Raw genomic sequence first — 495,063 nt, forward strand, 5'->3', positions numbered from 1 at the left:
GCCCAGCTTAGGTGGGCAATTAACAACAACAACAACAACACAGTTCTTCATTCCAAGAAAAACAAAACCTGGATAAGTGCTGGCACTCCTGGAATCTCTTGCCATTCAGAGATTGCAATGCATGCAACAATGTAACCATTCTACCATTATTATTATTATTATTATTATTATTATTATTATTATTATTATTATTATTATTATTACAGGTAGGTAGCCGTGTTGGTCTGCCGTAGTCGAAACAAAACAAAATAAAATAAATAAAATAAAAAATTCCTTCCAGTAGCACCTTAGAGACCAACAAAGTTAGTTATTGGTATGAGCTTTTGTGTGCATGCACACAAAAGCAAATACCAATTATTATTATTATTATTATTATTATTATTATTATTATTATTATTATTATTATTATTGCATTGAAATGGCTGTTGCTATTCACATGGGCGTTATGAAAACTAGTCCTGGAAGAATCTGCCTTCTGACAACTGTTCAGGAAGCAAAAATAGCACCTGGACAGCACTTTCTCTGGTCTGCTGGCAACCTTAGCCCACATGAAAGCCCACTCACCCATGCGCACATACCACATCACTTTCCAAAACTCGCCACATCCTCGAATCGTCACATTCTCGTATCAGCTGATGGAGTCTCAGGAAACCCAGAGATATCCACTTCCCCAGCTCACTAAGAAGAGTGGATTCCCCGCCCCCAATCTGATGATGTAATTTATTTTTCTTATTTCATAAAATTTATAGGTCCCATGAATTGTTTTTACGGAGGATTCAGAGGCAGGTGTCGACAGCTTGATATGCGGAGCACACTGTGCGTTGCACCGCCATCTTTTTTAAAAAAAAACACGGCAAAGTTATTGGGAAATCAATGTGCATCCTAAGCAAACAATTTTTCTTTTCTATCACTGTGCATTTGCAGGACCGAAAGCGATTAATAAATGGCAGTGGCAGGAGCTTGCAGGGTTGGCGTAAGGGCAAGGGGTTATTGCAAGGCTCGCTCCTCGCAGGAGCGTTTCTCAAGATGAAGCCAGAGCTTTTCAGTAGCATTAAGAGCATTTGTGCTGCTGTTCATTGATCATGGAAGAGGGACCAGGAGGGAAATGAGTGCACAATGCTTGCCTATTGACGTCAAACAGACACCTTCGCTGTATTCCTTCTAAAGCCATTTTTGTTTAGGCTAGCGCAACCAGATATATAAAATGTTGCCGTGTGTTTCAATCTGCTCTTTAGCTTATTGTCAATTTTAGCAATTTTTAAATGTTTTAAATAGTTGTTGTTTTTAACTGATAACTTAATCATTTTAATCTTTTTGCCACCACTTGGAGAATCGTTTTGTCACAATCAACCAATATATTGATTTATGAAATCAGTCACTGCATACATAAGAAATCTTAACCTGTTTTAGTATTTGAACTTTTGTGTGTTTTAAAGTAGGGTTGTGATTTTTCTTTTCTTGATTCTATTTACAGTGGTACCTCGGGTTAAGTACTTAATTCGTTCCAGAGGTCTGTACTTAACCAGAAACTGTTTTTAACCTGAAACTGTTTTTAACCTGAAGCACCACTTTAGCTAATGGGGCCCCCTGCTGCTGCCGTGCCGCTGGAGCATGATTTCTGTTCTCATCCTGAAGCAAAGTTCTTAACCTGAAGCACGATTTCTGGGTTAGCGGAGTCTGTAACCTGAAGTGTATGTAACCCGAGGTACCACTGTGTTGTCTTTATCTTTCTGAAAACTGCTTGAGGTTTGTTTATTTGTTTGTTTTACAAGGAGAAGGGGACGACAGAGGATGAGATGAGATGGTTGGATAGTGTTCTCGAAACTACCAGCATGAGTTTGACCAAACTGCGGGAAGCAGTGGAAGACAGGAGTGCCTGGCGTGCTCTGGTCCATGGGGCCATGAAGAGTTGGACACGACTAAAAAACATGTATAAATTTTGTGAAATAAATAAAAATAAATGTGTAACAGGTACAAAAACAGGAGCGCCTTAAAGCTATTCACAAGGATGCAACAAAACATCACCTGCCCACAGATGAAGGTGAAGAAGAGGAAGTACAAGCCAAAAAGATATTTTAATATGGTTTGGGCAGTTTGTTTTAAGTATGGAAAATGAGCTCACCCTAGCCTTATATAACCTGCGTCCCTGCTGTCCCTGGCTTTGCCTGTAACACACACACACACACACACACACACACACACACACGTCTGATTGCCTCCCCCTCCTGTTTCCCAAACTGCACATTAGCACCTTTCCAGCTGTTCTGCATTTTGTGTCCAACAGCACACTAAAATAAAAACCTTGTCGGAGAGAGATGAAGGTGGCAGACTGTGCCATTGATGCTCGCAGCGGGCATGCTTAATTTGTTAATGCTTGCTACCATGCCGAGACAAACAAGCTTTGCAGGCGTATCTGCGATGCCTCAGAACCCTGTTCAATGTTCACGTCTACTCAGAAGAAAGTTCCCTTGAGCTCTTTGGAACTCTGATAATCTCCTTGAACTCGGATAATGCTTCTTGTTCGCCTGGATGGAGAGTATAGAAATATAAACATGGAATGTATGCAGTACAGTGCCATATTTACCTAGTATAAGCTAAACATGCTACAGCTTAGGACCCCACTTTCTTGCCCCCCAATGTAAAGGGGGGGACGACTGGATGTACAATTCCAAAATCTAAGATAAAAAAACAAATAAAATAGAACCTATATACAGTACCAGTGTTTTGTGTTGTGTAGGCTCCTATGGTGTAAGTAATGGGCCCCACCTGCTAGCCTGCTCCCTAAAATATCACTGGTTTGCTCCTTTCTATATATAGGGTGCCTACATTCTGCATGGACTAGTTCCATGGCAACATGGGCAAATGGGACGCGGGTGGCACTGTGGGTTAAACCACAGAGCCTAGGACTTGCCGATCAGAAGGTCAGCAGTTTGAATCCCCAAGACGGGGTGAGCTCCCGTTGCTCGGTCCCTGCTCCTGCCAACCTAGCAGTTCAAAAGCACGTCAAAGTGCAAGTAGATAAATAGGTACCGCTGCGACGGGGAGGTAAACGGCGTTCCATGCGCTGCTCTGGTTTGCCAGAAGCAGCTTAGTCATGCTGGCCACATGACCCAGAAGCTGTAAACCAGCTCACTCGGCCAATAAAGCGAGATGAGCGCCACAACCCCAGAGTTGTCCGCGAATGGACGTAATGGTCAGGGGTCCCTTTACCATTACCTTTACATTCTGCATGGACTGGTTGCATGGCAACATGTGCAAATGGCTTTAGATACCTATTAGGTCCTTAAATTACTATATAGCATCTATTCAACACCAAAAACAGCAACAATTTGTTGTTGACAAAGGGCCCCATTACCTTCAGTAGCTGAGGGCCTCATCAAACCTAAACCCAGCCCTGATGAAGTGCCACGTTTAGGGGAGCATGATAGGTTTGCCTGCCCTGGGTGCTGCGCCAAGAAGGCACTGCAGGGGTCACCGCAACAATGATGTAGTTCAGAAGGTGAGAGGCGGGCGGAGGGGGAGGGTCAATATTGGTACCACACAGGGCACTGCTGAAATTTGAAAGCCCCAATTCCGCCACTGATATATGTGCATTGCTCCACACCTTTGACTTTAGCCTCTGACCCCACCTACCCACAACTAGAAAGGAAGGCAGTAAAAGATTCCCCTCTCCTGCCCCAACACAACAAATCCATTTTTAAAAAAGGAGTGTCACTTTTGCAGTTAGAAAGGAGATGGGGAAACGCGTTGGGAAGTGCAGAATAAGCCAATGATTTGTGGGAAGACCTAAAAACACCCTCTTTTTTTTCATGCATAATTTTTATTAATTTGCGTAGTACAAAATACAAAAAAAAATCAATTCTCATTTTCACAGGCTTTTGGTATGACTTCCTTCAACCTTTCCACAAATCATCCGTTATAATCTTTATGAGGGTTCGCATTTCCTGTTTTATATTGCCATTATTCATCACAGTTCTTCCAATTCTCTTTAGACAATAACCTTTTCTTTTTACAGAGCTCCTTTAAAGCCCACTAGTGTTATCTGTCCGTCACTTAGATTTTCCAGATATTTCGTAAAGCTTTCCCAATCCTTAATGAACCTCTGGTCTTTTAAGTATCTAATTTTCCCTAAAAACACCCTCAAGCAAATCAGGATTTATGCACCCTTGTTGCATAAACACCCCGCAAAGAAATCGGGACAAAGGCCAAGTAGAGACTGGATTTAATCTAACCTCTGCATAAGCAAATCAGGATGAATGATCAACGCAGGACATCTGGAGGAGCTGCGGGATTGCAGTGAGATAATTGAACCCGAAGCACTTGTGCACTTGTGAATATTGAATCTGTGCTGTAAACTATAATGGTTATGCTATGCTGAATAATCAAAATGTAAAGCATGTTTTAAAATGAGTCATATGATCACTCTCACTGGCCAGCTGCAATACTCAGGGGCATGGAATTGTTTCCTCTTGAGTAAAAGCACAACCACTATAACAAGAAAGAGTGTTGGATGTGGCCAAAATATTCAATTTATTATCATTTTTTAAATGAAAAAGCATATATTCTTTCTTTCTTTTTTAATATATATTTATTAACTTTTCAAAAATTATACAAAAAAGACAGAAAACAAAAATACAAAAAATTAACAACACGTATAATTTCATTCACTTATTTCCTTTTAACTTATTTCTCGGACCTCCTCATACCTCCCCTTTTTGTATTCCAATTCAAATTATTCATTCAGCAAATCCTCACCCTTAATTTTCACTTAATTTTACACCTTTCTTTCTCTCCCCCCCCCAATTATCTTAATCATTACAGCTGATAACCACTTAAATTCTATCCAACATCAATTTAACAGTTACAGATAGGTAGCCGTGTTGGTCTGCCATAGTCAAAATAAAAAATTCCTTCCAGTAGCACCTTAAAGACCAACTAAGTTAGTTCTAGGTATGAGCTTTCGTGTGCATGCACACTTCTTCAGATACACTGAAACAGAAGTTGCCAGATCCTTCTATATAGTGAGAAGGTGGGGAAGGGTATTACTCAGAAGGGTGGTGGGAATGGGAGATTGGCAGATAGCTGAGATGAGCCTGTTGACGACTCTTAACGACTGTAATAGGTCTTACAGGAAAAGGCAAGGGGTGAGAAGGTGAGAAATGGCTTAGTCATGTATTTTTATTTATTTATTTATTTATTTACAGCTATTAGCCCATAAACTTAGTCATGTATAATGGGATAAGAATCCAATGTCTTTGTTCAAACCAGGTCTCTCCATGGTTTTAAGTTTGGTAATGAGTTGCAATTCAGCAGCTTCTCTTTCCAGTCTATTTCTGAAATTCCTTTGTAGTAAAACAGCTACTTTGAGATCTTGTATAGAATGTCCTGGGAGATTGAAGTGTTCTCCTACTGGTTTCTCTGTTTTGTGATTCTTGATGTCAGATTTATGTCCGTTTATTCTTTGGCGTAAGGTTTGGCCTGTTTGTCCAATATAGAGAGCTGAAGGACACTGTTGGCATTTGATGGCATACACAATGTTAGACGATGAGCAATTGAATAGTCCCGAGATGGTATGTGTGATGTTGTTGGGGCCCACAAGAATACTACAACCAGACTTAACACGGGCACTGGCACCAGAGCCTGCAATAAACCCAGATGCCAACTTTGCTGCCACATACACCCGGACAACACCATTACTGGCCCCAACAACATCACACATACCATCTCGGGACTATTCAATTGCTCATCGTCTAACATTGTGTATGCCATCAAATGCCAACAGTGTCCTTCAGCTCTCTATATTGGACAAACAGGCCAAACCTTACGCCAAAGAATAAACGGACATAAATCTGACATCAAGAATCACAAAACAGAGAAACCAGTAGGAGAACACTTCAATCTCCCAGGACATTCTATACAAGATCTCAAAGTAGCTGTTTTACTACAAAGGAATTTCAGAAATAGACTGGAAAGAGAAGCTGCTGAATTGCAACTCATTACCAAACGTAAAACCATGGAGAGACCTGGTTTGAACAAAGACATTGGATTCTTATCCCATTATACATGACTAAGCCATTTCTCACCTTCTCACCCCTTGCCTTTTCCTGTAAGACCGATTACAGTCGTTAAGAGTCATCAACAGGCTCATCTCAGCTATCTGCCAATCTCCCATTCCCACCACCCTTCTGAGTAATACCTCTCCCCACCTTCTCACTATATAGAAGGATCTGGCAACTTCTGTTTCAGTGTATCTGAAGAAGTGTGCATGCACACGAAAGCTCATACCTAGAACTAACTTAGTTGGTCTTTAAGGTGCTACTGGAAGGAATTATCAATTTAACATTCACTGATTTTATAATATTTCCCAAGATAGTCCTTAAATTTCTTCCAATCTTCTTCTGCCGTCTCTCTTCCCTGGTTTTGGATTCTGCCGGTCATTTCTGCCAGTCCCATGTAGTCTATCACCTTCATCTGCCATTCTTCCAAGGTGGGTAGATCTTGTGTCTTCCAATACTTTGCAATAAGTATTCTTGCTGCCGTTGTTGCGTACATAAAAAATGTTCTGTCTTTATTTGGCACCAATTGGCCGACCATGCCCAAGAGGAAGGCCTCTGGTTTCTTCGGGAAGGTATATTTAAATACCTTTTTCAGTTCATTATATATCATTTCCCAGAAAGCCTTAATCTTTGGGCACGTCCACCAAAGGTGAAAGAATGTACCTTCAGTTTCTTTACATTTCCAACATTTGTTATCGGGCAAATGATAAATTTTTGCAAGCTTGACTGGGGTCATGTACCACCTATAGATCATTTTCATAATATTCTCCCTTAAGGCATTACATGCCGTAAATTTCAAACCAGTGGTCCACAACTGTTCCCAGTCAGCAAACATAATATTATGTCCAACATCTTGTGCCCATTTCATCATAGCAGATTTTACCGTTTCAACCTGAGTATTCAATTTCAACAGCATGTTATACATTCTTGACAAATTCTTAGTTTTGGGTTCTAACAGTTCTGTTTCTAATTTTGACTTTTCCACCTGGAAGCCAATTTTCTTATCCAAATTGTATGTCTCCATTATCTGATAATAATGAAGCCAATCTCTCACTTGATTTTTTTAGTTTTTCAAAACTCTGCAATTTCAGTCTATCTCCTTCTTGTTCCAAAATTTCCCAATGTTTCGGCCATTTGGCCTCCATATTGAGCCCTTTCAGAGCTTTCGCTTCCATCGGTGACAGCCACCTTGGGATTTTATTTTCCAGTAAATCCTTATATCTTATCCAGGCATTAAACAGTGCTTTCCTAACAATATGATTTTTAAATGCTTTATGTGCTTTGACCTTATCGTACCACAAGTATGCATGCCATCCAAATACATTGTTAAAACCTTCCAAATCCAAAATGTCTATATTTTCAAGAAGTAGCCACTCTTTCAACCAGCAGAAAGCTGCTGATTCATAATAAAGCTTGAAGTATATATTCTTTCTCTCACAAATTATGACGTGTAATTGTATTGTTCTGAGAAGAGTGGAACAAGAAAGGTGCTATTTCAGGGCTGGAAGAGGCAAGAGCTAAGAGAATGGGAGAGCAGCAGAAATTTGCAGGGAAACCTGGTCTTGGGAGATCTTAAACCCATCCCACTTGTAGAAGCAATGGATTTTAAAAACAGTTGTGATAATAGTTCACGAAAACCAGATTTCAGTTTTGTTACCTTACCACTGAGGGACGCGGGAGGTGCTGTGGGTTAAACCACAGAGCCTAGGACTTGCCAATCAGAAGGTCGGCGGTTCGGTCCCTGCTCCTGCCAACCTAGCAGGGGTCCCTTTGCCTTTTTACCTTACCACTAGGAACGAGTGAATCTGTTTGTTTCAGTTTTTCATTTTTCCAATCTTAAGTTCAGGAAGGAAGGGAGATAGACTTGATTTCTGATTGTATTCCTCGTTTTTTTCAAGCTTCTAATCCCTAAGTATGTGGGGATATAGGGTTGGTGAAAGCACTCTTTAACCGATCAGCTTGGGAACACTTTTTTATTGCTCTGCTTGCAGGAGAAGTCAGGTGACAGCTGCCAAGAACCCCAGCTGGCATGGCAATGGAATATCCCTATTTTCAAGTAGAATATTGTCCCCATCCACTGCTGTACCCTGCTCCCTTGCCACCCAGGCCTGTTGTTGTTGTTTAGTCGTTTAGTCGTGTCCGACTCTTCGTGACCCCATGGACCAGAGCACGCCAGGCACTTCTGTCCTCCACTGCCTCCCGCAGTTTGATCAAACTCATGCTGGTAGCTTCAAGAACACCATCCAACCATCTCATTCTCTGTCGTCCCCTTCTCCTTGTGCCCTCCATCTTTCCCAACATCAGGGTCTTTTCCAGGGAGTCTTCTCTTCTCATGAGGTGGCCAAAGTATTGGAGCCTCAGCTTCACGATCTGTCCTTCCAGTGAGCGCTCAGGACTGATTTCCTTCAGAATGGAGAGGTTTGATCTTCTTGCAGTCCATGGGACTCTCAAGAGTCTCCTCCAGCACCATAATTCAAAAGCATCAATTCTTCGGCGATCAACCTTCTTTATGGTCCAGCTCTCACTTCCATACATCACTACTGGGAAAACCATGGCTTTTACTATACGGACCTTTGTTGGCAAGGTGATGTCTCTGCTTTTTAAGATGTTGTCTAGGTTTGCCATCGCCTTTCTCCCAAGGAGCAGGCGTCTTTTAATTTCGTGACTGCTGTCACCATCTGCACTGATCATGGAGCCCAAGAAGGTAAAATCTCTCACTGCCTCCATTTCTTCCCCTTCTATTTGCCAGGAGGTGATGGGCCCAGTGGCCATGATCTTTGTTTTTTTGATGTTGAGCTTCAGACCATATTTTGCGCTCTCCTCTTTCACCCTCATTAAAAGGTTCTTTAATTCCTCTTCACTTTCTGCCATCAAGGTTGTGTCATCTGCATATCTGAGGTTGTTGATATTTCTTCCGGCAATCTTAATTCCGGTTTGGGATTCATCCAGCCCAGCCTTTCACATGATGAATTCTGCATATAAGTTAAATAAGCAGGGAGACAATATACAGCCTTGCCGTACTCCTTTTCCAATTTTGAACCAATCAGTTGTTCCATATCCAGTTCTAACTGTAGCTTCTTGTCCCACATAGAGATTTCTCAGGAGACAGATGAGGTGATCAGGCACTCCCATTTCTTTAAGAACTTGCCATAGTTTGCTGTGGTCAACACAGTCAAAGGCTTTTGCATAGTCAATGAAGCAGAAGTAGATATCTTTCTGGAACTCTCTAGCTTTCTCCATAATCCAGCGCATGTTTGCAATTTGGTCTCTGGTTCCTCTGCCTCTTCTAAATCCAGCTTGCACTTCTGGGAGTTCTCGGTCCACATACTGCTTGAGCCTTCCTTGTAGAATTTTAAGCATAACCTTGCTAGCGTGTGAAATGAGTGCAATTGTGCGGTAGTTGGAACATTCTTTGGCACTGCCTTTCTTTGGGATTGGGATGTAGACTGATCTTCTCCAATCCTCTGGCCACTGCTGAGTTTTCCAAACTTGCTGGCATATTGAGTGTAGCACCTTAACAGCATCATCTTTTAAAATTTTAAACAGTTCAGCTGGAATACCATCACTTCCACTGGCCTTGTTATTTGCAGTGCTTTCTAAGGCCCATTTGACTTCACTCTCCAGGATGTCTGGCTCAAGGTCAGCAACCACACTACCTGGGGTGTACGAGACATCCATATCTTTCTGGTATAATTCCTCTGTGTATTCTTGCCACCTCTTCTTGATGTCTTCTGCTTCAGTTAGGTCTTTACCACTTTTGTCCTTTATTATGGTAATCTTTGTACGAAATGTTCCTTTCATATTTCCGATTTTCTTGAACAGATCTCTGGTTCTTCCCATTCTGTTGCTTTCCTCTATTTCTTTGCATTGCTCGTTTAAGAAGGCCTTCTTGTCTCTCCTTGCTATTCTTTGGAAATCTGCATTCAATTTCTTGTATCTTTCATTATCTCCCTCGCATTTTGCTTGCCTTCTCTCCCCCGCTATTTGTAAGGCCTCGTTGGACAGCCACTTTGCTTTCTTGCATTTCTTTTTCATTGGGATGGTTTTAGTTGCTGCCTCCTGTATAATGTTGCGAGCCTCCACCCATAGTTCTTCAGGCACTCTGTCCAGCAAATCTAAATCCTTAAACCTGTTCCTCACTTCCACTGTGTATTCATAAGGGATTTGGTTTAGATTGTATCTTACCTGTCCAGTGGTTTTTCCTACTTTCTTCAGTTTAAGCTTGAATTTTGCTATAAGAAGCTGATGATCTGAGCCACAGTCAGCCCCAGGTCTTGTTTTTGCTGACTGTATAGAGCTTCTCCATCTTTGGCTGCAGAGAATATAATCAATCTGATTTCGATGTTGCCCATCTGGGGATGTCCATGTGTAGAGTCGTCTCTTGTGTTGTTGGAAAAGCGTGTTTGTGATGACCAGCTTGTTCTCTTGGCAGAACTCTATTAGCCTTTGCCCTGCTTCATTTTGAACTCCAAGGCCAAACTTGCCAGTTGTTCCTTTTATCTCTTGATTCCCTACTTTAGCATTCCAATCCCCTATAATGAGCAGAACATCCTTCTTTGGTGTCACTTCTATAAGGTCTTGTAATTCTTCATAGAATTGGTCAATTTCAGTTTCTTCAGCACCAGTAGTTGGTGCATAAACTTGGATTACTGTGATGTTAAAAGGCCTGCCTTGGATTCGTATCGAGATCATTCTATCATTTTTGAGACTGCATCCCAGTACAGCTTTCGCCACTCTTTCACCCAGGCCTAGGTGCCCTCTTTTGTCACCTTCCTCCAGTCACCCGTCACCATAAAAGGAGAACACAATGTTTCCATCTGTCAGAAACAAAACTGAAAGACGACAGTCCAGCTCACTTCCCCCTTAAATTTAAATCATGCAACACCCAACTCTCTCAAACAAGTTAGAAAGAAAGAGAGCAACTCATACTAGATCAGTAACTGTCTGAAAGCAGAACTAGCTGCACCGGTGCCAAGGAGAACATGAAGATCTAAATCGCTGGCGGAATCAGGTAGGAACTTCCCAAGTCTTGCTTGTGTTGTGTGTATTTATAGGATCCTATAAATATTCCTGGGAATAATTTCCCACCGTGCAATTTAAAAATTGTAGGCAGTATGTAATGGGATTTTTACGTCACATTTTGCTCACTGTGGTTGGAGTGAGAGAAATGAGCCACTGTTGCAATCTAACCCCAGCCAGCATGCGCATATATATATATATATATATATATATATATATATAAACTTTATATACCGGGCCAGATTTAGGTTTGATGAGGCCCTCAGCTACTGAAGGTAATGGGGTCCTTTATATGTCCAGCTGTCCTTTGTCAACAACAGATTGTCGCTGTTTTTCGTGTTGAATATATGTTATATGGTAATTTATGGACCTAATAGGTATCTAAAGTCATTTGCACATAACAAATAAGAGCCTACACAACACAAAACACTGTTGCTGTATGTAGCTTTTATTTTATTTGTTTTTTATCTTATATTTTGGAAATGTACATCCAAGTTTTTTTCCTTTACTTTTTTGGGGGGCCCCCAAGAGAATGGGGCCCTAAGCTATAGCACTGCAATCTAACCCCAGCCAAGATCAACTTTATAGGCTTTCATATAGGAGGGGGCCACGTAGCTCTGGAGTAAGTAGGTCAGGGGAGATAAATTCAATTTGGTTTTCATTTGGAGGGGAAATGAGGTTAGCAACCCTAAGAGCATTGGTCTAATGTGGAAGGAAGATCAAAGGGTCGGCACAAAAAGGACAGTCTAGGAAGACTGGAGGTTCCTCTCTATCTGCCCTTTCCATGCAGGTACTGTGGTAAAGGTAAAGGGACCCCTGACCATTAGGTCCAGTCGTGGCCGACTCTGGGGTTGCGGCTCTCATCTCGCTTTATTGGCCGAGGGAGCCGGCATACATGGCCAGCATGACTTCTGGTGAACCACAGCAGCGCACGGAAACACCATTTACCTTCCCGTCGGAGCGGTACCTATTTATCTACTTGCACTTTGACGTGCTTTTGAACTGCTAGATTGGCAGGAGCAGGGACCGAGCAACGGGAGCTCACCCCGTCACGGGGATTTGAACTGCCAACCTTCTGATCGGCAAGTCCTAGGCTCTGTGGTTTAACCCACAGCGCCGTACCTTGGTACTAAAACAGCTTGGCTCCCTATGCCGCAAACCTGGAAGTGAGTGTTCCGGTTTGCAAACGTTTTTCGGAAGCCGAACATCCGACACGGCTTCTGTGGCTTCTGATTGAGTGCAGGAAGCTCCTGCAGCTAATCGGAAGCTGTGCCTTGGTGGTTTTCAAACTGTTTCGGGAGTTGAAGTGACCCCTGGAATGGATTAAGTTTGAGAACCAAGGTACCACTGTATGTCAATCTGCAGGGGCAGATGAGTTGCATCCCGTTGATTCCAACTCTGTATACTAGGTGTGCATGCAGTCTATTCCCTTTAAAAGGTGGAGGTGACTGCATTGCCACAATTATTTTGAGATACTAAAATGTAACCACAACAAATTGTCTTAAAATAGATGAAAAGGACTACTACTCAAAATGTACACCATGCATTTAAAGCCCAGCAAAGTTAAATGGGACTTACTCCCAGGTAGGGATAGAACAGAAATTCAATTCAGTTTATATTTAAAGGCAAACCTAGCTAATGTGCACTTTCTGGAAAAAAATATGTGAACCAAAGCACAACCGCACTTCTAAATTTGCACTTCTCCGAATTTTGCAATGAAGTTCTCTGTCCAGCTAACATGTATCAAAATGCATACACGAAGGTAAGTTGTGCATTTTAAATGGTGCATTAAAAATTGTGCATATATTAGTGAAACTAACGTCAAAACCCATGATATCAGGGGGAGTCGCTTAGCAAAGAATGTGTATATTAGGCAACATTTCATATAAACATGTGTGCCAGGAGAAATTCGCTGATGAATGTTTGTGAGCACTTAAAAAAAAGGGGGGGAAATGGAGAATTGAAACCGACAGGAACTATAATTGACAGATTTGCCTATCCCTTGTGGTAGGATACAAGATTTGCATGCAGGAGGTCTTCAGAACATTTTTTTAAAACCTCCAAAATCCACAATAAGACAATGCCTTCATTAGGACCAAACCAAAATGCCACAAAATAGTGGCAGGATTTTAGGGCCTTCCCAAAGCTGGCTAAGCGAGTTGCCATGTTTTGGGAAGGAGGCGTGGAAAGGAGGTGGAAAGGTTCTAGAATCCTGTCAGAGGCCTCATAGTAAAGTAAAGGTAAAGGGGCCCCTGACCATTAGGTCCAGTCGTGACCGACTCTGGGGTTGCAGCGCTCATCTCGCTCTATAGGCCAAGGGAGCCAGCGTACAGCTTCCGGGTCATGTGGCCAGCATGACTAAGCCTCTTCTGGCGAACCAGAGCAGCGCACGGAAACGCCGTTTACCTTCCCGCCAGAGCGGTACCTATTTATCTGCTTGGACTTCGTGCTTTCGAACTGCTAGGTGGGCAGGAGCAGGGACCAAGCAATGGGAGCTCACCCCATCGCGGGGATTCGAACCGCCGACCATCTGATCAGCAAGTCCTAGGCTCTGTGGTTTAACCCACAGCGCCACCCGCGTCCCTTTGTCAGAGGCCTCATACCTTCTTTCCAAAGCCTAGTGGCTTGCTTACCCAGCTTTGGGAAGGCAGCATGAGGCCTGCGATAGGTGGGTGGGTGTGTCAAACGTTGCTGAGGGCCGCCGAAAAAGGCCTCAGGGTTGGGTCGCACATTGGACCACCCTGCCATAATAGCTCCCAGCACCCTTACCAAACAACAGCTCCCAGAAAATGTGAGGGGGGGTCATTCGCTGCTCCCCACTGTACAGTTGCTGCTGGTCAGGGTAGATTCCGTGCTAGATGGACCAATAAATAACCTAATTCAGTTTTAAGGCAATTTCATGTACCGTATTTTTCGCCCTATAAGACGCACCGGCCCATAGGACGCACCTAGTTTTCAGGGGGGGAAATCAAGGAAAAAAATATGATTTCCCCCCCCGCAGCTCTGGGAGCAGCGGACAGGCTGCACGCAGCCTGTGCGCTACTCCAAGACCTTCTCCCTGCTTTTGCGGGAGGTGGCGGAATTCCCCCACCTCCCGCAAAAGCCCACAGGAGCCCCACTTGACTCCTGCGGGCTTTTCGACTAGGAGGGAGAAGGGACTGAAAGGGCCAGTCAGTCCCTTCTCCCTCCTTGGGGAAAAGCCCCCAAGAGCCGCTTGCTCTTTAAAGGGTGCACGGCTCCTGCAGGCTTTTCTAGGAGGTTGGGGAATTCCCCCACCTCCTAGAAAAGCCGGGGAGCCCCTTTAAAGAGTGCACGGCTTTTGCCTGCTTTTGCAGGAGGTGGGGGAATTCCCCCATCTCCCGCAAAAGCCCAAAGGAGGGTTGGAGAGCAGCGGCAAGGCGTCGCGCGCCTTCCTGCTGCCCCCCATCCTCTGGGGCTGGCGATGGGGGAAGCGCTGCTTTCCCCACCGCCAGCCTCAAACCCGGGTTGGAGAGTAGCAGCAAGGCGTTGCGCGCCTTCCTGCTGCCCCCCATCCTCTGGGGCTGGCGATGGGGGAAGCGCTGCTTTCCCCACCGCCAGCCTCAAACCCGGGTTGGAGAGTAGCAGCAAGGCGTCGCGCGCCTTCCTGCTTCCCCCCCATCCTCTGGGGCTGGCGATGGGGGAAGCGCTGCTTTCCTCCACCGCCAGCCTCAAACAGCAGACTCTCCTGGCTTCAGCGGAAGCAACGCGAAGCCTCCGGAGCGCAGGCTTCGGAGGCTTCGTGTTGCTATCGCTGAAGCCAAGGAGTCTGCATTCGCCCCATAAGACGCACCCACATTTCCCCTTCATTTTTGGAGGGGAAAAAGTGCGTCTTATAGGGCGAAAAATACGGTAATGGAACTGGGCAGTGCTTTTTTCCTGGGGGGACGCAGGGGTACACATACCCCTAAACATTTTGTGAATTTGGCCTCCTTGAGGGGCAGTATTTCAATATGAGTAGGAAAACCCCCTAAACATATTTTTTTTAGAAAAAAAGCACTGGAACTGGGAGGGATCGAGTCCTAAGCGCAACCCCTTATGGCAGGGGTCAGCAAACTTTTGCAGTGGGGGGCCGGTCCACTGTCCCTCAGACCTTGTGGGGGGGGGCAGACTATATTTTGAAGGAAAAATGAACGAATTCCCATGCCCCACAAATAACGCAGAGATGCATTTTAAATAAAAGGACACATTCTACTCATGTAAAAACACCAGGCAGGCCCCACAAATAACCCAGAGATGCACTTTAAATAAAAGGACACATTCTACTCGTGTAAAAACACGCTGATTCCTGGACCATCTGTGGGCCGGATTTAGAAGGTGATTGGGCCGGATCCGGCCCCTGGGCCTTAGCTTGCCTACCCATGCCTGATGGCATTTGTTTTACGTCACAGAGCAACTTACTTGGTTATGCTAATTGTGGTGCTTAACTTGCCAGACAAATGCACTATCCAGACATATGAGCTGGTTTGGCTAGCTTGCTTTCATACATTCTACATGGTCACCCTGCCCCAGATCACAGGTCTGGAAGGTACATGGGGTTCCGTTCAGACTGACCCTCCCCCAATATAACACATGTTGACTTACCCTATCGTTTTTATAAAGCATTGTTGCAATGCTTGCTTATAAAGTTTTTTTGGGGGGAACTTAATACACAGTTGAAATAAAAGATAAAAATGCATCACCTGTGCTTCCTCCAACTGTATGGTGCTACGTTCCCAACAGAGTAGTGGTGGTGTCTGAAAAGGTGCACAAAGATCAGAGATCTTCTTATTCTAAAATAAAGCTGAGAAGAGAAATATGCAGGGCTTTTTCCCCCAGCCGGAACTCACTGGAACTCAATTCTGACACCTCTCAGGTGGGCGCCATTGCCATTACAAGAGAACAAGGGAGGCATTCATAGTGAGTTCTGGCACCTCTTTTTCATGAAAAACAGCACCACTGTTGTTGCTGCACCAGACCTCGCTGCTTCTCACTTCCTCCTCAGGCAAAAAACACAGTTCTAATAGGTCCGGATGGTGTGGGGGAGAGGAATGGAGGGGCCTCTTTTCACTTAAAAGGTTCTGCTTTTCCCAGCTTAGCAGCTGCAGAGCACCCCAAAGCTCTAATTTTGCACTGGTGACATTCTCCGATCACGCCGCCTCTTCCTTCCTTCTTTCCTTCTTGGGGCTGGAGAATGAGCTGTGGTTGGTGGCAGAAGCAAAAGAATAGAAGTCCATTAAAAAAGTCAGGGGCGAGGAGCACTAACCTGTCGTCCCACCCATGCAAATAAATGCCAATGTATATGGGTTAAACCACAGAGCCTAGGGCTTCCTGTTCAGAAGGTCAGCGGTTCGAATCCCCGTGACGGGGTGAGCTCCCGTTGCTCGGTCCCTGCTCCTGCCAACCTAGCAGTTTGAAAGCACATCAAGGTGCAAGTAGATAAATAGGTACCACTCCGGCGGGAAGGTAAATGGCGTTTCTGTGCGCTACTCTGGTTCGCCAGAAGCAGCTTAGTCATGCTGGCCACATGACCTGGAAGCTGTACATCGGCTCCCTCGGCCAGTAAAGCGAGATGAGCGCCGCAACCCCAGAGTCAGCCATGACTGGACCTAATGGTCAGGGGTCCCTTTACCTTTATATAGCAAAAGTCACCAAAAAATTTTTTGGGGGGGCTGTGTCCCAGTGGCTCCAGGGGTGGTCCGTGCCTTAGGCGAGGCGAAGGCATTTGAATGGAAACTAGAATTAAACACACACAATGTAGAAATTTGGGTTGTTTCATTCTCATTTTCTGGGGAAGCAATGTTGTTGGGTGGGTTAGTAACATTTTAAAATAAAAAATTGTTTTATTTAGATATATCAGGGTACTGTCGTCAAGGTTTTATATCCTCATTCAAAGCTGAAAAGTTAATAAGAATTCCAAATAGTAGCATATTTCACAAGAGGCAATTTAACACAATTGTCATCATTAATATATAAAATCAGGGATTTATTTTATTTTTTTTATTTTGAATATAAAATCAGTGTGTTTGTTGTGGGGGAGGAAGGGAAAGGAGATTGTTAGCTGCTTTGAGACTCCTTAGGGTAGTGATAAAGCGTGATATCAAATCCAAACTCTAAACTCCAAACTCTAAATAAAATTTTGCCACATTGTTGACAATTTTTTGATTGTCGTTTAGTAATACCTTAATTTCTTAGTTACTTTTTCAGCAGTAACTATCTACCAACTTGACTATACCATAAATCTTTCTTTCATTCCTCTAAATATTTTCATTTTCCTGCGATAAGCATCCTGGCACCTAACAGTAAATATAGAATAAATATACCAAATCAATTCTTCATCTAAACCATCTTCATTCAGCCCATCCCATATCCTCAGTAATGCTAGAAACGTAAATTGAATGAAAAAGGACTACAGTATTTGAAATGAGGCATGACATTTTTTCCTTCTCCTCGTCTTAGATAAATCTTGACAGGACACATGCGTACATCATCTAAAAAGAAAGAAAGCATGTCTTGCTTCTGAACCATGGTACTGTTCTTACTCAAATGGAGATTTAATTGATAGATTAAGGAATGAATCAACTACAACTCATACAACGAATTCCAACAATGAATCACCTAAGATTCCTTTAATCAGATGACAGCCCTATGCAGTAAAAGGTGCTGGGGCTTGATTGGTGCATTTTATGCACAGCTCCTGAGATGTCTTTGTCCATTGTCAGGACTTGCTAAAAGCTTCCCTCTTTCAGCAAACATCCTAAATTGAGATGTTTATCCCAGTTGGGACCAGCCTTGTATTTGTATTGGTTTTATGTAGGGGTTGTTCTTCTTTTGAATTGTTTGTGTGTGTGTATAAAATATTGTCATAAACACTTATTCTATTTTTATATATGTCACTGCCTATTAAATTATAATCACCTTAGGATGCCTTGTCAAAAAACATCCATAAATGGAATAAGAATAAGAATAAGAATAAGAATAAAAATAATAAATTTTATTTATACCCCGCCCTCCAGAGCCGGGCTCAGGGCAGCTAACACCAATAAAATCACGGCAAAAACATAATAGGGGAAAAAGAAAAAGACCAATTTAAAATACAGGTTAAAATGCAATTTAAAATTCAGCCTCATTTTAAAAGTAGCCGATGAATCAAGACCAAAAGGGGAGGGAAACATAAGGGTTAGAATGAGTCCAAACCAAAGGCCAGGTGGAACAGCTCTGTCTTGCAGGCCCTGCGAAAAGATGTCAAATACCGTATTTTTTGCTCTATAAGACACACTTCTTCCTTCCTAAAAAGTAAGGGGAAATGTGTGTGCGTCTTATGGAGCGAATGCAGGCTATGCAGCTATTTCAGAAGCCAGAACAGCAAGAGGCATCACTGCTTTCACTGCACAGCAATCCCTCTTGCGGTTCTGGCTTCTGGGATTCAAAATATTTTTTTTCTTGTTTTCCTCCTCCAAAAACCAGGCGCTTCTTATTGTCTGGTGTGTCATGGAGCGAAAAATATGGTAATACTCCTAACTTTCAAACTCTCACATTGTCTTTCACAGAAGTTCAAAGAAGTCTCACAGTTAATGTTCTTTGGTTCCAGGTTTTTCTGGTGACCCAAGGCTGAGCATCCCAAATCAGAGATGGGCCGAATGGGTCTCCTGCTTCCTTTCCTGGCTTTCATTCTACTTCACACCCAATGGGCAGCTGCTTACGGTTTCAGGAACTGCTACCATTCCGAGTGGGATCCAGGTTATTTCAAGTGCATGCAGCGCTTCCTGAAAGATATCTCCAGCGCCGTGAAGGACCTTCCCAACAATGCCACAGTGGTCAATGCATCCCATAATTTCATTCGGTCCTTGCCTTACGGGAGCTTCCAACACCTCCCAAAGCTGAAGGTCCTGCAACTGAGCTTCAACAAAATGGAAGTGATAGAAGGCGGGGCATTCGAGAACCTGACAGACTTGAAGACCCTCAACCTTTCCTGCAACAGCCTTGTGAATCTATCCAAAGATGTCTTCCTGGGTTTGCCAAACCTCACCTCCCTCATCTTGCACCATAACCAATTGAGCAAAATCCAAGAGGATACATTTAGTCCATTTCAGAACCTCCTGGCGCTGCAGCTCCATTTCAACAAGTTGGAGAACTTTGAAGAAGTAGTTCTGAGCTTAGTGAGACTGGCAAGCCTGAAGGTGCTGAATCTGTGTAACAATAACCTGACCTCCCTGGAGTCTGAACCAAGACTGCCCACTTCCTTGTCTACTCTCCTGCTATGTAACAATTCCCTGCATAGGGTGGACGTTAAGGAACCAGAGTTCCTGAGAAATGTAAAAAAACTGGACCTTTCTTACAACAGGATCTCCGATGCATCTTCTTTTGCCACAGTCCACCTCCGAAACCTCAGCAGCCTGGAGCTGATGGGGAATGGCCTAGACATTTTCCGGGTCTTAAAAGTTTCTGACTTGCGGCCTTGGACCCTAAATTACTCTGGGTTGCATTTAAGTCAATCCTATCAGCTGCCCAAGTTGTGTGAGCATCTCAATGCATCCAATCATTCCTTGTCTCTCCATCTTCAGAGCAACAACATAAGGAATGTGAATAGCGGCACCTTTGGGGCATGCCCTCCCATCCTGCTGCTGGACCTTTCAAGGAACCGTCTCAGGTCACTGGGATGTGTAAGGGAGAAGATGGGTTGGGTGGTACAAAACCAGTTGAAGACTTTGATTGTGGAACACAACTTGCTGGACAAATTAAAGTCCTGCTCTAAGACCGCTCCCTTAAATGAGCTGACAACCATCTCTTTCCGCTTCAATCGTATCCTTTCGGTATCTGCTCAGGCATTCTGCTATGCCCCTAATCTGGAGACGCTCCACCTCAATATCAACAGCATTGCCGTCCTGGACAGAAATGCCTTGAAAGGATTGCAACACCTCAGGGAGCTGCGCTTGGATAACAACCTTCTAACAGATCTCTACGTAACTAGTTTTGACGACTTGAAGAGCCTCAAGACCCTCAATCTCCGAAACAACCATGTTTCTGTCCTCTTCCCCGGTGTCTTCAAGAATCTTGGGAGCCTTTATATTTTAGACCTCGGGGGGAACAACATCCGTAGATTGACCAACACATCGTTTGAGGGACTGAGGAATCTCTCTAATCTCTATCTGGACGGCAATCATATTGAATACATTAGTCACTGGTTTTTTAAACCCGTGCAGACCACTCTCCAGGTTCTGGACCTAAAAGCCAACAAGATAAACTACATCAGCATGAAGCAACACAGCCAGCCTCCCTTCTTGAACCTGCACAAACTCTATGACCTCAAGCTCCAAGGCCAGCAACCTTATGGCTTGAAAATCATCCCTGCCAAGTTCTTCCAGGGCCTGAGGTCCTTGCGCTATCTCTACCTGTCAGAAAACAAAATCCTCTCCATTGCCCCTGATGTCTTTGATGACCTAGGGCAGCTGAGGTATCTAAGCCTGGCTGATAGCAGTAACGGCATGGGGAACCTTCCACCTGGCATATTCAAGAACCTTAGAAACTTGACTAGTCTGAACCTGGAGAACGCTGGCCTCCGCACGTTGACCCTGGAGGTCTTCGGCAACCTCAGCAGGCTGCGTGTCCTGCAAATGGGGAAGAACGAGCTTCAGACGATCAATAGCAGCGTGATGGAAAAGCTGACCTCCCTGAGAAACCTGGACCTACGCAAGTGCCCCTTGTCTTGCACCTGCGATAACATTTGGTTCCAGTTGTGGCTGAACAATAGCCAGGTACAGGTGGTTTACCTGTACAACTACTCCTGCAATTCTGGGCAGCCTAATAGCTATGTCTATAGCTTTGATACCCATGTCTGCTTCCAAGATGTGGGCGTGTACTTATTCTTTTTCACCTTCCCGGCTCTCTTGCTGCACATGGCGCTGCCGTTCCTCTACCACCGCACCTACTGGCGCCTGAAATACCACTTCTACGTCCTTCGGGCATGGGTCAGTGATCACTGGAGGCACGGCAAGGACGACCACTACAAATTCGATGCCTTCGTCTCCTACAACTCCACCGACGAGAGGTGGGTGCTGGAGCACTTGGTACCCAGTCTGGAAAAAGGAGGGGGTCCCGTCTTCCGTCTCTGCCTCCACCACCGGGACTTCCAGCCCGGGAAATACATTATAGACAATATAGTCGACAGTATCCACAACAGTCGGCATACCATCTGCGTGATTAGCCGGAGGTACCTGCGAAGCGAGTGGTGCTCCATGGAGATACAGCTGGCCAGCTACCGGCTCTTTGATGAACTCAAGGATGTCCTTATCCCTGTTTTCCTGGAGGACATCCCAGAGCGGGAGCTCTCTGCCTATCACCGCATGCGGAAAGTGATGCTAAAGAAGACCTATATTTCTTGGCCTGCAGAACCCGAGGCTCAGAAGCTGTTCTGGGCTAAAATGCGAGTGGCTTTAAAGGGAGGACACTCAGAGGAAAAGGAGGAAAGCATTTATTGGTTTGATAACGAAGGCAAACCCGTGGTGGAATCAGCCTTCAAGGTGGCGTAGGAAGGTGACTAGTCTGAAACGCTAGTTTACCTGGAACTCTGTTGTTGTTGTTTAGAAAATGTTTTTTGGTTTTCAGATCAAAGTTTTACAATCACATATCCATATACAACATAAAGACAAGATTCCAAAGGATCTCTCGGACTTCCCTCCTCCCCTTTGTGGGTCCTGTTGTTAATCATTTCCTCCTGCACCTTTTACGATAATCCAAATCTTTTACATCTCCATTATATCCCAAATTCACCATTAAACTACAAGTGTTATTCCAGTCCTACTAACTGTTTTAACTGTTTACAATGGTTTTTAAAATAAATTATAAATTTCTCCCATTGCTTATTAAAATTATGGTCTTCCTGATTTCTTCCGGTCATTTTTGCCAATTTGGCATAATCCATCAAGTTAATCTGCTGTTCTTCTCTGGTAGGGACTTTATCTTCTTTCCATCTCTGGGCCAATAACATCCGTGCAGCCTTGGTCACATACATAAATAGTCTTTTCTGCTCCCTTAGGATTTCAGTATCTAGAATTCCTAAAAGAAAAGCTTCAGGTTTTTTAGGGAAAAGGGTTACTTTAAACATTTTTTTCAACTCATTATAAATCATTTCCCAAAATTCTTTTACTACTTTACTTGTCCACAACATATGAAAAATGTGCCTTCGTTTTACCAGGAACTCCTTTGAGGCTTGCTTGAAGGAGAGATAGCATGGTGTGAGACAGCTTCTGTTTTTCATTATCATCACTTCCTCTTTTTCCCTCTTTACTAGCAAAACACCCCATTTGCACTTCTCCAAATTTCACAGTGCAGTTCCCCCGACAAGGAATGGGTACAAAGATGCGCTCACAAGGTACAATAAAGTGTGCATTTAAAAATGCATACATTTGTAAGAAGAAGATACAAAATGGGCAGAGCTTCCAAGTGCCCCTATTTTCCAGGGACAGTCCCGGATTTACAGAAGCTGCCCCGGTTTCTGATTTGATCCCGGAACGTCTTCCTTTTCCCTTAGGACATCCCTATTTGTTTTCATCGGAGAAATTTTGGAGGGTATGGAGTTATACAGACACCCACCCCCCGAGCCAAGGGGTTAGGTCACTATACAACCTTTAGAAGACATCTGAAAGCAGCTCTGTCTAGGGAAGTTTTTTTCATTTTTTAATGTTTTATTATGTTTTTATATGTGGTGGAAGCCTCCCACAATGGCTGCGGCAACCCAGCCAGATGGGTGGGGTATAAATAATAAAATTATTAGTATTAGTATTATATAGGATGTCCCTATTTTCAACCTAGCAGTTCGAAAGCATGTCAAAGTGCCAGTAGATAAATAGGTACCGCGCCGGCGGGAAGGTAAACGGCATTTCCGTGCGCTGCTCTGGTTCGCCAGAAGCGGCTTAGTCATGCTGGCCACATGACGCGGAAGCTGTACGCCTGCTGCCTCAGCCAATAAAGCGAGATGAGTGCCGCAACCCCAGAGTCGGTCACCACAACTGGACCTAATGGTCAGGGGTCCTTTTACCTTTATTTTCATCAGATAAATGTTGGAGGGTGTTATATGTTCAGGGTATGTATGCACCGCACACCAACACCCAGAAAGTTCTCTATCCGTGAAAGCTGGTAGAAGGGACATTTTGCCATCACTGAAATAGCGGCCTTCTCTGCATGTGTGAGAGGTTTGAGCAGTAGAATGTGGTTGTGGCAGAAAGGACTGCACCACTTGAAGTTGTTGCAGGGGGGGGGGTATACACTGGTTCAGAATGCTCCTCCGCATTATTTATTATAATTAATTCATTTATTAATTACTTCCTACAAAATACATTGAAGTGCTTTCACAATGAAAACATCAACACTAAAAACAGCCCCATGTTAAAACAGTTAAAAGCAATCCCATACATAAAACACTTCCCAGCTATACCCTAAAAAAATGGTACAGCTGGCATAGTGAACAGGCGTTCGCAACCTTGCAATATTTTCTTGAAGGCCCCACTTTTACCTCTGGATGGTACCTCTGGATGCGAACGGGATCCGTTCCAGAGCCCCGTTCGCATCCAGAAGCGAACGCAATCCGCGAACGCAACCCGCGTGTGCGTTGGTCGCAATTCGCCGCTTCTGCACATGCGCATGATGTCATTTTGACCGTCTGCGCATGCATGAGCGGCAAAACCCGGATGTAACGCGCTCCATTACTTCCGGGTTGCCGCAGTGTGCAACCCGAAAATACTTATCCCGAAGCTACTTCAACCCAAGGTATTTCTATTGATTTCAAGTCCATGAAAAAAAACCTCAAAGCATAAACACAGCATAATGTGGCCAATGCATGAAATAATTCAAACACTGAAGCTTTTGCTGTGAATATTTTATATTAAAGAATAAATATTTATGAACGGATACATTTATGCATAGCTCACTGAAGCTGCCTAGCAAAGCACACTTCATTTTTTACCGACACTCCTCATTCTGCCAAGCAGAAGGTCATTCTCTGCTCTGAAGGGGAATTCTGGCGTTCTCTGCAAGGCTTTAGAGATGTCATCAGCCACATAGACAATGCTGCTCGGAGGATTTCAGAATGCGAGAGCATGGAACAGAATTCGCCCCGATGAATACTTAACCCTTGCAGGAGTATTAGTTACAGGGTCTGCCGACGGCGGTTGTGAGAATGGCACTCAGGATTTCTAAGAAGGCCCAAAGCCATTAACTAATTAACCTTCAGTGCTCTGTGGGAAAGAGAGGGCAATGATCCTATAAGGATCTTCGCACAAAGTCGCAAGGCCAGTCTCTAGAGGGGCAGAACTCCTGATTGCCTTTTTCTTTTGTTCATCTGCCAACAGGGCTGCCCAAAATACTGATTCCCTGCTCCCTCGAACACCCTACTTTCCAGAACCCTCTCAAATATATTGTTGCACACAACTCTAATCTCCCAGCGGCGAGAAACTCTAGGGGCTCCTGCGCTTACCCAGAGTGTGGTTTTCTTGGAATGAAGGCCAGTGGAGACTGTATAATCTTTATTTAGGGATTGGCCTCTTGTTCTCTATCCTAAGACAATGTGGCATCTAGCCAAGTCAGGTGAGAAAAAGTCAGTCCATTTTTTGCAAAGGCACCAGAGCATTTTATCTGGGCATGTAAATGAGGGTACTTAACTGGCTAGCTAAGGCCATCACCTTCACAAAAGGAACAGCTTGCCCGGTTTCCTTTTAGAGAGTCTAACCTCACAGATACAGGATCACAGGTTTGGAAGGGATCCACAGGTATCATTCAAACTGATCCCCACCCCAAAGAGACCTATAATAATATCCTCATTTGCCCTCCTACTGTCACAAGCACTACATGTCATCATATATGTCTGTCTCTTCCATACAACAGTCACCATAAGGCATGGATTGCCAACATGGTGCCCGTGAGTGCTATGCTACTGGTGAAAGGTCTCTGTAAATATCCCCTCAAAAATCCATACTGCATAAGAGAATGCTTGCTCTTTCTCCTCATTTCCTCTTTAGACAGTGGCTCAGCCCCTCCTGCATTGAATATGGCCTCTCGTTTAATGTCTACATTTAATTGGATACCAGGATTGGACACCCAGCTTTGTTATGAACAAGAGTTACGCAAAGAGCTTCTGTCTGTGACTGAGCATGATGGTGGCTGGTGTAGGTGCCTTTTCCCTCATAGATGGCGGAGCCAGGCACTGTCTATTTTTCTGCTCTTCTGGCTGTGGCAGCCATTTTGTTATGTTACATCCCCAAAGCAGCCATTTTGTATGACTGGTTCCCATGGCACTTTCTTAAAATTCCAAGTGTGCCCACCAGCCCCCAAGACTTGGCAATAATCCCTGATCTAGGGGACATTTGGTGAGCAAACGGGAAAACCGGATGCACGCAGCAATTCTGACTGGAACCCTAAGCTACCTCCTAATCTCTTGTTTAGGGTTGCCAGCTGATCAGGGAGAAATGGGTTGTGTTCTTTGTGCTTTTAACAATAGCTTGATCTGCAGAGATCAGATGAAGCTTTTCACAGGATGGTAACAAAAGAAGTGCTGTGTAGATCAAACCACTGTTAATAGTATTGCCTTTGGGGCCTCTTTAGCAGTAGGCAGCCCTTCTGTCGGCAGATCTCAAGCATGCATGAAGCCATGACCTGAGTTCCAGATGTTTTAAAGCCTTCTGTGTTTATTCAATGGTGTAGGGAAAGAGAGAGGCTGTAGCTTAGCTCTCACATACACCAGACATCTAAAGCACAGCTCTTTTTCCCAACGAATCCTAGTTTACCCCTCATAAAGTTACAAATCTTAGCATCCTTAACAAACTACAATCCTCAGGATTTTTTTTGGGGGGGGTGTTGTTGTTTAGTCATTTTGTCGTGTCCGACTCTTCTTGAACTCATGGACCAGAGCACGCCAGGCATGTCTTCCACTGCCTCCCGCAGTTTGGTCAAACTCATGCTGGTAGCTTCGAGAACACTATCCAACCATCTTGTCCTCTGTCGTCCCCTTCTCCTTGTGCCCTCCATCTTTCCCAGCATGAGGGTCTTTTCCAGGGAGTCTTCTCTTCTCATGAGGTAGCCAAAGTACTGGAGCCTCAGCTTCAGGATCTGTCCTTCCAGTGAGCACTCAGGGCTGATTTCCTTCAGAATGGATAGGTTTGATCTTCTTGCAGTCCATGGGTCTCTCAAGAGTCTCCTCCAGCACCATAATTCAAAAGCATCAATTCTTCGGCGACCAGCCTTCTTTATGTTCCAGCTCTCATTTCCATACATCACTACTGGGAAGACCATAGCTTTAACTATACAGACCTTTGTTGGCAAGGTGATGTCTCTGCTTTTTAAGATACTGTCTAGGTTTGTTGGGGGGGGGGGGTAGACCTGCATTTTAAATGCATGGTGTAGATGTGATCTTATAGTGAAAGAATCAACTCTCATCTGTTGCTCATTGAAGCTGTCTACATGCGATAGCAGCCACACCCTCTGAGTGGCTTTGACTGGCCGGCTAAGCCAGAAGAGAGTAGCTGATGGGTCTCAAACCTTGGTTAGGTACTTCACCTGCATGCAAAGGCAGGCTCTGGTGGATTGAGTGGATGAGACCAATATTGGGTCCAATGGACAGGAAGGCGGTTTCTACACATGCTGTAGAGGGAAGTGAGGGGCCGGTGGGACTCTTCAACCTGGGAAGATAGCCCATCTAAGAAAAGGAAAACTTGTCACTCTAAACCTCCACTGCCTTGCGGAATATCTTCAGAAGAAGAAAAGGTTAAGGAGTAAACCTTACACAAAATTGGAGTGGAGTCCCTAAGATGGTTGGATGCTGCCTTGTGCGCCTCCTTCTGACACCTCCTGCAGCCAAACTGGTGCCAAATGCTCTGCCTTCCTTTGGACCACATCAGTGAGGGCAAGAAGCAGGGTCTTGTCTAGGCAGTCCTGGACCTCAATACACACTGCCCACGTGCACCCTGGGGAGGTCATTTTGGTGCTGCTGTCTCTCTTGAGACGAATGGCAACAACAACAATAGCGAGAGTATCATGGCTTGCATGCAGAAGGTCCCCAGCATCACCTGCGAAAAGGGATCAGGTGGCGAGCAATGCTTGGAGAGACCTTGATGTGCCTGACATCTTGGAAAGTATCTACCAGTTGAGAGTAGAGAAGCTAGTCCAGTAAGGCTAATGGGGTACTGCACTACCGACCTCATTCTGCCTCCAGCTAGCCCTCACCCTTCTTTCTTACAGCCAATCATGGGAATAGAACTGCCTGCCAGCTTCTTCCTCGTCAGTTTGGGGAAGTTTTTAATGTTTGAAGTTTTATTCTGTCTTTAGTCTTCTTTTGGGTTAGGGTTAGGGTTAGGGCTGCCCAGGGTACCTGGGGAAACCCAGCCAGATGGGCAAGGTATTATTATTATTATTAATAATAATAGTCTATGCTGCCCTTGCAGAACTCAACAGGCAGGAGAATGATGAAACTAAAATTGTTTGGCTCTACCTGTTTTTGTCTGTGGCTCTGTCTATTGTTGGGCTTCCTGCCTTCTGCCCCACAAGTACCCTTGAGCACTGACCATCACTGAGTCCAATCTTGACACAAGGCAGCTTTACATATAAATATATTCTTTTTTTATAAAAAGAATAATAATACAGTGGTACCTCGGGTTAAGAACTTAATTCATTCTGGAGGTCCGTTCTTAACCTGAAACTGTTCTTAACCTGAGGTACCACTTTAGCTAATGGGGCCTCCCGTTGTTGCCGCTGTGCGATTTCTGTTCTCATCCTGAAGCAAAGTTCTTAACCCGAGGTACTATTTCTGGGTTAGTGGAGTCTGAAACCCGAGGTACCACTGTATTATGCATTTTTTGGATTATATTTTACGTACATTCATCATTTTGTCATAAGTGAGTCTGACAGCCAAAAGATGAAATATGGGGGCAGGGGGGAGAGGACAAGAAGCGAGTGGATATGCCTTGAAGAATATTAAGAGAGCCAGAGTGGTGTAGTGGTTAAGAGCGGTAGTCTCGTAATCTGGGGAACCGGGTTCGCTTCCCCGCTCCTCCACATGCAGCTGCTGGGTGACCTTGGGCTAGTCACACTTCTTTGAAGTCTCTCAGCCCCACTCACCTCACAGAGTGTTTGTTGTGGGGGAGGAAAGGAAAGGAGAATGTTAGCCGCTTTGAGACTCCTTCGGGTAGTGATATTGCAGGATATCAAATCCAAACTCCTCTTCTTCTTCTTCTTAAAGAAAGATGGCATTAAGGTAAACTGGCAATAGGATGAGCCTATGATCAGCAAAAGACAAGACAAATGATGGGAAAGGAAAGGTAGCAAAACAAAGAATGTGAAATACAATGTTAGGGAAGGGTAGGTTAGGAAGTCCATATATATAAATATATTCTACACATGCTCTGGGACACTCTTATTATTACTGAGCTGCGTGCAATTGTATTGTTCCAAGCTGCTGTAACAGTGAAATGCTGCAATCTGTGACATTGTTGTCTCACTGCTACAGGAAGCCTCACACATGATCAAGCCTAAGGAAACTAGATTATTCTAGCCATGCTAATGCTGGCTATTTCTGGGTTTGGATAGCCTAGCTGGAAATGTAACCTCTGCAGGGAACGGCTGATATTATACAACAAATCTGATCTGGTTTGTTAAAGTGAAATTAGATGGCGGGGCTGGAGAAAGGGTTGAATCGGGATTTTCAAGGAGTGAACTGGGCATTCCCAACTGGATTTTATTCACACATGCCTTTCCAAGCTTATTTCTCCAGAGAGGAAAAGCAGAGTGGTTCTAGCTTACTTACCTCTGTCTGAAATTTCCTGGGCATAGAGAAGGATCAGCAAAACCATGAGGATAAAATGCAGTCACCAGCTCTGGACACTGTATACCCCAGGCATATGATGACTCTTTTGTTCGTTGCTGAGCTCATGCATAAGACTGAGCTAAGACAATTGAGAAATCTATATATGTAACGATAATACAGCAAAATCTAAGTGTCTGAGAAAAGACAAACTAATCCAGACCAATGATCTCTACATTTGTAGGGAAGGCTTCTGTAAAGAAGCATGGACACTCACCAAGCAATGTTTAATTGACTTGAACAAATTAGCATCTCAGCCTTTACTTCAAAGAGCTCAGGGCTACTATAGACATGTATTCCTCCCATTTTAACTTCATAACCTAGCAAAAAGGGATAATACTCTATGAGTGAATACCATACACCATGGTAAATCTGAAACTAACATTTAATTCCCTCCTCTGAGACATCTCTGACAACTTATCCAATCACCGATGATATAATGTTCTGTATCACTCCCCCTTCCAAGCCATCACTGGTGAATGTTTTGGTAATCCTTATGACATCCTGGAAGGAGGGCTATTAAACTTAGATCCATCTTACAGATGGGCATGGGGATGCTGAGAATGAGGTGAACTGTAACTTATGCCAGCTAGTGAATTTGTGACTGAAGTGAGATTTGAACCTGGAACCTAAGAATTGAGTAGCACTAGTTTCACTGGATTAAAGCAGTGGTGTGTGATCTTTTGCAGCTGAAAAGCACGCTGTACTAAAACGACTAACGTTCCAAAAGCAATGAGACTAGGTACTCAATTTTCTTGGCATGGAAATAAGTAAGGACTAACTCCTGCAATTTCCTTTGTTTGGGCTAATATTTTGCATCAATTGTCCTCTTAGCAATTTTTCCTCCCCTCCCAAGTTATTGCTGTGAAGGTCTGTGCTTTCAGCATAATTTAGGAAATAATCTGATCCAAGTTGCATACTGGTGTAGAGGAATGGGGGTGGGGATACCAAAGATGAATTAGAAAATGTTTGCTAACTATGCAAAGAAAGCCAAGCTAAAGGAACAGCAACCACCTACAGGCAGAATCTGCTAATATGATAGCAGAGAGACTCAGAGTGTGCATTTGGAAGAACAACATCCAATCATCCATGAAAGCAAAGCAATCGGGGACAAGAATGTCACATTCCTTTTGCTAATATTGACAGGGGCTTGACAATAATTTCTATTATCTAGGTGTATCTGCACCAATTCATTTCGGCTCATTGGTTTTTGGAAATATTGGGAATTAATAATAATAATAATAATAATAATAATAATAATAATAATAATAATAATAATAATTTATTTGTACCCCACCCATCTGGCTGGGTTTCCCCAGCCACTCTGGGCAGCTTCCACAGAGACCAAAAATACGCTAAAATGTCACACATTAAAAACTTCCCTGAACAGGGCTGCCTTAAGATGTCTTCTGAATCTCAGGTAGTGTATCTCTGTGACATCTGATGGGAGGGCGTTCCACAGGGCGGGCGCCAGTACCGAAAAGGCCCTCTGCCTGGTTCCCTGTAGCTTTGCCTCTCACAATGAGGGAACCGCCAGAAGGCCCTCGGTGCTGGACCTCAGCGTCCGGGCAGAATGATGGGGGTGGAGACGCTCCTTCAGGTATACAGGACCGAGGCTGTTTAGGGCTTTAAAGGTCAAAACCAACACTTTGAATTGTGCTCGGAAACGTATGCTCGGAATATGCACCCTGTATCAGTTAAAACATGAGAAGAGTTCTGCTGGGTCAAACCAAAGGCCCATTTATTCCAGAAACGTGTTCTCACCAGGATCAACCTGATGCACGCAAACAGGACCCAAGTGCAACAATATACTGGTACTTCCCACCTGAGATTTCTAGCAATGGTTATGCAGTGACATTTTGTTTTCAACCATGGAGGCAGAGCATAGGTATATCCACCAACATGAGTGGGACAAATTTCATAGTTTTCACTATGAGCTCTGTGAAGTACTTACTTTCGCCTGTCCCAATTTTTCCAAAATTCAGCTTCACAACATTGGTTTTCAGAACGGTGCTATATTGAGAGTTTTCATTTTGATCCCTTTCCTAGTGATCCCTAACATGGAATTTGCCTTTTCCCCAGCTGCTGCACACTGGGGTTGACATCTTCACTGAGCTATCCACTAAAACCCCAAGGTCTCATTCCTGCACAGTCACTGCCCGTTCAGACCTCATTAGTGTACATATGAAATTAGGATTTTTTGCGCCAATGTGCATCGCTTTACGCTTGCTTGCGCTGAATTTTCATTTACCATTTTACTGCTCGTTCACTCAGTTTGGAGAGATCCATTGGGAGCTCTTCATGGTCTCTTTTTGTTTTAACCACCCTGAACAATTTGGGATCATCAGCAAACTTGTCTATCTCACTGTTGCCCTCTAGCTCTAGACCATTTATGAACAAGTTAAAAAGCGCAGGTTGCAATACCAATCCTTGACGGGGATGGGACTCCACTTTCTACATCCCTCCATTGGAAGAACTGTCCATTCCTACTTTCAGCTTCTTGTTTCTTAACCAGGATCTGTAAGAGACCTCTCCTTTTATCCCATTATTTGATTGCTAAGCTTACTCAGGATGAGTGTTTGGTGAGGTAACTTTGTCAAAAGCCTTTTAGAAGTCTACATACACGGTGTTGACCAGATCACCTCTAACGTTTGCTGGCATTCTCAGAGAACTCTAAAGGGTCAGTAAAATAAGACGGTACTTCACAAATGGCCATTCGCCTCCAGGATTCTTCGTATGGAGGTTAGTAACTAAGCAGGTAACTACTGCAATGTCTTTCATTTCTTTGCAGTATAAACTTTCTGATAGGGCCCTTCTCCCTCCCAATAATGTTTTCAGCAATGTTATCAGTGAAACCAAACAAAAGCAAAACAACGTATGCCAAAGAACAGTTCGCAATCCCAAGAGGATGCAGCCACATAGAGAAGGAACTATGTGAATAGCATCACAGGCATAATCCAAAGCAAAAGTGTAAAGTTAGCACAGAGGGGTAGTAAAGAACTTCACATTCAACTTTTATGATTCAGATTTATTTTAATTCCTACCCTAGCAAAACATTTGAGACCTCAGTTAATTCCCTTCTCTCTCTTAAAAAAATGAAAAAGCAAAGGAACAGTTTTACTCTTGAAATATCGCAATCTAATGGAAACAGGTGACTTTATCCCGCGTGTCTTGTTGGGTACACTGAGACAACAAACCTACGCTTCATGTTTGTAAAGGATGGGCTGTCATACCCGGAAAAGAAAGAGAAAAGTTTTGTGCCTTCTAAGTGGCCCAAAACAAATGTGCTTTAAATAAAAAGAAATCACAGAACTATGCGAGTGCGTGGTTGCACACACACCACACAGAATGCCGAGAACTGTGGCTTGTTAAAAGTGTTGGAAATGGAAGCTCTGTGAGGAGTGAACTACAGTTCTCTGGATTCTTGGGGAGGTGTGTTGTGATTTTAGGTAAGAAGTAGCAAATGGCCCTTCCAAGCGATCACCTTGGCTTTCCTTTTCATACCAATTAAGCATCCACTCATTTTCCAAGCCTCTATCATTCAGAAATTTGGCTCCCCACACCCTTTCAGTACAACTTCATTCGGGGGAAAGCCCAGGGCTCCGGGGTGGACTGTCCCAACAGATGGCCTTGCAAGGCGCAGTCAGGGGAGTTCCTGTTCTCTAGAGCCTCGGAGGGGGGGAAATACGACATAGGCAGCTGCTGGAAAAACTGCAGCTGCTGCTGGGCTTCTTCCATTTGAAGCAGCCGCTTCAGATCACAAGTCTGGCTCCCAGATCTGGAGCACCCTTTGTCTCTGTTTCTTTGCATTCTTTCGGAGGCCTCTGCCAGTCCGCAGAAGTGGTAACTATTTGAGGTTCTCCCTTGCTCTACAGAGACTTTCTGGCAGAAGGCTCTGGGTTTTGCCAGTACAGAGAACAACCCAGTCCCGTGTGGTGGGTGTTTGCTGAGCATATATCGGTCTGGCTGAGGGTTTTGCCTGTAGGAAGAGCAGTGCTGCTGAGGGGCGATGCTGTACAGCTGAAGAAACTCATTTGGCTGCCCTTGTTCCGAGTTCAGCTCTCTGGAAGTGGCTGGCTGGTGAGCCAGACAAGGGTAGCCCAGAGCTTGGGACACGGGGAGTTTGGCTCCCTTACTGGGTGCTTTAGGGCTCCAGATGCTTCTTAAGACATCAAAGGACGTCTGAGACTCAGAGGCAGCTCTCTCCGTGGGCCTGAGCCCCAAATCCACAGGCTGGCAACTGCACGGCTCCTGCGAAGGATGCGGGCTGTGGAATGGAGCGGGCTTCATCTCTAGTAAATTCCATTGATCTGGGCTTAATTCATAGACACAGGAATGTTGCTGGGGATCAGTCAAGAAGTAATGGCTGGAGCCTTTGCCATCCACGCTCAGATTGACTGAACCCAAGGAATCATAGGTAGCAAAAGGTAGGCAATGCCTTTTGGAAGCACTCTTCTTTGTGTGTAGTCTAGTGCCTACTTCAGACCTCTCTTGCCTGCTTCTGGACTCACAGAAGGCTTCCCCTAGTCCTTGCTCCCAACGCCGAGCAGTTCTGAATAAAGCATCATGCAAAAGATGTTGTTCCTCTGCAGCAAAGGAGCTCCTGGCTAAATTCACATGCTGGGAAGGTGCAGATGAAAGATGGGAGTGTGGCTGAACTGCTGTCAAGTGAAAGCTGTGCTGGCTAAATGCCTGTGGCTCAACAAAGGATCTGAAGTCTTCTCTTTGGGTGGTCTTCTCTTCTGCCTGCATAGGGAAACAACAAGAAGTAGGCAAGATAAAGGAAAGAGCATGATTAGATAGGGACAGATTATCTCTGCTTCTCAGTGGAATGTATATACTTCTGACATGCTCTTACAAATGTTCCATTTCAACTTCTAAGGCTAATTTTGATTCATCCCACACTAAGCCAATTCTAAAGCTTCTGGGATAAGTAAAAAAACAACAATAGTTCAAGGCTAGATCAACATCTTCCTGATGGTGGGTTGGAACCCAGTAGAGCTTTGCGGCTCTTGTACTTTGAGGTTGGTAGCTAGCAAGAATATTGCTGCATAAAAGGAGCCAAACAGAGTAGGATCTCTGGATCAGAAGATGAAAATGACCTGCTGTGGGGCCCCCAGATAAAAACTACTGATGCAATGTGACCTTTTGTAAATGCCTGGGAACAACTGGATGAAATCGGCTTAGGTATTTGGCAAGTTTTGAAGTTAATCTCGGTACCATTAACCTCCCATCCTAGAACAAATAGTGCTCATAACAGCCTGGTAGTCTGACATGCAATGTTCTTTGGCAAAGGATTTGGTGAGAGGGCAACTGAGCATCCTCCTTGGGTTTGTCTACTGTCAATGGATTTATTTGTAATCGCACTCCTAGGACAATCAGCCCAAAGTGCTTAAGGGAATGTGATGTTTCCAGCTGACCTCTTGCGGCAACCTGAGGGCTGCTTCACACACTGCATGTTCACATGGGCATAAAAACCAGGATGTGGTCTTGAAGCCATTTTTAAATGGACACTTAAAGCTGGAACTCAGAGTGTGGTCTGAAGGCACAAGAAGCCACCATCCTCCTGGGGACAAGCAGGTTTGAGTGACTTGATATTGATACCAGGAATGGTCCAAGAACAGAAAAATTAAAGTCAGTCTGTGAGCACTTAGAAAAGGATGCTGTGATTACTAAGACCTAGTATGGGTTTCTCAAAAACAAATAATGCCATATGAATTTAATTTCTTTTATTCTGATAGAGTTACAAGCTTTGGGGATCAAGGGAATGGTGTGGACGTAGTGTATCTTGATTTCAGTAAGGCTTTTGACGAAGTCCCCCATGATATTCTTGCAGAGAAGCTGGTAAAATATGGGCTGGATGTGTACAGAGGAGGGTGACCAAGATGATAAAGGGAAACCAAGCCTTATGAGGAACAGTGGAGGGAATTGGGTATGTTTAGCCTGGTAAATAATGAGATATGATAGCTATCCTCAAATATCTAAAGGGCTGTCACATGGAGAATGGAGTGAGCTTGTTCTCTCCCACTCTGGAGGGTAGGATTCAAACCAATGGCCTCAAGTTCCAAGAAAGGAGATTCTGATTAAACATCAGGAAGAACGTTCTGACAGTAAGAGCTGTTTGACAGGTCCACCAAGGGCAGTGGACTCTCCTCTCTTGAAGGTTAGTAAATGGAGGTTGGATGGCCATCTGTCATGAATGATCTACTCTAGATTCCTACATTGCAGGACTAGATGACCCTTGAGGTACCTTCCAACTCTACAATTCTATAATTACTACATGTATACTACCTTTGTTTCCTTCCTTCCACAGAAGGAAGGCAGGATATACAGGGTGAGTCCTTTAAATGAGGTCCTGTGGATACAGAGTACACATGTTCCACGGGGCCTCTTTTAAAAGACTCACCCTGTATATGTAAGAAAATAAACAAAAATATTTTTTTACAGCTCAAATACATCTATAATGTGGGATGTTTTAATGTATTTTCCCCACTTGCTTTCAATGTATTTATGTGGGTTTGGTTTTGTGTCTTTCTGGGAAGTCACCTTGAATTGCCGTGGCAGAGAAAAACTGACAATAAATTTAATAGTAATAATGATGATGATGATAATAATACCTTCCCAGTGTTTAAACACATTCTTTTCAAACCAACCTGACCTTTCAAACTACCCTAACACATTCTGATGCTCACCATTCTTATAACTGTATGTACAGGACAGGGAGAAAAGCTACTGGGGAAGAAATGTGCTTGTCCTCTCCGCTTTTTCAGAGAAATCTCCTGGTCAGAGTTTCTGCTGCCATTGCTAGACATCTGTTCCAATAGCAACTCTTTCTGGTCCCTGTCAGGTGGGCTCTTGAAATCTGAAGGAGGACAGAACAAATGAACACACAAAATCCCATGTGGAATCAAAAGCTTACAAATGTGAGTAAGGGCAAAGTTAATTTGTCCTTCGGGAGGATGACATACAAGTCCATTAAGCTGTGCAAAGCAATGCAGCAGGGTAGGGAGAGGTGGAAAGTAAAACAAGACAAGTCCCTGCAGCAAGAAGCTTACTGTCTATATTTTGACAGTGAGGGAGAAGAGGTAGAAATCCAGGGGACGAATGAACTTTGGAGTGGCTGAGGGTAGTGGTGAATCGATGGTCACAGGCAAGGATATATCAGGAAGTTAAAGCAAAAAGGGATAAAGGATGGAGCAATGCTAGGATTCGCCCCACAGTTTTAAAAATTGATTTCCTGACAAAATACAATGTAGTAAGTAAACCAAGTACGTTCCAAGGATTTTCAGTGACTGTAGCCTAATCCCCCATAAAATACCAGAAATGAGGTTCAAGCGAACCAGCTCCCTCCACAGTGTAACATGGGATGGCATGGCAGGGGGGGGGGCTGACAAGTTGTAAGTTTCTGTTAACATAGCTGAGAAAGGAAAACCTCACTTTCTCAAAATGATCTTTTTTTATTATGCCCCTACTACTCTAGTACGTTGCGTAATACATTTTGATAATGCACAAAGATCCAGTGAACCTTTTCACGTACAGTAGTACCTCTGGTTAAGAACTTAATTCGTTCTGGAGGTCCGTTCTTAACCTGAAACTGTTCTTAACCTGAGGTACCACTTTAGCTAGTGGGGCCTCCTAAGGTGCTACTGGACAGTTATTTAATTTTTTTTCTATATTTAGACTGCGTCAGACCAACACGGTTACCTACCTGAATCTAGAATAATGCTGCAGTTAGCTCCCTGAACAGTAGAGGGTTCAGGTTGCCTTCAGCAGTGAAGATGGTCAGGCCACCATGAAAAGTTTAAAAGCTGGCTGTGGCCTAATTTAGCGCAGCCTTCTGCAACTATCGGTTGAGTCCTCTGTTAGTGTCAGTTCAACCCTGTGCTAATGGAGGTGGAAGGGTGAACAGAAAAAAGCCCAAACAAATGAGAGAGATTGGGCAAAGAGAAGGAAAGTGTGCTATGCAATCCTAAAATGTGCTCAATTTGGGTTCAGATTTCTACCATCATAGGATCTGACTCCACCCACCATCAGTTGTCCCCTCCTTCTAACCTTTTCCATGTGAAATAAGGCCTTAATAGGAAAAAGCTCCCCAGACCAGCCCTGAATATGAAAGACGATGAGAAGCTAGTGAAGGAAAACATTTGAGAAAGTGCAGGATTTTTTTTTAAAGTCCATTCCTCACTTGCTTGTGTGGTCATTAAAGAATGGTGGCCAAAAGCAAATGCAGGACTTCTACACTTCTTGTTTTCACTATTGCAATATTTCACAAAACTGCTTGTTTTCAATATTTATGGCAAATGCTGCATGCCAAACAGCTGCGTAGCTTGAGCCAAGCTGCTTGACACAGTTCATACTTATGCTGTAGCCTCAACAAGCCCCATACCTGCATGGGCCGTGTCAGTGGTACAACCACCTGCAGACTTCTTGAGCAGCGCCAAGGCAGATAAATCTGGGAGTGTTTTCTTCTGTTCCAGCAGGATATTGATAACAGCCTGACGTGTTTCCCTGATTAAGTTACGCCCAGGGAATACTGCCTTGAGGTCCAAGAGTTTTTGCAGGTCCTGGGCTAATTCCCTTACTGGAGATTTGCCGTTGCCTGACTCTGTTTCTGCTGTGGGGACGGGAGGGACGTTTTCCTTTTCGTTCAAGTCCATCAAGGCATTGCCCTGAAAAGGCTCAGTTTCCAAATCCTCTTGATTGAACTCCACAACCGCAGGTGCAGCTAAAGGCTGGGATGCACCTGGAGTGGCCACAGGATGCTGTGTAATCGATGTAGAGTCCTTATTCACTCCACATGGGTCCTTTCCACTGCATCTCAACTGATCGCTGGGAATAGATTTCTGATCAGCGTCACAGGACTGGATCTCTTCTTCCAGCAACATCTCCATGCCACTGTCTCTTTGTATAGGAGTGATCTCCAGGACCTCTTGCTCAGCTCTGGGGCTCAACAATCTCTCTATGTTAAGTGATTTCACCTCCCTGTTAAACATGCCAAAGGGCTGAGAGAGTCTGTTCTGCGTTATAATCAGAGGTTTGGCAACACAGCCGCCTTTGATAGGTCTGATGGGAGTCGACTTAGGACAGGTGTTAAACTGGGAGCTCCAGAAAGGGGGCAGCGTCTTCTGTAGCGTCCTGCGGTTGGGCCTTTGTTCTGGGATCCTACCGGTAACATTTCTGCCAAACTTGACATAGTTGCGCTCTCGTCTTGTTCGGCGGCGTTTGACCCTGGCAGATTTCTCCTCAATGCTATGCTGCTCTGTTGGGGATGCTCTCAGGTGATGGGAAGAACAGGGTAAGCCAGAGCTGGCTGAAGTCTCCTTTCTTTCTTCTCCATTGCCACAAGGATTCATACTGAAAGGAGCTCCTGAGAATAAGCAGATACAATGGAAAACAGCACCCAATATGCTAGGTTCAGCAACAGACATGAAACTGAGGCTAAATCTGCTGTCCCAGCAGTCCTACATCCCTTGTTTTTTGTCTGTGGGCTGGCATGAGTTTGTATGTTATTATACACACATGCACAGGGTAGGGCCATAGTTCAGGGGTAGAGCAACTGCTTTGCATGCAGAAAGTTCCCTACATCTCTAGACAGGGCAGGGAATGTTCTCATCTGAAATACTGGAGAGCCATGGCCAGTCAGTGTTTAGAGAGCTAAGTGGACCAATGGGTCTAACTCAGTACCAGGTAGATTCGTATGTTCCTATATACCCACAGAAGTGATGGTATGCATAAATCACATATTTGATGAAGTAGACTCTAATCAACAAAAACTTAACACAATAAAGCTGCTAGCCTTTAAGATGCTACAAAATCCTTTGCAGTTTTAATCAAACACCACATACTAACCAGCCCTCCCGGTGTCAAAAATAAATTCAGAGTAAGATAATTCCAGGCAGAGTGGACTTCGAGCAAATCATGGTGTGTTGGTCATTCTGCTGTGCCCTTGGGTGGGTGGTGTTTTGTTTTCTTTTTTTTTCTTGGCAAACTATTAATATATTTTTGTCCATCTCAACTTCAGCACCAGGCATATGCAATTTAAAATATGTACACAATTGCAGCAATAGCCAGCAGATTTTTTTTTCTATAAAAAAACCTAACACCTACCAACTGTAGGGTTTCAGAAATGAACATGGGGTCGTTGGAATGCAGCCGTAGAGTATATGCAGGGCTGTGCCCAGTGTTAGACCTACTTCAGAGCAGACCCACTGCAATTAATGGACAAAAGTTGGGGCCGCTCATCTCAATGAACACAATGTTGGGTAGAACTTTGCCGGCTGCAACCACCCAAGGCCCATTCTTTTTTTAAAAAATGAGGAATAACAAGAGTGCCTCTGAGAACGTACAATGCCCTTTTTACTCACCAGTGGGGCTGATCAGGGGCCCTGCTGCATCTCAACAGGGGAAACGGATAATAGCGGAGAGAGACCTCTCTTCTTATGGCATCTCCCCCTCCCCACACTTTAAACCCTGATTTTTCCAACCCTCCATCTTGCCCCCAACAACCTCTTTCCTCCAACCGCCTAACAGCCTCACTCACGCCTCCCTCGCGGGAGCTGGATGGGCGGAGCAAGCACCCTGCCTCCCCTCGTGCAGAGGCGGTTGTCCCGATGCGGCTGCCCGAAGCGCGAGAAGCGCCCAGGCGACTCTCAGCCTCTTTTCCCGCGCTTCCCGAGCTGCTACGGAAGCCCACGTTCCACTCCCGCCCTTGGGTTTAGCCGCGCCCCGCCCCGCTTGGCGTGGATTGGTCGTGACGCGGCACAGTTCTGTGCTGATTGGCTGCAGGAAGCTATCGGTCGCTACGCTACTGTACCACCTGGGTGGGACAGGTGAAGATGCTCTTTTGAGGGGCTGGGAGCGCCTTGGCAAAGCGCTCTTCTGCAATTATTAGGCGCTCATTTTCAGTCACCCAGATGGCTCACCTTGTTGCTACCCACCTCCTCCTCAAAAGCAAATAAATCAAATTATCCAGATACTGTTATGTATTGTAATTATTTGTACGGTATATGTTTAGCTTTACACGTTTATTCTTAACGATGCCCCCCCCCCCCGCCATGCATTTAGCAGTTCTCATTTTTACATCGTTTTCCCCATCAGGGAAAAAGGCAGGATACAAAGAAATAATAATAAAAAATGCAGACTAAAATCACAGCCCCCATGGGCGTAGCCAGGATTTTTGTTAGGAGCGGGAGGACTTTCGTTAGGGGGGCAGAACCGACGGGATTGGTCAGTCAGTTAAATATTTCTATTGTTTTATTTTATCTGGGGGGGAGCAGCTGCCCCCCTTGGCTACGCCTATGAGAGCCCCTTCCCTTATTTATTTTTTTAAGTGCGCTTTTTCTGCCAAGTGACAAAACAAACCATTTATCGAACTTGATTCACAATGCACCAAGCCTCATTATTTATAACTCTGCCTCGTGAATTTAATATTGTCAAGCAAAACAGGACGTGGCCTCTCTGCTCCATAAACAATGGGAATTTCAATACAGTAGGTACATCCCCCCCCCCCAGCTGTGCATCTTCTGACATACTTTGCATTGTAATTATAGCTGGGGGCTTGTAGCAGTCTGCCCCCTTTCCCTAAGCTTTTTTAAAAAAAATAAATAAAAAAGGGTTGGGAGACCCATGCTGAAGCCTTCAACTCATGGTCAGAGATTACATGTGGAGAAAAGTGTGCAGGCAGTAGTCTGCCCAACTGCTCTCTAAGCAGTAAACCTGTTTGCGCCATTTAGTTTTCTTCCCACTGAATGGCAAGGTACTGAATAACTGGCAAGCATTGCAAAACATGAGCATAGCCAGGATTTTGTTGGGGGGGGCAGGATTTTTGTTAGGGGGCAGCACCAATGTGATTCGTCAGTTAGCTATTTCTATTGTTTTACTTGATCGGGGAGGCAGCTCCCCCCACCACCTACACCCATGCTGCAAATATTTTATTAATACAGTTAAATAACAGTTAAATGTACAGTTAAATAACTTTGCATATACTAGACTCTCCTATCTATGCTTACAATCTAGCTCAGGTAGAGAACCTGGGGTAAAATGCAGCCTCTCACTCCCAGGCCTTGCAATATCCTCTCTGCCCAGGTCACAACCCTCACGAGCTCTGCTTTACATCCCTGAGCATTTTTGCCTGGCTAGAATTTGTTTTTGCACTCTGGTGATGCTCCTTGCTTGTCTGGATGGAGGACAGAGAGAGGGGTGTCTGAGTGTAGAAATAAGCTTGCTGTAAAAATGTAAAATTTACATACAGTCATTGCTTTTCCACTTTGGCTTTTGGCTTGACCCACCAGTGGCATGTGGGGACGCGGGTGGTGCTGTGGGTTAAACCACAGAGCCTAGGACTTGCCGATCAGAAGGTCGGCGGTTCGAATCCCCGTGACGGGGTGAGCTCCCGTTGCTCGGTCGCTGCTCCTGCTAACCTAGCAGTTCGAAAGCACGTCAAAAGTGCAAGTAGATAAATAGGTACCGCTCTGGAGGGAAGCTAAACGGCATTTCCATGTGCTGCTCTGGTTCGCCAGAAGCAGCTTTGTCATGCTGGCCACATGACCTGAAAGCTGTCTGCGGACAAACGCCGGCTCCCTCGGCCTATAGAGTGAGATGAGCGCACAACCCCAGAGTCGGTCACGACTGGACCTAATGGTCAGGGATACCTTTACCTTTACCAGTGGCATGTAGCCCTTGGAATTGGCCCCAGAAAGGAAGGTGGCCTTTGGGCTGAAAATGCTTCCCCACTAGGAAAAGACTGGGAATTTGATCTAAGGTGTGGCAAAGGATGAGATTTCTTAAAACACTTTCCCTGTGTCCTGTGAACCATATTTTTTATCCGTGTTCCTTTTTTACTTGCAGTGTGCATTACAATCTTGTACATATGCACATAGATAGCAGGTGAGAGAGGCTAAAAGGTGCTTTTGGAGCAGTTTGTGAAAGCATCCTAATTCAAATGCAATCACCTGGAAAAAGTCATTCCAGAGCACATATTATTCTTGCTCGCAGTGAACTGAAAGAGAGGCAGAGAGGGAAAATTACTTAGGTTATCAGACTGTGAAAATATGGGCTCTTGTGTTGCTGTTACCCTTACTGTTACAGCACAATTATGTTTGGATTGGCAAGATGGAAATATTTAAAATAAACTATTTTGTTTTTTTAAAAAACCTCCTTGGTTTATGATGCATCTCATATTGGAATGCAGGACACTGGAAGCAAGGTTTGAGCCAATCCATTATCTGATTTTGCAACAATCACTGTTTAATTTTTTTTAAAAAAATCTAGTCCAGTGTATATCATAGTATTGAAAAAGTTTTTAGTATTTAGGGTTTTGATAATTCCTCATACCGGATATGTATACTCCTTAATAATTTATTTCCAGAATTATCTGAACTTTAAAAAAAAATGTTTCATGCTTGGCTGTTGCTAAGATGAGTTGTCCAACTATACTAATAAAATTGAACATCGCTGTCTAATGGGTTTAATCTTTAGATATCAATATTTGAACAATGGAAGCCTTGTTTACATATAATGATGAATGTAATTTATTATCACTATAGTAATAAAAACTCAGAGCCTCCATCCAGGGTATTTAATAAATATTTTATTCAAGAGACCACAAAGGGTTATAATGCTGAGATTAATTTTCAGACCCATTAATATTTCAGTGGGCCTGTTTAGCTTCTGTTCTTTCCCTTTTTATGGCCATAGCTCAGTCTTTGCCTGATAATGCTCCAAACCAATTTCTGAAATCACAGTGCCCTCATCAGTCCCTTCTTACAGACGATCATGCAGTATTACATTAGCAATGTCCTTTAAACATTTAATGGCTTATTTCCAAAAGTACTGTGATTATTTCAATGAATTCATTTGGGGTCTAGCCTTAGAAAAAGTTCAGATTTTGCAAAGCTTTGTTGACTGCTAGAAGCAGCTTTGTGGGCCAGATGTAGCTTTCAGCTTTGCTATCCCACCCTTGAGCATACAAAGTCATAAGGAAATCATGTTTTCATGAACACCCCCTTCTTCCTTCTTCCTAGTATCTTCCTTCACCCCAACAGCTGAGGTGTTGAAATCACTCCCCATTATGCTCACTGCACTGAGTGGAATAGTTTATCTGTGATCATTTGCAATTAACCCCCTTCCATAACACTGTCTTTATTGCCCCCTTGCCATGCTCACTGTCACAGTTTCTAAAGGGAGGTTTTAAGATTTTTATTCCTTATGTATAAGGGTGACAGTGACCTTGAAAATTGCACCCTGAAAAACAGGAAATCTTGCGAGGCAGGTGGCTTGGCTTCAGATCACTACTGTTTTTGAGCAATACCGATTTAAAAATGCAACTACCCATAAATATTCCTATTCTTAAAAGGGGGAATCTAGTTATTTTAACCGGAGGTAGTCATGTCACAAATTAAAACTTGTTCTTTGTTGTTAGTAATTGGTAGAGGAGGCAAACCAGTTCCCTTAAGTGGGACGTACTGGTCGTTGCAAATTGCTGGATGAATGCTGTATCAGTGCTGGAATTGAAGACATTAGTTGGTTTTCACTGCAAAGTGTGACTTTAAAAAGCACCTTGGAAGGGGGCTTTTTCCTACCCATCTTTGGATGGGCCACAGATGAACGGAAAACCTTCCTCAACTGTTTCCTCTGTTTGGTCGGTGGAGCTACAATGGCACCCAGTGGCCTTTTGAGATAATGCTAAAGGTTTCCATCTCACGCTTCTGGAAATATGTGCCTTTAAGAGTTGTGTGATGGAGAGGAATTTCAGCTGGTCCAGATGGTCACTTCGTGATGCCGCAGGCTTGAGCAGCCTTGCACCTGCTGAAGCTTTTCCTTCTACCTAACTATTAAAGACAAAAGAGCCATGTGTTTTTATTGGCCTCCTATCGAAGAGTGCTTCAGTCATTACAACTCCTTGCTCCTCTTCTGAAAAAAGGCGGGGAAAGCAAAGCACATGGGTCGTAGCTTCAATCTAGGCTTGTCATACGTCAGGAAAATTCCTGACATGTCCTGGTTTCCAGGTGTAAAAATGGCGTCGAATGTATGGCAACGCAATGGAAAAAGCAGCGCAACCTTTCAAACACTTCCGATTTTGGGAGGAATGAAATGTTTTCAGGAATGGAAAAAGGAGCTAGCTAGATTTGTCTGGATTGGCAATAAGCTGAGAATCAAACACCCGGTATTAATAGATAAAAGAGAAAGAGGTGGATTTGGATTACCGGATTTAGAATTATACCATGCCGCAGCTGGCTAGTTTGGTTAAAGAAATGGATTACACTAAAAGATACAAATGTATTAGATTTTGAGGGGCCTGACAACCGGTTTGGGTGGCATGCCTATCTGATATATGAAAAGGTGAAAGTGCACAAAGGTTTCTTGGGCCATGAAGTAAGAAGATCACTCTATAAAATCTGGAGTAAATACAGAGGAATTTTGGAACCCAATATATCTTTGTGGATGTCACCAGTAGAAGCGATAGCAATCAAAAGTAAAAACATGAAGGGAGACTGGCCCACTTACAGGATGTTATTAGAACCAAACAAAGAAATGCCAATCCTAAAAAAAATATGAGGATATTAAACACCACCTGTCTGGTTGGCTACAGTAATTCCAACTAAACCAAAAACTGAGCACAGATAAAAGAGAAGGTCTTGCCAAAGAAACTTCCGCCTTTGAAAAAGAGTTAATATATAACAAGGGATAATATATATCAAGAATGTATGAACATCTTTTAGAGTGGGAAGTGAAAGAGGAGCAGGTTAAAACATCTGTGATAAAATGGGCGCAGGACTTTGGCTATAATATTAATATGGAACAGTGGGGAATGCTATGGCAGCAAGACATTAAATTTACCTCATGTTATTATTTGAGGGAAAATACCATGAAGATGCTTTATCGATGGCACCACACCCCGGCAAAACTCGCCAAAATGTATAAGGGAAGTTCACCAATATGTTGGCGTTGTAAAAAGGAAATAGGATCGTACTATTATATGTTGTGGACTTGTATGGTTATAAGCGAGTTTTATTAGAAAAGACAGGATGTTATAACCAATATTCATTTCTTATTGTTAACTCTTTTTTGCTTTTTATTTTTATTTCCTTTATCTTCTTTCTATTATATTTTTTGTTTAATTTTGATGTAACTATTTGTAATATATACGTAAGATGATATTTTAAATCAATAAAGACGAATTTAAAAAAAAGAGAGGAAAAAACAGCGGAAACAGCTCCAAAAGCTTAAAATCACATCACTGAAGTCCTTTTTCCTGCCCACTTTCCCTGTTCCCGTCATAGTCAGGGGAATATAGTATTCCTGTGGAACACCTTCCCATGTCAAAGAGATAAACAACCATGGGACTTCCTGCAGACATCTGGAAAAAGAAGCCCTGTATGGGGAAGTTTTTAAATGTCTGATGTTTCTATGTGTTTTTATATTTTGTTGGAAGCTGCCCAAAGGGGCTGGGGCAACCCAGTCCAATGGATGGGTTTCAAGCCATTATTATTATTATTATTATTATTATTATTATTATTATTATTATTATTTTATTATTATTATTCCAGCTTTTCCTCAGTCCCAGATGTGTGGGGCACTGCCTGTGGTGGCTACTTAATGGCAAGGGGGAAAGGTACTTTGCACGTGCTCAGAGGCATGCCATCCTTTGTGACAAGTTCCCTTCAAACTCTGGTTTTCCTCCACCAGCTCTTTCTGAAGACCACCCTCCTCCTCCAGTACTACTGCGACTGGTATTCATTCCCCATGAAATCGTGGATTCCCTTCCTTGCAAGGAAACATTTTCCTCAGGATAGAAGATTCCCCGCTTTTCTACACTTGCCCCTCCCCCCACACCCTCTTGCCTGAGGTAAAACAAAAAACCCACCACCAACGAACGCAGCACCCTGGCGGTGAGACACCTGTAAAAGGAGAGAGAGAAATTTCCCGCGCTGCCCGATGATTGGCTGCAGCTCACCAGCTCTTGTCGCTCATTGGCTCGCGCGATTTTTGGCGCCTTTTCCGTCTCGCTGATGGAAGGAGATGATTCTATGGGGCTGAGCGAAAAGGCTGGGCTGTGGCGGGGAGGATTTCAGAGAGGGGCGAAGTTTAAACAGTTCCCTCGCTGCTTGTAGAGCAGGGAAGCCCAAAGTCTAGGGCTGACCCCCCCCCCCAAGATTAAAGGAGGAAATGCCCAGTTTGGGCTGAGGGAGGAAAGGGGAGAAAGAAAATTGGCTTGGATGGAAGGAGACTGAGGAGGGAGAGATGATTAAACTGGGCTAAAATTTGGGAACTGAGGGAGGGGGAGAGAAATGGCATCTGGAGCTGAGATGCCCACTGGGACAGAAGCCCAGGAAAGAGGGCAGAAAATGCCAGCTGGGGAAGGAGCCCAGGGAATGTGGGAAGAAATACCTCCTGGGGCAGAAGCTCAGGGGTTGGGGCAAGAGATGCTCAGGGATGATGAATGCCAAGGGCTGGAGGGCAGAGGCAGTTCCAGCAGGGGAGAAGTGGGAGGGATGAGGAGAGAGGCATCTGACAAAAACGATACCCCAGGGAAGAGGGCAACTGAGGCTGAATGGCCTGTTCCCAGCGGGGGAGATCTCATGGAGAATGATCCCAGGGATCTGAGAGGAGAGCCCTTGGAGAAAGGAGCCAGTGGGGCACCACCTCCTTCTGATTCTCTTCTTACAAAAAGTGCTGAGGGGGGGAAGACGGGGTCAGGTAGCCCCAAGAATAGTTGCTTAGACAGGGGTTATACACAGAGGGTCAAAAAGCCAAGCCATAAGAAAAGGGGGCAGAAGCCCAAGGTGAGGAATTTGGAGTAAGCAAATATCCCGTAAAGAGACCTTCCATCCTAAAATGTGGCAAGCTTCTGCAAGTGGAGGCTTGCTGCTTTTAGCAATTTTGCAGGCTTGGGGAAGTCACACACAAATGTTTTAATTAAATAAAAATAATGGGGAAATAATATATAATTTAAGAGGTGTAAATAATAAGATTTCACATGTAGCTCAGTTATTGCTGGAGAGGCCCATAAAGATGGGAACCTTGACAATCATGCTACAGTCACATGGCACTTTATCTGTACTGTAGTTGCCAATACCTGATAACATGCAGCAATCATTCAAAGTTGGCAAAGTAGTGTAGAATTTCCATGCAATTTGGAAACTTTGGGTGCAGACTGGAAAGGAAAGCCATAGCTAAATTTTGTTTTAAATAGATCTGGTTCAGGGACATGGTAAAGTATGGCAGCTGCTCAGCTTGTACAACAACTGGACTTTCAAGAGCAGTCCCAGCAACTTAGCTTGTTGTTAGACCCATCAATTAATTGGTGTGCAAATTTAAAAGTGTGTAATTTCACTGATTGATTTCACTTTACTTGTAAAGTGCTTGTTTCTAAGTAAAACACATGATATTATGTGTCTGTACCCACTTTCTTCCTGTGTACTAGGCTGAAGATACTTTTAAAGGGCTGGCAATCTACTTCCCTAAAGAGCAATGGGCTGAAATGGGAGAATGGGAAAAAATTCGTTATAAGAATATGAAAGAGAACTATGAGTTTATGACTCAATTAGGTGAGAGAAATTACTGAAAAGTAAGGAGGGAGTATGGATTATTTAGCTGCAATAAGATCTCTGAGTTGAAGAACAATTGAAGAATTGTTCACTCTTGCACCTTATTTTACCTTTATCAAATAGTAACATTCAAAGGGTTCATCTATGTGACATGTTAAAGTTAGCAAAGCATATATTTTAGTGTGTATTTAAAAGTATAACTGTCAGGCTTCCAAGGGCTCTCAATGATTACAGCCTGAAGCTCAGCTCAATTACACCATATATTAACTATGTTTGTAAAAAGGTTAAAATTTAGAACTCTGTAGGCAGAATTAGGACCAGTAGAGAAGGCAAAGAGAGATTAATGAAAGAAGTATGGAACTAGAAATAATGCTGAAATTGTACCTGGGAGGTCTGGATTCAAATTCTTTTCCAAGCATGACTTCACTTTATATGCTTGGTTAAGTTACCGGGTTGAATCAGTTAAGTTGCACATTGGCTGCAATCTAATCCACTTTCCTGGTTGTAGACCCCAATTGAAAGCAATAGGGCTTACTTTTGAGTTTCTTAGAATTGCTCTGTAAGATACCATTGAAACATTTGTCTCCTTTTCCCACACCTCTCCCATGTTGTGGACTGCAGAGGATAGATTGGTCTTTCACTGATACAGTACTTTTTCTTTTTAACAAAACCTTTTGACTAGGTATACTATGTGGCAAGTGATCTGAAGCCTTTCACATTGGATACAGATTCTGGGGGATGGGAAGGGCCTGGTTTTCCCATAGCACAATACCATAGCATTGATTATTTTGTCTTTTATTGGCATTTGACATCAGTTGAACAGAGACAAATTTCTGGAAGCATTCTTTCAATAAGATGTTTGCAGACAACAACTTTTATAGTATCTTATACCTGATATTTTTTATTAGGTCTTCCTACACCTAAACCAACATTTATGTATCATGCACGGCAACCTCCCAAAACTACAAATGAGTCCTCTGAGTCTGATGAGGAATGGACACCAAAATCTATAGGTAAATGATTACTATAGTCATTCCTGAATACATGCAGCCCTCCAGGCTTCTGTATACGGGCCATAGAACACTTTGCAGGCCATACCCCTCACCAGCAGTAAAGTCTAAGAAAAATTCTGCTGGAACAGACCATCCTGTTTCCCACAGTGCCTAGCCAGATACTTCTGGGAAGCCCATAAGCAGGGCATGAAGGCAATGCTCCCCCTTTCTGTTGTCCCTTCAATCAACTTAGCATATATCTGAACATGGGCATTCCATTTAGCCATCATAGCTAATTGAAAGATAAATGCTCTATGATTGACTGCATTTGTCTCTTTCTGGTGAATGACATATCTATTACTTTAGTTACATTAATTTTGTGAGATGCAGCTGATGAATGTAACAAAATGTAGTTTATGAGATGTGACTCAACTCATCTACATTGGTTCATTTTGCTCGTCACTACTAATAGCCCTTATGTCTCATACTTGATTTTCCTTTGCTTTACCTATATGCATATTCTGTTGCAATGATGGGGAATGAGTGGCCCTCCAGATATGACTCCTGTAATCCTTCACCATTAGCCATGCTGGTTGGGACTAATGGGAGATGGAGTTCAACAACAATTGGAGGGGCACTGGTTCCCCACCTCCGTTCTGTTGCTATACTGTGTATTCTGGTGCATAGATCAGGTTGCAATTTTGCTGTATTCTTTTTATTGAATATTAATCTTTTGCATTAGAATGGTTTTATATTCATTCTAAAGCTGAGCATCTAATAGTGTTTCATTAATTCAATACTGTATCAGCAATGAGGTTATTGTCATATTGTCCCTATATTCCCATTCATTCCATGTATATACAATCATATAAGGAAAGTCTGGAGCTCAGTGGTACAGCATGTGTTTTGCACAGAAAAACTCTCAGGTTTAGTCACTGGCATTTCCAGGTAGAGCTGGGAAAGACTTGTGTCAGGACCCCTGGAGGGCCACTGCTGGACCGTGTCAACAATACTGAGATGGATGGACCAATGGTCTGACTTAGTATATAGCAGTTTCCTATGTTCATTCCTTTTTCTTGGCAACACAATGTGTAATATCATGGTATACATTCCTGTGATGATGCATTCATAGTCATAATAAAAGTGAAAATGCAGATAAAATATTCTAAACATCAATCAATCAAGAGACATTTATTGAGGCATTATTGTTTTTATCATTCCATAAACTGAAGGAGAACCACCTGCCTGTTCAGTTTCTATTTATTTAAATTCATGCTACCAAATGTCTTTCTACTGGTGAAACAGTGGCTGGGGAAACCCAGCCAGACGGGCAGGGTATAAATAATATTTTTTATTATTATAACAACACATTTTTGCAAATATACTCCTGGAAATTACCATGGAGAACTGGCTGGCAGGTACTGGAGAAATTTAGTGGATGGTTTGGAGCTATAGCTTTCTCCAAATGATTGACTGGTATAAATACCAAAGTTTGTGTATATATTGCACAATACACCCTTTATCCCCCCCCCTCTCTCTTGGGTTTATATGTTCAGTGATAATATTTTAATTTCTAAAATATTAGTTTGCTTCTTATTTCCAGTAAAATCTTTTAGGACACCATGTAACCTGAATAGCTGGAAAGAGGAAAAGAAAAAAAAGTACCCTCTTGATCAAGTAAGATAGTTTTGGATATTTCAAGTGATTTGCAATTTCTGTTTTTTTGTTTGTCTGATGATTCTAGCAAACATCGAATCAAAATAGTTTGGAGAAACGTTTCATGTGTTTGCCCTGATATGGAAATAAAGATATTAATAAAAGCAGGGTTTGATGGGGCATACTTTTTATTTGAGTGGAAATTTATTGTTTACAATCATTAGCTTTTAGATAAACAATTTGACTTTTGTAGTCAGTGATCATAACATTACACTTTCAAACAAAGGAAGAACCAAAACAAACAACTGAAACAAAGAAACAAACTCTGAAATCAACACAAACTCTGGAATCAAATGTGTAGGAGACTGAGGGTAAGCTACCCATCTGACAGGGTGACCTGTAGTTCACAAAACCCACACTATTTGCTGACACACTGAAAGACTGTGAAAAATATTTTCTTTCTTTTTTTAAGTATGTGGAAACACTAATTGAGGGAAGGGGAACAGAACACAGCTGGACACTAGCTTGCACATTATCAGTGTATACAGCCAATATAGTTAGTAGCTGCTGCTTTAGATTATGGTATCACATGAAGGTGTGTACTGCTGTACACAAGAAACTGCTATGTACGAAAGCACACTGTGAAATAGTAGCCCATGTGTGTTTCAAAAGCTTCATGTGGACACAGCCTAATAGACCAGCCTTCACCAGTCAGGGGTAGTCAACCGTTTTATACCTACTGCCCACTAATGCATCTTTCTTAATGGGAAAATTTCCTTACCGCCCACCAGCGCTCGATGGAAGGAGGATTCTGCTTGTGCTGTAGCTCCCCCTACCGCCCACGTAGAATCCTGAAACGGCCACTAGTGGGCAGTAGGGACCAGGTTGACAACCCTTCTCCAGGTGTTTTGAATTCTAGTCAGCCCCAGACAACACAACCTTTTCGACATGAGGACACTATGTAGCTATTTCATTGGGTTGAAAGTCAAATATATAATATGTTCATACATTTAAGTCATGATTGCTGCAGCAATTCATTTTCTGTTCATGTTTGAAGGTCTTTCTGGGTGTTAGCATTAATAGTCACATGTTCAAAGTTATTTCCATGTACCATACTTTTGCTAAACATTGTACTCTTTAGCCAAAGGAGAGATTCCTGAGAAAAATAAATAATTAAGTATGGCTTGGGACTGTCTCGTAACTGAATATACTAACTGGTAATTTGTCTAAATGATAACTGCCTTTGTGGAAATATTTAAGAAGATCTAAATTAATATGATCACTTTTAACACCCAGTAAATACACATGATTCACAAGCCCCCTCTTAATTCTTTATGAGTGTTATTTGAGATGATGATGATGATGATAATAATAATAATAATAATAATAATAATAATAATAATAATAATAATAATAATTTATTTGTACCCCTCCCATCTGGCTGGGTTCCCCCAGCCACTCTGGGCAGCTTCCACAAAGACCAAAAGATGTTAAGATTTAATAGAAAACAACTTTTTGTTGCAGAATAAGCAAATAAAAACTATGGGACTTACTTCCAAAGACCAAGAACATATAAAGAAAACTGACAAAAATACATGTGCAGATGTTCATACGACAGACATTGCAGCAGAATCAAAGACTGGTAAGTGCTTGGTAGAGAGCCATTTATTTATTTTCTTAATATTTTAAAATAATAATTACTCTGCCCACTGTGTTCTTTACAGCTTTTTGACATTTAATTGTAAAGGGCACTCTCCAAAACTGGAACTGGAAGTTTTTCTAATGATCTGATCTTATGATCTGTGTAAGACAATTTTTTTTTATGTAATTGTATGTAAGAGCAAAAACAATGTTGCATGTTGTTTTCAAGTCCAGTACAGCAAAATGACAGAGAGCTTACACTGTGCAGCTGCTCAAGCAGTTCAAATCCACCTAGCCAATTACACTGTGAAAGACTTTATATGAGTCAAATATGGAAGGAGATGGGGCATGAAAGGGACAGGGTGTGTTAATAGTGATGTTTAAGTGTGAGCTTATCCATGTTAACAGGACCAGGCATTCCTGCAACCATGAAATATGAAAATTGACTCAGAATTAAATTTCTAACATTGATAAGCTGCACTTAAATGCAGACATGTCCATGTTAAAAGATATTCTTTGTGCTTAATGAAAGTTGGGGATTTTTTAGGTGGTTTTGTCTCATTCTGAAAAGGGCTATGATTTAGTATGGTATTTCTAGGTCGGAGCAAGATTGGTTAATATTTTGCTGCCTGTGAGCCACATTGTCACATATCCAGGCTCTCAGCCAATCTAGGTAATTAAGCATCGCTAGTAAAGAGCATAACTAATTCTGTTTAGATGCCTAGTGAAACGTTTTGGAGCACAGCCAAGCAAAATCTTGAGGAGGAAATAGGGAACATTTTAATTCTCAGCACACTGTATCTGTCACTTCATGTCCAGTGTGGTATGTTCATCCTATGTTCTTTACCATCTGCTATTCTTATGTGACTTGTTAGAAATGCTGAAACTATAGAAGATTTTATTATAAGCAGACAATGCCATTTCAGAGTAGAATATCCCACAGTGTTCTACACACATCTTGCAGAAACAAACGTAGATATATTCAGGCATTCTGCTTATATGTAAATCCTACACATGAGCAAGGCAAGGAGGGACTAATGTGAACACCTAAACATACCTAATGTGATTCAAGTTCTTGTATTCCATGTACTTTTGCTTTCCATGAGTTTATGCGTTACAAAATTAGATTATATACTTCAGATATTGAGAAGAAAGCTTTGTCGGGGAAAGCAAAGAATAAGAAAAGAGATCAGGAGAAAGAAGTTAGTACATACAGTTTGCGGAAGAGGGAGAGAAAAACATATATGGAAATAAATGAGCCAAATGATGATGATTACTTGTGTAAGTTTATAATCAGCATTTTCCATCTTCAATTCTTATGTTGCCTTGGAAAAATATTTATAAAACAGTGCTTTTAGATATTCTATTACATATTTTTCAGGTTCAGGTTTATTCATAATTCTAATGCTAATAATGCTAAGAAACTCTCCCTTTATGCTTATATTTTAAAAAGCGCTTAATCAAAATTATGTTAATTAAAATGCCTGTATCAGGCTTGTAACAATTGTTCAAAATTGGAAAAGGAAGAGCAATTCTATACTGGCACTATTAAACTCTCTTTTTGTGACACTACTCCATTTTGTAAGAAAGTACATCAGACTTTCATATAAAAAGTTCCTGAGCTATAATCAGTATCCCCAATCACATTTTAAAAAGAAAATAAATTTCCTATAAATTTGCCATGGGCCATTTATTCACAATAGACTCACAATTTGATTATATTCACGGATGATGGGTGATGTACAGAAGGTCTGCAGTTACCCTAGCCCTTCTTTAAACAGGAGGTGGTCTTAATGTCAGAATCTGTACAAGTAATCTGAGTCAGTTGAACTGAACTAATGCTGTTATTGATTTGTCAGAAACTGGCAGATTGTGATAAAGGGTTAAAGCCAATGCTAGGCTTACTCAGTTTAGACCCATTGATATTAATTTAATATTTAATATTACTAAATTAGATCATTTGATTTGAAAAGGACTTCTCTGAGTAAGAATTAACTGGACACAACACAGAGGTTTTTGAAAGGACTACGTATGCTATAGAAGTGCCAACAACAAACACATATTTCATACTCATAGAAATGAAAGTATCCAAAGACTATGTAGACCAATCCCATAGAATAAGAATAGACTGTCCATCTACCCATAACCACTCCTAGAGTGCAGCTGTCATCTGTGGACCACAGTGTGCCACACGGAGTTAGCAGATACAGCCAGTAATAGCTTGAGGGAATTTGTGCAATTAAAGTATGGTTACACACTATAAGAAAAGGAAACCCAACCAACCAAATGTTAGCGGCTAAACTAGTTTAGGGGGGAAATCCTTCCTTCTTCAAAGAGATTCCAATGGGAAACACGTCAATACCACTTAATATTCTGATAGGGAATGCCAAGGTTGCATAGCAGGGGAAATAATCCTTCTTAACATTTATGGGCAACGACAAACATAAGAAATAACGAAACATTTCCCTGAATTCATCCAACTGTACCATGAAGCCTTGGAGCACCCTATGGTGCTAGAACTATTGTTAAATGGAACTATCAGGGTTCGTAAAACTATCCCACACACCATCACCCCTCCCCTACTTTCTCCATCTTTTCTTCCCAGTCTGGTGTAGTGGTTAAGAGCGGTAGTCTCGTAATCTGGGGGACCGGCTTCGCGTCTCCGCTCCTCCACATGCAGCTGCTGGGTGACCTTGGGCCAGTCACACTTCTTTGAAGTCTCTCAGCCCCACTCACCTCACAGAGTGTTTGTTGTGGGGGAGGAAGGGAAAGGAGAATGTTAGCCGCTTTGAGACTCCTGAAGGGGAGTGATAAAGCGGGATATCAAATCCAAACTCTTCTTCTTCTTCTTCTTCCCAACCTCATACTGTTTGCAACACTAACGTCTCACAACAAATGAAACTGATCTGTAGAAAACACAACTTGAAAAAAGAGACAATGCACATATTTTTGTATACTGATAAATATTTAATAAATATTATTTTAAAACAACAACTATTAGGCTGACTATGCCTAGAACCAGACAGAATTCTGTCTGCTGCAATTAGATTATCTGCTGATCATATGCTATGTCTAAGGCGGGGCTTAGCAGGCTCATGGAAAAATGTATTCAGTCCTTGGGGAAGTTTCTTGGAACAACTTCCATTAACCAGCTTCTTGGTGCTCTGTGCTGCCTTGCTGAGAACCTGTGTTCTTTTTGTTTGTGACTTTGGCCTGTGACTGGACTTTGCTTCTCTTATTGACCACCCCCTCAATGTGACCTTAGGTTGTGAACCCAACCTTGCTCTCTGGACTGCCCCATAAGTAGACTCCCACCCCTGGCATCCTTATCCTCTGAAGCAGTACAGTAGCCCTGTCCATATCACCATTCCCCAAGACCAGAGCTTCAGTTGGAGAGCCGACCACAAAATTCATTGTAATAATTATTGCACATTGACACAAATCCCCCACGTTTTACAACTTTAAATATTTATATAGATTGCCAATCATAACTGTAGATATTTGAAAAAACTCATTGATGGAAAAAACGTCCTGCAGCATCATGTCTCACTTATCTTTCTTTCCCTTCCTAGTTTGTGAATACTGCCTGCTATTCTTTATTGATGAATGTTCAGTTCATGGTTCTCCAGTTTTCATCAAGGATACAGCAGTAGAAATAGGACTGGAAGAGAGGGCCACCCTCACTTTACCTCCAGGTTTGAGAATTGGCCCATCAGGTATCCCCAAAGCTGGCTTTGGAGTCTGGAATGAAGGAGAAATTCTGCCTCCAGGAATTCATTTTGGGCCCTATGAAGGGAAAATCACAGAGGAAGAAGAAGCAGCCAACAGTGGTTATTCTTGGCTGGTATGATTTACTCACAGCACTTTTATTTTTAAAAAAATCCATGTAGAGTACCACCTTGCTGAATGAACAAACCCCACCCTCCAGGCAGAGTCAAATGACTTTGTTCAGTGCTCCTTCCCTTTACAATGTCAAGCTTGTGAGTACAGGAAGTAGAACCTTCTTCCTGATGGAGCCAAAGTGTTGGAACTCCCTCCTTAGAGAAGTCTTGTTCCTTCATCCTTTTAAGTTTTATGAAAGTGGTCAAGAAAGTTTCTGCCTTTTCTGTTTAATAATCCTCTGTTTTAAAGTATGATTTGATGGAATATCAATTATGAATAAACTTCCTTGAATGTTGTAGAAGTGGGCTAAAAATTGTATGTTAAAATGCATTTAATGAAAGAAAATTTGAAACAATAACTCAGAATGGTGAACTTTTTCATTTTAGTGTATCAGAACTCAAATGTTAATGAATACAAGCAATCCTATTGCTGTCTGTCACCACCCAATGTTGAAACACAATTTGAATTGCAGCAAGATCATAGATGGTTCAATGCAGAATTGTCAGGGCCTTGCAGGACGTAGACAAATGTGCACTGGTGTAGCGGGGCTGGACTGGGGAGAGGGGATCTGTTGTGGCAACCTGTACCAGCCAGGGGGCAAGAGTCAGACAGGGGAAGCTTCAGAGCCGGAGGTTGGAGCACAGGATGTGTTGGAGGCAGAGGGGAAAGAGGCAGGTCAGGCAAGGGAAGAGTTGGGTTCTTCCCCATACTCTCCTGCACCACTGTCTCCTAAAACCAGGAGGGGATTGAAGAAGGAAGAGCAGAGACAGCTTCCATGCAGGTGTAGCCACTGTGAGAGCCAGTGTGGTGTAGTGGTTAAGAGCGGTAGTCTCGTAATCTGGGGAACCGGGTTCGCGTCTCCGCTCCTCCACATGCAGCTGCTGGGTGACCTTGGGCCAGTCACACTTCTCTGAAGTCTCTCAGCTCCACTCACCTCACAGAGTGTTTGTTGTGGGGGAGGAAGGGAAAGGAGAAGGTTAGCCGCTTTGAGACTCCTGAAGGGGAGTGAAAGGCGGGATACGGCCTAGGACCCTCGTACCTGCGGGACCGCCTCTCCTGGTATGCCCCACAGAGAAACCTACGGTCTACAAATAATAACACCCTCAAGGTCCCAGGCCTCAGAGAGGTTAGGCTGGCCTCAACTAGAGCCAGGGCCTTCTCGGCTGCAGCTCCAACCTGGTGGAATGCTCTGTCACAAGAGACTAGGGCCCTGCGGGACCTGACATCTTTCCGCAGGGCCTGCAAGACAGAGTTGTTCCGCCAGGCCTTTGGTCAGGGCGCAGCTTGACTCCCTCCTCTGGCAACCTGCACAGAATTTTGTTTAATCGGTTGCCATCAATTTGATTTTAACTAATTTTTATAATGAAATATTTTTAGAATGCGTTATTATTTGATTGTTTATTTGATTGTTGTTAGCCGCCCTGAGCCCGGCTTAGCTGGGGAGGGCGGGATATAAATAAAATTTATTATTATTTATTATTATTATATCAAATCCAAACTCTTCTTCTTCTTCTTCTTCTTCTGTGGCCCATCAATGAGAGGTACATAAACTAGTGGAGGGGGTGGCTCCCCTTGTTGCTGCAACTGCTCCACAGAGCACACGGCAGAATTAGGCAGTGTGGTTATCTGGAGCTATAGAACTACTTTCTAGATGAAGGCAAGTCCCTTCGACTCTATTCTGCCCCTGCCCTGTTCTGCCCCCTTGCTGCACCAAAAACGGCATGTGTATGCTGCTGCATGCAACTAGAATGTGCACAAGTGGGCAGTTGTTTGTACTGTAAGTGTTTGCTTGAGACAATAATGAATTAACTATCTGCTGTGTGCATCCTGGGGAGTATCTTTAACAAAAATGATTATAACTTTAAAAGCAGAAAGTACCCATCTTGACTATGGAGTCTAGCCAGATAACAGACACGTGCAGATAATATACCTATGCAATGGTGAGACATATACCGTATTTTTCGCTCTATAACACGCACCTGACCATAACACGCACGTAATTTTTAGAGGAGGAAAACAAGAAAAACAATATTCTAAACGAAACAGTGGATGTATGATTTTTGTGGTTCATGCAATGGCCACAGACATGTGATCTGACGGTGAGTTTGGGATAGCCCAATGCAAAAATCCTGAGGATCCATGTGGATCCGTGCTTTGTAACCACGTTTTAAGTGGGGAGGGAAGGAAAAGCACTCAAGGGACAAGGAGCATGCGTGGGGTGGGTGGAGAAGGATGCTGCTAATAATGCAGAAGAGGGGTATAAGGGGAGAAGGCTTCTCTCCTCTCCCGCTTTGCTCCTTTAAAACAAGCAGGCTCTGCTTCTCTCCCTCCTCCCCGGCTTAGAGAGCTGAAAAGTTTTGCTGCTATTTAGCAAGCTGAGTGGGGAGGAGAGAGGGACAGAGAGCACGGTTTAAAGCAGCCAACCAGACAGGAGTCGCTTACACTTGTGTAAGCGGCTCCTCTCCCGCTTTGCTGTTTCAAAGCGAGCCACGGAGGAGGGAAGGAAGGGGAACCATGGATCCTCTGCTCACAACTGCAGCAGACCCCCCCCCCATGCCACCCATAGGCATTCGCTCCATAACACGCACAGACATTTCCCCTTACTTTCTAAGAGGGGAAAAGTGAGTGTTATGGTGCAAAAAATACGGTACCTTAAGCAAAAAAGCCAGGGAAGTTCTTGAAATGTATTTCTCACCCAAACCAATATTTTATTGCTTCTGCTTATTTGTTTATTCAAAGTGAATTGTCTTATTAAAATAAAAAGTACCGTATAGTTCACCACTTAGACTATTCTAAATTATTTAAACACAAAGTTTTAAAACTCCAGGAAAACTCCTTGAAAGAAAATGACGAGAATCCAGAAAACAAGCCTGCCAGGAAACAGAGCTACAGAATAGGTGGGGAGGGTGGCTTCATAATTAGGCAAAAGGTGAAAAGGGTTCTTAGTAGTTGCAATATGTGGGAAGAGGAAGATGCAAGATATTACCATGGGGGTGGTCTTTGTGCCTGTTGGGGTTGCACAAAAGAAGGGGAAGACATGGAGGTGAAGGTGAAAACGGGTGCAAAGCAGGGCTGCAGAAACGAGAGTTGTGCTTTCGAACATAGGTTTGAGAGGGTGAAAAGGGTTCTTAGTAGTTGCATTCAGTGGGAAGGGGAAACTCTAAGGGGGTTAATAGGGGGAAAGGGCTGATGACCAAAGCAAGCAGGGGAGCAGAGCCCCTTAACATCCTACATATTGTTGTAGTGTTACCATATTGATGTGTGTGTTTCGTGTCTATTTTAATTACAGATTACTAGAGGGCAAAACTGCTATGTTTACATTGATGGAAAGGATGAAACTAATTCCAACTGGATGAGGTAAACATCCTTGATCAAACTAAATGAAGAGAGACTTTTAAAACACCTGGAAAGGCCAATAGAACAGAATAACTTAATTGTCATTCTGGGTGCCTACAGGTTACCCATCCGTACTCTTAATACAGTGGTACCTCGGGTTACATACGCTTCAGGTTACAGACTCCGCTAACCCAGAAATAGTGCCTCGGGTTAAGAATTTTGCTTCAGGATGAGAACACAAATTGGGCAGCGGCAGCGCTGCAGGACCCATTAGTTAAAGTGGTGCTTCAGGTTAAGAACAGTTTCAGGTTAAGAACAGACCTCCAGAACGAATTAAGTACGTAACCAGAGGTACCACTGTATCTTTTAACTGTTGGGAGTAAAGCACAACATTTGCAATAACCTGCTTGAACTGTGGTGAGGAATAGACAGAAAGGCAACCTGTTCTTCCTTCTTCACTGATTCCTTCTCTTTTAGTAAATGCTTGTCAGTAAAGTAGATCACTTCCTTTCAGGCCTTAATTCTTTTCTGCTTCTCCAAGTAGTCAGTATGAGTTAGCTTGTGCTAGTGGCTGCATCTTGGCTACATGTAAAATTCCAAGTTCCTCCTCCAAGACTAATAAATGTTAAGTTTTCTTTATCCTTTCAACAGCAGTCTTACCAGGGTATTTTTTCTGCATATTGCTTTGCAAATTGTGCACTATTTACCAAAGTCCAGTAGTGCCAGTACTAGAGAGAGAAGTGGCACCTTTCAAAGGTAAAAAGAATATCTTGGTTTGGAAAGAGAGTGGTGGGCCACTAAACTGCTTAGTAGGATCAGTCAAAGCTATGGGTTCATCATTCCTAGTAGAGCAAATGCCTGGTAGTCTGCATAAGTCTTGCTTCTGAAATGAGTGGGAGGAGCAACCCAGACAAATATATTCTTCTACCACCATAAAAAAAAGAAAGTGAAGTTACCACAGGTAAGAAGACCAAAGTTTATTTTACAAAATTCTGTTGTGTGTTGTAACCTCCAGTGTATAATATGCCCAGTGTTCAACAAATTTAAAATATTTCAGCTGTACATTTCATTACTTGAATAATAGAAGAAAGTAATGCAATTGTTATGCTTCATAGTACTTCTCTAATTTCCAGCTTCCCTGACTGAGTACTTTTAGTTACCCTCTTAACAATGAACTTTCAGATATGTTAACTGTGCCCGGAATGAGGAAGAGCAAAATCTTGTTGCCTTCCAGTATCATGGGAAAATCTACTACAGAGCATGTAAAATAATCCTTATTCATTCTGAGCTTCTGGTTTGGTATGGAGAAGAATATGGAAAGGAGCTTGGCATCAAGTGGGGCTCTAGATGGAAATCAAGAAAAGGTATAATAATCATGCATTGTTTTAAATCTTCCCTAACACTGAAATCTGTTATTGCTTCTTTTGTTTGTCTTAGGCAGCATTCTCCTAGATACATCTAATATATCTTCATATTTCTATGCGTTATATACAGTAAATCTAAAGGACTAGTTCATAGAACCATAGAATTGTAGAGCTAGAAGGGTGGTTGAGGTAAGAGAAATGTAGGACAGCTGGGGGAAAGCTTTCATGTTGCAGAGAAATGCACAAGGATTAGGATCAATTTTGCATGGTGAATATGTGGGCTGAAAAGACTGGTGCTGCGTTTTTGACATAGTGGTAGTGCTTGTATGACTTTTGAACATGACTCCAGTTCTTAAGTCTTCTCATATGTAGAGCATGGGAGTGGTGCCAGCCTTGAGCAGGCTGGCACAAGTCATATTGCTGCCTGCTGCAGGAAAGTGAAGTAACAACACACCTGCCAGTAATATGAGACATAGTCCACCAGGATATTATTCTGTGCCTGTCTCTTTGAAAGGAATGGAGGCGTCATACAAATATTACTATACCTCTCCTATTTATTTCAGTGGGAACTTGTGCAGTACAACATCCCCGTGGATTGTCCCACATTTGTTAAATATGGCTTTCCCCCTCAGTCAAAATCCATCAGCTGGGAGGTTGTCACACCTTGGCTCATGGTAGACCCCCTCACATAGCATGCCAATATATTGTTGAACATCACCCCACTCTCTGAGCGGTGTGAAATTCCAGAGATTCTAGGAATGAGGGACATCAGTGTCTGTGGTGTCTTTAAGATTTATTTATTTTTTTATACAAATATACAACCTGAGCCTGTGATGGAGGGACTGACAGAATCAACACCCCAAAATATATTGCTTCTTCCATAGTCACAGCCTTTGATTCGAATAGAAATCAAGTATGTTTCTCACTTTCTGGCTTCTGCTTTGCTTCTAACCCAGGTGTCACACACAACTGGCTATTGTCCTTCTAACTACCAGTCAGGTGAGAGGGGGCACCCATTTGTCCTCTGGCACAGAACAACTTGCTTTGTTATACTATTGACCATACTTAGGGCCATTAACTCGCCAAGGAATTTGCCTGGCTAGTTAAACAATGGAATTAGAAGAGACTCCAGCATCATACAGGCTGACACACACCCCCCCCCCCGCCAAGGTCACAACAATACTACAGTTGTTGTAATATTAGGAAGAATTTCATCATATACAGTAGTTGTCTCTTGTGCAAATATCTAATTTCCTCTGTATGCAGGTGTTATCTTAAAAAATAAGAAATGCCTTTGGCATAGAAGAAATTCTCTCTCAGAACTATTTTAATATAGTTAAAGCACCAAAATTTAGACTTTATTTGCATTCAATAGTATTGCAGTATTTTAACACACCTCCAGATTTTGGGTCATTCCACGCCAAATTACCTGGTGCCATGTGCTTTCATGACTCAGATTTTCTTCAATTTTTTAAATGTGTAGATACTTATGAGATAACCAAATTAATTTTTAAAGATTTTTTGCTCCAAAATTGGGAGCAGGAGAATTTTTTGAAAATTTCGTTTTTCGCGCAATTTAGGCTTATGCAATTTCTGCGACAGTTTAGAAAAACCCCTCAAATTAATTTTTAAAGATTTTTTTCATCCAAAATTGTGCACAGGAGAATTTTTTGAAAATTTCAATTTCTGCGCGATTTAGGCTAATGCAATTTCTGCATCAGTTTAGAAAAAAACTACTGTTTGTTTTTGTTTTTTCAGCCAGTTGGGCTTATTTTGGTATCAAAATAAAGCTAAATGTGGTCTCTTTCGAAATAAGGTATAAAAATGGTATTAAGAAAAGGGTCACTGACTATTCAAAGTGAATTTTTGTCATTTTATTCCTGGTAGGTTCGATAAGCCATAGCGCGCAAAACACAACTAACACGTGTATCATCCTTTTGTTGTAGAATGGGGTAACTATGTACTTGTTATGTTTTAAAAATAAGGAGGGTGTTTTTTGTGGTTATAAAATAAATTGATTTTTAAGTAATATTTTTACAAAAAAATATTACTTTTTTGGACAGGTTTAAGGTTTCTTTGAGCCTGAAATAACTCACACATTTGTGAGAATAGTTAAAATTAAGTTTAATTTATTATTTAATAAAAACAAAATATATCTTAGAGCCCTTGTTCATTTTATTGTGTAAAACACTTCTGCAATGACATGGTCAAAGCTATTTTGTTTCCCATACATGTAATATAGTCAATGATGCTGTTTTGACCACTGTATGCAATATGACCTTTCCGAATGCTGTGGCCAGCCTTGGTCTTCTTACTGCTGCTTGCTCCTTCAGGACAACCCTCTGTTTTGGCATGTGTCTTTTTCCTTGGCTCTCAGTGAGCTTGTTGGGTCCTGTAGTTTCCTAAATAATGTGGTCCCATATGCCCATTTGTCATGCATGGTTGAAAATAGCTACTAAAACTCAAATCTTGTTTGTTCTCAAATAGTACACAGGCAGAATTCACGTTTGATACAGGAGCGAGGTATCACCTGCCATCAGTGTCCCTGCTGCAAATTGGCTTTCACTTTCAAAGATTACCTTCACAGACATATGAAATGGAGGCATTCAGGATATGGAATACAGCCTGAAGTACCTGAAAATGTCCTAGCAGAGAAATCTCTATTCAAAATCACAAATAGTGCTTCAAACAGAACTATGCTGCAGCACCTAGTGCCAAGTTGTGTTTACAAAGACAAAGATGAGGAGACACTGTTTTTAAAAGATATAAACAAAGAGACGCAGAGTAGAACTCAGGTTTCTAGATGCAATGAAAGTGGGACAACTTTAAAGCAGCTGTCACACCCAGCCCAACAATTATGTATAGGAGAGAGACCATTTAGAAAGTGTGGGAGAAGTTTCAGCTACTCATCAGTGCTAGTCACTCCCATGCAAACACACAGAAGAGAGAAGCCATATTCATGTAGGGAGTGTGGGAAAAGCTTCAGCTGGTCAGGAGACCTGGCCAAGCACAAGCGAATGCACACAGGAGAGAAGCCATATTCATGTGGAGAGTGCGGGAAAAGCTTCAGCCGGTCAGGACACCTGGCCAGACACAAGCGAATGCACACAGGAGAGAAGCCATATTCATGTGGAGAGTGTGGGAAAAGCTTCAGCCAGTCAGGAGACCTGGCCAGTCACAAGCGAACGCACACAGGAGAGAAGCCATATTCATGTGGAGAGTGTGGGAAAAGCTTCAGCCGGTCAGGAAACCTGGCTGTCCACAAGCGAATGCACACAGGAGAGAAGCCATATTCATGTGGAGAGTGTGGGAAAAGCTTCAGCTGGTCAGGACACCTGGCCAGACACAAGCGAATGCACACAGGAGAGAAGCCATATTCATGTGGAGAGTGTGGGAAAAGCTTCAGCTGGTCAGGACACCTGGCCAGACACAAGCGAACGCACACAGGAGAGAAGCCATATTCATGTGGAGAGTGTGGAAAAAGCTTCAGCTGTTCAGGAAACCTGGCTGTCCACAAGCGAATGCACACAGGAGAGAAGCCATATTCATGTAGGGAGTGTGGGAAAAGCTTCAGCCAGTCAGGAGACCTGACCAGGCACATGCGAACGCACACAGGAGAGAAGCCACCTTAGTGTAACATAGTGGATAGAGCTAACAGTTCCAGTACAGAGTGTGGTGCTGTATTTTGAATGTTTTTAGTCATAAAGTAAGCAGCTATGCATTTCTGCTTATCTAGCAATTTTGGTGCATTTCCCCATCTGCTGTAATAAGCAGGGCTCTAATCATTTGCTGTCTACTCTGTAGGAAACTTCATCAAGTGACTTTTTCTAAAGCCAGCACCACTGCTCATACCACCTCATTGTTTTAGAGCTCTAAAGACACAATTTTGGATATATGACCCTAGAAGTGAGTTTTTGTGTGGCAAGCCCTAGAAGTTTATTTGGTGAACATTTTTTCACCCTTATGCTTTTTAATGCTCCACAATCTGATTAAAAATGAAAGAAGTGCCTATGTTTTAAATGTTGAAGTTTTGTAATAAGCATTTCTTCTTGAGGGCCAATATGAAAAAGCATAGGGTGCTATACTACTTGTGGAGTTACCGGATGTAATTTACAAAGCTACATTTACATTATCTCCTTCTAGCATCTTTTTATGTTTTGCTGAAACTGTTTTCTGATGCTATACCTGATGAATCTTCACTAACCTCCTTAAAGATTATTTCCAAAATGAGCAAATGTTACAATGAGGTTCAGGAGCTCTGATTTGAAGAAAAAGATTCAACCCTGACTACTAGACTCTGCCACATTTCCATCTAACAATGAAATCCCAAGATTCCATAATTCAGTTGAACTGTGCTTGCAGCTCTTGGGCTTTATTTCAATGGTCAATCATATTATCTTAATAAATGGCTTCTTCAAAAGTGACTTTTGTTACTGTCATAAATTAAGAAATAGTTTTCAATGTAACTGTCATATACTTTTTACATTAATCTGAAACTCTGGTCCAAATAACATACTGTATGTAAACACATATTATGAAATGTGATGCCTGCTTCTTCTAACCAAAGTAGTTTTGTGAGGGAAACAGTCAGAAATGGAAGCAGGAGGGGAGTAAGATGCTTAATTCTTTATTTAGCTTTTCTTTTCTTCCACAGCTTTCCCTCAAGCCACTCTCCTCCAGGAGTGCCTGTTAAACTTGCAAAATACATTATTTGGAACCTTGCAAGGAGAAAAGTAGCTCCAGGAAGAGTTAGTTGGGAAATGCCATGCACATGTCTGTGTACAAGGATGAAATGCCTTCCTCTCCCCCCTCCCCCATTTCAGATTTCAACCACCAAAGCTTCTTTGCCTAAAACAACCAACCACATGGATTTGTATTACACGCTTTTGCATGCCAAGTATGTTTTAGCCTTGCAACTTCTCAAAACTCTTATATTTGCCAAATAATATAGTTCCATCTGCAGACAAAAGTAGAGCAAAGTATCAGGACTGAATCCTACTTGTCACAGGATAGCTGTGAATAGGATATCCTGTGGTGTTTTTTGTTGTAAGAGTTAGTAATGGTACTAGAAGAGCTAATGTGGCTTGAGACCCCAGTGCTGTGGAAGGGAGCATAGTTAATTGGTTAACCCTTCTCTCCATGCTATTTCCCTCAGAGAACTGCCTGCATCCCTGCTGATGCTATTTATCTTCAAGGCAAACCCATACATATACGGTGGTAATACCCGTTTGTGTTGCTCCACAAGGCAACTAGCTCTAGGGATGCAATTTGGTTTAGGACAAATGACATGGGGGAAGTGTTGAGCCCCCACTCACGGTGCAGTATCACAAACATTTACCCTTCCTGATCCTGAAGACAGCCACTCCATCCTAAACAGCTTTACCTTGGAAGTCTTACTGACTTTATTAGGCTTTCTAAGTAAATGAAATGAGGATCACAGGCTCTTTGTGTATGTTATGTGTAGTAAGGGCTGATTCATATCATTCTTTTAAGGTGACTGAGAGAGATGCAATAGATATTGCATATTGATGTTCCATGCCATAATGATAACACTTACATAGGTCGTTCATGCATAAAATGGACAGAGTGGAAAGCCTTCATGAATCCCCATCCCTTTGCAAGCATATCTTCCACATGGTGACATTATAGTACACCTAGATCAGGGGTCAGCAACCTTTTCCAGCTGTGGGCCGGTCCAACTTCCCTCAAACCATGTGGTGGGCCAGACTATATTTTTTGGGGAGATATGAACAAATTCCTATGCCCCACAAATAACTCAGAGATGCATTTTAAATAAAAGCACACATTCTACTCATGTAAAAACACCAGGCAGGCCCTACAAATAACCCAGAGATGCATTTTAAATAAAAGGACACATTCTATTCATGTAAAAATACGCTGATTCCCGGACCATCCGCGGGCTGGATTAAGAAGGCAATTGGACCTTAGGTTGCCTACCCCTGTGGACCTTAGGTTGCCTACCCCTGTTCTAGATGATGAGTGCTGCTGAAGGGAGCTAACACTGCTTAAGGGTAGAGAGAACTGCTAAAAGGCCCTTACAGCAACTGCAATATAGAGTATTATCTGAACAGTCTGTGCCACCAACTTTGTTGCCTGCTCATGTTTGTGAATTGCTCTGGTTTTGTAAGGATAATACAGACACTTTTTAGAATAATTTAAAAGACATAGGCTGTTTCACCAGAGATGGTACCAGACGAAAAACAAATTATTCCCAGGCACAGATTGTGTATTAAGGTTTAGGCTACAAGGCATATGGGTTGCAGGAAAGAGCACTGGCTGAAGTATATAAAACCATCCATCATGAAGATAGCCAATGCATGTTTCCTTGTGCAAAGGTGGCCAGCTGGCCACTTGTAGTGTGAAAATGTGTATTGTATTGCATCTGATCAGACAAGCATCAAGACAGGCCTGACTTTCCTGTACTGCTCGGTATTACAAAAGCACTGATCCAAACTAACCCTGTTATCATGAGGTTAGGGTTAGAAATAAGTTGTTCTCCTAAGTGAATAATAGAATATATCACTTTGATGTTGTTTTGAATATAAAGCAAGTAGGACATTTTCTAAGTAAATGAAACATGTTGTTTCAAAACAATCTCATTTCATAATAGTGAAACATTTATTTTATTAACATCCCAGATGACAAAACATGAAAAAATAAGGAAATTTAGTCTGTCATTAAATCGAAATAGGATTACAAACCGTCTCCCATGCTAGGGCTTGGATCAAGAGTATTAATGGGGTCAACTACCCATTTCCCTGATCATTGCTTTGACTCACCCACCTTTGGCAATCTTCTGTAATGCACAACCAGAGCTTCGTATGTCATGGTAAGAAGAGAGGGTCAGACGCCTATTTAGGGAAATAACCAAACACTGAAATGTCTGGTTATTTTTTTCATTGTCACCATGAAAACCTAAAACTCATTGGTTCTTCTAAGAGAGAGATACTCAACATAGTGTCCTCCATATGTTTTTGGACTATAACTCCAATCAATCCAGCCAACATAGATAATAGTAGGGGATAATGGGAATCATAGTTCTAAACATCTGGAGAGTATCACATTGGTTAACCCTATTACTTTTAGCCCAAGTCTCATTAGCTCTCTCCAGCTCTCCTTTGGTCTTTGAAGAAAGCAAGGGAGGTTCATAGTGCAATCTATCAAAAAAACCAAAACCCTACAATATTAACAATGTTACAACTTTTTCCTATACAAGAGTGGGAAAGCATACAAGTAGCAGATCAAAGATGAAGACAAATATAATATTGAAACAAAAGTTGCATAGGTTTTTCACCCATGATATGATTTCAGCCTTTTCCTGGCTTCTACCAAAGCAAATATTGGATAAGCTCTCAGTTTTTTCCTCCTATCTTGTGATTGAGGCAGTCTATGTACTATTTCTTTCTTCTTCATGTGTGTCTTGAAGCATTGTCCAATCAGCACCATATACAGCTGGATTTTGCTGCAAACCTATAGCCCAATTTCCTTCAGCATTCAACAATGGGGAAAAAATATACATTTGAACTGAATACAATGAGCATGCTTCCAAATCAGCTGCACTATAAATAGGTCTCTCTTAAACCCCAATTTCAGAAGGGAAAGTAGGAGCAGGCACAAGTTCTAAATGAATTAATCCTATAAGCTTCTCAGTTGTGCAACATTTGGTGAATATCACTGACGTGTTCTTTACATCTTGGAACAAATTTTCCTAGAAAAGGGGAGGGAAGCATCTCTTCCCAACAAGACCAAGAATGGAAAAGTGACTAGGAAGATGTCAAGTGAAAATAAAGTTAGTACTTGTCAGAATAGTTTGTCTGGAAAACGAAAATGCCAGGAAACCTGTGTTGTTTACCCTCCTGCCAAAGCCAGATCTTTCACAAAGCAGAAGCAATAATTTCTTCTCAGCCTTCTTATTGTAAACCTGACATAGTTATACAAGTGTGAGTATCCTGGAGAGAGGAGAATATAGAATCCTTCCACCCCTGCCCTCAATGCTCCTCAGCAGGATGAAGTGAGGGAGAATATTCAGGATTCAAAATGGTCTGTTTATACTATGTGCCTGGAAAGTGAATGCAAAGTGAAGTCCTTTTCTATCACGGTTTCTCTGGCTTCTCCAGCTGCAGATCAATCACTTTCACGTTCCCTATGTCCTGGTAGGTGGCCTGCAGCCCCCATGAAATGTCCTCATACATGGAACAGTCATCCAGATTCAGTCCCTAGGAAGGGAAAACACAAAAAAGGTCAATTTCTGAAAGATAAGTCTATAAGCATAAATATTAATACACTATTATTCTGAAGATGCATTGAGTTTTAGGGAGATAGCCAAGGTTAGTCTTATTCAGAGCAGACCCGTTAAAAACAATGGACATTACAAATTTCGGTGCATTCATTTCAAAGGGCCTGCTCTGTGGGATGTGACATCACTGTAGCAGTCAAATACAACATTTCCAGTTTGCCCAGAGTGGACTCACGGGGATGATGTTCCAGCCAGGAGGACTTCCTGTCACTAGGTATAGCTTGATACAACCCTTTGGCTGCAACCCTAAACAAGTTTATTAGGAAGTAAATCCCACTAAGTAGGATATTGAGATTGAACTGAAGGGGGAGACGGTGCTCTTCTTTTTCCACAGGCCTCACCACAGGAAATGAAGATTGGGTCTGGTTTTTTTAGGATAATGCAAAACACACTTTCACAGTAACGTAATGAACTCATCTTGAGCAACAGGAAAATGTACATAAGCATATAAAATAAAATACATAAAAATAACAAATAGTAAAGCTTTTGACTACTTTCCTTCCTACTGGAATTAAAGTGTTCTCATTTTTTAATTCACCGATCTTTGGTAGGGATCCTCACTCCTAAATCTGTAGGCAGTGCCTATACTTTGGAACTCCCTGCCTATTGAGATCAAGCGCATGACTTCACTGTACTCTTTTCAGCATCTGCTAAAAACATTCCTCTTTAGACAAGTCTGCCCAGAAGCTTAGAACTTTGAGGTGATTTAAATCTGTTTTAGCATTTTAACTTTTGTATGCTTTAAAGCAGGCTTCTGCAAACTCAGCCCTCCAGATGTTTTCAGACTACAGTTCCCATCATCCCTGACCACTGGTCCTGCTAGCTAGGGATCATGGGAGTTGTAGGCCAAAAAACATCTGGAGGGCTGAGTTTGAGGAAGCCTGCTTTAAAGTCAGGTTGTAATTTCTCCCCCTTGATTTCACTGTTTTATCTCTTTGTAAACCGCTTTGAGGTTTTGTTTTGTTTTTACAATCAAGCGGTGTATAAATTTTATGAATATATGTGTGTGTGTGTGTGTGTGTGTGTGTGTGTGTGTGTGTGTATGAAATGCATGAATATGTTTCTTTGTCCCTCCTTCAGCTTTGGAATTTTCCCACATTCTGCTGCACAGAAGCATGGGCGTAGCCAGGATTTTTCTTAACATTTTTATTTAGGGGGGGGCAACTGCCAATCCCTTCCCCATGCCCAGTCTCCTGGAATTACTTCATATATGTTCTCCTCTTCATAAGCCTTCTTCTTGGCTTGTAAAAGGCGCTCGTTTTCCCATCTCTTCTGCAAAAAAAAAACAAAGAGAGAGAGAGAGAGAAGGAAAACACTATGAAAACAAGTGTGGTACATCAGGGTAGGCATCACTGGGCCTGCCAAAGCCCGCAGCCCTGTAGTGAGCCCAATGCCATTCTCTGGAGCTGCTCCTCAGTGAAGCTGTCTGTTCATCTGCCCTCTAAGTGTGCAAGCATAAGAATGAGATAATGGAGACATAGTCTCTATGTGCTTTTCCTCCAAGTGGCTGGGCTTCCTGGGCTCCACCAAATTGGAGATGGATCTTTGCTTAGCTGCATCAGTTTTCGGTGCATTTTACAGGCTTTTAGGCCACAAACTCAGCCCCCCCCCACACATCTAAAGCACTCTTCTGTCACTTTAACAGCCATGGCTTCTCCCAAAGACTCCTGGGAACTGTAGTTAAGGGTGCCAAGAGTTGTTAGGAGACCCCTCACAGAGCTGCAATTCCCAACACTCTTAACAAACTACAGTTCCCAGGATTCTTTGAGGGAAGCCATGACTGTTAAAATGGTACAATAATGGCTCTTTTTTTAAAAAAGTATGTTGTGGATGTAACCTTAAACCAGTTTAACTGTCCTTCGCCCATTCAGAGTTGGGATTCTCTGAGGAAGTGAGAGGTGAGTTATAGCAAATTGTTCACTACCACTTCTTGCTAAATGACAATTACCAGTATTGAGAGGCTCATAATCTTGGTAGCCATTTACTGCTTAGATTTCATAGGTTCTCATTACGTTGGTCACAGTTAATGGTAACTAGCGAGCTGATCACAGAAAAGCATAACAATTAAATCAATTTTAGTTTAAGGGCCATTTCATACAAACAAAAACTGGTCCTCAGCTGATCAGCACGTGATAAAACGGAACACATGTTACAACATTCTGTCTGGCCATATGGAAAAGTAGTTGCATGAGCTCTCTGTTATGCATGATTGGGGTGCATGGGTGAAAACTTACATCCTGGGCAGCTGTGTGTGACAGAGAAATAAACAGGCCACTTCACCAAATGCCCAGTTGTAATTCACACAGCATTTGTAGATGGACAATTCTAGCTTATGTGAACTAGTCTTCAGTTAGCTGTGTAGATAAAACAACAAGTTTCAGATAAGTACCAGGGGCCAGGACATGGTCTAAAGGTGCATGATGTCATGGAAATGACGGAGAACGAAAGGGAAGAGGAGAGACCAGTAGAGGAAGGGGGGCAGGAAGTGGCAATGGAGGAAAGGAGGGAAACTCAGGAAGAGGGAAGGCTCTCTGATGTTGGAGCCGAGCCTCAACACCGCACAGGAAGCTCTGGCACTGACTGCGAGGCAGTGCCGGTTCCATCTGCTCAGGAAAGGAGAGTGTTAAAGAGGAGGGGGCAGAGACATCAAATGAGAATGCCTCGCCTCTTCTGCTGGAAAAGGGGCAGATGTAAGTCACTCCGAGAATCTGACCCAGAGGATTTGGATGCATAATTATGTGTGCTGCTTGTACATATGTAAAATAAAGGATGTATATATGTATCTCTGAGTGAGCAGAGGCATTTCTTGCGGAGAGCATTCATAAGCCATCACACATGACACAGCCATCTTGTTCTTGTCAGTGCTTGGATGGGAACCTACCTGAGACCCCTCTGTGTGCTTCCTTAAGTTCCATGACAGTGGAGAAGTGGGATATTAATGTGATAAACACATCACAAACATCTTTTACTAAAGGAACACAGCAAACATCATTTTGTATTTCAGAGCCATCCAATTATTGTTCTCAGACAATACCCTTGGTCCTTTGCTATAACTGACCCATGTGATTCCAGTGAAGTGCCATTTGGGGGAAAACTCTTGTATTAGGCAATTATCTAGATGTTGTGCCTGTTGCTGGTGTACATGCTGATAAAAGGACAGTTTGCCCCTTTGGGGTAACAATCTACTCTTTAAAAATAGAAAAAAAAGCAGAACAAGATCTGGTGACTGGAAACTGTAGGCTGACAGATTCATTATGCACCATGCTCTCCCTGTCTGTCACCATGCGTACAAAGAATAGTCAGAGGGAAATAACAGCTCACCCTGAAGAGCAAAAAAAGACCAGGACCAATGGCACAGATGAGTAGCAGGAAACCCTCAGCTGTGATGATCTTATTTTTGACGCCTTCTGTCATGTTCAGGAAAGAGGCTGGTCGAGGCCCTAGAAGACAGCAAGCAGGAGAGTGTTTGATCCAGAAACCCCACAGCATCCCTAACTATTTTATCACTCTCTTGCAATCCCAGGTAAAACTACAAGTATGCAAAGAAAAATATGCACCCCAGGTATTATTGCATTAAGTGTCTTTGTTTGTATTGATTTACACTGCCTGCCCTGCCACGGGTGGCTCTGTGGGTTAAACCACAGAGCCTAGGGCTTGCCAATCAGAAGGTCGGTGGTTCGAATCCCCACAACGGGGTGAGTTCCCATTGCTTGGTCCCTGCTCCTGCCAACCTAGCAGTTCGAAAGCACGAAGTGCAAGTAGATAAATAGGTACCATTCCGGTGGGAAGGTAAATGGTGTTTCTGTGCGCTGCTCTGGTTCACCAGTAGTGGCTTCGTCATGCTGGCCACATGACCCAGAAGCTGTATGCCGGCTCCCTTGGCCAATAAAGCAAGATGAGTGCCACAACCCCAGAGTTGTCTGCGACTGGACCTAATGGTCAGGGGTCCCTTACCTTTACCTTACTCTGCCTGCCCTGCCACCTCTGCCACTGGCGCTGATTTTGGGCAACTACTCACTATGAAATTGGCACCGATGCCAGCACTGCTTCTCCACAATGGTTCTGTTTGCACATTGCAGTGCCAAACCTACTCTCTGGATTTCTCCTTAAGATAAATTTTTTGGTGGGGGCTTCTGTGCCCCTTCACACATTCTGCAGAAAACCTTTCCCCATTTTGAAGCTTCAGGTTAAATGTTGTGTTGTGCGGGCTGACAATACGTCATTTCACAGGCCAGTGGTAATTTCAGAAAGGAAATGAAAGTTCTTATTGACAAAACAAGGTTGTGGAGCATATTTACAAAAACTCTGATCAAGATACTGTCTGGCAGAAGTATGAATTCTGCTCTGACTTATAACTCACTGGGTGTTTGGGAGCAACGCTAGTTGTAACACCTAGTTTACTTCTCAGTGAAACCTACCTAACAAAGTTGTTGTAATGATAAAATGTGGTTTAGGCTCCTTGGAAGAAGCCAGGGAGATAAACAATATCAATAGTCTCATAACCCAGAACTCACCTGTATCAGTCCCTATTCCCTCTGAGCTTCTCCCTGGCACTACTCTAGCTACACTCCTATCTCTCTGGAAGAACCATTAACTTTAAGAATTCAATGCAGGAATCCTGTATAGATATTACCAGCCTGGCTCAGGTCCCTAGAAAATTCAAGCTGCTTCACTATAACCCATGAGTACAGCTACTCAGAGCACACCCACTGAAATTAATGGGGATGACTAACTTAGGTCCATTAATTTCGGTGGAGCTACAATGGCACCCAGTGGCCTTTTGAGATAATGCTAAAGGTTTCCATCTCACGCTTCTGGAAATATAAAAAAAATTCCTTCCAGTAGCACCTTAAAGACCAACTAAGTTAGTTCTTGGTATGAGCTTTCGTGTGCATGCACACTTCTTCAGATAGGAGAAGAAGAAGTGTGCATGCACACGAAAGCTCCTACCAAGAACTAACTTAGTTGGTCTTTAAGGTGCTACTGGAAGGAATTTTTTTTATTTTGACTATGGCAGACCAACACGGCTACCTATCTACTTCTGGAAATATGTGCCTTTAAGAGTTGTCTGATGGAGAGGAATTTCAGCTGGTCCAGATGGTCACTTCGTGATGCCGCAGGCTTGAGCAGCCTTGCACCTGCTGAAGCTTTTCCTTCTACCTATCTATTAAAGACAGAAGAGCCATGCCTTTTTATTGGCCTTCTATCGAAGAGTGCTTCAGTCATTACAACTCCTTGCTCCTCTTCTGAAAAAAGGCAGGGAAAGCAAAGCACATGGGTCGTAGCTTCAATCTAGGCTTGTCATACGTCAGGAAAATTCCTGACATGTCCTGGTTTCCAGGTGTAAAAATGGCGTCGGATGTATGGCAACGCAATGGAAAAAGCAGCACAACCTTTTTTTTTTTCAAACACTTCCGATTTTGGGAGGAATGAAATGTTTTAAGGAACGGAAAAAGGAGCTAGCCAGATTTGTCTGGAATGGCAATAAGCTGAGAATCAAACACCCGGTATTAATAGATAAAAGAGAAAGAGGTGGATTTGGATTACCGGATTTAGAATTATACCATGCCGCAGCTGGCTAGTTTAGTTAAAGAAATGGATTACACTAAAAGATACAAATGTATTAGATCTTGAGGGGCACGACAACCGGTTTGGGTGGCATGCCTATCTGATATATGAAAAGGTGAAAGTGTGCAAAGGTTTCTTGGGCCATGAAGTAAGAAGATCACTCTATAAAATCTGGAGTAAATACAGAGGAATTTTGGAACCCAATATACCTTTGTGGACGTCACCAGTAGAAGCGATAGCAATCAAAAGTAAAAACATGAAGGGAGACTGGCCCACTTACAGGATGTTATTAGAACCAAACAAAGAAATGCCAATCCTAAAAAAAATATGAGGATATTAAACACCACCTGTCTGGTTGGCTACAGTAATTCCAACTAAACCAAAAACTGAGCACAGATAAAAGAGAAGGTCTTGCCAAAGAAACTTCCGCCTTTGAAAAAGAGTTAATATATAACAAGGGATAATATATATCAAGAATGTATGAACATCTTTTAGAGTGGGAAGTGAAAGAGGAGCAGGTTAAAACATCTGTGATAAAATGGGCGCAGGACTTTGGCTACAATATTAATATGGAACAGTGGGGAATGCTATGGCAGCAAGACATTAAATTTACCTCATGTTATAATTTGAGGGAAAATACCATGAAGATGCTTTATCGATGGCACCACACCCCGGCAAAACTCCCCAAAATGTATAAGGGAAGTTCACCAATATGTTGACGTTGTAAAAAGGAAATAGGATCGTACTATTATATGTTGTGGACTTGTATGGTTATAAGCGAGTTTTGCAATAAAATATATGATGAATTTAAGAAATTATTTAAACTTATTTTTTTAAAAAAGGCCAGAGATTTTCCTTCTAGGAATACTGCCAATAGAAATAAAGCAAAATACAAGACCACTGCTCATGTATTCAATTACAGCTGCAAGAATACTGATAGCCAGAAGTTGGAAATGTGAAACAACAACTACAATAATAGATTGGCAATCACTGATGCTAGAGTACTTTCAATTAGCAAAGCTGACTGGAAAAGTCAGAGGAGCCCCAAATAAAAAAAAATTCAGAGAATAGAGACTATTCAAAGAATATATAAGATTATATTGTAATAATGATGTTATCCTAGTAGAACTGAATGATACTTGTATATAATAAACAAATGGAATAAATATACTAGATGAATATACATGAAGTTGTAAAACAAACTGTGCGATAAAATTAAGACAATAGAAAAAGTACAACGAGAACGATTGGAAGTTTTTTTCAGAAGACTTTATTAGAAAAGACAGGATGTTATAACCAATATTCATTTCTTATTGTTAACTCTTTTTTGCTTTTTATTTTTATTTCCTTTATCTTCTTTCTATTATATTTTTTGTTTAATTTTGATGTAACTATTTGTAATATATACGTAAGATGATATTTTAAATCAATAAAGACGAATTTTAAAAAAAGAGAGGAAAAAACAGCGGAAACGGCTCCAGAAGCTTAAAATCAATCACATCACTGAAGTCCTTTTTCCTGCCCACTTTCCCTGTTCCCCTCATAGTCAGGGGAATATAGTATTCCTGTGGAACACCTTCCCATTAGATGTCAAAGAGATAAACAACCCTGGGACTTCCTGCAAACATCTGGAAAAAGAAGCCCTGTATGGGGAAGTTTTTAAATGTCTGATGTTTCTATGTGTTTTTATATTTTGTTGGAAGCTGCCCAAAGGGGCTGGGGCAACCCAGTCCGATGGATGGGGTTCAAGCCATTATTATTATTATTATTATTATTATTATTATTATTATTATTATTATTATTATTATTATTATTATTATTTTTTATTATTATTATTATTCCAGCTTTTCCTCAGTCCCAGATGTGTGGGGCGCTGCCTGTGGTGGCTACTTAATGGCAAGGGGGAAAGGTACTTTGCACGTGCTCAGAGGCATGCCATCCTTTGTGACAAGTTCCCTTCAAACTCTGGTTTTCCTCCACCAGCTCTTTCTGAAGACCACCCTCCTCCTCCAGTACTACTGCGACTGGTATTCATTCCCCATGAAATCGTGGATTCCCTTCCTTGCAAGGAAACATTTTCCTCAGGATAGAAGATTCCCCGCTTTTCTACACTTGCCCCTCCCCCCCACCCTCTTGCCTGAGGTAAAACAAAAAACCCACCACCAACGAACGCAGCACCCTGGCGGTGAGACACCTGTAAAAGGAGAGAGAGAATTTTCCCGCGCTGCCCGATGATTGGCTGCAGCTCACCCGCTCTTGTCGCTCATTGGCTCGCGCGATTTTTGGCGCCTTTTCCCTCTCGCTGAGGGAAGGAGATGGCTCTGTGGGGCTGAGCGAAAAGGCTGGGCTGTGGCGGGGAGGATTTCAGAGAGGGGCGAAGTTTAAACAGTTCCCTCGCTGCTTGTAGAGCAGGGAAGCCCAAAGTCTAGGGCTGAACCCCCCCCCCCAAGATTAAAGGAGGAAATGCCCAGTTTGGGCTGAGGGAGGAAAGGGGAGAAAGAAAGTTGACTGGGATGGAAGGAGACTGAGGAGGGAGAGATGATTAAACTGGGCTGAAATTTGGGAACTGAGGGAGGGGGAGAGAAATGGCATCTGGAGCTGAGATGCCCACTGGGACAGAAGCCCAGGAAAGAGGGCAGAAAATGCCAGCTGGGGCAGGAGCCCAGGGAATGTGGGAAGAAATACCTCCCGGGGCAGAAGCTCAGGGGTTGGGGCAAGAGATGCTCAGGGATGATGAATGCCAAGGGCTGGAGGGCAGAGGCAGTTCCAGCAGGGGAGAAGCGGGAGGGATGAGGAGAGAGGCATCTGACAAGAACGAAACCCCAGGGAAGAGGGCAACTGAGGCTGAATTGCCTGTTCCCAGTGGGGGAGATCTCATGGGAAATGATCCCAGAGATCTGAGAGGAGAGCCCTTGGAGAAAGGAGCCACTGGGGCACCGCCTTCTTCTGATTCTCTTCTTACAAAAAGTGTTGAGGCAGGGAGGATGGGGCCAGGTAGCCCCAAAAATAGTTGCTTAGACAGGGGTTCTACAGAGAGGGTCAAAAAGCCAAGCCATAAGAAAAGGGGGCAGAAGCCCAAGGTGAGGAATTTGGAGTAAGCAAATATCCCGTAAAGAGACCTTCCATCCTAAAATGTGGCAAGCTTCTTCAAGTTGAGACTTGCTGCTTTTAGCAATTTTGCAGGCTTGGGGAAGTCACACACAAATGTTTTAATTAAATAAAAATAATGGGGAAATAATATATAATTTAAGAGGTGTAAATAATAAGATTTCACATGTAGCTCAGTTATTGCTGGAGAGTCCCATAAAGATGGGAACCTTGACAATCATGCTACAGTCACATGACACTTTATCTGTAGTTGCCAATGCCTGATAACATGCAGCAATCATTCAAAGTTGGCAAAGTAGTGTAGAATTTCCATGCAATTTGGAAACTTTGGGTGCAGACTGGACAGGAAAGCCATAGCTAAATTTTGTTTTAAATAGATCTGGTTCAGGGACATGGTAAAGTATGGCAGCTGCTCAGCTTGTACAACAGCTGGACTTTCAAGAGCAGTCCCAGCAACTTAGCTTGTTGTTAGACCCATCAATTAATTGGTGTGCAAATTTAAAAGTGTGTAATTTCACTGATTGATTTCACTTTACTTGTAAAGTCTTTGTTTCTAAGTAAAACACATGATATTATGTGTCTGTACCCACTTTCTTCCTGTGTACTAGGCTGAAGATACTTTTAAAGGGCTGGCCATCTACTTCCCTAAAGAGCAATGGGCTGAAATGGGAGAATGGGAAAAAATTCGTTATAAGAATATGAAAGAGAACTATGAGTTTATGACTCAATTAGGTGAGAGAAATTACTGAAAAGTAAGGAAGGAGTATAGATTATTTAGCTGCAATAAGATCTCTGAGTTGAAGAACAATTGAAGAATTGTTCACTCTTGCACCTTATTTTACCTTTATCAAATAGTAACATTCAAAGGGTTCATCTATGTGACATGTTAAAGTTAGCAAAGCATATATTTTAGTGTGTATTTAAAAGTATAACTGTCAGGCTTCCAAGGGCTCTCAATGATTACAGCCTGAAGCTCAGCTCAATTACACCATATATTAACTATGTTTGTAAAAAGGTTAAAATTTAGAACTCTGTAGGCAGAATTAGGACCAGTAGAGAAGGCAAAGAGAGATTAATGAAAGAAGTATGGAACTAGAAATAATGCTGAAATTGTACCTGGGAGGTCTGGATTCAAATTCTTTTCCAAGCATGACTTCACCTTATATGCTTGGTTAAGTTACTGGGTTGAATCAGTTAAGTTGCACATTGGCTGCAATCTAATCCACTTTCCTGGTTGTAGACCCCAATTGAAAGCAATAGGGCTTACTTTTGAGTTTCTTAGAATTGCTCTGTAAGATACCATTGAAACATTTGTCTCCTTTTCCCACACCTCTCCCATGTTGTGGACTGCAGAGGATAGATTGGTCTTTCACTGATACAGTACTTTTTCTTTTTAACAAAACCTTTTGGCTAGGTATACTATGTGGCAAGTGATCTGAAGCCTTTCACATTGGATACAGATTCTGGGGGATGGGAAGGGCCTGGTTTTCCCATACCATAGCAATACCATAGCATTGATTATTTTGTCTTTTATTGGCATTTGACATCAGTTGAACAGAGACAAATTTCTGGAAGCATTCTTTCAATAAGATGTTTGCAGACAACAATTTTTATAGTATCTTATACCTGATATTTTTTATTAGGTCTTCCTACACCTAAACCAACATTTATGTATCATGCACGACAACCTCCCAAAACTACAAATGAGTCCTCTGAGTCTGATGAGGAATGGACACCAAAATCTATAGGTAAATGATTACTATAGTCATTCCTGAATACATGCAGCCCTCCAGGCTTCTGTATACGGGCCATAGAACTCTTTGCAGGCCATACCCCTCACCAGCAGTAAAGTCTAAGAAAAATTCTGCTGGAACAGACCATCCTGTTTCCCACAGTGCCTAGCCAGATACTTCTGGGAAGCCCATAAGCAGGGCATGAAGGCAATGCTCCCCCTTTCTGTTGTCCCTTCAATCAACTTAGCATATATCTGAACATGGGCATTCCATTTAGCCATCATAGCTAATTGAAAGATAAATGCTCTATGATTGACTGCATTTGTCTCTTTCTGGTGAATGACATATCTATTACTTTAGTTACATTAATTTTGTGAGATGCAGCTGATGAATGTAACAAAATGTAGTTTATGTGATGAGACCCAACTCATCTACATTGGTTCATTTTGCTCGTCACTACTAATAGCCCTTATGTCTCATACTTGATTTTCCTTTGCTCTGCCTATATGAATATTCTGTTGCAATGATGGGGAATGAGTGGCCCTCCAGAGATGACTCCTGTAATCCTTCACCATTAGCCATGCTGGCTGGGACTAATGGGAGATGGAGTTCAACAACAATTGGAGGGGCACTGGTTCCCCACCTCTGTTCTGTTGCTATACTGTGTACTCTGGTGCATAGATCAGGTTGCAATTTTGCTGTATTCTTTTTATTGAATATTAATCTTTTGCATTAGAATGGTTTTATATTCATTCTAAAGCTGAGCATCTAATGGTGTTTCATTAATTCAATACTGTATCAGCAATGAGGTTATTGTCATATTGTCCCTATATTCCCATTCATTCCATGTATATACAATCATATAAGGAAAGTCTGGAGCTCAGTGGTACAGCATGTGTTTTGCACAGAAAAACTCTCAGGTTTAGTCACTGGCATTTCCAGGTAGAGCTGGGAAAGACTTGTGTCAGGACCCCTGGAGGGCCACTGCTTTTTTTTTTTTATAAAATTTTTATTGGTTTTACAAAATTTTAGAAAACAAACAAACACTTAAAAGGACAAACATACATGTATAATTTCATATCATATTTTCATAAACCTCTTTTCTGGGACTTCCCCATACCCCCCCTTTCTGCATCCCAATGTCCATAATTTTATAGCAACTCCCAATTGTTACTTTCCAACCTCTGTCATCTTAGTCCTCTCCATATTCTAACCTTGTATCACTGTATCCCTTTGTTTCTGAGAACCACAACACTTTAACATTCATTAAGTTTATAATAGTCCTTAAGATAACTTTTAAATTTTCTCCATTCTTCTTCCACCGTCTCTATTCGTTGGTCATGGATTCTGCCTGTCATCTCGGCCAATGTCATATAGTCCATCACTTTCATCTGCCATTCTTCCAGAGTGGGTAGATCTTGTGTCTTCCAATACTTCGCGATAAGTATTCTTGCTGCTGTTGTAGCATACATAAAAAAAATTCTGTCTTTCTTTGGCACCAATTGGCCGACAATGCCCAGGAGAAAGGCCTCTGGTTTTTTAGGAAAAGTACATTTAAGTACCTTTTTCATTTCATTATAGATCATTTCCCAGAAAGCCTTAATTTTCGGGCATGTCCACCAAAGGTGGTAGAAAGTACCTTCAGTCTCATTACATTTCCAACATTTGTTATCGGGCAAATGATAAATTTTTGCCAGCTTGACTGGGGTCATGTACCACCTGTATACCATTTTCATAATGTTTTCCTTTAAGGCATTACATGCCGTAAATTTGATACCGGTGTTCCATAACCATTCCCAGTCAGCTGACATAATGTTGTGACCAACATCCTGTGCCCACTTAATCATAGCCGATTTGACTGTTTCGTCCTGTGTATTCCATTTCAGCAACAAGTTGTACATTCTAGATAAATTCTTAGTACTGGGTTCTAACAATTCAGTTTCTAGTTTTGATTTTTCCACCTGGAAGCCAATTTTCCTGTCCTGTTTGAAAAATTCCATTATCTGATGATATTGAAACCAATTTTGTACTTTATGTTTCAATTTCTCATGACTTTGTAATTTGAACTTATCTCCATCCTGTTCCAAAATTTCCCAATACTTCGGCCATCCGACCTCCATATTGAGTTTCTTCACTGCCTTGGCCTCCACTGGTGACACCCATCTAGGGGTTTTGTTTTCCAACAGATCTTTATATCTTATCCAAACATTGAACAATGCTTTTCTAACAATGTGGTTTTTAAAGGCACTATTGATTTTGTCATACCATAAATATGCATGCCAACCAAAAGCATTATTGAAACCTTCCAGATCTAAGATGTCTGTGTTCTCGAGGAGCATCCATTCTTTCAGCCAGCAAAATGCTGCTGCCTCATAATACAATTTTAAGTCCGGCAGGGCAAAACCCCCTCTTTCTTTAGCATCTGTCAATATTTTAAATTTGATTCTGGGCTTTTTGCCCTGCCAGACAAATTTCGAGATATCTTTCTGCCACCTCTTGAAACATTCCATCTTATCCAGAATCTGCAAGGTCTGGAACAAAAATAACATTCTAGGCAATACATTCATTTTAATCACTGCAATTCGGCCTAACATTGACAATTTCAAATTTGACCATATTTCTAGATCTTTTTTAATCTCTGACCAACATTTTTCATAATTGTCCTTGTACAAATTCACATTTTTAGATGTCAGATAAACCCCTAGGTATTTAACCTTCTTGACCACCGTCAACCCTGTCTCCTCTTGGAATTCCTCTTTTTCCATCTCTGTTAAGTTTTTTCCTAAAACTTTAGTTTTTTGTTTATTCAACTTAAATCCAGCTACCTGGCCAAACAGTTGGATTATTTCTAAGACCCTTTTCGTACTAGTGTTTGGCTCTTGCAAAGTCAATACTAGGTCATCTGCAAATGCTCTTAACTTATACTGTTTAGCTCCGACCTGCACTCCTTTAACCTGCTGGTCATTCCTAATCATATTCAGCAACACCTCCAGAACTGAAATAAAGAGTAGTGGGGAAATTGGGCACCCCTGTCGTGTTCCTTTTTCTATTTTAAGTTCCTCAGTTATTACATTATTTACAATCAATTTAGCTTTTTGTTCAGAATATATTGCAGCCATACCATTCTCAAAACCTTGGCCTACCCCCATCCCATGAAGATTCTTTATCATAAAGCTCCAAGAAATATTGTCAAAGGCTTTCTCCGCGTCCACGAAAATCAGTACTGCTTTAGTATTTATATTCACCTCTAGCTTTTCCAAAATGTCTATTATATTCCTTACGTTGTCTGCTAGGTGTCTTTTTGGAAGAAAGCCTGCTTGGTCCTTATGAATCTTTTCCATCAACACTTTTTTAAATCTTTTTGCCAAAATGTCTGCAAAAATTTTGTAATCCACATTAAGTAGTGATATTGGGCGGTAGTTCTTCAATTGGGTCTTTTCAGTCTCTGTCTTTGGTATGAGTGAAATATATGCTTCTTTCCACGATTCTGGTGCCTTTTTTCCCTCAAGGATCTCATTACAAACTTCTTTTAGTGGTTGAATCAACCATTCCTTCAGCGATTTGTAGTATCTGGAAGTCAGCCCATCTGGTCCTGGAGATTTGCCCAGTTGCATATTCTGAATGGCAGCCTCAATCTCTTGTTCTGTTATTCTCTGGTTCAGATCCATCTTACTTTGATGAGAGATTTTTTGTAATCCATATTTATCAAGGAATTTATCTATATCTTCTTCGTTTTGCGGGCCTTGAGTATAGAGTTTTTTGAAGTAACTCAAAAAGCAATTTCTAATTTCATTGGGTTTAGATATATTTTTTCCATCCACTTCTAGGCTTGTAACTGTATTTAATTTCTGCCTTTTCTTCAGTTGCCATGCCAGAAGTTTGCCACATTTATTTGCTGATTCGAATGTCTTTTGTTTCATTTGCTTTATCTTCCATTCAATCTCTTGGTTCATCAATTCCATGTATTGTGTTTGATATAACTTAATCTCTCTTAAAATCTCCTGGGACTTTGGTTTTGTTCTTAATTTTTTCTCTCCTTCCTTTATCTTTTCCAAAATCTTTTCTTTTTTCTCATTTTGTTTTTTCCTCTTTATTGAGTTTTGTTGAATCAAGAAACCTCGCATTACCGCTTTACTTGCGTCCCAGATCACTCTTTTCTCCACGTCGGCCCTCAAATTTATTTCAAAATAGTCTTTTAAAGTTTTTCCCTGGAGGGCCACTGCTGGACCGTGTCAACAATACTGAGATGGATGGACTAATGGTTGGGACTAATGGGAGATGGAGTTCAACAACAATTGGAGGGGCACTGGTTCCCCACCTCCGTTCTGTTGCTATACTGTGTATTCTGGTGCATAGATCAGGTTGCAATTTTGCTGTATTCTTTTTATTGAATATTAATCTTCTGCATTAGAATGGTTTTATATTCATTCTAAAGCTGAGCATCTAATAGTGTTTCATTAATTCAATACTGTATCAGCAATGAGGTTATTGTCATATTGTCCCTATATTCCCATTCATTCCATGTATATACAATCATATAAGGAAAGTCTGGAGCTCAGTGGTACAGCATGTGTTTTGCACAGAAAAACTCTCAGGTTTAGTCACTGGCATTTCCAGGTAGAGCTGGGAAAGACTTGTGTCAGGACCCCTGGAGGGCCACTGCTGGACCGTGTCAACAATACTGAGATGGATGGACCAATGGTCTGACTTAGTATATAGCAGTTTCCTATGTTCATTCCTTTTTCTTGGCAACACAATGTGTAATATCATGGGATACATTCCTGTGATGATGCATTCATAATCATAATAAAAGTGAAGATGCAGAGAAAATATTCTAAACATCAATCAATCAAGAGACATTTATTGAGGCATTATTGTTTTTATCATTCCATAAACTGAAGGAGAACCACCTGCCTGTTCAGTTTCTATTTATTTAAATCCATGCTACCAAATGTCTTTCTACTGGTGAAACAGTGGCTGGGGAAACCCAGCCAGATGGGCGGGGTATAAATAATATTTTTTTATTATTATAACAACACATTTTTGCAAATATACTCCTGGAAATTACCATGGAGAACTGGCTGACAGGAACTGGAGAAATTTAGTGGATGGTTTGGAGCTATAGCTTTCTCCAAATGATTGACTGGTATAAATACCAAAGTTTGTGTATATACTGCACAATACACCCTTTATCCCCCCCCCCTTTCGGGTTTATATGTTCAATGATAATATTTTAATTTCTAAAATATTAGTTTGCTTCTTATTTCCAGTAAAATCTTTTAGGACACCATGTAACCTGAATAGCTGGAAAGAGGAAAAGAAAAAAAAGTACCCTCTTGATCAAGTAAGATAGTTTTGGATATTTCAAGTGATTTGCAATTTCTGTTTTTTTGTTTGTCTGATGATTCTAGCAAACATCGAATCAAAATAGTTTGGAGAAACATTTCATGTGTTTGCCCTGATATGGAAATAAAGATATTAATAAAAGCAGGGTTTGATGGGGCATACTTTTTATTTGAGTGGAAATTTATTGTTTACAATCATTAGCTTTTAGAGAAACAATTTGACTTTTGTAGTCAGTGATCATAACATTACACTTTCAAACAAAGGAAGAACCAAAACAAACAACTGAAACAAAGAAACAAACTCTGAAATCAACACAAACTCTGGAATCAAATGTGTAGGAGACTGAGGATAAGCTACCCATCTGACAGGGTGACCTGTAGTTCACAAAACCCACACTATTTGCTGACACACTGAAAGACTGTGAAAAATATTTTCTTTCTTTAAGTATGTGGAAACACTAATTGAGGGAAGGGGAACAGAACACAGCTGGACACTAGCTTGCACATTATCAGTGTATACCGCCAATATAGTTAGTAGCTGCTGCTTTAGATTTATGGTATCACATGAAGGTGTGTACTGCTGTACACAAGAAACTGCTATGTACAAAAGCACACTGTGAAATAGTAGCCCATGTGTGTTTCAAAAGCTTCATGTGGACACAGCCTAATAGACCAGCCTTCACCAGTCAGGGGTAGTCAACCGTTTTATACCTACTGCCCACTAATGCATCTTTCTTAATGGGAAAATTTCCTTACCGCCCACCAGTGTTCGATGGAAGGATGATTCAGCTTGTGCAGTAGAACCCCCAACCACCCACCTAGAATCCTGAAACGCCCACTAGTGGGCAGTAGGGACCAGGTTGACAACCCTTCTCCAGGTGTTTTGAATTCTAGTCAGCCCCAGACAACACAACCTTTTCGACATGAGGACACTATGTAGCTATTTCATTGGGTTGAAAGTCAAATATATAATATGTTCATACATTTAAGTCATGATTGCTGCAGCAATTCATTTTCTGTTCATGTTTGAAGGTCTTTCTGGGTGTTAGCATTAATAGTCACATGTTCAAAGTTATTTCCATGTACCATACTTTTGCTAAACATTGTACTCTTTAGCCAAAGGAGAGATTCCTGAGAAAAATAAATAATTAAGTATGGCTTGGGACTGTCTCGTAACTGAATATACTAACTGGTAATTTGTCTAAATGATAACTGCCTTTGTGGAAATATTTAAGAAGATCTAAATTAATATGATCACTTTTAACACCCAGTAAATACACATGATTCACAAGCCCCCTCTTAATTCTTTATGAGTGTTATTTGAGATGATGATGATGATGATGATAATAATAATAATAATAATAATAATAATAATAATAATAATAATAATAATTTATTTGTACCCCTCCCATCTGGCTGGGTTCCCCCAGCCACTCTGGGCAGCTTCCACAAAGACCAAAAGATGTTAAGATTTAATAGAAAACAACTTTTTGTTGCAGAATAAGCAAATAAAAACTATGGGACTTACTTCCAAAGACCAAGAACATATAAAGAAAACTGACAAAAATACATGTGCAGATGTTCATACGACAGACATTGCAGCAGAATCAAAGACTGGTAAGTGCTTGGTAGAGAGCCATTTATTTATTTTCTTAATATTTTAAAATAATAATTACTCTGCCCACTGTGTTCTTTACAGCTTTTTGACATTTAATTGTAAAGGGCACTCTCCAAAACTGGAACTGGAAGTTTTTCTAATGATCTGATCTTATGATCTGTGTAAGACAATTTTTTTTGATGTAATTGTATGTAAGAGCAAAAACAATGTTGCATGTTGTTTTCAAGTCCAGTACAGCAAAATGACAGAGAGCTTACACTGTGCAGCTGCTCAAGCAGTTCAAATCCACCTAGCCAATTACACTGTGAAAGACTTTACATGAGTCAAATATGGAAGGAGATGGGGCATGAAAGGGACAGGGTGTGTTAATAGTGATGTTTAAGTGTGAGCTTATCCATGTTAACAGGACCAGGCATTCCTGCAACCATGAAATATGAAAATTGACTCAGAATTAAATTTCTAACATTGATAAGCTGCACTTAAATGCAGACATGTCCATGTTAAAAGATATTCTTTGTGCTTAATGAAAGTTGGGGATTTTTTAGGTGGTTTTGTCTCATTCTGAAAAGGGCTATGGTTTAGTATGGTATTTCTAGGTCGGAGCAAGATTGGTTAATATTTTGCTGCCTGTGAGCCACATTGTCACATATCCAGGCTCTCAGCCAATCTAGGTAATTAAGCATCGCTAGTAAAGAGCATAACTAATTCTGTTTAGATGCCTAGTGAAACGTTTTGGAGCACAGCCAAGCAAAATCTTCAGGAGGAAATAGGGAACATTTTAATTCTCAGCACACTGTATCTGTCACTTCATGTCCAGTGTGGTATGTTCATCCTATGTTCTTTACCATCTGCTATTCTTATGTGTCTTGTTAGAAATGCTGAAACTATAGAAGATTTTATTATAAGGAGACAATGCCATTTCAGAGTAGAATATCCCACAGGGTTCTACACACATCTTGCAGAAACAAACGTAGATATATTCAGGCATTCTGCTTATATGTAAATCCTACACATGAGCAAGGCAAGCAGGGACTAATGTGAACACCTAAACATACCTAATGTGATTCAAGTTCTTGTATTCCATGTACTTTTGCTTTCCATGAGTTTATGCGTTACAAAATTAGATTATATACTTCAGATATTGAGAAGAAAGCTTTGTCGGGGAAAGCAAAGAATAAGAAAAGAGATCAGGAGAAAGAAGTTAGTACATACAGTTTGCGGAAGAGGGAGAGAAAAACATATATGGAAATAAATGAGCCAAATGATGATGATTACTTGTGTAAGTTTATAATCAGCATTTTCCATCTTCAATTCTTACGTTGCCTTGGAAAAATATTTATAAAACAGTGCTTTTAGATATTCTATTACATATTTTTCAGGTTCAGGTTTATTCATAATTCTAATGCTAATAATGCTAAGAAACTCTCCCTTTATGCTTATATTTTAAAAAGCGCTTAATCAAAATTATGTTAATTAAAATGCCTGTATCAGGCTTGTAACAATTGTCCAAAATTGGAATAGGAAGAGCAATTCTATACTGGCACTATTAAACTCTCTTTTTGTGACACTACTCCATTTTGTAAGAAAGTACATCAGACTTTCATATAAAAAGTTCCTGAGCTATAATCAGTATCCCCAATCACATTTTAAAAAGAAAATAAATTTCCTATAAATTTGCCATGGGCCATTTATTCACAATAGACTCGCAATTTGATTATATTCACGGATGATGGGTGATGTAGAGAAGGTCTGCAGTTACCCTAGCCCTTCTCTAAACAGGAGGTGGTCTTAATGTCAGAATCTGTACAAGTAATCTGAGGCAGTTGAACTGAACTAATGCTGTTCTTGATTTGTCAGAAACTGGCAGATTGTGATAAAGGGTTAAAGCCAATGCTAGGCTTACTCAGTTTAGACCCATTGTAATTAATTTAATATTTAATATTACTAAATTAGATCATTTGATTTGAAAAGGACTTCTCTGAGTAAGAATTAACTGGACACAACACAGAGGTTTTTGAAAGGACTACGTATGCTATAGAAGTGCCAACAACAAACACATATTTCATACTCATAGAAATGAAAGTATCCAAAGACTATGTAGACCAATCCCATAGAATAAGAATAGACTGTCCATCTACCCATAACCACTCCTAGAGTGCAGCTGTCATCTGTGGACCACAGTGTGCCACACGGAGTTAGCAGATACAGCCAGTAATAGCTTGAGGGAATTTGTGCAATTAAAGTATGGTTACACACTATAAGAAAAGGAAACCCAACCAACCAAATGTTAGCGGCTAAACTAGTTTAGGGGGGAAATCCTTCCTTCTTCAAAGAGATTCCAATGGGAAACACGTCAATACCACTTAATATTCTGATAGGGAATGCCAAGGTTGCATAGCAGGGGAAATAATCCTTCTTAACATTTATGGGCAACGACAAACATAAGAAATAACGAAACATTTCCCTGAATTCATCCAACTGTACCATGAAGCCTTGGAGCACCCTATGGTGCTAGAACTATTGTTAAATGGAACTATCAGGGTTCGTAAAACTATCCCACACACCATCACCCCTCCCCTACTTTCTCCATCTTTTCTTCCCAGTGTGGTGTAGTGGTTAAGAGCGGTAGTCTCGTAATCTGGGGGACCGGGTTCGCGTCTCCGCTCCTCCACATGCAGCTGCTTGGTGACCTTGGGCCAGTCACACTTCTTTGAAGTCTCTCAGCCCCACTCACCTCACAGAGTGTTTGTTGTGGGGGAGGAAGGGAAAGGAGAATGTTAGCCGCTTTGAGACTCCTTCGGGTAGTGATAAAGCGGGATATCAAATCCAAACTCTTCTTCTTCTTCTTCTTCCCAACCTCATACTGTTTGCAACACTAACGTCTCACAACAAATGAAACTGATCTGTAGAAAACACAACTTGAAAAAAGAGACAATGCACATATTTTTGTATACTGATAAATATTTAATAAATATTATTTTAAAACAACAACTATCAGGCTGACTATGCCTAGAACCAGACAGAATTCTATCTGCTGCAATTAGATTATCTGCTGATCATATGCTATGTCTAAGGTGGGGCTTAGCAGGCTCATGGAAAAATGTATTCAGTCCTTGGGGAAGTTTCTTGGAACAACTTCCATTAACCAGCTTCTTGGTGCTCTGTGCTGCCTTGCTGAGAACCTGTGTTCTTTTTGTTTGTGACTTTGGCCTGTGACTGGACTTTGCTTCTCTTATTGACCACCCCCTCAATGTGACCTTAGGTTGTGAACCCAACCTTGCTCTCTGGACTGCCCCATAAGTAGACTCCCACCCCTGGCATCCTTATCCCCTGAAACAGTACAGTAGCCCTGCCCATATCACCATTCCCCAAGACCAGAGCTTCAGTTGGAGAGCCAACCACAAAATTCATTGTAATAATTATTGCACATTGACACAAATCCCCCACGTTTTACAACTTTAAATATTTATATAGATTGCCAATCATAACTGTAGATATTTGAAAAAACTCATTGATGGAAAAAACGTCCTGCAGCATCATGTCTCACTTATCTTTCTTTCCCTTCCTAGTTTGTGAATACTGCCTGCTATTCTTTATTGATGAATGTTCAGTTCATGGTTCTCCAGTTTTCATCAAGGATACAGCAGTAGAAATAGGACTGGAAGAGAGGGCCACCCTCACTTTACCTCCAGGTTTGAGAATTGGCCCATCAGGTATCCCCAAAGCTGGCTTTGGAGTCTGGAATGAAGGAGAAATTCTGCCTCCAGGAATTCATTTTGGGCCCTATGAAGGGAAAATCACAGAGGAAGAAGAAGCAGCCAACAGTGGTTATTCTTGGCTGGTATGATTTACCGTATTTTTTGCTCTATAACACGCACCTGACCATAACACGCACGTAGTTTTTAGAGGAGGAAAACAAGAAAAACAATTATTCTAAACGAAACAGTGGATGTATGATTTTTGTGGTTCATGCTGTGGCCACAGACATGTCATCTGACGGTGGGTTTGGGGTAGCCCAATGCAAAAATCCTGAGGATTCATGTGGATCCATGCTTTGTAACCACATTTTTGCACCATTGCGGCCCCATGAAACAGTGGGTGCGTGTGTTTTTTGGTGCAGGCTGTAGCCATGGACATGCTATGTGATCTGATGGTGAATTTGGGGTGACCCAGTGCAAAAATCCTGAGGATCCATGTGGATCCGTGCTTTGTAACCACGTTTTAAGTGGGGAGGGAAGGAAAAGCACTCAAGGGTCAAGGAGAAGGATGCTGCTAATAATGCAGGAGAGGCTCCTCTCCGGCTTTGCTCCTTTAGAACAAGCAGGCTCTGCGTCTCTCCCTCCTCCCCGGCAAGGAAACCACGATAGTAACCACTCTGAGACAAATCAAGAAAAATTGCGACCAATACTCTCCCCCAACAAGCGCAGTGAGGTCAACACACACACATGCAGAGAGAGAACTGGCCCTAAAGTCGCAGGGCGCTGGAAGTCGCAGGGGCTCTGGGGGAGTGAACGGGAAGCAGAGAAGGAGAACGATCCCTCACACACACAGAGACACACAGAGTGTCAATTCTAAAGTCGCAGGGAGAGTGAACGGGAAGCAAGAGAAGGCGAAGGAGCCCTCACACACACACAGACACACAGAGTGTCGATTCTAAAGTCGCAGGGAGAGTGAACGGGAAGCAAGGGGAGAAGGAGCCCTCACACACAGACACACAGAGTGTCAATCCTAAAGTCACAGGGAGAGTGAACGGGAAGCAAGGGGAGAAGGAGCCCTCACACACACAGAGACACACAGAGTGTCAATCCTAAAGTCGCAGGGAGAGTGAACAGGAAGCAAGGGGAGAAGGAGCCCTCACACACACACAGACACACAGAGTGTCGATTCTAAAGTCGCAGGGGCGCTGGGAGAGTGAAGGGGAAGCAGGAGGAGGAGAACGATAGCTCAAGCACACACACACACACACACACACACACACACACACACACAGCCCCTACAGTGGCTAATCCAAAATCGGACAGCAAAAAACTGCAGGCAGGGACAGAGAGCAGGGGTTGTTTTAAAGCAGCTAACTCCCGCTCTGCTTCTCTCCCTCCTCCCCGGCTCCGCTAGCTGACAGGAGCCGCTTACACCCGCTTTGCTGTTTCAAAGCGAGCCACGGACTGCTCACGACTGCAGCAGATTCCCCCGCCATCTGTACGTATTCGCTCCATAACACGCACAGACATTTCCCCTTACTTTCTAGGAGGAAAAATCTGCGTGTTATGGAGCGAAATTTATGGTACTCACAGCACTTTTATTTTTAAAAAAATTCCATGTAGAGTACCACCTTGCTGAATGAACAAACCCCACCCTCCAGGCAGAGTCAAATGACTTTGTTCAGTGCTCCTTCCCTTTACAATGTCAAGCTTGTGAGTACAGGAAGTAGAACCTTCTTCCTGATGGAACCACAGTGTTGGAACTCCCTCCTTAGAGAAGTCTTGTTCCTTCATCCTTTTAAGTTTTATGAAAGTGGTCAAGAAAGTTTCTGCCTTTTCTGTTTAATAATCCTCTGTTTTAAAGTATGATTTGATGGAATATCAATTATGAATAAACTTCCTTGAATGTTGTAGAAGTGGGCTAAAAATTGTATGTTAAAATGCATTTAATGAAAGAAAATTTGAAACAATAACTCAGAATGGTGAACTTCTTCATTTTAGTGTATCAGAACTCAAATGTTAATGAATACAAGCAATCCTATTGCTGTCTGTCACCACCCAATGTTGAAACACAATTTGAATTGCAGCAAGATCATAGATGGTTCAATGCAGAATTGTCAGGGCCTTGCAGGATGTAGACAAATGTGCACTGGGGTAGCGGGGCTGGACTCGGGAGAGGGGATCTGTTGTGGCAACCTGTACCAGCCAGGGGGCAAGAGTCAGACAGGGGAAGCTTCAGAGCTGGAGGTTGGAGCACAGGATGTGTTGGAGGCAGAGGGGAAAGAGGCAGGTCAGGCAAGGGAAGAGTTGGGTTCTTCCCCATACTCTCCTGCACCACTGTCTCCTAAAACCAGGAGGGGATTGAAGAAGGAAGAGCAGAGACAGCTTCCATGCAGGTGTAGCCACTGTGAGAGCCAGTGTGGTGTAGTGGTTAAGAGCGGTAGTCTCGTAATCTGGGGAACCGGGTTCGCGTCTCCGCTCCTCCACATGCAGCTGCTGGGTGACCTTGGGCCAGTCACACTTCTCTGAAGTCTCTCAGCCCCACTCACCTCACAGAGTGTTTGTTGTGGGGGAGGAAGGGAAAGGAGAATGTTAGCCGCTTTGAGACTCCTGAAGGGGAGTGAAAGGCGGGATATCAAATCCAAACTCTTCTTCTTCTTCTTCTTCTTCTGTGGCCCATCAATGAGAGGTACATAAACTAGTGGAGGGGGGTGGCTCCCCTTGTTGCTGCAACTGCTCCACAGAGCACAGGCCTGGGAATTAGGCAGTGTGGTTATTTGGAGCTATAGAACTACTTTCTAGATGAAGGCAAGTCCCTTCGACTCTATTCTGCCCCTGCCCTGTTCTGCCCCCTTGCTGCACCAAAAACGGTATGTGTATGCTGCTGCATGCAACTAGAATGTGCACAAGTGAAAAGGGTTCTTAGTAGTTGCAATATGTGGGAAGAGGAAGATGCAAGATATTACCATGGGGGTGGTCTTTGTGCCTGTTGGGGTTGCACAAAAGAAGGGGAAGACATGGAGGTGAAGGTGAAAACGGGTGCAAAGCAGGGCTGCAGAAACGAGAGTTGTGCTTTCGAACATAGGTTTGAGAGGGTGAAAAGGGGGCTTAGTAGTTGCATGCAGTGGGAAGGGGAAACTCTAAGGGGGTTAATAGGGGGAAAGGGCTGATGACCAAAGCAAGCAGGGGAGCAGAGCCCCTTAACATCCTACATATTGTTGTAGTGTTACCATATTGATGTGTGTGTTTCGTGTCTATTTTAATTACAGATTACTAGAGGGCAAAACTGCTATGTTTACATTGATGGAAAGGATGAAACTAATTCCAACTGGATGAGGTAAACATCCTTGATCAAACTAAATGAAGAGAGACTTTTAAAACAAGGGTCTTCATACACCTGGAAAGGCCAATAGAACAGAATAACTTAAATGTCATTCTGGGTGCCTACAGGTTACCCATCCGTACTCTTAATACAGTGGTACCTCGGGTTACATACGCTTCAGGTTACAGACTCCGCTAACCCAGAAATAGTGCCTCGGGTTAAGAATTTTGCTTCAGGATGAGAACACACATTGGGCAGCGGCAGCGCTGCAGGACCCATTAGTTAAAGTGGTGCTTCAGGTTAAGAACAGTTTCAGGTTAAGAACAGACCTCCAGAACGAATTAAGTACGTAACCAGAGGTACCACTGTATCTTTTAACTGTTGGGAGTAAAGCACAACATTTGCAATAACCTGCTTGAACTGTGGTGAGGAATAGACAGAAATGCAACCTGTTCTTCCTTCTTCACTGATTCCTTCTCTTTTAGTAAATGCTTGTCAGTAAAGTAGATCACTTCCTTTTAGGCCTTAATTCTTTTCTGCTTCTCCAAGTAGTCAGTATGAGTTAGCTTGTGCTAGTGGCTGCATCTTGGCTACATGTAAAATCTATACATAGAATGGTTCCTCCTCCAAGACTAATAAATGTTAAGTTTTCTTTATCCTTTCAACAGCAGTCTTACCAGGGTATTTTTTCTGCATACTGCTTTGCAAATTGTACACTATTTACCAAAGTTCAGTAGTGCCAGTACTAGAGAGAGAAGTGGCACCTTTCAAAGGTAAAAAGATCTTGGTTTGGAAAGAGAGTGGTGGGCCACTAAACTGCTTAGTGGGATCAGTCAAAGCTATGGGTTCATCATTCCTAGTAGAGCAAATGCCTGGTAGTCTGCATAAGTCTTGCTTCTGAAATGAATGGGAGGAGCAACCCAGACAAATATATTCTTCTACCACCATAAAAAAAGAAAGTGAAGTTACCACATGTAAGAAGACCAAAGTTTATTTTACAAAATTCTTTTGTGTGTTGTAACCTCCAGTGTATAATATGCCCAGTGTTCAACAAATTTAAAATATTTCAGCTGTACATTTCATTACTTGAATAATAGAAGAAAGTAATGCAATTGTTATGCTTCATAGTACTTCTCTATTTTCCAGCTTCCCTGACTGAGTACTTTTAGTTACCCTCTTAACAATGAACTTTCAGATATGTTAACTGTGCCCGGAATGAAGAAGAGCAAAATCTTGTTGCCTTCCAGTATCATGGGAAAATCTACTACAGAGCATGTAAAATGATCCTTATTCATTCTGAGCTTCTGGTTTGGTATGGAGAAGAATATGGAAGGGAGCTTGGCATCAAGTGGGGCTCTAGATGGAAATCAAGAAAAGGTATAAAAATCATGCATTGTTTTAAATCTTCCCTAACACTGAAATCTGTTATTGCTTCTTTTGTTTGTCTTAGGCAGCATTCTCCTAGATACATCTAATATATCTTCATATTTCTATGCGTTATATACAGTAAATCTAAAGGACTAGTTCATAGAACCATAGAATTGTAGAGCTAGAAGGGTGGTTGAGGTAAGAGAAATGGAGGACAGCTGGGGGAAAGCTTTCATGTTGCAGAGAAATGCACAAGGATTAGGATCAATTTTGCATGGTGAATATGTGGGCTGAAAAGACTGGTGCTGCGTTTTTGACATAGTGGTAGTGCTTGTATGACTTTTGAACATGACTCCAGTTCTTAAGTCTTCTCATATGTAGAGCATGGGAGCGGTGCCAGCCTTGAGCAGGCTGGCACAAGTCATATTGCTGCCTGCTGCAGGAAAGTGAAGTAACAACACACCTGCCAGTAATATGAGACATAGTCCACCAGGATATTATTCTGTGCCTGTCTCTTTGAAAGGAATGGAGGCGTCATACAAATATTGCTATGCCTCTCCTATTTATTTCAGTGGGAACTTGTGCAGTACAACATCCCCGTGGATTGTCCCACATTTGTTAAATATGGCTTTCCCCCTCAGTCAAAATCCATCAGCTGGGAGGTTGTCACACCTTGGCTCATGGTATACCCCCTCACATAGCATGCCAATATATTGTTGAACATCACCCCACTCTCTGAGCGGTGTGAAATTCCAGAGATTCTAGGAATGAGGGACATCAGAGTCTGTGGTGTCTTTAAGATTTATTTATTTATTTATTTATTTATACAAATATACAACCTGAGCCTGTGATGGAGGGACTCACAGAATCAACACCCCAAAATATATTGCTTCTTCCATAGTCACAGCCTTTGATTCAAATAGAAATCAAGTATGTTTCTCACTTTCTGGCTTCTGCTTTGCTTCTAACCCAGGTGTCACACACAACTGGCTATTGTCCTTCTAACTACCAGTCAGGTGAGAGGGGGCACCCATTTGTCCTCTGGCACAGAACAACTTGCTTTGTTATACTATTGACCATACTTAGGGCCATTAACTCGCCAAGGAATTTGCCTGGCTAGTTAAACAATGGAATTAGAAGAGACTCCAGCATCATACAGGCTGACACACACACACCCCGCCAAGGTCACAACAATACTACAGTTGTTGTAATATTAGGAAGAATTTCATCATATACAGTAGTTGTCTCTTGTGCAAATATCTAATTTCCTCTGTATGCAGGTGTTATCTTAAAAAATAAGAAATGCATTTGGCATAGAAGAAATTCTCTCTCAGAACTATTTTAATATAGTTAAAGCACCAAAATTTAGACTTTATTTGCATTCAATAGTATTGCAGTATTTTAACACACCTCCAGATTTTGGGTCATTCCACGCCAAATTACCTGGTGCCATGTGCTTTCATGACTCAGATTTTCTTCAGTTTTTTAAATGTGTAGATACTTATGAGATAGCCAAATTAATTTTTAAAGATTTTTTGCTCCAAAATTGGGAGCAGGAGAATTTTTTGAAAATTTCGTTTTTCGCGCAATTTAGGCTTATGCAATTTCTGCGTCAGTTTAGAAAAAACCCTCAAATTAATTTTTAAAGATTTTTTTCATCCAAAATTGTGCACAGGAGAATTTTTTGAAAATTTCAATTTCTGCGCGATTTAGGCTAATGCAATTTCTGCATCAGTTTAGAAAAAAACTACTGTTTGTTTTTGTTTTTTCAACCAGTTGGGCTTATTTTGGTATCAAAATAAAGCTAAATGTGGTCTCTTTCGAAATAAGGTATAAAAATGGTATTAAGAAAAGGGTCACTGACTATTCAAAGTGAATTTTTGTCATTTTATTCCTGGTAGGTTCGATAAGCCATAGCGCGCAAACCACAACTAACACGTGTATCATCCTTTTGTTGTAGAATGGGGTAACTATGTACTTGTTATGTTTTAAAAATAAGGAGGGTATTTTTTGTGGTTATAAAATAAATTGATTTTTAAGTAATATTTTTACAAAAAAATATTACTTTGTTGGACAGGTTTAAGGTCTCTTTGAGCCTGAAATAACTCACACATTTGTGAGAATAGTTAAAATTAAGTTTAATTTATTATTTAATAAAAACAAAATATATCTTAGAGCCCTTGTTCATTTTATTGTGTAAAACACTTCTGCAATGACATGGTCAAAGCTATTTTGTTTCCCATACATGTAATATAGTCAATGATGCTGTTTTGACCACTGTATGCAATATGACCTTTCCAAATGCTGTGGCCAGTCTTGGTCTTCTTACTGCTGCTTGCTCCTTCAGGACAACCCTCTGTTTTGGCATGTGTCTTTTTCCTTGGCTCTCAGTGAGCTTGTTGGGTCCTGTAGTTTCCTAAATAATGTAGTCCCATATGCCCATTTGTCATGCATGGTTGAAAATAGCTACTAAAACTCAAATCTTGTTTGTTCTCAAATAGTACACAGGCAGAATTCACGTTTGATACAGGAGCGAGGTATCACCTGTCATCAGTGTCCCTGCTGCAAATTGGCTTTCACTTTCAAAGATTACCTTCACAGACATATGAAATGGAGGCATTCAGGATATGGAATACAGCCTGAAGTACCTGAAAATGTCCTAGCAGAGAAATCTCTATTCAAAATCACAAATAGTGCTTCAAACAGAACTATGCTGCAGCACCTAGTGCCAAGTTGTGTTTACAAAGACAAAGATGAGGAGACACTGTTTTTAAAAGATATAAACAAAGAGACGCAGAGTAAAACTCAGGTTTCTAGATGCAATGAAAGTGGGACAACTTTAAAGCAGCTGTCACACCCAGCCCAACAATTATGTATAGGAGAGAGACCATGTTTATTTAGAAAGTGTGGGAGAAGTTTCAGCTACTCATCAGTGCTAGTCACTCCCATGCAAACACACACAAGAGAGAAGCCATATTCATGTAGGGAGTGTGGGAAAAGCTTTAGCCAGTCAGGCGTCCTGACCAGGCACAAGCGAATGCACACAGGAGAGAAGCCATATTCATGTGGACAGTGTGGGAAAAGCTTCAGCCAGTCAGGACACCTGGCCAGCCACAAGCGAACGCACACAGGAGAGAAGCCATATTCATGTGGAGAGTGTGGGAAAAGCTTCAGCTGGTCAGGAGACCTGGTCAGACACAAGCGAACGCACACAGGGGAGAAGCCATATTCATGTGGAGAGTGTGGGAAAAGCTTCAGCTGGTCAGGACACCTGGCCATACACAAGCGAACGCACACAGGAGAGAAGCCATATTCATGTGGAGAGTGTGGGAAAAGCTTCAGCCAGTCAGGAGACCTGGCCAGTCACAAGCGAACGCACACAGGAGAGAAGCCATATTCATGTGGAGAGTGTGGGAAAAGCTTCAGCTGGTCAGGACACCTGGCCAAGCACAAGCGAACGCACACAGGAGAGAAGCCATATTCATGTGGAGAGTGTGGGAAAAGCTTCAGCTGGTCAGGACACCTGGCCAAGCACAAGCGAACGCACACAGGAGAGAAGCCATATTCATGTGGAGAGTGTGGGAAAAGCTTCAGCCGGTCAGGAAACCTGGCCAGCCACAAGCGAACGCACACAGGAGAGAAGCCATATTCATGTGGAGAGTGTGGGAAAAGCTTCAGCCGGTCAGGACACCTGGCCATCCACAAGCGAACGCACACAGGAGAGAAGCCATATTCATGTGGAGAGTGTGGGAAAAGCTTCAGCCAGTCAGGACACCTGGCTGTCCACAAGCGAACGCACACAGGAGAGAAGCCACCTTAATGTAACATAGTGGATAGAGCTACCAGTTCCAGTACAGAGTATGGTGCTGTATTTTGAATGTTTTTAGTCATAAAGTAAGCAGCTCTGCATTTCTGCTTATCTAGCAGTTTTGGTGCATTTCCCCATCCGCTGTAATAAGCAGGGCTCTAATCATTTGCTGTCTACTCTGAAGGAAACTTCATCAAGTGACTTTTTCTAGAGCCAGCACCACTGCTCATACCACCTCATTGTTTTAGAGCTCTTAAAGACACAATTTTGGGTATATGACCCTAGAAGTGAGTTTTTGTGTGGCAAGCCCTAGAAGTTTATTTGGTGAACATTTTTTCACCCTTATGCTTTTTAATGCTCCACAATCTGATTAAAAATGAAAGAAGTGCCTATGTTTTAAATGTTGAAGTTTTGTAATAAGCATTTCTTCTTGAGGGCCAATATGAAAAAGCATAGGGTGCTATACTACTTGTGGAGTTACCTGATGTAATTTATAAAGCTACATTTACATTATCTCCTGCTAGCATCTTTTATGTTTTGCTGAAAATGTTTTCTGATGCTATACCTGATGAATCTTCACTAACCTCCTTAAAGATTATTTCCAAAATGAGCAAATGTTACAATGAGGTTCAGGAGCTCTGATTTGAAGAAAAAGATTCAACCCTGACTACTAGACTCTGCCACATTTCCATCTAACAATGAAATCCCAAGATTCCATAATTCAATTGAACAGTGCTTGCACACTGTGCAGCTCTTGGGCTTTATTTCAATGGTCAATCATATTCTGCCCATGTTGTCTTAATAAATGGCTTCTTCAAAAGTGACCGCTGTTACTGTCATAAATTAAGAGATAGTTTTCAATGTAACTGTCATATACTTTTTACATTAATCTGAAACTCTGGTCCAAATAACATACTGTATGTAAACACATATTATGAAATGTGATGCCTGCTTCTTCTAGCCAAAGTAGTTTTGTGAGGGAAACAGTCAGAAATGGAAGCAGGAGGGGAGTAAGATGCTTAATTCTTTATTTAGCTTTTCTTTTCTTCCACAGCTTTCCCTCAAGCCACTCTCCTCCAGGAGTGCCTGTTAAACTTGCAAAATACATTATTTGGAACCTTGCAAGGAGAAAAGTAGCTTCAGGAAGAGTTAGTTGGGAAATGCCATGCACATGTCTGTGTACAAGGATGAAATGCCTTCCTCTCCCCCCTCCCCCATTTCAGATTTCAACCACCAAAGCTTCTTTGCCTAAAACAACCAACCACATGGATTTGTATTACACGCTTTTGCATGCCAAGTATGTGTTAGCCTTGCAACTTCTCAAAACTCTTATATTTGCCAAATAATATAGTTCCATCTGCAGACAAAAGTAGAGCAAAGTATCAGGACTGAATCCTACTTGTCACAGGATAGCTGTGAATAGGATATCCTGTGGTGTTTTTTTGTTGTAAGAGTTAGTAATGGTACTAGAAGAGCTAATGTGGCTTGAGACCCCAGTGCTGTGGAAGGGAGCATAGTTAATTGGTTAACCCTTCTCTCCATGCTATTTCCCTCAGAGAACTGCCTGCATCCCTGCTGATGCTATTTATCTTCAAGGCAAACCCATACATATACGGTGGTAATACCCGTATGTGTTGCTCCACAAGGCAACTAGCTCTAGGGATGCAATTTGGTTTAGGACAAATGACATGGGGGAAGTGTTGAGCCCCCACTCACGGTGCAGTATCAAAAACATTTACCCTTCCTGATCCTGAAGACAGCCACTCCATCCTAAACAGCTTTAACTTGGTAGTCTTACTGACTTTATTAGGCCTTCTAAGTAAATGAAATGAGGATCACAGGCTCTTTGTGTATGTTATGTGTAGTAAGGGCTGATTCATATCATTCTTTTAAGGTGACTGAGAGATATGCAATAGATATTGCATATTGATGTTTCATGCCATAATGATAACACTTACATAGGTCGTTCATGCATAAAATGGACAGGGTGGAAAGCCTTCATGAATCCCCATCCCTTTGCAAGCATATCTTCCACATGGTGACATTATAGTACACCTAGATCAGGGGTCAGCAACCTTTTTCAGCTGTGGGGCGGTCCACCTTCCCTCAAACCATGTGGTGGGCCGGGCTATATTTTTTGGGGAGATATGAACAAATTCCTATGCCCCACAAATAACTCAGAGATGCATTCTAAATAAAAGCACACATTCTACTCATGTAAAAATACGCTGATTCCCGGACCGTCCGCGGGCTGGATTAAGAAGGCAATTGGACCTTAGGTTGCCTACCCCTGCGGACCTTAGGTTGCCAACCCCTGTTCTAGATGGTGAGTGCTGCTGAAGGGAGCTAACACTGCTTAAGGGTAGAGAGAACTGCTAAAAGGCCCTTACAGCAACTGCAATATAGAGTATTATCTGAACTTTGTTGCCTGCTCATGTTTGTGAATTGCTCTGGTTTTGTAAGGATAATACAGACACTTTTTAGAATAATTTAAAAGACATAGGCTGTTTCACCAGAGATGGTACCAGACGAAAAACAAATTGTTCCCAGGCACAGATTGTGTATTAAGGTTTAGGCTACAAGGCATATGGGTTGCAGGAAAGAGCACTGGCTGAAGTATATAAAACCATCCATCATGAAAATAGCCAATGCATGTTTCCTTGTGCAAAGGTGGCCAGCTGGCCACTTGTAGTGTGAAAATGTGTATTGTATTGCATCTGATCAGACAAGCATCAAGACAGGCCTGACTTTCCTGTACTGCTTGGTATTACAAAAGCACTGATCCAAACTAACCCTGTTATCATGAGGTTAGGGTTAGAAATAAGTTGTTCTCCTAAGTGAATAATAGAATATATCACTTTGATGTTGTTTTGAATATAAAGCAAGTAGGACATTTTCTAAATAAATGAAACATGTTGTTTCAAAACAATCTCATTTCATAATAGTGAAACATTTATTTTATTAACATCCCAGATGACAAAACATGAAAAAATAAGGAAATTTAGTCTGTCATTAAATCAAAATAGGATTACAAACCGTCTCCCATGCTAGGGCTTGGATCAAGAGTATTAATGGGGTCAACTACCCATTTCCCTGATCATTGCTTTGACTCACCCACCTTTGGCAATCTTCTGTAATGCACAACCAGAGCTTCGTATGTCATGGTAAGAAGAGAGGGTCAGACGCCTATTTAGGGAAATAACCAAACACTGAAATGTCTGGTTATTTTTTTCATTGTCACCATGAAAACCTAAAACTCATTGGTTCTTCTAAGAGAGAGATACTCAACATAGTGTCCTCCATATGTTTTTGGACTATAACTCCAATCAATCCAGCCAACATAGATAATAGTAGGGGATAATGGGAATCATAGTTCTAAACATCTGGAGAGTATCACATTGGTTAACCCTATTACTTTTAGCCCAAGTCTCATTAGCTCTCTCCAGCTCTCCTTTGGTCTTTGAAGAAAGCAAGGGAGGTTCATAGTGCAATCTATCAAAAAAACCAAAACCCTACAATATTAACAATGTTACAACTTTTTCCTATACAAGAGTGGGAAAGCATACAAGTAGCAGATCAAAGATGAAGACAAATATAATATTGAAACAAAAGTTGCATAGGTTTTTCACCCATGATATGATTTCAGCCTTTTCCTGGCTTCTACCAAAGCAAATATGGGATAAGCTCTCAGTTTTTTTCTCCTATCTTGTGATTGAGGCAGTCTATGTACTATTTCTTTCTTCTTCATGTGTGTCTTGAAGCATTGTCCAATCAGCACCATATACAGCTGGATTTTGCTGCAAACCTATCGCCCAATTTCCTTCAGCATTCAACAATGGGGAAAAAATATACATTTGAACTGAATACAATGAGCACGCTTCCAAATCAGCTGCACTATAAATAGGTCTCTCTTAAACCCCAATTTCAGAAGGGAAAGTAGGAGCAGGCACAAGTTCTAAATGAATTAATCCTATAAGCTTCTCAGTTGTGCACCATTTGGTGAATATCACTGACGTGTTCTTTACATCTTGGAACAAATTTTCCTAGAAAAGGGGAGGGAAGCATCTCTTCCCAACAAGACCAAGAATGGAAAAGTGACTAGGAAGATGTCAAGTGAAAATAAAGTTAGTACTTGTCAGAATAGTTTGTCTGGAAAACGAAAATGCCAGGAAACCTGTGTTGTTTACCCTCCTGCCAAAGCCAGATCTTTCACAAAGCAGAAGCAATAATTTCTTCTCAGCCTTCTTATTGTAAACCTGACATAGTTATACAAGTGTGAGTATCCTGGAGAGAGGAGAATATAGAATCCTTCCACCCCTGCCCTCAATGCTCCTCAGCAGGATGAAGTGAGGGAGAATATTCAGGATTCAAAATGGTCTGTTTATACTATGTGCCTGGAAAGTGAATGCAAAGTGAAGTCCTTTTCTATCACGGTTTCTCTGGCTTCTCCAGCTGCAGATCAATCACTTTCACGTTCCCTATGTCCTGGTAGGTGGCCTGCAGCCCCCATGAAATGTCCTCATACATGGAACAGTCATCCAGATTCAGTCCCTAGGAAGGGAAAACACAAAAAAGGTCAATTTCTGAAAGATAAGTCTATAAGCATAAATATTAATACACTATTATTCTGAAGATGCATTGAGTTTTAGGGAGATAGCCAAGGTTAGTCTTATTCAGAGCAGACCCGTTAAAAACAATGGACATTACAAATTTCGGTGCATTCATTTCAAAGGGCCTGCTCTGTGGGATGTGACATCACTGTAGCAGTCAAATACAACATTTCCAGTTTGCCCAGAGTGGACTCACGGGGATGATGTTCCAGCCAGGAGGACTTCCTGTCACTAGGTATAGCTTGATACAACCCTTTGGCTGCAACCCTAAACAAGTTTATTAGGAAGTAAATCCCACTAAGTAGGATATTGAGATTGAACTGAAGGGGGAGACGGTGCTCTTCTTTTTCCACAGGCCTCACCACAGGAAATGAAGATTGGGTCTGGTTTTTTTAGGATAATGCAAAACATACTTTCACAGTAACGTAATGAACTCATCTTGAGCAACAGGAAAATGTACATAAGCATATAAAATAAAATACATAAAAATAACAAATAGTAAAGCTTTTGACTACTTTCCTTCCTACTGGAATTAAAGTGTTCTCATTTTTTAATTCACCGATCTTTGGCAGGGATCCTCACTCCTAAATCTGTAGGCAGTGCCTATACTTTGGAACTCCCTGCCTATTGAGATCAAGCGCATGACTTCACTGTACTCTTTTCAGCATCTGCTAAAAACATTCCTCTTTAGACAAGTCTGCCCAGAAGCTTAGAACTTTGAGGTGATTTAAATCTGTTTTAGCATTTTAACTTTTGTATGCTTTAAAGCAGGCTTCTGCAAACTCAGCCCTCCAGATGTTTTCAGACTACAGTTCCCATCATCCCTGACCACTGGTCCTGCTAGCTAGGGATCATGGGAGTTGTAGGCCAAAAAACATCTGGAGGGCTGAGTTTGAGGAAGCCTGCTTTAAAGTCAGGTTGTAATTTCTCCCCCTTGATTTCACTGTTTTATCTCTTTGTAAACCGCTTTGAGGTTTTGTTTTGTTTTTACAATCAAGCGGTGTATAAATTTTATGAATATATATGTATGTGTGTGTGTGTGTGTGTGTGTGTGTATGAAATGCATGAATATGTTTCTTTGTCCCTCCTTCAGCTTTGGAATTTTCCCACATTCTGCTGCACAGAAGCATGGGCGTAGCCAGGATTTTTCTTAAGATTTTTATTTATGGGGGGGGGGAACTGCCAATCCCTTCCCCATGCCCAGTCTCCTGGAATTACTTCATATATGTTCTCCTCTTCATAAGCCTTCTTCTTGGCTTGTAAAAGGCGCTCGTTTTCCCATCTCTTCTGCAAAAGAGAGAGAGAGAGAGAGAGAGAGAGAGAGAGAGAGAGAGAGAGAGAATGAGAGAGAGAGAGAGAAGGAAAACACTATGAAAACAAGTGTGGTACATCAGGGTAGGCATCACTGGGCCTGCCAAAGCCCGCAGCCCTGTAGTGAGCCCAATGCCATTCTCTGGAGCTGCTCCTCAGTGAAGCTGTCTGTTCATCTGCCCTCTAAGTGTGCAAACATAAGAATGAGATAATGGAGACATAGTCTCTATGTGCTTTTCCTCCAAGTGGCTGGGCTTCCTGGGCTCCACCAAATTGGAGATGGTTCTTTGCTTAGCTGCATCAGTTTTCGGTGCATTTTACAGGCTTTTAGGCCACAAACTCAGGCCCCCCACCACCACACATCTAAAGCACTCTTCTGTCACTTTAACAGCCATGGCTTCTCCCAAAGACTCCTGGGAACTGTAGTTAAGGGTGCCAAGAGTTGTTAGGAGACCCCTCACAGAGCTGCAATTCCCAACACTCTTAACAAACTACAGTTCCCAGGATTCTTTGAGGGAAGCCATGACTGTTAAAATGGTACAATAATGGCTCTTTTTTAAAAAAAGTATGTTGTGGATGTAACCTTAAACCAGTTTAACTGTCCTTCGCCCATTCAGAGTTGGGATTCTCTGAGGAAGTGAGAGGTGAGTTATAGCAAATTGTTCACTACCACTTCTTGCTAAATGACAATTACCAGTATTGAGAGGCTCATAATCTTGGTAGCCATTTACTGCTTAGATTTCATAGGTTCTCATTACGTTGGTCACAGTTAATGGTAACTAGCGAGCTGATCACAGAAAAGCATAACAATTAAATCAATTTTAGTTTAAGGGCCATTTCATACAAACAAAAACTGGTCCTCAGCTGATCAGCACGTGATAAAACGGAACACATGTTACAACATTCTGTCTGGCCATATGGAAAAGTAGTTGCATGAGCTCTCTGTTATGCATGATTGGGGTGCATGGGTGAAAACTTACATCCTGGGCAGCTGTGTGTGACAGAGAAATAAACAGGCCACTTCACCAAATGCCCAGTTGTAATTCACACAGCATTTGTAGATGGACAATTCTAGCTTATGTGAACTAGTCTTCAGTTAGCTGTGTAGATAAAACAACAAGTTTCAGATAAGTACCAGGGGCCAGGACATGGTCTAAAGGTGCATGATGTCATGGAAAATGACGGAGAACGAAAGGGAAGAGGAGAGACCAGTAGAGGAAGGGGGGCAGGAAGTGGCAATGGAGGAAAGGAGGGAAACTCAGGAAGAGGGAAGGCTCTCTGATGTTGGAGCCGAGCCTCAACACCGCACAGGAAGCTCTGGCACTGACTGCGAGGCAGTGCCGGTTCCATCTGCTCAGGAAAGGAGAGTGTTAAATAGGAGGGGGCAGAGACATCAAATGAGAATGCCTCGCCTCTTCTGCTGGAAAAGGGGCAGATGTAAGTCACTCCGAGAATCTGACCCAGAGGATTTGGATGCATAATTATGTGTGCTGCTTGTACATATGTAAAATAAAGGATGTATATATGTATCTCTGAGTGAGCAGAGGCATTTCTTGCGGAGAGCATTCATAAGCCATCACACATGACACAGCCATCTTGTTCTTGTCAGTGCTTGGATGGGAACCTACCTGAGACCCCTCTGTGTGCTTCCTTAAGTTCCATGACAGTGGAGAAGTGGGATATTAATGTGATAAACACATCACAAACATCTTTTACTAAAGGAACACAGCAAACATCATTTTGTATTTCAGAGCCATCCAATTATTGTTCTCAGACAATACCCTTGGTCCTTTGCTATAACTGACCCATGTGATTCCAGTGAAGTGCCATTTGGGGGAAAACTCTTGTATTAGGCAATTATCTAGATGTTGTGCCTGTTGCTGGTGTACATGCTGATAAAAGGACAGTTTGCCCCTTTGGGGTAACAATCTACTCTTTAAAAATAGAAAAAAAAGCAGAACAAGATCTGGTGACTGGAAACTGTAGGCTGACAGATTCATTATGCACCATGCTCTCCCTGTCTGTCACCATGCGTACAAAGAATAGTCAGAGGGAAATAACAGCTCACCCTGAAGAGCAAAAAAAGACCAGGACCAATGGCACAGATGAGTAGCAGGAAACCCTCAGCTGTGATGATCTTATTTTTGACGCCTTCTGTCATGTTCAGGAAAGAGGCTGGTCGAGGCCCTAGAAGACAGCAAGCAGGAGAGTGTTTGATCCAGAAACCCCACAGCATCCCTAACTATTTTATCACTCTCTTGCAATCCCAGGTAAAACTACAAGTATGCAAAGAAAAATATGCACCCCAGGTATTATTGCATTAAGTGTCTTTGTTTGTATTGATTTACACTGCCTGCCCTGCCACGGGTGGCTCTGTGGGTTAAACCACAGAGCCTAGGGCTTGCCAATCAGAAGGTCGGTGGTTCGAATCCCCACGACGGGGTGAGTTCCCATTGCTGGGTCCCTGCTCCTGCCAACCTAGCAGTTCAAAAGCACGAAGTGCAAGTAGATAAATAGGTACCATTCCGGTGGGAAGGTAAATGGTGTTTCTGTGCGCTGCTCTGGTTCACCAGTAGTGGCTTCGTCATGCTGGCCACATGACCCAGAAGCTGTATGCCGGCTCCCTTGGCCAATAAAGCAAGATGAGTGCCACAACCCCAGAGTTGTCTGCGACTGGACCTAATGGTCAGGGGTCCCTTACCTTTACCTTACTCTGCCTGCCCTGCCACCTCTGCCACTGGCACTGATTTTGGGCAACTACTCACTATGAAATTGGCACCAATGCCAGCACTGCTTCTCCACAATGGTTCTGTTTGTACATTGCAGTGCCAAACCTACTCTCTGGATTTCTCCTTAAGATAAATTTTTTGGTGGGGGCTTCTGTGCCCCTTCACACATTCTGCAGAAAACCTTTCCCCATTTTGAAGCTTCAGGTTAAATGTTGTGTTGTGCAGGCTGACAATACGTCATTTCACAGGCCAGTGGTAATTTCAGAAAGGAAATGAAAGTTCTTATTGAAAAAACAAGGTTGTGGAGCATATTTACAAAAACTCTGATCAAGATACTGTCTGGCAGAAGTATGAATTCTGCTCTGACTTATAACTCACTGGGTGTTTGGGAGCAACGCTAGTTGTAACACCTAGTTTACTTCTCAGTGAAACCTACCTAACAAAGTTGTTGTAATGATAAAATGTGGTTTAGGCTCCGTTGAAGAAGCCAGGGAGATAAACAATATCAATAGTCTCATAACCCAGAACTCACCTGTATCAGTCCCTATTCCCTCTGAGCTTCTCCCTGGCACTACTCTAGCTACACTCCTATCTCTCTGGAAGAACCATTAACTTTAAGAATTCAATGCAGGAATCCTGTATAGATATTACCAGCCTGGCTCAGGTCCCTAGAAAATTCAAGCTGCTTCACTATAACCCATGAGTACAGCTACTCAGAGCACACCCACTGAAATTAATGGGGATGACTAACTTAGGTCCATTAATTTCGGTGGAGCTACAATGGCACCCAGTGGCCTTTTGAGATAATGCTAAAGGTTTCCATCTCACGCTTCTGGAAATATAAAAAAAAATTCCTTCCAGTAGCACCTTAAAGACCAACTAAGTTAGTTCTTGGTATGAGCTTTCGTGTGCATGCACACTTCTTCAGATAGGAGAAGAAGAAGTGTGCATGCACACGAAAGCTCATACCAAGAACTAACTTAGTTGGTCTTTAAGGTGCTACTGGAAGGAATTTTTTTTATTTTGACTATGGCAGACCAACAGGGCTACCTATCTACTTCTGGAAATATGTGCCTTTAAGAGTTGTCTGATGGAGAGGAATTTCAGCTGGTCCAGATGGTCACTTCGTGATGCCGCAGGCTTGAGCAGCCTTGCACCTGCTGAAGCTTTTCCTTCTACCTATCTATTAAAGACAGAAGAGCCATGCCTTTTTATTGGCCTTCTATCGAAGAGTGCTTCAGTCATTACAACTCCTTGCTCCTGTTCTGAAAAAAGGCGGGGAAAGCAAAGCACATGGGTCGTAGCTTCAATCTAGGCTTGTCATACGTCAGGAAAATTCCTGACATGTCCTGGTTTCCAGGTGTAAAAATGGCTTTGGATGTATGGCAACGCAATGGAAAAAGCAGCACAACCTTTTTTTTTTTCCAAACACTTCCGATTTTGGGAGGAATGAAATGTTTTAAGGAATGGAAAAAGGAGCTAGCCAGATTTGTCTGGAATGGCAATAAGCTGAGAATCAAACACCCGGTATTAATAGATAAAAGAGAAAGAGGTGGATTTGGATTACCGGATTTAGAATTATACCATGCCGCAGCTGGCTAGTTTGGTTAAAGAAATGGATTACACTAAAAGATACAAATGTATTAGATCTTGAGGGGCCTGACAACCGGTTTGGGTGGCATGCCTATCTGATATATGAAAAGGTGAAAGTGCACAAAGGTTTCTTGGGCCATGAAGTAAGAAGATCACTCTATAAAATCTGGAGTAAATACAGAGGAATTTTGGAACCCAATATACCTTTGTGGACTTCACCAGTAGAAGCGATAGCAATCAAAAGTAAAAACATGAAGGGAGACTGGCCCACTTACAGGATGTTATTAGAACCAAACAAAGAAATGCCAATCCTAAAAAAAATATGAGGATATTAAACACCACCTGTCTGGTTGGCTACAGTAATTCCAACTAAACCAAAAACTGAGCACAGATAAAAGAGAAGGTCTTGCCAAAGAAACTTCCGCCTTTGAAAAAGAGTTAATATATAACAAGGGATAATATATATCAAGAATGTATGAACATCTTTTAGAGTGGGAAGTGAAAGAGGAGCAGGTTAAAACATCTGTGATAAAATGGGCGCAGGACTTTGGCTATAATATTAATATGGAACAGTGGGGAATGCTATGGCAGCAAGACATTAAATTTACCTCATGTTATTATTTGAGGGAAAATACCATGAAGATGCTTTATCGATGGCACCACACCCCGGCAAAACTCGCCAAAATGTATAAGGGAAGTTCACCAATATGTTGGCGTTGTAAAAAGGAAATAGGATCTTACTATCATATGTTGTGGACTTGTATGGTTATAAGCGAGTTTTGCAAAAAAATATATGATGAATTTAAGAAATTATTTAAACTTACTTTTTAAAAAAAGGCCAGAGATTTTCCTTCTAGGAATACTGCCAATAGAAATAAAGCAAAATACAAGACCACTGCTTATGTATTAAATTACGGCTGCAAGAATACTGATAGCCAGAAGTTGGAAATGTGAAACAACACCTACAATAATAGATTGGCAATCACTCATGCTAGAGTACTTTCAATTAGCAAAGCTGACTGGAAAAGTCAGAGGAGCCCCAAATAAAAAAAAATCAGAGAATAGAGACTATTCAAAGAATATATAAGATTATATTGTAATAATGATGTTATCCTAGCAGAACTGAATGATACTTGTATATAATAAACAAATGGAATAAATATACTAGATGAATATACAGGAAGTTGTAAAACAAACTGTGCGATAAAATTAAGACAATAGAAAAAGTACAACGAGAACGACTGGAAGTTTCTTTCAGAAGACTTTATTAGAAAAGACAGGATGTTATAACCAATATTCATTTATTATTGTTAACTCTTTTTTGCTTTTTATTTTCATTTCCTTTATCTTCTTTCTATTATATTTTTTGTTTAATTTTGATGTAACTATTTGTAATATATATGTAAGATGATATTTTAAATCAATAAAGACGAATTTAAAAAAAGAGGAAAAAACAGCGGAAACAGCTCCAAAAGCTTAAAATCACATCATTGAAGTCCTTTTTCCTGCCCACTTTCCCTGTTCCCCTCATAGTCAGGGGAATATAGTATTCCTGTGGAACACCTTCCCATTAGATGTCAAAGAGATAAACAACCCTGGGACTTCCTGCAAACATCTGGAAAAAGAAGCCCTGTATGGGGAAGTTTTTAAATGTCTGATGTTTCTATGTGTTTTTATATTTTGTTGGAAGCTGCCCAAAGGGGCTGGGGCAACCCAGTCCGATGGATGGGGTTCAAGCCATCATCATCATTATTATTATTATTATTATTATTATTATTATTATTATTATTATTATATTATTATTCCAGCTTTTCCTCAGTCCCAGATGTGTGAGGTGCTGCCTGTGGTGGCTACTTAATGGCAAGGGGGAAAGGTACTTTGCACGTGCTCAGAGGCATGCCATCCTTTGTGACAAGTTCCCTTCAAACTCTGGTTTTCCTCCACCAGCTCTTTCTGAAGACCACCCTCCTCCTCCAGTACTACTGCGACTGGTATTCATTCCCCATGAAATCGTGGATTCCCTTCCTTGCAAGGAAACATTTTCCTCAGGATAGAAGATTCCCCGCTTTTCTACACTTGCCCCTCCCCCCACACCCTCTTGCCTGAGGTAAAACAAAAAACCCACAACCAACGAACGCAGCACCCTGGCGGTGAAACACCTGTAAAAGGAGAGAGAGAATTTTCCCGCGCTGCCCGATGATTGGCTGCAGCTCACCCGCTCTTGTCGCTCATTGGCTCGCGCGATTTTTGGCGCCTTTTCCCTCTCGCTGAGGGAAGGAGATGGCTCTGTGGGGCTGAGCGAAAAGGCTGGGCTGTGGCGGGGAGGATTTCAGAGAGGGGCGAAGTTTAAACAGTTCCCTCGCTGCTTGTAGAGCAGGGAAGCCCAAAGTCTAGGGCTGAACCCCCCCCCCCAAGATTAAAGGAGGAAATGCCCAGTTTGGGCTGAGGGAGGAAAGGGGAGAAAGAAAGTTGACTGGTATGGAAGGAGACTGAGGAGGGAGAGATGATTAAACTGGGCTGAAATTTGGGAACTGAGGGAGGGGGAGAGAAATGGCATCTGGAGGTGAGATGCCCACTGGGACAGAAGCCCAGGAAAGAGGGCAGAAAATGCCAGCTGGGGCAGGAGCCCAGGGAATGTGGGAAGAAATACCTCCTGGGACAGAATCTCAGGGGTTGGGGCAAGAGATGCTCAGGGATGATGAATGCCAAGGGCTGGAGGGCAGAGGCAGTTCCAGCATGGGAGAAGCGGGAGGGATGAGGAGAGAGGCATCTGACAAGAACGAAACCCCAGGGAAGAGGGCAACTGAGGCTGAATGGCCTGTTCCCAGTGGGGGAGATCTCATGGAGAATGATCCCAGGGATCTGAGAGGAGAGCCCTTGGAGAAAGGAGCCAGTGGGACACCACCTCCTTCTGATTCTCTTCTTACAAAAAGTGCTGAGGGTGGGAAGACGGGGTCAGGTAGCCCCAAGAATAGTTGCTTAGACAGGGGTTCTACAGAGAGGGTCAAAAAGCCGAGCCATAAGAAAAGGGGGCAGAAGCCCAAGGTGAGGAATTTGGAGTAAGCAAATATCCCGTAAAGAGACCTTCCATCCTAAAATGTGGCAAGCTTCTGCAAGTGGAGGCTTGCTGCTTTTAGCAATTTTGCAGGCTTGGGGAAGTCACACACAAATGTTTTAATTAAAGAAAAATAATGGGGAAATAATATATAATTTAAGAGGTGTAAATAATAAGATTTCACATGTAGCTCCGTTATTGTTGGAGAGGCCCATAAAGATGGGAACCTTGACAATCATGCTACAGTCACATGGCACTTTATCTGTAGTTGCCAATGCCTGATAACATGCAGCAATCATTCAAAGTTGGCAAAGTAGTGTAGAATTTCCATGCAATTTGGAAACTTTGGGTGCAGACTGGACAGGAAAGCCATAGCTAAATTTTGTTTTAAATAGATCTGGTTCAGGGACATGGTAAAGTATGGCATCTGCTCAGCTTGTACAACAACTGGACTTTCAAGAGCAGTCACAGCAACTTAGCTTGTTGTTAGACCCATCAATTAATTGGTGTGCAAATTTAAACGTGTGATCAAAGTGTGTAATTTCACTGATTGATTTCACTTTACTTGTAAAGTGCTTGTTTCTAAGTAAAACTTTTAAACACATGATATTATGTGTCTGTACCCACTTTCTTCCTGTGTACTAGGCTGAAGATACTTTTAAAGGGCTGGCCATCTACTTCCCTAAAGAGCAATGGGCTGAAATGGGAGAATGGGAAAAAATTCGTTATAAGAATATGAAAGAGAACTATGAGTTTATGACTCAATTAGGTGAGAGAAATTACTCAAAAGTAAGCAAGGAGTATGGATTATTTAGCTGCAATAAGATCTCTGATTTGAAGAACAATTGAAGAATTGTTCACTCTTGCACCTTATTTTACCTTTATCAAATAGTAACATTCAAAGGGTTCATCTATGTGACATGTTAAAGTTAGCAAAGCATATATTTTAGTGTGTGTTTAAAAGTATAACTGTCAGGCTTCCAAGGGCTCTCAATGATTACAGCCTGAAGCTCAGCTCAATTACACCATATATTAACTATGTTTGTAAAAAGGTTAAAATTTAGAACTCTGTAGGCAGAATTAGGACCAGTAGAGAAGGCAAAGAGAGATTAATGAAAGAAGTATGGAACTAGAAATAATGCTGAAATTGTACCTGGGAGGTCTGGATTCAAATTCTTTTCCAAGCATGACTTCACTTTATATGCTTGGTTAAGTTACTGGGTTGAATCAGTTAAGTTGCACATTGGCTGCAATCTAATCCACTTTCCTGGTTGTAGACCCCAATTGAAAGCAATAGGGCTTACTTTTGAGTTTCTTAGAATTGCTCTGTAAGATACCATTGAAACATTTGTCTCCTTTTCCCACACCTCTCCCATGTTGTGGACTGCAGAGGATAGATTGGTCTTTCACTGATACAGTACATTTTCTTTTTAACAAAACCTTTTGGCTAGGTATACTATGTGGCAAGTGATCTGAAGCCTTTCACATTGGATACAGATTCTGGGGGATGGGAAGGGCCTGGTTTTTCCATAGCACAATACCATAGCATTGATTATTTTGTCTTTTATTGGCATTTGACATCAGTTGAACAGAGACAAATTTCTGGAAGCATTCTTTCAATAAGATGTTTGCAGACAACAACTTTTATAGTATCTTATACCTGATATTTTTTTTTAGGTCTTCCTACACCTAAACCAACATTTATGTATCATGCACGGCAACCTCCCAAAACTACAAATGAGTCCTCTGAGTCTGATGAGGAATGGACACCAAAATCTATAGGTAAATGATTACTATAGTCATTCCTGAATACATGCAGCCCTCCAGGCTTCTGTATACGGGCCATAGAACACTTTGCAGGCCATACCCCTCACCAGCAGTAAAGTCTAAGAAAAATTCTGCTGGAACAGACCATCCTGTTTCCCACAGTGCCTAGCCAGATACTTCTGGGAAGCCCATAAGCAGGGCATGAAAGCAATGCTCCTCCTTTCTGTTGTCCCTTCAATCAACTTAGCATATATCTGAACATGGGCATTCCATTTAGCCATCATAGCTAACTGAAAGATAAATGCTCTATGATTGACTGCATTTGTCTCTTTCTGGTGAATGACATATCTATTACTTTAGTTACATTAATTTTGTGAGATGCAGCTGATGAATGTAACAAAATGTAGTTTATGTGATGTGACCCAACTCATCTACATTGGTTCATTTTGCTCGTCACTACTAATAGTCCTTATGTCTCATACTGGATTTTCCTTTGCTTTACCTATATGCATATTCTGTTGCAATGATGGGGAATGAGTGGCCCTCCAGATATGACTCCTGTAATCCTTCACCATTAGCCATGCTGGCTGGGACTAATGGGAGATGGAGTTCAACAACAATTGGAGGGGCACTGGTTCCCCACCTCCTTTCTGTTGCTATACTGTGTACTCTGGTGCATAGATCAGGTTGCAATTTTGCTGTATTCTTTTTATTGAATATTAATCTTTTGCATTAGAATGGTTTTATATTCATTCTAAAGCTGAGCATCTAATGGTGTTTCATTAATTCAATACTGTATCAGCAATGAGGTTATTGTCATATTGTCCCTATATTCCCATTCATTCCATGTATATACAATCATATAAGGAAAGTCTGGAGCTCAGTGGTACAGCATGTGTTTTGCACAGAAAAACTCTCAGGTTTAGTCACTGGCATTTCCAGGTAGAGCTGGGAAAGACTTGTGTCAGGACCCCTGGAGGGCCACTGCTGGACCGTGTCAACAATACTGAGATGGATGGACCAATGGTCTGACTTAGTATATAGCAGTTTCCTATGTTCATTCCTTTTTCTTGGCAACACAATGTGTAATATCATGGTATACATTCCTGTGATGATGCATTCATAGTCATAATAAAAGTGAAAATGCAGATAAAATATTCTAAACATCAATCAATCCAAGAGACATTTATTGAGGCATTATTGTTTTTATCATTCCATAAACTGAAGGAGAACCACCTGCCTGTTCAGTTTCTATTTATTTAAATTCATGCTACCAAATGTCTTTCTATTGGTGAAACAGTGGCTGGGGAAACCCAGCCAGATGGGCAGGGTATAAATATTTTTTATTATTATTATAACAACACATTTTTGCAAATATACTCCTGGAAATTACCATGGAGAACTGGCTGGCAGGAACTGGAGAAATTTAGTGGATGGTTTGGAGCTATAGCTTTCTCCAAATGATTGACTGGTATAAATACCAAAGTTTGTGTATATATTGCACAATACACCCTTTATCCCCCCCCCCTCTCGGGTTTATATGTTCAGTGATAATATTTTAATTTCTAAAATATTAGTTTGCTTCTTATTTCCAGTAAAATCTTTTAGGACACCATGTAACCTGAATAGCTGGAAAGAGGAAAAGAAAAAAAAGTACCCTCTTGATCAAGTAAGATAGTTTTGGATATTTCAAGTGATTTGCAATTTCTGTTTTTTTGTTTGTCTGATGATTCTAGCAAACATCGAATCAAAATAGTTTGGAGAAACATTTCATGCGTTTGCCCTGATATGGAAATAAAGATATTAATAAAAGCAGGGTTTGATGGGGCATACTTTTTATTTGAGTGGAAATTTATTGTTTACAATCATTAGCTTTTAGAGAAACAATTTGACTTTTGTAGTCAGTGATCATAACATTACACTTTCAAACAAAGGAAGAACCAAAACAAACAACTGAAACAAAGAAACAAACTCTGAAATCAACACAAACTCTGGAATCAAATTACAGATAGGTAGCCGTGTTGGTCTGCCATAGTCAAAATAAAAAAATTCCTTCCAGTAGCACCTTAAAGACCAACTAAGTTAGTTCTTGGTATGAGCTTTCGTGTGCATGCACACTTCTTCAGATACCACCAGGTATCTGTGTGCATGGACACGAAAGCTCATACCAAGAACTAACTTAGTTGGTCTTTAAGGTGCTACTGGAAGGAATTTTTTTATCTGGAATCAGATGTGTAGGAGACTGAGGATAAGCTACCCATCTGACAGGGTGACCTGTAGTTCACAAAACCCACACTATTTGCTGACACATTGAAAGACTGTGAAAAATATTTTCTTTCTTTTTTTAAGTATGTGGAAACACTAATTGAGGGAAGGGGAACAGAACACAGCTGGACACTAGCTTGCACATTATCAATGTATACAGCCAATATAGGTAGTAGCTGCTGCTTTAGATTATGGTATCACATGAAGGTGTGTACTGCTGTACACAATAAACTGCTATGTACGAAAGCACACTGTGAAATAGTAGCCCATGTGTGTTTCAAAAGCTTCATGTGGACACAGCCTAATAGACCAGCCTTCACCAGTCAGGGGTAGTCAACCGTTTTATACCTACTGCCCACTAATGCATCTTTCTTAATGGGAAAATTTCCTCACCACCCACCAGTGTTCGATGGAAGGATGATTCAGCTTGTGCAGTAGAACCCCCTACCGCCCACCTAGAATCCTGAAACGCCCACTAGTGGGCAGTAGGGACCAGGTTGACAACCCTTCTCCAGGTGTTTTGAATTCTAGTCAGCCCCAGACAACACAACCTTTTCGACATGAGGACACTACTGTATGTAGCTATTTCATTGGGTTGAAAGTCAAATATATAATATGTTCATACATTTAAGTCATGATTGCTGCAGCAATTCATTTTCTGTTCATGTTTGAAGGTCTTTAATAGTCACATGTTCAAAGTTATTTCCATGTACCATACTTTTGCTAAACATTGTATTCTATATCCAAAGGAGAGATTCCTGAGAAAAATAAATAATTAAGTATGGCTTGGGACTGTCTCGTAACTGAATATACTAACTGGTAATTTGTCTAAATGATAACTGCCATTGTGGAAATATTTAAGAAGATCTAAATTAATATGATCACTTTTAACACCCAGTAAATACACATGATTCACAAGCCCCCTCTTAATTCTTTATGAGTGTTATTTGAGATAATAATAATAATAATAATAATAATAATAATAATAATAATAATAAAAAATTTATTATTTGTACCCCGCCCATCTGGCTGGGTTTCCCCAGCCACTCTGGGCAGCTTCCACAAAGACCAAAAGATGTTAAGATTTAATAGAAAACAACTTTTTGTTGCAGAATAAGCAAATAAACACTATGGGACTTACTTCCAAAGACCAAGAACATATAAAGAAAACTGACAAAAATACATGTGCAGATGTTCATACTACAGACATTGCAGCAGAATCAAAAACTGGTAAGTGCTTGGTAGAGAGCCATTTATTTATTTTCTTAATATTTTAAAATAATAATTACTCTGCCCACTGTGTTCTTTACAGCTTTTTGACATTTAATTGTAAAGGGCACTCTCCAAAACTGGAACTGGAAGTTTTTCTAATGATCTGATCTTATGATCTGTGTAAGACAATTTTTTTTGATGTAATTGTATGTAAGAGCAAAAACAATGTTGCATGTTGTTTTCAAGTCCAGTACAGCAAAATGACAGAGAGCTTACACTGTGCAGCTGCTCAAGCAGTTCAAATCCACCTAGCCAATTACACTGTGAAAGACTTTACATGAGTCAAATATGGAAGGAGATGGGGCATGAAAGGGACGGGGTGTGTTAATAGTGATGTTTAAGTGTGAGCTTATCCATGTTAACAGGACCAGGCATTCCTGCAACCATGAAATATGAAAATTGACTCTAACATTGATAAGCTGCACTTAAATGCAGACATGTCCATGTTAAAAGATATTCTTTGTGCTTAATGAAAGTTGGGGATTTTTTAGGTGGTTTTGTCTCATTCTGAAAAGGGCTATGGTTTAGTATGGTATTTCTAGGGCAGAGCAAGATTGGTTAATATTTTGCTGCCTGTGAGCCACATTGTCACATATCCAGGCTCTCAGCCAATCTAGGTAATTAAGCATCGCTAGTAAAGAGCATAACTAATTCTGTTTAGATGCCTAGTGAAACGTTTTGGAGCACAGCCAAGCAAAATCTTGAGGAGGAAATAGGGAACATTTTAATTCTCAGCACACTGTATCTGTCACTTCATGTCCAGTGTGGTATGTTCATCCTATGTTCTTTACCATCTGCTATTCTTATGTGACTTGTTAGAAATGCTGAAGCTATAGAAGATTTTATTATAAGGAGACAATGCCATTTCAGAGTAGAATATCCCACAGGGTTCTACACACATCTTGCAGAAACAAAAGTAGATATATTCAGGCATTCTGCTTATATGTAAATCCTACACATGAGCAAGGCAAGGAGGGACTAATGTGAACACCTAAACATACCTAGTGTGATTCAAGTTCTTGTATTCCATGTACTTTTGCTTTCCATGAGTTTATGCGTTACAAAATTAGATTATATACTTCAGATATTGAGAAGAAAGCTTTGTCGGGGAAAGCAAAGAATAAGAAAAGAGATCAGGAGAAAGAAGTTAGTACATACAGTTTGCGGAAGAGGGAGAGAAAAACATATATGGAAATAAATGAGCCAAATGATGATGATTACTTGTGTAAGTTTATAATCAGCATTTTCCATCTTCAATTCTTATGTTGCCTTGGAAAAATATTTATAAAACAGTGCTTTTAGATATTCTATTACATATTTTTCAGGTTCAGGTTTATTCATAATTCTAATGCTAATAATGCTAAGAAACTCTCCCTTTATGCTTATATTTTAAAAAGTGCTTAATCAAAATTATGTTAATTAAAATGCCTGTATCAGGCTTGTAACAATTGTCCAAAAGGAAGAGCAATTCTATACTGGCACTATTAAACTCTCTTTTTGTGACACTACTCCATTTTGTAAGAAAGTACATCAGACTTTCATATAAAAAGTTCCTGAGCTATAATCAGTATCCCCAATCACATTTTAAAAAGAAAATAAATTTCCTATAAATTTGCCATGGGCCATTTATTCACAATAGACTCGCAATTTGATTATATTCACGGATGATGGGTGATGTACAGAAAGTCTGCAGTTACCCTAGCCCTTCTCTAAACAGGAGGTGGTCTTAATGTCAGAATCTGTACAAGTAATCTGAGGCAGTTGAACTGAACTAATGCTGTTCTTGATTTGTCAGAAACTGGCAGATTGTGATAAAGGGTTAAAGCCAATGCTAGGCTTACTCAGTTTAGACCCATTGTAACTAATTTAATATTTAATATTACTAAATTAGATCATTTGATTTGAAAAGGACTTCTCTGAGTAAGAATTAACTGGACACAACACAGAGGTTTTTGAAAGGACTACGTATGCTATAGAAGTGCCAACAACAAACACATATTTCATACTCATAGAAATGAAAGTATCCAAAGACTATGTAGACCAATCCCATAGAATAAGAATAGACTGTCCATCTACCCATAACCACTCCTAGAGTGCAGCTGTCATCTGTGGACCACAGTGTGCCACACGGAGTTAGCAGATACAGCCAGTAATAGCTTGAGGGAATTTGTGCAATTAAAGTATGGTTACACACTATAAGAAAAGGAAACCCAACCAACCAAATGTTAGCGGCTAAACTAGTTTAGGGGGGAAATCCTTCCTTCTTCAAAGAGATTCCAATGGGAAACACGTCAATACCACTTAATATTCTGATAGGGAATGCCAAGGTTGCATAGCAGGGGAAATAATCCTTCTTAACATTTATGGGCAACGACAAACATAAGAAATAACGAAACATTTCCCTGAATTCATCCAACTGTACCATGAAGCCTTGGAGCACCCTATGGTGCTAGAACTATTGTTAAATGGAACTATCAGGGTTCGTAAAACTATCCCACACACCATCACCCCTCCCCTACTTTCCCCATCTTTTCTTCCCAACCTCATACTGTTTGCAACACTAACGTCTCACAACAAATGAAACTGATCTGTAGAAAACACAACTTGAAAAAAGAGACAATGCACATATTTTTGTATACTGATAAATATTTAATAAATATTATTTTAAAACAACAACTATCAGGCTGACTATGCCTAGAACCAGACAGAATTCTGTCTGCTGCAATTAGATTATCTGCTGGATATATATGCTATGTCTAAGGTGGGGCTTAGCAGGCTCATGGAAAAATGTATTCAGTCCTTGGGGAAGTTTCTTGGAACAACTTCCATTAACCAGCTTCTTGGTGCTCTGTGCTGCCTTGCTGAGAACCTGTGTTCTTTTTGTTTGTGACTTTGGCCTGTGACTGGACTTTGCTTCTCTTATTGACCACCCCCTCAATGTGACCTTAGGTTGTGAACCCAACCTTGCTCTCTGGACTGCCCTATAAGTAGACTCCCACCCCTGGCATCCTTATCCCCTGAAGCAGTACAATAGCGCTGTCCATATCACCATTCCCCAAGACCAGAGCTTCAGTTGGAGAGCCGACCACAAAATTCATTGTAATAATTATTGCACATTGACACAAATCCCCCACGTTTTACAACTTTAAATATTTATATAGATTGCCAATCATAACTGTAGATATTTGAAAAAACTCATTGATGGAAAAAATGTCCTGCAGCATCGTCTCAATTATCTTTCTTTCCCTTCCTAGTTTGTGAATACTGCCTGCTATTCTTTATTGATGAATGTTCAGTTCATGGTTCTCCAGTTTTCATCAAGGATGCAGCAGTAGAAATAGGACTGGAAGAGAGGGCCACCCTCACTTTACCTCCAGGTTTGAGAATTGGCCCATCAGGTATCCCCAAAGCTGGCTTTGGAGTCTGGAATGAAGGAGAAATTCTGCCTCCAGGAATTCATTTTGGGCCCTATGAAGGGAAAATCACAGAGGAAGAAGAAGCAGCCAACAGTGGTTATTCTTGGCTGGTATGATTTACTCACAGCACTTTTATTTAAAAAAAATTCCATGTAGAGTACCACCTTGCTGAATGAACAAACCCCACCCTCCAGGCAGAGTCAAATGACTTTGTTCAGTGCTCCTTCCCTTTACAATGTCAAGCTTGTGAGTACAGGAAGTAGAACGTTCTTCCTGATGGAGCCACAGTGTTGGAACTCCCTCCTTAGAGAAGTCTTGTTCCTTCATCACTTTTAAGTTTTATGAAAGTGGTCAAGAAAGTTTCTGCCTTTTCTGTTTAATAATCCTCTGTTTTTAAGTATGATTTGATGGAATATCAATTATGAATAAACTTCCTTGAATGTTGTAGAAGTGGGCTAAAAATTGTATGTTAAAATGCATTTAATGAAAGAAAATTTGAAACAATAACTCAGAATGGTGAACTTCTTCATTTTAGTGTATCAGAACTCAAATGTTAATGAATACAAGCAATCCTATTGCTGTCTGTCACCACCCAATGTTGAAACACAATTTGAATTGCAGCAAGATCATAGATGGTTCAATGCAGAATTGTCAGGGCCTTGCAGGATGTAGACAAATGTGCACTGGGGTAGTGGGGCTGGAGTCGGGAGAGGGGATCTGTTGTGGCAACCTGTACCAGCCAGGGGGCAAGAGTCAGACAGGGGAAGCTTCAGAGCTGGAGGTTGGAGCACAGGATGTGTTGGAGGCAGAGGGGAAAGAGGCAGGTCAGGCAAGGGAAGAGTTGGGTTCTTCCCCATACTCTCCTGCACCACTGTCTCCTAAAACCAGGAGGGGATTGAAGAAGGAAGAGCAGAGACAGCTTCCATGCAGGTGTAGCCACTGGCTGTGTTCCTGTGGCCCATCAATGAGAGGTACATAAACTAGTGAAGGGGGGTGGCTCCCCTTGTTGCTGCAACTGCTCCACAGAGCACAGGCCTGGGAATTAGGCAATGTGGTTAATTGGAGCTATAGAACTACTTTCTAGATGAAGGCAAGTCCCTTCGACTCTATTCTGCCCCTGCCCTGTTCTGCCCCCTTGCTGCACCAAAAACGGCATGTGTATGCTGCTGCATGCAACTAGAATGTGCATAAGTGGGCAGTTGTTTGTACTGTAAGTGTTTGCTTGAGACAATAATGAATTAACTATCTGCTGTGTGCATCCTGGGGAGTATCTTTAACAAAAATGATTATAACTTTAAAAGCAGAAAGTACCCATCTTGACTATGGAGTCTAGCCAGATAACAGACACGCACAGATAATATACCTATGCAATGGTGATACCTTAAGCAAAAAAGCCAGGGAAGTTCTTGAAATGTATTTCTCACCCAAACCAATATTTTGTTGCTTCTGCTTATTTGTTTATTCAAAGTGAATTGTCTTATTAAAATAAAAAGTACCGTATAGTTCACCACTTAGACTATTCTAAATTATTTAAAAACAAAGTTTTAAAACTCCAGGAAAACTCCTTGAAAGAAAATGATGAGAATCCAGAAAACAAGCCTGCCAGGAAACAAAGCTACAGAATAGGTGGGGAGGGTGGCTTCATAATTAGGCAAAAGGTGAAAAGGGTTCTTAGTAGTTGCAATATGTGGGAAGAGGAAGATGCAGGATATTACCATGGGGGTGGTCTTTGTGCCTGTTGGGGTTGCACAAAAGAAGGGGAAGACATGGAGGTGAAGGTGAAAACGGGTGCAAAGCAGGGCTGCAGAAACGAGAGTAGTGCTTTCAAACATAGGGTTGAGAGAGTGAAAAGGGGGCTTAGTAGTTGCATGCAGTGGGAAGGGGAAACTCTAAGGGGGTCAATAGGGGCTGATAACCAAAGCAAGCAGGGGAGCAGAGCCCCTTAACATCCTACATATTGTTGTAGAGTTACCATATTGATGTGTGTGTTTCATGTCTATTTTAATTACAGATTACTAGAGGGCAAAACTGCTATGTTTACATTGATGGAAAGGATGAAACTAATTCCAACTGGATGAGGTAAACATCCTTGATCAAACTAAATGAAGAGAGACTTTTAAAACAAGGGTCTTCATACACCTGGAAAGGCCAATAGAACAGAATAATTTGAATGTCATTCTGGGTGCCTACAGGTTACCCGTCCGTACTCTTAATACAGTGGTACCTCGGGTTACATACACTTCAGGTTACAGACTCCGCTAACCCAGAAATAGTGCCTCGGGTTAAGAACTTTGCTTCAGGATGAGAACACAAATTGGGCAGCGCCAGCGCTGCAGGACCCATTAGTTAAAGTGGTGCTTCAGGTTAAGAACAGTTTCAGGTTAAGAACAGACCTCCAGAACGAATTAAGTATGTAACCAGAGGTACCACTGTATCTTTTAACTGTTGGGAGTAAAGCACAACATTTGCAATAACCTGCTTGAACTGTGGTGAGGAATAGACAGAAATGCAACCTGTTCTTCCTTCTTCACTGATTCCTTCTCTTTTAGTAAATGCTTGTTGGTAAAGTAGATCACTTCCTTTCAGGCCTTAATTCTTTTCTGCTTCTCCAAGTAGTCAGTATGAGTTAGCTTTAGCTAGTGGCTGCATCTTGGCCACATGTAAAATCTTTACATAGAATGGTTCCTCCTCCAAGACTAATAGATGTTAAGTTTTCTTTATCCTTTCAACAGCAGTCTTACCAGGGTATTTTTTCTGCATACTGCTTTGCAAATTGCGCACTATTTACCAAAGTTCAGTAGTGCCAGTACTAGAGAGAGAAGTGGCACCTTTCAAAGGTAAAAAGAATATCTTGGTTTGGAAAGAGAGTGGTGGGCCACTAAACTGCTTAGTGGGATCAGTCAAAGCTATGGGTTCATCATTCCTAGTAGAGCAAATGCCTGGTGGTCTGCATAAGTCTTGCTTCTGAAATGAATGGGAGGAGCAACCCAGACAAATATATTCTTCTACCACCATAAAAAAAGAAAGTGAAGTTACCACAGGTAAGAAGATCAAAGTTTAGTTTACAAAATTCTGTTGTGTGTTGTTACCTCCAGTGTATAATATGCCCAGTGTTCAACAAATTTAAAATATTTCAGCTGTACATTTCATTACTTGAATAATAGAAGAAAGTAATGCAATTGTTATGCTTCATAGTACTTCTCTAATTTCCAGCTTCCCTGACTGAGTACTTTTAGTTACCCTCTTAACAATGAACTTTCAGATATGTTAACTGTGCCCGGAATGAGGAAGAGCAAAATCTTGTTGCCTTCCAGTATCATGGGAAAATCTACTACAGAGCATGTAAAATAATCCTTATTCATTCTGAGCTTCTGGTTTGGTACGGAGAAGAATATGGAAAGGAGCTTGGCATCAAGTGGGGCTCTAGATGGAAATCAAGAAAAGGTATAATAATCATGCATTGTTTTAAATCTTCCCTAACATTGAAGTATGTTATTGCTTCTTTTGTTTGTCTTAGACAGCATTCTCCTAGATACATCTAATATATCTTCATATTTCTGTGTGTTATATACGGTAAATCTAAAGGACTAGTTCATAGAACCATAGAATTGTAGAGCTAGAAGGGTGGTTGAGGTAAGAGAAATGTGGGACAGGTGGGGGAAAGCTTTCATGTTGCAGAGAAATGCACAAGGATTAGGATCAATTTCGCATGGTGAATATGTGGGCTGAAAAGACTGGTGCTGCGTTTTTGACATAGTGGTAGTGCTTGTATGACTTTTGAACATGACTCCAGTTCTTAAGTCTTCTCATATGTAGAGCATGGGAGCGGTGCCAGCCTTGAGCAGGCTGGCACAAGTCATATTGCTGCCTGCTGCAGGAAAGTGAAGTAACAACACACCTGCCAGTAATATGAGACATAGTCCACCAGGATATTATTCTGTGCCTGTCTCTTTGAAAGGAATGGAGGCGCCATACAAATATTGTTATGCCTCTCCTTTTTATTTCAGTGGGAACTTGTGCAGTACAACATCCCAGTGGATTGTCCCACATTTGTTAAATCTGGCTTTCCCCCTCAGTCAAAATCCATCAGCTGGGAGGTTGTCACACCTTGGCTCATGGTAGACCCCCTCACATAGCATGCCAATATATTGTTGAACATCACCCCACTCTCTGAGTGGTGTGAAATTCCAGAGATTCTAGGAATGAGGGACATCAGAGTCTGTGGTGTCTTTAAGATTTTTTTATTTTTTTATACAAATATACAACCTGAGCCTGTGATGGAGGGACTTACAGAATCAACACCCCAAAATATATTGCTTCTTCCATAGTCACAGCCTTTGATTCAAATAGAAATCAAGTATGTTTCTCACTTTCTGGCTTCTGCTTGCTTCTAGCCCAGTTGTCACACACAACTGGCTATTGTCATTCTAACTACCAGTCAGGTGAGAGGGGGCACCCATTTGTCCTCTGGCACAGAACAACTTGCTTTGTTATATTATTGACCATACTTAGGGCCATTAACTCACCAAGGAATTTGCCTGGCTAGTTAAACAATGGAATTAGAAGAGACTCCAGCATCATACAGGCTGACACACACACACCCCGCCAAGGTCACAACAATACTACAGTTGTTGTAATATTAGGAAGAATTTCATCATATACAGTAGTTGTCTCTTGTGCAAATATCTAATTTCCCCTGTATGCAGGTGTTATCTTAAAAAATAAGAAATGCATTTGGCATAGTAGAAATTCTCTCTCAGAACTATTTTAATATAGTTAAAGCACCAAAATTTAGACTTTATTTGCATTCAATAGTATTGCAGTATTTTAACACACCTCCAGATTTTGGGTCATTCCACGCCAAATTACCTGGTGCCATGTGCTCTCATGACTCAGATTTTCTTCAATTTTTAAAATGTGTAGATACTTATGAGATAACCAAATTAATTTTTAAAGATTTTTTGCTCCAAAATTGGGAGCAGGAGAATTTTTTGAAAATTTCATTTTTCGCGCAATTTAGGCTTATGCAATTTCTGCGTCAGTTTAGAAAAACCCCTCAAAATAATTTTTAAAGATTTTTTCATCCAAAATTGTGCACAGGAGAATTTTTTGAAAATTTCAATTTCTGCGCGATTTAGGCTAATGCAATTTCTGCGTCAGTTTAGAAAAAACTACTGTTTGTTTTTGTTTTTTCAACTAGTTGGGCTTATTTTGGTATCAAAATAAAGCTAAATGTGGTCTCTTTCAAAATAAGGTATAAAAATGGTATTAAGAAAAGGGTCACTGACTATTCAAAGTGAATTTTTGCCATTTATTCCTGGTAGGTTCGATAAGCCATAGCGCGCAAACCACAACTAACACGTGTATCATCCTTTTGTTGTAGAATGGGGTAACTATGTACTTGTTATGTTTTAAAAATAAGGAGGGTGTTTTTTGTGGTTATAAAATAAATTGATTTTTAAGTAATTTTTTTACAAAAAAAATATTACTTTTTTGGACAGGTTTAAGGTCTCTTTGAGCCTGAAATAACTCACACATTTGTGAGAATAGTTAAAATTAAGTTTAATTTATTATTTAATAAAAACAAAATATATCTTAGAGCCCTTGTTCATTTTATTGTGTAAAACACTTCTGGAATGACATGGTCAAAGCTATTTTGTTTCCCATACATGTAATATAGTCAATGATGCTGTTTTGACCACTGTATGCAATATGACCTTTCTGAATGCTGTGGCCAGCCTTGGTCTTCTTACTGCTGCTTGCTCCTTCAGGACAACCCTCTGTTTTGGCATGTGTCTTTTTCCTTGGCTCTCAGTGAGCTTGTTGGGTCCTGTAGTTTCCTAAATAATGTGGTCCCATATGCCCATTTGTCATGCATGGTTGAAAATAGCTACTAAAACTCAAATCTTGTTTGTTCTCAAATAGTACACAGGCAGAATTCACGTTTGATACAGGAGCGAGGTATCACCTGTCATCAGTGTCCCTGCTGCAAATTGGCTTTCACTTTCAAAGATTACCTTCACAGACATATGAAATGGAGGCATTCAGGATATGGAATACAGCCTGAAGTACCTGAAAATGTCCTAGCAGAGAAATCTCTATTCAAAATCACAAATAGTGCTTCAAACAGAACTATGCTGCAGCACCTAGTGCCAAGTTGTGTTTACAAAGACAAAGATGAGGAGACACTGTTTTTAAAAGATATAAACAAAGAGACACAGAGTAGAACTCAGGTTTCTAGATGCAATGAAAGTGGGACAACTTTAAAGCAGCTGTCACACCCAGCCCAACAATTATGTATAGGAGAGAGACCATGTTCATTTAGAAAGTGTGGGAGAAGTTTCAGCTACTCATCAGTGCTAGTCACTCCCATGCAAACACACACAAGAGAGAAGCCATATTCATGTAGGGAGTGTGGGAAAAGCTTTAGCCAGTCAGGACACCTGGCCAGACACAAGCGAATGCACACAGGAGAGAAGCCATATTCATGTGGACAGTGTGGGAAATGCTTCAGCCGGTCAGGAAACCTGGCTGCCCACAAGCGAATGCACACAGGAGAGAAGCCATATTCATGTGGAGAGTGTGGGAAAAGCTTCAGCCTGTCAGGAAACCTGGCTGTCCACAAGCGAATGCACACAGGAGAGAAGCCATATTCATGTGGAGAGTGTGGGAAAAGCTTCAGCTGGTCAGGACACCTGGCCAGACACAAGCGAATGCACACAGGAGAGAAGCCATATTCATGTGGAGAGTGTGGGAAAAGCTTCAGCTGGTCAGGACACCTGGCCAGACACAAGCGAATGCACACAGGAGAGAAGCCATATTCATGTGGAGAGTGTGGGAAAAGCTTCAGCCAGTCAGGAGACCTGGCCAGTCACAAGCGAACGCACACAGGAGAGAAGCCATATTCATGTGGAGAGTGTGGGGAAAGCTTCAGCCAGTCAGGAAACCTGGCCATCCACAAGCGAACGCACACAGGAGAGAAGCCATATTCATGTGGAGAGTGTGGGAAAAGCTTCAGCTGGTCAGGAAACCTGGCTGTCCACAAGCGAACGCACACAGGAGAGAAGCCATATTCATGTAGGGAGTGTGGGAAAAGCTTCAGCCAGGCAGGCGTCCTGACCAGGCACATGCGAACGCACACAGGAAAGAAGCCACCTTAGTGTAACATAGTGGATAGAGCTAACAGTTCCAGCACAGAGTGTGGTGCTGTATTTTGAATGTTTTTAGTCATAAAGTAAGCAGCTCTGCATTTCTGCTTATCTAGCAGTTTTGGTGCATTTCCCTATCTGCTGTAATAAGCAGGGCTCTAATCATTTGCTGTCTACTCTGAAGGAAACTTCATCAAGTGACTTTTTCTAAAGCCAGCACCACTGCTCATACCACCTCATTGTTTTAGAGCTCTAAAGACACAATTTTGGATATATGACCCTAGAAGTGAGTTTTTGTGTGGCAAGCCCTAGAAGTTTATTTGGTGAACATTTTTTCACCCTTATGCTTTTTAATGCTCCACAATCTGATTAAAAATGAAAGAAGTGCCTATGTTTTAAATGTTGAAGTTTTGTAATAAGCATTTCTTCTTGAGGGCCAATATGAAAAAGCATAGGGTGCTATACTACTTGTGGAGTTACCGGATGTAATTTACAAAGCTACATTTACATTATCTCCTGCTAGCATCTTTTTATGTTTTGCTGAAACTGTTTTCTGATGCTATACCTGATGAATCTTCACTAACCTCCTTAAAGATTATTTCCAAAATGAGCAAATGTTACAATGAGGTTCAGGAGCTCTGATTTGAAGAAAAAGATTCAACCCTGACTACTAGACTCTGCCACATTTCCATCTAACAATGAAATCCCAAGATTCCATAATTCAATTGAACAGTGCTTGCACACTGTGCAGCTCTTGGGCTTTATTTCAATGGTCAATCATATTCTGCCCATGTTATCTTAATAAATGGCTTCTTCAAAAGTGACTGCTGTTACTGTCATAAATTAAGAAATATCTTTCAATGTAAATGTCATATACTTTTTACATTAATCTGAAACTCTGGTCCAAATAACATACTGTATGTAAACACATATTATGAAATGTGATGCCTGCTTCTTCTAGCCAAAGTAGTTTTGTGAGGGAAACAGTCAGAAATGGAAGCAGGAGGGGAGTAAGATGCTTAATTCTTTATTTAGCTTTTCTTTTCTTCCACAGCTTTCCCTCAAGCCACTCTCCTCCAGGAGTGCCTGTTAAACTTGCAAAATACATTATTTGGAACCTTGCAAGGAGAAAAGTAGCTTCAGGAAGAGTTAGTTGGGAAATGCCATGCACATGTCTGTGTACAAGGATGAAATGCCTTCCTCTCCCCCCTCCCCCATTTCAGATTTCAACCACCAAAGCTTCTTTGCCTAAAACAACCAACCACATGGATTTGTATTACACGCTTTTGCATGCCAAGTATGTTTTAGCCTTGCAACTTCTCAAAACTCTTATATTTGCCAAATAATATAGTTCCATCTGCAGACAAAAGTAGAGCAAAGTATCAGGACTGAATCCTACTTGTCACAGGATAGCTGTGAATAGGATATCCTGTGGTGTTTTTTGTTGTAAGAGTTAGTAATGGTACTAGAAGAGCTAATGTGGCTTGAGACCCCAGTGCTGTGGAAGGGAGCATAGTTAATTGGTTAACCCTTCTCTCCATGCTATTTCCCTCAGAGAACTGCCTGCATCCCTGCTGATGCTATTTATCTTCAAGGCAAACCCATACATATACGGTGGTAATACTCGTATGTGTTGCTCCACAAGGCAACTAGCTCTAGGGATGCAATTTGGTTTAGGACAAATGACATGGGGGAAGTGTTGAGCCCCCACTCACGGTGCAGTATCAAAAACATTTACCCTTCCTGATCCTGAAGACAGCCACTCCATCCTAAACAGCTTTAACTTGGTAGTCTTACTGACTTTATTAGGCCTTCTAAGTAAATGAAATGAGGATCACAGGCTCTTTGTGTATGTTATGTGTAGTAAGGGCTGATTCATATCATTCTTTTAAGGTGACTGAGAGATATGCAATAGATATTGCATATTGATGTTTCATGCCATAATGATAACACTTACATAGGTCGTTCATGCATAAAATGGACAGGGTGGAAAGCCTTCATGAATCCCCATCCCTTTACAAGCATATCTTCCACATGGTGACATTATAGTACACCTAGATCAGGGGTCAGCAACCTTTTTCAGCTGTGGGGCGGTCCACCTTCCCTCAAACCATGTGGTGGGCCGGACTATATTTTTTGGGGAGATATGAACAAATTCCTATGCCCCACAAATAACTCAGAGATGCATTTTAAATAAAAGAACACATTCTACTTATGTAAAAACACCAGGCAGGCCCTACAAATAACCCAGAGATGCATTTTAAATAAAAGGACACATTCTATTCATGTAAAAATACGCTGATTCCCGGACCATCCGCGGGCTGGATTAAGAAGGCAATTGGACCTTAGGTTGCCTACCCCTGTGGACCTTAGGTTGCCTACCCCTGTTCTAGATCAGTGTTTCCCAACCGGTGTTCCGCGGCACACTAGTGTGCCGCGAGACGTTGCCTGGTGTGCCGCGGGAAAAATTAAAAAATTCGAAAGATAGCTTCATATCCGGAGAGGCGGCCTTCAGGCGAGTTTTAATTTTAATTTTCCTTCTCCCACTTAATGCCCCACGCTCGCCCGAGCAGCTTGCAGTCCTCGGTAACCACGGCGACCCGAGGGAGGGGAGGGAACAGGGAAGTCGAGGGCGGCGGCGATCCGCAATGACGTCAGTGGGCCGCGCCGCCTCGCCCTGGCACGGTGTGAGAGCCCCGGCTAGTGGCGCGAGCTTCGGAATAAGTGGGATCCGCATGCGCGAGACCGAGATCGCGGGTAAGGAGCTCAGCCCTGGGCAGGAGGAAGCGGGGCCGCGCGTGCGGGCCACATCCCCACAGAGAGCGAGCCTCCCCCGGCCCACCACTCTGGGCAGGTCCACTCGCATGAGGGGGCGGCGATGGCGACGGCCGGCAGCTTGCCTGCAATGCCATCCCTCGAGCAGGCGAGGAGCCCGGAGGCTACCAGATGCGAGTCCTCTTTCCCACCCTGCTCGGGAGTCCAGAGCACTTGGTCGCATTCAGGATCTAGAGTGGGGAAGCGGGGCTTGTGTCTGAGCTGGACACATTGGGCTGCCTGTGCCGCTCGACCTGCGGGGAGAAATCAGGGTGGGAGTCACGACCGTGAGGCAGGGCTGCCAAGTGTGGCAGAAGAGGACACGTTTGTCGCACCTGTCCTTAGGTAGGAGCTTCTTCCATGTCGACCTGCTGCCCTAAAGTCTTGGCTTTTTTCTTGGCTTTTTGGCGGTTGGCACAAAAGGAAGGCAAGGGGGAGGGGGAAAATTGAAACTTACACTTTCGTGTGTCCCTCCCGGCGTGACGCTGTGCGCTGACGTCACGGGGCTGTAATGGTGGTGTGCCTCGAGATTTTTTTCATGAAACAAGTGTGCCTTTGCCCAAAAAAGGTTGGGAAACACTGTTCTAGATGATGAGTGCTGCTGAAGGGAGCTAACACTGCTTAAGGGTAGAGAGAACTGCTAAAAGGCCCTTACAGCAACTGCAATATAGAGTATTATCTGAACAGTCTGTGCCACCAACTTTGTTGCCTGCTCATGTTTGTGAATTGCTCTGGTTTTGTAAGGATAATACAGACACTTTTTAGAATAATTTAAAAGACATAGGCTGTTTCACCAGAGATGGTACCAGACGAAAAACAAATTATTCCCAGGCACAGATTGTGTATTAAGGTTTAGGCTACAAGGCATATGGGTTGCAGGAAAGAGCACTGGCTGAAGTATATAAAACCATCCATCATGAAGATAGCCAATGCATGTTTCCTTGTGCAAAGGTGGCCAGCTGGCCACTTGTAGTGTGAAAATGTGTATTGTATTGCATCTGATCAGACAAGCATCAAGACAGGCCTGACTTTCCTGTACTGCTCGGTATTACAAAAGCACTGATCCAAACTAACCCTGTTATCATGAGGTTAGGGTTAGAAATAAGTTGTTCTCCTAAGTGAATAATAGAATATATCACTTTGATGTTGTTTTGAATATAAAGCAAGTAGGACATTTTCTAAGTAAATGAAACATGTTGTTTCAAAACAATCTCATTTCATAATAGTGAAACATTTATTTTATTAACATCCCAGATGACAAAACATGAAAAAATAAGGAAATTTAGTCTGTCATTAAATCGAAATAGGATTACAAACCGTCTCCCATGCTAGGGCTTGGATCAAGAGTATTAATGGGGTCAACTACCCATTTCCCTGATCATTGCTTTGACTCACCCACCTTTGGCAATCTTCTGTAATGCACAACCAGAGCTTTGTATGTCATGGTAAGAAGAGAGGGTCAGACGCCTATTTAGGGAAATAACCAAACACTGTGAAATGTCTGGTTATTTTTTTCATTGTCACCATGAAAACCTAAAACTCATTGGTTCTTCTAAGAGAGAGATACTCAACATAGTATCCTCCATATGTTTTTGGACTATAACTCCAATCAATCCAGCCAACATAGACAATAGTAGGGGATAATGGGAATCATAGTTCTAAACATCTGGAGAGTATCACATTGGTTAACCCTATTACTTTTAGCCCAAGTCTCATTAGCTCTCTCCAGCTCTCCTTTGGTCTTTGAAGAAAGCAAGGGAGGTTCATAGTGCAATCTATCAAAAAAACCAAAACCCTACAATATTAACAATGTTACAACTTTTTCCTATACAAGAGTGGGAAAGTATACAAGTAGCAGATCAAAGATGAAGACAAATATAATATTGAAACAAAAGTTGCATAGGTTTTTCACCCATGATATGATTTCAGCCTTTTCCTGGCTTCTACCAAAGCAAATATTGGATAAGCTCTCAGTTTTTTCCTCCTATCTTGTGATTGAGGCAGTCTATGTACTATTTCTTTCTTCTTCATGTGTGTCTTGAAGCATTGTCCAATCAGCACCATATACAGCTGGATTTTGCTGCAAACCTATAGCCCAATTTCCTTCAGCATTCAACAATGGGGGAAAAATATACATTTGAACTGAACACAATGAGCACGCTTCCAAATCAGCTGCACTATAAATAGGTCTCTCTTAAACCCCAATTTCAGAAGGGAAAGTAGGAGCAGGCACAAGTTCTAAATGAATTAATCCTATAAGCTTCTCAGTTGTGCACCATTTGGTGAATATCACTGACGTGTTCTTTACATCTTGGAACAAATTTTCCTAGAAAAGGGGAGGGAAGCATCTCTTCCCGACAAGACCAAGAATGGAAAAGTGACTAGGAAGATGTCAAGTGAAAATAAAGTTAGTACTTGTCAGAATATTTTGTCTGGAAAATGAAAATGCCAGGAAACCTGTGTTGTTTACCCTCCTGCCAAAGCCAGATCTTTCACAAAGCAGAATCAATAAGTTCCTCTCAGCCTTCTTATTGTAAACCTGACATAGTTATACAAGTGTGAGTATCCTGGAGAGAGGAGAATATAGAATCCTTCCACCCCTGCCCTCAATTCTCCTCAGCAGGATGAAGTGAGGGAGAATATTCAGGATTCAAAATGGGCTGTTTATACTATGTGCCTGGAAAGCAAATGCAAAGCAAAGTCCTTTTCTATCACGGTTTCTCTGGCTTCTCCAGCTGCAGATCAATCACTTTCACGTTCCCTATGTCCTGGTAGGTGGCCTGCAGCCCCCGTGAAATGTCCTCATACATGGAACAGTCATCCAGATTCAGTCCCTAGAAAGGGAAAACCAAAAAAGGTCAATCTCTGAAAGATAAGTCTATAAGTATAAATACTGATATAAAATGACAAAAAGGGGTTCACTATTATTCTGAACATGCATTGAGTTTTAGGGTGATAGCCAAGGTTAGTCTTATTCAGAGCAGACCCATTAAAAAAAGGCGGCATGACAAACTTAGGTGCATTCATTTCAAAGGGTTTGCTCTAACTTGATGCAACCCTAAACAAGTTTATTAGGAAGTAAATCCCACTAAGTAGGATATTGAGATTGAACTGAAGGGGGAGACAGTGCTCTTCTTTTTCCACAGACCTTACCACAGGAAAGGGCGGAGTGGGTCTGGTTTTTTTAGGATAATGGCAAAACATACTTTCACAGTAACGCAATGAACTCATCTTGAGCAACAGGAAAATGTACATAAGCATATAAAATACATAAAAATAACAAATAGTAAAGCTTTTGACTACTTTCCTTCCTACTGGAATTATAGCATTCTCATTTTTTAATTCACTGGTCTCTGGCAGGGATCCTCACTCCTAAATCTGTAGGCAGTGCCTATACTTTGGAACTCCCTGCCTATTGAGATCAAGCACATGACTTCCCTGTACTCTTTTCAGCATCTGCTAAAAACATTCCTGTTTAGACAAGTCTGCCCAGAAGCTTAGAACTTTGAGGTGATTTAAATCTGTTTTAGCATTTTGGACTTCCGGGTCAGCGCCATTGGTGAATTCTAATGTTGCCTTTTGCATTTTAAAGTAACAAAATATCTGAAAAATATCTGAAATATCTGGAAAATGAAAGTAACTTTCCTTTGTCTTAAAAAAAAAATTGATACAAATAGTTTGTCTCCTCTAGAGGGAGCTTGCTAAATTGTTGCTGTAGGATATTTGAGACCCAACATCTGTGAGATTAAGACTGTGGGAACAGTCTTTTCTGACCTTGAACAAAGATGAGCTGGGAGGGAGACTGGGTGCTTGCTCTATGCAAGACAAATGCTTTGCTGGAACAGATGCATGAGAAGATGGACTTGATGAATGAGAAAATGGATTTGACTGTTGTGGTTGATAACTGTGGACAAACAGGGAACATTGATACAGAAATCAGCCAGGAACCAACTTATGAATTTTTACTGACTGGGCAAGTGCAGATGACAATGGAGGAGGATGTGGCTGCACCTCAAATAGTACAAATGGAGAGACCCGAGGCCCTACAGGAGCATAAGCCGCTATTATTGAAGATTGAAATTGGAGTGGGCCAAGGGAAGTCTGGAGATGAGGAGATTCCTAGCTTTGGAAAGATCTTGAAATTTGATTTTAAATACATCTTGGATTATATAGAGGACTGTGCGGAGTGGGACTGTGGGGAATGGGCGAGCTGGATGAAGGGTGATGGAGACAATTTTGGGTTGGAATTTCCCAGAGAACTACTCCTCAATGAGAAAGGAAAGAAACTGACAGAGACCAACAAAAGACAAGGAAAAGGGCAAGCACCAACAAGATGAAGAAGAATTGCAGAAGGGACATGGAAGAGATTTAAGGCCTCGGACATAAGGCTTCCAGGTTGATGGACTAGATGGAATGGACAGTAAGGACTGACACGACCCGAGACCAGGAAGAAGAGACACTGGATGATGATTGAAAGAGAATTTATAATGGAAATTTTGTATTTTAGAATTAGCTTAATGAATATTAGGGAAAATGTGGGAATGAAACTATACGACTCTAACAGAAATGTTATCAGGAGCTATGTATATTTGAAAATTAAGATTTAAGTTTCAAGGTACATAGGGGTAAGATAAGGCTAAATAAATTAAGATAATTTGAATAACAGAATATGGGGAAAGATGGAAAGGATTTGTTGAGTTAATTATTAGGTCAAATTGTTAAGATAAATTCTCTAACAAAAATTGAGAAAGATGGAAAGAATTTGCTGGAAAAATTATCAAACTAGAATACAAAAAGGGAGGTGTGAGGAGGTCAATGGAACAAGCAAATGGAAATTATCGATATGCAATTCGGGATTTGTGTTTTTTTCCCCTTTTTTCTTTTCTTCTTTTTATTTTCTTTTGCTGTATTGTTGTATTTTTTGTGCTTTTCTCCTTTTTTATTCATTTTTTTCCTTTTTTTGGTATTGTAGTGTTGTTGTTTTTTATTTTTTATTTTTCTTGTAATCTTGAAATTCTCAATAATTATTATTTAAAAAAATAAATAAATCTGTTTTAGCATTTTAACTTTTGTATGCTTTAAAGCAGGCTTCCTCAAACTCAGCCCTCCAGATGTTTTTCAGGCTAAAATTCCCATCATCCCTGACCACTGGCCGTGATAGCTAGGGAGTTGTAGGCCAAAAAACATCTGGAGGGCTGAGTTTGAGGAAGCCTGCTTTAAAGCCAGGTTGTAATTTTTTTCCTTGATTTCACTGTTTTATCTCTTTGTAAACCGCTCTGAGGTTTTGTTTTGTTTTTACAATCAAGCGGTGTATAAATTTTGTGAAATAAAAAAAATATATACAGTGGTACCTCTGGTTGCGAATGGGATCCATTCCAGAGGCCCGTTCACAACATGAGCAGAACGCAACCCGCATCTGCGTGGGTCGCAATTCACGCTTTTGCGCATGCACATGACGTCATTTTGCGCGTCTGTGCATGTGGCGAAACCCGGAAGTAACCCTTTCCGGTACTTCCGGGTCGCTGCGGGACGCAACCTGAAAACGTGCAACCTGAAGCAAATGTAACATCAGGTATGACTGTATTATGCATGAATATGTTTCTTTGCCCGGTGTTAGATTATGTTGCTGCAGAATACCGGCTGGGTTTCCTATTTCCAGTATCATATGAATACACCATGGTGTCCGTCTCCTTCAGCTTTGGAATTTTCACACATTCTGCCGCACAGAAGCATGGACGTAGCCAGGATTTTTCTTAACATTTTTATTTAGGGGGGGGGCAGCTGCCAATCCCTTCCCCATGCCCAGTCTCCTAGAATTACCTCATATATGTTCTCCTCTTCATAAGCCTTCTTCTTGGCTTGTAAAAGGCGCTCATTTTCCCATCTCTTCTGCAAAAAAAGAGAAGCAAAACACTATGGAAACAAGTGTGGTACATCAGGGTAGGCATCACTGGGCCTGCCAAAGCCCGCAGCCCAGTAGTGAGCCCAATGCCATTCTCTGGAGCTGCTCCTCAGTGAAGCTGTCTGTTCATCTGCCCTCTAAGTGTGCAAACATAAGAATGAGATAATGGAGACATAGTCTCTATGTGCTTTTCCTCCAAGTGGCTGGGCTTCCTGGGCTCCACCAAATTGGAGATGGTTCTTTGCTTAGCTGCATCAGTTTTCGGTGCATTTTACAGGCTTTTAGGCCACAAACTCAGGCCCCCCACCACCACACATCTAAAGCACTCTTCTGTCACTTTAACAGCCATGGCGTCTCCCAAAGACTCCTGGGAACTGTAGTTAAGGGTGCCAAGAGTTGTTAGGAGACCCCTCACAGAGCTGCAATTCCCAGCACTCTTAACAAACTACAGTTCCCAGGATTCTTTGAGGGAAGCCATGACTGGTAAAATGGTACAATAATGGCTTTATTTTTTTTAAGTATGTTGTGGATATAACCCTAAACCAGTTTAACTGTCCTTCCCCCATTCACAGTTGGGATTCTCTGAGGAAGTGAGAGGTGAGTTACAGCAAATTGTTGATCACCACTTCTTGCTAAATGACAATTACCAGTATTGAGAGGCTTATAATCTTGGTAGCCATTTACTGCTTAGATTTCACAGGTTCTCAATACGTTGGTCACAGTTAATGGTAACTAAAGAGTTGATCACAGAAGAGCATAACAATTAAATCAATTTTAGTTTAAGGGCCATTTCATACAAACAAAAACTGGTCCTCAGCTGATCAGCAGATGATAAAACTGAACACATGTTACGACATTCTCTTTGGCCATATGGAAAAGTAGTTGCATGAACTTTCTGTCATGCGTGATTGGGGTGCATAGGTGAAACCCTACATTCTGGGTAGCTGTGTGTGACAGAGAAATAAAGAGGCCATTTCACCAAATTCCTAGTTGTAATTCACACAGCATTTGTAGATGGACAATTCTAGCTTATGTGAACTAGTCTTCAGTTAGCTGTGTAGATAAAACAACAAGTTTCAGATAAGTACCAGGGGCCAGGACATGGTCTAAAGGTGCATGATGTCATGGAAATGATGGAGAACGAAGGGGAAGAGGAGAGACCAGTAGAGGAAGGGGGGCAGGAAGTGGCAATGGAGGAAAGGAGGGAAACTCAGGAAGAGGGAAGGCTCTCTGATGTTGGGGCAGAGCCTCAACACCGCACAGGAAGCTCTGGCACGGACGGTGAGGCAGTGCCGGTTCCATCTGCTCAGGAAAGGAGAGTGTTAAAGAGGAGGGGGCAGAGACATCAAATGAGAATGCCTCGCCTCTTCTGCTGGAAAAGGGGCAGATGTAAGTCACTCCGAGAATCTGACCCAGAGGATTCGGATGCATGATTATGTGTGCTGCTTGTACATATGTAAAAGTGAGCAGAGGCATTTCTTGCGGAGAGCATTCATAAGCCATCACACATGACACAGCCATCTTGTTCTTGTCAGTGCTTGGATGGGAACCTACCTGAGACCCCTCTGTGTGCTTCCTTAAGTTTCATGACAGTGGAGAAGTGGGATGTCGATGTGATAAACATGTCACACAAGTCTTTTACTAAACGAACACAGCAAACAGCATTTTGTATTTTAGAGCCATCCACTTATTGTTCTCAGACAATCCCTTGGTACTTTGCTATAACTGACCCATGTGATTCCAGTGAAATGCCATTTGGGGAGAAACTCTTGTATTAGGTGATGATCTAGATGCTGTGCCTGTTGCTGGTGTACATGCTGATAAAAGGACAGTTTGCCTCTTTGGCGTAACAATCTACTCTTTAAAAATAGGAAAAAAAGCAGAACAAGATCTGGTGACTGGAAACTGTAGGCTGACAGATTCATTATGCACCATGCTCTCCCTGTCTGTCACCATGCCTACAAAGAATAGTCAAGGGAAATAACAGCTCACCCTGAAGAGCAAAAAAAGACCAGGACCAATGGCACAGATGAGTAGCAGGAAACCCTCAGCTGTGATGATCTTATTTTTGACGCCTTCTGTCATGTTCAGGAAAGAGGCTGGTCGAGGTCCTAGAAGACAGCAAGCAGGAGAGTGTTTGATCCAGAAACCCCACAGCATCCCTAACTATTTTATCACTCTCTTGCAATCCCAGGTAAAACTACAAGTATGCAAAGAAAAATATGCACCCCAGGTATTATTGCATTAAGTGTCTTTGTTTGTAGTGATTTACTCTGCCTGCCCTGCCACGGGTGGCTCTGTGGGTTAAACCACAGAGCCTAGGGCTTGCCAAGCAGAAGGTCGGCGTTTCGAATCCCCACGACGGGGTGAGTTCCCATTGCTCGGTCCCTGCTCCTGCCAACCTAGCAGTTCAAAAGCACGAAGTGCAAGTAGATAAATAGGTACCACTCCGGCGGGAAGGTAAACGGTGTTTCTGTGTGCTCTGGTTCGCCAGAAGTGGCTTCATCATGCTGGCCACATGACCCAGAAGCTGTATGCTGGCTCCCTTGGCCAATAAAGGGAGATGAGCACCGCAACCCCAGAGTCGTCCGCAACTGGACCTAATGGTCAGGGGTCCCTTAACCTTTACCTTACCTTACTCTGCCTGCTCTGCAACCTCTGCCACTGGCAGAGAAGTGGCACTGGCACTGATTTTGGGCAAGTACTCGCTATGAAATTGGCACTGACGCCAGCACTGCTTCTCCACAATGGTTCTGTTTGTACATTACAGTGCCAAACCTACTCTCCGGATTTCTTCTTAAGATAAAATTTTTGGTGGTGGCTTCTGTGCCCCTGCACACATTCTGCAGAAAACCTTTCCCCATTTTGAAGCTTCAGGTTAAATGTTGTGTTGTGCGGGCTGACAATACGTCATTTCACAGGCCAGTGGCAATTTCAGAAAGGAAATGAAAGTTCTTATTGACAAAACAAGGTTGTGGAGCATATTTACAAAAACCCTGATCAAGATACTGTCTGGCAGAAGTATGAATTCTGCTCTGACTTATAACTCACTGGGTGTTTGGGAGCAACGCTAGTTGTAACACCTTGTTTACTTCTCAATGAAACCTACCTAACAAAGTTGTTGTAATGATAAAATGTGGTTTAGGCTCCTTGGAAGAAGCCAGGGAGATAAACAATATCAATAGTCTCATAACCCAGAACTCACCTGTATCAGTCCCTATTCCCTCTGAGCTTCTCCCTGGCACTACTCTAGCTACACTCCTATCTCTCTGGAAGAACCATTAACTTTAAGAATTCAATGCAGGAATCCTGTATAGATATTACCAGCCTGGCTTAGGTCCCTAGAAAATTCCCAGTCCAAAAATCGAAGCTGCTTCACTATAACCCATGAGTACAGGTACTCAGAGCACACCCACTGAAATTAATGGGGATGACTAACTTAGGTCCATTAATTTCACTGAGACTATTCTGTGTAGAACTTAGTTAAATAGAACCCCACGTTCTTTTCCTTCTACATCTGGCACCAGGTATATATCTATTTAACCAAGTGGTAACTTTGCAAGTGGTTAACTTCTATTCCCCCTGCCAGGTAATGAGGAAAATCCAAACACACCTAAGCAGAAATCTGGGGAAGCAGGGAAATAATCATACTGTATTGTCTTCACCATTTGGCAGGCTACAGCAGAGAGTGGAAGAGAAAAAAATGCACCTCTCTGAATTCTGCAATGTCGTTTTCCAGCCAAGCAATGTTTTAAAAATGCATCTACTAAGATAACGTGCACATAAGAATGCTTGTATAATGACAAAGATGCAGTATACTCTGGAAAATTACTTTGCAAAAATGGGAAAACTGCACATAAAGTGTGTATATTGGAAGAAAATTGCACCAGAACACTGGTGAAATTCATGAGGCCTTTTTCTAAAATGTGGAAATGTAGAGGGCAGGCCTTAAAGACTAGAAAAAAATAAGAAACTGAAACTTATATTGGCACATGCCTAGTGTTGAGAAGCTATCAAGTGTCACCTGGCAGCAGCTGTTTAATCAGAAGGTGGAAGAGAAGAGAGTCACTCCATCAACACAGCTGAGAGACTGGCATTCTTGGTTTCTCCTCTCTCTGAAGTTTTCTACCACAGCAGGAACTAAGAACTCCTGTCTTGAGTGCTAGATTCCTCCTCCTGCCTCATCCATTTGTCATATCATTCTTGGTGCCTCCCTTTCCATGGAGGCGCAGGTTGCAGCAACAGCCAAGGCGACATTTTTCCATCTCCGCCGTGCTAAGCAGTTGGTCCCTTACCTTCCCACCCTGACCTGGCCACAGTGATCCATGCGACGGTCACCTCCGGGCTTGACTACTGTAACTCGCTCTACGCGGGGCTGCCCTTGAAACTGTCCCAGAAACTCCAGTGGGTGCAGAATGCTGCAGCGAGGCTCCTCACGGGGTCTTTGCCATGGGAGCATATTCACCCAGTGCTTTACCAGTTGCACTGGCTCCCAGTGGAGTATCGGGTCAGGTTTAGGGTGCTGGTTTTGATCTTTAAAGCCCTATGTGGCCTAGGACCCTCATACTTACGGGACCGCCTCTCCTGGTATGCCTGGTAAGGTCCATGAATAATAATAGCTTAAAGGTCCCAGGCCCTAAGAAAGCCAGACTATCCTCCACCAAGGTCAGGGCCTTTTCAGTGATGGTTCCGACCTGGTGGAATGCTCTGTCCCATGAGACTAGGGCCCTGCAGGACTTGATCTCCTTCCGCAGGGCCTGTAAGACAGAGCTATTCCACCTGGCCCTCAATCTGAATTAGCCTGATCCTCTATTCTCTTTCCCCTTTTCTCTTCTATGAAGAAACCCTTTCTGGGATCCCACATTTAAATTTTTTACTGGCCTCCTTGCTGGCCCTAGCGGCACCAACTTGGCCAGTTAGCCCTGGTGACCATTTGCTGTCTACTGACAGGGTTTTTTTCCCCCCTTCCCAAAATGACCCCTGAATTTTTGAATTTTATTGATATTGATCCTGCATTTTTATGTTGTATTTTATGCTGTTTTAAAGTCGCATTTTAATCAATGTTTTATATTTGCTGTTCTCCGCCCTGAGCCCGGTTTTTAAACTGGGAAGGGCAGGGTATAAATAAATTATTATTATTATTATTATTATTATTATTATTATTATTATTATTACTACTACTACTACTACTACTACTAAATTATAACCCTGAGGGCAGGAGCTGTCTTGTTCCTATTGCTCTGGAAGCCTTTATCATCTGAATGCATGCACACCCAACATAGAAAATTACCACTTGGTAAAATGATGACCAGCATTTAATCTGCCATCACTTACAGGGGAAAGGAAGATAACTCCCTAACATTGTAATAACCACAACTTTTGCCCCACAGGGTGGTTTTGCTGGCTCTAGACCACTGGTTTTCAACTGGTGGGTTGAGAAAAGATCAGAGATGGACCGTGGCAGCAACACCATACAAATAGATGGTAGAAAAATAAATAAATAAGAAATGGGTCCCCAAATGTCTGTTTGACTTAAAGGTGGGCCCTGAAGTCTGCTGCTCTACCAGGGTTTCCCAAACTTGGGTCTCCAGCTGCTGTTGGGCTACAACTCCCATCATCCCTATCTAGCAGAGCCAGTGGTCAGGGATGATGGGAATTGTAGTCCAAAAACACCTGGAGACCCAAGTTTGGGAAACCCTGCTGTAGACAATGGGGAACAGCTGTAGCTCAGTGTAGAACATCTGCCTCTCTGGCCTTTCCATGTAGGGCTGAGATAGATTCCCTGCCTAATTAAAACCCTGCAGTTGACTCTGCCAGTTTGCCAACACCATTGTCATCCTCCTCTTCCTCTTCAACCTGATTATGTCTTTCTGGACTGTCTGATCTTAAGCTTCTGATATTTTCCAAATGGTGATTTGAAGGAAGGTGGTCTGGAAACGGCCAAAGAGCAATATAATGACTATTAAGGCAAGATCAGAATTGAAACTTCTTTTTTTTTGGGGGGGGGGGGAAGGGATATGCCAAGAAACTTCTCGGATCTGATACATTCTAGCAAACATTTGAATTCATCATCTCCTAACCAGCCCTCTTCCCTCCAACTCTCCCAAACACCTGAAGGTGTTGCTGTGTAATGCCAGGTCAATGATGAATAAAACCACTGCCATCCACGACCTGATTGTGGATGGAGGATTTGACCTGGCTTGCGTGACAGAGACCTGGTTGAATGAGGCAGATGGGCCTGTCCTTGCTGCCGCTTGCCCACCAGGTTTCTCTTACGCACAGCAACCCAGGTCATGTGGGCGGGGAGGGGGGGTTGCAGTGATTTTTAGGAAGTCATTAGTTTGCATCAGGCGTCCTACTGGGAAGACCCAGTTTTCTGAGTGCATGTTATGGAAGTTGGGCAATAGGGGCAGTACAGGATTCCTTTTGGTGTACCGACCTCCCCGCTGCACCAAGGATTCCCTGTCCGAGCTGCTTCAGGTCGTGGCGGATGTTCTCCTGGAGACACCCAGTTTGGTTGTCCTAGGGGATTTTAACATCCATGCCGACACGACCTTACAAGGGGCCGCTCGGGACTTTGTGGAAAGCATGGCCTCCATGGGGCTGTCCCTGAATAAGTTGGGCCCAACTCATAGTCATGGACATGCCTTAGACCTGGTATTCACCTCTAGTGATGTGGGTGATCTGACACTAAGTAAAAGTGAAACCAAAGAAGTGCCATGGTCAGATCACTTCCTGGTGCAACTGGACTTCTCCGCGACCCTTCCCCTCTGCAGGGAGGTGGGACCAATTCGGATGGTCCGCCCCCGCCACTTAATGGATCCAAATGGTTTCCAGAGAGTGGTAGGGGATGCTTTATCCCATGTTGATGACCTTTCAGCTGATTCCCTGGTGGCCCGCTGGAATGCGGAGTTAACCAGGGCTATCGACTGTCTGGCTCCGAAGCGCCCTCTCCGATTGCATGGAGCCCGGACAGCCCCGTGGTTTTCTTCGGAGCTGAGGGCGATGAAACAATAGCTGAGACGGCTAGAGCGTCGGTGGCAGAAAACTCACTCCGAATCTGACCGGACACAGGTTAGAGCTCAACGTCGAGCCTACCAAGTGGCGATAGCGACGGCGAAGAAGACTTTCTTCACCGCCTCTATTGCATCTGCAGAAAATAGTAGCAGGAGACTCTTTCAGGTGGTCCACAATTTAACGGAACCACCTTTACCACCGGGGCCTTGTAAAGACCCCAAGATCTCCTGCAACGATTTTGCAAAGTTTTTTGCAAATAAAATCACTCATATTCGGAAGGAGCTAGACACCACCGTGGGAGCAGGGCTGGGGCGGGAGAGTGCTGGAGCTCTGTCTGGTCAAGTTGCATGGAATCAATTTCAATCCGTTACCCCCGAGGATGTGGACAGGCTGCTTGGACGCGTGAAACCAACCACCTGTCTCCTTGATCCTTGCCCATCCTGGCTAATAAAAGCAAGCCGGGAAGGGCTGGGCGATGGGCTTCGTGGGGTGGTGAATGCTTCCCTCTGTGAGGGAACATTCCCAGATCCGCTGAAAGAGGCGGTCATTAAACCGCTTCTTAAAAAACCATCTTTAGACCCGGCCAGTATGGCCAACTATCGCCCAGTCTCAAATCTTCCATTCTTGGGCAAGGTGATTGAGCGTGTGGTTGCTGAACAACTCCAGGCACGCCTGAAGGATGCGGACCATTTGGATCCCTTCCAATCAGGGTTCAGGCCTCATCATGGGACTGAAACTGCCTTGGTCGCACTGGTTGATGATCTCCGGCGAGCTAGGGACAAAGGTGAGAGTTGTTTCCTAGTTCTGCTGGATCTCTCAGCAGCCTTTGATACAATCGACCATAACATCCTTCTGGACCGTCTAGAGGGGTTGGGAGCTGGGGGCACTGTTATACAGTGGTTTCGCTCTTTCCTCCTGGGCCGTGTTCAGAAAGTGGTGGTGGGGGATGAGTGTTCAGACCCTTGGGCCCTCACTTGTGGGGTGCCTCAGGGTTCCGTCCTCTCCCCCATGCTTTTTAACATCTATATGAAGCTGCTGGGAGAGATCATCAGGGGGTTTGGACTGGGTGTCCATCAATATGCAGATGATACCCAGCTCTACCTCTCTTTCAAATCAGAACCAGTGAAGGCGGTGAAGGTCCTGTGTGAGTGCCTGGAGGCGGTTGGAGGATGGATGGCGGCTAATGGATTGAAGTTGAATCCTGACAAGACAGAAGTACTGTTCTTGGGGGACAGGGGGCGGGCTGGTGTGGAGGACTCCCTGGTCCTGAATGGGGTAACTGTGCCCCTGAAGGACCAGGTGTGCAGCCTGGGAGTCATTTTGGACTCACAGCTGTCCATGGAGGCGCAGGTCAATTCTGTATCCAGGGCAGCTGTCTACCAACTCTACCTGGTACGCAGGCTGAGACCCTACCTGCCCGCGGACTGTCTCGCCAGAGTGGTGCATGCTCTAGTTATCTCCCGCTTGGACTACTGCAATGCGCTCTACGTGGGGCTACCTTTGAAGGTGACTCGGAAACTACAGCTAATCCAGAATGCGGCAGCTAGACTGGTGACTGGGGGCGGCCGCCGAGACCACATAACACCGGTCTTGAAAGACCTACATTGGCTCCCAGTACGTTTCCGAGCACAATTCAAAGTGCTGGTGTTGACCTTTAAAGCCCTAAACGGCCTCGGCCCAGTATACCTGAAGGAGCGTCTCCACCCCCATCGTTCTGCCCGGGCGCTGAGGTCCAGCGCCGAGGGCCTTCTGGCGGTTCCCTCATTGCGAGAAGCAAAGCTACAGGGAACCAGGCAGAGGGCCTTTTCGGTAGTGGCGCCCGTGGAACGCCCTCCCATCAGATGTCAAAACGATAAACAACTACCTGACATTCAGAAGACATCTTAAGGCAGCCCTGTTCAGGGAAGTTTTTAATGTATGATATTTTAGTGTTTTTTTGGTTTTTGTGGAAGCCGCCCAGAGTGGCTGGGGAAGCCCAGCCAGATGGGCGGGGTACAAATAATATATTATTATTATTATTATTATTATTATTATTATTATTATTATTATCTAGGTGCTGAAGGATTTTTGAAGGACAACATTAAGATGTGTAGCTGTTGAACACAGACTTCCTCACCCTATCAGCAAGACTTAATTTTTTCATTTTTAAAAGACCACCCCACTAGTATTAATATTAATACCAATACTAGTAATTTATGTATATCCCACCTTTTTCCCTGATGGGACTCAAGGTGGCTCTCAAAGAAATATCTCTCAACCCAAGACTGCAATCTTACGTAATTCAGAGGAAGCTCATTGAACACAGTGGTCCTTATGCCCAAGTCGCTACTCACAGGTTTCAATAGTAAGATTTGTTTTATTTATCTAGTTTCCATAATCCTATTATTTCACCATGGAGCTCTGAGTTGAGCATGCAGGGACTGTCTCTCATTTTATCCTCACATCTACAAGTTAGATTACGCTGAAAAGACAGAGACTTGCCAAAAGAAGTTATCACTCATCAGGGTTTTGAAAACCCCAGTCCAAGTCTTGCATCGTCAATGGCTTTCCAAGTGTCAGGATTCAGAATCAGATATAAAGCAACATTTCAAGGCCAATGTTGAAAATTAAACATAAAACAACAGTGAATATCTTGAGATATTTCTGATTTTCAGATTGTATTTATTTCAGATCTATAATGAGATAAATTTTATTTTTGCAAAGTAGCTCCTAGAAAAGTTTTAGAGTTTAGAATTTAGTCATCTTATACTCTCTTCTGATATGCATTGGCCAATTACAAATTATTTTTCTTAAGGCATTTTTTTTAAAAAAACACACACAAGCAAACCCCAAACTAACAGGTAAATGTAACTTCTGATATAGCCTATACACCCTTCCTTCAGCTTGCCTGCTGATCCCAACACAGCTTTTGTGTGTCTGTCTGTGTGTGTGTGTGTGTGTGTGTGTGTGTGTGTGTAGAAATCCCATTGGCACCAATGGGCACTTTCCCCCTAAGTCTAATTGTTGCCCATTTTTGGTGGTGGTGGTGGTGGAGCAATTTTAGTTAGGATCACAGAATACAGGGAGTTATCTCTGCTTTCTCCAGCCAAAGTTCCAATGAGAATTGCACCCCCCCCCAGGCATGGCAATAAGCATTGTGTGGGGTGGGGGGTTCTCTCACTAACTACTAAGCCTAATTGCCACACAAGCGGAGGTGTGTGGGTATTTTTGGTCATGATTAAGTGTGCCATTGTTAAGTTGTGGGTGAACATATCAGATGACACAGCGATTCTTCAAACACCTCTTGTTTATTCGCAGGCCAGAACAGAACTGACTGAAGGGTTCAGCCAACCTGCTTATATAGAGCTCCACTACAAAGCAACAGTAACAACATTCTGTAACTATCCAATCACTGAACGTCACTTTCTATTCCTTATTTGCATATGTGGACCTGAGTGAAAACTATCTACAGTATCCCCCTGCTGGCCCAGGGTGAGAACTTCAGTACATAACAGCCATGACTAATAGTAATAACAACAACAACAATAATAATAATATATTATTTATACCCCGCCCATCTGGTTGAGTTTCCCCAGCCACTCTGGGTGGCTCCCAATCGAGTGTTAAAAACAATACAGCATACCCACAGACTTACCCACCCCAGCTTTACAGATACCACCCCAACCCTATGGAGTCAAAAGGTTCATACTCACTCCGGACCCAGAGGTACGTGCCACAAGACTGGCGTTGGCCGGCCGATGGAGCAGACACACAGCAATAGTACATGGCTGTGTCTTCCCTTTGGACTGAATGGAAGCTGAGCGTTGACAACCCTTGAGAAATGTCTTCTGTGATCTTCCGGCTGTCAGTCTCATTGACAGCAAAGCTTTCACTGCAGTTGGAGGAGCAAGTCTTTTTCCAAATGACTTTGGCCCCTTTGGGGGCCTTGAACTTGCACTCTAGAGTGGCAGAAGACCCTTCGGTGGTTATGTAAGAGGGGCGTCCAGGCTCCACCGTCATGGACACATAGCCCACTGGTGTAGGCAGGGGGGCTGTTTTGGGGCGTTTTTTCTCAGTTGTAGGAGGCAGAGTGGCTTCTGTTGTTCCAGAGCTGCTGGCATTTAGTGTGTCTGATGGTGAAATGGACTTGTCAACTGTGGTCTGGTTCCCACAAGCATAACCTGGAGAAGGGAGAACGGAGAAGAAGTTTTGATGTCTACAAGTTGTAGAAAGAGCCATCTTCTTTTCTTTCTTTTTATGTGGAAATCTCCCTTTGTTTTATTTAGGGCAGTGGTTTTCAACCAGTGTGCTATGGTACCCTGGGTCAGGTGTGCCATGGGCAATACTGGCCTCCATCCCCCTTCCTTCCTTCCTTCCCTCCCTCCCTCCCTCCCTCCCATCTCTGAAATATTTCAGAAGTTTTAAAGGCCTGGGATATTTATCTTTTTAGAGTCTTTGCATAGCACCTATAGGATCAACTGGAAAAGGAGTTCCACAAATGGGCTGTCACTATCAAAAATGCTCTCACTCCATTTACTATTATTTTTTATTAAAATTTGTGTACCGGCCTTTCATCCACAGATCTCTGGGATCTTTTCTATGAAGACAGAAGAGCACAGATGAGGATGTAAACAGATGTTGTTAACGTATGGGCAGATACTGAAGTCATAAATCAAAAAGGATTTTATTAGGTGAGTAGCAGTGGCTTGAAAAGAGTTTGCAAACAGAACAAAAGAAAGCTAGTTCCAACATTCCTTAAGCTGTAGGAGTCATATTCTCAGGCCTACTTATTTAAAATACAACAAAATGGTGTATCTGGGAATTCAATCTCTCTTTCCAACATCTTTGAAGACTTAGCTACAAGTGGGGTTGGAAATATGTCAAGAGACCATCGGCTCACCAAACATTTGGGTTACCCTCCTCCTGCCCCAAGACAGAGAGAAAATGAGAATGTGTGCACACACTTTACTTTTCCAAATGGTGTGGGTAAAGGTCTGATCTAGTAGAATTAAATTTGCTAACAACAATAATTTTCCCACTCGTGATGTATGGAAGTGAGAGCTGGACCATAAAGAAGGCTGGTCACCAAAGAATTGATGCTTTTGAATTCTGGTGCTGGAGGAGACTCTTGAGAGTCCCATGGACTGCAAGAAGATCAAACCTCTCCATTCTGAAGGAAATCAGCCCTGAGTGCTCACTGGAAGGACAGATCCTGAAGCTGAGACTCCAGTACTTTGGCCACCTCATGAGAAGAGAAGACTCCCTGGAAAAGACCCTGATGTTGGGAAAGATGGAGGGCACAAGGAAAAGGGGACGACAGAGGACAAGATGGTTGGACAGTGTTCTTGAAGCTACTAACATGAGTTTGACCTAACTGTGGGAGGCAGGGGAAGACAGGAGTGCCTGGTGTGCTCTGGCCCATGGGGTCACGAAGAGTCGGACATGACTAAACAACTAAACAACAACAACAATAATAAAAGTAGTAGTAATAATATATTACTTGTTGCTCCAGCCACATTAGTTGTGGTGCCCCACCTAACACTCCATTAAGTTAAAGCTTACGCTGCACAGTAAAAATCTCAGATCTGCTTGTTGTCACCATGAAAACATTGATCCCGATGAATCCTCTTTATTTTTTCATAGGATGTCAACAAAACCACAAACCAATCATAGAATACATCTGTGGACACAGAGCTGACCTGGAACCAGGAGTGAAAGACCTTTTGGCCCACCAGATGCTTGTTGGACTCCAACTCCCATCAGTCCCTGCTAGCTTGGCCAATGGTCATGGATGATGGGAGTTGTGGTCTAGTGGAAGCAGGGATGGCCAAAGGTTCCCCAGCCCTGACCTAGACAAACCAGTGTTTGGTTTCAAAGTAAGGCAGTTCCTAACTGCTAGCTTCGAACAGTCTTGATTAAATACATGCCACCATAAGTCATGGTTTATTTTTATTGATTGATGGAGATGGATACCTCTCACTACAGAGGGCATTCCATAAATGGGGAACCACCACTGAAAAGATCCTGCCACAAGTTGATTGTGAACTAACAGTGTGTTCAGGTAAATGCAGCCGTAGGACCAGAACTAAGAGGCACACATCTTTCCAGCATATGTGGGGGGGCTTGTAAAAAAGAGTTCCGGTTTTGGACTGTGATCTTTTCAGAAATTACTAAAATGACTGGACAGCAGTCATTAGTCCTGTTAAACATGTTTCAGAACAATGGGGATTGTCACTTAAAACCTCGAATTGGCTATCTTCTTGCAGCTGCCCAGCCAGCTGTTGCTCAATATTGGAAGAACCTCCTAAAGGATGCCATGTTAGCTAACTGGTATAGCTAAGGTAAAGGTAAAGGACCCCATGATGGTTAAGTCCAGTCAAGGGCGAGTATGGGGTTGGGGCGCTCATCTCACTTTCAGGCTGAGGGCGCCTGCTTTTGTCCACAGACAGCTTTCCGAGTCATGTGGCCAACACGACTAAACCACTTCTGGCGCAACGGAACACCTTGATGGAAACCAGAGCGCACGGAAATGCCGTTTACCTTCCCACCGCAGCGGTACCTATTTATATATTTGCACTGGCGTGCTTTTGAACTGCTAAGTTGGCAGGAGCTGGGACAGAGCAACGGGAGCTCACTTCGTCCCGGGGATTCGAACCGCCAACCTTCTGATCAGCAAACCCAAGAGGCTCAGTTATAAGATGGTTTGGCCAGGTGCTTGGGTGGAAAAATTAATTTAAAATCTATGTTTGGCTAAAGGAATGAAATTTAAAGATCCATTTGAGTCAGATTGACAGAGTTTTGTTTCTTATGCAAGCAAAGATGGACTACAAAGACATATCCCAGCAGCATACAAAACTTTACGGTTGCTTTGAACATTGTGGGCTTGAATTTGGGTATGTCTTGATGGGTTGTACTGACCAGTTAATGTTTTTGTTTTGTTGTTTATTTTACTTTAGACTCCCCTTGTCTCCTGTATGAGATGAGGAATGGATTGTTCTGTACAGTACTTTTAAAATAGTGTTAATAAGAAGAAAAAGGAAAAAGAAAAAAGAAAAAAAACTGCTAAGGGCTGGTTTCAGTGTATCTGAAGAAGTGTGCATGCACATGAAAGCTTATACCCAGAACAAACTTAGTTTGTCTCTAAGGTGCTACTGGAGATAGATAGATGATAGATCGATGATAGATAGAAAAATAGAAAGATAGAAAGACAGAAAGACAGAAAGATAGAAAGATAGAAAGACAGAAAGATAGAAAGACAGATAGATGAAAGATAGATATTGTGTCAGATCAACACGGCTACCTACCTGATGCTAAGGGCTGTCATTGAATCATTATGAGTTTGTGCAGAATTTGCTCATTTTTTACTTATTTATATGGGATTGCATTTTTGATTGTAATGTTTGCTAATTTTTAATTATTATTATCATCATCATCATCATCATCATCATCATCATCATCATTATTATGAGCTGATTTGAGCTCAACATTGTTACCAGAAAAGCAGAATACACATATTAATGCAATCCTTAATTTAATGGTGGTTACATGAAGGACACCATGTGAAATCTATTATAATTTTAGCAGATCAGACTTTTGCTCGGACGTCGTGGAAAAGCAGAGAGTGGCCTGTCACTGACAGGAAAATGCTCGCTGTGTTTTTACAGAAGCCTAGATATTTAGCAGGTGAGCATTTTCCTGATGTGCCACCTGCTGAATTTCTGCATGGCATCCAAGCTTACTGGGTTTGTTAAGAACAAAAAGGGGGGGCAGCACTCAACCACCGACCCCCATTTTGAATTGCTGTTCCAGTAACAAGCTGTGTAATTTTCTCTCCCCTGTTCCTTCCCTTTCACTGAACCACATCTCCACTTCACGATGACACCCCCTCCCTGGCCATCTCTCAAGGGTACCATGCTGGTTTTAGTTCCCTTTTCCTGCCCCTGTTGACAGGAAACAGAAGATAAGTTTTTTTAAATTTTATTTTCAAAAAGGGAACTTTGCAGGTAAGTGGGCCTTGTAGGGTGGGGTGGAACCTTACATGACAGGCTCTTCCTCTCCTGGGGACTGTTCTAAAATAGGCTGTGGTTACCTCTGGGTCTAGCAGAGTCTGACAAAAAATGGGCAGGAGGTTTGTAGGACAGGTGAGTATACAAAAAGCTGCTAGCCCACGAAAAGGAGTTAGGAACATACACATATCCTCCAACATTTCCCTGATGAAAATAGGGAAAGCAGAGACATCACCTTGCCAACAAAGGTCCGTATAGTTAAAGCTATGGTTTTCCCAATAGTGATGTATGGAAGTGAAAGCTGGACCATAAAGAAGGCTGATCGCCGAAGAATTGATGCTTTTGAATTCAGGTGCTGGAGGAGACTCTTGAGAGTCCAATGGACTGCAAGAAGATCAAACCTATCCATTCTGAAGGAAATCAGCCCTGAGTGCTCACTGGAAGGACAGATCCTGAAGTTGAGGTTCCAATACTTTTGCCACCTCATGAGAAGAGAAGACTCCCTGGAAAAGACCCTGAAGTTGGGAAAGATTGACGGCACACGGAGAAGAGGACGACAGAGGATGAGATGGCTGGACAGTGTTCTCGAAGCTACCAGCATGAGTTTGACCAAACTGCGGGAGGCAGTGGAAGACAGGAGTGCCAGGCGTGCTCTAGTCCATGGGGTCACGAAGAGTCGGACACGACTAAACAACAACAACAAGGAAAAGCAGGGCATTCCAGGATGAAGTCAGAAAATGGGATTGGCTTCTGTAAATCCAGGACTACCCCCTGGAAAATAGGAACAGTTGGAGGGTCTGTATACACTGAAAGCACTATTGTACCACAGTCATGGCTCCCCACAATGAATTCCAAGAGCTGCAGTCTCTTAAGGGTGCTGAGAGTTCTTAGGAGGCCTCTAGTCCTCTCACGGAGCTACAGTTCTGAGAATTGTAGATCTGGGAGGGGAATGGCACCCTTATCTCATGACAGCTCCCAGAATTCTTTGGGGGGAGCCATGACTGTTTAAAGTGGTATCACAGTGCTTTCAATGTCTAGTGTGAATGGGGGTCAGGTCAGACCATTGGTCTACATAGCTCACACCAGGTGTGGGGAATCTTTGGCTATTGGCTGCGCTGGCTGGGGATGATGGGCATTGAGATTCAGTAACATCTGGAAGACTCCAGACTTCTGGTTTACAATGACAGGCAGTGGCTCTCAAGGATTTGAGACAGGGTCTCTCTCTCTTGGACAGCTTTTAAAAGAGGATTAGACAGGGAGAAGGCTGTCTACAGCTACCAACCTAGACGGCTATGCCTTGCCTCCACTGTTGAACGCAGTATGCTTTGGAAAACCCTTTCTGGAAACTGTAGGAAAGGGAGAGTGTTGTTTGGTTCAGGTCTCGCTTGTAGGCTTCCCATGGGCATCTGGTTGGTGACTGCATAGCTGTCAACATTTCACCTTTTTAAAGGGAAATTCCCTTATTCCGAATAGGATTCCTCACAAGAAAAGGGAAAAGTTGACAGCTATGTGATTGTAAGAACAGGATGCCAGCAGACACACTACTGGCATGACCCAGATAACTCTTCTTACCCACTTACCTAGGAGCAAGCCCCATTGAACTTAATAGGGCTTACCAATGAGTAGGCATGCATAAAATTGGAAGTTATTCATTTCCCCACCCCATCTACTTTAATTTGAGCCTACTTGACCCTGATGGTGGTACAAGACAACGGAACAATGGATCCCTTTATTGATGGAAAATACCACAAGTGACACTGGTGAATATACCAAATGTCAGTTGATTAAAAGTGTTTCAAAACAAAGAACACCATCCTATTCTATGAATAAGGGCCCCTCTATCCTAAGAAAGCATGGTAGGTTATAGTTAAGGTTGTCAGCTGACTAAAACGTATTTTGCTGGTTGCTCATCTTTTAAGGTTTTCTTTAATTAAATTTTTAATTAAAAAATTGTCCAGTAGCACCTTAGAGACCAACTAAGTTTGTTCTGGATATAAGCTTTCATGTGCATGCAGACCCCGAACAACTTAGTTGGTTTCTAAGGTGCTACTGGACATTTTTTTTTTATTTCGACTTCATCAGACCAACATGACTACCTACCTAAATTTTTAATCTTTAAATTTAATTTATTTTTAAATTTACAGCCTCACTACTAAAATTGGCCTCCGATGAAAGTTTGATCTGTAACCTATGGCACCATCAGGTTCAAGGCAGGGCCTTTTCAGTGGTGGTTCCCCATTTGAGGAGTGACCTCTCTGGTGAGGTACATTTCTCTCCCTCGTTATAAACATTTGAGGTGGATCTTAAAACATTCCCCTTTGCCTAGGGTTGCTGTTGTTTTGGCGAAGTATTTTTATTGCTTTTAAACAAAAGCAGTAAATCATTGCAGGCAATGGCAAGCGTAAAAACATGATTGGTTCACCCAGATATTTGATGGCTGAAGGGACTGTTCCCAGCAACCCTGGAGATTATTAGCGGTGATTGTTTTGAAATGTTTTTGGATGTTCTTAAGGTATTTAGGTATAATTAATGTTTATGAGTGCTTTTCTTTATTTTATTTTTAAAAGCCTTATTGTCTTCTACCTTGGACTCCTTTGGAAGGAAGGGCGGGATAGACATTTAAAAAGAAAATGCCTCTTCTAAATTCAGCCACAGAGCTCACATTTTATGCCGCAACTCTATACCCCACAGCTAGCCAATGTGGTTGCCTCCAGGTGAGATGTTGGACATCTAACAGCCAGGGACCCTAAACATCTATATGGCTGCCTATCCCTGCTATACACAGCTAATGAACTCAATGGGGCTTCTGAGTAGGGATGGGGGGGGGATTGAATTCAATTTGCACTTTAAGGCAAACTTACCTAATTCACACTTTCAGAAACAATATGCAAACCGAAACAGCCAGCCTTCAAAATTCACACCTCTCTGAATGTTGCAGTGCAGCTCTGCAGCTAAGCAATGTGTACAGAAATGCATGCAAAGTGTGCATAAAAATGCACACATTACTGAAAATAGCATGTAAAATACATTATCTTTGTGAAAATAGCTTTGCAAAAAATGTGTATACGAGGCAAAATTGCCTACAAAAATACATACGATAGGAGAAATTTGCACTAAAACACTAATTAACTTTCATGAGGTCTGGTGAATTTTCATGTAGAGAACCGAACTGAAGACAGGAAAAATGAGAAACAAAACTGCCCATCTCTGCTTCTGAGTAAAACATGCAGAAGGATGCACTGTCTAATCTTCAGAATTACAGATACCTTTAGTGGCCATGACCTCTGCTTTGAACAGCAGCCTGGCACAAATGAATCAGGTGATTTTCCTGCACTTCTGGAAATGTACACAATTCACCTGTCAAACTGCTGCATATCAGACTGCTACCAAAGCCCTGTGCAATGCTATTGCCCTTCCTATGCCAGCCCAGTTCCAAAGATCTCCAAACCTGTTAAGAACCGCCAGCCCAAAAGGTCTCCAGTTAGTGCTTACCTGTAAAGAGACCCAGTAGAACCAGGAAACACAGCTCTTTTGGACCACCTTTCATCCTGCCACTCGGAGCTACTTGTTCTTAGCCACGGCGGTCCTAGACTTGCCTACAACTTGCGGCTGAGTCTGATGGACTTGGCGTTGTTTTTGCTCGCAGGCTTCTTTTCCCCAACCCTCCTTTCAGCAGACACCAGGAGATGCGGCTGGTTGCTTCGTAGCTCCACCCAACTAAACTTATGAGGGCTTCCCTCCCCCCTCCTTTTATTTTCTGGCTGTGCACTGAAGCTTCAGTTTTCACTAGAAATGTATTTTTAATTCGGAGGGTGTAGCAGAATGTCTTGTGATTCTGAGGAGTGCAGAGGCGATGGTTTATTGGTGCCCCTCCGCTTCTGTAAGGGCATCAGAACACAAGAAGAACAAATCTAACTGGGGTTCGTTACCCTTTGCATTGGAGGGGATGGAACAAAAAAGAAATGTATTGGCACATGTGGTGGTCATGTAAACATGTACAGTCATACCTTGGGTTACAGATGCTTCGGGTTGCGCGATTTCGGGTTGTGCACTGTGCCGAACCCAGAAGTACCAGAACGGGTTACTTCTGGGCTTCGGCACTTGTGCATGTGCAGAAGTGCTAAATCGTGCTTTGTGCATGCACAGAATTGCCATCCTCATGTGCACAGACATGCAGGTCACGAGTTGCGAATGCTGCAGATTGCGAACGTGCCTCCCGTGTACATAAATCTTGGGAAGAGGCGATGAGGGTTATTTCTGAACAATAGGTGTATACCAGTGCCTTTATACCACAGATCGTGCCTTTTATCAATTTTTGATATGTCAAATACAGACTGCTTATAACTTTTCTGTTAGTAGCTGCTCGAAGGAGCCCACAAGTTTTAGTTTAAATATTCTGTTTAATAAAGAAATGTTTATCCTTCTTCCTGAAAAAATTGACTCATAAATGAAGGATATCTTAGCGGCAGCTAAACCTATGGACTTTGCTGCCATTTGTTATTTATATGACAAGTATATCATGACTGGCAAGTCCCAATGAAATATAGCTTTATCTGGTATTCATTTGTTTAATATCAGGACAGTTTTTGTTTTAATATCTAATTTATTGTGTACCCTCTTGGGCATATACTTTATGTGCCAATGGCTGTGAACCCAGGTGTGGTTTTTCTGGTCTTGTATAGTTTTTGTTTTCCCCCTTGCTGTTATTTTGTTGTACTTTCTATCTCTTCCTGGACTGTTATTTTTATTTCATGGTAAAGTTTTGACTTTTTTTAATGACCTCTACATTCTTGTATACTAGAGCAGTGGTACCCAAACTATGGTCCACAGACCGCCAATCCTCCATGAGCTTCAGCCAGATTAGAAACATTGTACTGAATAACTATATTTCTATTGCTGCTTTTGTGCTTTCTGTTGTATTTTGCCACATAACAATATGAATACTATAAAACTCAAATTTTAATACAATAAAAATATATACAGTGGTGCCCCACAAGACGAATGCCTCGCAAGACAAAAAACTTGCTAGACGAAAGGTTTTTCCGTTTTCGATTTGCCTCGCAAGACGAATTTCCCTATGGGTTTGCTTTGCAAGACGAAAACGTCTCGCGACTTTGTTAAACCGTTAAAACCGTGCTTCGCAAGATGAAAAATTCGCTAGACGGCAAAACTTGCGGAACGAATTAATTTCGTCTTGCGAGGCACCACTGTATAAGAAAAAAACAAAGAAATAAGGATATAATTAAAATATATACAGCATCTAGCACAGCACATTATTACAGCTACAGCAGGAAGAAATATCATTAACCCTTAGCAGTTTTTAAGTAGTCCATAGTCCAGGGGAGGGCAGGGGGAAGCTTGGGAACCCCTGGGTTAGAGGCAAGACACAGAGGCTGGACTCTTTTTGAAAGCTGAAATATGAAACACAGCACTTTTGGCAATCTATGCTAGCAACGATTTTAAAGGGCACACCCCAGAGACAAAATAGAAACCCGAATTTACCAGTTTAAAGGGAAACAGCGGAAGCCATATTCATGGCAGCTGCAAAACTAAATAATTAACAGCCTGCCTGTTTTAATTTGTTTCCAATCTCCACCTACTAAAATTCCTAAAAATACATCAGACAAGAGGGCTACATCAGGGTTCCTTCCAACTCTACAATTCTATGATTCTATGACAAAGTTAGCTCCATTAATTTCAATGGGACTATTCTATGTAAAGCTTAGTCTGACACAACCTATAGGGATTATCCCCTCACCGCCACCACAACTACACAAAAGAACTTCCCCTTGTACAACTGCCCATACGGATCGTTCCTTTATATCAGCAGTAGGAAGCCTTGGGCCTATCATGCCAACCTGTCTGGCCCACAAGACCAATTTGGCCAACCACACCCACCTGGTGTCAGGTGTAGGGCAGGGAAGAAGAAGAAGAAGAAGAAGAAGAAGAAGAAGAAGAAGAGGAGGAGGAGGAGGAGTTGTTTGGATTTGATATCCTGCTTTATCACTACCCGAAGGAGTCTCAAAGCGGCTAACATTCTCCTTTCCCTTCCTCCCCCACAACAAACACTCTGTGAGGTGAGTGGGGCTGAGAGACTTCAGAGAAGTGTGACTGGCCCAAGGTCACCCAGCAGCTGCATGTGGAGGAGCAGGGAATCGAACCCGGTTCACCAGATTATGAGTATATCGCTCTTAACCACTACACCACACTGGTAAAAGCAGGGCTCTGCTGAAAAGGAGTTTTCAGACAATGCTGTTCAGCTGAGTTCTGGGAATCAGCCTACTATCAGATCCTGCAAAGTGCCGCGCACAGGGCTTTGTGAACTTTGACAATCATCTGGCTGTTGCGGCTTGCGGGATACAGTGCCCGGGGCTTTGACAGACCCAACGATCAGCTGATGGTTGCCGCTTTCTGAGTTGCGCCTTTGGCCTGCTTGGTTTGATTTCAAGCAGCACAGATAAAAATAGATCATCTGATGTCAGTGTGATGCCAGGCAATTGACAGGTGGGTGGCTCACCGTGTTAACAATTTGGCTGCCAGATGAATCCACTCCCCCCCCCCCCACCTTGCCAACTCTAGTAACACTTGAAAAATTTGCAGGCCTGATAAGTATATTTGAATGTGAAGTTCAAGGTTCCCTTTTTGCCTCCTCCAGCCTTTGCCAAACATTTCCTCTCCTTTTTGTAGATAGGGGTGTGCGTGTGGTAAAATAATGCAAATATCATGCAAACGACTAAGTTGGGTTACTAAATTCATCTTGTCAGAAGAACAAGGGGGAGGGGAGAGTACCTACGACTGCAACATGGCAAGAAGCAACACAGGAGTCCTTGTGTATCGCCATGGAAGGTCAGAGCTAGCAAACAGGCAAGGGACCAAAACCCAGGAATGGCATTTCTGGGTGGAACATCGCTCAGGGCATATGGCATGACCCCTGAGGATGAATCACAAAGCAATAGGTTGCATCCAACTTACAGCAGCCCCACACTAAAATTGAGAGAGCTAACTGGGCCGCGTTCATCAGTTTCAGTGTGTCTACTCTGAATAGTGCCGGCACCAGGTGTCTGAATCTTCTACAAAAATGGAAAGAAAGTACAGTGGTACCTCGGGTTACATACGCTTCAGGTTACAGACTCCGCTAACCCAGAAATAGTACCTCGGGTTAAGAATTTTGCTTCAGGATGAGAACAGAAATCGTGCTCCGGAGGCGCGGCGGAGGCCCCATTAGCTAAAGTGGTGCTTCAGCTTAAGAACAGTTTCAGGTTAAGAACAGACCTCCAGAACGAATTAAGTACTAAACCCGCGGTACCACTGTTTAAGAACAGCTTAGTTTATGAACAACTTGGATTAAGAACGCTGCAAACCTGGAAGTAGGTGTTTTGGTTTGTGAACTTTGCCTTGGAAGCAGAACATGTTCCGTTTGTAAATTGAGTCCCCCGCTGCTATGGGAAAGCACAACTTGGTTTAAGAACGCTTTTGTTTAAGAACGGACTTCCAAAATGGATTTAGTTCGTAAACCGAGGTACCACTGTATTATGAAATAGGTTGTCATGTCCAGGCCAGAGATAAGAATGAAAGAAAAGAGCCCTGATTGATCAAACCGCTGTTCTCACAGCAGCCAACCAGATGCCCATGTAAAACCTGAAAGCAAGAAGTGTTTCCCAGCAACTGGTATTAAGAAGTATACTGCCTCTTGTCTGACAACGGGGATAAAATTTAAGCCATCATGGCTGACGGTTTTAGAAACCCTGCAACCATGACAGTCTGAGCAGTGGCACTTTTTGAAACTTGAAAGATCTTTTCTTCCTACATATCTTATATCCTAGACAGAGTCTCTGGAGCTGGCAACTTTCTGTAAAAGATGCTCTCAGCTTGAAAGGTTACATTGGTGCATGTTGCTGTGATTGCTTCCTTGAGATTTTGTGAAACTACTTGGAAGTTTAAGGTTTAACTGGGCTGCCTGTGCACTTCTGAAGATTTAACTGTAATCTACTATTTAGATTTAGTAATAATAATTGTATCATTTACACCCCACCCATCTGGCTGGGTTTCCCCACCCACTCTGGGCTTTTTACAGTACATACAAAAAATTGTAAAACATCTGACACAAAAATATTCCCAATACAGGGCTGCCTTCAGATGTCTTCTAAAAGTCAGATAGTTGTTTATTTCCTTGACATCTGAAGGGAGGGCAGGTGCCACTACCGCAAAGGCCCTCTGCCTGGTTCCCTGTAACCTCACTTCTCGCAGTGAGGGAACTGCCAGAAGCCCCTTGGCACTGGACCTCAGCGTCCGGGTAGAACGATTGGGGGTGGGGGTGGAGATGCTTCTTCAGGTATACTGGGCCGAGGCCATTTAGGGCCTTAGAGGTCAGTACCAACGCTTTGAATTATTCTCAGAAACATACTGGGAGCCAACGTAGGTCTTTCAGGACCAGTGTTATATGGTCTCAGCAGCCACTCCCTGTAACCAGTCTAGCTGCTTTCTGGATTAGTTGTAGTTTCTGAGTCACCTTCAAAGGTAGCCCCAAGTAGAGTGCATTGCAGTAGTCTAAGCGGGAGATAACCAGAGCATGCACCACTCTGGCAAGACAGTGCGCAAGCAGGTAGGGTCACAGCCTGCATACCAGATGGAGGTGGCAGGTAGACAGTTGCTTTTAATCTGGGGAACTGGACCTGTGATCCTAAACGGATTTCTGTACAAACAAAACTGCAACCAATTTTGCTTTGACTATCCAAGAGGGATATATCTGAAGGGCTGTCACATGGAAGATGGAGCAAACTTGTTTTCTGCTGCTCCAGAGGGAAGGACCCAAACCAGTGGATTCAAATTACAACCGAGGGGATTCAGACTAAACATTAGGAAGAACTTTCTGTTGGTACGAGCTGTTGACAGCGGAAAACTTGGAAGGTGGTGAGCTCTCCTTCCTTGGAGGTTTTTAAACACAGGTTGAACAGCTGTCGTCAGAGATTCTTTAGCTGTGATTCCTGCATTGCAGGGGGTTGGACTAGATTACGCTTGGGATCTCCTTCAATTCTACAAGTATGATTCTAGGGTTTAGGATGAAATTTGATCAGACTGTGTAATGTCCACATTTCACCAGCAGAGGGAACCCACTACTACTAAAACTGTATTCTGCACACTAAGGTTTAATCTCACACTTTATTGCAACAAAAGCATATCATATCAAAATGCTCAGGAAGATGAGTCCTTTCACATAGAAAAAAAGTATTCCACAATCACCTGCCAGGAAAATTGCCTACACCACTATTTATGGCTTTTTAAATATCTTTTCACTCTCTTCCACGTGTGATTCAACATCTCTTGAAATAACAGAGAAAGATAAAGGAATCTAGCACCATCTGAAAAAGATGACCTAAAGTTTCACACTGATACACAACACTTTGAAATTACATTAAATTCATGACACACTATGGCCAAAATAAGTTGATTCTTTATTTTTAAACATGGGAGGTAGGAATCAACATTTGGGCACAAATATATTTCCATAGGGACGCGGGTGGTGCTGTGGGTTAAACCACAGTGCCTAGGACTTGCCGATCAGAAGGTCGGCAGTTCGAATCCCTGGATACTATTTGTGGCTGGTGCATCTGGCTGTTAACCAGAAGGGATAGCTGTGGGAAGGGCTCCTGTGTGGGAATGTTCAGGGTGGCAGGAGAGGATATATTGTTTATTAATATCCTTCCTAAATTGCACTAGCAAGTTTCTTATGTAGCAAGTTACATTCCCCTTCTCACGCACAGCAAAAAGCTGGCTGCAGGCTCGTTAGAACCTCTTACTATTATGCAATTCAATCTGCCTCAGATTGAATTGTATGTTCCTTGTAAGACCCCTTTTAAATCCCTCCTAAAAGAAAAAAGAAAAAAGACACCAACAGTCTTATTCCTGAGTAACAAAAAGTAGTTTTACTTATGATCAGGCAGACCACCGTGTGATCTCTGAAGGCAGGCTTTAGGCTTAAAATTACAAGCACATACAAACAGGTTTACCCCGAATGGGAGATAACCTAGGGAGACTGCTGGCTAGCAGTCTAGATGATGCAGGAAGGTCGAAAGGAGAGTCAAAGAGAGAGAGTGTGGCAGCGTGCCTTGGCCTTTTACCAGGTCTGGAAAAGTCACGCCCACCCACTAGTCACATGCAAGGAAGGATGCTCCAGGCAGGTGTAACAGGAAGTTTGACTGGCTGGACCAACATGCCCTTGCATGTCCACTCTAGGAAAACAAGGAATGTTGTATTTGACTGCTCCCAGTGGATTACATCCCACATCCTGTATTGCAGGGGGTTGGACTGTATGACCCTCGGGGTCCCTTCCAACTCTGTGACTTCTCTGATGATGGCTGCATACTGTCTCTGCTGCCAAAGGCACTACTATGCCTCTGAATACATGTTGCTGCTATTTTGCTCACTTCCTGATTCTGGGCTCCTTGTTGACCACTGTGGAAACAGAATGCTGGGTTTGATAAACTTTTGTCTGATCCAGGATGGCTCCTCTTACATTTTTCAGTAGCCTCTGAATGTGGAGGTTTCATCCAGCTGTTAATGGTGAACAACCGCTAATAAGACTTCTCCAACACCACTGTAGGAAGGAATATGCCAATTTGGACTTCCTGGAAACCGCTGGAGAAAAGTGTTATTATGAAATTCCTTCTCCTCCACCTGCATTTTGTCGAATATCCTTTTAAAACAACCTAAGCCAGTGGACACGGGACGCGGGTGGCGCTGTGGGTTAAACCACAGAGCCTAGGACTTGCTGATCAGAAGGTCGGCGGTTCGAATCCACACGACGGGGTGAGCTCCCGTTGCTCGGCCCCTGCTCCTGCCAACCTAGCAGTTTGAAAACAAGTCAAAGTGCAAGTATATAAATAGGTACCGCTCCGGCAGAAAGGTAAACGACGTTTCCGTGCGCTGCTCTGGTTCGCCAGAAGCGGCTTAGTCATGCTGGCCACATGACCCAGAAGCTGTACGCTGGCTCCCTCGGCCAGTAAAGCGAGATGAGCGCCGCAACCCCAGAGTCGGTCACGACTGGACCTAATGGTCAGGGGTCCCTTTACCTTTGCCTTTAAGCCAGTGGACATAATCACATCTTGTGATATGGAATCCCATAGACCGATTATGAGCTGTGTGAAAAACGACTTCCTATTGCCATCCAGTTTCACTGGATGGTGACAAGTGGGTCACAAGATGGCCAGGGGGGTTGGACTAGATGCCCCCCAGGGTCCCTTCCAATGGTACAATTCCATGATGTTACGATTCCAAGCTTCATTTTGACATCCACTCGTGATGCCCGCAGTCCATGTATGTTCAGCACCCTGCATTTATTTTTGCTGTTGTTTGCAGTCTTGGTTTTTGTTGTTGCAGTTATTTAATATCATTCAAAAGTTTGGCTTGAGGAGCCAACCAGGGTGAAAACTGCTTCCCCTGCAAATATAGGAAGCTTGCCTTGTACAGAGTAAGATCCACCTGGCTCCATATTGTCAACACTGGCTGGCAGCAGCCCTCTGAGGCTGGAACCTGGGACATTCTGTATGCTAGGCCGATGCTATTACCACTGAGCTATGATCCTACCACTGAGCAGGGCAGAAAATAAATAGCACATATTATTTTCACTAATGTATTCATTTTTATGCCCATTTCCCCCTTATATATGTGGTGTTTTATATATATATATATATATATATATATATATATATATATATATATGTGCATAGGTTGCTTTGCAAGCTGCATCGCAAAATTCGGATAACTGCACCGTTCCAAAGGAGGGCTTCCTCCTTTCTTTCATATGAATTTGGAAGATTCAACTTTAAATTCAATCCTAATCTAATAATTTAAGAAAAGGCGGCTGGATCAGGCCAATGGCCCATGTAGTCCAGTATCCTGTTCTCACAGTGGCTACGCAGATTTACTCAGAAGTAACTCCCACAGTGTTCAATAGGCTGCGGTAAGTATACGCAGGATTCCAGCCCTCATTTATAAGCCCTAATAGCAGAGCCCGGGGCCTACATTTTCCTTTACAAGATCTCCAGTTCTGGCATATCACTGCTGAAATCAATGGGTTTTAGGTGTGTTTAGGATTGCAAATCTGCTTCCAAGCAAAGATGGAGACATTTCTGCTGTCAGCACTTCCTGGTGAGCAACGTGGGGAGGATTTCCCCCCCCCCAGCTACTTCGCCTGCCTTTCTTCCAAGGACCTCAAAGTGTCATACGAGGTTTTCCTCCCCCCCCCCATTTTATCCTCAAAATGACCCTTTGAGGTAGGTGAGGCTGAGAAACAATCACTGAATGCAAGGTCCCCCAGCGAGCTTCTTGCCTGAATGAGGTTTTGAACCCTGTTCTCCCATATCCTAGCCCAACACTCTAACCACGGTGCCACACTGCCTTCATACTTAACACTGCTGTTTTATTGGCACTATTATGAAATTGTATGGTCGATTTTTAGAGGTACAGTAGTACCTTGGGTTAAGTACTTAATTCGTTCCGGAGGTCTGTACTTAACCTGAAACTGTTCTTAACCTGAAGCACCACTTTAGCTAATGGGGCCTCCTGCTGCCGCCGCGCCGCTAGAGCACGATTTCTGTTCTCATCCTGAAGCAAAGTTCTTAACCTGAAGCACTATTTCTGGCTTAGTGGAGTGTGTAACCTGAAGCGTATGTAACCTGAAGCGTATGTAACCCGAGGTACCACTGTATTCTTGTTTCCTTTGCTGTCAGCCGCTTTGGGCATTGTTCTTTCCTTGGAAAGGCGGCGTACAAACGATGACGATGCAATCCTACAACGTTTCTACTCAGTGAAACAAATGCCGTCGAGTCCAGGTAAGTGGCTTTAGGATTGCGCAGCCAATGTCCCGCTGAGCTGAACGGAGCTTGCTTTTCGATGCGCGTGCTCAGGATCCCGATTGCGCGATTTCAATGCTCCAGTGTCTAGTCTAATAATAATAATAATAATAGTAATAATAAAAATAATATAAAACTGATTGGGTCTACTTTTGAGTGAACAAGGGGCGGGGCGGCTAGAGGTCTGTTTCGACTTCCTTATACGGCCACCCCAGCCCGAGAAACAGGTGAGAATCGCGTTCGTCCCTCTGCCTTGCAGCCTCCGACCCTTCCCCTAGCGCGTTCACACGTGCATCCCTCCGACCCCCGTCTACCTGCAAGCTGCGCGCGCGGCATTGCAGCACAAAGAGGCCAGCCGGCGTCGGAAGAGGAGGAGGCGCCGCCGAGAAACCCAGAAAGGGGAGGCGCTGCGGGAAGGAGGAGGAGGAGACCGGCGGGGCGGGATCCAGAAAGCTACCAGCGGCTTCCTGCTCCCCCCTCCACACCGCCCCACATCCCCGGCCAGCCCCTCCCCACAAGCCGCCCTCTGCAACAGGAAACCCCGCCGGGGCCTTGCGTCGGGAGGCAGCGGGAGCCCAACTCAAGTTCGATCCAGGTGAGGAGCTCCAAGGTGCTGCGCGCGTGTGCACGGCGTCGATGCGGATCGGGGGCGCGGGGGAGGGGGTCCGTGTGGACAGAAAGGCGGCGTTTCCGGTACGAAGCGTTCTTAGCGCTTTGCTCGTTCCAAACAAACAAAAAAAGAAGATTTTAAGAGCTGGGAGTTTTTGGGGCGTTGCAGCGCAAGCCCCTGTGCGTGCCTGTTTACACTCGGGAGCAGGCGCCCAGTAGGATTCAAACGGGGCTTACTACTCCCCAGTAAGTGGGTTGCAGGCGGAATCGCGTCTCGCGTGGGAGCAGGCTCTGGTGTTCGTGGCCAGCCTCGTGAAAACGCCACCCTCGCGACGTGTTTTTCCAGGGCTGTGCCCCTGGAAAATATGGAGGAGTAGTCAATAAGCGGGCGAAGCGAAGCGGAGTGATCCGAGTTAGGTGCCAAGTATATTTCCCTCCCGTCACTGGGTAACCTTAGAGCCCGTTCCCTTAAATCGGCGCTGGAAGAGACGTGGATTCCTGGACTTTCTTTCTTTTCTTTTGGAGGTAACTGTATTCTGCACATGCTCCGGGTAACTCTTGGCTGTGGTTATTCCAGGATTGAGCCTGGACTTTGACCCCAGGATGTGTGGCAGCCCACAGATTATTCCGTGGCAGAAAGTAGCTGGGGGAGCGAAGGCAAACGCCTGGAACTAGAGCTCAAATTAATTGAATTGAAACTGAAAGTAAAAAGAGGTTAAGAGTGTTGGACCAGGGTTCAAATCCCTGGCTGGGTGACCTTGGGCCTGTCACTGCCCCGCAGCCTAACCTATCTCGAAGGGTTGTTGTGAAGGAAGAGGAAGAGTGGGGAAACCACGTATTTCAGCTCCTTGGATAAGACATGGGGATATAAAAGTAAAAATACGTAGGTTCAAGAGACGAAGGGATAATGCTTAAGTTGGAAGCTGGACGAGGATGCATTGAAAGTTTGTATTATGTTAGCAGGGAGGGAGGGTGGCTGACGCTCAAATGATTTTGTCCCTAAAAAGGAATATCCAAAAGGATGGATTTTAGGTTTAGAGAGATGGAAACTGAGATTGGAGAGCAAGGCCTGTTAGTAGGGTGTGTTTATGGGGTAGCGTGTGGCATTGATATGGCTTTCCGGAATTAGAAACATGGTTTTGTGTTTAAGGCTAAAAGGCCCTCACACAGCCTTCACAAACCTGGCACCCTCCCTCCAGATGTGGGACAGATGTAAGGCTTCCCTGGCACCGTCCTCCCCTCTCTCCTCCCCCTCCTTTTCAGGCTAGTTTTACAGCAGGTGTCTTCTCCCTTCCCAAATCCAGGACCCACCTTTTACCTAAACACACATTTTGGGGCCTATTTATTCATAACATCATAAAGTCGGAAGGGACCGTGAGACTTATCTAGTCCAACCCAATCTGCAGTGACCAAGGCTGATGGGATTTGTAGTCCAACGACTTCTGGAAGACTATAGCTTTCCCATCCTTGCTCTGTGACCCATGGAGGCTGTGTTTAGAATGGGGTGTGTGTGTGTTTGTTTCATAGATGGGATTTTTAAGGCCACCTTTACGTTGTCCTTTGACACCCAAGAGGTGTGTTTTCAGGGCCCAGCCTCTTCCTGTGACTGTTTAAATTGTTTTTTTAATTTTCGGTATCAAATTGTTGTTACCCCACCCTGGCGCCCGCTGGTGAAAGAAGGGCAATGAATTTAATAATAATAGACGAGCTATTAGCGTTTTTGATGTAGGTGTAGAAACTCTTTTTGTGTGGGTGGGTGGGTTGGGGAAGAGCGTTTGTTTGTTTTCTAAAAATAGGGAATGCTTTGTGTAATGGGAGTGTGTGCCGCTTGAGCATTTTGCAGGAAAAGGGCTACGCTGTTTTTTGTGCATTAAAAAACAACAACTGCGTGTTTACAACCACCATTAAAGCGCTTTCCATGCCAGCAGGGACTGGCAGCTGGGACTGATGTGAGTTGTGGTCCAAAATATTTGAAGGGCACCAAGTTGGCTAAGGCTAGTGTGGGCAACGCTGAGTTCAGAACGAAAGCATCGTGGCTTGGCACCTACACACACCCATTCCATCTGTTCATATATGAAACACACATATCTGTGGGCAAGTCTCTTTTTTTATCTATTCCTGATCCAGTCCATTTCCTGTGACCTAGAACTAGAATTAGGGAGGTAAATAAGAATAAAACCAAGACAGCCCCCTCCCTTGAAGCGATAGTGTTTGAAATATGGGAAATATTTCCCTGCAGCTGAATTCCTAAGAAGCCGCATACCCATTCAGGGGCACAACAGCCAGCTTTACCTGGAACTGAACTGGGAACTGGTTGCCTGCCCTCTCTAGAGGAATGTTGATCTGTCCTCCCCTTGCCACCTCTAGCCTCTCATAGCTCCAGCTGCCCTAGGACTGCAGCTTTGCATGCCAGACATTTTTTGCTAGCCAGGGAGGCATCTTGAGCCTGTGAGGTCAGTTGCAGAGCGCATGCCAGGGGCCTGGTGGTTGGGGGGGGGGGAGAGAAGGGGTTAGGCTGCTGCCTTGGTTTCTCAGCAGGCTCCAAAAGCCCCCTCTCTGCCCCATCTTTTTCATCCTCCTCCTCCTCCTCCTCCTCCACCACCACCACCATCACCTTACCAGTTAAAGCAGGGGTCAGCAAACTTTTTCAACAGGGGGCCGGTCAACTGTCCCTCAGACCTTGTGGGGGGCCGGACTATATTTTGAAAAAAAACCACGAATTCCTATGCCCTATAAAGGGATGCATTTTAAATAAAAGCACACATTCTACTCATGTAAAAACACCAGGCAGGCCCCACAAAGAACCCAAAGATGCATTTTAAATAAAAGCACACATTCTACTCGTGTAAAAACACCCTGATTCCCGGACCGTCCGTGGGCCGGTTCTAGAAGGCAGTTGGGCCGGATCCGGCCCCTGGGCCTTAGTTTGCCTACCCACGAGTTAAAGGATCCCTTCATTTTTTTTTCTGCTTCGTAAAGGACCCCTCGGTGTGTTCCGTGCTGTTTGCTTGGCATGGAATGAATATCCCTGCAGCCAATAGTGTGAACCTATTCCCCACTACAGTGTGCAAAGCTGCTGCTCTCCACATATGTTCAAATAGTTCCCCATGGGTCGGTTCATGTGTTGCTGCTGGCAACTGGTCGTGGGGGCAGCAGACTCTGCCTGGCTTGAAAAAGTGGTCCCCAAAATTATTATTGGGACAACTCGGCACTGTTTTACTCCTGAAACGTATCTCAAAAGGATGCTGTTGTGTGTGCGCACCAGGACGAAAGGGTTGCATTTTTGAAAGGCTCCTGTGATTGTGAGTGGAAGGTGGGGATTTAGTGTGTTTTGTGCATTGCACCCCCACTTTCGTCCCCACCCTCCATTTCAGATGTTGAAAGACCACTTTCTTCCCACTCACAGAGCTATAATTCAGACTTCCCTGGGAAGATGGATTGATTGCTAACCTGCTCTGGATATTGTAGCTCTGTGTGAAGGACAAGGTGTTTCTGAGGAGCCCTTCACAAACTGCACTTCCCAGAATACTGCTTTAAATGTGCACTGCGGCGGCACTCCCTGCCCCAAGGAGCTTCCAGTTAAAATTCTGACAGTTGAAGCAGACAACCGAGGGAAATGCGAGAAGGACAAAGGAGCAAGTTCAACTGACGGCTAATGACAAGCCCGTGTGATTGCAGCAGGAAATCGCTTTGCCTGCGTTGGCTTGCGGCCTGCTCTCAACAGAGGCATGCTAGTTCATGTTCAGTCTATGCACAGGATGCCATGCGTGGCACAAACCAGCAACTGTTGTGTGTCTGGGGTTTTTTTTGGAGGGCTTGCTGTAGTGGGCCCCAAAACCAAATCCTCGTGTCTGGCGCTGGGGGCACCCCACAGGCTGAAACAATTGGAAAACAACAGGGGCGGCTTTGCATGTGCCTGCCATGTGCTCAGAGGACCGCAGGAAGTGACCCTAGTGTTGTTACTCTCATTGCTTATTGGACTGTTTTTGTGTGGTTTTCTTTCCCCCTGTCTCGCTCCACTCTTTTTCAGACAGAAATCAGAGTGGCTTAGAACAATAAAGCCATAGCTGTACCAAAGCAGTGTAGAAAATACAAATGGAAAATGGGACTGTATAAGCAGGCCTGATTTTGCCAACCTGGTGCCTTCGAGATGGTCGGGAGTCTCGGTTGGGGAAGGCTGAACTAGACAAAACAACAAAATGGAGGCTCATGTAGGGAAGCAAAGCTGTGACGAAGACCTCTTGGGTGTGTGGGGAAACAGAACTCCTGTTTGAACAGTGTTAGAAACCCAGATATATTAGCTAGGTGCCAAATGGCTCCTTAAACCAGGGTTACAGTCGCCAAAACAGAATGCCTAGTTGCCATTTTGGGGCCAAGCAGCTCAAAAGTTGTATTTTTCAATACAGTCATACCTCGGGCTGAAGTAGCTTCGGGATGAATATTTTTGGGTTGCGCTCCGCGGTGACCTGGAAGTAACGGAGTGCATTACTTCCGGGTTTCGCTGCATATGCTCAAAATGACATCACGGGCATGCGCGGAAGCAGCGACACACGCAGATGCACAGTCGTGTGTTACGTTCGCTTCAGGATGCGAACAGGGCTCTGGAACGGATCCCGTTTGCATCCAGAGGTACCACTGTATGGCTTTTTGGTTCTTGAAATTGTGCTCTGATTGTGCAGATAAAATATAACGGATACAGGATGTGTTGCCAATGTGTGAAAACAGGACAGATCCAAGGATCTCCAGGCAGGCAACTCCAGAGGGTGGAGACGTCAGGTGATCCCTGCCCCGCCCCCGAACTCTTTACTTGGTCGCAAGTGATCGCTAGCCAGGTGCAAAATGTGCTTGGCACCTGACTAATTTCGAATGCTGAGAGGAACATAGGGAGCTGTCTTCTACTGAGTCAGACCATTGGTCCATCTAGATCAAATTTAATAAGTAAATATTGTCAACCCCGGCTGGCTGCGGTTCTTCATCATTACAGGCAGGGAATCTCCCTGCTGGAGATGGTGTGGATCTTCTGTATGCGGTGGGGCATCAGATGTTGTTGAACTACAACTTCCATCACCTCTGACCATTGGCCGTGTCTGCTGGGAATGATGGGAGTTGTAGTTTCAGCAGCATCTGGAGGGCCAGAGACTCTCCATCCCTGCTCTAACCCACCGAACTACCAGCTTCCCTCAACCCATCTAAAAACATTTAGTGTTGGTGCCGAGCAGGCTTTCATAAGGAGTCTGTTTTACGGTGTTAGCTCTGCAACCAAGAAGCCCCCACTTCTCAGAGATGTCCACATCCGGAGCAGAGCTTCAGAAATTACGCAAAGTGCTTGTGGGGTGGTGAGAACTTAGAAAGGAAACCTTAAAACTTAAAAAAATACATACAAATATGTAAGAAGACCCACCTTTCTCCCAAATGCTCCCAAATGTTGCCATAGTCAACCAGGTGCCTTCACACAGTGCATAGTTAAACTTGAAATTCGCTCCCAGAAGATGCAGTGAAGGCCACACACTTATGCCCCCAGCAGATTCCTGTGGTCTGTCGGAGGGTTTCCCTTGATGTGGGTCTTTTAGTGTGCGGCTGACCCTGTTCTGTGTGAAATAACATTTCTGCTGAGAGATAACGGGAACCCACTATCTGCATTTTCAGGGAACAATTGGAGTTATTTTTGTTTTCCGACAGGTTTTCTCAGCTGAATAAATGGGCCTTGATCACAAGTGTCCATTTCTTAGGGTTTTAGTCATCTTCTAAATGTATTTGGTATTTTTTTTAAAAATAAACCTGTTTCTTATATGTAAATCGCCTTGAGACAGTCTTTTAGAAGGCAGTTCATAGATTGATGGTGATGATGGTATGATTAGTAACTTAGATGACTGTAGAAGAGGATATTGTGTGGGATTCTAGAAACAGTACGAAGGCCTGTGCTGATTTGCACATCTTTGAAAAGATCAGAGCAAGATGCATTGTGGGGTTTTTGTGGGGTTTTTGGGTGAGGTGGAGATGACAAGCACAGCACTAATGTTAACATGAAGGCAACATGGATGAAGACATGCTTTGCAGAGCACAAACTTTGTACACAGGAACCCTTTCCGCCCCCCTGTGCAAAAAGATTCCTCACTCTGGTGAGATCTTATGCCTTCTCCTCCTCCTTCCCCTTGCCTCTGCTAAACAGCTGGAAGAGGAATCTCGGGGGGGGGGTGTGCCAAGGGGGCAGGATATCACAGCAGGAGGAGTGACTGTTCCAGCAATTCTCAGAAGACTGAGGGAGCCTGTGAGGAAGGTTGTGTCTTGGGACTGGGGGGACATCAGCGGAGCCTGGAGCTGGGAACCAGATCCATGCTGCAATTGAGAAGGGGTTGAGAGAGAGGCGTGTGGGCTGGTATAACCAGGAGAGTGGAGCTGAGGCTACTAAAACAATTGGGGAATCTTTGCGCAGTGCAAAATTAACGTAGGCAAAGTCATTTAAGCCAGCCTTTCCGTGGACTTCCAGCTGTTTCTGGACTCCGTTTCCCATCAGCTCCAGCTAGCATGGCCAATGAGCAGGGGGTGATGGGAGTGGTAGTCAGATAAGGCCACTGGCACTCCGGTTCTGGCCTGCGGGATTCACCGTAAAAAAGCCAGCGTACGTACATAACTTTGGAAAACACACAAGATACCAACCAAATTCAAGGAGGACAAATCTGCGAAAGGCAATGAGGTAACCTTCATATTCAAAGGCAGCAAAGGGCCACATCTGCGCCATTTGTGTAAAGTTCTTTGACACCACTTCAAACAAACATGGCTTCCTCCCAAAGAATTCTGGGAGATGTTGTTCGTTAAGGGTGCTGAGAGTCATTAGGATGCCCCCATTCCCCTTACAAACCCACAATTCTCAAATTTCCCCATGAAGAGGGATTTATTGTTAAACCATGCGGGAGCCATGGCTATTTAAAGGAGACCCGCTGTTCCATTCACAGAGCTACACTGTTTGCAACGGTTTATAGTCAATACCTCTTTTTTTAATTTTATTAAGAATTTCAACAGAACATTTTGTCATATAGCATATCATCCTTTATCCCCCCCCATTTCCCCCCTCCACATAAAGTAACCCCCCCTCCTCCTCTGACTTCCCTCAGCTCCACTCTCTGGTTTATCTGCAAGTCTTGTTCTCTGCATGTTACAAAATTGTATAGATCCTTAGTTTGTCTAACTGAATTTTGTTTAAAAAGGGTTTGTGAGTGTTTATTCGAAACCTGCCAATGAGTCCAATGCATTTTCTTGTTTATTTAAGTACTTTGTAAAAGGTTCCCATTCATCTTTAAAATCGCAGTTATCCTTGTCCTGTAGTTTATGTGTCAGTTTTGCCAGTTCTGCGTAGTCCATCAGTTTCTCTTGCCATAGTTCTTTAGTCGGGATTTCCTCATTCTTCCATCCTTGAGCTATTAAGACTCTTGCCGCCGTTGTCGCATACATGAAGATAGTTTTCAGTTTCTTTAGCAGTTTCTTTTCCTGCAATCCCTAACAAAAATGCTTCAGGTTTTTTAACAAATGTTAGATGGAACATTTTCTTCAATTCATTGTAAATTGTTTTCCAAATCTTTTTGATTTCGTTACAATCCCACCACATAAGGTAAAATGTCCCCTCCTTTTCTTTACACTTCCAACACATATTTGAACTGGTTTTATACATTTTTACTAACTGCACTGGTGTCATACACCATCTATATATAGTCAATACCTCTTCACAGGGAGCTCTGGGAACTGTAGCTCTGTGCAGGGGATAATGGACCTCCTAACAACTCTCAGCTCCCAGAATTCTTTGCGGGGAAGCCATGATTGTTTAAAGTGGCATTGTCTGATGCTTAAAATACATGATGTGAATTTTGCCTAGCTCTGAATATCGGGCGACGGGGGCAGATGGAGCATGTACATGGCATGTCGAAGGCCACGAGTTCGAAACCTGACATCTCCAGATGGGACTGCCCCTGTGTCTGCAACTTCGTACAGTGTCTGTCGGCGTGGACAGTACTGAAATAGATGGGCCAGTGGTTTCACTTGGGCGCGAGGCGGCTTCCTGTGTTCTTACTTCGACACTTCCTGTTGGAAGCAGAAAGCTGCGCTAGATAACCCAGCGGCTATTTTCGCGTGATTGCATTGCCTCCATAACCCATGAATGATTTTAGAGTGTTGTTTAAGCTGTACTTTTGTACTGTTTTATTGTTGTTAGCCGCCCTGAGCCCGGCTTCAGCTGGGGAGGGCGGGATATAAATAAATAATAATAATAATTATTATTATTATTTGCTCCCCTCCCCGCCTTAAAGGTAACACAGCTGCCTCCCTCCGCCTGCTGAGATAGCGGATCTCTCTCTTTCTCTGCACTTGCAGGAGTGTGAGGTGGCTGTTCTCTTTATTTATTTTTTTATATTAATTTTTTAACATACCATTTTCAGCACACATTTAACACAATTTCATATCTTATACAATTTTTTGACTTCCATCAATCACATCTGAACATTTTCCAATCTTTTTCACTTAATTTACATTTCTTAATTTCACTATAATTATCTTAACTAATAGCTTTCTTCATAATCTTCCTTGCAATATATGATATATTCCTCCTTACAAAACCTCTTGTAATCCTACGAGCGCAATCTGTTGATTACAATTGCTTTTCAAATAGTTTACATATTAATCCAGTCCTCTGAGAATCTCTGGTCCCGCAGGTTTCGAATCCTTCCTGTCATCTTCTCTAATTCTGCATAGTCCATTAATTTCGTCTGCCATTCTTCTTTCGTCGTTAATTCTTCTTGTTTCCATTTCTGGGCCAATAATACTCTTGCTGCTGTTATTGCATATAAAAACATTTTGTTATCCTGTCTATTAATATCCTCTCTTACAATACCAAGTAAAAATGCTTCTGGTTTTTTTAAAAAATGTATATTTCAACATCTTTTTCATCTCATTATATATCATTTCCCAGAAGTTTTTCACTTTCTTGCATTCCCACCACATGTGATAAAAAGTTCCTTCTTTTTCTTTACATTTCCAACATTTATTACTTGTCTTACACATTTTAGCTAATTTCGCTGGTGTGATATACCATCTATACATCATTTTCATCACATTTTCTTTCAAAGCGTTACATGCTATAAATTTTAATCCTTCTTTCCATAATTTTTCCCAATCTTCTAACTGTATATTATACCCGAAATCTTTGGCCCAGTGTATCATAACCGGCTTAACTTCTTCATCTTTCAACTGCCATTCCAACAGTGATTTATATATTTTAGGCAATATTTTACAATCATTTTCTAATACTTCTATTTCAAATTTTGATTTTTTTAATCATCAAATCCATTTTCTTTTAAATCTTGTTTAAACATTTCATTGATTTGGTCATAGTGCAGGCAGCCAATCATTCACATATTCTTTAACTTCTTCATAAGGTTTCGTTTTCCATTTACTTCCTTCTTTTTGTACCAATTTCTCATACATGGCCTAATTTTTACTCATATTTATCTTTTTCACACACATTGCTTCTAATGGAGATGCCCACCATGGTATTTTACGTTCTAATAGGTTTTCATACCTATCCCATATTTCAAATAGAGATCTTCAGATCTCTTCGGAATATATGGTTGCCAAATCCTTTATGGACTTTTGTTTTGCTATACCATAGACATGCATGGCAACCAAATCTATTATCATAACCCTCTAAATCCAACAAATCTGTATTTTCTAACAACATCCATTCCTTTAACCAACAGAGGCAGGCTGCTTCATAGTACAATTTCAAGTCTGGCAAGGCGAAGCCCCCTCTTTCTTTGGCATCTGTTAACAATTTACAGCATATTGAATTCTTGGTTTCTTCCCCTGCCAGATATATCTTGAAATTGTCTTCTGACACTCCTTAAAAATTGCTGCCCCCTTGATTATTGGAACTGATTGAAATAAAAACAACATCTTTGGTAGCACATTCATTTTGATAGCAGAAATCCTTCCCTAAAATGACAATTTCATCCTTCCCCATACTTCCAGATCTCTCTTAATTCCATTCCACACTGGTGTATAATTATTTTGAAACAAATCTATATTCTTTGAGGTCAACCATATTCCTAAATATTTGACTTTTTTACAGCTTCTATACCAATCTGTTGCTGCAACATATCCACCAAATCTTGTTTCAGATTTTTAACTAACATTTTCGTCTTCTTTTTATTTATTTTTAAAACCTGCTACTTGCCCAAATCATTCTATCTCCTCAATAACTTCTTTAGCACTGGTTAATGGTTCTTCAATTGTTAATACCAAGTCATCTGCAAAGGCTTTCACTTTATGCTCTTTCCGGCCGACTGTAATCCCTTTTATTTTTCCATTTTCCCTTATTGTCCTTAGAAAGACCTCCAGTACTGATATGAATAATAATGGTGAAAGCGGACACCCTTGTCTTGTACCTTTTGTAATTTCAATATTTTCCGTTATTATATTATTTGCTATCAACTTTGCTTTTTGATCAGAATATATTGCTTTTATTCCTTTTATGAAGAAAATCAAATTTCTCATTTCTCTATCCTTAAATATAATCAGATAATCTTCTGGGAATTTTTTTGCCTTTGTAGTCTTCATTTTATTCCTAAACACATTTTGTATTGTTTTTGCCTATTCCTCTACCTCCATATTTAACCATTGTGCAATTTCCGTTGTCAATTTTCCCAAAATATTTTCTCCTTGTGATTCTGGAACCGATCTAAACTTCAAATTCATTTCTCTTTGCCTCAATTCATTCATAGCAATCGCGTCCCACAGCTCCTCCTGTGTTTTATTCATTTCTGAGACTTCTTTAACTTTTTCTTTCTCTTTTTTCATATCTCTTACTTTTTGCTTTGTTCGTTTCATCCCTTCTTCCAAGCTTTGTGTTCTTTTGGTTATCTCTTTCATTTGGCCTCTCAGAAACAGTCATATCAATTTTTTTTATCCATCTGCTCCAGCCTTGTCTCCAAATTCTTTTCACTCTGTTTTATGTCCTTTTTTATTTCTGCAAACATTTTTTTAAAACTCTCCTTTATTTTCACTTTCTTGTTTCGATCTCCTCCTCTCCAATGGTGTTCCTCCTTCTCCTGCCTTTTTCTGTGCTGACATTCTTTTTTTAAAAAAAGTTTTTGATTAACAAGTTTGACATATCAAAACATAATAATATTCGTTATTTCCCCCCCTTCCCCCACCTCCCCATCAAACCCTCCCCCCTATACTTCCCTCAGCTCCTCTCTCTGATTTTTCAACACATATTATTCTCTGCATACTGTAAACTTGTATAAATCCTTATATTATCTATCTGCTATGTTAACAATCAATAAATTTGTGTATGTTTATTCAAAACCTGCCAAGGAGTCCAATTCATTTTGTTGTCTTTTTAAGTAATTTGTAAAAAGTTCCCATTTTCTTTGAAGTCACAGTTGTCCTTAACTCGCAGTTTATACGTCAGTTTAGCCAGCTCTCCATAGTTCATCAATTTCTCTTGCCACTGTTCTTCCATTGGGACTTCCTCATTCTTCCATCCTTGGGCTATCAAGACTCTTGCCGCTGTTGTTGCATACAAAAATATATTCTTTATTTTCCTTGGCAGGTCTTGTCCTACAACCCCTAACAGAAATGCTTCTGGTTTTTTTAGCAAATGTTATTTTAAACATTTTCTTCAATTCATTGTATATCATTTCCCAAATTTTTAAAATTTCTCTACATTCCCACCACATGTGATAAAAAGTCCCTTCCTTTTCTTTAAATTTCCGACATATGTTTGACCCGGTTTTATACATTTTTGCTATGTGTACCATCTATACATAGATGTATACCATCTATACATCATTTTCATATAATTTTCTTTCAAAAGAGCACAATCTGTAAATTTTAAATCTGTTTTCCTCAGTTTTTCCCAATCCTCAAATTGTATATAATGTCCTATATCTTACGCCCATTTGATCATGACCGATTTTACCTCCTTATCTTTTGTTTCCCATTTTAACAGGATACTATATGCACCCTTCAGCAACTTCACTTTTCCTTCTATAACTTCCTTTTGAAATCTAGAAGTGGTATAACTAAACCCTTTCTTGTTGTCTTCTTTGTATATCTCATGTAATTGCCTGTAATGTAACCAACTCTGAAAACGATCTTTTATACCCTCATACTCTCTTAATTTCCATTTTCCTTCTTGATCTACAGTGGTACCTTGGGTTAAGTACTTAATTCGTTCCGGAGGTCCGTTCTTAACCTGAAGCACCGCTTTAGCTAATGGGGCCTCCTGCTGCTGCCGCGCCGCCGGAGCACGATTTCTGTTCTTATCCTGAAGCAAAGTTCTTAACCCGAGGTACTGTTTCTGGGTTAGCGGAGTCTGCAACCTGAAGCGTATGTAACCTGAAGCGTATGTAACCTAAGGTACCACTGTATTAGCAAATCACTGTATGTAAGTCATTTCCGGTTTTCCGCAAGTGGCTTGAGCAACAGAGCTTCAGTTGGTGAGAGCCACCAAGGAGTCTTTTGTTCTATTAAGTCTTTATATCTCTCCCAGACCCTCATGACATTGTCCATTTTAAATGTTTTTTCACTCTTTGCCACTAGATGTCACCTTCCAGTGTTAAACAGTCAAAGAGAGAAAGGGACGAAACAAGAAAAATTAATTCAAAATTTTCCACCTCTTGTTTGGCTAATCCACAGTTCCGGAACAGCAAAGTTAAATTCACCCCCCAAAAAAACAAACTCAAATTATTAAAATTAAACTTCTTCTGCCACTTGCTTGGCTAATCCACCACAAAGCCTTCCCAACGTAGTGCACACAAAATCACAAATTCCTTAATGTTGAGGAAGAAAAAAAAATAAAAACCACCACAAGCCTTCAAGTATTCTAATAAAAAACCCCAAATAAAAATCAAACCAATTCTTCAGCCACTTGTTGGCCTAATTCCTTCGAAATCCCACTATCCAAAAAAGAATAATAAGAAGAAGAACAGGTACAAAAATAAGAAGAACAGGTACAGTCCACACCAAAAAAATAAATAAGGGGGAGGGGCGTAGTTCAGCGTATTTTCCCCGCTCTGCTCCTCCTCAAAATAAAAATAAAAATATACAATCTGCAAGTCCAAATCAATTCCTGCTTGGGCTTAGTAGCTTTCTCCCTACACACTGCTGTATAGCATTAGTATAAACTAAAAAGAAGGAAATAAATAGTACGAAGTTTCCTAATTTTGACTAGGCACTTCCGCATAGACGAAGGTAAAAGGAAGTTCTCCTCCTGCTTTCTCAGAAATCCTCAGGCTGACAAAGAATATCCAAAGTTAGAGGTTTTCACTCTTTTTATATACAGTCTGCTTCTATTAAAGTTTATATTTCCGCTGTAGGTAAAATCATAAGTTTACTGTTCCTTATCTGAGTTCAATTCCCAGACGGGGCTGACCTCCTTTTTTCCACCCCGCTGAGAGGTGGCTGTTCTTATATCACTTCCTCTTGCAGGAAATCGGCTCTCTCTGTAAATACGCCGAGCCGCTCCTTTTGTTATCGAGCCCGGCTGCAGCAGATGCGGCTGCTCCTTCAGGCTCAGAGGAAAGGGGGAGTCCCCGAGGGGCACAGGTGTCCTGGGGCGTGCGGGTCTTCACCCCCAACTCTTGTCGTTGCTCAAGAAACAGAGACAAGGGCGATGGTGTGACTCACTTCCTGTCTGGAATCTTTTGCCCGCTTGGCTGCAGGTAGCGACCATTGCAAGGGCAGATGGGGAATGGGTGTATATTAAGGGGCTAGGACTGTTTTGTGCCTATCCCATATCCTTCAAAGCACCTCGCATCCGTGGTCCTCCGTCTGCAGCCTCGGAGTCCATCTTGTTGCAAGCCGTTCCATCTTGTTCAGTGGCCTGCCATTTCTGCCTCGTCCCTCTCTCGTCCGCAGGGGCTGCAGCTGCCCTTAATCCCCGGCGCAGCTGATTCAGCCTTTATTATTGCCTTTTGCAAAATGCCTTTGCAAAGCGTTTCTTTCTCGTTCTCGCAGTGGGTCGGGCGAAGGCCCGGTTTGACACTTCTCTGGGCGCCGTAACAAACTTTGTGGCTAAGCGAAGGAAGTGGGTTTTTCACATCGCACACCCTTGAGTGTGTGAAATACATGTGTTCTCTTGACGGTTCTGTGGTTTCTCTCACATAATTAATTTGTTTAATGGCTTGTTTTATTTAAGGCAGGGCTTTGCTTGCTTGTTTCTTTGCAGTATTTCTGTACCGGTTTTCGGACAGACCTCGCAAAGTGGTTTACATAAGATTATTACGACAATAAACATCAATTGAAAAAAGAAAATATTCAATAGAATATAAAAGGCAACTTGTTTGCTTAAGGGAATAAATGAACCCTGTGGCAGTTTGAGGAGAGGGGACATTATGGGAGTTAGATGGTGACAAATCATCAAGCCTCCTTCTTCTCACCTCTCCTCCGAGCAAGAGGCTGCATTCCCCAAATCGTGGTCCTTGAGGTTTGTTCAGGTGGTCCGTGGTGTGTCCACATTAAATATCCACCTTGATTTTTAATTGTATTTGTATGGCTTCTGTTGTTTCTCATATTATATTCCATTGAATGATGGTTCAAACTCCAAAGAATTGAGCTTGTAATACAATAAAATACAACATAAGAAATGAAAGAAGCAATAAAAAAAATGAAGTCTTAAAATCATACAGCATCTAGCACAGTACGTCTCCACCTGTTTTCAGACTACAACTCCCGTCACCCTGAGCTTGCAAGACCCAGTGTCCAGGGATGATGGGAATTGTAGTCCAAAAACCAAGTTTGGGAAACCCTGATTTAAGGTATTTACTGCACCATGCCACTGAAATAGGCTCTCAGTTTCTATGTTGTGAGGCCACTTCTGCATGAGTCTCTTAAAAGCACGCAGAACATTAAAGAATGTGGCTGAAAGCTGGGTCACAGTCCACTCTGAAAGGTTGGTCACCCTTTTCCAGATAAGCTTCTCTGTCTTTATTAACATACACATCACTGGCAGAACTTCAACAATAGTGCAGCTTGACAGAGAAATGTGGATGTTTGCTTTTAATTTCTGTTTCTTTTGCGGTTGCCAAAAAGCCACAGAGCCATCGGTCAGAGAAAAATGTAGCTATGGCTGGGAATCCTTGCCTGCTAAAGCAGCTTGATGCTTGATGTAATGCATTGCATTGCATATATATATATATCCATAAAAGCTACTAATCCTCAGAAGGTTGTACCGGCTTGCTTCTCCCTATACTTTGTCTGGTTGGCCATTTTGTGGCCTCAAAGGGCGAAAAAAGGGGGCGTTTTTCTGCTAAGCTTCTAGGAGACCACACAAAGAAGCAATTCCTTCTTGACTACAAGAGCGGCCATTTATGAGTCTTCTGTAAACATGTCCTGAAATTGCTTTGCAAGCCGGTTATTTTGTGTGTGTCTGTGTGTGTGTCATTCTGTTAATGGTCCATAGATGGGGGCACAGAACCATAGCATTGCAGATTTTGAAAGGGACCACGAGGCTTCCTCAAACTCGGCCCTCCAGATGTTTTTGGCCTACATCTCCCATGATCCCTAGCTAGCAGGACCAGTGGTCAGGGATGATAGGAACTGTAGCCTCAAACCATCTGAAGGCTGAGTTTGAGGAAGCCTGATCTATCTAGTTCAGGGTTTCCCAAACTTTGGCCACCATCTGTTGTTGGACTACAGCTCCCATGATCCCTAGGTAGCAGGACCAGTGGTCAGGGATGATAGGAGGTATAGTCTAAAAAAAACAGCTGTAGACCCAAGTTTGGGAAACCCTGATCTAGTCCATTTAGGTGCCGAAGTTGACTTCTAAATTGCAAGTTGTACTGTTCCCCATAAGGGATGCAGGTGGCACTGTGGGTTAAACCACGGAGCCTAGGACTTGCCAATCAGAAGGTCGGCGGTTCGAATCCCCACGACGGGGTGAGCTCCTATTGCTCGGTCCCTGCTCCTGCCCACCTAGCAGTTTGAAAGCACGTTAAAGTGGAAGTAGATAAATAGGTACCGCTCCGGCGGGAAGGTAAATGCCGTTTCCGTGCGCTGCTCTGGTTCGCCAGAAGCGGCTTAGGCATGCTAGCCACATGACCCAGAAGCTGTACACCGGCTCCCTCGGCCAGGAAAGCGAGATGAGCGGGGCAACCCCAGAGTCGGCCACAACTGGACCTAATGGTCAGGGGTCCCTTTACCTTTACCTTACTGTTCCCCATTAGGGGAACTACCCAGAGTGCTAACTACCTTGTGGGCAATTATTTTTATCCTTCCTTTGTGCCGCCACTAGGGGACACCAAGGTAGTCATCACTCATTAGGATTTTTTTACCTGTTCTGCAAAAAGAGACAAATAATGTCTGTGGGAAAATAGATAGGCAGTGCTGTAGAGATGGGTATCTGGAGCTAAACCTCAATAATCAGGCTGGGAAACTTCAATAATCAGGTTATTCTGTCCCCCCACCCTGGGACAGTGTGTGTGAAGGCAATCCAATCCCAGCACTCTGAAGAGTTTTGCAATGTGCTGTTTTGATTCTGACCCATATTTTTCCCCAAACCGAGCTCCTCCCTGGCCACTACTGCCAGCCGTTTGGAAAGGTGCCCTTTATGAGTCAGGCTGTCTGTGGGGTGTGGAGTTTTCCTCCTGCTTGTCTCTGAGGCCTCTTTGTAGGTGACAGAGGCGGTATTCATGCAGCATTCACCTCCACCTAGTGCAGGAATTTCTGAGTAATAGGGGGGGGAGAGAAAGAGAGGTGGGGTGGCCTTGGTAGCTTGAATACCTCTCTGTGTATGAAGCCCTCCCCCTGCTCCAACTTGCTTTCCATTCCATCTCTTCTCCCTCTCCCCCCCCCCCCCGCATCTCCCATATTCTTCCTGAGGACGGGTGTGTATTTTTCCTGAAAAACCGAATCCTTGCAAAGTTGGGTTTTATTTAAAGAGAGCAATCATTTAGGGGAAATCCATGCCATGGGTTTTTTAAGCTCATTCAGTGCATGTGAATTCCCCCCAAAGAATCCTTGAAACTGTAGTTTGACACCCCAGAGCTACGATTCCCCAGTGCCCTTAACAAACTACAGTTCCCATGATTGCCGTGCGGTTTGAAAGCCCGTTGGATGTGTGTCTGGCCTTAGAGCAGGGATAGGGAATGTGTTGTAAACCGAACTCCCAAATCTGTGTGCTTCACCACCACTGCCCAGTTTGTTATTTTTTCATTTTTCTGTGCCCCCCCTAAAGGTAGATGCTGACCCTGAAGACTTGGACCCCTTGACGCAGTTGCTGGGGACCTTATCCCCACCCGCCCCACAGGGGCAGAATGGAGTTGGAGGAAGGATACAATGGGGTGAGTGATTGGCATGGGGAGGGGAGGGGAAAGAGATGGGGTTTTGTACAGTGAGGGGTGGTACAGTCAAAGTTCTAACCTGCCCACCCCCCAGAAAAAAGTGTTTCCCAAATTTAGGTCTCCAGTTGTTGGACTACAACTCCCATCATCCCTAGCTAGCAGGACCAGTGGTCAGGGATAATGGGAGTTGTAGTCCAAAAACTGCTGGAAACCCGAGTTTGGGGAACCTACCATAGAGCAAAGATAGGGAGCCTGTGGTGCTCCAGACATTGTTGGACATTGTTGGGACGTGGGTGGCGCTGTGGGTTAAACCACAGAGCCTAGGTCTTGCCGATCAGAAGGTCGGCGGTTTGGATCCCCGCGACAGGGTGAGCTCCCGTTGCTCAGTCCCTGCTCCTGCCAACCTAGCAGTTCAAAAGCACGTCAAAGTGCAAGTAGATAAATAGGTACCACTCCAGCGAGAAGGTAAACGGTATTTCCGTGTGCTGCTCTGGTTCACCAGAAGCGGCTTAGTCATGCTGGCCACATGACCTGGAAGCTGTATACCGGCTCCCTCGGCCAATAAAGCGAGATGAGCACCGCAACCCCAGAGTCGGCCACGACTGGTCCTTTACCTTTACCACAGAGCAAAGATAGGGAGCCTGTGGCGCTCCAGACAGTGTTGGACTCCAACTCCCATCTTCCCCAGCTAGCAGAGCCAATTGCCAGGGCTGATGGGAGTGGGAGTTGGAGACTGGCAACCTCTGGAGGGCTCCCTTCTGTATTTTAGAAAGGACAGTGCTTTTTTATAAATCAGATTCGCTGATTGGCAACTGGCATTGGTAGTTTCTACACCAAATACTCTTGTTATATGAGGGGTTTTGTGGGTGGAGAGAAAGGTCTGTTTTGAGAGTGCGCGGAGTTTCCAGGGTGCTTGGTTGGGACCTCAAGTTATGGGTGATCCAAGCAGGGCAAGGTGGGGCTTCTCGATGCTGCCACTGATATGGTCTCGCGTCTTCCTTACCAGAACCCGGCACTGGGTGCCCGCACTGGGTCGGCCATGGCAATCATCGGAGCAGAAGACGAGGACTTCGAAAACGACATCGAACCAGTAAGTGGGAGGTTCGGGAGAGGCCTGGGTTCTAACAGGAGGAGGAAGGGCACAACAGCACCATAGCTCAGTGGCAGAACACATGCCTGGCATGCAGAAGGTTGAATCATCAGCATCTCGAGGTGGGGCTGGGAGAGCCCCTTCCCTGAGTCCCTGCTGCCGGCCCGTGTTGATCAGACGAACCTTTGGCCTCTAAAAGTTGCTGAACTACCGTTCCCATCCTCCCTGCCGATTGGCCACGCTTGCTGGAGCTGCCGGGAGGTCATAGCTGAGCAAGATCAGGAGGGCCAGAGGTTCTCCACACGTGGGGTAGACAGTGCTGAGCTGGGTGGGCTTGTTAGAAGGAAACTTGTGAACAAACACTGAGAGTGATCTGGAAGGAACTGTGTTGAAAGGAGGCAGTGAGGAGAGGGTGGGGTGGAGAAGGTAAGAGTGGGGGAAATCCTGATTTAACAACTCTCTCTCTCTCTCTCTCTCTCTCTCTCTTGTTCCTCCCCTCAGTTCCAGAACCCAGATGCACAAACCAGCATGTTCCAGAGCCTGGACCTCTTAACACGGCATCCAGCCTACTTGATGGTTTTTCTGCAGCATGTGGTACTGCAGTTTGACTCCAGCCCTGTGGTAAGCCTTGCATTTTTTTTTATGTCATTGTTGATTTATTAACCCCCTTCTAAACCACCTCTCAAGACGATTTAGACCATGGGTAGGCAAACTAAGACCTGGGGGGTTGGATCCGGCCCAATCACCTTCTAAATCCGGCCCACGGATGGTCCGGGAATCAGTGTGTTTTTACATGAGTAGAATGTGTGCTTTTATTTAAAATGCATCTCTGGGTTATTTGTGGGGCAAAGGAATTTGTTCATCCCCCCCCCCAAAAAATATATATATATATATAGTCCGGCCCCCCACAAGGTCTGAGGGACAGTGGACCGGCCCCCTCTGAAAAGGTTTGCCCTGAAAAGACCCCTGATTTAGACATAAGGTGATTTTCGAAAGTTTAAAACAACAGATGCATTTAAAACAAGACTAAAACCCTAACAAGTGGACACTCGTTTAAAGACTCGTTCATTCATGAGGACTAGCTTCCTACCACGCTTGGCTGTGGTGCGATTAGGTGGGTCGGCCCACGCAGGCACTTCTCACTGCTGGTTTCCCGAAGCTCATGCAGGGGACGAGCGTGAGTGTATTTTCTCAGACCAAATAATTTGCACCAATTGTCAGCTTCAATAGTGAACTTCCCACGTAACAAGACTTTTGACATGCTTTAATTCAGGCAACTCTTTGCACTGATCTGTCCAGTTCACGGTCAGCTGGATTGGCAAGATTGACAAACGGAATAAGAGATGAATTATTTTTTTTTTAAAGAAGACTGGAAATGTTTTGTGGATTATTTGGAAAATTATTGTAAGCCTATTATAAAGTTAACAGTAACAGATTAAATTCAGCAGTAACAATTGCTGAGATATAAAAATGAGAAAATGAAAAGAGAGGGATTAATTAGAATATGTAGTAGAAAAGAAAATGATGAAGCGAACAGTGGAAATGGCGGCGGAAAGTCTAAACGAAATGTATTTTTGGTATTTGGATACTTATTTATTGTTTTAATTGTAAAATAAAAATGATAAATATATATATTTTTAATGGAATCGCATTGTGCAGGTTTTTCTGGGCTGCACCAGTTTCGCCGACAGATGATGGAATTGCATGTTAAATGCAGCCTAAAGTAAACATAAACAAAACTAGCCTGCTGGGGAGAAAAGGCTGTAGCCTAGCTTTCAGTGTTGCTAGAACACCCTCCTATCTATGGGCTTGTACCTGTTGTGTGTCATAGTTCTCAGTATCTGAGAGGTTCCTGGCAGAAGCTCAGGACCCTGTAGCTATTCTTGATTTCGTCCTTGTATTGTCAGCTGTTGTTTCCCCCCAGCAAGTTTCTAGTCCCTTTTATTAAGTGAAATATAAGGAAAAACCTGGGGGCAGGTAGGCATTCTTAGCTCATTGCTCAGTAAGAAGCAAATCTTGGCCAGCCACCCAATTCCCCGGGCCCTGCAGGCAAGGGCACTGAGATTATTTACGAAGCACTCAAGAATTTTTTTTTTAAGTGCTGTACAAACAGTAGGATAGACCTGCGCCCAGTGGTTTGCAGTCTTATAGACACAATAGCAAAAGAAGGTGGTGTGGGTAGGGAAGGGAAGGGAAAAGCCCATTCGGATACCAAATGTGTTTTCATTTATCGTTGGGCTGGATAAAGATCAGTAAGCAAGACAGTCAATGCTGCAGGCTTGCAGTCTGATAGACACGACACAAAAGGAAAGTGGAATGAGGAGGGCATGGGAAAGTAAGCAAATTAAGGCTCCGAGTCTTAAAAGTTAATGTAATATATCAACATGGATAAATTCTGACATCAAGACCACAAGGTCAGTGCAGGAAGCAGTTATGGATGGCATAGACTCAATTGTGGTTGGTCCCAGCCAAGCCAATGGAGGGCGTCCCATGGTGTAACCTTGCCCTCTCATACAGGCAGGCAGGATGATTGACAGTTAGTGGAAGCAATGATAACCCGGCTTCATTTCCCTGTTTTACATGCAGAGGGGAGCAGGGAAGGGGCTTTCTGAACTTCACTTCCTTCTCTCATTTAATGTTGCATTGATTAGGCCTGGAGAGCTGTTTTGGTTGTTGATTTTATTTTGCATTTCTGTACCACTTTCCTTCCGAATGAACCCCAAAGTGACTTACAAACCATAAATAGCAATGGCATAATAAGAGCATCACAAGCACAGCGTAAATCATATAATTAACAAATCATCAGCAAAACAATTGCAGTCTCTAAAACCCTGTTAACAAACCAGCAACTAAGAAATAAGCTAACACTCGCAATTACGGCGTAAGTCGTATTATATGATTACCAAATCAATGGGGCATTTATAATCTATAGAACGATATTAAACAAGACAGCAACTAAAAATAAGCTATTAAGTTCTCTCTCACACACACGCACACACCTCTCAATGACTTATAATCTTTCACTCTGTTCAGTTCATTAAAACACACATAACCATCCATCATCTGGGAGTTTTGGGGTGTCGCCATCTTGAATTGGCACAGGAGGGCCAGGTGAGAAGGAATCCGGCCCCGCCTTTCCTCGGCCGGCTGCCAGCTGCTTCTTTCCTAACTGCCTTCCTTCCTTTCAGCTCTGTTACCTTCACGTGGACCTCATACTGAACCGCCTCGGAGCCAAGGAGGCGAAGAAGCAGTTTGTGGAATTCTGTCATACGTTCCTAGACAAAGCCGGGGTAAGCGAACTCTGTGGGAGAGCGCTTCACGGTGACGATGGTGATCTTTATGAATCTATACCCTACGGGTGGTGTTCTGATAATTTTACGCAGAGTAGACCTATGGAAATTACTGGACCTCACTTTGTCCCATTTATTAATTTCAAAGTGTCTCCTCTGAGTAAAACATACAGGCCGCATTCACACCATAGGTTTAAAGAGCTGTGATAAAGATAAAAAAATTGTGACTTGCCTCCCCGCAAAGCATCCTGGGAGTTGTAGTCTGTTATGGGTGCCGAGAGTTGTCAGGAGACACCTCCCCACCTCCTTTATTCCCCTCAACAGAGCTACAGTTCCCAAAGTGGTTTAACAGTCAATTTCCTCTTCAGCAGCTCTGGGAATTGTAGCTCTGTGAGGAGATATGGGGCCTCCTGGCACCTTTTTTAAAAAACTGCAGTTCCCAAGGTCATTTGGGGGAGAAGCCGTGTTTGAAGTGGTGTCATAGCGCTTTAAATGTATGTTAACTTACCACCCTCTCTGTCCACAAAAGTACATGAGGCAGCATACATAAGATGGGCACCATATGGAAGTACATTGCAGAGACAAACAGCAGTTGAAAACAAACTAGCAGCAGTTTTAAAAGCAGAAAATATGATAGAAAGTGGAGAGCCTTGAGACACTCCCTTCCTCTCCTCCAGCACCACTTTATCCAGCTGGCTTTAACCAGCGTTCTCTCATAACCAAGATTCGAAACCCAACTTCTGAAGCTCCCTCAATTATTCCACTCCTTCTACAACTCGAGTGGTTTAGTAGCTGTTGGGCGATTCCCTCACAGGCCCGTTCAAGGGTTTTGGGCATCTCACATGCTGCCTTAATGATGTCGGGGATCCACTTTTACCACAATTCAGCTTCAGCTTGGTCCACAACACGTGGCAGAATAAGGGGGTGCTTGTTCTAATCATTATCCCTTATCTTTTCGGCAGCTGCTGAGGGTCCCTGTTCCATCCTCCGTACAGTTTGAGCTGGGTAAGACCCAAAGCGAATGATGTGCTTTTTGTGCGTGAGTATGCAGTAGGAAAACAGAGCTTTCATCTCTTTTGCACTGAGGAATTTTGCAGAAAGAATGCGTTTTATGCAAAGTCAACCCTCTGGTGGTATTATTATTATTTGCAAATTATTATTTTTTTGCATAATAATTTACATGCCTTCAGAAACGCCACAGGTCCTTTTACAAAAGCCTTGGCAGACTGTGGCGAGAGAAGCAAATACAGTTAATAATAATAATAATAAATTTTATTTATATCCCGCCCTCCCCAGCCGAAGCCGGGCTCAGGGCGGCTAACAACAATAAAACTGTACAAAAGTACAGCACAAACAACACTCTAAAATCATTCATTATAAAATTAATTAATTCAAGCCACTGGCAACCATTGGGCCAGAGCTCCGCAAAGATTGCTGAGGGAGGGAGTCGGGCTGTGCCCTGGCCAAAGGCCTGGTGGAACAGCTCTGTCTTGCAGGCCCTGTGGAAGGATGTCAAGTCCCGCAGGGCCCTGGTCTCTTGTGACAGAGCGTTCCACCAGATTGGAGCCACGGCCGAAAAAGCCCTGGCTCTAGTTGAGGCCAGCCTAACTTCTCTGTGGCCTGGGATCTTCAAGATGTTTTTATTTGAAGAAAGTAAGTTTCTCTGTGGGACATACCAGGAGAGGCGGTCCTGTAGGTACGAGGGTCCTAGGCCGTATAGGGTTTTAAAGGTTAAAACCAACACCTTAAACCTGATCCTGTACTCCACCGGGAGCCAGTGCAGCTGGTATAGCACCGGGTGAATGTGATCTCGCAGCGAAGACCCCGTAAGGAGTCTCGCTGCAGCATTCTGCACCCGCTGGAGTTTCTGGGTCAGTCTCAAGGACAGCCCCACGTAGAGCGAGTTACAATAATCTAGTCTGGAGGTGACCGTCGCGTGGATCACAGTGGCTAGGTCAGGGCGAGAGAGGTAAGGAGCCAACTGCTTAGCTTGGCGGAGATGGGTTATGGGTCTTGTGCAGTTTGACGTAATTGCAGGAGAGCCGTGGAATTTTGCCACTGGTAGCAAAGTCCAGCATCCTGAAAACACTGGCATTTTTTGTTCTGCCGGCTAAAAGTCAAGTTAGTAGTCCTTGTGGATGTGCAAAGTGTGTGGGCATTGCGTGATGGCAACTCTGGAGCAATAGGGGAAGCCAGGTGTGTGGGGGGTGGGGTTTTTTTACCATGACTTACCAGGATTTTCATTGGAAGGCTTACCAGAAGGTGCTCTCAATAGCTGAGGACTCTGCTCCCTGCCTGGCAAGGGCAGGAATAAAATTATGCAAGGTTGCTTCGTTTATGCAGGATTCAGTTTTTGTTTGTATGTGAAGCATTTTCATATTAAGCGCAAAGTATGTGGAATTGCTGCAGGACCAGGTAATTGGAGCCAGAGGGGAAGTTGCACAGAAGGCAGAAAATTTTGCAAGTTGGTTGGAGGCACGGCAAGTGAGTTTCATCAGCTGCCTTGGGCAAGGATTGCCCCTCCCAGTCCAAAACTGAAGAGGCATTTATGGCACAGTAGCTCCTAAAGCCTGTGGGCTGTTCCCCACCCCATCCCACCCTCCGCTCCTTGCAGTTAGTGGTCTAATGGTTAGAGTGTCGAACTGCAAGACCACAGTTCAAATCCCCCTACCCAGCCATGAAGCTCACTAGATGACCTTGGGCCAGTCACTTGCTACTCAGCCTAACCTCCCTTTCAGGGTTGTTGTGAAGATAAAAAGCAAGGCGGGGAGAACCACGCTCCCTGCCTTGAGCTCCTTGGACGGAAAGGCAGTACAGTGGTACCTCTGGATACGAACGGAATCCGTTCCGGAGCCCCGTTCGCATCCAGAAGTGAACGCAACCCGCGTCTGCGTGTCGCAGTTTGCCGCTTCTGCGCATGCGCGTGACGTCATTTTGACCGTCTGCGCATGCGCGAGTGGCAAAACCCGGAAGTAACGCGTTCCATTATTTCCGGGTTGCCGCGGAGCGCAACCCGAAAGCACTCAACCTGAAGCAACTTCAACCCGAGGTATGACTGTACAGTGATACCTCGGGTTAAGTACTTAATTCGTTCCGGAGCTCCGTACTTAACCTGAAACTGTTCTTAACCTAAAGCACCACTTTAGCTAATGGGGCCTCCTGCTGCCGCCACGCCGCCAGAGCCCAATTTCTGTTCTCATCCTGAAGCACTATTTCTGGCTTAGTGGAGTGTGTAACCTGAAGCGTATGTAACCTGAAGCGTATGTAACCTGAAGCGTATGTAACCCGAGGTACCACTGTATATAAACATAACAAATGCAGGAAATACTTAGGGAAAGGAGCTGCAGGGCTGAACTGAAATATCTACCCACTCTGGAGTTGGCGATCCTGGTTGCCACAAAGCAGACGTGTTGCAAAATTACGTTTTAAGCTCACAGCAAAGAGGAGCCGGGAATTGACTTAACACTTGTTGCTGCACTTCACGAAAACTTGTGACATAACGTATAACCGCGTTGGGTCTCCGGTGGAGCAGCAAGACTGCTTGCCTGGTTCCTGGTCCCGTTCTGCTCCATTTCCAGATATTGTCGCCTTCGCCCCTCCCTCCGAGCTGCAGCCCCTAAACTGTTCTCCCTCCTCCCTGCCTCCACCGGCCCCCCCAGCAGTCTCTGCGGCTTGCTCCCCCTCCTGGCTTTCTAGATCGCAGCTGTCGGGGAGCCCCACCCAGCTGGTGAAACTCTGTGAAACTCTGTGAAAGGCAGGAAGTTGGAGGGCTTGGGGGGGGGTGGGGAGTGAGGCAGGGAAGGCTACTGCTCTCCCCCGCTGCCCCGGCCAATTGATGAGCTCATCTGGAGCCACGGACTGGCCCTGCCCTTTTCTTCTGCCACGCTGGGGGTTGGGGGGGTTGGGTTTAGAAATCTGAGTGCAGCCAGGCGACGGGTCCTGCGGCATCGTGGCACCATCTAGTGGGCTTGCCTGCCAATTGCAGCTGACTGCCACACACTCTGGAGAGCGCCCACCCTCAGAAAGGAATTTCTGATATGAAAAATGTGCTGCGGTGCCACACGACTGTGGTGCCACATGGTGGTTAAGCATTTGGGAAGATCTCTGCAGGCAGGGTGGGTGGGTGTGTGAGAGAGAGAGGGGGAGGAGCTTCTAGGAAACAGGACTTTTCCACTGGGGGGGTGTATGCGAGAGAAATGAAGAGATAGGGGGAGAGGCACCATTCACTCACCCCTAGAACACTGAAAGAGGGTCAGGGGAGAGCGCAGGGCCACCCCCTGTCTCTGCTTCCTGTGAATGAGTGAGCAAATGTGTTTTTATATATATTGCAAAGAGAGAAGGCAGGGGTGCAAACGTAGGCGAACCTTTCGATTTGGACCGCATTCACGCCATTCGTTTGAAGCAGATATTTCAAAGCTACCCTTCTCAGAGTTCCTTGTGACAAGGGCTTGGTTGTTAATCCCTTCTGGAAAGTAGCTTTGAGAAGGGGATTGCGGGAGGGTGTTTCCTCTCAGCGCCCTTAACAAACTACAGCTCCCAGGATTCAGGGGGGGGGGGCGGGACGGAGCCATGACTGTTTAAAGCAGGCGTAGGCAAACTCGGCCCTCCAGATGTTTTGGAACTACAACTCCCATCATCCCTAGCCAGCAGGAACAGTGGTCAGGGATGATGGGAATTGTAGTCTCAAAACATTTGGAGGGCCGAGTTTGCGTATGCTTGGTTTAAAAAGGATGTTGTGGCTCTTTAAATGTGCTGTGTGAATGTGGCCTTAGAAATGGCTGGGGTAAAAGGAATCATCATCACCATCACCAGAGATAGTGTCTTTTTATGGACAATATATGAGAATTATTTCTGAACCACCCCCTCATTGAAAGAGTCTAGGCTGGCTTGCAAAAGTGTGAACGAAACCAAGCAACAGTTAAAAAAAAAATACAACTTGAAGCCAGAAAATAAACGTGACAAAATGCAACAAGGCAAGGGGCAATAAAGAGTTTTTTTGTTTTGTTTTCTTTTTTTAAAAAAAGACTGAATAAGATGTCTTTCAAAAAAATATTTTAAATTCGTGGGAGAGATCTCTATACTTTGTTCTTAAAACAGAAGAATACATTATTCCTTGTGTAACCCAGGTTCCAAGATCAGTGGCCCCATTTGCAATGTCTGAGAATCCAATTCAGCCACCCAGTTCCCCCATATTTCTGAGATTTCACCCAACAGTGCTCACAGATATCGATATTTATCTCCACAGTCAAAAGGACTAAAAACCTTTTTTTATATAGTGTATAAAGTAGAGGGAGGGGAAGTGATTGTAATTGTGTGCAATCATAGATGTGCTAGGTACATGAAGCCCTACCGAGACGCGGGTGGCACTGTGGTCTAAACCACTGAGCCTCTTGGGCTTGCCGATCAGAAGGTTGGTGGTTTGAATCCCCGTGACGGGGTGAGCTCCCGTTGTTTGGTCCCAGCTCCTGCCAACCTAGCAATTCGAAAGCACGCCAGTGCAAGTAGATAAATAGGTAACGCTGCAGTGGGAAGGTAAACAGGATTTCCGTGCACTCTAGTTTCCATGCGCTCACGGTGTTCTGTTGCGCCAGAAGTAGTTTAGTCATGCTGGCCACATGACCTGGAAAGCTGTCTGTGGACCAACACCAGCTCCCTCGGCCTGAAAGCGAGATGAGCGCCGCAACCGCATAGTCGCCTTTGAATGGACTTAACCGTCCAGGGGTCCTTTACCTTTACATGAAGCCCACATGCTGCCAGAGGGGCTAGCCCCTTCCATGATCCCCAACTTAATGATTTTTGGGGGATTATGAGTGTTCATGCTGCTGGCAGCCCCATTCCCCCTGCTGCCACTTAATCAGCCTCAAGTTTTTGCAGATGGTTAATTCACCTCTCCTTGTATAAAGGTAAAGGGACCCCTGACCATTAGGTCCAGTCGTGGCCGACTCTGGGGTTGTGGCGCTCATCTCGCTTTATTGGCCGAAGGAGCCGGCGTACAGCTTCCGGGTCATGTGGCCAGCCTGACTAAGCTACTTCTGGTGAACCAGAGCAGCACACGGAAATGCCATTTACCTTCCCGCCAGAGCAGTACCTATTTATCTACTTGCACTTTGACGTGCTTTTGAACTGCTAGGAGGGCAGAAGCAGGGACCGAGCAACGGGAGCTCACCCCGTGGTGGGGATTCGAACCGCCAACCTTCTGATCGTCAAGTCCTAGGCTCTGTGGTTTAACCCACAGCGCCACCCGCGCCTCTTGTATAGACCCCTCCAATTGTCATTGTAGATCTCCAAATCTCAGGCTCTGAATCTTTGTTTCCCCCACACTTTCTAATCCCACAGCATTTTTATTAGATATACCCAGGGACTCCTGAAAGCAAACAGGCCCTTGCGTCATGAGAGCACAGCTGCACAGGAGCAGAGGTGACACTCTTCTCCTCCCCTCATTGAAAGGGGGCCACAAATAAATAAACAGCTGCTCCACCCCAGAGATGGCTGCATTACTGTCCTAGGACAGCTCGCTCTGCTCCAGAGGCAGCTTCCATGTTGGCAGCACGCCAGAGACAGTGGCATCCAAACAGCTGCAAGCGATTTGCCTTGACGATGCTATGTTTGCACAAAATCACAGAGGAGATGCCTCCCCTTTGGAGCGATCTCCGAATCCCAGGGCAGTTCTCCAGTCTGTCCTGCAGGCCGATCGCTTTTTGTTTATTCCGCAGGCCGGCTGCCAGGACAGCTGGGAGAGCTTTGAAGGGCTTATTTTCCGAGTCTCTGCGGTTGTTTCTACTTCGGTTTGAGGATTTGTTTATTTTTTATTTTTTTTAATTGCTCTTGTGCAAATATAGCAGCAAGAATACCCCTCTGGACTTTAAGGATACGGACCGTGAAAGGAAGCGACGTGGACTTGGGAAAGTTTCTAGGACACCCTTGTAGCAGGGACAAATATGGCATTGATGTTGCCAGCAGCGGCCATAGATCTTCGTCATGGTGCTGTCAGGGGAAGTGGGGGGTGGAATGCTTAAAGTTTGCAGAGTTCCAGCCTTGCCGTATGTCGAGGGCTGGAGATCTGAGAGTTGAACCTGCCAGAATTCTCAGGATTCCAGTTCTCATGACCTCTTACAGCAAGCACACTCCTAGGCCATCCATTCGGAGGAGTCCATCCTTCCACCTCTGTCATGTTTCTGAAAAGCAACAAAAACATCCGCATTCTTTTGAGTTCGTACTAATACATGCATTGCGCTCTGAATGTGGCATGAAGATTCAGTCGGCCCGATGAGCTGAAGTCGTGCAATGGCTGTGTGCCGTGAGTCAGGAGGTTCCAGATCTCAATCCTATCTCTGTTGCACACTCATTTAGGCAACATGAAATTGTAGCGCACCCCAGATCTGCAAGCTGGGAGAAGGAATACCGATGTACCTTACGGGATTTTTGCTAGGGTGGCTGAGATAATGTATGTGAATTATTACTGAATGATAACAAAGAGGGCAAACTTCTTCCTCTTCAGATTCTCTTCTTGCCCAGCAGCTTCTTAACATGTTTCCAATTAGTAAAAAAAAAAGCAACCTCCAAATTACTTTTTAAAAACTTTGCACAGAAATATGCAGATTGCAATATGCAAATTCAGTTGTCCATCTTACTGCAGAAGTTCTTCCGTGCAAGGGATCTTTCAGTTCCTGTTTCCCTGTAGGAAGGAAACTTGAATGCTTCTGAGCATTTGCTGGCGAGAAGGTATATTGGGGCGGTACAAAACTGTCTTGAGGTTTTAGGAGAATTCCCTTGCCTTAAAAATGATACCTTGGCAATGGGGCTCCATACTTGTCCTTTGAGCCTCTCAGTACCCCACGCAACCAGTTTTGCAGCATGCCTAAAATTTTGGGGCCCTCCTCTCTCCTTACCGCAGATCGTAACCGACCTGAGCTTCTGCCCGATGACCAGCAGCGAAAACACTTGCAGGACATCCAGGCTTTCCAAGAACAGGAGATTGCTCGGCAGCTGGAGGACTTCAGGTACAGACGCTGCAGCCGTCGGGCACGGAGGTTGTGGCAGAGAGGATCGTGGAGGGCTGGGCATCCTCTGAGGGTGGTGAAACTAACCAGAGTGCCGCCCTCTGGCAATCTAGACCCCTGAGAGGGTCTGTAGGGCCCATTGGCCCACCCAGTATCGCCTACACTGATTGGCAGCAGCAGCAGCAGCAGCAGCTGTGCAAAGTTTCCAACGGGTTTATTCCCAGCCTACCTGAAGATGCAGAGGTTTGATCCAAGGATATTCTGTGTGCAGAACAGATGCCCTTCTGCTCAGCTGCAGCCCTTCCCCAGCACATTGCATTGTGCTGATTCAGACGATTGGTGCATCTAGTTCAGTATTGTCAGCACTGTCTGGCAGCAGCTCTCCAGGGTGTCGGGCAAAGGGCCTTTCCAGTCCTGCTTGGGGGTGCTGGAAATTGAACCTAGAGCCTTCCCCATGCAAGGCACATGCTCTACCGGTGAGCTACAGCTCTTTACCTTCCAATAGAACCATCGGCTTGTAGAGTTGGAAGGGACCACGAGAGTCATCTAATCCAACCCCTTCAGTGCAAGAATCCTTTGCCCCAACATGGGATTCGAACCCACAACCTTGAGATTAAGAGTCTCAAGACCTACTGACTGAGCTATCCTGCTGCACTGGGGTTGGGGAGCAGAGGCACCTTTCTTCCTGAGCTTTTTGGCTCAGGGCATGCATTTGTGGCACGAAAGAGCCCTCACTTCTTTGTTTCCGGCAGGGAAAAGAGGAAGATGGGGATGACCCCGGGGGAGTCTGAGCTCTTTGAGTTGGAAGGCTATCGGACAAAGGACAAAGGCATCCGCGAGGCCAAGGAAAAGCAGCTGGCCGAGCTGCTGATGGTGAAGCTGGAAGAGATGCAGTGAGTGGATGTCTCTCTGTTCACCCAGCGCCTCATCTGTGAGCCTTCCCTGACATAGAATTGCAGGGGAACCCCAAGGGTCATCTAGTCCAACCCCCTGCAATGCAGGGGTCTTTCGCCCAACATGGGGCTCAAACCCACGACCCTGAGATTAAGAGTCTCAAGCTCTACAATCTTTATTTTATTTTATTATTAAATCTTTATTGGTTTGAAATACAAAGATACAAACATACAACGAAGGTAAGTATTTCAGATTTAAATACCCCCCAAAAAAAGAAAGGAAAAAAAGAAAAATTTTAAAACAGAAAAAAATGATAAAAAGAAAAAAACAACATTCACAATCTTTTTTTTTTTTTTAAAGGCCAGGGAATATATTGGTGGGGGGGGGGGAATATATATATATATATATTTCCTTTTTCCATACCAATATCTTCCCTGCCCTTTTTTTTTTTTTTAAATGCCTGGTTAGCAAAACAAAATGGACTCTGCAGCTTCTTAAAACCTCCTACTTCTTATTTAGGCTTAGTGGACCTACTCAGGTTGTTATTAATTTTAAGCAACCCCTCCACCCCAGGCTGTGCTGGTCCCATCCACACTTCCCACTTCTCCCAGGGAAAAAGGATTCACCCAGACTGGCGTCTCAGTCGTGCAGACCTTGCCTCTTTTTCCCAGGAACTGAGCTTCTGGTCCCGTTCGCTCTGGGCGCAGCGCCAGGAACTGGCCTCTGATGTCTCATCCCTGAGGATGTGGCCGAGGCGTGCTGATTACGGCCTCCCTCGGCCGCCACCCCTTCGCTGCCAAGTTCCTTCCAGATAATAGAAACCATCTGTCAAGCAGGAGAAGAAAGAGAGAGGGAGACATCCCCCGCCCAGGCCGGGATATTGCCTCCTGTTGCATCATCCAGGCAGGGTGTATAAACTCCCCTCGCAGCCCCCCTGTCCCCATCTCAGTCCTTGCACCCGACTCAACCCAGCAGCTCCGTTCCAGCTGTGAGCGCCTCTCGAGAGCCTCCCGCATCTCAGAACATGCGTATATGCCTTTCAACTTTTATTCTCTCACCGCGCAAATATGGGGCTGTTGTATGGGTGAGTTTAAACCTGCAAGGAGTCAGGGAGTTTGCTCCTGAGATGCAGCTGCCGCTGGGGTTGGTGCTGTGAGTCTGGGGGTGCAGCCCCTGCTTTAGGGATTTGGCATAGACATAGAATCATAAGAGTTGGAAAGGGACCCTGAGGATCATCTATTCCAATCCTCTGAAATGCAGGAAAATGCAGCTGTCCCGTACGGGGATCGAACCTGCAACCTTGACGTTATCAGCACCACGCTGTAACCAACTGAGCCGTCCAAGCTATCCGTCTGTGCCTGCTTCTTCCCTTCAGTTATTGAGAGTCAAAGCGGCCAGCATGTTGGACCGGGATCAGGGAGACCTGCGTTCAAATCCTTACGAGGCTTGGCCAGACCTTGCTACCATACAGGGTCCCTTGGGGTTGCTTTGGATGTGGGTAAACTGGGAGAGTGCCCACCCTGAGCTGCTTGGCAGAAGCAAAGGGGGCACAGATTGAGTAGGTGAACAAATGTGGATTTCACAAACCAATCTCTGTCATACTTACGATAATATTTTATTTTATTCTCTTGTTAGTTACACTCTTTTAAATGTGCATTTTCTATTTGGCTTCACTTAGCAATGGTTTGTTTGTTTTTTGAAATGTTTAAGGGTGGCTTTTTGTTAACTTTGTGTTAAATATGTATTCTGTAGTTGACCTCCTTTGTAATGTTTTATTTTGAATATTTTATTTTCCTGTTAATTACAGCTTTGGCTGTATACTCTATATTTGATTTCCTTCAGAAATGTTGGGTTCTGGGTTGTTTAATTGATGTTTCAATATGCTGTAAACCGCTTTGAGATGTTTCTTAAAAATATAAAGCAGTATAGAAATGAAGTTAATAATAATTTCTCTTTCTCCTCCTTTTTCATTGTTGATTCCAGCCCCACAATTTCTGTCGACGAGGAGAAAAGGTACATAACAGGCAGGGCTGTGGAGACAATTGTTTTGGCTGTGTGTAGGGGGGGGGGGTTCAATGGTTTTATTTCCACAGTGCAGCCCCTGCAGAGTTCCATGACACACGTACTGCCAGATGCGACCTGCAGCAAACTTAGCTCCGCCGCTGCTCAGGAAGTTGTGTGTGGTTGTGTGTGTGTGTGTGTAGGCGAGGGTGGAAGGTAGGCCGTCCTTTGAACCTTTGAGCTTTTGACAGTGACTAAAGGCAGCAGCCTGCCTGAGAAGCCAGAAGAAGCTGGCTTATCCCAGAGTCAGGCCACTTGCCCACCAAAACCAACCCTGTCTGCAAAAATTGGTAGCCAGTCTCCAAGCTCTGGAGCAAAAGGTCCTTTTCAGCCCTGCTTGCTTGTTACCTGGAAGCGCCAGAGAGCTTTTAACCTGAGGTTTTGTCGCAGGCAAGAGTTTATGCATTTCTATTGGATCTAAGGGCTCCTTGCTGCCCCTTCTGCTCCATGCCTGCATCTTGGACCAGATCCATGCCATACATTTAAATCCCAGGGCTTTCCCCCTAGAATCTTGGGAACAGTCTTTTGCTAAGGGTGCTGGGAATCATTAGCTCTGTGTAAACTACAACTCCCAGGGTTCTTTGCTGGAGGGGCGGGGCAGAGCCATGAGCTGTAAGCATGCTTTAATGTATGGTGTGGGCAAGTGTCTTTTATGAAGGCCCATTGCAGCTGCTTAGTGTCCTCTGCCCCCCCCCCCCGCCCCCACAACAGGCACAGGCAATTTTGGATCTGTACCAATGAATCATACCCTGTGTGCATGTGTGTGTGTGTGTGTAAATAAGCACTTCGTAGAGAATTTGGAATACTGCTTCAGGAGCGTGCATATATGGGAATGTTGCACCAAAATAGGCTTTCCTCCTATATACGCATACCATAACAACACGAGAAGAGCATGGCACAGAAGTGAAGGACAATTCAATTGCTGGTGACCTTGACTTGTGCCATCAGAGGGCATCATATAAATGTTCCGGTTGATGTCGCCAGAGAATTGACTAGATAATACCAAAACTGAAAACAGACCAGTCTGCTCAGTTCTGCCTTCCCCAAGTTGTATGTCTCCCGTTGCTGTCTGCAACCACTCAACAACTTTTCATTTTCCCTTCTCTCTCCTCTGGTCCCTTAGTTCTGCCATTTTTGCTGCCGTTGTGACATATATGAAGTCCCTGGGGGTTAAGACGAAAGCGGCCGATAACAAAAAGTCGAAAGCCAACTTCTTCCGCAAGAAGGTATGGAGAAGCCTGAAACCAGAATGGCACCATTTCCCCCCTGTGTATTTACTTCAGATTGATTACCAAGGTTGTTTTGCATTTTGTGGGTTTGCAAGCGACCTCTTTTCGTGGAAAGCAATGAATAAATGTAATAAAGGTAAAGGTAAAGGTACCCCTGCCCGAACGGGCCAGTCTTGACAGACTCTGGGGTTTGTGCGCCCATCTCACATCTATTGGCCGTGGGCCAGCGCTGTCCGGAGACACTTCCGGGTCACGTGGCCAGCGTGACAAAGCTGCATCTGGCGAGCCAGCGCAGCACACGGAACGCCGTTTACCTTCCCGCTGGTAAGCGGTACCTATTCATCTACTTGCACCCGAAGGTGCTTTCGAACTGCTAGGTTGGCAGGCGCTGGGACCGAGCAGCAGGAGCGCACCCCGCCGCGGGGATTCGAACCGCCGACCTTTCGATCGGCAAGCCCTAGGCGCTGAGGCTTTAGCCCACAGCGCCACCCGCGTCCCCAATAAATGTAATAAAGAATAATAATCTGGGACCTGGGTGCCTGTCCCTTACCCTCCCGCCCCCAAATGATGAGAACTTCAACAAACTGGTTTACTAAAGGCCTAGCTCTTTCCTTTCAACAAAAGAGCTTCACCTTTGTGAGAACTGGATAAATCTAGAACACATCCCAGAGAGTCCATATTTGGGCAGAGGTGGGATTAGGAAGCTACTTCATCCCTACCTTTGAAGGTGACCCGGAAACCACAATTAATCTAGAATGCGGCAGCTAGACTGGTGACTGGGAGCAGCCGCCGAGACCACATAACACTGGTCCTGAAAGACCTACATTGGCTCCCAGTACGTTTCCGAGCACAATTCAAAGTGTTGGTGCTGACCTTTAAAGCCCTAAATGGCCTTGGCCCAGTATACCAGAAGGAGCGTCTCCACCCCCATCGTTCTGCCTGGACACTGAGGTCCAGCTCCGAGGGCCTTCTGGCGGTTCCCTCATTGCGAGAAGTGAGGTTACAGGGAACCAGGCAGAGGGCATTCTTGGTAGTGACACTCCCCCTGTAGAACGCCCTCCCATCAGATGTCAAGAAAATAAACAACTACAGTGGTACCTCGGGTTAAGAACTTAATTTGTTCTGGAGGTCCGTTCTTAACCTGAAACTGTTCTTAACCTGAGGTCCCACTTTAGCTAATGGGGCCTCTCGCTGCTGCAGCACGATTTCTGCTCTCATCCTGAAGCAAAGTTCCTAACCCGAGGTACTATTTCTGGGTTAGCGAAGTCTGTAACCTGAAGCGCCTGTAACCCGAGGTACCACTGTATCTGACTTTTAGAAGACATCTGAAGGCAGCCCTGTTTAGGGAAGTTTTTAATGTTTGATGTTTTATCTTATTTTAATATTTTGTTGGGAGCCACCCAGAGTGGCTTGGGAAATCCAGACAGATCATAGAATCATAGAATCATAGAGTTGGGAGAGACCACAAGGGCCATCGAGTCCAACCCCCTGCCAAGCAGGAAACACCATCAGAGCACTCCTGACATATGGATGTCAAGCCTCTGCTTAAAGACCTCCAAAGAAGGAGACTCCACCACACTCCTTGGCAGCAAATTCCACTGTTGAACAGCTCTTACTGAACAGATGGGTGGGGTATGAATAATAATAATAATAATAATAATAATAATAATAATAAGAAGAAGAAGAAGAAGAAGAAGAAGAAGAAGAAGAAGAAGAAGAAGAAGAAGAAGAAGTGAGACCATTGGGACCATCTAGCTCGAAATTGCTTACACTGACTGGCAGAATTTAAGACATGGGAAGTTCCCAGTCCTACTTGGAGATGCAAAACAGATGATTTTCCATTGAGCCGCAGCTCTTACTCATTCTTCCTCTCTCGTCCTCCTTGTTTCCTGCTCACCCAGATTTCGGGGACCAAGAAGCCCGAGGAAGCTCCCAGATCAAAGAAGACCTTCAGCATTTTGGACCCAGCCCGCTGGAACCGGGGGGACTCCCACTGTAAGTATGCATTTGTGGGCAGGAGCAGAGCCCTGGGTCAGGAGGCTGCTCAGCTCAGTAATCCACAACCTCCCTGGTCATTAAAAAAACAAACCCTTAAGCGAAGGGGGAAGAGCCAAGGGTCTTCTCAGAAGAAATGAAGGCAGGCCCCCCAAGTGGGTGTGTCCACTCTTGCCCCCATCCTAGAAACAATAGGACATCACAGGGGCAAGGGAGGGTTGGGGCTGCATAGAAAAGCTGCCCTCTTCTGAGTTAGGTCAGTATAGCCTGCACCAACTGGCAGGTTTCTTGCACGCAGGGCAGATGGTTTTCCACTGAGCAACATCCCTTCTCTGGAAATGCCTAGGTTTGACCTCTCTGGAGCAGGTTCTCTAGCTAGTACAGTGGTGCCCCGCAAGACGAATGCCTCGCAAGACGGAAAACTCGCTAGACGAAAGAGTTTTCCGTTTTGGAGGTGCTTCGCAAAACGAATTTCCTATGGGCTTGCTTCGCAAGACGACAATGTCTTGCGAGTTCCTGCTGGGTTCCCCCCCCCCTTTTTCTAAGCCGCTAAGCCGCTTATCAGCTGATCCGATCAGCAGATAAGCTGCTAATAGCGCTAATCCGCTTATCAGCTGATCCGATCAGCAGATAAGCCACTAAAAGCCTCTAATAGCGCTAATCTGCTAATTCTTCAATGGGCTTGCTTCGCAAGGCAAAAAAACCCACTAGACGAAGAGAATCACAGAATGGATTCTTTTCATCTTGCGAGGCAACACTGTAATTGTATCTTAGAATCTGAAGATCAGGGGTTGACCCCTCACAGATAAGTTTATAGTGGGGGTTTTCCCTCCTACTGTCCAGTTTGCATGTGCCAGGCCAGCTTGAGTGGTGAGTCTGGCATGCTCTTCGCCCATAAATAATAATAATAATGGAGGATTGTTATTATTATTTAACGCAGGCAGGCGCTGTTGTCCCTGGGTGGGGTTTGGTTTTATACCTCTCTCTTCCCCTGCCCTATTTTGCCTACCCTCCTCCATTTCTCCTCCTCTTCTTTTTTCCCTGCATTTTTTGTAGATTCTGATTACAGACAACCCAAACCAGAGGGTGAAGGTACCAGCGCCCCTCCTCCTCTTCTCCCCCACCCCAATAACGCATGACGCCCCATGTGTCACCTTGTCCCTCTCTTTGCGGAGGGGTCTGCATTAAACTAATGCACTCCCTCGTAACCTCAGGCACTAACTTTTTGTATTCATGGTTTCACATAACGACGTCCCCTTTCACATAACAACGTTCCCCCTCCCCGCTGCCCCACCCTCCTGATCATACTATATTACTAACATATCACACACATTCCTGTACAAGCCCATCATACTCATCAGCGTTATCGGACAACTTCCTTGGCATGCTGTGGCTGCTCGCTATGTTTCCATCCGTGTGTCTGTCTGTGAGAACCGTGTCTGTATTGGCTTAAAATTGGGCAAGTTAAGTGGGAGAGGACTCCTGGGTTCCTCCCTCTTCTCTGGAGGCTTATGCACTTACAAAATACTGCCCTTACACATTTTACATGCACCCCCCCAATAAAAAAATCAATTAGCTTTTCCTAGAGAGCCAGTGTGGTGTAGTGGTTAAGAGTGGTGGACTCGTAATCTGGGGAACCGGGTTCGCTTCCCCGCTCCTTCACATGCAGCTGCTGGGTGACCTTAGGCTAGTCACACTTCTCTGAAGTCTCTCAGCCCCACTCACCTCACAGAGTGTTTGTTGTAGGGGAGGAAGGGAAAGGAGAATGTTAGCCGCTTTGAGACTCCCTAAGGTAGTGATAAAGCGGGATATCAAATCCAAACTCTTCATCTTCCTTGTCATGGACACTTAAATTATTGGGGAAGGAGGAGTGGCTGGATTCCAACCCCCATCAGCCCAAGCCACCGTGGTACAGTGGTACCTCAGGTTACAGACGCTTCAGGTTACAGACTCCGCTAACCCAGAAATACAGTGGTACCTCGGATTAAGTACTTAATGCGTTCCAGAGGTCCGTTCTTAACCTCAAACTGTTCTTAACCTGAAGCACCACTTTAGCTAATGGGGCCTCCCACTGCCACTGCGCTGCCAGAGCACGATTTCTGTTCTCATCCTGAAGCAAAGTTCTTAACCCGAGCACTATTTCTGGATTAGCGGAGTCTGTAACCTGAAGCGTATGTCACCTGAAGTGTATGTAACCTGAGGTACCACTGTAGTACCTCAGGTTAAGAACTTTGCTTCAGGATCAGAACAGAAATTGCGCGGCGGCGGCAGCGGGAGGCCCCATTAGCTAAAGTGGTACCTCAGGTTAAGAACAGTTTCAGGTTAAGAATGGATCTCCGGAACGAATTAAGTTCTTAACCCGAGGTACCACTGTACTAAGTCCACGATACCCTATTCTTTCATTCTGATGACACAGGCTCAATGATGCGCAATCGTCACACTCATGTTTTGTTTGGTAATTACTGTACAGTGGTAGTGCTTTGGTTCTTAAACTTAATCCATTCCGGAAGTCCGTTCCAAAACCAAAGCGTTCCAAAACAAAGGCGCGCTTTCCCATAGAAAGTAATGCAAAACAGATTCATCCATTCCAGACTTTTAAAAAACAACCCCTAAAACAGCAATTTAAGCAATGAATTTTACTATCTAACGAGACCATTAGTCCGTAAAATGGAAGCAATACTATAAAATAAATAAAACAGTATTGCAGATGATAAAAATTAAAATTATTTTTTTCCCTTACCTGCACTTACGATAGTCATTATTTGGATGGGGAGCTTTTATCCATTTCCACAGTCACAAAATCAATCAGTAGCTGAACTGGGTTCCACACAGTCACAAAAACGAAATAATCATAAAAAGCCTCTTAATTTTAGAAGACACCTGAAGGCAGCCCTGTTTAGGGAAGTTTCTGAATGTTTGATGTTTTATCGTGTTTTTAATATTCTGTTGGGAGCTGCCTGGCGTGGCTGGGGAAACCCAGCCAGAAGGGCGGGGTATAAATAATAAAAAACTATTATTATTATTATTATTATTATTATTATTATTATTATTATTATTATTCACTGGGGCAGATCCTCATAACCTCTGCATTCAGTGAAGGGTTAAGATTCGAGCAAACTCATAAATTCATACATTTAGCAAGGGCTGGCAAATAATGCCAGCTATTATTGAGGATTACAGTGGTGCCCCGCAAGACGAATGCCTCGCAAGACGAAAAACCCGCTAGATGAAAGGGTTTTCCGTTTTTCGATGAACTTCGCAAGATGAATTTCCCTATGGGCTTGCTTCGCAAAACAAAAAAGTCTTGCGAGTCTTGCGATTTTTTTCGCTCCCCCCCCTTTTTCTAAGCCGATAATAGCCTTTTAGCCGCTAAGCCTTTAATAGCCGCTAATAGCGCTAAGCCGCTAAGCCGCTAATAGGGTTGCTTCGCAAGACGAAAAAACCGCTAGACGAAGAGACTCGTGGAACGGATTAATTTCGTCTTGCGAGGCACCACTGTATTGAAGAAACAAAAGGCTGGTAATGGCCTGGTCTGCTTGATCATGGCAAGCCACCTGGAAAACATCAGACTCTCTGCCCAGTAACTTTTGTGGTAGGATAGCTCAGTCAGTAGAGCATGAGACTCTTAACCTCAGAGTCATGGGTCCGAGCCCCACACTGGGTGAAAGATTCTTGCATTGCAGGGGGTTGGACTGGATGACACTTGTGGTCCCAACTGTGAGTCAGGCCTCTGACATGGCCAACTCAGTCTCTTCTACACCAGTGTCTCCCAAATTTGGGTCTCCAGCTGTTTTTGGACCACAACTCCCATCATCCCTGGCTAGCAGGACCAGTGGTCAGGGATGATGGGGATTGTAGTCCAAAAAACAGCTGGAGACCCAAGTTTGGGGAAAGCCTGATTTGAGGTATTTACTGCACCGTCCCACTGAAATAGCCTATCACTGGCAGTGGCTCTCCGGGGATTTAGGCAGGGATTGAACCGGGCACTTTCCGCATGCAAGTCAGATGCCCTCCCACTGAGCTATGGCCCTGGTGCCTTATGGGAAACTACCCAGAGCTTAAATGGCACCCTTGCTTCTCCATCCAGCATCTGAAATGGGGAGCGGTTTGGTATGTGCACAAGCCTTCAGAAGCGGGTGAAGTCCAGGGAGGAGAACCGTGCGTTTAAAGCGATTAGGGAGCGCTATATGCAAGGACTCTGTGTCTTCTAAAGCTTACCCCCCCCCCCTGTGTTTTTGTCTCCTTTACAGCAGCTGATAAGGCGCCGGCCTCGGACAGGAAAGGAAAGCAATTGGAGGGAGGCCCAGGGCGGATCAAGGGAAGCTTTTCGGGGCCGGATCCTGCGGGAGTGTCCGTCACTGTTCACCCCCCTCCTGGGGAGGGCAATGACAGAGAGCAGGGTGAGAGATCACCGGGTGAGGCTGAGGGTGGAGGAGCTGGGGGCGAGAACTCTAAAAAGGGGACGGGCGAAGGTGTTTGGGCCATTCCCACCCCCCCCTGATGTCTCCTGCCCTCCCTTTGCCAACTCTAGGTGCCGACAGTCAGGCTTCAACTGACGCCTCAGACTCCCCGGTTACAGAACAGCCCCTGGCTGGGGAGCAGCTCCCAGCTGAAGATGGCACAGAAAACGAAAGGTGAGAGGGGCACCGTTTTGGGAAACTCAAGGGAAGATTTGTGGGAAAGGCGGGGGAGAGATAAGAAATCCCACACCCTCTCCCCTCTTTTGAATGCTTATTTGTGTGTGGTTTGGTGGTGCTCTGCCTGACTACGCAGACAGTTGTTGGGTGTGCTAGTCTAAGGCTGGGGAAAGCTCTGCCCTTCCAGATGACTTGGACTGCAGCAATAATAATAATAATAATAATAATAATAATAATAATAATAATAATAGTAATAAATTTTATTTATACCCCAGTCAGAGCCGTCTTGCTGGCTCAGGCTGATGGGAGTTGGGATCCAGTGACATCTGAGAAGCCATGAATTTCCCAATTCCCTGCTCTAGTCTGTTTAATCTGGAGTAAAGATACGGGGGTCTTGGCTAAGCACAGAGGGGGAAATCTTGTGATATCTCCACAGTCCTGTTGTCACTTGATTCCTTGGCTCTTCCCTTCTCAGAGAACAGTATTCCTTCATTCGCTCTCATCCAGGTTCTCTGGTGTTTGTATGTAAAGATGGGTTTTTTGTTTTTAAAAAGACCCTCTTCTCTCATAGATTCCATTTAAAAAATAAAATAAAATGAGGAGAGCATTCCTTCCCTCTATTTCTCTCTGTCTCTCTCTTTTCTCTCTCTGTCTCTCCTTTCAGTGTTAACCAAATCACCCTTCTATATTCTGTTCTTCCCTTCTAGAAGGCGAAAAAGGTTGGTGGCTTCCTCTCACACACACTCCCTCACCCTTTGCATGAATTCCTTCCTCAGGGAAAGACACGCGAGCCGAGTTAAGTATGACCTTGTTATCCAAAGCTGCCTGGTTAGAACGGTGGCGCCCCTCTCGCCAAGTCCGTTGCTTGCGAAGCGGGGTGCCGTACGATGTTTGTTTAGGGGTGGTTGGGAGGGGGGCTAATTGGCTCAGTGACCCCTCCCTTGTGGGACCCAGCGGTGAACTTGGGGGTTATTGCAGCAGGTTCCGAGCCCTCTTCCCTGGCCCCAGTAACGCTAGCGGTGTGGGGTGTTGGCCCTCACAAGAAACAGGGTTCCTTTTGAAGTTGCACCTTCTTTAGGGACTGCACCTGTTCTCTGAGGCATCACATCAAAACTTTGCATGGCAGCACGGGGAATTCTGCCTGTGCCCGGAGCGTCTCCCCACTCTCCCCTGTTCTGGTGCATGGATCTCTTACTGGTTCTGGGATTCTAACTTTTCCCCCTTTCTCTTCCCTTGTCTTTCCACTGCCGCATGTGCTGGTGTCTGTTTTCCCCTGCTACCCAATTGGGTGCTTTCTTGGCTCGTTCACTTATTGGTTGTGACCCTCCGCCGTCTCCTTTCCCACTGGTGTATGGCGCGCTACGCCCTGCCCCGCCGTCTCTCGTGATTGGTCCGTGGCCCTCCCGTGTCCCGTGGCTCATTCCACCGCCCTCCTTCCTCTCCAAATTTGGCTCGTCCTACCCAACGGCTCTCCCCCCGCCTGCGTCTTTTTTGGTGTGTCTCTGTGGCCCCCATCTGGCTCCGTCTTGCCTGCCTGCCTGCCCACCCCCTCGCCAGGCTGTCAGCAAAGCTGGGCCGCTCCGAGAGCCTGCGGGTATACGAGCGGAAGCGGTCTCTGCGCGGCTCAGCCAAGGGCAAGCAGCCACGATCGCGGAGCGACGTGGACGTCGAGGCCGCTGCCCGTGCCAATGAGATGGAGGAGAAGCAGTCCCTAGAACAGGCTCGGCATAAGCAGGGGAGTCGCAAGTAGGTGAAGAGATTCTCCCCCTCTGGAGATCCCCCCCAGGAGGGGACGGACATGGGGCCCCCACACCAGGAGCCAGGTTTCAAGCCTTTGCAAACCCCATTCCAGCATTGGTCTTGTTTACCGTCTGCACTAAATGCTGGGGTGATGGTAGTTTTCTCCCCCGCTAACCGGTGTTGGAAACTGAGGTAGATCAATTCTACCTGAGTTTCCAACAATGGTTAGCGTGGGAGAAAACTACCATCACCTCCCGCTAACCATTGTTGAAAACTCAGGTAGAATTGGACAAAATGACAGGAAGGATTTGAAACCTGCGGGACCAGAGATTTACAGAAGATTGGGAGAAGCATATGAATTATTTGAAGAGCAACTGTAATCAACAAATTATGCAAGTAGGACTACAATAAGTTTGTAAGGAGAAATATACAAAGTGTTACAAAGTAGAAAAAGATAGAGATATTGGTTATGAGTTTGAAATCTAAAGGGGAAGATATGAAATGCACACTGAGAGATTAGATTGGAAAATTTTCAAACAGGATTGATGGAAGTCAAAAATTTGAAGAAGATGTAAAAGCATGTTTAATTACAGTTGAAAATGATATGTTAAAAAAACTAATAAATAATTATAATAAATAAAATAAAATAAAATAAAAAGGAAGGGAAACTCAGGTAGATCAGCTGAATGGCACCCTAAACCTAATTAACCTTCGCCACAGCAGTATGTGTCTATTCGCCAGAGGGTTGGGCTCTTATGATTCTATTTAATCTCGGTTACGTCGCTTGACTGTAGCTTATTATTACAGCACTTTGTTGGTCCCAATATGCAAGAAAGAGAATTGCACAAAGTGGAAATGGAAATGGTGTTAACTGTGGAGGTTTTTAAACTGTGGTCTGTGAGTTCCGTTTGCGGCAAGGCTGCGGCACATTCAGATATATCTGTACTCAGCCTGGCCCTTACTTTCCTTCATGTGATGATGGAGGACTAAGATGCCCAGCCCATGATTCACGCAGCAGCACAAGACCCGTGTCTTTTGCAGCACACGCGTCAGCTGGCGTGATGGAGGCGTCAGTCGCCAACCTGGTGCCCAGAAATCTCCACGTGGTCGCAATTGGACCCACCCCACTAGCAAAACACGCCTGGCGCCTGGAGAATTTTCAAGCACTGCCGCTAACCGCAGGGTTGAAGTACTCCAGCTCCACACATGGACTGCTTCAGAGAAAAGTAAACTACAGCAGTTTGTTTCTCTCCTTTTGCCACAGTGCCAAGAGGGCAAGAAGTACCTTTATCCTATATCCCCTGCTGTTGAACTAGGGCAGAGGGTCTCAGTTTTTCTTCTTCTTTTTTTACCACTTGAACATTTCTGGGACCACTTAATAAACTTGTTTTTTCGACAAATCCAGGCACACACAGAACTCATATTTTTATAACACTTCTTCATCAATACCAGCTTCACACTTGAAACCAGTTCTTTATTATGGAAATTGTGGTCCCTAGGCTAAGCTGCTAGGAAAGCCCCCTTTAACTGGTGTTTTTTTTAATTAATTAATGGGCTATGCCAGTGCTGTGCCATATTATGAAAATCATTGGCCACTTTGTTGGTCTGTTCAGTAGTCTGATCAAAATGGCCTCTGTTTCCATTGTTGGGGAAAGAATTACTGAAGCACAGAGACAAATGGAGAGATTCTCAACTTTTCCGCAATATTTCTGTGGACCATCTGTGCAGAGCTTGTGGACCACCCGTTGTCCACGGACCACACTTTAAGAACCTCTGAGCGAGGGAGGATGTAGACTTTGAAACTGCCACTCTAGCCAACTATATGTTCTGCCCAGGAGGACCAAAATAGTTCTATTCTCCCGAATAATCCACACTTTCTTTTTCAAGCTTCCCATGGGAAATTGTAAACTATAACTGGTTTTTACAGCTGTAATTTAACCGGAAACTACCGCTTCCCAACTCGTGCTTACGAGAGGTAAATACAGTTCTGTCTGGAGAGATTTGATTTAACCATCATAACTAACAGCCACTGGTGGAGACTACTCCTAGCTTTAAAAAAAGTTGGCAACCCAACAAACAAAACATTTGGTCCTTTCTACATCTTCTGGCAAATTCTCCTGCTAGTTTGCCCAGTGGTAAAATGCCAGTGGAGAAAACACTCAAAAGAATAAAAAAGCATTTGGTGAATTGAAGATGTCTATGGAAAATATTAATAACAATTACTTGGGCGGGTGGTTTGATTTAATATTTGTACAGTGGTGCCTCGCAAGACGAAAAGAATCCATTCTGTGATTCTCTTCGTCTAGCGGTTTTTTTCGTCTTGCGAAGCAAGCCCATTGAAGGATTAACGGATTAGCGCTATTAGCGGCATTTAGAGGCTTATCTGCTGATCGGATCAGCTGATAAGCGGCTTAGCGGCTTAGAAAAAGGGGGGAGGGGAAAAAACCAGCAGGAACTCGCAAGACATTGTCGTCTTGCGAAGCAAGCCCATAGGAAATTCGTTTTGCGAAGCACCTCCAAAACGGAAAACTCTTTTCGTCTAGCGAGTTTTCCGTCTTGCGAGGCATTCGTCTTGCGGGGGCACCACTGTATTCTGCTTTTCCAGCAGCAATGTTGAGCTCAAAGTGGCTCAAAATAAGAACAGTGTTTAAATTTTTTATTATTTTAACATGTACATAAGGAGAAAACAAAACAAATTCAGCAAACAATACAATACAAACTTGTAGTGATTCAAAATATCAAAAGTGGCTGCAGAGCACCATCAGTTGAGATGCTCTCTTTGGGAAAGGGCTGCTTTACTCAGTGCAGCAGAACAACCCTAGACATCAAGATCTTTTAAATCTTTATTTCCTTTCTACCCTCAGAGAAAGAAACTGATCAATTCCATCTTGTTTTTGGAGGGGTTGCAACAACAGGTTCCTTAGCACGATGGGATTTATTCAGTGGGAAGGAAGAGGCTGCGAAGGAGGAGAATTGCGTCAACTCTCCCTCTGATCTTGACAATTTCGTAACTTCTGAAGAGGGATTAAAAATTAAAATAAAAGACTTGGATCTGGTGGGATAAGACATGAAAGGGAGGTGCTTTTTGTGCTCTGTGAATGTGTCCTTACCGATTTCTCTGTCACATAGCTTTTTGGCAGAAGGGAAATCCTCAGCATAGCTGTCAACTTTTCCCTTTTCTTGCGAGGAATCCTATTCGGAATAAGGGAATTTTCCTTTTAAAAAGGGAAACGTTGACAGCTATGATCCTCAGGTGGGAGGAAGTTCTGTACCCGCCATTTTGCGATACAGCTATGCTGGAAATGTAGAAGCAGGTTTAACCATTACGGCTTCGCCCAAGGAACCACGGGAATTGTAGTTTTGTGAGAACTACAAATTGCCGGAGTGCTTTGGGATGGGCCCCTGACAATGCTTAACTCGTTGCTCTGGCCTGCCCTCACTTTCTGTGTCTTCCTCTCTCTCCCCGCAGTCTGGAGCCCGGAGGGGCCGGGGTAGGGGAGCCCCCGCCGTCCTTTCTGCATCCCCAGTCTGAGGAGACTGAGCCGCGTGTTTCGGAACTGGAGCTGGACCCGCCCAACTGGCGGGAGCTCGTCCCCAACGACACCCTCCTCAGGCTGAAGAAAAGCGAAGTGAAGCGGCAAGAGGTCATCAATGGTACGTAGCTCGCTCTTACCCCCGAGTTTCCCACTTCAGAACAGCATCGGTTGGGGCTGGGAAAACAGACAAGTGAAGGGAAGGTGGAACTGAGGGTGGAACTGAGCACAAAGCAAAACATTGGGGGTTGGACTAGATGACCCTTGCGGTGCCTTGTGCCACAATTCTATGATTCTAAGAGTGATATACCGTATTTTTCGCTCTATAAGACACACTTTTTCCCTCCTAAAAAGCAAGGGGAAATGTGTGTGCGTCTTATGGAGCGAATGCAGGCTGCGCAGCTATCCCAGAAGCCAGAACAGCAAGAGGGGTTGCTGCTTTCGCTGCGCAGCGATCCCTCTTGCTGTTCCGGCTTCTGAGATTCAGAATATTTTTTTTCTTGTTTTCCTCCTCCAAAAACTGGGTGCGTCTTGTGGTCTGGTGCGTCTTATAGAGCGAAAAATACGGTACGCTTTTCTTTAGCTGCGATGGGGAATTCTCCCTATGAGGAAAGGTTGCCGCTTAATATGTAATTCCAGTCCAATTTCAGTTATGCCACATAACAGTTGCTTACTCACTCAGTTGTTAGCGTTCAGCCCCAGGGTCTTTATAGACGTTGCTCTGCAGTTTTGTGATGGGTGTTAACTGTAAATTTTATCTGCGCTAGGCTTTGCCTTAACGGATTTCTTGTTTTAAATTAAGCTGTCCCGTTCCTTGTGGGTGGAGGGTGGGATGCAGATATTTTGAATAACTGAATTGTCCCTGTTTCAGCAGGACTAGAAACTTGCTTTATTTCTTTTTAAGAGAAATTATAAGTGTGACACACCCACCCCATCGACACCAGTGCGGTACTTGCAACCCCTGCTTTCTTTTCTTTGACATGCCTCCCGTTTATCTCTCATGCACATTAATATCTAAATTGCAATAATAATAATAATAATAATAATAATAATAATAATAATATATTATTATTATTATTTATACCCTCCCATCTGGCTGGGTTTCCCCAGCCACTCTGGGCGGCTACCAACAAAATATTAAAATACAGTAGTCTGTTAAACATTAAAAGCTTCCCTAAAGAGGGCTGCCTTCAGAAGTCTTCTAAAAGTCTGGTAGTTGTTGTTCTCTTTGACATCTGGTGGGAGGGCGTTCCACAGGGAGGGCGCCACTACCGAAAAGGCCCTGTATCTGGTTCCCTGTAACTTGGCTTCTCGCAGTGAGGGAACCACCAGAAGGCCCTCGGCGCTGGACCTCAGTGTCCAGGCAGAATAGACCTTACAGCATGGGTGGGGAACCTCAGGCCTGGGGGGTCAAATGTGGCCCTCAAGCCATCTCTGTCTGGCCCTTGGGAATCTCCCTAGGCCACGCCCCCTCCTGAGCCACTCGCCCCTCCTCGAGTGCTTTTGCCTTGCTGGAATATGCCCTTGAAGACTGTGATCCTTGGATGAAGGGCGGTGCGTTAATTAAAAGGAAATAAAAAGGCTGGCTTGCTTGGAAAAAAGGCTAGAAAGAGGTTTGTGTGGGAGTGAAAAAACTACTTTATATTCATTATTCCGCCCAAGGTTGGAAAGGGTTCCCCACACACCTGCGCTATGGGCAGAGGACACCTGTCCTGACATTCCCTCTGCCTTTTTCTCCCACAGAGCTGTTCATCACGGAACACGCCCACCTGCGCATGTTACGGGTGCTGCTGGAGGTCTTCTACCAACCTCTGCTGGCTGAGGAGCACTTCATTTACAAGGAACTGGCCAACATCTTCCCCAGCTTGGAGGACTTGATTGATGAACACAGTGAGTGCATGGGAGAGGAAGTGGGGTTCGGAATGAAGAGGCACAGCCGAGGCAATCTACCAGAAACACACACACAGGCCAGGTTTATTTTCCTGAAATAGCTGCAGTTCCTTGGCTATGTGTTTCTTTCTTTTTTTTGTAAATGCTTTTATTAAGTTTTCATTTCAAATACGCAGGTGGCGCTGTGGGTTAAACCACAGAGCCTAGGACTTGCCGATCAGAAGGTTGGCGGTTCGAATCCCCGTGACAGGGTGAGCTCCCGTTCCTCGCTCCCAGCTCCTGCCAACCTAGCAGTTTGAAAGCACGTCAAAGTGCAAGTAGATAAACAGGTACCGGTCTGACGGGAAGGTAAACGGTGTTTCCGTGCTCTGCTCTTGTTTGCCAGAAGCGGCTTAGTCCTGCTGGCCACATGACCCGGAAGCTGTACGCCGGCTCCCTCAGCCAATAAAGCGAGATGAACGCTGCAACCCCAGAGTCGGTCACGACTGGACCTAACAGTCAGGGGTCCCTTTACCTTTACCTTATTTCAAATACACCACCACCAACAAAATACACAAATATTTCAAATCTTTTTACATCTGCCTTACTTTGCGCTCCGTAGAGCAGTTAACTTTCCTCTTCCCTTCCGCAGGTTTTCTTATTCCAATCCCTAATCCACAGTTCCTTAATAATAACTAATCCATGACGTAAGATTTATTTCAGTCCTGCTAACGTCTTCAAATTTCTACAGTTCTCACTTATATAGACCACAAATTTACTCCATTCTTTTGGGAACTTTGTTTCCTCCTGACTACGAATCCCATGGATCAGTTTTGCTAATTCCGCGTACTCCTTCACAGTTGGTATCTCATGTGTTTCCCATTTTTGGGCTATCAAAATTCTGGCAGCTGTCGTAGCGTACATATATAATCTTTTGTCCATCTTCTTAATATCCTCTCCTGTCAAACCTAGCAATAGTCTTCAGGCTTTTTTGGGAATGTATATTTAAGCATCTTTTTTAATTCATTATAGATGGATTCCCCAAACTCTTTCATTTTACCACATGTCCACCACATGTGGTAAAAATCACCATCTTTTTCTTTACATTTCCAACAGATTTTACTACTCGTCCTATACATTTTTGCTAGTTTGACAGGTGTTAGATACCAGCGATAGACCATTTTCATTACATTCTCTTTTAAAGTAGTACATTCAGTCCTTGGCTATGTGCTTCCGTTGTGAGCACCCACATACCGTGGAACAAGGAACAAGGCCTGGGCGAGTGGAGAAGGGTCTTTGAGCCTGTAGGACGTCCCACTTGTGCTGGTTCCTTCAGCGTATGAGCTGGTACACACTCAGTAAATGAGAATTTCCTTGAGGAGAGGAGGTCGTTGTGCTGTTTTTTTTTTTTCATAACCAGTGTCTCTCTCTGTTTCTTTTTCTCTTCTCAGAGGTGTTTCTGGAGAGCTTGAAGAAGCTGAGGGAGGAAAACAATTCCCTTGTTTCTGAAATCGGGAACACTCTGCTGGCTCGGGTAAGGGGGGTGGGGGAGGCCAGCTTGGACCAGTATTTTGCGGGATGGAGGGCAGCGTTGCCAGGGGTGGGGGTCTTCCTGAGAAATTAAAAGGCTTTGGAGCAGGGATCAAAAGCTCAGGCAGGGGCGTGGTCCATGGATGAGGAGTGGAACAGACTGAAGCATGCCGTCTGAGGGAATAACGAAGAGCATGAGGTCAGATCAGGGCTTCGTTTTGATGAAACAGGATGCTTGCTGCCCACAGAGCTGATGTAGCAGATTGGGTATGAGCTGTGCAAGCTCAAAGCTCTCCTCCAGTTCAACGAGACGGTGTGGTAGTCAAGACCAGGGAGATTGGGGTACAAATCCCCAGTCTGTCAGGGAGCTCCCTGCGTGATCTTCGGCCCAATCGGTCACCCTCAGCGTAATCTCCTTCAAAGGGTTGTTGTGAGGATAAAATGGGGGGGGGGGGGAGAGAATTATGTATGGCTCCTTGGGCTTCTTGGAGGAAAGGTGGGAGGCAAAAGCAACCCATCAATCAATCGATCAATCAATCCATGACTGCCCTATTTGACCTTAATCAAGGCATGTGTGGCCAGGCATATATCTTACAATCTTCCATTTCATTTTGATATCATTTTTCTACTGCTTCTATTAATACATCTGTATAATAATAATAATAATAATAATAATAATAATAATAATAATAATAATTTATTATTTATACCCCACCCATCTGGCTGGGTTTTCCCAGCCACTCTGGGCGGCTTCCAGCAGAACACTAAAATACAATAACCTATTAAACATTAAAAGCTTCCCTAAACAGGGCTGCCTTCAGATGTCTTCTAAAAGTTTGGTAGTTATTTTTCTCTTTGACATCTGGTGGGAGGGCGTTCCACAGTGCGGGTGCCACTACCAAGAAGGCCCTCTCCCTGGTTCCCTGTAACTTGGCTTCTTGTAGCGAGGGAACAGCCAGAAGGCCCTCAGCGCTGGACCTCAGTGTCCGGGCAGAACGATGGAGGTGGAGACGCTCCTTCAGGTATACTGGGCCAGGACCGTTTAGGGCTTTAAATGTCAGCATTTAAATGTTTGAATTGTGCTCAGAAACGTACTGGTTGATGGGTTGTTCTTATTGTTAACGTGAGCTCACTCTGTTACTTTTTTAAAAATTTCTGTTAAATTTTCAATAAAAATATGCATTTTGAAAAAAACGAATCAATAGATAAGGCTTGAGTTGTCTCCATCTTACTCTCTGATACAGATATACTCAAAGCATAGCCCGTGAGCTGGCAGGTGGAGCATAAAAATATTGCAAGGGGTGGGGCCGTAAGATCTTAAAAAAAATAAAATTAGAAGTAAAGAACATCTCAAACAGCTCCTAAACGATCCCTGTGGAATCTTTGCCCTCTTGACCATGTGTGAAATATATCATCTTATGTCTCTCTTACTGTACGTATCTCGGTTTCTCTCTTCTGAGGGAAAATACTGGGGGCAGGGAAGGAATGGTTTCAAATAGGTGTGGGGAACCTTTGTCCGCCCAGAGGTTGGGGAACTACAGCTCCAAACACTCCTGGCTATTGGCCATGATTGCTAGGGCTGATGGGAGTTGTAGTTCAGCTCCCCTGGAGGGACAAAGGTTCTCGACTCGTGGTTTAAATTGTACAGTGAAGGCAAAGGCTGGGAATGGGGCCTGTCAGAAAGAGCTTTTCCCTCTGAGATCCCCAGATGTGTTGGGGGGGGGGGCAGGATAGCAACTTTTGTGTGGCTCAGCACTTAGATGATGCCACACAATGAGCCAGTGTGGTGTGGTGGTTAAGAGCAGTGGACTCGTGATCTGGTGAACTGGGTTCGATTCCCCGCTCCTCCACATGCAGCTGCTGGGTGACCTTGGGCTAGTCACACTTCTCTGAAGTCTCTTAGCCTCACTCACCTCACAGAGCGTTTGTTGTGGGGGAGAAAGGGAAAAGGAGATTGTTAGCCGCTTTGAGACTCCTTAGGGTAGTGATAAAGCGGGATATCAAATCCAAACTTAATGGCTGCGCAGGTGAATCAGCCCAGGTACATCACAGTGATTCTTGAGTAGCCAAAAATGGTATGAAGAGGCAAAGGTGGGGGGCAAGGCAGAGGTTATCTTGGCTATCAGAAAGGGACCGAAGGTTTGCAAGATCCCTCTGTGTGATCAACTCGCCAACCTCCTTTCCCGCCCCCCAGTTTGATGGTCCTGAAGGAGCCTGGTTCCAGAAGATCTCGGCCCGTTTCTGCAGCCGCCAGTCGTTTGCTCTGGAACAGCTGAAAGCCAAGCAGAAGAAGGAGCCGCGTTTTAACCAGTTCATCCAGGTAACCGCTGCTGGAGACTGGGGATAGCTCAGTCAGTAGAGCACGAGACTCTTAATGTCAGGGTTGTGGGTTTGAGCTCCACGTGGGGCAAAAGATGCCTCCATTGCAGTGGGTTGGACTAGATGACCCTCATGGTTCCTTCCTACTCTGCAATTCTATGATTCTATAAAATCACCTCTCCTTCTACGGTAGGGCCATGTACCTTTCTGGTGAAAAAAATTGCTATAGGCTGTACAATTCAGCAACCCAAGAAACCTTTTATGTTGTACAAAAATAATGAATTAAGTTTCCAATTCTTAAAGGCTGTGAGGTAATTCTGAGGCAATTCTCTTTTTAGTGTCAATGCGTAGCTCCGTGAGACTTAAGCATACACAGAATAAATTTTCGTAAAGCATGTGCCCAGTTAAAAATTATTTTGGGTAACTTTATTTGGCTTTTTGTGGATGAGGTTTTTTTTTTAATAAAAAAAACCTAGCAGGCCTGGTTAAGGGTGGTATTCAATGCTAGGTCCAGTGGGTCTACTCTAAGTAGGACTTGGTTGAAGACAGCCCTAGGTTCCTACTCCCTTTCTCCCAGTGAAATAGTTCCCTGTTAGGGTCAGGTGATATTATTTCATTAATCAAAAGTATATGCCATTAAGAGGGGGGGGGGAAGTTGTTGGTTTTGCAAACACTGAGCTTGGATACTGATCCCCCCCAAAAAAACTGACCCCGGGGAGGCTTTTCCCACCGTACCTCCTCCATTTACCCAGACTCAGTGAGCAGCCAGGTGTGTTCCTCTCATCCCTGCAGGAAGCAGAAAGTCAGCCTCGCTGCCGGCGGTTGCAACTGAAGGACATCATCCCCATCGAGATGCAGAGGCTTACCAAATATCCGCTGCTGCTTCACAACATTGCCAAATGCACAGGTGAGCAGAGGTGGGGAGGATGGAGGTTGCTGTGACAATCGCACAGGGACAGCTAAGCCTAGGGCGGAACAGACGACATACTGTACATTTAAAGTGCTGAGATAGCCGCTTTAAATATGCACGGCTTCCCCTAAAGAATTCTGGGAGCTGTGGTTTTGTTAGGGGTTGGGGTTCAGAGTTGTTGGTAGGCCCTCTGTCCTCCTCCCAAAGCTACGATTCCCCGAGTTCCCTGTGAAGAGGGATTGGTTGTTAAAGCCGCTCTGGGAGATTGTCTGAGTCTTGATTTTGCTGTGTTCGTGAAGGATTCACAGTATTTTCCTCCCTCCTGGGGGAAAAACCAACCCTGAATCTAGAGCCGAGCTGAATTCTAGATAGGGAAACACTGGGGCTGTATTTAATGGGGTGCCTTTTGAAAATCACGTCCACCTTTTTCGATCTGTGCTGCAGAGGAGGCCGAGGAACGGGAGAAAGTCCAGAAGGCGGCCAACTGCTGTCGGCAGATCCTCAACCACGTCAATCAGGAGGTGCGCGACATGGAGAACTTGCTGGTAAGTGCCCTTCTTCTTCTTCTTCTTGCTGCCTGACAGCATCATGCCTCAAGGGCCGCCTCTCCCCTTACGAACCAATCAGAACCTTGCGATTGTCACCCGAGGTCCTTTTCTGTACGCCAACACTAGAACAGGCCTTTTCAGCGGTGGCCACCCCCTTTTGTGGAGTGTGCTCTCCCCAGGGAAGCTAACCTGGTGCCTTCATTACTAAATTTAGGCACTAATCAGAACGTTTGTTTTCTCCCAGTCCTTCGGCTTTTATTTATCTGTGGGACGTTTTCATCCTGTCTTTAAAAATACTTGAATGAGTTTTAGAGTTCTCTTATGTTTTGCTTTATGCTGGTTTTAAGGCATGTGTTATTATTTATTGATTGTTTATTATAGTAATTTTTTATTGGTATTTACACACATTTTCCAACATATCATTCTGTTAAACATCATTTCAAAATCTTTGGCTATCACAGCCCTTCGACCTCAACTGATGGTTTTCTAAAATCTTTTCTAATTATGCATTTTGCTACTATAGTTATTGCTTTAAACTCAAATCTTAATACCTATTCTTAATTCTTTTCACAATAATTTATATATTACTCCTTACAAAACTTATTTTAACTCTACAAGCGATATCAGTTGGTTCCAGTTGCTTTCCAAATATGTCGAAAACTTCTTCCATTCCTTTAGGAAAACCTGGTGCTGCTTGTTCCAAAATTTCCCTGTTAATCTCACCATCTTAGCATAGTTCAGTGTTTCCCAACCACTGTTCCACGGCACACTAGTGTGCCGCGAGATGTTGCCTGGTGTGCCGCGAGATGTTGCCTGGAGGGAGGCGGGCGAGTCGGGCGGCGAGAGGCGGGGCGGCGGCGGCGAGGAGAGGCCGCCCAGCGCGGGGCTCTCGCCGTCTGCCTGCCTGGCTGCCTGCGAGCTCGGCGGGCAGCGCCTCCGTCCGCAGTGCCCGCCTCGCGGCTCTCATTCCCTGCCCCTGCCAAAGCTCACCCAGCCAAGCCGCGCTCTCCTTCCTGCCTCGCTTTGCTGCCTCCTCCCCCCCCCACCCCCAAAGCTTGGAGGTTCCCCGGCAAGGGGGAGGGGAAAAAATTGAAACTTACACTTTCGTGCGTCCCTCCCGGCGTGACGCTGCGCACTGACGTCACGGGCTGTAATGGTGGTGTGCCTCGAGATTTTTTTCATCAAACAAGTGTGCCTTTGCCCAAAAAAGGTTGGGAAACACTGGCATAGTTCACCAGTTTCCCTTGCCACTCTTCTTTAGTTGTCATTTCTTCTTGCTTCCATCTTTGGGGTAACAATATCCTTGCTGCAGTTATCGCATATAAAAACAATTTTTTATGATTCATATGAATTTCTGTACCCACAATAAATTGGGTATTTATTGTTTGCACGTCACTTTGAGTTAGCTTTTTTTTTTTTAAGTGACTAATAAGTTTGATAAATGAATAAATACCTCTCTGTTGGGCAGCTGCTCTTTCTAATCCTCCCTTGCCACTCTCTCTCTGTATGTGTGTGTCCTCTTCTCTGCGTTTTTCAGAAACTGAAAGATTATCAGCGTCGCCTGGACCTCTCCAACCTGAAGCAAAGTACTGATCCACTGCTTAGTGACTTTAGGGTGAGTTTCCGGCCTAGTATTTCCTCCCTGGTTGCTAGCTGGGGAGTCGGGAACTTGTGAGCACCCAAATATTCTCCATCATCCCTGACTTTGGACCCTGCTGGTTGGGGCTGATGGGAGTCTAGCAACATCTGGAGGGCCACCTTTTCAATGGGGTGGGGAGCAAATTCTCTAACAAAATTTCCACCTGTTTTCCTCGAGGGAGCCTGCCCCCTTTTAAAGAACTTAGCATGTCTCTCCATGCTTAGGCTGTACCTGTTGGGTTTCAGACCGTCACGCGGCTGCTATCAAGGGGGAAGGGGCCTCTCTTTTGAAATGTGGCTTTAAGGCTGCTCTGAGCAACTGGTCTGCTCAGTTTACGTAATGAGGTTTGTAAAATTACAGTGGTGCCTCGCAAGACGAAAAGAATCTGCTCTGTGATTCTCTTTGTCTAGCGGTTTTTTCGTCTTGCGAAGCAAGCCCATTGACGGATTAGCGCTATTAGCGGCTTTTAGCGGCTTATCGGCTTATCGGATCAGCTGATAAGTGGCTTAGCGGCTTAGAAAAAGGGGGGGAGGAAAAAACCCCCGCAGGAACTCGCAAGACATTCTCGTCTTGCGAAGCAAGCCCATAGGAGATTTGTTTTGTGAAGCACCTCCAAAACGGAAAACTCTTTCGTCTAGCGAGTTTTCCGTCTTGCAAGGCATTCGTCTTGCGGGGCACCACTGTATAAGAGAGTTTCTTTGATTTGGAGTGAAAAGTGTGGTCTTCCATGAACTCTGGTTTCCCCAGGGCCTCAGGTTTTATCTCCACGCTCCTGCTTCTTAATGCAACTCTTTGTGCGTGAAATGATAGCGTATGCAAAACCTCGGGCTGTAACCAGCTCTTTCCCACAGAACGACATCACCAAGAAAAACCTCGTCTACGAAGGACCCCTGACTTGGCGTATCACCAAGGATAAATCAGTAGGTAAGTTGAGCTCAGGCTCACTCTTCCTTAGGATCCTTCCTCGGCTTAAACTCCGGGACAGGGCTTTGATTCAAAAACTTCTTCTTGATGCCAGGGGCGGCGTGCTGACGCAATTGAAATAAGATTTGAGTGGATTTATTTATTTAAATCCTTCTCATCCCACTCTTCAGCCCCAAAAATGATTAGAAATGGGACCCCTACAGGTCTTGCAGTCAAAAAGGCATGTCACGAGGGGAAAAGGGATTGGTGGGGAGGAGGAAAAAAGAAAGCTCAGGCACCATTACAGAGTTCTTGCAGTGACCAGCTGGAATGGCATTATTTCCAGGAGAGGAGTGGGTTTCCTTCACTGAATAACAATCCCCACCCAGGGGCTGACCTTGTGGGCAGTTTCCCCATCAGTCTTGCTGAATAATGGGCTTGCTGTCCTCCAAGCAATTCTTTTATTTACGTATTGTTACAATTCTTCACTTGAGTGCTGGGAGACTAGCGGGGAGGTCAGCGCAAGGGAACAGCGCTTGGTAGGCCTTTCAGCCTTGCATGGGCCCTGGGACCCTTATGCAACCTTGTTGACGTTGACTAAGTTTGAGGTTTGTGGGCGTGGCTTCTGAGTCGAAGGGGTGGGGCTTTCAATGGCTCCACCCCCTCAGGGCTCCCCTTTCTATAAGCTCAGCTTTGGTGGGGGCCTGGGCTTCCCAGCAAGGCTCGGAAGCGTACGTCAGACCTCTGACCTTCTCTCTCTTACCCCCCACCCCTCCAAAAAAAGATGTCCACGTTCTCCTGCTGGACGACATCTTGGTGCTTCTGCAGAAGCAGGAGGAGCGCCTGGTCCTCAAGTGCCACAGCCGCACCATCAACCCAACTCCTGACGGGAAGCAGATGTTGAGCCCCATCATCAGGCTCAATTCGGCCATGACACGCGAAGTGGCCACAGGTGGGTGCTGTGGTGGCAGGTGGGTGTGGCCGAGCCCCCGGTCATCTCACGGACTATTGACCCGTACACCACTAATCCGCTGCCACCAACCTGGTCCTCCCCGGTAAATCACTAATAATAATAATAATAATAATAATAATAATAATAATAATAATAAATAATTTTTATTTATACCCCGCCCTCCCCAGCCAAGGCCGGGCTCAGGGCGGCTAACAAGCAATAATAAAAACAAGTTGAATGAATACAACTTAAAAACAAGATTAAAATACAACATTAAAATATTAATATTAAAATGCAGCCTCATCACAGGAGGAGAAAGGGAAAAGAAAGAGGGGAAGGGAATCAAATTGGCTCCAAGCCAAAGGCCAGGCGGAACAACTCTGTCTTGCAGGCCCTGCGGAAAGAAATCAGATCCCGCAGGGCCCTGGTCTCATGAGGCAGAGCGTTCCACCAGGCCGGAGCCAGTGTTGAAAAGGCCCTGGCTCTGGTTGAAGCTAATCTAACTTCCTTAGGGCCCGGGACCACTAGGGTGTTGCTATTTATGGACCTTGAAGCTCTCGGTGGGGCATACCGGGAGAGGCGGTCCCGTAGGTACAAGGGTCCTAGGCCGTGAAGGGCTTTAAAGGTCAAAACCAGCACCTTAAATCTGACCCTGTTGTTACTCTTTACCTTCTTAGTCTTATTTTATCCTGTCTCTAACTCTTCTACCTCCCCTCACACAAGAACCAACTGCACTAACAGTCTCTCTATTTCCAACTGTCTTTCCCAACCAACCAACTAAAAACCAACCAACCCAAATATCGGGCTAAGCCCTTTTATAATCAGGTAGGCTCCGCCTCTGGCTTTTCTATTGGTCTACCTATTATAATAATATAATAATAATAATTTATTATTTGTACCCCGCCCATCTGGCTGGGTTTCCCCAGCCACTCTGGGCGGCTTCCATAGAAACCAAAAAACACTAAAATATCATACATTAAAACTTCCCTGAACAGGGCTGCCTTAAGATGTCTTCTGAATGTCAGGTAGTTGTTTATCGTTTTGACATCTGATGGGAGGGCGTTCCACAGGGCGGGCGCCACTATCGAAAAGGCCTTGAAACGGAACAGGCAGTACAAGCTAAATTAAAAAAAACCAAACCTTGCAGCAGCTATTAATAGTTTTGCGTTCCACTCAAGGCCATTCTTGTCTCCTATGCTGTTTTTAAATAAAAGATTGGGACGGAAGCCACAAACAGCCTAGATCCTGCCTGTTACCTTGAATAATCTAAAATTCTGCTGCAAGCACAGCTCTGACTGCAGTCGGTCTCTGTATTCTTGGCCGTGCATCATCCGCACCCAGGCAGCATGAATTCTGTGGCACAAACTTACATGCAAGATAAATTTGGCATGAATTGACAGCAATCCTCTCTATTCCTGATACACTGGGACTCAATATATGCTGCTGGTGCTGTGGGCAGGGTAGCCCACACAGGCTCAGGCTAAGGGGTTTGGGGGAATCGTTTAACCAGAAGATGCAAAAATGGTATAAAAAACAACAGACAAGCCCCTTGAGTCCTTAGGAAAGTTGCTACATCCCACTGATCAGAGGCCCTCACCCCCCACTGCACTGACTTCCTGCCTGCACATAGAGGCAGCCAATGAACTCATGGCAACAAGAACATGCCCCTGCCACACCCCCTGCTCACACACAAAAGGACGCCACAGAACCTCCAGTCCCAGTGGCAGAGCCAACAAAAACCTTACTGATGCCAGTCCCCAGGGATCTCTCCAGACATGGGTTTGAATCCCCTTAGCTCAGGCACAGAGAATCTCCAGGCCTCTCTGCCTTGCCCTCGGCACGCTCCCTAGACCAGCCTTTCTCAACCTGTGGGTCCCCAGATGTTGTTGAACTACAACTCCCATCTCCCCTAGCTAGCAAGGCCAGAGCTCAGGAATGATGGGAGTTGTAGTCCAACAACATCTGGGGACCCACAGGTTGAGAACCGCTGCCCTAGACCATGGGTAGGCAAACTAAGGCCCGGCGGCCGGATCTGGCACAGTCACCTTCTAAATCCGGCCCGGCGACAGTCTGGGAATCAGCAGGTTTTTACCTGAGTAGAATGTGTGCTTTTATTTAAAATGCATCTCTGGGTTATTTGTGGGGCATAGGAGTTCGTTCATCCCCCCCCCCTCCAAAAAAAAATATGGTCCAGCCCCCACACAAGATCTGAGGAACAGTGGCCCAGCCCCCTGCTGAAGAAGTTTGCTGACCCCTGCCCTAGACCATGCCCATCGCCGACACTGCTTCACCCATAGAAACATATCATTGGAAAGGGACCTCAAGGGTTTTCTAGTCCAACCCCCTGCAATGTAACAGTCTTTTGCCCAACATGGGGCTCGAACCCACAACCCTAAGATTAAGAGTATTATGCTGTACCGACTGAGTGCCTCTGCCTTAAAATGTTACAGGTAGGTAGCCGTGTTGGTCTGCCGTAGTCAAAACAAACTAAAAAAATTCCTTCCAGTATCTGAAGAAGTGTGCATGCACACGAAAGCTCATACCAATAACTAACTTAGTTGGTCTCTAAGAGGCTACTGGAAGGAATTTTTTTATTTTGCCTTAAAATGTTTCTGCCTGGCTGGAATGTGCCCTTGAAACCCTGACGACTCCTCCTTGCCTGGATGGAAGGCAAGAGGGAAAGTGTGTAGCCTACTGTACAAAGGTAGCATTTACACTCGTCCTGTTTCACCTGTGGCCCTGCCCACCCCTGGCATGCGGCCCCCAGAAGGTTGGCTGGAAACGCCCTATCGGGCAAACCTCAACTGGGCACTGGGTGCAAGTTCTGAGATAGGTCCTTCTCCTCTTTTTTGATTCTGAACCTGCCATTTCCTTCTTTCCTCTTAGATATCAAGGCTTTCTACGTGATTTTCAGCTGGGAGGACGGAGCTCAGATCTATGAGCTGGTTGCACAGACAGTGTTGGAAAGGAAGAAGTAAGAAACAGGGGAGGCGAGATTCAGATGCTGCTGGCTGGGGCGGGGGGGGGAGTGGGCATTCACCGCTGGAGTACCAAATGGGTTGATCCAACCACCACCACCCCAGCTGGATGCCCTCCAGGTTTTGGCTCGCTGGCTGATGGGAGTTGTAGCCCAAAGCATCTAGAAGGCACCAGTTTGGGGAAGGCTGGGTTTAGTCTGTGAGCTGGAGTGGGTGGCAGAAACAGAGGGGTGGTAGGTTTGGAGGTGAGGGTGGTTCAATTTTCTCAGCTTCCATCCAGGTTCAGTTTTCAAAATATGACTTTGCCTAGCACCAAGGGACGCGGGTGGCACTGTGGGTTAAACCACAGAGCCTAGGGCTTGCCGATCAGAAGGTCGGCGGTTCAAATCCCCACAACAGGGTGAGCTCCCATTGCTCGTTCCCTGCTCCTGCTAACCTAGCAGTTCGAAAGCACACCAGTGCAAGTAGATAAATAGGTACTGCTCCAGCGGGAAGGTAAACGGCATTTCCGTGCGCTGCATGCTGGAAGCAGCTTAGTCATGCTGGCCACATGACCCAGAAGCTGTACGCCGGCTCCCTCGGCCAGTAAAGCGAGATGAGCGCCACAACCCCAGAGTTGGCCACAACTGGACCTAATGGTCAGGAGTCCCTTTACCTTTACCTAAGGTCTTTAAGCTTATTATTATTATTAATTGAATTTTTATACCACACTATACTCACAGATGCCATTCCTTAATGTGAGCTGAGGCTCCTCCGTGGGCTTATAGTGATGGATGTCTCTGAGCATGTTCTAAGCGCCTCTGCCATAAGCAGTACATTTGGCATTTAAGGGGCCAGGCTTCCAGGTTTGGAGATTCCAGGCCAGCGTGAGCCCCATCACCTCTAACTGTTGTCGAATCAACCAGTCAGTTTTTGTTTTACCCGATTCCCTTCCTTTGTTCTTTTCTAGCTGGTGCAGTATGATCAGCGACACGGCCGGCTCTCTGAAGGTCCCCATTAAACCACGGCTTTCAGTGCCAAACAGTCGGTCTTCGCCACACAGCCCCAGCTTGTAAGCCTGGTGTTCCTGGGGAGGGAAAATGTCTAAACCTTTCTCGTACGAAAGGCCACGTGGGGCATTTTCTGGGGCCTGCATGCCAGAAGCAAGTGGGGCAAAGTCAGAGGCAAAAATGAGGAAGGTAGCGGATGGGACGTTTTCCTTTGTGCGTTCCAGCCATGCAAAAACCAGGAGTTTTTGCAAACATAACCTCCACGCAGCGTCTCTCCATCCAGACCAGTGAGAGGCAATATCACAGTTCAAAGAAAGGTCCCATCCGGGCAGAAGAATTTTAGGGAGGAGGCAGAGGGAGAAGACTGAGAGGAGGAGGTGTCAGAAGCTCAAGAGGTAACAGGGTTTAGTGAGCAGGGAGAGCCTGTGGCAGAGAGAAGTGCAGAATCTGAATTAGAAGCTGAAGCAGAAGCAGAAGAGGAGGCCAAAAGACAGAGATGAGTCCAGCTAGGGAAGAGGCAGAGGTGTCTCCCCCTCCTGCTGCAACTAGCTCCCCTCCCTGCTGGTCTCCCAGGACCAGAAGAGGTATGAAGGGAGAAGAGCAAAGACAGGCGTTCTGGCACAGTCTCAGATTGCTTGGGAAGGACTGCGGAGGCAGAGGAGCTTTAGGCAGTTGCCTCATAGGGGCAGGACCCAGCAAGAAGAGTTGCTGTGCTCATGAGGCCTGGCACCTCTGAGCAGGTTTTGTTTCTTCTAATGAAGAGTTACCTTCCTTACTCAGTGTGATTTATTGCTGGCTGGCTCCCTGGCACTAGAAGGGCTGTCTTGTGGGGTGTGGGGGGGGGGGAGGAAGGACCCAGCCTGCCAGCGCAACCCATTTCCCCACCGCCGGCATAGATCTGCACTCACAACTTCTTCTTTTTCCCGCAGCAGCTACTCAGAGGGGTTGCTGGGCGGGGCGGAGAACGGCAGCTCCCACAAGGAGACCCTGCATTCGGAGGGTGAGTTTGCGGCCAGGAGGTTTGGAAGGCAGTGGGAGGAGCTGGAGGGGGCAAAGCAAGAGTTCTGGGTTCTTACCGAGCTCAGAGCCAGGGGAATCCAGGGGCTCTTTGAGAGCAGGGATCCGACTGGTCTTTTGGTACCCCAAAGCAGAGCGAGAGAAGGACGGGATGCTGGAAGGGGCCGAATTCGAGGGGCGCAGCCCTGTGAGTGGACCGAAGCTGGGCAAGGCAACGGAGGAGATCTTGGACGACATGTTGAACTTGCACAAGCACCGGCCCGTAGGCCAGGGGGCCCTGTCATCCGCCGCACAGGACAGAAGTATGTAACGCTACTCCTTCAGAACTCCCTGCCTGTTGACAGCAGGCAGGCACCTTCAGCTCCGCATTTTCCAGTGTCTGCTTAAGAACGTTTATGGTTAGGCAAGCCTATCTAGGGGGTGCAGGTGGCACTGTGGGTTAAACCACAGAGCCTAGGACTTGCCGATCTGAAGGTTAGCAGTTCGAATCCCTGCGACAGGGTGAGCTCCTGTTGCTCAGTCCCTGCTACTGCCAACCTAGCAGTTCAAAAGCACGTCAAAGTGCAAGTAGATAAATAGGTACCACTCTGGCGGGAAGGTAAACGGCGTTTCCGTGCGCTGCTCTGGTTCGCCAGAAGTGGCTTAGTCATACTGGCCACATGAGCCAGAAGCTGTACGCCGGCTCCCTCGGCCAATAAAGCGAGATGAGCGCCACAACCCCAGAGTCGTCCGTGACTGGACCTAAATGGTCAGGGGTCCCTTTACCTTTACCTTTACCTTTAAGCCTATCTAAACAATGTAGAGAAGCCTCCCCAAAATTGCTGCTCTCCAGAGATTTGGAGCTACAACTCTCACTGGCCTCAGCCAGGGCTGCAGAAGACTGATGTAGAATGCTGACGTGTGTTTTAATCTGGATTTAAACGTATCATTGATTTTGGTTTTTTTAAAAAGCGACTTTGAGGTTTGTTTGTCTTTACAGTAAAGCGGTATGTAAATTGCATGAACAAATGGATAACCTAGAGTTGGCGGGAATCGGCGGCCCTCCAGATATTGTTGGATTTCAGCCTCTATCCAGCACGGCCGGTGGCAAAGGATGATGGGAGTTGTAGTCCAACAGTATCTGGAGCGCCGGAGGATTCCCCCCTTCCCTCCTCCATTCTTTCCCCTCCCCTCTGTGGAGATTCCTTCTGCCCCCACATCCCCAAGCCCCAAGACTCGCGAAGCAGATGAATCTCACCCCAGTCTTGTGTCCTTAACAGTATCAGCCCTGAGGAGGCTACTTCAAGTATCGGAGGAAGGAGAAGTTTCCTTCCCAGCAGCAGAACCTGTGGACCGTCCGCCGGAGAACGGGAACCCCCGCGAGGGAGAAGAGGAAGAGGAGTGGGAGGAGGGTCACGGGACCGAGGCAGATGGCAGCCGACGGCATCCAGGTGGGGGTCTGAGAGCCAGGTGCCTGCTGGGAAAGTCAGCCAGGACTTGGCGAGAGAGGGGCATGCTGGGAGTATTTCATAGAATCATATATTCCCCTCCTTCCCTCTTTGCAGGAGGCCTCCCCAATGGCCCCTTGGAGCCGGAGTGGGGCTCTGAGCACCTGGACAGGGAAGGATCCAGTTCCATAATTCTGACCCACCAACAGTCTGACGGGGTGAAGCATCACCTGCGGCTTCTAGAAGATGCCATCCAGGGTCTGAAGGTGAGAGAGGGTTGCAAAGACACTCACACACACCAATGTGGTATGCACAGAATTTACTGTGCAGTTTTGCACCTGTTTGCAGAGCTAAACCCCAGCCCTGGAATATTAATTTCCAAGATCGTTTGGAAAGCGCAGAAGATGGTGGAGGGAGGGAGGGAGGTGTGGGAGCAAACGCCTGAATGTTTCTTCAAGCAGTGGGTTTGAAAGGGAAGAGGCGCAGAGAGATGGGCCCTCGTGTTGAGAATGAGGGAAGGAGTGTAGGAGGGTGTGAAGACCGCCCTTTGATGGCTGCAGCCCTCATCCATTGGGCTCTTTTTAAATAAAGAAGAAAGACCAGGACTATAGCCACGAGGACTAGAAACTTGATGAATGGGAAGTCACGTTTTTCAAGACTATATGCTGCATGGAGACTTATCTCCTGAGCCCGTTCTCTTCACTAGACAAAGCAAAGAGCCGGGGTGTGTGTGTGTGTCTCTCTTCATGCCTGTACATGATTTGCTTTGTTATATTTCACTGCACTTGGGCCCATCTTTTTCTCCAGGCAGCAAACATGGTTCTCTCCCCCCTTACCTCACCCCCACAACAACCCTGTGAGTTAGGACTGCTCACTGTCCGTCGGCTTAACCTGAGGTCTCCCCATGCCCTGCTCTCCCCGGTCCTCGTCTGCCACCCTCTTAACGGCTTCTTTTTAGAATTTATTCCTTGCAAGCCCCAGCTTATGCACCGGGTCACCTTTAAAAGGGGGCTTGCCACTGAAGTGCTGGTTTTGACCTTTAAAGCCCTTCACTGTATGCCCCGTGGAGGACCTTAAGGTCCATAAATAGCAACACCCTAGAGGTCCCGGGCCCTAAGGAAGTTAGATTAGCTTCAACCAGAGCCAGGGCCTTTTCAACACTGGCTCCGGCCTGGTGGAACGCTCTGCCTCATGAGACCAGGGCCCTGTGGGATCTGATTTCTTTCCGCAGGGCCTGTAAGACAGAGTTGTTCCACCTGGCCTTTGGCTTGGAGCCAATTTGATTCCCTCCCTCCCTCTCTTTCTTTTTTCCTTTCTCTTCCTGTGATGAGGCTACATTTTAATATTTTAGTGTTGTGTTTTGATCTTGTTTTTAAGTTGTAGTTCAATCAACTTGTTTTTATTATTGGTTGTTAGCTGCCCTGAGCCCGGTCTCGGCTGGGGAAGGCAGGGTATAAATAAAATTTATTAATTATTATTATTATTTATTATTATTTTGAAGCAGGACCGGGGACCCCGTGGCCCTGCAGGTGTCCTTCGACTCCAGCTCCCAGCCGTCCAAGCCAGCATGCCCAGTGGTCTGACAGGGGGCTGTTGCCCTGAGGGGGAGGGCTGCAGCTCAGTGGGTTAGAACATCTGCTTTGCATGCAGAAGGTTTCATTACCCAGCAATTCTGGGGAGAGGGGTAGCAAAGTCCCTAATCTGAAACCCTGGAGAGCTGCTGCGAGTCAGTGCAGATAGTACTGAGATAGATGGACCCAGTGGTCTGACTCTGTATAAGACAGCTCTTCCTGTGGCCCTGTGCAGTCCAGCAACACCCAGAGGGCGCCACGTTGGCCGATCTAGAGCGCCTGGGTTGCCAAGGTTGAAGCCTCTCGACCTTGAGAGTTGGGAGTGTCCAGAAGGATGCTTGTCCCCACATCCCTCCTTCGCCCTCTCAGTGAATATTTTCCTCAATCTGTTTGTCTGCCTGTCGTACTAGGAAATTGAAGCGGATTATTGGCACCTGCAGCAGCTGATAGGAAAACTCACGCCATCTCAGCCGCCCAGTTTCACATGAGGCTTGGCCAAGCAGAGAAGGTAATGGAAGAAACAGGCTCCGTCCAGGGTATCCCAAAAACTCGGTGCATGACTGACCGGCTTCCTCTCACCACCCTGTGTCCTTTGGTTAGGCTGATAAGACAGCGATTGGCTCAGAATGAGCCTGGGATCTTAATGGCTGGGCAAGCAAGTTTTTGAAATAAGTGTTTGTACCTCAAAATTTAATTTAAAAGACAAAACAGTGCCTCCGCTGAGGGGAGTTTAGGAATCGCTCAAGCCATGTAAATCCCACCCATTTGGTGTTTTTTGTTTTAAATGGGTGCGTAATTTGCTGTGTTTTTAGCTTGTTGGAAGTCTCACTGCCTATTTATCCAAACATCCTCTGGCCCATTGAGCCAGTTTCGAATCAGCCCACCAGGAGAACTCTCTGCTCTCCAACCCCCGTACCCCGAACCATCCCATCCTTTCTTGCTCAGATGTACCTGGTAGTTGAGGGCCTGTGAGTGGAATGGCAGGAGGGTGGGAAGGCTCTAGTAGGCCCGACATGTATCCATAGCAACCAGGAACCAGTGAAACGTAGTTAGGAATATTGGGGGCCACGGGAACTGTATTTTCCATGGCTCCTAGCAGTCCAGGATGCCTCTAGGGCCTTGGAGGGGGGCCTCTGTGCGATTCCCCCCTGCCACCGCCAGGCAGACTTGGATGGGAAGGGGCAGAGAAGGTGCAGGAGAACAAGTAAGCAGGTGTTTTGCCAAGGATGATGAGCGGGGCCTGAATTTTAGTCTGGGTTTCAGCTCTGGCTCCAAACCAGGCAAGTACATTTCTTAAAACCGTCCCACCCGCTCCGGTTTCAAACTCGGGTTGACACCGCTGCTTTCTGCAGCCCCATTCTCACTGTCGTCTTAATGGCTTTCTGTGTCTTCTCCCCCCTCTCCAGGCCTGTCTTTCACAGGGAGGAAAAAGGGATCTTTTTTGCCAACCGCTCTCTCCAGCCAGATGTTCCTCCTCAAACAACACCAGCAACCAAGTGCGGCCTACACTGCTTTTTGTATAGAGGATTTATAATGCAGGGAAAGATTCCAGGGTTATAAATATATATTTTATATATATTCTACCTAGACCACGCTATAGGGGGCCATATTTAGAGGCTGCGGAACTGCATGTGAGTTAAGGGGTCAAACCCTTCCTGAGGGTGGGGTTAGCTATGTCATCAGGCCATAGAGGTGCTCTTGGGGGGGTCAGCTTTTTCTTTAGCTATGGGAGTAATTTGTGGTGTCTGTCCCAAAGAGAGGCGAATTAAAAAATCGGGTCCCTGTGGCAGCTGTCTAGTGGACCAAAGATGATGGGGTTGGGGTTGGGTGCAAGGCGCTTGTAGGCTTCTGGGCTCCACAGACCTATTCAGAACATAACCGCTGGAGACATCAAACTTGACCTCCTTTCTGCCAAAAGTGACCAGCCAAATAATCTCAGGGAAGGTTTGCAAGGAGGGTATGACGATAGCAATATCGAGCCCCTCCTCAAATTGTCAATCATCCTGGTGGTATAAGCTTGCCTTACAGTATATCCTCACACGTGGACCTAACCCTCCAGATAGGCATCTGATCCTTTTAAAAAGGAAGTGCTTGGCGGCAGCGGCAGCAGCAGCAATCACCGCGGTTTCATGGGGAGGCAAATCTTTAAATCACTTAACTTGGTTTTCCTTGCCTTTACTCATCTCCCTGTCCCCAGAAACGCCCTGCTTTTCTAGAATGCGTTTTTATCCTTTTCCTGCCTCATTTATTCACATCTGCAGTCCTGCCCTAGCTGTCTCCCTCCATCCCTTGGCTCCTTGCTACCTTGCCATTCCACACAGTGCTTTTGTTTTGGCACCAATTCAGCTGAGACACACACACTCACAAGCACACAGCAGAAAAGCCTTGGGCTTGCATGCAAACTGCATCAGCTGCCCTGAAACTTGAGCTGGTTCTCTCCCCGATACAAACCCCCTTCCAGAAGACTGGTCTCTCCTTGCTGGGTGACCCTTCACAGCTGGCTTCACAACCTAACCGAAGGCCAGCTACACCGTCAGTGCCATAACCACCTTCTGAAGAGAGGAGAAAGGCAGGGGAAAATGGGTCTTGTGTTATGAGATGAGCTTGAAGTCTGAAGGTAGCGTTGTTCCAGCGGTGGATCAAGGGAGAGCCCTGGTGTTCCCTGGAAATGCTTCTCAAGAGATTTCCCCCAACGAGATCAGTAGTGCCAGGCAAGCTCCCTGGAAACGCCGCTTGATCTTAACCTAGCCGGGTGCAGTTTCATGTGAGCCTTCTAGCCTGCCCTCGTCCCAACTCAAGGGAGACCTGGAAGACTTGGCCAGCAACCTCCTTCACTTGGTTGTGTGCAGAAACGCCATTGCAGGGGTGGAAAGATTTATTTTATTTTTAAAACGCAAGCTCCTGCTAGCAAAGCAAAACCCCAACCAACCTCCTCCACAAAGCTGCTTTCTCACCACATCCCTGCTTTCTTTAGGAATTCCTGAGAAATCTCGGGGTTCGATACCCAACAATGTATATACCAAGGATCAGCTGAGCAGTTAGATCGCATTTGCCCACACGTTATCTGGAATCGGGGTTGCCTTTCACTCGGTGTTGCCGACCAGGTTATTCCCAGCACCGTGTAGCATTATAAAAGCTGCTTTTAGCCACAGGGTGCTACAGGTGTAGAATATGAAAGTGAAACCACAAGGTCCTGGGTTGGGGGTCTCATCTGCCATAAATGTAATTAATGCACGATCCCTTGGCGGCCCTTCTGTGACACGCTGTTTTGTGGAAGGGACAGCAGGTGGAGCCATATCAGTAAGTCAATGGGGGCCTCTTGGCTCTTCCAAGTGTTGGGGTTATTGGCCTTTTGCAGGAATTGAGTGGGGGCGGGTGTGTGTGCCCGTTCCTCCTCCTACCCCTGATCCCCCTTGGCTGTGTATGGAAGGGACTTGTCCTCAAAGCTGGTCTGTCGCATGGAGCAAGAGCGCTCTGGACCTATAGAGGGCTGCTGAGCACCCAGACCCGGGGTTTGCTGCTGCTTCTGGCAACTCTGCTCGCCCTCCCCAGCCAAGACACCTCCTGTTTGTAGGACCTTTTGCCCAACTGGAGGGTTGCAGTGCGTCCTCCCTAGGCAACCGCGGCGTGTTTCCGACCTCCGCTTGGGAGAATTCCATCTGCCGAAACTAGTCAAGGGGCATAAACACAGGTGGTGCTTTCATCCCAGAGGACAGGTAGCAGACCTTAAGGGTTGAGGTGAGGGGGGAAAGTCAAGTGAAACCTGTCGCGCCCCCCCCTCCCCACTTGATGTCCTCAGAGACGGACCTACACAGATATTGCACACGTTCCAGTTCTTCCAAGTGCCTTTTATACTTTTTGTTCATAATGTGCTTGTATGTTTAAGAAAACTCAATATTTTGCTGGGATATTATATATATATATATATACGAATATAAGGGAGTAGTCTTAACTCCTCCAGCTGGGGCTGAAAGCGAAGAAGAACCCAGAGGTTGTTGTTTTTTTTATATAGAGTGATATTATATATATTTAGCCTTTAGGGGGTTTTGTCTTATTACTGTACAAAGAGCCTAACCCAGTATATTCGGAGAAGAAAGAGTGTGACCTTCTCAGCTTCCCAGTATTATGGAATGTATAATAGCCCCTGCCAAATCTGTTGCAGTCAGATGAGGTGTTTTTTTAAAGTCACACTTAAAAAAAAAAGAGAAAATGAAATAAAAATTCAAAACTGCAAAATGTAAAAGCATCGGCTGGGTGGGGTGGGGGGATAAAATCCCCCGGGATCTGCTTTCACGTCTTTTACCATTGCTGTTTTGTACTTTCGTGAGACATTCTCAAGACAGTGCGCTATGGATTAGTTCACACATGCAAAAGTGCCGCACTTATTTATGGCTTTTCCCTTCTGTGTGGCGCCCTCCATTTTGGACTCCCAGTTCCCATCAGCCCCAGCCAGAGATGATGGGAGCTAGAGTCCAGCAACATCTGAAGCATGCTGTATTGGCCATTGCCCTCCTGTCACAACCCATCCACCCCACCTAGGAAAAATGAGAAATGCAAGTTCTGCACTGTCCTGTCTGGGGCACAACTATTTAAGGAAAATTTAAGGAAGAAGCAAGTTCTGCTTGACTTCCTAAACTTTTTTTTTTTAAAAGCCTGAATCAGGCAGCATAAAATCCCCTCTTCAAAAAACCCCCCAAAACAGCCAATGCTTATAAGTGCAATTCTCACAATCTGTGCCTTTTTAGCATTCTGGATTCTTGACCTGGAGTGCAGCCTCAGTCGCGAACTGGATTTCAAGAGCAGTTTGGGTCTGTAGACTCGCGGTTGACCTGGGGCACAAATTGGAACTTGTGCTGTTGTTGCTTGATCTTCCCCCTCCCCTGAATCATGTGAATTAACCACGGGGTAGCTAATCGGTGGTCAACTGTCTTGAGAATGCTCTCAGCTTGAGCTTGGGGGTTGCTTTCCTAGAGTTCAGTTGAGGATTGAGCTCTGTGTGGTTCCCTCCGCCTGGCAACGTTTTTGTATGAGGTTTGCAGTGAAAATACTAGCCAGAAGAAGGAAGAAGAGGGAAATGTTTCCTCGCCAGAGGGTGGGGAGATCAGGTGAGTTTCCACTCTGTATAAGGATGGGGTAGAAGGGGAAGAGCAGGGATCCGGGATTCCACATCCCTCCTGCTTATCTGAGCACAGGAGTCGTGGGCCCCCTCCTTCCCACACCTTACGTAGAGAGAAATCGGAGGCTTTTTGTATGTTACAGGAGGGTTACAGGTACGTGTAGGAGAGGTGAGGAAGAGACTGAACCAAAGATAACTTTTGTAAAAGATGCCAAATTAAAAGCTATATTAATCGCAGCAGCCTTTGTGGTTGGAATACAGCATGTATTTTGCATTTCGTGTCTCATTTATTGCATTGGGTTGGGCCAATCAAGGGGGCGTCCCTTCTAACTCTGATTTTCCCTGGACGGAACATGCCCTTCATTTATGATGGTGCGTTTTGCTTGCCTGTGTTTTGGGCACACATGGAACTCTTGACTCTTTTGTAACTTGAATATATAGCCTGCTGCGCAGAAGGAAGAGCTTAAATGGTTCCCCTTCCGCTCAGTTGCAGGCAGCCCCTAGACCAGGCATTGGCAAACTCGGCCCTCCAGATGTTTTTGAGACTACGATTCCCATCATCCATGACCATTGGGTCCTGTTAGCTAGGGATGATGGGAGTTGTAGTCCCAAAACATCTGGAGGGCCGAGTTTGCCTGTGCCTGCCCTAGACAGTTTCTCATGAAGAAGTGTAGCCCTCGGGATTGAAAGAGTCACTCATCCCTTCCCACTTACCTGGGAGTAAATGCCACTGAGCTGAGTGGGACGCAAGTGCCTATACTGTTAAAAATCTTCCTTTGCTCCTTTGTTAAGTGATCTACTTGTCAGGCTTCGAACTGCCAACTTGTAGGTTTCTGGCCTCTCACCCATGAGCACCCACTTCATCCATGCCCTTTTGCCTGTGAGCAGAGACTCGAGTGACGAATAGATATTTTATTGCTTTAGAGGCCAGCGATGTGCTGGGGTAAAATTCTTTCCCATCTGTTTTTTTTCTTTTTCTTTACACACTCCATAAATTAATATAGTATTTACAAAAAGGAAAGAGAAAACATAGGGGTCGGGTTAAACAGCGTCTTCATATCAACCACACAAATACAGTTTTGTTTTTTTCTTCTTTTAAAACACGGGGGGGGGGACACGAGCACACAGGTGAGGCGTGGTAGGGGTTATTTTTTTGTTTTTGTTTTTTTTACAGAGGGTCACACCAGAGCATGACAAGACAATATTGCACTTCGAAAGTCAGGGGTGGGTAAAAAAAGGTTAAACTCCCTCTCCCGTCACACAACTCCCTGTATTTTGGAGCGGGCCTGGATTTTCAAGTTCCCACAATTTTGGGAGCTGGGAATCCGGTTGGTAGGTTCTGGAGGACACCGGAAACTTGGAACCATGTTGGCTTGCAGGAGCGCTCTCAACCTAGCTGTGAGGACCCTGTCAATAAACACGTTTTGCTGCATCCCAGTTTGCAACGACCTACGTGTGCACCTTAAAACTATCGGGTGTAGAGCAGCAACACAGGAATGGTGGTATTTGGACTGCTTGGACTTAAAAAGGGATGGTGCACACAACCACTCTTGTGTTCTGGCTGGACCTTTTTGAAGACACCTTCACAGCACACTCGGGGCAGCCCCAGATTGTGACAACCCAAGGTGGCTTTAAAGGCATCAGTAATGATGAGAGGCAGGCAGAAATCTGACCCAAGAAACTTATGTCAGGTGAGAAAAGATCCTGCACTTCATATCAACAAGGCTTGTGCAGGAGAACTTCCCAGGATGGCGGAGGGGCATTTGCTGAAGCACCAAAATAGATTGTGCCAGCCACAGCAGCAAGCTGGTTGTCTCTAGAAGCCTGGCTGTTAAATAGGTCAAAAGAATTTCATGGGGTGGCAGGTGCACTGAAAGGGATTAACGTAGCCTGTGGAAATTTCCAGAGATGGTGTGGAGCTGGCCGGTCCAGGGAGTTTAATGGGACTGGTCTAGGGAGGGAGAGCTGAGGCAGATTGTGATCAAAAGTGCATGGAGGTATCTTCCCGTGGTATTGGAAGAGGTGATGAAGAGGACACTTTCAGCTCTCAAGTCTTAAGTGTTGCTGGACTGCAAATCCCATCATCCCTGACCATCGGTCATATGGGCTGCTGGGAGCTGGGAGTCCGGTAAGATGTGGAGTCTCACAGCAACCCCCCCCCAAATCTCTGCCACACTGCTGCCTGTCCTGAGCCCTCGTCCCTTTCTTCCAGAAAGCCTTTTTGCCCCAATCTGGGCCTCCCCAGGAATGTGAAGACAAGGCCCTCCATTGATGAAGTTGAGAGGGGGAAGAGATGAGTATTCCAGCCCAGGGTGAAGGGAATGGGGAGCAGAAAGTGAGGGTGCTTTGGGGAATTAGACTCAGTATAATCAATGAATAAAATTTTCCTATAAAAATAGAGACATCAAACAAATGGGGCAGGTTTTGTTTTCTTTCCTTTGCTTTAAACTCTCTTTAAGAATCTGGCTACTGATGGAGAGGGACCAGCAGTTGGGGCTGTGAATAATGCTTGTGTTCAGCTGCCTGGCAGACTCTTCGCTTCCTTGGCAGTGCCTAGGCTGGCCTCTGCCACCCCTTCCGGCTTGCTGGCTGTTGCCCCTGCTGTCCGCTCTGTCTGCAGCCGCTTGTAATTCTGCACCTGGCTCTCTATCGCCTCCAAGCTGTCGGGGCTGAAATCGCAGCCTTCGTTCTCCGAGCTGCATTCGCTTAGATCTGTGATCTCCAACTCGGAATCGGAGCCAGGGTCCTCTTTGGCCCCTCGCCCCCCTGAAGGGCTCTGGGCCCTGGGACCCAGCAGCTCCTTCTCACGCTCGCCGGCCGCATTCCCAGCGCCGCGGAGGGGCAGGGTCATGCCATGGGGAGGGAGACAGAGGCGAGGGACGGAGCCGCCCCCCAGAGCTGCAGCCCGCTCTGTGCTATCTCCCGGCAGTAGTGAAATGGGTGCTGGAAGCTGGGCTAATGACCCAGACAGGGGGTTGGGGTAGAAGTGGGGGGAGTACAGGGAGGCGGGCAGTTTGGAGCTGTTCAGGGGGAAAGAGCTGGACAGGTAAGGGTTAAAATTCCAGGGGTAATCTGGGAAGGAAGCGTTCCTGCCATACGGAGTCAGCAAACTGGGGGGCTTTGTATATCCGGCAACACCTGTGGGGGAGAAGGGGGGGGAAGAGGTGTGAGCAACCAGTCCATGCTGGGTTCAGTTCAGAGGCTTTGGGTTTGCTGGAATCCCAATTCATTGTCGTGATATTTTCATATTACCCTTCTGGCGTGAATCATAGCAATATGGAAAGAGAAGTAATCACCTTTATGGGGAGTTCTTTTAAAAAACCCAAAATGAACAAGCAGCAAAAATAATAATTAGGGACCCCTACATTGAAAGCATCTCCTGCCAACCCAGCAGTTCGAAGGCACGTCAAAGTGCAAGTAGATAAATAGGTACCACTCTGGCGGGAAGGTAAACGGCGTTTCTGTGCACTGCTCTGGTTTGCCACAAGTGGCTTAGTCCTGCTGCTGGCCACATGACCCGGAAGCTGTACACTGGCTCCCTCGGCCAATAAAGTGAGATGAGTGCCGCAACCCCAGAGTCGGCCATGACTGAACCTAACGGTCAGGGCTCCCTTTACTTTTACCTTTACCTTGAAAGCATAGCCTTCCTAGATTTTTATTATTATTATTATGGAAAGGTAGAGGATACACAGCTTGCTCTCACCTGACCCCAGAAAAGGGAAGGTTGCATCCAGTCTGAGCTTCTCTGTCTCCGTTTGGCGTTCAAAGAGTGGGGTGCGGGTTGCCGGGTCCCCCAAACGGGGGCTTGAGAAGAGGCTTTGCAGGGTCTAGGGGGAAGAGAAAAGGGAATGAATGAGCTACGCAGATGCATGGGCTCAAATGGTAAGTGGCTGATCTCGCTGCCTCCTGATCTGACCCTCCTGGCCCTGTGGGCTGAAATATTAAAAAAGGAGAAGATGGGGTGGAAATGACCACTCTGCACATGCTCCTTGGCACTATTGCAGTACAACGTTCTGACATCAGAGGCCCAGCTCACGACTTGAGCTGAAACGTGCTCTGAAGGGGAGCAAACGGCATGATACACCCTCAGCACACCCCCTCTTAAAAAACAGACGTGGTTCCCTCTTTCCCACATCATACCTCAGGGGTCAGAGGGGCACAATCTGCCCCATGGTTGCTCCCATTGAAAGGGTTCTGAGCCAGCAGAAACGGGGAGTTGGCAGCCATGTCCAGGAGAGGGTAATTCACCAGGACCACTTTGCTGAAGTTGAACTTGTAGGTGAAGCGTTTGCCCTTGGTCTTGTGTAGGATCCGTTTGTTGTAATAGTACCTGGCAGGGAAAGAAGCAAGGGGCCAGGTGAGCCAATAGTGAGCAGGGTGGCTAAAGTGTCATGGTGGGATGTGCAAAACTGAGGTGGCAGCTGCTGACCAGAACCAGGAGAGTCTACCTTACACAAAGGCCTGCAAATATTCTGCGGTTAAAACAAAGACTAGTCCAGTGAATAGATAGCCAGGCCAAATCAAAAGCCAGTGAAATTTTATGTGGTGGTTTTTCATACAATGGAACCGTTTGTTTCACCAAGACTGGAGAAATCCGGGTTCAAATCCCCACTTAGCCATTATACCCACCGAGGAACAGTTTGCAAACCACCATCTCTCAGTCTAAGGACGTGGGTGGTGCTGTGGGTTAAACCACAGAGCCTAGGGCTTGCCGATCAGAAGGTCGGCGGTTCGAATCCCCGCGATGGGGTGAGCTCCCATTGCTCGGTCCCTGCTCCTGCCAACCTAGCAGTTCGAAAGCACGTCAAAGTGCAAGTAGATAAATAGGTACTGCTCTGGCGGGAAGGTAAACGGCGTTTCCGTGTGCTGCTCTGGTTTGCCAGAAGCGGCTTAGTCATGCTGACCACATGACCCGGAAGCTGTATGCTGGCTCCCTTGGCCAATAAAGTGAGATGAGTGCCACAACCCCAGAGTCGGTCACGACTGGACCTAATGGTCAGGGGTCCCTTTACCTTTACCTATCTCTCAGTCTAACCTATGTCTCAATATTGTTGTAGGGATAAAAGAGGCAAAGAAACAGGTGCACAACCTTGAGCTCCTTGGATGATATTATTATTATTATTAGCAGCAGTAGTATTATAAGTATTAGTTTTCTTATTAGCCGTGGGGCAGGGAGGAGAAGAGGAAGGCAAGAGCTGAGTTTTGCAGAGAGTGAAATCACAAACCCAGTTAACTGAAAGGCCTGCACAGCAACTGCAACCAACAAGAAGAGCTCCTGATATTTTACCGTACATGGCTTCACACACACATGACAAAGTCGATCTCTGCAGCCATGAAGACTGGAAACTTGCAGTTTTAAAAGGAGAAGAATAAATCTTAAGAATTTCAGGAAGCTGGATTCTGCACTACCCGATACCAAATTCCACACTACGTGTTGCAGTCGTGAAGCAATGTATGGCAGCACCCGACATGTGGAACGAAGAGAGAATCAAAGGGAGAAGAGTTCTTTTTGTTCCAATTAGTCAAACATGAGGCAGAGCATGAAAGGATTTGGTGTTCCAACCCTTACGCTCAGTGGGAAACATGGGTCCCAACAACTAAATAGTGGCAACCAGGACTGTGTGCAGTCAATGCAAAAATGAAATAATAATAAAAATAATCCTCTAAGCAATCTGAATTCCGCACCCCAAAACGATGAATTCTGCAACCTGCAGAAATTATGCAAATAGAACACAGGTGCGCTGTTTCTTTCTTCTATGACTTGCAGTGTTTACTTCATTGCTTATTTTTTCTGCTAGTGCTGGTCAAGAGGAGGATGAGGATTAGCACATGAACATTGCTGTGGAGTTGGTGAAAAAACCATTGAAGAACAGCTGAGATGCAGGACCATCTACACAGAGGTTGATTATGCAAAAAAATATTGTTGTCCTTTCAAAAGAAAGGTGCATCACCTTCCAAGATTTCATGTGCCCTCTGCAGAATTCGAGAGAAGTTTTTTTTTTAAAAAAAATGAAAAACTGCACTATATTAAATCACATCACAAATGCTCTTGGCGCCCGCTTGTGACATTGGCGTCTGCCCTGACTTAGGAATCAGCGCCCTCTGCAGGCAACACCAAATTTCATCCCCTTAGTGGCCCATTAGGGGAAATTGGACTCGGCTCCACTTCCAAGCAAAGAGCGCCCCCTGGTGAGTCGTAACATGTCATCTAGCTCTATGCTAGCAATAAATCTCGGAGCGTTCCTTAAACTGGTGCCCTGGGGAGGGAGCGTGGGTTATCAGGGAGTCTTCAGCATTTATTTACTGGGCAGAGCAGAGACGAATTCCCGGGCTCAGTTAATAGGAAGCGTCAATAGCACTTAGCTCCTCATAAATATTAATTAGGGAGGTGGAATCTCAAGTGGCCAGAGAGGTGCAGTTAATTAATAAGCAATAACAAATATCGCTGTCGATCAATTACACAGAGAGGCTACTGGGAGAGGATGATAGCAAAGCTCTTGTGGGTTTTAGCAGTGTTTAGGAGAGGTAGGCGAAGGAACAGGGAATAAAAAGCATCCCTTCTCATCTCAAGAATTTGATAAAGTCCTGGGAATAACATAAGCAACTGGGTATGTTGCATGACTGCATGTGAAACCAGTATTACACATAGCAAAAAATACTTACAAAGTGCAATCCTATACATGTCTACTCAGAAGTAAGTCACGTAGTTTTCAATGGGGTTTACTTCCAGGTAGGTATGTGTTGAAACTGCAGCCTTAGTCCAGTTGTCTATGTTGCAGAAATCTAACTGATGAATCGTATCAGTTTTAACTGATTAATCAGCTGATGGATTAAGTTTGCCAGTGAGCAAACTAATAGTACTGTACTTTCTTTGTTTCTAAATGATATAAATGTGGGTGTCTTTCGTAAGCATCCCTTTCCTGCATGGGGAGAATGCCTCTTTTTATAGATGATAGTTCGCCACCAGCAGTTTATATCAGCTGTTATTTTGAAACTGAAAAATAACTTCCAAACAAATAAAATAAAGATGTTGCCGAATTAATCAGGGCACATTCATTCATTCATTCATGTGTGTGTGTGTTAGAACTTAGCATTAATATAGGGCTTTTCAAGACAACCGCAGCTCTGTTATCTCAGTTCCCCTTACCACAGACCACAGACCTGAAAGGCAGGCCTGTCTTATCCTGTCCACATCACAGATGTGAGGCTGAGTGATGGTGCCATTTTGGTTGGCATCTGTCTGGAGACAACAGAGGAGTGTGCCTTTGGCCACCCAGTGAGATTATGGCTCAGGTGGGATTTGAACAAACGACTCACTCACTCCTCCTTGCCCACTGCCTGACATACCCATCACATTACTGGCAATGCTGAAGGCCACTGCATGCAGAAGGTTGCCTTCTGTACCCTGTGAGCAGGATCACAAGCTCTTCTTCGGTCAGGCGGAGTGTTCAACTTTTTAAAACATCAAATGGAAGGAACACACACACTCCTAAAATCCCTTCAGTGGGCTTGCTATGTGGCACTACTCTCAGTGAAACTTGGTTGAACACAGCCCAATATATTTTATGGATTAGATTCCCTACTTCATGCATAATCATGCGCAGGTAGGGGGCATCGTCTCACCATTCTTTAATTAACCCACTCTGTGAATACGGGAGATTAACTAAAGCATGTTAAGAGGCAACAAATCCACTTTAATTTTGCTCGTGTACATTTTCACAAACCCTTTAATGGGTTATTTTTACACCAGGGCTGTAGGCAGACTGAGAGTAATCAAATAGCTCTGTATTCTTCTTGGTCAACCTGGAGATTTCTGTCACTGAAGATGGAGGAGATATAGAAAGACAATCCCACCAGGCCCTGCATCTCAAGTTATAGCCAGTGACTCCACCTCCTCTAGAGAAATGGGGCATGAATGGTGCAATTGGCCTCCTGGGTCTGTTAAATTCTAAGTTATCATACATTTAATTGAAACTATCTCCTTCCTTCGGAATCTCCAAAGCAGCAAGACTGTGCAACTGTTTCTTTAGGCCATGTATGACTCCTTAAATTTAATCAATAACCAATCAGTTAGTTATAAAATTAATCAGTTTCAAACTTTTTAACCAATAGGTAACTCTAGTGGTGTTTTATTTAAAGGACTCGGGGAAGTTCCCCCACCTGGCCCCCACTCAAATGCCTGCACTGATTGAACATTATCGCACTGTGAGTTTGAAGGAATAAAGAAATATAAAAACATAAATTCACCCTGGAAGCTGTTTTCCAAAGCAGTTGGGAGAACTAGACGGGTTTCAAAAACCCCGTTCGACCAGAATAGGCCGCAATGCTACAGCGCAGGGCTAGAGGGCGCTGTGGTGCTACAGCGCAGAAGCCTGCGGATCCTGCCGCCCAAGAGGCGCTGTCCCGCAGCGAAAGTGCTGAAACTGTCCGGGTCCGACGCTGCAGGGCGTCCCAGTTCCTCCCAGTGCCCACCCATTGCCTCACCTCAAGGCCCTGCTCAGCTTGTCGTAGTTCATATGGGGCTTGCATTTACGGATTCCCCACAGCCTGGCCACCTCGTCCGGGTCCTTGATGACAAACTCGCCGTAGTCCCCTTGCCAGGCGATGACGTTCTGGTATTCTTCTTTTTGCAGAAGCTCCAGGATGAAATGCCACAGCTGGATCTGGCGAGAGCCGGGGCTGGACTCTGGCTTGTAGGCCCAGTCTGGGAAGGCGAACCCTGCCAGGAGAGAGGTGGAAAGAATAAACCGGCTGGGGTCTAGAAGGGAGGGGGAGTTGCTCTAAGACAAGCCAGGAGAATCACTTACGTTTCTAGAGATCATAAGTTTGCTGGATCTTTCTCTCCTGCACCTTTGGAGCAGGTACGCAGGTACTTGCCTGCTGGGGCTCATGAATTCTGGAACCTCGTGAAGCATAGGAGCCAACTCCCAGGAGACAAGGGGTCTTCTGCCCCCTCCCCATAAAATATTTGAGGAGGCAGCCCTGCCCCCAACTTGATGGGCATTGCCATTCAAATGATGTGCGTGCACTGTGTCATGTGATCGATTTTGAGGGCTGGGGCTTACCTGGGCCCCCCAATATTTTATTCAAGTTGGCACCCCTGTTGAGAAAAGCAGCAGGACTCTCTGGCGCAAGCCTATCTGTGTGGATGCAAAAAGAGGCTGCCCGTGTCCCGAAACATGGCAGTTTTCCCTCTCCTGCCCCGCCCCCCGCAGTATGGAAAGGAAAGGGGGTTAAATGTCCAAAATGCAGCGACCTCTCAGGAAACTGATGCATTGCGGCGCTGTCACCTGATTTAAAAGTCAATTGATTAAATGAGCTTTGGTTGATTAATTGATTAGTCACTAGCTAAATCTACACATGCTTGTATACGAGTAAAAAAAAAATCATTCTGAAACCAAATGTGCATTGCCTTTTTTTAGGGGGGGGGTCTGCTCAAATATTTTTATTTATTTCATAAAGCAAATAAAAAGGGGGAAAACCACAAAACAGATTTATAATAAGTGTTGGGGGGGAGGAACGTGAGGATGGCAAAGGGGTGGAATGGGATTGTGAATAACTGATTTAACTTCAGGCTTCCCCCAGTCCTTTCAGAGGCTGCGTTCGCACACATATTTGGAACTAAATCCTGCTGAGACCTGCGGGACTTGCTTCTGACTAATCACGGACAGATTCAGGCTGTCAGTTTCTCAGATTTTAGCACTAATTGTGTGTGTGTGTGTGTGTGTGTGTGTGTGTGTGTGTGTGTGTGTGTGTGTGTTAGAACAAAGAGGTCTAGAAGCTTGTTCTGGTTTGAAATGGAATGTGAAGGTTGTCATGTTTTTACAGAATTGTTGCTTGTTGTGGGGTCAGAGGGCATTCCACTGTTCTAGTGCTATTTATTCATTTGCTCAGCTTCTATCCCTCTCTTCATCAATGTATGATCCCAGGGTGGGTTACGGATGAAATAAAGCTTCAGTGCACTAAAATATAACTAAACAACCATATTAAAACCTCAATTGATATATTAACAGAGCAACAGAATGATTACAAATTTACATCCGGTTGATTCAAATCCCTGTGAAGGTGCCTGCAGAAGTCTGGATAAAGACTTGTGTCTTCAGCTTATGCTGGAAAGTCAACAGTGTCAGTACCAGTGACAACGGAGAGCAGGACATTCCACAATCAGGAGAAGGTGCTGCCACCAAAAAGGCCCTCTCTTGTGCTGACACTACCTGTCTCATTCAGCCAAGGGCCACGAGAATTGCCTCCCTTAAAGCTCTTAAAACACAGCCTGAACGGTTTAGGGTCATATTGTTTTGCTGAGTTAAAGTGCTATAAACACTTACTTGGGACTAAGTCAACTGAACACTGCGGGACTTTTTTTTCATTAAATTGCATGGATCAGGCTGTGATAGCAACTTATGCTTAGAATATAATCGGTTTAAAATGGCCATGGTTACTTAATTAATTAATTGCATTTCACATAGACAGTGCAAAAACAACAACTGAAGACTGGTTTGAAAACAATGCAAAAGGAACACCTTAAGTAAGAAGCAGTCTTGAGAACAGATTTTCCTGAGTGTATGAAAGTCAATTTCAGCTTGGCTGTGAATTTTTTTGCAGTACAGTGGTACCTCGGGTTACATACGCTTCAGGTTACAGACTCCGCTAACCCAGAAATAGTACCTCGGGTTAAGAACTTTGCTTCAGGATGAGAACAGAAATTGTGCTCCGGGGGCGCAGCGGCAGCGGGAGGCCCCATTAGCTAAAGTGGTGCTTCAGGTTAAGAACAGTTTCAGGTTATGAACGGACCTCCGGAACCAATTAAGTACTTAACCCGAGGTACCACTGTACTGTATGCAGATGCAGTGCAGATTAATTCCAGGGGGTTGCTGTGTTTGTCGTGGTAAAAGTATGGCACTGCAAAGATTAACTGGATTCTTGTACCAGTGTTTGTGGGATGCAGCCAGTTTGTCCAGTGTATGAACAGGTATCCTCAGATGGCAGACATAGACAAAGGGCAAAAAATAGTATACAGTGATCCCCCCGCTTTAAAAAAAAGAAAGGCCAGTGATATTTCATTGCCACAGTAAATTTGTTAGTCTTTAAGGTGCCACTGGACCTTGTATTGTTTTCATATGGATTTAAAAAGTTGCTATACCATACAAAGTGGTATTCCTGAATAGGTTTTGGGGTTTTTAAGATATCCTATGATATGGGACATTCCTAAAAATCAAGTGAAATTGGTAGTGAATTTGAAATGGTTCAGTTAAACCTGCTTCCAATGAAAGCTAGGAAATATTTTTGTATGTTATAAGTCAGGGATAATTCTTTGTTACATCATTAATCTTCATGATTAAGATCCCAATCATTGTGTTTATTATTGAATTTGGAATGGTTGGGTCACCTTTTTATACTACCTTTCTGAGGTTGTTTTTTTAAAAAAATTCCCTATTCTGTCAGCAATGAGTATTTTTCATACGGTGTTTCTCCTGCATGAAACTGCTGAAGGTTCATTCACTTAACAAGAGGTTTAGCTCAGTCACTTGTGGCCTGAATCGAGATAACTGTTTTCTATCCCACTGCATGTATTAATTAGCATAGCAGCGCAGGGATGCTTGCTTTAGAATCAACACGGCTTTGTGAACAGCCACTATAATCATTTCACATACATTTAAGCATTAGCACAATTATCACAGTCTGTAGTCATGGATTTCATTTCCCACTGCTTTCATTGCCAACATTTGTTTTCTCCCCACATTTTGGTGAGTATATGTGTGCCATCTTAAGAAATCTCTAGTCCATGAAAGCTTGTGCCAGAATAAATTTTTTTGTGCTTGAGGTGCATAAGACTCCATATTGTTATTTTACTGCATGCAAACGTTGACATTACTTTCCCATAGATGTCAAATATATTTGATCTCTTTTTGTTGGCCTGCCCCTTCACCTCTTCTTTTTTAGTAGCTGTGCCTCTTTACCATATTTTATTTTTAGTGTCTAACTCTACACCACATGAACGTTCATGAAGCAGATCGTTGCATGCAGGCACATGCCAAATAAACCCAAATGTTTGTGCACATGGCAAGACCTTTGCTAGTGAGTTTCCTCTTACACTACTTATAAAATGTTCCCCGAGTCCTCCGAGATCTCTCCCTTGAAGTTGAGATGCTCTCCGCCTTGTAGTTATTTCCACTTTCAGATCTTAATTCCGCAGTGGGCTTGAATAACAACCTGACACTGTGTTTAAAAGCAGGTATCTCCAAGGAGCAGGGATAGCCAGCTCAGTCACCTCCACCCCGACTAATTAATCATGGCTAAAAGCTGAGCTCTCTCTGCAGCTCAGGAGGGAACGGACTTCAAGCAGAAGGTGCTGAGGGACACACTCTGGCCTCTTCTGTGCAGGAGAGGTCAGGCCGGCCTCTTCAGATCTGTGCCTCTATCTATGAATCTATCATTAACAGGCCTAATGAACTGCTGATCAATGCCTTGATTTTCAGTTACACAGAGCACCTTTGGCACCCCTGCAGTAAATTACATTCACTCTCCCGAAGGCCCCTCTCTCAGATGCCAGGGCCCTCGAAGTGTGAGATCAGCCTCTCAACAGAGGCGCAGATACTTTGCTGGGAAGTGCTGGGGACTCTTGATGCCTCTCAAAGTGCAAAGGGGATCCCTGTCGCATTCCTCTCCCCCTTGCATTAATTGAAGGCATGAGGCACCAAGGGCAAAGCACTCTTGGCCAATGGGATCGTAGCAGGACTGTAATGTAATGCCCACAGAGTTTCTACATCAGCTCTAAAATATGTGCAGTTTACCTGAAGGCCCACAGCCTGGAATATTAAGGTGTTGGTGAGCCCTAGGATAAAGCAGGGGTCTGTCTGTGTCCAGTAGCCTTCAAAGATGAACGCTACTTAACTTGCTCAGTGCTTTATTTTGGCGAAGCAAAATTTAATTTATCACAAAGGGAGAATAAGTACCACATGGTTGTCCGTCCATTTTATACTGGGAGACTGGAGCAGGAACATTAGCTCTTCATTCTCCCTACACAGTTTTCCTTTTATTTTTCCATAAGAAAAACAGCTAGCAGCCTAAACACCCAAGGAGATTTGGGGAGGCTTCCCAGTTTCCATTTCCCATCCTGAACATGGGAATGTTTTCCTTGGGGTTTTTGAAATAGCAAGACAGGTATATATATATATATGTATTATTATTACTATTGTTATAGCATGGGAGGCTGAACGAAATTTGCTTTTCAATTGTATAGCCTGCTCTTGGCATTTCCCGCTCTATTTGCAAAGCAGAAAGAGAGGATTCACCATGGTTCTAACTACTTCACAGAGCAGAGAAAATCCTGGACAGAGTCCTTGCTGCCGCTGTCGCTGCTGGGTGATCTGTTTGCTCCCAAAGCACATTTGCAGTTCACATGGAGCAATGGTGCGGAGTAACAAACCACATAGGCTTGGGGTGTGTACCCCAATAATCCTACACAGCGTATGAGAGCTCCTCAGCAGCGGACTGCTTCACACAGAAAAGTTTCCCTGGCGTTCGAAAACCCCTGTTGTAGGTGGAAATTGGCAGGTTCATTCTGCACCAACCACTCCCATTACTTTTTGGAAGGGAAGCGCCAGCTCACAACTCCCCCAGGAACAAGATCTTATCAGCAGGGGGTGGGTTGCTTAGTGGTGAATGAATGACACTTTGTACATGCTCAAAGGCCAATTCTTTACACTTTTTAAGGAGACTTCACCCTATTAATCACCCTGTCCTTTATTTTTAGGACCGCTTTGTAAATTACAGCTTCTGCCAAATTGACATGGAGTGCCTGGATTTAGATTGGCAGGAACAGGAATAAGTTTGCTCAGTCCAGACACCTTGAAAGGGCACATGTGTACCAGCCAGTTAAGTCAAAATGAGCCTTGATTAAAATCTGGGCCTTCTAGTCCTGTTTATCTGGCTCTTTGGTCTCTCCCCAGGCCATGACTCTCACTGGCCTTGCAGCTCACTTCCTGGAGTCCCTTTGACTGGCTAAAATGTGTCCTTGATTATGCCTCTTGCTTGCCTCAGTGGATGGTGGAGAGATGTGGTTATAGCACTGCAGAAACCTCAGGCCTGTGTGTTGCTGAAATGTACCCTACTTTTTAAGAAGTAAGGGTCACATCCCAAGCCCCGCCCACCTTTGCCTCTGGCCCCACCCACCCCTGGCAAGTGGCTCTACCCACTCCTTAGAAAGTTGCCTATGGGGGGGGGGATGTGGGCCCCCAGGCTGAATAAACTTCCATGCCATGGATTTAAACTCTTTCAGGTTGTTCACCCTTGCAAACAAATGAACCAGCAAACTAGGCGTGTGATACACAACCGCAGAGAGGTTAAACAAAACACAGTTTTCCACTGCTGTCGCTAGAGTGCTGGGCCTGGCAATGTGATTGACTGTTAAATTGCCATGCATTGACGCTGCAAAAATAGGTGAAGTTGCTCCCCTTTTTCAAGGGAGAGCCAGGTGGTGTAGTTAATGTGTTGGATTCACAACGGGGGAAACTAGGTTCAAAAGCTGCATAGCCGTGATGCTCACAGGGTCACCACTAGCCTACCTCTCAGGGTTGTTGTGAATCTTAAATAGGGACATGGGAAAACCTGCAAACGTTGCCTTGTGCTTCTTGGAAGAAGGTGAGATGTGGATGCAGAAGAAAATACATACAGTGAGACTTTTCCTCCCCCGCCAACACCAGACTGCTAAGATTCTTCCTTTGACTGCCCTGCCATGGTTTTAGCCTCAGTGTATGGGGAAAAATAGAATCAGCTGGCTAATGAAACATGCAAGGCTTCTGTCCTCAGAGGCCCAGCATGGAAAAGAGTGCCCTGCGGTTAAAACCAGCTCCTTTGATTGTCACTATTGCCCCCCAGCCTTCAGCTTGGAGCTACAAACTCCACAGCAGTCTAGACCCTTGGGGGAGATTTTGCTGTGAGAGAGGGGGAGGGTGCAGTTATTAGCTGTGTGAAATGAGTGGGTATGGTATTGTGTGTGTGTTTGTTTGTTTCTAACTGGGAGAGGGTGAACGTGGAAGCCATGATGGCTGTGTCTCATACACTGCATGTGGCTGGATTTGCATTTATTCATTGGATGGTCTCTAAACTGGATCCATTTGCAGAAAAATCTCCTCTTCAAATTCTAATGTTTTATATTTACCAGATATCCACTGACGATTCAAATATTTGCGAGTGAACCGCTGAATATTTTACATATGATAATGTATCTTCCCTTCCTTTCTTCAGCCCCCTGTTTTCTGGTGGTTGCTTTTTATTATTCACAGCTGCACTCACATTAAAAAAAATAATCTTCATTTTAAATTTATTTTGTTGCTATGAATTCATTGAATAAAAGTTAGGCATACATTTTAAAAACAAATAACTTCATTTTTTTCCATGTTGCATGCAATGGTATGTAGCATTTGATAGTTGACATGCAATAGTATGTAGTGCTTTTTGACATTTGACACCTGTCAGTATCAAAACAATCAAGAGATATCAACAGGTCTAAAGCCCTTGAGATAATGGTTTCACCTACAATGTTGAATTGGAATTCTAAAAATGAAATTTTTGCATGCCGAAAAAGTGAGAGAACAGCAGATTTCAAATATTTGTGAATGTTGATTTCAGCGTTATTGTATATGTCAGCAGCAGTAATGTGTAGCAGTCTTTTGCACAATAGCAGTAGTATGTATGTACATAGGTATCCAATCAGACTAGGTTTGATGTTGGGCATGCGATAAATAATGGTCTGAACACTTCACCTTATCTGTGCAGGAGCTAGTGAAGGAGAGAAGGAAATTCTGCACATGCTCAGAGGTCCCCTATTATTTACATATTGTGTGGCTAGCATTAAAAACCGACCAAATGGCACACCCATTTCTACTAACCGAAAGGAGCAAACTGAGGCAGAACATTTTGTTCAATTTCTTTTGAGCCATTTGTCACCAGGTCCTAGAAATTGTTTTTACCTGAGCTAATCAAACTAATAATACAGAAGAACACTGCGCCTCTCAGGAAGTGCAGAGCTTATTCACCACTGAATGTGGACAGACTGCACTCGTGGTCATTTGGAAGAACAGTGTTTCATAGAATCACAGATTTGTGGAGCTGGAAGGGACCACGAGGGTCATCTAGTCCAACCCCCTTTCACCTAACATGGGGCTCAAACCCACAACCCTGAGCTTAAGAGTCTCATGCTTTACCAACTGAGCTATCCCAGCTCAGGCAATAAGGAATGATTGCTACAGACTTATTTTAATCGCATTGATTTTCATGGGATTGGGGAAGACAATATGTTCATCCAAGCCCCTGCATGGAATCAGGGTACAGGGCAGAAATGAAGGCATTCTTGATGCCCATTCACACATGGTGTGAAATGTGTGTGTATGAATGACTACTTCCCTCTGTTCTGCCTGTGCAGCATGATTTAAAGCATTTTGTCTGGGATGCGGGTTCAAGCCTTCACTCAGCCACAGAGTGACATTCAGCCAGTAGCCTAACCAACCTCACAGGGTTGTTGTTCTAAGTATAAAATGTGGCGGTGGTGGGGATTTGTACGCTGTGTTAAACTCACTGGATGAAAGGTAGGATAACAGTGAAATAATAAATAAATAAAAACATCAAGCTGCCCACTGTTAGAATTCATAGCTAGCTGAGCTCAAACACATGTTTAAAAAGAAACACGTGTTTTAAAAGAAAGAGAGTTTAAGAATTATTAGGATAGGGCCACTGGGCTCCAGAAACCGCAAAACAGAGTCTGGCAATTGGACCTCTCCTTGAAGGCTCAGCTAAAGTGACAATAATAAGGACTTGCGGTTGTTTCCAAAGCTACTCCTACACAGAGTAGACCCAATATACATGACTAACTTAGGGCCATTGATTTCTTTGGTTCTACTCTGAGTTGGATAGAGCCCTTGGGAAGATTTTATATAATATTAATATTTTTGCTAAATCCTTGACTTCCTGATTTGGGAAAGACAACATCTCAGACAGCGCCATCTGTGTGACTTTGTAGGTGGGTATTATGGTGGTGATTAAATTTGCTTTGACTTCTTGAGTACATCCCCAACCTGTTGAAGGTGCATAGCGGTGTGGTGGGCCATCTTAAGCTTCTTGGGGGGGGGGGAATAGATGACGTATAAATGCAATAAATAAATAAATACGGCACAATAAAAAAGCAGGAAGTAAGGCAAAGGAGAAAAATGTTGGTTCTAGTTGTATCTTTTCATTTAAAAATTGAGGTAGCTCAGTTGGTTATATCCCAGTGTTGATAGCCCCAAGGTCATAGAATAATAGAACAGTAGAGCTGGGAGGTACCCCAAGGGTCATCTAGTCCAACCCCGTGCGATGGAGGAATCAAGGCTTGATCCCCGTATGGGACAGCTGCATTTCCCTGCATTGCAGGGGGCTGGACTAGATGATCCTCAGGGTCCCTTCCAACTCTACAAGTCCTTTCCAACTCTGCAGTTCTTTGATTTCCCAGTGGGGGAGGGGGAGCAGCGCTGGCCAAGTGAGATCACCCTGGGTGCTTATAGGAACTGGAAGACTGAGATATAAATCTCTACATAAAGAAACATAAACTTTTAAAAGTGGTGGATGCGCTGGGGTCTCACCTGGAAAAGTGCTAGACCGGTTTAGTCTATGGCCGGATCTACCCTGAAATTAACCCCCGCTGCTGATCTCTCTCTCTCTCTCTCTCTCTCTCTCTCTCTCTCTCTCTGTGTGTGTGTGTGTGTGTGTGTGTGTGTGTTGGTAAAGCGAAGGCAATTTTACCTGGAGTCCAGAGAGCAGGAACCGGCGAGGTGAGCAGCAGGTCCGAGACGCAGTTACAGTCCATGGCGCGAGAAGGTTACACCTGCAGAGGCGGAGAAGGGTCGTGAGATTGGATGGGTGGACTGGGGAGAGGAAGCACTAGCAAAAGCAGGGTTTGCACCGTTTGAGAGACAACTGGATGAATGCATTAGAACAGCGAGGAAACGAGTTCCAAAAAAATGGAGTGGGGTGGGGGAAGCGGTTGTTGTTTTTCAGGGGACAGCGGAGGAGATAAAGTTCTGCCCAGCTTCTCGCGGCGCTCCCAGAGGGCGACGGGCCTCCTGCTGCATCCGAAGGACTACGAGCACTCACGGACTAAGGCCGAAGTCGCCAGCCAGCCCAACCCTCAATGCCGACCCGAGCTCCATTCCCTGCGCCCGCCGTTGCGTAAAAACCTCAGCAGCGCAGCTCTGCGCAAAGAGGGAGAAAGAGCCCCGCGCCTTGGACCCGCTGAACCCGCGAATTATTCGCCTCTCTTTTGGGGTGCCTGCCGCGGTATTCCCCAGAAGTTTGACCCTCTCCCCACAAGCCGTTTTCCAGTTGAAGTACTCGGAATGGGACGATCCGAACTCGGAAGTAAGCCGGACTCACGAGTTATTGTGGGTCTACTCCTCTGGAATGTGGGAACTGTCGAATGGAATTTCCTTCTAATTAAACTTGTTGGCTTCAACCCCGAGGCATCATGGGCTTTGATGCAAGTTGGGCTGCTGGTGTTATGTCGGCCTGGGCAATTGCGTCTGCGTGCATTAAGGAACGCTGTGTGCCCGTAGTTGTGTGAACACGTCCCCAGATCGTGTGCACATTTAAATTAACGGTGCTGCCTTGCACATATACCTCTGCGTGGCCCTGTGTGTGTGTGTACTTGTGTAGATCCATTTGGCCCTTGGGTGTTGGTTTCCATAGAATTATTATTTATTAAATCTGTATACTGTATTACTTATGTAAATACGTCTGAGAGGGAGGCTGGTCGCCGCCGTCAACTGCTTCTTTGGCGCCATCTCGCATGCCGAAAAGCCTCCGCCCAGTTGTATAACGCCCCACAAGTCTACCCCCAAAATATCCGCAGCAGCCCACCCAACAAAGCGAATATTGAGGGAGGGAAGGGTAAAGTTTCTTTTCGTAACCTGCACATTCTCATTTTACCCAACCCCTTTCAACCGAAGAGCCACAGGGAAAGAGAGAGGGCAACAGGTAGCCCTCATTCAATTAGAATGCGCCCATTCAATTAGAACAAAAAACAGACCGCGATCCTAAACACAGCTCCTTGAAAGTTCGTCCCACGCTGCATTTGATGGAACTTTCTTCCTCCAAAGCAGGCATAGGATCGAGGCCTAGCACCAAGCCCCCTCAGTGCCCGAGAAGGGCTCCCCTTTAATTGGAGAGGGGGGCTTCTTCACACACATGAATATTGCACACCTTTGGAGTGCAGCCTTGCACGAGGGCAGAGCAGTTTCCGCGGAATACTCACCTGCTTCCTCCACGCCAGCTAGCAGAATAGGGTTTGTTGGGCCCAGCCGCCCTCTTAGGAATCTGCCTTATCCCTTGGCCCAGTTAGCTCAGCCCTGCCTACACTGACCGGCAAAAGCTCCCCAGGCATTTTTCTATCTGCAGATACCTAGGACCGAACCAGGGGCCTTTCTGCGTGCCGAAGCACGACCTCACGGCACCTCTTTCGCTTGCCTCTCTCCCAAAATCACACTCAGAATGTCCGATTCTCCCCGCCAAAACTTCAGATTCACAACAGCAATAATAAATAACAGCAAATGTATTCATTCCATCAGCGCGCTTCACACCGTAGCAAGCCGGGAAGCGAAAAGAAAGAGGAAATGGAAAAAGACAAGTCTCTGCCCGCAAGGAACTTACAAACTACGAAGGAGGAGGAAAGGCAGCAGAATAACCGAGGAAGGATCTATACTTACGGTTTTCCCGCATGTAGATGCATATTCCTATTAAGTTGCATTAGCTTCCCACCCCGCCGCGCCCTCTCTTGTCCCCTGCTTCCTTCCTCCCCACGGATTCCCCATTTGCGCCCCACAACGGTTTAAAGCCCATCCTTACCTCTTTCCCGAGCCCCGCGTCCATCCGAGGGGTTTTTTTGGGTGCCCAGAGCGGGGGGAGTGTCCTCCCTGGTTCTTCAAGAAGCATCGTCAAGCATTCCGCCAACCCCCCCCCCCCGCGCCCCAGATCAGCCACCCTCCCCCCCCCCAACTCAGCCGGCTTATTTGGCGGCTGAAACGCGCCTTCTCCCCCTCGCTCGCCCCCACCCGCACTCCCCCTCCAGCCACCCCGGGGCCGAGCGCGCGGCTGGCCGGGCTGTCAGATAATTACCGCGGCGGCGGAGGAGCCGGTGCCCTGGGCGACTCCGCTCGGCGCCTGGCGAGTGACACGCGGCCCGGAGAGCCGCATCATTTATGGATTCGCCCCCCGGACACGAAAGAAGGAGAGGAAGAGAAGGAGAGAGAGAGAGAGAGAGAGAGAGAGAGAGAGAGAGAGAGGGAACGCGCACCTGTCTTCCTCGCCTGCCCCTTACACGCTCTTTCCTTCTTCCCTTCTGTCCTTTGCACATTCCCCTTTTCCGCACCGCTCTTTTTCTCTCCCTTCTTCTCCCCGCTCCGTCCCTTCTTCTCTTAACTTCTCTCCCGCTTCCCTCCCCGAGAGCCCTTCATTCTCCTTCCTTACTCCTTTCACACAGACAACCACGCAACCCTTTTCTCTCTCTCTCTCGTCCTATTCACATTCCCTCCTTCCCTCTCGCGCTCTCCTTCCCTCTCCTCCTCAGCTCGCTCCCTTCTTCTTCTTTTTTCACCTCCTTGCACCTCCACACTCTCCCCTTTTAAGGGCCTCTTTCGCATTCCCTCCTTTTCTTCCCCCTTCCACGCCCGCTCCTTATCCCGTGTTGAGATCCTTCTCTTTCTCCTCTTCCCCCGCTTTCGCACTCTACTCTTCCACTATCCTGCCCTCCCTCTCTCCCTTCTGTCTCCCTCCACCCCTCCACCCGAGGAGCGCTAGAAACGAGGAGCGAGGGTGATGGCGATGGGGCGATGAGATGGGGCGGGTGGGGAGAGGGTCCGAGCTCCAGCCGTCTCCTGAGGTGTCCGGGTGCGGCCGCGGCGGGGGCGGCATAAGCCGCTCCAAGGGTGACGGCGCCTGAGCTCAGCGCTCGGCTCCGTTTGTCTTCATTAGGGGCGGGTGTTTGCTTGTAACTACTCCTCACTTCCCCACAACAGCTCCACCGCCGGCATAAGGCGGGCTGGAGTGGCGGGGGTGTGCGTGGGGGAGGCGGAGGGGGGCGGCGATGAAAGAGACTCTCGCTGCGAGAAGCGAAAGTAAATAGAAAAACAGCCGGAAGAGACGAGGAAGGAGCATTTGAGCTCACCGCCACCCCGTCTCCCTGCCACACAACTGTTGTTGTTGTGTTTGTGTGTCAGAGATGGAGAGGAGGAACAGGGAGCAAAAAGTCAACACTCTCCCCCCCTCCCGCAATTGTAAACGCAAACATGTTTGAACGAGAGATCTTTCCCAAGGCAAGAGGGAGTTATTGGCGGCGGAATGGCCCAAAACTTTGATTCAAGAGGTATAGTGTGGACGAGGAGTGGCGTCCGGCTCTCCTCTGACAAGAACCACTTCTGTGTGTGTCTTCTCAAGCGGATGCTACCAGTTTGGGGGTGGGGTGATGTGTTTTCAGACTGGGATGCAGGTGGACAAATAGAAGCCTCCACCTGCCTTCGCCCAGTTGTTCTCCAACCGCGCAGCTGCTTATGCCCATCTTCCCTGTGCAGGTTATGTCCGTCTATCTCTGTATTTACGAAGGCGGGGCTTTAATACTTCCTACATAGGCGCAGGGACATAAGATCAAATTCCAGAGATCTGGTGACCCGGCCTTAGCAGGGTGGGTGTGTGGCTGGGAGACGGCGGAGGAAGAAACATGAATGACCGGAAATTGAGGAGCGAGAGAAGATAGAAAGGCAGGTGGAGTGATGGGGAGACGCTCCACAGAGAGGTGTATTTAGACATCGTATCTGGAACAGAGTCGGTTTAAGACCAGTTTAGCAACTGAAATCGAAGAGATCGGGGTGTTCAAAAACGCCGATTGATAACAGGGACATTGCAGCTGAGTCCCCGCGTTCAGCACCGAGGAGAGCTCCGCCTAATAGCGAAATGGCGCTTTTCTCTTCCAAGCAACCCAACACAGAACGCGATACGGATAGACATAACTTCCACCCTTGCCACCTTATTTCATGTAGTATCCCCTCACCTGCCCCCCCTTCCCGAGCTCCAAAGATGTCACCGAAGCCCCCGTCTTCCTTTCTGCGCGCCCCCCGCCGCCAGCTCCCAGCCTCTTGTCCTTGGTTGCAGTAATTTTCCGTTTGATTTGGGAGGTAATGCATTTTTTACAAATCAAAGAGGAAGCTAGCAGATCCCCCCGCAGGCCCCCAGGAGCCGGGGCCCAGATGAGAGGCGCAGATCATTTCCTTGTTAGTTTTGATTTCGGTTACCGAGGCTTTCAACTTCCCTCCAACCTCCTGGAGAAATGTTATAACAAGTAGCCGAGGGAATTTTCCCTTCTTTGCTTCCCCACTCCTTCCCTCCCTCCCTCCCTCCATTTCTGCCCCCTCCCCTTCGCTTTCTCGCCCAGTCTCATCACTGCATATTTCTAAAGCGAGGAGGGCGTAAAGCAGCCGTCCAAAACCGAAAAGAAGGACGCAGGAGAGACACGAGGCACCCAGGACGCCCCCCACCACCACGCCGCCCCCACCCCTATGAGACCCCCACTTTCTTATTTATATATATATATTTATTCACTCTCTTCCCACAAATTTTCCCCACGCGGTCTTTTCGAGAGATCCAAACATATTTTTTAAAAGTTAGCGTTTTAGGTCAGAGGTATTATAAAATCAAGACACCCAGGTTTTATATTTTTATTTTGGGTGGGGTCTGGTGTTATTTTTGGTTAGGATTAAATGTTTGCTGTAAATGTGCCTCCTCTGCACATCGCTGTGATCATTCAAGGGAGAGGACAGCTAGAGTATTCCGTCCATGTTCGGTTCAGCAGAATTTCCAGCCCTACCCGAAAACTGCTTACTTGGAAGCAAGCCCTGCTGGGTTCAACAGGACTTACTTTTTAGCAAGCCCAGTTGAGTGCGGTGGGATTTAAGCCCAGGGAAGTGTGTGCAGGAATACAGCCTCGGACGAAAACCCGCAAACGCACTGCAGAGTCATTGGTTTCCTCACTTGTAAGACTCACATAAGCGACATACACATATTGAGGCGCGCACACCCGCCTCATGCCTAAAGCTGCCATACCTGTCTGAAAAGCCCACCTATGAGCACACTTCGTGGAGCACACTGGAAGACAGGTGGGCAGGTGAAGAAGCACCCGCGCCTGTTTACCAGGGCTGTGCTTACCTGAGAGAAAGTCCATGGAGCTTACTTATCAGTGCACATGGATAGGATGGCGCTGCATTTTGTGAGTGGGTGTTTTGTCAACCGAGTAAGTAATTTAAGTTAATACCCCTCTGCCTTTTTAAACCGATTCAACTGATGATAAATTCGCGGGTTACCAAAACCTCAGTATGGGTGCCTTGACAGGAAGGGGAAACTGGCACCTTAATAAAGCGAAATCTCCAGTAACCGTGGAAGAAAAAGCCACAATCTAACCTTGATTATTTCAGAACGTGCAGACTCAAAAAAAACAAAACAGGTGTGCTCTAAACTGGCAACCCCGCGGATACAAATTGGTCTTCGCCGATTAATCAACTAAAGCGCCAGTTGATTAATCCACCGATTAAAGGTTGCAGCCTGGATCCATACACGCACGCGCTCCCTATGGGTTGCTACCAGAATAAAGCACAGAAGTGACACTTGTGCACAAGCCGCAACACAAGCCTGTTTCTATCATGTACACACCGCACATATACAAACACAAACAGGAGGGGAGAGGGGCACGTATTCATTCGGGCAAGGTTTGAAATGCTAATAGCATCTAACTTGCCGATGCAAAAATAATAATAATCTGGGGTTTTTTTTCCTCGTTATATGGGGTTTGGGAGGGGGGAATTCGGTGTTTGTACCGCTTCTCTCTTTTTAATCTTAAAGGATATGTTTGCCGACCTGCCCCCTCCTTTCTTTTTTGGGGGAATCGATACTGTAAATTATTCATTGTCATTAATTATCGATTTGGGTATCTAGCGGCGGCGTTTGGAGGATGAAAAGGTTTCTTCCTTCTCCCCTCATTGTTCCATAACCTCCGGCGAAAGAAGCCAGCGCTGGAAGACACCCCCCTCACACCCCCTTCCCCCCAACCCAATCCACCAGGCCTGTTCTAAGCAGCCCCTATACACATGTTAGGGCAAACTCCGCTCGATCAATGGGGGATCAATGCGGAGGCATGAAACTAATAGCCAGCGAAGCCTCTTTGATCTGAAATCTCAGATCAAAACTCGAATACCTGCTTCTAACAAGACAGAGAAGGGAGGCGAGGGGAGGGGGAGGGAGAGGCGAGGCGGGCAGGGGGCCGGGAAAGACGAGGGAGCCGGCGAGCTTTAAATACCCGACAAATATTTAAACATACAGGTTGCAAGTTTAACAACCGAGGATCGCCCGAGTTTCAGGGGGAAGAAAGGGAAATGTCTGACTCCCTAAATGGAGGGATTTTGGAGTGGGTGGGAGGCGCTGGATACACACACAGGAAGCAGAACGGGAAACGGAGAAGGGCGCCCCCTTGAGGTTGGGGCAAAAGCAAGGGCTGGGTCGCGGGTTTTCTGGGAGGGTAGGTAGGAACAAGAAAGAGAAGGGGGTTGTGAGTTGCACGCGAAGAGGGGGAGCGGGGTGGGCAATGACCAACAGAGGAGGACTACACCGCTTATTATACTGCCCACGTCTCTGCGGTCACATCCAGCAGCCCTCCGGGAAAGCGAGCTTGCAATTTATTAAGTAAAGTAATTAATAATTATTTTTTTAACAGTCTAATAGGGCTGCTCCGGTCCCCACGCCTTGTGCTGCCTCGTTTGATTATTTTTAATGTCCTTAGAAGTTCTCAGAACAACACTTTGTTTGTTTGGCGTTCTCCCCACCACCAACACCCCGAATATCAGAGTTTTTGGCGATATTCCTTCGCCCTCCACCACCACCACCACCACCTCAGCTATCCCAGGAGGGAGGCTGGCACTGGCAGTCCGAACACCCCCCCCCCCAAAAAAAAATTATTCCTTAGATCCCTGGTGCGTAAATCTGAATCCAACCTCACTGTTGCGTACATACCCCTTTTGGAAACTCCCACCCACCGACCCCGGAACAAATGCCTCGGGGGAGGAATCACAATTTTGATAATAACTTACTAATGAGAGGAGCAAGAGAAGAGGAGGAACTTCAGCTCCCCAGGTGCGTAAAACTAAAGCCTCGCCCATTGCTTGCGAGTTTGCAAACTTCCCAACATAGATATATTGCAAGTTATCCGGGGCAGAGAGACCCGCCTTCTGCTTGCAAACCGTGAGCTAGAGGGATGGCGCCACATAAATAGTTCATGCTAATAATATAGCAACTTATCATTTCTGTTGCGCGTACAGGTCTGGTTTTTTTTGTTTGTTTTTTTCAGAGGGTAAATAGATGTACTTAATGCTGACCAATGCGCATAACCAGTACATATAATATACTGATAAAATATATTAGTGATACTTTCTGAGACAGATTGCGGTGGGTACCCTCTTATCGCAATGACGTGTCTTTAATGCTCCGTTTTTTCCACGTGAGAGCTCGACACTTGATTATGGCCTCGCCTATAAAAATCAACGAGGTTTTCAACGTGCTTAAATCGGGCTGTATGCTGTTTGATAAAACTGCTCTAATGCTTTGTTTATGCACTATATGGACGAAATGCAACTCTATAGGGAGAATATATAGGGGTGCCAACTTGAATAAAACATTGGGGGAGGGCAGGTAAGCCCCGCTTCACATCATCGATCACAAGACGTGCACGCTCACACCATTTGAATGACAATGCCCATCAACTTTGGTAGAGAGCAGCCCCCTCAAATATTTTGTAGGGGGGTGGCGGCGAAGGGAACCCGGCCCCTAGGAAATGGCAATGTATCTATATTGTGTATATGCACCAGTTATTTCACTCGTTTCGTGATTCGTTTCTACTTATATCCCGCTTCTCTTTCCCAATAGAAACTCAAGGTGACGAACAGTATCAACGCAAGGATAACATTACAGTAAAACATTTAAAAACACATAGACTGGTTGGATCCTGCCGCCTCTGGATTTATTGGTACTGCTTCTGTAACAATTCCTCATACAGCGTGTGTGTGTGTTAGAGGGTGTGTGTGTGTGTGTGTGTGTGTGTGTGTGTGTGTGTGTGTGTGTGTTCGGGTGCGTGTGTCAATTGAAGGAAAAGTTTTCCACCTTGAGGCTCGTTAAGCTCCGCGGACTCTTTACTTGAGCTTAAGGCTCGTTAAGCTCCGCGGACTCTTTTTCTGAGCAAGCGTGAGTACCGGCAGTCATCCAGGGAATAATAATAATAATAATAATAATAATAATAATAATAATAATAATAATAAATGTGTATGAATAGGAGTCGTGGAAAGGATAGAAGCCCTAATGATACCGATGCCAATCATGAGAACCCCGATTATATCTGGTGCAGTAGGGAAAGCTTAAGCCATGATTGTACAGGCTAAAAGTCGTCAAGATGCTTCAAGGCTTTTGTAACTTGTCTATCGCTTTCCCACTAAGCGTTCAAAGCGCTTTACATATATCATACCCATAATGATTGCATTAGGGAGGCTGTAGGAGAGAGGGGGAGGGAGAGGAATTGCAGAGCATTTCCTGAAAGAGAGAAACAGTACAGTCGTAATGGGAAGTGGATGTGCAGACTGAAAGTGGAATCTACTCTAGCCAAGAGTTTGTGGGTTATCAGAAGGCGGGTGCCTAACGAACGACAGGTGCAGAAAGATTTAGACTGCGGTGATATGCACGTTTACCCAGGGGCCTATTGCTCGTGCTTGTTTCTAAGCACGCAAGCACAGGGTGGCTCTGCTGAGACTGGCCGCAAGCCAGTGTGTGATTTGGCTCACTTGCTAGAGCCAGCTGTTTTCATTAGCGTCACCATTTAAGGTACAGGGCGCTCTGCAGAGTCCCATCATCCAGCCCTCGAGGCTCTTACAGCGTAAAGCATTATCAGAGTCAGCCCAAAAGTGAACCACTCTTAATTCTCAGAGAGAGAAGAAATCTGAGCCTCTGGCTAGGCGTGCATACAAAAGCACAGCGTTTGCCAACCCGGTGCCCTCCGGATGTTATTGACAACAACTCCCATCAGCCCCAGCCAGCACTGATGGAAGTTGTAGTCCAGCAACTTCTCGAGGGCGCCCGGTTGGCGAAGCCTCGGTAAGTACAACGGGGCTTATTAGGGCAAGCGTGACTAGGAAGGCAGCCTTCACTCTGCCATTGAAAACAGCGAGATGGGAACGTGGCCTGGAGAATCGCACCCTTAAATATCGACAACGACGGACACAAGAGGAGAAAGATGAGATGGGGATAAAAGCCAAATGTGACAGAGACAGGCGTCTGGCCAGGCAGACGTATTATATGCAACGTATTATATCCAACACTCATTCCAAAAGAAGAGGGGAGGGGAGAGCGACGACCACTGGCCCTGGCAGCGCGATCCCAGGCGTGCTTCGTCGGAATAAAGTCTCATTTTGCTCGGAAGAAGCTCAGGCTCAAGTGTGTCAAAGGCCATTAACGTCTGCAACCTTTAATGCGCGCGAGGTCTTCCAAGAGTAACAGCCCTTCCACTTTAAATAGCTTCCATCTTCCTCTCTGCTCAAACTACAGGGAGGTGTGTGTGTGGGGGGGGAAGCCTCAGCAAAGACATTCCTGCCTTTTATTCTTTTGAGGCGGGGTGGTGAGTTGGACAAAGAGGCTACTTTGCTGAAATGTGTGTTTAAAGACCACAGCGTTCGTCGTCCGACTTGAGATGCTCGTCTTGACAAATTACTGTGTTTCTCTCTTCAACCACCTCCGCCGCCGCCCCCCGCCCGCCCCGCGCGCCGCAAATATCCAAGGATAATGAAGCATATGTTTCAGAAATGGGGGAAAAAAGAGAGAACCCGCTTGGCTTCATGAATTGGCTCGAGAAAGGAAGGATGCGCAGGGAGGCGGGTGTTGCAACTGCTTTTTCTCGAAAGTCAGAACAATGCATAGAAAAGCGTCCAGGCTGAATAGGAGACAGAGAGAGAGAAAGAGAGGGGGGAGAGGGAGACTAAAGTGATACGGACCATCCAAGCTCCCCTGTTAACACAATCTTCTAAACTGAAATTAAAATTGATTTTTCTTTTTTCCCTTTAAAAAGAATTCATATTTTCTCTGATCTTTCTAAAATAAAGAGCAAGGGAGCAAGAGAGGGAGGGGGGGAGAGAGGACAAAAACAATGTCACTCTCTGTCACTTGGGGTGAGAGATAGGTGGGTGTCGTCGTCCCCCCCCCCATCCCTTTTTCTTTTTTCTCCAATGGCTCTGAAAGTTTTCATATCCAGACAGTTATGGCGATCCGGGGATTATTTGTTCACGAGAGTGGAAGACATTGGGCACAAACTGAAAAAGTAAAAAGTAAAAAACACAGACCCCAAAATCGCGTGTCGCCAGTGAAGAGAAACAAATGCATGTTTTTTTTGGGGGGGGGGGGGTCGGTGATGGCCAAACCTGTATGGCTCTATATTACAACATTTTATACTCCCTTCAAGAAGAGATTGCAGTGAAGATTTTATAGAAATGTCCTGACTCCCCCCCCCGTATTCACTCTTCTGAATTCCAAAGGTTTGCATTGCTGTGCTCCCTTAACGTTCCCCATACATTTCCCCCTTTAATTCCTAAAAGGTTAAAAAAAAAGAATTGTAATGTAGTGTATGCTTTTATCGCACGCACGCACACAAATTCTCAGTCAGTCCCATCCAGATATCGCGGCTTATCTCGTCAACCACACTTTGACCAACTTTAAAACAAGTCATTTCCTTCCTATAGATTAAATGGTGAATTATTCTAGAATAATGTGATAGACCACATTTTGGGGGCGGGGGGCGCGAGCGGGATCGTGTATGAACTGGTAATCAGGAGTAAAGGAAAAGGAGCCCCTTCCCTTTCCAAAGATTAGAGGAAGTGGTGAATAGAAAGGAATGGATACGCATTGGGGGAAGAATGCTGATGAAAAGTAATTTCTCATAGGAAAAGAAAGGGAAGTATTAAGGAGAAAGGGAAGAAGGAAAGAGTCAAGTAATGGGGAAAGGAGGTTAAAAATGACTGTGAAAATAAGAGACTGGGGTAAGAAAGAACAGTGTGTGTGTGTGTGTGTGTGTGTGTGAGAGAGAGAGAGAGAGAGAGAGAGAGAGAGAGAGAGAGAGAGAGAGAGAGAGAGAGAGAGAGAGAGAGATAAATAAGAGCAAAAATGAAAGCGCATGAAAGTGGAGAAGACTGAAAATTGTCCCTGAGTGGCTGATTTTTTATTTATTGTTTGTTTGTTTAAGGAAGAAAAAAAAAATAAAGAACCAAGGGGAACCGTCAGAAGTTAAAATGCTGATAAATCCCAACACCCACCTCTTCCACCCACCCGCCCCCTTATCCCCCTCCCCGTCGCTGCTTTGGAGACGCATAACACACCGAGAAACCCCTCCCGGCTGCTTGGTTTCCCTTTGAAATCTCCCCCTTAATGAACATCTCCCGGAGCACTAGAGTATCATAAATAAATATATACACTCTGGATCCGGGGAGATGAAATCAAACTCCCCCGCTCCCCATCACCTCCCGCCATTGCTGTGCCCAAAGCTAAGAAAAGCTCGCTTCCCTCGTCCCTAGCAAAGCTTCGAGAAACTTTGGACCCATTTTGGATTCAGAGGAAAGAGTGACAGAGGTGACAGATGCGGGGGGGGGTGAGGTAGTGGCAGGAAGCGCCCCCCTCCGCCCCCCACGAAGCTCACTCAGCAAACTCCTCCAGAATCTGCGCTTGGTTAGAGCTGCGCGACGCTGAAATGGCCTTCGCCCCTGGAGGGCGCAAGAGAGCAGCGCTGCCACCAAGGAAACAGCCAGGAGACTCCTTGCCGCCGCGCGGGGCTTCCTTGCACCCTTTAAATGCCGTTCTCTGGCCAGCCACCTCTCCGCCGGAACCAACAAACAGGCTCTTCCAGGGGCTTCCGCGGCAGGCAGGCAGACATGAACTCATTGGGCGGCCTTGAGGGGAAGCAGCTATGTCGCAGTCTCTGTCCCATAGAGCCCTTCAAGGCAATGATTGCCTCTCCCCATATGAACCAGCCTGGACCCTGGCCTGAGATCACCATCTGAGGCCCTTCTTCGTGTGCCCACTCCACCAGAGGTGCAGAGGGTGGCAGCACGAGGGTGGGCCTTTTCTGTGGTGGCTCCTCTTTTGTGGAATGCCCTCCTAGGGAGGTTTACCACGTGCCTTCATTACATATCTTTAGGCACCAGGCGAAAACGTTTCTCTATAAGCAGGCCTTTGGCTCATTAAACATTATATGGCCTTTTGAATGTGTTTGTGGGAGGGGGCGGTTATTGGTTTTTGTTTTTTAAAACCTGTATTTTTTGTTCTCATTTTGTATTTATATATTATGAACCGTCCTGCAGTCTTTGGATGAAGGACGGTATACAAAATTGAATAATAATAATAATAATAATAATAATAATAATAATAATAATGTGTGCAGCCTTATATGTTATTAGGCAATGTAGGTGAGGTGCTTTGAACACTCAAGGAGTACATCATTAATTTATTTTAAAATAATTTCCACCCCACCCTTCCTTTCCTTAGAATATTATAGTTTACACTAAAAACAGTAATGCAGAAACAAAGAAAAAACTGCAACAGTACAGATCTCCTGAAGGATGGGAGTTCCAGAGGTGGGGGGCACCACAACCCCCCCTTCTCTCCACCTCCTCTTTCTCTATATAATACAGCTATATATATATATATTCCTGCCTAAGTCGTCCCCCCCAACTTGCAGGTATTCATAAGATGATAAAGACTGTGTGTGTGTGTGAATATATATATATATATTTTGCCTACCTACTTATATATTCATGGATCCATTCCAACTGAACTGTGTCTCCTATATCACTTCCTAATCTTTTTTTCCTTCTTCTTTTTCTTCTTTCTGGTGCATACCAGTCCACACAAAGCCGTTCCCTACAACCATCCATATCCACATGTCGAACCACCCTGGATTAATTTGAGCAAGAGTTCACCACCACAACCTGTTCGGAAGGTTCAGCCTCATCATAATTGTTGGAGGCAGTAATAAATAAGGAGAGTGCCTCTGGGTATGTACAGAGTGCGCTCCGCAGCACCACTGAGAAACTACAGCTAACCAGCACACACATCTGGGATTAGAGATTCCAGGTCATTGCAGAGATTTTCAGCCTTTATATATATAAAAAATCAACCACACACAAAACACACATAAAGCCTCGCATCCTCTCCATCAGTACCCACAATCCATCGACATTCTCTTCAGTCTTTCCATCCCTTTCTGACGAATGTATCTGTTTATCCATCCATCTTTCTCTTCCTTTCTTTCTCTGTATCTATGCATATCTTTTATCTCCCCTTTCCATGTATGCATTGTCTATCTATCCGTCAAATCTCTTTTTCCTTCCTTCATTTTCTCCTTACACCGCCACCCGCCCGCCCCGCAAATGGAGGCTGTCGGGAAGGGCCTCATCCCGTCCTCTCTCCTCTTGGCCCGGGTCGCCAATCTCTCCCTGAATATTCAGCTTTTGAGCACACCTCCCACTCGGGGACTGGAATAGCCTGACAGGGTTACTCTCCACCATGACAAGAAAATGTAAAAACCAACCGAGACGCCCCTTTGTCAGCGGAGGGTGCGGGGTGGGGGGGACGTGGCCGGCTGCGGAGCGACGAATCCTCAGGGAGGGCTGCTCAGCGAGCGGCCGCCGGGCTCTGCTGCAGCGCCCAGGCGCTCTGCCTACCAAGTAGCGTCGGGCCGGATGAGCGAGACGCCGCCTTAAACGGGGCGCGTGAAATTGAAAGCAGGGCGCAGTTTAGCAAAATGTGGAAAGGGGCAAAAAAAAATTTTTTTAAGCCACCGAAGAGAGGAGGAGTTGGCGTGGTGGTGATGGATCGGGCACCTCCACAAACGCCGGGGGATGTGGAAGCGGGAATAAGTTCTGTAACACAGTGACTTGAAGGGTAACGATTCACACACGCACACACTTCCATTGACAACTCGCTGCCAGAGGCTGCTGAACGTGTGAACTGCTTTCACTTATGGAAAATCGACGAGTTTGAGGTGGCGCCAGGTGACGCAGACTCTCGTGGCGTTTGATCTGCCACTGCGCAGACCGCCTGGTTCAAGCGTTAAATGATAAGATGCGCGTGTGAAGGTGCCGGCAGGAAACCCAAGTTTTCAAGCACTTAACAGATATCGGTTCACGCCACCTGCTGATCTTCCAGTAACCCAGTAATTGCGGAAGTGGCATTAGATTTGTCTCGACCCATTCAGACAGGGAGGTAATCCCTTGGTGCAGTAATCACCAGGTAACGGACACGCACGTCTGAACCTACCCTTTGCTTGGGGTTTATTGGCGCACTGAGGCCAAGGTCAGCCTGGAAATACTCGGTGCCCGGGAAGGGAAATCTCAGCCGCCTTCCTCGTAGCGTTGATTACTTCCCATGCTTTGCTGTGTGTGTGTGTGTGTGTGTGTGTGTGTGTGTGTGTGTGTGTGTTAGAACTACAAAGATTGATTAGGGTTACCCAGACATAAGTTCAGTGGGACATACTCTCGAATAAGGGTATTTAGTTTGGCAACCTAAGCATCCCTGTCGTCTACTGCGCGCGAGTTACGCCAGAGCGCACGGGAAAATGCTTCTTTTCGCGCAAGTAGACCAACGCGAACTGAGAAAGGGGGTCTCAATCCTCCAGGCACCTCGTTTTGATTCGATACCTTTCGGACGCCTTTACCGAAGAATTGTGGAAACCGAGAAACCCTTGACGGAGAGAAGCGCAGATCAGGAGAAACCGCTTCTCTCCCGGGAGACGTCTCCAAGAATTGGACTGGAAAGACAGCAGGAAACGCATACCGGGTGGTGGGGGACCCACGGTGCGCAGGGGCCTATCTTGGCTAGGCGGCTCCGCGCTGATGGATCTGGGCGGTGCGGGAGATCCTCAAGGCCACTGGTTTGGCGAACTTGGGTGGGGGGGGGTGTTGTATTGGTATTAACATCCACAACCACTTTGCAAACACCCAGCGGGCTGCGAACGGCATCGATTTGCAATTAGGCCGCTCTAATACGCGCCAGATTATGGCAAGGACGCAAAAGGGGGCCGGGAAGTGGAGAGGGGAGACTGGAGAAATCTTCAGTCACATCAAAGCGACTCTCCCCACCCAGCTCCGAGCAAAAGACGGTGCGCTACAGGCGAGATAAAAACCCAAAGCAAAGATCCCCTTGACGGCGCCTCCTATCCTTAGGTGACCTTTCTTTACCGTTCCCCTCATTTATTTCCGCGCAGGGGTGGGGTCTCTTTCTCCCTCCCCCCTCTCTCAAATGCTTCTGAGATCGACCCCCTGCCCAAATAAAAACAAGTTTGTTCCCTCTAAAAGAAAAGATCCCCCATTCTTTTTAGAACCCCCAGTGTGGGGTTTTTTTTTTTTGTTTTTTTTAATGATTCAATTGCGCGTCGTTTTAAATTCTCCCCCTTTTCGTTAGCATCTAGGCGGCTGCGGGGCTGTTTGTGCTGTTCGTGATCCCAGAGGGAAAGGGGAAGAGGAGGCAGGCGGATGTTAGGGAGAGAGCTTTGGGAAAGAAGCGGGTGGATTGGCCTTAAGCTGCGAAAGGAGGTTGGTGGTGGGGGAAGAGAGAGAGGACTGAAGCTCCGGGTTGCAAAACAAATAGGATGTGAAATCTGGAGGCAAGAGGAAGAAAGGGAGAAAGGGAGAATGAATGAAAGACTCTCATTCCTTCTCCAGCGTGGGACACCGAGCAGTTCGTAAAGACTCTGGCAGCATCAAGTGGGCGACCTGGGTAAATGGATGGAGCCTTTGTGGAGCCATCGACAAGCTCAGCGGGCCTGTTGTCCAGTGCGGAGTAGGGAAGCACTAAACCATCACGTGTTCAGCAGGCATGGGCGCAGCCAAGATTTATTGGGGGGGACTCTATGTTATTGGGGGGGCAGAATCTGTGAGGCAATTGGTCAGTTAGTTAAGTATTTTTATTTATTGATTTAGGGGAGGGCAGCTACCCCCTCCCCGCACCCTCCTAGCTACGCCCACGTGAGCAGGGATGTGTGTGTCCGCCCTTATTAAAGTCACACCGATATTCGTAAGGTTCCCGGGACTTTGAGAACAAGAAAAGTTACTTCCTGGATCACCTTCCCACGACCAGCAAGGCTGGGCGCAGCAAGTACCTTCTCCCCAACTCCAGCTATCTCCCCTCCGTCCTGGTCAACTCATGGCAGAGTAAAACTAATGTTTATGTTTTATGCTTTTTATTGCTGTAAACCGCTTTGATCTTTTTTGTGACGTAGCGGTATATAATTTTTTTTTATTACATAAAACAAACAAGTTAAAAAAACAACCGCATCATTTATGTCAACCCGATTTTCAGGGAGATTTCGCTCACGACGCAGAAACCAACTCGGGTGTGTCGCCCAAGAAGAGCAATGTCCCCATTTCAGCTTTTTCTCTGACAGACGCACCTGAGTGGTACACGTACCTGTCTCAAACAACTGTTGGGGGGGGGATCAGGTACGTGTACCTACGTACTTAAACATGTGCCGCCCGGTCCTCATCTTTGGTAGCGGGCGGGGCCAAGTCACCGACTAGGGCTGAGAATAAGGGTCTTCCGCTGCCTTCCCTCCATTTTATTTCCGAGGTGCTTTGCGCAGGAGACCTTCCCGCTGCATTGTTGCCAAGGTCTTCGCGCTAGCAACTTTGCTTGTCTCTGAAGTCTCAGGAGACATGCCAAAAGTGTGGTTGGGCCTTACCCCCCCCCCCTGGCTCCCACCTCCAAAGAAGCACCTCAAATCCATTCACTGAGAATTGTCCCATTAAAGTCAATGGATCTTTCTTCTAGGTCATTTCAGAATCGGGGCGCTGGAGCGAGAGAGCAGTGAGCTCTGCTGAAATGTCATACCTTCAAGTGCGTATAGTACTTCTTCCGCCAACCCCGTCAAGGTAGGCAGGCTGGCAGCTTTTACATGTGTGTTTAGGAATGGAGGCGGCTGGGCTGGGCAGCCGGAGAACGGAGCGAGCTCTCGGATCAAGCACTGCCACTAGTCCGGCCAACGGGAGTGGATCCTAGCACGCTCTCCGGATTGGGAGCGGGCGCGGGGACTCGAGGATGATAATTTGTTAATTTATCAAAGTGACGGCGGTTTGATCTCAATCTCTCATAATGATGGGACGTTAATTAAACTTGTAAGGTCACTTACGCCGATGGCTCGCTCAGTGTGTTTGCTAATTGAACTCTAGGCTCCCAATCGCACACCCAATTTGTCAGGGGCGCCTCTGGCAGCCGCGGGGAGACGAGGAGGAAAGGAGCTTTGCAGCGCGCGGGCACGCACGTGTTGGATTGTGCGTGGGGAGAGATAAATGCCAGCGAAACAGAGACAAATCTAAAATACCAGCAAAGGGTTAAACAACCAAAAGCAAGCAAGCCCATTCCTGGACTCTTCCAGGTACTGTTCTGTTAAAGAATCAGTGCTTCTCTTGCTTAGTTGTGAATGCCTAGGCCTATCATGCACAACCGTTCATATTGTGAGTGTACACACAGACTGCCCCAACAGACTAAGGTGGTTTACACATGTGTGTATATCTGTAACAGCAACAATGCTTAGCATTTATATTTCACTCTGTGGAGTGCCAATAAGGCTTCTATTATCTCAGTAATCCTTACAACCACCTTGGTGCTGTAACAGGGCCGGATTCTCACCACCACAATGTTGGCAGGAAACAAGGGGTGATGTGGGGGCATGTCTTGCTTATGACACTCCCAAGTGTTTAGGGTGATGGGGAGGTTTGAAGGAAGGGGGAAGTAGTAAAAGGTAAAGGGACCCCTGACCATTAGGTCCAGTCGTGACCGACTCTGGGGTTGCGGCGCTCATCTCGCTTTATTGGCCAAGGGAGCTGGCGTACATCTTCTGGGTCATGTGGCCAGCATGACTAAGCCACTTCTGGCAAACCAGAGCAGCACACGGAAACGCTGTTTACCTTCCCGCCGGAGTGGTACCTATTTATCTACTTGCACTTGGACATGCTTTTGAACTGCTAGGTTGGCAGGAGCAGGGACCGAGCAACGGGAGCTCACCCTGTCGCGGGGATTCGAACCGCCGACCTTTTGATCGGCAAGTCCTAGGCTCTGTGGTTTAACCCACAGTGCCACCCGTGTAGTAGTAACCTACAAAAGCTGCCAGAGAGAACGAGGAGCAGCTTCGTCCAAGTGTGCTCCCCACTTGAGGAGTGTGAACTCAAGCGATGGCCGGCATGTGTGAATGTGGTTTGGCAGATATAACATCTCAAGCATTCATCATTAACTGAAATGCCTTTTTTCTCAATGAAGTCAGTTCACTCACTGACCTGCCACACATCAGGCCTTATATGGAATTGGACAACTGATCCATCCAGCACAGAATGTCTGCACTGACTGGAAGTGGCTCTCCAGAGGTTCAGATGGGAGTTTCTCCAAGTCCTACCTTGAGATTGAACTTCTGCATGCAGAGCTGATAATCTACCACTGAGCTGCAGCTCAGTGCCCTGACTAGCCTGCCTTCTGTCAGTCCACCAATTGCCTTACAACCAGTCCAGAGGGTAGCACTGTCTCCTCTTTGCCTGCCGCCTCACAGCTGCCCCCTGTAGAACTCAGCAAGTAGGAGAATTAGTTCTCTCTGCCTATCATTGGCTCTGGCGCCTCCTACTGTTACACTCTCGGCCTTCTGCCCTCCCATCCCCAATGAGTTTCAGCCACAACTTGATACCTGTTGTGGGGTTTGCAGCCAAATCACAAATGCATGTTTTGCTAGACAAGCATGGGGCTAGTGCACAGCGAGTTCTTAAAGTTCCTAGAAAGGACCCTCTGCGTGGTCACTTCCCCTGTTTCCTCTGGGCAGAAATTCTGTAACAAAGGAAATACAGTGGTATCTCGGGTTGAAAACTTAATTCGTTCTGGAGGTCTGTTCTTAACCTGAAACTATTCTTAACCTGAGGTACCACTTTAGTTAATGGGGCCTCCTGCTGCCGCTGCACAATTTCTGTTCTCATCCTGAAGCAAAGTTCTTAACCTGAAGCACTATTTCTGGGTTAGCGGAGTCTGTAACCTGAAGCGTCTGTAACCTGAGGTACCACTGTAACCTGTTATACTTCCTCCTGCCTCTGAGGAGACTCTTTTTCCACCATGCTTCCACACTGATCAGACATGTGCCTGGGGGCTCCACACACATGCACTCTATTTTGCAGCCAACATTGGTATTTTGTACCTCAGAAGTTTTTCTTACCTGTATTGTAGTACCTCAGAAGTTTTTCTTACCTGCAGTATTGTAGTTGCTGCCTGCATTGAGATGTAAGTAAACCTTTTTTGTTTATTTTACTAAAATGCATGGGCATAGCTAGGGGGACGGCTGCTCCCCCCCAAATCAAGCAAATAAATGAAAACACTTAACTAACTGACCAATTGAGTTGCAGATAGCTTGGTTCTGTCCCCCCCAACAAAAGTCCTGCCCCCCCTAACATAAATCCTGGCCATGCCCATGCTAAAGCATGTGGTTCATTCTCTGCAATGTGAGTGAAGAGGGGGAGGTCAGCAGAGTACAAATGAAAAGGATTAAAAAATGTGTACTTGCCTTATTCCTAAACTTCAGCAAGTTGCAAAAGGCATAAGTGTTCTACTTTGCTAAAAAGGCTTCACTTACTTTTGCATTTCTCCCACACATATGGGATAGGTGGTTTAAATTTTAATCTACAGATTTAATCCTCAATCCATCTCCTACACCTGTGGCATGGAGTGGTGATTTGCATGTGTGAATGGGGCCACCATAGATATAATACCATATATACATTGTTCATATTTCCTCAAACACAATGCTTGTTTGATGGCATCTGTTCACACATTCAAGCTGCTATCACCATGTTTTGAGGCTTTCCAGTAATGTTATCACACATCCAGGTCAACTCTTGTGGCAAACATGCATCTGTATGACAGCCCACATAAGTCAATTACCTTAATTCAAGTGGCGATTTGCACGTGTGAATGAGACTATTGGGATAACAGGGTCCCACTGCCTATTGAAATCCTTTAGTATGTAGAGTGAGCAGTGTTTGGCTAGTGAATCTTGGTTGGAGAGTAGACTTTACCTGTTTCTAATCACACAGAGAGATGCTTGTGGAGTGAGAACAGCAACAAAGTGCTTACGGTAATTGTAGGAAGTACACAACTTGGATGGAAAAGCAATTGTGCTTGCTCCATTGTCCTCTCAGATCCAGGGTAATCTCTCATATTGAGGTTTGAGAGAGGAGGAGACAGAGGAAGAGGAGGAGGAAGCTGCAAACAGGACACACCTGAGATTATCAATCTAAACATCAAAGAGACAGAGAAGGCAGTTTAGGTATTATAGGTACATGGATAGCCTGGGAATGTGGAGATCCCTCACTCTGTGTGTCTTAACCTCCTGCACACCCTTCTTTTGCAAGTTGAGTTGCACCCAAACTTCCAACAGGAAGCAACGCTGATCCAAAACCACACACTGAACTTTGGCAGCAGTTCACATCATGTACAACTCAATGTTTTTCAGCGAAGTCACTACATACACTCATTTACAAATCAAGCATGCAGGTTGTCCTAGCACAAGAAGCATATCTAATTACATTCATACGTTACTATCCACTGTATACAGAACAACAGTGGAGCACTGTAACAACATCATGGCAGTGCAGAATGCTCTGGATCAGAGTACTGGGACTTCCATTTCTCATCCCTGGCTTCATTTCCCACCCTGTACCCTCCAAAAGTCAGCCAGCCATGCTGTTGTTGTATATTCTCAGCGTGAACCAGGAAGCAGTGGGGGCTGGTCCATTAGGACAAATGGGGCACAGCTCCACCAACTTCATTCTGGCAGTCCCCGCATGCCTGCCTTCTGACTCATATCCAGTCCAAGCTATAGCCCTGACCATCAGCTTCCTTAGCCTCAGTGTTGCCCTTTTAGGACTCAGCAGAGAAGAGGATAGGGACAAACTAGACTTTCATTGGCAAAATTAGGGCTCCTTGTCTTCCGCCCCACCAGCACCAATGAGCATCAGCCACAACTTCCAGGAAGTGACCTAGCCTGCAGTTTACCATGATGTCGATTGATTGACAGGTGGGATGTCCCACCCACCTGTCAAAGTTGGCCCACAGGGGTGGGGACCAATAAGGATCTGGCCCACTAGGCCAAGAAGGTTCCCTGCCTGATAGATATATAGATGCAGATGTCTTTGTCCTCCTATTCCAGCCACACTGTACAACTCCCCCTCCCACCTAGTTATCAAGCTTTCCACCTATCGCTCACACAAAATTTTATTTCCCTCTCCTACCCAGTTGCCAGACTCCGCCCCACTCCAGTTTCTCAATATTTTAAAATGATTTAAAAAATTAAAATATGAAACAGTTTATAAATGCTCAAAAATGCTTTTAAAAAATGAAGAAAATATTCAATGCCACTGAGTTGTTAGATTCTTTGCTCAGGGTCGTTAAAACAAAAAAAGGATTGTGAAGAACTCCTAAAAGACCTCTCCAAATTGAGGGAATAGGAAGTAAAATGGAAAATGCAATTCAATGTAAACAAGTGTAAAGTGATGCATGTCAGGGCAAAAAAAAGTCTTAATTCCACCTATATGCTCCTGGGGTCTGAACTGGTAGTGACTGCCCAGGATCAAGACTTTGGGTTGTAGTAGACAGCTTGATGAAGACTTCCACCTAGTGTGTGGCAGTGGTGAAAAATGCAAATTCCATGCTAGGAATCAATAGGAAAAGAACTGAAAACAAAACAGCCAACATCACATCACCATTATACAAATCTATGGTGCTACCGCATTTGGAATACTGTGTGCAGTTCTGGTTGCCTTACCTCGAAAAGGATAGAGTACAGTTGGAAAAGGTTCAGAAAAGTATGCACTTTTCGGGCAACCAAATTTCTATAATCAGTTCAGGAGGAGTTCAGGAGCAGGGCAAGAAGTTTAGAACTGAACGGAAGCAAAAGGAGATGTCCTAACAAGATCCTGCCGCCCCCAACAAGCTTTGAAAGAGGAGATGCGATGTGCCAAGCTCACTTGTGAGACTCCTCTTGCCTTGTGGGAATATCAAGATTTCAACGGTACATTCTGCCACAGTGGGTGGGTGGGTCTGCTCCCATCTGTGCATGCAACCAGTTAGCCGTGTTTCTCAAACTTGTGCCTCCAGCAGTTGTTGGACTACAACTCCCATCATCCCTAGCTAGCAGGACCAGTGGTCAGGGATGAGTGGAGTTGTAGTCCAACAAGAGGTGGAGGCACAAGTTTGAGAATGAGCCTTGCTGTAGGCCTCTAGTATATTTAAGAATGTAATATTTGTCCTGCTGGATCAGACTGCAGTTGACACCCATGCCATACGTTTAAAAGATTCCTCTCCAAAGAATCCTGGGAACCAGTGCCTTAAGATCAAGGGAAGTAATAGTGCCACTGTATTCTGCTCTGGTCAGACCTCACCTGGAGTACTGTGTCCAGTTCTGGGCACCACAATTCAAGAAGGACACTGACAAACTGGAACGTGTCCAGAGGAGGGCAACCAAAATGGTCAAAGGCCTGGAAACGATGCCTTATGAGGAACAGCTAAGGGAGCTGGGCATGTTTAGCCTGGAGAAGAGGAGGTTAAGGGGTGATATGATAGCCATGTTCAAATATATAAAAGGATGTCACATAGAGGAGGGAGAAAGGTTGTTTTCTGCTGCTCCAGAGAAGCGGACACGGAGCAATGGATCCAAACTACAAGAAAGAAGATTCCACCTAAACATTAGGAAGAACTTCCTGACAGTAAGAGCTGTTCGACAGTGGAATTTGCTGCCAAGGAGTGTGGTGGAGTCTCCTACTTTGGAGGTCTTTAAGCAGAGGCTTGACAACCATATGTCAGGAGTGCTCTGATGGTGTTTCCTGCTTGGCAGGGGGTTGGACTCGATGGCCCTTGTGGTCTCTTCCAACTCTATGATTCTATGATTCTATTAAATGTATGGTGGGGGTGGGCCTTTTATCTAGTCCAGGGTTCTGCTTTCATTTACACAACCCTTGGAAGCTCACAAGCAGACCTCAAAGATAATAATAGAATCACAGAACTGTAGGGTTAGAAGTGGCCCTGAGGGACATCTAGTCCAACTCCCTGCACTGCAGGAATCTTTCCCCCCGATGTGAGGCTCAAATCCACGACCCTGAAATTAAGTGTCTCATGCTCTACCAATGGAGCAATCCCTTACACAAGGTAGCTAACCCAACTGGAGTTTTCCCTCAGCAATTGGTGTTGCCAAGAGGTACAGACTGCCTTTGAATACGCAGGCTTCAATTCATCATTATAATTAATAGCCATTGACAGATGATCGGTGTGCCTGATCCTTTCAAAAAGCTGTTAAAGCTAACGGCCATCATTTTACCTTGCGACGGAGAGTTCCACAAGCTAAGTGCATACTTTATGAAAAGGCAAAATGTGCCCTTGGCAAGCTCAGGTGCTCTTAAGACTGGATTTTGTTTTTCCTTGCCATCATCCACGACCACCTGTTCGAACCCAGCGGCTTGATGATCCTTATCAGGGATGGGCGAATCTGTCAATTTTGCCCGATATACACATATTTACAAAGCATATTTTCCCCTGATTTGGAATCATAGAATTGTAGAGTTGCAAGGGACTCCAAAGGCCATCTAGTTCAACTCCCTGCAATGCAGGATTTGCAGATATATAAAATGATTGCATGCTATTTTCACTTCTAGATGCATTTGATTTTGCACTGCAAAATTCAAAGGTTTAAGGGTAGCTGCAGTCTCGGTATGCATATTTTTTCAGATACTACAGATTAGTTAGATTTGCCTTTAAATGCAAACTGAAATAGAATTTCTCCACCATCCCTAATCCTTATATACATGGGGACTTGCACTGAAGGGGTTGTTGCAGTTGTTCATGTCCTTTGAAGAGGCAACACTTCCCAGCGCTACTTGGCCGGGAGGTGTACCTCAGCAGGGCTTGGATAAGATCAGAGGGGACGGCAGGCTATTGAAATAACAAGAGCCCTACAAACAACTCTCAGTGTCCCTTCTGGTTTCGCTTCTTCTGACAAACAAAAAACAAAACCACACACAGTTTCTGTAGCTTTGTAGGTGTGTTTCGGGTAAGGGATGAGGCTGGATCTAAAAAAGTTCCTATGCTTTGGGTGAATTTCTCTCTTGCACCAGATCAGCCACTCACTCAGTGTCTCTCATCTGCTCCTCTTCTCTGACCCTCCTTAACTTCAGTCAGTTTCTTTAACTGCTCCAAACAGAACAGCACAGCAGAAAGGCTGCTGGTGGTTCGTGGTTGCCGTCAGTTCAGCTTAATGCAATTTGGAGCTTGTTCTTATTGGGAACGTTGTGGCTGTTATTACCCTGGTGGGAGTGTTTCGGCTGTGGTTCTTGATCTCACTAGGAGAGGGGGCAGTTTCCCCAGGAAGCCTTTGCCTTGGATCAAAGGTGGATCATAGAATCATGGAGTTGGAAGAGACCCTAAGGATCATCTAGACGAACCGCCTGCAATGAAGGCATATGCAGCTGTCCCATACGGAGATCGAACCTGCCACCTTGGCACCATCCTCTATCCTACTGAGCTATCTACGTGTCCCCTAATACAGAGCCTAATTTTTGAGACTTACTCTAATAATAACAATAGCAATAGTATATTGAAACAGTGAAGATAAAGGTAAAGGGACCCCTGACCATTAGGTCCAGTTGTGACCGACTTTGGGATTGCAGCGCTCATCTCGCTTTATTGACTGAGGGAGCCGGCATACAGCTTCCGGGTCATGTGGCCAGCATAACTAATCCGCTTCTGGCGAACCAGAGCAGCGCACGGAAACGCCGTTTACCTTCCTGTCGGAGCGGTACCTATTTATCTATTTGCACTTTGACGTGCTTTCAAACTGCTAGGTTGGCAGGAGCTGGGACCGAGCAATGGGAGCTCACCCCGACACGGGGATTCGAACTGCTGGCCTTCTGATCGGCAAGTCCTAGGCTCTGTGGTTTAACCCACAGCGCCACCTGAGTCCCTTTATTGATACAGTAGATAATAGCTATTTATCACCAAAGAACTGGGGATAAAAAATTTGCACAACTTCAGAATGTCAGAATTAACTTTTCAGAGCGTTGTCACATTTGAGCTTTGACTTCCCCCCAAAAAATAACTTCCCTAAAACATAACTTCTGTTATTTAATTTCAGAAGACTCATGTTAAGCATCGAATAGCTAACTTCACTACTTTTGTACATTCCCATATATATGTATTTTAATTTTAGGCGTACATCCATTTTTTTAAAAAAAAAATTAAATTCAAAGTGTGAATGCAATATAGATGTATTTGTTGACATACGTGTTTCATACTGATGCACTTGGTAGGCAAATGTGATTGGCTGTGGTTTGCTGCTGCATGGAAGGTCAGCAGCAATCCCAGTTCTGTTGCTGTGTAATGGATGAAATGGCACTTGGTTAAGAAGGGACCAAGATCTTGCTAAGTTGCCTGTCGCCCTGCACTAACAAATATTTGGTTTGATAGCCTACAACCAGGCACTGGGTGTGTTGCAAACACTTATTTAGCTTATTTATTTAAGAAGAGGCCCTTAGTTATAAGATTACCAGAAATCCCCGTTTCCCAGGGACAGTCCCTGGATTTACAAATCAGTCCCCATACAAAATCCATTGAAGTTGAAAAGTGTCCCCAGATTCATTGAAAAAAATCTGGTAACCTTACCTTAGTACCTTAGTACTAGTACCTTAGTACCTAAAACAGGAGCAACTCCAATGGCACCACCACCCACAGTCTGGTCAAGGAAACCAATTCTGGATCCAGGGCAAATAAATCCACAGTGGTTTACTGACACTTGCAACTAAAATCTGGAATCCCTGGGAGAAACACCCCAAACCCCTGAGACTAGGCTTTAGCAAATATTCCCCAGTCCATCGCCCAATAAATAATAGAACCTCCTCACATTTGTTTCCCCTGCTTGAGTTGACATTAATTAATATGCGCTAATTAATCTACGGCGCTGTGGTAAATACAGCTACGCTATGCAGCCAAAGCAGGTTGTGCCGTTCTGGGTTTCTGTGTGCCTTTAGCAGTTTAGCTTGTTAACGGGTGCATTAATATTATAACAGTTACTGCTAGGAATACTGTATTATTCAAAGTGTTAACAAATGCTGTACAGTTAAATAAGCCCATTAAGGGGTTACAGTGCCTTTAAAGTTTTCAGTATTTTACAGGAGCACGGAAAAGTGGATGGGAGCAAATAATTAACTGGCCTGGTTTTAAAACCACACCCCTAAATTAACATTGCCACTGCAAATAACTACCAGTATATGAACTGATCCTAAATTATGTTGCTTTATTCCATACGTATCATTTTTTTGGTTGGTGAGGGAGCAAGCATATAAAGATTTACTGAGAGAGAATATCTGAGATCCACTGACTGTGATCCGACCTGATCATTGCTTAAATCTGCCCAATGTTGTTCGGTAAATAAACACTGCTAATCCTTTCTGTCTCAGGATCTCCTCTTTTTGTTGCCTCTGTTATAGTAATATTTAGAATTTAAATATTTAGAATTACTTTCCCTAAGCACTCAGAGCATTTTATGTATGCATAGCTGTCAACTTACAGATTTGAAAATAAGGGACCAGAAGCCTCGAAAATAAGGGATCAGCAGCCAAAATAAGGGATTTTCCGGGCACAGGTATGTTCAACTTCTGAGCCCCTCTGAGCCAAAGGCAGAAAGCCCAGCCAGCAGCCAAATGAAGCCTCATCAATAAGGGACAGCAGCGGGACATGGCGCTGGGATAAGGGACTGTCCAGCCAAATAAGGGACACTTGACAGCTATGTATGTATGTGGATATTACAGATTTGAGGGATGGGAGTTGAGGGATCATGGCTTCTCAAGGGTTTGTGGCTGAGGTAAGATTTGAACCAAGTACACAGTGATAAACAATTGTTTGTGCATGTATGAAACAGACCTAACGGGGGATGTTTGTGGGTGGGGGAGGCAAAATGGTCTTTGCCGCCTCCCAGCTCTGGTTCCATGATTCTAAGGATGGGTTTTCACCCACACATTCTTAAACAGCAGTGGTTTAGTCCAGGAGTAAAGTCCTTCATTCCTGTATTGCCCATATTGCAACGCACTGGTGAGTAAGGGTAGAAAATACAGAAGGGAAGGGCATTACTGCATGAGCTAACACTGTAAGAACCAGGCTGCTAGATCCGCTTAGTGAAGCATTCTGTTTCCGACAAGCAGAGATTTCCAGGAAGCCCACATGGAGGGTGTGGATGGAATAGCTTTCCTCAGCTGCTTGTCCCTGAGCAGCTGGCATTTAGAGGTGTATTGAATCTGAACCTGGAGGCTCTATCAGCTGATGTGGCTGGCAGCCATTGGAGACACATCCTCCATGAATTTGCCTAATCCCCTGTTAATTAAAGTAATTTAGGCCCATAGACATCCCCAAATCTCATGCACCGATTTCCATAAGTTAATTGGACGCTGTGTGAAGAAGCCCCAATCTTTGGCCTGTCATGAAACTACTAGCAATCGGTTCTCCTGACATGATCCTGAGCTCCAGTATTATGAGAGAAGGAGAATTATTTATTTACCTACCGCTGGAGTAAATTATGTTGTGAACTGCCCTGTGATCTTCAGAAGTAGGGCAGTATACAAATAATGAATGAATGAATGAATGAATGAATGAGACTGCTGTATGAGGGTACAGGTTTGGAGCCGGTACCATTGGGCAGAGTGAGGCAGCTGCCTCAGGAGCACACCACTCCTAACTCACCCTTTCTCTTTCAACTTCTCCCTGACTACTTTCAGATGAAACTATGCTGTCAGTGGCCTCAAGTGACATATTTGTTGCTGGCTGCACCACTTGAGAGCGCAGGTGGAAAAAAATGCTTGAATGTGCCCCTCCCACTTTAAAACATATGCAAACCCCCACATACCCTGGCACTGCCCCTTTTATAGCTCCCCTCCTACTTTTTGTAGGATCAGGGAGTCTTGTATGTGGGGGAAAGACACAAACATGCAAGTGTGACCTGCAACAGAATGTTGCAGATTGAGGGCTTCAGGTTTCCAGCCAGCCACGACATGCCCCCCCAGGAAGCTCCATTCTATTCCGCAACCCATGCAGCTCTGGTTTTGGGTATCCCTCAACATTTAGCATTTCATGCCTGCAGAGACATGCCTTTTGTTTATTTTTGCACGTTATTTTTTCACCACCATACAGGGAGGAGGAAGAGAAGACTGGAAGGATATTGCGGGGTGGGAAACATTGCCTGACAGATAGGAGCTGCCCATTGTCCCAGCACAACTCCTACCATTTCCTCTAGTCCAGTCTGGGTTCAAAGGGAACCATAACTTGGGGTGCGGGATTGGAAGCGGGTACAGTCTTCATCATACTGGGTTTCTTTTTTTGGGGGGGGGGTCCTCCTCCAAAACTGCTGATATCATAATGCTAATATACGAATCTATGGTGTGACTGCATTTGGGACTCTGTGTACAGTTCTGGTCCCCTCAGCTCAGAAAGGATATTGTAGAGTTGGAAGCTGTTCAGAAAAGAGCAGCCAAAATAATCAAGGAGATGGAGAGGTTCTCCTATGAGGAAAGGCTGCAGTGTTTGGGATTTTCCAGTTTAGACAGAAGGCAAGTAAGAAGTTTCTTTAAAATATGCACAGCCTGAAGTGGACAGAGGAAAGCTTTTCTCCCTCATAACACATGGACATCCTGTGAAGCTGAACACAGGAGGATAAAAGTAAAGGTAAAGGTAAAGGGACCCCTGACCATTAGGTCCAGTCGTGACCGACTCTGGGGTTGCGGCGCTCATCTCGCTTTATTGGCAGAGGGAGCCGGTGTACAGCTTCCGGGTCATGTGGCCAGCATGACTAAGCCGCTTCTGGCGAACCAGAGCAGCGCACGGAAATGCCATTTACCTTCCCGCTAGAGCGGTACCTATTTATCTACTTGCACTTTGATGTGGTTTCGAACTGCTAGGTTGGCAGGAGCAGGGACCGAGCAATGGGAGCTCACCCCGTCGCGGGGATTCGAACTGCCGACCTTCTGATCGTCAAGTCCTAGGCTCTGTGGTTTAACCTACAGCGCCAGCCGCATCCCAATGGACAAAAGTAAGTACTTCTTAAATGGACAGTAGAGGCATGGAATAGTTATTTGTTTGAACATATTCAGTCGGACATTGTCGCGGTCATGTCACAGGAAACAACGTGGAAGGTCAAGTCCACCACGATAAGGAACAGATGGAACCCCATCTTCAATGGATTAAAACTACTGGAACAAAAGACATTCGGTGGAAACTAAAGACGCATGGCTGAGGATAGTAGTTTGAACCCTTCCAATGGATATGGGGGGGGGGAGGGAGGGAAAGGAAAAAATTGTATGGGAAATTTAAAATTGGAACAAGATAATATAATGTATGTGAAAAATCCTGAACTCGAATAAAACTTTAAAAAAAAGAGAAGAAAGTAAGTACTTTTTAATCTAGCACATAGTTAAACTATGGAACTATCCTCTGCAGGAGGCAGTTAGAGCCACCAGTTTGGGATGGCTTTAAAAGAGGATAGGGCAGAAAGAACAATGGGAGGAGCAACAAAGACCAAGGAAACTAAAGGCCTCTATTAGACTGGATTTTTGAAGTTAAACATCATTGAAACAAACAAATTAAAAGAAAACCGGCAAGGTAGAATGGGAAAAATTTGGCTATGGACTTGAGACCTCCAGGCTAACAACAAACAGACTGATGGACATGGGGAATTCAAACCGGGGAAGGGAGGGGGAATCTTGGAATCCAAAGGCTATGTAACCAACTTTTTGAATCTTCTTATATCTTTTGTTTTCTATTTCTTTATATAACTTTGGTATTTTGATTTAACATGTTTTTAAAAAAGGGGGGGAACTCGTGGAAGGAAATTGGGGCAGATCTTGGGGGGAAAATCTTTTTACTTTTTCTGTTAAAGACGAGGAGTGATGGTAAGATTGTATAAATTTTGGCTAATGGGTTAAACATATTGGTTTTAAATTGGGAATGAGAGGTTGTGGAACCAACTTAAGGAAAGGGGAATACAGTAGGGAGGGGAAGGAGGGGGTCCTAGAAAGAAGGTTATGAAAGTAAGGATTTAAGCTTCTCTTTCTTTTTCTTTCTTTCTCTATCTTTTCTATTTTTCTTATTCTGTTATTATTGGAAGTTTTAATAAATATGATTATAAAAAAAATAAAAATAAAAGAGGATAGGGCAAATTCGTGGAGGATAATGCTATCCATGAGGACTAGGCAATGGTAACTGTGCTCTGCCTCCATGGTCAAGGGCAGCGATGCTTATGAATACCAGTTGCTGGAAACAACAGGAGGGGAGATTTGCTATTGTACTGGGATCCTTCAGGCTTCCCAAAGGCACCTGGCTGGCCGCTGGGAGAACAGGGCTGCTTGGCTAGATGGGACGATGGCTCGACTCATCAGGCTCTTATCACGTTCTTATGTTCCTCCTAATTTTTTATTTGCAATTTTCAAACCTTACAGTCTTCTCCAGGCAGTGGCGTAGCGTGGGTTGTCAGCACCCGGGGCAAGGCAAGTAATTTGCGCCCCCTAACCCATGGATTTGCGCCCCCTAACCCTAACCCCCAGATGTTGCACCCGGTGCGGCCGGCCACCCCCTGCACCCCCCACGCTACGCCACTGTCTCCAGGACTGTTGATACCCTCCCTCTTGAATGTGGTGGATGGTGTCCTTTTGCCAGTGAAAGGGGCAGCGTATGGAAAACTGTGCTTTGATTAGTAACTATGACAACAAAACCACAATCCTGAGTGTGAAAACTGGTGCATCCTAGCAAAGGGCTGGAGCAGACTTTAAGGGGCCAATTAGAAGCAGAACAAATTTCTAGGCCTCCTAAAAACACTTTCAAAGGTCTTTCTTTCTTTCTTTCTTTCTTTCTTTCTTTCTTTCTTTCTTTCTTTCTTTCTTGAAAGTCAATGAACATCTGTTAGAATCCAAGGACAACTCAGCATGCCAGAGAGTGAGAGAGAATAGATTTTTATATGTATTTAAATTTATAGCCTGCTCCATCCCAAAGGCTCAGAGGAGGTAAAAAGCAAATAGAAATATCCTGTTAAAAATCAATTAAAACACATAAGAATGTAACAGATCTTAAACTCCCTTCAGCTCTGTGCTGGCTTAATGGTGGCTGCCTTCATAAACCAAGTCAAACAGAGAGATCTTACAGTGGGATGGAAGGGCAGATAGATAGTTTCCTGCACATTACAAGAGTGGAATTTAGTTTACAGACACACACACACACACACACACAGAGAGAGAGAGAGAGAGAGAGAGAGAGAGAGAGAGAGAGAGTACATCCAGTATCTCTAGAAAGCTTAAAGTCCATGGGAAGTGGAGCTGCAGCCTTTGCAAACCTGGTTCCCTCCAGACATCATTGGACTCCAACTCCCATCAGCTCCAGCCAGCATGGCCAATGGTTAGAAATGATGGGTGTTGGAACCCAACACAATCTGGAAGGCCATGCATTCCCCATGTTTGTTGCTTCAGGATTGAACTAGGATAAAGAGGGCTTATCCCTCTAGACTGATGCTGAGGCCGTTTACTCTGGGCTCGGGCTCTCCTGCCTCCTCTCCCTACTTTGTAAGTTTTAGCTTGTTTATTTATTTACTGCTTTGCTTATGGAGGCTTCTGAGTATGCTGCAAAACACAGTACTGACGTGACCTCAGCAACTGCCCTGGACTCCTTCAGGAGGAGGAGTGGGGACATACATACTACTACTACTACTACTACTAATATTTATTTGCTCAGAGAACTAGATTTCCATCTAAACATATATATTAGCATATGCAGATTTAATGTAAATTTGTGGCATGGGCCTGTTCTCTTAATCTTCTAACTATCTAGCAATGCCCCTTCTGGATCCTGCCCCCAATATCCTCCTCTGAAAAATGCTGCAGCTCTGGAGACTACACCCCTCACCCATTATGATAACTGACATTCCTCACCTTCTTTACATGAAAATCATCAGGCAAGGCCTCTTTCTACCTGCCTTGCCCCACCCTCGTCTCTGCTTCTCATTTTGTATTGCATTATGTTGTGCACTGTGGCTTGCTGTTGTATTATTGATTGGAGTTTAGAAATTACTTATTGTAACTGTTACGAGTGAATTTCTGTTTAATCTTGAAATGCTGGCATTTAATATTCTATATTATTTTAATGAATGTTGAATGTTATTTTATTTGCATATTGTATATTGTATTATGCATATTGTCTGATTTATATGATGTTAGCTGCTCTGAGCCCGGCTTTGGCCAGGGAGGGCGGGATACAAATAAAAATTATTATTATTATTATTATTATTATTATTATTATTATTATTATTATTATTGTTATTATTATTATATTTACTACAGTGGTACCTCGGGTTACAGACACTTCAGGTTACAGACTCTGCTAACCCAGAAATAGTACCTCGGGTTAAGAACTTTGCTTTAGGGTGAGAACAGAAATTGTGCGGTGGCTGTGCAGCAGCAGCAGGAGGCCCCATTAGCTAAAGTGGTGTTTCAGGTTAAGAATGGACCTCCAGAACAAATTAAGTTCTTAACCCGTGGTCCAACTTTTTTATTATTATAATAATAATAATAATAATAATCTATTTTTATTTTTTATTTCAGCAATTTCCCCCCTGATTCCTGCCTACTGAGTTATTGAAACACACAGTGAGCCCATAGGCAACCTTTTTGCACACACACCCCCATTCTAATATTTATTCCCTGGGAGGTCTTCCAAGCCAACTGCCTCTCTTTTCTTTCTTATTTGTTTGTTTTATTGATGAACCTCCCCGCTTCACAATCCGCAGATACTGAAGTTCAAGTTAAAATGTGGGCCGAGGGGACGGGGGATGCAGAACAAGAAATGGTTTATATGCTTGGGGGTGCTCAAGCCGTTGCTTCCTCACCTTAGTTTTAGAAACACCTTTACTGAGCTGAATAGTTTTGAACGAGGTATGTTTGAATGAAATTATAAAACAGACAAAAAAAACAACCCAAAAAAACCAAGAGCAAGCATCGTCAGAACAAAATGAAACTGCCCTGTGGGCAAAACTGAGCAAACCTCCAACTTTGTTCTGCCTTCAGCCAGTCCCCAACTGCTTGCCTTCTTACACCCAGCTTCCTCTTCCATAGTCTCGGTGTTTCCATTACAGAGATCAAGAGGGAGAATCATAGAATTGTAGAGTTGGAAGGGACCCCTGAGGGTCATGCTGTCCAACCCCCTGCAATGCAGGGATCTCAACTAAAGCTTTATAACCTCTTAAGGAAGGAGGGTCCACTACCTCCAGAGGGAGAGGAGCAGAAGAGGAAAGAGGGAGAGATCTAGAATTAGTTTGCTCTGTCTCTTATTGGCTCCAGCTCTGCCTGCCATTACTTCTGGCCAGTGGCGTAGCGTGGGGGGTGCAGGGGGGGCCGGCCACACCGGGCGCAACATCTGGGGGTTAGGCTTAGGGGGCGCAAATCCACGGGTTAGGGGCGCAAATTACTTGCCTTGCCCCAGGTGCTGACAACCCACGCTACGCCACTGCTTCTGGCTCCCCCTGCCATTGGTCTTCCTGTATTCTGCTCTACCATTCCCAGGGGGGCACCAGTGCAGTGGCATCGCAATGGGGGGGGGGGCGATGAGGTGGTGCACCCTGGGACCATGTCTGGGGGGGTGACAAGAAGGCACCCCGTGGGGGCTCAAGCAGCCGTCGCGCCACCGCAGCCACATGTGGAGGACCCTCCATCCGCAGTTGTAGCCACAAGCAGAGGATCCCGGCGCCAGCGGCTATGTACAGCGCATGTGCGGCATTGCACGCATGCACTGTACGTAACGATGGTGCACAGGCGCTGTACATAGCGGTGCACTGCTCAAGCACTGTATGGACAGCAGTGGGATCCCTCTGTCACCGCTACAGCCACATGTAGAGGATCCTCCGTTCGCGGCTGTAGCAGCGGAGGAAGGATCCCAGCACCATCTGTACAGTGCTGGAGCAGCGCTGCCGGCAAACCACTATGTACAGCGCATAGTGTGGCAGCGCTATATACAGTGCATGCGTCGTACGTAGCGATGCTGCACATGTGCCCTATGTAGCGACACCCCGCCCCAGGTGTCACAACGCCTTCGTTTGCCCCTGGGCACCAGCCACCACTGATATGCTAGATCAGACCATTTGTCTATCCAGCCTAGTATAATGGAGATAGGTCAGTTGGTAGAGCATGAGACTCTTAATCACAGGGTCATGGGTTGAAGCCCCACGTTGGGCAAAAGATTCCTGGATTGCAGGGTGTTGGATGAGAAGACCCTTGGGGTCCCTTCCAATTCTACAACTATATGATTCTAAGCCTACACTAACTGTCACCAGCTCTTAGGCAAGCATCTTTCACATCACCTGCTCCCTGCTCCTCTTCACTGGAGATGCTAGCGATTAAACCCAAGATCTTCTGCATGCAAAACATGTGTTCTGCCATTGCACTGCAGCTCTACTGTACACACCAGCATATAACGGCCAGAACACTCCTTTACAAACCTGCCTGCTCTAGTGAGAAATTAGGGACTTCCCCCACCTCATTTTCTGTTGCCCCAAACACGGACCCCCTCCATTTTACTCTTCTTTAACAGCCCACTCCTTCCCTTCTGCTCCAAGAATAGCCAATCACATGGTAAGCCTGTTCTGCGATGGCAGAACTTCAGATGAAAGGTGAGGAGGGACTGCACTGCTGAGTGCCCCCTATTAAAAACATACTAACCTGCAAAAGCATCCCTTGCACATAGGAAGCAAGGAGCCAAGATGATTCATCCAACACCAGCCAATACCAGTCGGATGGTACACCAACCACGACCATTGCTGGATTGGGATAACAGCGACCTATGTGCTGGTAGCCTAAAAACTGGGCTACCGTAAAGTGCTCCATGTGGGGCTGCCCTTAGGCTTGGTTTGGAACACTGGGGTTTGCTGGGGTGGAAGGCAGGGAGCCCAACAGTAGGTGGCAGCAGAGAGCCAATGACAGGCAGATCCAACTAAGCCTAGTTTTGGCCCTTCCCTTCTCCCTGATGAGATCTACAAGGGTCCACACTAAGACTAAAGAGGAGGAGGAGGAGGAAGCTGACATTTCTAAGTAAGAAAGAAGGCAGGTGGGGGCTTGCTGAGGTTAATGGGACCCTAATGAACCACCCTCCACTCGATCAGAAACTGCAAGTAGTGTGGGATGCTGAGGCTAGGCTGTTTACTGGTACAGTATATCCTACTGAACACACGCAACATCTCTCATGACGGAATCCCAATGGTTACTAATCTGCTGTTGAGCCAAGGTGAAGGCACTTTTGTTACTGGGCCCTGTGCACAGACTTCCCCAGCATTCAAAGACAAGCTCTAGTGGATTGAGCAGATGAGAGTAACAGTGGGCCCAACAGTCATGAAGGCGGTTTCTGCACAAAGAAGTGAGGGGCAGGTGGGACTTGCTGACCTGGAAAAGGAGCCCATCTAGGAGAAGGAAAACTCTGATCCTAAACCTCCACTGCCTTGTGGGACATCCACCGGGAGAAGAAAAGGCTAAGGAGTAAACCCTACACAAATCTGCAATGGAGTCCCCAAGCCCCTTGTGCGCCTCCTTCTGGCAGCTCCTGCAGCCAAGCTGGTGCCAAACACATTGCTCTGCTTTCCTTTGGACCACATCAGTGAGGCTGAGAAGCAGGGTCTTGTCGTCTGGGCAGCCCAGGACCTTCATACTCACTGCCCAGGCTTGCACCCCATGGAGGTCACTTGGGCGCTGCTAGCACAGCAGTTTGACTTCATCCCTGGAGGCGTACTCCATTGTCTCTCGAGACAGATGAATGCCAACAACACCAGGCCCTATGCAACTTGAGACGCAGTTATCTGAGAGATCACCTTCTCCTATACGCCCCCACAAATATCTCCAGAAGAGGTCCAGCTGGTGGTGCCATGGCCTGCCTTAACTCATCTCACATCAATCAGGGAAAGAGAATTATCTGCTGTAGTTCCTGCACTGTGAAAAAGGTTCCCTTTAGAGATCTGGTGGGCTCCTTTAGTAATGTGTTTCTGCCGGCAATTAAAAACATTTCTGTTCACCCAGGCGTTTGTGGGCTGCTGATTGCTGACTCATTTACTCTCTGTTTACTGTGTTTACTTTGTGTAGAATGGCCATTTACCAGCGCTACCCATGGGAAATGGCTGTGTACTGCTATTTGTCGCTATCTGGGACAAATATTCCATCTACCCAATGAACAGGCAGGTGTGGATTCAAAATTGCTTAAGGTCACGACATGCATCCTCTTAAGCAAAATAATGCATGTGTTCTATTTCCCCCAAACAATTCTCAGCAACAACTCGAGGCTTATATTAGCCTCGTTGCAAGTGGAAATTATCTTCCTAGGTAATTTGAGAAACAGATTATTGGATGTCTAAGGATCTGTAGTGAGCTCAAGGTCCATCACAATTCTTCGGTGAGGACACGAGGCCTGAAAGAATACATGGAAGTAAATTCTAGCCACTTGAAGGCCCTGTCATATAGCCAGCTGTCTGAGGCAGTCTTGGAGGAGATGAGAATTCAGAGCAATCTGTCTAAAAATAGTCTATACCTATTAGAGACAGGCCTAGACCGTATAATGGACGGACAGGGAGATATATAATGTCCCCTTGGCTTGCAAGATGGGGAAGAATTCTTGAGACATAAAAGTTGCAGTGTGTGTGTGGGGGGAGCAACATATATTGCCAACAGATTTGAAGCCTGTATTAGTGAGTATAATTTTGTCCCTGGGCCCGTGGGTGCAAATATATGTTTGCTTAGCTGTGCATATACACACCCATGCTGCACATCCACATATATCCAGGTCAGCCTTAAAAGCATACCACATATTTAGCAGAGTAGAATCCTCAGATAAACTGGTAGAGGCATCGGGCTGTCTGCTAGATCCGAGTGAATTCAATTCCACACCTTTGCTCTCTGTTAACGGGTGAAATACACCCCCCCCCCGAAAGTCAAGGAGTCCCAAAGTGGGTCCCTCTTAAGTTGTGGATCCTCAGGAACTTGTACTACACTTATTTCCTTATCCTCACCCTGACAACTTCCTACAGACCTCCCCATATTTCACAAACCTCTTGACCGCCAACTCCCGATCTTGCTTGTCCTCCTTAGAATATTTGCAAATATTCCCCAAGCTTCTTCCAAATATTCTTCTAAACTCCGGGTTCCTGATTCCCTGCCAGTCTCTGCTTCCTCTTCAACGCCCCCCACCCACCCACCCACCGCTTTCCCCTCCTGCGGTCCTCTGCCATGGCCGATTCCTCCCAGCCTCTGTGATCCTGTTTGACACGCCCCCGCCGCGAGTGCCACCGGCTCAGTCCCCAGATCTTTCACCCCGGCCCCTCGCAACCCTCTCCCGATCCCCAGAGCCCTTTTCGCGCGGTGGGTCCCTCTTGGTCCTGCCAAGCTCGCTCCCCAGACCGCCCCCCCCCTCCCCAGCACCATCCCCACCACCGTCGTCCAGCCCAGCGCTTGCCCGTGTCCGAATCAATTAGAATTGAGATTGGACGCGCAGCGCTGAGGGTAAATATTAAAGCCGGGCGCTTCGCTAATTCAAACCATCGATCAGGCGGGGATGAGAGCAATAAATTATTGTGACAAGATGCAATCCTCGCGCCGGGCGCCTCTGCCTCCATCGATCCATGCGGCCCGGCCCGGCTGCCTGCGCCCTCCCCTGCCTGCAGACAGCGCTGCCCAAGCCCTCAGCAGCCGCGGCCTGCGCCCATTACTCGCCTCTGGGCGGCGCCCTGCTACCACCCATTCCCTCACCCCGTCCATTCCCTCACCCCTTGGGGGGTCTTTCAGATTCACTTCCCTCTCTTTCTCCAGCTCCCCTATGAATGAGCCGCAGTTTCTCTCCCTCTCCTTCTCTTACACAAACACACACACACAGCCAAAAACTTCTGCTTCCTGCACCCTGTTCTGAGTGCCCTGTCACACCCATTATTCTCTGCCACTCCCGGATCTTCTTGCCACTGAGGGTCTCCCGGCCCCCTTTGTTGGACTCCCAGTGAATGAGATCTCACCACCAGCACCTCACAACACCACGGAACCCCACCTCCACCTCCCTGTCCATCCTAAATCCTTTTTCTCATTCTGGATTTCCAACATCTTCTCAGTCTCGATGTTTTCTCTCCCTCCCTAGTGCTCTCTCACTATCTCTCCAGCCTACCGCCTCCTCCAGACGCCCTGCACCCATCCTCCTCTTCTCTTTCATGGCATCCACACCACATCTTGGGAACTGTAGTTTACCCACAACTACAATTCCCGGCACCCTTAACAAAATACAGTTCCCAGGATTCCTTTGGGACACAATGCACCTTAAGTGTCTCCTGACTTCTTTCTGGGTCCCCCCCCCCCCCGCTTCTTTGCTTCTTATTCTCCATGGCTGTTCTTTTCTTCCTTTGCCCTGTGTTTTGTTTCTCTCTCCCCTCTTCAGCCTTCCCTCCCCTGACTCGTGTACTAATGTACTTCTGGACAACCAGGGACTCTAAAACTTCCAGTTCTTGGAAGACCTGTGCTTTCCCTTCCTTTAATTTGCACCTGGGTACATTTTACTCATGCATGTTCATCACCGGACAACTGCAACTTCCAGTAATAGGCATGGACAAGCGTAACACTTATCATAGTGTTCCATCTGCAAAGCTGCCAGTAGAGAAGAAATAAGAGGCTACTTTTTTTAAAGTGATAAAACCACGCACACATATCCTGAATGAGTCCTATCACAAAGGCATCAAACCCGCCAATGAATTCTAACTATGTTATCTGTAAGACGGTTGAAAGAGAGAGGAATTTGGAGCTGACCTCTCTTAGAAAAAAAGAGTTCTAGAGCTAACTCTGCTCCTAAGCTGGACCTCAAAGGCAAGTGCATTGAGGCTTTAAATGACAGGTCACTGCTTGATTGATTGATTGATTGATTGATTTGATTTGGAGACCACACCCATTCCTAAGGCAGGTAACTACAGCGGGATGCCAACTGGAATAAAATATTTTTTTGTGGGAGCTAGTTAAGTCCTGCCCCACATAATCTATCACAAGACCTGGTGCACACACAGCATTTGAATGACAATGCTCATGAACTTTGGGGACCCCCAGTCTCCTCAAATATTTTAGAGGGGGTTGAAGGCCCCTTGGCCCCTAGGAGTTGCCTCCTATTGCTGGATCTACAAAGACAGCAGAAGGAGGTGGTTAAATCTTGAGGTGCCAGTGTGAACTGTAATCACTTTAGCTGGTAATGGGCCAATAGCATAGTTTCCAATGCTCCCCCAAGTCAAACAGACTCCCTGCAAGTCAAGACCTTTGGCCACATGAGGCGAAGGACAAGAGGTGCCTCACCTCCCATTCCATGTACAAAAACCAGACAAAGTAGCAGCTGCATCTTAACTTCAGTGTTGGCAATGGGGATAGCATCCTTGGCTACATCTGAAAGTAACAGGCTTTCTTTGGGGGTCAGGCCTACGGCTAATAGAGCTCTGTTCTCCAACACCTTGCTGCTGGTCCCTGTTCCACTAGCACAGGATTCAGCAACCTGAAGCCCTCCAGTAGTCCAAAACAACTGGAGGGCACAAGTATTTGCCACTTGAGACAGTTGCCCCACTTTGCCAAATGGTAGAGCTGGTCCTGCAGCAAGAAGAAAACCAGGTCACCCAGGAGAAATGTTCTCTGCACTCAATTCTTACTTAATACATGATTAATACATGATTAAGTCTCTGTAGTTTGAGGTGGTTCAACCTAACCTCCCAGCTTATTGCTACCTTATTCAATAGGATGTGTAGATAAGGCCAACATGTTGAAAATGGAAAACTCCGACAAATATTAGAACTCAGCCTTCATCTGAACAACATGCAACAAGAAGCCAGCCCAAATTTGAATAAGTAAACCTTACTTCTGCAAGTTGCTGTTCACAGATGCACATTCATTGCTTTATGACTGCAATGTCAGCTGATGACTTGCATTTGTGAATGATCTGTCTTAGAGATCACATAGCACAGCAAGGTTTGCACATGACTTCAGGCACAACGCATTACAGTGGAGTCAGTCCATTATGAGTCATTGAATACTGAAGTGATAAGAAACACATAGCTGCGGTCAGCGGACAGAAGTCACGGGGTCTGGGAGCTGCCCAGTCCCCGCAATAGGGCCCTGCAGACCTGGGGACTGCATTGCCATTTTATCCCTTGCTTGAAGGCACTTTACTGGACCCCAAACAAAGTGAGTGGGTGCTCCTCAGGCCCATATATTGGTGGTCTCCTTTGGGATCTCATGCTGCAAACCTCTCCACCCCACATGAGTTATTCCCCCACCCCCACCCTTCTCAGAAAATGAGCTGGCTTTCTTAGCCTTTGTTCATTGAGTGAGGGCCAAATAATATTTTCTATGTAATTTTCTCTATGGAAGGGAGCGCTTTTTCCGTGCCAGCACTGCCTCGTGTATGGGACTCCCTGTTCCAAAGGGTTTTGGCTATCTCCCTCTTTATTTGTGCTCTGTAGGCAATTTAGGACATTGTGTGGTATTCAACTGATTTTACTATAAGTGGACCTATTGAAACCAATGGCCTTAACTTAGTTGTGCTCATTAATTTCAGTGGGTCTACTCTGAGTAATTATTATTATTATTATTAATTGAATTTATATACCACCCTAAGGGATTGCCACCCGTTCCTTTTTAAACAAGCTTTTGCTGCTTAATATATTGGTTGTCAATGTGTTCCTTTTTTTGCTGCTGCTTTTAGTTTGGTCATTTGTGGTCTAATGGTTGGGTTACTGTTCATTTTGTATTTACAGGTCGCTTACAGCAGCTCCTTTGTGGAGGAGACAAGTGAGGCACAGACTTCTTTTGAAACGAATGGCTACATACCACAATGAATGGCTCCAAAAATTAGGCAAGTGAGGCACTTGTACTTGCTGTTGCTTCCTGTAATGTTCTGGGTCCAACTCCCTGCCTGAGTGAAGCGCATCTGCATCACTGAGAGGCAGCAAGATGCAGGGGTTAGAGTATGGGATGATGACCTCGGAAGCCAGGGTTCAAATCCCCATTCACGCTGGCTGGCCTTTTAGTCAGTCACTGCCTCCCTGCCTTACATGCCTCACAGGGCTGTTGTGGGGTTAACTGACGAGGGGCAGAGCCATGCACACCATCTTGAGATCCTTGGAGAGAGAAAAGGGGGATCTAAATGCAATAAACAAATAAATCAGTGGGTCTCTTGCTGTTGCAGTTTATATGACTAAGGGTACAGGAAGCCTCATTAGACTAGGTCATGGGTAGGCAAACTAAGGCCCGGGGGCCAGATCCGGCCCAATCGCCTTCTAAATCTGGCCCGCGGACAGTCCAGGAATCAGCGTGTTTTTACATGAGTAGAATGTGTGCTTTTATTTAAAATGCATCTCTGGGTTATTTGTGGGGCATAGGAATTTGTTCAGTCCCCCCCCCCCGAATATAGTCCAGCCCCTCACAAGGTCTGAGGGACAGTGGACCAGCCCCCTGCTGAAAAAGTTTGTTGACCCCTGGACTAGGTCCATGGGTCCATTAAATCATTGGTCCATGGAGCCAAGATATGGGAACTAAGAAGTGGAATTGTTGGGAGTTCCTTTGAAATGAGTGTTTTTAATAATTTTCTATATACAGCTGACAGATGAAGTTCTCCTTTGTTTCCTTTTCCTCGTTTTGGCTTGTGTTTTTATTTAGATTAGTTTTTTCATATCGTTGATACAGTGGTACCTCGGGTTAAGTACTTAATTCGTTCTGGAGGTCCGTTCTTAACTTGAAACTGTTCTTAACCTGAAGCACCACTTTAGCTAATGGGGCCTCCTGCAGCCGCCACGCTGCCGGAGCACGCTTTCTGTTCTCATCCTGAAGCAAGGTTCTTAACCCGAGGTACTATTTCTGGGTTAGCAGAGTCTGTAACCTGAAGTGTATGTAACCTGAAGCGTATGTAACCAGAGGTACCACTGTATTCTAAAAAAAACATTGGGCATTTGATATTAACCTTTGTATATCTTTTTTTCAAACTTAAATAAAAGCTATGGTTTAAAAAGAAGAAGGTGCATAGAACTATGTATTGCCACTCTATGCAGCCTGGCACCAGTCTCTAAGGGTTTCAGGCAGGAGTCTTTACCTGAGCCTGCCAGGGACTGAACCTGAGACCTCCCGTACGCGAAAGCATGTTCTCTGCCACTGAAATACAGCCTTTCTCCAGATTCTCATGACCATTTCCCACCCATGAGCACTTCTATTTTAGTTTGCATGCATTGGAATTTGAAGGAGATTATGCCTTCTCTTGAGTGCTTGTCTCCAAACCTACATGTGGATTTGGAGGGTAACTGAAATAGGGAGGTTGCATGACAAATAATGTCTGGATTCTGGATACATGTTCCTGCTGGCATCTGGAGCACACAGTTTCCAGCCCAACTGGAGATTATACCTGCAATGGAAAGAGGGAAAACTCTTGCCACCCTCTCTTATAAGACTACACCCAGCAGTCAGCCAATTATGTTTTTTTGGGAATTAGATTCAGAGCACAACACTTCAGGGAAGGATCATAGCTTCGTGGTGGGTGGTCTCAGCATCAATCTCCGTCATCTCAAGGTAGGGCTGCGTATGCCCCCTATCTGAAACCCTGGATAGCCACTGCCAATCAATGTAAATAATGCTGAGCTAGATTGATTGACTCAGCATAAGGCAGCTTCCAATGATTCTACTAGGATAGGTTCCAGATTTTTTTGGAGGGGGGGGGGGAGAGAAGCAACTCAATGGAAGAGCACTTGCTTTGCATGCAGAAGGTTCCCGCTTGGACTACTGCAATGCGCTTTACGTGGGGCTACCTTTGAAGGTGACACAGAAACTACATGACCACATAACATCGGTCCTGAAAGACCTACATTGGCTCTCAGTACGTTTCCTAGCACAATTCAAAGTGTTGATGCTGACCTTTAAAGCCCTAAACGGCCTCGGCCCAGTATACCTGAAGGAGCGTCTCCACCCCCATCATTCAGCCCAGACACTGAGGTCCAGCTCCGAGGGCCTTCTGGTGGTTCCCTCACTGAGAGAAGTGAGGTTACAGGGAACCAGGCAGAGGGCCTTCTCGGTGGCGGGGCCCGCCCTTTGGAACCCCCTCCTATCAGATGTCAAGGAGATAAACAACTATCTGACTTTTAGAAGACATCTGAAGGCAACCCTGTTAAGGGAAGATTTTAATGTTTGATGTTTTATCGTGCTTTAATATTCTGCTGGGAGCAGCCTAGAGTGGCTGGGGAAACCCAGCCAGATGGGCGGGGTATAAATAATAAATTACTATTATTATAAATTATTATTCCAGGTGCAACTGCTGGTAACTCTAGGCAGGACTGGGAGATTCCCTAGTCTGAAACAGTGGAAAGCTGCTGGCAGTCCGTGCAGGCAGTACTGAGCTGGGTAGACAATGGCCTGACTCAGGATAAGGCAGCGCTGCTGGAAGATGTAGTCCAAAAGATCTGGAAGGGATAAGGTTGATAAAGGCTGAGTTAAACAGTTTGTGTGCATATATATGTGTGCATATGTGTGTGTGTGTATAAATGTGTGTGTGTGTGTCTATATATATTATCATCTGTCAATCTCACATAGGTGATATCCCACCCTTCCTCCTGCAGCAGCCCAGGGTGGTAGCTCAGTACTGACCTGGATGGACTAATACTCTCACTTAGTATAAGGCTGCTTCCTATGATCTCCTTCTCAGGGCCAGCCACAGACAGGGCACCCCTTTCCTGCTAATGAACAATGGGTGATTCCACCAGGTGTTCCTTCTGTGCAAGCTTTATTGAAGTGAACAACAGCTGCATGAGAGCAGTTTCCTGGTGGACGCCGGTGTCTCATGGGACATAGCTGTCAATGTTCTGCCAGAGTGGTGTAATAGTCAGAGTATTGAACCAGGAGGAAGGAAGACCCAGTCAAATCCCTGCTTGGCCATGATCAGGGTCTTTCAAATTTCAGCGGCACGCTATGCAAGGCCAAAATTTGGTGCACACACCCAACCTCTCGCCTTCTGTTCTGCTGAATTCACTATTTTGTAGTTGCAACACTTTGTAGCACCCCCTAGGCTTGGCTCCCAGTGCGGCGGAACCATCCACACTTCTCAGAATCCACCTCTAACTAGGGGTACAGCCACTACTTTTCAGCTTAATCTACCATAGATTATGGTTATTGGGAAGAGGAGAGAACTGTATGTGCTTGCTTGAGCAACCCTGGTGAAAAAAACAGGATATGCATATAATAAATAAGTAAAATCCATAGTGGTGCCCCAAATCCACTGCCTGTGTGGTTAGCTCATGATAAGGGTTGCACCGGTTTGTATGGCCATGCTAACGGACATTGTAACATGCACTGCAACCTCCTAACTAAGCTGAATTGTACATTTCGGGTGTTGGATTCCCTTCGGTGGCTTTTCGTTGCCGTTACGGCATGGGCTGGTTTGTTGCCGCCGAAGCAGCCACATCCCTAACCAGCAGGGAGGGTTCCCACGCAGGAAAATAAACTACCAAATGCATGCATCACAGGAGCAGGGAAAAGACTGACACAGAAAGAAATACTGGCAGGCCACAAACACACGCAAAGATGAGAAACCAGAAGGGTGCAAGGCATACCAGCCAGCTTGCTCCTGCCTGCTCCCCCTCCACACCTGCCTGAGTCAGCAGTAATGAAGGTTGTAAAGAAGAGGGATGGAACCCGTCAAAGAGGAGATTGGTTCTCAAGTACAACATCCTGGCCTATTTCAGCCATATAGCCCACAACTCTTCTCCCCGCCTTTCTGCAGCGAGCGTCACAGCCCTCCCTCCTCGCCGTCATTCCTGAAGAGAGGGCAAAGGATGCAAAAATGGCATTGGCTAAATCAGGAAACAGGTGAAGATGTTTGTCTCTCTTCTGGTCCCAGGGAAGATGAGCTACAAACCAGGTAATGCCATGCGGGTTTTTAAAAAAACAACAACACAAAAAACAGGTCTGCTTCTGTTTATGTAGGACGGGGTGGGGAACCGAGGGCCGCATTAGCTTCCGGGCAACCTTCCAAGGTCCACATGTCAGTGGTGGGCGCGGCCAGATGTAAAAGTGGGTGGGGCAATAAATGTAAATGTCACCTTGGCCCAGTAGGCTAATTTCTAGAAATAAAAATAAGAAATTTATTAATTATACCCCACCCATCTGGCTGGATTTCCCCAGAACTCTGGGCAGCTCTCAACAGAATATTAAAAACACGATCAAACATTAAAAACGTCCCTAAACAGGGTTACCTTCAGATGTCTTCTAAAAGTCAGACAGTTGTTTATTTCCTTGACATCTGATGGGAGGGCGTTCCACAGGGCGGGCACCACTACTGAGAAGGCCCTCTGCCTGGTTCCCTGTAGCCTCACTTCTCTCAGCGAGAGAGCCGCCAGAAGGCCCTCAAAGCTGGACCTCAGGCGGAGCGATGGGGGTGGAGACGCTCCTTCAAGTATTCAGAAACACTCATATACCCTCAGTCTATCCTCCAGCCACACAAGAAAAAAGTATTCTGAGAGTTCAAGGACACATTCCAGAGAGCCAGTGTGGTGTAGTGGTTAGAGTGCAGTACTAGGACCTGGGAGACCAGAGTTCAAGTCCCACCAGTGTTCAAGTCCACACTTGGCCATGAAGCTCCCTGGGTGACCTTGGGCCAGTCACTTCCACTCAGCCTAACCCGCTTCACAGGGTTGTTGTGGGGGATAGAATGAAGAGGGAGAGAGCCCTGTACGCCACCTTGAGCTCATTGGAGAAGAAGTTGGGATATAAGTGCTACAAATAAATAAATAAATTCCACTTGGGCAGAAATGCTCAGAACGTTGAAGCAGGGATTGGTGAGGCATGTGGCCTCGGGTCACAGAGTTCCAAGGCCCAGAGGCATTTGTCCCCTCAACCTAAGGTTTCCCTGTCGCCCGATGTACAGGCATGCAAGCTTTCCAGTTTACACATAGCTCTTCGGCAGGAAACGTTATGTGGGATTTGCATACTAGTCCGACTTAAAGGTAAAGGGACCCCTGACAATTAGGTCCAGTCGTGGCCGACTCTGGGGTTGCGGCGCTCATCTCGCTTTATTGGCTGACGGAGCCGGCGTACAGCTTCCAGGTCATGTGGCCAGCATGACTAAGCCGCTTCTGGCGAAACCAGAGCAGTGCACGGAAACGCTGTTTTACCTTCCCGCTGGAGTGGTACCTATTTATCTACTTGCCCTTTTTGGCATGCTTTCGAACTGCTAGGTTGGCAGGAGCAGGGACCGAGCAACGGGACCTCACCCCGTCATGGGGATTTGAACCGCTGACCTTCTGATCGGCAAGTCCACAGCGCCATCCGCGACCCACTGAAATCAATAGCACTTCGTGATCCAACCATATCTACCTGTAACCAATAGACAGCCAATGTAGTGCTCTCCTGACATTGTAGGACTACATCTCCCATCATCCCTCGCACTTTGTGCATGCTGGCTGAGGCTGATGGGAGTTGGAGTCCAACAGCACCTGGAAGCCCTGCTTTTTTTCTGAGGGTACTCAAAGGTATGCAGTACCGGCACCTTTGTTGCTGTTGTTGTTGTTGTTGTTGCTAAAAAGTGTGGCACTTACGGTAACAACGTCATGGTGAGTACCAGGACCTATTTTTCTAGGAAAATAGCCCTGCCTGGAAGGCATTGCATTGGCGACCCCTGCTGCAAACCTTATTATTCTCTCCAACACTACGCAGATTAAAAACATGAATATGCTTGGTTAGCACCCGAATTCTTATAGCCTGGTCCCAGCCCAAGACCCGACCACACACAACGACACATTGCTGAATGCCACCAATGGCATTTAGCCCAGCCCCCATTAATTTAAAGCCAATGGAATGTCTGTTCTTTTAGTTTAAGATCTATGTGAAAAACATACAGTATTCTATCCCCCGTTTAAATTATACAGCAGCTGCAGCGTATAAAATAGCAGGCTCTGCCTTAGCGATCATGTGCCCTTCTCCCTCCCTAGAGATGGCTCCTTCCTTGTTGTCCATCAGCTGGCAGCTGAAGACTTTCTTGTTCCAACAAGAAATTTTGGGAATTTACAGCTTTTAATTAAAGGGCTGATGCCGTGCTCTTTTTATTGCAATTATGTGTATGCTTTAAACAGATTTTATATATGTATTTTGTTTTAATTTTACCATGCTTTTAAGGATTGTGTCCCGTCCCCCCCGCTAGGTTTCTGGTAGTTCATTTTTCATCTGTAACCCGCCTTGAATCCCATCAGAAAAAAAGCTGGGGTAGTAGTAGTAGTAGTAGTAGTAATAATAATAATAATAATAATAATAATAATAATAATAATAATAATAAATGTGCCTTAGCATGTCTTAGGGAGCAATCCTAGAAGAAGATCCACTAGGGTGAGCTGGGTTAGGATCCAGCGCATCTCTGACTGAGCTGTCTTAACTCCCTCAACCTACATTCATCCAGATATACATCAGTATATTTTTCTTATCTCAGCTCACCTGAGACCTAGCTGGCTGAGCCAAACTCAGCAGATCTTAAGACAATGTAAGCCCTGGGAAAAGGGAATTTTGGAGCATGGCAGGGTCACGACCAGAGAGGAGAGGGTTCGTCTAAACCTGAGCCCATTCAGCTTGGTCACGTGACCTGGCAAATAGGTTGGTGTGATTCAGTCACTATTTTAAAGGCTTGTTATCCTTCTGCCAGGCTTAGGCTGGCTGAGCCAGCAGTATCCCCACAGCTGAACAGAGTTCGGATCCGGTGTAACTTTATGCCAGCTTAACTTACAGTGGCTTGCTTTAAGCCGGATTCTTGTGTATAGGATTGCTCCCTTAGTGTCCATGTCCATGCATTGCCTTTATGTTTATATCTGCCACAGTCACAATGTCACGCGGCTATTTCTCACTCCGAAATTTATAGTGCAATCCTAGGCCCATATGCGCCACACTCCTAGCTGAGTGGATATAGGACAGCAGCATTTACTGTCAGAAGAGCACGGGGAGGTGGCTGAAGCCTGCACAATGGCAACTTTTAACAAGACATTCCCAGAAGACAAAAATAAGGGGCTGCACCAGAAAATATAGGACCACTGGGGATAAACATGGACTTTGGAAGCACGCCATTTAAAGAGATGAAAGGAAAAGTGTGCAGACTTTAACCACTGAAATAAATCTTCTCCCACCATCCAATGAATGTGAAGATACTTGGATGGTTGCAAAGAATTTTGGACTTCAAGATATTATTTGAACTGTTTGCTTTTTGTTTATTATTTGAACTGTTTGCTTAGTATTTTAAGCAAAAGATTGCATAAGACTGCTTTGTATGCAGGCTTTCCCACACCTTAGATGCTGAGGGTCATATTTTTGTCTCAACATCATAGACGAAAAGAGCCCTGATTTTTCTCAAATCAATATGCTTCCTTTAATTTGATCTGTTTTTCACTTGAGGATCCTTGAACACGCTTTGGTTTCTGGAGGTTTGCTGTCACACAGCTCACAAAGTCCCCGTTTCAATGTCGAGTCTTAATGTTTAAAGCCCTCCATCCTTTCCTCCTCCTTTCCAGTCCTTATTTCCCCATTGTATCTATTTCCCATGACCTTTGCTCCTCTAACTTTACCACCCTTGGCCACAGCAAGGCTTCTTACTTTCTTCAAGGACATCATCCATCCTTCTGAGCTGTCCGCTAGGCCAGGAGTTCCACCCCAGTATACTTATATGCAATAGTGTACGTAGTGGCAAATTCAGAAGCGCACGGCCCCTTCATGAAAGCCACAGCCATGCCCCTTCGCAGCCACACCGCTTCTAAGATCATACAGTAAGCTTATAATTATACAATAATAATAGTAAGGGATGCATTGCAGATCTCCATGTATTGTCTCTCAGCTTGTTTCCCTATTTTCTATGCACATACATGGGCAAACGATTTGGAGTGCTTCAATGTCCTCTTCTGATTTAAGATGTTTCCTCTCCCCCCCCCCCCGCCACCATGAAGTTCCATCGTACGTAACAGAACCTGCACACTCTTCTCTGGAAACTGAAACATTTTGTGTTTTCAGCTTTCCTAAATGCGTAGCTTTGGAGCGTACAGTGGCCAGACAGCTTCCCTTTCATGCTGATTGGGTGGCACTAGGGCAATGGAGAAAGGCACTCCTGCAGGGAACTTGCTGCATTCAACCCCTGCCCTTTAACCATGGCACCACTGCCTATATGATGCCACCATCACTCACCCGTCCTCTCTCAAAGCCAACGTTCCTTTGGGAGCATCAGCTGAGAAGCCTCCTACGTACAAACGTTTGCTCATACAGTGGTACCTCGGGTTAAGTACTTAATTTGTTCCGGAGGTCCGTTCTTAACCTGAAGCACCACTTTAGCTAATGGGGCCTCCTGCTGCTGCCGCGCCGCCGGAACACAATTTCTGTTCTTATCCTGAAACAAAGTTCTTAACCTGAAGCACTATTTCTGGGTTAGCGAAGTCTGTAACCTGAAGCGTATGTAACCTGAAGCGTATGTAACCTGAAGTGTATGTAACCTGAGGTACCACTGTATTACTCAATCCATTTCTCTCTCCTTCAAACCTTTCCTCCAGGCCCAGTTCCTCCTTCATGTTCCATTGCCCAAACTTTTACTGACACCTGATTCTTCCTCCAGTCCAGGGACTTTTCTAATCACCCTGATTATGCTTATTTTACTGAAAGTACCACCACAGGTGTAGCAACAGCAGCACTACCAAGACCACCACCACCAGTAGCAGCAGAAATTTCATGACAGATTCTCTGGAGACTTCAGCAATTATCCCATCACTAAATAGTCTATAAGGATACAGGCATGTGGGTTAGGGGAAGACAATTCCCAACTGGACAGGTGTGCAGCTAGTTTGCATTTATAGTGTGGGCATGTCAATAGTTGTTCAGGGCAGAGCAACAAATGGCCTCCCCAAATTTTCCACCTTGCTAGTGAGCAGTCAAATGGGGGGGGGGGGAGAGCATTTCATCAATGGTGTGGAGCTAATTTCCTCTACCAGTAGTACTTGGGGTGTGGGTGTGTGGGTGTGTGTAAAAGAAAATGATCTTCTGAGAAATTCCAGCTCAATATGGAATTGAAGCCCTACCGCTAGTTCATACTAGTTGATGAAGGAAGCAATGACCAAAGAAGAAAGAGCTGGAAGGAGGAAGGGAGCAAGCCCCTGCTTCCTTCAACAATACTAAATTACAGTACATGTATATCAAAGCACGATCCACAGCGGTGCCTGAGATTCTCCACCCTATTTGTGAGCAGCAAACAGGCTTAAATTCTCCAATTGTCAAGTCTGAAAAATAATATTCACAGAATCTTTATATTTTTTTTAAACACCATTGTCTTATAAGTTTGGGTCCAGTTCTATTTTTGAAAGCTGTTTCTGTTGGAAGTGTTGGGATTCAACTCAGCTTTTAGTAAGACTGGGGTCATTTGCGGGGATGGGAGGGAAGGTAGATAGTAGAGAGGGGGAACCCCCCAGGTTTCTGACCTAACTTGCCCTGACCTTCCCTCTGATACCTCTTAGAGATCCTGATCTCATTTCCTACTCCCCCCTTCCCCCTTCATCCCAGCAAAAGAGAGGAAACATCTTGTGGGACTCTTGAGATCAAAGACCAAGCGAGGCCCCTGACATCTCAAACTTTGTTAGACAGAACTAGGGACTCTTTTACTGTCAAGTAGTAGATAGGTAGCCTGGGCTGAACAAAGACATTGGATTCTTATCTCACTATACATAACTAAACCATTTCTCACCTTCCCACCCCTTGCCTTTTCCTGTAAGACCTATTACAGTCGTTAAGAGTCGTCAACAGGCTCATCTCAGCTATCTGCCAATCTCCCATTCCCACCACCCTTCTGAGTAACACCCCTCCCCACCTTCTCACTATATAGAAGGATCTGGCAACTTCTGTTTCAGTGTATCTGAAGAAGTGTGCATGCACACGAAAGCTCATACCAAGAACTAACTTAGTTGGTCTTTAAGGTGCTACTGGAAGGAATTTTTTTATTTTTACTGTCAAGCATGTGTTTTGTAAAATAAATGAAGCTTTCTTATTTTCCCCATACTAAATGTCTCTGTATGGTTGCCTCCAAGCACAAGTGTGTACCTGTCAAGGTACATCTGTGTCAGTGCACAGTTCAGACTTCTGCTGGTGGGATGTAAACTCCACATGCTTCCCATTGCTAATCGCCAACTGTTGAGGAGCAGTGTTAGTTTAGAAAATTAATTAATTTGATTTTTATACAGCCCTTCATCTGTAGATTTCAAGGTGGCTCACAACGCCAACACATTCATTCTCCCACTTGTTTAATATGTAATAATTTACCTGAATGAACCTTACTTATAGATTGAAGGGTTACAACACCTCCAAGATAACCAAATTATGAACGCTGTAGGTGAGGGATGGGCTCTTGCTTATATTCACAAATGATGCCCTCAGCCCCTGAGGACATTTACCTAAAAGTAAGGCTTTTCAAGGGACGCGGGTGGCGCTGTGGGTTAAACCACAGAGTCTAGGACTTGCCGATCAGAAGGTCGGCGGTTCGAATCCCGCAACGGGGTGAGGTCCCGTTGCTCGGTCCCTGCTCCTGCCAACCTAGCAGTTCGAAAGCACGTCAAAGTACAAGTAGATAAATAGGTACCGCTCCGGCGGGAAGGTAAACGGCGTTTCTCTGCGCTGCTCTGGTTCGCCAGAAGCGGCTTAGTCATGCTGGCCACATGACCAAGAAGCAGTATGCCGGCTCCCTCAGCCAGTAAAGTGACATGAGCGCCGCAACCCCAGAGTCAGTCACGACTGGACCTAATGGTCAGGGGTCCCTTTACCTTTTAAGGCTATATTCCCATGCACACATCGCTCCATTGCACTGGACCCAAGAGGTGACTTATTTACGAAGTAAATGTGCACAGGAACATCTAATGATGTGGACTATAGTCCATGAAAAATAAATGCGTCAATATATAAGATGCCACAAGACGCCTTGTTGCTGAAAACTGGGGGAGGGGGAGGAGGGATAGTGATTTGTGCTCAGGTCCTGCTAAATGGTTTCCCACGGTGGGGGGACCTGGTTGGCCCCAGGATGCTGAGCTAGATGTACCATTGGCCTCATCCAGCAGGCTCTCCTTTTTCTATTGTTCTTAAAGCAGGTGGGATTGTGTAACAAGATGAACCCAGAAATGGCATCCTATAAAACGTGAGACCTTTAATCTCAGGGTCGTGGGTTCGAGCCCCACATTGGGCAAAATGTTTCTGCTGTGCAGGGATGACCCTCACGGTCCCTTCCAATTCTATGATAAAAGAAGGTTGTAGCTAACATTCATCCTACTCAGAGTAGACCCACCCACATTGTCCTTTGTTTCAAAAGGCTTTCCTCTGAGCAGGACTAACCCTTGATATGATCCAGACATAGACAGCTGTCATGGTTCAGGGGAGTTCAGAAGTCAGAACCATTTCTATATGTTTCAAGTCCATCCTGTCCCTGAATCTCAAAGAGCGCTGATGGCATGAATTCCATAACACATTTACATCAAAGTATTCTGTAATGAAAATTGCTATCATGCCCATTTTGCAGAGAGCAAAGTGTGGCTGAAGGTTGCACTGCTCAATGCCACCCAAGGGCTCCATTGCTGAGCTAGGAGACAGCGCTCAACTTGATTCCCAAATGCTGGGCCTAAGGTCTGGAAGCAGTTCAGTAAAGGAAAGAAAATGCTACTTGCAATGTCTTCAGAGCCTTTCCCTCACAATTAACCACAATCACGCCTTGCACATCAATGAATTAATACAATACAGCTGAAAGGTGCAAGTAATAATAATAATAATAATAATAATAATAATAATAATAATAATAATAATAATTTATTATTTGTACCCCGCACATCTGGCTGGGCTTCCCCAGCAACTCTGGGTGGCTTCCAACAAAGATTAAAAATACATTTAAATGTCACATATTAAAAACTTCCCTTGAGGTGTCTTTTAAATGCCAGGTAGTTGTTTATCTCTTTGACATCTGGTGGGAGGGTGTTCCACAGGGCGGGCGCCACTACTGAGAAGGCCCTCTGTCTGGTTCCCTGTCGCTTTGCTTCTCGCAGTGAGGGAACCACCAGAAGGCCCTTGGCGCTGGACCTCAGCGTCTGGGCAGAACAATGGGGGTGGAGATGCTCCTTCAGATATACTGGGCCAAGGCCATTTAGGGCATTAAAGGTCAACACCAACACTTTGAATTGTGCTCGGAAATGTACTGGGAGCCAATGTAGGTCTTTCAGGACCGGTGTTATATGGTCTCGGCGGCTGCCCCCAGTCACCAGTCTAGCTGCCACATTCTGGATTAGTTAGTGGGTAACAGTTACCCTTCCCTAGCCATGGCCACTTCAACAGCCATTTTAAATACCAAAATGTATTACACCGCTTTTTTAGGACAGGTAGGGTCGGATCTGCACCTGCAGCAGCAGAATAATAAGGTGGCATGGTCCTGAGGTGTGGAAGAGAGAGGGCTATACCACTTCAAGAATGCATAGGTGGATGGGAGTGGGGTGGGGTGGGGGGACGGTACACCCCCCTCTGGCTGCTCCCCTACATTTAGACTTAAGCCTGAGGGCAAATTCTGTCATGTTACTGCTCTGTGTAAGCTGCTCTGGGAACCTTGTGGGGGTAGCTGAAAAGAAGGTTAAAAAAAAAAAGGAAACATAAATAAATGCTTAAAAAAATTATTTGGGCACTTGCACAGACAAAGAGGCTGAGGCTATGACCTTTCTGTCTTGTGCTGGACTGAGGTATGCCTCCCTTCCCCCCCACCTTCAAAAAAATTTTTGAAACCCACCACACCACCTGTTGTCTGAAGTGGGTCAGCCTACTGCCACTCACTGTATTCTGCTGCACTTCTATGAGGGCTCGGGCTTTGGTGAGTCTCCCAGGGATGATTATTCCAAAATTGATGGGTGACCAGCCAGCCAAGGAGAAGGCCTCTTTGGGTGCCTTTCATGCCTTAACATTATTAGAGGGTCAAAGAGTTTGGCTTCCAGGCTTCCTGGCGCCTCGGCACCGCTCTCTTCCAATCTGCACTGAAGCCAGTCTGACACGCTAGCCTTTCTAGGGCAACGCTAACTGTAACGTGTGGACAAGGAGATAGATATCTTCCTGACAAGCCCACCAATTAATAATACAGCTTTCTTTTCCCTCCAGAGATAATTTGAACACTTTGGGTATATTGCATGTATAGTCTGCATAACGAATGGCTTACAGACCTTTCCCCGGGGTTTTTAAAAGGAGCTAGGTTGTATCAAAGGCAATGAAAAAAAACCTGAATTACCGTCTGCCCACCAGCGTTTACAGGAGTGGCATTGAACGCTGGTTCTAGGTCTCCCCTCCTTCTCCCCTCTCGGTTAGAATAGGCATGGAACCTGATGGCAAAACGCGTAAGGACTAGTGGAATGATTAACTCACATTCGGTGGAAGGTAGCAAAACTTAAGTCAACAATTATAGCTTTAGCCCGGAATTGCGGGTGGGGGCCTTGCATAGAATTAATTCACAGGGGGATGGTGTGCCTGTGTGAAAGGAGAGACAGATAGAGAGGTGGGAGTCTAAGCTGATTCGCAAAATCCTCTCTTCGTGTCTAAAACCACGAAGTATTTCACTACCTCAGCATTCTGCGATCTGGTGATCCACTCACCACGCCGCTAAGAAGTCGAGACAGTTTGGTTCCAGTCATTTCAGTGAGGATTGTCCGGCGCCAAATCCATTCCATTCGGTTTAACTGGCGGATGGATCTGGCCGTGTAAGAAGAGGGTGCAGATATCCACACTTTGAGGGGTGCACACGTGTACGTGTGAGCCACCGAGCAGAGGAATGCTATTTTGTGTTTACTCGGAAGTAAAACCCTGCTGATTTCAAGCTAGTGTGCTTTAGAATTTGTAGCCCTAGATTGTAAGCCCTTTGGGACGGAGACCTCTCGCTCACTGTCCCATATTGCGCGATGAAGATTTTCTGCTATTGCTATTCAGAAACTGTGCCACATATCTCGCTACATCTAACCTTCCCTAAGAGATATTTCCCGTTACACACTCACACGCACATTTCAAGAAGGGTCAGCTCCATTGGTGGGGGAGAACTAAGTTCGGGGTCTCCCCCCCCCCCACCAGCGCTTGACTCAAGCACCACCACCCCCGCCAAGCACTGGAAATTCGCTTCTCCTCAGCCAGTGTTCAATTTCTAAAACGAGAGGTCCCGGGTTCAAGACCCCTAACCTACTGAACTCCTTTTCTTCTGATGCGTATTTGCTTAACGCGCAAGCTGGAGATGGAAGAAGTTTTGCCAAGTTAAACTCAAGTCCTCCACATCCAGCCAACGATCGCTTGCGTGATGGGGATGAGGGTGGATAGTATTTGTGGAAGCCACATCACACACGCTTCTTAATGTGAAAGGTGAAGAAGCATTTCTCCTGAACCTCAGGGGGCCGCCTCCTTCTCATACCATCCTGCCAGCCAACCTCATGACATTATTGGTAGGGGGAAAAATAATCACAGCTGAAGGTGAGCCACCCATGATTTGCGGTGTTGGCGGCAGCCAGACTTGGCAATTTATAGGTCAGGCTTAAGGAACTAGTGGCTGAAAGGCAAGTGGGGCCATGATGACCCCAGAAACTTCGGTGTGATCTCAGTGATCCCCCTCTTCCACCAGCCCAGCTGCTCCTCTCTGCATTTCCGGGGCACCACTTCCCCAAATGCCCGGGTCCCTGAACTCCCTCCAGTTCCATACGCCTCTGGTTTCACCCCGCGCACAGCCCAATAATATGCATAGATGGAGTTTCGCGGGCCTATGCCTCACAGCCACACTCTTGGGTCCATGGGGAAGGGAGAGGAAGAGCTTTCACTCCTGAGATCTTCAGATGCAACCTCTGCTCCAAAGGATGGAGTTCTACTGTTCCACCTTTTACATAAGACGACGATTACTACTACTACTGTACTACAACTACTACCAATAATCTTGAGCAAAAGTATTGTTTCGCTCTTGGAACTCCGAGTTCCAAATTCCAGGACACACACAACCCCCAAATACTACTTAGCATTTATACAGGGCGCTTGCAGCGCAAGTCTCTGCATGTTTACTCAGAAGGAAGCGCCTCTACACTCAAAGGGACTTGCTCCCAAAGAAGTGTAAGCACACGATTGTAGCCTTAGGCTGCAAACTTATGCTGACGCACTTACCTGGGAGTAAATCCCACTGAATTCAATAGGGATTTCTCCTGGAATACGATTGCCCCGTTAGGGCGCTTAAAGTGTTTCGCATACCTTACCTCAGTGATCTTCACAACGGCCCTGTAAGGTAGTTCAGTGTTTATTACCTTGGATGGCGGGGGTGGAGGCTAAGAATGAGCGACTTACCCCTGGCCACTTAGTGCTCACACGGCAGTGGAGAAATTTGCACCTGGGACTTGCTGGTTTCCAACGCCTGGGGAACGCAGTTCCCTGTTATTATCACCCAATCTGCAGAATTTTGGTGTGTGTGTGAGAGAGAGAGGGATGTGTTGGGGGGGTTGAGTTTCAGCAAGAACGGTTTGCCTAAGGCCATTCATTGACTTCGAGGCTGAGGTGGAATTGCAATGGGGGACCTGGGCGGCTCACAGCTCAGTTTCTTAACCACTACATTGCACGGGCTGCACGGTCTCCTCTTTCCAAAGATTCCCTTTGGGGGTCTTCCTCCCTGATCTCCTGCCCTCTTCCATTTCCCCCGGGGTGGGGGAGAGGGAGGTTCGGCCAGCCCTTCTCCCCCATCCTCCGCCAACCCCCCACCCCACCCCGGTCGGCCCAGCTGCCCCGAGGCTCCCGCTCCTGCCCTCCCAGAGGGGCGCGTGTTTGCCATGCCAGGCGCGTCCGCAGCCCGGCCGGCTCTCAGGCGCAGGGAGGCAGTTTAGCGCTGATGGATACACACACTTGTCTCTTAATCTCCGGAGCCTCTGATCAATACGCTATTTCCCTTTGTTGCCAGAAATTTCGATCCCCTGCCCTGGAATTAGGTTCCCTGCCTTAATCTAAACGGAAACCGGCTTCCAGTTAGCTGGGGAGCGAGGAGGGGAGGGTGGAGAGGGGAAAAGGGGAGGGTGAGTGAGCGAGAGGAGAATGGGAAAGGACAGGGAGAGAGAGAGAGAGAGATGGGAGGGGAGAGGAAAGGAGAGAGAGAGAGAGAGAGAGAGAGAGAGAGAGAGAGAGAGAGAGAGAGAGAGAGAGGAAGAAGGGATGAGAGAAGAAGCAAGAAGGAGGGGAGGGTCGGAGCACGAAAGGGTGTGAGAATGAAAAAGGAGTTGGGAGAGGAATGATTGGGTGGAGGGTGTGTATGTAGGGAAGGAAGGAAAGAAAGAAGAAAGGAAGGGAAGAAAGAGAGATGGATAGATGGACAGATATCACAGACCTCATTTCCTCCACTTTTAGAAGTGGGACCATAACTCCCTGCCATATCAGAGACACCCCCCCACTCCCAACTCCCCATAGAAGCACCCGCAATGGCTTAACTTCCCCCGCTCTCCTCAGACCACTTTCCCAAGAAACTTTCCCAAGAATTTGTTACTCACTGTTCTCTCCCGTCACCATTCAGGCAGTCTCCAAGTTGAAGTTCTTTGGGAGGTTGGCTTGGCTGGGAGGGGGCGCGCCGGGGAATTGAGGTGGTGAGGGGTTTGGGGTATTATTATTTTTTGCCCGGGGTGGGGGGAGGTTTGCTTCTTGAAAATGAAATCAGAATAGTTAGCTTTTTCTGGAGAGGGTGAATCAAGAGTTTTGGAGGGGGGTTGGGGGGAAGAGACAAAAGTAGAGGAAGGAAGGAAGGAAGGAAGGAAGGAAGGAGAGAGAGAGAGAGAAGAGGAAAGGGAAGAAGATCGCCTTTTGGAAGAAGGGAAGGAGCCTGGCAGGGAGAGGACGAGACAAGGAAAAGAAAAGAGGGGAAAGAGAGAGCGAGAGAGAAAGAAAGAGAGCGTGGGATGTGGGATGAAGAGAAGGAATTGAAGAGACAGGAGGAGGTGAAGCCTCTATGTGTGTGACTGAGAGGCAGAGGAAGCCAAGGGATGAATCAGAAAGTGGCGAGGTGTGTCGGGAGAAGGGAGGAAGGAGGAAAGGAGAAATGGAGGGTGGCCGAGGGAAGGAAAGAAGGGAGCAGGCGGGCGAGAGGGAAGGTGGCTGTGCGATCGGGGAAACTGCGAAGTGTCTCGCTGGTGGTGTGTTGCTGCTGCTGCTTCTGCTGCTGGTGGTGCTGCTGCTGGTGTGTCTCTTACAAACGCGTCTTTCCCCGTCGATAGCAGGGGAGGGAGAGAGAGAGCCGAGGCAGAAGCGAGGGGGAAAATATATGTAGGCTACGCCAGTGCTTCGGATCGATGGAATATAATTTTCCTCAAACTCGGAAAATAAAGTTCATAGCTGATCAAATTTGAAAACAGATGTCGAATCGCGACTCTAAATAAGATTCGATCCTTCTGAATGGACTGTGGATAATATTTGGCCGGGCACTTGATGAAAATGACTGATTTCATTTAGACAGAGAGAGGGGCTGGGAGCCACCAACCTGTTTGCAGAAAATGGGATTTGTGTGTGTGCGTGTGTGTGTGTATCAAGCCCCCCCTTTTCCAATTCTGACCCCCCCTCTCCCTCTCCTCCTTTTCCCTCAAATTTTGATGGATGGCTTTAGGGACCTGAGCATGCGCCCCTTCCTCCAGAGGGGAGTTGTGTTAGAAAAGTCCCACTTGAGACACAGGCAGATTTGTGTAGCCTTTTGTAGGCGTTTTAGTGTCCCCCCCCCCCAGGCCTCGGCACTTCCCCACACCCCCCAGAATTGGGCAGCTGGGGGTGGTTGAGGGGTCCTCTGTTTCCATCAAGAAATGGCACAAGCCTCTCTCTCTCTCTCTCTTTCACACACACACACACGCGATATTTAAACACAGCACTGTCAGTGACACCGATTCACCAAAGACCTTGGAGACAGAAAGTTCCCAAATGGTAGCAGAGCTGAAGCCTGACATCTGTATTTAATACCTAAGCTTTCCTGAAGCGATGCTGCATAAAAGTGCTCCTGAGCATGTGCAGAGTGCCTCCTCCCCCACCCTGAGACCACAGCTTGTTTCTTAAGAAGCAGGCCTTCCTGGCTTGGCTTTGAGTCAGATTTCAACCCCACACTCTCTGTGTCTTTTTCTTTCTTTTCTTTAAGAAATGAAGCCTCCCCCCCCCTCTCTCCTTTAAGAGCCCAATCCCATGCCTGTTTACTCAGAAGTAAGTCCCACTGGGTTCAATAGGGATGACTTCTTCAGGAAATGGAGCACGTGTCTGCAAACCTAGGCCCACCTAACCAGGGAGCAAAAGCCCCATGGAGCCCAATGGGATTGACCTCTGGGGCAGCGCTGCTGCAGAAGTTAGGATGGAGAATTTGGCCCAGTCCCTCTGCTTGCCTCCACGGCGTATGTGCAGGAAGCTCTTTCCAAGTGTCTCTTGGACACCAAGACCCAATATATTTAACCTCCCTCTTTTAAACTGGGAAGGTTCCCTCAGTGAGGCTGTGTGTGTGTGTGTGTGTGTGTGTGTGTGTGTGTACACGCGGGCACGTTGTGGCACACGTCCCACCTCAGCACCAACACACTCTCACAATACAAATAGTCCAGAGTAGTAGGTTCTCTCTCTCCTTTTTTTCCCCCTTCTCTTTTTTTTTTTGCACTCCCTGCTTGCAATAACAATTAAATATCGACCGCTTTCCCACTCCAGAGGGTGCTGGAGAAACTGCCAACTGCACCCAAGGTATTTTCTCTCGCGCTGTGCGCCTATATATATATATATACACACACATACACACACACACACACACACCTCCTTTCCTTTTTTTAAAGACCTGGGCTTGGCTAAATTGGTGGGAATCTAAGGGAGGAAGGCTGAGGGGAAATTTATGTGCAAAAGCTTTCCAAGATAGCAAAGCAAGCGTCAAATGTGTGTGTGAGAGAGGGGGGGGGGTTGGGGAGGAGAAGAAGAAGAAACTCCTTCGCAGGGGATAGAGAGGGTGGAGGAGAAACAAAAGAGTAACAGTCCCATAGACAGAAGACTCGAGTCTTTGGGTGAGGAAGGAGCCGTGAGGGGACCATAGAAGGAAAGGAAGGAAGGAAGGAAGGAGGTGGCGGGAAAAGAAAGTCGAGAAAAGTCCAATTAAAGTCTAGTTAAGCCCTCAGAGCGCGTGGGCAGGCGCGAGCGCGGGAAAGTGAGTCTGCGCGCGAGGGAGAGGGAGAGCGCGCTAGGGAGGAAGGAGGGGGTGGCGGCTGGGAGGGGGTCGCGCGTGTGAGAGGGAAATTGCGCGGGAAAAGGGTCCGCGCCAGAGAAAGGGACGTGGCTGTGGAGCAATGTTCGCGTGTGTGTGTGTGTGAGAGAGAGGCGTGCGTTAACGTCTGAGGGCACGCCGCCGTGTGAGAGAAACACGAACGGATGCGCGAGCGCCAGCCGCGCTAGTGTGAGAGAGTTTTGTGGCGATGCGCGTCGGAGAAAGCATAGGGACTGTTTTTAAGAGGCGTGTGTGGTACATAGCTGTCAACGTTTCCCCTTTTTTAAGGGAAATTCCCTTATTCCGAATAGGATTCCTCGCAAGAAAAGGGAAAAGTTGACAGCTATGGTGTGGTAGTATTAAGAGAGGACGCCGTGTGAGGAAAATTCGTCGGTGACAGGACACGTGTGTGTGTTTGCGCGCACGCGCATCAGAGGACATGTGTGAGTGTGTAAGAGAGAGAGGGCGGGAACTGTTAGAGAGGTTATGTATGAGGAAAAAACCCCGATCAGAGGGAGTGTGTGTGTGCCAGGGAGGAACGTCCCTTTGAGAGGAGTGTGTTAGAAGTGTGCCAGAGGCGCACCCATATATGGGTGCGAGTGAGAGGGGGGAAATATGCGCGTGTGTAAATAGGAAAGAGAGTGAAGAAGGCGTCCTGAGGGGAAAGGAGCGTGTTGGGGGAAGATACTGAAGCCAGCCGGGCTGGTGGAGTGAGGAGAAAAGGCCTCTCGAAGAGCCGCGCTGCGCGTACAAGAAGCCCAAGCTGTGGCGCCTGCCAGAGGAAAGGGCAGGAGGGTCGCGACCGGTGCGCAGCTGAGAAAGTATTGTGTGAGGGAAACTGCGCGCGCGCGCGTATGTGTAAGGGACGGGGGCAGCACGGGAGGCAATAAATATGTGCGGGGGCAAAGGAAGTGTGAATGGAAGATCGCGAGTGTGTGTGCGCGCGTAGGAGGGAGCCAGGCTGAAAATGTTTTGAGGGCAGGTGGATAGGGAAGACTGCATAAGTTCTACCCCTGTTGGTGTGTGTTGTGTAGCTACACACACGCAGTTAGGGTTTACACACACACACACACACACAGAGAGAGAGAGAGAGAGAGAGAGAGAGAGAGAGAGAGAGAGAGTAAGAGAGAGAGAAAATGCTGACTGATTCATAGGTTTTCTTTGCCAAGCCACAAACAGCCTTAATAAACAAAAAGAGCCTTCTCTCTCTCTCTCTCTCTCTCACACACACACACACACACGCGCGCGCGCGCGCGCGCGCACACACACAACAGCTGAACTGGGGCGGTGGAGAAGGTTGGATGTGTGTGTGAGAAGCAACACACACACACACACACACACACACACACACACGATTCATTTTGGATCTGGGTTATTGTGCTGAAGTTCCCTGATTTGCGAGTGTGCAGGGGATGGTTTGTGTGTTTCAAGAAAGATCTTTCCTTCTCCAGGGCGATCTGTTTGGGGTGGGGGGTGGGTTCAGGAAGATCTCGCCCCCCCCCTTTCCACCCGGGGAGACTGCAGAGGGTGGTGGGGAACGGAGTCCGTGTGTGTGTTTTTGTATCTGTCTGGTCTCCTGGAATTATGAAAAATACCCACCATCGACACTGGACTTCAACTTCGATTAAGGCAGATAGGACATGACAGGCTCCGATCAATAGCAGGCCCGTCCTATAAAGTGTCAAGTAATGAATCAATTTCGACTAAATTTTCCATTTTTCAGGGGCCGTTCCGAGAGAGAAGAATATCCTCTTTTGTAAAGATATTATTATCGATTTCGGCGGCAATTTGACATCAGGGGTAGTTAATTCCACTCAGAATAAAATTGAAAACACTTGAGAGAGAAAAGAGAGAGAGAGAGAGAGAGAGAGAGAGAGAGAGAGAGAGACAAAGGAAGAGAAGGCGGGAGGGAAGGGGGGATAACCATGGGGAGAAAGGCTAGAAGGAGGAAAGGAGAGAGAGAAAGGAGAGAGGTGGACATTGGGATGAGTGGCGAGATAGACAGGCAGAGTGGAGGAAAAGAAAGGAAGGAAGGAAGGAAGGATGAGAGGAATAAAAGATGCTGCATAACGTGGATGGATATGGATGGATGGGCAGACCAGATGAATTTGGGGGATAAGAGAGAGAGAGAGAGAGAGAGAGAGAGAGAGAGAGAGAGAGAGAGAGAAAGAAAGAAAGAAAGAAAGAAAGAAAGAAAGAAAGAAAGATTCTGATGGTTTTGGTGAATACTATATAGTCTATACCTATAGGGTGGGCTGAAAGAAGGATGGAATGGTAGGATAGAAACACTGAATATCGGATGGATGAATGAAAGGATGGACTACATGGGGAAAGAAGGGCAACAATGAAAGCAATTGATGAGATGTTTCAGAGGCTGCTAAAAGCATAAGGGGTCAAGGGCTTTGGAATGGGAGAAAGTGTGTCAGCAACTAGGACAGAGGAGCGGCAACTAGTAACGAGTATTTTTCTATTTCATTATTATTTATCAGATTTCTTACCCGCCCTTCACCATGAGGGCTCAGGGTGGGTTGCAACAATTTAAGAATACAGCACTGAAAACTGTTAAAAGAGATTATAATCAGGAGACTAGGGTAGGTCCTTAAAAAAGAAGAAGAAAGCAGAATAAAGAGGAGTGTAGGGAGGTAATTCTGCACCGTTACCAATATCTCCTGCCAACTCTGAAAGAGAGTCATCTCCCTCACAGATTCATCTCCAGAAGCCCTCCCCCCCAAACATCTGGCAATGGCCCAGTTCTTGTTTCTTTTGTGACAGGAAGTGTATCCAAAGCTGGTGGAGGGGAATGGCTGGCCGCCAGATGCTACTGGACTACAACTCCCATCAGCCCCAGTCAGTGTGGTCATTGGCCAGGGATTGTGGGAGCTGTAGTCCAGCAACATGGGGAAGGTGACAGGTTCCTCATCTCTGATCCAGAGGTGTTGATAAAGGCCACCAGAAACCAAGACAAGCATTGGGTGGTGGGAGCCTTTGTGTGAATGCTTTTTCAGAACTCTACAGATGTTGGGATCCCTCTGAATGGTGCACTGAGAGATAAGAGGTATTGAATTGACCACAGGTCTGCCATGCTTCAGAGCATCCAGGATCACAGTTATTAGTCCCATCACCACCACACGTTAGAAATCTGACTCCATCCAGAGACTTGGCCAAGCACTACCTATGGCAGGGCAGATGTAGGAGCAATGTTCCATGCCTACCCTATCCTAAGGTTACCAGATGTCCCTGTTTCCCAGGGACAGTCACCGTATTTACAGCTTTCTCAGCATTCACGTGTACATAGTAAACAATAAGTGTTCCCGGATTCACTGAAAAAAATCTGGTAACCTTACCCTATCCTGAAGGGGAGGAGGTTACTACCCCATGCTTTTAACAAAGCCCAGCTCACCTTCTTCTTATTTCTCTCAATAAATGAGAGGATTTCCTGCCTACCATTCCCTTTGCATGAAGAAAGGATGGGGAATCTGTGAACCTCCTCCAGTTATTGCTGAACCACAACTCCCAACAGCCTTGGCAAGCATGGCCAGTGATCAGGGAAGATGGGAGCTGTAACATCTGGAGGGCCACTGTTTTCTCACCCCAGCATAAACACTGGATGAAATAAATGTGAGCGCTGTGTGTGTGTGTGTGTGTGTGTGTGCATGCCTCAGGTTGGAAAAGGAAGCAACAAGGGACTTAATTCAACAAGGGAGAATTCAACATTTCTCTTCAAGGACCCTTTGGGGGAAAACAGAAAGGAAGGAGGGAGTGTGAGAATGTTAAATCCAGCTGCATAGCAGAACTGTTTGTGGGCTGCCTCTGACTCTTCCTAAACAAGCATTAGTAGTACTCATGTTGGGGAAAGTTAACATGACGTGGCACTTGAGAGTGTGAAGCAGGGGTGGCCTATGTTGTACCCTCCAGATCATCTCCTACCATCCCCAATATTCAGGGATGATGGGATTTGTAGTCCTGAACACCCATAGGGCACCTTGTTGTCCCCCCTTGGCATGAATGTGTGAGGCAGAGATTTATGCAGGAATTTGTGACGGATGGGATGTGTACATGGCATTGATGGGTGAACACAGTTGATTTGGCACAATGTGTGTTGAAATGGAAAAGGATGAGATTCACAGAGTTTGTACACTATAATGTTCACCATGCGGGACTTCCGGTCGGTGCCAGCGCTTAATGGCGGTCCTAGCTCCGAGCTCCGGAGAAGGACTGCTTCGCAAGTTCGGGTCTTACCCGCTACGGCAAGCGGGGGACCCCTAAAATCCCAGGCGCTGAAGCCTGAGAACAAGGAGACTCGGTGGGCACCTTTGCGCCCCCCGGTACCGTGAAAGAGCCTTTTTAAAGGCTACGGATCGACATCGGGAGTGAGCGCGGTGCTGAGAGTCGCTACCCAGCCTGCGAAGTGAAGCCGCGTCGCCATAAGCGGAGAGCGCCGATTCCTTCCTGAAAAGAAATTCGGACTGATTCCCCGTGAGTAAGAACTGAAAAATAACTGGGACTCTTTTACTTTTAAAAATTGGGCTAAAAACGGGGGAGATTTAAACAAAGGAAGTCTGCCTCCCCCCGACTGCATGAAAGCGAAAGCAACGGAACTTTAAACCTGCATCCGTTTAAATCTGTCCTTTGATCAGCTAAACCGGACATTTAAACCTTTGATCTCCCCTCTAGCAAGCAGGGCAGAGGGGAGGCGAATCTGACCATTAACTGCATGACTTATTTGGAGGAAAAAAACATCTGCTGTCTCATCTGTTTGATTGTACGAAACGGTCTGCCTTCTTAGTACACTGAACTGACTTTTCCCCGTGAAGTGATACTTTGATACAAAGTTTTTACACTGCCTGACTATTGTATATCACAAGAAGAAACAGTATAAATTGGGCAACTGTGGCAATTTGATTTAGTAACATTGGCTTGGACTGTGTTAATTTCCCCTTTTTCTCACTTTTTGGACTGTCTCCTTTGTTTTGGTACTTGGAAATTTTGTTCTATGGCCATTTTGATTTGCTCCCTCTAGAGGATAAAGTAAAGTTCGGCACGGCTTAAGACAGTGGAATTTTCCAAGGGAGAACAAATCCCGTGGGAATTGACCTTGACATGAGTGGCCCACAAGAAGAGATAGTGACAAGAGCCAAGATCAAGCAACAACAGCAACAACAACAGCTGCAGCTGCAACAGGCAAAGAAAAGAGGTTCAATTTCAGGCGCAACAGCCGGATCAGCAGGAACAACAAGTCAAGACAAAGGAGCAGCCGTCTCTATGGAAGCTGTGACAGAGGCCTTGCTCAAGATAAACCAAACCCTGGAGTCTTTGACAAAACAGACTTCAGAGAACACACAAAAATTAACAGAAATATCAGCAAGACTGAATCAGAATACAGAATCTATAAATAGATTGGTAGAGGAGAACGCCACCACGCGCCAAATTGCCGAGGAGGCCAAAGCCACTGCCGGAGAGACACAGGAGAAGCTAGAGCCCCTTGCCAAGAAGGTCTATGAGCATGATGCAACATTGGCCTTGTGGGATTTACAGAGGAAAGAGAGAAATTTAAAATTAAGACTGATTCCGGAGAACGAAAGAGACAGCCTTGTGGAATATTTGACACGGGAGTTTGTGGAGTGTTGGGACCTTGAGGAAGACGAATTTAAAATTACGACTGCCTTCAGATTGGGTAAAAAGCAAGATAGAAAGACACCGAGAGACTGTTTGATTACACTCAGATCCAAGGAGGAAAGAGACAAAATATTAGGACTACACTTCGAAAAGGCCCTGCAAATTGGAAACTCAGCTGTACAGATCTTTAAAGACATCCCAAAATACATTCTGGACTTAAGAAACTTTTACAAGGACCTGGTTCTCTTGCTAAAGAAGAACACTATTCGCTTTAGGTGGGAGTTCCCACAAGGACTGTCATTTGACTACAAGGCAAAGAAAGTGAAAATAAAGACAATTCAAGACAAAGACAAATTTTTGGCAAGATACCAGGAGGATTTACAGAAGGGGACTGTGGACGTACTTGCAGAACAGAGGAGAGCATTGGACATCTTGAATCTCTTGCCTGGACAAAAATCATTACCATCAGAAGAAGAGCAACAACTTGGAGCTGTTGGAGGAGTCTTAAGAAAATAACAAGATGGCTCTGCAATTCCTTAGTTGGAATTGTAATGGGCTCAATGGGCCTTTGAAGAGAAGACAAGTATTTCATATATTGAATAAAGAACAATTGGACTTGATATGCTTACAAGAAACTCACATAACCAGAGCCCATAGGAGATTACTTTCAAATAAAAGGCTAGGACAAGAATTTATTTCATCAGATAAAGTTAAGAAGAGAGGAGTTGTAATATATGTGAAGGAGAAATGGGCTCCAAAAATGATATTCAAAGATGAACAAGGGAGATATCTGGCTGTGGAGATACAAGTACATGGAGAAAAATTCTTAGTTGTTGGAATTTATGCACCAAATGAAGGCAAATCTGACTTCTTTAAGAGACTTCATGAAACCTTGACGGACTATTTGGATTACAATATGATAATTATGGGAGACATGAATGGCGTGGTCTCCACTAATATGGACAAGGCACAAAGATTAACAGTCACTAAAGAAGGGAGACTCCCTAAGACTTTTTTCGAAATGACAGAAAATATGGACTTGATAGACATTTGGAGAACAAGGAACCCTCTGGAGAGAGAGGGAACCTTTTTCTCCCAAGCAATGATGACCTGGACCAGAATTGACCAAATCTGGGTTACTAGTGGACTGGCTCCAAAGATTAAGAAAGTGGAAATCTGCCCAAAAACTTGCTCCGACCATAACGCCGTGAAGATGGAGATGAAACCCACAATAACTGGTCAATTTAGATGGAGAATGAATGACACCCTCTTTCGAGATAAGGAGATTCTCACGAAGGCCCAAAAGACCCTAAAAGACTATTTTGAAATAAATTTGAGGACCGACGTCGAGAAAAGAGTGATCTGGGATGCAAGTAAAGCGGTTATGAGAGGACTTTTGATTCAACAAAACTCAATAAAGAGGAAAAAACAAAATGAGAAAAAAGAGAAGATCTTGGAAATGATAAAAGAAGGAGAGAGGAAATTAAGAACAAAACCAAAGTCTCAGGACATTTTAAGAGAGATCAAGTTATATCAAACCCAATATATGGAATTGATGAACCAAGAGATTGAATGGAAGATAAAGCAAATGAAGCAAAAAACTTTTGAATCAGCAAATAAATGTGGTAAACTTTTGGCATGGCAATTGAAGAAAAGGCAGAAACTAAATACAGTTACAAGTCTAGAGGTGGATGGAAAGAACATATCTAAACCCAATGAAATTAGAAATTGCTTTTTAAGTTATTTCAAAAAACTCTATACTCAAGGCCCGCAAAATGAAGAAGATATAGACAAATTCCTTGGAAGATATGGATTACAAAACATCTCTCAGCAAAGTAAGATGGACTTGAACCAGAGAATCTCAGAACAAGAGATAGAGGCTGCCATTCAGAATATGCAACTGGGCAAATCTCCGGGACCAGATGGATTGACTTCTAGATACTACAAATCGCTGAAGGAATGGTTGATTCAACCATTAAGAGAAGTTTGTAATGAGATCCTTGAAGGAAAAAGGGCACCTGAATCGTGGAAAGAGGCATACATTTCACTCATACCAAAGTCAGAGACTGAAAAGACCCAACTCAAGAACTACCGCCCAATATCATTGCTCAATGTGGATTACAAAATTTTTGCAGACATTTTGGCAAAAAGACTTAAAAGAGTTTTGATGGAGATGATTCATAAGGACCAAGCAGGCTTTCTCCCTAAAAGACACCTGGCGGACAATGTAAGGAATGTTATAGACATTCTGGAAAAGCTAGAGGTGAATATAAACACTAAAGCAGTATTGATATTTGTAGACGCGGAGAAAGCCTTTGACAATATTTCTTGGAGTTTTATGAAGAAGAATCTGCATAGGATGGGGGTAGGTCCGGGTTTTGAGAATGGTATGGCTGCAATATACTCTGAACAAAAGGCCAAACTGATTGTAAATAATGTGGTGACTGAGGAGCTTAAGATAGAAAAAGGAACACGACAGGGGTGTCCGATCTCCCCATTACTCTTTATTACAGTTCTGGAGGTCTTGCTGAATATGATAAGAAATGACCAGCAGGTTAAAGGTGTGCAGGTCGGAGCTAAACATTACAAATTAAGAGCGTTCGCAGATGACTTAGTATTGACTTTGCAAGAGCCAAACACTAGTACGAAAAAGGTATTAGAAATAATACAACAGTTTGGCCAGGTAGCTGGATTTAAGTTGAACAAGCTAAAAACCAAAGTTCTAGGGAAAAACCTAACAGATATGGAAAAGGAGAAATTTCAAGAGGAAACAGGTTTGACTGTGGTCAAAAAGGTCAAATATCTAGGGGTTTATCTAACATCCAAGAATCAGAATTTGTATAAGGACAACTATGAGAAATGTTGGTCAGAAATCAAAAAAGACTTAGAAATATGGTCAAATTTGAAACTGTCAATGTTAGGCCGAATTGCAGTAATTAAAATGAATGTACTGCCTAGAATGCTATTTTTGTTTCAGACCTTGCAGATTATTGACAAGATGGAATGTTTTAAGAGGTGGCATAAAGATATTTCGAAATTTGTCTGGCAGGGCAAAAAGCCCCGAATTAAATTTAAAATACTGACAGATGCTAAAGAAAGAGGGGGTTTTGCCCTGCCGGACCTAAAATTGTACTATGAGGCAGCAGCTTTTTGCTGGCTCAAAGAATGGATGCTCCTCGAGAATACAGACATCTTGGATCTGGAAGGTTTCAACAATGCTTTTGGTTGGCATGCATATCTTTGGTATGATAAAGTTAACAGTGCCTTCAAAAATCACATTGTTAGAAAAGCATTGTTTAATGTTTGGATAAGATATAAAGATCTATTGGAAAATAAAACCCCTAGATGGGTGTCACCAGTGGAGGCTAATGCTGTGAAAAAACTCAATATGGAGGTCGGATGGCCGAAGTATTGGGAAATCTTAGAACAGGATGGAGATAAGTTCAAATTACAAAGCCAGGAAAAATTGAAACATAAAGTGGAAAATTGGTTTCAATACCGTCAAATAATGGAATTTTTTAAACAGGACAGGAAAGTCGGCTTCCAGGTGGAAAAATCAAAATTAGAAACCGAATTGCTAGAACCTACCACTAAGAATTTATCTAGAATGTATAACTTGTTGCTGAAGTGGAATACAGAGGAGGAAACAGTCAAATCAGCCATGATTAAGTGGGCACAGGATGTTGGTCATAACATTATGTCAGATGACTGGGAATGGTTATGGAACACCGGTATCAAATTTACGGCATGTAATGCCTTAAAGGAAAACATTATGAAAATGGTATACAGGTGGTACATGACCCCAGTCAAGCTGGCAAAAATTTATCATTTGCCCGATAACAAATGTTGGAAATGCAAAGAGACTGAAGGTACCTTCTACCACCTTTGGTGGACATGCCCGAAGATTAAGGCTTTCTGGGAAATGATTTATAATGAAATGAAAAAGGTACTTAAATGTACTTTTCCTAAAAAACCAGAGGCCTTTCTCTTGGGCATTGTCGGCCAATTGGTGCCAAAGAAGGACAGAGCTTTTTTCATGTACGCTACAACAGCAGCAAGAATACTCATCGCAAAGTATTGGAAGACACAAGATCTACCCACTCTGGAAGAATGGCAGATGAAAGTGATGGACTATATGACATTGGCAGAGATGACAGGCAGAATCCGTGATCAAGGAAAAGAGACAGCGGAAGAAGAATGGAGAAAATTCAAAAGATATCTTAAGGACTATTATAAACTTAATGAATGTTAGAGTGTTTTGGTTCTTAGGAACAAAGGGATACAGTGACATAAGGTTAGAATATAGAGATGACTAAGATGATTAAGGTTGGAAAGTAACAATTGGGAGTTGCTGTAAAATTATGGACATTGGGATGCAGAAAGGGGGGGTATGGGGAAGTCTTAGAAAAGAGGTTTATGAAAATATGTTATGAAATTATACGTGTATGTTTGTTTTCTTAAGTGTTTGTTTGTTTTTTAAAAAAATTTCGTAAAACCAATAAAAATTTTATAAAAAAAAAAATATAATGTTCACCATGCTCTACCCCAGTGGGATGGGGTGGTAGAGCACACTGGTTATCAAGAGGTCTAGTAAACAGCATTTATCATGATGTGCTTCTGCCTGTTAAAAGTGATTTGTGCATAGAGTAAGATATATAGACAGATGTACAGATTTTAAAACAATAACACCTAACTGTGCGCAAGAGTACATTTACACAGGACTTTGTTCTGTGCACAATACATAGGAGCTTCAAAAATGTGCGTTTGTATAGAAAGTGTGCCGTATAAATGGGGAAATATGTGAGTGACGATAAGAGCCCATACATGAGAAAGTGCGCACAGAATGGAATGTGCATATGAACATGCAATGTTGTGGAAATATTGTGGTGGATGTGATTAATGGTATGAGTATATTTGTTATCAAAGCTCTGAGTGTGCGTTCAGGCGCTGATGTCCATCTGCTGGCTTACTTACCTATCTCTATGAAGGACAGCTTGTGCAGGACGTAAGTGTAAGAATGGACAACAAAGTCTGTTCCTATTGAATATTGCCTCTGGTCTTAGAGAGAGAGTACAAAGAGTGTGTGTGCGCAGGAGTGTGCACACACAGACAAGAGTGGGTTGTTGTTGTTTGGTGGCTTTGTCCATAGGGATCATTGTAAGAATTCTCTCTGGATCTACTCACAGCTAGCCAGGCGTGCAATAGGAAACCTCCCCATTTATCACAGGGACAAGTCATGCTACATAAGCTTTCCCCAGCCACAATGTGGGAGGAAGGCTATTTAACCCCACCCGGGGGGGGGGCATGATGCATCTGGTCATTCTCTGAGTGTGTACACACACACACACACACACACACGGGGTGTTCGAGAACAGAAACACATAACTGCTAGGGCAACCCCTTGCTCACACAGCTATAGGGTTATGACTGCTGCTTGATGTTCTGCTCGCCTTCAGGGTAGGAAATCCCACTTATACTATGGCCATGCCCAACACTATCAATGGCTACTGGCCACAGCTGGAGGCAGAATTTAGTTGGAAACTCATAGAATCATGGAGTTGGAATAGACCACAAGGGCCATCGAGTCCAACCCCCTGCCAAGCAGGAAACACCATCAGAGCACTCCTGACATATGGTTGTCAAGCCTCTGCTTAAAGACCTCCAAAGTAGGAGACTCCACCACACTCCTTGGCAGCAAATTCCACTGTCAAACAGCTCTTACTGTCAGGAAGTTCTTCCTAATGTTTAGGTGGAATCTTCTTTCTTGTAGTTTGGATCCATTGCTCCGTGTCCGCTTCTCTGGAGCAGCAGAAAACAACCTTTCTCCCTCCTCCATATGACATCCTTTTATATATTTGAACATGGCTATCATATCACCCCTTAACCTCCTCTTCTCCAGGCTAAACATGCCCAGCTCCCTTAGCTGTTCCTCATAAGGCATCGTTTCCAGGCCTTTGACCATTTTGGTTGCCCTCCTCTGGACACGTTCCAGTTTGTCAGTGTCCTTCTTGAACTGTGGTGCCCAGAACTGGACACAGTACTCCAGGTGAGGTCTGACCAGAGCAGAATACAGTGGCACTATTACTTCCCTTGATCTAGATGCTATACTCCTATTGATGCAGCCCAGAATTGCATTGGCTTTTTTAGCTGCCGCATCACAGTGTTGGCTCATGTCAAGTTTGTGGTCAACCAAGACTCCTAGATCCTTTTCACATGTACTGCTCTCAAGCCAGGTGTCACCCATCTTGTATTTGTGCCTCTCATTTTTTTTGCCCAAGTGCAATACTTTACATTTCTCCCTGTTAAAGTTCATCTTGTCTGTTTTTGCCCAGTTCTCTAATCTGTCAAGGTCGTTTTGAAGTGTGATCCTGTCCTCTTGGGTGTTAGCCACCCCTCCCAGTTTGGTGCCATCTGCAAATTTGATCAACTCTTCCAAATTTGATCAACTCTTCCAACTCTGCAAATTTGATCAACTCTTCCAAACCCAGGAAGGCCCCCAGAAGCAACTTTAGCCCACATCACTTAAAAAACCGGGTCTAGTAGATCCGATTTGAGACTCAAAATTGATTAATTTTGTTGTTGTGTATATTTCAACAATCACAAGGGGTTTTTTTGAGTCGGTAGCACAGATGCTGTAAACAACCCCACTGAAAAAGATAACAGTGGTTACCCCAGACCTCGTTGCTGGTCACGAAGGGGTCCACATAACAGTACAAGCTTCAGAGCCCCCAAATGTAGGTCCACCACATCTGACACCAGCACATCTTCTGCATACAGAAGGTGCCATGTTCCACCTCTGGCATTCCCAGGAAGTACTGGAAAAGATTTTCCAGAACCTTGGAGAGCGGCTGCCTGTGAACTGTGGACGCAATACTAAGTTGATGGAGCATCAGTCTGAGTAAGGCAGCTTCCAGTGTCTTTGGAAGGTCAGAGCAACCTCCAGCTTGAAGACCACTGAAGTAAGAGACATTGCTAACACCCTGAAGTTCTGTTTCCAGGGAGCTGTAGACATAATTCTCTACGCATAGTTTTAGAAACAGCCCATTTTTCCAGGCCTATCAGAATCCTGTTGGGTTGCCTTCTGGATATGATGTAGTTGCCGGGCTTAGCTGGTGAGAGAAAAGCACACTCCAAGCTGTGCATGCTCTGCAAACATTTTATACGTCAATTCTATGTTGAGGTAGCTCAAATTCTGTGCAGAACAAAAACCAGGTTGCAAACTTCACGAATTGACAGAATGGACACGATTTTGCATGGTTTATTCAGATTGCACTATTCAGTGGGAAGGGCAAAGAGCAGAGCACTGCAGCCTCGCTTCTTGGCCAGCACCAAGATGAAACTTCGACTGCTAGATTCATCAAGTATAGCTCACACACTGCCAGGCCTATCTTTGCAGCCATGAAAACTAGAAACATGTTTTTTGTTTAAACGAATGGTGCAGTTTTCAGGAAGCGGAAATTTTCACAATCCCCTATTCTGCTTTTGAGGAGCAGGTTGCAACTACTTAGCCCAGAACATGCCAGTCCAGTGATGGCTGGTGCCTATTGAAGTTGGTAGGGTGGCAGGGGTGCCAACTCTAGGGGGCGGAAGGGGCTTAGGCCCCCTCAATATTTGTGGGGAGGGGGCCAAGCTCCCCAAAAGTTGAGAGGGTTGCAATCCCCCGCTGCTGCTGGGAGAGCTCTCATGTGCTGGGCAGGATGAGTGCACCCTCCCCAGCCCCCACCACGTGAGTGCTGGTGTGCCAGGCAGGGGGGGATGCGTCACATGGAGCTGGGTCCCCTCATTGTGGTGGGCAAGTCGGTGCACGTGTAGGGTGGCCCACTGGCCGAAAGATAGTAATGCTAGATTCATTGCTACCTTCCTTTTTACAGAATCCCACAAGGTGCAGCACTGAGGAAGCAGAAAGCCTGGGCTCGCCCACTGGACTGATCGTAAGTAGGCAGGCAGGCAGGCAGGTGGGGGCTAGCTTTGGGCTGACTGAGGTTGGTGGGGCAGTGCCCCATTTCCCAAGAGTCCAGCCTCCACTGACGCTGCCTATGTTTATCATGTTGTCATATATTCTAGGCACTGAGAACTGGTCTAGGGGCCTGAGCCCTAGCTCAAATTACGTCCCACCTTCATTCTTCCACACATGCACGTAAGGAGGTGTGGAAAGCTTAATCTTGGTTCACCGATTGGTTCCCAGAAAGAGAGGGGAAACCAGCCTGCACCATAGGAAACTAGAAAGAAGAAAAAGGAAAAATATCAAAAGCAAATGATAGTGTGCACCAGTATTACTCGTATAGGTTCCCATTTCTTTCTCTGAATATGGGCTAAATGTCTTCCTCAGGTTGGACAGAACTGGCTAGATCATGTTGGAAAGAAAGGATATGAAGACCAGTGGTGAAGTGGAGCAGCAACTGGGTGTTTGTGTGAGAATAGTTCAAAGGCTTTTAAAGAGCAAGGGCAACAACATCGCCTGGCAGAGTAACTGATGACGTTTCCTTGCTCTGACAAGTATACTGAGGTTTCACGTTTTTACTGTTTGTGACAGATTAGAATAAAGGAAGACGGAAAATGAGTCAAGTACTGTAATAAAGAAGAGAACGGCTTCTTCTTTCCTTTGACGGGGTTCCTACTTCATGCCAGCAATACTTATTTGTGAGATGGTTTGCATTTCTGATTAGAAGCTAAATGTTGCATTTCAGATGGCTGAAGATCTTTTGCTAATGCTCAATGTGTTTAATCAGTTGAACCTATGCTGTCAAAAGTAAGCACAGAGTTCAGCGGAGCTTATTTCCAGGCAACTGTGTAGGATTGCAATCATGCTACGTAAGTGATAAAGAATGATATCCTAATTCTGCCCACCCCCCAGCATGTTTCTGGACCATCACTGGGGACATGGCTATGAAGGCTGTAATTAGAAGCTCCTGAACGTCAAAATTTACCACTACAACACTGATTGGAGGTTATATCTTCCAGGAAGGAACTCAATGGCTCCAAAATGAGCAGAGAGAAGTTGATCAAGAGAATCCTTTTTGGGGGGGGGCATTGTGCATGGTTAGTGCCATCAAAAACATAACTCTTTTTACAGAGCAATACTCATGAGCTCAAAGGTGCTTGCCTTGGTCGATCCCGTTGTACATTCACGTCAGCCACAGAGTTCCCCCCCCCAAAATGGAATCCACTTCTTGTGACCACCTCACCCCCAGCTTCCTAATCAATACTTTAGATGTAATCAATTGCCAAAATCAAATTAGGTATAATCAATTTTTTTCAGCTAGACCACTGCCCCATGTAAACTAGGTGTATCTGCTCTAACTTGAAACAGCTGTTCCAAGCTTTCGGGCAGAAATCTTTCTCATTCTTGCTAGCTGAGCCCCTTTAACCAGAAATGCAAGAACTTGAATATTGGAGACATTCCCCTATTTGCAATTGGTATCCTCTGGCACAGAGTGGTACTGTTAGGGTGGGAATTTAGGCCAGAAGTTCCAGAAGGGGGACCCCAAAGTCAGCAGAGCTGACTTGCCACATTTTGAGGTATGCAGAGTAATACAAATTACCATATTGGGTTTGTGTGCCGTTGTTGCTGCTGCAAGACTGATAAATTCAGAGTTTAGAATTACCTAAGCTGACCATTGTGGGACGCGGGTGGCACTATGGGTTAAACCAGAGAGCCTAGGACTTGCCGATCAGAAGGTTGGTGGTTTGAATCCCCATGACGGGGTGAGTTCCTGTTGCTCGGTCCCTGCTCCTGCCAACCTAGCAGTTTGAAAGCACGTCAAAGTGCAAGTAGATAAATAGGTACCACTCTGGCAGGAAGGTAAACGGCATTTCCGTGCACTGCTCTGGTTTGCCAGAAGCGGCTTAGTCATGCTGGCCACATGACCCGGAAGCTGTACACCGGCTCCCTCGGCCAATAAAGCGAAATGAGCGTCGCAACCCCAGAGTCGGCCACGACTGGACCTAACGGTCAGGGGTCCCTTTACCTTTAAGCTGACCATTGGCACAACAAAAGAGGGGAGCAGAGGCTAGCAGCCTAAAGTCCGTTGTCCATAACCAGTCCACTTCTGAAACCATTGCCGACACTGTATGGCAGCTCAGCCATAAGTCAGAAAGGAAAAGCTGTCGTCACGCTGGATACAATCTAGAGGACGGAAGGGGATTTGTGGTGCTCCAGATATCATTTGACTACAACTCCCATCACCCCCAACCATTGGGACTGATGGGAGCTGGAACCCAACGGCTGGAGAGCCACATGTCTCATTTACAGTGACTACCCCTAAAATATATTCCAGATAACTTCAGTCGGGGGTGGGGAAGGGAAGGTCAAAGATAGGAATATGAAGTGGTCATGAAAAGGCTTGGGGTCTCCCCAGGCACTTCTCACCACCTGGTAACACGTGTAAACAGAAACTGGTAAGAATTCAGATATTTCAAGATACATGTACCAATGAAATAGGATGTTGCTGCCTGCCATTGTTTGGGCTGCAGGGTTCCAGGTGGCGTGAGTCCAGTAGAGGTGGATGGAAGGACCTCTTTAAAATGTGCAGAGCATCCTCCAGCTCCGGCAATTCATGCCCTCCGGCCTCTGTCGAATTCCGCCCGTCTGCTAAGCAGGGTCTGGCAGGGTCGATGCTTGGGTGAAGAAGCTACGACTGCTAAAGAGAGGTCTGGGTGGTTCACTGCATGAGGCTCTCCCATTAGAGTTAATACGGTTCCTCAAGGTCTCTTGGGTATTGCCTGGTTCTTAGAAAGGAGCAGAATGGGTAGCTCAGTAGGAAAAACAGATTGCTGCTGCCCTCCAAACTCCTCCTCCGCCCCATGGAGTCCAACCACCCGGATTCAGTTCTTAGGCTTTGCTTTTGTTTTTGTTTTGCAAGGGGAGTGGAAGAATAGTTTCTAGAGGTTAAAGCTGGAATGTGGGTAGCTAGTGAGAGGAAGAAGGATTTCTGGGCTGCAGGGGTATTTCTGAGTACATAAAGGTTTGGGGGTACAAGCTCACAGTACAGATTTGCTTAAATTTATTGAGGGCTTCTGGGCAAATTAAGAATGGTGGGTGACTGGCAATGTAAGTTTTGCTAGGAGGATAGGGTCAGGAAAAAGAGGTGCCCCAAATAAATTTTAAGGAACAAAGGCTGCTATTGTAAGCACACCTACCTGGGAGTTCTCTTAGTGTCTCATTTCTCCAATCTTAAATACAGCTTTGCCACATTTCTGCAGCATTTTTTTAAAAAGGGAAAATACTCAGGCAAATTTATCAGCACTTTAGTGCAAATTTGTCTTAATAAATGTGCCTGTATGTATGCATACTTTTGCAAAATGAATGTTCCTAATCTAATGTATTATTTAATGTTATAGATGTGGATACATGCATTTTTATTCCCCTAATATATGCATTTTTGTGCACATTACTTGGCTGGAGAAGTGTGAATTTCAAAGAAGGGCTGTACTTCAGTTCACATATTGCTTCAGAAAGTGAGAGTTATGTAAGTTTGCCTTTATATATGAACTGAATGAAATTTCTCCCTCATCCCTACCTGGGAGCAACTCCTATTTAACTTAGTAGGACCTGTATGGCAAGGGTAGATAAAGAGGAACCTCCAAGCTTCCTAGACTGTCCTTCTTCTGCTGACATATTGGTCTTTCCTAGGGTAGCTGTCCTCATTTCCTACTTACACTGGGAGTGGAGACATATTTGCATCCCTCTCCTGCTGAAGACAAAGAGCAAGGAGGCTCTTAGTATCTCCACCTTAATAAGCTAAAACTAGGATCTTGCCCCCCTTCCTGGATCACTGCCTTGTCATGGTGAAGGGGCTTGAATAACTCCAAGAAGCTCTGAGCTATGCCGTGCAGGGCCACCCAAGACGGACAGGTCATAGTCGAGAGTTTAGACTAAATGTGATCCGCCTGGAGAAGGAACTGGCAACCACTCCAGTATTTTGCCAAGAAAACTCCATGGACATAAAAAAGAGAAGCTTTGAGAAGAAAGTGAGAGCTTCCAAGGCATGCTCTGGTTCATGGGGTCACGGAGAGTCAAACACAACTAAGACAACTAAACAACAACAACAGGATCTTGCCTATCAAATTTGTATTTCCTTTAACAAACTTAGCTTTCTTATTCTCCAAACTTTGGATCTAGTCTGATTATATTCTGGGTAAAGAGTGCTGAACAATGATGTTCAGTTAAGCTTCCAAATTTAACACCAAACACCAACATATGGTAATTCTTGGTTGCTAATAGTTCATAACAGCGCTTCTCAAGCTTTCTGCATGGACTTCCCTGCTTCTCTGCTGAACGATCTCTGTGCATTTGTCACAGAACCACAATGCCTTGCAGAGGATATGGGGTCATACACAGAGCGTACACAGTTCATTCGGGTCATCAGTTAGGCCTACTGGTAGGGCCTGCTCCAAGTTTGAGGGGTCCCTCGGCAAAGTACTCTCTAGTGGAGACCCCACTCTGTTGGTGGGTCTCCATCTGTGGACTTGTCTGGTCACAGGAGCAACAACAAACAGCTGTGAGAGCCACCATTTAGATTGCCCACAATGCTCTGGATTCTTGTCACAATGGGGAGCAGTGTACAAAATTAAAATGATGGCTCATAGACTCCATTGCTCAGCACAGAGAGCCCAAGGCAAGGTTGAGTAATAATAATAATAATAATAATAATAATAATAATAATAATAATAATAATAATAATTTATTTATACCCCGCCCATCTGGCCGGGTTTCCCCAGCCACTCTGGGCGGCTTCCAAAAGAATATTAAAATACTATGATACATCAAACATTAAAAGCTTCCCTAAACAGGGCTGCCTTCAGATGTCTTCTAAAAGTCTGGTAGTTGTTGTTCTCTTTGACATCTGGTGGGAGGGCGTTCCACAGGGAGGGCACCACTACCGAGAAGGCCCTCTGCCTGGTTCCCTGCAACTTGGCTTCTCGAAGTGAGGGAACCGCCAGAAGGCCCTCGGTGCTGGACCTCAGTGTCCGGGTAGAACGATGGAGGTGGAGACGCTCCTTCAGGTATACTGGACCGAGGCCGTTTAGGGTAAAGGTGATGGGTACTGATTCTAAGCCCGCCTGTTGGGTTGCACCATTGTTCCACATGAACCGAACATTGTTGAGCTCTAGAATTATGTAAAGGTGTTTGTGCTGGCCCGATACAATAGTCCAGCACATCCACTGCTTCACCTGCAGATGTAAAGGAAAAGCAGAGCTGTGTATCACCAGCTTGTTGCAGACAACGTACTCCAAAACTTTGGATAACCCCACTCGGTGTTTTTATGTAGAGGTCCAAGATGATGGGCTTTCGGCTTGATCCGGCAGAGTTCTTAAGTTCTTTAAAGAGGGACAAAACATAAATGGGACCATTTCTTTCATAAAACGTTACAGCAGGAAGTTAGAGGACAAGCGCTGATTGTAAACGAGGCAGTATGAACACCTCAAAACTTGTCCAGGAATGAACCGCCTTGAAAGGAGGATCACGTATAACCACCCCAATATCACCTTGTGCACAAACCATTGTGAATGCACAATAAAAACGACCCCTTGTGGGGAGGGGGCTTTCAGTGTCTAGGACTCATGAGCTGGCTAGAGGCAGATAATGGCTCTAGGGAATGATCAGATGAAGAAAGGGGAAACTTCTCCCCATGGCCACCCCCAAGCAGCACCCATGGTTTGGTGTATACACAAAACACCAATGGGTGTTTTGTTTGCAAAGCAGCCCTTTCCTGACAAAGACATTGCTGCCCTTGCGGGGCGGGAGGGAAGGATTGCTGGGAGATTTCCTCTGGCACCCCCAGCTCCATCAGCATGCCGAGGTTTGGGGTCATTCCCAGGGGCGCGAGGGTGTTAGACAAGGCTGGAAACAAGGGCCCACAGCCGTTGCCTCTCTAACCGGTTGCGCTAGAGGGGTCAGAGGACTTTGCAATATCTCAGACTGCAATCACCACGCTATTTGCCTGTCACCATGGCCATCAAGCCCGGCTATCAACACGGCAATTGCCTTTCTCTGTCTCTATGTTTCCATATCGCTCCATTCCCCCCCCCCTTCCTTTCTTCTCTGATCCCCCTCCCCAATCCTTCTTCCCTTCACTCTGTCTCCCGGGTGCCATAATTCCATCCACCAGCATGTCTCCTGTGTCTTTCTCTCTATCAGCTGTGAAAATTCTGTCTGCCTCCCCTTTTCAATTGGGCATGATGTGCCCATGGGGCAGGGGCAGGGGAATAGGCTCAGGGTGAAGGGGGCGGGGGACCAGGGAGAGAGAAGACTCAAACACAAACACATAATAGGTGTTCCTTAAACTACCTGCTACCTACCTGCACAGACAATGATAATGTATTTGCCAGAGGAAATCTGGAACCAAGAATCAGTGCCAGCGCAAGTTACGAATGGTTGTGATCCGGTTTAAAGGCAGCAACGCTTCTGAATGCTGGTTGCTGGAAGCTGTAGGAGGGGAGACTGCTCTTGTGATCGGATCCTGCTTCCTGGTTTTGGCCACTGTGAGAACAGGGTACTGGATTAGATGGGTCATTGACATCATCCAGCAGGCTCATCACATGTGCTTATCAAGTGGCACCATTTTCTTGGGCAGTACCATTTCTGGCAGCAGCTAAAATGGGCTGGTGTACATTTTAGGTGGGGAGACTCCCTATGCCAGAGTTAGGGAACTTGTTACCCTCTCTTATGTTTGCAGGACTACAACTCCCATCATCCCTGACCATTTGCCACGCTGTCTGGGGCTGATGGGAATTGTAGTCCAAAATAATCCGGAAGACCCTAGGTTCCCCATCCATGCCATACGCAGAGAACACAGTTTTTACCCTGACATGCTACCTTTCTATGCTCAGGGATTTTCTTCTCTTTCATGAGGAGATAATTCAGATATGAAGCTTGAAGTTGTATCCAGCAAAAAGCTTTACCGCTAGGTATCTTGAATCGCGTAAACTAGCCACCAGGCCTTGCAGGATTTCCCCCCTACAGTGAAGTGACCTACTCTTCCTTAACAGCTGACATATCCGTCAACACAGCTCTAGATTAGTCCAGCACAGGTTGTTGTCTATGCTAACAGCAAGTGACTGAAGGCAGATGCCTGTTATCAAGGCTAGTCTAGAGTTTATGCAGCTATCAGTGGCGCTCACACAGTCCCCCCCCCCCCATGTCTTAGCAATGCCTCTCAGCACCTTGTTCCCCATACCCAAACAGGCCTTTGCCGATGCAGAAGCAAGGAGAGCTGGGATCAGTCCTCAAGCTCAGGATTTGAAGCAGCGCCACTAGGAAGAAACATGCTTGAAACATTATCCAGCCCTTTAGCATCTTCGAGCCTTTGCACACGGCCAAGGTGCATGCTGGGAATTAGGTAAAGGTAAAGGGACCCCTGACCATTAGGTCCAGTCGTGACTGACTCTGGAGTTGCGGCGCTCATCTCGCTTTATTGGCCGAGGGAGCTGGCGTACAGCTTCCGGGTCATGTGGCCAGCATGACAAAGCCGCTTCTGGAGAACCAGAGCAGCACACGGAAACGCCGTTTAACATCCCACCGGAGCGGTACCTATTTATCTACTTGCACTGGCGTGCTAGGTTGGCAGGAGCAGGGACCGAGCAATGGGAGCTCACCCTGTCATGGGGATTCAAACCACCGACCTTCTGATTGGCAAGTCCTAGGCTCTGTGGTTTAACCCACAGCGCCACCTGCGTCCCTTATGATGGGAATTAGGGATGGGCAAAAAGTAAGTGTGTGGAACCTGCAGATGGGTGTGAAGGAAGGGGAGGGAGGGAGGGAGGGAGGGAGGGAGGGAGGGAGAGAGAGAGAGAGAGAGAGAGAAAGAAAGAAAGAAAGAAAGAAAGAAAGAAAGAAAGAAAGAAAGAAAGAAAGAAGCAGTATCATAGAACAGCATGACAGAAAGGGAGAGAAGCGGGGTTTTGCGTCAGGTGCTGCTCACTACAGGCAGATGACCCACAACAGATGACCTGCAAAGGAATGTGGCCCTTGCCTGGACAGAAAAAAAAGTTCCCCACTTCTCTGTTAAAGCTTGTGACTCATTTAGTGGTTTTATGTCCTGTTTTCCAACGAAACAAATGCATTTCGTCATCGAAAATTATTCCCACCTGTCCAGAACTTGACATGTTTCAATTGGGATGAAGTTTCATTGCATGCCCTTCTTTTTCAATTTTTGGCATGTGTGTTCAGCCCAATCTTTGGAAATGCGGTCCTGAAACCATGCTTGCGTACAAAACGTGTGCATGCTGCAAGTTGTAGTTGCAGGTTCATACTGCATCCTATGGGGGTTGGGGGCAACGCTGGCGAGCATCTAGGGAAGGACAAGTGAAGCCATTCCACACACCTGATGCATACAAACACATAGAAGAACATAAACAATGTGCATGCAGATGTGAGCAGCTACCAAAGACTGTGTTATCTGTGCTCTTAAAACTCACAGCCAGGGATGAGCACTGGGTCCACATGCTCAACCGAGTGTGCGGGTTAATTCATTAATTGTCACATTTATATCCTCCCTCTCCACTTTTTCATCACAACGACCCTGTGAAGTAGGTTAGGCTGAGATGCAGCGACTGGCCCAGCAGCGTAGCTAGGGGGGTGGGCAGGGCACACTGGGTGCCACTTACTCAGGGGGCGGCACTTACCGCGGGGCCTGCGGTTGAGGGGGAGGTGGCGGGCAGACTCCATGCAGGCTCTGCCCAAGAGCACCCTGCCCCGCTTGCCCCGCCCCCGGGAGCCAGAGCGCCTAGCTATGCCACTGGACTGCCCCCAAGTGGGCTTTGTGGTTGAGTCGGGATTTGAACCCCAGCTCTCCACGTCCTATTCCAGCACTCTAACCCAGGGGTAGGCAACCTAAGGCCCGTGAGCCGGATGCGGCCCGTTTCCTTCTCAATCTGGCCCATAGACTGTCCAGGAATTAGCATGTTTTTACATGAGTAGAATGTGTCCTTTTATTTAAAATGCATCTCTGGGTTATTTGTGGGGCCTGCCTGGTGTTTTTACATGAGTAGAATGTGTGCTTTTACAGTGGTACCTCAGGTTAAGTACTTAATTCGTTCCGGAGGTCCGTTCTTAACCTGAAACTGTTCTTAACCTGAAGCACCACTTTAGGTAATGGGGCCTCCTGCTGCTGCCGCGCCGCCGGAGCACGATTTCTGTTCTCATCCTGAAGCAAAGTTCATAACCCGAGGTACTATTTCTGGCTGAGCGGAGTCTGTAACCTGAAGCGTATGTAACCTGAAGCGTATGTAACCCGAGGTACTACTGTATTTAAAATGCATCTCTGTGTTATTTGTGGGGCATAGGAATTCATTCAATTTTTTTTTCAAAATATAGTCCGGCCCACCACATGGTCTGAGAGACAGTGGACCGGCCCATGGCTGAAAAAGGTTGCTGATCTCTGCAAGTCTAGCCGGTAGTCCGCACAGACTCTTTTGTACCTCTGTGTGGTACTTGGCAGGGGTTAAAGCTGTGGCTTGCACAAGAGAGTATCTGCCTCATTTCAGACCCTGGGTTTGGCACATCTGTTGCAAGTAAGAGTAGGCCTTGCCAAGGCAATTAGGTAAAGGTTAACCTATTGCAAAAAAAAAGAAAAGAAGGAAAGGCAGGAGGAAAATTACATGGGTGGAGCCCACTCAGATAATGCACACTATATTGGATTATTGTAACTGAAAACCAATAAAAATTATTATCAAAAAATAAAAATAAATGCACACTAAACAGCCTACTCCATGTGGATGCAGGTGGAGATCATGCAAGCAGAAACTTGTCGCTTTGCCCCACTGGATGCAGGACATACAGGTGTGAAGCAGCATCAAGAAACAGAAAGTCAAATTGCAATACGGTCTTCTTTTGTGTTGCATCTGTTTGAGCTGCATGAGCACTGGGGTGATCTATATTGTTACGATATAGAAGCAATGCGGCCGCGAGCTGCTGCTAGCTTGGAAGCAAAACATAATGGGAATGTTGGGACTGTTCCGTGGGAAACAGAGGGACAGTCTATTCACAGTGCGAAGCACCGGAATTAACTCAGAGTGTAATATGAGCTGTACAGGAAGTACAGGCGGAGTTTCTCTCTCGGCTGCTGGAGTTTGAAGAGAGCAGACGTGTTTTCTGTAACGCTGCAAAGACAGAAATAAAGGCATGTAAATACGTTTCTGTCTATCTCTTTCCCCTGCCTGGAGGGGGGGGCCAGGAAAGAGTGGTGTGTTCTTCTCAAGCTGAGAAGGATCACCTATCGCGACCTAGCCTGTATTCTGCCGGGAAATGCAGACAGGGAGGTCAACCGGAGATCAAGCCGGGTGCCTGGAGAGTGGCCAGTTTCTCCTGATAAAGGCTTGATTCCCAACATATATGTCTCTGTGTCAAGGTATGTCTTTGCATACCTTGCTGTTGACAGCTGGTGCTGGAAGGGAGGAGCCAGGAAGTAAAGAACTGCCTAACTCCTGGGTAGAGCTCCAGAGACACCATCGCCATCATACCTGGGACATATGACTTGCCCCTTAGGAATCCTGGGAATTGTAGTTTCATAGAAATGTAATTCCCAACACTCTTAACCAATTACAGTACCCAAGATTTGGGAGGGGAGAGTCACATGCTTTAAATGTATGGTGTGGATCGGCCCTGAGGCTGTGTATACAGCGGTAGCTCGGGTCACATACGCTTCGGGTTACATACGCTTCAGGTTACATACACTTCAGGTTACAGACTCTGCTAACCCAGAAATAGTGTTTCAGGTTAAGAACTTTGCTTCAGGATGAGAACAGAAATTGTGCTCCGGCGCGGCGGCAGCAGGAGGCCCCATTAGCTAAAGTGGTGCTTCAGGTTAAGAACAGTTTCAAGTTAAGAACGGACCTCTGGAACGAAATAAGTTCTTAACCTGAGGTATCACGGTACACCATATGTTTGAAGCAAATTTAAGGCACACCCCCTGCAAGAATCATGGGAGCTGTAGTTTATCCCTCACAGTGCTACAGTTCCCAACATCCTTAACAAATTTCCAGGATTCCTGGGGGAGGTGTGCTTTAACTGGTTTGTACTGTATTAAGTGTTGGTTCTATGAAAAAAAAATATAGGTGTAAGAAGAAAATTCCTGGATGCCAAGATCCCCAGCAGAGATTTAAAATCACAAATTATGCAGCAAAGTAAAGCATGGAAACAGACTGTTAGACCTTTAAAATATGCCCTTGAGAGTTCTGAAACTTCCCTCTTCCCCTAGCATAGAAAAAGACCACACATTTGGTAAGTTAAAATGGTTTACTTACAAACTCTCCAAAGATCAGATTCATGTGCTGTTCCATAAAGCATTCAGAAAAAGTTGCACAGGTAGTAAAATTTGGCTTAGTTACAGTGGTGAAAGTTCTTAAATTATTCATATAGGAACTCAAGAGTGGTTTGAGAGAGCCATGTAGCTAAGCTAGCTCCTCTCCACAAGCGGACCTTCTCAAGTAGACTGAAGGAAAACAAAGTTTTGATTGTATAGTTCCTCCCAGGGCGAGCTAAGCCTGGCAGGACAGCTTACTCTATGGTCTTAACCCCTTCATGCATTAATTAGATTTAAGCACGGTTATATGAGGCTGGTTATCCTCCAGTGAGTTCCACAGAGTGTAATTTATGTACCGGTACCTAAAGGGGACGCGGGTGGCACTGTGGGTAAAAGCCTCAGCGCCTAGGGCTTGCCGATCGAAAGGTTGGCGGTTCGAATCCCCGCGGCGGGGTGCGCTCCCGTTGCTCGGTCCCAGTGCCTGCCAACCTAGCAGTTCGAAAGCACCTCCGGGTGCAAGTAGATAAATAGGGACCGCTTACTGGCAGGAAGGTAAACGGCGTTTCCGTGTGCTGCGCTGGCTCGCCAGATGCGGCTGTGTCACGCTGGCCACGTGACCCGGAAGTGTCTCCGGACAGCGCTGGCCCCCAGCCTCTTAAGTGAGATGGGCGCACAACCCTAGAGTCTGTCAAGACTGGCCCGTACGGGCAGGGGTACCTTTACCTTTACCTAAAGTTAGTCATGCCCATCCATTTCAATGGGTCTACTCTGACCAGGACTAACATCTGATACAACCCAATGTATGGTGTGCACATAGCCTATGTTCTGCTTAAAAAGTCACTCTTAATTCATTCAGCCTCTATACTCTCCATTCCAACCCTATTAATCTCTTAAAGGGAGCACCTCAGGGACAGAAGCATCTGCATTTAGGGAAATTGCTGTAAGGTCCTCCGAGTTCACAGGAAAGAGTGAGATATGCATAAAGCTAATAAACAAACGTCGTGCGTTCCTGTGCTGACCAACTTCAAAGGAAATGGAACAAACATGTGGACTGACTTTTCGTGCATCTGACTGAGGGCTTATCCACACCTCTGCTTGCCCTGCCTCTTTCCCCCAGGGAAACCCGCTCTTTGGGACTGAACTGGAACAAACAGCAATTGGGTTTTCAGTGGATTGCCATTTGTTCCGATTTAGCACTAAAGAGCTGGTTTTCTGGAGGAAAGTGGCAGAGCGAAGGCAAAACTGCTTGGATCGCTCGGACCCATGTCTAGAAAGTGTGGGACAAGTGGAAACCCGCTCAAATGCATACCTAGAAAGCACAGGGCCAGCAGAAGTGTGGATGAGCTCTCAGAATCATCTGTTCTGCCTGGCATCAGCTCTCAGGGCCAGCCCTAGTAAAGGTAAAGGGACCCCTGACCATTAGGTCCAGTTGTGACCGACTCTGGGGTTGCAGCACTCACCCCGCTTTATTGGCCAAGGGAGCTGGTGTACAGCTTCCAGGTCATGTGGCCAGCAAGACTAAGCCGCTTCTGGCGAACCAGAGCAGCGCACAGAAACGCCGTTTACCTTCCCACTGGAGTGGTACCTATTTATCTACTTGCACTTTGACGTGCTTTCAAACTGCTAGGTTGGCAGGAGCAGGGACCGAGCAACAGGAGCTCACCCCGTCATGGGGATTCGAACCGCCGACCTTCTGATCGGCAAGTCCTAGGCTCTGTGGTTTAACCCACAGCGCCACCCGCATCCCTCAGGGCCAGCCCTACCATCAGGCAAAATGAGGCAGCTGCCTCAGCCACCAGGTGTAAGAGGGAAGTGGTGACGGCAGCTCCATTGCCACCAGCCACCCTGAATCTCCTAACTTCCTAGCCTTTCCTATTCTTCTGAGTCTCGAGGGCAGCAATTTACATTATTGGAGCTTGGTCTTCTTCAAACAACCACAGGTTGGTGAAAGACATAAAACAATTTCAACCAAAACAGTAGGTGGAGCCAGAGCCAATGTCGGCATAGCCAACTAAGGACAATTAATTGGTCTCTTCTCTTCCTCCCTGCTGCCCTCCTGCAAGAGCAACACTTGCAAGTTTTGACAATTTATATACTGCTTGGTTACAATTGTTTCTAAATGGTGTACAAGAAACCTAATGCAACGGAAACAAAGATCACTTGACTGTCTATTGCAGGGAAAATAACTCAAAAGTTATGTGTTTCACTATGTTTCAATAGCTCAGTCAGTAAAGCATGAGACTCTTAATCTCAGGGCTGTGGGTTCGAAACCCACGTTGGGGAACTAGATTCCTGCATTGCAGGGGGCTGGACTAGATGGCCCTCGGGGTCCCTTCCAACTCTACAATTCTATGATTCTATGTGTTTCTAGGATAAGGAAGACCTGGAACACTTCTATGGTGTTTTGTAATATTTCATTTCTTATGTGTCAAATGCAGATAGGCAAAACTCTTTCCCTTACCAAATAATGAAATTTGGCTTTCATTATGTGTTTGCTGCTTTTAATCTCGCCCCCGCGTATTATCCGCTATCTCATTTATTTGGAAAATATAACCTTTACACTGCTCGTATGTCTCTCAACTTGGATTAAGATCTTTTCTGTTTTTTGCATTTTTGACTTTGCATTATATACAAAATATAATAATACAACTTTAGTTTTTTTAAAAAAACAACAACACAAATTTCTCTGTGTGCAAGGAACTCAGCAACAACAAAAAACAGAAAGAAAAATAACTTGTGTATGTATTAAAGTATGGTTGTGGATTCCACCCCCCCCCCCCGATTCTTTGTTTTATCTTTTTGCAAACCACTTTGAGGTTTTTTACAATCAAGCGGTGTATACATTTTATGAAATGCATGCATGCATGCATGAATAAGAACTGTAAAATATAAGAAGGCTGGCTGGCAGGAGCTGGCTGAGATTGGTGGGGCACGGCCCCATTTACGCTGGTGGACCAGCCTCTGCTTTTAGCCAGAGACGCCAGGAATATGGAAACCACCCAGGATCTTCCCCTGTAAAGCACTCTGTTTGCTAACTATAGGACCTTTCCCCATATCTAGATCTTTTTCTGCAATGGGGCTTAGAGCCCCAATGATGTGTGGGTAGAAGAGTAGCATCAGAGATGCCCTAGGCACCTTCCCTGGGTCTTTAAAGCAAGTCTCTTAAAATACAGTGGTACCTCGGGTTACAGACGCTTCAGGTTACGCTAACCCAGAAATAATGCCTCGGGTTAAGAACTTTGCTTCAGGATGCGAACAGAAATCGTGCTCCGGCGGTGCAATGGCAGCAGGAGGCCCCATTAGCTAAAGTGGTGCTTCAGGTTAAGAACAGTTTTGGGTTAAGAACAGACCTCCAGAACAAATTACGGTAAGTACTTAACCCGAGGTACCACTGTGAAGAAATTTATAAAGGAAAATATAGATTATTTTATAAATTTATAAATTTATGAATTTATAAAGGAAAATATAGATTTCCACTATGCTGGTCACTGAATGCAAAAGCACTAGAATGACTGAACACTTTGATTACAGTGATACCTTGGGTTACAAACACTTCAGGTTACAGACGCTTCAGGTTACAGACTCCACTAACCCAGAAATAGTCCCTTGGGTTAAGAACTTTGCTTCAGGATGAGAACAGAAATCGCGCAGCAGTGGCGCGGCAGCAGTGGGAGGCCCCATTAGCTAAAATAGTACCTCAGGTTAAGAACAGTTCGGGTTAAGAACGGACCTCAAGAATGAATTAAGTTCTTAACTCAAGGTACCACTGTATTGTCCTGTGCAATCCTTTGTAAGTTTACTCAGAAGTAAGACCTGCTATATCTAGCGGGTCTTTCTGCTATCCAAAGTCATGCTGTTTAGGATTGCAGCCTAACTGCACAGTCCTGTGTGTTTACTGCTCAAAATTAGGTCCCTTTGAGTTCAACGGGTTTTACTCTTAGGTAAGCGGGCAAAAGATTGCAGTTGGAGTCCCCTTGATGTCAATATGTAAGGCTGTTGAGGAGCCAGCATCTCCCTGGGGGTCCCAGCATCTCAAAATGTATCCTAGGGACCTCTCCCTGGCCCCACCTTCCTCACCTGAGACACAGGTAGGCACACAAGCAAGAACCTGATGCCAAATTCTACTGGTTCCCCATACCCTCACAGGCCTTTGCCGATGCAGAAGCAAGGAGAGCTGGGATCAGTCCTCAAGCTCAGGATTTGAAACAGCGCCACTAGGAAGAAACATGCTTGAAAAATTATCCAGCCCTTTAGCATCTTCGAGCCTTTGCACACGGCCAAGGTGCATGCTGGGAATTAGGTAAAGGTAAAGGTAAAGGGACCCCTGACCATTAGGTCCAGTCGTGACCGACTCTGGAGTTGCGGCGCTCATCTCGCTTTATTGGCCGAGGGAACCGGCGTACAGCTTCCGGGTCATGTGGCCAGCAGGACTAAGCCGCTTCTGGCGAACCAGAGCAGTGCACGGAAACGCTGTTTACCTTCCCGCCGGAGCGGTACCTATTTATCTACTTGCACTTTGACATGCTTTCGAACTGCTAGGTTGGCAGGAGCTGGGACCGAGCAACGGGAGCTCACCCTGTAGCGGGGATTCGAACCGTCAACCTTTTGATCGGCAAGTCGTAGGCTCTGTGGTTTAACCCACAGTGCCACCCACGTCCCTGAGCAGGAGCTAGGAAATCAGTTTAGGGTATAGGCCTGAGCCCTTGGAGAGACTTTGCCCATCAGAGGAGACAGCAATAAGCCAGATAGGTGGGACTTGCAACAAAACGTTGCAGAAGTTTTCCTCTTCAGGGCTTCAGCTTGCCAGCCATGCCAGCTTCCAAGATCCTCCATTCCATTCCTCCTCCCCAGTTTTCCATTTCCCCATCCAGCAGTCAGGGTGCGTATGGATTACTGCAATGCGTTATATGTGGGGCTGCCTCTGGAGATCGTTCGGAAACTTCAGCTGGTGGAAAATTTGCTGGTCGGGTTGCCCATCTGAACGAATCAGTTTGAGCATATAGCGCCAATCCTGGCACTGGCTGTCAGTTAATTTCCAGGCCCAATTTTGGTGCTGACCTATAAAGCCTTATGCATTTCAGGACTGCAAGAATGCAAGGACCACCTCTCCTCATATGAACCACTTTGGACCCTGTGCTTGTCATTGGAGGCTCTTTTCTGTGTCTCTGCTCCCCAATATGTTCAGAGGGTAACAACATGGGATTGGGCCTTTTCTGTGGTGGCTCCCTGTCTGTGGCCTGCTCTCCCCAGACAGTCTCACCTGGTGCCATCATTTCATGTCTTTTAGGCGCCAGGCAAATACATTCCTCTTTACCTAGGTCTTTGGCCATTATGACCTGTTAAATGTGGGGGGGGGGGGGGGAACGGGACCAGACCGCTATTATGCTTATTTTATTATTATGCTGTGTATTATGTTATTATGATGCTGCATAAATTATGTTCTTAATGTTGTACACCACCTTGGGATCTTTGGATAAAGGGTGGCATATAAATTGAATTAAGAATAATAATATTATTACTATATATTAATTAATATCAGTATTAATAATTATGTGGCTACCAGGCATACTCAGTCCTCCTTGGGCTCTTAGAGGTTTTTTCTGGGTGGGTGCGTATGTTAATATTTCACCCTTCCTAAATATTATTCTGTACTCCTAAAGCTTTTGTTTGTTGCTTTTTTGTTTATGCTTTTTTGTTGGAAGCCACCCAGAGTGGCTGGGGCAACCCAGTCAGATGGGTGGGCTATAATAATAATAAAATTATTATTATTATTATTATTATTATTATTATTATTATTATTATTATTATTATTATTACTACTACTACTACTATTACTAATGGTTGCTATATGGAGTGGATCAGTGCTCTGGCTAAGGGCCACCCCAGACTAATGGTGTTTCTGCAGGTGCATTCTGCAACACGCCTTAGTGGCGGATTTATTGCGGACTGTCCACACATCATTCTGCGTTATTAGTTGTTCTGCGATGCGTCCCCAATGTTACTGCCTTGCTGCTGTCTAGACGGGCACTTTTGCACTAAAGAGCAACAAAAGACGCACAAAAAACCCTGGAGCATTTGTGTCATGGAAAGTTAAAGGGTTTCAGCGGAAAGCTACGGAATATGCACTGATTGGGAAACGCCAAAACCTTTGCAGGAGGAGCGGAAAGTATTGAAACCACGATTGCCTAAAACCACCCTGATACCATCACAAGCACAAATCATCATGGGTGCACAATAAAGAGGACATTTGGAGGTGGAACCCCCGCAGTTTAAGATAGCATTGTGGGCTCCCATGAATGAGCTTGAAAACATCAGCCTAAACGCCCAGGTCCACACCGATCAAAGATGGGTTCCCCATGGGGTATCCCATAGATGATGACCACCCAAAGTCTCCAAGGTACCAGGTTCTCTCTCTACCCCCCACAATTCCGCCTCGCCTTTTTGCCCAGCTAATGCCAACGTACTGCCCACGTCCCTTGAGGAAAGGAAGCGGGGTGGGGGGGTGCGCTCCTGTCCCAGAGCGTATCATTTAACAAAGGAGCTGGTGGATCAATGCTGACTCCTCGCCTAAATGTGGCAGGCCCCGGCCTGCTCTGGTGTCGCTGCGCGTTGCCCTCCGGCAGACAGCTTGAGTGATGGTACACATTAAACAGTTAATCCGCCTGATTGAATGTTTGCTTCCTCCAAATTGAAACATTAAACAACAACGGAGGGAGAAGAGGCGGCGACAAATCAGTCATGAAAGATTCATTTTCTCCCGAATAATGTATCTCATGAGCTCGGAATATACAAATAGGCCGGAGCCACCAGCGGAAACTCCACCTCCCCCCCTCCCTCCCCACCTGACAGGCTGGGAGCAGGGCCACCCAGTTATCTCTCCGCAGCCAATTTGGCCCTCTCAATATCGCCAGGGGGCCGCAGCACCTGGGTGAAGGCACTGTTCAGCGATCCAGCGACACCTCTCTTTTTTTGCATGTGTCACCGAAAGGGATTGGGTACCTTTCCCTTAACGGAAAGGAAGATTGAGGAGGGAGGGAGGCATGGAAGCTGTTTTCCAATGTGGGAGGTGGGGAAAGTCACCAACAAGATGGAGAGAAGCAATGCTGAGTTCATCTAGGCCTCAAATGCTTATAGCCCCCTAATTTGGCACAGGGTGAGCAGGTGTGAAAAGAGGTCAAGGTCAATAGGAGTCGCACCAAAGAAGGATCAACTTTTTCGGCTGCTGCTTCTCACGGAGGGTCGTTGCCACCTCACGAATCCAGATACAGAAAGCGTGTCATTTTAGGGGTGGAATTTTCACAGTGCTCCAACCAACCCATGTTGACCCCCCCACCCTGGACATCCTTTTTATTGTTCATTGTTGTGCCCTGAGCGTTCGGAATGTTTGTGAACATGCTGTGGCATCAAACCTGGCTAGCCAATCAATCCGACTCAGTTTCACACTTCCGGAAAGGAAGAATAGGCAGGTCTCTAGGTATGCTGCAGAAGCAGGCAAAACGCGGGGTTGATGGTAGTAGAAGAAGAGTTTGGATTTGAAATCCCGCTTTATCACTACCCGAAGGAGTCTCAAAGTGGCTAACAATCTCCTTTCCCTTCCTCCCCCACAACAAACACTCTGTGAGGCGAGTGGGGCTGAGAGACTTCAGAGAAGTGTGACTAGCCTAAGGTCACCCAGCAGCTGCATGTGAAGGAGCGGGGAAGCGAACCCGGTTCCCCAGATTACGAGTCCACGCTCTTAACCACTACACCACACTGGCAGAAACACGAAGGGGAAGAGCTGGAAAAGCTGCAACCGACTCACCTCCTACTTGGGTGATCTAAAGAGCTATATACAGTGTCTATCTGATGTGTGTGTATATCCCAGTTTTACCATTACAACCACCACATCAGGGAGGTTAGACAGAGAGACAGCATCCTCTTGGTAGTTTCACGGCACCCTTTGAAGTGCAAGGAGTGGCATTCCCCAGAAAGGACATTTTCTGTGGCACCCCAAGCTCTCGAATTCCCTCCCCACAGAGGTGCACAATTGTATAGCTTTCGCCACATGCTGAAGATACACCTCTCTGTCCTGACCTTTGACACCTGAGATACGTCTGGGTTTTTGTTTTTTTTAGGACCAACCCTATTCCTCCTCTCACTATAAATTGCTTTAATTGATTTTAATATGGTGGACATTTTGTTTTTACATTGCTGCAACCTGCCCTGAAAGCTTACCATGAAAGGACAGGTGAGAAATAAAACAAAGCAAAATAACCAGCCCACCTTCACCTTGGTGACTGAGTGGGGGGGTGTGAAGCCCTCTCTGCCCAGTACTTGTCTGACTCTCTAACCACTACGCTACACTCTCCCTTACCTATTGAGGGCAACTCTTTAAAAGCAAAGGTGGCCTGGACAACAGAACATCCAGGATCCCATCTCTCGTTCTGAAAGAAAGTTAAGGGTGCAAACAAATGATATCTTAATTTGTTTCCCTGTGAAGGTGTGAAAGCAAATATTGTATGATACAGGCATAGATGTTCATTATGCATATATTCATCCTTCTTCCATCTCCACCCAAACAGTTTTACAGCAAAACCTGTTTTCTCTAGAAACAATAGTGATATGTTTTAATTGCTTTATTGCTTGTTGTTCACCACCCTGAGCTCTTTGGGGAGGAAGGGTGGGATATCCATTTTAATAAAAATAATAATAATGAAATGTGCATGCACACCCAAAGCCAATATGAGGAAAGGATGAAGAAGTTGGGTTTGTTTAGCCTGGAGAGGAAACCATGCTAGCCATCTCCAGATATCTGAAGAGCTGTCCGCACAGAGGACAGAGCAGATTTGTTTACTGTTGCACCAGTGGGTGGGAACCTGAGTCAATGGGTTGATATTACAAGAAATAAGATTTCAAATAAACACTGAGAACTGCCTGAGAGCAGAATCCTGTCTGCTGTAGTGTGCTAAGGGTGCTGACTGTGGTTAGGTGGCCCCAACTGCCCTTGCAGAACCACAAATTCCAGAGGGACTGTTAAACCACTCTGAAAAATGTAGATCTGTGAGCAGAGCAGGAAATCTCCTAACCACTCTCAGCACCCTTAAGGAACTACAGTTCCCAGGATTCGTTGGGAGAAGCCATGACCTTTGGCCGATCTCATGAGAGAACTAGCCAGACTGGGACCCCCGAGCCCAGGAGATAAGTAACTATACAACCTTTAGTAGACATCTGAAGGCAGCCCTTTAAAAAAATGTTTTAGTGTGTTTTTATATATGTTGGAAGCCGCCCAGGGTGGCTGAGGCAACTCAGTCAGTGGGGTATAAATAATAAAATTATTATTATTCTGGAATAAAGGTAAAGGTAAAGGGACCCCTGACCATTGGGTCCAGTCGTGGCCGACTCTGGGGTTGCGGTGCTCATCTCGCTTTACTGGCCGAGGGAGCCAGCGTACAGCTTCTGGGTCATGTGGCCAGCATGACTAAGCCGCTTCTGGCGAACCAGAGCAGCGCACGGAAACGCTGTTTACCTTCCCACTGGAGTGGTACCTATTTATCTACTTGCACTTTGACGTGTTTTCGAACTGCTAGGCTGGCAGGAGCAGGGACCGAGCAACGGAATAGGACATCCCTATTTTCATTGGAGAAATCTGGGCGGGTATGAGACTGCAGGCACAGAGTAAGGAAGGAAGACGTACCTGGAATTCTGACAAGCACAGGATGGAGAATGCGGGGCAGGGGGGCAGAGAAGAGAGAAAACTGTCTGGGTGGTGATGCCTCCTTCCTTCTTGTTCCCCATGCAAGGTATAGGAGCAGGATGGGAAAGGATGGGGAGAAAAGTAATTGCCGAACCCCTTGAGCTGCGTTTGGAGTTACAGACAAGACCTAATGATGCATTGGACAAAAAAGAAAAAGGGGGGGGGAGGAAGGCGCTCTGTGTGTCTGTGTGTCGTAGTAGCAGTAGTAGTAAATACCAGAAAGGATTTGAGCGATGGTCCCCGTTTTGTTTATCCTGTGCGTCCTCATTAAATTTAGCACTACAATTTGCCAGCATAGCCACGACAGCTGATTTACATGGGTGCTTAACGAGCTTAGGAAGAGGGAGGGGTGGGAGAGAGGGAGAGATTGATCATGGTGTTTATGTACATGGTGTGTTGTGTGTGTGTGTGTGTGTGTGTGTGTGTGTGTGTGTGTGTGTGTGTGTGTTGAGCTTGTCAAGCCTCTTTTGTATAGAAAGGCCTGAAGCCTGTAGCAATAGGTAAGACGATATCCGCTCCAGGCTCTTCTTTGACAGCCAATGGGACGCCCTCCCCAAATTAGGTGCTCCTTCCCTTCTCAGCCACAGGTCCTGGCCTCGCTGGATCCCACTTCCATCTCAGATCGGGGGGGGGGGGGAGCGAGAGTCCATGTTTCTTCTCACAGCCACCTGTTGTGCCCCGGACAAATAGCTCATAACACAATGGATTGCAAATGTAATTATCGTTGATTGATTATTTAGGCTTCTTTCCTGCCCTGTCTCAAGGGCGCAAGTTGGTCTACAATATATCCTAATCTCATTTGGTTCCTCACAGCCAGGATAAGCTGGAAATGACAGTGGCTATGTACACATTGGCGGCTTCGAGCGCAACGAGGTTGTTCCCCAGCCCCACTGCACTTTAAGACATTCCAATGATGCTTGTGCATGCATCATGCAGGGCTCTCCTAGGGACGCGGGTGGCGCTGTGGTCTAAACCACTGAGCCTCTTGGGCTAGCTGATCAGAAGGTTGGAGGTTCGAATCCTCACAACGGGGTGAGCTCCTGTTGCTCTGTCCCAGCTCCTGCCCACCTAGCAGTTCGGAAGCACGCCAGTGCAAATAGATAAATAGGTACCACTGTGGCAGGAAGGTAAACAGCATTTCCACGCACTCTGGTTTCCATCATAGTGTCCCGTTGCACCAGAAGCAGTTTAGTCATGCTGGCCACATGACCTGGAAAGCTGTTTGTGGACAAACGCCAGCTCCCTCGGCCTGAAAGCGAGATGAGCACCGCAACCCCATAGTCGCCTTTGACTGGACTTAACCATCCAGGGGTCCTTTACCTTTTACCTTATTACCTGAATTGCTTCCCCACACTGAGCTCAAATTCACTGAAGCCGTCAACTGTGCATGCACGGTCACCTGCAGGTGTGCAATGGCTATCTCCAATGTACACACCTCAGCTTCACTGTGGCTTCCATTCTCTAATCTGATGGAAACTGGTTCGAATCACACATAGAATCATAGAATTGCAGAGCTGGAAGGTACCCCAAGGGTCATCTAGTCCAACCCCTGCAATGCAGGAATCTCAGCTAAAGCATCCATGGCAGATGGCCACCCAACCTCTGCTTAAAAACCTCCAAGGAAGGAGAGTCCACCACCCCTCATGGGATTCTGTTCCACTGCTGAACAGCTCTGACTGTCAGAAAGTTTTTCCAAATGTTTAGTCAGAATCTCCTTTCTTGAAACTTGAAGCCATTGGTTCAAGTCCTACCCTCGAGAGCAGGAGAAAACAAACATGCTCCCCCTACCATGTGACAACCCTTAAGATATTTGAAGAAGGCTGATCGCCGAAGAATTGATGCTTTTGAATTATGTTGCTGGAGGAGACTCTTGAGAGTCCCATGGACTGCAAGAAGATCAAACGCATCCATTCTTAAGGAAATCAGCCCTGAGTGCTCACTGGAAGGACAGATCGTGAAGCTGAGGCTCCAATACTTTGGCCACATCATGAGAAGAGAAGACTCCCTGGAAAAGACCCTGATGTTGGGAAAGATGGAGGGCACAAGGAGAAGGGGATGACAGAGGACGAGATGGTGGGACAGTGTTCTTGAAGCTACCAACGTGAGTTTGACCAAACTGCGGGAGGCAGTGGAAGACAGGAGTGCCTGGCGTGCTCTGGTCCATGGGGTCACACGACTAATCGACTAAACAACAACAAAATCATATCTCCTCTCAGTCTCCTCTTTTCCAGGCTAATCATACCCAGCTCCTTCAAGCACTCCTCATAAGGCTTAGTTTCCAGACCCTTGATCATCTTGGTTGCCCTCCTCTGCACACATTCCGGCTTGTCAACATCCTTCTTAAATTGTGGTGCCTAGAATTAGACACAGTATTCCAGGTGTGGTCTGACCAAGGCAGAATAGAGTGGTACTATTACTTCCCTCGATATGGACACTATACTTCTATAGCATTAGCTTTTTTTGCTGCTGCATCACACTCTTGACTCGTGTTAAGCTTGTGGTCCACCAAGACCCCTAGATCCTTTTCACATGTACTGCTAGTAAGCCAGGTGTTCCCCATCCTATATTTGTGCATTTGGTTCTTCCTGCCTAAGTGCAGAACCTTACATTTGTCTCTATTGAAATTGAATAGTCCCTACTGAAATTAATTCCATTAGTTTGGACCCAATTCTCCAATCTGTTAAGGTCATTTTTAATATTGATTCTGTCTTCTGCCGCATTAGCTACCCTTCCCAGTTTGGTGTCACCTGCAAATTTGATGAGCACCCCCTCCATTCCTTCATCCAAGTTGTTTATGAAGACATTGAACAACAATGGGCCAAGGACAGAACCCTGCGACATCCAACTTGTCACTTCTTTCCAGGATGACGGAAACTGTTAGTGAGCATTCTTGGGGTTTGGTCAGTCAACCAACTGCAGATGCACTTAACGGTTACCTCATCCAGCCCACATTTCCCCAGCTTCTCTGCAAGAATATCACTGGGGACATCGTCAAAAGCCTTACTGAAGTCAAGATACACTATGTCCATAGCATTCCCCTGATCCACCAAGGGTTGTAACACTATCAAAAAAAGAAATGGCATTCATCTGGCATGACTTGTTTTTGAGAAACACCAGTATCCTTTTCTAAGTGCTAACAGACCAACTGTTAAATTATCTGTTCTAGGACTTTTCCTGGTAGCTGGATTCTGTATCAGTGGTTGCTTCCCCATAGGAACAACTAGTTCTTATCAAGTTATAAGAAAGGAGATTCCGACTAAACATTAAAAAACCACACGTTCTGACAGAAAGAGCTGTTCGCCAGTGGAACAGACTCCCACAAGAGGTGGTGGTGATTTTTAAGCAGAGGTTGGATGGCCATCTGTCATGGATGCTTTAGCCGAGATTCCTACATTTTAGGGGTTTGGGCTAGATGACTCTTGGGTCCCTTCCAGCTCTAAGATACTATGAATCTATGCATTATTTCATGGAACACTAACAGGTGCAAAACCAGGAGTACCTTAAGCAGGGGTTGGCAAACTAAGGCCCAGGGGCCGGATGCGGCCCACTGGGCTCCTTAACCCGGCCTGCGAACCTTGCGGACCCTGCTGCCCGCTTGGTCAGTCCCTGTGCTAAACTGGCATGGCGTGGAGGCCTTGCCATGTGGGGACTGACTTCCACGATGCTGGTGCGGCGTCGGATTGGCTGCAGGAAGTCTGAAGCCGCAAACGACTCTGGGTGGGCGGCGATGCTGGTGCGACTTCAGATTGGCCGCAGGAAGCTCCTGCAGCCAATCCGAAGCTGCGGACGCCTCTGGGTGACGCCCCTTCCTTCCCGCTAAGGCATCCACATATGGCCAAGAGCCAAGTGAAAGGAAGTGGCAGTGGGGAGGCTGCCTCTGCCACCCAGGCCAGTGGCTTGGGCTCTGTGCCCCACGGACCCCTGGCCGAGGCAGACGACGACGCTGCCGAAGATGAGGTGGCAGCGGCGGCGTGAGTGGCGGCGAGTCCTTTCAGGAGGGGAGGTGCTTTCAGGAGAGGGTGGGTCTGGCCCCAAACAAGGTCTGAGGGACAGTGGACCAGCCCCATCCTGAAAAAGTTTGCTGACTCCTGATCTTAAGACTATTTATAAGGATGTTACCAAGCATCACCTGCCCAAATATGAAGGTGAATAAGAGGAGGTACAAGCCAAAAAGATGTTTTAATATGCTTTGCACAGTTTCTGTTATTATTATTTGAAATTATATACCACCCTGTATCCAGAGGTCCCCGGGCGGTTCACAGAATAAAATCAAAATATAAAACCATAAAATACATAATCAAAATTAAAACCACAACCCAATAACCCCTTCACCCCCCCCAAAAAAAAACATTTTAAAAGGGCAGAGTATCCTCACAGCATTTAAAGTCAGACCATTAACAAACCTGGACAGGAGCCACTCGTTTAAGTATGGAAACTTATATAATTTGTGTGCCTGTTGTCACTGACATTGCTCATCATTTAAGTGGACAATAAACACAATCGCCTAACGTGTCTGATCTCCTCACCCATTTTCAAACTGCACATTACCCAAATGCACACATAACCCCCACCCCAACTAAACAGCTTGTTAAAACCCTTGAAGTGGGCAATGGCAGTGTGAAGGAGGGAGAGAAGACGACACTTTCCTGTTATTGATCCACTCATCTTCCAGCTCTCTTGCTGTCAAGCAAGCAGTTAGTGATGGCAAGGGGGAGTCACAGCAAGTGGGCATCTCTGGTAGAATGGAGGTAGGCCACTGGGAAAGAGGGCCACCAAGGGCATCTTGCTTGAGCTACCCAACCAAAATACCTGGAGCCAACACCGGTCAGGCCATGCATAGGCCAGGGCAAAATTTGTGATGTGTTGATGCACTAGTGCAGACATGACACTGCCCATGACATTGCACCTGTATCCCAGTATTCACACATATTTAAAAATCTGTGAACTTTTTGAATGTTGCCATAAGCATGAACGGGAAATTCCAGATTTGAGACCAATTTGGAATGCCTAACCTCCATGTCTGAAATGTGGGTGTTTAGAAGTTTTGCAGGCATCAACTCACGTTCTGATTTTTACAGGCATCAAATTATCAAGTTTCATCACCGTCATGTACTAACTACCACTGCATGCCAGCTATCAAATGCAATCAAATGTGAAAGTTAAAGTGAAAACAGCAACAATGAATATCCAATTTGACATCAACAAAAAATAATCTGTGAGAATCCTGTAACAACTCAATTCAGGTCTAATGCTGAATGTATCTTGGTTGATTTCATTGTCCATGGAAATATATTCATTTGGAAAATCAGACTTATTCTTTGTTATCATCATTTCACAGATTCCAGTGTTGCTCTTTGAGACTGGAAAAAGGTCCCCAGATGAGTCCCCACTCAGATGATGAATCTGGTGGATCCATTTTATACCGACTCACACCATTGGTCCACGTGGCTCAGTAATGTCTATTCTGATTGGCAGCATCTTACCAGGGTTTCCAGAGAGAAGTCTTTCCTAGTCTTCCTAGAGATGCCAAAGGCTGAATCTGGAACATCCTGCATACGAAAATTGTTGTTGTTTAGTCGTTTAGTCATGTCCGACTCTTCGTGACCCCATGGACCAGAGCACTCCAGGCACTCCTGTCTTCCACTGCCTTCCGCAGTTTGGTCAAACTCATTCTGGTAGCTTTGAGAACACTGTCCAACCATCTTGTCCTCTGTCGTCCCCTTCTCCTTGTGCCCTCCATCTTTCCCAACATCAGGGTCTTTTCCAGGGAGTCTTCTCTTCTCATGAGGTGGCCAAAGTCTTGGAGCCTCAGCTTCAGGATCTGTCCTTCCAGTGAGCACTCAGGGCTGATTTCCTTAAGAATGGAGAGGTTTGATCTTCTTGCAGTCCATGGGACTCTCAAGAGTCTCTTCCAGCACCATAATTCAAAAGCATCAGTTCTTCGGCGATCAGCCTTCTTTATGGTCCAGCTCTCACTTCCATACATCACTACTGGGAAAACCATGGCTTTAACTATACCGACCTTTGTTGGCAAGGTGATGTCTCTGCTTTTTAAGATGCTGTCTAGTTTTGTCATTGCTTTTCTCCCAAGAAGCAGGCATCTTTTAATTTCGTGATTGCTGTCACCATCTGCAGTGATCATGGAGCCCAAGAAAGTAATATCTCTCACTTCCTTCATATGAAACATGGCCCTTCCCAAAGGCTCCTATTCCAGCTGAAGGTTGGTTTGCACAACTTTGGGGGTTGCGGCATAATGGATAAGAACACCCTACTAACTGATCAAGGTGGGTACCTGCAACCTTCCTCCGACACACTGCTTTGTGAAATCACCCAGGGCTTGAAGTGCTGCCCTCTGTGGAAGACCAACAGACAAAAAGATGACTAAACCTGGAGAGAGAAAAATCACACCCATCCTATAATGAAAGTTGATTGGAAAAGGAGGAAGCAAAGAGGTGTATCAACAGATATTCAGCGAAGCAGGCTGATTGGACCCTCCATATTCAGAGCCTGCAATCTTTTAACTACTGGCTCTTGGGAACAAGCAGCTATTGGAATCAGATGCTACCAGAGGTGCATTTAAGGAAGTGTGACCTGTTTGCACTCAGGAATGCTCAAATTATACCTGGTCTCCACTGCCATCGTTCAGCCCAGACACTGAGGTCCAGCTCCGAGGGCCTTCTGGCGGTTCCCTTGCTGCAAGAAGTGAGGTTACAGGGAACCAGGCAGAGGGCCTTCTTGGTAGTGGCGCCCATCCTGTGGAACGCCTTCTCATCAGATGTCAAGGAAATAAACAACTATCTGACTTGAACACCTACTAATCACATACAGCTCCCAAGTTAAAACAGTTCAACGCATCATCAGAGATCTACAACCTCTCCTAGACAATGACAGTTCTCTTTCTCAAGCTCTGGGAGGACGACCTTTCATTGCCTACAGACAGCCACCTAGTCTTAAACAACTCCTCACCCACAATAATACAACAATCAGACTTAACATGGACACTGGTACCAGAGCCTGCAAGAAACCCAGATGCCAACTTTGCTGCCACATACACCCGGACAACACCATTACTGGCCCCAACAACATTAAACATACCATCTCAGGACTATTTAATTGCTCATCTTCTAACATTGTGTATGTCATCAAATGCCAACAGTGCCCTTCAGCTCTCTATATTGGACAAACAGGCCAAACCCTACGCCAAAGGATAAATGGACATAAATCTGGCATCAGGAATCACAAGACAGAGAAACCAGTAGGAGAACACTTCAATCTCCCAGGACATTCTATACAAGAGCTCAAAGTAGCTGTCTTATTACAAAAGAATTTCAGAAATAGACTGGAAAGAGAAGTTGCTGAATTGCAACTTATTACCAAACTTAAAACCATGGAGAGACCTGGTCTGAATAGAGACATTGGATTCTTATCTCATTATACATCTCACCCCTTGCTTTTTCCTGTGAGACCAACTGCAGTCGTTAACAGTCATCAACAGGTTCAGCCAATCGCCCATTTCCACCACCCTTCTGAGTAATACCCCTCCCCACTTCTGTTTCAGTGTATCTGAAGAAGTGTGCATGCACACAAAAGCTCACACCAATAACAAACTTAGTTGGTCTCTAAAGTGCTACTGGAAGGAATTTTTTTATTTTGTTTTGACTTTTAGATGACATCTGAAGGCAGCCCTGTTTGTTTGTTTGTTTGTTTGTTCAGTGTGGTTTCTGGAAGGGCTACTAAACTCAGTCACTCTGGGCATGGAACCTTGGGGGGCACCGCAACTATGAATTAGAATGGAGTGAGAGAAGCAGACAGGCACTGAATTTTTATGTCACAAAGGGTGCTGAAATTTGAGACCCCAAGATCTGCCGCTGATGCTAGACTTGATGGACTTCAGTCATTTTTATGTAGTCAAATCTGTTCCTAGAGGTGTCTATTGCTTGAGAGACCTATGGGTACAGATTTGGCTACCTAGTTCTGTTCCAGGAAAAGGGAACTTCAGGTCCATGGTCTGGATGCAGTTCTTGGAGGCTTCTCATCTGGATCCCGGGGGTGGGGCTCTCCTCCTTGGCCCCAACCACTGGCGGAGGAAGGGCGTACGGGGGGGGGTGCAGTCCGCCCCGGGTGTCATCCCTGGGGGGGGGTCACATCGCCGCAGGCAGTGCCCCCCTGGGATGCTTGCCGCTTGCCACGGCACCCCCCTGGAACATGCACCGCGGGCACCCCCACTCCTGTGGGACACTCACTGTGGGCGACACCACACTGCCCCCATGGACGGCTCACCCTGCCCCCGGTTCCATAGCATGTGTGCCGCTCCGGGTGCCGGAGCAGATAGCTTCGCCTCTGGCCCCAACCACTTTCCCTTGATTTCTGTGCTGGCTTCCCTTTCCCCCCAGCCAGCCAGCCAGCATGCCCAGTCCAGATCAAGACCTTTTGTCCCTGCTGCACTGCCAATCCAGACCCCCACTCGCCCGGCGCCTGTAATTTGCCATGCCAAAGCAAGATTTCCCAGCTGCCTTTCCTTGCCCAGAGCGTCTCCCTGTTGCAGACCTGCATACACTAACCTTGGGAGTAAGGCCCACTGAATTTCATGGTGCTTACTTCTGACGCAGGTGGCGCTGTGGGTTAAACCACAGAGCCTAGGACTTGCTGATCAGAAGGTCGGGGGTTCGAATCCCCACGACAGGGTGAGCTCCCGTTGCTCAGTCCCTGCTCCTGCCAACCTAGCAGTTCAAAAGCATGTCAAAGTGCAAGTAGATAAATAGGTACCACTCCGGCGGAAGATAAACGGCGTTTCTGTGCGCTGCTCTGGTTCGCCAGAAGCGGCTTAGTCATGCTGGCCACATGACCCGGAAGCTGTATGCCGGCTCCCTCGGCCAGTAAAGCGAGATGAGCGCCGCAACCCCAGAGTCGTTCGTGAATCGACCTAATGGTCGATTACCTTTACTTCTGAGTATGCAAGCATCTTACCTACCCACTCCATTTCCGTTTCTGTGCGTGGTCCCAGAGGCATTAGATTGGTCTCTGTTGAGAAAGGCAATGCACATCCGAACGGGCTTCACTTTAGGTTTCCTCCAGCGGGGCAGCTCTTGTGGTCTTTGCAGTCTGCCTCCACCCCCAGCGTGAACAAAGATTTCAGGCCATCACACCAGTGCAAGATACATGAGTGGGATGGCTGAATATGCCACACCGGCCAGCCATCTGGTGCTCATCACAAAGCAATCGAACATCGGTGTCAGCTTGGATCCAGCGCCCTTCATGAGCGCTGTCAGGGCCAATTGCCACCAACTTTTCTGATCACGAGGGCGCCGCTTACAACTCCTTTCTTCTCAACCCGGGTTCAGAAAAGTGCTCTTGGCCAAGTGGTTTTGTGCGTGGTTTGGTCCTGGGTACAGAAACTCTCATTTTTGCTGCATAACCACTTGAGGATTTCCTCATTTCGAGCAGAGGGCTTTCCAGAGAGAAACCCGGCTGCTGCTCTGTATTTTGACTGGTTCTAGCTCCATGTCGGTTTGTTCAATATTATCAATTTGCTTTAAGCAAGAGTTCCCAGATGTTTCACACACACCCAGCGAGTACGTTTTTGGTTGCGGTCGCATTGCATCATGGGTCTTCCAGCTGAAACAATGTTCTTCCCCCAGCTTGGTGCCTCCAGATGTATTAGACTAACATTCCCATCATCCCTGGGATGTTACGTTTTTTATTGATTGATTTGCCACCTTTTCTTTCAGGGAGCTCAAGGAGGTGTACAAGGCTCTCCTGGCTCCCCATTTTATCCTCACAACAACCCTGTTGGAGAGACCTGGTCTGCTGGAGAGACCTGTTGGAGAAACCATGGAGAGACCTGGTCTGAACAGAGACATTGGATTCTTATCCCATTATACATGACTAAGCCATTTCTCACCTTCTCACGCCTTGCCTTTTCCTGTAAGACCTATTGCAGTCGTTAAGAGTCGTCAACAGGCTCATCTCAGCTATCTGCCAATCTCCCATTCCCACCACCCTTCTGAGTAATACCCCTCCCCACCTTCTCACTATATAGAAGGATCTGGCAACTTCTGTTTCAGTGTATCTGAAGAAGTGTGCAGGCACACGAAAGCTCATACCAAGAACTAACTTAGTTGGTCTTTAAGGTGCTACTGGAAGGAATTTTTTTATTTTGACTATGGCAGACCAACACGGCTACCTATCTGTAACAACAACCCTGTGAGGTAGGTTAGGCTGAGACACCGTGGCCGCCTCAAGGTCAGCCAGGGAGCTTTATGGGTGAACGAGGATTTGAACCATTTCATCAACAGCTGGCACCAAACTGTTCGAACAGGAAGGAACCATTCTTTGTCTCTGACTCAGGGTAGACCCACTGAAATTACTGGAACCAAGTTCATCACATCCATTAATTTTGATGGTCCCGCTCTGAATACGATTCATGTTGAATAAAGCCCCAGATAACTGGCCCCAACCGCTTGATCATTTCATGCTATGCAGGGTGCTATGGAGAAAAGTGAGGTTGAACCCTCACTTAATCTGGAGAAAAAAGGCCAGTCCTTGCCTATATATATACATATCAATCACCTCTAAATGTATATTGCTTTACCCCTATCAGTACCGAGCAATAGAGCAAGGTCTTGGTTTTGAGCCAGGGCCTGCTAGGACTGAGTTCAGGAATTTGTTTTGAATGCAGAAAAAAAATGCACTTTTCCTGGAATATGGAAATGACGTTAGAAATACGCTTCCAAATTTGTACGGGGTGCCTTTTCATCATCCCTGGATGAGCGGAACCAGCGGCTATGCACCTGGGATTAGAAGGAAAGGCTTTCATATTGTTGACTTCCAAGCAGTCTTTAGTCTCTGCACCACTTATTTTTGACAGCACTGAATAGAGGAATAGAGGGACTATGGAAACTGATTCTCAGCAACGGAACACATTTTTTATTATATATATATATATATATATATATATATATATATATATAAGCACTTCTGAGAATGTGCAGAGTGCATTCCCTTCTTACAACCAGTCTCCTCAGACATATAAATATTAGTGGGCAAGAGGCTTTAATACCAGACATTTCAAGACAGTTTCAAACCCTGCACTTTTAAAAGAAAAGTTCCCTTTAACACACGCAAAGTGTCTTTCCCTTCCCAGTAATAAAGACGGCCTGCATTACAAAACAAATATCTGCGATTACACTGGGCACACTCAGCACATGTGCAGAGGAACTGTCAAAAAACAAAAAGTGCAGAATTCCATAATTCCTCAAACTCCTGTAACCTGTAAAGGCCTGATGTGCAAACAGGCACCTGGTTGAAATTACTCAGCAGTAAATATAAGGCGCTTTGCACATGCTCAGAGACACAAGCAGCTGTTACTAAATTCACATGCTTACGGATGGGTCAGGCCTTCCAGCCATCCTGGGTCCCACTCACCCTCCCAGCTTAAAAAAAAAGGCAAGAAACTTAAACATTGGGATATGGGGGGACCCAGACTAGGAACCCCGCTGGCAGGTTGGGGGGTTGGGGGAGGGAGTCCCCGGTTCGTCTCCAGCTGGCGTGACCACCACCTCGGCCGGGGTGGGGGGCAGAAGGGGGGCGAGCGAGCCGTGCGCCCCGGCTCAGGCAGCGAAGTGGAGCCGACTCTGGAGTTGATCAATATTCGATTTAGGTGCTAATTCGCCGCTTTTCTGCAGCTGTCAGCGGGTGATGTATGGGGGAGGCGGCGGGGGTCGCCGGGAACCAGAGCCTTCTCCGCAAGTTAACAATAGAGCCGCTTGAATATTATTTATGGGCTCGGACTTTGGACGCGCGCGGGGGGGGGGGAGGGATCCGAGATCTGGGAAGGTGGGTGGGGGGTGGAAGGGTGGCGGCGCGCGGGGAGGTGGGGGGCCAGGAATGAAGTGAAGAGTTGTCTATTTGTGATGTCTCTTTGGCCCGTGAATGACAACAACCCGCTGGATAATTTAACAAACACTACAGAGGAGAGAGAGAGAGAGACAACAAGGCGCGGGGAAAAGGGGTGGGGTGGGAGAAGAAAGAGTGGGGAGGGAGGGAGGGAGATGCGCTGATCAAGCCCTGGCTCTCCTCTCCCCAACCCCCCCCCAACCACCCGAGCGCCATCCCAAACCACCCAGCGCCGATTTGACAACTTAATCCCCTTTCCATTGCATTAGAGAAGCGCCTGGGCAAAGGAATTGGGGGTGACGGTTTGGGATGAGAATTTGTAAAAAATAAAACCCGGAAAGGTGGGGTGGGACGAAGAGGATGGGAGGATGTGGGGACAGACTGGACAGGAATTGGGGGGGGGATGGGGGCCAAAACTGGGTGATGATCACACAATAACGCACAACCCATGCGCGTTTCTCAAAGGTCAGAGTCCATCCTGATTTGCTGAGTTGGTTGGTCCTAACGGGGTGGAAGTGGCGATGTTAGTCTTTAGGAAATATTGGAGGGGGAAAGAGAAACGGAGGGTGGAAAGGTGGTATGAAAGCGGGGTGGGGTGGGGTGGGGGGAGCAAGAACAACTTTAAGCCCCCACCGCAACTACTTTGTTCCAAGAAATCTCCAAGGAGTACTGTGGATAAGAGGCTCCTTCCGCGCTGCTGCCTTGTCAGGCTCTAGGCCTAGGTCAGATACGATTTTGTCCTTGGTGTTTGTCTCTTGATGTCAGTCAGGTAATGGGGGGGGGGACCTCAAAAATTGTGCCTAAAAGAGAGGGACATCGAAAGCTGCAACCCTCTCCATCTCCATCCCTACCCCCCAGATGGGTGACCACGGCATGTATCATTCCAAGACGTCCAGTAACTGTTTTAACCCAAAAAAATCCCCACAAAGATGGGGGAATAGAGGGGTGGGAGCCTCCTCCTTCCTCTCCCCCCCCCCCGCAAAAAATGGACAATGTTATTAATGTACAATTGATCCATTGTGTGAGAGATGCTTTGGGTGGCGGTGATTTTTTGCACTGGTGTGTCCTCCCCAGCCTGCATTTCATATACAAATGAGCACATTCTTATTCTAGTCATAAATTGAAGACGTGCAAAATATGGGGGTACAGTAGGAGGGCCGAGAGAAGCCCCCCCCCCTTGTGAAATGGATTTGGGGAAGCAGAGGGTGGAGGATGGCTGTCAAAGCGGCAGAGATGCCAAAAGGAAAGAGGCAATTAGGAGGAAAGGATCTTCCCCCCCACCTATAAATCTACCCCCACTCTTCAAAAATAAATAAACAGACAGTTTCCAATCAGAGCCAGTGAAGGGAAGCAGCTTCAAAGAACAAAAAGAGGAGGGGGAGGGGGAGAGGGAGAGATTTACATAGTAGCATATAATCTCGCCAGTAATTTGTTTTAATTACTATTAAAATCTGCTCTAATCATACAAGTGGGGTTTCATTAGCCTTGCGGGAGGAGAGCTAAGCGACGGCTGCCTGCCTTGGCAGCCAACTTCCTAGGATAAAATGGATTCTCAGGGGTTTAAGCAGAGCTGGGACTGAACCCCAGAACTCTGAAGGCCAAATCTTAGCCCCAGAACACAGGAGGCGAACCGACTTGAGTTCTGTGGAACGCATAGTTTCGAATGGTAAAAAAAGAAGACATTAGGGTTGGATTAGCACTGATTGTCTTGATTAACACTGATTGTCTTGTTATTTATTTTTCTTATAATGGGTAAAAATCATACAGACCGTGTGGGCCAAATTGTGTGTAGGCTGCAGCCTACCGATATTTTATGAAGTTTGATTCTATGGGATCAAATACTTTTCGCCAGTGGCAAAAGTGAGCAGGTACGGGCACATATTAGCAAGGAGCACTTCCAAATTCTGAAAGATCCCAAACTTCTTTGTGGAATGGGATCTGTGTTCTCAAGCCCTGTAATGGGATATAGGGGTCAGTAATTCTCTTCTAGAAAGAGGTGATGGAGCACAGTTTTTCACAGCGGGGGAATATGAACTACGATAGCCGTTTATGCACTTGACGAAAACTGCTAGTCAAAATGTGCCCACCCCCCCGCCGATGAAGGACTATTCCAAAATGCATCAGGCCTAAAATAAATCTCTCTTCAGCCACCCAGAATTCCTTCCGCTCTTTCTCTACCACCTCCCATGGAAGGAAACACTCCTTTTAACATTCTTACTGTATGGAGACAAGCTGTGGCAGCCTACTGACAAAGGAACAATACTTTGTACATGTTCAGAGGCATTCCACTACATCCTGGCTATTTTCTTTCTGCAAGCTGGAGATGAAATGGGTGCAGTGAGAAGCAGAGGGCCAGCAGTACCTAAGAGCTAATTTTTGTTTGTTTGTTTGTTTACTTATATTACTACTGTTCCCCACGTGGTGAGGAAACAAGGCCCCCTCCTGGCCAGCCTTATGGGGGGCCACTGCTTGCCAATGGTGGGTGGAGTCAGAGACAAAAATGGGCGGAGATTTGGACGTCAACTTTATCTTTCTGCGGCAGGTGAGTTTGTACATGCACTCACACGGCCTTCATCCAGAAAAGCAAGAGGCATGATCAGAGATCAAGGACATATTCCAGCAAAGCAAAAACTCTCAGGGTGAGCACAGGATCAGCAGCAGTTGTGGCTGGGAGGGGGTGAGATCTGAGGAGAACCCAAAGGGGCAGATAGAGGGTTTTGCTGAACACCGCCCTGACATGATTATTCCTCTCCCTTATAATAATAATAATTTATTATTTATACCCCGCCCATCTGTCTTGGCTTCCCCAGCCACTCTGGGCAGCTTCCAACAAAATATTAAAATACAGTAATGCATCAAACATTAAAAGCTTCCCTAAAGAGGGCTGACTTCAGATGTCTTCTAAAAGTCTGGTAGTTGTTTTTCTCTTTGACATCTGGTGGGAGCCACTATCGAGAAGGCCCTCTGCCTGGTTCCCTGTAACTTGGCTTCTTGCAGTGAGGGATCCGCCAGAAGGCCCTCGGCGCTGGACCTCAGTGGAGGTCCTCAGGGGGGTGGAGACACTCCTTCAGATATACTGGACAGAGGCCGTTTAGGGCTTTAAAGGTCAGCTCCCTTGCATTTCTATTCTGCCCTTTCTTCCATCATGGCAGCCAAGGTGGCACACATGTGGTTTTTAGGTCTCCCCTCCGGGCACCGAATAGGGGCAGCGTGCCCCATTTTGCTGCTCCTGCACCAATCACCTTAATGCCCTATTGTGGCAGAGGCTAGGGCCCCAGATGGTCAGTGCCCTTCATCGGAAGCCACAATTTAAGAAGGATATTGACAACTGGAACGTGTGCAAAGGAGGGCGACCACGATGATCAAGGCCTGATGAGGAATGGTTGAAGGAGTTGGGTATGTTAAGCCTGGAAAACAGAAGACTGAGAGGAGATGTGATAGCCACCTTCAACTATCTAAAGGGCTGTCACATGGAGGATGGAGCAAGCTTGTTTTCTCCTGAACCAATGGATTCAAGTTATAAGAAAGGAGATTCCAACATCAGGAAGAACTTTTTGACAGTGAGAGCTGTTTGACAGTGGAACGGACTCCCTCGGGAAGTTGTGGACTCTCCTTCCTTGGAGATTTTTAAGCAGAGGCTGGATGGCCATCTGTCATGGATGCTTTAGTTGAGATCCCTGCATTGCAGGGGTCCCTTCCATTGGGGTCCCTTCCAACTCTACAATTCTGTGCTTCTATGAACAGTTCTCTGGAATAGTGCATACACTCAGTGCCTCTCTGCCCATACGCATTTCATTACACAGACAGTATGACTAAAAACGTGGTTATGGTTTAGCTCAGGACTGGTTTGTGCATATGCTTCCATCACTCATTAAACACAATGTTGGGGAAGTATTGGGGTTCAATACTCAATATCCTGTGAGTTCAGCCTGGATGGCCAATAAAATGCAGACACCAGTTGTCAGTCAGACAAGGCTGGTGTGACATAACCTCAGCCAGGAAGTAGTTGAGAGATGGCACACCAAATATGAAAAAACACAAGCATTTATACACTTACAAGGGAAGGGAAGGGGCAGCTGTGCCCCTATAAGGCTGCCCTTCCTTCTGATAGTTTCTACTGGTTTAATCACAAAGCAACTCTCTTATCTCCCCCCCCCCCTTCTTTGTCCTCAGCAGTTGTAGCAACATGTCCTTCCGTCCTTCTCTCATGGTCCTCTTGCAAACACAACCTTCACAATCCAACCGTCACTTGCCCACACATATTTCTGCTTTCATTCAGTGTATTTCAATAATTTTTATGACGGTAGCATCAAATCGGCAACTTTCCGTGTCCATTGTGTAAGGGCTAAAGCTCAAGAGCTGAGATCTGTAGATGAAGGGAGGGATTTAATAAATAATAATAATTGTGGAGTTCCTGTTGTGTTTGCAGAAAGTTCCGAGCTCATACTTTGACATCTCCAGACAAGGCAGGAAAGACCTCCGTCTGAAACTCTAAACAGCTGTTGCCAGTCAGAGTAGACGACACCAAACTAGGTGGCACAGTGTTTTGACTCAATATATAGGAGCTTCCTAGGCTATGATTGAACATAGCATATTCTTGGAAGAAAGAGCTTCCATATTACATGCTATCAGCTGAAGCATGGAGTGCTTTTCTGTGGAGACAATTCCACTTTCTGCTGAGGCTCATCAAATGTTCAATAATCAGGTGGTTTTTACTGTATGCACATACACACACGCACTCTGAGAAAACACAGTTTGGATCCCAAACACCTTGCAAGTTGAACATTTTGCCTCCCAAACGCATCAAACCCAGAAGTGAGTGTTCTGCTTTGTGAACGTTCTTTGGAACCCGAATGTCCAACGAGGCTTCTGATTGGCTGCAGGAGCTTCCTGCAGCCAATCAGAAGCCTCGCCTTGGTTTCCAAACGTTTTGGAAGTTGAACAGACTTCCAGAACGGATTCCGTTTGACTTCCAAGATACCACTGTACGTGGGAAAAGTGAGAGCAGGACGCTGGGCTAGATGGGCCATTGGAAGGCAATTCGTATGTACCTGAGATGTATATTCCTGAGACTGTAATTTGCTTTAATCTGGTTTTCATAATGAATTTCAAATTGCTATAACTTGCCTTGAAACTTTATGGTGAAGGGTGGGATAATAATAGTAATAATAATAATAATAATAATAATAATAATGCCATCAGGGATATATCACCAAAGGTGGCATTTTCAAATCAGTGTATCAACTCAAGCACAATGCTTTTCAATGGAGACCATTTACACATTTACATGAAGCACTGCATTGCAGGGGGTTGGACTAGATGGCCCTTGCATCCCTTCCAACTCTTAAGACTCAATAATAATAATAATAATAATAATAATAATAATAATAATAATAATTTATTATTTTTATCCCGCCCATCTGGCTGGGTTTCCCCAGCCACTCTGGGCGGCTTCCAACAAAAGATTAAAATACAATACAAATGATTCTATGAAGCATTTATAATCAAGTAAAGAGGATTCAAGGGAGGTCCATTCATGTGTGCAGCAGAAGTCAAAGCACTCTCTTTAGATACCGGACAAAACTAGACTTTATGTACTAATTTGTACACTACAGTGGTACCTCGGGTTAAGTACTTAATTCGTTCCAGAGGTCCGTTCTTAACCTGAAACTGTTCTTAACCTGAAGCACCACTTTAGCTAATGGGGCCTCCCGCTGCTGCTGCGCCGCCGGAGCACAATTTCTGTTCTCATCCTGAAGCAAAGTTCTTAACCCAAGGTACTATTTCTGGGTTAGCGGAGTCTGTAACCTGAAGCGTATGTAACCTGAAGCGTATGTAACCCGAGGTACCACTGTACTCTGCCGGGACACCAAGTGGACAATAGTGAGGTGGGTTAACAACGCCGGTTTTTAAAGCTAGTTCACTCCTGAAAATAATTCAGGCCACTCACCCACAGGTTGGCAAGGAATGTAGCTGCAATCTCTAAAGCCTTCCTCCATGCCGAGTGAAAGCGATTCTCGGAATCGAACTCCCCCTGCACCCCGAAAAGAGTGGCAGGGATAGGAAAGAAAAGGCACTTTTGATCTGTTTAGAGCGCGTCTACACAGGGGGCTTAACGCAGATTAACAAAACCACATTAAATTCACCCCTTCGATACAGGTTAATTAACCTGCTTACAAACCTCACATGCGCCCGGCCTTGATCAATCGAAGCGTACAATGCTTCCATGTAACCGCTTTCCCCAGTTAAATTTAACTACAGGTTTGCTCACAGGAGCCCGGCGCTAGGTTCAGAGCACAAATACCACCTCTTTCACCGGGGAAATGTGACTGCAGCTCCTGTTTTGAGGTCAGCTTTGTGTACCTCAGTTTGTATAGATCTCAGGAGCTGCATGGGCAAGTACAAGGAGTTGTGTATATACAGGCATGTCATCTCCCAATCCAGGAAGGAGGAAGCGTCAACCCTCTAGATGTTGTCAGATGCAACCTCCTGTCACTCCCAGGCAGCATGGCCAACAATCAAGAACATCTGGAGTATTCCAACATCTGGTGCTCCCCATCCCTGTCCTATTCCTTTATCAGTGTTCACAAGAACCAGAGAAGAGGCTGCTGGAGTAGGCCACTGGCTTTTCGAACCCAGCATTCTGTTCTCCCCAAATCTGGGGAAAACCCACTGTGGGAATGTTCAGGGTACCAGGAGAGGATATATTGTTTATTAATATCCTTCCTAACTTGCGCTAGCAGGTTCCTTTACTTAGCAGAGTGCAGCCCCCTTTACACAGCAGAAAACTCGTTGCGAACACGTGTGAGTTTCTTAAGACAATACACACAATTCAATCTGGCTTGTCCAGATTGAAATGTGTTCTAATAAATGGACTATATGGAACTGGCAGAAATGACTGGCAGAATCCGAGACCAGGGAGAAGAGTCGGTGGAAGAAGATTGGAAGAAATTTAAAGACTATTTACAGAAATACTGTAAAATTAATGAATGTTAGAATGATGTCGGAATGAAGCTAAGGGGTTTTTAGTAGCAATGTTACAAGGAGTATGTAAAAATGGACTGTTAACAGATGAGAATATACAGTTATTACATATTAAGACAAAGGACTAAGATAAAAACAAAGAGGGAAAGGATTTGCTGAATTAACTTACTGAACTGGAATACAAAAAGTGGAGGTGTGAGGAGGTCAGGGAAACAAGTGAATGAAAGACAAAATATGGAAAGATTGATTTGTTTTTAATTGTTTTTACTTTTTTGTATTTTGTATTCTCTTTTTTCTTTTTTTATTATTGTAACTTTTTTTTTGAAACTTTAATAAATATCTTATAATAAAAAAAATGAAATGTGTTCTAATATTTTCCTGGTAAGACCCCTCAAATCCCTCCTAAAAGAATAAAGACACCACAGTCTTATTCGTAAGCGATAAAAAGAAAGTTTACTCATGATCAGGCAGAGCACAGTTTACTCACGATCAGGCAAAGGATTAAAGTTACAAGCATATAGAAACAGGTTTGCCCCATATGTGGGGGTGACCTAGTGACTGCACTTAGCAGTCTGGGAAGTTTGCAGGATGAAAGGAAGATGGAAAAGAGAGAGAGGGGCGGTGTGCCTTGTCCTTTTACCAGGTCTGGAAAGGTCACGCCCACCCACTAGCCACATGCAAGGAAGAATGCTCCAGGCCAGGAGGAACAGGAAGTTTTGACTGGCTGGACCAAACATCCCCTTGCATGTCCACTCTAGGAAAACAAGGAATGTTGTACTTGACTGCTCTCAGTGGATTACATCCCACAAGCAGGAACTGAGTGCAAGCGCGGTATCCCCTTCTGCGGTTCCCAGAAACTGGCCTCCAGAAGCATTACTTCCTCTGACTGTGGAGGCAGAGCACAGCCACTGTGGCTGGGAGCTGTTGATAAGTCTTACCCTCTGTGAATTTGTCCAGCCATCCAAATCGGTGGCTGTCACTGCCTCCTGTGGGAATGAGCTGCATGGTTCCTTCCCGCACTCAGGGGCAAAGGAAGGTGTCACGACACCCAGGGAGGGCGTCGCTACGTAGGGCGCATATGCGACATTGCTATGTATGATGCATGCGCCGTACGTAGCGACACCGCACATGCACTGTATAGCGGTTTGCCACCGGTGCTGCTCCAGTGCCGTACGGACGGTGCCGGGATCCTCTGCTTGCAGCTGCAGCCGCGAACAAAGGATCCTCCACATGGCTGCTGGCACCACCGCGAGCCCCCGCGGGGTGACTTCTTGTCACCCCCGCAGACATGGAACCCAGGGCGCACCGCCCCCCTGTTGCGACACCACTGCCCGCAGTCTGAGACAGGGGCCACCGCTTTGGGGCCTGTGGGTGTCAGCATGTCCGGAGGTACCTCTCGTGGCACCTTGCAAAGGGACTCAATAAATATCTTCTCAGATATCCACATTGCATGAAAAAGCTTTTTCTCTTTCAGCTCAGTTCCAAGCCTACACTGAACACCTTTTGCTCTTCCAGCTCAGTTCCAAGCCTACAATGAACACAGGGATGAACCAAGGCGATCAAGGGTCTGGAAACCAAGCTTTATGAGGAGTGGTTGAAGGAGCTCGGTATGCTTAGCCTGGAAAAGAGGAGACTGAGAGATATGCTAAGCATCAAATATCTCAAGGGCTGTCACACGGAAGAGGGAGCAAACTTGTTTTTCTCCCACTCTGAAGTGTAGGACTCAAACCAATGGCTTCAAGTTGCAAGGAAGGGGAGTCTGACTAAACATCAGGAAGAATTTTCTGACAGTAAGAGCTGTTTGACAGTGGAACAGTTTCCCTGAGAGTCCCTCATAGACTCTCCTTCCTTGGAGGTTTTTAAGCAGAAGTTGGATGGCCCTTGGTCCCTTCTAGCTTTACAATTCTATGATTCTTTGAGATGGGTGGGGACCACATTTTATAATTTAACATGGTTGGAATAATGCTGTTAACATATCTTTGATGCTCATTTGACAATTCTGTCCAGACTGAGTCTACAATAAGTGCCCCACTCTCTCTAGACAGGGACGCAGGTGGCGCTGTGGGTTAAACCACAGAGCCTAGGACTTGCCGATCAGAAGGTCGGCGGTTCGAATCCCCGTGGCGGGGTGAGCTCCCGTTGCTCGGTCCCAACTCCTGCCAACCTAGCAGTTCGAAAGCACGTCAAGTGCAAGTAGATAAATAGGATCCGCTCTGGTGGGAAGGTAAACGGCGTTTCCGTGCGCTGCTCTGGTTCGCCAGAAGCGGCTTAGTCATGCTGGCCACATGACGCGGAAGCTGTACACCGGTTCCCTCGGCCAATAAAGCGAGATGAGCGCCACAACCCCAGAGTCGGCCACGACTGGACCTAACGGTCAGGGGTCCCTTTACCTTTACCTCGCTAGACAAATGCTAATACAGTCGTACCTTGGAAGTCGAACGGAATCCATTCTGGAAGTCCGTTCAACTTCCAAAACGTTCAAAAACCGAAGTGTGGCTTCTGATTGGCTGCAGGAAGCTCTTGCAGCCAATCGGAAGTCACGGAAGCCCCATTGGAAGTTCGGCTTCCAAAAGAACATTCAAAAACTGGAACTCACTTCTGGGTTTTGATCATTTGATCATTGGGAGCCAAAACGTTCGAGAACTAGGCTGTTCAACTTCCAATTTATGACTGTATAGTCAGATTTAAGCCTAGAGGTTCTTGGAAAGAGGGGAATGTCCCATATCAGGAAGCAACCTGTGACCTCAGCTTGAAACCTGTGATAGCAAAGAGAGAGTGAAAGGCCCCAGACCTCATTCGCCAACCTGTTCTCTGCTCCCTCCTGAATCCACTCTTTTAATTAAGTATCTGTCTGCGTTAATTGATCATTTCTTCTGTTACGTTTCCACCTCCTCAAGTAGCGGCTTTAATTGCATCTGGAGAGGGATGTCCTTTTACCTCTGGGCTCTGTCAAGATTTGGCCTTGCCTCCTTAACTCCATCCACCGACTCTGCTCCTGTGAAGGACCCCACCGTTGTTTGAACCTTGCTTATCAGGATTTCGTTGGTATCCCCTCCCCACATGGAGCCCTGTAGCAAGATAACGTCAAGCGCAGTCCCGAAGCAAGCCCCAAACAAGATATTCTCTGACCAACAACCTCTGAATGCTAAAGTCAAGGTGGCCCATAGCAAATCTATCTCCATGCATTAAACACAGAACTTTAAAACAACTGCTTCATATAATAGCCAACAATCGCCAATGGTTATGTCTCCATCCACAGTAACCAACCAATACATGTAAATGGATTGTTCCTTGTGTATGCAAAAACATGCTGGGTTCTTTTTAGAGCAATGGTCCACACACCCTAAGGCGAAATAATCATAGTTTGCATTGTGAAATGAGAACATTGTGAAATGAGAACATTGTGAAATGCGTTGGGAAGCGAAAGATCAACTTGCCAACCCGAAGATCAACACTGCAATGCTACACTTGTCTACAAGTGAGCAAATCGCTAGTACAGTGGTACCTCGGGTTAAGTACTTAATTCGTTCTGGAGGTGCGTTCTTAACCTGAAACTGCTCTTAACCTGAAGCACCACTTTAGCTAATGGGGCCTCCTGCTGCTGCCGCGCCGCCAGAGCACGGTTTCTGTTCTCATCCTGAAGCAAAGTTCTTACTATTTCTGGGTTAATGGAGTCTGTAACCTGAAACGTATGTAACCTGAAGCGTATGTAACTCGAGGTACCACTGTAATGCAAAGGCACACAACCTCCAACAATGGAGTTTTTTAAAAAAATCCTTCTACAATGGTCGTCGTGCTCTTACCCTTTCACCCAAAACATCTCCATTCTTACCTATGCACGAAAAAGCTAGCTGCTTAATGCAGTGTTAAGACTACAAAATCCATGATGCAGTGCAGCCAAACACCTCCGTGTGAAAACATCTGGGGGCCTTTAACTGAAAAGCTGATGGAGTGGATAAAACTGAAAGGGTGCTGGGGAAAATGTAGCCACTGCAAAGTTAATGAAGCAGAAGGATTTTCCCAAGGATATCTTAGGGATGGTGAAGAAGACATAGGAATGAAATGCCACCTGGATTTTTGCATATGCTTAAGAGAAAAGCATCATCGCCTGCTGATTTTGGTTTCTCACTCTTTCACCAACTTCTACTTTTTCATAAGCCCAAAATCTTTCCAAACTTACATCCAGTTCTCTCTGCTCCCATTACCCCTCTTCTGTCAATGTTCTGTCATGTGAGCAGAGATGGTGCGGTGGTTAGAGTGTTGGACTAGGACCTGGGAGGCCAGGGTTCAAATCTCCCTGTGGCCATGAAGCTCACTGCCTCTCAGCCTACCCCAGAGGGTTGTTGTGGGGTTTAAATGGGGTAGAGGCTCCTTGGAGGAAAAGATGGGATATAAATGCAACAAGTAAATAATAGCCATCTTTTTTTCTCCGTCCCTGAAACTTACTTCCTCTCACTTTGCCAGTCCTCAGGCCTTCTTCCTCTCCTTTTCTCCCCTTCTGCTTCTCTCCTTTTCCACTCTCTCCCTCCATCTGCCTTTATCCCCCTGCAATTTCCCTCCATCTCTCCCACCCACCCACCCACCCCTCCCCACCCCCCGTTGCTTCTCGACAGCCGAAAGTCCCAATCAATCAATGAGCCAAGGATGTTATCAATAACCCAGAAGATGGATAAAGCCGCACGTCTTGATTACAATCCCTGTCTGCCGCACTTTAATTAACACTTTAGTTAATTAGTTCGGGACCATTTACGAGTAAAATGTTTTTATTAGGGAATTTGCATGATGGTGCCATTTGATGAATTGATGTGTTACGCAAACTATCCGACTGTTCTTAATAGATAATAAACAGGAATCAATCAGCCAGCGCCGACCGAGCCTCCCACGACGGCACATCGTCTCCACTCATTAAGGCAGGGCGACGAAGAAAGTTTCCTTCCTGCCCAGCCTGTGGCGAAGGCATCAAAGAGCATCCTCCGTTCTGTGCTTGGGGAGTACAACAGAGAGCCCTGAGAAAGACCGTTGCCATGCAGAACTCAGAAGCAACAGGAATGCCTTACAGACCGTTGCCCACCTAGGCCAATATTATCTAAGCAGCATCTCTCCAGGGTTTCAGCCAGGAGTCCAAGTCCTACCTGGACATACTGGGGGAGGAACCTGGGACCTTCCAAGGAAGATGCTCTACATCGGGGCTATGGTGCTTCCTCATCTTGCTCACCAGCAGCCCAGTCCTACTGCGATCGAACCTGAAAACCTCCAGCGAGGCAGTGCTTTCCGCTCCTCTAAGCCAGCTGTCTTCAAGCTTCTCAGACCCAAGACCCACTTTTAACCCAGATGTGTATTTGGGGACCCATTTCTGTTAACCTTTTGCCCCCGCTGCAACCCACCTTGGATCCGGCCATGATGACCCAACCAAACAGTTGAAGACCAATGGTCCAAGCCAGAGTTTCCCAAACTTGAGTCTTCAGCCATTTTTTGGACTACAGTTCCCATCATCCCTGACCTCTGGTCCTGCTAGCTAGGGATGATGGGAGTTGTAGTCCAACTGCAGCTGGAGACCCAAGTTTGGGGAACCCTGGGATAGATTGCTGATAGTATGCAAAAATATATGTACATGGAAGGAGACTGTGGCATGGATGTGAGGCTGTGGCAGGGTCCTGGAGTCCTCCCACCTCCTTCCCAAAGCTGAGCAAGTGCTAACTAGGCTTTGGGGAGGTGGAGGGAGGACTCTAGGATCCTGTCAGAGCCCTCACGCCTCCTTCCCAAAGCCCAGCGCCTTACTTGTCCAGCTTTGGGAAGGCAGCACGAGGGCTGGGGAGGCATCAAATGTTGCCAAGGGCTGCCAAAAATGCATTGAGGGCCAGCATGTTGGCAGTCAAGATAACCCCACAATTAATTGGCAGTTGCTGTAGCAATGAGCCCCTATACATTCGTACATTTGCCAAATAAGCAAATTAATTTGGCTTGAAGGTATCCTTATCTGTGGGTCTGAGATACTGGGTCCTGAGCCCAGAAAGGGGAAACGTCAGTCATGTTTTAGGTATTGGACACCTGTGTTCCTAATACTCTTCTTCAATAAAGCATTCGATCTGGCCGTTCTTGTGTGTTTAAACTCCTTCCCTGGCACCCCTGCAAACCTTGAAGCTCTCCTCTAGCTCTGGGGTCTGCATGAAGTTCAGAACATGCCCACATCACAATCCCACAGTGTCCTCTCTCTACATACCAGCTCTCTTGCTCTGCTTGTCCACTGGGGACGCGGATGGCGCTGTGGTCTAAACCACTGAACCTCCTTGACGATTGGAAGGTCCAGCAGTTCAAATCTGCATGACCTGTTGCTCTGTCCCAGCTCCTGCCAACCTAGCAGTTCGAAAGCATACCAGCACGAGTAGATAAATAGGTACCGTTGTGGCGGGGAAGGTAAATGATGTTTCTGTGTGCTCTGGCTTCCATCACGGTGTTCTGTTGCACCAGAAGTGGCTTTGTCATGTTGGCCACATGACCCAGAAAAGCTGTCTGCGGACAAACGGCCGCTTGCCTTGGCCTGAAAGCAAAGACGTGCTCCACACCCCATAGTCAAGTTCGACTGGACTTAACCATCCAGGGGTCCTTTACCTTTACTTTATTTTTCCACTATCCTAGGCCAGCCTTGGTCAACCTGGTGCCCTCCAGGCATTTTGGACTACAATTCCCATCAGCCCCAGCCAGCTTGCTTGGGTCAATGGTGTTCGAAAAGGAAGTCTCTCATGCTCCACCCCTCCTGGTCAGTAGAAGAAGAAGAGTTTGGATTTGATATTCCGCTTTACCACTACCCTAAGGAGTCTCAAAGCGGCTAACATTCTCCTTTCCCTTCCTTCCCCACAATGAACACTCTGTGAAGTGAGTGAGGCTGAGCAAAGAAGTGTGACTAGCCCAAGGTCACCCAGCAGCTGCATGTGGAGGAGCGGGGACACGAACCTGGTTCACCAGATTACGAGATTACTGTTCTTAACCACTACACTGCACTGGCTCTCAGTGTCACTTCAGGAGTAATTTTGATTCCTGCAAGGAACACACCAGCAAGGCAGACCCCTCCCCACACCCCACAATTCAGCTTTTGCAAGTGGACAGGACCACCCAGCTATCTGTCACCTGATGTCATCAAGATGCTGGATGATTGACAGGTGGGTGGCCCCACCCTCGTGTCAAAGTTGGCTGGGGGAGAGGGATAAAGATCTGGCCCACTGGGCCAAAAATGTTCCCTACCCTAAGATATAGGGTGGCACTGTGGTCTAAACCGCTAAGCCTCTTGGGCTTGCCGATCAGAAGGTCGGTGGTTCGAATCCCCGCGACAGGGGGAGCTCCCGTTGCTCTGTCCCTGCTCCTGCCAACCTAGCAGTTTGAAAGCATGCCAAAAGGGCAAGTAGATAAATAGGTACTGCTCCGGCGGGAAGGTAAACGGCGTTTCCGTGCGCTGCTCTGGTTTTGGTGTTCCGTTGCGCCAGAAGCGGCTTAGTCAGGCTGGCCACATGACCTGGAAAAGCTGTCTGCAGACAAACACCAGCTCCCTCGGCCTGTAAAGCGAGATGAGCAGCGCAACCCCCGAGTCATCTGTGACTGGACTTAACTGTCAGGGGTCCTTTACCTTTTTTTTTACCCTAAGATATGTCAAGAGGCCCATTGCATTACTAATAAAAATGCATCATTCTAACAGAAAAGACAATGGACTTAGAAATAATACACTATGATATTTCACAGTTGGAAAGGAGCCCAAAGGGCATCTAGTCCAATTCCTTGCAAATGCAGGAATCTTTGCCCAACATGAGGCTCAAACCCATGACCCTGAGATTAAGAGTCTCACGCTCTACTGACTGAGCTATCCTCCCATGTAACTTTGCATATATACTGGTACACAGGTGAAGATGCAACCAGTCTGCAAATGCCTTATGACTCCTCTTCTTACTCAGCCTACTGTAATGTACAGCAGCGTGATTGTGTACAACTTACAACTTGAAAATTTAGTTTTTAAAAAGTGCTGCTAGAGGCTCCTCAGTCTGAGACCTTGCACCATCGATAACTTTACATGTCATTGAATCTGACACTGTGAGCACTCCTGTCTCCCCCAAGAACCCCAAACCCATCCCTGGAACAAGATGTTTCTTAGTTTCTCCCACTCTGCTCCTGCCTGGTTCCATTGCTATTTTGCTCTCCCATCTCCTGGAACATGTAAGGCTCTCGCATTGCAGGACAGCACGAAGGAGCAGACATTAAGCCTTAGTCAGAAGGGTAGGCGTGGAAAAGAGGAGAGTAGCGAAGGTGTAGCAAGATGCATCCTTCCTCTTGTTTTTTTAAAAAAATTATTTTTGGGTTTAATTTTTTTATTGAAAGCTCAAAAAATACCTAACCATATGTGCACCAAACATGGTGAGACACAAACAAAAAAGGAAGAAAAAGATTCAGAACCTGTGCAGAAGGGAAAACAAAGGAGGGGAGGGGAAAAAACCCAAAACTGTATATTTTACAAGGTTGATATTGTACTTCACCAGAGCTTACCCTATTACAGTATTTGTAAGAATGGATTCCAAATACCATTGAATTTGTCCATGGCAAGTCTGCGTTTATATGCAAGTCGTTCATACGTTGCGAGTTTGTACAAGTCTTCAATCCAATCATAGAAGGGAGCCACATTTTTATTTTTCCAATTCATTAGTATCCGTCTTTTTGCTGTGGTAAGGGCACGGAGCGCCCACTCATATTGTCCTTTCGTAAGGTTCCCTGTGGTGGGTATATAATTCAAGAGGATGTTTTGCTCTGTAAATGTGGGGTTGCTCAGTTTTGTTGACTGTTACAGTGACCTTCTGCCGAAAGTCTATCAATATAGGACAATGAAAAAATGTTTGTTTTAGAGAAGCATTATCCCTATTGCCTCTCCAACAGTTCGATACCTTAGGTAGCCCTATCCTCTCTCTTGGTTTAAGGGCATGAAATGGATGGAACAGACAGCCTTTTTTTCCAAACCACAACTGTTCCATACAATCCATTGCTCCTCATTCATATCTCCATTTGTTCAAAACTGTTTTCGAATGCCTGTCTTGGCTTATTGTATAGAAGGGATATTGGACATCCCTTGGTTGTTGTCTGGCATGTTTAGCGCAGGTGTATAAATAGCTGCCCACCTTGGGTTACCAACTTTTGAACCAGCCCCTTTAACTGTGCCTTAAGCAGCTAACTGATCTACAGTAATCAGCATGTTATCCTTCAGTCCCATGCCATGAAAAGCTTCTGATTTCTGCCGATCAGCCTTCCATTTCAGAGTACAGGAGCAGACCACACTGTTCTGCCCAAGGCACCCCCGCTTCCTGCCCAGCTGCCAACATACTGCCCTCATCTGGTCACCTGTAGCGGATAGGAATCCCATCCAAGTGATCAAGCAGAGAAGATATGCAAAAAGTTCGGCGCCACTTCCTTTCATGCCATAAGTAACTAACATGTAGGCAGACCAGGGCCATATTTTATGGGCTCTAGTAACTTTTTCTGGACTTCTGCAATGGCGTAGCTAAGGCATGGTCTATCCATGCAGAAGAATATCAACACATGGGGATGCCATTTTTGGATGCTTAGCTGTGTAAAATTTCCTGGCACATAAAAAGTTTGATGGAACACAGCTCACTCCTGTGCCTGTAGCAGAGGCCCAATCTGCTGAAATCAGCCAGTGCAGAGAGACACATCAAAATCTGTTAATTGCTCCACATAAACAAGTGTTAAAGGACAGTTTATAGATGCCAGTTCAAAAACTGGTAACCCTATTTATGTTGTATTTTCAACATCCCTGCGTGTCATGATTCCACAACCGATCAAGAAGTGTTTTCTTATTTTAGTTTTTGCTCAGTTGCACAGGTTTAATTTTAAGTGTGCTATCTTGCTGCAGTTTGTTGGTCAATTAACCGTTTCGGGATTAATCTTTTGGAGTTTGGGGGTTGGAAAGGCACCCTAGAGTTCAGCCAGTCCAGCCCCTGTTCAATGCAGGAATGAGCAGGTGCAAAATGGGAATGGAGCTACTGTACCTTTAATAGGCACGTGGCAGAGGTCACTCCAAAATGTCACACAGGAAAAAGAGAGAAAAACAGCTGCTGTTTGCCTTGTTTTCTGCACAGCTATGAAAGGCAAATGTTCCTTGTCCCTGCAACTAAGGAGCAGGAAGCTTGTTATGCAAGGTACATATGTACTGAACTTCCCTCTTGTACACACTATTAAAGGTGCAGGAGCCCCAGTCCTCCTTTTCCCCCTACTTGCAACTGCTGTGGCCTTTCATGGAGGCTTGAGGTGGAGACCTTCACAAGCAATCACACTTGCCTCCATGCCATGAAACCATTATTGGTTTCTGTTTGCCAGCTCTGTTAAAGGCACAAGGGCAATCTGGGCCTTTTTCTGGTCTGTTGGCAACACCTTTTGCAGCTAGTCACCCTTGCTATGAGAACCTATATTGCAACGAAAGAGACTTGGGCCTTGCTCCTAGTGTTACCAACCAGGTGAAAAAACCTTGAACAGCAGCCTGGCCTGTTTCTAGTTAACAGAGGCTTGCTAAGCTGAAATCAGCTGGCAAAACTCTTAATGTCACTAAGCTAAATACTATCACCAACTAATTGCTGCAGAGGAAGGGCTCTGTTAAAGGGGCAGTTTGCTGCAGAGGCTGGCTCAAAAACTAGCAAGTCAGCGTGCTCCAGAGATCCACGGAAAGCCTGCTTTCCTTTGTATCTTTTTGTTCTACAAAACCAACATTTCTACAGGGACAGAAAGGGGCATTAATCCTCTCCCGGTTTAACAGCCGGCTCCTTTTGCCTTCCTTCAATCAGAGGGCTTCCAGGCTTGATACTTGTGAGAGGAGCGCCACTATGTGCCTGTTAATAGTTACTGCACAAGGATGGCGCACCATGCACAGGCTTCCTTGCTGTTAAGTCCTCAGATGCACCAAAGGGAAAATTAACATTTGTGCAGGATTTCAGTTGCTGTAGCTTATCCGGCAAGCTGCACCTGCTAAAATCCTCTCTTCTACAGAACTACTAAAGGTTCAGGAGTCCTGCCTGCTTTTGCATCTAGCTGCCTTAGTCTTACTCCTGGTACTCATGCTCACTGGAGCACAACGGTCTGAGCACATCACACCAATCGTGGCCTGACTGCGCGGGCTGCCAAACTGTTTCTGAGCCCAATGCAAAGCGCAGGCCTGCAGATGTTATCAGACTACAACTCCCATCATCCCTAAACATTGGCCAAGCTGGGTGGGGCTGATGGGAGTTGTGGTCCCCCAAAAAACATCTCAGGGGCCATAGGTTTCCCATTCCGGCTTTCTTCTCTTTGGAGATCACGTGTAGCCGAGTAAGTTGGTCTTCCATGAACATGGTCTTAATGGTGCCCCTGCTGTATCTGTATGCCATTTTAAAAATGATTCTCCTGCATAATTTTCAGGTACAGGAGCAGGATCAAAAAAGAGAGAACAAGCAGAATGGAACCTTCTTTGACATGAGGCACCAGACTCTCCATGGATAAGTAATTATTATGTAATAATAATAATAATAATAATAATAATAATAATAATAATAATAATGGTATATCGCCCATCTGACTGGGTTACCCCAGCCACTCTGGGCAACTTCCAACAAATTAAAACACAGTAAGACATCAAATGTTAAAAACTTCCCTATACAGGGCTGCCTTCACATGTCTTCTAAAAGTCAGAGAGCTGTTTACTTCATTGACATCTGATGAGGGGTGTTCCACAGGGAGGGCACCACTACCGAGAAGTTCCTCAGCCACACAAACTTAAGCACGATTACTCTGAGGTTCGGTTGAGCGTCAAGCAACTTACACCAAGGGGAATATGCTTCCTGGATTTAGGCCTGTTGTCATGCAGTTGTTAAAGGCACACAGCCTCAACAGCATTTCCTCTGGAGTTTGTTCTCCCTGATCCCAAACGCACAAGGCACTTTGCAGATGCTCAGAGGGACTGCCTTCTTTTTAAACTTTATCCTTACGTTTTTAACTTGGATTGCCAGCTTTTGGTCTTGACAGAGCTCTATCAGTCGTACAGCTGGCAGTGGTGTCAGAGGCACAGTATGGAGATGTAGTAAAAGGAGCATCACTGGCTTCATGCAACTGTTACAGGCACAACAGCAATGCCAGGGGAGGGGGGACGTTGGCAGACTCCATTTTATGGCATTGAAAAGTGGAGGAGCCAGTAACCTGGTGACCCAGGATATAAATCATGTCCCAGTATTGACAGAGAAAGTGGCTGTCTTTATCAGAAGTGAATAGGATGACCTATGTATGGAATCTCACCTACAGCCTATATGCTGTAGCAGTAACTGCTTCTTGCTGGTCTGACCCCCATGTTTGATTTGTGTGGGGAAAGCCGGTGACTGAAACCCCTTTTGCTTAACAGCTTAACTAGCGTCCTCACCTAGTGGGCATTCTCTTAGCACTTAACCCAACACCTATAGCCAGCCCACCCATGAGACAAGGTGAGGCCGTGTCCTCAGGCAGCAGGATCCCCGGGGGCAGCAGATCTTCATTCCCCTCTTCTTCCTGATGCAGATCTTCATTCACGTATTCATGCCTGGTGGGGAGCGAGGGGCACCATTTTGTGGTTCGCCTCAGATGCCCCCGTGCCAAACTTTGCTCTCTGATCTGCCTGGCGCAATCCATGTCTGCTTGTATCAGTTATCATTTTCATTTTAAATTGTACTAATTTAATATTTTGATGTTTCCCACCCTGGGCTCCTTTGGGAAGAAGGATGGGATACAAATTTAATAAATAAATCATGGGATGTACCCCTGAATCCCCAAGCTCCACCTCCACTCCCAGGTTCTTCGATTCTCATGAGACCTTAATTTTTGTTGCCATCCATCTGTCTCGGGAGACAATGGAAGAGTATGCCTTCGGAAGTGAAGTCAAACCATTGGAGGGTTATGGCACCTGCTGTGGCTGTAGAGAATGGTACGGGAGAGACATGTTTTGTTGCATCTGGGGCAGATGAAGGCATGAGGTTTCGCTGTTGCAGATGCACCGTGGAGTTTCTTCTCTCTGAGCTCCTCCCAGCAGTCATTTCTCCTCTGGTCACTGCTGTGGATACACAACTTTGATGGTCTGTCTTCAGGCACTGTTGCTTGTCTCTAACCCCACAAGGCCGGGTTCATGTTGCCAGCCTTCATCTCACACTTGTAGGCATCTTTATAATGCAGAGTTGATCCGTCAATGGGCCTGGCACATGAAGTCAGCTCCCTATACAGCACGTCCTTGGGGATCCTGCCAACTTCCATTCTGTGTATATGACCAAGCCTGCATAGAAATCGCCGAGACAGAAGTGCGAACCTGCAGGGAATGTGGGCTTGGAAGAGCACATCTTTGTTTGAGACCTTAACAACCGGCAAGAACAAACCTGTAAGAATATCTGGCGGGGAAATCCTGAAAGCGAAGCCCAACACCATCCTATTCAGCCCGAAGGCCTGAAACAAAAAACTGGTGAGCCTATACAGATTTCTGCTTTGTTTTCCTAACCTGTGTACAGGTAGTCAGCCCAGGATGCGACAGCAACACCCCTTCTCCAAAGCTAACTCACCTCATGCTTAGGCAAAAGGCTCTCTATATAAACACTTGTTCAGTGCCCCTACCTCATCCCTTGTTCCTGAAGATTCTCCTGCCTATGGGCAGCACCATCTCCTGTATAGTCTTCCAGCAAGGAGCTTTGGATATATTACCAATCATATATAACCAAAAACCCGGAAGTAAATGCTCCGGTTTTCAAATGTTTTTTGGAAGCCGAACATCCGTCGCAGCTTCCGCTTGAGTGCTGGAAGTTCTTGCAACCAGTCGGAAGCTGCGCCTTGGTTTTCAAAAATTTTGGAAGTCGAACGAGCTTCCCGAACGGATTACATTCAACAACCAAGGTTTGACTGTGTATTTTGAAAGTATGGCTTCTTCTTTTCTCTGCTGAGGATATTTCCAAAACATACCACACCGTCTCTAATTGGAGGTGGAAAAGGAACAAAACAAGCAATCCACTGTCATTAAAGGCACTGAATGTTGCTAGCCTTTTCTCTAGCCTTTGGCATCTGAGATGTGTGTTTTCAGGACCAGCCTTATTCTTGTGAATGTAATCTGTTTTAAGTGTATCTTTTTTATTCTGATTTTATTTTTTAATCTGCTCTGCAAGCTGGTGAAAGTCAGATAATCATCATCAACAACAACTACTATATCTGACTTTAACACCAGCTGCACAGCAGAAATCTTCATTTAACTTAAGCAGCTTCTGTTTGTTAGGGAGCTGTTAAAAGACACAGGAGTAGGGCCACGCAAAAATGATGGCAACTCTAAGGTGCAACTGGGACCAAGTTTGACCAGTAGGTACTTTCTGGCTGCTACTCCAGAGGGCAAGATTGTTAACTGACCAAAAGAAAATCACCAAGTCTTTAAGGGGAGCCTAAGTCTTCCCAGTAGTGATGTATGGAAGTGAGAGCTGGACCATAAAGAAGGCTGATCGCTGAAGAATTGATGCTTTTGAATTATGGTGCTGGAGGAGACTCTTGAGAGTCCCATGGACTGCAAGAAGATCAAACCTCTCCATTCTTAAGGAAATCAGCCCTGAGTGCTCACTGGAAGGACAGATAGTGAAGCTGAGGCCCCAGTACTTTGGCCACCTCATGAGAAGAGAAGACTCCCTGGAAAAGACCCTGATGCTGTGAAAGATGGAGGGCACAAGGAGAAGGGGACAACAGAGGATGAGATGGTTGGACAGTTTTCTCGAAGCTACCAGCATGAGTTTGACCAAACTGCGGGAGGCAGTAGAAGACAGGAGTGCCTGGCGTGCTCTGGTCCAGGGGGTCACGAAGAGTCAGACATGATTAAACGACTAAACAACAACAACGAAGTCTGCAGAAATCAGCAGGCAGAGGAAGCTTTAGAAGGCATAGAGATAAATGCCTGCTAATGCCAAGACAGAAAGCTTCTGTTAAAGGCACATTTACAGTGGCTGGTGAAAAGTTGGCAGGGCCATGAAGTCGGTCTGCAAAACAGGAGAGAGAAGTGGCTTCAGAAATGTGGTTGGAAAGGTGAAAAGCAGACTTAGTAGCTGCACAGGGTAGGAAGAAGAAGAAGTAGCTATAGGGAGTTCGGGTTAGGCCCTAGTTGTTTTTTTAAATGAAGAGCCTACAGAGTCTATTTTTTGATAGTTTCTTGATTTTTACAGTTGATTTTTAATTGGGATGGGGTGGGGCTGTGATCTTACCTGGGAATTGGTTGGCATCCGTCTGTCTCGAGAGACAACGGAGGAGTGTGCCTTTGGGAGTGAAGTCAAACGGTTGGAGAGTTACAGCGCCTGCCGTGGCTGTAGAAACCAATACAGGAGAGACATGTTTTGTTGCAGTTGGGGCAGAGGAAGCCGTTCTGTTATGCTGAAGCAGCTGTTTTTTCTCTCTGTGCTTCTCCCAGCGGTCATTCCTCCTCCGGTCCCTGCTGCGGATACACGACCTGATTGTCTCCAAGATTCTTACCTGGAAATAAGCCCAGGTGAGCAGAGCTGTGCCTACTTCTTAGTAAACCTTAACCGAATTGGATTTCAGCCCTGAGCGCTGCCATGGATTCATATTTAAGTATCGAAATGCTATCCTGAGCCAGATCACTGGTCCATGTAGCTCAGAATTGTCTACGCTGATTACCTGGGGCTTTCTGGGGCTTCCTCCAGGGAGTCTTTCCCAGCCCTAACCAGAGGTGTTGGGGATCAAATTCTTCTGTATGCCAAGCATAAGCTCTGCAACTAAGCGATGGCCTGCCCCCTGTAACCTTTTGCTAACAGGGATGGGAAACCTCCAGACACTGAAGGCATGCCAACTCTCACCAGCCCCAGACATCGCAGCCGATGGTCGTGGATGATGGGGCTTGTAGTACAGTACAAGGTTTCTAGTGGGGGTGAGCTCACCCTAGTCTTTCCAGGAGGGGATGCTGATCCTGGCAGATCAACAGCTTGATCTGCAAAAGATCATGGGGGAGAGTTAGCAGGGGCCACCGTGGTATAGGACAAAAGGTGGCACACAAAATAAGCAAGCAGCTCCTGCTGCTAATCCTTGCGTTTGTCTTCTTAAAAGTAGACCCCACTGAGTTCAAATGGACTTACTCCCAGGTATACATGCATCTTGTGTGTGCGTGCGCACCTTTTTGTGTGCATTTGTAGAGGACTGCAGTCTAAACCAGGGTTTCCCAAACTTGGGTCTCCGGCTCTTTTTGGACTACAGTTCCCATCATCCCTGACCACTGGTCCTGCTAGCTAGGGATGATGGGAGTTGTAGTACAACAGCTGGAGACCCAAGTCTGGGAAATCCTAGTCTAAACCTTAGGCTAGTCTTCACTATCTAACTCCATTCTTTGATTCTTAACATTTAGCAAATACAGTGGAACCATGGTTCTCGAACTTAATCCATTCTGGAAGTCCATTTAACTCCCGAAACCGTTCAAAAATTAAGGTGTGGCTTCCGATTGGCTGCAGGAGCTTCCTGAACTCAAGCAGAAGCCACGTTGGATGTTTGGCTTCCGAAAAACGTTTGAAAACCGGAACACTTACTTCTGGGTTTTTGGCGTTCGGGAACCGATTTGTTAGTCAACTAAGCCATTCGAGAGCCAAGGTATGGCTGTATGGGGCCCTCATGTGTACAGTGGTACCTCGGGTTAAGTACTTAATTCGTTCCGGAGGTCTGTTCTTAACCTGAAACTGTTCTTAACCTGAAGCACCACTTTAGCTAATGGGGCTTCCTGCTGCCGCTGCACCGCTGGAGCACGATTTCTGATCTCATCCTGAAGCAAAGTTCTTAACCCGAGGTACTATTTCTGGGTTAGTGGAGTCTGTAACCTGAAGTGTATGTAACCTGAAGCGTATGTAACCTGAGGTACCACTGTATTTTATTTTATGTTAGTGTTTATTTTTTGCTACAATTTTCGTCCTTGCTTTTGTTTGTTTTAAACAGGTCTTCTTGAAGCAGAGAGTGGACTTTTTAGGACTGCTAACACCTGATTTTTATTTATTTTTAAAGTTGAGGCATGTGCAGGGCCTGGGGACACAGAGCCTAGGCTGGGTCTAAGACCTGCCCCAGGTTATTGGACTCCAGCCTCCACCAGCCCTAGCTGGTACAGCCATTGCCTAGGGATGATGGGAATTGTAGTCCAGCAATACCTGACGGGCCACTGGTTATCCACCCCTGGTGTAAGGACAAATCAGCAATTTGCATTGGGTCTGGGGGTGCAGTGTCCATGCACCCTACTTTACAGAGGCCAGTCCTCTATTTGAAGAGCTGCCAGAGAACAATTCTCTATTTGATGATATCCTGAGAATCTAAGGCGAGCCTGGCAACTCAGGCGAATGGCCCACCTTAGACCAGCATTCTGTTCTCACCAGATGTCCTTCTTGAAAGACCTACACTGGCTCCCAGTACGTTTCCGAGGACAATTCAAAGTGTTGGTGCTGACCTTTAAAGCCCTAAACGGCCTCGGTCCAGTATACCTGAAGGAGCGTCTCCACCTCCATCATTCTGCCCGGACACTGAAGTCCAGCGCCGAGGGCCTTCTGGCAGTTCCCTCGCTGTGAGAAGCCAAGTTACAGGGAACCAGGCAGAGGGCCTTCTCGGTAATGGTGCCCCCCCTGTGGAAACCCTCCCACCAGATGTCAAAGAGAAAAATAACTACCAAACTTTTAGAAGACATCTGAAGACAGCCCTGTTTAGGGAAGCTTTTAATGTTTAATAGGTTATTGTATTTTAGTGTTCTGTTGGAAGCCGCCCAGAGTGGCTGGGGAAACCCAGCCAGATGGGTGGGGTATAAATAATAAATTATTAATAATATTATTATTATTGAAGGTAAGGAACCATAAGAAGGGGGAAGTGGGGGGGCCTTGAAGTTATCCACCGATGCTTCGTCTCTGGACAGAAGACTTGAGAAGGCACACAGGTCGTCTGATCACAGCCTTGCCCACCACAGTGACGAGCACTGCGTTTCTATTTAAGTTCAGTGTTAGACACTGAGATACAAAAGCCAGGAGCTAAATAGCACCTTAAGCCTAGGTTATGGGCGCAACAATGGAATGTCTAGGCACTCTTTTTTAATAACAAGAATACAAAGCTGAAAATGAATGAACTGCAGCTAAAATATTGTGTTCATTTTTCACATGGTCTAGACCAGGCATCCACAAACTCAACCCTCCAGATGTTTTGGGACTACAGCTCCCATCATCCCTAACAGGACCAGTGGTCAGGGATGATGGGAACTGTAGTCCCAAAACATCTGGAGGGCCAAGTTTGTGGATGCCTGGTCTAGTCCTTCCCCTGCCCACCCCCCTAATATTCTTAAGAGGGTCTCTTCTCCAGTCTTCAGAGAACAGCTAGAAGTGGAGAGGCAGAAAAAGGTCCTCCTTTCTTTCTACTCTGCAGTTTTAATCTGAAATCTTAGGTGCCCATAGCTCAGAAACCGCTCACACTAATGAAATTCCCTGTCGCAAAATGTGCCTAGAACAACGGGCGTTTCAAACACTGTTTAAGTTACAGTCGTGATTTCCAAATTTGTACTTCTCCAGATGAATTAGCGTGTGCAAATATGTGTCTCCTTCTACCCAGGCTCATGCCTTTTTGCTGTGCCTTGTCGTGGTGCCTAGAGATTTCATTGTGTGGTGGGCAATGCTCAGCCCCCCCCCAGCTGCTTATTCGCCTACGATGTAGGAAAACAACAGAAATGTAGCTTAGAAAAAATGAAAGATTCTTGACCTTTTCTTTTCCATCCATTGGCCTCTAATAAAAAAGAAATCCTGACGAGCCCAGATCTCTTTTGGCCGCTTGGCAACCCTAGTGGAGTTTCTCATATCACTTGCCCCCTTTCAACCCTGGAAGGCATTAGCTGTTCCTGTTCTTCTTCTGCACCCCCCCCCCTTTCCAAATGTTTCATTATTCTATATGTTTTTCAGAGGTTCAGATAAAAAAACGCACGATAGAAGTTGGCTGTAAAACCAGCAGGCCCCGGGGCTTCTCTTTTTAACATGCTGATTTTCTTTACAGCTTTCCTTTTTTCATCTTCTGAAACCAGCTCCTCTCTTCCTTATGCCCCAATCTCTGGGAGACATATCCGTTGGAGTTATTTGCTAATGACCTGCGCGGTGTTGCTTTTTCCCTTATTCTTCTGCCAGGGCTGGAGTTCAAAAGGAGCGCTTTTGTATAAAATGGCTTTCGGTTATGTATGTGTGTTAACTTTGCCTCCTGACCGGATCCCAAAGAACAAAACAAAACAATAAAGATGAGTATGCTGTTGAGCATATGCAAAGGTTTTTTCTGTGTGTGAGCATATCTTCTTCTTTGGTGATCACTCATAGCTGAGTAAGATTGTCTTCCATAAACACGGTTTTAACAATGAGTCCGTAAGTGACTGTGGAGGCCAATTCGGGATCCACACATCCTTCCACAGTGGGGACATTGGTTTCCGGGCGCGAGTTGATCACGGTGTGGATTTGCCAAGCGTGCCTTCCTCCTAGTACGTTTCTCCTTTGCGTCCTGAGTTTGAGTGTCTTCAAAGCCCATGACACCTTAGGTAAAGGCTGTTCTCCAATTGGAGCGCTCGCAGGCCAGTGTTTCCCAATTGCTGGTGTTTATACTACATTTTTAAAAATTTGCCTTCAGACAGTCTTTGAACCTCTTTTGTTGACCACCAGCATTACGCTTTCCATTTTTAAGTTCGGAATAGAGTAGTTGCTTTGGAAGACGATCATCAGGCATCCGCACAACATGACCAGTCCAACGAAGTTGATGTTGAAGAATCATTGCTTCAACATTGCAGAGTTAACATAAGACAAGCCGTCCTGGATCAGGCCAAAGGCCCATCTAAAGTCCAGCATCCTGTTCTCACAGCGGCCAGCTAGATGCCCATGGGAAACCCGCAGCCAAGATCCGAGTGCAAGAGCACTTTCCCCTCCTGTGGTTTCCAGCTACTGATATTCAGAAGCATTACTGCCTTCAGCTGAGGAGACAGAACCATCTTGGTAATAGCTTTCAATAGCCTTCTCCTCCCTGAATTTGTCCAAGTACTTTCTTCACCACCTCTCACTGCTATAGAGTTTCGGAATTAAGGCTTCCAGGGTAGAAAACTTGGTCAAAGTTGTGCCCTTAAAAAACCCCAAAATGACACCCACTCATCCAAAAAATTCCATTCTGCAAGAAGAAATGCAGGATTGTGAGAGTTTATCAGACGTTGCTCAAACAGCCTCAAGAGTATATTTGTAACAATAAGGTCTTAAAACATGTTGTTGTTTTTAATCATGGAATCATAGAATTGTAGAGCTGGAAGGGACGCCAAACACTGCAATGCAGGGATCTCAGCTAAAGCAAAATGAAAAATGAGTTTCTCAAACATCTGAATTCTGCTCCAGTGGCACAATCTGTGCCCCCTCCTGATCACAGTACACACACAGTCTTAGTGGGTTTGATCCTCAACACATTAAGCAGAAATGAAAGTAGAGATTATCACCGAAGTTTGTAATTACTTGGTTCAGAATATGAATTTCCTCAGTTTGTTAGAGTCAGATGAAGGAGCGTCTCCACCCCCATCATTCAGCCCAGACACTGAGGTCCAGCACTGAGGGCCTTCTGGCGGTTCCCTCATTGCGAGAAGCCAAGTTACAGGGAACCAGACAGAGGGCCTTCTTGGTAGTGGCGCCTGCGCTGTGGAATGCCCAGCAGATGTCAAGGCAATAAGCAACTATCTGACTTTTAGAAGACATCTGAAGGCGGCCCTGTTTAGGGAAGTTTTTAATGTTTGATGCTGTATTGTGTTTTTAATATATGGTTGGAAGCCGCCCAGAGTGGCTGGGGAAACCCTGCCAGATGGGCGGGGTATAAATAATAATTTATTATTATTATTATTATTATTATTATTATTATTATTATTATTACTACTACTACTACTACTACTACTACTACTACTACTACAAACAGTCCCCTCCAGAAGTTCTTCTCTGGCTTGGAAGTGAAGTGAGGTTCTGCACATCATGTGCAATGTTAAGATTGGCCAGCCTATTTAAAAGGCGCATGTGTAAACATTATTTGTCAACTTCTTACTCATGATTAAAAAATAAAAGCAAAACCTCTCATTGATTGCTACAAGAAACTTGACCAGACCTATCTTTAAGTTTGGTAAACACGGTCTACATCTGTGTGAGTCAATTCTCTCAGCCGTTTCTTGCAGATATTTTATGTGGGTCCCTATTCAAGATCTAAATCCCTCTCTTGTTCCTCTGTGCATGTTTGGAAGAAGGAATTTCCGGACACTGCTCCCCACCATGGATGGTGCTAAGCCAAGAGAGAACGCTTGGGAAACAGGCGGGTCCCCCCCCCCCCTGCAGAGAACTCCAAGAAAGCTCCTAGCTAGCTACTGAATTCCAAATAGAGCCAAGAGGATTTCAGCTATCATTCCTGAGGGCTGGGATTCTGGATTTCTGGAATCTAGACCACTGGAGTCAGTTCTCAGCTCTTGAAGGGGTGGAGGGAAGAGAGAGAAAGGGGAAAGGCTTGCAGCCAAGAACCTCTGGCTTTGGTCCCAAGCTCTGGGAATAGTTATTTCATAGTGGTAAGGGTGGGAGACAGGTATTTCTGGATTCCCCATGTGCCATGCCCAACAGTGCTCCTATCTTGCTATATAACAGGGGTGTGGCCTTCCAGATGTTGTTGGACTACAGCTCCCATAATCCCTGTCCACTGGCCCTGCCGGCTGGGGCTGATGGGAGTTTTAGTACAACAGCATCTGAAGGCCACAAATTTCCCACAACTCCTTTCTTCCCTTTAAAATTTTAACTTCCAGTTTCCTAAATGCCTATTTTATCTCCACTTTTATGTCCTACTGGGTTGCAACCTATTTTTTTTAAAAAAACCTTTCACTGCAGCAGGGGTCCACAACACTTTTGGGCCTGGGGGCACATCGGGGAATCTAAGAAACTGCTACGGGCATCGCAAAGTACCCATTTCACTGAAGAACAACTGGCGATGCTCAGAGCCAACCTCTCTTCACTGTAACAGGCAAAACATCTTCAAAGGTGGTATAATGGTTAGAGTGCTGGACTAGCGCAGTCGTGAAATGCTCTGGCTGACCTTGGGCCAGTCACGGTCTCTCAGCCTAACCTATTTTAAATAATAAAAGAATAAATAAAATTGACAGATAAACAACCACCCCACAGGCAACCAAACACAGGAAGGGGCCTTTTCTGTGGTGGCTCCCCATTCATGGAATACTCTCCTCAGGGAGGCTTGCCTGGCGCCTTCATTACATATCCTTAGTCACCATTACATATCCTTAGGCACCAGGCCTTTGGCTGATTAACATTCTGTGGTCCTTTTAATGTGACTGAGAGGGGGTTTAATGGTTTGTTTCACTTTTGTTTTATTATGTATTTTGTGTTTTCATTTTGTATTCTTATGTTGTGAACTTTGGATGAAGGGTGGCATACAAATTTAGTTAACAACAAACAACAACGACACAAAATCAACAAAACCATGTACAGCACCATGTTTTAAGTACAGTGGTACCTCTGGTTACGAACTTAATTCGTTCCGGAGGTCCGTTCTTAACATGAAACCGTTCTTAACCTGGGATACCACTTTAGCTAATGGGGCTTCCTGCTGCGCGATTTCTGTTCTCATCCTGAGGTAAAGTTCTTGAAGTGAAGGCACAAGACAGGTGTTGATTGTCATGTGAGCTGCGCACAGGTCGGCTGAAGCGAGCTGCTGACCAGTCCTGTGGAGCCTCCTTTTATTGAGACAAATATGCAAGCTAGGTAGATACATTTTGGGCTGTGACCTTTACACATCTTCCGTCCCAAGATCGTGGGGTGGTACAAAGTTATTTTGGCCCCTGTTTCCACAGCGTCATTTTCCCCTTGCACAGTGTATGACAAAGGAGACAAAAGGTCTCAGAGACAAAGGTTACAGACAGGACACCGCAGACTGCTGAGACTGCAAAAGGTCAGACAGAGGGAACGATGTACCAACAGCCGTGGCTTGTCGGGGGGGGGGGTTGTACCCCACACCCCAGGGTCACGTGTGCAGGCAGACTGTGGCTGCGTGCTGGTGGAGAGTGTGCTCCCTCCGGACCCCACCGTCCACTCCGCGATATCCCTACAGTTCTTAACCCGAGGTGCTACAGTGGTACCTCAGGTTACTGACGCTTCAGGTTACAGACTCCGCTAACCCAGAAATAGTACCTCGGGTTAAGAACTTTGCTTCAGGATGAGAACAGAAATTGCACGGCGATTAAGAAAAGTTTAAGGTTAAGAACAGACCTCCAGAACGAATTAAGTTCATAACCCAAGGGACTACTGTACTTCCAGGTTAGCGGCGTCTATAACCCAAAGTGTTTGTAACCCGAGGTGTTTGTAACCCGAGATACCACTGTATATAAATTGGAAGGGGGCAGGTGATCTTGGCACACTGGCAGGCCCCTGGTTGCGGCCTGATATTATTCCTGCTTCTCGGTATTATCCGTTCTATTCTTATGATGTTCTATGACTTTAAAACCAGGATCGATTTCATATCAGGGATTTATATTTTGGATTTTGCCTTGAGAGGGCCCAGCCCAAGCAGGCAGCCGACGAGTATTTTAAATAAATTATAACAAGCGTGGCAAAGCTTTTCCTGACAGGAAAGCACCACCAGCCCTGCCTCCCTGAGTGTCAGGCTGCAAAAGGCATAAGCGCAGGACCAGCTGGAAAAGGTGGCAACCCTGCCCTAGCAGGTTTCAGCCCGGAAGACAGCTAGTGGGCAGAATCACTGTCCAGGAGAGGGGGAAATTTAGAAGGACACCTGCAAGAAAAATGACCCGTTGTTCTTGGAGCAAGAAGGGGGAGAGAGGGATGATAGAGTATGGAACAAGGGCTGGGGACATCTGGTACATTACGGGATCTGTTTAAAGACCCATCCGTTTCTCTGATCCTGGCGGGATTTGAGGGATGGATGGAGAAATGAAGGGGGAGCAAATAGCTAGCAATAAGCCATTGATCAGCTACAGGCGGGCTGCAGACAGGCTCTTAGAGCAGAAGGGAAAGTGGGGAGAGGCTCTGACCAGGTAAATGAGGGAGGGGGAGAAGAAGGACTTTAAAAAGGCAAAAGGGCCGAGACCAAGGCAATCGCATGCAACCCAAGAGGTAGTTTTGCATAGTGGTTAGGGTACTGCGCTTCGGACAGGGGAGAACCAGGTTCAAGTCTCCAGTCACCCAGAAATCTCCCTGGGTAACCTTGGGCTGGTCACAGCCTGGCCTGCCTCGCAAGGCTGTTGTGAGGACACTGTTGCATGCCAAAATCCATGTGCCCTCGGCTTCTTGGGAGGGAGGGCTGGGTTAAAATGCAGGAACAACAAGCTCTTTTCAAAGGCACAACAAGCCAAGGGTGAGCTTGTGCATGTGCAGAGTTTCCCTTCAAGTAACTAGCATCAGCTCTCTGTACTGAGATTAGGAGCAGGACCTTTTGTTCTAAGTACAGTGGTACCTCGGGTTACAGACGCTTCAGGTTACAGATGCTTCAGGTTACAGACTCCGCTAACCCAGAAACAGTACCTCGGGTTAAGAACTTTGCTTCAGGATGAGAACAGAAATCGTGCTCTGGCGGCGCAGCAGCAGCAGGAGGCCCCATTAGCTAAAGTGGTGCTTCAGGTTAAGAACAGTTTCAGGTTAAGAACAGACCTCCGGAACGAATTAAGTACTTAACCCGAGGTACCACTGTACTTTATTCCAGATGCACGGGTGTTTCAGCACCTCGTTTTAGAAATTAACTAAGCCCCAGTTGTAGGTAACAAGATCAACTGAGTACGGGAATGCTTGGGCCCTCTAATTCTAGAGTTATTTCCGTCTTAGTACCCCCCCCTCTGGAGAAATGGGGTGTGAAAACTGGGGGAATGCTCCCAGCAAAATGGGAGGAAGCATTTGCTAACAGAGCAAGCAACTGCAATTGAAAACATTACATAGAATATGGGAATGGGTGTCCTCATGGATTTTTTTTGGGGGGCTGGGGGCATAGTAAAACAAGCAGGCGAATGAGAATAATAATGTACATTTTGCCTTATATCTTAGGTTCTACAAATGCTAGAAATGTACTCTTCTTTTTTAGGAAAGCTGTAGATTTGGAGATTATGGTTCATCTGCCTCCCTTGCCCCCAAAGGTCTGCAAGGTGGTGTAACAGGTAGGACTCGGGGAAAACCCCACATCTTTAGTGGAAGATGTCGCAGGAGGCAGTAGATCAGCATCATGCTGCCATATGGCTGCTGACCGTCCTGCAGAGACCTGTGTAGGCCAGTTATATTGTTGGCCTTTTCCCATGAAGAATACTGCTGGCCAATCAGCAACGACACACTTCCCAGGTGCAGATCAGATAGCTCCTCATGCATCAACCCCCCCCCCCAAAAAGGCAGAGAGCTGAACAAAATTTGCATATGCTGATACAAACACGTTCACACATACACATTTAGAAATGTTATCTGTTGCATATAATAAAATGGTAAGCGCATCATCACACTGCAGTTTGCTTAGCCACAGGCAGGTGGTGCTGCAAACTATAGCATAATGAGAGGCACCATGAGGTGGAAAGTCTATGAGGTCAGTGGAGAGTGGTTCCCTAGAGGGAAAGAGGTTTCGTGAGGTGGAGGAGTTGGCGATGGAAGCAGAATTCCATCACCTCATTGTGTGTATTATGTGGGGCCTGGTCTACACACACAAAACAGAACGGGGATCCTGAGACAGTTGATTAGGCTGTCTGAACTGGGACTGCAGGACTCCATTCAAGTTAAACAAAACGTAACATTCCCACTGAGCCATGCACAAACCAGGCCTAGGCAAGCAGTGCAGACTTCTGGCAACCCTTGAAACACCACCGCAGACTCTGTCCTGGTTTACACAAGCTTCAGAATTGGGCAGCAATGAGCTAAAGGAGCTATGTGATTACAGAGTGGACTGTGCTGCTATAGCCTACAAATGGGGGCTCACTTTTCTATTGCTCCCTATATTTGAAAATTCAGCACAGCAGGGAGAGGCCTGGGCTACAATCTTGCTCCTGAATGTGTGCCCCCTCCAAAAAAATAGTAATAATAATCTGCAGAGAGGTTGTTGTTTTATGTGGGGGCAGCATTCAGACATAGCCTCCTACTTGACTCCACTTCCCATCATCCCTGACCCTTGGCCATGCTGGCTGGGGCTGATGGGAGGTGGAGTCCAATGACATATGGAAAGTCACAGGCCCCCCACTCCTGCTCTAGGTAAAGTCCTTTTCAGGGCTAGGTGCTTGCAACTGCCTGACCCTGGGGCGGCCATATCCTACTTCACAGAAAGCAGTCCTCTGTTTGCAAATGGGCTCTTTGGTCCACAGATAAAGAACGATGAGAACTGAGAGCAAGTGGCTCAACACCTGGCCTCACCTCTTCACGGCCTTTCCCACTAGGGTTAGCTAGTTTCCAATTTAAATAATAGTAAATATTTCCAAATTTGCATATGGGCAAATAAATCACCATACGCACATTTTTTGCAATTCCGGTACATCTTTTTTGGGGTGAGGCGTGTCCTTTTTGGGGCAACGCCTAAGTGGGCACCCTGCCCTGCTTTTACTTCTGCACAAATATATCACTGGGGGGTTTTCAAAACAAAGTGGGATAGGTCAAGAAATTGCTCATGTCTGAGGAGGAAGATGTGTCTAGCACTACAATACCCTGAAGAAACTCATTTGCCACTGTCTCACTCTCCAGCAAACTGAATCAACACCACATGTTTAAACCGTGTGGTTTCCTCCAAAGAATTCTGGGAACTGTAGTTCACTCTCCACAGAGCTACGATTCCCAGCACCCTTAACAAATTACAGCTGCCGGCATTCTTTGGGAGAAGCCATGTATGGGGTATATACAAGCCCAGCCCCACTGCCCTGGTTACTGTGAAGTATGTGGGGCAGGGGGCCTTCCTGACAACCACCATCTATTGAAGTTTGGTTGGTTGGAGTTCAGAGAGAAGTGCCTTTTCCATCATGGCTTCCATTTTGCAGAATGAGTTCCCCGTGGAGATGAGGTGAGCTCTGAGGATGGGCTCCTTTTGCAGTGAGTTAAATCACTTTCGATCCCCTCTGGATCACTGATACCAAGTTCTTCCTCTCTTTTCCGTTTCACCCCCTGCAGTTGTTTGTTGATTTATAATATTTCTCGCCCGCCTTTCGCCATGAACGCCCAGGGCCGGTTACAACAACATCATACACAACGATCAAAACAGATTTTTAAAAATTACAATGACCAAACAACCAAGCCGTTCCAAAGCGAACTACAATAAAGGTTCTTAATTCTTCAAATTGTGGATGTGTTAACTGATGGATAAATTTTTTTTAATCGTTTTCTGTCTGTTGGGAGCCGCTCTGAGATTCGCAAACGTCTATACGAAAAGCGGGATGTAAGTTTAAAATGAAATAAATTTCTGGCTTTCAGTCTATCCTCCCTCTCCTCCGGGGCCTCCTCTGTTCAGTCCTCCCCTTCCTCCTCTATTTTTAGCCAGCATCTCTTTTTATTTTTTATTTATTTCGGCTCCCCTCTCTCCTCTTCCTTTCTAAACACTTCCTCCCCTCCTTTCGGGGAGCGCTCCACTCCCCCGAGCGTTATGACTTCATCCCGGCGCGGGCTGCCGGCAAGGAGAAATAAATCTTCATAAAGGCTGGGTTGTGATTAATCCGTGGGCCAAGGCTCGAGAGCGGGACCTTTCCCATTAGTGGATAATGGGAAGATGGAAAGCTCCTGTCGCCAGCACTAGCTGCCCGTCATTTGTTCCACTTTGCAGTCCATTTGGCGGGGAGACTACAAGGCACTCCATCAAAAATATTTTCAGAGTTAATTTCCGTCCCTTAATCTGCTTGATTCTTATTTTGTATCGAATGGCAGAATCGATTTTCGTGGCGACTAAATTAAATAAGGGCTCTTTTCATGCATGGGGGAGCCCGGGAGCTAAGGGGAGAAGGGGGGGGGTGAGTGAGGAAGAATTAGAAAAGAGGAGAAAGGGGAAAAGGGAGGGGTGGAAAAAAAATAAAAGATGTGCAGGCACATGGAAGGATAAATAGATAGGACTGGGGGAGAGTGGGGGGAGATTGGTTTCGAACCCACAATCCCACCTTCCCCCTCCCCTCGCAGCATCCACAAAGGTGGGCCCAGGCAAATGCATTCACACAAACACCTTCGCTCTTGCCCGGTGTTGGTGCCAGGATTGGCACCCTCCATGCCCCCTTCCCCTGCCTCCATCAGTCCCCCGCCTCCTCCTCACCACAGTTCTTGCTAGTTGGCCCCCTGTGGGAGGGGGGCAGCCCCTTGGCGGATGCCTGAGCATGGCGACCTCTGACCCCAGCTCCGCTCTTGTCCGTAAGATTTCTGGAAGCCCACCGCTGCGTTCTGTGCCTTCTCCTCCGGACTCCAATACTGATATTTTCCATTTAACTATGGTGGTGGTTGGCAGGAAGAGAGGGCTGCCTCACCTATTGCTCTGTAGAGAATTAAAACACCCCTATAAGCTGCAGACATCAGGAACCTACAGGAGCTATAAGGCCACCTTCTTACCTTACAGATCCTGATCCGTCACTTTCGAGAGCAGTCCGGATAACAGATCCAATACGCCTCAAAGAGCAACGGCAATCCAATAATGTCTACTTGGGAGTAAAGCACACAGAGTTCGCAAAAGGATGGAGGCCTCAGCCTAATGCACGCTGCCGCCTTTTCTCCTTTGCACCAAACAAAACACCAAACATTAGTCTGCTATTGAAAGATGCTGAGCAGACTCAGCAATCATAACAACAGTAATATTAGTAATAATACTGAGGGGCAGCCCTTCTCCTTAGTTAATAAACGGGGCTTCTGGTTGAGGAATTTATACAAGTTATACCAAGGTGGGGAGAGTGCGCTAGACTTTGCTCCGTAATGCACTGAGAAAGGGTTAAAAAGGGATGTGGTTATATTTTAAGACCCACCTTATTTCTGTGATTCTTAAGTTGCTTTCGACTGTCTTTGTTTTTTAACTGAAATCCGCCCTGCCTGCAACCTTAAGGTGAAGGGCTGGTAATCAACAACAACAACAACAAAAACAACAATTAATCCTTCGCTAGACTCTGAGGATAGATAACACCCTGCTTCGGCAAGGAGAGGCCTAGGCCAGATTCAGAAGGAGGAGGAAATACAGCGGAGGGCGCAGGTGATCAGTTCATACACAAACACACAACGGCTCCCCTCCCCACAAGCATCAGGTTCAAGTGGTGTTTGCTGCCCCCCCTCCATCAGAGCCTTCCATGTTCATTTCATCCACCATTCTTCTTCTTCCCTTGTCAGATAGACTCAGAACCCCCCCCCCCGACTCTGTGGACCCATGGGGAGAGTTGGAGGTGGGGGCTGTTGCTCTCTTTCTCTCTGGATCACATATAACCCTTTTGCCCAGCAAGAGGAGGAGAGTTCATTTATTCATGCTGGAGCCCAGCCATTCATTTATCTCTTTTTGCATCTCTGACAGCTTGACATGCCTTTGGCTCCCACCAAGAGCCCCCCGCCCTATTTCCCCATCCATCCTCCAAGCCTCTTTATCCGCCGTCCCGTCCAACAAGCCAGGGCATCTAACAGGGGTTGTGTTTTTAGAGCGCCACAGCCACAGTCTACACCGGGGGTAGGCAAACTAAGGCCCGGGGGCTGGATGCGGCCCATTCACCTTCTAAATCCGGCCCGCAGATGGTCCGGGAATCAGTGCGTTTTTACATGAGTAGAATGTGTCCTTTTATTGAAAATGCATCTCTGGGCTATTTGTGGGGCATAGGAATTTGTTCATTTTTTCCCTTCAAAATATAGTCCGGCCCCCCACAAGGTCTGAGGGACAGTGGACCGGCCCCCTGCTGAAAAAGTTTGCTGACCCCTGGTCTACACTCTTCCTCAATGTCTTCTTTGCGAACTATTTCTTCCCAAGCCTTCTCCCATTGGAAAGTTTAATAAGGTACACAAACACTATCTGAAATTAGTGGCTGCAAGCAAGATTTCTAGGAGGGTGGGCTGCCTAAGTCTGTTGTTGCAAAAGCAACATAAAACCCCAAGGTGCCTTAAAAGGCCAGCAAGCACATTGCGACAGAAGTTTTTGCAATGTATGCTATCGCTGGCGGAAATGTGTCTCTCTCTCTCTCTTTCACAGACACGAGGAAAAAGAATGTTTTGATTCATTCGTTTCCTCTCTAGACCGCTTTACATTTTCAAGAAAAAAATCTCAAAGCGGTTGACAATGCAGGAAATCGTCATAAAAAGCAATTCAGAGGAAAACACTATTGAAGAAAGACAAAATATGAAGTATACATTCAAAGCAACGTAATTAACAGGAAGCTGAAATATATGAAAGATTTCAGAATAAAACATTGCAAAGGTCAACGATGGAATGTACGTTAAACGCAGCAAAGTTAGCGACGACGAAATCTCAAAGCATTTCAAAAGAAAACATTCCTAAAAGAAGTCAGATATAAAATGCACATTTAAAACAGCGTAATTAACAACAGAATAGAATATTATCGTAAGCATAAAATGTACCTGCCGCTGTCACTGCCAGTTCTGCCAATGGCGGCTCAGGCTCAATGGCCTAAAAGACAGTCAAGGTGGTCTGTGGCCTCTTCAGTGGCCTCAGCTTTTGTAGCTGGAGTCAGTCAGGGCTCTGTCCTCCCAATGCAGGGAGCAGGCCTTCCAGGACTCACAGCCAAGATGGTCCAGCACAAACCAGCACTTTAAATTCGTAACCTATCCATGCTCTGAGTGAGAAACAGCATTCTTCCTAACGCTCATTCTCTTTCTCTCCAGCAGGGGGCACTGGCAATAAGATGGATAACAAAAAAGAAAAAGGAAGTGATGTACATTGCATGACTTAACACAAGGAGAAATTGACCACTGGGAGGGTCCTTCCACTTGTACTGTGGAAAATGCAAATCACAAACCCAGTTCTACTCTTTCAGAGGAAGGAGCAAGATTGCTTACTCCTACCGTCTCCCTCCCCAAATGAATGTACTTGCAAGGGGGGTGGCACTGGGTCTCAACCTGTGTCTTGCAATACAGGATATCCAACAATATATTCCAGTTTCTAGAGTAGGCCATGTACACGTGAGATCTGCAAAATAATAATAATAATAATTATTATTATTATTATTATTATTATTATTATTATTATTATGCTTATTAGGTGTCCCCCCTCTGAAAAGTAAACTGAAAGTGACTTAGAATATAATTAGGGTTGCCATACATCTGGAATTTCCCAGTCATAAGCCAGCAATCGGCTGTCGGAAGCTGTGTCCGGGTAGAAATTGCTGGGTTTTTTCCTCTATTTTTCACCAAGATTTTGAAAAAAATAATTGAACAACTTGGGGCAAGATGGAAAAATTCTCAACAACTTTACCAAAAAATGTTCAACAACAACTTTTCTGTCCTGATTGTCACTTTTTGAAATATGGCAATCCTAATATAATACAAATGTTAAAATCAGTATACATTTAAAACAAACAAACAAACAATATCCATATCCATATATGTAAAGGGCAGCTCATCCCAGCCCACCCACTAAAGGAAACCACAAGATCTAAAACTCTTCAAGGTAAAGGCGAAAAGCCTGGTTGAAAATAAATGTTAAAAGAAACAAATAATGTTATAAGTTTTCAAAACTACCAAGCTTAAGACTAGTTGCTTAGCTTTTAAACTGACAGTCCACCTTAATGCCCATGAATATAAGTACAGTGGTACCCCGCAAGACGAACGCCTCGCAAGACGGAAAACCCGCTAGACGAAAGGGTTTTCCGTTTTGGAGGCGCTTCGCAAAACGAATTTCCCTATGGGCTTGCTTCGCAAGACGAAAGCCCATAGGGAAATCTCTGGGACAGGGTTCCCCACTGTCCTCTGACCTCCTCCGAAGGCTGGCGGTGGGGCGGAAAGACCTCCTCCCGCCGCCAGCCTTTGGAAGCCTGCTCCAAAGCCTGGCGGTGGGGCGGAAAGACCTCCTCCCGCCGCCAGCCTTCGGAAGCCTGCTCCAAAGCCTGGCGGTGGGGCGGAAAGACCTCCTCCCGCCGCCAGGCTTCGGAGCATCCTTCCGAAGGCTGGCGGCGGGAGGAGGTCTTTCCGCCCCACCGCCAGCCTTCGGAAGCCTGCTCCAAATCCTGGCGGTGGGGCGGAAAGACCTCCTCCCGCCGCCAGCCTTCGGAAGGATGCTCCGAAGCCTGGCGGCGGGAGGAGGGCTCTCTGCCCCACCGCCAGCCTTTGGAAGGCTGCTCCGAAGGCTGGCGGCAGGAGGAGGTCTTTCCGCCCCATCGCCAGCCTTCAGAAGGCTGTCCTGAAGACTTGCGGTGGGAGGAGGGTTTTCCTTCCCACCGCCAACATTCAGAATGCTGTTCTGAATGTTGGCGGTGGGGAGGAAAAACCCTCCTCCCACCGCAAGCCCCGGGAACAGAGGAGAAGCGCTGCGCCCCTTCCCCTCTGTTCCCGTACCTGTCCTGAAGGCTTGCGGTGGGGAGAAAAGCCCTTCTCCGCACCGCCAGCCTGGCAAGCGGTTTCCCTAGGAACGCATTAATTGATTTTCAATGCATTCCTATGGGAAACCGTGCTTCGCAAGACGAAAAACTCGCAAGAAGAAAAAACTTGCGGAACGAATTAATTTCGTCTTGCGAGGCACCACTGTATTTGGAAGTATGTAAGATTACATTTTTTTAATGATGATTTGAAATTTGAACTTCAGTGTAAAGTGAGATTGTATCAGGCTAAATTTATTTACAGCATTTGGAGTGTTTTGTATACATTATTTTGATTTTCAATAATTCCATAAGCAAGGGGCCACCACAAAAAAGTCCCAACCTCATGTTGCCACCCTCCGCACCTCCCTCTGAGAGGTCACACAGAAAAGGACCTCTTGTGATGAACATAGGCCTGGGTGGTTCCTGTGGAGAGAGGCGGTCCTTGAGGTATTGTGGTCCTGAGCCACACACTTTGCAGTGGGTGCAGCTGCTGAAGAAGCAGAAGCCACTTCATTCCATTTTCATTCCATCCCATGTTTTCATTATTATTGTTATCATTATTAAAACCAATAATAAATAATAAAAGTTGTTTATTATTGTTGTTGTTATTGTTTCATTTTATAATGTATATAAAACAGAGAGAACAATTATAACGCCAGACGAAAATTAAAAGATGAAAAACGGAATCCTAAAATAGGCACAGAGAATGTGTAGTTTCACATGCGTTAAAATAACTGTGTTAAATCTGAAATCTATACTGCATCTGTTTCTTGAGTCTTCTGGAAGCAACAACAGGCCTTTTCTTTCAAGCTTGTTTTTGTTGGCCATGGTGGATGCAGTACGTTTGGTTGGGGATGATGAAAGGGGGAAAAGTTTCAGTAAGAAGTCAGCATTTTTACCCGAAGATTCTCCAAATAAGTTACGTTTTCACAAGTAACTCCAACAACACCATTTGGTCTCTTCACAGTCGGCTCCCATCATTGATCAAGAAAACAGAAGGTGCGCAAGTCATTTTTCAATTGAATGTACGTTCTGATACTGCTCTTTTATTCAATATACAAAGCCAAAAGAAACAAACACCCACTTCTTTCTTTCTTTCTTTTTCTTTCTCTTTCTTTCTTTCTTTCTTTCTTTCTTTCTTTCTTTCTTCTCTCTCTCTCTCTCTCTCTCTCTCTCTCTCTCTCTCTCTCTCTCTTTCTTTCTTTCATTTGGGTAAACACCCCATTCAGTCATCATAACATCTGCCTAAGTCCAAAATCCAGAGGTGATGGGTAGGAGGTCATGGAGAGAAAGACCCACAGAAACAATTTTTTTTTATTATTTTTTATCTCCAAGGAAACACAGAGCTTCCTTGCTACATCTTCCAGATGGGGTCATTCTCAATCTGTAATAGCCCTGAGATAGTGATAGGCCCCATGACACTCAAATTGTGGATTGGGCCCTCTTGAGAGGAGCAGAATGGCTGGAAGGAGGACACAAACTTTCAAGGAGGGGCATGATCCAGTCTTCAGCACATGAGAATCATATAATTGTAGAGCTGGAAAGGACCACGAGGGTCATCTAGTCCAACCCCCTGCAATGCAAGAATCTTTTGCCTAACATCGGGCTTGAACCCACAACCCTGAGATTAAGAGTCTCATGATTTACTGACTGAACTATCCAGAGTATTCCTAACCACCCCCCCAAGCACCACAGCCCCAACAAAAATACCCACCCCAGGGTGCTCTGCACCCTGGACAAAATCTACCATTGGCTTTCCCTGGCCTTGCAATTCTTAGGCTGTGTACAAACCATATGTTTAAAGCTCTTTACCTCCTTCAAAGAATCCTGGGAACTGCAATTTATGTTGGTTAATATGGTTCAAGAACAAAAGCAGAATTCCCTGGGTGCCTAGATCCAGGTTTGGGACAAGTACTCTTTGGTTAGAGAACCCCAGCAGAGATTTAAAATCACAAAACATGCAGCAAAGTAAAGTGTAGAAATATAAGCTGTTGAACCTTTAAAATATCCCCTTCTAAGTTGCTTCCAAAGTTCCTCACTTTCCTTAGCATAAAAAGAGACCACACGTTTGGTAAGTTAAAATTGGTTTACTTACAAACTCTTCAAAGGTCAGGTTCATGTGCATATCCATACAGCAGCAAGAAAAGACAGGCAACATAAATTAGGTTCCAAAATAGACAAGAGTTTCTAAATTATCTGTATAGAAGCACAAAGATGGTTTGCTTAAGCCATGTGGTCGAAGCCTGGAGCACCCAGCTTACACCTCCTTACTGGTAGGCTTTGCATGGTTGAAGTGAGAGAACAAAGAGTCTGGTAGCCCTTTCTCCCAAGGTGAGGGGCTATGACCTAGCTAAGCCTGGCAGGGCAGCTTACTCTATGGCCTTAACCTCTTCATGTGTCAATAAGAGTTAAGCATGTTGGTTTTATGAGGCTGATTTATCCCACAGTTTAAGAGTGCGTGGAATTGTAGCTCTGTGATGAATAAACTGCACCTCCTAGGATTCTTGCGGGGGGGGGCATTCACATGCTTTAAATGTAGGGACTCAGCTACACAGCTGCAATTATGATGTTATAGGTAAAGGTAAAGGTAAAGGGACCGTGACCATTAGGTCCAGTCGTGGCCGACTCTGGGGTTGCAGCGCTCATCTCGCTTTATTGGCCGAGGAAGCCGGCGTACAGCTTCTGGGTCATGTGGCCAGCATGACTAAGTGGCGAACCAGAGCAGCGCATGGAAATGCCGTTTACCTTCCCGCCAGAGTGGTACCTATTTATCTACTTGCACTTTGACGTGCTTTCAAACTGCTAGGTTGGCAGGAGCAGAGACCGAGCAACGGGAGCTCACCCCGTCACAGGGATTTGAACTGCCAACCTTCTGATTGGCAAGCCCTAGGCTCTGTGGTTTAACCCACAGCGCCACCCGCATCCCTATGATGTTATAAGTGTGCTATAAAAATGTGAAACAAGATGGGGCTGTAGAGCTCAATGGCAAATTGCATATATATCTTTATAATGGGTTTTTCATAGCGTTTTTTTTATATCTGTGTAGATCCAGCCCAGGTGTGTACACAGCCTTAGGCTAAAATCACATGTTTTAAGGATGTTTAGGTGAACCGCCAATCACAAGTGTAAGGAGGAGGTAAAAGTGGGTGCCAGCTACATGTGACATCCCTTTGATAATGAGTGAACCAGAGTGTGTTAGCACATGATTTAGACAAGCTCATTCCAATTTCTGCCAAGGCAATTTTATTCACACAAAATACCAGGCTGCTATACTTTGCCAGCGTATTACAGTGGTACCTCGCAAGACGAATGCCTCGCAAGACAAAAAACTCGCTAGACGAAAGGTTTTTCCGTTTTTGATTTGCCTCGCAAGACGAATTTCCCTATGGGCTTGTTTCGCAAGACGAAAACGTCTTGCGACTTTGTTTCCTTTGTCTAAAAACAAAGACATGTTTTGTTTATAAAGTTAATTTATTTTCCCTTCAATTTTTGAACTGCTCTTTACAGTATGTGTGACTTTAAAGAGCAGTTAATAAACTGTTGTTGTACCAAATTTGGCTTTGTTTGGACTTTTTTTGACCATAGGAACGCATTAATTGATTTTCAATGCATTCCTATGGGATTTCGTGATTCGCAAGACGAAAAATTCGCTAGACGACAAAACTTGCGGAACGAATTAATTTCGTCTTGCGGGGCACCACTGTACTTTCCTAGGAAACATTTACATAGGTGCAACACAGGAATCCATGGGGAGATGAGAGCAAACAAGGGTTCTAGGGTTCTGCAGGTTTGTAAAATAAAAATAAAAATGCACTTTTAAAACAAAGGAAAGAGAAAGGGGTGCTTGAAGGGTATTTAACATTGGAAACTTAAACCAAAATGATTTCATGGCAGGGGGAGAAATGTGAGAAGGGAGAGTTGTGCGGAAGGGGGAAACTAAGAACTACTGTATTTTTCTGTGTATAACACGCTCCCATGTATAAGACGCCCCCTATTTCTGGCAACTCTGAATTAAGAAAATGAGGGGAGATTGTCCAGAGTTGTTGAGCTTTTTTTTTTGGAGGGGGGTGGCCCAGAATTGTTAATTGTTACGCTTTTTTTAGGGGGAATTGCAGAAATTTGCTCACCCGCCTGACCTACGCTGCCACTCACATGCGTTGCAAAAGCCAGCTATCGTCTGTCCCCTCGCCCAACAGAAGCTGCCAATCACCCTCCCAATTGCCACAACGACAGCCAATCAACAACAGCCCTTGCCACAGCCACCAATAACACACACAATAGCTAATGGGGCGTCTTGCTGCTGCTGCGCTGCCGGCACATGGTTTCTATTCTCATCCTGGGGATCCTATTCTCATTCTCAACTCAAGGTTACTCGTTCCAGGTTAGCGGAGTTTGTAACCTAAGGCATTTGTAAGCTGAGGTGTTTGTAACTCAAGTTACCACTGTATAAGACGACCCCCAATTTTTGACATACAGTGGTACCTCAGGTTACATACGCTTCAGGTTACAGACTCCGCTAACCCAGAAACAGTGCTTCAGGTTAAGAACTTTGCTTCAGGATGAGAACAGAAATCGTGCTCCGGTAGCGCGGCGGCAGCAGGAGGCCCCATTAGCTAAAGTGGTGCTTCAGGTTAAGAACAGTTTCAGGTTAAGTACGGACCTCCGGAACGAATTAAGTACTTAACCTGAGGTACCACTGTAATTTTTAAATAAAAAACCTTAGTCTTATACACGGAAAAGTAGGGCATGTTATTTATTCATTTTCCAGACTATAGGCATGCTTGTTAGATTAGTCACTGAAACATAAACAGATGGTGAGGACTTGATAACCTTCAATGCCTAGGCCTGGTCAGAAAGCCCCACCCCTACCTGCCCAGCCACACCTGAGGGCAAGGGTTCTCCATCCTTGCTCTACCAGCGTTTTTCAAACTTGGCTCACCAGCTGTTGTTGGGCAATTGATCCCTGCAGGGGCTTAGATGGGGTCCCTTCCAACTCTGCAATTCTATGTTTCTATGACTACAACTCCCATCACCCTTGACCACTGGTCTTGTTAGCTAGGGATGATGGAAGTTGTGGTCCAACAATGGCTGGGGACTCGAGTTTCAGAAACACTGGTGGCCTGAATTTCAGAGAGGAGTCTTTTCCACACTTCCTGGAGGGTGGAACTGGGCATCGTGGTCCAATGCTAAGATACAGTTCCACCCCTGACATGCCAGGATCCACAGTCTGATGCAAGAAGAGGTGCTTCCGTCCTAAGAATAAATTTTGATCATTTTAAAACAGGATCTGAAACAAGCTAGTGTTATGGAAATGACATTGCGGGGGCACATCTTTAAATAGGAATGCGGGTGGTGCTGTGGGTTAAACCACAGAGCCTAGGACTTGCCGATCAGATGGTCGGCGGTTCGAATCCCCGTGACGGGGCGAGCTCCCGTTGCTTGGTTCCTGCTCCTGCCCACCTAGCAGTTCAAAAGCACGTGCAAGTAGATAAATAGGTACCGCTGGGTGGGAAGGTAAACAGCGTTTCCATGCGCTGCTCTGGTTCGCCAGAAGCGGCTTAGTCACGCTGGCCACATGACCCGGAAGCTGTACACCAGCTCCCTTGGCCAATAAAGCGAGATGAGCGCCGCAACCCCAGAGTCGGCCACGACTGGACCTAATGGTCAGGGGTCCCTTTACCTGGCTGGAACTTCCTTCTTTTACTGACTACATAGACCTGCCGGGGACTTGCACCCCAATGAGCTGGGCCTTGAGTAGTCTCTCACCCTGGAATTTTCTTCCTTAACACTAGCTAGTTGACTCAACTCAGAGAGAAGGGATGTGAATGGAAGTGATCAGGAACTCCCTGGTTATTTTTATTTTTTTAAATTGGGCTAGCAGGCCCAGTTTGATGAACTAAAGGTGGAAGGGCTTTAACATACAGGACGGTTTGCAACCTGGTGCTTCTCAGGTTGGTCTCCTGCTACGCTACATTTGGGGGGAGATTCCAGCTTTCTCACTTTCTTCCCACGATTGAAAATGATACCCAAAGCCCTTTCCAGTGTGAAGTTGTATGCAACAGTTATTTCCCAAAGCTTACTTTATCCGACCTCCCAGATGTCCCAATTTCCAGGTCCCCTCCTCCACCTTAAATACGGTAACTTGCTCCAAGGCAGGCTGCTGTTTTCTCCCTTATCTGCTCCTTCCCCACAGCAAATTGCTACTCCCCCCACTCCCCGCCCTTCCAACCTAGTACATATATATATAAGAGGCGCCAACAGAACCCCACCCAACTTGTTTCTTTACCCAAAGTCATCTGGTCAACACAGAACCTGAAGTTCCAGGGGGGAAAAAACCAGGTGAGCAAGGAAAGCTTTCACAGAAATATTAGCAAACTTTCCATTCATGACTGGCTGGTGTTTAGGGCAGCAGGGGCGGGGGGAAGCTTGCGACCTAAATGACAAATGCATGGCTTTTGGGGGGGGGGGTCTGCATTAAACTGTTCTGTGCTGCCCTTCAGACTTACTATATGTGCTTCCAAGCACATGGAAAATGCATACATGCCCTTTCGCTAGTCTAGTCATTTTCTGACTTTCTACTTTAAGAGGGAAGTGCTGGGATAGCTCAGTCGGTAGAGCTTTAGGCTCCTAATCTCAGGGTTGTGGGTTTGAGCCCCATGTTGGGAGATAAAATATTCCTGCACTGCAGGGGGCTGGACTAGAGGACCTTCGTGGGTCCCTTACAAATGCTACAATTCTGTGATTCCACATTGATATGTCCTGTGTGGCTTGCCAGGTAACCCTTGTATGTTGCAGGGGTGGGTTTAGGGCACATACTTGATGCATGCAGACTGCTAGCTAAGTGAGCATCACTGCCACATTGCATGAAAGTCGTAGACCCCTGGAACATATTGCAGGAGAAATGTCCTAGCAGTGAGCAAGCTATCTTCCGAGGAAGCTAAGCTGCCATGGGAAAGTTCCAAGGAAGGTGATTCTGGAGACTGATTCTGGGTGCAATTTGGGAACCACAACGCCACTTGCTTGCCTGTTGTCTGCAGTTGCTAGGCGATCACAACCCAACAGGTCTCTCCTGTTGTTTTCTGCAAAATGTGTGAGCCAAGTGAATATTGAGGAGATGTGTGCATTTCAGTATGGGTGGAAGGACAATGTTCCTGTTTGGTCAAGCATTGCTCAGTTGTTTGCTGTGTCTGAGGAAGGGAATATAAAGGGACTACTGAGAGGTTCCTGGTATAGTCTGAACAGGTAGATCAGCCTTCAGCTGGGCCAGCTGGGAGTGATGGGAACTGTAGTTCAAGACACTTGGAAAAACTGGGTGGGAACTGATTCAGGTATCATAAAGTGGATTAATAGTGGTGAGATCAGGATTGCCTGGTAGAGAGCAATGGAACTGCATTTAGAATAGCTATACCTCTTACATGAAAGAGTCCTCTATCTGAAGAACTGTCCAGCCCAAATCACATCTTAATTTTGTTGCTCATCAACAGCTGACACCCAGGCAAAGAACTGGCTAGCCTTCCCCACTATGGTGAGATCATAGAATTATAGTGTTGGAAGAGATCTTGAGCGTCATTTAGTCCATCTCCCTGCAGTGTAGGTTTGTTCCTGGCTTGCTTGAAGAAACCACAGATAAGTACAAACTTATTTCCTTGGAGGAAGCTGTTCTTGCAAGCCCCAAAAGACTGCTCGGGAAAAGGTTTTGTTGTTGTTTAGTCATTTAGTCATGTCCGACTCTTCATGACCCCATGGACCAGAGCACGCCAGGCACTCCTGTCTTCCACTGCCTCCCGCAGTTTGGCCAAACTCATGCTGGTAGCTTCGAGAACACTGTCCAACCATCTCATCCTCTGTCGTCCCCTTCTCCTTGTGCCCTCCATCTTTCCCAGCATCAGGGTCTTTTCCAGGGAGTCTTCTCTTCTCATGAGGTGGCCAAAGTATTGGAGCCTCAGCTTCACAATCTGTCCTTCCAGTGAGCACTCAGGGTTGATTTCCTTCAGAATGGAGAGGTTTGATCTTATTGCAGTCTGTGGGAAAAGGTTTAGATAGAAAAAGAACAGAAATAAATAAATAGCAGGCTGAGAGCTGAGCAATAGTAGGAAAAATGCTCCTCTGACAAGCCAAAGTCACACCTGTGTTGTTAATCCAAAGAGCAGCTCCAGTAAAGGCGGAAGACCTAGGAATATTTTGTGGGTTTCCTGGAGTCTCACGGCTATCTCAGGCTATTTAGGCAGAGACCAGTCACCTGCAGAAGTGACTTCAGGTTATCTTCTTCGTGGGAAGATGTAATGGGACTCGGGTGGGCTTTCTGGGAAGCACCGTTAGACCTCCCATGACGACACCCTTTTGGGACACTTTGCCCCAGCACACACTTCTTTTTGCCTAGTGAAGGCCACTTCGCAAATCAGTCTCCTTCCTGATGGCATTTAGACCCCAAAGCTCTCTTAAAACATCTATCAGGTACCCTGAATCCATCTCTGTAAAGAAGAAAGACAGGGGGTTAGAGATGCATTGTATTTGCTTAAATTAGAGGATTTAATTACAGCTACATTTAATTACAGCTACATTTTTCCATATATATTAAAGGTAAAGGGACCCCTGACCATTAGGTCCAGTCATGGGTCATGTGGCCAGCATGACTAAGCTGCTTCTGGCGAACCAGAGCAGCACACGGAAACGCCGTTTACCTTCCCACCGGAGCGGTACCTATTTATCTACTTGCACTTTGAAGTGCTTTCGAACTGCTAGGTTGGCAGGAGCAGGGACGAGCAACGGGAGCTCACCCCGTTGCGGGGATTCGAACCGCCGACCTTCTGATCAGCAAGTCCTAGGCTCTGTGGTTTAACCCACAGCACCACCCGCGTCCCATTCATATATATTAGGATATGAAAATTTAAGCAAATCTGCAGCCCGCTTTGCCCTTTGTTTAAAGCAGTGTTTCTCAGCCTTTTTCCAACTGTGGCCTCCTTCTGACCTCGTTTCCTTCCTGTGAATCCTGTGTTCTACCAGTAGAAAGGTAGCTGGATAAATGTTTTGTTCGTAAATAGAACATGTTTCTTTAAACTTTTTATAATATACACAATTACAAAAAAAATTATACTTTAAGAGTTTCTCAATCCATGGGACCCTTATGCTTGATGACCAAAAACAAGCTTTTTAAAATATCCGGTTCTATTGCTGTGAGTGATAAACAAATATCACCTCTGTCCATTATGTTAAGGTAATTCCATGTTAGACTGAGTAAACACCGTATTTTTCCGTCTATAAGACCCCCCCATGTATAAGACGCCCCCTATTCTTGTGGCAACAACCAATCGCCAGTCCACCCTCGGCACTATTCGTGTATAAGACGCTCCCTAATTTTTGACATTATTTTTTAGGAAAAAATCCTAGTCTTATACATGGAAAAATATGGTAATTCACATGACTGAAACCTGATTCTGCCAAATACGAAGTAGGAAATGCCATGAAAAACAAATTTGCTTTATCCCAAAGCTGTGGAAACTTTTAAGATATTCTGTTTTCTTTTTGATTCTTGGTCACTTCTCTCTTTTCTTCACTGCTCACGTCCCTCTGTAGCCCCCTAGACTCGTGCCGTGGACCCCCCATTTACACAATTTTCACCTGTTTCCCCCATGGAATATCCTGGGCGCCCCTAGGGGGCCATATGACTCCCAGTTGAGAAACACTGGTTTTAAATGATGGATAAACAGCCACCCAGCTGCACTGGGTGCAGTGAGATACAAAAGGATACTGGACAACACCCCAAGGTGGCAGCAGCTGAACTCCTTGAAAACTGGGTTTGAATCCCAGCTGAGCCATTGAAAAGGTTTGCCACCTCTTTTTCGGGCCCTGGTCCTACACAGTTAATGGCTGCCTGGCACACAAACTAAGGCGAAATATTCCAATGCATGCCCAGAGGGAAAAGGTCACTGCTTTAATTTCTTTTGTGAAGCTAGTAACCCACCCAATGAATCACTGGGTGTGCCTTGCACAACCCCTCAGTTTTCGGTATCTGCAAAGGGGTGTGTGTAGCCTTCTTGACACGGTTGCAAACAGTGCCAGATTTACGTATAACCTAAACAAGCCCTATAGCTTAGGGCCCCACTCTCTTGGGGGCCCAAAAAAAATTTAAAGGAAAAAAACTGGATGTACATTTCCAAAATATAAGATAGAAAACAAATAAAATAAAACCTACATACAGCAACAGTGTTTTGTTTTGTATTGTGTTAGGCTCCTATGATGTAACGGGCCACACCTGCTAACCTGCTCCCTAAAATATCACTGGTTTGCTCATTTCTATATATAGGATGCCTACATTCTGCATGTACAAATGGCTTTAGATATGTATTAGGTCCATAAATTACCATATAGCATATATTCAACACAAAAAAGCAGTGACAATTTGTTGTTGACAAAGGACAGCTGGACATATAAAGCTATTACCGTCAGTAGCTTAGGGCCTCATCAAACCTAAATCTGGCCTTGATTGCAAAGAATAATGGCGGGGTGTGTGTGTGTAAAGCACTATGCATGCTAAAACTGTGCAGTAGAAGCTATTTTTTAAAAAATAAAATGAATGTCGTGTAGACTAGCCCCTGAAAGAGAAATGCCAGGAGCACATACATTCATGTCTGCCTGTACCATGCAGAAGTCAGGAACTGCACTACAGTCCCAAGAAATCTAAACCGAATTGAGAGCTGAAGAACAGATACTTTTAAGTAAGCTGCATTGAAATCAATGGGATTTACTTTCAAGTAAATGTTTTTAGGATTGGACTTTTAAGCTCATTGATTTCAGTGGCAGTTGAGCACAGTTAAGTGCTTGATTCTCATTGATTTCAACAGGACTTTCTCTCCCATAAAATCCGGTGGCACCTTGGAGGCTAACTAGTTTATTGTGGCCTGAGGTTTTTCCTCCTCTAAGGAGATACATCTTCATGAATCCACATCTCTTAAAATGAGGTTACCAGCAGAGCAATAATAATAATATTAAAAAAAGTCCAGCCAGAAACGCCACTATCCTTTTAACAGAGGTTTGACATGTAGAGATCAGCAACCGTAGCTTTTAATAGCATGGAGTTAAATGTGATAAAACCTCTCTGTCAAAGGCATGGCTGCATCGAGACCCTGCTCAAAATTTGGCAACCTTGTTTAAAATACAAAAACATCTGGCAAATATAAATGGATATGCTTTTTGGCAATTCTCGGAAGGTGTCAGTTGTGGGATGAAACTAACACAAGCTTTGTCCTTAACAGAAAACAAAAAAAAACGTACCCCAGGCCTGAGTATATCCTTTGTGCCAGGGCAAACTCTGGTGACGGTAAATAATTTAGACACATTTCCTTGCTTGGGACACCAGCCAACACTTTCTTTTAGAAAGGTAACTTGAAGAGATGCCCTAAGGGTTGCTGTATAAACTGCTGACTTACGTGCAGATTAAAAATGGTGTTCCGTGCCAGTCCTGTTGGGTATATTACTATTATATCCACAACTCCCACATAATTTTCTTGTTCTGGGCCCAGTCCCAAACAAAGCCGATCCGGCTCTCATGAAAGGGAAGTTCCGTTCTTTTATCAAAATTGCGTGGACAGAAACTCCTGATAATGGCTGGATTGTACACACTATAGTTCCACCCTTAAATTTCCTCTAGTGCCATTGGTCCCTTTTCATTTCAGATAAACCACACGTTATCTGACAGCGTAACATGTTCCCCAGGGCTAGAACTACCAAGGATATGCGCCACCTGTAGGCAAGATCATTGGTGTTAAATAGTGGGTAGACATATCAGACGACACAGCGATTCTTCAAAGCAGCTCTTTATTTGTAAGCTGGAACAGAACTGAACTGAAGGGTTCAGCCAGCCTGCTTATATAGAGCTCCAGTACAACGTAACTGTAACAACTTTCTGCAACTATCCAATCAATGAAAGTCACTTTCGATCCCTTATTTGCATATGTGGACCTGAACTATCCACAGTATCCCCCTGCTGGCCCAGGGTGAGAACTTCAGTACATAACAATTGGAGACATGGCCACATTCATACCAAGCATTGAAAGCACTATGGTGCTTCTTTAAACAAACATGGCTCCCCCCCAAAGAATTCTGGGAGCTTTAATGCATTAAAGGTGCTGAGAATTTTGAGGAGACCCCTATTCCTCTAACAGAGCAACAACTATCAGAGTTCCCTGTGAAAAGGGATTAATTGTTAATCCAATCTGAAAATTGTAGCTCTGTGAGGGGAATGGGTCTCACCCAACGGGACGCTTAGCAAATTACAGCTCCCAGAATACTTTGGGTGACGCCATGACTGTTTAGAGTGGCATCATAGTGCTTTAAATATATGGTTGAATGTGGCCATAGTCTTTTGGTTTATTTGCAAGCAGCCCATATTTATTATTATTTATTGGATTTGTTAGTGGCTTTTCTTACAAATTAACTCAGAGGGCCCATCCACACCATACATTTAAAACACTTTCATATCCCTTTAAACAATCAACAACTCCAAAAGACTCCTGGAAACTGTAGTTTGCTAAGAGTTGTTAGGACACACACACACACACACACACACACACCTTCCACTCACAGAGCTATAATTTTCAGAGTGGTTTAGAAGGATTCTTTGGGGGATAAAAATATGTTTTAAATATATGGTGTGTACTCAGCGGTTCTATGTGAAAATCTGAAGGCACCCTCTGTTGACCCTGACCAATTTCCTCATCCTCAATCTCTTCCTTTCACAGACTTCAGCAAAGAGAGAGAGTGAGAGAGAGAGATTCTTTCGCAGAGGATATATATTTGCTATGAGGGTGTGAGCTTCTTGTCCTCTCAAGGCGTTTCCTGTATTGTTTGGAAATAGTTCTTCCACTTTGTATTTGGGGCCTTGCCCAAAATGCTCACTCAGATTGTCTGGGAACAAGCTAGATTTCTGCCTAAAATGTCTCCGTGCAACCCTCAAGGAGAGCAGAAAAGCTAAGACCATCTCAACGTGGCTTCAAACAAGAGCAAAAAATGGGTGGTTGGGGCCTGTTTGAGCAGATGCAGTTGTAGGAACACAGCCCGAGGAGGTCATACAAGGATCTCCGCAAGAGATCGGCTATCTGAGCACGAGTCTACCTTGTTGCCATGCCAACAGGTCTCCATCTTCCTCCACCCTAGCAAGATGCCATGAGGCAAAGGGAGTTGTTTTGAGGGCCATTAAAGATAGCAGCAGGATAGAACCGAGCCACCACAATCCACAGGGCAAGGGTCCCTTTGACCAAATCCCACAAAAATGAGCAGGAGCTGTGCAGCAAGACAGGCTGCGTACACAATACCAGCTTAAAACACAGCTAGGTCGTACTTTTTCTCAATTTGGATCGGAGGTGGTTTCTTGGGGGGGGGGGCGTGCATCAAAAGGCAGCATTTCCTGAGGAACGACATGGTTTTACACCACTTTCCAAGTAGTGGGAGTGGGAGCCAACCGGATGCAGAGTAAACAGGAGTGTGTACGCAGCTGCAGTGCCTGGTTTGCATGTCATTTGAAAGCCATGGTTAAGTTGAACTATCGTTTAAAGACTAGGAAACAGCAGACACTGTAGCTGCTTCATTCTTCCCCCTGCCAGGTGCTAAGCGATGGTTTAGCTTAGTATTACATCAGAACCCCAGGTTTGGGATTTATGTCTCACTTTAAGCAAAACACAAGTTGTAACCATTGTTAAGTTGTGGGTGAACATATCAGACGACACAGCGATTCTTCAAACAGCTCTTGTTTATTCAGAGGCCAGAAGGAAACTGAACTGAAGGGTTCAGTCAGCCTGCTTATATAGAGCTCCAGCACAACATTACTGTAACAACTTTCTAAAACTATCCAATCACTGAATGTCACTTTCGATCCTTCATTTGCATAACTATCTACAGTATCCCCCTGCTGGCCCAGGGTGAGAACTTCAGTACATAACAACCATGGTTTGTTCTTGGCCTACTGCTCATGGTTTGGGGGGAAACAAACCATGAGCCAGGGTTTGCATGTAATCCTAAACCAGGGGTCTGCAACCTTTAAGACAAAAAGAGCCACTTGGACCCGTTGGAGCCGCAAAACTCGTCATTATAAAAATAACTTTTTTGTCACTTTTTAAAATTATTTCTTTGTTTGACCCCTCAGAATTACTCCTCCTCATAGAAATAAACGTTAAATTAACAAGTTACCTTTTTTGTGTGTGTGTTCTTCACTCCCCTTCAAAACAGTGACCAGCGTACACGCCCCCTTTCAATGCAGTGACCAGCGTACATACCCCTTACAATGTAGCGGGCGGGCGGGAAGGTGACGTCGGGACGGTGCGTGACTAACGCACGCACCGCCCCCATGTGACGTCACAGCCAGTACAGCGCCCACCATAGTGGGGAGTGTCGGGGCTCACAATGCGCCTCCTCCCCTCGCTAGTATCCGCCCTGGAGCCGCGGTAAAGGTGTAAAAGAGCCACATGTGGCTCCGGAGCCGCGGATTGCAGACCCCTGTCCTAAACCAAACCATGGCTTAGCTCCATGCAGTGCAGTTAGCAGCAGGGAAGGAGTGAAACCGCCATTATCCCCGCCGCCATGGACCAGCAGACTGCACACTCACACTTCAACCACAATTAAGCTTAACTATGTGTTAGGGATTGATTAGCTGCTTGTGCGTAAAATCGTGCTCCCTCAGAGTTTGTGCGACCCCACAAACCTCAGTGTGTGACGGAGCTCCTCAGACATGTCTGCTCTAGTCACTAGTAGAGTCCGACAGTGGCTGTCTGCGGAAGCGTTTCCAGCAAAGGAGCTCCTTAACGGAAACGCGTCTCCTGGACTCACGGCGTGACAGTTTCCGGCGAGGTGTAGGTCTCCCTATGTGAGACTCAGATACCTCCCCACTGTTTTCGCTGGAAGCGTCCCGGAGCCCTCCCTCCTGCTCACAATCCCTCAGAGAATCACTCCTCCCCCTGCTGGTGCCTGCTTCAGCTGTTGAGTCTCTTTCTTCCTCCCTGAGCCCCTCCACCACCTGATGCTCCGATGGCAGTTCCCTGACATCCACCTCCCCTCCAGGGCCCCCCTCACCCCCTCCCATTACCTCCCCTCTGGGAGGTGAAGGGCTAAAACCCCGAAAAGAATCTTCCTCATCTTCAGACGTCTCGAACAACTCCCTCCATCGATCGTCGTCCTGGCTCGCTGAATCCTCTTCCTCTTCAGAATCTGGGAACCCCTCCAACTCCTCTTCCTCATCGGTGGTGGCAAAGTATTCCCTTCGGAACCTCGCTACAGGCTGAGGTTTACGTGGGAACCTCTGATGAAAAGTCTCTATTAAAACTTCGTCATTGACATCCTCTGCCCTAACCCAGGTGTTTTCCGACTCCGGTTCCCCTTCCCACATTACCAAATACTCTACTTGATCTCCCTTCCACCTGGAATCAAGGATCTCCGCTACATGGTAGCTGTGTTCCTTCTCCTCCATTGCTGGTCCCCTAGTGACCCTCCCTTCACTGTCTCCTCTATACGGTGACAGCAACGACCTGTGAAAAACTGGGTGCAGCTTCATGTGGTTCGGTAACCGGAGTCTGAAAGCCACTGGGTTGACCTGCTGCATGACTTCAAACGGACCCAGCCTTTTGGGTCTTAACTTCTTACAACCTCCTTTGAATGGCAACCCTTGGGTTGACAGCCACACCTGGTCCCCCACCCTAATGCTTTCACCTTCTCTTCTGTTTTTGTCTGCCTGCCTCTTATATTCCTCCTTAGCCCTGTTTAAGTTGAGTTGGAGCTGGCGATGAATCGCTTCCATTTCTTCAACGAACTGTTCTGCAGCTGGAACGCTCCAGTTCTCCCCTTCCCCCCCTGGGAAGGCTCTGGGATGGCACCCGTGATTAGCCAAAAAGGGGCTCATCCCCGTGGACACGTTCTCTGCATTGTTGTAGGCAAATTCTGCCAACGCCAGCTTCTCCACCCAATCATTCTCTCTGTCATTAACGTAACACCTCAAATATTGCTGGAGAACCCCATTTGCTCTTTCCGCCTGCCCGTTGGTTTCTGGATGACGGGCCGTTGAGAAATTAACCTCTACATGCAGTAAGCTCATGAGCTTCCTCCAGAACCTGGAAGTAAATTGTTTTCCCCGGTCTGAAACCACCCTCAAGGGGGCGCCATGCAGCCGAAACACATTCTCTACAAACAATTTGGCTGTTTCTTCTGCTGTGACCGCATGTGAGCAGGCTATAAAGTGGGCCATTTTAGTTAACAGGTCTACCACCACCATGATGGCTGTTTTCCCTCTAGACCTTGGCAGATCAGTCATGAAATCTATTGCCACTGCTTCCCACGGTCTTTCAGGTGTGGGCAGTGGTTCTAATAAACCAGCCGGCGCCCGCCTCTCCCCCTTGGCTCTTTGGCATTGTTCACACCCTCTCACATACTCCCGCACATCTTCCCTGACCTTGGGCCACCAAAATTCCCTAGTAACCAGCCACATGGTCTTGTGTTGCCCAAAATGCCCTGCTGTGGGACTATCGTGCAACTGCTTGAGTACCTTCTCCCTCAATTCCCCTTCGGGTATATATAACGCTCCCTTGTAATACAATGCCCCATTTCTCTCCTCAAAACCACCGGGTTTGTCTTCCTCCCTCCTGAGACCCCTGAGTTTGTCCTGGGCGTATGCATCAAGCACCGTACCCTCTACCAATTCCCTTTGTCCCACCAAAGTCGCCCCACACACCCAGCGATCCTCTGGGATGATATGGGTTTCTTCAGGTGCTCCCTCCCCCTCCAAATATTCAGGTTTGCGTGAGAGAGCGTCCGCCCTAACATTCTCTGGGCCTGGCACGTAACAAATCTCAAAGTTAAATTTGGAGAACTCCTGGGCCCATCTCAACTGCCTTTGGTTGAGCACTCGCGCAGTTCTCCAATACTCTAGATTTTTATGGTCCGTGCACACTTGCACCTTATGTTGTGCACCAATTAGCAGATGCCTCCATCTCCGGAACGCCTCATGAATCGCAAGAAGTTCTCGGTCGTACACCGTGTAGTTCCTCTCGGATTTGTTCAGCTTTCGCGAAAAGAAGGCACACGGTCGCCACTCTGACTCCTCCTTTCCCGGCTGCAGAAGAAGCACCGCCCCTATGGCTCTGTCAGATGCGTCTGTTTCGACCCTTAGCTTCCTTTGTAAATCCACATGCAGAAGTTGTTCTTCAGAGGCGAAGGCCCTTTTCAGCTCCTCAAACGCTCGCTCCGCCTCCGCCGTCCATACAAACTTCTTTTTACTGCTGAGACAGTCAGTAATGGGCGCCGTCAGATGGGCGAAGTTGCGGATGAACTTACGATAAAAGTTTCCAAACCCTAGGAACCTCTGCACATCCTTCTTGGTTTTTGGTGTTTTCCAGTCCAGCACCGCCTGCACCTTGCCGGGATCCATGGCCAATCCCTTGTCTGACAGGCGGTACCCCAGGAATTCCACCTCCTTGGTATGAAACTGACACTTCTCCAGTTTCACCCACAGCCTGTTGGCTTGCAGTCTCCTCAACACTTCTCTGACGTCTCTCACATGTTGCTCCTCATTCTCCGAATACACCAACACATCATCTAGGAAAGCAACGCAATTCTTGTAGAGCAAAGGGCCCAGTACATGGTTCATAAAAGATTGAAAGCACGCGGAGCCTGCTTGTAATCCAAATGGCATAACGAGATATTCAAATGCCCCCAAAGGGGTAAACATGGTGGTTTTCCATTCATCTCCTTTCCTTATGCGTATCAGGTTGTACGCCCCCCTTAGATCCAGCTTTGTAAAAATCTTTCCCTTCCGCACCCTGGTCAAAATATCATCAATCCTGGGCATAGGGAACACCACTGGTTCAGTCACTGCGTTCAACCTCCTAAAGTCACATACAAGTCTCGGCTTGTCCGCGTTTTTTTTGTCCACAAAAAACACTGGGCTACCCCCCGCTGCTTTGGACTCTCTGATGAAACCTCTCTTCAGGTTCTTGTCAATAAACTCTCGCAACTCCTGCATTTCCCTGTCTGACATGGCATACAACTTGCCCACAGGAAGCTGTGCTCCAGGGAGTAAATTGATCTGGCAATCAAAGGGCCTATGCGGGGGTAGTTGGTCAGCTTCCTTCTCGCTGAACACGTCGCTGAGATCTGCATACTGTGGTGGTACCTTCACCTTCTCCATTACTTCAGTCCCTGCTAGGGTGGCTTGGGCCCCTGCTGAACCCTTTCCCCCTTTGCAGTGTTCTAAGCAATGTGCTGAACCAAAGGACACCACTCTTTGATGCCAGCCAACCAGCGGATCATGTAGAGCTAGCCAGCTCATTCCCAAAATAATGGGAGCGCCTCCCAAGGTGGCCACATTAAACGCTATCAGTTCTGTGTGCCTTGCCACCCTCATGATCATTGGGACCGTCTGCAAGCTGACTCCTCCTCCCAACAACTCCCTGCCATCGATCGTGGTCACCTGCAGGGGGTTGCTTAAAGGGATAGTCTGTATCTGGTGTTCAGCAGCAAACTCCTTGCTCATAAAATTGCAGGAGCTGCCTGAGTCCAATAGCGCCTTTATTTTTAGGGGGTGTCCATTTTGCAGCTCTAGCAACACTTCAATCACTAGAGCAGGTCGAGGAGCTTCTGGCACGGGCACTTTCACTGCTCTTTGGCCTGGCTGCAGTGCCCCGATTGTGGCAACCAGGCGTTGGCTTTTACCTGCTCCGTCTCCCCCTGCTCTTCCCCCCTCAACAGCTCCCACCATCCCTTGCCATTCCTTCCTCTGGGGGCAGACTCTGGCAAAGTGGCCTGGCTGTTGGCAGAGATAGCATTTCCGGGCGCCCTTTCCCTCCTTCTTAGCCCCCTCGCTGGGTTTTGAAAATGCGCGCGCGCGCGCTGTCCCGATTTCCATCGGCTCTGCCGGCGGGAAAGCTGGCTCAGGAATGTCTGGAATGCGGAACTCCTTCCAACGTTCCCCTCTCCCTTCCCGCCTCTCCAAGGCTCTTGCCTCCTGACGCGCTCCTATGGTCAGCGCAGATTTGGTCAGCTGATCCATAGACCCCGCCCTGGGGCTCCGTGACAGCTCGTCTTTCACAGCCGACGAAAGACCTTCTTCAAATAGCATCTGAATGGGTGCCGCCGATAAATCCCAACCCAGTCTGTGAACCAGCATGGTAAACTCAGTCCAGTACTCACGGACAGATCGGCTTCCCTGCTTGCAAGCCATTAGCTGTCTGCGCACCACCCCTTCCTCAATATCGCTGGAAAACATGATATCCATTGCACGAAAGAACTTCATCGTGTCCTTTAGTACGTCATTGTGCGTTGCCATCAGGGGTCGAACCCAGTCTCTCGCCCCCCTCTCAAGATGCCCAATCACGAAAGCAACTCGTGATTCCTCATCAGGGAATTCATCAAACTGCACATTAAGTGCATATTGCATCTCTGTCCTAAAGGCATGGTAATCCTTGGGGTCCCCCCCAAACTTCTGCACCAATCCTGGTACCTTTCTGGGGAACTGAGTGGCTCTCCCCTTCTTGTCTGCATCCTGAGCCCTTCTCTCCTCCAGCCTCGCCGTCTGCAGCGCCAGTTGGACCTCCAACGCTCGGTATCTATCTTCCAAGCTTGGACCAGCCCCAACCCCAGCTCCTCCGGTTCCGGTTGGTTCGCTCATGATGCTTTCTCTTGCACAGGCAGCGTACAAAGACTGTCGGACTGCTGTTAGGGATTGATTAGCTGCTTGTGCGTAAAATCGTGCTCCCTCAGAGTTTGTGCGACCCCACAAACCTCAGTGTGTGACGGAGCTCCTCAGACATGTCTGCTCTAGTCACTAGTAGAGTCCGACAGTGGCTGTCTGCGGAAGCGTTTCCAGCAAAGGAGCTCCTTAACGGAAACGCGTCTCCTGGACTCACGGCGTGACAGTTTCCGGCGAGGTGTAGGTCTCCCTATGTGAGACTCAGATACCTCCCCACTGTTTTCGCTGGAAGCGTCCCGGAGCCCTCCCTCCTGCTCACAATCCCTCAGAGAATCACTCCTCCCCCTGCTGGTGCCTGCTTCAGCTGTTGAGTCTCTTTCTTCCTCCCTGAGCCCCTCCACCACCTGATGCTCCGATGGCAGTTCCCTGACACTATGGTTTATAATTAAATGCAGATAAAGGGAGGGGGCTGGCCAAAAGCCTCAAAGTACAGGCCAGGATTGGTGAGTGCATACCCTCCAACAATAGGGACGTCTTGTTCCATAACAATAATGATAATTTTATTAGTTATACCCTGTCCCTCTGACATGGTTGCCCCAGCCATTCTGGACAGCTTCCAACAAACATAATAAAGCATTAAACATTTAAAAACTTCCTCATACTGTACAAGGTTGCCTTCACATGTCTTCTAAAGGTTGTATAGTTACTTTTCTCCTTGGCTCGGGGGGTCACATAGCTCCATACCCTCTCTAATGAAAATAGGGACGTCCTAAAGAAAAGCGATAGGGACACGGGTGGTGCTGTGGGTTAAACCACAGAGCCTAGGACTTACCGATCAGAAGGTTGGTGGTTCAAAACCCCGCGACGGAGTGAGCTCCCGTTGTTCGGTCCCAGCTCCTGCCCACCTAGCAGTTCGAAAGCATGTCAAGTGCAAGTAGATAAATAGGTATCATTCTGGCGGGAAGGTAAACGGTGTTTCTGTGCGCTGCTTTGGTTCACCAGAAGCGGCTTAGTCATGCTGGCCACATGACCCAGAAGCCGTCTCCGGACAAACGCCAGCTCCCTTGGCCTATAGAGCGAGATGAGTGCCGCAACCCCAGAGTCGTCCGCGACTGGACCTAATGGTCAGGGGTACCTTTACCTTTAAAGAAAAGCGGGACATTTCAGGATCAAATCAGAAACCAGGACTGCTTCTGTAAATCTGGGACTGTCCCTGGAAAATGGGGACACCTGGAGGGTCTGTGAGTGGGTTGGTTCCAAGGGCTCACCATTACCCAAAGCACATTAAATCCCACAGCTGGGACCTGGGTCTGATGGTGGGGAATAACAGGAGCTCTCCTGCCTCTCCTCTCCACTTTCCAGGAGCTGACATGGCCTATCAGACGGAGTTCATCATCGATGCCCAGCCACAAGCTGCTGGCGCCAGCTACACTTTGAGCAACCAAGGGGCCTGGAATACAGACCTGTTTGACTGCTGTTCCGATATGGGCATCTGTGAGTAATTGGGGTGTGTGTTGGCGGCTAGCAGTTCCTTTCTGCCACTCAAGTGGTAGGCTGTACATGAGAAGAAGGAAGGAGGGCTAATGAGCTGTCTGTCAGGCAATCAGAAGAGCCAGAAAACTCAAGATTTTGCCACGGGGCTGCCCTTTCCCTGCCTGCCGTCCCTGGAAAGAGCAAGATTCTTGAAATCAAAAGTTAGCCAACCTAGAAGGGGCGAGGGATTGGTTGTTGCTAATACGTGTGGCTATTTTTATTACCGGCACTTGCAGCAAACCGTTACAGTGTGGAGTGATCTGGTACAGGGTCCCAGCCAGGCATGCCCTTTCCCTGGATACTCCATTACCCATTTCTCCCAAGGTCTGTTCCCCGCCCACTAGTCAAAAAGCATTCTGTTCCCACTGAGCATGTTCAGTCTGCACTGAGTTGTTGTTGGGGTTTTTGGCCCCCTCTCGCCCCCCAAGGATTTTTCTATGTCCATGAAACTTGGTGTTCCTTCAAAACAGATGGCACCTCCCTCATGGGCAGTGCGTGCCTTTTTTATATTGTTACTTAAAACCGCTTGGGGCAATGCAAGAATTAGGAATAGCACGGGCCCTGCCATCAGATTCAGCATCTAAACGTAATGGCGAGCGGCACTGGGGAGAAAACGAAAATACAGGGGAAGAAGTAATTAGGAAGAATGAGGTGAAGCATTAGGAAGAAACAGGCCGATGGAAGGAATCTTCTGCATTAGGCTTATGCAGGAAGCTTAGGCATTGGGAGACAGTGATGTGTAGTGACAGACTGCAACTGGAGTGTGACAGCATAGGATGCAAGTGCGACTTGCACTGTGCAAAGAAAGGGAGGCAAGCAAACCAACTTAGCCTGGGGTCAGCAAACTTTTTCAGCAGAAGGCTGTGCCTCAGACCTTGGGGGGGGGGCGGACTATATTTTGGAAAAAAAGAAATTAACAAATTCCTATGCCCCACAAATAACCCAGAGATGCATTTTAAATAAAAGGACACATTCTACTCATGTAAAAACATGCTGATGACCGGACCGTCCACAGGCCAGATTTAGAAGGGGATTGGGCCGCATCCGGCCCCCGGGCCTTAGTTTGCCTACCCATGAGCTTAGCTAACCCCTCCTCCTCCTTAACCTCACTGCTGCCACCAAGTGGGTGTTTTTTATTTTTATCTCGCTGGCTCCACCAAACAGCTTTTTAATTCTCTGGATTCAACTGGCCCAACCTACTAGTTAGCGTGGTATGGCAATTAGACATGTTTTGAATAACTAGCCCCCAGACCATTCCGCCTGCCCCCAAAACCCAAAACATTCATTTACCGTATTTTTCCATGTATAAGATGTCCCCATGTATAAGATGCCCCCTATTTTTTGAGCCCCAAATTAAGAAACAATTAATTGCAACATTCTGTGTATAAGACGACTCCCAATTTTAAACTTTAAAAATTTGGGGGGGAAATATCGTCTTATACACAGAAAAATACAGTACTTAAAGTAATGCATGATTCTATGAAAGCGGAGGTGGTCATCCAAATTGGTGGCCTTCACCACCTCCTGCAATTGCGAGTTCCATAGTTTTAAGTCTGCTCCACCTTTTACATGACAGCCTCTTCGGACTATAATCTCTCCCCTTAACCTTCCTTTCTCCCAGCTAAACACATCCATATCCCCTATAGGACTTAGTTTCCAGAGCCCTCACTGGAAATCATTTGCCTTCCTTCGGATACATGCAGAATGCTTCTGTCTCCCTTCCTCCAGGTCTCTGTGGTACCTTCGTTCCGTGCATCCTTGCCTGCCGCGTGTCAGAGCAGGCAGGTGAGTGCTGCTGCCTCCCATACCTGCCTGGTACTATCGTTGCTCTGCGGACCAGTGTGCGCGAGAGATTCCACATTGAGGTGAGATGTGGGAAGTCAAATAAAGATGGGTGTGGGGAGAGGGGTTGGGGTGGTAGTTAAACTGATGGGCTGGCCGGGGTTGGGGTTGGGGTGGAGTTGCTTTTCTGCTCCAAAAGAAAAGCCCAGTCTGTTTTAATGAATACCTTTTTATAGGTTCGAAATTAGGCACGGGGAATCTGATTCAGCTCACGTTTAAAAGCAAACCCTCCCAATTTGCATTTTCTGACACAATGCACAAACCAAAACGCAGCCGTCCTTTGAAATTTGCACTTCTCTGAATGTTGCAACGCAGTTCGAGCAATGTGAACAAAAATGCAAATACTAGGGCAAGGTGTGCATTGAAATGCGTATATTACTGCAAAGGCCATACAAAAATGCATTATGTATGGGAACATATGTGTAAATTAGGCAAAACTGCATACAAACTATATTAAGAGAAATTTGCACCAACATGCTAATGAGTTTCATAGCAACTTAAAAAAACAAAAACCCTGCAAACTGATGTGGAAATGTGGAGAACTTAAGACTGGGAAAATTTAAAAAATGAGATAAACCAAAATTGACAGATTTGCCCATCCTTACTCAAAATATGTTGGTACATAACAAGCTAGTTATGTACCTGAAACCTACCAAGGAGGAAGACACAACAGGGGTGGATGGGCTGGGTAAAAGTAGTAAATCATCATCTACCCATTGCTGGTTTTCTTAGCATGATTAGAGTTCCTTAGGGCTGCCCAACTTTTCAGCTGACCATTGGAAATCTGGCTTTTAGCAGCAGCTTGATGCGCAGGCACGATCAAGTGACAATGTTTTTCTTTTCCGTTAAAACCTTTATTTGCTGACTTCTGCATATTACACCACTACTATATGCATGAGGACGTCCCATGCCATTTTATTCTAGTCATTTGGCAGTATTTGATGGCAGGGATTAATAGGAAGGGAGGGCCTCTTCTGTGGTGGCCCCCTGTATTTGGAATACTCTCCCCAGAGAGGCCTGCCTGGCACCTAAGTTGTTTTCTCTTATGCCCCAAGTGAACTGCCCTTTATTTTCCTGATGGATGTTGCTTTTGAATTGACTTTTATCATTGATTTGGAACTCATTGGGAAATTGAACCTTGCTCACAAGAACTGGAAACAATTGCATATTCAAAAGTAAAGTGCTCTTGCAATTTTTTTAAAGTGCTATAATAATCAATGTGTGGGCGGTGTGCCTTTGCTGAACCAGCTCTAAGGCTGATTTGCCTGAGTTTGGCTGAAATGAATCCCTAGATGGTTAGGAATTTCAGCCTCTGTCTCAGTTACAAGCCAGTTTTGTCTCTTGGGAGCAACACAACTTCACTTGCCCCCGACCTTCCATTTTAACGCAGCCTCTTTGTTTCCAAAACCCAGGGCTCCATTTGTGAGGACTGGGTGGTCATGGCCTGCTGTCCATTCTGCGGCCTCTGTCAACTCGCCCGAGAGCTGAAAAACAAGAACTGAAGCAGAGGGGAAGCTGGCAGACATTCTTCACTCCTGTAGGGAGAACGAAGTAGCTGGATCAATGGCAGTGAGGGACGGAGGCCAGCTTCTGAACCCAGAAGCGTATCAACTGCAGAGCAAAAGACCTATTGTCCTTGCACAAGGAAAGAGGAAAAGATACGGCTCTCCTCTGTTCAGCCCCTGGGGTCATCCCACCTTGAAAATTGTGTCAAAATAAAATAATCATTGTCTCAAACTGCATGAGTTGGGCTGTCTTTGTTTTTTGGAAGAATGGGTTAAGTGAGAATCAGTGTGATCCCCTGGCCCAGTAGAAGACTTAGGGGTGCCAATTGGTCAGGGGGTTAAGAAAAGGCAACCTGGCCTGCTCCTGTCTGTCTAATCAAGGACTCATATACAGAAATCAGCCCATGAAGCCTTTTTTATGGCATGGAGGGAAACTTCTGGGAGTGGCAGAAGTTCTCAGGTTCAATCCTTGACAGCCTGAGTTGAAAGGGTTAGGGCTAAGGTGATGGGAAAGACCTCTCCAAGAGCAGACCTACTGAGCTAAACCAGAAGAATAGATAGTTTGGCCTGATAGAAGGAAGCTTCCTTTGATCAGCTTTGAGGATTGAACTCAACCAAGTGCAAGAATTGTGAAACACAGACAATTGCACATTCCGTGCCTGCTTAGCCGTGCAGCCAGTTTCTTCCCTATCCTCTGTTGCTTCACCTCTGGTGATCGTAGGCGCCTCAGGGCAAGGACTACCAACAAGGATGGAGCTAAATAAATAAATGATTATCTCAATTGAGTACAAAGGAACTTAATGCTATAAATTAACAGGCCCAACTGAACCATCCCATATTACCTTCTGAGACAGCGTAATCCTATGTTCATATACTTGGAAGTAAGTCCATCGGCATTCAGCTGGGCCGAGGTAATGTGCATAAGAGCAGAACCTCTTTATCGCCACTGTATTTTCATGTGTCTTACAGCCGCAATGTGAGGTCAGGGTGCCCTAAAAGGTGTTTAAAATATTCTATAAATAAAATAACAGATAAACAGTTAAGGTTTGCAAAGCTGAGGGAAGATTAACTACTCCATTAAAAACAAAGGATAGGTCTGATAAGCAAGAAAAAAATATAGTCCTTTATCCTCGATCCACCAACAATTAATACAAATGCATGTGTGCAACCATAGCTGCAAGAATGTTATTTGCCCCGAAGTGGAAGGATGAAGAGGTCACGAAGAAAGAAGATTGGATACAGAAACTTAATGGAGTTTGCAGAAATGATGAAAGTTACCGGAAGAATAAGAAATCAAGATAATAAACTTTTTAGAAAGGAATGGAAGTGGTCTAATGAGTATTTACAAACAAACTGTAAACAGACCAAGACATTGGTAGGATTATTGTGAAAACCTGCAATTATAGATATAGCTATAGATATAGCTATAGCTATAGATATAGATATATAATGTTGCTGCTGCTGCTGCTGCTGTTGAATTTGCATACTGTCCTTCATCTGAAGATCATAGGGCAGTTCAAAACATAAAAATATATGAGAGATATTGACTAAAAGAGTAAGTTAAGGCAATCTGTAGTATGCAGGAAAGGACGAAAATAAATGTAAGGAACCGCAGAAAGAGGGGGAAGGGAGTCAAAACTGAAAATGTTAAAACTTGGTTAAATAATTGTTGTAAATTATTATTGTTATAAACGAAAATTATATTTTTTAAAAAAAGTAATACAAACAAGGAGAAAATGAAATACTTATACTGCAGAAAGCACAAAAATATCAGATACTACAGTATTCTCATAGATCCGGTTGACTGCATAAACAAGAAAGCCACTATTACGCCGGCGGGGGTGGGTGGGTGTGGGTGTGTGGGGGGTGCGCGCGCGCCAGCCAGGCTGGGGGTTGTAGTCCAGCAATACCACAGAATTGTAGAGTTGGAGGGATCCTGATGGCTATCTAGCCCAACCCCATGCAATGCAGGAATCTATCAGAAGGCCTACAGGTTCCCTAACAAATGAGAAAAAGGTGAGAGGTGCGCCAGCCAGAAAACAGGAACCAGCCACGCACACTTAAAAGACGCTCTATTGCATCCTTTGCCACCCCGGTGTCCCACTTAGAGATTTTGGACTACAACTCCCATCAGCCTCAGCATGCAGCCATGCTGGCTAGGGCTGATGGGAGTTGCAGTCCAAGAATAGGCGGGCGGGCGGCAAAGGCTGCTTTGTTACGCCCATGCGGGGAAGGTGGCACTTCCGCACTCTCCTTCGCCCTCATTCGCTACGGGAGCTTCAAGCACGTGAAGACTACATTTCCCAGCATGCTCCCCGCCGCCTGCTAACGTAAACGCGCGTTCCTCCCCCTGCCACGCAGCCACACTCTGCTTCCTGCGCGGAGCTGGACCGGATTCCAAAGGAGGCAGGTGAGTGAGCGGGGGGTTCGGCTGTTGCCAGGAGCAACCCTGGATGCAGGGGGAGTCTTGGTCGCAGAGCATCCTCTGGGCCGCTCTCAGGCGGAGGCGCCTGGAAGGGGGCTTTAAGCAAATTTTTTTGCTGAGCCTGTAGCTTCCCTGCCCGGCTTGCAAGTCAGCCAAAAGCTGCTAAAATGTGTGAGACACACCCTGCGCTATCAGGGCTTTAGCGAGGGAAGGCCTCGTCATCAAGTTGTGCTCAGGGGATTAGGTGCCCACCCTGAGCCGGTAGTAAACCAAATTGGACACTGCTCCTATCTTCTCTCCTTAAACCTTGCATCTTGGCTAATAAGGAGGTGGACTTAGGTAATATGGCGCCCTGAGCGAGGACAAAATTTGACGCTCCCCCTCCCCAATATTTCTTATTTACCCATATGTTTACCCATATAAATATAGGCATTGTTATTATTATATTATTATAATATTATTATTATAGAGTAGCTGGGAAAACTCAGCCAGATGGGTGGGGTATAAATATGAATTATTATTATTAGGCTTCCTCTTGGCTCTGCACCCTGTGCAGGAGAACTTCCCGAACTGCCCTAAATCCAGTGCTGACTGCCTTATGTTCAGCCAGACCATTGGGGTCCATCTAGCATAGTATTATTGCCAGTATGGGTGCTGGCAGCTGCTTTCCAGGATTTTCAGGCAGGGGGGTCATTCCCAGCCCTGCATGAAGATGCTGGCGATTGAAGCTAGAATCATAGAATTGTAGAGTTGGAAGGAACCTATCACAGTCATATGGCAGAACAGCCCTTACTGTCAGAAAGCTCCTCCCGATGTTTTGTTGTAATCTCCCTTCTTATAACTTGAATTGGTTCAGGTCCTACCCTCTGGAGCAGGAGAGAACAAGCTTGCTCCATCTTCCAAGAGATATTCCATAAGCTAGGTGCTTATATATCAGGTGCCTTGGGCCAGCTCTGCTGCTAGATTTTGAAAACAGGTTTCCCACCCCAACACGTTACACCAGAGACCATTATATCATCATAATAATAATTTATTATTTATACCCCGCCCATCTGGCTGGGTTTCCCCAGCCACTCTGGGTCAGCTTCCAACAGAATATTAAAAACATGATAAAACATCAAACGCTAAAAACTTCCCTAAACACAGTGTACCTTAAAAGCATAATTAACCAATTAGTTATTTAATTATGTTGTCAGTAATATCACTGACAATATCTGATATCACCCTCCTGTTGTGACTCTTCTAATCCAACCAGTCTACTGTTCTGTATCTGCTTGGCACTTTTTTTGTGCTAGCTGGCTCCTCTGTACAGGATATATTTGTTTACAGAGCTGTGGGTGGATTTTATAAGGCACTTGCTGGCTAAGTAAGAACTGCAAATTTGCCTCCCGAAAAGTAAAACTGGTCAGATTCTGCTGCTGAGTGCTTTTATTTGGAATTTGCGCGGGAGAACAAAGGGTGCAGAAAAAGGCAAACGATGTCTGGAACCATCACCTTGGTGCCTAGATAATTGTTGGGTTACCAGCCGAAAACAAAGTACAAGGGGCAGCTATGATTTGTAAAAATTCCAGTGGCTAATGCTCCTTGTACTGGGGAGCAGGATTTAGAGGGGCTACATGCAAGTGAAATAACCAATTAGGAATGATGTATGTATCCCACAATTCCTCACAAGCTCAGAATATCATCTTTCTCTTTTTTTTGGCTTTATAAATGTTCTTCATGCACTGTCTAATCAAATTACTGAAATCAGAGGGGCTACTGATTTTAAGATTTCCAGGAGTCACTGGGTAGAACTTCCACACTCTGCATAGATGCTCTTATGTCACCCCCCAAAAAAAAATTTGGTAGCTAGTAGAAGCTGAATAAGTTAAAGAAATTGAGAAGAAATCCTGCAATATTGTTAACTTCCATGATTTTATCCAGGACTCAGAATTCCTCTTGTTTTAGAATTTGGGTTAGCTCTGCAGAAAAGCTTGTGGGCAGTTTTTTTTGCTTTTGAATACAAGCAACCCTGCCATGTAGCAAAACAGCAGATGTATTTTTGTCCGGGATGCTGTGCCTCATTTCTATACTTTCGCTGGAGTACATTCCCCACAAAGAAGGCTCTCCAGAACACCCACCCCTCACTTTCAGGAAAGTGCCCTTCTTCTGAGCAAGGCATTGTGGGTGAGATCATCTCAGAGGCCGTCTGCACTGTCAACTCTTTGCCACTCTGGCAGCAAATATTTGTTTAAAGCTAACTTCTGAAGGCTTAATGTTTTTGAGTAACAGTTGCCACAGAAGCAGCGGGTTCTCAGGTACTGCTTTTCAGGTTTCCCACAGACATCTGGTTGGGAACAGGGTGCTGGACTAAATGGGCCATTGGCCTGATTCAGCAGTCTCTTCCTATGCTCATATGTGATTCTTAAACAAATCAGATGTGAAATTGCTGATCTTCTTAACAGACACATGTAACATGTCCCTAAGATCAGCCTCCACACTTGAGGACTGGAAAGAAGCCAAAGGAACATCATTAAATTTCATTTTGCCTGTTTATAATGTGTGAAGGGCCCCTTAGATTCTACATCCTAAACCAGCAATGGTCTTCTTTCCTAGCTTTCTCTGGACAGCACTCCGATCTCCACACCAACTTCTGAGTGTTACACCTGACTCTCTCCCTCTCCTCCCATCTCTCTGTAGCTCTGCCTTCTCTGTAATCGACCGAAGCGCAATGGCAAGCAAAACTGGACCCGAGCATCTCTTCAACCCTGCCACTGAAATGGAGACAGCAGGGACCGTGTTGGGCACAAAGTAAGGAGCTGGGAGGGGGTGGGGAGCCCCTTAAATGGGATGGAGCATTATAGTTTAAAGATTGGGGTGAGGAACTGGCGGCCCACAGCCCAAATCCTGCCCAGTCATTTGGACAGGCCCTGCAGCCTCTCCTGGGCCTTGCCTCTCCTTGGGGTGGCCCAAAGAGGACCACGGCAGCAGCACCTTCTGAAATGGCTAAAGCAGGAGGTAGGCCGAGCAGGGCAAGCATTGGAGAAGTGGCGGTTTCCCAGTGAGCTTGTTGTGACAGCTGCTCAGCTGAGCGGGGCAGAGAGATAAGTCTTCCTCACGTTCCCCATCTCCTACTGCCCACCAAATTGGAAACAGCTGAGCAGTGGCAAAGAGGAGGCTGTGTTTGTGTTTTCTGCTGTACGTAAGGGTCATGTGTACATGAGGGTGTGTGGTGGCCTCCCCATTAGGGCTGGGTGATATATTGATATGTCATTGGAACATTGCGAGCTGCAGCTACGCACCCTTTGGACACACCCACTGCCTGCATCTGGCTCCTTGGAAAGTTGGTTCCAAAGGAATGTAGCCCTTGTCTTGAGAGCAGATTCTCCCATCCTTGCTCCAGCAAAGAAGGCTGCTGGCTCAGTCCTGGGCCTCTTCGTTTGGAGTTTGTTTGGGGGGGGGCATGTGGGCTGAGATAGGGCTGAGACCCTATCTGCTCGCGCTCTGTCTCGCCAGAGTGGTGCATGCTCTAGTTATCCCCCGCTTGGACTACTGCAATGCGCTCTATGTTGGGCTACCTTTGAAGGTGACCCGGAAACTACAACTAATCCAGAATGCGGCAGCTAGACTGGTGACTGGGAGCGGCCGTCGAGACTACACCAGTCTTCAAAGTGTTGCTGCTGACCTTTAAAGCCCTAAATGGACTTGGCCCAGTATACCTGAAGGAGCGTCTCCACCCCCATTGTTCTGCCTGGACACTGAGGTCCAGCGCTGAGGGCCTTCTGGCAGTTCCCTCGCTGCGAGAAGCCAAGTTACAGGGAACCAGGCAGAGGGCCTTTTCGGTAGTGGCACCCGCCCTGCGGAACGCCCTCCCCTCAGATGTCATGGAAATAAACAACTACCAGACTTTTAGAAGGCATCTGAAGGCAGCCCTGTTTAGAAAAGCTTTTAATGTTTAACAGACTCTTGTATTTTAATATTTTGTTGGAAGCCGCCCCAGATGGGTGGGGTAATAATAATAATATTAATAATAATAATTCATTACTTATATCCCGCCCATCTGGCTGGGTTTCCCCAGCCACTCTAGGCGGCTTCCAACCGAATATTAAAAACAATACAGCATCAAACATTAAAAACTTCCCTAAACAGGGCCATCTTCAGTTGTCTTTTAAAAGTAAAATAATTGCTTATTGTCTTGACATCTGCTGGGAGGGCATTATTATTATTATTATTATTATTATTATTATTATTATTATGTGGCTCTTGTGACTTGCCCCTCTTCTCACTCCCTGTTCTCCTGGCCTCCCCTCCCCTTCTTCCCCAGGATCAACATCCCAGCTCTCCTGCCCCAAGGACCCGCCAAGGAGTGGCTGGATCAGCGCCGGGCCACCATCCGGCCCTGGGCCAACTTCATCGACCAGCGGCGCTTTGGGAAGCCTCGGAACTTTGGGGAGCTCTGCAAGCGGCTGGTGCGCAACGTGGAATATTTTCAGAGCAACTACGTCTTTGTCTTTTTGGGACTCATCGTCTATTGCCTGTGAGTGGGGTTTTGAGGGCGTGGGAAGGAACCCTCTTAACTTTGAGGGGATCACTGAGCATGTACAGAGCTGCATTTTGTTCCACAGCTGGGATAAGCCACAGAAGCTGGTCTCAGGGGAAGGATGCTTTTGGCACAAGATGTAGAAATATCCCTTCTGACAGAGCAATTTTTTGTTTTTCTGATGATACTGAGGTGTCATTGGAAGTAAGAATGAAGAGAGCAGCGAAGAAATTGCATGTTTGCCCTGAAGCAGTAGATTATATGTTGATGACATACAAATAGAGATAGACAAATAGTCAAAGTTAGCTTGTCAGACAGGAGGTTTCAGGTTAGCATTTTTCCTTTTTTTGGTGGGGAGTGCATTCAGTCGAGAACATTTATTTCACTTTTCAAGGGAGCATTTAGACATTCAGTTCTGCCACCTGCGATATGAAACAGTAGCTCTCAGAGGCAGACAAATTACAAGGAGGATCTGCAAGCAGGTTGGCTTTAGCTCTTATGCAGAATTTTGCTACTTAAGGGTCACATGTGTAATGTTCCAAAGCCGGGAACCCTTTTATGATTATTACTGTGATTTGGGGAGAGGGTTGGATTGATGATCCGTGATCTTTCTTGACGCTTCTAACCCCCTGGCCTTCTCTCTCTGCCGTGGCAGCATCACGTCTCCAATGCTCCTGATTGCGCTTGCTGTCTTTTTCGGAGCCTGTTACATCATTTACCTGAAGACCCAGCAGTCACAACTTGTTGTCTTTGGTACGTAGAGGGAGGCTGGCATTGACAAGCTGTGTGTGATAGGGAAAATTCATATCAGTGCAATTGATTGCGTGCTGATTACATAACCACCACGATCACAGAAGCCATAACATTGCCTGTTTTCTTCTATATTTCTCTAAAGCCACCCACTAACCTTGTTTTCCGAGTGGCTTACGGCATAAAACACTGACATACAGTCAAAACATAATATTGTAAAATAAAGTAAAAAACTTCAGTATAGGACAGAATAAAAGCAGTGTTTCAGAACGCTAAAACACAGATTTCTAAAAATCCTGGGAAATGAAAGTGACTTCATCTGGTGCCAAAATAACCATAAGGTAGACATTCCCACAGCTGGGGGGCCACCACTGCAAGGCCCTGTCTCTGGTAGCCACCTGTTTCACTTGATTTAGCAGGTGTACCTGGAGCAGGGCCTCTGAAAAGGATCTCCCAGGTTAGACTCACAGAATTGTAGAGAATTGTCCAAACCTCCCCCCCCCCCCGCAATACAGGATTCACCCACAACCCCGAGATTAGGTCTCTACTGACTGAGCTATCCCAGCATAGGACTCGGGTAGGTCTATTGGGGAGAAGGTGATCTTCCAGGGATCTTTACCGGTTGCTGGAAATCTCAAGCAGGAGGAGTGTTGCTGTGCTCATGTCATGAAAAGGGAGAGGGCAGTTCTTGGCCATGTGATTCGAGCACCCCGGCCCCTTACATGGGCGACACTCCTTGAAACTCTCTCATGCCTTGAAGCATCCTTGAAGGTTGCAGCTCCCAGAGTAGCCACCAGGTGGCAGTGCATCAACAAGAATGATGCAGATCACTGGCGAATGCCCTTTTCTTGCTATGCTTCAACCCTGTAGTTTGTAGCTAGAGTAGACCATAGAGTGCTTGGCGTCTTGTGTTCATTTGCAGTAATCAGGCAAAACTCTGCTGTTGGGCCGGTGGTCGATTTACACAGGCAACCGGGGCTTCCAGCTTTGTCTCGAAAGGCCCTGAGAGTTAGAGTGTGAGCCCGGTATTCCTGCCCCCTGTATTCTCACCCAACCTCTTTTTCTTTAGGGCGGGAGCTGAGCACAGCCCACCAATATGGCCTGGCTGGGGGCGTTTCCTTCCCATTCTTCTGGCTGGCGGGAGCCGGCTCTGCTGTCTTCTGGGTACTGGGTAAGTGAACAGTCACATTCCAGCTGTGAGACACAAACCACCTTCCATTTCTGGATAATAGAATAGAAGGGGTGCGTGTCTTCTCTTGTTTCCTGGAAATCTGGGAGACAGCCTACAGCTTGCACAAACAGCAAGTTGTAAAAAGTGTTCCTGTGGAGTTACCCGGGAGGAGAGCGTTCCCTCCTGCACTGCTCATAACTGCATGTGTCACAATGCATCCCGTACTCTCTTTAAAATGCATAAATCCTGCAGGAAGAAGAGCTAAATTCTGTGATGTGCATAACTTAGGTAAATGTGGTTGCATTACGTAATAGACTCTTAGTTTGCATAATTTATTCTGCTTTTGCTAGTCAGGCGTTGGTGTGCGTAATAATTTTAGTAATAATTTATTATTTATACCCTGCCGATTTGGCTGGGTTTCCCCAAGCCACTCTGGGCGGCTCCCAATAGAATCAAAAGCACAATAAAACCTCAAACATTAAAAACTTCCTTAAACAGGGCTGCCTTCAGAAAATAACAACAACAACAACAACAATTTATTTATACCCCGCCCATCTGGCTGGGTTTTCCCCAGCGCTCTGGGCAGCTTCCAGCAAAAGATAAAAAATACATTAAAACAGATGTCTTCTAAAAGTCAGATAGTTGTTTATTTCCTTGACATTTGGTGGGAGGGCATTCCACAGGGCAGGTGCCACTACCGAGAAGGCCCTCTGCCTGGTTCCCTGTAACTTGGCTTCTTGCAGTGAGGGAACCGCCAGAAGGCCCTCAGAGCTGGACCTCAGTATCCGGACTGAACGATGGGGGTGGAGACGCTCCTTCAGGTATACTGGGCTGAGGCCGTTTAGAGCTTTAAAGGTCAGCACCAACACTTTGAATAGTGCTCAGAAATGTACCGGGAGCCAGTGTAGTCTTTCAGGACTGGTGTTATATGGTCTTGGCGGCCGCTCCCAGTTACCAGTCTAGCTGCCGCAAGGCACTAGTCCAGGGCACTAACGCCGTGTTCTAGAAATCTGTTCAGTGACCTGTTTGACTTCTTAGATGTGATAGTCCTTAACGGAAGCTTGTTTTTAAGAAGTGCAACCTGAGATTTTCAGGATGCCGGGTGTGTGCATTACCTGCACGTACAAGTTGCAGAATACATGAAGCCTTGGCTATTGGCCGTCGGCTTCTCAGCTGACACTCATATTTTGCAAGGTCTGCATTTTGATCATATTCATGGGCTTCTGCCTACTGTTGCCCCTCCTAACCCTGCTCAAATTTAGTCCACAGCCTTGCACAGTTCAGCTTCACTTGCTGCACTATTATTTGTGACCTTCCACTAGTTCAGGGGCCCTGGCATGTGACCCTGATGGGGATGTAAAAGGAGTAGAGCTCTGTGGTTTACTCTTGAGAAAGAGGTGTATACCTAATTAATAAGGTGTAAAATTAATTCACCTTATGTTCTCCAGGCAAGAGGACAGTGCAAAGAAATGAAATGGAGGGATCTGCCCCTGTTAACTTTCCTGGTCAGAAAGTGTAGTTCTGTGGGCTGTGGGCTCACCTAAACCACCAGAGCAATGAATAATAATAATAATAATAATAATAATAATAATAATAATAATAATATATGAAGGGAATAGAGTACTGTAGGTTGGCGTACCACATTCCGCCTGAGTCAGTTCTTGCAAAAAACAAAACTATACAGTGGGAAGAGAATCCCCACCTTGCAGAAAATCTGCTTCTGCAAACTATTTCCATTCTCCGACAGTATCTCATGCCGTTCCTGTGCTACCCTTGCCATTTTGAGTGCCATTTGCACAGGAGAAAGGCTTATTTGAGTTAAGCCTACTATGTGAATAATATTTGAAAAGGAAACTGTCTTGATGAGAATAGTGCTGGCATAATGGATGGGTGGTAGTATTACATTGTTTTGTTGTATTTTTGCATTCTGTTGGAAGCTGCCCAGAGTGGCTGTGGCAACCCAGTCAGATGTGTGGGGTAAAGGTAAAGGAACCCCTGACCATTAGGTCCAGCCATGACTGACTCTGGGGTTCGGCGCTCATCTCGCTTTATTGGCCGAGGGAGCCAGCGTACAGGTCATGTGGCCAGCATGACTAAGCCGCTTCTGGCGAACCAGAGCAGCGCATGGAAATGCCGTTTACCTTCCCGCTGGAGCGATACCTGTTTATCTACTTGCACTTCATGCTTTCGAACTGCTAGGTTGGCAGGAGCACGGGCCGAGCAACGGGAGCTCACCCCGTTGCGGGGATTCGAACCGCCGACCTTCTGATCGGCAAGTCCTAGGCTCTGTGGTTTAACCCACAGCGCCACCCAGGTCCCTGTGTGTGGGGTATAAACAAAGAAATAATAATAATACTTCCAGGTGGGCATTCCAGGTCTTCCATCCCACTCTGTGTGACTCCCTATCTACTTTGGCTCCTTTCTCTCCCTCCCCACAAGCCCAAGGTCCCCTTAGGTGCTGCAGCGGAGACAGAGAGCATGTCAGAGTCCCATCACTGTGGAAAGAGAACTAACCTGACCTTTTTGCTTTCTCCCTGTCTGGTCTGTCACCCCCTGCAGGTGCCACGTTGGTAGTTATTGGTTCACATGCCGCCTTCCATGAATTGGAATGTGCCGAAACCGATGAGCTGCAGATGGAGCCTGTGTGAATGGCCTGGGGCAGCCCTTCGCCCCCTGTATCGCTGTTACCGTGTCCTGTGTAAATACCGCTGCTGCTTCATTCCATTGCCATGTGCCATGTCCTTCCTTCCTTCCCCAAGAGACTGGCTTTGAGGCTCTCTCCAGATCTTAGAAACCCTTGATGCTCTCCCTACTTTTTGGGGGTGCAGGTTGCCTTCCACCCCTCGTCTCCCCATTCCTTGGAAACCCCCCCTGCCCTGAATTCCCAATGACCTCGCCCTTGGATTTCCCCATCTCGGGCACGTGATAAGGCCGTGTCCAGCACTCTCTGCCTTCGTGAGATTATTTAACTCCTGTTACACTTCACCCAGTAGCCGGGCCTTGGAGGCCTTCCAGAACAGCTTTTAGTTCAGCCTCCTTTTATCTTCTGCCGGTAACATTAAAGAAGCAGAAGTGTTAATTGGAATGTCCTCCAAGCGCTTACTCTGCTCTGCCCAAGAGGTCACAGGGACACACGGTGTGTGTTGATACACGACAGCTCCTTCGTTTTCTCAAGGTCGCTGGTTGGTTTGAGGCCAGCTGTCAGCAGGCCGTCGGAAATGCGAGCAGAGAGGCCTCTTGTCGTCGCTGCTCGGAGCTGACAGTGGATAAACCACCAAAATAAAAATTTAAAAAAATCAAAACTCCAGAGTCTACAGTCAGGGCAAAAAAACCCACACTCCACAACCTAATTCCGTACACGTGGCACCATGAATCATCCAGATTTTCCACATTTTTGAGTGCTTTGGTCTGGCAGATCAGTCAGAATAATTCATTTGGTTTGATTGTGGCCCTGACGTGGCCAGAGATAATTTAAAATGCATGTGAGCTGCCCTGTCCTTTTTTGCCCCCTAGCGCCTGATAGCACAGTATGCAACATCATTGCAAAGTTTTACAAGTCTCTGTATGTATTTGCATCCTGTTTTAACCCCCAGTGACTAATGGAATAGCAACACCCTTTCTTAATGTTACAGGTTCTGTGCAATTTTAACTCCTCCCCCCCGCCCCCCCCCCCGCAGCAATTATTCATCCATTTGGAAATTGCAAGGGCTCTTAATACTATGCTATTTACAAGTGATTCATATTCTGGGAGCACTTAATAAATTCCAGGTTAAGATGGACTGTTAATTCTGTTCATTTCAGCCCGGCTTCTCCAGAATTTCGCGTTGGAGCTGGTCCCGGGGGTGGGGTGGGGGGTGTCTCTCTAGGTCACAGAGACGAGGGAGCAAATTTGCTTTCTGTTGCTCCAGAGCAGCCTTGGGCAACCTGGTACCCTCCACATGTTGATGGACTACAATTCCCAACTCAGGTGGGAGTTGTAGCCCAGCAAAATCTGGAGGGCAGCAGGTTGCCCAAAGCTGCCCCAAAGCAACGAGTTTAAATTGCATGGGGATTTCACCTGAGCCAGTGGTACATGCTCTCCAGTTTCTGTTTCAGTACCAGACTGAATTGGAAGGTGGTGGTGGCAACTATTTCATTAGACATTTTCAAGGCAAGGCGACATATTGTAGCAGCATATCATCTCCATCTTTGGTGGGTTGGACTCGATGCCTTTTAAGGTCCTTTCTAATTATCCGATTCTCACGTCCCACTAGAACTTCAGGTCTCTTACTGAAGTCGAGTGGCAGTAAATTCAGGATGGACAAAAACACAATCTGCTTCACGCAGTACATAACTACGGAACTCACTGCCACAAGATGTGGCGAAGGCCATCACTTCCAATGACTTTTAAAGGGGAATGGAGTAGTTAACAGAGGAGGGGGAGTCTGCAGTCATACATGCTAATGGCAACATCAGTTTTCCAAGTGCCTTCTACACACAAGAAAGAAGCATCCACAGGCTTGCGAAAACCATAGGTTTGCAGCAGAGCAAAAGCAAATCTTTTGAGGGGAAACAAAAACCTAAGCAGCTCGCAAAGCAAGCATGCTCAGTGCTGACACTGGGAAGGCAAGATGAAATTGAGCATCCTGGCTGGGATAGAGTGACTTGTTGGCTGGAACCTTGAGCAGGAACACTCAGTGCTGCAACACTTTGTTGCAGGACTCCCTTGCCACCTGCCAATTAGCCATAGTACTGAAATAGAAACTGACATGTTCAGAAGCCATTGAATACCAGTTGCTACAGCCATGCAACAGGAAGGAAGGACTCTTGCTATCACACCTTGCATTTTGGGATTCCTAGGACCATGTAGCTCAGGGGTAGGCAACCTAAGGCCGATGGGCCGGATGCGGCCCAATCGCTTTCTCATTCCGGCCCGCGGACAGTCTGGGAATCAGTGTGTTTTTACATTAGTAGAATGTGTGCTTTTATTTAAAATGCAGCTCTGGGTTATTTGTGGGGCATGGGAATTTGTTCATTCCCCCCCCCAAAAAATACATAGTCCGGCCCACCACATGGTCTAAGGGACGGTGGGCCAGCCCACAGCTGAAAAAGGTTGCTGACCCCTGATCTAGCTGGAAGCAGGAGGGTGAATTGAGTGGACCTTTGGACTGATGCAGCAGGACGGTTCCTGTTCACTGCACCCCACAACATTGCCAAGTGTTTGCTGCCAGAGGTTGTCACCCCAAAACGCGTTGATTTCAAGGTCTTTGAGAAATGGGACTGCGTGGATGAAAGTTGCTTCCCTGCCCTAAATGCAAGGCAGCCCAAGATACCCTGCTGTTTTTCAAGTCGCGTTTGCCGAGATTAAAACTGGCTTTCTTGCTGAAGCCTCAAACAGACATCAGCCCTAAAATGGATTTTCAGAGGAGGTAGCAGACTTAATAAATTAGGGCAGCTCGCCTAGGTCTTAACGTAGTTTTCAGGTCACACCTGAAGATGCTAGAATGAAGAAACACAAATGGCAGATTCCCCCACCCCCTTTATGTATATCCAGCAGTTCCCTAAATCTCTCGATGATGAGGCTCCGCTGCATTTAATGACTGCCATTGTATGCCAATATGATTAAGCAAAAGAGCGCTGCCTCTCACCACCATGGCTTGGTTTCCCTGGCAGGGAATGCTTAAATCTTCATTATTTATTTTTTTGCTGCTGTTAAAGGCACAGGAGCAGAGAGCAGCTAAAAGATTTGGCAGCCATAAACCAGGGGGGCAGTGGCAGAGTGGCATCTAAAAGCCCTCTCCGATGCTCTGTAGAACTTAAAAGAGAGGAAGAACTGATAGCTCAGTTGATAAAGAGCACGAGATCCTTGATTTCCGGGTTGTGGGCTGGAGCCCCATGTTTGGTGCAAGATTCCTGCACTGCAGGGTGTTGTCCTAGATGACCCTCAAGGTCCCGTCCAGCTCTAAAATTCTACGAATTCCGTGAAAACGGGCCACCGCCCAGCCAAGCACCTGGGTCTCCCAAGTGCCTCGCCACCACCTTTCCTTCAGCAACTTCAGCCTGCTTTGTCACCATGGCAATACCCTGCTCTGTCTCTCTCTCTCTCTCCATCCTTCTGTTGCCGTGGCAATGACCTCCTCCTCTCTCTCCACTCCTTACCCCATGGGAGCCAGATGGAAAAAGCAATCCGATTAAATTAGCTGCGTCAAGAGGCATCTTTCGAGTTAGAGGACAGTGCCAGACAGTGGGGAGGAGGTCAGGACAGAGCTGAAGCCTCAGAAGAGAACTCGGGGAAGAGAGGAAGAGCAGCTGAGGGCATCCCAGGCCAAGGCTCGCTCTCTTTATTATTATCCACCCAACCCACCGCAATGCCACCTGCAACCAGCCATCCTCACTTAGCTGTTTGCTGCAGTGCTGGGAGAGGCTGCTTGTCTCCCTCCTGTGGCCAAACGCAGAACAACAAATCCACCCTTAGCTAGAGCAGTGTTTCCCAAACGTTTTTGGGCAACGGCACACCTGTTTACCGGAAAAAAATCTCGCGGCACACCACCATTAAAGCCCCGCCCCGTGACGTCAGCGCGCAGCGTCACGCCGGGAGGGACGCACAAAAGTGAAAGTTTTTTCCCTCCCCCTTGCCGGGGTGGGAGGAGGCAGCAGAGCGAGGGACTGAGGGACGGCGGCAGCTGAGGCGGCGGCGGCTGTTGTGGTGGTGGCGGCGATAGCGGGCGGAGGAGGGGGCGGCGGCGGGAGTTGCTGCTGCTGCTGTTGCTGCTGCTGCCCGGACATGCCGGCCTCCTCCTCCTCCGCTGTCTCGCGCTCCTCCCTTTTGCGCGCGCTGCCCCGCCGCTCGGCACCACCACCGCGGAGCCGCCCCCGGCTCGACGCGGATCCTCGCCGCCGCCGCCTCTCGCCGCCCGACTCGCCCGCCTCCCTCCCACGGCACACCAGCCGATGTCTCACGGCACAGTAGTGTGCCGCGGAACACCGGTTGGGAAACACTGAGCTAGAGTCTAAATTTTGTCTCGCACCTTTGCAGCTGCTTCTCAGACGCCACGTAGGCAACACTTAATTCAAGCAGGATGCCCAGCTGTGCTCCTCCCCACCCCAATTTGCTAAGCAAGAGTAGCTGTCTCCCCATCAGCAAAGCCACAGCGGATCAGATGCACATAACAGTGGCGCATGGATCGTTTTGCTCCATGTACCGTGCAAGATCTTTAATGCCCGATGTCTTAATAAGCAGCCCTATAAAAGCTTTGGCTGAGACCATCTATAAACCACATTTCCCTTTCCTTTCTCTTGGGTTTTCTTCTCAGAGCTCATTGGCACATTATGAAGCATCAAGTGTAGAAGAATTCTGGGCTGCATCGCTTCAGAGGGAAGGGGGGCAGTTCTTTGTGCGTGCAAAAAATAAAAATAAAATAAATGCTATAGCCAGCAGAGCAAGGATGGAGCTACTCTAAAACTTTCTCTACAGCAGTGGTTCTGCCACACGGGTTTGGTAGGAGAGGGTGACAAGGGTGGCAGGTAGACAATCAAAGAAACATTTAAACATTGCGGTGCAGTGGTATGGTATCAAAATATTATTTTTTGCATTATACGGATAGATACCTTTTCAAAATGAGAGCGGGAACATCAAGCGATACGGAGGGTAACCCTAGTTCTGATCCAGAGTCACTGTTCGTTGTGTGGCACAAGCACATTTTTATTCTGAAAGTGTGACCCAGAGGCAAAAAAAGTTTGAGAGCCGCTGCTCTTCAATGTGTTCATGTACTTAGTAAGAGGGGCAATAATACACAACAAACGCAGGTTTCCACCTCCACTCTGAATTGGTACAGCCCAGAATTTCAACACCTTGGTCTCCACACTTCATTCTGCGTAATGGGTAGGCGGGCTATTCATTGCGCACCATTTCTCCTGACAGAAACGCAGACACACAGAGAGATATATATATATGTAATGAGACGGCTATATCTCATATATTAAATATTCCACTTCTGGTTTTTATTTGTTAAATTGGTTTGTTTTTTCCTCCTTGTTTTTGTTGGTTCACACGACAACACAATCCCAAAACGGGAAGGGGAGATGGGACAGGACAGACTACATCTCCCCCCCCACAACACGGGCGCTTCGTGTCCCCCCTCCCCTCCCCACCCAAAACACAAAGAAAGTAAAAGTTTATTGAGGGTGGGGACACACAGAGGTGAAGTCGCCTCACCCAGTCAGAATCCAGAGAGGTCCCTCCTGCCAGTCAGAAGCCAGAGAGGTCCCTCCCACCTCAGGGTAGATGAGGAAGGGCACAACTTTCTCCTGGGGAGGGAGTTATGGCTGAGGTCTCTGTACTGGGTCGTGGGCCAAGGAAATGGGAAAACGGATGCTGCCCAAGAGGAGAGGGTGGTGTTCAGCACCAGTGGGAAGGACTGCCAGGAGGGTCACCTCTTCCTCCCGATGGGTTACCTTGGGACAGAAGAGTAACATCCTAGCCCCCGCATACACACACACACACACAGAGGAGGAGGAGATGGGAGAAAGCTGCTGTCTTGGTCCTATGAGAGCAAATCTGTACATGCAGAGGAGAGGGACTCCGGACTCGTGGGTTTCATTTACACATCTAGCGGGAGTCCGAGTCGGGAGGGGAGGGGTGCGGGAGCCAGGAGGAAAGAGGACGAGAAACCCTGGCGCGTTTTGTTCTTGAAGGGTTTTGTTGTTGTTGTTGTTCGCCTTTGTGCTGCAACACTCGCCACACGCAACCCAAAAAAAGTTGATAGGAGGAGGGAGGCCAAGGAAGCGTAGATGGGCAGTTGAGGGTCACCCATAGCTGACCTCTGCTCCCCTCTCGTGCGTACACACACACACACACACACACACAAATGTACACACACACACACAGATCCCCCTCAGGAGCAGGGGAGAGGGAGAAAATGGAAAATGACAAGGGTAGGGGAGCAAAAGGAGTTTCCCTCCCCAAACCTGGGGGGGTCAAAAGCTTTACTACTGCTAACCAGATAACAGTAAACCCCGCGCCCTCCCACCCGATACCCTGTCCCGTTTGGCTCACGTAATCCGAGGCATGTTGTTTTTTGGGGGTACTGCTGGTCCCCGGGTTCATTCCCAGCTATGGAAGGGGAAAATTGATGCAGGGGCAACGGTTGGTGGGTAAAGATGGGTTTCGTCGAGGTAAATGTAAATATTGCCCCAATGACCCCGTTTCTCTCTCTCTCTTGCACCCATGCCCCCTCTCCCCCCCCCCAGGCTGCTCCGAAAAACAAAGGAAGAATATGGCAGAGAGCAGAGGTCGAGGTGTGTGGGGGGGCGGTTTTCCCTCCCCCACCGCACCCCTCCATCTTGGGACATGGGTGCAGGATGAGACAGGATGGCGTTCCTATCTCAGCCACCGGGGCCCGGGGAAATGAAAGCGGGTAAGGTGGTTTTGTTGTTTCTGTGTCCGAACTTATGATCCTGGCATCAGGCTCTTTCTCTCTCTCTCATAATTAGGCGGGGAGGATAGGCAGAATTTTGGAGGGGAGAGCACTCCCCCTTAAGGGGAGACAACCAGCCACGGACAAGGGAGGAGACTCAGTAGTAGGTTTCTTTCTCCACCCATCCTGCAAAACAAAATAAGAAACCAACATGAGCAAGGCAGCAGTGGCAGGCACGGTTCTCCTGTCATCATCCCCAACCCTGGCTCCACCCACAGGTCTCCCACCCACCCGCTCTCCCTTTTCCCCCTCACCCAGAAGATGATGATAATCCTTATTACTGGGATAATTAGTCACATTCAATGGTGGCTTAGTGTTTAGATTCCCGCAAAGCTCCTCTTCTCAAACTCCAAGGCAAGGCACCCTATTTTTGCACATTCCCTGCCCCAAGCCACAGGAACTCCCTGCACCCTCTGAAAGGCTCTTTCTAATAAAGTCTGGGGAATCTCCAGAACTGGCCAGGAGATGGATCAGTGAAAAATTAAGGTAGGAGATGGATCAGAGGAAAATTTAAGTCTGCCACATGAGAGGTTCCTGATGGTGCAATGCCATCGTTGGGTACAACCTGTATTATTCATCGTTGTTGCTATTCTATCAATAGGTGTGGTGTTCACTGAAGAAGACAAGTCCCTGCCCCAAATAGTTTGTAGGCTTCCTCAACCTTGGCCCTCCAGATGTTTTGAGACTACAGTTCCCATCATCCCTGACCACTGGTCCTGCTAGCTAGGGATCATGGGAGTTGTGGGCCAAAAACAACTGGAGGGCCAAGGGAGATGTGGGAACTGGGGGGCATAGTAATAATAATAATAATAATAATAATAATAATAATAATAATAATAATAATAATTTATACCCCGCCCATCTGGCTGGGTTTCCCCAGCCACTCTGGGTGGCTTCCAACTGAATATTAAAACAATACAGCGCCAGGCGTTAAAAACTTCCCTAAACAGGGCCACCTTCAGTTGCCTTTTAAAAGTAAAATAGTTGTTTATTGCCTTGACATCTGCATGAAAATGGACAGCAAGGGAAAAAGTTGAGTTTAGATTGAAAGCGCCCTGAGGGGGGACCTCTGTCTTGTTTATATGAAGCTGTGAAGTCTATAAATAAATATATTATTAAAATAAAATTAGGGTGCCTGCAACCCTTATTTCAAACTCAACACAGTTCTGCACAAAAGCAGGCCCATGGAAATGAATGGATCAATGTTAGTAATGTCCGTTCATTTCAGTGGGTCTATTCTGGGTGAGGCTAATAGTGGGCCCAGCCCCAGGGATGGGGAGCTTCCCACTTCAGCATCATCTCCCGAAATATTCCTCACGCTCCTCAGAGAACTCCCGACTCTCCCGGCCCCACTCACCTCCTGGGTTACGGCGCAGTATAAGTTTACGGATTTCATCGTACACAAAAATGAGGAAGCTGTAAGGGAAGGCGCAGAACCACCAGCTGGGCCTGAGGAGAGAAGGAAAGATCAGCACAAGAGCCGAGGAGACGATGGATGGGTGTGAGTGTGCATCTGTGTGTGTGTGTGTGTTGCACGCTCGCACAAGGATTCCCAGGTCTGAAACAGACAACCTGGGTGTGATCGAGCCTTCTCCAAATGAAAAATCCTTGTGCCAGAGATGGAAAGACTCCTCCCTCTTGTCTGAAAACCACGTCCGCACCATACATTTAAAGCACTATGATACTGCTTTAAATAGTCATGGCATCCCCCCAAGGATTATGGGAGCTGAGGTTTGCTCCAAGGGTGCTCAGAGAGGAGAAGAAGAAGAAGAGGAGTTTGGATTTGATATCCCGCTTTATCACTACCCTAAGGAGTCTCAAAGCGGCTAACATTCTCCTTTCCCTTCCTCCCCCACAACAAACACTCTGTGAGGTGAGTGGGGCTGAGAGACTTCAGAGAAGTGTGACTAGCCCAAGGTCACCCAGCAGCTGCATGTGGAGGAGCGGGGACGCGAACCCGGTTCCCCAGATTACGAGTCCACCACTCTTAACCACTACACCACACTGGCTCTCCAATTCTCCAAGTGGTTTAACAATCAATCCTCCTTCACGGGGAACTCTGTGGAATTGTAGCTCTGTGAGGGAAATAGGGGTCTCCTGGCAATCTCTCAACACCCTTAACGAACTACAGCTCCCAGAATTCTTAGGGGGAAAGCTGTGCCTGTCTAACACAGTATCATAGTTCTAAAAATGTATGGTGTGAACATGGCCTATGGCAGGGATTGAACCTGGGACATTCTACATGCCAAGCAAGATGCTCTGCCACGGAGCCACCCATCTGTACTCACTTCAGGGGGTACATTCTCAGCGCCACATCCATGCCGGGGCAGTAGGACAGGAAGGCGGCCAAGGCAGTCTCCTCAAAGAGACCAAAAATGAGGATCTTGTTTCTGAAGGGGGAAAGAGAGAGAAAGTGAAAGAGAGGAATACTCTTGTTATAAGTCACCTGTTGCCCCCATTTGCTTAAGGAGAACTCCCTGAGGCTCTATTGGAACCTCCGTTTTTGGAAACTAACCCATTTCTCTGCTGTGATTGGCAGGTGAGGGCCACCCCCTGCGGGCTGCCCAGTTGGTGTTGGCCCACGTCAGGTCCTTTCCAGTGGCAGCCCCGCTTTTGTGGAGTGCCTTCCCTCATGAGGCACCTCTTGCTTCTCTCATTATTGTCTTTCAGGAGAAATTTAAAAACAACCCTGCTTACCTAGATGAATGAAAAACACTGTTCCTGGCAACCCTGAGATCCATGTCTTTAGAAAGTTTTAAAGTGTTTTCAGAAATTTTATTTAAAAAACAAACAAAAACCAGCCTCTAAGGAAGCCTGAGGGTCACCTAGCCAAAAGCCCCCACAATGATTATGGATATGTTTGCTCTCCTGGGCTCTTCCTGGAGGAATTTATTTAGATAAATGAATAAATACAATATTTCAAAACCCAGACATGGCAAACTCATCCAGTGTGAAGGGAACACTTGTATCCTTAAACATGTAGGAGTCGTGCACTAATAGCCAATCGTAGAATTGTACTTGGAAGGGACCACCAGGGTCATCTAGTCCAACCCCCTGCAATGCAGGAATCTGTTGTTCAACACGGGACTCGAACCCACAACCCTGAGATCAAAAGTCTCATGCTCCACCAACTCCATCTTCTTGTAGGGTCCCTTCACATCCTGTGGGCTCCCAGATGATGTTGGGTCCTCACCAGCCCAGGGATTATGGGTATTTCAATCCAGCAGCATCTGGAGAGCTGTAAGATCCCAACTCATGTTGTGGCAACCCTCCTGCTTTTATAACGGATGAAGCTGTAAGGCCCACAATGGCAGGGGCAACCGTACAGAGGGCAGTGCTCACTGTGTCCTGGAACAGACATACAACCGTAACTTGGTGGTTGAACTTAATCCATTCCGGGAGTCAGTTTGACTCCCGGAACTGTTCGAAAACCAAGGTGCGGCTTCCGATTGGCTGCCGGAAGCTTCCTGCAGCCAATCGGAAGCCACAGAAGCTGCGTCAGAAATTTGGCTTCCAAAAACACTTCCAGGTTTTTGATGTTCAGGAGCCGAAACATTTGGCAACTAAGCCATTCAACATCCAAGGTTTGACTGTTGTAGCTTGACAACGACAAGCACAGAGCTCCTTCAACATAATATATATATATTGATATATATATTTTGATATATATATATTGATACACACACACACACACACACACACACATATACACACACACACACACACACACACACATATATATACACACACACACACAGACATATATATATACACACACACACACATATATATATACACACACACAGAGACATATATATATATATATATATATATATATATATATATATATATATGAAAATATAACGAATGCATGAGATGAACTCATATTAGAAAATACACTTGCCATGCAGGTACAGTCATCACCACAGAGCCAAATTTGGCTGCACCTTCCTAACAAAGTCACTCTTTGTGGCATGTTCCAGTCCACTGCCACGTAATGTGTGGGGCAGCCTATAGCCACCAAAGGGGGTTGGAATTTTTAAGGATTCCTCGATCCTTGTATGCCAGGGTTCCCGCCCAGAGGTCACAGCCTTTGAATCACGAATGCATAACAAGCAAAGCCTTCATTTTTCAGCTGCGGATTTGAGACTCTGCCCTCTGTGATGCACTAAATTGTCTCTCTTCCACAATCCCCATTTCATTTTTCTGGTTCCAAAACAGAGTTACGGTTTCCTTGAGCAAATGGAAAATCAGGCAGCCTTACCTCATGCCCTGCTGGAAGACTGAATTCCTTCTGGTTTTGCAGATGATCAAGTCAGCCCACTGCACCACCACGATGCTGACGAAGAAGGCTGTGTGGCAGGTGAACTCCACCACTTTGCGCTGCTCGTAGGTCTAGGGGGCAGAGAGGGTGCAATCAATAGGGCAACATGGGGAAACCAGAAACATGCAATGCCGCCATTCTCACCCGCCACGCTCTCCGCCTCACCAAACCAATCCCCGCTCAGCCTTGTTGAAATTTAGGATTAAATCATATATGATGCAGGTGTGCGACAGGTAAACAATGCACCTTGGCTGAAAGTGAGGGTTGCAGGCACTGCGGCAATGATTGCAAAGCCCGCCAGGGGCATCAGCATTTGCAAAGGCACCACTGGTGAGCTGATCGTCAGCAACTGCAAAGCGCTGCTCCTTTTCCTGTGTGGGTTGATTTCAAACCACGCAGGCAAAGGAGAACAGTCACCTGACACCACTGTGCCATCGAGTGATTGACAGGTGGGAAGAGAACCTGTGGCCTGGCAGCTACTGGTAGATTCCAACTCCCATCATCCCTGACCATTGGTCATGCTGGCTGGGGCTGCTGGGAGTTGGAGGCTAGAGGGCCATGGATTCACCAGACCTGCTCAACAGCACTACCATAAGTCCTGTTTGACAGAGCACAGTATTTGAAGGTTGCTTAAAGGGCTTGGCATCTGTTATGTACTGTTGAACAGGATCCAAAATGCAGCAGTCTGATTGGTCCTAGAACAATAGGATTCAGAATGCAGTAGTCTGATTGGTCCACAGGAGCCACCCAATCCAGCTCCAGGTGGAAGTGAATCCACAACCTGATTGGCCTAGAGGAGAATCCTGGAATTAGCCAATCACTTGGGGCCCATTGTGTAAATAATGTATATAAAGCAGACATTCTGGTGGAACTTCCATTCCTCCTCACTGAATAAAGAGCATGAAATCCACTCTCGGCTTTGTATATTTCAGCATCATTTTCATCTTCAACTGCTCAAGAAACTCTTCTGTGTAGTTCTCATTTCTTCCCATTTCACAAAAATGGAACTGAGTCTGAGAAAGAGGAAATGGCCTAGGGCATCCCAGTGGTGCTGCAGCGGCAACGGGCTTTGTGGGGACCTTGGAACAAGAAGACCCTCAATGTGGGCCCCACGTTGCCTCGTCATTCCTGCCACCTGCTTGTTTGCCAGCCAGAGCCAAAAATCAGGCCCTGAGCGGCAGCTCCTCCTCCTCCTCACAACCACAGCCACTGACCAGTTATGACTAACGTTCTGAGTCACAAAATATATTTTCCTGCACTGGACCAAAGTTGATCATTCTCCACCCCACCCCCCACTCCCTTTTATTTATATATTGGACCCAATTCAACTTCACTTAACACATTGGCACTCAGTTTAATTTCTGGCATCTGCCCACTGCCAGAAGCATTCATTTGCTGCAATTCCACAAAATGCCCGGCCTCACTCAAGGCTGTGCAAGCAAAATGGGCTCCCTCTTCTTACCCATTGTTGCCCGTAGGAATCTTCCAGATCATTGCATGTCCGGTCATCCCAGTTGAGGCGGATCCCGACAAGAATAGATGGGAGGAACCCGTTCTCGGCCAAGATCACAAAGTAGGAGAAGAAACCGCCCAATGCCTGAATCATGCCTGCAAAAAAGAAGTGGAAAATTGGCAACTGGAAGGGCAGAAAGCAGAGAAACCCACAGTGGGTGGAGCCAGAGCCCTGGATAGGCGGAGTCAAGAACCAATGACAGGTGGAGCCAACTAATTATTGGGGCGGGCTTTCCCCTCCCTCCCTGCTGAGTTCTGCAAGGGGCAACATTGAGATTGAAGAGGAGCAAACTGTCAGGCGGTGCTACCCCTTGGAGGGCAATAAGTAATAAGGCAGGTGGGGGCTTCCTGAGGGCAGGCTAAGCTGGGGATGGGGGCAATGCCAGCCTCTGCTGGCCCATGCCCTTCAATCACATGGTTCCCATTTCAGCCACCTTAACGCTTCTAATCCTCCTTAGTCTCGTGTCTAAGCCTGCACGTTTGCCCTGTGGATAAAGCCACAGGTCATTTGCCCGCATGCGCAACACAAATGCCTTCCCACAAGACCCACAGCAGCTACAAAGCTTCCCTGTTTGCTTGGCCACAGTTTGCTCCTCACTCACCACAAGAGACCAGATGAGCAGCTATTCGCAGACCTAACCATTCTGGCAACACAAGCATGTCATCTGGAATCCGACCCGGAATTAAATATCCACCTTGAGTAGTGAACTGCTGACCAGAATTGCAAGAGGCATTTATGTAAGTGTGGTAGGGAACTGGGAGACCACTGGGTTCAGTTTCCAACTGGGCCATGAAGCTCACTAGGTCCGTAACTCCTTCTCAGCTGTGCCCACCTCACAGGGTTGTTGTGGGGAGCAAAATGGGCCAGGGTAATTCTGTATGCTACCTTGAGATCCTTGGAGGAAAGGCAAGATAAAATAAAGACGGATAAACCAGATTTACATGTTGCACGGCCCTCCAAATATCATAGCAACCTAGGAAGCTACCTTATTCAAGTAGGGCTGGGAAAGAACCCTGTCTGAAATCTTGGAAAACTGCTGCCAGACCGTGTAGACAATGCTGGCCTAGATGGACCAGTGGCCTGATTCAATAGAAGGCAGCTTTCTATATAAAGCTGCAACCCTGTGCACAGTTACTTGGGAGTAAGACCTATTCTCCCTACTCTGAGAAATATTTCTGTCTCTGCCACAGAGGACTTGCCTTGGGACGAAAGCTTATTTGCATTCCTTTTTTTAAATGTGCAAATAATTTTTATTGGTTTTCATGTAAATACAGGAACAACGTATGACTCCACCCACTACCAAAGAATCTCTGTGGAGGGGATACTTGAATTGATGATACATAAATAAATGTATTGCTTGTGTACTGTGTGCTTCATGTGTCACGTAACAAGAACGTATCACTGGACAAAGTTGCTTGCATTCCCGGGTCCCATTTACGCCACTGGGGCCAGAAGCCTGTATGTTGGCCTGATTTTCAACACCTGCCCGATTCATCCCCACTCAGCTCCCTTCTCCACCTGGGGGTGCTCAGCCCTGCTCAATGGCTGTCCCCCGTTTACTCACCAATCTGCCCGTAGGCCATGCTGATCAGCCTCTCATTCACCAGCTTGTCAGTCCTGGGGTTTCGTGGCTGTCGCTTCATGATGTCACTCTCAGCTGCTTCGTAAGCCAAGGAGATGGCTGGCACCTGGGGGAAGAATTGAGAGGGTCGGCAGGATTGCAGGATCACAGGGCTGGGGGCTGAAGTTTTTGGGTGTAGGTGAGGGGGTGGGGAACCTGTGCTAAAGGATCACTTCCTATCAGCTCTGGCTAACATGGTCAATGGTTAGGGATGATGAGAACCGTTCGAGCATCTCATTGGGGATATAGCATTCAGCGACAGAACCGTGGGAATTTCCAGAATGGTTTTTCTCTGTACTTTTGCTCAGAACGAGTCTGGTTTTCATAGGCAGCCATTTTGAGCCTCTGCCTCCATGTTCAGATTGTAAAAAGTAACATGCAGACAAAGTGCTTTAAGGAAGGCCTTCCCTAGATACATCAACCAGTTTGAGCATCATGGTTTCTTCGCTTCAAAGGAACCGAGGGACTGTAGTTCTGCATTGAAATGACAGAATGCTCTGCACTCTGGTAAGAACTACAGCTCCCAGGATTCGCTGAAAGATAAAATCTTTCCCAGGTTCAAAGCTAGTTTCAGTTGGGGGGGGGGAATCCCTGCATGCAGAAATCTAGTTATAAAGGAGACTATTTCTAGACAAGTGTTTAGAATCTCAACTTCTCCCTGACTAGTTTTCCGTGTGCAGGTATTGCTTTCAGGTAGGAGCACTCAGAGATACTACCTTTCCTCACACACAGTAGCACAGTTGAGTAACTTCTACCATGCTGTCCACACTTGGTTTATGCCAGGCTTTAGTTGGGCTTTTGACACAGAAGTGAACCAGGGCTCCTCCACAGAGCCTGAGTCCAATCAGAAGATGGGTTGCAAAGAAGCAGCAGTAATGGGAATTTGGGAATATCTGGGTACTGGATCAATGCCCTCCTGATGGTGCAGCAGTAAAACTGTTAGCACATCTGCAAAGCTAAGCAGGGTTTGGTATGGTTTCAAATTGGATGGGAGACCAGCGTGTTGAGATTCCTGCATTGCAAGCGGTAGTCAACCTTTTATATCTACCTTCCTTACCGCCCACCAGTGTTCGATGGAAGGAGGATTCAGCTTGTGCCGTAGAACCCCCTAAGAACCTAGAATCCTGAAATGCCCACTAGTGGGCAGTAAGGACCAGGTTGACAACCCTTGGCTTAGATGACCCTCAGGTTGGATTGAGTTGGAAGAAAAGCGTTTCTGTGTGTGAGGGGATGAGACTCACCATGTCAGTGCCCAAGTCAATGCAGAGGATGGTGATGGTACCCAGAGGCAGAGGGATGTTGGCCATGATGAACAGCAGGAAAGGGGTGATCTCAGGGATGTTGCTGGTCAAGGTATAGGCAATGGATTTCTTCAGGTTGTCAAAGATCAGGCGTCCTGGCCAGAGGGAGACACATGGGCGTAAGGGGGAGAGACAGGGGGCACAGCTGGGGGGCAAGGGGATTCCCAAAAGTCAGAGCAAGCCAGATCTCTGCACCCCTCTTCCCCTCTCTCACCCACAACTCAATTGCTGCTGCTGCCCTCTCCCCTTTGGGAACAGCGCTTTCCAAACCTTTCACGTTGCTGGCACACTTTTTAGACATGCATCGTTTCACGACACGGTAATTCAGCTTTACTAGCAAGCCGGAAGGTTAAACTAACCCCTTTCCGGCCCCAGGAGGTGCACGGGGACCATTTGTGCAACACACCTACACATTGCAGCTGACACACTGATGTGCTGCGACACGCAGTTAGGAAAGCTCTGCTTTAGAAGGATCTTGAATTGAAGAGGCGGAATAAGGAACAATTCCTCAGCCAATCTACTAAGAACGGTTTAAGAGGCGTTGCCTTTAGGTATCAAGAGGGACATAATGCGCACAGAATATTTATTGAATCAATTTAAATACCGTATTTTTTGCTCTCTAAGACTCACTTTTCCCCTCCTAAAAAGTAAAGGGAAATGTGTGCGCGTCTTATGGAGCGAATGCAGGCTGCGCAACTATCCCAGAAGCCAGAACAGCAAGAGGGATTGCTGCTTTCACTGCGCAGAGATCCCTCTTGCTGTTCTGGCTTCTGAGATTCAGAATATTTTTTTTCTTGTTTTCCTCCTCCAAAAACTAGGTGCGTCTTGTGGTCTGGTGCGTCTTATAGAGCGAAAAATACGGTAATAAATTTGCCCTAGTTGCCTCCTGGAGATTTTAAATAAAAAGTTGCACAGGCATTTATTGGGGATGGCTTAGATCAGGGATAACAGATGCAGTCCTATCTGAATGAGATCTGCAGGTACAGGGCAGTATATAAATGCTAACAATAAACAACAACAACAACTGTTGTTGGAATTACTGGCTGGCTGAAATTCCAGAGTGTTGCTGCCAATCCGTGTAGACAATACTGAGCTAGATGGACAAGCTTCCTATATAGTCCAACACCCCCTGGGGGCCATCGCCCCTGGCTGAGGTAATGAAAATCCTGTTTATAGGATCCTACCAATGCTAGTTCTACTCAGAGAAGACCTGTTGAAATGAATGGGCATGGCTAGCTTACCTCCGTGAATTCCAGCAGCTCTACTCTGAGTAAAGCTCAGCTGCTTACAGCCTTGCCATTTTAGAGGCTCCCCCACAGCAGAAGCAAGATGGAAGCTGTACCTATATAACCAGGTTCTGCTCACACCCTTAGCGCTCGCTGATTATGAATCCAGTCCCCCTCTTCACTGCGTCCGGCAATCCTCAGAGCTTACCCTCTTCGACTCCAGTGACAATAGAGGCAAAGTTGTCATCTAAGAGGATCATGTCAGCAGCCTGCTTGGAGACGTCAGAACCGGCAATGCCCATTGCCACTCCAATGTCTGCCTTCTTCAGGGCAGGGGAATCATTCACGCCGTCGCCTGTTACAGCCACAATCGCACCCTATTGGTGTGGGGAGAGAGAGAGAAATGCACATTCAGAGCCAGAAGAACGCCGAAAAGGCATCACCTGTGGGGAAGAGAGAGATGGGCAATCACCCAGCCTCTCCATCCAGGGATGATTTCTGTGGAAAGAATGGCAGTGGGAAGTGTTGCCCGTGAGCCTGCAGTGGGGTATACTGGTACCTCAGGTTAAGAACTTAACTCGTTCTGGAGGTCCGTTCTTAACCTGAAACTGTTCTTAACCTGAGGTACCACTTTAGCTAATGGGGCCTCCCGCTGCCGCCACACGATTTCTGTACTCATCCTGAAGCAAAGTTCTTAACCTGAGGTACTATTTATGGGTTAGCGGAGTCTGTAACCCGAGGTACCACTGTATATCATAAGCCTTTCTCAGACAGGTTTCTGGCTTTTTAAAATTGGTCATATAAGCTTTACCTGCTGATTTTTGCAGAAGAGCAGGCTGGGAGATATTTTGGGGTGAAGCGTGTCTTTGGCAACCTTAAGTTCACACAAACTTCCAGGCGTTCCCAAAATGGTACTAATGGGTGTGTGGGTGTGTGGGTGTGTGTATCTCTTAAGGCACCTGCAAAATATCTCAGCAAATTTCCCTTTGAAAACTCACAGGGCATGAGAGACCATTCGCTCCTCCTGCTCAGTCTCTGTTTGCGCCAGCTCAGCCTCTCCTACATGCTGACTGTGGCGGCCATTTTGTGTTATGTCACACACACAAAGGCAGCCATTTTTTGACCGGTGCCCACGGCACCTTCCTCAAAATTCCAAATGTGCCCAGTGGCTCAGAAAGGTTGGCAAGCCCTGCGCTAAAATGCCTCGGATTGTGCTGTTTCATAGAGGCAAGTGGGGAAATCATAAGGCTGAAAGCTTCCCCGTGAGGCAACTCCCTCCACATTACCAAGCCAGCCAAAGACCAAAACGCTAGCCTAGAACTCTTCTCCCTGAGTTTTCTATGCGCAGGGAGATTTGGTAATGCATGGCTCCCTGCTAAGAATTCTGGGAGCTGTAGTTTGCCCAAAATGCTGAGAGTTGTTAGGAGACCTCTAGCCCCCTCCCAGAGCCACGATTCCCAGCGTTCCCTGTGAAGAGGGAGTGTTAAACCACTCTGGGAACTGTAGCTCTGTGAGGGGGATAGGGGCCTCCTAACAACTCTTAGCATCTTAACAAACAACACCTCGCAGCCAGATTAGTTGGTTGTGCTCTGTGGGGCCAGTTTGAGACTCTGCCGGATGCCCTTACCTGTCTCTGGCAACCTTCCACAATGATGAGCTTCTGCTGCGGGGATGTACGGGCAAAGACAATTTCCGTGTGGTTCTGCAGAATCTCGTCGATTTGCTCTGCGCCCATGTCTTTCAAGTCGGTGCCATGGATCACACAGGCTTTGGCATCTCTGGGTGGGCAAAAAGACGGCGTCAAGGTGGTAGAAGATGCAGCTGGTCATCCATACTCAGGGCTGGCCTCACCATGAGAGGAACCAAAGGGACTGGACAGAAACCTTCTGTTACAGAAATGTGACTATCCTATAGAAGCTCAACGAACCAGGCAGGATAGGAAAAGTAAAGCAACTAGCCAACCCGGGACCTGTACTATAACTCCCATCATACCCAATCATTTGCCATGCTGGCTTGGGCCAGTGGGAGTTTTAGTCCAAAAGGGCTGGGGGAGGCTGATCTATTATCTCTTGTGGGGTAGCAATTGAGCATTGTTTTGCTATATTCTCATTCCAAGCAGCTCCAGTGAGATATCTCCACTACGGGCTTAATCTGGCTGAAGAGTCATTCTTTCTCTCTTGGGAACTGTAGTCTTCTGAGGGCCCCCACCAGGCTGCAAGTCCCAGAATCCTCGCACAGGGAGGGGGGCAGGGGGAGAGAGCCGTAACAACTGAATAAGGTACATTTGTATTGTAGCTAGACAGCGTTGGATGCCCTAATACCATGTGGCTTCTCATTCTGGTATTTGCCAAGCCGAGATCTGCTTAAATTCATGGAGCGAACTGTCTCACGATAGGCAGCAAAACTGCCAAAGACAGGCCACCACAGCTTTCTTTGTTCCTCTCTCAGCCCAGCCAATGTTCTTCCAAGTCTTCCTCCTCATCTCTGCCTTGGAAGAGTTATCTGCTTCTTGCGCCATCTCCCCAGCCTCATTATGTTTGGCTCCAGCCTCTGCCCCCTCCCCTACACACCCACACACCTTGACCCCTCTCACCTGGGGTTGACCTGGCTGACGGGGATGTTCAGCCGAGCAGCAATGTCTTCCACGGTCTCGTTACCTTCAGAGATGATGCCCACACCTTTTGCAATGGCCTTGGCTGTGATAGGATGGTCACCTGTTACCATGATCACCTGGTGGGGGAAAAGTGATGGTTACCAAAGGAGTCCCAGTGTAGGCAAAGGAGGAGGCTGGCTAGCTAACTAACTAATTCACCTGGTCCAATCCATTCCATCCTAAGGGTTTACAGGGCAGAACAAGGGGCCCCTGGGGAGGCCTGGGTGGTTGCCAGCATGATACCAATTCCTTCCTGGTGCCTCTCTCAGTATGTATCTCAACCCTGATACAAACCCAAGGTGCCACAGCCTCGCTGGCTGCCATTTGGATTAGCTGCTCTGATGTCACAGAAGGCCTGGCAGGCCTCAGGCTAATCAAGTGACTGCTCAGAAGCAAAGGAAACCCTCTGATTCTGAAGCCGATGGGCAAATTTTGTCACGGCTAAAAATTGGCCGCTGTTTCTTTCATGCTAAAAAAACTAAAGTCAGCATGAGTCCGCGGCCTACAATGACTCACGCAACCACTCACCAAATTGTACCTATATATATAGAGTGGTCAATGTTAGTGTGGGTTGGTTGGATGGTAGAAAGCTGGTTGCATTTGGTGTGTGTAAAAGCTGTCAGTCGTGGTTGGAGAAGAAGAGTTTTTAAGAATAAAAGCAGAAAATACTCTGCAAGGATACTCTTTCTCAAAGACTCTTTTGTGCCAACTAAGGTCTGAGGACTAGGCAAAGGAGTAGAAAGGAGGTCAGAACCTTTTCTTTTTTCAATCACTGACAAATTTGAGATTTGGGAAATGAATGAGCTGCCTTATAAGACACGATTGCCCCTCCACAGAGAAAAGGATCTCAAAAGAGCTGCAGCACGCCAGAGATGCACTCTGCAGTGGTCCAAGCACGCCTTCCCGCAGCAGCCAGTCAGTTTGCTTGAGGGGTAGCTGAATTTTAGCGCCTGGCACCCACAGCTCAGTTTCAAGGCAAGCGACACGGCATTACCTTGATGCCAGCGCTTCGGCATTTGCCCACAGCATCAGGCACAGCAGCACGGGGAGGATCAATCATGGACATGAGCCCAACAAAGCAGAGGTTCTCGGTGGTAAAGTTGACATCGTCGCAGTCGAAGGCAAACCCTTTGGGGTACTGTTCCTCAGGCATGTAGAAGTGGCAGAAACCTGGAGGGTGAGAAGGAGGCAAAACCCCTCGGAATATGCCCTTTGGGTGCTCTGTCGCCAGGTGCGAACGAGAAATGAAGGTGTTTTGCATGCAGAAAGTCACAGGTTCAATCCCTGTCATCTGCAGGAAGGGCTGGCAACCCCCCCCCTTCTGAAATCCTAAAGAGCTGCTGCCAATCAGAGTCTGCAATGCTGAGCTAGATAGACCAATAGTCTGACTCGGTATAAGACAACTTCCTATGTTCTTATGGAGTCAGGAGTGCGTGCAGGAGCCAGGCCCTGTGACCAGTAGGGCTTCACAGGATTGGGGCCTTCCTAAGTTTGTTCTGGAGAGGCAAGGCACGGCCACACAGGTGAGGCCGCTCGGTAACTCACAGCACCTGGTGACAAGAGCTGGGAAGGGATATAAGGTCAGCATTTCCCTTTGGCTCTTTGCCACAGCAACACGTTTCCTGCCTTGGGCTTCTTGCTTCCTGATCCTCGGACCTCAGCTTCTTGGCTCCTTGCTTCTCAACCCTCAGCCCCTTGACTTCATGACTCCCTGCTTCCTGACCCTCTGATCCCTGGCTTCTGGACTCTCATTCGTGCTCCCACCATCCTGCCCCCGGTCCCAACGTCCTCAGCCGGGACTTCAATCGCCCATAGACTGGACTGTGGCATATGGTCTCTTTTTTAAGGAGCTTGAGACTTCCAATTCCATGGGCACAATTCTTTATGCACTCGAAAGCTGCTGGTGCCCAGAAAACCCAGGCTTGGAAACTCTGGGTTACTGCTGAGCTCAGCAGGCTCCTTACTGGCGCTGTAGTGGCTTCTTAGTCTCAAATGAAATTTGGAACACAGCCCACCTGCATCTCACGTTCTCCAGCCCTCTTCCCATCTTCACCCAGGGAGTCCATTCCCCACACCTCTCCGCAGCCATGCGTACCTAGCACCCTCTCGCCAAGACCTCCCAGCTCCAGGTAGGCATTCTGGAAAGCTTCTTTCATCTCCTCGTCAAGGGGCTGTTCTTTGCCTTGGAAGAGGATGGTGGAGCATCGGTCCAGGATGCGCTCAGGTGCGCCCTTCATCACCAGCAGGTAGCGGTTATCATTGGGGTCTTCTGTCTCGTGAATCGAGAGCTGTGGGACAGAGGAAAAGAGACCCGAGGTGCTATTTGAAGACAGTGCACCACGTAGAACCAACCCGTATCTTAAACACAAAATAAGGTGCAAAATTATTGACTGCACCACTTCAAACATTTTTAAATTGTTGTCCGTGTAAAGACGTTCCCTGCATGTAGTAAGCTAGTTCACCAGCAATAAAGGCTATGGAGAAACTGGATAAGAGGAGACTAGAGGAGGTAAGGTAAAGGTAAATGGACCCCGACCGTTAGGTCCAGTCGCGGACGACTCTGGGGTTGCTGCGCTCATCTTGCTTTACTGGCCGAGGGAGCCGGCGTACAGTTTCCGGGTCATGTGGCCAGCATGACTAAGCCGCTTCTGGCGAACCAGAGCAGTGCACGGAAACGCCATTTACCTTCCCGCCAGAGCGGTACCTATTTATCTACTTGCACTGGCGTGCTTTCAAACTGCTAGGTTGGCAGGAGCAGGGACCAAGCAATGGGAGCTCACCCCGTCGCGGGGATTTGAACCGCCAACCTTCTGATCAGCAAGCCCTAGGCTCTGTGGTTTAACCCACAGTGCCACCCGTGTCCCTCCAGCAATAAGGGCTATGGAGAAACTGGATAAGAAGAGACAGAGGAGGTACGATAGCCATCTTCAAATATCTAAAGGGTGGCCACATGGGAAACAGAGCAAGCTTGTTTTCTCCTGCTCCGGAAGGTAGGACACAAACAAATGGATTCAAGTTACAAGAAAGGACATTCCGAACTTTCTCATAGTAAGAGCTGTTTTACAGTGGAACTGACCCCCTCCGGAGATGGTATCCTCTCCTTCCTTGGAGGTTTTTAAGCAGAGGTTGGGTGGTCACCTGTCCTGGATGTTTTAGTTAAGATTCTGGCATTGAAGTAAGTTGGACCAGATGATTCTCAGTGACCCTTCCAACTCTACGATTCTATAATTATGTACTATATTTCTGTGAGTAATGGAGTGATAGGGTTTTGTATTTAAAATAAAAATAAAAATTGGGAGAACATTGAATCCTACGTCCGCAGTCTAAAGTGGTTTAGCAATGAATCTTCCCTCCCAGGGAACTCTAGTAATTGTAGCTCTTTGAGGGGAATAGGAGTCTCCAAAGCAACTCTCAGCACCCTTCACAAACTACAGCTCCCGGGATTCTTCAGGGAAAGTAATGGCTGTCCAAAGTGTTATAACAGAGCTTTAAACATATGGTATGGCTGTGGCTCTTTTTAATAAATTGTTCAGGCCACCCATACAACACTCCCAGGGCCCAATGCTGCCCACATGCCTCCAGCTGACCTTTCTTATTTCGGAATATTCTGGCTGTCTAACAATACATCAACTGGTGGCTGGTTTTTTTTTACCCTGTCTGTTCAGCTAGAATCCATTACAAATTTCTGCAGAACTAGGTTAGTGTGAAGCGAGACAGCTTCCATGTTTGATGATCCTTGGGATAGCTCTGCTGGTAGTGCTGGTTGTGGGTTCAAGCTCCACGTTGGGCAAAAAATTCCTGCATCGCAGAGGGTTGGGCTAGATGACCCTTGGAGTCCCTTCCGACTCTACAGTTCTGTGATTCCATGCAGCAGCGTAGCGTGGGTTGTCAGCACCCGGGGCAAGGCAAGTAATTTGCGCCCCCTAACCCCTAACCTGCCGCCGCTGCCAGCTTCTTCTTGCTGCTGCCTGGTCTGGTCTGGTCTGGTTCTCTCCCGCGCTCAGCGCTGCGCTGGGCGGCCGCTGCACTGTCCCTCCCCCAGATAGTCCCTCTCTCTCTCTCTCCGCACCGCACGCCTGGCACCCACCCCCTCCACAGTGGGCGGCGACCCAGCGGCTCGGATCAGATTCGCACAGCCAGCACTGCAGTGAGAGAGAGAGAGTGAGCCAGGTAGGGGCAGAGAGCTGCGAGTGCGAGAGTGCCCCCCCAGATGTTGCGCCCGGTGCGGCCGGCCCCCCCTGCACCCCCCATGCTACGCCACTGATTCCATGATGTAAATTTTGGGGGATGAACATTCAACTGCCCATGTTTTCCCCTGCTCTTTGGTACCCAAGGCACTTGGTGATGAAAGTGCTTTGATTTCCCCCATTCATTTATATCTGGATACCATGACGGTCAATGGCCAAACTCAACTGATCTGGGTAAGCGAGGCTTACATGAAGCCCTGCTGGCGTGGCAGCCAACATGACGTAGGGCCTCAGATTATGGTGATGGGCTGTTAGATGCATCACAGGGCGTAGCTGCTGGTTCCACTTTTGGCAGGCCTCAATTTACCTTCCTGGCTCCAGAGGGACTTGTTCACTGAGGCCAATCATTCCGGACTGCTGGCCACAGGGAATCCTGACTAATCCTCTCCAGCTGTCGTTTAAAGAGGCAGGATTAAGGCTGATGGGCCTGAGAATCCTGGAATGGGGAACTGTATTGGGATCACTGACTCAGTCCTCTCCATGGGAACTGTGGAACACAATTTAGTGGCTAGAACCAGACCCAGAATGGGATCCTCACTCCCCGTTGCAGAGGAGTGTCAGGTTTCTAGGAAGAGTCATCACAGCCTTTTAGGATTTTGGAGGGGTGAGGTGGGGTGGGGCAGTTCTGCTGAGCTGGAAGATACATATGTCAACCACAGCTATCTGATCACTCGTGGGGGGCAGGAGAAGAGACTTCCTCCCTTCGGCTGAGGAGGAGCCAGAGTTATAATCTCTGGCAAAGTCCAGTGCATTTACGCAGCTCCCTTTTCACAAGCTAAGATCTGATCGTTGTTCTCACAGATAGATCCTGTGTTCGCCGGCTTCAATGTCACATGGCCACCGCCTTGCCACAAACGAGAAGGTTATAGAATGTTATTGTATTTGACTTAATAGTTTTTGGATTGTCATGAAAAGCGAAGGTCTGTTTTGCAATGTCACAAGATCATTTTGAACATGAGCAAAGACAAAAGGAAATGAGCCTGAGCCTGAGGGAAAGTATTACACCAGCCATTTTGGAGTGAGGTGAAAAGCTACGAAGAAAAATTCTAGAAGACAGGACCGTGGGAAGATGAAGTTCTAGGGCAGGCATAGGCAAACTTGGCTCGCCAAATGTTTTTTGAGACTACAATTCCCATCATCCCTGACCACTGGTCCTGTTAGCTAGGGATGATGGGAGTTGTAGTCCCAAAACATCTGGAGGGCAGAATTTGCCTATGCCTGCTCTAGGGTGTGGATGACTTGCATTTATAGATGAATAGGAAGAGAATATTGGAGAGAAGGTTCTGGCAAATGCCATCAAATCTTGAAGAGCAGCTGTGGAGTTTTATTAATGTTGCGGCTCCCCACTCAAGGAATACCACTGGCTTTTTCAAGCGCCCTGGTACAGGGAGATATTCTGTTAATGTGGAATGTCACCTTGCCCTGGACCTCTTAGCATAGCTGACACCATTTTGAGGGTTGACAGGGCCACCCTGAGACATTATACCTGGTATTTGTTGGTGGAGTTGAACGGGATCTCAGCCACTTTCTTGTTTTTCTCCCTCATCAGCTTGACGGATCCAGACGAGAGCTCAATGCACTTTAGCAGAGCGGACTCAGAAGCATCTCCTGCCACGTCACGCTGTGAAGAAATGGAGGCTCTTTTAAACCAGGGAGGCGGCCATTTCCATCTCTCACAGTGCCCCCCTCATCTACCACATTCTTTTGCTTGGCAGAAGTCACAGCAATCTTTTGTAACCTCTTTCCCTCACGGCCACCCTCCATATCTCACACACTTCAGACTGTCAACCACGAACGATACTATTTTCCAGAACAAACAAATAGATTTCTGTTCTGAAAAGCTTTCCTAATTGAATGATCTGCTTTGTATTGTATTGTTTTTAAATTTATCTATCTGATGTTATTTTCTGTGTTGTTATCGAATCTCGAACATCACCTTAAGATGTGTGTGGAAGCTGATACATAATAGTAGAATTATTATTATTATTATTATTATTATTATTATTATTATTATTATTATTATTATTATTTATCACTCAGAAAGGAGATGAGAGAAATGAGGACACCCACCTTTAAACCTAACTACGCCAAGGGCATCTTGGTCTGAAATAATATTCAGCATAGGTCCAAGTGCCACCCCAATACCTGACTTTTCACCTCCCGGCTTAGACCCAACTATGGTGTCCTTCACATTCTCTCATGGTGTCTTGCTCTCACCTTGAGGATGGGCACATTTTCCTGACCTCCCTTGAAGACAGCTCGGTTGCAAAGCCCTGCAATGTGGGACAAAGCCACCCAGGTAGCAGAACTCTTGTCGAAGGCCGTGCCTACAAAGAAGGGAAAGTCAGATGAAAGGACTGAACAGCGACGTTCTAAGCTGAGGGAGGAAATGGAACTGGGCTGTAGAACCAAGGCCGCATCCACTCCATTAAAATACTACGATGCTACTTCAACTGTCATGATTTACCCCAAAGAATTCTGGGAAGTGCGGTTTGCTAAGGGACGCAGGTGGCGCTGTGGGTTAAACCACAGAGCCTAGGACTTGCCAATCAGAAGGTCAGCGGTTCGAATCCCCGCGACAGGGTGAGCTCCCGTTGCTCGGTCCCTGCTCCTGCCCACCTAGCAGTTTGAAAGCACGTCAAAGTGCAAGTAGATAAATAGGTACCACTCCAGCAGGAAGGTAAACGGCGTTTCTGTGTGCTGCTCTGGTTCGCCAGAAGTGGCTTAGTCATGCTGGCCACATGACCGGAAGCTGTATGCCGGCTCCCTCGGCCAGTAAAGCGAGATGAGCGCCGCAACCCCAGAGTCGGCCACGACTGGACCTAATGGTCAGGGGTCCCTTTACCTTTAAGGGTGCTGAGAGTTGTTAGGACACTCCATATTCCCCTCATAGAGCTACAGAATTAACAGTCAATCCCTCTTCACAGGAAACTCTGGGAATTGTAGCTCTGCGAGGCTCTCCTAACAACTCTTAGCACCCACAACAAAAACACAGTTCCCATAATTCTTTGGGGAACTGACTGTGAAAGCAGCGTTCATAGCGCTTTAAATTTATGGTGCAGATGTGGCCTGAGAGGAAATGGAGAATGGGGTGAGGAGAAAAATCTAGAGAGACAGGAGCTCCCCCATTTCACAATGCCTCACACAAGAAGATGCATCGTGCCAACTTCTCATCGCCCTCCCCACCCCAAGACCAACAAGGGGTACCCTTCTTGCCCTCACCAGACTGGTCCTCAGTAGTATCAGCCTCGTGGATCTGGTTGTCGAACCACATGTGGGCAACGGTCATACGGTTCTGAGTCAGAGTCCCTGTTTTGTCTGAGCAGATGGTGGAGGTGGAGCCCAGGGTCTCGACGGCCTCCAAGTTCTTCACCAAACAATTCTTGCGGGCCATGCGTTTGGCTGTCAAGGTCAGACATACCTTGAGGGGAGAAACACGAGTCAGAGGTGGTTAATGTCGAGTTGCAGCTCGGCATCCAAAGAAAAATCAGTCTCACACCATGATAGGTTCCGAAATATGGCTGTTCCTAGGGCTAATGCAGCACAGCTTTTATTGTGTGAAATCAGAAAGATACAAAATACAAGCCAAGCAATTTGTTCTAGCCAGCAGATAAGGACATTCGCACTAGACTATGCGAGCATCAGGCCATGCTACGTTAGCCAATCATATAGGACAGCACGAGCTGTTCACGCGCTGTTCATGCTCCAAGGATGCTTCTAGCTATGAAATCACCCTGCAACAATAAGAACTTTGCTCATGCTCTCATGTACAAGCAATCATTTTCCCACATGTCCCCTTTTCTTGTTTATATTATTAGAGGAAAAGAGGGACCATTAGTCCAAATCGTACACTTCATTGCCTAAGCGTCTACACTTTGCAACATAAATTCCTCTTGTAACCCCTGTGGTGGGCCGTGGTCGGTACCACCATGCAGTGCATTGGGAAATCAAAGAGGGTATGCATTGAATGCAACAACACACCATAATGAAGCCAACAATACATGCAATTACAATCAATCAGGTTAAACCACTTTGATTTAAACATACTAGGGCAAGCTGGAGGTAGGGATTTGCCACTTTGTGCGGACTTAAAATGCCACCCCTTGCCAGATCTCTCTCCCCACAAGATCTCCAGCTGCAGGCCTAGATTGCCTTCTCCGTACTGCTTCCTTGAGAACATTTACAGCCCCAAGTTACTTACGGTGACCGTAGCCAGGAGCCCCTCGGGGACGTTGGCCACAATGATGCCAATGAGGAAGATGACAGCTTCCAGCCAGCTGTAGCCCAGAATCAGAGAGAGGACGAAGAAGGAAACCCCCAAAAAGACAGCCACGCCGGTGATCAGCTGGATGAAGTGCTCAATCTCCCTTGCAATGGGGGTCTTGCCAACTTCCAAGCCCGAGGCGAGTGTGGCAATTCGGCCCATCACGGTGCGGTCCCCTGTGGCGATGACGACCCCGCGTGCCGTGCCTGGTGAGATGAGAGACAACTCAATGGGCACCATGGATTCCTACCAGGTTGCTGCCAGTTTAATGGTTGCTACCACCACCACTACCCAAAAAAAGAATCTTGAGAACTGTCGTTAGGCAGGAGAGAGAGAGAGAGTTAATTGGTTAGAACAAAAAAATTACACCCTGCTTGATTGTTAAAAAAGCAAACAGCCCTACCTCAAAGCAGATCCCAGAAAGTTGAAACAAGAAAAAATTGCAGCTCTACTTTAAACTGTACCAAAGTTAAAATTCTAAAACAAATTAAAATGACCTCTACCTACTAAACATCTGGGTAGGCTTGTCTAAACAAGACCGGTTTTATCAGGCGCCCAAAAGAGTTCTGTGAAGACCCCTGCTTGAACTCAATGGGCATGGAGTTCCCAAGGTTAGGTGCTGCCACACTCAGCGATCAAATGCGGAAGGGGTCAAATGTGGCAACTGTCGTTGCACCCATTTCACTGATTGAAGCAGCTGATTTGGGTTCATGCAGCGCAAGGCGATCTCGTGGGTAAACTGGTCCCAAGTTGTTAAGGGCTCCATATACTAACACCTTGAACTTGGCCCAGTAGCAGATGGGCAACCAGTTAAGGTCTCATTCCCGCCAGCAACCGTACTGTTAAAAATCCCTATTTCCCCTTGCAGAGCTACATTTCCCAAGGTTCCTTGGAGAAAAGGAAGGGGCATTAAGCTAACTGAGGGCTATCGATGTGAACAGGCCCTCCATTATAGCAATGCGACCCTGTGCGGGTTTCTCCCAGGCGCTTCTCCAACTGCTTCCTATACACACTCACATCTGCAGATAAAACTCTGGCTGTACCTTCTACACAATTGGTAGAGAAGAAAGTGATGTTCCTTGTCTCCAGAGGGTTGTCATGGGTGCAATCAGGAGATCGCGTCTGTGGCTCTGATTCACCAGTCAATGAGGAGTTGTCCACCTGGAGAGAAAACACTGCACATTTAGTTCTTTTTCCCCCTAAGGAAGTTCTAAAAATTCAGTTCTAACTTCGATGTGGAAATTCACATGTTAGATTTCCAAATTCTCAAAGGTGGTATGTAATAAATTCAAGGCTCTCAAAGTCTGACTTTCAAGATTAAGTTTAAGTTTTGGCTCTGAAGCACAGCTGCTTCATATATTATGAAATTCCGGCAAAGGTAAAGCCCAGTGCATTGTGAAGTTCTCATGTTAAAAACAAAACAAAACCCCAAACAAACCAAAAACCTCCCCTTCATGGTTTTAGGGTAGCAATGTGGATTAAGCAATTTAAAAATCTTGGCTCAAAATATGTGCCACTGACTAAAGCAGGTTGCAGATTTTTTATAAATAAATAATTTTTACAGCAAATACATATGCAAACTAAGATGAGCCACAGTTGTTTTAGATCAGGCACCCCCAAACTCAGCCCTCCCGTTGTTTTGGGACTACAGTTCCCATCATCCCTGACCACTGGTCCTGTTAGCTACGGATGATGGGAGCTGTAATCCCAAAACATCTGGTGGGCCGAGTTTGGGGATGCCTGCTTCAGATATTCCCCTTAGGGAGAGAGGCAGAGGGAGAAAAGGGGAGGCTTTTTTAAGAGGATGCCTCATGCATTATCTAAAATAAAGCAATTTTCTTCAGAACCATTTGGGTTTTCTTTTTCTTTCTCTTCATGTGTACCTAGGCTCATTGAAATAATTCATTGACTAGGCTGTTAAATGGACCAGCACAGCTCTCACTGGAAGTGCAAGAACGGGGCAACGTTTGGTTCAGAATGGGAGAAAACCAATGGCAAAAGACACCGTGATGATGGTCCCGGATGCCTGTTGAGAAGCAGAGGGCTGGAGACACTGGTGTGGACGGTATGGGGAGGAGGGCAGATCTCACCTTACAGCCATGAGCCGAGATGATCCTGAGATCCGCCGGGACCCTGTCTCCCCCTTTCACCTCTACCAGATCACCAACCACCACGTCTTCGGCATTGAGCTGCATCTTCTCGCCTTCGCGGATGACCAGGGCTTGCTGCAGGGTGAGAGAGGCAGGCTCAGGTAGGTAGGCAGACATTCTGGGTTCTCGGCTACTGGCACACAGATCCCCTAAAACACATCACCTTAGAGCATCGTCTCCAAGAGAGATGGAAGTAATAGGGTTATCACTCATCTTGTTAAGACTCATCACACACGTAGCAACCTGTAAAGGACCCTGCCTATAACAAACAGTACCAGTCTGCAGTGGATCATTAATGTGTCGTTTTATTCACACAGGTGCAGGGTTGTTTTTGCACTTCTCTTCCCATTTCACAGGTGGGAGACCCGATGTCCAAAATGCAGGTGTTATCCTGTAGTTCATTGTGAGATATTGCTATCACTACTTGACATAGACAAAGTGGAATCTGGTGGGCCATGGCTAAGCCTGATGGGACAGGGGTGGTGGAGCCAGGATGGAACCCTAGAGTGTAAAGGCTGGAGCCATCATTGCAGCTGGAAGTTCATGCATCAATCCTAGCAAAATCTCATGGGCCATGGGCAAAGTTTGGAGTTCAGTTGGAGAGAGGGTTTCACACCCTGCTATTGGTTACCTGCTGGTAGGACTCATAGGATGGGCCCATGCAATGCACTCAACTCTTTGTTCCTCCTCTCATACCTGGGGCACCATGTTCTTGAACGACTCCATGATCTTAGAACTTTTGGCTTCTTGGTAGTAGGAGAAGCAGCCGGTGATGATGACGACAGCAGCCAAGACGATACCCAGGTACAGCTGTACAATGGGGAGAAGCAGGACGTTGGCATGTCAGAAGCTGCATGGGGTGCCGTCCCCTCTGCCTTGCCTCCCTGCTCTGTCCTCCATGCCCCCACCCCAGATGCCATTCCCCCAGAACTTACATTGTCTCCCGCTGGGTCGTCCTCAGTTCCTGCCTGGATGCCGTAGGCCAAGAAGCAGAGGATGGCACCGATCCACAAAAGGATGGAGAAACCCCCAAAGAGCTGACGGCAAAACTTCACCCATTCGGGAGTGGTGGGGGGCGGGGTGAGTGCATTGGGGCCATCTCGGGCCAAGAACTCTTGGGCTTTGCTGTGGGTCAGACCCTGAGAGGGGGAGACAGGCAAAATAAAGACACCCATGCCTTACTGAGCCATCCCCACAAAAGTGCTGCTGGGTCTCTGATCTGCCACCTGCTGCACACCCACCCATCAATTTAAAGCACACGACTTCCCTGGTAACTGTAGTTTGTTAAGGGTACTGGGAATTATAGCTCTGTGGGGTGTAAGCTACAGTTCCCAGGATTCTTTGGGAGAAGCCATGTGCCTAAAGGCATCCTTTTTCTTGTCTTCATTCTGCATAAGGCAGGCATAGGCAAACTCTGCCCTCCAGATGTTTTGGAACTACAACTCCCATCATCCCTAGCTAACAGGACCAGTGGTCAGGGATGATGGAAACTGTAGTCTCAAAACATCTGGAGGGCTGAGTTTGCCTATACCTGGCATAGGGCTTCCCATACTTTTGTGTCATGTTCTGTTTTAGATGCTGCAGCAGCTCTGAAATTATTAGCTTTTGAATAATCGGCTATTTTATTGGCTGTTGATTGGCTATTGTCTGCTGGTGATTGATTGGTTGATTGATTGATTGATTGATTGATTGATTGAATGATTGATAAAGCACCTAATACTGCTCTGTTCATCCCGCCCCCTCAATTCTATCTAGAAAATAAAGATCAGCTCCCACAATCCAGCAGGGTTGTTCTGTTCCACATAGGTAGCTACTGCCCAGCTCCCTTGCTGGCCACCTCTGCCAGCCAGCTGTTTCCCCCACATCAATACCCCACTAGCCAGGAAGGCCAGGCAGCACTTGCCAACCCAACCCTTAAGGAAGAAAAGTTGAGCATCACGCCTTGGATGAAATCCGTGGCTTCCTTCACCTGCACACAGTCTGTGTTGTATTTCCGGCACACTTCTTCAATGGACATTTTATGCTCGGTCTGAAAAATGCCAGAGAGAGAGAAAGAGGGAGAGAGGGAGAGAATTAGGTGGTGTCTCCACTTACTGCCCCAGATCTCCTGCCCCACAAATGTCCTCCCTACTGCTGCGATGTTAGATGCCCCAGTCTCCACTGCAGCACCATCTACTGGTCAAGAGCAGGCCGCACATGTTCCTACATCTGCGCTGCCTCCCCAGCCTCCCCACGCTGTGCCAGGCCATCGTCTTACCATCGCCACCTCCTTCTTAAGATCATCCAGATCTCGGATCTTCTGCTGCGCTTTGCTCTTCTTTGGCGAAGAGTTCTCATCGTGCTTGTCTTGCGTGGTTGCCACGCGGTAGCTATCTGAGCGGCCGTACTATTTGAGGGAAGAGAGGAAACAGAGACAAGGGGGTGAAATGCCACGCGCTAGAATGCCAGCCCCTATAGCAACACCGTTATCGGTGCAATCGTTTCACGTAGACCGCAGTGTAGAAGCATCCCACCCCCAGCGCTTTGTGTATGGAAGCAGCTCCCATTAGCACCCAAAGGTTCAAGAGTCCTTATCGTCAAAAGAAACGTCTCGTGTGCTCCATCACAACCACTGAGACCAGCCAATAAATCTCTCCTGGCTATATGTCAGGATGGGGGGCCTGTGACTTTCCAGTTGTTGGTTTGGCTACAATTCCCATCTTCCCTGACCACTGACCATGCCATAGGCTCCCTGCTATATATGAAGAGTCCATAGAACAACAAGGTATTCCGCAAGACCTAATTCGCACACACAGCATAATTGGTTTATGGAACACAGTAATCTCCACTAGCTTGAACAGAAGGATTAGAGAAATTCACAGAGAACTATCGGGGCCTATTAGCACTGGCAGATAAATGGAACTTCGGTGTTCAGGAGCAGTTTATCTCTGATTTTCAAATACCAGAGCTAAACAAAAAGCTATCACCTTCATGCTTTGCTCGTGAGCTTTAAGGAACATTTGTTGGATCAAAACGCTGGATTAGCCGGCTCCCACGGTCTGCTCCAGCAACGCAGTTCTTCACAGGCTTAAGCAGACATTGGCCTAAAACAATTAATACTATACTTTTATCTTTGTCTTTTGTTTAATCCACTTACTGGTTTTTATTGGGTTGTGGTTTTAGTGTTGTTGTCTCTCTAGAAATTCAACTAACTAAATGAAGCCGTTCCTTCTTCCTCTTTTAATTTGTGGCTTTCTCTCCCTGCCCCCCCCCCCCCACTGGGGAATGACGAGACATTTTGACTGCCATAGTTCTGCCACCAGGAGAAGATGGAAGAAGCCCTGCAGGGCTCCTGTAAGGGAAGTAGGAGACCCGGAAGAGGGTCTTGCTAAGGAGCTGGCTAAGGCAAAGCTCAGTGACAGACCATGTGTTTGGCATGCAGAAGGTCCCATGGTTAGTTCCTGGCACCTCCAGTTAAAGGTTATCTCAGGACAAAGAGCTGGGGAAGCCCTCTGCCTGAGACAATACTAGGCTGGATGAACTGACCCAGAATTATGCTGCTTTGTCTGCTGATAAACTGCAACTGCATCTACAACAGCATTTGATGAGCGTTGAGCCCTTTGGCCTTCCAGGATCCACATACGCACTGCTGTGCATCATGCCGATCTGCGCAATCAGAGCTGCGCATGCGTTCCCGCTCAGGGGTTAGTTTGTGCTTTCTGAGGGCAAACCGTTGAGCACATGGTCTCAAAGACGGCGTCAGAAATCGCACCCGTGTTAGGTGCCTTGGTAACTGCACACAATGTAACCCACTGCATGCCAGATTTCGAACCCAGCGTATCAGAGGAGCCTGTTTCCATGCATGCATTTCTGGGGGTGCACATGATCAGAGCATCATGTGCTTGTCTGATGCTGCTGTCGTGCAAGGACTATGGCAATGAGCTCTGAGATGGAAAGATCTCAGCTACTGAACTCACTGGGTAGTCCTGGGCAAGACACATGCTCTCAACCTCTCGGATCTTTGACTAGTCTACCTTACGGGTTACGGAGGAGCATAACTGAAATATTATATGCAGAGTGCTTTGAACACTTGAGAAAAATGCACTTTTCCAAAGGTTTAATTCATGGTAAGCCTTAACCGCAGAACCCGTGACCCTGTCATACATGCACCACAGTGCTTTTTTTATATAGAAAAAGAGGTGCAGGAACTCCCACTCTTTTTTTGATGGACAACCCAGATGTCAAGTTTTTTAGGGGGGAGCTCCACCTGATCGCCCCACCACTGGCATTGCTGCAGCCAAATTACAACATCGCCTCTGTCACACAGCTTTGGCTGCTGTGCTGATATACAGCTTCTGGTACGCTACAAAGAGGTGGCAGAACTCAATTCCGGTGAGTTCTGGCTTAATAAAAGCCCTGGCGCACCTCTGGAACAGGTGCAGTACTGGATGCTTCTGAGCATGCACAAAGCGCCTTTCCTTCTTCACTAGGGAATAGAAACTAATGCACATGGATTTTTGGAGCATCAAGAAGAGCTTGAGGCCTAAGGTCTCCTCCTACAGAAATATCCTATCCTTCCAATATCTTCAGCAAACAGAATTGGTAGTTGCCAGGGAGTTCCCCACACGAGGTCATCACTAGGAGGTTGAGATTTGCAAGATCTCCCATTCCGCCCTTTGCTTCTTGTCTATGCCCTTGACCCATCTGAGATAGAACTTCATCTGGCCAAGGGAAGGAAAGCGACCTGCAGTTGTGTGCAGACTGTACTTCCCCCCACCCCAGACGCTCTTTTGACCAAGGTTCTTCTGCCCACCTGCATTCTTCAGTGAAGCAGGTTTTGTAGGATTCCCCATTTCAAAAAACCTGCAGAACCTGTTTGACTCTGCGCCATGGCAGGACAGGGTGGTGATGGAGCCTGCCCACCACACGCAACAGTGGTGGTCCCATCATTCCACCTTACACGTCTCTGAAAACCACTATCCGAACACTGTCTTCCACACTGTCTTCCTTCTCCAGGCCCCATCCTAGAAGATGATTCACTAAGAACTGAACAGGGTGAGAGAAAAGGGGTGTGCTTTCTAAAGAAGGGAGGTGAATCTATAGGCTTGTGACGCAGTTTCATCTCTAAAGTCTGGCCTGGCCATTATCCACATAAGAGGAGGATGGAGGGAACCTAAGTGCACCTAAGGCCCAAGGCAGATATTCCATGACCTTGACTGACTTTGAGATGCCCTTTGCCAGAAGTGCTGATGAGCAAAAAGCTTGGGCCTTGATTTGTGACTGAGAGTGGGATTGTCCTCCTGCCGGTCATCAGATGGCCGTTCAGGGTGAGGAAACCTCAACAGACGTCCTCATTCACCCATGTCCCTATCAGAACACCCATGGCAATTCAAAGCGTTGGCAGAAAGCTGAGATGTTTGGAAAGAGCGGTATACAACCTGAGAGCAGAATATATGAAGCATGCACACCCTTAGACATGCTAATCAGTATACATGCACATGTAGAATCCCCCTCCCCCCCACACAAAAATGGCGAGGCTGACATTTACAGATATTCACATGTACTGAGGCCCCAAGCCACCCCAAGTGCGATACACTTAGAAACCCAGACAAGTCTCTCTCTTGCATGTGCAACCATGAACAAAATATGCACAGAATCACAGAGAAAGAAAAAGAATGCATTCTCATTGCTAGCCGAACCACCAACACCCCAATGCTTTTCCAATGTGCTTTCCTTCCCAGTATGCAGATATATGCAGTTGAATATACATGCCCATTTCCGGACTAGTTGTGTGCATGAGAGTGGCACACACTGATGTCTACCAGATTTCCTACAGTGGAGAATACTGCAGTCTCACACAAGGTGTGTCCCCCCCCCCCCCAAGAGACCTGGAAAGCAGTTGGTGGGGCATGTGGTTAGAATGCAATACTGTATTCCCTGAGCAAAGTGTCCCAACTCCTTGATAAGCTCAATGGTTGAGAAAGGAGAGTTTATAAGCTCCCACAGTTGTCCCTTAGGGTTTTTTTTTGGGGGGGGGGATGTGGCATACTGCAGTACAGAGAAGAGGAAACCATCCTTCCTCCTATAACACTAGTTATAAAAAGAGGATGTCCCTGTGGACCAAACCTGCTGATGTATTTCTGAGAGATGGCTAAAGGCAATTGGTTACTCTGAGCTGGAGATAGGGGGCTTTTGTGGAGGGGCGTGCCTAGCTTGGGGGGAGGGTCTCTGGGCACCCGCACCCGGCCGGCCTCCCCAGCTCCATCAGGCCTGACCGCCACCCCCATATTCTGCGGCGCTGCGACGGAAGGAAGGGAGAAATCCCTGGCGTGGTGCCAGCGCTGCAGCAAGGCTCACCAGCCGCAGAGCCCTGTGCCAAATGAGGAGGAGGAGGAGGAGGAGGAAGAGGCAGATGAAGAAGGCTAGCAAATGCAAATCCCCGGCCAAAGGGACAAGACACCTTCCGCACCCTCTGGCTGCCTTTGCAGGGCTCCGGAATGAATTCCTGGGGAGGGAGCGACTGGGTCAGGGTGACCCAGGCAAGAGGAGGCAGAGGGGGGAGAGGCTGGCCTGGGGAGGAAGGGGGAAGAAAGAGGGTGTCTCTCCCATATAAAAATCAGAGGGAATACATTCGTCTGGAGTGGGAATTCCTTTCTCCCTAGGCCCTGAAACTCCCACAGCCAAGAAATGAGGGGTGAGGAAGCAGATCTAGGGAGCCAGCCGCGTTTTCCTTTTCCTTTTCCAAGGCCCATAATATATTAAACAAGGCCTAGAATAACCCCCCTCTATCTCTGTCCAGCTTCTCTTTCTCCCAGTATTTCCTACCCACCACCCACCCCCACAAAAAACCCACCCTTCCTCTCTTTGCTGCAGGGAGACCCTGGCAACGAGAGCTTGCCTCTCCTTATCGGCAGACACCAAATATAGGAGCCTGTAAAGGGGACTGGAGGGAGCGAGGGCGGGGGGGGGGACCTCATGTGGGAGGGGGAAGCAATGGAAGCAGAAGGGGAGGCTGAGCAGCCATCAATCCCTCCCCCTCGCTTTCTCTTCAGGGGGAAAAGAAAGCTTAATAATGGTGCGTCCCCAGCTAAAGAACCCCGTTCCCACTCGATGGTCCTATGCATTTTCCCCTCCCCATCCTGTCTCTCTCCCCCCCCCCTCGCCTCGGTTCCACCTCTCCCCTTCCTGCTCTTTGCAAGGTTACAGCTGCTGCAATGGTGCCCTCTCTCTCCCCGTCTCTTTGATGTGCCCCCTCCCTCTTGCCAGAAAGGAAGGCGGATTAGCTGCTCTCTGCCCATATGCTTTCCCTCCTCCCTCCCCCCCCCGCTCCCCGCAGCCACACACACATTCACAGACAAGAGTGCTTGTCTTTTGGAAATCCGCGCCATCATTCCTCTGACCCCAGTCTGTTTCTTTCTCCTCTTGCATTCCCTCCCCAGCCCCCACCCCAGCCAAAGATAGGGACGTTTAATGCCAGATTCCCCACTCTCCTCCCGCTGGGAACCATCAGGAATTTATTTGCGCGTAGAGGGGGAATCCTATCCCAATGTCTCCCGTTTATGTCTCCCATTCCTGGTGATGATCGAGGCACAAGGGGTCTAGAAAGCACCCCAGCTCCGTTCCTCCGGCCTCCTCCGTTTCCAAACAACATCCCTTTGCTGGATGTTGCAAAGGCTAGGAAAGGTGGCGTTGCGGGGGGCGGCGAATATGAACAGGAAAGGTGACCTTCCTAAATGAATTTCTCTGTCACTGGACGCTCCTAGGACTGTATTGCTAAAGGACACCAAATGGGCAAAGTATATTTCTAGGTGGGTGAGAAATTTAAACAACAATAATAATAACAACAGCATACGTTGATGATAGAAGTTCAGAAATAGGGGGACGGGTGCGGGTGAGTTTCTTGTTTGGGGCCCCCCCCTCTGGCGCCACCTACACAAAAAGAGGGGGGCTGCTGCTGCTGCCTTCTGATGCCGCAGCCCCCACTAGCACCTGCCCCCCCCCCGTCCAGAGGAGAGAACAGCTCCTGAATATCAATGAGGGGGAAATAACAGCGCCCTCCTCTCCCGAGCACCGCCTTTGGGTGCCTGGCCATCATTTCCTGTGCTTTCCCTTTCTTCGCTCCATCTTTTTCCATTCCTCTAAACCTGCCTCTCCTTTTCCCCTCTTCCTCTCCTTTGCTCATCATCTCTCATCCTCCATTCCTTCCTCTCTCTCTCTCTCTCTCTCTCTCTCTCTCTCTCTCTCTCTCTCTCTCTCTCTCTCTCTTTCTCCCCCCCACCTCCAGCCCAATGACTCATCCTTTCTCCTTCATCTCTCCATCCGGCGCTGACATCTTGTCACCCATGGGGAGGGAGAGATCTGCCTGCCATTTCCCTGCCAGCCCCTTTCCCTCCCTCTGCAAGGTTTTATCATCCCCTTCCGCCGCCCCCCCACCAAGAAATCCAAGCCAAAAAAGCGCCCCAAATTCCAGACACCCCTCTCCAAAAACATAAACCCAGGAAGGAGAGTCTCGATTCCTAAGGCTGGAATCTCACATCATCATCACCAAATCATGAATCTCGCTGCGCGGACACCACTTTCCAATGGATGATAAGCTTTTTGTTTATCACAGCACAGCTAAAAATATGCCCTGAACTGTCAGGACGAGATCCGCACATCCAAGCGGATGCGGTGAAGGGAAGAGGGAGGGACGCAGGGGGGAAATGGTCTCGCAGTCCTCGCTGTCTCCAAGGACAAGGACAGAGATGTGCTGCGTGTGTGCATGGAGCCGGCAGAGGGGAAAAGAAGGTGACCGGCAGGGTGGGGGCTGAGGGTGCTTCATACGGGTACCAGCTCCTCCGTTGCAGAGCGACACATGCGCTCCCCCCATGCGCAGACACATACAAATACATGCCGGGGCACACCGCACAAAATCATGATCCATAGCGATCCACGGGATTAAGGAGTCACACGGGCACCGTACACGAGTGCGTATAGACACATATGCGCGGATTGCACAGACATTTCCCTGCTGTGTATGTAAAGCGCAAGCGAGCAGAATTCTAGGTATGTGTCATCAGGAGGTGGGTGAGAAGGAGGTAAGCCAGCGGCAGATACAGGGATGGCGCGCGCGTGCGAGAGAGAGAGAGATGCGGATGTACAGCGTCGTGCGCACGCGGCCACACGCGTGCATGCAATGCGGGCACGGAGGCGTGTTTAGAAGCGCAAGTACGCAACACAAGGGCACAGCAAGGCTGCACAGAAACCCAAAGGTGCGCTGATCAGGGGGTACTGCTTCGCTACACAGAGAAAGACACAAAAAGAGAGGAATGCGCTACTTACCCCCATGTTGGCGGCTTGGGCGTCTCAGTCTGGATGACCCAGACTCCCCTGGGGGTGTCTAGCAGGCAGGCAGGCAGGAGGATGGATGGATGGATGGAATGGGGAAAAGAGAACGAAAGAGAAAGGGAGAGAGAAAGAGTGAGACAGACAGAGGGAAGAGGAGGGAGCTGCCTGCGCCCCAGCCAGGGATGCTGTGCCCACGGCTGCCAGGCGCGGAAGGACAGAACTCGACGCACTCCTGCCGCTGCTGTCTGAGCCGGGGCAGCGCAACAGCCAATCAGCAGCTCCTCTCCCCCTCATGCACCCACCCCGACCCACCAGCAAGCCCCGCCCCTTTTACTGCAGAATTCACCTTGCCCAAGGTGGGGAGAGAAGGGGCAGGGGATCCCCCAAGCCTGGCCTGCACAATCTGCCCCAAACCAAGCCGGTTCATGGGGACCCTCAAAATCAAAGCACACACACACAAATTATTGGGAATATGCCAAACTCGGCTGGATCGCAGTCTCCGGAGATTCCCACAGCCTCTCGGTTCACCACAGGCCTCCTTATGCACACATTTCAAACCCCATCCAGTCGTCCCCCAAAGGCAAAGTGTCACCCCACCCCCCACGACACGCCAAAACCACAACGCATCTTCTGAGCTGCACAGAATACGGAGACCCACAAATGTGTCAATGTGTCAGTCCCTCAGAGGCAGCCGGGATCCCAAACCCTTCTCAAAGCACTTGACAAACATGCACCAGAGGCCTTTCATATCTGAGGGCTACTGCCAACCTGAAATGAGGACACCCCCCTCACCAGGACCGACACCGCATTGCTCCACATCACCCCTCAGAAGCACAATTCGCCTCCCCGACCTGTACACACACCACACCGCATCAAAACAATGCACGATGTACCCAAACATCCTAAGAACACACAGTCATGATCCCCAACACACTGTGTTCCCCTCCCTCCCAAACAAACCCTATGGGAACCAGTGCCGTTCAGATATATTTTCTGGGGAATAAACTGGAGGAGAAGGGAGAGAGGGAGGTCATAGCTCAGTGGTTGAGCACATGCATTGCCTGCCTGAAGGTCTCAGGTTCAATCCCTGGCCTCTCCAGTTAAAAGGATCAGGGAGCACGTGGGAGGAAAGCTCCTTCTCTTCTCCAGGAATCCTGGAGAGCCACTGCAGGTCAGATTAGGCAGCACACTGGGCTGGAGAAGCTATTCCTCTGATTTAGTATAGGGCAGCTATATAAATAAAACCAGTAACCCCTTCAGATACGGAGGTCACATCCAGACCATCCATTTAAAGCACATTGCTCCTCCCACCAAAGAATCCTGGGAATTGTAGTTCCCCCCTGCAGAACAACAATTCCCAGCACCCTTAAGAAACCACAGTTCCCTGGATTCTTTGCAGGGAAGCCATGTGGAGTGTGAATGTAATCTGTGCTCAGGGAGCCAAATCTGGCCAAACTCACAGATCCAGGAGTCTGCAAACTGACCCTCTGGGGGGAAATAGCTGCTGACTGGGAGATTTACAGCCTCTTAACCTCCAAAAGGGACATGGGTGGCACTGTGGGTTAAACCACAGAGCCTAGGACTTGCTGATCAGAAGGTTGGTGGTTCGAATCCCCGTGACGGGGTGAGCTCCCGTTGCTCGGTCCCTGCTCCTGCCAACCTAGCAGTGCAAGTAGAAAAATAGGTACCGCTCCAGCAGGAAGGTAAACGCCGTTTCCGTGCACTGCTCTGGTTCTCCAGAAGCAGCTTAGTCATGCTGGCCACATGACCTGGAAGCTGTATGCCGGCTCCCTCAATCAGTAAAGCAAGATGAGCGCCGCAACCCCAGAGTCGTCCGCGACTGGACCTAACAGTCAAGGGTCCCTTTACCTTTAACCTCCAAAAACATACACAGTAATATAGAGGTTGTTAACAAAGAGAGTTTTCCAGACATAACCATTGGAGAATGATTGGCACCTTGACCAACCCCAGGAATCCTTGGGGATAAAGCATGAGATTTGAATTGGTATGAAACCACTGCTAATAGGCAGTGATACCATCTGAACACATGTTTTGTTTTTCCTGAAAGATAAGTGGATCCTCTGGTTTGTGCATTTACACACACACACACACACACACACACACACACACACACACACACTTCACCCCACTTTCCTAACTGCACATAAAATATGTGGCTTCACAGTCCTTACCACATTTCACATCAGTCACAGAACCTGCATTGCACTAAGGCTTCCCTTTAAGCTGATAATGTTTGTTTGTTTGTTTGTTTGAAAACATCGGTATAGAACGGTGGAATTCTCTGCTTGGCAGCTGTTCGTGTGAAAAGGATCTCAGGACTGCAGTGAACATGAGTCAGCATTGTTGTGTACCTACAAAGAAAATTAATGCAATTTTAGGCTGCATTCATAAAACCACACCTTGCAAATCGTTGCAACTAGTAGTTGCACTTTACTCTGCACCAGTTCGACCTCACATTGTTCCCACTCTTTAAGGAGGATGTCCCAGCCTTTGCAAACCTGGTGGGCTTCAGATGCATTGGGCTGCAATTCCCATCTGTCCCTGTCAACATGGCCAGTGGTCAGTGATGATGGAAGCTGAAGTCCAAAACTACTGTACCTCAGGAACTGGTCTGGCATTATAGTCTCATGGAGACAGGACCTGGAATATAGTATGACATGTTCACAGGAACCTGAATGCCTCTGGTGTGACCAGACACCTGTGCAGTGCCACAACATGGCCATTACACAGATGTGAATACCCTACCACTTGCAAGAAGCTTGCAAAATATTTCCCTGCCCCTGCAATAAACAAGCAAGCAATCAAAGCTTCTATCTTGACCTTCCTTGGAAAAGCCAAGTTTGGTTCAAGTGGGGCTCTCGGTGAGTTCTTGGGGCTATGAAATAAAGATCTGAGGACTCTGGGGGAAGAGTTAAAAATCAAGCTTTGCTGTGATGAAATCAAACTCTAGTGAGTCAGATTACAATTCTCCCCCAAACCACCACCCCATCAGTGAGATCCAAGGTAAACATCTCCTGTAAAAAGAAAGGAAGTGAAGCAATGGTATTATCTGACTGGTAACTGTTTACTGGTTCTTTTCAGAGCAAGGAGGGCCCACTCCCCAGGGATTAGTGCCAACTCCACCCTGATAGTCTCCCTGGATCTAAACTGGAGTCAGGGATTAAGAGCATCTAGGCCCCAGCATCATTTCTCAGCCTCCATCATCCCTCATTTGATCTCCATGGCAACTGGGCAAGGGGGGAAGTCCATGTGACCCAGAGTCACTGTGGCAACAGAAGGAAGGGGTTTCCACGGCAGCAAGACAAATAGGATCACTGCCCAATGGGAGGAGGGGCTTGCCACAGGTTCAGAAGGCCTGATATGGGGGAGGATAAACTTTAGGCATCCCTCATTTGTGAAAAGCTTGTGGAGGCCAGAGAGAGGGGTGGATTTCTTAATCCTCCCTCTGCCTTCTAACATAATCTTTCTCCCTATCCAGAGCATCAGTAGGATGAATTAGCTGGCATCCGGTTTTGGGGTAGGAATCAAGAAGTACCTGGGAAGAGACACTCAGCCATTGCCCATCCCTTGGCTAGCCTGTAAACTGGGTGGTGCTGTGGGTTAAACCACAGAGCCTAGGACTTGCCAATCAGAAGGTCAGCGGTTCGAATCCTCTCGACAGGGTGAGCTCCTGTTGCTTGGTCCCAGCTCCTGCCAACCTATCAATTCAAAAGCACGTCAAAGTGCAAGCAGATAAATAGGTACCGCTCTGGCGGGAAGGTAAATGGCGTTTCTGTGCGCTGCTCTGGTTCGCCAGAAGCGGCTTAGTCATGCTGGCCACATGACCCGGAAGCTGTACGCCGGCTCCCTTGGCCAATAAAGCGAAATGAGTGCCGCAACCCCAGAGTCGGCCATGACTGGACCTAATGGTCAGGGGTCCCTTTATCCTTTACCTTTACTCCTTCTTACCCATAATCCCTACCTTTCCCTATTCCTCTGCTCATTCTTCATTGCCCTTCTTTAGCACGTAAACTCCTAGGGGACAGTGATCAATCTTATTTTGCCTTTGCTTTTTTGCTGATTCAGCACCGTACCAGACACGGAAGAGAATATTCTCTTAGAATCATTGATTTGTAGAGTTGGAAGGAGTTCAGAGGGTCATCTAGTCCAACCCCCTGCAATGCAGGGAGTTTAGCTTAAGCATCCATGACAGATGGCCATCCAACCTCTGCTTAAAAACCTCCAAGGAAGGAGAGGCCACCATTTTCTGAAGAAGTCCGTTCCACTGCCGAACAGCTCTCAATGTCAGAAAGTTCTTCCTGATGTTTAGTCAGAATCTCATTTCTTGTAACTTGAAGCCATTGCTTTGGGTCCTACCCTCCAAAGCAGGAGAAAACAAGCTTGTTCCCTCTTCCATGTGGCAGCCCTTGAGATATTTGAAGATGGCTATGATACCTCCTCTCATTCTCCTCTTCTCCAGGCTAAAAGGACCCAAGTCCCTCAACTGCCCCAAACTGCAGAACCTTGATCATCTTGCTCTCCCTCCTCTGCACATGTTCCAGCTTGTCAATAACCTTCTTAAATTGTGGCACCTGGAACTGGACATAGTATTCCACTATACTTTTGTTGATGCCGCCTAGAAGAGCATTCACTTTTTTTGCTGCTGCATCCCACTGTTGACTTATGTTAAGCTTGTGGTCTACTAAGACCCCCTAGATCCTTCTCACATGTACTGCTGGTAAGCCAGGTGACCCCCATCTTGTATCCTGCCGAAGTGTGGAACCTTGCACTTGTCCCTACTGAGATTCAGTTTGTTAGTTTTGGCCCAGTTCGCCCCAGTTCTCCAATCTGTTAAGGTTGCGTTGAATTCTGAATCTATCTTCTAAGCCTAAGGTATTCGCTGCCCCTCCCAGTTTGGTATCATCTGCAGATCTGATGAGGCTGTCCTCAACTCCTTTGTCCAAGTTGTTTATAAAGACCTTGAACAACAACAGATCCAGGACAGAACACCGTGGCACCCCACTTGTCATTTTTTCCCAGGTTGACGAGGAACCATTAGTGAGCATTCTCTGGGTTCCATTAGTCAACCAGCTAGAAATCCACCCAACAGTTACGTCATCCAGCCCAAACTGCTATCTTTCAGCCTCAAATCCCCACCATCAGATACGGTGCCAGAATCTGGGGGACCATCAGAGCTGGGCTGCCAACGGGGGATTTCTACACACCCCAACACACACACAAACAGAGAAAGAAAGAGAGAACTGCACTGACACTGCCATAGTTCAATGCAAGAGGGAGCATTAATGGTTACATTAAATTTACAAGCAGCCACAGCATGCCTAGAAACCAACTTCAGCTTCTGGTCCAAAGTGGTACCACCACTTGCCCACCACTGAAATGTCTGTCGGGGGGCAGACCAAGAGGGTGGTATGTGGCAGGACCACAAAGCTGGTCCATTGAAGGGTCCTTCTGAGCTTCTGAAGTCCATGGCCAATGCCTAACCTAGCTGACCACTGGCTCCAGGCCTGCAATATAATCCTCAGGAAATTGACCTCCCTTATAGGATTACTAGTACATAAGTACAGTACTTTGGACACTCAAAAAGTGCCATGGGCAATGGTATAGCTAAGTAGTTTTAGCCCCTAGACTTAGTGGCTTTAATTGCCCCCCTTTAATTGCCCCACATGTACAACTTCAGTTGTGAAACACAACCTTGACATTTCTCTTCTCTCTCAACCAGCCATTCCACGCTTTTCACAACTGTCACAACATTCCTGATGCGTTAGCAAACAAAACAAAAAGTTTGCCGACGCTGTTTAAAAGAAAGGAAAATGCTATGAGCATATGCAGTTTTACATTTCACACTCACTTAAATCCTAGCACCGCCTTGACCACAGAAATGAAATTATGTTTCCTCCTGCTGTTCTCATGCCAATTTGAGAATAAGCACCCTTTTGTCATGGGAAGGATACATTTCCCCCCAAAACCTGGTTAATAAAATGCGGATCCATAGCTAAACATATGCCTGCCTTGCTGGCCACCCACCCTGCAACTCTAATACGTTTTCAAAAATAAGAAGAAAGGATGTCTGCAGGAACCGACATCACCCTCCGTGGGTCCTGGCATGCTAATCACCAGCCCAACTTCTGTTGCTGGGGCTGTCTGCTCCTACCCCATACGCTGCTGCTCTCTGGGTTGTCAGTTGGGGGGTCCTGGACTTTGGCTCACAAAATCCACTCTGAGTTTTACCACTGGCTGTGGACATTATCTAGCCAAAGTTAAGCTCTTTGGAATCCCATGAGTTTCAATGGGAGAAATGTAAGCATGTCAGTAAAATCCTCAGGGTTTAAAATATTATTATTATTATTATTATTATTATTATTATTATTATTATTATTATTATTATTTGCTGACAGGATCTTTTGGGTGCAGTGACATCTGTTTCCATTTGCTCCCTTGCAGATTCCAGAAGAAATCTATCATATCCGCAGACTCCTGGCAACACTCATATGCCTTTGTCACGCCAACACAATATCTTTCCAGTTCAATTTCATTGACATTTGCCGCTTGCTTTCTCATGCCTTTCCCCTACTCCGGGCTCCTCTGCTCTGACCACAGGTCCCAAACCATTTTGCCCTTGCCCATTCTTATTATTTATTATTTATTGTATACATTTCCAAACTGTCCTTCAATATAAATTTTCTGGGCAGTTCCCCATCGTTCCTTTTCTCCTCCCTCCCCGCCGCCGCCGCCCCGTTCCCTTTCAATTCTCAAAGGAAAAGTTTGCCAAGAACTCTTCCCATCACAGCCGCCTCTTCTGGAACCTGATTGGCTGTGAGCTGTAAATGGCTGGCATTCCATCTGTGGCCAAGCCCTGCAACGCAGTCCTTGTTGATGGTGCTGAAATGGACAGCTCCATTGCTGCTTGAAGCAAGCAGGCTGTTCTTTCTTCCGCTTCTCTCGGAGCACACGCACGCACACAACAACTTCCCACAATCCTGGGAACTGTAGTTCGTTAGAGGTGCCGAAAGCTGTTGGGAGACCCTTAACACACACACACATAGGCAAACCAGAGTTTCTAGTTTTTGTGGGGAGGGAAGCCATGTCTGTTTAAAGTGGCACAAGAGCGCTTTAAATGCACCGTGTGGATGTGCGGATGTGGCAGGCAAACCCCACATCTTCCACAGATTCATGAGCATCGTGAGGACAGGCAGCATAGACCAAGCCACGCCCACTTCTTCTGGTGACGTTGGATGCTCAATTCCTGTAAGGCGAGCTGGCTGCGGGGACTTATCAGACCAGGGGCCACATTGCCTCTCATGGGCAGTGCCAGATTTACATATAAGCTAAACAAGCCCTATAGCTTAGGGCCCCACTCTCTTGGGGCCCCCCAAAAAAATTAAAGGGGAAAAAACTGGATGTACATTTCCAAAATATAAGATAAAAAGCAAATAAAATAAAACTTACATACAGCAACAGTGTTTTGTGTTGTGTAGGCTCATATGATGTAAGTAATGGGCCCCACCTGCTAGTCTGCTCCCTAAAATATCACTGGTTTGCTCATTTCTGTATATAGAGTGCCAGTTCTGCATGGACTGCTTGCATGGCAACATGTGCAAATGGCTTTAGATACCTATTAGGTCCATAAGTTACCGTATAGCATATATTCAACACAAAAAACTGACAATTTGTTGTTGACAAAGGACAGCTGGACATATAAAGGGCCCCATTACCTTCAGTAGCTGAGGGCCTCATCAAACCTAAATGCGGCCCTGCTCATGGGAAAGCTTTCGGTGAGTCACATGCCAGTGGTGGGCGGGGCCAGAAGAGAAAGTGGGTGGAGCAAAAGGCATTGCTCTTTCCCTTGAACAGCGGGCTACATTCCAGCCAGGCTACTACCCTTACACTCAGCTCGCCATCCTCCAAGCCAGAGGCATAATTCAAGGGCACATTCCTGCACTTGGGAAGGGCATGTCTGGGGAGGGGTGGGGCTTAGGATGGGGCGGAGCCTGAGGATGATATTGAAAGCCAGATAAAGGAGCTTAGGGTTGGCTGATCAGGCCTGAGATTCCCAACCCTCCACTGTAGGGAAATTGGAGCCCTTGTAGTACCAGAAATAGTCTTAAGAACGGCTTCACACAAGATGAAATTTCCTGCGAGAAAGATGTGTGAGCACTGACAGGATGCTAGACAGTATGGTGCAGTGGTTAGAGAGGTGGATTAAGACTTGGGAGACCAAGGTTCCAAACCTCAATGGGCCATGAAGTTCACTGGGTGAGGGCTGCTGGGACAGCTCCACTGGTAAGAGACTCTTAATCTCAGGGTTGTGGGTTTGGGCCCCACGTTGCACTGCAGGGGGTTGGACTAGATGACCCTCATGGTCCCTTCCAATTCTGTGATCCCTGATTCTATGCTCTTGGGTACACCACCAATTCTCAGCCTAGCCTGCCTCACAGGGTTGTTGTGAGGATAATATGGATGGGGGAGACAAGTACATCACCTTGGACTTGTTAGAGCAGCGGTTCTCAACCTGTGGGTCCCCAGATGTTGTTGGACTACAACTCCCATAATCCCTGACCACTGGCCATGCTGGCTAGGAATGATGGGAGTTGTAGTCCAACTACATCTGGAGACCCACAGGTTGAGAAACACTGCGTTAGAGGAAAGGTGAGGCAGGAATGCAATAATATCTAAACAGTTTGCTTTGTGGGAAGAAGGCACACTTGTCTGTTTCGGTGGGTTGACATGGGCGGCGTGGGCCACAGCTAGTGGCGCCTTTCCACTCCATTTCCCAAACAGGTAAAAACACATGAAAACACGTCCAAAAGGCAGCCCAGACTTGCATGTTAACCAAGAAGTCAATCTGTATGTGTGGAACAGCTGGTAACACATCAAACCTTTCAAAATCTTTGTTGCTGGTATCTCTCTGTCTCGGGAGACAACGGAGGAGTATGCCCCATAACCTTTACTTCCTGATAAATTGCAATTCAAGTGTTCAAAAATGGAGACCGCGGTGATATAAAGCCCTGCGTACTCGTCAGCCCCGGTGTGAGGAATCACATGTGCAATTTGCACAACTTCTCCACAGGGGAATGACTTCTGAGTAGGAAATCTGTCTCCTGTGACTCAGACTCTGAAGGTCAGGAAAAGCAGTTGCTCTCACAACATTTGGAAATGCCCGTGGAAGCGGAGGAAGGGAGAGCTGGTGTCCCATTATAAGAAAGCACCTGTCTCTGATTTCTGGACGGCAAGAAGGCAAAAGAGGAGCCCTGCTACCTCTGTCCAACTAGCTGAGCACCCTGCCTCCAACAGTGGACAGCACATTCAAGAAGTCTCCCAGCAGGCCATGAAAGCCATAGCTCCCTCCCACTATTTCCCCCAGCAAGTCGCATTCAGGCTGTCCTTTTGACCTGGGGGTCCCGCTGAGACATTGAGGTGAATGCTGTCGATAGAAGAATGCCCACAGCATCTCTATCTCTTCTCCCTGCTGTAGGACGCAGCCCATGATTTGCAAGCCGAAGGTCACAGGTTCGATCCTCATCATCTCCTGGTAAGGCTTGAGAAAAGACCCTGTCTGTGACGCTCTGGAGAGCTGGTATGACTCAGTGCCACACACTTTGCAGGTTCTGAGCGCCTTCGGCAGTGCTGCAGGATTTTGCCATTATGAAAGCAGGTGGTTTCAGAGGGCGCAGGGTTGGAGGTGGGCCTTTGCCTATCAATCCCAAGGAGAAGGAGCAGGGTTTTAATTCCTCATCAAGGGATGGAGAAGGTTCACCGATGATGAAGAGGAATAATAGGGATTTTGAAAGAACAGGCCCAGACAGAAAACCTCTGTGTATGTCTATAAGTGTGATTACTATCCATGGGGGGTTCTGTGCCTTCCCCACCTCCCCCTCGCCCCATCCATGCTGCTCTTGCCATGTGCACCCGGGTCTGTGGGTCTGGCTAGGTGTTCTGCATCCTGTCTCTCAGCCTGGGTCTTCCTCTTCCTTCACCTTGATTCGTCCTTCCTCCCTCCCTGCTGCGGTTGCAAAGCAGAAACCATGTGGCCAGGCGGAATCCCAGCCCCTCCTGCCTGGAGAGAGTCAGAAGGGGAAGGGAAGCCAAAAAAATCTCTCAAAGGCACCGATTCCCTCCCCCTGAACCTCCCCAGCACCAATCCAACAGCCATCCGGAATTGCACATTTGCAAATTGCCAGCCAAACCACATTCCCCCCGGGGTTTTGTTTTTCAGCTCTGGAAGCAGAATGGCTGGAGATGCTGGTGGGAGGCAGCGGGGGGGGGGGAATCTCACTGTGCAGAGCCTGTGATCCTGGGTTCTGGCTGCATCTCTGGGAAGGCAGCAAAACTGACGGCAGGCCATGTTCCTCAGCAGCGTTAAACACTGGCAATTGAGCTGGAAATGGGGCAGGGGTGGGGCAGGGCTGGGAGCCTGGACTCCTGGTTTGATCGCCCTTTCTGCATTGAAATAAGGGGGGGGTCTGTCAAATTAGAGGAGATCTGAACCAGAACCTCAAGATTCTAAGCAAAGGTAGATCCCTGTGTGTGTGTGTGTGTGTGTGTGTGTGTGTGTGTGTGTGTGTGTGTGTGTAGAGAGAGAGAGAGAGAGAGAGAGCAGCCTAAACTACTTTGCAGGTGTGTTGTGAACTGGGCTGTGAACTGTGAATTGGGGTGGGTCTCTGGGGCACAGAACTGAGGTCCTGTTCAACAAAACGAGCAGGTGGGCCTGCCAAATGCAGAAGAGGTGGCTTATTACATGCAGGACCATCAAATTATAGAGCTGGAAGGGACCCTAAGGATCATCTAGCCCAACCCCATGCAGTGCAGCTGTCCCATGTGGGGACTGAACCTACGACCTTGGCATTATCAGCACCATGCTCTAACCAACTGAGCTATAAAAGAAGTAATTGACATTACCATTGGAAGGAGGAGGTCATAAAGCCATTAAGTCCAGCATCTAAAATCAATTGCTTTAAGGATTGGTTGGTTGGTTGGTTGGTTGGTTGGTTGGTTGGTTGGTTGGGGTTGTTGGATTTTTCCCCAATTAAGCAGCATATAAATTTTACCAAATAAATAATGAATAAATTACCCAACTCCACCACTGGCTCTGAAGATAACAAGGGCGGTGGGGGTGAACTTTGGGCTGTATTCAGCTATGTTCTACTCAGAGTGGGTGCATGACAATTAATAGACCCAACTTAGTCATGCTCATTTGTTTTGATGGGTCTACTCTAAGTAAGACTAGCAGCCCTGTGTGCCTTGGAGTATGGATGGTACTCCATTTTCAAGCCTATATATGTCAGCCTCCCGCCCCAACTTCCTCCAGTTATTCACCTTTCACTACTGCACCCATTATTTTATTTCTCTGTCCTCCAGGAAACTCACGAGGGACACATTTGACTCTTTCCTCCCCACCTATTTTATCCCCTACGAAGTAGGGGCTGAGAGACAGTGGACATTTCAAAGTCACTCAGCTGGCTTCACAGCTGAGAGGGGAATCTGGAACTGACTTTCCTGGGTTCTCATCTGACACCCTAACCCTGGGATGGGGGGGACATGTGGCCTGCAGATGTTTGGCCCATGGAGTCCACCATCCTGTTCTCACTGTGGCCACTGTTGCTGACTCATGACAGTGGAGGCAGAGCCTAGACATTGCAGCTAGAAGTCACTGAGAGCCTTATCCCTCAACAGGTTAACTTCTCTGATGGCCAGCAGTGTCTCTTGCTACCTGAGACTTAAAAAAGCCCAAACCCAATGGAAACAGCAGGGATTGAAACTGGGATCTGCTGGAACCCGTGTGCTCTACCACTGAGCACTGGAGGGGGGAAGAATTTCTATCTGGTGGGGAGAGACTTTCTGCAACAACTTGCCCTTGCCAAGAAGATGACACGGGACTCAGCCAAGGAAGCCTTCCTTTGTATTTGCTAATACCCCAGGGGAATCAGTAAGGAGAATTATAAATAGGTTCCAGAAACGCAGCCATAATTTTGTCTGTTGCAGCAAAAAACAACAACACAGAGTCTTGGGGTGCCTTAACTGGACTAACGCATTTTATTATGGCACAAACTTGTTTGTGCACCTGATGATGAAGTGGATTCTAGTCCACGGAAGCTTATGCCACAATAAATTTGCTAAGTCTTTAAGGCGCCGCAGAACTCTTTGTTGTTATAAATAGTTTTGTGATCCTATTTCTTAGCAGCTGGGAGAGGTAGCGTGGGACTGGGCTAATGCAGCTGCGTTACGGCAGCAACTCACTCCTGGCGTGAGAGATTTGGGGGCTCGATCCTGGTGGGCCAGGGAGGCCTGCCTGCTACCTTTGATGTATTGGATCCGTTTAGGGTTGCAAGGAAAGCACTTTGCACATGCTCAAGGGCATTGCTATTGCTACTTTCAATTTGAGGTGGTTCTCAGGCTGAGCCCTGGGTGGCTAATGCCCCTGCCTTTGGTTCATTCCTGGCTAGAAGGCATTGGGGAGAAGCTTGAAACAAGCCCCCCACCCACAGATCAGAAGTGCGTGGAAGGGATTGTTGCAGGTACAAAGAAACTAGAGGCTGAACTCTAAAATCTACAGTCAAGAAATACTTTTATTAGGAGCAACCAAAATGTCGCAAAACAGCAAGCCAGTTTTGCATTTTCTAGAACTATTCATCCTAAGAACGTAAGACTAGGCTGGTTGGATGAAGCCAATGGCCCAAATAGCCTTGTATCCTATTCTAACCGGGCCAAACAGATGACTGTGCATAACCCACAGGCAGGACTTGAGTGCGTAAGTGCTCTTCTCACTTGTGAATGATCCCAGCGACTGGTTTTCAGACGCATGCTGCTTTCTACAGTGGAGGGGAAACGTCAGTCTGCACCTTAAGCAAAGCAAGGAGCGGGGAGGGTGGGGGAATGAAAAATTGGCTTGGTGCTGTGCGGCCAAAAGAAATGCATCCAGACTCACGCTCAAGATGGAGATTGCAGACTTGATTGAACGAGTGTCTGCTTAGTGCTGCTGCAGATCTCAGGTTACTCCGAGATCTATTGCATTTTGGGAGAGAGAAAAGAAAAATGCATGGACCGGCTCTCATTTTTCAAAATGTATAATCCAGCAGATGCCCACACCTGTCTCTACACAAGGTGTAGATCTGGTCCTTTGAGTGGAGGGGGGAAGTCACTAGGTGACCCACCTCACAGGCTCTTGTAGCCTCTCAGCCACTCTCCTTGGGGAGCATAGGATTGCTCCCTAAATAAATAGAATAACTATGGTGGCCAACCTTGCAGGCCTGTTGTGTTTGAGAGAAGCGTGTGAACACCTTAAGGGTGTCACCTGCTCTTTTTAAGATTGGATTTAAGGAGAGAATAAGAGATCGGTCATTTTGTGGAGATGACCGATTTGAAGAGCATGGTAGGCAATTTTGAACCCCCCAAAATTTGAACCCCCAAAACTTAATGATGAGTCATAATCATCATAATCGTCACCAATATATCTCAAGCATGAAAAGGGTTCTTCTGCAGGTTGTGAGTCCTGATTAGGAAGGAAAGAGAAGCAGGGCAGTCTTCATATTAGAAAAGTTGGAGATTACTGTAATTTTAGGCAGTGGTAGGGAAGCTGTGGACTTCCAGATGTGGTGGGACTCCAAGGGCTCAGCCATAATGTCATTTAATGTGGACAGCAAGCTTCCTGGACCTGCATTAATTTTCCCCCAAATCACTGCCCTTTCACCTACCTCGATCCAGATTTTCTTATATCACACCTTTAAAGCACGTGACTCCCCCAAGAGAATCTTGGGAGTTGCGGTTTATTAAGAGTGCTGAGAAATGGAGCTCAGTGAGGGAGAAACCACAGCTCCCATGATTCTTTGGGGGAAGTAATGTGCTTTAAATGTATGGGGTGGATCTGAAAAGGAGAGGGTATGAGAAAATCCCGACTGCAGGAGGGGAAAGTGCGGAAAGGCAGTGATTTAGAGGGAAATGCCTTATGGACAACAGAATGATGCTAAATTCACCTACCATCCACAGCAAAGGACAGTATGGAGGAGCTTCAACTCCCATTGCAAAAGCTGATGGGAGATGGAATCAATTAGTATCAGGAGGGACATATCCTTGATTTTAGGTAATATCCCAGGTAACAACCTACCCAGACCCTTCAATCACCACCTGAGGCCCTTCTTCATGTGAGGTCAGCAGGGGGGCAACATGAGAGCGGGCCTTTTCTGCAGTTGTGTAACCCACCCAGGAGGTCCGTGGCACCATTCACATAAAGAAAACTACCATAGAGATATCAAAATTTTCAAAAGTAGGGGATTGGCTTTTGAAAACAGACGGTCCGCAGTACTTGGCTAATTGGGAACCACTGGTTTGTGGCTGTGTGTGAGTGTGTGTGAGTGTGTGTTATTGTTTTTGTTCGTTACTATGTTGTGTATTTTTGTGTTTTTAAATTGTAAAGTGCTGTGTGATCCTTAGATGAAGGGCGCTATAGAAATTTAATGTATGTATGAATGAACGAATGAATGAATGAATGAAGTCAGTATAGACATATTGTGTAGTATTACCAACAGATGCCTGTTGTCTTTGTCCATGGAGTTTTCCTGGCAGGGATACTGGAGTGGCTTGCCAGTTCCTGCTCCAGGTGGATCACATTTAGTCAGAACTCTCCACTATGACCTGTCCATTTTGGGTGGCCCTGCACGGCATAGCTCACAGCTTCTCTGAGTTATTCAAGCCCCTTGGCCATGACAAGGCAATGATCCATGAAGGATCCAATACTTTGGCCACCTCATGAGAAGAGAAGACTCCCTGGAAAAGACCCTGATGTTGGGAAAGATGGAGGGCACAAGGAGAAGGGGACGACAGAGGACGAGATGGTTGGACAGTGTTCTTGAAGCTACCAGCATGAGTTTGACCAAGCTGCAGAAGGCAGTGGAAGACAGAAGTGCCTGGCGTGCTCTGGTCCATGGGGTCACGAAGAGTCGGACACGACTGAATGACTAAACAACAACAACAACCAACAGATGGGGAGGTATGTAATCGTCAGAAAGCAAAGTCCCCTTCATTGGTGGTTTTTAAGCAGAGGTTGGGTGGCCATGTACATGGATGCTTTAGTTGAGATCCCTGCATTGCAGGGGGTTGGATTAAATGACCTTCAGGAGTCCCTTCCAACTCTACAATTGTATTATTCTGCATTTGAGTAGAGCCCAAAGTAATCTTTCTCTTTTCCTCAATGGTGACATAAAAAAAAAGCTAGCCATGTAGATCAGTAAGAAAAATTCTAAAATCCACAGCTGGGCGATTCCTTCTTGTGACAGGGCTGGGCAAACGCCAGCTCCCTTGGCCTATAGAGCGAGATGAGCACGCAACCCCAGAGTCGTCCGCGTCTGGACCTAACGGTCAGGGGTACCTTTACCTTTACCTTTTACCTTTACATCCCTGACCCTTGGCCTTGATGGGCTGGGGCTGATGGGAATTGGAGTTCACAAACATTCTGAAGGTGGCAGCTTGTCTGCCTCTGCTTTATCAGGAGCACACACGAAAAGTGAGCAAGCTTTCCAGTTCTTGAAAAGTCAGTGGGAACAGCATTCCCCCAAATCTCCACCATCTGGGGAAAATTCACCAGATCCTTGTGCTGATGAGTTAACACACACTTTAATCATCCCTTTGTTTACATCATCAGTAGTAGTTAAGAAGCATAAGGAAGGTGGGCTTTTAAAAAGGGGGGTGGGGAGAAATTAGAGTCTTTATAGAGAATGTGTTGAGGGTTTTTTTAATTTTCAAAACTTGCATTCAGCTGTGACACACACGCTTAGTTATATCTAAGGGGGGGGAAACAAAGTAGATTAATGTACAGTTGATAAGGACACAGAGAATTAATTGTGAGGTGGAGAACCTACTGTTTTTGCACCCTTTGTGTACCGCTGTGTGGGTCCCACCCCCCAAATACTAAGGAGCAATCAGTTTGTGCTGGGACGATGAGAATAAATACGAAAGTCTGGATACAGATGGGAAAACGTAAAGGGGAATTCTAATCTGTATAACGGGTTACAAGGACAAAGGGATACGGGTTGACTTTTGTTTCAAATTACAGAGTGAGATCTCACAAATGCCTCTCTGATCCCCAAATCACAGATGGCAAGCTGTGATCTCGCACAGGCTCCCCAGCCCCCAACCCTCTGAATTAATCACCATTCTGGAATAGCCATCACTCCCGAGTTCTGTACTTGCCGTTATTTATATGGCTCAGAATGTCTCTTCCACCCATAAACATGGGAGAGAAACAGACTGAGACTTTTTTCTTTCTTTTTTTTTTACTACTCTCTGGTCTCTCTGGGGTGGTTAAAGGGATTCCAGCGGTCACCAATCCCATTAAATGGTTACGTGTTTTGCAAGCATAATTGCATAAGATCAGGCCCAGGGCCCATCTACTCCAGCATTCCTGCTCTCACAGTGGCCAAACCAGCAAACAGGGCCTGAGCAGAGCAGTCCTCTCCCCTCCTGTAAACATATATTAAAACATATAAGGTAAAGGGACCCCTGACCATTAGGTCCAGTCGTGGACGACTCTGGGGTTGTGGCACTCATCTCGCTTTACTGGCCGAGGGAGCCGGCGTACAGCTTCCGGGTCATGTGGCCATCAGGACTAAGCCGCTTCTGGCGAACCAGAGCAGCACACGGAATAGCCATTTACCTTCCCGCTGGAGCGGTACCTATTTATCTACTTGCACTTCATGCTTTTGAACTGCTAGGTTGGCAGGAGCAGGGACCAAGCAATGGGAGCTCACCCCGTCGCGGGGATTTGAACCACCGACCTTCTGATCGGCAAGCCCTAGGCTCTGTGGTTTAACCCACAGCGCCACCCGCGTCCCCTCCTGCAATTTCTAGCAAGTGGCATTCAGAAGCATCACTGTACACGACCATGGAGGCAGAGAAGAGCCATCACATCTAGTAGCCATGAACAGGCTTATCCTCGAACAATTTGTCTAATCCTCTTTTAAAGCCATCCAAGCTTTAAGCCTCCTGCAGGAGGGAGCTCCACTGACCAAGTTCCCATGTCCAGTTCCTCCAGCATCTCCAGGTAGGGGTGGAAACTATGCCTGTCTGAAGCCCCGGAGAGCCATTCCTGGGTGTAGACCAGCTGTGGTAGATGATGGGCCAATGATCTGATTTGGCATGGCTCCTACTTCCCAGGCCCTGATCTGAAAGTGCAAAACACAGATGAATGGCACTGGCAATCAGGGAGCAGAAGCTGCCTAGTGCTGGTGCCAGTCTATTTTGTGTGCCAGGCAAGGCTAACTACTAGGAATCATAGAATCGCAGAGTTCGAAGGGACCCTGAGGGTCATCTGGACCGACCCCCTACAATGCAAGAATATGCACCTGCAACCTCGCATTAGCACCACGCTCTAACCAACTGGGCTACCCTCCCCGCAAAATTTCTAACTTCAGTTTTCTTGTAGGGAAAATTTTTTGAAAAGCACAGAACTTTGAAACGGCTAGATTTGTTTTAAATTGCAAAGAATAAGTAATGCAGCCATCTTTGATTATTTTTCTCAAGCGCAAAAGAAAACACTTTAGCGCCAATCATTTGGAGTAATCTTGTGAATTGTGGTGTTAAAATGTAAGTCTCTTAAATGTTTCAATTTCAGGCACATCAACATATCACTTTGCATGCTTTTTCCTGTGCAAATTTTGTCACGGGTTCTTTCAGTGGCATCTGTCAAAACTTGTTGAAAACCCTCATCATACCTGCAGTTGGCTTGTAGCTGAATTTAAATCACTTTCCATATTTTGCAGTAGCTTGCTTGCAAAATGGACTAGCATGGAACAAGGGATGCCACAAACTTGAGTTTACAAATTGCATGTGCAAGGGCCTTGGTTTCAATATGGGAATTGTTTCCAGACAAACCTTTTCGGCTTGTGCCATCAAAGACATATATTAAAGCATCACATATGCTACCAAGATGATATGCTGCATCTCAGTGGTTTCAAAGCATTGATCGAATTCTCCCATCTTGTTTCACTTCAATGGCTTAACAGTTATGGCTAAGTTTGATAAATGGCTAGTTAGAATTTGCCAATGCTGAGTCAATGCAGATAAATAATTTTAGATCCGTTGAACTAAACTGAACAAACTCATTGCTTCCAGACCCAAACACACCCATTACATAACCTCCAGCCTACCCTACATGTATGGATTACTTCAGAAACAATGATGTTCTTCAAAGTATAAGATACAAGCAAAATATTATCAGGGATTTATAAGATACAACAAAAACAAATCTGTGTAAAACTGTGTCTCTCAAAGGTCAGTGCTGTGCCCCTCTGAGGTGTGGACTCTAAACAGCTGCCCAGTTGGCCTAATGATAGCACCAAACACTCATTTTTAAAGAAAACATAATAATATGTATTTATTGATACTTATTCAAAGTTATATGAAAATACATACCCATTACAAAGTTATTGTTTTATACGGTAATATACTGAGATAAAACATCTGCTTAGTCTAAAAGAACAAAGTCCAGAGGAAGAAAAGACAAGAAAAGGAGGAAGCTAAAGAAAGAGAAAGCGATAGAAAAGGAATAAAACCAAAAACTCCATGATCAAGGGACTGTCCCCTTTAAGACTGCCAGTCTCTCTCCAGGCAAAACAGCAGTTATGAGCAATTACAGTACATGCTGACCACAGATGGCACTTAGAAATAAGGTGGTGTTGGGCACACCCCAAATGCACCACAAATCACACACTCACACTTACAGGAGAGTGTCCTCTGTGAGATGCTCTGGCTCAGGGGTAGGCAGCCTAAGGCCCGGGGGCTGGATGCGGCCCAATCGCCTTCTAAATTTGGCCTGTGGACGGTCTGGGAATCAGCATGTTTTTACATGAGTAGAATGTGTCCTTTTATTTAAAATGTATCTCTGGGTTATTTGTGGGGCCTGCCTGGTGTTTTTAACATGAGTAGAATGTGTGCTTTTATTTAAAATGCATCTCTGGGTTATTTGTGGGGCATAGGAATTCGTTCATTATTTTTTTCCAAAATATAGTCCGGCCCACCAAATGGTCTGAGGGATAGGGGACCGGCCCACGGCTGAAAAAGGTTGCTGACCCCAGCAGTCTGGCTGGTACAACTTCATTCTGGTCCAGGACTGCCAAGCACCCTCGGCCCACGCCAATCAATTCCTGGTATATGTAGAGATTAATAAGGAGCTGGGATTGTTCACCCCAAATGATCAAGCCCAAATGATACACTGAAATAACCAGGAGATAGCTGCCTTTGAGATCTCCTAAACTGGCACCCTGCCCTATGTTTTGTTTGGGTGTAAGACGCTGTCAAGAGTACTGATGCTACTATACCTTTTTTTTATATAAAACTCTGGATTCCTAAATCTGGAATAACTGTGATACCACCATCACAAACAAGAATGCTGCTTTTTAAGGTTAGGGACAATAGGGTTTCCCCCACACACTCCAGAGAATTCAATAAAGCACCCCAACTCACAGATATGAAAGAGGGGTCACAGCCCACTGTCCTAATATTTATCCCACTGCTGCCTCCAGTTAAATGGGTTGGGCAGGCTCAGGTATTGCCTTGAAACCTGCCAGACCCGTTTCACCAGAGGAGAGGAGACAAAAGATGGACATTTGCACAGCAGGGAGCGAGCCATAGGCCAGGTGGCCACAGGTTCGGTTTCTGGCACCTCCAGTTAAAAGGGTGGGGGAGCAGGTGATGTGGGAGACCTCTGCTTAGATCAAAGCAGGCAATGCAGAGATAAGGGGGTGGGCAATGGTCTGGTGTGGTACCCAGAGGCATGGGAAGCTGTCCCTCCCTGCCTCAATGCTCTTAAAAGTGATTACTGTATTTTCACTCTACAAGACGCACCAGACCACAAGACGCACCTAGTTTTTGGAGGAGGAAAACAAGAAAAAAAATATTCTGAATCTCAGAAGCCAGAACAGCAAGAGGGATCACTGCGCAGTGAAAGCAGCAATCCCTCTTGTTGTTCTGGCTTCTGGGATAGCTGCACAGCCTGCATTCGCTCCATAAGACGCACACACATTTCCCCTAACTTTTTAGGAGGGGAAAAGTGAGTCTTATAGAGCAAAAAATACGGTACCTGTCTCTGGTCTTTCCAAAGACACAGGTGTCAAAAGGAGGGTCATAAGGCAGACAGAACCCAATATTTATAATGAATTGAAAAAAATGTTGAAATATACATTTATTAAGAAACCAGAAGCCTTTCTACTTGGAATAATAGGTTTGGAATTGCCCAAGAAATATGTTTTTGTATGCCACAACTGCAGCTAGAATTTTGCTGGCCAAAAATTGGAAACTACAAGAAGTACCGACAGTGGAGGAATGGCAGATGAAGATGATGGATTTTGGGGAGCTAGCCGACCTGACCAGAAGAGTCTGTGGCCAGAGGGAGGAGGAGCACCAAGAGGATTGGAAGAAATTCAAAGATTATTTAGCTAAATATGTCAAGATAACATAAATAGAATTACTTGCGGGTACCAAATACGCCTAGGATTTAAATATGTGATGTTGTAAAATACTATGTTAAAATTAAAATTAAAAGAAAGAAAGATGTAATTTGACCAAGTAAATAGTTTTGGAAAACTGCTACAATGGACTATATGGAGACTCAGCTAGGGGGATTCAAGGAAGTCATTTAACAATGTTTTTTAAAAAAGGAATTATTATAGTTAGGATAAATGTTTGTTTGGTTGGTTTTTGATGTTTTTTTGTTTGATATAAAATTGGAAAATCAACAAAAAAATTGGAAAAAAAAGAAGGCAGACAGAACCCACTCTTTAATTGCTGCAGTCCAGTGAAGCTCGCCTGCATCAAATGGCCCCACACTTTGAGGTTGAAACGATGCCTTCAACTGGGGTTCCCCCAACTAATCCCATCGCTGTGTAGCCATCGACAGCTGAAGGTCATTTGCGCTATATCTGGTTTCCACGGCGACCATTGATTGGCAGGCAGATTTTCAGGGCATCCGGGGTTATTATATGCAGCAGACTGCGCCGGTGACA

At 45.7% G+C, this 495,063-nt stretch overlaps 12 protein-coding genes and 1 long non-coding RNA gene across 39 annotated transcripts; 7 read left to right on the top strand and 6 right to left on the bottom strand.

Annotated features, from left to right (window-relative positions):
- Window positions 1-10,900: 10,900 nt before the first annotated feature.
- LOC308590291 (uncharacterized protein) lies at window positions 10,901-22,124 on the top strand. 2 transcript variants are annotated; one of them, XM_081200204.1, is made up of 3 exons: window positions 11,023-11,067; window positions 17,532-17,601; window positions 18,664-22,124. In XM_081200204.1, exon 3 carries the CDS (start codon window positions 18,704-18,706, stop codon window positions 21,599-21,601), a length of 2,898 nt encoding a protein of 965 aa, XP_081056330.1. In that variant the 5' UTR covers window positions 11,023-11,067; window positions 17,532-17,601; window positions 18,664-18,703; the 3' UTR covers window positions 21,602-22,124. The 2 variants fall into 2 exon arrangements, with proteins under 2 accessions (XP_081056329.1, XP_081056330.1); XM_081200203.1 differs by lacking the exon at window positions 17,532-17,601 and having other exon boundaries at window positions 10,901-11,067.
- Window positions 22,125-31,924: 9,800 nt separating this feature from the next.
- On the bottom strand, window positions 31,925-42,201 carry PRR19 (proline rich 19). 2 transcript variants are annotated; one of them, XM_081200284.1, is made up of 4 exons: window positions 41,868-42,201; window positions 37,304-38,284; window positions 35,610-35,779; window positions 31,925-33,663 (listed from the first exon to the last, which is right to left on the bottom strand). In XM_081200284.1, exons 2-4 carry the CDS (start codon window positions 38,268-38,270, stop codon window positions 32,485-32,487), a joined length of 2,316 nt encoding a protein of 771 aa, XP_081056410.1. In that variant the 5' UTR covers window positions 38,271-38,284; window positions 41,868-42,201; the 3' UTR covers window positions 31,925-32,484. The 2 variants fall into 2 exon arrangements, with proteins under 2 accessions (XP_081056410.1, XP_081056409.1); XM_081200283.1 differs by lacking the exon at window positions 41,868-42,201 and adding an exon at window positions 39,282-39,966.
- Window positions 42,202-45,847: 3,646 nt separating this feature from the next.
- Window positions 45,848-63,968, top strand: LOC308591520 (histone-lysine N-methyltransferase PRDM9-like; the record flags this gene model as incomplete). The annotated part of the gene is made up of 10 exons (XM_081202287.1): window positions 45,848-46,700; window positions 47,342-47,465; window positions 48,374-48,478; window positions 50,061-50,134; window positions 51,638-51,755; window positions 52,895-53,035; window positions 55,327-55,598; window positions 58,926-58,993; window positions 60,155-60,336; window positions 62,824-63,968. Exons 1-10 carry the CDS (start codon window positions 46,206-46,208, stop codon window positions 63,966-63,968), a joined length of 2,724 nt encoding a protein of 907 aa, XP_081058413.1. The 5' UTR covers window positions 45,848-46,205.
- A 2,988-nt stretch (window positions 63,969-66,956) lies between these two features.
- Window positions 66,957-72,248, bottom strand: CD79A (CD79a molecule). Of its 2 annotated transcripts, none has more exons than XM_081202154.1 (3): window positions 71,975-72,248; window positions 69,857-69,922; window positions 66,957-68,573 (listed from the first exon to the last, which is right to left on the bottom strand). In XM_081202154.1, the coding sequence occupies exons 1-3, from the start codon at window positions 72,140-72,142 to the stop codon at window positions 68,451-68,453; spliced, it is 357 nt and encodes a 118-aa protein (XP_081058280.1). In that variant the 5' UTR covers window positions 72,143-72,248; the 3' UTR covers window positions 66,957-68,450. The 2 variants fall into 2 exon arrangements, with proteins under 2 accessions (XP_081058280.1, XP_081058279.1); XM_081202153.1 differs by having other exon boundaries at window positions 69,857-69,925; window positions 71,975-72,240.
- Window positions 72,249-76,497: 4,249 nt separating this feature from the next.
- Window positions 76,498-99,045, top strand: LOC308591732 (histone-lysine N-methyltransferase PRDM9-like). The gene is made up of 10 exons (XM_081202627.1): window positions 76,498-77,301; window positions 77,938-78,061; window positions 78,973-79,077; window positions 84,333-84,406; window positions 85,907-86,024; window positions 87,164-87,304; window positions 89,595-89,866; window positions 92,993-93,060; window positions 94,241-94,422; window positions 96,915-99,045. Exons 1-10 carry the CDS (start codon window positions 76,807-76,809, stop codon window positions 98,231-98,233), a joined length of 2,898 nt encoding a protein of 965 aa, XP_081058753.1. The 5' UTR covers window positions 76,498-76,806; the 3' UTR covers window positions 98,234-99,045.
- Window positions 99,046-101,194: 2,149 nt separating this feature from the next.
- LOC308590509 (B-cell antigen receptor complex-associated protein alpha chain-like) lies at window positions 101,195-164,355 on the bottom strand. 5 transcript variants are annotated; one of them, XM_081200622.1, is made up of 5 exons: window positions 154,598-155,247; window positions 146,813-147,280; window positions 106,211-106,329; window positions 104,050-104,115; window positions 101,195-102,772 (listed from the first exon to the last, which is right to left on the bottom strand). In XM_081200622.1, the coding sequence occupies exons 1-5, from the start codon at window positions 154,650-154,652 to the stop codon at window positions 102,650-102,652; spliced, it is 831 nt and encodes a 276-aa protein (XP_081056748.1). In that variant the 5' UTR covers window positions 154,653-155,247; the 3' UTR covers window positions 101,195-102,649. The 5 variants fall into 5 exon arrangements, with proteins under 5 accessions (XP_081056748.1, XP_081056746.1, XP_081056749.1 ...); XM_081200620.1 differs by having other exon boundaries at window positions 104,050-104,118; window positions 154,598-155,245; XM_081200623.1 differs by lacking the exons at window positions 101,195-102,772; window positions 104,050-104,115; window positions 106,211-106,329; window positions 154,598-155,247 and adding exons at window positions 131,412-133,035; window positions 136,022-136,090; window positions 138,096-138,214; window positions 164,271-164,355.
- Window positions 110,720-128,624, top strand: LOC308592389 (histone-lysine N-methyltransferase PRDM7-like). 3 transcript variants are annotated; one of them, XM_081203778.1, is made up of 10 exons: window positions 110,720-111,509; window positions 112,165-112,288; window positions 113,197-113,301; window positions 114,882-114,955; window positions 116,664-116,781; window positions 117,908-118,048; window positions 120,078-120,349; window positions 122,251-122,318; window positions 123,502-123,683; window positions 126,165-128,211. In XM_081203778.1, the coding sequence occupies exons 1-10, from the start codon at window positions 111,015-111,017 to the stop codon at window positions 127,397-127,399; spliced, it is 2,814 nt and encodes a 937-aa protein (XP_081059904.1). In that variant the 5' UTR covers window positions 110,720-111,014; the 3' UTR covers window positions 127,400-128,211. The 3 variants fall into 3 exon arrangements, with proteins under 3 accessions (XP_081059904.1, XP_081059905.1, XP_081059906.1); XM_081203779.1 differs by lacking the exon at window positions 126,165-128,211 and adding an exon at window positions 128,442-128,624 and having other exon boundaries at window positions 110,722-111,509; XM_081203780.1 differs by having other exon boundaries at window positions 110,722-111,509; window positions 125,564-126,283.
- A 61-nt stretch (window positions 164,356-164,416) lies between the features above and the next one.
- Window positions 164,417-234,369, top strand: ARHGEF1 (Rho guanine nucleotide exchange factor 1). Of its 11 annotated transcripts, none has more exons than XM_081200175.1 (33): window positions 164,417-164,551; window positions 181,790-181,895; window positions 182,902-182,985; window positions 183,487-183,606; window positions 186,174-186,275; window positions 187,238-187,280; window positions 194,170-194,275; window positions 195,028-195,168; window positions 197,153-197,182; window positions 198,354-198,456; window positions 200,361-200,454; window positions 201,511-201,546; window positions 204,705-204,854; window positions 204,986-205,088; window positions 205,799-205,810; window positions 206,649-206,837; window positions 210,301-210,485; window positions 212,108-212,254; window positions 213,685-213,767; window positions 215,958-216,083; window positions 216,875-216,989; window positions 217,437-217,537; window positions 219,078-219,155; window positions 220,031-220,103; window positions 220,867-221,034; window positions 223,921-224,008; window positions 224,962-225,063; window positions 225,931-226,001; window positions 226,150-226,320; window positions 227,278-227,448; window positions 227,563-227,711; window positions 229,427-229,524; window positions 230,423-234,369. In XM_081200175.1, the coding sequence occupies exons 2-32, from the start codon at window positions 181,869-181,871 to the stop codon at window positions 229,502-229,504; spliced, it is 3,246 nt and encodes a 1,081-aa protein (XP_081056301.1). In that variant the 5' UTR covers window positions 164,417-164,551; window positions 181,790-181,868; the 3' UTR covers window positions 229,505-229,524; window positions 230,423-234,369. The 11 variants fall into 11 exon arrangements, with proteins under 11 accessions (XP_081056301.1, XP_081056307.1, XP_081056308.1 ...); XM_081200181.1 differs by having other exon boundaries at window positions 225,934-226,001; XM_081200182.1 differs by having other exon boundaries at window positions 225,934-226,001; window positions 226,153-226,320.
- Window positions 217,948-225,001, bottom strand: LOC308590677. Its single transcript, XR_014009866.1, has 3 exons — window positions 224,934-225,001; window positions 218,761-218,846; window positions 217,948-218,266 (listed from the first exon to the last, which is right to left on the bottom strand). It is a non-coding gene; the product is annotated as an uncharacterized lncRNA (long non-coding RNA).
- A 660-nt stretch (window positions 234,370-235,029) lies between the features above and the next one.
- ERFL (ETS repressor factor like) lies at window positions 235,030-396,917 on the bottom strand. 5 transcript variants are annotated; one of them, XM_081200518.1, is made up of 6 exons: window positions 396,633-396,917; window positions 251,911-251,992; window positions 242,617-242,851; window positions 238,273-238,462; window positions 237,836-237,959; window positions 235,030-237,270 (listed from the first exon to the last, which is right to left on the bottom strand). In XM_081200518.1, the coding sequence occupies exons 2-6, from the start codon at window positions 251,972-251,974 to the stop codon at window positions 236,648-236,650; spliced, it is 1,236 nt and encodes a 411-aa protein (XP_081056644.1). In that variant the 5' UTR covers window positions 251,975-251,992; window positions 396,633-396,917; the 3' UTR covers window positions 235,030-236,647. The 5 variants fall into 5 exon arrangements, with proteins under 5 accessions (XP_081056644.1, XP_081056643.1, XP_081056647.1 ...); XM_081200517.1 differs by lacking the exon at window positions 396,633-396,917 and adding an exon at window positions 309,872-311,059; XM_081200521.1 differs by lacking the exon at window positions 396,633-396,917 and adding an exon at window positions 260,386-260,404.
- Window positions 396,918-404,855: 7,938 nt separating this feature from the next.
- Window positions 404,856-423,362, top strand: LOC308590604 (cornifelin homolog A-like). Its single transcript, XM_081200802.1, has 4 exons — window positions 404,856-404,921; window positions 419,609-419,744; window positions 421,512-421,648; window positions 423,038-423,362. Exons 2-4 carry the CDS (start codon window positions 419,621-419,623, stop codon window positions 423,125-423,127), a joined length of 351 nt encoding a protein of 116 aa, XP_081056928.1. The 5' UTR covers window positions 404,856-404,921; window positions 419,609-419,620; the 3' UTR covers window positions 423,128-423,362.
- A 2,027-nt stretch (window positions 423,363-425,389) lies between these two features.
- RABAC1 (Rab acceptor 1) lies at window positions 425,390-435,774 on the top strand. 4 transcript variants are annotated; one of them, XM_081200724.1, is made up of 6 exons: window positions 425,390-425,540; window positions 428,235-428,345; window positions 429,859-430,071; window positions 430,730-430,827; window positions 431,894-431,995; window positions 434,555-435,774. In XM_081200724.1, the coding sequence occupies exons 2-6, from the start codon at window positions 428,266-428,268 to the stop codon at window positions 434,641-434,643; spliced, it is 582 nt and encodes a 193-aa protein (XP_081056850.1). In that variant the 5' UTR covers window positions 425,390-425,540; window positions 428,235-428,265; the 3' UTR covers window positions 434,644-435,774. The 4 variants fall into 4 exon arrangements, with proteins under 4 accessions (XP_081056850.1, XP_081056852.1, XP_081056853.1 ...); XM_081200726.1 differs by lacking the exon at window positions 425,390-425,540 and adding an exon at window positions 425,575-425,984; XM_081200727.1 differs by lacking the exon at window positions 425,390-425,540 and adding an exon at window positions 425,575-425,816.
- A 5,509-nt stretch (window positions 435,775-441,283) lies between these two features.
- ATP1A3 (ATPase Na+/K+ transporting subunit alpha 3) lies at window positions 441,284-474,289 on the bottom strand. The gene is made up of 23 exons (XM_081200188.1): window positions 474,050-474,289; window positions 467,007-467,135; window positions 466,719-466,778; window positions 465,685-465,888; window positions 465,446-465,559; window positions 464,690-464,824; window positions 463,643-463,760; window positions 462,537-462,805; window positions 461,558-461,756; window positions 460,553-460,662; window positions 459,822-459,956; window positions 456,184-456,376; window positions 455,083-455,258; window positions 454,029-454,165; window positions 453,063-453,213; window positions 451,644-451,812; window positions 450,150-450,304; window positions 448,852-448,975; window positions 447,237-447,382; window positions 445,715-445,845; window positions 443,739-443,840; window positions 442,808-442,899; window positions 441,284-441,576 (listed from the first exon to the last, which is right to left on the bottom strand). Exons 1-23 carry the CDS (start codon window positions 474,053-474,055, stop codon window positions 441,548-441,550), a joined length of 3,084 nt encoding a protein of 1,027 aa, XP_081056314.1. The 5' UTR covers window positions 474,056-474,289; the 3' UTR covers window positions 441,284-441,547.
- Window positions 474,290-495,063: the final 20,774 nt, after the last annotated feature.

Source organism: Podarcis bocagei (assembly GCF_964188305.1).
Source record: "Podarcis bocagei genome assembly, chromosome: 7".
In the NCBI taxonomy this organism is placed as follows: Eukaryota; Metazoa; Chordata; class Lepidosauria; order Squamata; family Lacertidae; genus Podarcis; species Podarcis bocagei.

Excerpts from the sequence above, each read along its gene's own strand:
- LOC308590604 (XM_081200802.1), top strand. The coding sequence starts at position 419,621 with ATGGCCTATCAGACGGAGTTCATCATCGATGCCCAGCCACAAGCTGCT. Across the intron at positions 419,745-421,511 it reads CTGTTCCGATATGGGCATCT|GTCTCTGTGGTACCTTCGTT; the intron begins GTGAGTAATTGG and ends CCCTTCCTCCAG. Across the intron at positions 421,649-423,037 it reads GCGAGAGATTCCACATTGAG|GGCTCCATTTGTGAGGACTG; the intron begins GTGAGATGTGGG and ends TCCAAAACCCAG.
- LOC308591732 (XM_081202627.1), top strand. The coding sequence starts at position 76,807 with ATGGCATCTGGAGCTGAGATGCCCACTGGGACAGAAGCCCAGGAAAGA. Across the intron at positions 79,078-84,332 it reads ATGGACACCAAAATCTATAG|TAAAATCTTTTAGGACACCA; the intron begins GTAAATGATTAC and ends TCTTATTTCCAG. Across the intron at positions 84,407-85,906 it reads AAAAGTACCCTCTTGATCAA|AATAAGCAAATAAAAACTAT; the intron begins GTAAGATAGTTT and ends TTTTTGTTGCAG.
- CD79A (XM_081202153.1), bottom strand. The coding sequence starts at position 72,142 with ATGCTGTGGGGTTTCTGGATCAAACACTCTCCTGCTTGCTGTCTTCTA. Across the intron at positions 69,926-71,974 it reads GTCTTTTTTTGCTCTTCAGG|AAGAGATGGGAAAACGAGCG; the intron begins GTGAGCTGTTAT and ends TTTTTTTTGCAG. Across the intron at positions 68,574-69,856 it reads AAGAGGAGAACATATATGAA|GGACTGAATCTGGATGACTG; the intron begins GTAATTCCAGGA and ends TTCCCTTCCTAG.
- PRR19 (XM_081200284.1), bottom strand. The coding sequence starts at position 38,270 with ATGAATCCTTGTGGCAATGGAGAAGAAAGAAAGGAGACTTCAGCCAGC. Across the intron at positions 35,780-37,303 it reads CACTGACACGGCCCATGCAG|ATTTCAAGAGCCCACCTGAC; the intron begins GTATGGGGCTTG and ends GTCCTCCTTCAG. Across the intron at positions 33,664-35,609 it reads TACATACAGTTATAAGAATG|GCAGAAGAGAAGACCACCCA; the intron begins GTGAGCATCAGA and ends TTCCCTATGCAG.
- ARHGEF1 (XM_081200175.1), top strand. The coding sequence starts at position 181,869 with ATGGAGTTGGAGGAAGGATACAATGGG. Across the intron at positions 221,035-223,920 it reads GACACGCGAAGTGGCCACAG|ATATCAAGGCTTTCTACGTG; the intron begins GTGGGTGCTGTG and ends CTTTCCTCTTAG. Across the intron at positions 225,064-225,930 it reads TCGCCACACAGCCCCAGCTT|CAGCTACTCAGAGGGGTTGC; the intron begins GTAAGCCTGGTG and ends TTTTTCCCGCAG.
- LOC308592389 (XM_081203778.1), top strand. The coding sequence starts at position 111,015 with ATGGCATCTGGAGGTGAGATGCCCACTGGGACAGAAGCCCAGGAAAGA. Across the intron at positions 114,956-116,663 it reads AAAAGTACCCTCTTGATCAA|AATAAGCAAATAAACACTAT; the intron begins GTAAGATAGTTT and ends TTTTTGTTGCAG. Across the intron at positions 118,049-120,077 it reads AAATGATGATGATTACTTGT|TTTGTGAATACTGCCTGCTA; the intron begins GTAAGTTTATAA and ends TTCCCTTCCTAG.
- ERFL (XM_081200518.1), bottom strand. The coding sequence starts at position 251,974 with ATGGACTGTAACTGCGTCTCGGACCTGCTGCTCACCTCGCCGGTTCCT. Across the intron at positions 237,960-238,272 it reads GTGCCCCTCTGACCCCTGAG|ACCCTGCAAAGCCTCTTCTC; the intron begins GTATGATGTGGG and ends TCTTCCCCCTAG. Across the intron at positions 237,271-237,835 it reads CTTCCCTTTTCTGGGGTCAG|GTGTTGCCGGATATACAAAG; the intron begins GTGAGAGCAAGC and ends TCTCCCCCACAG.
- RABAC1 (XM_081200724.1), top strand. The coding sequence starts at position 428,266 with ATGGCAAGCAAAACTGGACCCGAGCATCTCTTCAACCCTGCCACTGAA. Across the intron at positions 430,072-430,729 it reads GGACTCATCGTCTATTGCCT|CATCACGTCTCCAATGCTCC; the intron begins GTGAGTGGGGTT and ends CTGCCGTGGCAG. Across the intron at positions 430,828-431,893 it reads GTCACAACTTGTTGTCTTTG|GGCGGGAGCTGAGCACAGCC; the intron begins GTACGTAGAGGG and ends CTTTTTCTTTAG.
- LOC308590291 (XM_081200203.1), top strand. The coding sequence starts at position 18,704 with ATGGGCCGAATGGGTCTCCTGCTTCCTTTCCTGGCTTTCATTCTACTT.
- LOC308590509 (XM_081200620.1), bottom strand. The coding sequence starts at position 154,652 with ATGAAAGGTGGTCCAAAAGAGCTGTGTTTCCTGGTTCTACTGGGTCTC. Across the intron at positions 104,119-106,210 it reads GTCTTTTTTTGCTCTTCAGG|AAGAGATGGGAAAACGAGCG; the intron begins GTGAGCTGTTAT and ends TCTCTTTTGCAG. Across the intron at positions 102,773-104,049 it reads AAGAGGAGAACATATATGAA|GGACTGAATCTGGATGACTG; the intron begins GTAATTCCAGGA and ends TTCCCTTCCTAG.
- ATP1A3 (XM_081200188.1), bottom strand. Across the intron at positions 460,663-461,557 it reads TACTACTGAGGACCAGTCTG|GCACGGCCTTCGACAAGAGT; the intron begins GTGAGGGCAAGA and ends CCTTCTTTGTAG. Across the intron at positions 459,957-460,552 it reads AAAATGTGCCCATCCTCAAG|CGTGACGTGGCAGGAGATGC; the intron begins GTGAGAGCAAGA and ends ATTTCTTCACAG.